Source organism: Dromiciops gliroides, chromosome 4 (assembly GCF_019393635.1).
Source record: "Dromiciops gliroides isolate mDroGli1 chromosome 4, mDroGli1.pri, whole genome shotgun sequence".
In the NCBI taxonomy this organism is placed as follows: Eukaryota; Metazoa; Chordata; class Mammalia; order Microbiotheria; family Microbiotheriidae; genus Dromiciops; species Dromiciops gliroides.
Genome location: NC_057864.1, coordinates 257,150,354 through 257,707,759, shown reverse-complemented (window position 1 = coordinate 257,707,759; position 557,406 = coordinate 257,150,354). Strand labels below are relative to the sequence as shown.

At 39.9% G+C, this 557,406-nt stretch overlaps 10 protein-coding genes, 2 non-coding genes and 2 pseudogenes across 18 annotated transcripts; 6 read left to right on the top strand and 8 right to left on the bottom strand.

The window, feature by feature from the left end:
- Window positions 1–5,252: 5,252 nt before the first annotated feature.
- On the top strand, window positions 5,253–22,837 carry PEX6 (peroxisomal biogenesis factor 6). Its single transcript, XM_044003865.1, has 17 exons — window positions 5,253–6,328; window positions 7,781–7,944; window positions 8,363–8,446; window positions 13,572–13,674; window positions 13,760–13,893; window positions 14,508–14,619; window positions 14,965–15,173; window positions 15,528–15,723; window positions 16,175–16,248; window positions 16,378–16,516; window positions 16,602–16,807; window positions 16,923–16,984; window positions 17,398–17,506; window positions 17,870–17,986; window positions 18,210–18,287; window positions 18,510–18,649; window positions 19,390–22,837. Exons 1-17 carry the CDS (start codon window positions 5,417–5,419, stop codon window positions 19,524–19,526), a joined length of 2,976 nt encoding a protein of 991 aa, XP_043859800.1. The 5' UTR covers window positions 5,253–5,416; the 3' UTR covers window positions 19,527–22,837.
- Window positions 20,581–27,817, bottom strand: GNMT (glycine N-methyltransferase). Of its 2 annotated transcripts, XM_044003867.1 has the most exons (6): window positions 27,530–27,801; window positions 26,546–26,673; window positions 23,431–23,547; window positions 22,975–23,117; window positions 21,155–21,276; window positions 20,581–20,915 (listed from the first exon to the last, which is right to left on the bottom strand). In XM_044003867.1, the coding sequence occupies exons 1-6, from the start codon at window positions 27,733–27,735 to the stop codon at window positions 20,744–20,746; spliced, it is 888 nt and encodes a 295-aa protein (XP_043859802.1). In that variant the 5' UTR covers window positions 27,736–27,801; the 3' UTR covers window positions 20,581–20,743. The 2 variants fall into 2 exon arrangements, with proteins under 2 accessions (XP_043859802.1, XP_043859803.1); XM_044003868.1 differs by lacking the exon at window positions 20,581–20,915 and having other exon boundaries at window positions 21,267–21,551; window positions 27,530–27,817.
- Window positions 27,818–30,439: 2,622 nt separating this feature from the next.
- CNPY3 (canopy FGF signaling regulator 3) lies at window positions 30,440–40,556 on the bottom strand. 2 transcript variants are annotated; one of them, XM_044003869.1, is made up of 6 exons: window positions 40,210–40,556; window positions 34,425–34,548; window positions 33,917–34,013; window positions 33,099–33,221; window positions 32,358–32,475; window positions 30,440–31,183 (listed from the first exon to the last, which is right to left on the bottom strand). In XM_044003869.1, exons 1-6 carry the CDS (start codon window positions 40,364–40,366, stop codon window positions 30,966–30,968), a joined length of 837 nt encoding a protein of 278 aa, XP_043859804.1. In that variant the 5' UTR covers window positions 40,367–40,556; the 3' UTR covers window positions 30,440–30,965. The 2 variants fall into 2 exon arrangements, with proteins under 2 accessions (XP_043859804.1, XP_043859805.1); XM_044003870.1 differs by having other exon boundaries at window positions 40,218–40,346.
- Window positions 40,557–55,369: 14,813 nt separating this feature from the next.
- PTCRA (pre T cell antigen receptor alpha) lies at window positions 55,370–60,076 on the bottom strand. The gene is made up of 4 exons (XM_044003407.1): window positions 60,016–60,076; window positions 58,389–58,709; window positions 57,611–57,652; window positions 55,370–55,524 (listed from the first exon to the last, which is right to left on the bottom strand). The coding sequence occupies exons 1-4, from the start codon at window positions 60,071–60,073 to the stop codon at window positions 55,370–55,372; spliced, it is 576 nt and encodes a 191-aa protein (XP_043859342.1). The 5' UTR covers window positions 60,074–60,076.
- Window positions 60,077–61,047: 971 nt separating this feature from the next.
- On the top strand, window positions 61,048–61,155 carry LOC122726931. Its single transcript, XR_006352922.1, has one exon. It is a non-coding gene; the product is annotated as a U6 spliceosomal RNA (small nuclear RNA).
- A 24,433-nt stretch (window positions 61,156–85,588) lies between these two features.
- Window positions 85,589–85,695, bottom strand: LOC122726909. The gene has a single exon (XR_006352900.1). It is a non-coding gene; the product is annotated as a U6 spliceosomal RNA (small nuclear RNA).
- Window positions 85,696–104,623: 18,928 nt separating this feature from the next.
- On the top strand, window positions 104,624–106,216 carry C4H6orf226 (chromosome 4 C6orf226 homolog). Its single transcript, XM_044002939.1, has one exon. It carries the CDS (start codon window positions 104,965–104,967, stop codon window positions 105,454–105,456), a length of 492 nt encoding a protein of 163 aa, XP_043858874.1. The 5' UTR covers window positions 104,624–104,964; the 3' UTR covers window positions 105,457–106,216.
- Window positions 106,217–106,717: 501 nt separating this feature from the next.
- RPL7L1 (ribosomal protein L7 like 1) lies at window positions 106,718–116,510 on the bottom strand. 2 transcript variants are annotated; one of them, XM_044002937.1, is made up of 7 exons: window positions 116,260–116,510; window positions 114,797–114,905; window positions 113,229–113,392; window positions 110,977–111,114; window positions 109,818–109,927; window positions 109,484–109,698; window positions 106,718–108,705 (listed from the first exon to the last, which is right to left on the bottom strand). In XM_044002937.1, the coding sequence occupies exons 1-6, from the start codon at window positions 116,271–116,273 to the stop codon at window positions 109,490–109,492; spliced, it is 744 nt and encodes a 247-aa protein (XP_043858872.1). In that variant the 5' UTR covers window positions 116,274–116,510; the 3' UTR covers window positions 106,718–108,705; window positions 109,484–109,489. The 2 variants fall into 2 exon arrangements, with proteins under 2 accessions (XP_043858872.1, XP_043858873.1); XM_044002938.1 differs by lacking the exon at window positions 116,260–116,510 and adding an exon at window positions 115,891–115,994.
- A 12,481-nt stretch (window positions 116,511–128,991) lies between these two features.
- Window positions 128,992–241,267, bottom strand: BICRAL (BICRA like chromatin remodeling complex associated protein). Of its 3 annotated transcripts, none has more exons than XM_043962658.1 (12): window positions 241,249–241,267; window positions 165,407–165,452; window positions 164,996–165,044; window positions 164,835–164,903; window positions 160,063–161,745; window positions 149,933–150,038; window positions 149,197–149,297; window positions 147,821–147,882; window positions 145,968–146,113; window positions 143,737–143,831; window positions 142,154–142,256; window positions 128,992–133,016 (listed from the first exon to the last, which is right to left on the bottom strand). In XM_043962658.1, exons 2-12 carry the CDS (start codon window positions 165,445–165,447, stop codon window positions 132,220–132,222), a joined length of 3,252 nt encoding a protein of 1,083 aa, XP_043818593.1. In that variant the 5' UTR covers window positions 165,448–165,452; window positions 241,249–241,267; the 3' UTR covers window positions 128,992–132,219. The 3 variants fall into 3 exon arrangements, with proteins under 3 accessions (XP_043818593.1, XP_043818594.1, XP_043818592.1); XM_043962659.1 differs by lacking the exon at window positions 241,249–241,267 and adding an exon at window positions 223,057–223,111; XM_043962657.1 differs by lacking the exon at window positions 241,249–241,267 and adding an exon at window positions 212,156–212,327.
- On the top strand, window positions 238,907–239,007 carry LOC122726984 (annotated as a pseudogene).
- A 228-nt stretch (window positions 241,268–241,495) lies between the features above and the next one.
- Window positions 241,496–244,449, top strand: TBCC (tubulin folding cofactor C). Its single transcript, XM_043963872.1, has one exon. It carries the CDS (start codon window positions 241,701–241,703, stop codon window positions 242,787–242,789), a length of 1,089 nt encoding a protein of 362 aa, XP_043819807.1. The 5' UTR covers window positions 241,496–241,700; the 3' UTR covers window positions 242,790–244,449.
- An 11,641-nt stretch (window positions 244,450–256,090) lies between these two features.
- On the top strand, window positions 256,091–289,443 carry PRPH2 (peripherin 2). Its single transcript, XM_044005483.1, has 3 exons — window positions 256,091–257,138; window positions 285,299–285,545; window positions 286,993–289,443. Exons 1-3 carry the CDS (start codon window positions 256,558–256,560, stop codon window positions 287,203–287,205), a joined length of 1,041 nt encoding a protein of 346 aa, XP_043861418.1. The 5' UTR covers window positions 256,091–256,557; the 3' UTR covers window positions 287,206–289,443.
- Window positions 289,444–294,250: 4,807 nt separating this feature from the next.
- On the bottom strand, window positions 294,251–448,652 carry UBR2 (ubiquitin protein ligase E3 component n-recognin 2). Of its 2 annotated transcripts, none has more exons than XM_044000706.1 (47): window positions 448,206–448,652; window positions 428,556–428,815; window positions 405,397–405,475; window positions 403,218–403,331; window positions 391,029–391,159; window positions 390,148–390,286; window positions 389,613–389,675; window positions 382,573–382,693; window positions 379,940–380,047; window positions 379,389–379,477; window positions 378,047–378,145; window positions 373,983–374,146; window positions 373,254–373,353; window positions 372,044–372,172; window positions 368,358–368,541; window positions 362,919–362,980; window positions 362,623–362,733; window positions 360,487–360,552; window positions 359,734–359,856; window positions 343,460–343,523; window positions 342,279–342,403; window positions 341,230–341,282; window positions 337,518–337,620; window positions 334,978–335,026; window positions 333,466–333,620; window positions 332,154–332,256; window positions 325,708–325,817; window positions 325,314–325,394; window positions 324,554–324,732; window positions 322,993–323,192; window positions 320,087–320,180; window positions 318,538–318,699; window positions 316,866–316,966; window positions 314,238–314,316; window positions 313,405–313,553; window positions 313,080–313,135; window positions 311,678–311,774; window positions 311,100–311,167; window positions 310,186–310,321; window positions 308,626–308,716; window positions 303,483–303,613; window positions 302,014–302,122; window positions 300,469–300,525; window positions 299,476–299,553; window positions 298,977–299,147; window positions 298,015–298,116; window positions 294,251–294,510 (listed from the first exon to the last, which is right to left on the bottom strand). In XM_044000706.1, exons 1-47 carry the CDS (start codon window positions 448,281–448,283, stop codon window positions 294,369–294,371), a joined length of 5,265 nt encoding a protein of 1,754 aa, XP_043856641.1. In that variant the 5' UTR covers window positions 448,284–448,652; the 3' UTR covers window positions 294,251–294,368. The 2 variants fall into 2 exon arrangements, with proteins under 2 accessions (XP_043856641.1, XP_043856640.1); XM_044000705.1 differs by lacking the exon at window positions 378,047–378,145 and adding an exon at window positions 377,878–377,976.
- On the bottom strand, window positions 448,528–556,589 carry LOC122754993 (annotated as a pseudogene).
- Window positions 556,590–557,406: the final 817 nt, after the last annotated feature.

The window sequence follows — 557,406 nt, the reverse complement described above, 5'->3', positions numbered from 1 at the left end:
ACTTAGACACCTAATAGCCATTCAGGAGCAATTCACTTAACCTTTAACTGTTAACTCAATCCTTAACACTTACCTGTTTGCCTCAGTCTTCTCATCTGTAAAATGAGCTTGTGAAGGAAATGGCAAATCACTCCAGTAACTTTGCCAAGAAAACCCCAAACATGGTCACAAAGAGTGAATAATTGAATAACAACACTACATGTGTGACCTTGGACAAATCACTTAAGCTCTTTAGGCCCTATCTGAAAAATAAGAGGATGGAACTAGATGGCCTTTACATTCCCTAGATCAGTGAGTCTACAATTCTTATTAAAGAAGGAGGAAGGTGGGGCAGCTAGGTGGTACAGTGTGTAGAGCACTGGCCCTGGATTCAGGAGAATCTAAGTTCAAATCCGGCCTCAGACACTTGATACTTACTAGCTGTGTGACCCTGGGCAAGTCACTTAATCCCCATTGCCCTGAAAAAAAAAAGAGGAAAAAAAAAAGAGGGAGGAAGGGAGAGAAACCTCTTGAATTGATCCTCTTAGTTAATTGGCCACTTTCTGAGTGCCCACTCTGCACAAGACCCTTTCTACCCAATATATCCAAGTTGAGTGGAGATGCATTATTAATAACTGGGAGCCGACTGTTCCCTGAGAGTTTCAGTGTTCTGTGGGATTGGGGGTGGAGGCAAGGAAGGAATCTCTCTAGAGGCACAAGTAAGAAACAGGATGACAGCTCAGTGCCTGTACTTGAAGCCTCTGCCCCCTCCTCCTTCATGTTTCTGCCTTCTCTGATGCCCTGAGGGGAATGTGACAGGGAAGAGCTGCTAGTTTAAGGGGTAGAGATTTTGGAGTAGATGGTGGAGGAAGGGAGACGGGCCACTGCACCTCTTAAGTCAGCCTTCTTCCACATTCTTCCACTACCTCTTCCCTACCCCAAAGCATAGGCACAGGGAACCTCGTGGGAGTATATGTATTGGGACTTGGGGGATGGGAATGGGGGTGAGTTGGTTATGTGGGTTTGGTGGAACATATTCAATTGAGAGATAGCATCAAGTGATTGGGGCAACCCTATCTATTTGACTAAGGGTAACCCCACAGAACAGGCACTAATAAAATGCACATGTACTCCTATTATGTTCTAGTGACTCTAATTCCTTCCATCATTTCTTTACCCTCCCATCCCCACATACAGCCTGATGCTATATGCTATCTGACTGCATGGGAACACCATTATCCCAGAAGAATCCGAATTGTAGAAGGCTCAAAGGGTAGTGGAAAGACACATAACAGGTGTGAGTAGCCTTCAGACTGTTGTTTTCAGTCCTGACTCTTTGTGACCCTCTTTGGGGCTTTCTTGGCAAAGATATGGGAGTGGTTTGTCTTTTCCTTCTCCAGTTGATTAAGGCAAACAGAGGTTAAGTGACTTGCCCAAGGTCACATAGCTATTCCATGTCTGAGGCTGAACTTGTCTTTCTGACTTTCTGACTCTAAGCCCAGGGTTCTATCCACTGAGCCACCTAGTTGCCCCCAACGCAGAGGTTAAATGACTTGCCCAGGGTCATGTAGTTAGTAATTATTTGAGGCTGAATTTGAATTTGGGTCTTCCTGATTCCAGGCCCAGAGCTCTATCCAGTAAGCCATTTAGCTGCCTCACTAACAGGCCTAGCCTTCCAGTAATAATTTGCCTTCCAGAAGTGGCACCCAGACATCATCAAGGATCAATATGATCAGAAAAAGAGTTAGGCTGGTCCTGTAGAGGAAAGGAAGGAGGGAAGATGCACACTTTAATTGCTGCACTGGGACCGAAGAAATAGCAAAAGAACCAGAGGATAGCCTCTAGTGCTTTGGGTGGATCTTTGGAAGGTCTACAAGAGGCAATATGGTATAGTGGGGAAAGCCCTGGCAGCCCAGGCAGGAAGACCTGGGTTCATGTTTCCTGGGTTCTAACACCCCAACAGCAGCAGCAGCAATTACATCCCGGAGTTATGAATTATCAAATGAGATATTATTTGTAAAGCATGTAGCACAGTACCTTGGACATGCTAAGTTTTTCTTTTCTTTTCTTTTCTTTTCTTTTCTTTTCTTTTTTTTTAGTGAGGCAATTGAGGTTAAGTGACTTGCCCAGGATCACACAGTTAGTAAATGTTAAGTGTCTGAGGTCGGATTTGAACTCAGGTACTCCTGACTCCAGGGCTGGTGCTCTATCCACTGTGCCACCTAGCTGCCCCCCATGCTAAGTTTTTAATAAGTGCTTGTTCCCTTCTGTCCTCCTTCCCAATACCCCAAGTCAAATTCGGTTCAATTCAATAAACATTTATTAAGTCCCTACTATGTTCCAGGTACTGTGTTAAGCCTGGAGAATACAAAAAGAGGCAAAAGACAATCCCTGCCCTCAAGGAGCAAAATCGAATGGGGAGACAACAGGCAAACAAATATATACAAAGCAAGCTATATAAAGGATAAGCAGGAAATAATTAACAGAGTGAATTGGAATTAAGAGGTGTTAGAGAAGACTTCCTGTAGGAGGTGGGATTTTAGTTGGGACTTAGAGGAAGCCAGGGAGGTCAGTAGTCGGAATGGAGATGAGAGAGTATTCCAGCTATGGAGAATGCCTGGAACTGAGAGATGGAGTGTCTTGTTTATGGAACAGCCAGAAGTCAGTGTCACTAGATGGAAGAGTGTGTATTTTATATTTGTGTCTGTTTACTCAACTGATAAATGGGCATAATAATACTTGTATTCTCTTGCCTCATAGGATGGTTGTGGGGAAAATACTTTATAAACCATAAGGTGCTCTATAAATGTGAGTTATTGTTATTATTATCTACAGAAAAAATGTGGACAATATTTACACAAGATGAGAGTATTTATACAAGTATGAGAGGCTTAGAGGAGTGGTAATCTGTACTCATGAAGGTCTTCTCCTGGATGCATCAAAGTTTAAAAGTATCTCTGGCTGCCCTAACACTAATGTCTACAATGTAGTTCGGCTATGTGGCACTTCTTTAAAAAGTGTCAGTCAGTTAGTCAATGAGCCCTATTTAAGAAGGGCTAAAACCTCGCCCCTTCCTTCAAGGTGTTCATTTTCTAAATGAGAACAGTTATATACATACAAGATATAGACAGTGCAAATGAGAGATCCTTTAATAACCTTAAACTTCCTCCAGAAACAAAGTTCCATCTTGTTAATGCCAATATTCTACTGGTACTTTTGTACAGATGTGAGTCATCCAAAGAATAAAGCATCCAAAGAATTGAAAATGAGTTTCACACAAAAGGGAATGGAGAGGTGCACAGTGGGTGTGAGCTGGGTACAACATTTAACAAAAGGGAACTGGGAAGAAATGGAGTAAAAGATGTTGTCAGGGAAATGTACGAGCAAAGAAGCAAATGGGCCGAGTGCCATGATGAGAATGGGGGATGACAGGTGGACAACCCAGTGGACAGCTCAAATGCACCACTGGCATCCTCTTGACGTCAGGAGAAATCTAAGAAGGCTGGGTGGACTCCCAGGGCAAATTTATGAGAAAACATGGATAGGAATCATACAGAGGATGGATGGGTTGAAATCTGGATTAGTACTCTTTAAGAACAGGCACTATAGTATTTAATTTTTGCCTTTGTATTCTCAGTGCCTAATAGCTAGCACAGTTCTTGGCAGATAATGTATGTTGAATAAATGCTTGATAAATGATTGATTTGACCATTCAGGGACCATAAGTATCATGAAACAAGAAATCCACTTGAGTATTTTGAGTATATGTTTGGGACTGTGTAGGTGCTGGGAGTACAAATACAAGAACAAATGCCCTGACCTCAAGAAACTTATGTTTCCCATCAGTCCCTGAAGGAGATGACTCAGAATGCTGAGCCCAAAAGCCTTGGGAAAAGCAGTGTCCCCCCAAACCCCTGGATTTGCCTCCAGCCTAGTCTCCACAGCCATCACTGAGGGGAGAAATCATTAAGGGAGCAGGTCCACCTTCCTCATCACCACTAGTAAAAACTGCTGACCAACTTCTGCTAACAATCTCACAGGACCTCCCAGACCACTGGTTCTGCTTCCAGCCCAGCCCAAGAAGCCTTCATCTGGGAAAGCAACACTTGTGGGGAAAGGGCCAGCTATCCCCACCAACTGCCACACACAGGGTAGGAAAGCTAGCTTCCCTCAAGCAGCAAGGCACTTTGAGGAAGAGACAGGGGACAGCATGTGCCAGACAAATCAAACCACCACTACCTTGACTACCATCTCCCCAGAGACCCTGATGAAGATGGCCCAAGACCCTGAACCAATATTTCCAGCCCAGTGTCTCTCCTTCCATCATCCTGGGAAACAACCCCTGTGGCGAAGCAGCCTGGCCACTGCTCTTGCAGGCACTGCAGCCACAGCTACTAAAGACCCAGAAAGAAAGTTCTTGTCACCAAAGTCCTTGGTACTGTTAAATGGTTCTACATCAAATGCTGATATAATTTTTTCAGTGGAAAAGACATTAAAGAAGAGGTATTACCAATTGTTTTGCCCCTGCACCTGAAGACCATAGGCTCTTTCCATTTGACTTTTTTTTAATAATAAAAATTTTTATTTATAGTTTTGAGTTTCAAATTTTATCCCTCCTTCCCTACCTCCCCTACTTCCTCCCTGAGGCAGCAATCAGATATGGGTTATACATGTGCAATTATATAAAACATTACCATTTTGTACAAGAAAACTTGAATTAAAGAAAAAAATGAAAGAAAGTGAAAAATAGAATGCTTCAGTCTGTGTTCCATCAATATCAGTTCTTTCTTTGGAGGTGGATAGTATGTTTCATCAATAGTCCTTTGGGATTGTCTTGGATCATTGTATTGATGAGAATAGTTGTCATTCACAGTTCTTCAAACAATATTGCTGTCTCTGTGAACAGTGTTCTCTTGGTTCTGCTCACTTCACTATACAGTTCAGATAAGTCTTTCCAGGCCTCTCTGAAATAAATCTGCTTGTCTTTTTTTTTTTTTTTTTTGCGAGGAAATGAGGGTTAAGTGACTTGCCCAGGGTCACAAAAAAAAAAAAAAAGGAAGCTCTTAAGGAGGAAGGAACCGAATACCGGCCCAACAAGCACCGCAAACAGGTTCTCATAACACCATTTAGAGTGGACCGTTGCTTGCAAAGACCGTAGTCAGGGTTGAACAGGCGCAGACTCAGAAGTACAAGCAGCCCTAGTTACCATGGTTACGGCTGTCAAGCCTAGCCGCTGCGCAGTCGAACGCCTCCGCCTTTTGGAGTCTGCGCAGAAGTTCCCACACCCTTTTTCTCGTTCCTACTCCCCCCTACCTCCACCCCTCCCAACACTTCGGGAGCCGGAGGCGGAGCTCCTGTGGGACGGCTGCGGGTTCCTCTCGCAGGCTCTGGAAGGCGAAGCGACGGTCCCTGCTCCTACGCTTCAGTCGCGGTCCTCATGGCGCTGGCCGTGTTGCGAGCCCTGGAGCCCTTCCCGGCCGAGGCCCCTCCGCTGGCGGTGTTGCTACCTCCAGGGGGGCCGTGGCCGGCGGCGGGGCCTGCTGGCCTGGTGCTGGCTCTGAGGCCGGCGGGGGCGGGGCCGACGGGGCCCGCGCTGCTGGTGGCTGCTCTGGAGGGCCCAGGCGAGGGGCCGGGGCCGGAGCCGGAGCCGGAGCCGGAGCCCGGGCCCCCGGAGCTGCTGGTGAGCCGGACCCTGCTGCGTCTCCTGGCGCTGGGTTCTGGCGCGCGAGTGCGGGCCCGGCCCGTTCGACGGCCCCCGGCGCTGGGCTGGGCCTTGTTGGGCGCCGCGCCGGGCTCTGGCTCCGGGACGGGCCCTCGAGCCGGGCCGGTGCTCGTGCGGCGCGGAGAGGCATTGCCTGCGCTTGGCCCCCGGGTGCTGGAGACGCGGCCGGCGCTGCAAGGGCTGCTGGGCCCCGGCACGCGACTGGCCGTGACCGAGCTCCGGGGAAGGGCCGCTAAAGGGGGCCCCGTGCCCGGGGACAGCCGCCCCCCGTTGCCGGCTCCACCCGTGGTGTCCTCCTTCGCGGCCCCGAGCGTGCCCCGGCGGCTTCGGGGTATCCTGAGCGGGATCGGGGAGGCGCTGGGGGTCAGCAGGAGCTGCCTGCGGGGCCTCGGGCTCTTCCAGGGAGAGTGGGTATGGGTGACCCCGGTCAGGGAAGGGACACCGGCCCCCCGGCCTCACCTAGCCAAGATGCAAGTCCAGGACCCTCGCTGGAATCTCCCCGAGAAGTTGGGAGCCGGGACCCCGGAGCTGGGGGAGCCCCTCGCCGACGGGATGGCCCTGGTGCCTGCCAATCTGGCCTTCAATCTCAACTGTGAACCCTTAGAAATCGGGGAGCTCAGCATTCAGGTAAGGACCAGGAGCCGCCTTTTCCCCTACCTCAGTTTTGACTTTTACTGAGTTAGGAAACGACACCTGAAGCCATCTTCTTCGCTTTGGTTTCCATTTCTATACAGTGAGATTACTATCTTAATAAAGGTTAAGGTGTGAAGAATTTATATATCAATATATAACATACATACAGAACTTGGGAGGTCTTCAGGCGGAAGTTGGAAATTCATGTTAGAATTGTCGTTTATTAATAATATCTATAACCCTCTCTTGTAATGTTCTTAATATTGCCTGAGAAGCTGTGGAAGATTACTGCTTGCGGGGGTCATACAGTTTATTGCATTTATTAAGATAGCTGTCTCAAGATAGATTTATTATGCAAGATGAAATATAATTAAGTATCCCTGTATATGGCACAGAAAATAATTGGTAATTGAGGTCAGAAAGGAGAGATGTCTTGGAGCTTGTGTGTCATGGTGTCTTTGTTGTTGAAATAATGTATTAAAAATTTGAATACCCAGCCAGGCCTTTGTGCCTTTTCTGGATCTAGAACTGAGTTTTCTATTCTTTGAATCCCAGTTTTGCTGCTTAATACTTCCTCTTCTTTGTGCTTCAGTTTCCTTTTTTGTAAAATGAGGGTATTGGACTCTGATCTTTAAGGTCACTTCAACCTTTAAATCTGTGATCCTGTGTCTTGGGAGTTATACAGTCTTTTAAGTGGGTGGAGGAAGAAATTGAAGGGAGAAGAGTACTTGCAGTTCTCATGCTAATCATTCAGCCGAGCCCCAAGAGCTTCACTGAGATCTGATCTTTTTGCCATTATCCTGAATAAACTGAACCTTGAGTTCCTTCTCTAGCCAATCACATGGGCTATATCTATTGTTGTTGAGGTGGAAACTAAATACACCCCAATTATCTATTGAGACCTGATACTTCTACTAGCTCTGAACTACCTGAGGACATGAGAGGGATTTTCAGTCATGGTCATAATTAGGGACATTTAAAAAACTAAGGTGAAGAGTCAAAGTAATGCTGTATTCAAAGAAGAGAGAGACGCTACTTCTGTGGGCACATTTTGGGAAGGATTTCTGTTCCTGGGGGGCAGCAGTCTAAGGATGATGGCCTTGGAGGTGTTTGGTTCTGCTGGCCCAGGTCTCATATCCCACCATCTTCCTTGTGTTAAAATGTGCACTAGTGGACAGAAGGGAGTAACAACACTAAGAAAGAAGTCATCTATCTATAGCACTTTAAGGTATAAAGTGTTTCACATAATTTCACTTGAGCCTCATATGTCTGTGAAATAGGTATTAGGTACTACTTCCATTTTACATGTGAAGAAACTGAGGCTCAGATGTTATTTACCTATAGTCATACAACTAATGCTTAAACACTAACCTGTTCCACAGAGAGTGCCTAGTCTAGTCACTGTGTAAAGGGAAGGCTGTAAAATGTTGCTTGTTTCTCTAATAGAGATACTCAGAAGGATTCAGGAGTCCTGAGGACAGAGGAAGCTGTTCAGTGCTGTCTGGGCCTCCATTTGCCAGAGAGCTGCACATTGAAATTGTGTCCTCCCCCTGCTACAACACCAGTGGCAACTATGACCAGGCTCTTTATCAGCACTTTGAGACCCCCAGGTCAGCTCCTTAGCCTCTTTACCGCTTATAAAAACAGAGCCTGGCATTCTCTATCAGTTTTGTTCCCCTTCTTTGCTGAACCCCAGGTCTAGACATGTCCATCTGATTATTGAAACTGCATTTTAGGAAATACAGGGGTGGAGATACCAGTTGGGATGCTGGGGAGGTGATGAAAGAGAGAGCTCATCTGTTTTGAAAGTGAATGGGCACTAAACAAGAAACCCATTGAATCTCTTAAGTCAGCTCTGGAAAATTTATACTACTTTCTTATTTTCTTCACTTTCCCAGAGTTTTATCTCTTCCACATTGCATTCCTGTACTAGATCGATGTCTGGGTAGGCAATTTGCCCCCAAAAGATAGTTTACCATGTCACCAGCCTGTACCTATGATCTCACTGGGACTGCTTTTGTGTTACAGGGTAGTCCAGGAAGGGGATATTCTGTGCGTGCCAACAGCTGGGCAAGCGGACGTCTTAGAAAGAAGCCCAGATAAACTGTTCAGGTATGCAGCCCTATCATCAACCTCAAGAAGCCCCTCCTAGGTCTATAGTACTTTTGCCCTCAAGTTTGGGTGGTATGGTGTCTCTTGTTGGACTAAGACATTAAGAATTACTTGAGGGAGGGACAGCTAGGTGGCACAGTGGATAGAGCACCGGCCCTGGATTCAGGAGGACCTGAGTTCAAGTCCGGCCTCAGACACTTAACAATTACTAGCTGTGTGACCCTAGGCAAGTTACTTAACCCCAATTGCCTCACCCCCAAAAAAAGAATTACTTGAGGGGCAGCTAGGTGGCTCAGTGGATAAAGCCCTGGTCCTGGATTCAGGAGTACCTGAGTTCAAATCTGGCCTCAGACACTTGACACTAGCTGTGTGACCCTGGGCAAGTCACTTAACCCTCATTGCCATGCCAAAAAAAAAAGAAAGAAAGAATTACTTGAAGCCTAGGCCTTCATGCCTTTTCTGGAGCTGAGACTGAGGTTTCTATTCTCTATCCACTGTTTTCTCATCATTGGCCTAATGTGTCTTCCTGAATTGTGGCCACATACATACACATACATATATGTGTGTGCATATGTACACATGCATACATATATACACAGCAGCACATGTGTAAGTATCCATTCATACATGCATATACACACAGATATATGTATTCATATATATAAATGAATGAATGAATGAAACGAGATAAATCAAAACTTGGAATCTGTTTAGGTGGGAACGAGTACACACGCTATTCCTTGGGTCCATCCTTCAGAAGAAATGACGCTTGCTTCTGAGGGACTGTCTTTTCTCTACTTCTCTACCCTTTACAACAAAAGGTTAAGGGATCAGCATAACTGCATAACTTTCCCCTTTTAACTTTGTATGATTGTGACTGGGTGAATTAGCAATGCCCCCAGGTCTCAGTGTTCCCATGTATAAAATAAGGTAAGAACAATGCCAAATTTGACTGTGATTTGGGTTCCTGGCTAAAAGGGGAATTGGCAGTTCCCCAGTCCCCCCCCCCCCCAGCCAGTGATTCCTCCTCTACCTCAGTTCCATGGCTTTCTTTGTCCATTGTAAAGCACTCAGTAAATATTTATTGAATAGCATGTTTATAACAGAGTTAAAATGCTTTTTAAAAGGCAGAAAGATTTAGAGCTATGTGGCACATAGCTCTTTAGAGGTCTGTGGCTTCAGACCAGCCACATCAAAGATAAAGCTTGCCTCACTCTTCCTAGAGAGTTTATTTGTCCAAGTTCACTCAGTATGTCAGTACTAAGAGTCCAGTGCCTTGACATTCAGGCCATTGTCCTGTTCTAGGGAGATGCTGGCAGTAGTTTCAGCAGACGTATATCTCATCAGTGGTCCTGGGCCCTGGCCTTTGTTCTCTGCTGGGATTGTTTATTAGTGTGTTTACGCTTAGCAGATACTGGAGCAGCTCAGCTGTGTCAGGTGCTCTGACAGTAGCCTTCCACATTGGCCTTGGGGAATGATCCCAGGAAAGAGAACTTAGAGTATTGGGAGGGCCCAGTACAAGGCTGGCTTCTTGGTGGGCCTCGTGTGCACTCTTTTCTCCACTGTAGGCACTTCCTCTCAATGGTTTCTCTAACCATACTGCAGCTGTTGTCATTCATAAGATCAGTCTTGAGTGTGAAAATAAGTCCTTAGCCACTTGTCCAACAAGCATTTGTTTTCCATACACTGTGTGTGAGACACCATACCAGGTGGTAGGCTTCAAAGTGAAAGGTGAAGGTAGACCCTTCCCTCAAGGAGCTTACACTCACCAAATATTCAAGCATTAACTGACTGCTGCGTGCCAGCTGCTGGATCTCCAGAGACAGAAGTGAAGTAAATCTTGCCTCCAAGAAGCTCACACTCTATGGGCTGGAGCAGGGGTGTATGAGATACAGCATGTTTGCATAGAAGTTTTATTTTTAATAAAAATAAAGACAAGGTCATTTCAATGAGGAGGCACTAGCAGCCAGGGCATCAGGAAAAACCTCGTTCATATGAGAGGTGGCTCTTGAGCCGAGTTTTGAGGGAGATCAGGCATTCTAAGAGAGTTGAAGAAGCCTGAGGGATAGACAGTGTGTGCAGAGGCTGGGAGATGGAATGTCATGTGTGAGGCACAGCAGAAAGGCCAGTTTAGTTGAACCATGAAAGTAATGTATGATGAGCCTGAAAAGGTCTGTTGAAGCTGAGGAACTCAAAGGGCTTTAAATGCCAGGACAGAGTATGTTTGTTCTGAGAAGTAACAAGGAGCAGTGCAGTGACTTGGTCAGATCTCTTCTTTTTTTTTTTTTTTTTTTGTGAGGCAATTGAGGTTAAGTGACTTGCCCAGGGTCACACAGCTAGTAAAGTGTTAAGTGTCTGAGGCCGGATTTGAACTCAGGTACTCCTGAATCTAGGGCCAGTGCTCTATCCACTGTGCCACCTGGCTGCCCCAGATCTCTTCTTTAGGAATACCATTTTGGTTTGGAGAGGACGGAGGCTTGATTGAGGCAAGGAAACAGTTGAGGAGGCTGTTAAGAAATGTACCCAGATAAGAGATACAGGATAATTTGAAGGAGAAAGCACTAACAACTACAATAGATCAGGAAAGTTCTTATAGGAGGTGGCAGCTGAGTTAAGCAATTTTTTTTTTTTTTGGCGGGGCTACAGGGGTTAAGTGACTTGCCCAGGGTCACGCAGCTAATAAATGTCAAGTGTCTGAGTCCAGATTTGAACTCAGGTCCTCCTGAATCCAGGACTGGTGTTTTTTCTACTACACCACCTAGCTGTCCCCTGAGTTAAGCATTTTAAAAGGGTGGAGCTGATGGGGTGCATTCAGTCAACACGCATTTATGAGTTGCTTGCAATATGGCAGGCACTGGGCTAGGTCCTGGAGATAGAGAAAAAATGAAGCAGTCAATGCGTTTACACAGCTTATCCACGCTAATCTGGGGAAATAAGGAAAGGCTTCATTCAGATAGAGGGTGGCAGTTGAGCTGAGTCTTGAGGGGGCCAGGAATTCTAAGGGACAGTGATCAGGAGAGAGTTCATTCCAGACATTGGGGTAGTCAATGTAAAGGTGTAGAAATGGGAAGTGGAGTGTTTTGTGTGAGGAACAACAAGAATGCCAGTGTGGCTGGATCCTTGAGTTCAAGAAGGGGAATAGCATACAGTAAGTCAGTCTGGAAAGAGTAGGTTGGGGTCAGGTCATAAAGGACTTTAAACGCCAAGGAGAGCGGGCAGCTAGGTGGCGCAGTAGATAGAGCACCGGCCCTGGAGTCAGGAGTACCTGTGTTCAAATCCGGCCTCAGACACTTAACACTAGCTGTGTGACCTTGGGCAAGTCACTTAACCCCAGTTGCCTCACTTTAAAAAAAAAAAAAAGGGGGAATGGATGCAAGAGATCTTATGGAGGTAACCGATTGGCTATGTAAAGGGAGAGTAAAGAGTCAAGGATGACTCTGAGGTTGGGAACCTGGGTGATGACTGAAAGGTGGTTATAAAATTAAGGAAGTGCAGAAGAGGGATGAGTTTGAGGGAAAGATGAGTTTTCTTTTAGATATGTTTAAAATACATATAGGACTAGAGTTGGAATGCCAAGTTTGGGGAACAGCCAGTAAGCAACATACATCTTAAATTGAACAACTAACCATTAATGGGCTTTCCATACGAATGCTACAGATTCCTAAAGCTTCCTGTGTCAGCTCTGTTTCTGGGCCTCCGCTATTAAATTGCTGTAGAGACCTAACAGTTCATCTCTCATTTTCAAGCTGCTGAGCTCAGTTTGAGAAAGAGAAGTTTATCCTTTCCCCCTTAGGAGACTTTAATGGGGAGGGAGTGAGATGAAGGCCTACTTTACCCTAGTCTAAATAGAGCTGAATGATTTCATATCTTTTCTTTAAGAATAATAGTCTTAGGAAGCTCTTGGGGGCAGCTAGGTAGCGCAGTGGATAAAGCACCGACTCTGGATTCAGGAGGACCCAAGTTCAAATCCAGCCTCAGCCTTAGACACTTGACATTTACTAGCTTTGTGACTCTGGACAAGTCACTTAACCTTCATTTCTGCCGCCCCCCCCAAAAAAAAATAAAGGAAGCTCTGGACCTCCCAGTGTGGAGAGGACTGAGGCTGCCCACAAGCTCTTCTCCCTCTCTCTCTCACTCACTTGCTCTATAACATAACACTTCTATTCCAGCTGTATCCAGCTGTATTCTAGTGGGTTTGCCTTTTCACCTGGTTAGGTCATCAAGGGTATCCTCTAAGTTAGTCTTATGACCCCTGTGATTTCCATTTTTCCCCATTAAATGTCAAGATTCAAGATGTTTTAGAATAGCCATGATCCCAAGTTAAAAATGCTGCATCAGACGGGGCAGCTAGGTGGCACAGTGGATAGAGCACCGGCCCTGGAGTCAGGAGGACCTGAGTTCAAATCCGGCCTCAGACACTTAATACTTACTAGCTGTGTGACCCTGGGCAAGTCACTTAACCCCAATTGCCTCACTTTAAAAAAATAAATAAATAAAATGCCCTGCATCAGGGCAGCTAGGTGGCGCAGTGGATAGAGTACTGGCCCTGAATTCAGGAGGACCTGAGTTCAAATCCAGCCTCAGACACTTGACACTTATCTTGCTGTGTGACCCTGGGCAAGTCACTTAACCCTCATTGCCCTGCCCCCCCCCAAAAAAAAGACAAAGCACAAAAATGCTACATCAGATATTCAACTTAGGAGTAAAAATTATAAAAAGAATATAGAGTTTTTCTTATGTTCTAGTCTTTTACTTTAACATTGTTGAATATAAAGTGTTACAGAAATCACAGAAACCATGACCTCCACTTCACATATAGTGCTAACTTCTCTGCTCCCTTTCCTCATAGTCTTCTGGAACCATTTTTGCCTCCCATTACTAACAGGAATTGGACATCATAACCTAAGAACTATGGGAATATCCCTATGCTGTGTGGTCAGACTCATTTAATCTCTGAATTGAAGGTCAGAAAATCTGGGTTCTTGTCTATTGGATAGTCACAGCTAATCTAGATTTAGTTTGTCCTATCTAAGAAATGGGCTTAGTATCATTCGTTTTTCCCTTTTGAGAATACAGTGATCATGTATAAACATGTATAAGGGTTTGCTTGGCCTTCATTGTGCAGGTGGCCTTTTCTGTTCTTCAAAGTGAAGACAACTGTTGGGGAGGCCCCAGAGGAACCAACCACTGCATATCTGGCTGATACAACCCATACCTCCTTGTACATGGTAAGGCCTTTGGGGAAGAGAGGTAGAGTGGGCAGGCTGAGACAGAGTATGCTATACCTGAGGCCCCTTTCTCATTATCATACAGGTAGGGTCTACTCTGAGTTTTGTTCCATGGCTCCCTTCAGAGGGACAAGGTCTGTGGAGCAGCCTGTCCCCTCCAGGGCTGGAGACTCTAGTGACGCAACTCTGTGACATCCTGAGGCCACGACTCCATCCTGGGTAAGAGAGACTCTGGACCTTAGGTGAAGGATGGCTTTGAGGTAAAGTTGTAGGAGGAGTCAGGGATGTAGAAGGACAGCTAGGTGGCGCTGCAGTGAATAAAATGCTGGGTCCAGAGTCAGGAAGACCTGAGTCCAAATGTACCCTCAGACATTTACTAGATGTGTGACTCTGGGCAAGTCACTTCACCCTGTTTGCCTCAGTTTCCTCATCTGTAAAATGTGCTGGAGAAGGAAATAGCAAAGCACTCTAGTATCTTTTGCCAAGAAAACCCCAAAATGGGGTCATGAAGAGTAGGACATGACTGAAAAACAATTGAACGACAACAAGAAGGATGTGATGTACAATGGCCAGAAAATCTCATGTGACCAGAGTGGGAAGCTGAGGGTTCACCAAACCTACCTGTAGTTGACCCAGCATATACCCAGGAGGACAAGCCCCTTGGCTCTCCTCCTGAGAAGAGGCAAATGAGAAAACTTACTCCGAGGCATATGGACTATTTCTGTTACTCTTTTGAGGGAGACTTTACTTTGTACGTGTTCAAAGAAAAAAGTTTGAGAAGCATAGGACAGACAGGGGTCCAAATTTCCAAATTTAGCTTTTTCTGGTTGCAGGGGCTCTTTGTTGACAGGGACCAGCAGTGTCCTCCTGCGGGGTCCCCCCGGCAGTGGGAAGACCACAGCTGTCACTGCTGCCTGCGGCCGCCTTGGGCTCCACTTATTCAAGGTGAGGGGCATGCCCACAGTCCTTCGGGTAAAGACGGTGCAAAGAGTAGCCTCTCTTGTCTCATTGCTGTGGGGGGATCTTTGCCTCATAGACCAGGCAAATTCCCATAGATTTTGGTCACGGGGTAGACCTTCCAGGTGAAAGTGGGGTTCAAGGACTTGGTGATCAGCCTGTGTAACATCATCAATTTCGTGGAGGGTGGGGGGGGGGCGGAGCATGATGAATACTAGTCCTTTTTTTCTTGCTTGCATTGGAAAAATGCAACAAATGCCTGAAATAGTCCCTAAGGCCGTCCCACTCTTCACTGTGGGAAAATCCCTTGCTAACAGCCCTGTTTTTCTACAGGCAGACTGCTCGAGACTGTGTGCGGACTCCAGTGCAGCGGTGGAGAGCAAGCTTCGGGCCACTTTCTCCCGGGCTCAGCTTTGCCGCCCGTCTGTTCTGCTGTTGAGAAGTGTGGAACTCCTGGGCTGGGAACGAGATGGGCTGGGTGAGGACGCCCATGTGGTAGCCGTGCTTCGACACCTTCTTCTGAATAAGGATCCCCTCATCAGGTATCCCCTCAGACCCACCGTGGGTACCTGGGACTGTGCTCTGGGGACTAAGCTAAGATTCTCACCCTACCCCTTCCCCCGTCTGCTCACTACTGTTTGGCTAAGGTCCTGTTAGTCAACATTATGTGCAATGTGTATAGTCATGTGCTGACTGTTAGGGGGAGATAGTCACCCGTTTGGGGTGAGCGGAACCAGCAGCCTCATAAAATGTTCTCAGCATAGTCCAACCTGGGAGTCTTCACATTCCCTTTCCTGGTTCCTCCCCACTCCTCCTTGATACCAGCCCCAGTGTGTTTGGAGGACTCAGTCCTGTCTTGAGCTCAGACCCTAGCACCTGCTCTTCCCACTCCACAGTTCGCTACCTCTGCTGGTGATAGCTACAACAAGCTGCCCCCAGAACGTGCCCTCTGATGTGCAGATAGCATTTCCTCATGAGCTGGAGGTTCCCATGCTGTCTGAGGAGCATCGGCTCAGCATCCTGCAGGCACTCACCACCCGCCTCCCTTTGGGCCAGGAAGTGAACCTCGCCCAGCTGGCAAGAAGAAGTGCAGTGAGTGCCAGGGAAGGAGGGCTGGAGGTCAAAGGGCACTTGTCCCCATAGCCCCATGTGTGAGGTAGTACTTGCTTCTGAACTGAAGTGGGAAAACTCTCAGGGCATGGATGGACATCAGGGCACAGAGCCTCCGAATTGTAAAGGAGCTCAGAGCTCGGCTAGGTGTGTAATGTCCTCAGTGAGTGATTGTGTAGCCTCTTGATGAGGGGAGCATTCTGGAAAGGTCTATTCCACATTAAAGCAGGTCTTGTTAAGAAGTTTTAGATCTGCTACTCCCCATGACTCCTAGTTCTGAAGACTGGAGCCAAGGAAAATTTACTTATTCTTTTCCTTCACAGAGCATCCAAAAGGGGAAGTGGGGAGTGGGGGGCTGGGGGGTGGGAAGCAAGACATTCCACCTGCCTCTAATGGGATCCAGTGTCCTTGTTCTCACTCATACCTTCCTCAGGGCTTTGTGTTGGGTGACCTCTGTGCCCTGTTGGCCTACAGCAGCCGAGCGGCCTGCGCCAGGATCCAGACAGGGTGAGGAGCAAATGGAATATGGGGAGGGGGAGGAGACAAGAACTAGGAAGGTTAAGGAGACACCGAGGAGAAAGGCCAAAAGCCCTAGTAGTGCAGTCACACTTCTCCCTTCACCATCTCCTTGTTCAGTGCGATGGCTGCCGGCAGCTTGAGTGAGGAAGACGAGGGGGAACTGTGTACTGCTGGCTTTCCCATTCTGGCCGAGGACTTTGGGGTGGCACTAGAACAGCTGCAGATGGCGCACTCTCAGGCCATTGGGGCCCCCAAGGTAGGGGCTCCAGACTTTATTTGAAGAAGAAATTGGGTCTGTCCTTCACATACAATCAGAATGCCTCCTGCCGTCTATCCTCCAGATCCCAGCCGTGTCCTGGCAGGATGTGGGAGGGTTGCAGGATGTGAAGAGGGAGATCTTGGAAACCATTCAGCTCCCTCTGGAGCACCCGGAGCTGCTGGACCTGGGACTGAGGCGCTCCGGCCTTTTGCTGTATGGGCCTCCAGGCACTGGAAAAACTCTTCTGGCAAAGGCTGTGGCTACTGAATGTAGCCTCACCTTCCTCAGGTAGGGACAAGGGTGGGCAGAAAGAGAAGGGGGGACTCAAGGCTGGGGGCACAAATGGACTGGGACCATTCCCCTATTGGGGAAGTCAGCTGCTCATGTTCATCCTTCTTCCCAGTGTGAAAGGTCCTGAGCTCATCAATATGTATGTGGGCCAAAGTGAGGAGAACGTGAGGGAAGGTGAGTGAGACTCAGAACCTCCCACCCTGTCCTGTCCCTCCTCCTGCCAAGGCTGCTCCTTTCTAGTCCCTTTCTTCGAGGATCAGTTAAAGGGCAGTGTGATGAAGCACTGGATGCAAGACCTATCTCTGCCACTGACTTGCTGTGCAACCTTGAACAAGTTATGGCCTCTCTGATCTTCAGGTTGTTAGTCTGTGAAATGAGGGGGTTGAACGAGATCTCTGGAGGGTTCTTGAAAATTAAAAGTCTTTCATTCAGTGGTCCTATCCAGCCAATGAGGTTCTCAGGGGTAGGTGTAGTGAATAGTTAGGCTCCTGGCCCATCCCCACTGAGCTTCCACCCTGCGTCTTAGTTCTCCCAGTTTTCTGACGCGTTGCCTTCCCTCCCTCTCATCCCCATTTCCTTCTCTCTAGTGTTCTCCAGGGCTAGAGCTGCTGCCCCATGCATCATTTTTTTTGATGAGTTGGATTCCTTGGCTCCAAGTCGGGGGCGAAGTGGGGACTCTGGTGGAGTGATGGACAGGTGATGGTCCCTGAACCAGAGAATGTGACTGATTTCTTAGGTGGCATTGAGGATGGGGAAGCAGAATACTTCTCCAACAGCCTCAGAAGGACTAGGGTTATCACATCATCAAGTTCTAGTGGTCAGAGTCTAAGAGCAAAAGTTTTCCCCTGGGTTCTTCTAAAAATTGGACTGCAAGTCCCATGGAAGATCAAGGAAAGGGGCTGGAGATGAGGAGCATGGGATGAGAATAAGAGACTCCTTGGACAAGACCTGAAGTTACGGAAAAGGAATCAAATCTGAAAAGTGGGGAAGGATTCTGGACTGGGTTGCTCTCTGCCCCTGCCTCTTACCCATCTCAGTCTCTGCCTTTAACCCATACAGGGTGGTCTCCCAGCTCCTGGCTGAGCTTGATGGACTTCACAGCAGCCAAGAAGTATTTGTAATTGGGGCTACCAACAGGCCTGATCTCCTAGATGCTGCACTGCTGCGGCCGGGCAGGTCTGTCCCTACCCCTTAACCCTGTCTCTGTGACAATCCTGTTCTACTCTTACTAACCCATTTCCCATCATCATCTTGTTCTGTGCTTCCTCTGAGGGCCAGGCTTACCTAGAATTGGTATCAGCTGCCCAGTGGGCAACCCCTCCAGCCCACTGACATCCCGCCTGTTTGCTTGGGCTGAATACCTTGCTCTCTCTGACCTTGACCATTGCTCTCTCTGAAGGTTTGACAAACTGGTGTTTGTGGGGCCGAGCGAAGATCGGGCTTCCCAGCTTCGGATTCTAAGTGCCATCACACGAAGGTATAACCTAGAGGCTGTGGGCTGGTTAGGGTTGGTGCCTGGGTGAGCCATTGTAGTATTGGGATAATGGAAAGTGCTCCAGGTTTGGATTCCTGCTTTACCACTTAATGCTGGTCACAGAGGTCCCTCAGAGAGACATGGGTTAATTCCAGAAAAAGAATGCTTTCCAACACTGTGACCATCCTCTCACTACCACTCCCATCCCCCACTCCCCCATTCCAGGTTTAAGCTTGAGTCCTCTGTGAACCTGGTGAGCGTCCTAGATCGATGCCCAGCCCAGCTGACCGGTGCCGACTTGTACTCCCTCTGTACCGATGCAATGACTGCAGCACTCAAGCGAAGGGTCCAGGACATTGAAGATGGTGAGGATAGGATCCCCCCTACCCTAGGTTCAGTGGCATTGAGGGAGATGCCCACCAGGCAGGATAAATTAACGCTGCTTAAACTGGGGGTTGTAACCCCATAAGGGGTTGTGTAACTGAATTTGGGGGTTGTGAAAAGTTTGGCAACAGTAAAAGTATACTTATTTTATATACCTGGGGATAAGTAAAAATATCTCAGGCAAAAAGGGGTCATGAGTGGGAAAAGTTTAAGAAGCCCTGGGATATGGGATAAATTACAGTCTCAGAGTCCCCACCCATAAGCCTCAGCAGGCTGAAATGGCATAGTTAGAAAAGAGGAGGGGAGTCACTAGATGTGGACCAAAGGAAAGATCTTGGAATCATCTGCCCTGAGGTTTTTAAAGCGCCAATGTCTGCTGTTCTAGGGCACCCATTGTGCCCAGAGGCTGGAGGATGAGAAGATGACCTTTTGAAGGTCCTGTTTAACTAGGACACAACCCTTCCCCATTCCACACTCCAGACAGAAGACTTTCAGAACCTGCCTTCCCCTGTCTTAGGTCCTGTTGATTAGGCTTTAGGCTGGGAAGCTCTCTCCATGTTTCTCTGGATCTGGAGTTCCTAATGTTGGCCTAGAACTCCAAAGACAAATGAAATTCTAGTCCTTTGGACTTCCCTCCTTAACTTCCCTTCTCTCTCTCTCTCTCTCTCTCTCTCTCTCTCTCTCTCTCTCTCTCTCTCTCTCTCTCTTCTCCCACCCCCAGGACTGGAGCCAGCTAATTCAGCACTGCTTCTTACCATGGAAGATTTGGTCCAGGCTGCTGCCCGGCTACAGCCATCTGTTTCGGAGCAGGAGCTGCTCCGTTACAAGCGCATTCAGTGCAAATTTGCAGCCTGCTAGGATCACTTTGGGCTATACCCCAGCCCTACCCTCTCCAGCAGCCCTGGAACAACATCAGTGATCCAGCTGGAGTGGGCAGCGCCTATCAGTCTAATTCAGGCCACCTCACCTGGAAAGGCTTCCCTGCCCAGTTCTGCCTCCTTGTTGTGGAGGGAGGACACTGTCAGAGGTCAAAACAGGAGTCAGGGCTGTAGGGACCTGGGTAGGTGAAGGGTGGTAGGACCTGGCAGAAAATCCTACTGTCCAAAGTTCATCCTTTACAATGTTAGCCCAGTTTGGGAGTTTCAACAGATCCTGCCCCCATGCATTACTGTTGAGTGACCATCACTTCTGAGGTCTGGGCGAAGCACGCCTTCCCCAGTTCCTGGCCAGAAACTAGGTGTAAGATGAGACTTATCTTTTCACATATGGCCAATGTATTTTGTTGCTATGCAGTTTGTTGGAGAAAAAGTCATTAGGAAGTGATGGTGATTTTTTTTTTCAAATATCAGTAAAACATTTAAAAGAGTTGGGCTTGGCTAAGACCAGGATAGGCAGAGAGAAAGGAAGGTGGAAGGAGTCCTGGGAACTTAACGCTGAGGCTAGAAATGGTATTCACCATCACTATCTGTTCTTTCCTATTCCAGCCCAGAATAAAAGTGTGTGCTGCCCCCTTCTGGTTTTGTAGGGGTGAGACAGGAGCTCGGGGACCCAAGGACCAGGGGAAATTGGGACCAATGGGTGTTATCCAGGCAAGAATCAGAAGTGACAATAGGAGTCATCAAATTACTACCTGCCTGGAAGAGACCTGAGAAATCTTGTCCAGCCTCCTCACTTTACAAATGAGGAGACCAAGTACTCAGAAAGTCAAGCACCTTGTCCAAAGTCCCATGCCAAGATTCAGCCCCCACACTGATTTTTCCAGTCTCTCTTCTCTGTCCAGGGAGCGGCATAGGATGCAGGCTCTGAGGGTCTAGAGCTCACTACATCTGGAGGGGGCTGTTGAGGGGACAGTGGAAGGATGTCTTAGTGGCCTAAGGGGAGGGCAAGTGCTTAGCACACAAACACAGACACAGAAGAGGCACGATTCTGTATTATTTGGCCCCAAACCAAAGGTGAGGTCCAGTGTACAACTTCTCCCAGGATTCCACCAACCTCCCCTTCCAGACTTTCCTCTGTAGGTTAATCCTGTTTGTTAGGATGGCTATGCTGGGTTTGTGAAGTTCTTTGGTGATGCTTCAGCCAGTCTTCTTGAGTACGTGGATAAAGTAGCAGGGTGCAGAGGATTGGCCAGGTTTGTAAGGTTTGAAGTCTCCAAGGACGCTGTGCTGGCACCTCCCTTGAAAGGCTTCCCGGAGAAGCTCTGTGAAGGGCGCCAGGCGATGAGGGTAGTACGAGAGACGGAACTTACTGCAACAGGATCAAAGGTGGAGACAGCCATGAGAAGCTAGAGAGAGAATAGACTGGGGACCACGAGGGAGAAGGACATGGATGGGGATTCCTCAGTAGGCCTTCAGGTTAGGCCTGCTGCAGATGGCCTAGGAACCCTGGGACAAGATAAACCAGAGGAATGTCTCTAGGATTGGGGAGGGGGGCTCGGCAGGCTTCCAACTTCACCCTTCTCCCTCCTCTGAAAGAAGTCTCAGTACCTCAAGCCAAGGCTGCCATCCTTTCCAGCACCAGGTACTTGGACAGTATAATCCAGGGTTACCATGTGAGCCTTGTTGTTCACAGTCAGTACTGATGTAGTGATATCCTTAGTCAGGTCACTCTGTGGATGGTAGAAAAGGAAGCTACCATTGCCTCCCCCAATAGGCCTCCTCCCCTCTGAAAGCTGTAACCTTGGTTATAGGTTCCTTTATAGAAGTTTGTATAAATTACCTCCTTCCTATGTATTTCCTCTCTCCATTTCCTAGGACTATTGCCTCCCTCAAAGGGATCCTCTTTTGCTGAATCTCGATAGATGCCCTTAACACTTGCACCTCTCAGGTGGCCCCCCACACTGTCCAGGATCCTCTTTCTGCTCCATGGTCTTAACTGTTTTCTCTGCAGATAATTCAAATACTGGTTGTGTGCCACAGTTCACTCAGCTGTAAAACGAAGGGGTTGCGTGCGATGGCCTCTCACATCCCTTCTAGCTTGAAATCTGTCACTCTGTGGTCCCCGCATTTGTATATCTGTTTTTAGTTGGCATGTTCTTCAACTATCTTTGGACATCTTGAAACATATGTGCCACAGGCATCTCAGCATGTCTAAAGCGAAACTTGTTCCCTAATCCCCTTTTCTAGACTCCCTTATTAGTCTTTTTTTTTTTTGTCCCTTATCAGTCTTAAGGACACATCCCCCAAGTCCTCCAAGCTCACAGCCTTGACATCATCCTCAGCTCTTTATCTGTCATCATTTCTACCTTCACTGCTTCTCTTGTATACATCCCTTTTTCACAAAGCCCTGACTAGCCCAGGACCACATCACCTGTGACTGGACTATTGCCATATCCTGGTTCATCTCCCTGCCTCATCCCTCCCCACGCTAACCCATCCTCTCCACTTAGCTGCCAAAGTGATTTTTTTAAAAGCATAGTTCTGACTGTGTTACCCCACCCTGCTTTGTGAACACTGGTGGTTCCCTGTTATCTCTAGTATCAAATATGAAGTTCTGCAGCCGCTAGGTGGTGAAGTAGATAGAGCACCAGCCCTGGAGTCAGGAGGATCTGAATTCAAATCCAGCATGACATTTACTAGGTGTGTGACCCTAGGCAAGTCATTTAACCTTGATTGTCTCCCCGTCAAAATCAAATATAAAATTCTCTATTTGGCATACTTATCCCAGCTCCTTCCTAGTTTTCCATCCTTCCTATAACCTTATCCCTCTCAGCAAACTCTACAGCCCAGCCTGTTAACTCAGAGATCCGCAATAAAACACTTATCAACCCTCTCTGTACCTCTACAATGGCTATCTCCCGGGCCCGGAATGCTTTGCCTCCTCACCTCAGCCTCCTAATTTCCCTGGCTTCCTTTAAAACTCAGCTCAACACTTACTAGCTGTGTGACTCTGGGCAAGTCATTTAACCCTCATTGCCCCGAAAAAACAAACCCAGCTCAAATCCCACTTGCCAGAGGCCATTCCCATACCCCCAGGTGCTAGTGCCTTCCTCTCGTATTAGCTTCCATGTCCTCTTTATGTGTCTTGTATGTATGTAATTATTCACAGGTTGTCTCTTCCATTGGAATGTGAGCTCCTTGAGAGCAGGACTGGCTTTTGCTTTCTTTGTATCCTCAGTGCTCAGCCACAATGCCTGGCACACTCAGTAAATGCTTATTAACTGCCACCTCCCCCAGTTGGTCATTTTTATGCTTTTGCTTCTATTTTTATGACTACTGCTGCCTGTTTCCCTTCACAGAATTCAAAGGGTACTAGTGTAAGGCTCCTATCTGGCATCCTTGACATCCCCACAACACCCCATCCACACCTTATAGTAGATGTTCTTGCCAGGTGGGGCACAACCGGTGCTGAGGATGTGGTCATAGTTTCGGTGGTCAATAACCAGTAAGCCTCCAGGCCGTACCATGCCTACAATGTTCTTCAGCGCCAATTTATGCTCACTCTGGTCCCCTGAGCTCAAAACAAGGGGTGAAAGATTCTCAGTGCCATAGCTCCTTCCTCTCTTCCTTGACCCACCCCTACTAGCCCATTGAAAGACAAGGAATAGGAATTATGGCTTGGCAGAAAGAAGTCTGTGCCCTGGGGGGGGGGAATGTGTGCGCGCGTGTGTGTGTGTGTGTGTGTGTGTGTGTGTGTGTGTGTGTGTGTGTGTGAGAGAGAGAGAGAGCTTAGCGGTCAAGGGAACAATCAGTAATTGGGAGGGGGACTAGGGCTCTGTTGAGCAAGTAGCCTTAGGAAGGAAAGCTATAACCCCATTTCTCACCTTTGCAGTCTGGCAAGTGGGCAAAACTGTTACCTAGGCAAATAACAGCATCAAAGCCCCCCTGTGCTGGCAGGGGCACATCCTTGTCCAGGGTCAGCCAGTTGGCCTCCTCTATAACTGAGGGAATAGAGAAAAGGATGGCACCATTTCCACGGGAACCAGAAATGCTCTCTACGTTGGCCAGTAAGCCTGAACACAGGTTTCCCCCTGTAGTCCTGAAGAGAACACCCACAGCCACATGGGCTCCTTTGGGTGGGGGTGAGGGGAAGAGCATACATGGATCCCACCATGGGAATAAGGCAGAGGCGTGCTGTATCTCTCACTGTTCAATTTTCGGTGTGGACACACCTCAAAAATTGGCAAACAACAAATCTGGACTTGGGTTTTCTGTTTTGATGATTGTCTAGACTTACTTAAGAAAGTGATGGAGAAAATGCTAACAATGATGTTTAAACTTTAAAGGGTGCTGCACGTACATCCCCTCCCCCCTCCTCTTCTCTTGAGCTTGATAAACAGTTATGAGCACACCCCTGGCCTAAGGTAAGTGTTTAGGGACACAAAAGTAGGAGGGCCTGGCAGTGAGTATGGGGGGAGGGGAAGGGCAGAGACAGTAGAGAGGAATCCTAGGGACGAAGGTTATGTCTGCTGAGCTCCCTCGATCATCCTGGAGGGGAGGGAGTAGAGTGCAAGGAAAGGATCCAGTAGAACTGGAAGAGCGGTTAGACTATCACCCTTCTGGTTCCCATTCCCAGGCCCTCCTACCTGTTTCCCCCTGCTACTTAAAGCTATTCCTTTGGGGGAAGTCAGAGAGGAAGCTGCTTTGCCATGGAAGGAGGGGAACAGTCGCCATCCCCTTCATTATTTTCTCTTTAGGGGCAGCTAGAAGGCACAGTGGATAGAGCACCGGCCCTGGAGTCAGGAGGACCTGAGTTCAAATCCGGCCTCAGACACTTAACACTTACTAGCTGTGTGACCCTGGGCAAGTCACTTAACCCCTATTGCCTCACTAAAAAAACAAACATCATTTTCTCTTTTTTTTTCTTTGGGTGAGGTAATTGAGGTTAAGTGAATTGCCCAGGGTCACACAGCTAGTAAGTGTCAAGTGTCTGAGGCTGGATTTGAACTCAGGTCCTCCTGACTCCAGGGCCAGCACTCTATTCCACTGCGCCACTTAGCTGCTCCCCCCCCCCATTATTTTTTCTACTCCAGGGTCTAGGTCTCCTTACCCACCTACCACCTACTGGTTCTCATAGGGCTGCCATAGGGGGCAGCTAGGTGGCGCAGTGGATAAAGCACCAACCCTGGAGTCAGGAGTACCTGAGTTCAAATCTGGCCTCAGACACTTAACAGTTACTAGCTGTGTGACCTTGGGCAAGTCACTTAACCCCAATTGCCTCACACACACACACAAAAATCATAGGGCCGCCACACCTGCAGGAAGCAGAGAACTGTGACTGCTCCTGCCTGTACTGCTGGGGTTTAGTCCTTAGATTTGACCGTCCCTGGTCAAACAGGACAAGAATAATACCTTTTTTTTGGGGGGGGGCAGGGCAATGAGGGTTAAGTGACTTGCCCAGGGTCACACAGCTAGTAAGTGTCAAGTGTCTGAGGCCAGATTTGAACTCAGGTCCTCCTGAATCCAGGGCTGGTGTTTTATCCACTGCGCCACCTAGCTGCCCCCAAGAATAATACCTCTTTATGTCTCGATAACACTTTTCTAGTTTGCAAAGCACTCTCCACATCATTGTCACAAAGCACTTCCACATCATTGTTCCTTCATTCAGCCCCTGTTAACAACCTTATGAAACATGCAGGGTAATGATTAGTACTGAAATTTAGCAGATGAGGAAACTGAGGCTCAAGAAGATTAAGAGATTTGTCCCAATGTCAAAGCTAAGTAAATGGTAGATGGAGGATTAAAAGCAAATCATTTTGATGCCCAGTCCCATGCCACCAAAGCAAGGATGAGTTTAGGAATCCATACCTCAAGGAAAAATGAAGGGGGTTGGAGAATTGTGGGCTAAGGGCAAGGGACATCCCCATGGTTGATCTCAAGAAGATTTGGCTTTGAAATCAACTATGGAAAGAGACACTAAACCCTTAGATCTCTCACATTAAGAGAAAAGAGCCAGGGACAGCTAGGTGACTCAATGGATAAAGCACCAGCTTAACCCTCATTGCCATGCCCTCCCCCCCCAAAAAAAAAACACCACAGAGAGAGAGAGCCCCTGAAGAAAAAGCTACAGTGAGGAGAAAAGTAGAAACAAAACCAGAACAAAATTAAGGCATGAATTAGGAGCAGAAGACCTAGAGAATAGGAAGGAACCTAAACATCCTTCCTTGCAGACTCAGAATATCAAGAGCTAGAAGGAAAGGTGGATAGATCACCTGGTTATAGGATCTTAGAGTATGAGCTGGCAGTGACCTTCAGTCCGTCCTTGAGGTCTCACCCTCTCATTTTTATTTTTTTTTTTTGCAGGGCAATGGGCATTAAGTGACTTGCCCAGGGTCACACAGGTAGTAAGTGTCAAGTGTCTGAGGCTGGATTTGAATTCAGGTACTCCTGAATCCAGGGCCGGTGCTTTATCCACTGCGCCACCTAGCCACCCCCTCACCCTCTCATTTTACAGGGGAGGAAAGTGAGGCACAGAAAGGTTAGGTGACATGTGGGGTCACACAGCTAAAAAGAGCCTGAGGCAGGATTCCATTCCCGGTCTTCCTCGCCAAATCCACCACACTTGCCTAGTAGCTCCACAGCATCGTGCCAATTCCCAAACCCTCTTTTTACTTTTTTTGTTGTTGTTGGGTTTTTTTGCTTCTTTTTTTTTTTTTTTTGCGAGGCAATGAGGGTTAAGTTACTTGCCCAGGGTCACACAGCTAGTAAGTGTCAAGTGTCTGAGGCCGGATTTGAACTCATAAACCCTCATTTTACAAAGGAGGAAACCAAGGCCCAGATGGAAGTGGCTTGCTCTAAATCACAGCAAGTCATGGTAGACAGAACCAGAAGTAGAACTCAGGTCCTCTGACACCAAGTTCAGTGTGTTTCAGAGGTTAGTATATGAAGGATGCTGGCCCCTCAGCTCCTGTCCCAAGATCACCACCTGGTCCCACATACCCCACTTGTCAAAGGCTTCCTCGTGACGACGGTTCCATCTTTCTTTCAGGGCATACTTGAGCATCTTGTCACTGGCATCCACGCTGGTCACTCTGAAGCCCTCTTCCACTAGCATGATGGAGTCCACCCTGTGCCAGGTCCAGCAGGTAGTGGTAGGACAGGGAGCCAGGCAGGGCATGGAAAATGGGCCGGAGAAGATGGGGAGAATGAGGACAAGAAGGGTTAAAAGGGGGAAGGTTAGAGGGAGAAGAAAAAGGGTAGAGAGGAGTGGAGACAAACAGGGTTAAGGAAGAGTAGGGATAGAGAGGATGTTTTTGGAATGAGGAACCGGGGACTAGGAAGACCAGAAGGAGGAACCCAGTACTTGTGAACGGGTTACCCCTGATGCTGAAACCCCCCATCACATCATTACTCCCCCTCCACCAATACACACACATACACAACACACTTTGAACTCATTGAATCAAAAAGCCTCAGAATGGGAAGGGAACCCAGAAGTCTTCTAGTTCAACCCATATCCAAAGCATGACTCCCCCTCTATAGCAACTCAGAAAATGATCATCCCCAGACTACATTTCAAGGACTCAAGTGACTTCCTTTCTCACTACCACCAGAGAGAGGCAGCCCATTTTACTTCTGAAACTATCCTTTGACACCTTCCCTGTTTGTTTCCCACCTCACTTCCAGCTCACCCCATTTCACTCTTATGTGCATCCCCACGATTCATGCCCGTCCATGTCCATTTTTGCCGCCACCCCCCCCTCCCCGTTTTCCCTGCTCCCATTCCTAAAGAGATATCTTCCAGTTAAGAGATCTGCCCAATTCCTGGTGCCTCTTTCTGCCTAGGCAGGTACCTGGTTTTTCTAGCTAGCTTCCCTCCGCCTCAGGAACATCCTGGTCTGACCTGTCCTCCCCACCTTTTTGCCTAACAGCCCTGGTGCCCATCCATCCCTACCTCCTGTCCTGTCCTTCCCCCAGCTTTACCCGGTGCCACAAGCCACGTCGAGTACATGTTGGCAGCCGTGTTGTTGCAGCAGCCCCAGGAGCCAGGACTTGTACTCAGCTGTACGACTTCGGGTGTCACCTATGTACAGTTGCCACACCTGTGCTGCCTCCCCATCGGCATATTGGTCCGGGAGCCCTTCAGCTGCCACTCCCAGGGAGCGGGTCCGGTATACACTGTCTACCATCTTCTCCGTTCCACCTGGCACTTCAGCCACCTGCCGAAACACTTATGAGGCTGCCTTGGCTCTTTCTGGCCAGCCTGCCTACCCTGTCCAATGGCAGGTAAGAGCCAGGACACGCCCCTATCTGCTCTTCTCCCACAGCCAGGAACCAGCTGTTCTGACCTCCCAGGCCCCGTGAATGGCCTTCCTTCTACTCCACCTCCCTAACCCCTAGCAAGAGAGGGGCATGTCAAGTGGGAGTTCTCCCCTCCAACCTTATCCCATGTATCCAAAGGAGAAAAATGGCTCACCCTGGGCTTCTGAGAACAATGAGAGCATGAGGAAAGGCAAACAAGTAACTCTTGAAGACCCCAGCTAAGAGGAGAGTGTGTGTGTATCTAACTTTATGCCCTTCCTGTCTAAGGCATCAGGCATGAAGGGACTAGGAGAGGGGGGATGGGTTGATGAACCAGACTTAGGTCACCTCATAATAACCTGTCTCCAATTCATTAGGTCACCTCATAATAACCTATCTCCCCCCGATTCTGTGTCCCTCCCTACTCAGAGGATGCTATTATGAAAAGTAACTAGCCCAATTCCTTATATGTCTAACAGAAAACCGTTCCTAGCGTCTGCCCTCCCCAGAGCACTGGTGAACTAGCCCAGGATGAAACAGCAGGATCGATAGGGGTGAGCTGGGCTTGGGATGAGGGGAGGCGGGGGAAGGAGAGGGGTTGGCACAGAACCAGAATAATATCTTTAGAACATTGGACTTGGAGTGAGAACTGGCTTTGAGTCTTGGCTTCAACATCGCTTTTCTCCCCCATCTAGTGGGAGTGGGATACAGAACCGGCTGGAGTAGGCAGGGGGCATGGAGAGGTGGACTCAAATGCTCAGTAGGCAGCAATTGACACAGAATAACCATTGTGTTACCAGGTCCTCCAAAGATCGCAGGATGGTGAGGGGAGGTAGGACAGGGGTCAGAGAGCACGTTACAAACATGAGAGAGGAGGAAGGGCCCCTGCCTGGGGAAACACCAAAGAACGACAGCGATAGGCTGGCTGTGGAGGGGAGAGGTTCAGGGTCAGACTGGAGCCAGACGCCTTGCTACACAGGATTGGGCAGCCCGGCTGCCACCCCAGAAAGAGGTCCAATCTTTGCCTAAGAAATCAATGAAATAAATTCTGGCTATAGAGGCTCTCTCTCTCTGAAGCTTTTGTGTAGGATGGTCCTGTCTGCTGAAACTTAGAGAGGAAAGGCGTCAGATACTGGCAAGAGAAACAAGTTGAGAGGTATTACATTGTGCCCAACTGCAGTCCCCTCCCTACTCCACCCCCAATCCTGTTCCAAGTATCAGCTCTGGGCAATGAAGTCCAGAAAAGGGAAACTCCACCCCATGGGGAACTTGAGCCAGTTCTGGCCACCTTAGAAAAGGTCTCCTTTGGTTCCCATCTGGCCTAGGGTATAAGGGGAGGGGGAGCAGGGCCCTGGGGACAGAATGGAAGTAATCTCTATGGGCCAGGTTCTGCTCCTCCTGCAGTCTGTGGCAGAAGGGGCGTCAGGGCCAGAGAAGATAAAAGACTTGCATTTCCCAAGGCCAAGGCTGCCCTAACTCCTCCTTAGGGGGAGTGGCTGGATCCTAGGACTTCTGAGGTGATAACCCCACTCCGCCAGAGCCAGAAGCCTCTTAGCAATACCCAATTGTTGGCCAGGGGGGCCTGGACTTATGCTGGGTGGCGGCAGGAGAAAGTGGGGTCACTTTCAGCTTTAAATTTGAGAAGGGAGCAGCTGTAGTGAGGAGCCCTCCAGTATTCCTCATCCTAGAAGCCGGCTGCTTCCTTTTGAAAGGGGAAGTGTGGGAGAAGAAATCAAACCAGTTCCACACCAACTGTACCCTGTACCGTTAGTGCCAGGTGTTGGGGGCCCTGGGCCCAGTTGCTCCTGGTCCTGCCTTCAAGACCAGCAGGGAAGGGATAAAAAGGGCCCCATTCCCCTCCCCAAACTTCAGAGGACATCATGTAAGGAGCAGGTGTTGGCTACGGGGGGGGGGGAGGGGGAGGGGGAGGAGAGGCAGTTCCACATGTTACATTCAAAAGGAACAGAAAAAAATAAGGGGGAACAAAGTTCAATGGTGAGGGGCAGCCCCGATGAGGGGAAGCAGTAAACACATGACACAAAACCTGGAAGGATGAGGGGGGCAGGACAGGAGTGAACAGCCTCCAGTGGAGGTGACCAGGCAGGAGGGAGCAAAGGGAGCCAGGTGCCAGGGAAGAATAGCAAATTCTAGAGCAGAGGAGACAGGACCCCTGGGAAGTGGAGTGGGAACAAAGGCAGCTGTCCTTTTGATTACTCTAGAACGGGGTGTCACTTTTCAAGGCCCAGCTAGATCAGGGTAGGGGCTGACGTGAGGCTGAAGGGGGAGGAAGGTTAATCGCCATCCTATTAGGTTAAAATAGGGCCACCTGAGCCCTCCTCCCTGTACCTACTCCCAGCATTCTGTACCTTCCCCCTCCCTCCCATTCTCCCCAACACTCCTAGGTTTTCCAGGATTCCCTCTTTGCTTTTGCTCTTCCAGATCATCTTGCAAGAACTCCCCAGAGTAAGTGGGAAATCAAGGGCCAAAAGGATTTTTTTGGCACCATCCTTATGCCAAGTCCCATGAATTCTTGGTAGAAGAATGGGAGGAAAGGCAGTCGAGAGGCACAGAAAAGGGGGTTAGGACACCAAGTAAAAAGGCCAATTATTTTTTACTCTGCACACTGTGCAGTAAAATGGGTGGAAGAGGGCTGGACTGGGCGTCACATGGCTGTGGAGGGACTAGGGAAGACAGCCTCAACCAGGACTGGGGGGAGGAAGGCCTTGCTGGTAGCACTGGGGCCGGGAGCAAGGTGTTTCTGATACAGGGGGGGTGGCGTTGCTGAACCACCAACACCGAAAGAAGATATGGGTGCACCCACGGGACAGTGAGGGATGAGTCCTCCCTGAGGGCTTGGCAATGCTCAGACCCATCCCTCGAAGGTTCACGATGCAGTTTTTAGCTCTGGGGCCCCCACGCTGCTCTTCTTCCAAGCCCCAGGGAGAAGCGGCTGCCAGGAAAGGAAAAGGAAGGGCAGGCTCTGTAATCCTCATCGGGACAAGGGCACAGCAGGGGGTGCAGTGAACCCCCAGAGCTGGGGAGTCCGTCCTTGTCTGCCAGAGGCACAAGGGCTTCCCTCGGCACCCCCAGGACGGTAGATGGGGTGCTTGGTTGGAATCTACAGTTCGTCGGTGGGGCTGTGTGTGAGGGGGGTGGCTTTCTGGACACCCTCATCCTCCTCAGGATGAGGGTCCTCATCGAGGTTTCCCGGATCCTTCCTCTGCTTGCTGTTCTTCTTGCTGGATGCCTTGCCCTTGCCCCCCTTTTTCTTGGCTTTCTTCCCTCCCAGGGCTGCAGTGTCCCCTTTCTTGCTGATCCATTGCTCAGTCAGACAACCTGGTGAGAGGAGAGTAGAAGGGACAGAATGCTCAGACAACCGGCAAAAGCAGGGGGGAGTTTATCTGCCAAGTGCCTGACTGGGCATCAACTGCTGGCCTGGGACCTACTGTATTCACATGCACAGGGATACCAGGGATAGCCCTGGTATTCATTCAGAAAGCATGCATCTGCAGTGAGAGAAGTGGGTTTGAACCCCAGCTCCAATGTTCATCAGCTGTGTGACGCTGGGCAATTTCCTTAACCTCTCTAAGCCTCGGCTTTTGTTTGTTTGGTTTTTTTTTGGCTGGGCAACGACGGTTAAGTGACTTGCCCAGGGTCACACAGCTAGTAAGTGTCAAGTGTCTGAGGCCAAATTTGAACTCAGGTCCTCCTGAATCCAGGGCCAGTGCTTTATCCACTGCACCATCTAGCTGCCCCACCTCTGTTTCTTTATATATAAAATAAAGAAAATAATATTTCTGTGCCTTAAAGCGCTCCGGTCATTTCTGAGCATGATTTCAAAGCATGATCCTTATCATGACCTCATGCCTGGCAGGTGATGGACTAATATGCAGAACATGACACATTCTTAGCCACAGCCAATATATCTATGCTTGGACAGATTTTGCTTGACCATGCTTATTTGTTCAAAGGATTTTCTTTTTTTTTTTTCCAGTGGGAGGAGAGGTGAAACAGAGAAAAAAAATGAATTCTTGATAACTGAAAACTCACCAAAATTTAATTAAAAAAATACTTTCACTCTCTACCTTACTAGATAGTGAGAAAGGCATGTTGCAAGAACAAAATATATCATGTAAACCCTTTAAAGGCCATGATTCTTTATTATTTTGCCTTTTAGCCTTAGTACAGTGTCTTACATAAAGGCACGGAATACACACTTGCTGGATGAACAAACAAGTGCTACATGAATGTGAGCTCTGATGATTTCACCTTGGGCCTTTGCCTCTGCCCACAACCCAAGAGCCTAGACACACATGCTCTGCCTAGGCCACATGTTGAACTCATCTGGTATCTACTTTGTGGAGCCATAGCCTCCTCAAATAATCCAGGCTCCCCAAGGACAAGATCTCTATTATCTGAGATGCCTATTCCACCTCCATTTTCCCAGGGTTCACCAAGCAGGGGTAACTGACCCGAACCTCATCCCCAACCCCCACAACCTCAGACTCACTTGTGTCTTTCCCCTTTAGCACATGATTGGCGCAGAGAAAGGAGGTCAGGTCTTCTTCCTGGTGGTTCCGATACCAGTCCTCAATCACTTCCTCAAATTCTTCCACCAGCACATCACACTGCGGCAGAAGGCAACAAAGACACAGATACACAGAATGTAAAATGTCCCAACTGGAAGGGTCCTCAGAAATCAGCTAGTCCAATTTCTTCACTTTATAAAGAAGGAAACCAAGGCCTATCTAAGAGCCCCAGGAAGGGATACTGACATTACAAACCACTACCACTACTGCATCCTCTTGAAATCTCTTTTGGCAGGGCTACATGAAGGTATTTTTTAGGGAGGCTCTTGCTTCCAATCAATACAGAGCCCTGTTCCCAATCTGGAAGAGGGCCTCACTGACAGAGACTAAAATGGCACAGGCGGCACTAAGGGGCCTGAAGACTCAGGAGTTCACAACATTTTTCCCCCAGAATGTAGAGCAAGTTCATCTCCCGGCACTATCTTGCCCTGATGATATCAAATTTAATAATCTGATCCCACACATGCTTATTTGGTTCTATGTCTGGTATACCATGCTAGGTTCTCGAGGAGATACAAAGATTAAAGGGAGTGGCGGAATCGTACGCAAATAAGTAGGTAGTGAAGAGGGCAAAGGAGCAAGCCAAACAAAATCCCCAATGAACATCTGCAAGAGTAGAGAAGGACACTGAGAATAGGCGGGAGAGCTCCCTGGGCACATACCTGCTTCTTGAGGTCAGCTACCTCAGCCGAAGTCTCATTCCAAAGTTCATAGGGAATGTCCATCACTACCTTCACCCCCTTGTGGACTAGGTTGTGGAGTGTTTCAAAAGTCTCAGACATACCCTAAGAAGAAGAAACATAAAGGTATCTGCCCACCTGCCCTTCTCAACCCTTGAAGGTGACAGAAGAGATGGCTACCAGCTCAAGGTAAGACATTTTTATGTCCAACTGGGGGGGGGATCCGAGACCATCTAATCCAGCACACACTCGAACAGATGCCCCTCGGCAACAATGCCGACAGGGCCTTTCCCATTCTGCCTCTGCTTCCTCTCCATCTGGCTGATGTTTCCTCAGTGTCTCCTTTCTCACCTGAAACCTAGCTCTCCAATTTTGAACTGCTCTAAAAGTCTGGAAGTTGGCGTCACCTCTCACCACCAGTGGGAAGTTCTGCACATTTTTGTCACTGGGGCTCAAGGGATCTTGATCAGCACTGACAGGTCTTTGGAAATAGTCCTAATGTCAGTGAGTGAGAAGAACACAAACCTTATCTATGAGTTGAGAGGGTTAAACAGAGAGTACAAACAGAAATCAATAAAGAGAAGGTATAGGCCAGCTTCAGGAAGTAAGACCTTCCCAGGTTCCAAATCACACCCACACAGATCCACACAGGGACACTTGAGTGCACACGTGCACGCACACACACACGCGCTCTCTCTCTCTCTCTCTCTCTCTCTCTCTCTCTCTCTCTCTCTCTCTCTCTCTCCCTCTCCCTCTCCCTCTCTCTCTCAGAGGGAATGCGTGAAGGGCATGATACCAACCTTAGCAAACCGGTTGCTGCCACTCCTTTCCTTATGCAAGCTATAGTCCAGAAGTCTTTTGCAAATGGTCTCAGTTACTTCAATTAACCGAAGATCCCTGAAGAAATGCCAACACAAAGGGTAGTGACCTCCCCACCCACTTCCAGCTGGTCCCTGCTGTCTCCACTAGAGGAATGGGGACAGATTTTTCCTGCCTGGGGGGGAGGATCATAGGATGCCAGAACCAGAAGGAACCTTAGAGAGAATCAAATCCTCTCCTTTTACAGATAAAGAAACTGAGGCCCACAGAAGGGAATGCACTTGTTCAGGGTTAAACAACTGGTTAGTGGCAGAATCAAAACTAAAAGTTGAGTCTCTGCATTTTTAAGTCAGTGTTCTTTCCGTTTCATCTCACTGCCTTGTGTGCCACTGTTCTCTCCTGGGAAATGGGAGGGGGACAGAGAGAAAACACCAAGTCCCTGAGATCAACACAAACAGACTAAGGTTTATGAAGCCACTGTTCACTTACGATTTGGTATATTTGACTCTGGAGGCTTTCTGGTCTAGGATGCCATAGCCGGTGTCGAGCACTTCCTTGGTCTTCCCTGTCTCCTCAAAGGCTGACTTCAGTTCCACAGCGACATACTTACACACTAGGAGAAAGAGGCAAAGCACAAGTGGGTGAATGGATGCCCCTTTGGGGGGTACTCCCCAGCTAAGGTAAACCTGAGACTCTTCCCTCCCCCACACTCCTAGAATCAAGCCGGCTCCTCTTTCCACTCAGAGGGAGCTGGCTCTAGACTCTCAGCTGGATGGAGTACGTTATATCCACATCCTCTGACCCATATTTCAAGTTCCCTTCATGGCCTATGTAGTATTTCCTCTCATTTCCTTGCTCCAGTCAAGCAAATCTGTTGCCTATCTGTTCCAACCTTCTTATTGATGAAAACACCATTCCCCCAGCCTGGAATACCTTTCTTGCAAATGATACCGAATCCACATTCGGTACCTTCTTCAAAATCCCCAGTATGTGGGAATTCCTTGTTTGGATTAACCTACTTGATTCTCATTTTGCCATTATATTAATTAGCAAAGTGATTTTCCTAAAGCACAGATTTGACCAAGTCACTCCCCTTCCCAATCAAATCCTGTGGCTCCCTATTACCTCCAGGCTCAAAGGACTGTGTTTGGCATTTCAAACTCTTTACAATCTACCCTGCTCCTACCTTTCCTGCCTTATTATACATTACTCCCCTCCATGCATTCTATAGTCCAGTCTGTTTCTCAATAGGACACACTATTTCTCATTTCTGTGCCCTGACACATGGTTGTTCTAGGGCCTGGAACGTTCCTGTGTCAGAAGCATTCCCATCCTTGCTCCCTTCTCTTGGGACCCCTGGTTTCTTCCAAAACTCAGTTCTAGTGCCACCTTTGGCAGGAAGCCCTTTCTTGTTTTCCCAGGCGCTGCTGCTTCTTCATTAGATTACCATGTACCTGTTTTACATGTCGATATATGTGAATATGTTGTTTTCCCTATATGAATGGAAGCACTTGGAGGGTGGAGGTTTTGCCTCCCCCACCCCTCTTTCTTTTCTTTTCTTTTTTTTAAGTGAGGCAATTGGGGTTAAGTGACTTGCCCAGGGTCACACAGCTAGAAAGTGTTGAGTGTCTGAGGCCGGATTTGAACTCAGGTCCTCCTGACTCCAGGGCCGGTGCTCTATCCACTGTGCCACCTAGCTGCCCCGTCCCCTCTTTCTTCTGCATGACCAATGCCTAGCATAGTGTCCACCACAGAGTGGGAGTTTAATAAATGCTTAGTGATTTTCTGATGATTATTGAGGGTCCCTTCAACACTTAAGTACTCAATATGACTCTAACTTGAGGGGCAGCTAGGTGGCACAGAGGATAATGCACTGGCCCTGGATTCAGGAGGACATGAGTTCAAATCTGGCCTCTGACACTTGACGCTTACTAGCTGTGTGACCCTGTGCAAGTCACTTAAACCTCATTGCCTGGTCCTCCCCTGACCCCCCCAAAAATCTCACTTGGACTCACTTGTACGCTGCTTTTTAAATATCTTAGGCTATTTTCTCGTGTCTCCTCCTCCCTTCTGGGTATAAGTACCTCAAGATCAAATCCTTTATTTATTTATTTTTTTGGTGAGGCAATTGGAGCTAAGTGACTTGCCCAGGGTCACACAGCTGGTAAGTGTTAAGTGTCTGAGGCCATATTTGAATTCAGGTCCTCCTGACTCCAGGACCTGCGCTCTATATACACTGCGCCACCTAGCTGCCTGATGAAGTCCTTTATTTTCTATTTCTATCTATCGTTTTCACTGTGACCACTATACAATAGGTATTCAATAAGTAATAAACTTGTTGATGGTGGACAAAATGACTTAACATTTGGGCTAAGCAGGTCCTCATGCCCCCTTTAAAATACTGTGAAAAAAAAAAAAAGGAGGGCAGCTAGGTGGCACAGTGGATAAAGCACCGGCCCTAAATTCAGGAGGACCTGAGTTCAAATCCGACCTCAGACACTTAACACTTACTGGCTGTGTGACCTTGGGCAAGTCACTTAACCCCAATCGCCTCAAAAAAAAAAATACTGGTTGCAAAGGTTGGTTGATGGAAAACCAATTTATGAGTGACAAATGGAAAGTCCTATGATGGCATTTTCTATCATGCCTTGAGACTATATCCAGGGACATAAAGAAATGATTCTTGAATAATGTCATTAAATAAGCAAGTCCTCTGAGAGTCTGAATTTAAATTATAGCTCACCTCCCTTGTTCTCCATCCATGCCATCTGCTATCTCCTTTCCTACATTCCTCAACTTGATCCCTTCACTCCAGCATCTTTCACACCTCATCTTTCTGGCTTCTCTGCCCCTTTCTCCCACGCCCTCTGTGTGTATTCTGCAGGGCCTGGGGGTTTGGAATACCCTCCTACTCTACCACCCATCCAACCGTAAGCCATGTCCTGCACTCCTCCAAACTTCACCACCTAAGGAGCCCCTCTGGGGATCCCACCCAGAACCACATGTGGGGAGGCCTGTGGCATAGAACCCAGAAACTCATGGTCATCCACCCACCCATACTCTGCCATGTGCTGAGGCCTGTCTCTCTCAGGCTCCTGGGCCAGAAGCCCAGCTCTGTTGGTCAGGCACAATCAACACTTATACAAGAGTATAAAAGTGTTATTAACGATAGCACAGTAAGGAGAAGCCCAAGGGCTGGAATTTGCCAAGTCAATGTGGAGCTCTAACCATCTTTGTTGAATCATCTATAAAATGGAGAGGGTGGATAATAACAACCAGCGCCATCTACCAAATAAAAGCAAACACGCCCCATTCTGGTATTCCAGGCCCTCCACAATCTGGCTCCAACCTACCTTTCCAATCTTATATACTTCCCCCCTTCCCACTGTGTTGTCTATAGTCCAACCAAACTAGGCTACTCTTCCTCCTCAATTCCCATCATGCCCATTCTCGTCTCCCTGCCTCTGTTAACACCAGTGATGTGAAACTGAAATAGAAATGAAGCCTAGAGGACTTAGAAGACCACAAATGAACATTACCTATGTTTTGCTGTATTCTTATTTTGTAAAACACCTTTCATTTGACACCTCTGGCTTATACCATGCCCCATGCTCAGAACAGACTCTTCCTCTCCCCTATTTCCACATGTTTCAGTCACTTCTTACTTTCAAGGCCCAACTCAGGGATCATCCCTACCCCAACTCTGCTTAAAATGATCTTTCCCTCCTCAAACATCTTTGCCTAGACTCCTCTTTATATTTCCCTCACTTGCTCTGTATCATCCTTATTTGTAAACTTATCAGATTTTAAACTCTTTGAGAAGAGTGTGTGTCACATCTGTCTTTGTACCACCCTTCCACCCCCCCACCCCTGTGCCCATCACAGTGCTTTGCACAGTGGGCACTTAATAATAAACATTAGTTGAACTTGAAATTTACTTTACATTTGTAAAGCAAAAAGTTTACAAAGTACTTTCACATACATTGTCTCATCTGACCCTTACACCAACTCTGTTGGTGGGCAGGATTACTGTCTTAGCTCCATTTTACTAATGAGGAAACTGAGGCACAGAGATAGAAATTGATTTGCTTCTCAGGACATAACCATCACTTAATTCCAGGTCTCCTAACTCCTGATCCAGTATTCTTTCTTATAAAGTTACTTTTAGCTCGAAAATTCTTTGATTCAGGGGCAGTTAGGTGGCACAGTGGATAAAGCATCAGCTCTGGATTCTGGAGGACCTGAGTTCAAATCTGGCCTCAGACACTTGACACTTACTACTAGCTATGTGACCCTGGGCAAGTCACTTAACCCTCATTGCCCTGCCCCACCCCCCAAAAAAAGAAGAAAAAAAATTCTTCGATTCTCCCTGTTAGGAGAAAAGTTTGATCCTGTTCTTAGACCATAAGCTAAAGTGAGAGTGAAGAGGAAAAAGGAAACTGGGCTTGGGGCCCCTGAGTTTCAGGATGAGGCAGAAGAGAGTGGGAAGAGGAAGCAAAACTACAAAGGGCACTGCCTCTGCCAAAGGAGGTAGGACAGATGGAGGGAATCCATGACCCTAGACTGAGAGGCGGGAGGGGAGAGCAAAAACAAGTGAAATAGATATTCTGAGTTGGGATGGAAGAATAGAAGGAAACAACTGAGAACCAACCTGGCTTACAAGATTATAATATCTCTGAGGACAGGGATATTATCTCATTCATTTCTAACTCCCTTGGGATCTAGCATGGTACTCCACATACTTAATAAATGTCTAAGTAATGTGAGTACAATTCTCAATTCAATTCATTAAATTTTCATTAAACAGGGGCAGCTAGGTGGCGCAGTGGATAGAGCACCGGCCCTGGAGTCAGGAGTACCTGAGTTCAAATCTGGCCTCAGACACTTAACACTTACTAGCTGTGTGACCCTGGGCAAGTCACTTAACCCCAATTGCCTCACTAAAAAAAAAAAAAAAATTCATTAAACAGCTACTATCCACCAGGAGCTGTCCTCAGCCCTGGGACACAAAGATGAAAATATATCCTCAAAGTGTTTACAATCTAATATGTACACAAATAGTTGTGTTTGATGGTAGAAAGTGCTATAAAGTAAATCCAACAAATAGAGCTGGAAGGGACAATCCTGACGATCCCTTCATTTTACTGGTGAGGAAAATGAGGCCCAGAGGAGTCAAGTGAACTTCCCAGGGTCACCTGGCCAGTAGTCAGTAGTGTGGTAGCCCTTGTCTGGAGGAATCAGGGAAGACTTCCTGGAAGAAGTGATCGCCAAAGTGATCACAAAGTAGACAGTCAGCTAGCTTTTAGAACTTCAAACTTTCCAACTCTTCTCCTTTCATGATTAACAATAAAATGATAGTCAACACTTAAATAGTGCTACTATGTGCCAGGCTATGTGCTAAGAGCTTTACAATTACTGTCTCATTTGATCCTTACAACAACCCTGAGAGGTGGGTGCTATTATTTCCATTTTATGGATGGGGAAATTGGGGCAGACGGTAGTTAGGTGACTTGACCAGGGTCACACAGCTAGTAAATAGCTAGGGGCACGATTTGAACCTAGGTCTTCTTAACTCCTTTCGCAGAGCTCTACTGCCTCACCACTATCCCCTTTTCTTCCCTACCCTCCTAGGAACATTTTTTTTAATCGCTATAAACTTTTGAATGCTGCTCTTCACTCCTCCTACCCCCTTTCTTTCCCACTCTACTAGCTTTGATTACAGTGCTTTAAGGTTTGCAAAGAGCTGTATAAATTTTATCTCATTTGATTCTCACAACAACCCTGGAAGGTAGGTACTATTATTATCCCCATTTTCCAGAAGAGGAAACTGAGGCAAAGGCTAAATGACTTACCCAGGGTCACACAGCTGAGTGTCAAGACACGATTTGAACTCGGGCCTTCCTGATTCTAGATCCAGGAAACTACCTAGTGCTTCCCCTTTTCTGCCTGAGATCCTTTCCCCTTCCCCATTTATTACCTCCTGGTCATTCAATTCTATTATCACTAATTACATATCCACTACGTGTCAGGCACTGACCTCACCTCTTCCACAGGGGCCCCCTCCTCTATATGTCCCCTTCCTTTGCCTCCCAGCACAGTTCCCTTCCCTAAGTCCATTCCCCGCCCCTCCTCTAAGTCCCTCCCCCCACAACAGGCCCCTCCCCTTCCCTTCAGGCCCCGCCTCCGACTCTACATCAGGCTATGCTTTTTCCTCCTCACACTCCTTTCCCACCCATCCCCACCCCCACCCCCACCCTGACCCCACCCCCCTCACCCTCGCACTTGCTGGGCAGTCGGACCCAATCGGTCTCCTCAGCCGAGGCGCCCAGCTCGGAGGGCGGGAGCAGCAGCAGTAACAGGAGGAGGAGAAGGAGGAGGCGGTGGGGTCGAGACCGGGGCGCGGGCAGCAGCGGCGGCAGCGGCCGCTCCATGGCCGGGCCGGGCCGGCACTTCCTCCCCCCCCACCGTGCGGCCGCTTCCTGGAGCCACTTCCGGGACTGCACACGTGCCTGGGCGTCACCACAGCAACGGCGAGCCCCTCACTCTTCTTCCTTCCCTCCTTCGCCCAGCAGCCCTCACCTCCCGTCTTGTTACCTCCAGCTCGCTCCCGTAACCAATGAGCGCCCGAGTGCGGAACGGCCAATGGGCCTTCGACGGGAGTTCATCGACTAACGAATGGGGAAGGGAGGGCCGGTGCCGGCTCCGACCAATCAGAGAGCGGACGGTGGCTGCTGCGACCAATAGCATCATTGCCATCTGAGGGAGGGGGAGGAGAGGGAGCGGGACCCCAGGGAGGGGGTGAGAAGGTGGGAATAGTAATAAGAACTGACTTTTACGTGGTACTTAAAGGATTGAAAAGCGTTTTGTTTGCATTGTAAATCAACCAACAGGCATTTATTAAGCGCCTCCTTTGTGCCAGGCACTATGCCAGGTTGCTGGGGTTACGAAAACAGAAGTAAATCAATCTCTGCCCTCAAGGCGCTTACACTTCAGGGAACAACACGGTTACATTTGTGTTCACATATACACTCATGCAATGCAATGTACACACGTGTGTATGTGATCAAATGATTGTGTGTGGATGTATTGTTGAATGTGCAGATATTTACATGTGCATGTGCACTCATATACATGAATACATACATATCTGTATATGCCACACATCTGTTTATATATACATACATACATGAGTGTAGATAGAAAATAGATGAAAGGTAATTGTCAGGGAACCTATGTAGGTATATGTATATCCGTGTATATACATATATTATGAAGAAAGAAGGAAAGGAAGAAGGAAGAAAATATGCAAGGTAATTGCATATGTGCATGGATGTGTATATACATTATGTTTACGGACTGATGTTATGGGCCCAGGGCACCCAATTCTCCCCATGAGACTGAGATGGATGGATAGACAGATAAATAGATAATAGACAAGATAGATGATAGGCAGATAAATAGATGGTAGACAGATAGATGACAGACAGACAGATGATAGGTAGATGATAGAGAGAAAACATACAAAGTAACTTCAGGGCTGGAGAGAGAGAGAGAGAGAGAGAGAGAGAGAGAGAGAGAGAGAGAGAGAGAGGATAATCCAGCAAAGGAGCTAGAGATAGGAAGGAACCAAGAGAAAGCAATGACACAAGATCCCAGATAGGAATGTGTGTAGGAAGCAGGGGTGGTCAGTGTCAGATGCTGCAGAGAGGTCAAGAAGGATGAAGATGGAGAAAAGTCCCGTGAATTTGACAATTTATTAATATTGTTACATATGTACTTTATAGCCTGAGTCATTTGGTAGCTTTGGGGAGAGTAGTTTCAGTATAATGATTAGGTGAAAAAGAGGGCAAAGATGAAAAGTAGAGACTAAGTACAGCCAGCTTTTTCTAGGAGTTTGGCTGAGAAAAGGAGGAGAGATATGATATAACACCTAGAAAGGATGTTTGGGTTTAGCAAAGGTTTTTTAAGGATGAGAGAGGATTGAATATATTTGTAAACAGCAGACAAGAAACCAGTAGATAGGGAGAAATTGAAAAATAGGGAGATTATTGTGGGGGCATTCTGATGGAGGGGCAGCTAGGTGGAGCAGTAGATAGAAGCACTAGATCTCTAGTCAGGAAGACTTATCTTTCTGATTTCAAATCTGGCCTCAGACTTACTAGCTGTGTGACCCTGGACAAATCACTTAAGCCTGTTTGCCTCAGTTTCCTCATCTGTAAAATGACCTGGAGAAGGAAATGGCAAACTATTCTGTTGGTACCTTTGCCAAGAAAACCCCAAATGGAATCACAGAGAGTTGGACATGACTGAAAAAAAAGACTGAATTCCGCTGGAGAAGGCAGGGATGGATGAGCTCAGGGGTCCATGCAGAGTAGTTAGCTGTGCCAAAAAGAAGGACCAGCATCTGAGACTTTAAGTAAAGGGGGAGATAATGGGAAATGATGTCACAGGGTTATGATATGCAGAGAAGGGAAGTTGAAGAAACCCACTGTTCACAACAACCTCATTGAGATAGGTACTACAGGTAAATTCCATTTTTCTGAATGATGAAATTAAGTAAGGTTCAGAGAGGTTAAATTACTTGTCCATGGTTGTACTTCCAGTAATGGCCAGATGTGGGTTTCAAACTAAACACCCACCGGATTCAGGTCTAACACTTTCTCCACCCCAAACTGCCTAGAAATGAGGGCATGGAGCCTGTTCTTTTCATTGTTGCTGTTTTGGTTTGGTTTTTTTGGGGGGCAGTGAAGGTTAAATGACTTGTCCAGGGTCACACAGCTAGTAAGTGTCAAGTGTCTAAGGCAGGATTTGAACTCAGGTCCTCCTGAATCCAGGGCCAGTACTTTTATCCACTGTGCCACCTAGCTGCCCCCAAGGAGCCTGTTCTAAAAGAGACATCCAACCCTCTCCAAGGTGGAAAAATCTTCCCTATATGGAAGTTCTTTGGTTTAGTGAAAATAATAATAACAACAACTTCCATATATGTGATACTTTAAAGCTTCTGATTCAAGTATTGTGGGCATTATTGCCCCCATTTTGCAGATGAAAGCGAAACTGGGAAGGTTAAATGACCTACCAAAGGTTTAGTGTCAGAATTGGGCTTCCGACCTAAGTCTCTACTGCCTGCAAGTCCATCTATCTTTTCAATTGCCACTAACTAGCTCCGTGACCTCGGGTGGATTACTTCACCTGTCGGGGCCTCAGATTTCAGACCATTCATTCATCCATCACATTTGTTCTTTGTACTTGTACGAGGTAAATAAGACATACCCTCATTCAAAGGAGATAATCATTCCTGCCACTTACTACTCTCTGTGAGATCATAGACAACCCTATTTATCTTCCTAAGCTTCAATTTCTTCTACTATAAAATGGAGAGGTTATCTTTGAATAGAGTATACTCTCCCAAATAAGACTGAAACACAGGTTAAAAAAAACTATCACATTTTACATCTTTTGATTTGTTTGAAAGATACTAACTATGTGACCCTTTTCATTAGTATGGGTTACTTCACTGATCTCTGACCCTTGATTCCCTCATTTATAAAATTTGTTGTTGGGCAGCTAGGTGGCACAGTGGATAGAGCACCGGCCCTGGAGTCAGGAGGACCTGAGTTCAAATCTGGCCTCAGACACTTAACACTTACTAGCTGTGTGACCCTGGGCAAGTCACTTAACCCCAATTGCCTCACCAAAAAAAAAAATTTGTTGTTGTTCAGTCATGTCCAACTCTCCATGACCCCATTTGGGGTTTTCTTGGCAAAGATCCTGGAGTGGTTTGCCATTTCCTTCTTCAGCTCATTTTAGAGATGAGGAAACTAAGGCAAACAGGGTGAAGTGACTTGCCCAGGGTCACACAGCTAGTCAGTGTCTGAGGCCAATTTTGAACTCAGGAGGATGAGTCTATCCACTGTGCCACCTAGCTGGCTCTATTTATAAAAACAGGATGTTCATATTTATACTTCCTGCTTCACAGGGTTGTTTTGAGGAAAGGGCTTTATAAACCTTAATGCAGGATAGAAATGGGGGCTATTGTTGATACCTTTACTAACTATTACTCTCCTCCAACTTTCATAGGATACTTTGTCCTTTTCAGACTCTACTGTGTATCAGATAGATTTGTATACAAGTTGTATCCACATGTTAAGATGTTAGCTTCTTGTGGCAATAGCCTTATTTGAAGGATCTGTGATTTCTTCAGTATGGGGAATTTATGGTGTGAGAACTCCTTCCACCTTCACAACCCTGTCAATGACTTACTTGGTAGGACCTAAGGTTGCCATTCTCAAAATTTTTGGTTTTAGGACTTCTTTACACTGTTTTTTTGTTTTTTTTGGGGGGGCGGTGGTGAGGCAATTGGGGTTAAATGACTTGCCCAGGGTCACACAGCTAGTAAGTGTTAAGTGTCTGATGCCGGATTTGAACTCAGGTCCTCCTGACTCCAGGGCCGGTGCTCTATCCACTGTGCCACCTAGTTGCCTCTACACTTTTTGATATTTTAGTTTTTCCCCAATTACATGTAAATGTTAACATTCATTTTTTTTTTAATCTTGAGTTCCAAATTCTCTTCCTTTCTCCCCCACCCATGGAGAAGGCAAGCAAATTTTATACAGGTTATACATGTGCAGTCATGCAATACATAGATCCACAGCCCCTTTATAGTCTTAGAAATTGCTGACCCCCCCCCCCCAACTACTGAGGTGGATAGAGTGCCTGGTCTGGAGTTTGGAAAACTCATTTTCTTGAGTTCAAATCCAGCCTCAGACACTAGCTGTGTCTCAGTTTCCTCATCTGTGAAATGAACTGGAGTAGTAAATGGTTTTCACCAAGAAAACCCCAAATGGAGTTGCAGAGGGTCAGACACTACTAAAACGACTGGACAGGGGCAGCTAGATGGCACAGTGGATAGAGCACCAGCCCTGGATTCAGGAGGACCTGAGGTCAAATCCAGCCTCAGACACTTAACACTAGCTGTGTGACCCTGGGCAAGTCACTTAAACCCAATTGCCTCACACACACACACACACACACAAAAACAATAAAATAAAACGACTGGACAACAATAATGAAAAGTTATTGTTTCCATAGCTACTGATACTTACCACATCATTAAAAATTAAAACCTCTTTGTATTATTACAAAAAGGTTTTGACTTCAAGAATCCCTGATAGGGTATTAAGGGCCCCCTGGTGACCTAATTTTGAGGACTTCTGATCTAGAGAATTGCCTGAGGCACATAGGGGTTAAGAAACTTGTCCAGGGTCAAATACCTTGGTAATATCTTGTACATACTGGGTCCTTAATAATATCTGGTGCTGGGGCAGCTAGGTGGCACAGTGGATAAAGCACTGGCCCTGGATTCAGGAGGACCTGAGTTCAAATGTGGCCTCAGACACTTGACATGTACTAGCTGTGTGACCCTGGGCAAGTCACTTAACCCTCATTGCCCCTCAAAAAAAAAATCTGACACCTTAAATTTTGGAGCTAGGTGAGCCCACTGCATCCCTTGAACCTCCATCCATACTAAGAGCAAAGATGTTGTTATGCCTCTCTTTCCTTATTCTGAGGAGTGTGGTGAAGTGGAAAGTGAGCTAATTTGGGGCTCACAGGGCTTGACTTTCAGCCCCAGCGCTGCCACTTACTATCTGTGTGACCTTGGGCAAGCTTCTCTGGATCCCTGTTTCCTCATTTGTAAAATTAAGGGGTTAGATCAGATGACCTAAATCTAAAATCCCTCCATCTCTCTGATGACCCCAGCACCTGGCAGGAAGCCAGGGGGAACAGATGGTTCCTTCCCACCCTTCCCCCTTCCCTTCAGTCCTATAGCATCCTCCCACTGAGCTCCACATTCACCCAGCCACCTCCACCCAGAAGTCAGAAGACACCTTATGTTCAGAACACATGCAAAGTGCAGACTTCCCCATTCTGCCCCCAGCACTTGCCTCTACCTCACTCCACCCCACCCCACTCCCTGCCAGCTTGGGCTGGGATCCAGGTTCCCTGGAAACTGACTATAAACTGCAGACTTTCTTCCATCACCAAAATTAGTTCAAAACTCCCCACCATGCCAGTCCTGGAGCCGAGGGCAGAACTTTCTAAGGGTTTTTAAGGGTTGAGAATGTTAACATTCTTACTTGGGCCTCTCTTCATCCCATTCTTCTTCTTCTTTTTTTTTTTTTTTTGCCAGGCAATGAGGGTTAAGTGACTTGCCTAGGGTCACACAGCTAGTGTCACTTCAAGTGTCTGAAGCCGGATTTGAACTCAGGTACTCCTGAATCCAGGGCCAATGCTTTATCCACTAGGACACCTAGCTGCCCCCCCATCCCATTCTTAAAACAGCCTCTCAATCTGAGTTCCAGAGAAATTAAATCCCAAGATCCCAAGAGCCCTGGGGGTCTTTAAACCTAAGCCCTCTGTCTCCAAATCCCGTGTTCATTTCATTGTACCAAATTGCCTCACAAATCAGGAATCAGGATAAAGCTTTGGTCTAAGGATAGAATGTAAGTCACTCTGTTGGAAGGGAGGGGAGGAGATGAGAGGGAGGGAGAAGAAAGAGGAGAAATAGGATTTGACTTGCAAAAATTCCTTATACCCAATTCCTCCAGAGCTCATCTCCTTCCTGGTGTGAGGTGAGGTAGAAAAAAAACATTGTTTGAGATCTAACCTGATTCTCTGTGGAATGGACTGACCCAGGAGGACTGGATCTTCCTCTTTGATGTTCCAACTTTTCTGCTGGCTTGGGGAGATTAAGTTTCACGGAATGCCATCTTTAATGTTGTGAGTCATCACCCTGGGGTCATCTAAGGGTCAAGTAGAAAGTGGAGTCCTAAGGGGCAGCTAGGAGGTACAGTGGATAGAGAACCGGTCCTGGAGTCAGGAGGACCTGAGTTCAAATCCGGCCTCAGACACTTGACACTTACTAGCTGTGTGACCCTGGGCAAGTCACTTAGCCCCAATTGCCTCACCAAAAAACAAAACAAAACAAACAAACAGAAAGTGGAGTCCTAGCTTCCAGACCAAGTACAGACACTAGGAGGAGGGGAAGTCCCAAGAGTCCCCTTCCTCTTCTAGCTGTTCTCTCCATGCTCAGGAACGCACAATAGGAATAGATAGAATTTGCAAGAAGGTCCCTAACCCCAAAGTATCTGGGCTGAGATTCTGGCAATGGTTGGGAACCTATCTTTCTGTCTCCTTTCACCTGTAGTACCAGAAGACTGGGATGGGGAGTTGGGGTGGTAGGGGAAGGGGAAGATGAGAGGAGGTTGGGTTTTAGGAAACTATTGCTGCAGCTAGAGAGATCTTACAGACATAAGCAGGATCAATGATGCTAAGGGCGAAATTCCAGGTCATAAGCAGGGTTTTTGTTTTTGATTTTTAGTGTTTCTTGCACCCCACCCTATCTTAATTTGATTTTATTATTGTTTCTGATTAATAAGCATTTCTTTTCTCTCCACACTCTTCCCCCCAACTAAAATCTTTTAAAAATCCTTATAACAAACATGGCCAATACAAGAAGCAAATTCCCACATTGGTTATGTCACACACACAAAAAGTCTCATTCTGCACTCTGAATCCATCACCTTTCTGTCCAAAGATGGATAGTATATGTCATTTTCATTTCTCTGGAATTATTGTCATTGTATTAATCAGAGTTCTTAAGTCTTTCAAAATTGTTTTTTTTTGGTTTGTTTTATTTTTGTTTTTGCGGGGCAATGAGGATTAAGTGACTTGCCCAGAGTCATACAGCTAGTAAGTGTCAAGTGTCTGAGGCCGGATTTGAACTCAGGTCCTCCTGAATCCAGGGCCGGTGCTCTATCCACTGTGCCACCTAGCTGCCCCCCCAAATTGTTTTTCTTTATTATGTCATTAGCATTGTATCCATCCTTCTACTTTTTCTCACTTCACTAAATATCAGTTATAGGGATGTTTTGATCTTCTACAAATGTCCATTTCATCACTTCATATGGCACAATAATATTTCATCTCGTTGATACACCATAATTTGTCTAGCCATTCTCCAATAGGGGGCATCCTGTTAGTTTCCAAGTTTTTTTTGTTTGTGTTTGTTTGGGGTTTTTTTACACTTTTTTTTAAAGTGAGGTAATTGGGGTTAAGTGACTTGCCCAGGGTCACACAGCTAGTAAGTGTTAAGTGGCTGAGGTCAGATTTGAACTCAGGTCCTCCTGAATCCAGGGCTGGTGCTCTATCCACTGCGCCACCTAGCTGCCCCGTGTTTATTTTTGCTACCTTGCTCAGGTTTTGTCCAATTCAGATCTGAGAGGGCAAATGGAACTGAAATTTGGACCAATATAGAATCCCTACTCTAAATGTGGTTGTGAGGCTCTAATAAAAATGATAATTTACACAAATGGTGATTTAAGTAGTTTTCTTTTGACAACCCTCTAAAGTGAGTAATACATACTATTATTCCCATTTTTAAAACCTGATCTATGATTTTATTGATAATAGGAGCTTTCAGTGAAGAACTCCTTTTACAAATACAAATTAACCCCTTCCCTGCAACTCAAAGTCTTAGAGAGTTGCCCTAGTGGAGCTGAAGGGTTGTTACTTGCCTAGAGTCATGTAGTAAATGAATCTTTGAGGCAGGGCTTGAAGCTAGGTCTTCCTGTCACATGAGCAATCTCTTTAGCTACTATAGGTCATGATCTCTTGTACCTGTAGTTTACAGATGAGAAAACTGAATTACAGAGAGGGTGAGTGACTTATCTAGGCTTCTGCAGCTAATCATTGTTAGAGGAGAGATTTGAACTCAGGACTTCTGATTTAAAGAGTAGTGCTCTTCTTACTACCCCTTCCCCCCTCCAAAAAAAAATCCCAACAGTACCTTGCCATGTACACATGGCTTGCAAATGGTTGTAACTAGGCTTCTAACCAAGCCTGAGGCTTTTTTACATGTGACTTTGTAGACAGAAGAGACATGTGATTTCTAAATTGGCAAGGAAAATGCTGAGCATGAGGCAACTCTGTGAATTTCATTTGGGAGTTGGTGGCAGAGTTTTTTGGAAGAGAAACATCTGTGTTTCCAGAGTGTCTTTGGCAGAGACACACACATAGAGAGAGAGAAGCTACAGACATGTTGGGGAAGTTGGCCCTTCAACATATCTCTGATTTCAAGTTTCTTCCCTATAAACTGCTAGAATGGACCTTCTTGGGTGAGACGGGGCCCTTTCTTTTGGTTTGAGCTGAGATCTCATCTTGCTCCCAGCTAAAGAGCTCATTCACATATTCTCTGGTATAGGCTGATTTATATAAGTCTCAGATTTCTATTTTCTGTTTGCTTGAACATATGGCTTTATTTGCCATTTCTGATGGTCTTTTATATAATCAGCATTTGGTAGGAAAGAACTAAGCTGGGAAGTATAAGGGCTACCCTCCCCATGTAAGTGAGACCAGAGAAGCAGCTTTTTTTCTCAGCCAGACTCATACCCTAGACTACCAATATTCAAGAGGAAAAATGGATTTAAGTTTAGTCAGATATTTTTCTCTCTTTTTTTTAGGGTATAATCATCCTTTCTTTTCTTTCCCCTATCTTAATAGTATTTTATTTTTCCCCAACTACATGTAAATATCGTTTTTAATATTCATTTTTTGGTTGTCTTTTTTTTTTTGTGTGTGAGGCATTTGGGGTTAAGTGACTTGCCCAGGGTCACACAGCTAGTAAGTGTTAAGTGTTTGAGGGCAGATTTGAACTCAGGTCCTCCTGAATCCAAGGCTGGTGCTTTATCAATACACTGTGCTGCCTAGCTGCCCTTAACATTCATTTTTGTAAGCTTTTGAATTCCAAATTTTTCTCCTTCCCTCTCTTCCCTCCCGCCTCCCTAAAACAGTAAACAATCTGATAGAGGTTATAAAGTACAATCATATCAAACATATTTCTACATTAGTCAGGTGATAGTTTCTTAAAGATAGGTGAGAGATGGAGCAAATGCTCAGTCATAGCTCTTTGCCTGTTTCTCACAAAGCAGACATTGTAGTCTCCCTTTGAGAAGGGTGGACCAGATTCCAAAGATAGTTATCCACACCACCCTTGAGCTGTCTCTGTGTATTTAGACAACCCATATGGACATACATATCTTTTGTGTTCACACATATCTTATACTGTATAACAAATGCTATACAGAGATGAAATCATAGTTTCCCTCCTGACAAAATTCAATTGCTTTTGCCTCATCTAAAGCTCATTTCTTTAGAATACGAACTCATCAAGACAAGGACCCTTCCTTAATATTCTTTGCATCTACCCATAGTTATTACAAATACAAAAGCAAAGATGACCCTTTTCCTCAAGAAGTTTACATTCTAGGAGAAAGACAACACCAACCAGTGTTCAAGGAGGAGCACTTTAAAGTCATAGGTATGGTGAGTTACAGGGATAGAGGGAGCAGGCTGATTTGACAGAATTTTATTCTGTTCATGGTTCCAGAATGGAGGGATTAGGGGGATGGTACTCAGGATGAAGTGGTCAGCAAGGAAGTCGGGGGAGGAAATGACTGAAGAGGAAGAAGGGAAGTGAAACATGTCTGGGACTCTGTTAAAAAGGAGGGGTCTAATTTGTTGAGAGTGAATAGGAGTCATTGGTAAGTGAGAGGAATTCTAAATAAAAGATAATCAGATCAATAGATAAAAAGATCAATGAAACTTTTTAAAAGGAAAAAATTGGTGTTCCATGAGTATTTGTTGAATGGCTGAATGAATGGTCCTAATGAAGCCAAGGGACAGCTATGGTCTGCATCTATCTCTGATGGTTGTCGTGAAGGTAAAGTGAGATTAGGGATGTAACATACTTTGCAAATCACAAAAGCTTTCTATAACTATGAACTGTCATTATCATTATCATCATAAGAATGACCATTCTTCGACCTCCAGAGAAAGAACTGATGGTGTCTGAATGCAGATTGAAGCATACTTCTAAAAACTTTCTTAATTTTTCTTTTTTTTTTGTCTGTGTTTTCTTTTGTAACGTGGCTAATATGAAAATATGTTTTAGATGACTGCACATGTATAATTAGTATCAATTTGTTTGCCTTCTCAACTCAAAATATAAAATTTTAAAACATATTTTATTTTACCCCAATTACACTTAAAAACAATTTAAAATATTTTTTAGGGGTAAGTCTTGAGTTCCAAATTCTATTCCAAATTCCTTCCTTTCCCTCCTTTCTCCATGAGATGATAAGCAATCTGATATAGGTTATACATGTACAATCATGTAAAACATTTCCATATTAGTCATTTTGTGCAAGAAGACTCAACATAAGAAAGAAAGAAAGAAGGAAGGAAGGAAAGAGAGAGAAAGAAAGAAGGAAGAAAGAAAAGAAAGAAAAAGAAAAATGGTATGCTTCAGTCTATATTCAGACAATATCAGTTCTTTCTCTGGACTCATTTTTCATCATGAGTCCTTTGGGATTGTCTTGGATCATTGTATTGCTGAGAATTGCCAAGTCATTCACAGTTGTTCATTGTATACTATTGCTGTTATATAATGCTCTCTTAGTTCCACTCACTTCACTTTGTATCGGTTCATATAAGTCTTTCTAGGTTTTTCTGAAATCATCATGCTTGTTATTTCTTATAGTACAATAATATTTCATTACAATCATATATCACAACTTGTTTAGTCATTCCCCAAATGATGGGCATCCCCATAATTTCCAATTTTTTTTTCTGTCACAAAAAAGAGCTGCTATACATATTTTTGTACAAATAGGTCCCTTTCCTTTTTAAAAAAATCTCTGAGATAGAGAGCTAGCAGTGGTATTGCTAGATCAAAGAGTATACCCAGTTTTATAGTCCTTTGGGCATAAGAACTCAAAATTTTTTTTAAAAAATGAATGTTAAAAATTATTTTTACATGTAATTGATAAAACATTATTTATTTATTTTTATTTTATTATTTTTTTTGCGGGGCAATGGGGGTTAAGTGACTTGCCCAGGGTCACACAGCTAGTAAGTGTCAAGTGTCTGAATCCAGATTTGAGCTCAGGTCCTCCTGACTCCAGGGCCGGTGCTTTATCCACTGCACCACCTAGCTGCCTCCAAGAAAACATAAATTTTTAAAAAAGGAAAAAAAAGAATGACCCTTTTTGTCTTGAAAGGTAGCCTTTAATTCCTTTTATGCCAATGGACCCTTCACAAAGGGTATAAAAACTTCTCCATATCTTGACTATCACTTCTTGTTGTTACTAAGAGAACTCAATGAGTCTCAATCTCTGTGGTTCTTCCTCCTATTCTCTGATTTGGGTATGAACACCCAGATTCCCCAAAAGCACCTCCCTCACAGGGTCTTGGACTATCTGGTCTTCCTGGTAACAACAGGCTTCATCCTTCTCCCTAGGCATGAGGAGAGGAAGCTTGTATCAAATTATACTCTTTGGTAATGTGAATAATCTTCATAAAGTGACTAGTTAACTTAGTTTGGGATTTCAATATCGGGACTTCCTAAAGCAAAGCACAACTATATTTGAGATGATCTTATTCCCCAAATGGCTTTTTTCACAAACTTCCCATCAAGTCTATACAAGGGTTTGGCTCAGGTCCTCCCCAATTACTTTGGGGGGGGGCAATGAGGATTAAGTGACTTGTCCAGGGTCACACAGACAGTGTCAAGTGTCTGAGGCCGGATTTGAACTCAGGTCCTCTTGAATCCAGGGCCGGTGCTCTATCCACTGCACCACCTAGCTGCCCCAAGGGTTTGGCTCAGTACCATGCATATTTGAGATTTCTGCGGGGTGGGGAGAATCCTATTTCCTCTGCTCTGGCATTTCTTCCTGCCATCTTTTCCACTTTACCTGATCAGTGCCAGACCATCTAGTCCAAGATCATTTTACAAAGGAGGAAACTGAATTCTCAAGGATTCCTTACTCAGTAGCCCCTTTCTTTGACCATATCTTCTCCTAAAAGCATTCTTCTAGGCTCTATTCTTCATCTGGAACTTTCCACCTCTGCCTTATATAAGCTAAGCATAGAACATAGAACTTCAGAGCTAGATGGAACCTTAGAGATCCAATCTGCTGGTCAGAGAGACCATCTCTTAAAAATATCTTCTTCATCTCTTCTGACTCTCTCATTTCATATTCCTCCTTTCATTCCAGAAGCTCAGGAAATCTCTCCTTTTCTAAGAAGTCTTCACAGAAAACAGGATGATAAATTTAAAGCTGGAAGGGACCTTGGAGGTCATCTAACCCAATCCTTTTTTTTTTTTTTTTTGGCAGGGCAATGAGGGTTAAGTGATTTGCCCAGGGTCACACAGCTAGTGTCAAGTGTCTGAGGTTGGATTTGAACTCAGGTCCTCCTGAATCCAGGGCTGGTGCTTTATCCACTGCGCCACCCAGTTGCCCCCCAATTCTTTTTTTTTTAATACAGATGAAGGATTCTTTCTTTTTTTCTTTTGTGGGGCAACAAGGGTTAAGTGACTTGTCCAAGGTTACACAGCTAGTAATTGTCAAATGTCTGAGGCTGGATTTGAACTCAGGTCCTCCTGAATCTAGGGCCGCTATTTTATCCACTGCACCACCTAGCTGCCCCTGATGAAGGATTCAAACTTAAGGGACTTAAGACCCACGGTCAGACAGAAAGTAAACAGTAGCATTGGGATTTGAACCAAAGGACCCCAGTTCCAAATTCAATGTTCTTTTCACTACTAAGAAATGAAATTTCCCTCCTTATGTAATTTGGAAAAAAATCTTCTAATATGAACTGATCTAGTCTCTCTTAGTACAGAAGCATAGTATCAATTTTTCTTTTGTTTGTCTATCTAGGATGACAGGGTAGGTGTTTGACTGGTGAGCAGTGCTGGTTATTCCCTTTGGGCTGGCCCCTACCCACCATTATTTGGGTGGTGTCATTCTTTCCCAGGAGCTCTGCTCCTGGGGGAATGGTTTTGTTTCCAAATCTGTACTGGAAGAAAAACAGGAATGAGGTGCCTGAGGTTATAGCCTCCAAAAGGTTACTCCGGCTCAATTATATAACTCCCTTCAACAGGTCTGCTGAATCATATGTATCTAGGTATTGGTCTGGATTCTGTGTTTTGGGGAAACTATAAAAATATAAACCAATAAAATCTCTTTTGTTCACTCCATGTCCCCAATTTTGCCAGGAAATTTCTAGTCATAGTAAGATCTATCTCTTTCCCTGTGTACTTCCATCATCCACTGCCACCCTATGGACTTCATTTACCCCAAGGACACAGACACATAAACCAAGAATTCAGTGAATTCATTATCTCAGAAAAATGAGTTTCTTTTCAAATAAATGGTGAAACAGAAAGCAACAAATCAGGAAATAAGCTAATCTCTCCCTTGAGAAATTGAGAGGCTAGAAAAGGAGAACAGAAATCACCAGTTCTGTCTTAGCAGCACAGTGGGTAGAGTACTCTGTTCTGTCTGGCTTCTGTTTGGCCTCGGTCACATCTCCTTTGTATCAGGGTCATAGCCTCTTCTTCTCCATGCCTGGACCATCACCTCTCTGATGCTGTGTTACTTAAGGGAAACTGTTCTACTTGCCTGCCCCAGCTGTAGCAACGGGTACAGTTCAGTGTGGGGGTGGAGGTTGTAGCTTTGGTGAGATAGTCTGGCAGTCAGAGACTCCCGTTTACTCCTTGCCAGACTCTCACCCTTGCACTTTTCTCACATCTCACTTCTCCAAGGCTTCTGTTCCACTACCTCTTAGGATGGAAGATAGATTAGCTTTTCAGAGTGTCAACCCATTCAATCACTGGGTCAGAACATGGTGGATAGTCTTTGTCCTGACTAGCAAGCATCTATTCAGGTCACACTCCCACACCTTGACAGTTCCCAAGGGGTGCTACATTCCATTATGTATTTAGTTAATCTCCTGGCTCCATCATGTGTGCCCTACATGCATCTATGTTTGTGTATTTATCCCAGGTTGATGATTCCTTAAGAGCTGAAGCTACAAGAGTTCTCCTAGTTTGATCGAAGAGACTCAGATCTTGGCCTCAGAGAGCTTGAAGTCTGATGAGGTATGAAGACTTTTCAAGTGTGAGAAATTCCACAGTTGATTTCCCAGGAGAGGCAGCCAAGGTGAGTACAACAATTACCCAACTGAACATGGAAATAAACATAGGAGCTCATTAGGTGGGGAAACATTTGGTACCTCCTATATTTCACTCAGGTGGGCTTCATGGAGGATATTGATAGCACTTTGAAAGAGAGGAGTGATTAGTCAGGTGGCTGGGAATGGAGATTGTTCCAACCAAAGGGGATAATATCATTAGACCACTTGTATTCTCACAAGCTAAGATGAGGCAGTCATGTGTTTAGAATCCCCATCCTTTAGGCTGGACTCTACTGGACTCAAAGTTCTTTCCTTGTTCAGAAAGATCCAACAACATCTTTATTTGGTGGAAGCAGGAGGGAAGGGATTTTTCTGCATGTTGACCTCAGTCCCAGGAATTAGACTTTTGACCCCTTAGAGTCAATACTGTTTGTGGCTGTGATCCCCAGAGCCCAGAGGTGGCAGCAAGTCATTAGCACATCAAATATAAGCAGCTTGAAGAGGATGAGCCGAACAGCCCCTAGGATCAGTGTCTGGGAGAGGTTGTGTGGGCCTGATGGAAGAAAGAAGAAGGTCAAGAGATGGTATGAGAACAAAGCAGTTTGGAAATATGCCTCCCCAAGTTACTAAATTGTGCACACCTTTTGACCCAGCAATACCAATAATAAGCCTATACACCAAAGAGATCAGAGAAAGAGGAAAAGGACCCAAATGTAAAAAAATATCTATAGCAACTCTTTTTGTGGTGGCAAAAAACAGGGAATAAAGGGAGTACTCATATATTGGGGAATGGTTGAATAATACTATTATGCTGAATTTAATGATGAAAGTGACAGTTTTAGAGAAACCTGTGAAGGCCTATATGAATTGATGCAAATGAAATAAGCAGAACTAGGATAACAATTTATTTAATAACAATATTGTAAAGACAAGCAGCTAGGTGGTGCAGTAGATAGAGTGCTGAGCCTGGAGTCAGAAAGACCTGAGTGCAAATCTGACCTCAGGCACTTACTAGCTGTTTGACCCTGGGCAAGTGACTTAACCTTGGCTGCCTCAGTTCTTTATCTGTAAAATGAGCTAGAGAAGGACACTGCAAACCACTCCACTATCTATCTTTGTCAAGAAAACCTCAAACTGGGTAATGAAGAGTTGAAAACAATTGAAAAATGACTGAACAACAGAGACAAGCAACTTTGAAAGACTTCGGAACTCTGATCAATGCGATGAGAGGGATAGAGAGGTTTCCCTCCCATTTTACATGTAAGGGAGTTGATCTTTGATGCACCCCCTATCCCATAAAGCCCAGAATGTAATAATTAAATCAGCTATAAAGAAATATCTATGTTGTGATCCCTTTCGGATATGGGAATATATTTCTTTGAGAGAACTAAAGGGAACAATCTTATTGAACAGGCAGGATTTTAAATAGCTAAGTAGTAAGAACAAAGCTTCGGTCCCCAGGAAGTCAAGGCTCAGTCATGCTTTGTGAAGAGACTGTTTTGTGGAGTTCTCAGTCTTTTTCCCCGCCCCCCCTCTTGCCCAGAGGGAAATACCTTATCCAGCAGGTCAAGAGTTAGTTTAGGGGTGGCTAGGTAGCACAGTGGATAAAGCACCGCCCCTGGATTCAGGAGTTCCTGAGTTCAAATCCGGCCTCAGACACTTGACACTTACTAGCTGTGTGACCCTGGGCAGTCACTTAACCCCATTGCCCCTTTAAAAAAAAAAAAGAGTTAGTTTAGGGGCAGCTAGGTGGCACAGTGGATAGAGCACTGGCCCTGGAGTCAGGAGTACCTGAGTTCAAATCCAACTTCATACACTTAACGCTTACTAGCTGTGTGTGACCCTGGGCAAGTCACTTAACCCCAATTGTCTCACTTAAAAAAAAAAAAAGAGTTAGTTTGGGAGAACATGAAGCACAATTGAAGGAACAGAGATACACACTCCAGACAGACATGTATACAGAGGGAAGAAGCAGCTTCAAGGAAGGGGCTCTTTGGCAGCAGAGAACAGAGCTAGCTATAGAGAGGGAAGCCAGCCGAGGATTCTATAAATTATAGAGAGAAAGGACTTCCAGGCCCTGCAGTGTCATGAATTTTAAATTGGTTTTGCCTCAAGTATGGCTCCGTACCATTGTACTCTAAGGTTGAGCTCACTTTTCCCAAGGATGATATATGTGGTTGAGGGAGAGTCTGTTCCAGATCTACATGGGGAATGTTGTATAGGTCCTGTTCTTCCATTCAATCTGAATAAAAACCTGTGCCAAGAGCTCATTGTTTCTATTGGCTGCCTATTAATGGGAAGCATTCAGGTTGAGGTTCGTGAACTATATTAATAGAAGGGTGGCCCTAAGGATTACTCCTTTGAACCTAGTAGTCAGCCTCTGGATACCCAACCCTCAAGTCAGGTTAAGATAGTAGTCCAGAGGGGATGCTATGTATAGATGGGCCAACTGAAGCAGCCCGGATGGGGTCAGTGCTTTGCCCCCACATTGCCCAGTGTGTCAGGATAGTCTAAGCCTATCTCTGACAAGGATCTGCAGAAAGTCAAGGCTGATTACCACCACCCAAAAAAACCACTTTGGTTTCAAAAGGATCCAGGCATGTTGCCTCCAAAATTTCACTATCCCTCCTCTCACTCACCAGTGGTTGGTTCCTTCTGGCATTTCTCTCCCACAGGCTCACCTGCCAAAACCAAATAAAAAGGGATGAGTTGGGGGCGGCTAGGTGGCGCAGTGAATAAAGCACCGGCCCTGGATTCAGGAGGACCTGAGTTCAAATATGGCCTCAGACACTTGACACTTACTAGCTGTGTGACCCTGGGCAAGTCACTTAACCCCCATTGCCCCGCAAAAACAAACAAACAAACAAAAAGCAAAAAAAAAAAAATTTTAAAAAAAAAGGGATGAGTCTTTGAGAACCTCATTGCATTCAGTTAGACTGTAAGCTCATTGAGGACAGGGACTACGTCATATTTCTTTGTATCACCAATATGGATTTGGAGTCAGAATACTTGGGTTAGAATTCCTGCTCTTTTATATCTAACCCATGGGATCTCAGATGAATTATTTAACCTTTTTGTGTTCCAACTCCCTCATTTGTAATGTGGGAGAAGGGGGGATGCTAGGCCCTTTCCAGCCTTGAATCCTATAAACTCTGTGAGCCTAGGTAGGTTCTTATGAACAAAGAACTATTATTCCCGTGCCACAGAAAAGGTACCTGAAGCACAATAAACGTTTGTTAAAGGCAAAATTCCTACTATGAGTGAGAATTCACTTGCTCAGTCTTCCTTTCTCTCAAGACTTTTTCTTGGCCTTGAGATAAGGAACCTGAGAATAACTCTAGGCCCCATCAGGACAGGGTACTTGTTTTCACACGGAGTCTAGCCCTGGGGAAGGCTGCTGCTCCCTTAGGCCCATACCAGATAGCCGAAGAGGACGGGTGCTTGGGCCATGATCCTGCCAGCTTGGCCCTGTGTGGCAGACCAGAGGTTCCCAGGAAGCCATCTCCTCAGCAGGGAGGGAAAGCTGGGCCAGGCTGCTCCACGTGCCATCCCCAGCTGGCGAGGGGCCATATGTGAAGGCATCCAAGGCGGTACCATTGCCAGATGAGAACCAGATGGAGCCATCCACAAAGGAAGGAGACACATCAAAGACCACGCAGATCACCAGCGTCTTCTGTTGCCCATCTACCAAAAGGGTGAGTGGGGGAGCCATCGATGGGAAAGGAACAATACACATACCTGGAGGAGGACAAACGTGTGAGGTGGCAGTGACTGGGAAGACCTGAATTCAAATCCTGTTTCAGAGACTTATTTAAATCATTTAACTTCTCTCAGCCTTGGTAAAAAGGGGTTAATAACACAGAGTTCTTGTGAGGATCAAATAAAACGAGTTATATAAAGCACTGTGCAAACCTTAAAACCCAACATAGATGCTAACTATTGTTATTAAATTTAAGAAGTTGGACTCTTTAGTCTGTTTCTAAGGTTCTTTCCAGCCCTGACATTCAATGTCCTGTGTTCTGACATTCTATATTCTTAAGGTCCCTTTCAGCTCTGGCTCAACATTCCATGTTCTAAGGCCCCTTCTAGCCTTAATATTCTGCATTCTGTGCTCTGACATTCCATAGTCTAAGATTCCTTCCAGTTTTGACATTTTCTCTCTATGTAGATCTCGAAAACGCTCTCCTCAGGCTTTCTTTCTTTCTTTTTTTTTGCTGAGGCAATTGGGGTTAAGTGACTTGCCCAGGGTCACAAAGCTAGTCAGAGTCAAATGTCTGAGGTCGGATTTGAACTCAGGTCCTCCTGAATCCAGGGCTGGTGCTCTATCCACTGCACCACCTAGCTGCCCCTCCTCCAGCTTTCTTAAATGTACTTTTGCTTGTTATGTAAAATTTGTAAAACTGAGAAATTTATTCTTCCCAAGGGTAGTCTCCCAGCTTTCTCTGTTCTGTTACCCCACATAAGCCCTATCCCCAGTCTCCATCTTTGGGCATTCCTACCGTCTGCTTTGTGATACTCTGAGGTATAACTCCTCTGCCCTGATTAAAGACATTAATTCTGTTATCGTAATTGTTTCTTAATTTTCACGTTGACAATAGAGATGACAGACGGCCCCAGGCTTGATCTAAAACCTCCCTACTCTCCTGTTTGCCTTTAGCATTCAGGACCAATAGCCTGGGACCCCCCCCCCCCCCCCCCCCCCCCCCGTGGGTCCTCTAGGATTCTTTGTTTGTTTGATTTTTTTTTTTTGGCGGGGCAATGGGGGTTAAGTGACTTGCCCAGGGTCACACAGCTAGTAAGTGTCAAGTGTCTGAGGCCGGATTTGAACTCAGGTACTCCTGACTCCAGGGCCGGTGCTCTATCCACTGCGCCACCTAGTCGCCCCAGTCCTCTAGGATTCTTGAGAGGAACCTCAGAGCAGGACTTCAGTTACCCCATTTTCTACCCCCATCTAACCCACCCATGCTTAAGTGCATCAGGCCAGAGAAGAAGCCAGGAAGATATGGAAGAACAGGGTAGACCAAGCAGGGAGAGAAGGGCTTACCTGTGTGAAGCATGGCAGTGCCCAGGGTCAGGAGAAGCAGCAGCCGGGGCCCTGCCATGGCCCAGCCCAAGAGCTGAAAACCTGCAGCTGTAGCTCCCGTGCCCACAAAACTGCCTTCCACACCACAGACCCAGCTGCAGCTAAGCTGCTCAAAGACACAGATATTTCCCAGGACTTGACTAGCTCCTCCCTCTAATTTCTCTCTACCTTCTCTCTAGTCCTGAGCCTGGGAACCCCAAAGAAATGTCTCCTAAACTGGGTAAGTCCTTCTGGAATGCCTCCCTGACCAACCCACCAATAAGTCTGAGTGGTCATTTTATTCCATGCTGAACCTTCCCTCCTGGAATTATGTGCAGCATCATAATGTCAATAGCATTTAGAGCTGGAAGGGACCTCATCAAATCCAATTCTTTTTTTTTTTTTTTTTTTTTTTTTAGTGAGGCAATTGGGATTAAGTGACTTGCCCAGGGTCACACAGCTAGTAAGTGTTAAGTGTCTGAGGCCGGATTTGAACTCAGGTCCTCCTGACTCCAGGGCCGGTGCTCTATCCACTGCGCCACCTAGCTGCCCCAAATCCCATTCTTTTAATTCTCAATAAGCATTTATTTCTCCTCCTCCTTCCTCAATTTAAAATTAAAAGGAAAAACAAAGTCCTTGTATCAAATATGCAGAGTCAAACAAAACAAATGCCTACATTGTCCATGTGCAAAAATGTATTTCGCACCATCCTGAATCCACTTCTCTGTTAGAAGAAGGATGTCATGTTTGACCATCAGTCCTCTGGAATCAGGGCGGGTCGCGGCATTGATCAGAGGTAAATCATGTTTGTCTTTATAATATTGTTATTTCATAAATTGTTCTCCTGGTACAGCTCACTTTGCTGCATCAGTTCATACAAGTCTTCCTAGGTTTCTCTGAACCCATCCCTCTTGTCGAATTTTACAGCACAATTGTATTCCATTATATTAACTCTGTCATGGGAAATAGGTGGTAGGTATCCTTAGGTATTCCTCTGTAAAGAATTACAACTTTGTGCTCGCTTCGGCAGCACATATACTAAAATTGGAACAATACAGAGAAGATTATGCATGGCCCCTGCTCAAGGATGACACGCAAATTCGTGAAGCGTTCCATATAAAAAAAAAAAAAAGAATTACAACTTTGGGGGGCAGCTAGGTGGCGTAGTGGATAAAGCCTCGGCCCTGGATTCAGGAGGACCTGAGTTCAAATGTGACCTCAGACACTTGACAGTAGCTGTGTGACCCTGGGCAACTCACTTAACTCTCATTGCCCTGGGGAAAAAAAGAATTACAACTTTCTGTACATAGTCTAATTAGAATAAAATGGTCTTTTATTTGAGTGCTAGAGAAAGTGACCAAGAGGGAAATTGAAAACTTCATTTTAAGGGAAGGAAATGGCTTAGAAACATTCTCCTCCTCTTAACAGAAGAAAGGCCTAAGCTTTTAATTTTTTTTAGTGAGGCAGTTGGGGTTAAGTGACTTGCCCAGGGTCACACAGCTAGTAAGTGTTAAGTGTCTGAGGCCGGATTTGAACTCAGGTACTCCTGAATCCAGGGCCGGTGCTCTATCCACTGCGCCACCTAGCTGCCCCAGGCCTAAGCTTTTATAAAGGATAGATGGGGTGACCAATGGGGTGGCAATGGAAAGTTCCTTATTGGGGGTGGCATGGGAGAAGCTTGAATGAGGAGTGGGATGGGAAAGGCTTGAATGAGGGGCAGTGGTCCTGACTTCTTGAGTTATCTCTGTTCCAAGCTTGTCTCCCCTTACTTCTTAGATTGTCCATCCTTTAGTTTAGCTTCTCATGGAGAAAACTTCTGTGTTACTCCAGACCCATATCAAGCTCCTTCATTTTATAGAGCAAAGGTTCCCAACCCTTTTTGGTCTTTGTACCTTTTGGCTCTCAGTAAACCTTCCAATGCTCTCTGTTCAATATGAAACACTCTAGAGTTCACCAGACATATGTACATAAGAAATAAAATAAAGATATCAATGAATGTTTTACAGAGAAACTTTATTTGCTATGTAACAATATTTTTAGGATCATAAAATTGTCAAATGTTTATCAGAACATGGTCAAATTAGTTATTGAGGCCTCTGATTCTGTTTCTTATCAACCAACAGTTTTATTCCTACTATATATCATGCTCAGTCTCCAATTTGCTTTTTGCTTTATATATTTTTTTGCATCTCTTCTTTCCTTTTATTGAAAAAAGTTCATTTAGAAAATGGCAGTTAATAAGGGACACAGAACAGAAATTAAGAAACAGGAGAGTTTGGGGGTAGGGGTGGGGGAAGCCATGGAGTACATAAAGAGAACTAAAAATACCATTGACCAATTTGATTGGTCAAGAGCATAAAACCTGATATTGTGTAATTTAAGATTCTAAATGTGGATTCTAATCTGTTCCCCCAGTTTGGGGGAAACTGACTAAAAATCACTGATAAAACGAGTTTAGGTTTTTAAGGGTTTATTGGAAAATAAAAAGAAAAAGATTGAGAACAGAATTCTAACAGCCTGGCATTCCTATCTTTCCTCAAATTTCCTGTGAAGTCCTCGGCCGCCACCACCATCAAGTCAGGAAGCCAAAAAACCCCGCGCTCTCTGCGCAGGCTCCCTTTCCTCCTTCCTGTCTCCTCCCAGACCATAGGAGGCTCCTCAAGTTGATTGGCTGGTAGCCTTGATAGACAGCACCCATGAGCAAACGTCATTTCCTGACGCCAAGGAAAAGCCACAATGCCTCTGTGGCATTTTCCTCATGGTGGAGCTTTCCCACAGCAAGTCTCTAGTAGGTGGCGTCATTCCAATCATTACAATATCCAGAATTTCTCCTTCCCCTGCTCTGTTTTCCACAAATTAAAGTGATGGGTATTGAGTATTATTACTTTTAAAAATCAGTCACCCCTCCACTTTTAGGTCTTTTGCCCAAAGAAATCATGGAAGGGGGAAAGGGACCCACATGTACAAAAATATTTATAGCTGCTCTTTAAGTGGTAGCAAGGAATTGGAAGTTGAGGGGGTGCCCATCAATTGGGGAATGGCTGGACAAGTTGTGGTATATGAATACAATGGAATACTATTGTGCTGTAAGAAATGATGAGCAGGAAGAGTTCAGAGAAACCTGGAGGGTCTTATGTGAGCTGATGATGAGTGAGATGAGCAGAACCAGAAGAACATTGTACACAGTATCATCAACATTGAGTGTTGACCTACTGTGATGGACTATATTCTTCTCACCAATGCAATGGTACAGAAGAGTTCCAGGGAACTCATGATAGAAGAGGATCTCCAAATCCAAGAAAAAAAAAAAGAAAGAAAGAACTGTGGAGTATAGATGCTGATTGAACAATATTATTTCTTTTGTTTTGGGTGCTGTTGGTTTTTTTTTTCTATTTTGAGGTTTTGCATCACTGCTCTGATTTTTTCTCTTGTAACAGGATTAATGCAGAAATAGGATTAATGTTATTATGTGTATATATATGTGTGTATATATATCTATATCTATATCTATATGTATAGAGATATATAGATATAACCTATATCAGATTACCTGCTGTCTAGGGAAGGGGGGAGGGAGGGGAGGGAGGGAGAAAAATCTGAAACTGTAAAGCTTGTATAAACAAAAGTTGAGAACTATCTTTACATGTAACGGAAAAAATAAAATACCTTATACATTAAAAATAAAAAAAAAAGTTTGATTTAAGAGCCAACAATAATAGCAATGTTTTATGTAGTGCTTACTATTGAGATAAATTATTATACAATTATGTTAATAACTAAAAAAAAAAATTTGTCACCCCTAGGGGCAGCTAGGTGGCACAGTAGATAAAGTACTGGCCCTGGATTCAGGAGTACCTGAGTTCAAGGCCGGCCTCAGACACTTGACACATACTAGCTGTGTGAACCTGGGCAAGTCACTTAACCCTCATTGCCCTGCAAAACCCAACCAAATAAATAAATAAATAAAAATCAGTCACCCCCCCCCAATTAAGTAAAATAAATACAAAACTCAAAAGTGGGTCTGTGATTGGAAGCTGTTGTACCCCAAAAGTTTTGTCCTAAAATCGCTGAAGGAGGCAGGACCTGGGATGAAAAAAATAATAATGGACAGGTACAACAGTCATTTGCTTTAGATTTGAGAATAGTCAGTTAGTCAATAAACATTTATTAAGCACCTATTATGTGCCAGGTACTGGGCTAAATGCTAGGGTTACAAAGAAATGCAAAAGATATTCCCTGTTCTTAAATTAGAGCTCACAGTCTAATCAGAGAAACAAACTGTAAACAATAGACAAACTAAGCAGATAAACAGGCAGACAGACAGACCAATCTTATCTGTCTCTATATAAAAATATATGTGTATGTAAAAACAAAACAAAACAAATGTGTGTGTGTGTGTACAGGATAAATTAGAAATAATCAGCAAACAAGATCTATGTGATAAATTGGAGGCAGTAGAATTAAGGAGGATTCAGAAAGGCTTCTTGTAGAAGGTGGAATTTTAGCTAGGCTTGGAAGGAAGCCTGAGTTAGAGATGAAGAGGGAGAACATTCCAGGTGTGGGGAACATCTGATGACAATGCCCAGTCAGGAGAGAGAATGTTTTGTTTGAGGAACAGCAAAGAGACCAGTGTCACTAGATCAGTCTGTGTGGGATGGAAGGTATAAGAAGACTGGAGAGGTAGTGGGTGGGGTGGGGGAGTAGATCATGAAGAGCTCTGAATGCCAGATAGAGGATTTTATATTTGATCCTGGACATGATGAAGAGCCACTGGAGTTTATTGAGTAGGAGGGTGACATGGTCAGTCCTGCATTTTAGAAAAATCACCTTGGAGAACTGAGGAGAGGTTGGGCAGCAGTGGGCGGGGGGGGGGGGGGGGGGCAGGCAGATCAATCAGCAGTAGGGCCAAGAAACTTGATTCACAGAATAACTTGGGGGTTTGTGTGTGTGTGTGTGTGTGTGTGTGTGTGTGTGTGTGTGTGTGTGTGTGTGTTTTGTGTGGGGCAATGAGGGTTAAGGGTCACATAGCTAGTAAGTTTCAAGTGACTGAGGTTGAATTTGTACTTGGGTCCTCCTGAATCCAGGGCTGGTGCTTTATCCACTGCACCACCTAGCTGCCCCGATAACTTGTTATAAATAAAATTCAAATCCTGTGAGCATATTTAGTAATAATGGAATATGCTTCTTCATGAGAATATTTTTGTATGCTTCATTGTTCATGTTAACTTCATTGTAAATAAATTTAGCTTCTAGTTATTGCCAATTTGTCTTTAAATGACTCATTATTGCTGGGTTTTTTCTAGCTCAATATGGTAAAGGTTTTATATACAAATCTCTTTCATTTGGTTTTGGTCAGTAGAAATCAATCCATCAACTGCTTCTTTCAAATTTTCAGACTCATTGTTACAGTTTTTCTCTTCCTTACCCTTTCCTTACCACCTTAGGCAGGTGGTGGCACAGTGGATATAGCACTGGGCCTGACATCAGAAAGACCCTGAGTTCAAATCAGGCCTTAGTAGACGTGTGTTCTGTGTGTGACCTTGGGCAAGACATTTAATCACTGTTTGCCTCAGTTTCCTCAACTGTAAAATGGGGATAATTACAGCACCTACTTGAAGGGTTGTTGTAAGGATCAAATGAGATAATATTTGCGAAGTGCCTGACACATACTTATAATAACACATAAATACTTATTCCCTTCCCTTCTCCTCAGCTCCTTGTTGGTCTGTCTCCAATTTATAATTTTTTTCACTAACACTTTTGGAATATTCAATAAAATAATGTAGTTATTTACAAGATATTCTCTGTCGGGGTGGGGGTGCTGGGGGGACAACTTTGTAGTGGTCCTTAGGTATTCCTCAATAAAGAATTACACTCTTACATACAATCCAATTAAAATTAAAGTGGTCTTTTATTTGGTCCTAGAGAAAGTGACTTAGTGGGAAGTCAAAGACTTCGCCCCTGAGAAGGAGGGCTTAGAAACATTCTCCTCCTCAAACAGAGGGAAAGCAAAAGTTTTTATAGAGAATAGATGGGGTGTCCAGTTGAAAACTGGAAAGTTCCCTTTTGGGGTGGGGTGGGGAAAGCTGGAAAGCTTGGATACTTCTCATATTCCTGAGAGTCAAGGGGGATTTAAAAAAAATGATGGTCCTGACCTTTGGGGTTGTCTCTGTCTTCTAGCTCCAGTCATAGGTCATAGCCATACCTAACTGACTTTCCTGCTACCCTGCTATAGAATTTTATCTCCCCCTACTTCTTAGGTATGTCTATCCTGATATTTAGTTGGTCAATCTAAACTTTCATAGTCCCTTGATTCCTTAATATGTCTTTCTTGTTATCTGGTCATCTTTGGTTTGGTTTTCACAAGAGAAACTTCTGATTGATCCTAAGCCCGATATCATTCTCTATACCCCCTTGATAAACTTCACATCCCTAGATTATAAATCCCTGCAAGAGAAACAGAAGCCCAGGGAGGGAAAGAAAATTGTCTAAAATTATAAGTGACAGAGGAGGTGGAGCCTAGATGGAAGAGGAAAGGCAGTGACTCACTTGAGCTCTCCCCAAGACCCCTCCAAATACCTTCAAATAATGTCATAAGACAACTCCTGGAGCAGCAGAACCCACAAAAGGATGGTGAAATAATTTTCCAGCCAAAGACGACTTAGAAGCTTGGCAGGAAAAGTCTATTGCACCCGGATGATAGTGGACTGCAGTCTAGTGCAGGTCACACCAGCTTAGACTCAGCCCCCCAAAACCAGAAGCCGGTCTTTGGAGCCACTGAATCAGTAGCAGCAGTGACTGCTTCTGGAACTCGTAGTCCACAGGTGGTAAGGGGGTCAAACAATTGGCCAGAAGAAGATTACAGAGGTCTCTTTGCTAGGACTAAAGCAGGTCTCTGTTGCTTTGCCCATACTTGGATCCAAATCACAGTCCTGGGTGGCCATCCCAGGGCAGGGAGGAGCACTAGCACACCAGAGCTTGTGGCCACAGTGGAGCAGGGACTCTCCTCACAGTTCCAGGGCAGAAAAGCAGGCTTGTAGTCACTCACAGACCAGAGCACAGGCCAGAAGAATAGTAAACACACCTCTCTTTAGATTATACCATGTTGGAAGAACTGAAAACTTACAGGTTCCTAGATATATCTCTGAAAACAGTCGCACAAAATCCCTGAAGCTTGGGACAGTGTTCCCTTCACCCTGGAAGCAGAGTCCTACTTTAACAAAGAGTTAAAAGTGTTATGTCTAAAATTTTAGACATAACAAAAGTCAAGAAATAGACTGGGGAAATGAAAAAACAACAGAAAAAATTCTGACCATATAAAGTTACTATGATGACAAGGAAGATCAAAACACCCTGAGAAGAAGATAACAAAGTCAAACTCCTACATCCAAAGCCTGCAAGAAAAATATGAATGGTCTCAGGCCATGGATGGGCTCAAAAGTCACTTTGAAAATAAATTAAGAGAGGTAGAGGAAAAAATGGGGAGAGAAATGAGAGTGATACAAGAAAATTATGAAAAAATAAGTCAACAACTTGGTAAAGGAGACACACACACACACACACACACACACAAATACTGAAGAAAATAACACCTTAAAAATAGACTGGCCAGCAGCAACTAGGTGGCACAGTGGATAGAGCACCAGCCCTGGAGTCAGGAGGACCTGAGTTCAAATCTGGCACTTGACACTTACTAGCTGTGTGACCCTGCGCAAGTCACTTAACCCCAATTGCCTCACCCCCCAAAAAAATAGACTGGCCAAATAGTAAAAGAGATACAAAAATCCAATGAGGAAAAGAATGCCTTAAAAAGCTGAATTAGCCAAATGGAAAAGGGGATATAAAAGTTCACTGAAGAAGATAATCAGTGACAGAGCTGGGATTTGAATTTATATCTCTTTCTATTACATGTAGCTCCTCTTGGGAGGGGGAAGTTAGGTGGTACATAGGATAGATCATTGGACTTAGAATCAGAAAGACTCATCTTCCTGAGTTCAACTCTGACCTCAGTCACTTACTAGCTGTGTGACCCTAGGCAAGTCACATAACCCTGTTTACCTCAGTTTTCTCATCTGTAAAATGAGATGCAGAAGGAAATGGCAAATCACTCCAGTATCTTTGCCAAGAAAACCCCAAATGGGGCCATGAAGAGTTAGACAGGACTAAAATGACTAAAAAACTACAGCCCCCTTGGGATAGGGGTCATAACAGATGATAAGGAAAATGCCTTGGCCTATGTGAGGTATCCCCTATAGTATTTATTTAATTCCATTCCATTCAAATGAACTCAACTGGATTCAATTAAAATTCTTTTTCGGGGGGTGCAATGAGAGTTAAGTGACTTGCTCAGGGTCACACAGCTAGTAAGTGTCAAGTGTCTGAGGCCAGATTTGAACGCAGGTCCTCCTGAATCCAGGGCTGGTGCTTTATCCACTGCACCACCCAACTGCCCCCTCAACAAAAATCTTACTAAGCACCTACTGTGTGCAAGGAATTGTCAGGTATATTGTCTGAAGAAGAGGCGGACAAGAAGGGGGAGAGATATTTAAGCCAATAGGAAAAGCCATCTGCTTTCAGGTAACTTACATATTTTTGTAACAATTGGAGTGATGCCATCTGCTGGAGAGTTACTGTAGGAAAGCTCTGTCATGAGGAGAAGGCATCTGAGGGCAAGCCATGTGGCTTAGAGGGTCAGTTCCTTGGCGTCAGGAAGTGACATTTGCTCATGGATACTGTCTATCAAAGCTATTACCAATTAGCTTGGAGCTGAGTGTGTGGGGACAGGACGTTTCCAGTTTTCACAGAAGGCTTGTGGGATGAAGAAGGGGTGGTTCTCTCTCTTTCACAAGGACCTCAGGGGGGAGTAGAGCAGGAGACACTGGCTCCCTTTGATAGATAGATGAATCTAGGCCTCTTTCTCTCTTCACCAAATTCTTATTCTCCTTAATAAATGCTTAAAAAGGGGCAGCTAGGTGGCACAGTGGATAGAGCACCGGCCCTGGAGTCAGGAGTACCTGAGTTCAAATCCGGCCTCAGACACTTAACACTTACTAGCTGTGTGACCCTGGGCAAGTCACTTAACCCCAATTGCCTCACTTAAAAAAAAATAAATGCTTAAAAGTCTAAACTCTTGCTAAAGCTTATAATTTATTGGCGACCATTCATTAGATAATTTTAGACAGTATAGCTAGAATTTTAGCAACTTTACATTTTGTATGATGTGATACATATAACTATGATACAAAATATAACATAATAAATGAAGATCACTATTGGCCATGAAATGGAGGAAGCAGGGAAGATTCACAGAAAGTTTTAAGGAGGAGGTAACATTTGATTTAGGTCTTGAAGGAAGGGCTAGAGTTCAACATCCAGAAATTGGAGGACGTTTTGGGCAATGATGTGAGCACAGAGGCTGCTCCAGAGGACAATAAAGTCTAATTTGGCAGAGTGTAGGACACATGGACAGGAGCAGTATGAGTAAAGGTTGGAAAGGAGGCTCCAGATTGGAGAGAAATGAGAATGTCAAGACATAGAGTTTGGCATTGATTTGGTAAGCAGTAGGGTGTTCTCAGAGTGGCTTGAGAAAGGGAGTAGTGTGATCACAACTGTGTATGTGGAAGATAATTGTGCAATGATATGAAGGCTGGATTGGAGGAAGAAGAAACTGAAAGTGAGAAATGTCAGAAGATCATTACAAAATTCCAAGAAAAGAAAAAAAAAGTATCTACTTGAGTGGCAGCAGAAGACGGAGCAACTCATCTATCCCTCTGTTGATACATTCTCTGAGACCTCACTCACAGTGGAATCAATTAATCCCACCTCCAGACTCAATCCTGCTTCAAGGACAAATTCAGCCCCCAAGTAGGGAAATATAAGGATCCCAGGATTTTTAAGTTAGGGACCTCAGCATCAAGTCTGGTTCTTCTCTGACCTGGCTCCAGGTTGTTTTTTGTTTGTTTGTTTGTTTGTTTTTTGTTTTTGGTGAAGCAATTGGGGTTAAGTGACTTGCCCAGGGTCACACAGCTAGTAAGGGTCAAGTGTCTGAGGTCAGATTTGAACTCAGGTCCTCCTGAATCCAGGGCTGGTGCTCTATCCACTGCGCCACCTAGCTGCCCTGCTCCAGTTTTTTTCTTTTTTTTCTTTTTTTCTTTTTTTGCAGGGCAATGAGGGTTAATAGTAAGTGTCAAGTGTCTGAGGCCGGATTTGAACTTAGGTCCTCCTGAATCCAGAGCCAGTGCTTTATCCACTGTGCCACCTAGCTGCCCCACTCCAGTTTTAATAACTGGAGATTTTGTCTTATTTCTCTTGAATGAGCAACTGCCTTGTACTCCAGACCTGGTACCTGGGTCCCTCTTTATCCTTCCATATTCAAGTTCCCTGTCTAGTACTTCCAACAAAGGATTGCCAACTGGCTTTGGTCTTTTCCTTTTCCTTCCAGAGACTGGAGTATTAACTTTGAACCCCAGTCCTAGTGATTGGGCTGCCATTATCCCAAGGCAGACTGTACCATCATTGACTGCCCATGTCAGTTTATTGGAGAGAAAGGTTCTCTGTAGGCCAAGAGAAAAAGGTTCAGATAGCACTTTGGGCTTTCTATGGGAGATTCCCTGAGGACTCTCCAGCCATACCAGGAACAGCTGGATTTCCCTGGAAGGCTGATTTCGCTGGCACTTCCCTCAGGAGCTGCAGCTGAACAGATATTTGCTGGAGCCATTGGTTTTACTAGCTTATACATGGCAGTAAGCAGAACATGTGGTGAGAGTGAGAGGTAGGTAAAGTGTGAGCAAAGAGGCCAGTTGAGGTTGGGAGGAACAGTGCAGCTGCAGGTCCCACAGTGTAGGGGCTCCTGGGTCTTTTCCCACGTATATCTTAATTGTGGTGAATGAAGGTCTCTCACAGGTGTCTTTGCTGGTCTGGCATCTTGACATATTATTTCAGAGCCCAGACAAGTATTTACTGTACTGGGGAGTGAGCAATGATAAAGCTGTGAGCTGCCCTTTTGATTTGTACCAATTGAGCTTATTCTAGATCCCCTAATCCCTAAAGAAGAGATATTTAGCAGTGGACACCAGGACATGACAATCAGTTAGTCAACAAGCATTTATTAAGCACCAATATGTACCAGAGAGGGCAGCTGGGTGGAGCTCCAGGCCTAGAGTCAGAAAGGCCTGAGTTCAAATTTGACCTCAGATACTTACTAGCTATGTGACTCTGGGCAAGTCATTTAATCCCTGTTTGCCTCAGTTTCCTCATCTGTAAAAGGAGCAGGAGAAGGAAACGGCAAACCACTCCAGTATCTTTATCAAGAAAACCCCAAATGGGGCCATGAAAAGTGGGGCACGACTGAAACAACTGATCAACAACAACAACAAATATGCCAGATACTGTGCCAGGTGCTATGGATACAAAGACAAAGTTGAAACAATCCCTGCCTTCCAGGAACTTATATTCTATTGGAGAAAACAACATATACACATTTAAGTAAATACATAAATATGCACATATCATAGATATGTATATTTTCTTTGTGTGTGTGTGTTTTGTAGGGCAATGAGGATTAAGTGACTTGCCCAGGGTCACACAGCTAGTGTTAGGTGTCTGAGGCTGGATTTGAATTCAGGTCCTCCTGAATTCAGGGTCGGTGTTTTATGCTCTGAGCCACCTAGCTGCCTCCTGTATATCTGTATATTTTCTTTTCTTTCTTTCTTTCTTTTTTTTTTTTTTTTGCAGGGCAATTAGGGTTGAGTGACTTGCCCAGGGTCACACAGCTAGTGTCAAGTGTTTGAGGTCTGATTTGAACTCAGGTCCTCCTGAATCCAGGGCCAGTGCTCTATCCACCTCCTGTATATTTTCAATAGGATGCTGAAGATACTGTCCCCTGACCTGAGGAACTCCCCATTATCCTCCTATTTGGTGCCTAGGGAATTTGCCTGAACCAAAGGACTGGCAAAAAAACCTCCTCCTCAAACCTGAAGGAAGTGGGTAGCTGAAGCTGTGCAAGATCTGGGAAGAGTTTAGCAGAATAAGAGCAACACAGAGAGGGGGGAGGGTCCCAAGGGAATTGCCTCAACATGGTGGAACCACCAACTTCCTGCTTACATAAAATAAAAGTGGCTAACCATTGTATTGCTGATCTATGTATTTCATTACTCAATTAGAGAGAGAGAGAGAAGCAGAGTACACTAAAATGTGGAAGTGAAATAAATTGGATAATTGTGGAATATTTTGCCATCAAAATTCTCTTGCTGGGGGCTTGAACTATTAGAAATATATATATATATATATATATATATATATATATATATATATATATATATATATATATATATATATATATATATATATATATATATATATATATATATTATAATTTACTAGAGTAGAGAGGGAAACTTAAACAAGGTTATATCTTGATCAAATGAGTCAGCAACTTTGGCTGGAGGAGACTATGATGTCCTGAGGCAGGTGTAGTAAGTGGGGCTGGGACCATTTCCTCTTCTCATTGCTTTACTGTGGCTGGTTTGAAAGGAAAACCACTCCTCCTGAGGGCAGGAGCTTAGAGACTAGAAAGTCAAACCTGAGGGAGTGATTGGGAAGGAGTAACCGACTCACATAAGGATACAGCAGTAAATGAGAAAGAGTGATCACCATGACAACCCTGCTCATCAACCAGGTATAGTAATATGCACAACCACTAGATATGAAAAGTAAATACAATGTGATTTAGGTGGGTTGGTGGAGAGGCACTAGCATCTAGGGGAAGAGTTAAGGAAAGGCCTTCCTTTAGAAGGGAGATGCATTTTTTTTTATGTGTTCTCCTGGACCAAGCTTGATGTTTATATATACAGAGTGTTAAGTTTCATTTTATTGTTCCTTTTTATATTGTTGTTGTCATTGTATTTACTGGTTTCCTGGTTCTGTTTATTTCATTCTGTATAATTTCTTTTTTTCCCCTTTTTTCTTTTTTTTTTTGTGGGGCAATGAGGGTTAAGTGGCTTGCCCAGAGTCACACAGCTAGTAAGTGACAAGTGTCTGAGGCCAGATTTAAACTCAGGTCCTCCTGAATCCAGGGCTGATGCTTTATCTACTGTGCCACCTAGTTGTCTCCCCCATTCTGTATAATTTCATATAACTCTGCTCATATTTTTTAAATCTTCATATTTTAAATTTCTTACTGTACAATAATATTCCACCACACTCCTATGCCACAAATGGACACTTACATTGTTCCAAGTTCTTTATTACCACAAAAAGTGCAGCTATGAATATTTTGATATATCAGGAACCTTTTGTTTTCTGCCTTTGATATGCTTGTGTTATATTCCTAGCAATGACATCTCTGGGTCAAAAAGCATGGAAATTATATTTAATTATTTTCACTACTCTGGGATTATACAATACTTAGCAGCTACAACTATACAGAAGAGGAAAGCTTGGAATATGATATTCCTAAAGGGAAGAGATAAAAATACAAGTAAGAATAACTTATCAGGAAAAACTAAATATAATCCTATGGGGGTGAGGGAAATAGATATTTAATGGAATAGAGTATTTCTAAGCATTCCTAATGAAAAGACCAAAGCTGAGTAGATGAAAATGAAAATGCCAAGAGAAACACAGAAAGGCACACATTTGTATAATTGAAAAGGAATATGTGGGGATGGATTGTTTACATATTAATAAGAGGTTAAAAATATGTCTTCTCAGAATTGTAATATCTTTAAGGGACATAGAAAAGTTAAAATGACAGAGGGTTTGTGGGTGGTTTTGTTCTATTATAATGGTCTTAGAAGAATACAAAAATAGGAGGGACAGGGAACTATCCTGAGAAGGAAAGGAGGAAGAAGGGGAGGGAAACCACAATTTCATAATAGGGGTAGATAAGATGAAGAACATATAGCCATGGAAGAAAGGCTGGAGATGAGCATCCTTTGAAGCTCACTTTTTTTCTGAATTGAATAAAGAAAGATTGAACACATTTACACACACTCAAACATATACACGCATAGATATCTCACATAGAAATACATTAAACTCAGAACGAAAATAGGAGAGATCAGGGACAAGGCAGAGGTATGGAGGAGGTCTAAGATAGAGAAATGGGTAAAGTAATAGCCATAAGCAAAACAAAAAGGAAAGAAAGAAAGAGTAAAAACCTGGGATCAGAGAAGGAGTAAAGAGAAGAGCTGCAATAGAGAGGGAACTAACTGTTTCACTTATAAGATCACAAGTGTTAGGTACATTTCTTCTTTTCTCTCTGCTTATTTGTGAAGAGGAAGGTGGAAGAAAAGAGGACAGGATGGAAGGAAATATATGAACAATTATATGAAACAATATATAATCAATTATAATTGTAAGTGTGATTGGGATGAACTCATCCATAAAGTGGAAGAGAATAGCCAAATGAAGGCATAATCTAACAATATGCTCTTTACAAGTGTGTAATTTAAGATTCTAAATGTGGATTCTAATCTGTTCCCCCAGTTTTGGGGGAAACTGACTAAAATCACTGATAAAACGAGTTTAGGTTTTTAAGGGTTTATTGAAAAATAGAAAGAAAAAGATTGAGAACAGAATTCCAACAGCCTGGCATTCCTATCTTTCCTCAAATTTCCTGTGAAGTCCTCTGCCACCACCACCACCATCAAGTCAGGAACCCAAAAGCACGAGAGCTCTCCGCGCAGGCTCCCTTTCCTCCTTCCTGTCTCCTTTCACAAAATAGGAGGCTCCTCAAGTTGATTGGCTGGTAGCTTTGATAGACAGCACCCATGAGTAAATGTCATTTCCTGATGCCAAGGAAAAGCCACAACGCCTCTGAGGCATTTTCCTCATGGCAGAGCTTTCCCACAGCAAGTCTCCAGTAGGTGGCATCATTCCAATCATTACACAAGAAAAGCATTTGAAACACAAAGATTCACATAAAGCTAAAATGGCAGGCTGGAACAAAACAAACCAAGCCTCTGCTGAACTCAAAAAACCATGGATAACAATCATGAGATTAGATAATAGTAAAAATGAATAGGAGGGGGCAGCTAGGTGGCACAGTGGATAAGGCACCAGCCCTGGATTCAGGATGACCTGAGTTCAAATCTGGCCTCAGACCCTTGACACTTACTAGCTGTGTGACCCTGGGCAAGTCATTTACCCCCCATTGCCCCCCCCCAAAACAAAACAAAACAAACAAAAATGAATAGGAGTCTTAAAAAGAGATGGTAATATAATAAAAATAAATAAAAGTGTTTAAAAAAAGAGATGAGCAGGAAATTTATATCATGTTTGAAGGCACCATAGATTAGTTATTAGAATCAATACTGTAGAAATTATTAATCACTGTAGATATTAGTAGTATAGATACTAATAACAAAGTATCTAAATACTTGAAGAAAAAGTTAATTGATCTGGAGGGAGAGGTAGATAGTAAAACTATAGTAGTGGAAGATCTTAATGTACCCTTTTCAGACCCACCCAAATCTAAACCAAAAATTAATTGAAATAATTAATAACTTCAGCAAAGTTACAAGATAAAGTCACATAAATCATTAAGATTCCTATATATAATCAACAAATCCTAGCCAGAAAAACTAGAAAGAGAAATTGCATTAAAAATAACTACTATAGGGGCAGCTAGATGGCACAGTGGATAAAGCACCGGCCCTGGATTCTGGAGTACCTAAGTTCAAATCCGGCCTCAGACACTTGACACTTACTAGCTGTGTGACCCTGGGCAAGTCACTTAACCCCAATTGCCTCACCAAAAAACCCCCCAAAAAACAAAACAAAAAAAACTACTATAAATAAAATACTATAAATGAAAGTGTGGTCACCATTATTTACCAAATGAACTCTAACCCTCTTTACAGAAATAAAAATAGATAAATAATTGAAGAAACATTAATGGCTTGTGGGCAGGTTGAGTCAATATATTAAAATTATAAATTATCTACATTAATTTACACATTCAGTGCTGTTCCAAACTCCCAAAATTTTATTTTATAGAACTAGAAAAAAGTCATAACAAAATTCATCTGCCTGAACAAAAGGAAAAGGATCTCAAGGGTAATAATGAAAAAAGAGTGGGAACAAAAGAGTCTATCATTACCAGATCTCAAACTACTACAAAATAGTAATCATTAAAACAGTTTGGTACTGGTTTAAAAAGAAAGAAGTTGATTAGTGGAACAGATTAGGTACACTACATACAAAGGTAAACAAAAACAGTAGCATTGTGTTTGATATACCCAAAGACCCCAGTTACTGGAGGAAGAACTAACTATCTGACAAAAACTGCTGGGAAAACCAGATTCAATAATGGCTAACCAAGTGATAGATGATATCATATAACATAAAGCAATTGATTTCAATTATATAAAATTTAAAAACTTTTGTACAAACAGGTAACTGGGGAAAAGTCTTTGCAACAAAATTTCAGAACAGATCCAAATTTATAAGACTAAAAGCCCTACTAGATAAATGGTCAGAGACTAACAGTCATTTTCTTTTTTTCTTTTTTTTTTTTTTGAGGGGCAATGGGGGTTAAGTGACTTGCCCAGGGTCACACAGCTAGTAAGTGTCAAGTGTCTGAGTGTCTGAGGTCAGATTTGAACTCAGGTACTCCTGAATGCAGGACTGGTGCTTTATCTACTGTGCCACCTAGCTGCCCCAACAGTCATTTTCAATGGAAGAAGTACAAATTACAATCATGTGAAAAAATGTTTAAATAGATAATAATTAGAGAATTGCAGTAAAGCAATTTTGAGGTTCCATGCCATACCTATGAGACTATCAAAACTGACAAATGTCAGAGAGATTGTGGGAAAGCAAATATACTAGAATATTTTTCTAGCCATTCTGGAAAACAATTTAGAACTTGCCCAGAAAGTTACCAAACTGTGCATACCCGTTGACCCAGCTATATTCCTACTAAGCTTACACTCTAAAGAAATCTAAGGGGGAATGGCTAAACAAATTGTGGCATATTAATGTAATGGATTATTATTGTATCATAAGAAATGATTAAGTGGACAATTTCGGAGGAAACTGGGAACTGATACAACTGATGAACTGATGCAAATCAAAATGGGCAGAACACAAACAATTTATACAATGGTAACATTAAGGAAAATCGACTCTTTTTTAGTTAAAATCCTTTTTAAATTTTATTTTTTTTTAATTTTATAAAAGTATTTTATTATTTTACAGTTACGTGTAAGTATAGTTTTCAACATTTGTTTTCATAGGATTTTTAGTTCCAGATTTTTCTCCCACCCTCCCTTCCCTCCCCCTTCCCCTAGATGGAAAGCAATCTGATATAGGTTATGTATTTACAATCACATTAAACATATTTCTGCATTAGTCATATTGTGAAAGAAGAATCAGAGCACAAGGGAAAACCCTCAAAAAAGAAGGGGGGAAAACAGCCCAAAAGTAGAAACAGTATGGTTCAATCTGCATTCAGAATCTATAGTTCTTTTTTCTGGATGTGGAAAACATTTTCTATCATGAGTTCTTTGCAATTATTTTGGATCATTGCATTGCTGAGAAGGGCCAAGTCAATCAGAGCTGATCATCACACAACGTTGCTGATACTATGTACAATGTTCTCCTGATTCTGCTCCTCTCATTCAGAATCAGTTCATGTAAGTCCTTCCAGGGTTCTCTGAAATCCTCCTGCTCCTCGTTTCTTACAGCACAATAATATTCCATTACATTCATATACCACAATTTGTTTAGCCATTCCCCAATTGATAGGCATTCCCTTGATTTTCAATTCTTTGCCACCACAAAGAGAGCTGCTATAAATATTTTTGTACATGCAGTTCCTTTTCCCTCTTCTATGATCTCTTTGGGATACAGACCCAGTAGTGGTATTACTGGGTCAAAGGGTATGAACAGTCCCATAGCCCTTTGGATATAGTCCCAAATTGCTCTCCAAAATGGTTGGATCAGTTCACAGCTCCACCAACAATGCATTAGTGTTCCAATTTTTCCACAGCTTCTCCAAAACTTATTATTTTTCTTTTTTGTCATATTAGCCAATCTGATAGGTGTGAGGTGGTACCTCAGAGTTGTTTTAATTTGCATTTCTCTAATCAATAGTGATTTGGAGCATTTTTTCATATGGCAATAGATAGCTTTGATTTCTTCATCAGAAAACTGCCTGTTCATATCCTTTGACCATTTCTGAATTGGGGAATGACTTGCAGAAAATCAACTCTTAAAAGACTGAACTCTGATCCATGCACTGATGAAACATAAGTCCAAAAGAATGAAGATAAAACATGCCTGATAGAGAAAAATATCTCCTGATAGAGAGGTGATGAACTCAAAATTCAGAAAGTAATGTATATTTTTAGACATGGCTAATATAGGATTTTTTTTCTGGACTATATAGGGAGGTATTAAGGGATTTGTTTTTTGGGTTTGTTTGCTTTTGTAACGATTGGAATGACGCCACCTGCTGGAGACTTACTGTAGAAGAGTTCTGCCCATGAAGCGAAGGTCTTTGAGGGCAAGACCAGGAGTCTTTTCTTGGGTGTCAGGAAGTGACGCGGGCTAGTGGGAGGAGGAAGGAAGAGACTGGCGCTCGGTCTCGGGCTCTTTCCTGAGGACGCTGGCGGAGAAGGGAGCTAGAAATGTGCTCTCCCTTTAATAGATAGGAATCTAGGCCTTTCTCTCTCTTTACCAAATTCTTATTCTCCTTAATAAATGCTTAAAAGTCTAACTCTTGCTAAAGCTTATAATTTATTGGCGACCACTCATTAGATATTTTAGACAGTTTAGCTAGAATTTTAGCCCTTAACAGATGGCTGACCACGAAGAGGAAAGCTGAACCTCACTTCTGATCTTTCGGTTGGGTAAGAAATTTCCCCTATCCTAACCCTTTAAATCCGAAGTACTACTGAATTGCCAGGTGTTTTCCCTTTAAATTTTTTCGAATGGACCTTTTAAACTCCCTAATTACCCTATTTTTGATTTTAGTCTGTTTAACCAGACAAATGGGAGATAAGATCATGTTAATGCTTTGTTTTTCTGGATTTTCTATTTTTCTTTTTATTTTTGTTAAAAGAGCCAGCAACTTACTCACACAAGGAAATATCTCTCCCTCTCCCAACCATGCTTTTTTAGAGAAACCTGAAGAGATTCCTGCAGCTTTTCCCAGTTCCAACACTAATTGTTGCTCTAATTTTGCATGCCTGGAGGCAATGACCCACCCTCTTGAAGCTTTTAATCCCCTAGCACCTGGAGGCAAAGTGGGGGAAGAGGAATCCAGGCCTGAGTTCAAAATCAAGTCTGATTCAAATAGCTCTGGTCCCTCCCCTCCTCTCCAGACCCCACCCTCTACTCCTCCCATGGCCAAACCCATTGCTTCCCCTGCCTGGGAAGTCCAGAGAACTGATGCACATGCTCAACTTTCTCTAACTACATTTGCAGCTTCAGGCTCAGACCTTCCCCAGCCTGGCTGTGCTTCTGAGACAACCTTAGAAAACCCTTTAAATTCCAGATATGCTCGATTTGTTCATAATTTTGCTAACCTGCTTTTGTCTTTAATTAGTAATCTTATAAAGCATTTGTATGGTGAAAAGACTGACAGACAATATAGAGGGGTTAAAGAAGAAAAACTTAAGCTGAATAAGAATGACAATCATCACCATAGTTCAAGACTCTGCTTCTTTTGCCATGGAAGGGTACATATTTTACAGAAATGTAGAAGTAAGCAGCAAGGTATTGATATGAGTATTGGGGATTTTAGATATCGGAATCAAAAGTGTTCTGAATTCACTCAGAGTAATAGTATCAGTTCAGAGGTTACATAGGATTTCTATGCTATTACATATGCATTTTGAAATTAATGGTATGGGTTTATTTTCATAGAGATTTTCATGCTTTTGAGATTGTATTTTATACTTAGTTTTTAAAACAAGGAGAATATTTGTAAAAGCTTTTTATAGTCATGTGATCAAGTTTATATTTTATAATACTCTTATTGATATTAAGTTCATATTCATTTAGATTTCCCTAGTTTGAATTTCATTGTCGATTATTCCACGTGTATTTTCTTCTATTCATTCATCTATCTAATTTTGAAACGTGGTTTTGATTTCATAATACAATGTTAATTCTAGGAGTATTGTGCTCCCATATTGAGTTGTTTGTTTTTGTTATTTTTTCCTCAACTGATTATCTGATCAAACTCTTTGAAGCATTTCCCTGGCAAATTGGTTGCCATGACAAGTGTAAAGAAGTATTATTTTTGATAAGCATATTCCAAAAAAAAAAAAAAAGAGGGGGACATTTGTAAAAGTTTTCTTTTTTCAAAAAAAAAAGTTTTCTTTGAGATTCTGTTGTGCTTTAACTTGTATTTAAATATGTTCTGATTTTTCACAAAAGTAATTGTATACTAAGTAAAAAAAAGGGGGTATTATTTGAAATTGTTGCATAATTATATATTATATTCTGAGTCAAGATGTATTCACATTTTTTGCAATCATTTATTATCCTCAATTTTTAAATCCATATGAGACTTGGATTATGGGAACTTATCATTTAAGATATTAATTGCCTTTATTCTGAGTTATCAGATGCCACTTGGCCAAGATGCCATCCAATCACAAGAGGAATACATGCAAGAGCAGACACTGAACATGAGGGGAGACATGCATGAAGTCAAGGTATGGCCGAGAGAACGGCTTTTGACAAATGTTGAGGTTGGATTCTCTTGGTTTAATATTTTATTTTATTTTTCCCCACAATATTGTACAGATGGCTGGAAGTATTCATCCCACCCATCTCACTTCTACACCTGGCTTCTATGCTCCCTCCTATATGCCTGATGCCATGGACATCTTAATCCCATGGATCTGATTAAGTCTGACTCAGTTTCCTCCAATATGTTCGGTGGCATGGACATATATTCCATCCACCTATTTTAAGCCTGGCATACTGTATGGGCAGTACATATTTCTCAAGTGTGGGAATGCTCATATCCCATCATTTCTCTGTTCTTTTATGGTAACCCCCATAATTATCTCAGGTGTCATGATAAATACAGTGTTGAATTTGGCCTTGACACCTGTTACCAATTATATTAGATTTTCTAATTTCTCATAATGGCATGAGGATAATTAAGCAGATGATGCAAAAAGTGATAAAACAAAGATAAAAATTATTTTTATTAATTAATATTGCAGCAATTGTCTTCTCAATTACCCTCCATAAGGGGGGGACTATAGTAATATTATAATTTTAAAGAATGTTTCAATTTTTGTTTTATTATATGTTTCATGTGTAACAACTAAGATTCTGAATTCCCTTAGACATGTTTTTGAGAACTTTCATTGTTTTATTTGATTATTGACAAAGCTATTTTAAAGTTGTGTTAAGCTCAATTTTGTAGGAAATTTTCCTGGCTGATTACCAGCATCCACACATCAACCCCTGAAAAGACTTCCATTCCACGACTACACCTAGAGGACATCTGAGAAAAGACTTTCAGAGACTTTAAATGAACAGTTTTGATTTGTTGTTTTTGTTGTTGTTGTTTTTTTTCTCTTTCTGTTATAATATACACCATCTGTAACATGTATTCTCTGCAGAGGCCCTCCCTTTGCAAGACTAATGTCAAAGTGTCGGTTCATGAGGACAAAAAAAAAATCGCCCCTCTGGACAAAACTTTCCTCTCTTCCTTTTCTATATTGTTGTTCACATATTATTAGTTAGCAATAGTTATTATATTCTTATTACTGTTCCGTCAAGGAAACATTTTGTTTCTTGAGGAACAACAGGGGGGACTGTAACGATTGGAATGACGCCACCTGCTGGAGACTTACTGTAGAAGAGTTCTGCCCATGAAGTGAAGGTCTTTGAGGGCAAGACCAGGAGTCTTTTCTTGGGTGTCAGGAAGTGACGCGGGCTAGTGGGAGGAGGAAGGAAGAGACTGGCGCTCGGTCTCGGGCTCTTTCCTGAGGACGCTGGCGGAGAAGGGAGCTAGAAATGTGCTCTCCCTTTAATAGATAGGAATCTAGGCCTTTCTCTCTCTTTACCAAATTCTTATTCTCCTTAATAAATGCTTAAAAGTCTAACTCTTGCTAAAGCTTATAATTTATTGGCGACCACTCATTAGATATTTTAGACAGTTTAACTAGAATTTTAGCCCTTAACACTTTTAAAAAATTCTAGTGAAAGGTGGGATAGCGAGAGGGAGAGATACTGAATAAAACAGTTGTTATTTGAAAAATAAAATAATTAATTATTAAAAAGAAATGCCTGTAATGTAAAAACAAAAGGCATTGATAATTTTGTAAAAGACTTTCCCACACACTTATAACTTTAAAAAGATACCTATATTTTATCCTAAATTTTTTATGATATGATCTCTTGCACTGCTAATCCATTTGGGAACTTATTCTGCTGAATTATATAAGGTGTTTGTCAAAACCTGATTTCTGTCATGCCCCCTTCCAGTTTTCCCAGCAATTCCTGGTGAATAGGGAGTCCTTCTTTTTATAGTATTTATTTTGGAATTTATTGAATGCTAAACTGTTGCTTTTATTTGTTTCTAGATCTTGCTTATTTTTTATTTTATTTTATTTACTTTGGTTTTTTTTTTTTTTTGGTGGGGCAATGAGGGTTAAGTGACTTGTTCAGGGTCACACAACTAGTAAGTGTCAAGTTTCTGAGACTGGTCAATCCAGGGTTGGTGCTTTATCCACTGTGCCACCTAGCTGCCCCTTATTTTTTTAAAAAATAAAGATTTTTATTTATAGTTTTGAGTTCCAATTTTTCTTCCTCCTTCCCTTCTTCCCCTCCCCACTACCTGGGGCAGTAAGCAATCAGATATGGGTTATACATGTGCAATTATGTTAAACATTACCATATTAGTCATTTTGTACAAGAAAACTTGAATAAAAGAAAAAAATGAAAGTGAAAAATAGCATGTTTCAGTCTGTGTTCAGTCAATATTCAGGAGGTGTATAGTATGTTTTATCAATAGTCCTTTTGGGATTGTCTTGGATCATTGTATTTTTCGTAATAGTTGTCATTCACAGATCTTCATCACACAGTATTGCTATCTTTGTGTACAATGTTTTCTTGGTGCTGCTCACTTCACTATATATCAGTTCATACAAGTCTTTCCAGGCCTTTCTAAAATCATCCTGCTTATCATTTCTTACAGCACGATATTATTCCATCACCATCATATAGCACAGCCTGTTTAGCCATTCCCCAATTGATGGGCATTCCTTTGCATAGCAGTACTTTTTTTTTCTTTGTGAGGCAACTGGGGTTAAGTGACTTGCCCAGGGTCACACAGCTAGTGAGTGTCAGGTGTCTGGGGCTGGATTTGAACTCAGGTCCTCTTGAATCCAGGGCCAGTGCTCTATCTACTGTGCCACCTAGTTGCCCCCGATGGCCATTCCTTTGATTTCCAATTCTTAGCCACCACAAAAGAGCTGCTATAAATATTTTTGTACAAAAAGGTCTTTTTCTCTTTTTGGGAATGTCTTTGGGATATAAACATAGCAGTGGTGTTGCTGGATCAAAGGATATGCACAGTTCTATAGTCCTTTGGGCATAGTTCCAAATTGCTCTCCAGAATGGTTGGCAAATCTTGCTTATTAAACCTGTTCTGTTTATCTAATTTCCTAGTGTGTTTTTTTTTAAGTCCTCTGTTGGCTTTTTTTTTTTAAACAGGGCAATGAGGGTTAAGTGACTTGCCCAGAGTCACACAACTAGTAAGTGCCAAGTGTCTGAGGTCAGATTTGAATTCAAGTCCTCCTGAATCCAGGGCCCGTGCTTTATCCATTACACTACCTAGTTGCCCCCATGTGTGTGTTTGTTGTTTTTTAACTGATACCAAATAGATTGGTTGATTGCTGCTTTATAATATAACTTGAAATGTTAATGCTAGGGCCCCTTAATTTATGATGTTTTCATTTCTTCTTTTGAAATTCTTGAACCTTTGTTTTTCCAAATGAATTTTGTGATTATTTTGCAAATACTGAACTCATTGTCTTTCCCCCTAAATCCTCCCTTCTTCCAAACTTCTCTATTTCTTCCAAAGGCACCACCATCATTCCAATCTCCCACATTCATTGACTTTGGCATTTTCCTGGATTCCTTTTTCTCTATCAGTTGCCAAATTTTGCTGTTTCTACTTTCACACATCTCTTACCTCCAATCTCTTTGCTCCCTTCACATAGTTACTACTTTAATTCAGGATTCTATCACCTCTCACCTGGATTATTATTATTTTTTTTTTGTGGAGCAATGGGGGTTAAGTGACTTGCCCAGGGTCACACAGCTAGTAAGTGTCAAGTGTCTGAGGCCAGATTTGAACTCAGGTACTCCTGAATCCAGGGCCGGTGTTTTATCTACTGCGTCACCTAGCCGCCCCCTGGATTATTATTTTTTATATTTAGAACTTTATTTTCCCAAATTACATGTAAAATACAAATTTTGACATCAATTTAAAAAAAAAACTTTGTGATCCAAATTCTTTTCCTCTCTCCCTCCCCACACTCCCCAAGAACTCAAACAATTCAATATAAGCTATACATGAGCAGTCATGCAAAACATTTCCACATTAGCCAGGTTGTGAAAGAAAACAGACAAAAACAAAACTTCAGATAAAGGAACTAACAAAAAAAATTATGCTTCAATCTATATTCAGATACCATCAGTTCTCTCTCTGTAGATGAATTTCATTTTTCATAAGACCTTCAGAGTTTTCTTGGATCATTGTATTGCTGAAAATAACCATGTCATTCACAGCAGATCATTTCATAATGTTGCTGTTATTTTGTATACAGTACATTTCACTTTTCATCAGCTTATGCAGGTCTTTCCAGGTCTTTCTGATAGCATCCTGCTCATCATTTTTTAAAATAGTAAACTACATTTGTATAGTACGTTATTTATTTATTGCAACAACAGTAATAGATAACATTTATATTGTACCTTATACCTGACAAAGAATATCTGGATTACTTTTTAAGAATATTTTCTTTTCAGGGGCAGCTAGGTGGCACAGTGGATAAAGCACTGGCCCTGGATTCAGGAGGACCTGAGTTCAAATCCAGGCACAGACATTTGACACTTACTAGCTGTGTGACCCTGGGCAAGTCACTTAACCCTCATTGCCCTGCAAAAAAACAAAACAAAAAAAAAAGAAAGAATATTTTCTTTTCTCTAATTAAGCAGTTTTCCCCATCCTATCCCCTCTTAGAGCATTTTTAAAATGAGAAAATTCTCCAATACATATCTACATAGTCCAGGAAAATAAATTCTCATTTTAGCCATGTCCAAAAATTCTGCATATTAAGTTCAGCACTTCTCTGTCAGAGAAGAGTGTCATGTTTTCTCTTCATTCTGATGGTTAATCATTGTATTGATCAGATATCTTAAGTATTTCAGAGTTCTTTTTCTCTATAATGTTATCATTGTATAAATTTTTCTGTTCATTTCTATTCACCTTGATTTCATCAGTTCATAAAGGTCTTCCCATTTTCCTCTGAAATTGTCCATTTCATAATTTCTTTTCCTTTCTTTCTTTTTGAACATGGAATGCTTCACAAATTTGCATGTCATCCTTGTGTAGGGGCCATGCTAATCTTCTCTGTATCTTTCCAATTTTAGTATACGTGCTGCCAAAGCAAGCACCATTTCATAATTTCTTATGGCACAATAATATTCCATTATCTCCATATATCCCAATTTATTTAGCCATTCTTCAATAGGAATGCCCCCCCCTTAGTTTTCAGTTTGGGGCTGCCATGATTTCTTTGGGGTATAGACCTAGTAGTGGTATAGTTGGATCAAAAGGTATGCACATTTTGGTGACTTTCTGGGCATAGTTCCAAATTTCTTTCCAGAATTATTGGACCAACTTATGGTTCCATCAACAATGTACTATTGTACCTGGATTATTTATTTATTTATTTGGCTGGGCAATGAGGGTTAAGTGACTTGCCCAGGGTCACACAGCTAGTGAGTGTCAGGTGTCTGAGGCCGGATTTGAACTCAGGTCCTCCTGAATCCAGGGCCAGTGCTTTATCCACAGTCCCACCTAGCTGCCCACTATACCTGGATTATTGCAATATTACCCTAATTGATTTTCCTGCCTTGAGTATCTTCTTCCCAGACCATGCTGGTCCATTCCATACATGTCTGCCAAAGTAATTTTCCTTAAATGTAGGCCTGACCATATGAATCCCTAACTCAATCAACTCCAATGCTTCCTTAGGATGAAATAGAAACTCTTCTCTTTAGGTTTAAAAGCCATATTCAGTCTCGCCCCAACCTCTATTTCTAACATCATTAGACATCACTCCTCATCCTGAACTCTGCAATCCAGCCAAACTGACCTTTTTCTCTGTTCCTCACGAATGACACTTCCACATGACATCTCCATGCCTTTGCCCTGGCCATCCTGTGTGCTTGGAATGCACAGTACCCTGAGAGGTTTATGGGCTGTCTCTTTCCTCTGCCATCAGGTTGAGCCCCCACCAGCTGTTTTCCTCATGTGACTAATACTCTAGTTACACTTAATCACTTAAAACCAGGGAACCTTTACAAAGGCATATTCAAAGATCAAGCATTCCCCGCCCCAACTCCTCAGGGGCATAACCTCCCTTCTTCCATCTGTGTCTCTAAGGGAGATTAGGTTCAAAATTTAGCTCAGATCTTATATAGCATTGGTCCTACTACATTCATGTCCAAAGGCAGCATTGTTGCCACATAAGTCCTTCTGATGGGATGGGGTCCCAAAGGTCACCCCCAAAGATTCTTTTTCCTGGGGAAATTGCTGCTGCTCTGGATGCAAAACCTGACCTGAATTCTGAATTCCAGATCTCAGTGGCTTTTTCTCTCGGTCTTTGAAACTTCCAAGGAAAAGAGACTCCACTCCCAGCCCTTAAAACAGAAAAGGAGGAAGGAAAAGACCAAGGAAGTCCCATTTGTCAGGGTCATATGGACTCAGAGGGAAAGAGGTCTCACAGCCCTTCCCCTTATAGCATAGTCTCCCATTAGACACCATGAGTGGTGAAGTCACCTTACTCCAAATGTAAATGCAGCAAAGTTGGACTGGAACTGACTTAGGCCCTTTTGAAGATGTTGGCTATGTATAGCCAATGGAAAAGAGCTCCTCCCATCCATGTGATGGGCCAACTGGAACCTGCTATAGAATGTCCATGCGTGTCTCAGTTTCTCCAAAGCACTTTCCTTACATGTCATCATAATTCTTTAGGAAGCAACAATCTATAGTCCTCCATATGGGGATGCCATTCTTAGAAAGCTGATAGGGTCTGCACGTGTACTAGCCTCTCATTACATTTATTTTTATGCTGTATAGGTTTTCTTTCTTTCTTTCTGGTGAAGCAGTTGGGGTTAAGTGACTTGCCCAGGGTCACACAGCTAGTAAGTGTCAAGTGTCTGAGGCTGGGTTTGAACTCAAGTCCTCCTGACTCCAGGGCCAGTGCTCTATCCACTGCACCATCTAGCTGCCTCTGCTGTGTAGGTTTTTATGTGTATTCCTTGCCCCCTCTTTTAGAATGTGAATTCTTTGTGAGAAGAATTCTTCATTTTTGTCTTTGTATCTCTGGTATATTGCCTAGCACATAGTAGGTGCTTAATAAATACTTGTTGATTAATAGATAATTCCACAAAGCAATTTCTTGATGGTTTGATTAGCATTATACTAAATCTATAGATCAGTTTAAATAGTATGATCAATTTTTTATTATCTGTTTTAGACTGATTGTCATAGCTCCTATTGGGCATACTCTGTGGAGAACTGATTTAAGAGAGGAGAATTGCTTTATTTTGTCAAATACTTTTTCTGCATCTACTGAAATAGTCATTATTAAGAATGTATGGTTGATTATATTAATTAATTGATATTCAACTATCCTTGCTTCCCTTGTATAAGCATGACTTGGTCATAACAAATAATTTTTAGGATATGTAGATGTAGTCTCTTTGTCAAACCTTCATTTAAAATGTTTGCATCGGTATTTATTTATTTATTTAATTTTTTGTGTGTGAGGCAATTGGGGTTAAGTGACTTGCCCAGGGTCACACAGCTAGTAAGTGTCAAGTATCTGAAGCCGGATTTGAACTCAGGTACTCCTGACTCCTGGGCCAGTGCTCTATCCACTGTGCCACCTAGCTGCCCTGCATCAGTATTTATTAATGTTAGTGATCTATAGTTTTCTTTTTCTGTTTTATTCCTCCCTAGTTTGGGTATGAAGACTACACTGGTCTTTGAAAAGGATTTGATAGAATATCTTATTTCTCTATTATTGAGAACAATTTAAATAGTATTGCTATTAGTTATTCTTTAAATATGTTATAAGATTAAATTGCAAATCCATCTAGGTTAGGATGTTATTTCCCTTTTTAGTGGTTCTTTTATGGCTTACTAGATTTTTATTTTAGAGATTGGATTACTTATGATCATGGTTTCTTATTTTCTTAATCTGAGTATCCAATATCTGTGTGCTTAGTTTTCCATTTTTTTAAGGTCTCAGTTTTCCTGGCATATGATTGTGTGTAAAAGTTTCTGATGATTCCCTTTATTTTCTCTCTATTCATTGTGAATTTGTCTTGTTTATTTTTTTTTAATTTTGGCAATTTGAATTTCCTGTTTATTTTTGAATCAAATCAACTGATGGCTAATTGATTTTGTTTCTTTTTAAAAAGCACTTGGTTTTGTTTAATCAGTACTCATTATTTATTTCATAAATTTTTCCTCTGAATATTACATTTTTAAATTTTGTGTTGGTGGGGTATTAATTTATTCACTTGCTTTTTTTAAATTATAGGATCAACTTATTAAAATTCTTTTCCATTTAAAAATATATAATTTCAAAAATATAAATTTTCATCCGAGGACCACTTTTGCTATCATATAAATTTTTGCATGCTGTTTCTTTTTTAAAATCACTTTCTTTAAATGGTTATTTTTTTCCCCCTCTGATTTATTTAACCAATGAGTTGATTCACTTGAACAAAGCTCCTCTGACTGAGTTGCCCACAGAGGTCTGCCGGTTAAGGTAGCTACTAATGACTGTTTTGTAATCAGGTGCTTAGAAAGTGATGTCAGAAGTTTGATCCTTTAACGTCCTTAGACAATTTACTCTTTAGGACAATAAAAGCAGATTCCTTGCATTAGGCAAGAAACACATGAACAAAATAAACTGCACCTCTTCCACCTAGTGGAGAAAAGTATAAACTGAAATAATCCTGCTTATGAAATATACTCCCAAGATACCCAGCATTAAACATTTAGAAAAAATTATGGCGATTGTAGAGACTGTGTGTGTACATGCAACTAGGCTGGAAAATTCTAGGAAGAAGAAGAAGCAGCAACACATGGAGTTTGAATATTGAGCAGGTGTTCCCTGGATATGACCCAGGGAAACAAGAGAGTCCTATAAAATACCCCCTCCCCCACTAGAAAGAACACCACTAGAAGCCCACATCACATATAACCCTTCAGCCTCTAAAGGAATTCACCATGAGTTCTCACCCTGGAACTTTCTTCATGAGATGAAATCTGATTTGGTTCCCCTGAGTCCTGACCTACCAAAAGCAGGGGAAGAGACTGAAAGAGATAAAAATAAGTATAAAATGTTCCATTCCAGTACTTTGAAAATTAAGAACAGTAAACTTAAACATAAATTTAACAAATAATAAATCCATATATTTAAGTTCTATAACAGAGCAGTTCTATATCATATCAAGAACTGGATTTGAATTAAAATAGTGCAAACTATTGTATTATCATGGTTTAGTTAGGTTATCTATTCCTTATTTATGTTTTGGGTTATTTCTGTAGTTATTTATCTATTATTTTTATTTTCTCAGTTTTCTTAGTATATATATTCCCTATGATTTTCCCCTTCTTTTTTATTTTGATAATTTTGTTATATCTCTTATCTTTGTCTAATTTAGTTAATGGTGTATTAATTGTGCCCACCTTTTAAAAAAACACTTTATTTTGTCTTTTAATCCAGCTGTTTGTGGATTGGATTATTTTGATTTTCAATTCTATCAATTTCTTCTTGAATTTCAGTAATTTCTTATTTTATGCTCATTTTGGATATATTCATTTAATGGTTTTTTTTAACTGCACAGTGAGCTTATTAACCACTTTCTTTTTTGTCAATATAAGCATTAATGGAAATAAATTTTTCCCTAATAACTTTAAAAAAATTTTTTTTTTTGTGGGGCAATGGGGGTTAAGTGACTTGCCCAGGGTCACACAACTAGTAAGTGTCAAGTGTCTGAGGCTGGATTTGAACTCAGGAACTCCTGAATCCAGGGCCAGTGCTTTATCCACTGCGCCACCTAGAGGCCCTCCCTAATAACTTTTTAATTGCATTCCATACATTTTGGCTGAGAAGAAGCTACCTTACCCCTAAAGAAGTTTTTGATGGTCTTCTGCTTTCTCTGCCTACTCATCCTGGCTTACTATTTCTTGGCTTTTAACTCCTTCTTAAAGTGTGGTGCTGCTTCCAGAACACACTGTTCAAGCTACAGCATGGCCCAGGGGGTAGTCCATACATTTTGGTACCTTGAAATATTATTGACATTATCTTTAATATAATTAATTGTTGGGGTTTTTTTGTAATTTGTTCTTGACCCAATCATCTTTAAACAAGTAAACTTCTTTTTCTTCTTTTTTTTTTTTTTGGCAGGGCAATGGGGGTTAAATGACTTGCCCAGGGTCACACAGCTAGTAAGTGTCAAGTGTCTGAGGCTAGATTTGAACTCGGGTCCTGCTGAATCCAGGGCCAGTGATTTATCCACTGTGCCACCTAGCTGCCCTATATTCTTTTCAAAAAGATATTCTTTATGAGCTAGGGTATGACAAATTTTTGTTAATGGCCTCTGAAGATATGAATAAGAACTTATTTGTCTAATAAACCCATTCAATTCTTTGCCTAGAGCTATCAAAGTTAATTTTTCCATCATTGTATTCAATTATGTAACTTCTTTCTAATTTATCTTTCTATTTTACTTATATCCTCAAAGTGGGGTATTAAGTTCTCCCATTAATAATGTCGTGGCAACAAAACTTATTAAGCACCTACTCTCTTGTAGACACTAAACTTTGTGCTGGGATTTTATTATTATTATTTTGTTTTTAGTGAGGCAACTGGGGTTAAGTGACTTGCCCAGGGTCACACAGCTAGTAAGTGTGTGTTAAGTGTCTGAGGCCGGATTTGAACTCAGGTACTCCTGACTCCAAGGCCGGTGCTCTATCCACTGCGCCACCTAGCTGCCCCGTGCTGGAATTTTAAAGACATATAGGAACCAAACCCTACTTTCAAGAAGCTTACAATCTAGTGGGGAAAGACCAATTATACAAGTAACAAGGGGGATAAGTGCAATGACAAAATCCAGGCAAAATGGGTTTTTTTGAAAATTTAAGGAAGGACCCGTGACTTTCACTTGCCAATAGGGAGATGGTAGAAAGGGAAATGGGGAAAGCTTAAAGTTCTCATCTGATTTGGGTTTGGAAAAGAGGAACTTCCAAAGATGGAAATGGAAAGGTAGAGTTCATTCAAAGAATGGGGGATAACAAAGGCATAAAAGTGGAGGAAGAATAAGGGATGGAAAACAGATGAGATGAGAATAAGGGATGGACAGTTATCTAGTTTAACAAGAATCTCAAATGTATGAAGGAGAATAGTATGAGATAGCTTGAAAAAGATGACTGAATGTTGAGCTAAAGCATTTGGACTTGGCAATGGTGAGCCAATGAAGATTTTTCAGGAGAAATGTAATATGTTCATAATGATGCTTCAAGAAGATTATATGAGCGGGGAGGAAACATCAAAGAGAGAATAATCTAAAGAAGTGCTTTGTAAACTGTACAACACTATTTGGAAAGCAATACCTAGCAAAGAATTAGGAATAGCTTGTGTATACACTGGCTGCTTCAAGGGGCCCTTGAGGGGGTGGGGTGGTTTTTTTTCTGTTGTTAGCTTGAGCCCCCACTGACTCTGTTTCCCCTATTATTAGGGCCTATGACCAATACCTAACTCCATTTGAACACTTAACTTTGATTAGGAATTTTGACTTCAAAGATATAGCAAAAACAAACATACAAACATTTTCATCAATCCATAATCTTTCCTACATCACCTCCTCCTCAGGGGGAAGTTAAGTTAAAAACTTAGCTCAGTTTCTACACAGAATTGGTTCTACCAAGTCCATATTCATATGTGGGGATGTCTTCATCTTAGCCTTCACTGGTATGAGTACAGTCTATTTTGTTATTGTTTTTGTTGTTTTTTGGTGTGTGTGTGTGTGTGTGTGTGTGTGTGTGTGTGTGTTTGTGGGGCAATGAGTGTTAAGTGACTTGCCCAGGGTCACACAGCTAGTAAGTGTCAAGTGTCTGAGGCCGAATTTGAACTCAGGTCCTCCTGAATCCAGGGCTGGTGCTTTATCCACTATGCAACCTAGCCACCCCCCGGACAGTCTATTTTTGCTCCTAAAGGCATTGATTATGGTTTGGCTGCAAAACCTGGCCCCAAATACTTGAACACTAAGGCATCCTCCAGATCCCATGATACTTCACTCCCTCTACCTAGAACAGAAAAGAGCAAACAGAGGCTAAGTATTGAGCTCCATTCCTTGGGCCAAATGGCCTCAGGGATTACTCTGCATGGTCTCTCACCAGACACCTTGAGCAGTCACCAAGATGCCCTAAGGGTCACTGTAGCAATAGTGGTAGTAGTGGCTGATACTAACAGGTCTTTTTGAATACTCCTGAAACCAATCCAAAAGCCTCCCCTTCTCCACCTGATTAGCCAACTGGAAACAACAATAGAAGTCTACATATACTCCACAGTCGCTCCAAGGTACTTCCCTTATTCCTTGTCTCATTTCTCCTGGAAGCAAGCTCCCTATCTTCTCCATGTGGAGAGATGTTGTACTAGGTACCCTTCACACATATCAATGCCCCGTCCCATCATAGAAACAAAATGAATGCCCATCAACTGGTGAATGGCTGAACAAATTGTAGTATATGAATATAATGTAATATTGTTATGCTGTAAGAAACAAGGAGTATGAAGAATCTAGGGAAATTTGGGAAGTCATATGTGGGAGACAGTAGACTCTTAAGTATGGAATGAAGCATACCTCAATCAACAAGTAGTATTTATTAAGTATCTACTGTATACCAGGTACTATTCTAGGTGCTGAGGGACAAATGTAACCTATGGCTCAAAGCTCATTCATATAATACTATCATTTTTTTTTTTTTTGCGGGGCAATGGGGGTTAAGTGACTTGCCCAGGGTCACACAGCTAGTAAGTGTCAAGTGTCTAAGGCTGGATTTTAACTCAGGTCCCCCTGAATCCAGGGCCAGTGCTTTATCCACTGCACCACCTAGCTGCCCCATATAATACAACCTTCACTGATGAAGATTGATTACTCAATACTCAGATTACAATGCTGTTCTAGGGGTAGAGTTGGCAAGAGCTTGAGAGAGGAGAGATCTTGGTCTTTTGGCTTCTGGCTTTGAGAGAGAAGATATGATTCTAGATTTTCTTTGGGGAGAGGTCCTTGAAATGAGAGAAAGCTTCTGGAAGGAGCTGACTTATGGAGAAGCCAGCATCTTGATCATATCCCTGTTAAGGGCTAAAATTCTAGCTAAACTGTCTAAAATATCTAATGAGTGGTCGCCAATAAATTATAAGCTTTAGCAAGAGTTAGACTTTTAAGCATTTATTAAGGAGAATAAGAATTTGATAAAGAGAGAGAGAAAGGCCTAGATTTCTATCTATTAAAGGGAGAGTGCATTTCTAGCTCCACTCTCCACCAGAGTCTCAGGAAAGAGCCTCAGAGTGAGCGCCAGTCTCTTCCTTCCTCCTCCCACTAGCCCACGTCACTTCCTGACGCCAAAGAAAAGACTCCTGGGTCTTGCCCTCAAAGACCTTCACTTCATGGTAGAACTCTTCTATAGTAAGTCTCCAGCAGGTGGCGTTATTCCAATCGTTACATCCCCATGTATAGCTAGCTTCACTAAAAAATTTGGAAAATTTCTCCTAGGGTAAGATCTGGGGCTCTCTTGCTTTTGATTGAGCTAAGATCTCTCTCAATGGGAGAGCTCAGTTCACTCTGTGTACTGAGGGCAGCTAGGTGGCGCAGTGGGTAGAGCACCGGCCCTGGATTCAGGAGTACCTGAGTTCAAATCCAGCCTCAGACACTTGACACTTACTAGCTGTGTGACCCTGGGCAAGTCACTTAACCCTCATTGCCCAGCCAAAAACAAAAAAACCAAACACTCTGTGTACTGCCTGGCATATTCTCTGATTACATCTCTGCATACCTTTTCTGATTTCTATTTGCTATTGGCTTGGATAAATAGATTTATTTTCTATTCACTATGTGTGGTCTTTGTGGAACTGGCATTTGGTAGAGAGAAAGCCAAGCCTTGGATATATAGCTTGGGGGATAGTGACCAGGAGCTCAGCTTGAAGTTGAAAATTATTTCCCCATGACTAATAAAAAAGGAGGGCAGATAGAGATAATTCTAGGTTAGTTCACCCTCTCTTCTGAGGAGGACAGAGCGGGACATCCTCTGGTTCCAATCTCCTGCTTCCCCTTCTGTCAGGAATCAGTCTTCCTTGTAGAAAGGTGGGTGGAGGAGACTCTAGAGATCTTTATTAATGGTGTCTTTGTTATTGACACCTTGAGACAGACCTATGTGGACACAAATGACTAAAATGAACAATACAAACACCCCTCGTACAGAAAAATTAAATAGTCCTCACTCTCAATGAGCATCTATTGTTAGGGGAGACAACATATGTGCAAGTGTCTATGTACAACTCTATATGAAATGAATACAACATGACTTTAGGGATGTCTGGAGAATGAATGCATTCTTAGACATGTCCAGTGTGTGTATGTTTGTTTTGCTTAGCTGTACTTTGTTGTAAGGAAGAATTCTATTGGGATGGAGTCACTGGTATAATACTCTGTAAGACAACTGGGGTATTGTAGTAGTGGCCAGATTTGGAAATTATCTAGGGGAAGTTATAGTATATGGCTCAAAATAGAAAAAAAACAGGGAATCTCTGGTTCCATGCCCTAACCACCTCACATCTGGCACCTTCACTTTTAGTTCAAACTCCTTCTTTCTTTCTCCCCACTCTCACCCCTTCACGTTCACAGAACACAAAAATCTAACATAATATGGCCATATAATTTACTGAACATCATTAAAATAAAAGGAAAAATTGGACTCATTAATAAAAAAAAATCTAATGAATGAATGAATGAATGATCAACAGCCATTCACTTACATGAGTAGAAAGTCTTATTAACCTCCATAGCTTTCTGCTCCCTGTATCCAGCATGGCAACAGGAAGTCTCTGTCTTAAAGGGAAGGGAAGGAAAAGAGAACTGTATTTTTATGTCCCTGCCAATTTGCTGTTTTTGTCACTTCCCTGTCCTCTTTGTTATGCGGCTCTTTGTCCTTTGAAATGTAGTCCTGTTTCCCAGTCCTTTTTCTGATTTATCACCATCACCCCTCCAACCCTAGCAAGAGTGTGACAATATAGAGGGGAATTTTCTAAACAATCCAATAACACAATCAATAAAGTGAGGGCCATTGTTAGTCCCTGAGCAAATTGCCAAAGTTCTTCAATTAGGCTCCCAGATTATGGGGTGTTGGTTATTAGATAAAGGGAATTAATGGGAATTAGGGACTATCTAGCAAGTGGTTGACTGAAGGATCAGTCATGCCCTTAGTGGCCTTGAAACGTAAGAGACATGTAGGAATGGATACAGAATAAAGTGAGCAGAATCAGGAGGACAATTTATTTCATAACACCAACAATGTAAAGGCCCTCTGAAAGACTAAGAATTCTGATCAGTGTTTAATAGACCTTCTGGAGAGGCTAGGCTGACTGCTTCTAAGGAAGACTAAGTTTCTAAAGACCCTGGGAGTTATGTTTCTTCCAAGTAAGAGAAGAGAGGACTCTGAACCCTGAGATAGGATTGGAGGGTGGAATTTCTGGTATGGAGGGAGTTGGAGAAAGCTCTCTGAAGAGTATCCAGAAAAGAGTTTTGAGAGAGAGAGACAGACAGACAGAGAAAGAGAGAGAAAGAGAGAAACAGAGAGACAGAGAAAGAGAAAAACAGAGACAGAGGGACAGACAGAGACAGAGAGACAGACAGAGAGAGAGAAAGAGAGACAGAGAAAAAGAGACAGAGACAGACAGACAGACACAGAGACAGAGGGAGAAAGATCAAGTATCTCTGGTGGACGTGGCAGCCATAGATGGACAATTCTTCCCAGGAGATAGAGATGTTTCTTAGCAGTTGGAATCTTTTCCATTCCTTGGCTCATAGTTTGGCTTATTAAGAGAACTGGGCAGACAATGACTGAATTCTTGTTTCCTTGAGAAATTGCTGGAACCCAGGCAAATCTATTCCACTCTCCCTCCCTTTTGTTTTCTTGCCTGGAGCTATAGGTGAGAAAACTAATTGCTAAGGGTTGTTTGGATCTTTAAACTTTTTGCCCTGTAAGTTTTTATTTTTTAACCGTAGTTTGATACAGATAATTTGAGTTCCATAATGAGTCTGAGGTTTTGCTATAAAAAGTGTGAAACGAGGTAAAGACAAACTATGGCTATTTGATGGTACTAAATTCAGCTGGCTGGAATAGCATCATCCTGGGTGCTGTCCATCTCCAGAGAAAGAACTGGTGAAACTTGAATGCAGATTGAAGATACTTTTTCTTTACTTTCTTTGGTGTATGTTTTTCACAGCATGACTTACATGGAAATGTGTTTTTCATGACTACCACGTCAAATTGCTTGCCTTCTCAGTGATGGGGGGAGGGAGAGAATTTGGAAATCAAACTTCTAAAAAAAGAATGTTAAAATTGTTTTTACATGTAATTGGGGAAAAATCAAATATTAAATTTTTTTAAAAAATCATCATTCTGACTAGTCGACGAACAGATTGGCTCAAAGGATCTTATGAATTCTATTTACAATTTGTTTTCTAAAGTTTTTGTTTGTTTCTTTTTAGCTTTGAAGAGAAAAGAAGCCATGTGGAATTGTCACCTTTATCCTAGTCTAAAACCTCTAGGAGCCAGTCTCATTATCTCTAAGCAGACTGGTCAATTTGAGCCAAGACATTTTTCTCCTCCCTCCACTCACTGGAGAGATGGAGGTAGGGAAATTGAGACCCCAAGAGGTCATGCCCTGAGGCAACCATAGTGAACTCTGCTGGGCAACAAATGCCATGACCAACTATGATTCCAGAGGACTGATGAACTATGTATCACCTTAACCTCCTGCCAAAGAGGAATTTAAGTTGCAGAATGAGACATACACTTTTGGACCTGGATGATATGGGAATTTGTTTTGTTTGGCTATGCAGATCTGCTACAAAGGTTTTGTTTTTCTTTTCTTTTTAAGTTGGGGGTGGGGTTTGAGGGAGAGCAAATACTTGTTAATTTAAAAATGAAATAATAAAATAAAACATTTAAAAGACAAGTCATCTCTGAGGAAAGAGTTATCTTTCTTTTTTTTTCCTTTTTCCTCTTAGAGAGTGGGATAAGGAGTGAAGGGAATTTCACCCTCTTTTCTTCCCCTCTCATTGGCAATAGTGTCTTTTTGGGGGAGGTGAGGCAATTGGGGTTAAGTGACTTGCCCAGGGTCACACAGCTGGTGTCAAGTGTCTGAGGCTGGATTTGAACTCAGGTCCTCCTGACTTCATGGCTGATGCTCTATTCACTGTGCCACCTAGCTGCCCCTGGCAATAGTGTCTTGCTGCAGAACTTGACATCTTCTGGTAGAGCAGAGAGTTCAGCTGTGGAATCAAGTCAATGAAAGGAGTCAAGAGTTTAGTGGCTGGAATTGTAATACTGCTTAACAGATAACAGGCCCTAGAGCTGAGATTTCTGCTGTCTATGTTGTTGTTCTTTCTGAAAGAGCATAACACTACTCTAGGTCAGGATTTCAACTGAGCCCAAAGCTGGAGACAGTGAACCATAAGAATTAATTTTTTTTTGGTGGGATTGCTAAATTATCATTTCACATTTTGCTGTCCAAACAACTCCCCCCTCAGAACCATGTTTTTTGGCAAGCCACATCACTAAGTGCTCTCATTCCCCTCCAAGAAGGGTCTAGTGGAAGCAGTGGATGTTTATCCAATAACACCCAGGATCTCGAACCTCTTGAACTCACAAGGAGCCTGTAGGATTGGAAGTGTCCATCACAGGATTGCTACTCAATCACCAAAAATCTGGGCTCTGGGATCTACTATCAGGCTCATCCAAGAATGGTTAAGGGGGTTGGGGGTGGGGTGAAGAAGTCTTGCTTGAATAGTCTGGACACAACCTGTAACCAGGTTTTTTTCCATTATGCCCCAAATGCCCACGTCCTTCAGTGCTGATCAGAAGAAGGTAAAGTACCCAATGTGAATGCTCCATGACCCTTGTTATACTTATGTGACTATAGCTCCACCTTCAGGTAGGTGTGGTCCTCTTAAGAATAGCCCTGTCAGGCAGTTTTCTGATGAAGAAATCAAAGCTATCTATTGCCATATGAAAAAATGCTCTAAATAACGATTGATTAAAGAAATGCAATTAAAACAACCCTGAGGTACCACCTCACACCTATCAGATTGGCTAATATGACAAAAAAGGAAAATAATAAATGTTGGAGAAGCTGTGGGAAAATTGGAACACTAATGCATTGTTGGTGGAGCTGTGAACTGATCCAACCATTCTGGAGAGCAATTTGGAACTATGCCCAAAGGGCTATAAAGCTGCGCATACCCTTTCACCCAGAACTACCACTATTAGGTCTTTTCCCTAGAGATCATAAAAAAGGGAAAAGGACCCACATGTACAAAAATATTTATAACTGCTCTTTTTGTGGTGGCAAAGAATCGGAAATCAAGGGACTGTCCATCAGCCGGGGAATGGCCGAACAAGTTGTGGTATATGAATGTAATGGAATACTATTGTGCTGTAAGAAACGATGAGCCAGAGGAGTTCAGCGAAACCTGGAGGGACTTACATGACCTAATGTTGAGTGAGAGGAGCAGAACCAGGAGAACATTGTACACAGTATCAACAACATTGTGTGTTGATCAACTGTGATAGACTTTACTTTTCTCAGTAATACAATGGTCCAAGATAGTTCCAAAGAACTCATGATGGAAACTGCTCTCCAAATTCAGAAAAAAAAGAACTATGGAATGTAGATGCAGATTGAATCATACTATTTCTATTTTTTGCTTGTTTTTCTTTTTTGAGGTTTTTCCTTTTTGCTCTGATTCTTCTTTCATAGCATGACTAATGCAGAAATATGGGGTATTTTTGTGGTGCAATGGGGGTTAAGTGACTTGCCTAGGGTCACACAGCTAGTAAGTGTCAAGTGTCTGAGGCCAGATTTGAACTCAGGTCGTCCTGAATCCAGGACCAGTGTTCTATCCACTGGGCCACCTAGCTGCCCCCCAGAAATATGTTTAATGTGATTGTACATATATAACCTGTATCTGATTGCTTGCTGTCTTGGGGAGGAGGGACGGAGAAAAATTTGAAACTAGAAATCTTTTAAAAACAAATGTTGAGGGGTAGCTAGGTGGCGCAGTGGATAGAGCACCGGCCCTGGAGTCAGGAGTACCTGGGTTCAAATCCGGCCTCAGACACTTAACACTTACTAGCTGTGTGACCCTGGGCAAGTCACTTAACCCCAATTGCCTCACTAAAAAAAACCCAACAACAACAAAAAACAAAAACAAAACAAAAATAAATGTTGAAAACTATCTCTACATGAAAGTGGAAAATAATAAAATACTTTTATGAAAAAAAAAAAGAGTAGCCCTGTCAGAGTAGGGAGCTATGACTCCTAACTGGGGGAAAGAGACAGAGATAGAGAAAGAAAGAGACATAGAAAGAGAAGACAGAAACAGACACAGAAATACAGTGATACAGAGGGAGGGGGGGAGAGAGAGAGAGAGAGAGAGAGAGAGAGAGAGAGACAGCATGAATGGCAAATGGCAGGCCTCCAGAGTCCCACAGGACATGCTGAAGTGCTAGGGAGGAGCCAGCACCCCAATATGTCCCTTGTCTTCCAATGGCTGCACCGCCAGGGGCTACCAAAAGTGGACCTCACTCTATTTTATTTGTTTGGTTTTTTGTTTGTTTTGGTTTTTTGGTGAGGCAATTGGGGTTAAGTGACTTGCCCAGGGTCACACAGCTAGTAAGTGTCAAGCATCTGAAGCCGGATTTGAACTCAGGTACTCCTGACCCCAGGGCCTGTGCTTTATCCATTGTACCACCTAGTTGCCCCTCACTCTATTTTATTGAGCTGAGATTTTGTTCTCAGTCTTAGACTGAACCTCCCCCTATTCTTGAATATTCTTTCCCCTAATCTAATCTCTACAGTTTCCCCAGTTACTATTTTACTCCCTTAGATAAATGTTTCCTTATCTTTTGTGAAAGGAGTGTTTGGTGGGAAGACACTGAAGCTGACTGAGATGAAATTCCTACCCAGTGGGTCTGGCGCAGAACTACTTCCCTCTATCCCAGAATGACAGGGGGAAGTGACTTTTAATTCTGAACCCAATAAGAGTTGTACTCCTAGACTGAAAACATCTGATGTGTAACATAGATATAATACCCAGCACAATATTCCTCTTGAGGTTAGAAGAGTGAGGGAGTGATTGCCCGGCCATGGCTGTCTTCCTACTCTCCACAAATGGGGAGCTCTAGTTTCCCTGAGACTTGGAATGGGATATTCCAGTTGTACTATCTGTAAACCCCAGTCCAATATGTGGGCCTCTTGGTCCTATGTTCCTGGTTACTATTGTCTTTTCCCCAAAAAAATGTAAGCTCTCTGAAAGCAAAGACATTACATTTTTGTCATCATGTCCCTAGAGCCTGGCATTTAATAAATGCTTGCCGATTGATTCCTGCTATGTGCTTTCAATCCTTTGAATACCAGAAAATGTATCTTTTCCCATCACCGAGATCTCCTCCACCAGGAAGCAAGGAGTGAACCAAGAACATGATGTCTCTGAAGCCAAGGGAAGAGAAAGTATACAGCTATGCCCAACAATGTGAAAGGCTTCAGAGAGTTCCAGGCTTACAAAAAAGATCACTGGGTTTGACAGTTAGGAGGTGCTCAGAGACTTTCAAGAGAAGAGCTTCAGTGGAGTAGGGTCAGGAGAAGCCAGATTGTAAAGGAGAGTGAATAGTGAAGGATCATGGGATTTAAAGCTAGCAGGGTCCTCTAGGCTGCAATCCCTCATTTCACAGATGAGGAAACTGAGGCCTGAAGAGGGATCTGACTTTCTTAAGGTCACAAAGATAGAAAGAATCTTCTTGTTCTTCTTCTTGTTCTTCTTGTTCTTCTTCTTCCTGAATCCAGGGCCGGTGCTCTATCCACTGCGCCACTTAGCTGTCCCTGAGCCTCAGTCTTCTGATGTGAAATCTGGTGCTTTCTCACTGTCCAGTATACCTTGCCCCTTCCAGCCACTGAAAGCTTCTTCAGGATGTTTACAGTGAAGGGGAGGACAGTTCTGGACAACCAGGTGAGGGGACAAATAGAGGGGAGCAAAGGGTACCTCAGTGGTGGCAGATATTCTAGCTCCCATGTGGGTTCTGAGATGGGCTGGACTGGGGGGTAAAAAAATATTGCCAACTCGAGTTGTCTAGTGAAGAGACTTTTATTTAGCACTTATTATATGTCAGTCTATGCTAAACCTTGGGGATACAAAGAGACCCTGTCCTAAAGGAGCTCACAATCTAATGGGGTGAGACAACACACAAACAGCTGTGTTTAAACAAGATTTCCATAGGCTAAGTTGAAGAGAATCTCAGGGGAAAGGCACTGACACTAAGGAGGACCAGGAAAGGCTTCTTTTGTAGAAGAAGATGGGACTTTAGTTGAGACCTGAAGGAAGCCAGGGAAACCCCGAGGTACAGATGAAGAGGGAGAGAATTCTAGACAAGGGGGACAGCCAATGAAAATGAATGGATTTGGGAGGCAGTTGTGCAAGGAATAATAATAATTGCTAACATTGACATTAGATGTACACACATATGCATATAATATAATAGCTAGCATGGTGCCTCCTATATTCCATGCACTGTGCTAAGTGCTTTACAATTGCTATCTCATTTGGTCCTCACAACAGCCCTGAGAGGTAGATGTTATTATTATCCCCATTTTACAGATGAGGAAACTGAGGCAGAGGTTAAGTGACTTGCCCAAGGTCACAAAGCTAATACATGACTCAGATCTTCCTGATTCTAGGCCTGGCCCTCTGCCCACCTCGACAGCTAGCTGCCTCGGAAATAGGAGATTTAAATCATGGTTCAGACATTTGGTAGTTGTGTGAACTTGGACAAGGTCTTTTCTGAGCCTCAGTCTTCTTATCTATAAGATGAGGACATCCAACCACCTGTGCTAACCTAACCCGTGGGGTGTTTGGGAATCCCTACACAAATATAAACAACCATCATGACGATATGCAGCCACTGGATTAGGAAGTCTGCAGAGGCAAGAATGGGGACTCAGTCTTGAACCTGTTTCTGGTGATCCTGATATACTACATGAGGTTGGCCAGACCAAAAAAGTAAACAAACAAAACAATCACAAAACAAAAACAATCCCACAGTTATGAAGTTTTTTTTAGCATGTGGTATATTAAAAGGACCCCTAACTAATCCCCCACATCCAGATATGTAAGTAATATATATGAGAACAATGAGAAAATGGAAATCCTTGGGAGGTATCTTGTGAATCAGAGTGGTACATTGGAGGGGATGGACTTGGAGTCAGCTTGGATTTGAATTGCAGTTCTACCTACTATCAGTATGGCCTTCAGTAAAGTAATTGAAGGAACTGAGGATGCTCATGGAGAAATGTAGAGAACTCAGAGGGCCAGAGGCCTTTTCTGAAGTTCCCCTCCCCAGTGTTATGTTATGCCCAAACCTTTAGGCTTGAGGAGGAATGGTTAAAAGTGTTCCAGGCAGGGGCAGCTAGGTGGCGCAGTGGATAAAGCACCGGCCCTGGATTCAGGAGTTCCTGAGTTCAAATCTGACCTTAGACACTTGACACTTGCTGGCTGTGTGACCCTGGGCAAGTCACTTAACTCCCATTGCCCCACCAAAAAAAAAAAAGAGTGTTCCAGGCAATAGTCCAAACTTTTAGGCATGTCAAGAATCTGTTAAAGTGTTGGGAGAATCAAGGACAGGGAGCGAGGAAGACAGAATAACAAAATGCTAGGAGGAAAAGTTCCTGGCTGTAAGATTAAACAAGAAGCCAGGTGGTCTCACTATCTTGTAACCATTCCTGGGAATATGCTGTAATGGTCGATGATAATTTGGTGAATGGTTTTGTTATTCAAAAAATGTTCTCCGGAACTCGTGCTTTGTTTTACTATAAGAGAATTGCTAAACTGGGAAATAAAGCAGTAGTAGTAGAGTAGAGCTTGCGGCATTTTAGAAAGAACTGCCTCCTGTGTTCACATCTCCTTCTGCCGCCTTTTGCGTTCCCCAGATCTGAAGCGCTGGCCGCTTCAGAGAAGGAAGACCCTGTGGTGGTATACAATGGCTATGCTCTAAACTAGGAAGGGTTGTCATGTGGAGGAGGAATCAGGTTGGTTTTATTTGGCCCCAGAGGGTAGAAGAAGGGGCATGGGTGCATGTTCCTAAGAGGCTTGAGGTCAGGAAAAGCTTCCTGACAATTAGAGCTGGCCAAAAGCTGGTAGCAATGGGTTGCTACAAGAGGTGATGGAGTCCCCCTCCTCAGAGATCTTCAAGAGACTGAATGACCACTTGTGAAGTCTGTAAAGGTGGGGATTCCTTTTGTCTACAGGTTGGACTAGGAGGTGGCCAAAGTTCTTGTCATTCTGTAAATTCCCCTTTCTGGGCTGCAGTGTCCTGATCTGCAAAATGAGGGGGTGGGAGTAAATTATTTAAATAGGGGCAGCAGATAGAGTGCTGGGCCTGGAGTCAGGAAGATCTGAGTTCAAGGCTGGCCTCAGCTATGTGACCCTGGGCAAGTCACTTAACCCTGTTTACCTCAGTTCTTCATCTGTAATATGGGGACACACTGGAGAAGGAAATGGCAAACCACTCCAGTATCTTTGCCAAGAAATGGGGTCACAAAGAGTTGGACATGACTGAACAACAAAACTTTTAAAGTGCTGCACAAATATGAAGAGCTATTGTCTTGGTGCAGTGCAAAGAGTACTGTTTTTGGAGTCAGAGGATCTAAAGTTGGATTTCTGACATCTTCTCTGAGTGTGACCTTGGGCAAATGACTTCACTTTCCTCATCTGTAAAATGTGAGGGATTGTGGTGGATGAAAGATGACCCGAGGTTATATAAATCTAAGGTCTTCTAATCATTTCTAGCTCTAGATTCTGTGATGGTGTTTCCCCTCCCTGGGCTGACTTGGTGTGGCGAGTAAACTAAGGTCCTTTGGTTATTTCTGTCTCTGACATTCTGATTCTGATTGTGCTCCCCCTACAGGTTGACTTGGTGTGGTCAGTAAAGCTATCCTAGGATCATTTCTATCTTTGACGGTTCTGTGCTCCCCCCTCCGGGCTGACTTGGTAGGGCCCAGCTCCTCTCTCAAACCCGGTCGCTCGTTCTTTTCCGGCCTCCCATATGGGAAGTGGGACCTCGAACGCGGTCTCCGGCTCTGCTTTGCTTCCTTTGGCTTGTCTTTGTGCCCAGGTCTAGCCGTGCCCTCCTGCAGAGGCCAGTGCCAGGTATCGGCGGCCGGCGTGTACGGGAGGGGGTTGGGCCGTGCCTAGCGAGCCCTGTCTCCTAGTACAACGAGGCCGTGTTCTCCCGAGCCGAGGGCCCCAACTCCGCTCTTGGCAGCAGAGCGGGCCCGGGAGCCGTCCGGCTGCTGCCAGCTGCAAATGCAGGCCGGCCCGACGGGAGGGCAGGACCCGGAGCCTGACCCGATGGGAAGGGAGTACGCGGAGCCCGGCCCTGCGGGAGGAGAGCACCCGGAGCCCGGCCCCGCTGTCGTGGATGCAGTGAGGCCCCGTGTCCCCGGGCCGTCCGCGCGGGAGGAAGAGGAGGAGGGTGGCCCGGGCCCACTCGGAGAAGCACGAGACCCCCGCTGCTCTGGGCCTGAGAAGGCGGGCCCAGTCCGCCCCTGCGCCCCAGGCCCGGCCTCCCCTGCGGGCCCAGCGCTGTCCCGGGAGGAGGGGGAGGCCCCGGAGCCGTCCCGCGCCGTGTCTCTTTCCGAGATTCTGCGGCTGGTGCAGCAAGGCCAGGACATCCCCGGGCTGGAGAAGCTGCACATCACGGCCACCTGCAGGGAGCCCACCGCCTCGCGAATCCCCCGGAGACCCAAGCCTTGGGAAACCAGGCTGCCAGCCGGTCCCGCCGTCCCCTCGCCCTAGACCCCCTGGCTAGACTAGACCCCTTCCCCTCGAACCCCTACTGCCGCTGCCGAGCCGCTTGGCCACCAGACTGGCTGGGTGGGGACATACCTTGTGAATCCAGCCGCCAGCAGTCTGTATTCATTCAGAAAACATTTAAGCCCTTACCCTGTTGCCAGGCGCTCCCTTGGATTGCATAGCTTGGGAGTGAGGGGGTGGTTGGGTACCCTCCCCTCCTGAGCGAAGGAAGAGCATTAATGGAAAGGGCACCAGACTTAGCTGAGACACCACTACATAGCGAGAGCAAATCAGTTCGCTTCTGAGCCAGTTTCCTCCATACAAGTGGGGTGAGCTTGCACTACCTACCTGGAAGGGTTGGGATGTCGAAACTGCTTGGCTGACCTTAAAGCACTGTATTAATATGAACCATGATTATCTGAACCGAAGCTTCGGTTTCTGTTGCATCGAAGACAAGCTAAAACTTTTATTAGCTTGAGGACAGCTATTGAAGGCGATGGATTGAAGTACCTTACCCCCCACCTCCCCCAAAAGATGCTTCCTGAGCTACAGAAACTTGACAACTTTTGAAGCTACATATAGAGGATTTTATAAATTTCTCAGATAATCCACAGTACAAAAGACAAACGTTCTAAAACCAGTGTGGCCAATATGAAAACCCACAATTTGACTTTCAAGAGCTTGATAACCAGCAGTCTTGGTCATTTCCAAATGGAATTTACATTGTGATTATGAAATTACAATAAATGATATACTTAACTTATCCGTTGTTGTTTACTCCTTTGAGTCCAACTTTGTCTGCAGTAGATGCCCCTATCTAGTACTGTTCTTTTTGCATATATCCATTACAAGCTCTTTATTAAGGCAAGAAACTTGTTTTATATAGCTTATTTGCTTAGGATTTTTGGCAAGAATGGAGTCAGAAGAATTGGGTTCAAACCTTTCCTTTGCCACTTAATACCTTTCACTGTGAAGCAGAAATTTCTATGAATCTGGTTTATTTGTAAAATTAAGTCCAGAGGCATATTCTCTAAAGGCCTTCCAATTTCTTGCTCAACTCAGCCAGGAAACTCTTAAGGTGCCCATTTACCTGGGCTTATGACAGCCCTACCGAAAACATTTCTAGGAACAGGAATGACTTGGTCATGAAGACTCAATTTCAAAACCAGCCTCTAACTTTCCTTAGCTATGTTAACCTTGGGCAAATCATAACTCGTGACCCCACTCATCTGTAAAATGTAGCACCCGAATGTAAAAAGTGTAAATAATTCAGAAGAATTTAATTTGCAAATATTTCAGTAACTGGTAGTACAAATGACACCCTTTTACATTTCTAGTTAAACAGCTTTTATATGGTCTTTAAGTTGACATTGGAAAGACAGGAAACCTGAGTATACCAGTAACAGTTCTTAGCAAGTAGTGTAACCTGGGAAAAGGGAGTCCTTGGCTAGTTTCTAAGTTAAACCATGGGTGGCCCTAAAATTAGCACAAACCTATTCAGTTTTCCAGGGGACTTTAAAACAGTCTCCAACATTTCAAGAATGCTGCTTTTTTTTTTCATTGAAAAACTAGGAAAATGTTTCAGAAGGGAATAAAAAAGCAAGTGGTGGTATTCTTTTTTTTCCTTTTCTTTCAGGGCAATGAGGGTTAAGTGACTTGCCCAGGGTCACACAGCTGTTAAGTGTCAAATGTCTGAGTTCGGATTTGAACTCAGGTCCTCCTGAATCCAGGGCCGGTGCTTTATCCACTGTGCCACCTAGCCGCCCCTGTGGTGGTACTCTTATAGAGAAACAACGTGCCACCAAGTGGCAGCCTAGATAAGAATTATGCTGCTTCATCTTTCTCAAGTGCCAAAGACATCTGCTCAGCAAATTAATTAGTGTCAGAAAAAGTGAGATGGATTCAAGGGGTTAAGAGCTGCCTAGGTGGAGCAGTGGATAGAGCACCGGCCCTGGAGTCAGGAGGACCTGAGTTCAAATCCAGCCTCAGACACTTAACACTTACTATCTGTGTGACCCTGGGCAAGTCACTTAACCCCAACTGCCTCACTAAAAAAAAAAAAAAAGCTGCCTAGAGAGAAGGGAAAGTTCCTATTGTGGTTCCCAAGACAAGATCCAATAAGATAACAGTGGTAAAGTGCTCAGCACATAGTAGGCCATTAATAAACACCTGTTTCTTCTTCCCTCCCACATCCATCTAGAGGTAGGAATAGTAACTCAGACCATATGTGAAATCTTGGCTAACACCTCTAGCTCATGTGTGTTGTACAAGATGGTGTGCTGAACTTAAGGTCAGTAAGACCTGGGTTTGAATTCCACCTTAGAAATCTCCTAGCTGTGTGTCCTTGGGTAGGTTAAATTCTCTGAGATATATTTCTTTTTGTATAATATGGACCAAGGAGCATTTACTCCATAGGGCTGTTGTGAGGGTTAAATGACAATATAAGTATAGCATTTTGCAAACTTTAAAGTGCCCCATATGTCAGCTATTATTAATTGCTACCTCTTAGGGATACTTTAACAATGAGTTGCTAATTACTTTAGATTGTGGGGCAAGGGAAGACCACAAAATAAAGGTAATGAAAAGCAGTCAGTATAAATTTGATCCACATCGACACAGAAAGGGCTAAGTTAGTGGCAGACTACAGTCAGTAGCTCTACTTTAATGGCAGGAAGGAATGGGACCTTGGTGTACAGTGGTGGCACCAGAGTGGCGCTAATGCATGGGAAACCACCTAACATAACTGCTAGGAAGGACCTCATGAGTCATAGCAGATCGGGGAAAACAGCAGTTCCAAGGAGATGATGGCCTATTATATTTGAAAGTCAGTTCAAACCCCAGATCAGGTCCCATTGTCTTGTTCCAAGTGGAGAGCAGAGTGACAAAGTATTTCACCAACATTCAACCTTCAGAGAATCATATATGGTATATGGCCAGCAGCTGATTGCTTCCTGGATGGGAGACCACCACAGAAAAACTGGGATGGGTTTAATCTAGCTTCCAATCCTGGAACAGCAGGTATTACTCCTCTTCTTCACTGGTCCTGAGACTTTAATCCAAGGTGAAGCTAGCTGCATAAACCAATATGGTTTCTTCCTTGAGGAAGAGTATAGAAGGTGAAGAAGTTCCTTCTACACAGATAACACTCTTTTCTTCCCATCTGATCAGTTCCTGGAGAAGTTCCAGCAGAAAAGAAATCTTCTTTGAAGATACTGGGTAAAAACTCGGAAGAGAGAGAAATCTTCTGAGATCCTAGTGAAAAAAAGTAATTGAATTAATTGGAGCTTACAGTCACCAGAGTGTACACTCAAACTATCAGGTAGTCCTATAGAACTGAAAAAGGAGACTGCCTCTTCAAAAACCAGTAGTGTACAGGAAAAGGCGTTAGTTTTTGTTGTTGTTGTTTTTGCAGGGCAATGAGGGTTGTGACTTGCCCAGGGTCACACAGCTAGTTAAGTGTCAAGTGTCAGGCTGGATTTGAACTCAGGTCCTCCTGAATCCAAGGCCAGTGTTTTATCCACTGCACCACCTAGCTGCCCCCAAGAGGCGTTAGTTTTGGAGATGGAATCCCTGATTCAAATTCTGACCTGGGAGACACTGTAAAATGAAAGGAGACAGGGTGCAGAGAGAGGGCTGGGGAAGGAATTAAAATTATCTATAGCCCCTTATCCTATTCCTTGGATCTTTATACTCTAAAACCCCTCAAAACCAAACCAAACCCATCTGAGCTTAACCAGTTTCCTCTACACAGACTTACCTTGAATCAGTATTGAAAAATAACAAAACAAAAAGAAAATTCCCATTCTGGTTTTAAAGATTTTGAGAGCAACACACTTCAAATGCAAACAGTCACAGGTCAACTCAGTGTCACTGTACTGGAGTGGAGCTGCCACTTAATCCCACGTATACCAACTACAAAGTTTGAGTTATTTCTTATACAACAGTAACTGAATGTGCAATTATGTTTTCTCTTTTGATGGATGCTATGATAGGGTCCCCAAGCCCTTCCAGAACAGGAATTCATTCTCACCTGGGCCTAGTTCAGCTGCCTAATGAGCTGATTGATGCTTTCACCTCGGTAGCCAGGTTTGCCCATTTCCTTGACAAAACCCACTCTATTCTTGGCAGCATGGCGGGCCACAGATAAGGGGAAAGGACACAAGAACCTCGAGACCTGAGAGAAATGCTCTCCCACTGAGCAGATTTCATGGATGATATCTTCCAGGCAAATGATACCGAACTTCCCTGAAAAACACACCAGCTTCAATTAGCACCAAGCTCCATGGAACCTCTGCTTTGTTAGGCACAACTGCTTTCTCCCCTCCACTATCACAAGAAACAGACACTTAGGATTCCATTCTCACCTAGACACTCCTCAATCAGAGTATTATCTGTTAGGGAGACTTTCTTATTATTTATCCAGGTTTGTCCTCGTTTCAGAATGAGTTCACGGACAGATTTTAGGTTAGGGTACCTGTGAAAAAAGGGAGAAAAGAGCCAGCTCTTAATTATGCGGGCCGATGAGCCAGATATGATAAACACAAGAACATCACCCTGGCAACCCTGGCTCTGTCCCACCCTGGGGAGCTCAGAAGGCACAAAACTGGGAGCAAAACAGAAGAGCAGGGTCTTCTGGAACCTTGTACAGGTCAGGGGAAAATCCCATTACAGAAGTGGTTATAGTTGGCTTTAATTTTAAATTATGAACTTTGTATCAAATCTATTACATTTTTTACACTTGAACATGCTATGATCACCAATGCTGCATAAAGGCACAGAATTTTTATTCTAGGGGAAAATAAAGCAACTTTGGTTACTCATAGTCCAGGCCTCTTAAATACCTCAATCCATGCTGGGGTTTCCTTGCCCATAGAATATCTTTTAGATAAAAAGGATAAGGTTTCTTCCTTCTTGTGCTCAATTTGACCATCACACTTTCATAATGCTAGTGCTGCTTCACAGGATGGATGCTACTGCCTCTATCTGAACTTCTGCTTTTTTGGAGGGAAAATCTTCATTCCCCTTCTACTAGCAAAGTTATCCTTCTGCAAATTCTTTTTCCTAGAACCCCAAAACCGAGGAAACCTCCCTCTAATGCAGTTCTCATAGAGTGTAATTTTGTCATATCTTAATATTGCTGCCTTCCATACTGAACTTTTCAGCATTAACTATCTCCTGAAACACACTGAGTAGGGGATAGGGAATATAAACCAGTCCCCCATTCCCCAAAGTTTAAAACAAAAGCCCCCCACCCCAGTACCTTATTTTTTTCACAGTCACCAGCTAATTTCATGCTCTTCTCCTCTCCCTGAATCATGGGCACACTTAGAAGAGTCAATAACACCCCCTCCTCCAACACAGTAAAATGAGGACTAAAGAACAAGACCACCAGGTTTTTCCTCTCCTACTTTCATCCCACTCAGTTTAAATCCCTTCTCTTTTATACCTAATTTACAATTCTTGTCTACTCCCTCTCCACTACCCCTCCCCCATGCCATGGTTAACCAGGAATTCATCACTTACCCCCAAGCTACATAAGGCTCTATAGTTCGAAGTTTCTTTAACGAAGCTGGAGTCATTTGAACAAATACGCCACTATACATTTTCTTCAGACGAAGCTCCTGTATTGTTTTAGTCACCAGGCTACTCACTCCATTAATCCTGATGAGACAGTATAGAAATTAGTTTCCTGTGTAGAGACAATACTAGGCCTTAGAAAGGCTCTTTGGAAAAATTAGTTTGACCTTCCCCCTGAGCAGTAAGATTTTTTCCCCAGAAGTTGAAAGATCTACTTTTCAAACTGTTCACAGAAACCTAGCAAGGAAGAGTCAACAGAAGAAAACGAGAACAATAGTAAAAGCTAGCTATGTTCTGTTCTGTAGTGAGCTTCAATTTCCTAGATTCTTCTAGTCTCAGTTCAGCTATATTATTAGCTGTGTGACCTTGGATTAAGTCACAACATCTGATCTGACATCAAATTTAGACAATGAACTGTTGATTTCTGTGAACAGTGGCCTTCCTAGAGTTAAAAAGCTCAAAAAAGGTGAAGGTATCCTGATTGCAGATCACATGTGGAATATGGCCTAGAAAAGTAGGTTTTGCCTGATTTGTAGAGAACTATGAATGTCATGCTGGGGAATTTGGAATTTTAATCCTGTAGCCTTTTGAGGTTTTTGAACAGAGGAATGACATGAATCAAATTGATGTTTTAGGAAGTAAAAACTGGAGGCAGGATTAATATTGTTTCTACCTCAAAGGACCTCAGAACTTGTGAATTTTTCTTTCCTTGGTGATTCCTAGAAGCTTCTGAAACCAGTCCTGATGTGGCAAGGGAAAGGAGCAGAGAAAAGTGAGAAACTTTAACCTCCTTCAATTCTAAAAGTGTTTGTTATCACTAGAGCTGATTAAATTTTTCAAGGACTTTTATAGTAATAATGAGTGAATTTCATAGCCCTTATTTAAGAAACACAGGTGACTCCTTGTGGAGTATGTTATATTAAAGCTTACAGATATCGATTGGACTAGATGAAAGGCCCCTTCTAACCCCGTTTTGTGATTCTGTGACCAATAGGGTCTTTGTGGCAAGAAATACAAAAAAAAAGCTTTCATTATCTTTATCAAGTAGTTTTGAGGTCTGGTGTTCCCTCTGTTTGTGCCAATACCCTTTTTTGAATAAGCTGGTTCAAGATGAACAGTATTTTCCAAAAGCATGTTTGGAACCAATAACTTTCTCACACTAAACGCATAATCAGTTGTAATGGGTAAATGATCCCAATCTCTAGTACAGATTTAGTGCCCGAGTCTGCTGGACAGTTCTCCTAGGATGTCCTGATGTCACCTCACACGTAACATGGTTAATGCAGAACTCTTTATCACCCTACTTTCTAAGCCTCAGAATCACAAGATCTAAGAACTGGAAGGGATTCAAAGATGTTATCTACTTCTAGCTAGTAAACAAAGGCTTCCTCGGTTTTCCTGACCATACTTACACACCACTAGTGTTACATCCCACCTGTCCAGAATACCCCACACCTTCTCTAAGTGAAAAGATCTCTGAACCCTCACAGTAATTAATCTCTGTATTTTCTCTCCTATTGCACTCTCAAACTATTACTGAACTATTCTGCCCTGAGACTCACACATTGGGTTCTCAACCAAAATTTGCTGATAAGTCTGCAGCCCAAGTCAGTGCTCATCCACTGTGCTAAAGCAGGAGGTAGTGAAAAGGTCACAGTGGTTAGAAGCCTTGGCCTCTAGTCACAATTCTACCACCTACTAGCTTTGTGACTTCAGGCAAGTGATTTAACTTCTCTAAGCCTATGGTTTCCTCATCTATAACATTAAGGGATGGAACATAAATGACCTTTAAGATTCCGTCTTGTTCTAAGACCACATTTCAAGGAAAATCCCAAATCTCTGGCAATCCCTGAGTCTTTAGAATGTAGTCTCTGCTCCTGGTCCTCCCCTCATAAACCCCATTCTCCACCTATTCAAATCTTTCTATTAACAAGTAGCCATGGTCCATCTCCTTAAAGAATTATCAGTACTCAAGGCTAGTTTGTAGGGGAAGATGAAAAATGACCACAAGGACCAGATAAGCTCAAATGTGAGGCTAGTTTAGAAAAGCTTATTCTACGAGTCTAGTAGGAATCTGGCAAGTCTGCTAGGAACCAAGAACAGCAGAACTCACTAACCTGCCTGATTGGGGGGGGGGAGGGGGCGGGCACTCATCTCAGAACTTTCACTAGGGTAACCCTGCCCCTGTGGAGGCTTACCTTTCCATACGGACCACAAAAGCCAGACGATGTGTGTCCTTTAGCACAAAGCACCCAGGCTTGGAATCCAGGCGCCTGAGGCGAGCTACATCACGGACGATCCGATGGGACTCATGGACAAATGATTCCAGCCGCCTAAATTTGAGTTGACCCCCTTTCTTTTGCTAAGAGTAGACAAAGGAGGAAATCTTTATCAGTCTGTATCTCAATTACCTTTACTTCTGCAAACCTGATTGGGTCATCTGTTGATGATGTTGAGGGAAGAACAAATATATTTATCCTGTTTTACAGGTGAAAAAAGTGAGGTCCCAAGTAACTTGAATAGTCAAGAGACCCAGGACAAAAGTGTGAAAAACAATCACCAAATAAGCACAAAACCTCCTCAGGACCTAGATTTCTAGTATTGAGCTGATATGACAAAAAAAAAAATTAGCATGTGCTCATTTAGGAAAAAACAAAACCAAACAAAAAATATTTTCGAGGAGCCTGGCATCAGTACAGAACATTATTCCTGCCACCAGTGTTTTGCATTTCCAAATATTTGCTGAGCATCGCTGTACTGGGGTTTTGGTCATCCTAGAAGTTTATTACCGAGAAAGACCAGATGAATTAAATAATTGAATAGAAAAATTGCTCAAAATACACAAATTAGCACAAGGATGGAAAAAGGGGCAGTGAGTTATTTTAGCAAGATTCCTAGAGACAATGACTTTTAATAGAAAGCTCTAAGTAAGTATTTTGACCCAGGCCACTTGGTCAGAGGTAGTTTTAGATGCCAATATGAAAAATGGTTATATCTAAAGCTACTTCTGAGTGCTATCATTTTACTCCAACCCTATCTTTAAACACCCTTGTGCCCCACCCCCCCAAAAAAACAAATACCATACTGTCCACCAACAATCTTTACTAAATGCCAGGTCCTGTGCAAAGACAAAACTGAAGAAGCTCTCTCTCCTTCCTCCCTCTCAAGGAACCCTCATTCTTTTAGAGAACTACACTTATTAAAGAATTGTTTTTGTTTGTTTGTTTTTTTCAGTTGGCGTTTGTGTGTGTGGCCTTTAAGATTGCTGAAAGCAGAGATAATGTTTTTCTTTTGTATCTCTTCTAGGGCCTAAATCATCTCCTATAGGGTTTTATAAACAGCAGATGCTTAAAACATCCTTATTAATGGAAAGAAAATATAAGTAAAATATGGACCAATGAACCTGCATATTAAGTAGAATAACCAATAAGGCTTAAAGGATAGTAATAATCTTACTGACACTTATATTGGGTTTTAAAATACGCCAAACCTTTTTTTGTCTCACAGCACTACTTCAAAGCAGGTATTAGACTATTTTACAGATAAGGAAACAGATTTTAAAAGAGTAAGTGATTTGTCCAAAGCCACCCAGCTACTAACTGTCAGGCCTCCTTCATTCCAATGCCAGTGCCTTATTCCATATTTCACCACCCGGCACCCATGAGCGCACTGGGTAAAAACCACGCTCAAGATCCAACATAGAGTACAGAACACTTGACCAAAAAACGGATGCTGATTCTCTCCTCCCTTCCTCTCAAGCCCTTACCTTCCTCTTTTCCAAAAGCGCCTGCTTAGCCTGAGTGGCTTTGAGTGCTTGGTAGGCTTTCCTCTTCTTTAGGAGGTTCTCTGGGACCAAAGGAATCTTTTTTCTGGGCCTAGTTTAGAAAACAGTAAGTATCACAGAGGCTGTTTGTGGTTGAGCAGATTTTTTTCTTAGTTTGTGCTTTTGCTCAGGCAGTTTCTTTCCCTAATAGAATGCCCCCCCAATGCCAATTCTTTGCCATTTATTAATCCTTTAAAGCAAAATTCTAATAACCACCCCCCCCAAAAAACTTTTTCAGATTCTCTCCCTCAAATCTCAAATGTCACTTTGTTTTGAATTTTCCTAACGCACTTATCATGCAACTATATACTTTTTTGTGAGGACCCAGGCCCAACAACAAACAGCAGCAGCTAGCGTTTAAATAAGACTTTAAGGTTTACAAAAGTCTCTTCTAAGAGGAGCCTGGGGCTGCCCTAGCATGCTCTTGGGGGTGGGTGGATGGGATGTTTACATGTAAAATACCCTTTGATTTTTCACAATACACCCAGGAAGAAGTAGGTGCTAAATAAAATTATCCCAGTTTACATATAAAGAAACTGAAGCCAAGTGGGGCCACACTGCAATGAAGCGTCCAATCAGCCACCTACTTAGCACCACGTGTCATACAGTATTAATACAGATACGAAAGGGGCCGATCCTGGCCTCCAGAAGCTAGGGAAATACAACACTTTACAGATAATCATATGAATGACACATACAGCACAAACACACAGTCACGTGTGGAACACAACGACTATGCGGTTCAGGAAAGGCCTCTGGAAGGATGCGGCATTTAACCTAGGCCTTAAAGGGAGCTAAAAGGCCCCAAGGGCAGGAAGTGTTAGAGACCTGAAATGATAGCACTTAGGCCCCCTGTGGGGTTACGTTATAATGAGGCTCGTTATTTAAAACTCCTATCTCCCCACCAGGACACATTTAAAAGCCGCTCGTTGATCCGAACCTTTGCCCTCCCGCTCAGTTCACTTTCCAAAACCGCCCCTTTCCGCAAAAGCCCCCCCCCTCCCCCCGCCACGCGGCTGTGGAGGGATATTTCGAACCGGGGAGCCATCAGAAGATGCCGTAAAAGCCGGCCGCTTGTTCCCCCTCCCCAAACCAGTCAACGCAGCGTTCGGTCTTGCTTCCCGCCGCGCTGACACCCCCCTCTCCCGACCCCGACGCACTTGGGAGCTTGTCCCGACGCTCGGGTTAAGTCGAGGGAGGCGGGGACCTCGCCAGGGCCGAGGCCAGGAGAGTTGAGGCCAAGGGAGGAGCCGGGCCCCGAAAGCAGGTGAAAAGATACCCCAACTTGTCTTAAGGGACCCTCAGCACGAACCCCCAAATTCCCCACCTACTCCAACCTCCCGACAAAACCCCAAACCCACGGATGTCTGCGGATACTCCGCACCCCAAAGTCAGCCAACACTCACTCAGGTTCCGCCATCTTGCCTGCGTCCCTTACTGAGCATGCGCGGTTGCAGGCCCTTCCGTAAAGAGACGCTCAGGCCGATCCTTCTACGTTAATTTGACCATAGAGTTGGCCTACTCTAGCCGCGAGCTGGTGGGATCCTTGCCTCTGGAAAAGTCGACTGATAAAGAGGGCAATGGGCGTTGGCACCCAGATCTCCTGGGGAAGATACTAAATATCCTTTCTCACTGTCGTGCGCCTTCTTTCAAACTGAGCGAGGGGAAGCAAACTACATTTCCCATAAGACAGCAGCTTTGCAGGAGGCGGCCGGAAGACGAGAGTCTGTAAATACTCGGACCCTTTCAGCATTTAACAATCTTCTATTGTAGTAGGGGGAGTTTTCGGAGTTCATAATAAACTACATTTCCCACAATTCCAGTTGGTTGATGGTGACGTCACCATCCGCGCTGTTTTTTTTTTTTCTTCTCTTTTACTGCCCCCCCCACTGGGTCTGTTCTGTTCCGTGTTCCCGTTTGGATGATAAAGACCTCAGAAACCTGTTTAGGAATCCCACTTGTTCTCGAATCTGAACGGCCCGATGATATTAGAAAAGCAGTTTGAGTGTAGTGTAAAGGGGATGCACGTCAGTTGTGTGCTCTTGAACAAGTCGCTGACTTATCTGTGCCTCAGTTTCCCCTCTGTAAATTCAGCATAATACTTTCAGAACCCACTTTTGAAGGTAAAGAATGAAATATGATAATTAAAGTTCGAACTCAGTTTGTAAAAGCTTAAGTGTAGAAGGTGTGCCTTGGAACTAACCTGGGTAAAAGAAGGAGGCCAAGAGAGGCTAGGCCTCCCACAGTAATGCAAGGGTGGGGGGCATACATTTGTCTCAATGAGGTGATTGGGGGCATCTTCCGGGAGGGGCTGGGAGGTACTCAAGTGTGGAGGTGGGATCCTTATTAAGGAAGAATGATTAAATCTCACTGGGATTAGTTGGTAGGTTCCTGCCATTGTGAATGACTGACAACATCTTCCTGGAGGGCAGAGTGCCTTTCAAAGGGCTTCAAGCAGAAAGCAGAACAGTCCAGGCCAAGAACCATAATGGAGCTAAGAGTGGAGCTGGCAGGGAAGTAAGGTCCCAACAAATCCACCAAACAAGCATTTATGAAGCACTTCGTATATACCAGCACTGGGGATACATTTATTTTTTAAAAGCCACAAAATAAACAAAAAAACAGTCTCTGCCATGGGGAGTTTACATTTTAATAGGAAAGCCAACATGTATAAATAGGTGCAAACAAGGTAGACTCCAATAAATGGGAGGCAATGAAGGGGAAGGCTCTGGCCACTAGGGACATTAGGAAGGGCTTCCAACAGAAGGTGGCATTCGAGTCTAAGAGGGGAAGGTGAGGAGGAAGATCATTCTGGGTAAGGAGGGCAGCCTGTGTGCAAAGGCAGGAAAATGGTAGATGGAACCTTTTGTGTGACAAACAGCAAGTTGGCCCATATGGTTGGACCACAAAGGGAAATGAAGCATATGAAGACTGGAAGGGTAGAAATGGGCCAAACTGAAAAGAGAATTGGTCTGAATATACATCTGGGAATTATCAGTGTAAAGAAAATAACTGAACTCATGGGAGATGATGAGATCACAAAGTAAGATAGTGTAGTGAGGGAAAAAGAAAGAGAAAAGGATCTAGGATAGGACCTTGGACACTCACAGTGAGTGGGCATGACATGGATGAAGATCCAGCAAAGGAGACTGAGAAGGTGTGGTCATACAAGTAGAATTAGAACAAGAGATAATAAGTAGTGTCTTAAAAACCCCAAGAGAAGGCTTTTCCCAGGGAGAAGGTGGTCAATAATGTCAAATGCTGCAGAAGGGTCAAGAAAGAAGAGGACTGAGAAAAGACCATTAAATTTTCTTGAGTATTCCTCTTTAGGTAATTTCAACTTTATTTTCAGTTCTGCTTTCTCTTCTTCCCCATCCTTCTCCCATCTGTCGAGAACTCATGAATAATGCAATTATCATCAAACAGTCATTTTTCAGTGGTGTCTGACTCTTCATGAGCCCATTTGGAGTTTTCTTGGCAAAGATACTGGAGTGTTTTTCCATTTTCTTCTCCAGCTCATTTTATAGATGAGGAAACTGAGGCAAATGGGGTGAAGTGACTTGTCGAGGGTCACACAGTTGGTATATGTCTGAGGCCAGATTTGAACTCAGGAACATAAGTCTTCCTGACTCCAGGCCTGCACTAGCTGCCCCTTACTATCCAGTACTGTTATCTGTACTCTGTATACTTCACCCGCCTAGCTGCCCTTAACACACACACAAACATCATGCAAAACAAATTCCTGCCTTATCTACGTCCAAAAAGAAAATGAAAGAAAGAGAAGAAAATATGCTTCGGGGGCAGCTAGGTGGTGCAGTGGATAGAGCACTGGCCCTGGAGTCAGGAGTACCTGAGTTCAAATCCAGCCTCAGACACTTAACACATACTAGCTGTGTGACCCTGGGCAAGTCACTTAACCCCAATTGCCTCACCAAAAAAAAAAAAAAGAAAAAAGAAAATATGCTTCAATTTGCTCTTGAGAGCATGTTTCATCATTAGTCCTTTGGAATTGTGATTAAAGACCATTAGATTTGGCAATTAAGAGATCACTGGGGGCAGCTAGGTAGCACAGTAGATAAAGCACCGGCCCTGGATTCAGGAGTACCTGAGTTCAAATCCAGCCTCAGACACTTGACTAGCTGTGTGACCCTGGGCAAGTCATTTAACCCCTATAGCCCTACAAAAAAAAAAAGAGATCACTGGTAACTTTGGAAAGAGCAGTTTCAACTGAATGGTGAGGTCAGAAGTGAGATTACAGTTTAGAAAAGAGTCAGAGGATAAGAATTTAGGTGAGAAGGGGAGGAGGAATTTAGAATGTTAGCCAGGATGGTAGGATGTAGTGAGGATTTTGTTGTTGTTGCTTGTTTTTTTGTTTTTGTTTTGTTTTGTTTTGTTTTGTTTTTTTGTTTTGTTTTTTGTTTTGTTTTGTTTTTTTGTTTTGTTTTTAGTGAGGCAATTGGGGTTAAGTGACTTGCCCAGGGTCACACAGCTAGTAAGTGTTAAGTGTCTGAGGTCAGATTTGAACTCAGGTACTCCTGACTCCAGGGCCGGCGCCATCTAGCTGCCCTGTTGCTTGTTTTTTAAAGGATGGAGGATAGGAGTGTTTGTAGGCATTGGGGGAGGAACCACCAGTATCTAGGAAGATACTGAAGGTTTGAAAGAGAGGATGTTAAATGGGAGCAATTTGATGAAGAAGATGGGAGGGAATGGGATCAGGATATAACTCAAAGGGTTGGACTTGGAAAAGAGAAAGGTGACCTATTTGAGAATGTAGTAGGAAATTATGTCAGAGGAATGAGACAAGGAGAGAAGACAGAACTCTCAAGAGGATGATCTCAGTTTTTTAAGTGAAACACATGGATTGAGATTTTTAAGTGGGAGGCTGAAAGAGAAAAAAGGAGGCTAATAGCTGCTGCCGTGAGGAGGCTAGAGAATAACTAAATAGAAAGAATGCCTAGATGCACTAAAGGCACAGGTGAGATTAGGTAATGGAAATTTCTAGTGGACCCAGTCAACAAGGTTTCCCAACTTCCTCCAACACCATTCAACCTCAGTCATATGACCCAAGAGATGGTGTCAGACAGACTAATGGAAAGGCAGTAGCAGAGACAAAGTGCCCTTATTAGGGTACTCAGAGTCATCAGTGCTGTCCATACCTTTCATAGGAACATGTAATCAAAATCTCAAAGGACACATGTTTTAACCAGCTATGGCCAGGCTTACTCTTGGTCACACCCTTTATAGAAATATCATCTATTATTTTCATATAAACCATTATTTCTTTCCTGCCAAGCCAGTGTGGAAATGCTGTTTCCTATCAATCTGCTTACCTGTTCCATGACCATCTTCCTTTTTCCCCTTCTAGGCCCCCATCACTTGCCACCACAAATCTCTCGCAACTCCCATAACCCCTTTTGAAAGCCCTGAATCCCTTAGCTAGCCAGAACAAGGTAATCATCATAATATTGTCTGTTAAGAACTTTGTCTCCTGTCCACTGATGGACATCCTAACCTAAGTCCCTGGCTGTCTCCTAGAGGGGTGTCTGAGGCCAGATGAGAGCATGGATGGCTCTCCCCAAACAGTGGTCCAGTTCAGTAAGCATCCTTCAACACCTCCATGCCTGAAATCCTACAGCAATTGCAGTTTATGCCGATGGCAGCTGTAAACCCTGGATTTCCCAGAATGGTCCTGATTTCTAAAAACAAAATGTACTTCTAGCAAGGTTTAGCAAAGTAAGTATCTTCTATCAGATTAAAACTGTTGGATTGGAAGGTATAACCACACCATGTACATGCACCTCAGTTTGGGAACATAGGATCTTCTGTTTCTTTCATTTGTGTATCCTCTCCCAAGTAGACTAAGCCCTATGGGGGCTTTGTTTGTCTCCAAACAAAAGTTTAGCTCAGTGTTGGGCATTCAATGAATATCTGTTGATCAACTGGCTTGACTTGTTTAGTGAATGGGGGGAAGAGGCCTGGAATATCTCTTTGATAATAGAAAGGCTGCATTAGACCAAATTCTCCTTGGAAGCAGGAGTCTTAGCCCTCTTCTCATCTCCATCACCTACCTCCACAGTGCCTTGAGCAAGGCAGTGCTTGACTGAATCAACACCTAAAGGCTAGGGGCTATGTGCTTTGTGAAAGACAAACATATAAACACACACATTAGCATCATCACTGACTGTCAGAGATGAAAAGGACCTTAGAGTATATCTAGGCCAATACTCTCGTTTTATAAATGAGGAAACAGGCACAGAGCCGAAAGTGAGTTGTCCATGGTTACACAGTTAGTGGAAGAGGCAGGACTAGAACCCAGGTCTGGCATAGGCCAATGTTCTTCTTCCCTTGCCATTTGGACTTGCTGATCCTGACTCAGCATCTCTCTGGACTAGGTTCTGGGCAAAGTAATAAAACTGTGGCTCTGGCTGGCTAGTCCTGGCCTTCGTCAGGAAGGCCTGAGTTTAAGCCTTGGCTTTGTCACTTACTGGCTGTATAACTTTGAGGCAGGGCACTTCTTTTCTCTGGGACTCAGTTTCCTCCTCTGTAAAATGAGAAGATTGGTGAGAATGAGTCCTAATGGGGCTTTCCATGTCTGACATTCAATAAGTCCAGACTATGGATGCTTAATGTATTAAATAAACACTAACACTCACCTATCTGACAGTTGCTGGTTCCTTGCTTACCGCTGTCGCCTTTGGCTCTTCTTTGCCAGCAGATGGCGCTATGAGAATACTTTTTTAAATATATAAAGAAAAGGTCATCATGGCTCAGTCTCCAGGGCAAGACCGACCATTTATTAAACCACTCAAACACTCTCGTGCCCAGCACAGTGCTCTTCTCTGAGAGGGCAGTGGGAGGGAAAAGATGACTGAAGAATTAATCAATCAATGAACAATGATTTATTAAGAGCCCACTATGTGCTAGGCATCTAAGAAACGGCACTCTTGGCTTGGAGAAACTTAGACTGAAAAGTCCTATTAGTTTCAGTATGTCCTCAGAAAATGATATTATCCTTAATTAATTAATTAATCTTAAGGTTTGCAAAGCAATTTGCAAATATTCTCTCATTTGATCCTCATAGCAACTTTGGGAGACAGGTGCTATCATTACCTCTGTTTTACAGATGAGGAAACAGTTAAAAAGAGGCGAGTAAAGGTCAAAGGCGAGATTCTAACTCAGGTCCTCCCAGCCCCCAAGTGCAGTGCTCTATCCGTTGAACTTCCCAGCTGTCTCTGTGACTCCATCCCCTAATTCCTCTACTTGTCCTTTGGTTCAGATCCTGCAGTTCTGACCAGACCTGTTTACAGATGGAGAACATTTGTTCTGTTTTCTTTTCTTATTTGTACTAATGAGAGACACGATGTATCTCATTCTTGTGATTTTCCAAATAACAGGGGCTGATAACATGTGGCGGGGTCATCAGTCTCTAATGGCTTCTGGATCATATATCAAAGAAAGCATCCCCTCAAGCCAAATAAGTCATCTATGTTTGTGGGGGAGGGGGAGCCGCCCCTTCTATGGGTGGAGATAACTACAGGTGGATCAGAAGTGATAAATGTCTCCCCTTAGCCAAAATCAAGGAGGGGACATCCTCAGAGTGAGTTCCATGAGACCATGTCTGTATCTGGCCTCTTTCTTCTTCCAACCCCACTGTATTTTTCTGTCACTAACCCCAAACTATCACAATCTCCTATGCACCTCTTCTCAGTGGCCGTCAAAGCATCTTAGGCTCTAGAGTCAGGGTGATGTAGAGAAAAGAACACTAAGCTGGAAATCCAGGGACTTGGGTTCAAATGCTGACTCTGCTATTGACTAGTTTGATGTAATCATTGCTAAATTACTTTACCTCTGAACATCTTTCCTCATCCATAAAACAGACTCAGATTTAGATCTGGGAGAGACCTTAGCCCTCAGGCTAGTCCCCTCATGCTGTGGACAAGGGGACCAAGCCAAGGTCATACCCATGGTAAATAGCAGAGCTGGGTAACCCAAGCCCCTTGACTCCTGATCCATTCACTCTTTCCTTGAGCCGTTCTGCTTCCAGCACAGGGACTGGTGAGGAGTGTGCTTTGTAAATCCTAAAGGCCACAGAAATGCAAGCTGCTATGGTGAACAGGCTACCCTGAGCACATGCTGGGGTGACCATGAGCAGGTACAGTGGGGTGGGAGGAAATCATGGAGGTAAGACGGAATTCAGTGAGGGAGGTCTGGATCTAGTGGTTACAACCGTCCAGGGGAGAGCCGTGTTCAGGGAACACTCCTCATCTTCACAGTCGCTGCCTATCCACATTTGGCTGCTGGTCACCATTGTGCCTATTCCCAGCACCACTCCCAAGAATCAACTGGATTTCCTGTAGGTAAGATGCAGTGCAGTCCGGTACAGAGAGGGTGGAAAGCCAGTCAAGGCTTTCCAAAGACCAGGGCGTTTTCCACCTCTGAAACATATTGACTATGTATGTGATCCTGGGAGAGACACTGAACCTGCTGGTGTTGTAGGTCAGTGGTCTCCAAGTGGGGGACGTGGCATGGCCCAAAGGGGTCATAAACCAGTTCCGCATAGGACTGTGGGATGATGGGATTGCGTCCCACCCTCCCTGTGAGAGCCACCACACCTACTTACCCATGTTTCCTAACACTCCTGGGCTCTGCTGCTTTCCTCTGCTTTAAGAGTTCCCAACTGTGCCCATTCTGAGCTCAGCATTCAATCCTCAAAGCAGGTGTAACATAGCTACAGCAGCTGTTTAGATGCCACTAAGAAAATTCCCCCTTTCCTTGGGGTCTAGGCTTTAGCAGGTGCCTCTTTAAAGGGTGGGCTCTGCAAACAAGACAGGCGCTATGGGGTAAGAGTTCTACCATCCCTGCCCCCACCCCCACTTTTCATTTTGGGTGGGACAAAGGGAGTCACCCAGGATGATAGACATCTGATCTGCAGCGAAGCATTCTCTTTCCTCCAACAAAACTCCCCCATCTTCCAAACTTCCTGGTCACCCAGGTTTGCAGTCTGTGTCGTCTCTGACACCTCATTCTTCTTCATCCCACATTTCCAATCTGTTGCCAATCTTGTTATGTCTTCCTCTAGACCATCTCTTGAATCTGCCCCCTTCTCTCCTACTTACAGAGTTAGCACCTCATCAGGTCCTTGGGCTATTTCTATAGCCTCCTAATTGGTCCCTCTGCCTCTTGACCCTCTTCTCTCCATCTTCTGCACAGTTGTCACAGTGATCTTCCTAAATCGTGGCTGTAAGCATGTCATCTCCCTACTCAGGATACTAAGTGGCTCCTTATTGAGTCTAGGATCTAATATTATTTCATCCTTACCTCGTCCTCTTTCGATTGCTATTTGTGTGCGAATTTTATAATGTACACCATTATTAACACAGTAGTACATGTATATGTCTTTTAAATAAGTAAATACACACATATTTGGAGTGTGTGCTCAAAAACATTTTACTGAGAGGAGTAATCCAAAAAACGTGGAGACCACTGGACCAGGCAACTTGAACTAAGCTGTGGAACACTTCTTTAGCCACATTGAGACAGGGAATTTCCTCACAGGACCATCCCTACACCAATGAAATCAAAAGTCTATACAAAAAAAAAAAAGCCAGGGAAGGGAAGCAACCAGGTTACACAATATGGAAGGAATCAAGACTCTGCCAATCAGTCCAAGACTTTAGAGGTGGAAGTGGCCATAGAGATCACTTTAGTCCAACCCTTTCATTTTACAGATGAAGAAACAAGCCTGCTGAAGGTAAGTAATGTTCCCAAGGTTGTAGCAGGACCAGCATCCAGACCCAGATGCTTTGAAGAGAAATCCAATCACTGTCTGGTATACTGTACCACATTGAGCTTTATTTTGTCCTAATGCATAAATGAAGCCTAAGAAAGCAGGAACAGGAAGGAAAGGAAGAATGGAGGGAGAGGGAGAGAGGAAGAAGAGAGGGAGAAAGGGAGGGAGAGAGAAATAGAAAGGAAGAGGAGGGAGGGAAAGGGAGAGGAAGAGAGGAATAGAAAAGGGAGAGAGGAAGGAAAAGGAAAAGAGGGAGAAGAGAAAAATAGGGAGAGGGAGGGAAAGGGAAAGAGAAATAGAGAAGGTAGGAGGAAGAGAGAGAGGAATAGACAGGGAAAAGAGGGGGGAAAGAGGGGGAAGAGAAGAAGGGAGGAATAGGAGAGGGAAAGGGAGAGAGGAAAAGAGAGAGGGAGGGAGGAATAGAGAAGAAGAAAGGAGGAAAAGGGAGAGCGGAATAGAGAGGGAGTGAGAGAAAGGGAAAGAGGGAGAGAGGGAGAGAAATGGGGAGGAAGAGAAGAAGGGAGAGGGAGAGGAATAAAGAGGGAGAGGAAAAGGAGAAGAGAGAAGGGGAGAAGAACACAGCCAAGGGAGGGAGAAGGAAAGATAGAAAGAGAAACTGATGGCTGATGAGAGGCAGGGTGCTGGGTTTAAATCAGAGCACCTGGGTTTGAATCATGGCTATGCTATGTCCTCCCTGTGTATCTCTTGGCAAGTCACAACTTTCTTGGCCTGGCTGCTCGTTATAAAATGGGGGGATTACTCTGGATGATGCCTGAGGTCCCTGCTGGTTCTAAATTTATGATCCATGTAGACATGGGAAGACTAGGAAGGGAGCTGGAAGTAGGCTTGTTGGGCACAGTACAGTACAGGGAGACCTGAGAAAAAACCAAAGTGCTTGCTCTGCAGAGGTAACATCCTCCTGCACTTTAGACTTGGCACCCCTCTTTCACATCTAGACTCTCACTTGACAGGAATCCTGAGGGGTGGAGGACGTTTGCCCATTTACATTTTCTTTTTCCATTTTACAGGTGGGGAACAGGCTTAGGAGGGCTAAGTGACAGAGCCAAGCAGAGGCAGAAATTACCCTACACCTCAGATCTCCAGAGTCCCAGTCCAGGCCTCTTCTCCCCTGGCCACCATGCTTCCTGCACACCTGGAATCTTGTGGTTAGGGCCCCCTCTCTCTTTTTCAGATTTTGTTGCACCAAAGGTAACTATTAAAAAGGTTAAGGCCTCCTAATGAGAGAAATTTGAGAGCATGTCATTTATATCGCAAGGTATAGGTTGCTTTATGCAATCGATGGGTTCCTGAAATATTTGTGCAAATTGAATTAGATATACCCAGTGACTTACATAATTCCAGAGATTCTTTTTTGGAAATGGTGTCAAGGACCCTGGTGTGGGGACATAGGGGAGCAGCTCACTCCAGGGTGGCTGTCCAGGAAGATTCCGCCATGGTCCATTCTCTTCTCTCCTGTGATCCAGCTCCCCAAGTGCCCTCCATCTGCAAATGAATATCCAAGTGATCCTGTTATCACCAAAGAGATCACATTGCTGGGTTGGAACAAGGCCAGGTTAAAGACACTAAAGTCTGGTAGAGTGAGGAAGTATAGTCCAATACACAGCTTGGCCTGGGTCAATATTCTTTTTTTTTTTTTTTTTAGTGAGGCAATTGGGGTTAAGTGACTTGCCCAGGGTCACACAGTGTGTTAAGTGTCTGAGGTCAGATCTGAACCCAGGCACTCCTGACTCCAGGGCAGGTGCTCCATCCACTGCGCCACTTAAGCTGCCCCCTGGGTCAATATTCTTGACCCAGTCTGAAACCTTTCTGAAGTCATTTTCTCCTCCTCCTCCTCCCCTAGACATTCATAAAATCATAAGCTATAGAGCTCAGATGGATAGTTTCACAGATGAGGAAACTGATCCTAAGGGAAGTTAAACCACACAGGGAAGTAGGAGCTCCAGGATTTGACCATGAGCCTTCTGACTCCAAGTCATCTCTCCCTTTTACTACCCTCCCTACCCTGAGTGACTTCTGACTAGTTCCACATCCCTAGAATTTAGCTTTCTGTCCTCAGGTCCTGGAGCATTTAACAAACAGGGACCGGGGCCGCTAGGTGGCGCAGTAGATAGAGCACCGGCCCTGGATTCAGGACCTGAATTCAAATCCTGCCTCAGACACTTAACACTTACTAGCTGTGTGACCCTGGGCAAGTCACTTAACCCCAATTGCCTCACCAAAAAAAAAAAAAAAAGGGACCAAAAATCTCTATCCAAAAGTTAGAAACATTAAAACCCAAGTCTGGGCCCATTTAGTCTCCTACTTTTCTGAAAACAACACACACACACACACACACACACACACACACACACACACACACACACACACAAGCCTTTAGTGGTGACAAACCTTGGGCAAACATACTTCTAGATAAGGGCTTAGATATCAAGATTTGGCCCTTTTCTGGAGCATATTACTCTTCCCTCAGAGCTCCACAGACAAGGTAACTTCATTCATAGATTCACACACATGATGGCTATCTGCTTCACTGGCTGTGTCCACTATAGAGTCTACTATATTTCAAAAAGGCAGCTGAGTGGCATAGTGGATATAGTGACAGCCTGGAGTCAGTAAGACCTCAATTCAAATCTGACCTCAGACAGTTGCTAGCTGTGTGACCCTAGGCAAGTCACTTCACCCAGTTTGCCTCAGTTTCCTCTGTAAAATGAGCTGGAGAAGAAAATGGCAAACCACTCTAGTATCTTTGCCAAAAAACACCAAATTGGGTCACGAAGGGTTGGGCATCACTGAAAATGACTGAACAAAATATTTCAAATAGTGAGAGGAGAGGCACAGTTACAGATGACTTAGTGAGAATGAATAGACTGTGGTCAGGCCCTTTGGAATAGAGATTAGTAAGGGGCCTCTCTGCTTTTACAATTACATTAGCAGAATCAATATAAAAAAATCATTAAAAATCTATTAAGTGCCGCAGACCCTTGACACTTACTAGCTGTGTGACCCTGGGCAAATCACTTAACCCTCATTGCCCCAGAAAAAAATCTATTAAGAGAAATAATTGCTCTAACAAAAGGTCTGGATAAAATTCCTATCAACTGTATACTGATACTTTTCTGAAAATTTTTTATTTCTAAATGTTTTTTGTGGTTTTTTTTTGGTAAGGCAATTGGGGTTAAGTGACTTGCCCAGGGTCACACAGCTAGTGTCAAGTGTCTGAGGCTGGATTTGAACTCAAGTCCTCCTGAATTCAGGGCCAGTGCTCCATCTACTGCGCCACCTAGCTGCCCCACTAAATGTTATTTTAAGAGTGTGTGTGTGTGTGTGTGTGTGTGTGTGTGTGTGTGTGTGTAGGGGGTGAGTGGGAATAAACTAAATTGGAGAGAATGTTATTTAACTTTTAATTTCTAGACTTCTAGAAAAATTCAGCCAAAGACAGCCATATATTGTCCCCATAAATGTAAGATATGATGGGCATCATAGTTGTTATAAGGCTATCAAGTTGCTTGGGGAATGAGGAGAAGTGTCAATGGTTATACAGAGTGACAGGGGGCTGATTTTACATCAAATGACAAGCATTTCTCAGTACATTTCAACCAAATGTATCCAGAAGGAAATAAAGTGGGCCATCATCTTAATTTTGTCAATTAATGATCCCAAAGGATTGTCCTACCCTCTCTTTTCCTTTACCTTTCTTTTTTGGGGTAACTTGGGGCATAGAGTAGACACATAATAACTGCTGAACTGTTGAACTGAACAAAACCAGTTTAATGATGGGGAAGAGTTTCCTGATGATTCCCATGAACACTGTTCTGTTTCACTATGACAGTTCTCTTTCTTCCCTGGTTATTCCTGCTTCAATTATTTTTCTCCCTGAATGGCATAAAGAACCCTGGACTTTGGCAGTCAGGAGATGACTGGAAGCATTCAACTTTGCTGGGCTTCGATTTCCTTAGTTATCTTTCGAGGAGATTGACCCTTTGCCCTCCTCGCCTTCACAGACTTATTGGGAATACTTTATAAACCATCATATGTCAGTTACACTCAATAATAGTAGTCTGTCTGCTGGGGACAGAGTTGGTGTGGAGATGAGGTTCAGAGATGCTTATAGCTAAGCTTTCTCTCTGAGTAGCCAGGCTTTCTTCCTATTTATTTGGCAAAGTTTACCTATCAAACTTTGTTCTTTCACTTGCCGGTGATGATGATGCAGTAGAACAGAGCTCCCATTCCTGGGGAACACTCGTTTGAGGGAGTGCAAATGGGAGAGAAGCAGGCTGAGGGGAAATGCAGCCGTTGTCATTTATAAAATCAAGACAATCACAGTTGCACATTTTCCCAAATCTTTGGCTGTATTGCAATGGTTGGTTCATTTCTGTAATCTCCAACTAAACATTTCCTAACCATGGATTAACAATATAGTTACTGACTGGTTTCTTTTAACAGTATTTATCCAACATAACAAAATAAACTGCAATTTGTTATACTTTTTTTTTTACAAAACATTTTATAAATATTTTTACAAAATGTATACAAAGCAATTTCAAGTGAGACATACTATACAAATGAAGGTATTTTAAGCAAATAAAGTCCATACCACACTGACAATAAGTGACACATCCTCTTGAAGTCAAGTCAGTCTGTAAGGCCTCCCTAATCTAACAAATTGTACTAAATTCTTCAGTTAAAATATTTTTTTCGTAATTGCCAGTTCAAAATTGTTTTAACTTTAGGCAGTACTTAAGGGACACGGAAAATCAAATGCTTAATAACAAATTCACATTTTCCACAACAACAACAACAAAAAGAAAATGATTTTTGTTACCGAATACAAGTAGTGCTAAAACTTAGATTAATGAACCTGAACAATTCAACTTTAGCCATCCGAGGCTGGTTTCATTTAACCTGTTCCAGAGGGTGTTCAACACATGAGGGCTGACTCTGTGTGTGTGTGTGTGTGTGTGTGTGTGTGTGTGTGTGTATGTGTGTGTGTGAGTATGTGTGCTGTGTATAGTGTGTATGTGTGTCTGTGTGTAACCTAATCCAAGAGTAAAATACACTTCGTAATCTTCATCATTATCAAGAATCCTTTGTCCATAAAAAGTAAACTTACATATAGGACACAAAAATTTACAAGTTTCATTTTGGTAAATTAAGCTCTCCATCTGTTAGACAAATATCTGGGCTCTTAAACCCTATAAAAGATAAACTATGGAGCAGCTGGGGTCAGGGTGGCATGGGTGCTGTGATAGGAAAGAAAGATGGTTCATGGGCATGGAGTCCACTTCTCTCCTAAGAGTGCTACTGATTCACAGGAACTAATGTAACTTTTGGCCAGCCTGCCTACTGGCTTCTACATATGTAGCCCCACAGTAAAGAGTGGAGTCTGGTGCTCCAGCTCATTATTAAAAGTCCTGCTGGAAATTAAGGTAGCCTGATTCCTAAGAGGAGTTGGAGAAGTTGGAAGCTTGGAGGGGGGTGAGGTGAGACAAGGGTCTTAAGATAATGGTGCCCAAACAGAAATTTCAAACTGGCAATATAACAACTCAGTTTTTCTAATATGTTACATTGGTGAGGTCTGGGGAATGTTGAGCTGTGACAATTCACATCCTGGATATTGGCACAAAATAGTAAAAATGGCAATCCCTAAATGGCCTAGATCTTCCCATTTCTAGTTATATAGCCAGGGGTAAAGGTTGGGGGTAGGGTGGGGAATGGCCCATTGTTGAGTCTATGAGGACTACCTCTATCACAGGTTAGTTAAAATAGAGATGGGGAGAAGGGAAGAGAAGAGAAAAGAAGCAGTTACTCCCTTCCCCATTAAGTAGAGGTTGCTGCACTTTTAAAATGGTCACAGGCCTTACTTTCTCTTTCAGGCCATTCTGAATAATAAATACTCAGCATGAGAATAACGGGCTGCCTCTGGCTCAGTAAGAATCAGAAGCAGGTCTGGGATCTTGGCAACAAATGATAAAGTGAAGGCTAGAGGACGCACATGAAAAGAGAGAAAACAAGGGGCAATAAGGAGGAAAGAAAAGAGGAGAGACCAAGATAGAAGAGGGAGAGCGCACTGCTGTCATCATAAAAAGTCTCTGGTTTTGAACAAGCATATATACATATATGCATGTATGTGTGTATGTTATATATATATATATATATATATATATATATATATATATATATATATATGAATATTTTTTCAAATAGCTGTTTCAGCAACAGTTGAAAGACTGATGGATACAACAGCATTAAGGACAAAAGTAACAAGAGGCATGCTCTTGGGAAGGGAAGTGAGAAAAGAATGAGCTGGAAGAAAAAAATAAATAAATAAAGCGATGAGTCTATCATCATCAACATGAACACTGGCCAAGTACAAACCATCAAAGGGCATCCTTTGGCTCTAAACTGGGAACTACCTATTTTTCAGATCTTTCCTTTCAACAGTGGATTGAGCTGGTTCACTTTGGTCTGTATATATTTTGGTAACTGTAATTGCTACTTGGGGCAACTAATATTTCTGACAGCAACAATCATAACAAGGCTAAAGTCCCCTTAAAAGTATAAATTAAAAAATCATAACACTGTTTTCCAATGAAAGTGCATTTTGACACTTGGCTGGGGCTAAGGATGGGGCTGGTTTTAAAAAACAAAAGCAAAGAAACCCAAACAAACCCAAACATACCACATCATAAAGATTTAGGTTGACTAGATCCAATTATAAAATGCAAAACTTGTTTTCTCAATAGTTAACATATATATGCATTTAAATATATACACATATATAATAATCATGACTCTATCATGGCCTCCCTCCCCTGTACACTTTGCCACTTAAGAGACTAACCTCACATCATTAATTCAAGTCATGCTCTTGTGACTGAGGACAGAGCATCACTTAGATGAAATTCACCAGATACAGACATACCATAAAACAGGAAGTTTTGTTCCAGGCGCCCTTAGATAAGCACTCGGATGATGACAGAGGGAGCCCTGCAATGCCCTGCTGCTCCAGCGCAGGCTTCCCAAACCAAAGCTCAGGGATTCTCAGCCAGAGATCTGCTGCTGTTTCAAGAGGGTCTCCAGGAGTGGGGTCATGGGGTTGCTCTTTCCCTCCCGCCAAAAACAAAGCTCTCAAACAGGGATGAGGATGGGACTAAAAACATAAGCAGCTTCTATTGGTCTTGGTGGTTTTTTTTAAATAAAGTATTTTTTCATATGATGTGTGATTGTCAGCATTTTCCTTCGGGCCTAGTGGACTGTGATCTTACCGAGTTACAGTGTTTGTTCTTTTTTTTTTAAACAAAACAAAACAAAACAAAAATGACCATAAGCACTATCCTAACACTTGAGCTGTGTCGGGCCTGTGAGACTGCTTTCTGACAAGGATGAGCTTTCCTAGGTATCTCCCTATAACCACAACGAGTATTGCTCTCAAACACAGAACAGGATTGAGTTGAAAAGGGTGACCTGTGATGAAAGATCAGGCTGGCTGGAGTTCGGGGATGCTTTCCATTCGTTCTTGCTAGAAGAGAATGTTACCTGGCCCAGGGGACTGCTTCTATTAACACTCAAGGATACTATTTACAGCTGCTTCTAAAATGGAGTCAGTTTCTACACCACCTTCATTGGGGTCCGGCATGAACCTTTCCAGGCAGTTTTCTGGTGATGCCATTGGGGAAAAGTTGGGGAAATCTAACTCGATGGAACCACTGCCAGCCATGTCAGCTTGGAGGTGCCTCCCAGTTTTTTTGAGTTCCAAGATGTTTTTGAATGTCGTTTCTAAACTCTTACTGAGTTGGAGATCTGGTTGGGGCTCGCCCGACCCTTTCATGATGTCTGTGTGTAGAACCTCATTCTTTGGAGAATTCCTCAGAGTTTTGTCTTGAAGGGAATTGTTACATGTCCCCTCCAAGTGAGGTTCAACAGGATTACTTGATCGCTGGCAGTCCATACCGTGGTCTAGTCTGGATGAGGTTTTCAGGTGACCCTCAGAGCCTGGAGAGCATTCACTCCCCCTGGCAGAGTCTCTCCTGACCACCTTCTCTTCAGCTGTGCCCCCAAACTGGACTGTACCCGCCTCGTCAAATTGGAGAGCTTTGCCAAGGCATTCTGTTTTTTTTGACATATTTCCTCCTGGGGAGACCGTAATGTGGTTAGGCACTGTATGAGGCTGGTCATGATTTGCTGGTTCTGCCACGCTGAGTTTGGCTCGGTCTCTGCTTTGGACCTTGGTGGCCACTGTCAGGTTCAGAGAGCTCGATGCTTTGCTGCCGTGCTGGTCACTCCTGCCAAACCGTGTCTCTTCTGTGGCTTTATCTAGTTGTTTGGAGGAACAACAGAAATCGGCCTGATAACCATCTGGAAGTAGGAAAAAACATACCTGAGTCTACAGCTTTTGTGTATGAAAGACATTTAGTGAATGGACAAGACAGGAGGAGCCACATGAATAGAAGCTGAGTGGGTTGGATGAAGAAGGTGAACACATATAGACTCTATCAATCATATTACTCCTCATCCATTGGGAGGGTCGTGTTAGCACACTGGTATTATCCAGAAGCTTGATGTCTAAGAAGGCCTCCTATAAAACCAGTCAGAGCAAACCAATCAGCAGGCTTTGGCAGGCACCAGCTTGGAAGCTCGGACCTCTCTTGGAATGTGGTGGCTTGAAAATACATGGGTCAATTAGTTGGGCAAAAGCCCTTCCCAACCCTGGTCTCTCAGCTGTTGTTCCCCCCACCCCTTCTCCTCCCATTTTGGGAAAAAGTTTGAAAACATGTTAGTCAGTAGGCCAGGCCTGGGATAGTTTTCCCTTGCAAGATACAAGCGGTTTGAATAAGGTCATGAAAAATATCCACTTTTTCCAAAAAAAGTGATGGAGCCTCAGGAAATCTGCACACACAGGCAATAGCAAATCTAGGCATGCTTTGTTGAGAATAAAAAAGTAGTCAGCAAGGTCACAAACAACGCTTTCATCTTGGGAAAGGCAGGAGAATAGGAGGGAAGGCATGGAGCAGAGATAGCTGCATTGAGCAAAGCTGAATGGATGGCTGAGCTGAAGTTAAACTGAAAGATCATGAGGTCTGCAGGAGTATTGCCATGAGAAGTTAGGGGGAAAAAAGTTAATTCTTCAGTTAGAAAACAAGAAGGCTGAAAGGACATATGATAAAATCTATTAGAAAAACCAAACCAAACCCCTGAGGGAATGTGCATTGTTTCCATCTGGGCCCATCTGTGGCATCCTAAGGACCACCAAAACTTTCCATCCAACTTGTAGCTGAATCCTCTGATGTGTGGAATAGTCCATTCCCGGAATAGGAGTTATTTAAGGGGGATGATCTTGCTTCATCTATTCCTATGCACAGCACTTGGAGCTGAAGGGGACCTCAGAGGCCGGAGTCCAACCCCCTCATTTTACAAAGGAGGGAACTGAAGTACAGAGGGGTTAAGGGACTTGCCTGGGGTCACACAGCTACTAAGTACTAGAGGTAGTGTGTGAACCCAAGTCTAGTCCTGCTGTACATAGTAGGTGGTTAATAAACATCCATTCATTCATTTGCTAGTATAGGGAACTCCTGGTAAGAAAGTTCCCTCAACTCCATTACAGTCTTAGAAGGTGCTGGAGACCCTGAGAAGTTGAGACTGTCTGGAGTCAAGGGACTCGGATTTGTGAGAGGAGAGACCTGAGCCTAGTCCTCACCTGCCTCCAAGACCACACTAGGTGGCCAACAGGCCACACTGCCTAAATCTTGGGTTGCCAGAACTAGGGGGTTCACCCTTAATAACAACAACTAACGCAGACCTATGGGACAAGTTAATACAAATATTATTATCTCCATCTTACAGATGAGGAAGTTGAGACCCAAAGAGGTTAATGCCTTGGCAGAGATCACACAGTCAGGAGGCAGCAGCCCTGGCCTCAAACCCACTCCTCAGACTCCAAACCCAACATTCTTTTCATGATGTGTTGCAGACCCTGGGGTCCAAAGAGGAAAATGCAATGTATCCTTCTCTAGAAAAAGTAGTAAACATGCAACCGCTTAAACAGAGGGCTAGTATGATAGGATAAAGAGACAAAAAGGCTCAGGCAGACTGAAGCTGGGAAGAAGGGAACATGGCAAAGACACGAAAGGCAAGAAGCCAATGTCTGAGGAACAAAGACAAGCTTGAGAGGAGATCAAAAGGGCAGCAGGAGTTATTCCTACAAATCTGGATTCTTCAGATGGCCTTCTTGCAGGAGGCTGCTTGCCTTCGGGTGTTGGCAAGAATCCGCCGTCTACTGAATGGGCCTAAGTGGGTGACAAAAAGCCTCCTCTAGGAAGAAGGCAAATGAATGTCAGGGTGCCAGCGAGCCGGGTGAGCATCAGGAGCTGTAAGCAACACCACAGAGGACAGACAGTTCTCAGATTCAACAGTAAATAGAGTAGAATTAGACACAAAATTACCAAGCTCTTCATAGCCCCTGATCCAGAGATCCCAAAGACAGAAAGAAAGCTCCCATGTATTATAAGCAGCCCTTGGAACTGGACACAAATGGGAAATAGCTACACAAATTTTGAACACGTGAACATGATAGAATATTATGCCACAAAATATGACAAATATGAGGAATTCAGAAAGACATGGGAGGACATAAAAATTGATGCAGAATGAACTAAAAAGAGACAGGCAAAACAATATCCACAATGACTGCTACAATGTCAATGAACATAAAACAAAGCTCAACAGTATACAATTATGATAAGAATCAATCTGTGCCCTGGAGGAGAGATAAACAAATGCATCTCATTCCTTTTGCTAAAGAGGTTGAGACTATGGATGTGCAATGCCCTATGTGCTGTTGGGGCAAGGTTTTGTTTAATTTGGCTTAACTGCTTTTTTTCCTTTTGTAACAAGAATTGCTTCACAGAAGCTTGGGGGGAGGGTGGGATAAGGAAAGTGGGCAGACCTGGAAATAACTGTGAGGTGAAGACAAAAGGCATCCTTAGTTTTCTTATCTCTGATAACAGCCACCTTGTCCACCTTTGTCCATTGCAAAAATCCAATGGGTTTTAGAGCTGGAAGGGACCTTAGAGATGTTTAGTCTAACCCTCTTCTTGTGCAGGTGAAGTGAGAGTAGTTACCCTTAGGACAGCTGGGACTGGAGCCCAGTCTTCCAATGATACATAGGCTCTTCTACTATGACATGCTCTTTCTGCATGTACTTGCTCAATAATGCTTACAAACACTGCAAAGCTTTATGGTATAAGACAAGTTTAATGTTTTTAGCCACATGATAGGTATTCAAGAAGTATTTGTTGAGTAAAAAAAAAGGCACCAATAATTATTTTTTTTTTAATTAGATGGATAGGGGAATGTTTCTGTGACTGATCAATGGTTAACTGACTTGTCCATGGTCACAGAGCTTAATTAAGCAACTGAGGTGGTATGTGAACTCAAGTCTCTCCTGAATCTAAAATTCATCACTATTTTCTCTTTATCATATGGCTTTTCAGCTGAAAGGAACTGTTTATCTGAACCATGATTTAATAAGAATTATAGGCTATTGGCCAGGGATGAGATAGACAGGCAGAGAGAGGGAAGAGAAAGAGAGAAAACATATATATTTGCTTGGAGTTTTGCATATCTGAAACTGAAAATGGGGAATTAAGAAAACTGACCATAAAGATATGCTAAAATAGACGCTACAAGGTTAACATATAAAGAGAAGTCTAGCTAAGAAAGTTCACAGTAACTCACAGAAGACAATATTCTGAAAGTTTAACAGTCCCATCTCCAATAGGTGCTTCCACTTTCTCTTCTTAACTCCTTGCAATTTGGCTTCCTACCTTGTCATTCTACCAGAAACCATTCTTTCTGAAGTGACCACTGATTTTAGTTGCCAATTCCAATGGCCTTTTCTCAGTCCTTATTCTCCTTGACCTCTCTTTGGCCTCTGACGCTGTTGATCAGTCTCTCCTTCTTGATCCTCTCTTCTCTCTAGGCAGCCAGGACACCACTGTCTCCCCTGGTCCTCCTCTTATCTATCTGACCACTCTGTCTCTGTATCTTTTGCTGGCTCCTCATCCAGTTCATGCCCACAGGGGCTCTGTCCTGGGCCCTTTCCCCCCTCTGAACTACTTCACTTGGTGATCTCACCAGCTCCTATTATGGCCCAGTCTCTCTGTGGACCTCTAGTCTCAAAGTCCCAATGCCCTCTCAGACATCTCAAACTGAATGTCTAGTAGACATTTTAAATTCAATATGGCCCAAAGGGAAGCCATTATCTTTCACTCTAACCTTCCTCACTCCATCTCCCTTCCCTATTACTATAGAGGGCAATACCATCTTCCTAGTCCCTCAGACTGACAGCCTAGAAACCACCCCACATCCAAGTTCTTGTCAAGGCCTGATGGTTTTACCTTTGCAGTATCTTTTGAACACGCCCCCTTCTCTCCTTGGACACTGCCGCTAATGGGGGCAGGCTCTCATCCCTTCACTGTTGGTGGGTTTGCCTGCTTCCAGTCTCCCCCCATTCCAATATATTCTCTATTTAGCCACCAGAGTGATTTCCCTGTAAGTCACATACCAGCTCCTCCTCCCCAGTACACTCCAGTGCCTCCAGGAGCAAATACCAAAGGCTCTGTTTGGCATTCAGAGCCTTTCCTAGCCCAGCCCCCTCCTCTTTTTCCAGTCTTCTTGTACCTTAATCCCCAACACAAATTCTTTTTTTTTTTTAAGTTAGAATAAGGTGATAGTTTATTTAGGAGCAAGGGAAGGGAAGGGTGGGGGGAGGGAAACCATGAAAGAAATCCTTGGACTTTTCATGGGGAGATTTGGCATAAAGCACATGGCTCAGAGGTACCAAATCTCCTCGAACAGGAGAACGGAAGGTACTTTTATAGAGGACTGATGGGGGTGGACCATCTTCTGCCAACACAAATTCTTTGATCCAGTGACACTGGCCTCCTGGCTATTCCATGAACAATACGATCCATCTCTCCACTCAGGGCATTTTCTCTGGCTGTTTTCTATGCCTTTCTATGCCTCCCTCCACTCCAACTACTGACCTCCTTGGCTTCCTTTAAGTCTCAACTAAAATCCTACCTTCTACAGAAAGCCTTCCCTAATTCCTCTTAATTCTAATGCTTTCCCTATGTTAATTATTTCCTATTTATCCTGCATATAGCCTGCTTTGTATATATTTGTTTGTATTTTCTCTCTCCAACTAGACTATAAGTTCCTTGAGGGCAGAGACGGTCTTTTATCTCTTTTTGTATCCCCAGAAATTAGCACAATGCCTGGGACATAATAGGTACTTGATAAATGCAACAAATGATAAGGCTTATATCAATTTAATTTCAAATGTGCAGAGTATGGTTAATAAAATAAGTATTAATATGAGGAGGTAAATACAGCCTCATTGGTATCACTGAGACTTAGTAAATGACTCATGACTAAAATATAGCAATCAAAGTGATAATTTTCATTCAAAAGGAATATAATAAAAGGAATAGTGGAGAATGTACTATAAACCAGGCATATGTATGTGTGTGTGTGTGTGTGTGTGTATGGAAATCTACAAATTTGAGTGGGGAAGCATGGTGTACAGAATTTGAATGAAGGTGGGAGCAACATAAGTGATACTGATAGTGGGGTAGGGATATGCCTCAGCACATCCAGAAAAGAGGAAAAAACAGAAAATCAGTTATGGGATGATGACAAAGACAACACGGAGGGAAGATAAAGTTGTGATGGGGTATTTCACATCTTTCCTGGAGAATGGTTTCCTCTAACTGAAGAGTAGCCGCTAAGTTCTTGCCTTGCTGAAATATTTAATCTGACACAAGTCAGAGGAAGAGACTGGAGATCTATTGTCTGAATTAATAAAGAGGAACTGGTTGGTAAACTAGACATGCTGGAAACCTTGGCAAGAAGTGACCATACACCTCAGAGTTCATGACAGAGAAAGGAGCCTTTCTTCCTTCCAGGCATTCGGATGAATTTGGAAGAGTGGATTCCAAAGTATTTAGAGAAAGAAGAAAGAGGAAGGAGCGTAGGGTCATAGACCCAGTGCTCACAAAGATATGAGGTCATTTAGACGAATGCTGTCATTTAAGAAAAGAGGAAACTGTGGCCCAAGGAATAACTTGCTCAAGGCCATACAGGTAATGAGTGTCAGAGACAGGATGCGAACTCAGGTCTTCTAACTCTTTCCACTGTCCCATGGTCTCCTTATGACACGGGGATGGAAGACCCTCAAGAAGGAGAGTCTAGTGATGCCAGCACAAAGGACTCCAAAGGGGAAAGGAGGGATCTGTCTAGAGGAGATCCATATGGCTACACAAGTAATGAACTGAGTTTTTTTTTGAGCAATGAGGGTTAAGTGACTTGCCCAGGGTCACATAGCTAGTTAGTGTCATGTGTCTGTATTCAGATTTGAACTCAGGTCCTTCTGAATCCAGGGTTGGTGCTTTATCCACTGTGCCACCTAGCTGCCCCCATGAACTGAGATTTTAAAAAGCTATGATGAGGGGCAGCTAGGTGGCACAGTGGATAAAGCACCGGCCTTGGATTCAGGAGGACCTGAGTTCAAATCCAGCCTCAGACACTTGACACTTACTAGCTGTGTAACCCTGGGCAAGTTACTTAACCCTCATTGCCCTGCAAAACAAAACAAAACAAAACAAAACAAAACAAAACAAAAAGCTATGATGAGAGCAAGGAGGCAGGAGCAAATAACTGAGGACAAATCTAAAAGTATCACCATTTTGTAAGACTATCAAGAAGGCTAAAGCCTAGACTGAACCACTGTTTGCAAAGATGCTTTTTAGTTATGTTGGGGACAAGAAGATCCAGGAAGGAATACAACTTACTACACTTTGAGGATAGATGTAGTGATGATATCTGATTACAAGAATATGACTTTGTTTTTATTTTTCCAATCAAGGAAAATGATCTTCAGAATGGGAAGAATTAACAAAAATTGTTAATAGGGAATCAAAACTCAAGATCCATGGGAGATGGTGAAAATACCTACTTGCTCTAAATGAGCTTAAATCATTAAGTTAAGAGGAATTATCTCTACAGGTGCACTGGTAATCATCTTTGAAAATCTATGGAGACAGGGGAAATGCTGTAGGACAATGTTATTCCATTCTACAAAAAGGTAATAAACTATTACATTATAGTTATCTTGACTTCAATTCCTGGCAAAATTCTATAACAAACCATTAAATGGATGATTTGTGAGTACTGTACTTTGAAAGTGTTGATCATTAAGATTTGGCATGAGTTTATAAGAATAAATATTGGGGGCAGCTAGGTGGCACAGTGGATAGAGCACCGGCCCTGGATTCAGGAGGACCTGAGTTCAAATCTGGCCTCAGACACCTAACACTTACTAGCCGTGTGACTCTGGGCAAGTCACTTAACCCTCATTGCCCCGCAAAAAAAAAAAAAAGAAAAAGAAAAAGAAAAAGAAGAATAAATCTTGCCATTCTCACAAATGGAGCTACATAGTTTCATTTCTTACCTTTTTGGGGGTGGGGGACTTGTTACTTAACTGGTAGGCCAGAAGAACTGCATAGATATAGCTAGATTCTGGAAAGGCCCTTTATTTATTTATTTTTGTATTGAGTTAGGTGGTTGTGGAACTGGCTTAACTGATTCCCATAGGCCCAAAGAGTGATGATTAATGCGGTTGATGTCAACCTGAAGATGACAGTATTGCATGACTCCAAATCCCACAACAACACCAGGATGATATTGGTATTATTATTATTATTTTTTTTTTGGTGGGGCAATGAGGGTTAAGTGACTTGCCCAGTGTCACACAGCTAGTAAATGTCAAGTGTCTGAGGCTGGATTTGAACTCAAGTCCTCCTGAATCCAGGACCGGTGCTTTATCCACTGCACCATCTAGCTGCCCCCATTTTAACATTATTAAACTTGAATTTTTTAAATGAGAGAAATGTTAATAGTATTAAAGAAAACAGGCTTTTGTTTCAGGAAGAAGCTTTGGATCCTAAAAAAAACCCACTCTGCAATTTCCTGAAGGCAATCTGACTCTCTCTCCTTCCTATTCAATTCTAGGCCAAATGTACTCATGATCCATTTGCAGTTTCAGTTCTAGTGAATATATAATAATGAACAAAAAATATAGATTGTAGTATCCAGTTGCATATCATAGTCTAGGCAACAGGTATTCTTTCTCCATTTGTTTTTTTCTGAATGGATAGTTAGATCAAAAATTTCAAGTCATGGGGGCATCTAGGTGGCGCAGTGGATAGAGCATCGGCCCTGGATTCAGGAGTACCTGAGTTCAAATCCAGCCTCAGACACTTGACACTTACTTGCTGTGTGGCCCTGGGCAAGTCACTTAACCCCCATTGCCCCGCAAAAAAAAAAAAAAAAAGAAAAAGAAAAAAATTTCAAGTCACCAATGAACTGAATTTATGAAGTGCACATAACTGTAAATCATCCAAAAGGCAAGGAATAAGTACATGGTGGCTGTGAGTAGGATGCAACCCATCACAAATAAGAAATTACAAATGAGAAGAGGAATGAAGGATGCCATCAAAGAAAATGATCTTGACAGTATCTATGCTCTGCTGGCATCCCTGTCATGACAAAAGGAGGTAAGTAACTCACTGGACATACTTTGTGGACCCCCCAGGTGGAACTTCTTGGAGGATACAGACAAGAAGAGTATGGAATGAGACAGTTTGTAGTCTGCACTGTTGGAGGAAATACCCAGATCAAGGAGATCCTTGGTCCACTTGAGCTGGAGTAAACTCTGCAGAAGGGCGCTGGCTCTGGAGGAACGTCACAAGGCTCTATTCAAGGCTGTGTTCTGTTCAACACCTGGTGATGGACTATTGATCTGACCAGGGATCTCTCTAGCTAAATCTGAAGGGGTCCATCACTAGCCTACATACATAAGATGATTTTTTTTGGTCATAGGAGATCTTGACAACTATTTACAAAGTCACAGAGGATGGTTAGAATTTGGTTCAACTTAAGGAAAAACTCCCTAAAAACTTTTAAAAGTAGAATGCCTCAAAGTAGTGAGTGAATAAACAGGGAAAACAACTGAAAGATAGTTCCACTTTTCTTTTTTTCCTTCTCTAAGATAGAAAATTTAACCTCAATTTAAAAGAGCACAAGAGGACAGACTAAAAATTTATGCTAGTGACACTGAAGTGTTAAGGATGAAAAGAAAGTTCTACTTGGCACAGTTCCTTAACTAGTCTTTGAGTTAGTTAGTACTTGAGGGCGGCCAAGAAGTTGGGAATCCTATATATGGAAATAATTTAATCACAAAGGTCAAACATAGAATTTAAAAATTAAATTTAGGTTTTATACAACACAGATAGAGTCTTCAGGGTACCTGACCAGGGTCCTGGGAGGTTTTTTTATACTTTCTTCAACATTATTCATCTTAATACTCAGCTTTCACAACCTAATTCAGATCAAGACTCTTAAAGTTTCCTGACTTGAGTTCTGATATTGCTTACCAGGATCTACAAGGGCCAGGCGTTTATCTCGAGACAGAGAAGCTCTTTCTTCTTGATTAAACATCCTGTCAATCATCACCATCTCAGCAGAAGGATTTATCCGCTGAAAAACAAAGAGCAAAATCATTTTAGACACTTTTAGTCTTCAAATCCAAAAGGGAGGAATCAAAAATGAAGATTTAGTTTCTAGTTTCCTGTTGCTTCTTTTTTACTCCATTTATTTAAGAGATTCCTTGCAGTGAATTTTAATTGGCTTTAGCAAAAGAGAAGTTAGAATCGTGGTCCTTATTTAACAGATAATTTTTTTTTTTGAGATGAACAAATTGTGTTTATTTTTTAATTAAATTTTAATTTCCACATTCTCTTCCTCCCTCATTCTCCTCCCCCACCCATTGAGAAAGCAATAAAAACAAAACCCATTACATATACAGAAATAGTCGAGCAAAACAAATTTCCACATTAACTATATCCAATGTGCTTCAATTTGAACTCTGAGTTCATCACATTAAGTTTCATTATGAGGCCTCTGAACTGTGTGGTTGGCTCCTTTGTGTTGATCAGTCTTTCAAATTTGTCTTTGCAATATTTTTGTTACTGTATAAACTGTTTTCCTTTAGCTGATTAATTCATGACTTGTCTAAACCAAGATCATCTGAGAACAGTTCAACAACACTGATTTACCTTCTTACAATTTTTAAATGCTTCTTCCAACTTGGTCAGTTTAGCCACTAATAGCTATTCAAGTTGAAAATACATTCTCTCATAGCTTTAAACAGCTGAATTAGTGTAGTTGAGAGGTTTCCTAAAGCCATATTATAATCATTGGCTTAAGAACTTCACTGATGAGGGGCGGCTAGGTGGCGCAGTGGATAGAGCACAGGCCCTGGAGTCAGGAGTACCTGAGTTCAAATCTGGTCTCAGACACTTAACACTTACTAGCTGTGTGACCCTGGGCAAGTCACTTAACCCCAATTGCCTCACTAAAAAAAACAAAAACAAAAAACTTCACTGATAATAACATAAAGACAACTGTATTTTTGTAGATATTACATCATCCATGAAATAATTTATAGTTTAAAGAAAGTTCTTGAACTCTCTTTTTGTTCTTTTTTCTAGTTAACTAGTATCTAAGAACTAATTTTGGCATTGGTCATTTCCATGTTTCCTCTGTTCCTTCTTAAAAACTTCTATTCAATACACTATATTCTGTATCTGCAGTCTTTCTCAGACAATCTCTTGTATTTCATCTGTGCAAGGAAAAGGAGGCACAGGTACTATGGGTACAAAATGATGCAAAAGCCATCAGATATAGTTGCTGTGTCAGCTAATTTTAATTAACTGATTTACTGTTACAAGGGAATGTTCAAAAGAAAGGAGGCGACATATCAGGAAATTATAGTGATATAAAAATAGAAGGCATCAATAAAATAAGAAAACACCAAATCTCTGTCATCTCTTAATTTCTGAGTTGAAAAACCATGTTCTGAAAGCACACTGTCTCTGTGAGTTATTCATCTCTAAAGCAACTGCATGACATGCAACGTGTTTCTGACGACCAAGTCTACTCAGCTTGCAGGCCTTACCATGGCATCTTCTATAAGCAGACATCTATATTTGTTAAGCATAGCTTGGGTCCTTTTGAGGAGCTGAGTGGCAACTGATTCAAATTCACTGTCCACTAAAAAGAGAGAGAAGACAGGAAAGATTATCATCACCATCCTAACAGGATAACAGACTTAGAGCTGTAATGGAACTCTATGCCACAGAGGTCATCTACCTCAATCCCTGTATTTTACAGATGCAGATAACTGGCTTGTCCAGGGTCACCCATACAGATCAGTCACAGGACAGCATACTTATATCAGTGATTCTTCAGGCTAGAAAGGACTTCCTGAGGTCATCCCCTTGCTTTAGGAAGGAAAGTGCCCTCCTGAATATCCATTATCAAGGCTTATCTGTGAAAACTTTGTCATCCATCCCAGGCTGGCTTCACTTCTGCCCTGGCTACACTTCTGGGCTGCTTTTCTCTATTGTCAGCTGTTACATCATCTGTTTTTAATATTAGCTTAAGTAGAATCCAATCAAGAAGACATATATATATATATATATTTTAGTGAGGCAATTGGGGTTAAGTGACTTGCCCAGGGTCACACAGCTAGTAAGTGTTAAGTGTCTGAGACCGGATTTGAACTCAGGTCCTCCTGACTCCAGGGCCGGTGCTCTATCCACTGTGCCACCTAGCTGCCCCAAGAGAACCTATGTATTACAAAATGTCAATTCTTTTTCCACAATAAATATTTTTTAAAATCATGCAATTTATTCCAACATCAAATATAAGTGATCTTGGGATGACCTGCTTGTTAGATGATTGATGTTGCCACTCCCTTCAATTACAATGATGCTTTCATGAGGCTGATGGGCCTGGAGTCAGGAAGATCTAAATGCAAATCTAAGTTTAGATACTAAATAGTTGTGTGACCCTGGGCAAGTCACTTAATCTGTTTGCGTCAGGTTCCTCAAATGTAAAGTAGGGATAATAATAGCATCTACCTCCCAGGGTGGTTGTGAGGATAAAATGAGAAAATATGTGTAAGATGCTTACTTAGCACAGTGCTTGGCACACAGTAGGTGCTTAATAAATGCTTGTTTCCTTCCTTCTTTCCTTTCTTCCTTCCATATAGAACCTTACACTAATGAGTCTTATCTTCAGGGTTACTGTTTTATAGTTCTGCCTTTCCTTCTTCACCTGTTTTCCACATTCCCTCTCTTACTTTCCCATGTTTTTTTCTTCCCCTCATTTTCCCTTTCCACTGCCCCACCAGCCTCCCTACTTAGTCCTGGTCCTGACTGTTTCCTAGTTTGCAGGATCATAGAATTACAGATCCAGAATTGTGAGCTCAGAGGCCATCTTGTTCAAACCATTAATTTTACATATGAGGAAACTGAGGCCAGAGAGATTGAATGACTTGCCCAAATTCCCACAAGTAGTAAGATCAGAGTTGGAATTTGAACCCAGGGTCTCTTGCTCCAAAGCTAGTGCTTTTTCCATTTTACCCTGCCCGCCTTAGGCAGAGCAGAGGTCACTGTGACCATTGCCCTGATCCTGTGCAGCAGAGCCGGAAGGGGTAAAGGTCAGGGATAGCTGGCCAGGGAGATAAAGCAGCAGGAATGAAATGGAGTCAGGACTGTGGAGGCACACTCATGATGGGGTGGAAGTGGGTGAGATGTAGCCTAAGCAGCTGATGGATTGTCAGGACTGAACACGGGGCTGGGGAAGCAAGCATGATGGCCAGCCCTGAGAAGCAGGCCTCTAATCTTTGGCTGGTACCACAATGGTCCTGCTGTACTAGAAGGTGCCAGTTCTACTTCTGGCTTGAATATTTGCTTGCCTGGTTTTGTGACCTCAGGTAATTCCCCTGGGGCTTTAAGCATCTGGCCAAGAGCAAGGACCAGGTTAGCTAAGTTGTTTGCACAATGACCAGTCTAGTAAAATCTGCAGGCAGATGCTTAACTCGTGCTAGCTTTACTGCCCAGGAATTTGCCCACAAAAGGGACATTTCTGGTGAGCATACTACCTCTTGGCCTTTGGTGAGAAAAAATGTGATGAGGCACTTCACAAACATCAGAGATTTCTTCCTATGATGGATACTAATAACTCTCCTGCTGCTGCTCACAGGCAGCAAGTTGGCGACAGAGCTGCAGTTTTTCAAAGGAAGGCTCTCTTGTTTGCGTTCTAAAACTCCCCATCATCCTCTTAGAAATTCTGCTGGCCTCAGGCATTGCATGAGCTGGCTCAGGATGAAGGCCTATTTACCTTTCTTCAAATCCTCTTCAGTTGGCAGGGATCCCTGACACACATGATAGGAAAGGAGTCTCTGGACCGCATCATTTAGTGATCTGAACTGGCTTTTATCTGGTGTCACAGCACGGGCTTGATCTTTCTGTAACTGCTGGAGAAGACTTAAGGAGATAAATTTCCAATATTAACACAGAACTATTTTGAGAAACCTAATCACATAGTTACATTTACATAAGCATAAACAGGAAAAACAACATTATATAAATTATATGAGATTTCTGAGTTGTCTTTCTAATAGTAGAGAGAGGTTGTACACATCCATCTGCTAACTTGTATAATCAATCGACCAATAAACAAGCACTTATTAACATTCACTATGTTCCAGGCATTGCACTAGGTGCTGGGGAGACAAAGGGAAAAAATCAAACAATTCCCACTGGGGAAAACAACATGCACCTAAATACGTTTCTGCAGAGTACTTATAAGCTAGATAAAAGATATTGAAGTACCAGGTAGGAAGAGTACTAGCACATCAGGGGATCAGGAAAGCCTTAGTTAGTGTAGCAGTTAGTGCTTAAAGGACAAGAGGGAATGAACGAGGCAGAGGTGAGAAGGGAATGCTTCCTAGGCATGGCAAGAGATGATCCAAAAGCACAGACAAAGGAGATGAGAACTGTGTGGCAAGAACACAGAAGAGGCCAGTTTTGAGTGATCATAGAATGAGAGAAGAGGAGTAATGCAGGATGAGGCTGAAAAGATAGGCTGAGGCCAGGATGGAGAGGGCTTCAAAACTAAAAAGAGGAATTTAATTTTTGTTCTGGAAGAGTCAACAGAGTTTACTGAGTAGCACGTTTCAGTTCAAGTGCTTATAAGGAAAATCACTTTGGCAGCTATTTGGACAATAAATTAGAGTGGAGAGAAGTCTGAGGGAGGGAGATCATTGTAAAAGTCCAGTTGAGAAGGGACGAGGGCCTGAACTAAAGTGGCGGCTGTATGAATGAAGAGATAGGGACAGGTGGAAGAGAAGGGGACAGTGGTGGCAGAAATGAAAGATTTGGTAACTAGTTCAATAAGTGGGATAAGGAAGAATTAAGAGTTAAAGACATTAAAATTACAAATCTGAGAGAAATGAAGAATGGTAAGGTCTTCAAAAACATAAGGAAGCTTGAATGGAGAGGGAGGGGAATTTGAGGAAAAGACAGTGAATTTTATTCTACTGTTAAGTTTGAGATGTCTCTGGGCCATTCAGCTTATAACATTCAACAGACAATTGGTGATGTCTGGTCTCCCTTGTGATCAATACTGTATAAAAGTAATAAAATGGATGGTGTTGGAAGTTTATCCTGTGTCTCTCAAAGCCCATTGGAGAACTGGACAAATGACTTTAGTCTCAAATAAACATGGCACTACAACCCACTCTACCTGCATGGGTTTAGCTACACACATAGCATATACACATAGCTAAATTCATGTCCCACAATGAACAAATCAACAGATATTACCTGAGCTGACATTTCTGCTCTCAACCTTAAAGTCTATTTATCTAATCATGCTCAATAGGAATCCTCAAAATATTACTCTTAGGAACAAAAGAGTAAACACCAAGAGATTAATCACTTTCCAGGATTCAACAAACACCATTTGATTTCCTGACATCCCCTAAGGAAGATGTCATCAGTGAAACCACACATTTTAGAAAAGACTTTCAAATATATACTTTTTTGAAAAGACTAATATAGAATCAGACAACCCCAAAATGTAAACACATGAGATTTTAACTTGACTTCTATAATTTGTATTATGATAGAAATTGGGAAAACTGGGAGAATTATTTGAAATTAAACCCAACTTTTCAGAAGTTAACTTACAAAGCTCCTTTAGTTAGCTGTTTTGCAGCAGGTCTCTTTTGTCCCACTGGATGACTATCCACCTAGAGGAAAATAAATTTTCTAATTATTTCCTTCAGTAGGAAAAAAAAAGGTTACAGAAAACTTTGAATATAAAGTTTTAAAAGTAGAAGTGTTTTCAACTACCTACAAAAGGCATTTTCTGGAGTGACAGTATTATGCCTTATTGAAAAAAATAACCAATAATTGTATAGATTCAGTATTGACAACTTACTACTACATTAAAAACTTGAGATCACAGAATGCAGTCATAACTCCTTAGGAAAGCTGTTAACTTCCAGGGTAACAAAATGTGTAGGGCAACATGTTTGTAGGTAACAACACCACAGATAAGAAATCAACAGATACCACTTAGCTGCATGGCCCAGAAGTGAGCCTGGCACTGTGGGTTAGAAAGCAAATTCAGATTCTGTTGTGCCTGGAAAGAAAGAACCAGAGTCCCTGGTTCTAAGGAGACTTTTAAATTTAAAGGGCTGGGGGGTAGCTAGGTGGTACAGTGTATAAAGCACTGGCCCTGGATTCAGGAGGACCTGAGTTGAAATCCAGCCTCAGACACTTGACACTTACTAGCTGTGTGACCCTGGGCAAGTCACTTAACCCTCATTGCCCTGCCTAAAAAAAAAATAAAATTTAAAGGGATGGAGAAATGTTTAAGGCTGAAAAAAAAAAACAAAACCCCAAACCAACCTGTTTTTTCCTGCTTCCTTTTCTTTTGGACCATTAGTTTTCAAAGTAGTATTCAAACTTTTTCAGTTCCCAGGCCACTTTATTGGAATAATGTCAATCACCTATCCTGCCAAATACTGCTGGCCACTTGGAAAAAAATCCCGAATGGGAAGAAGGGCACTGTTTTTGCTAAGATATTGATGAGAACTATCACGAGAAATAACAGCTGACCTTACAGAGTATTGTATACAGTTTTAAAGTTTTATTCTTTCATGTAATGTTATTTTATTCTCCCAACAACCCTATAAAGGCTGTATTGGAAGAAGAAGCTGAAGCTTAGCGTCTCACTGCTAGTAAACTGAAGAGTTGGCTCTTACACCCTGGCCTTCAACTGCCGAGCCCATGCTGCCTCTTAGGTAAATCGTTCACTTGTGCTGGACCTTATCAATGTTAACACTAAAGCTGAGCAGTTAGCCAACCTCTGAAACCCCTCAAGGGCTACCTGTCTTCAAAGACCTACTGTGCGCATTCCACAGTAAGACCCCTTGTGGAATAAAAGGTGAGCCCTGTCCTGAGTCTCTACCCAAGACCCCAAGTTGCCAAGTAGTACAGTTACACTTTTATTCCTCTGTCTAAATACTAAGAAGAAGCTATATTCAATAGCTGTCTACCTGTACATTTTGCTGTCCTGGTGATGATCCCACTCCTTTTTCCTGTTGTGGTTGTGGCGTTCCTAAGGGTGGTTGTATAACTTTGCTTCCAGAATCCTGTCCTATTAAAACAGTAAACATATAATATTAATCAGAGGCAGCAAAATAGTAAATCATGATTCTTGTATCATATATAATTAATTATTCTAAGATGAGAGGAGAGCAAGGAGGAGAACTGATCTTCCAGACCTGGGGATCAGACAGAGTGACTGTCAGAATCCACTAGGTAAAACAATTTAAACACTGGTGTTTCACCTCCTCTGAGGCAGAAGCAAATGTCTGGAAGACCTGAGTATCCACAAAGCTGAGAGAAGGGGAATAAAAAAAAGGTAGTATTTGAATGGCCATTTTTAGGGCTTTGCCTTCTACATTCCCTAAACATTTACTGAGAATGTCTCTAGAACCCTGTACTAGATACAAGAGAAGCACAAAATAAAGAGGAAACATGGTAACTGCTCTTGAGTTGTCATTCTAAGTACGAGAACCAAATGCACACAAATGAAGAGACCTGGGGACAATTAGCAAAGCAACATATATTAAATAATATGTAGACTAACTATGGAAGTGTTGAGAGTCCCAGAATAGAGGAGTAATCACAACAGGGTAGAGTTAATCTGGAAAGATTAGATATGAGGAACAGGAACTGACTTTGGATGTCAGGAGGCAAGGTAAAAATTAGATAAGAGAGGCTCCTGACCTGGCAATGGGTTACTCAAGAGACCAGTTATTTGCGTTTGTCTCAAGCCATCTGGGGTCTTGGAAGTTGAAACGGGGGAAGTCTGGTTCAAGCTTTTTTTCTGAGCCTGTGAAAAATATTACCAAGATGCAAAAGTCAATTTAAAGATTTTAAAGTCTTAACAGGTTAGTTATAAACAAATGACTCAAGTCCTTTAACAACTTAAAAATTCAACCGAGAAAGTTATCTTCAAGTTACATCAAAGAAACAAAAATGGAAAACAAATTGTATTATTTTCCTTTCATGTGGGACAGGGGTTCTTAGCCTGGAATATGTGAACTTTAAAAATATATACATATATATACATATTTAAATAACTGTATTTTAATATAATTGGTTTCCTTTATAATCATATGCATTTTATTTTATGCATTTAAAAGCATTATTCTGAAATGGGAGTCCACAGGCTTCACCAGACTGCCAAAGGGGGCCCATGATACAACAAAAAAGGTTAAGAACCCCTGATGTAGGAAAAATTTTGTAAATACATTTCCTTCTCCTCAAGATCTCTGGGGTACATTCAGTGATATCTCCTAAGATGCTTCATCCAAGTTGATTAGTTTCATGCCACCACAATAAATTCAAATATCCTTCCCTCCCAGGTTCCTGCTTCACATGGTAACTACATTCTAAGTCATGAAATACAAGAGGAACTCAGTCATTATAACTACATGGTTTTTAACCCTTGTGATTTCACATTCATCCTAAATCCAATTCTTCTTTGAATTAGGATAGAAAACAATGAATTCCTATATATTAAGCATTAAGTGAATTTGACAACCCTAAAACTAGGTCTGTCTGACTCACTGATCAAAAAATTCTATTTTCTTTTTGTGGCTTATCTGCAGTAAATCTATCATCTTGGGGGCAGGTAGGTGGCGAAGTGGATAGAGCACCGGCCCTGGAGTCAGGAGTACCTGAGTTCAAATCTGACCTCAGACACTTAACACTTACTAGCTGTGTGACCATGGGCAAGTCACTTAACCCCAATTGCCTCACTAAAAAAAAAAAATCTATCATCTTGGCTACTCAGCACAGTTATACGCTGACTCATTTCATACTGGGTTAGTATAAGCTCGGGAACACTGGTATAAGAAGCTCTAGGTAAGGAAATTCCCTCTACTAATAGAGATCAGCAACTGCTCTGCAATATATATTCTCAAAGAGTTACCTCGAGCACAGAGTCATCCAGTCATGTGCCCAGAGTCAAAAAAGGCAGTATGTGTCAGAAGCCAGCCTTGAATTTAAGACTTCCTGACTCCCAAGGCCAGCTTTCCATCTTCCACACCACACTGCCTTCTCAACAACTTCAGCAAACATAATTAGGAAGGTAAAACGGATGCCAAAACCTTCTTTCTTATTTGTACAATAAGGAGATGATCTCTGAAAATAAACCATTCTATGACTCTATATGATGCATTCCTAAAGCTGAAATGACTATGATAATGAGATCCCTCCAGTAGTGTAGATCATTAAGGGAGCTAGCTGTGTTTCAGTTACTTTAGTACAGGCATTCCCCTTAAAAATTCTCAAATTCTTTTCCTTTTCCCTTCTTGTACAACAGAAGGTTGAAGGAAGTCACCTTGGGGTTAGCTAGAGTTAGCCTGTGAATCCTCTTGCTGAAAGATAGGGTCATGCCCATGTCATCCCAGACAGATAGGTATGGAAATCTTTTTTAAAAGTAAGACAGGAATCAATTGGAAATAGATGAATAAATTAAAGTATACAGATATGATGGAATACTGTTGTGCTGTAATTTCTGACAAAAGGGATGGTTTCAGAGAATCCTAGGAAAACTTAAATGAACTAAGGCAGTGTGAAGTGAGCAGAACCAGGAGAACAATTTATGGAATAACAACAATATTGAAAAAAATGAAGAACTTTAGAAGAGTTAAGCACTCTGGTCAAAGCAATGACCAACCATGATCCCAGAGGACCAATGGGGAAGCATGTACCTCTTCTCACAGAGGTGATGAAGTCAGCATGCAGAATGAGACATACATTTTTGGACAAAGTAAATGTGGGAATTTTGCTTAACTATACATATTTGTTACAAAGGCTTTGTTATTTCATGAGAGAGAAGTTATCTGTCTGGTCTTATTACTTTATTGTCTTACCTTGTACACCAGTGCCTTAGATTTATTTATTTTTTTTTTTAGTGCCTTAGATTTTAAAAAAACAACAACAACATAGTAACAATTTTTGTGGTGATAAAGAACTAGAAATAATGAGGGTACCCATCAATTAGGAAACACAGTGAACCAACTGTGATATATGAATGTAACAAAATATTATTTAGCCACAAGAAATGATGAATACAAGGAATTCAGAAACACAGGAAGATTTTCATGAACTGATAAATGTGAACCTGTAGAACTGAAGCAGGACCAGAAGAACAATATGGACAATGGTTACAATAGTATAAACTAAAAGATCACTAAAAGAAACCCCAATAATCTCTGACCAAATAAAAAATCAATAATAGTCTTAGAGTATAGATAATAGAACGGGTATGAGTCAGTCTCAGGGGCCACTGAGGTCCCTTTCAACTCTTAAATTCAATGGTTCTGTGGATATAACTCCCTTTCCTCTCAGCAGAGAGGATCGAATGTAGTCTGTACACAGTCTTGTATACATCACTAGACAGGGCAAACCTACTGAGTGTTTTTCTTTGCTACAATGGAGGACAGGAAAGTAATGGGGTTATTTCTAAAAAACAAAACAAAAACAAACAAACCTGTAATATAAAAACAAAAGGCATCAATAAAACTATTTTTAAAAAATAGAGGAGGAATGAGGTACTAGTTCAGAACTTTGTATTATAGGTTCTTTTACCCCCAATTACACATACCCGAGTCATACCCACTATATGTTGATGTTCTTTAGAGAACTGGTCTCAGTCACTCCCATTCTACTTGGGAGGCAACAGCCTTACTCTGACACTCCAGTTCTCTCCTCCTTTATACTCTGAAGAATAGCCAATCTGCTTTTACTCCCAGGAAACTTTTTGGGTCCTTTATATGATATTTATATAGTGTTTCCATTTCTGATAATACAAAGGTTATCATTCTCTGGTTTTTACAGTATCATAGATTTGGAGCTCACTTAGAGGTGAAACTTAAACTTACATGTATTTTCTACCAACTACTAACATATTAAAGTAATTTGCCTTACAAATTTAGCCAATTTCTTCCCACCCTAAGATCTGGCGAAGAGAAATCTACTCCCATTAGGACAAATGACTTTAAGTCTCTGAAGACCTCCTGGAATTCTGTGATACATAAAGAATAAAACCTAATTAAATAGAACCCAACAAACAAAAACAATTAATAACCATATTTCCTCCTATAATATGCTTTGAGAAATTGAAACAATTACAAAAAAATGCCTACAGTGGGTCTAACCTACCTTTCTAGTGCTCAGCAGACACTACTATATCCTGGCTCCCTCTACATACCTGATACTAGTCAAACTTTAATTATTAATTATCCTTTAATTTCATTTCATTATCCTTTGACAACATCCCTTGTTTTACAGCCTTGTGCATTTGTTTTTCTTCTCTTTATTCTAGAAAGATTCTCATCCTCATCCCTGACAGGTGAAATCTTCCCAACTGTTCAAGGCTCAGCTCAGCTCTCATTCCACCTTTTCCACAAAATCTTATCCCTGATCAGAAATGATCTTAAAAGAATCTTGGAACTACTATTAGAAGACACTGCAAAGGTTTTCTAGTTGAAATGTTACTAAAAGTATCATTCTCAGATACAATATAACTTCCCCATCCCCTCAAATGGCCATCTGGCTTCTCTCTATGAACATTAGGGGTGAGCAATTCAGTTTATTCCAAGGAAGACCGGGGCTTGGGAAAGGTCTAAATAATCACAATAGCAATGGCAGTGATAAGAGTCCACATTGACACAGCATTTTACATATGGGATCTCATTTGATCATTTGATCAACGAAATCTGCCAAAATCTGCCAAAATCTGCCTCCTGCTAACTCCCTCCCAACTGCCCCTCATTCCACCCTCTGGGGTCTCAAGCAAAACCATTTTGCTCCTTCTACAAGATGCCATCAATAACATTCTCTTCCCCAGACTAAAAGCGAGACCAAACAGCCTCTCCTTCAAATGCTTCTCACAGAGTGGCATCTGCAACCCTCTACCAACCTAGCTGCCCTCCTTTGACCCATGTCCAGCTCACCAATGTCAGAGTAAAGTACAGAGGGACCTCCTCCTCTCCCCCTGGACACCAGCCTTGCTCAGTATTCTAGTCCTCTGTACCGCTTTTATCAGATCAATAAGCCAGCAGGCACTTGTGGTCTACTATGTACCACACACTGGGGTAAGCAGCCCTGGGGATATGAGAGGCAAAAGACAGCACCTTCCTCAAGGAGCTCACAGTTTAAAGAGAGAGATCACATGAAAGAACTACGTACAAAAATAATATAGACAAGATAAACTGGAGATAATTGCCAAGGTTACTAAGTGATGGTGAGGGAAGGAAAGCTTGGAAGTGTCAATGTGGTACAAAGAATATTCCAGCTTCCCTACTATGACCAGTAAGTGCAAGTATAATCAGTCTTGGAAAGGGTAGTAGCTGGGAAAAGGTAGGCTGTATCCTTTATGAGGGAACTAGGTCTCAGTGAGGGCAAGAAGATGGAAGGAGAAAGGAAAAGGTTTAAAATTTCTAACCTATAGGCAGTCAGGTGGTATAATAGATAAGAGTGCTAGAGTCAGGAAGTCTGAGTTCAAAACTACCATCAGCCACTTAACTGTTATCTCTGGGCAAGTCACTTAACCACTGACTGCCTCAGTTTCCCTATTTATAAAATGGGGATAATAACAGAGTGGTTGTGAGGATAAATGAGATATCTGTAAAGTGTTTTGCAAACCTTAAAGTGTTTGGGGTTTTTTTTGGTGGGGCAATGAGGGTTAAATGACTTGCCCAGAGTCACACAGCTAGTAATTGTCAAGTGTCTGAGGCCAGGTTTGAACTCAGGTCCTCCTGAATCCAGGGCCGGTGCTTTATCCACTGCACCACCTAGCTGCTCCCAAACCTTAAAGTGTTATATAAATGCTAACTATTATTTTATTACCCAGACACCATGCATTTTAGAAGGCATAGTGGAATGGGTGAGTAGTTTTAGAGTGAGAGATGGGGTAGAGGGGAAAGGTTCAGTTGAGAAGGATGAGAATAAGTAAGGAGGATGGGAGTAAGAAATCCCCATCATTGGGACGGGGATGATGTGAAGAGGTAGGAGGATTTTGATCACTGAGGATTGAGTTAAAGTAGGGGTTGTGATGTTTAAAAGCTCTGAGAGACAATTTGGGGGTAATTATTTTATTAATAATGCCAGCATTTTCATAAATGAGGTCAGTGGCATGCTTAAATACCAAAGACAATCATGGTGGTAGGCTCAGGCTTATATACTCTTGGAAAAGTGGGTATTCCAGAGGGTGGTAATCAACTCTGATTGGTTAACAATGAATGAGAGAATGAATATTACAATGAGAAGCAGGCTCACTACTATGGGGCCTGAGAAAATGACATCATGTCACTCTGACAAAAAGATTATCTCTATACCAGGACCACCCCTACCCACTTTGGGCAATCTAATCACAGAATTCATCCCCACCCAAACCTGAGTAGAACACAAGGGACTTTCTCATCTTTGAATAAATTCCTTGTAAGATTAGGTGGGGTGTGACCAAGATTGAGGAGAGTTAATTCAATCTCATTAGTAAGGTACTTCAAGAGACTGAACTTTGAAATGAGGACTACAGAAAAAAGGGTAATGCTGGATCTCCCCAAATCAATGGTTATTAATAATTATTTCTCTCAGGGCTGAGACTAGGGATGGATGTTAGGCAGAGGGTGTATAACTGGAAAGGGGGAGGAAGAGAAGAAAACCAGTAAAACAACCAATGTGGAGTTGTAAGACCCAAGGGGTACAATGCAATGCATTTTGCTTTATAATACTTTATATTCATCTTTTATCTCCCTAGCTAGACTGTAAGCACAATAAAGGCAGGGACTACATTTTCTCTCTCTTTTTTTTTTTTTTTAGTGAGGCAACTGGGGTTAAGTGACTTGCCCAGGGTCACACAGCTAGTAAGTGTTAAGTGTCTGAGGCTGGATTTGAACTCAGGTACTCCTGACTCCAGAGCCGGTGCTTTATCCACTGCGCCACCTAGCTGGCCCAGGGACTACATTTTATTTATTTTTTTTATCTTTCCCATCACCTATGGCAGTACATAATAGGTAGTTAGTAAGAGATGATCTTTGCCCTCCTACACTTTATAGCCAAGCAATTAAAAAAAAAAAGATTGTTAAAGATTACCAGGCTCCAAGCACTATGGTAATCACCAGAGAGTTTTTTAAAAGAGCAAAATCAGTCCCTGCCCTCAAGGAGATCACATTCTAATGAAGGAAGACATAACTGAGGACATACAAGATATATGCAGAGTAGACAGGAGGTAGTTCCACAGGGATATGTACTAGCAGCTTTAGAGATAGGGAAAGGCCTTCTACAAAAGAAATTCTCCTGAGCTGAGACTTGAAGGAAGCTAAGGAAAGTAGGTGGCAGAGATGATGAGGAAGAGCATTCCAGGAATGGGGACCAGACAAGAGTTGTTAAGGGAATTATATCAGAAAAAGCTTAAGTACAGAGAGAATATAGTTTTGGAAGAGACAAAGAGATGATCGCCTTGGCTAATTGTGCTGGTAGAGAACAGCAGACAGGGTTGGATAGGATAGAGCCAGATTTTCTATACAGAGAAGTTTCTTTTCTAATATTTAGGTAAATGGGAAGCCACTGGAAGGTTTTGAACATGCATTAAAGTCATATCTGCTCTTTTTCTTTTCTTTTCTGCAGGGCAATGAGGGCTAAGTGACTTGCCCAGGGTCACACAGCTAGTAAGTATCAAGTGTCTGAGGTCACATTTGAACTCAGGTCCTCCTGAATCCAGGGCTGTGCTTTCTCCACTACACCATCTAGCTGCCCCCATGCATTAAAATCCTATCATTTTTTATTGTTTTAAAAAAAGTACCTGGCTGGGTATATAACCCAAGGAGGTCAGAGATAGAAAGAAAGGTGTGGCAGTTTTTATGCTAGTAAATAACTAGAAACAGAGTAGGTACTCATAGACTGGGGAATGCTAAAGTATGTGTGCGTGTATGTGTGTGTGCGTGCGTGCGTGCGTGTGTGTATGTGTGTTAAAAGTTAGAGATGTTAAGGATGGAGGAAAAACTACTGAATTTGGAGGGGGAAAAAATCACTGGTGATTTTCTAGAGTGCAGATCATTAAAAGGAGAAAATGGCTGGGGAGGATGGAGGCAGCAAGTTTTTATAGAAATCTTCTTTTAAGCTTGATAGTGAAATGGAGGACAGTCGAATCTAAATCTGGCAGTGCAGGTAAAAAGTATTGGCTTTTTGAAGGCAAAAAGGAAGGAGCCTAGGAAAAGGGAGAAATTGATTATGCTGGAAAAGAGAGGGATGAGTCAGAAAATGACCAGATGGAAAGGTTTACTTTAGAAATGAGGGATAAACTTTCCTCAAAAACTAGGTTAAGAAGATGGGTACATAGATATGCTAAGATTTGTTAGGTAAAGTAGTTTCTATCCAATAGTCTTGAACTCAAGAAAATTAAAAAGAAAAATCATTTGCTGAGTGGCTGGGGGCTGGGATTAGGGAATAGAGGAGAAATTTTAAAATAGCTACAGTGGGGGAAGCTAGGTGGCACAGAGGGTAGAGTTCTGGACCTAGAGTCAGGAAGAGAACTGAGTTCAGATGTGACCTCAGATAGATACTTATAAGTTGTGTGACCCTGAGCAAGTTATTTAGCCTCTGCCTCAGTTTCCCCAAATGTAAAAAGGGATAATAATAATAATGATAACAATAACTTACTTGACAAGGTTGTTGTGAGGATCAAATAAGATCTTTTGCTTAGCATAATACTTGGCACACATAGCAAGCATTATATAAATGCTTACCCTGCGGCACCCCCCCCCCCCCCCCCCCCGCCCTGCCACGTTCAGAAGAATGATCATTTCTGCAAGATTCTTAATCATTGAAGGTTCAGTTGTCTTGTGCATACAAACACTGTGGTAAGACAGAAAATTGGACTCGTGTATTTTGGGAAGACTGTTTAAACAGGTTTTTTTTGTTACCCTTTCTTAACTAAAACATTGACTTAAGTATAATACTCCAGTCACTGAGCATTCCAGTTAATGTTACATTTTTACTGTAATATCATTAACTGCATTTTACTATATATATCCAATGAATGAGACAAGTGGACTTAAATTACTGAAGGAAGAACTTTCTGTCATGAGAATTTAATATAGCAACAAGTTCTGAGGTCTCCTCTCTGGAAAGCTTTAAAAGGATCAGTAACCATCTGTGACAGGTGATGTAAGGTATGGAACTTCATGGAGGCAGTATATTAAACCAAAGGCCCTTTTTACCTGTTGAGATCTCGATGCAGCCAGACTCATGCCAAAGTTCACCAGAACACATTTTCATGATCCAATCCAATCACAGAGTTTCTGCATCTTAAATCCCCATCCTCCCGTCCATACCTCTCCTCTTTGCCCACCTGACCTATCGATCACTCCTTGGTCTCCTTTGGTGGCCTGTCGTCCACAACACATACCCTAATATGGGAATTCCCTGAACTTCTATCCTGTGCCCTCTTTATTTCTCTTTGTAGATGCTCTCTCTTGCTGACCTGAGCAGCTCCCATGGGTTTAACTTTCATCTCTGTGCAGATGATTGCCATGGCTATATATCCAGCCCTTTTCTCCATTGCACTTCAGTCCCTGACCACCAGTTAGTTGCGTGTTGGACATTTCAGACTGGAAGCCCCAGAGACAACTTAAATTCAACATGCCTAAAACGAAATTCCTTCTCTTTCAAAGGCACCACTGTCCTTGCAGAATCTCAGGTTTGTGAAGTCAGCTTTAACACATACTACTCTATCTCATTCCACATATACATTTGGTTGCCAAATCTTACTATTTCTATCTCCATTATCATCTCTTGCAGTTGACCCCTTCTCTTCATTTAGAAAGCTACCACCTTAGTTTAGGCCCTCATCACTTCTAGATTGTTTTAGCAGCCTTTTAACTGGGCTGCCTGCCTCAAGTCCCTCTTCACTCCAGACTATCCCATCCCTGCACACTAAGCCAAACTCATTTTCCTTAAATATAGATCTGACCATGTGACTCTCTACTCAACAAACTCAAGTACTTCTTATTGCCTTGAGGATAAAAATCAAACTCCTCTGTTTAGCTTTTATGCCCTATACAACCTGTCTCCAGCCTCTCTTTCCAGCCTCACCGCACATGGTTCCCTATTTGGCACTCGGCAGTCCAGCTAAGCCAGCCTCTTGTTCCTCACACACACTTCATCTGCCACATCTGTGCATTGCTAAGTCTTCCCCAATGCTCGTAATGTACTCTTTTCTCACCTCTCATGGAGCTCCTTCTCTTCCTTTAAGATGCAACTTGGGCACTACCTTCTTCATGAAACCTTCCTCAGCTCCCCCAAACGCTAGTTCCTTCCTTTCCAAATGACTCTGCATTTAACTACTTCGCATACATTTGTATTTACTAACTTTATTCTTATGCTGTATGTATTTTTATATGTACTCATTATTTTTCCATTAGAAAATGTTAAGTTCTCTGTTACTAGGAATTATTTTACTCTCTGCACTTGTATTTTCAGCACCTAAACATAATAGTAACCTAATACTCAACTGCCTAATTCTATCACCAGGCCCCTGACTATCTTTGGGTTCTTGTACCCAATACCTCCCTTGTTTGACTCCTCAGTGGTTAGTCATAAAGACCATCAAAATCCTCTTTTCTGCTTTTCCCATTTCTGCCCTAAAGACCTTAAACCCAAAGCAATTTTAATGAAAAGGAAAACAAACAAAACCCCCACAACTAATGCAAGCCAACAGATATTCTGAAATCCGGGAATCAGTAATTAAAGCCACATTCTCTTCGCTGCACAGAGGGTCGGGAGTCAAGCTGTCACTCACAACTTGGTTACCTTTATCTCTTGCACCAGACAGAGACTCGTACCTGGCAAAAGGAGACCTGCGGTTGAGTCCCTGCTCCTGGGGCGCTACTGAAGGTGCCAGTACATTTGGATGAGGAAACTGGAAGACGATGAGACACACTGGCTGGCCCCGGAGTCCGGTTGGGTTGGGGAAGCTGGTCTCCATTAAAGTTTGTTGCAGATGTTGCAGACTGGACTGAGGGCCCAAGGTTAGGAAGGGCTGTGCTGGAGGAGCTGACGACCGTGAAGCGACCAGGGGCAGAGACGCTTGTGACAGCAGACTGTCCCGGGAAGCCTGACCTTCCTTGAGAGACATTGCTTTGGCCAGGTGATAAATGTAATACAGTTGGCGATGCCTGCTGCAAGGGCATTTGTCCACCAACAATCTGAGAAGGTGTGTGATTGACTATCACTTGGTTACCGGATGCTGTAAAAGTCTGCCCAGACACGAGTTGGACAGCAGTATTCTGGTTGTTTAGCATTTGTCCTGAATATGATGGGTTGGTCCTAAGCATATTAGAGGAACCCCTGTTCAACATGACATGCTCAGAAGCCACTTGCCCAGACACCAGCTGGGAAGGCTGAGTCTGAAGAAGTTGCCCATTGATGGTCTGGACATGGTGTACTGAGTTTGAATTGACAGAGAGGCTTGTGGGAATGAGAAACTGACTTTGGGGTGCATGAGGCTGTGCCATGGGCGAGTGGATGACAATACTACCCCCTGTGCTGTTCACCGCTTGTGAAGCAACTGATTTTCTTGTGTTCTGTTGATTCACAATGTTCACAGACATATGTGGCCCCACTACTGAGCCCTGGGGTGAGCTTGCAGGGGCAAAAGGAATCCCTTGTTGCACATGGTGCTGTTGAATTCCTAAATTGTTCACATTGTATGTGTTTTGCTGACCCATTTGAATAGGCTTTGGTTGGATATTAATTGGGACTTTATTTGAATTTGGTGCAAGGCCCCTCTGTATGATAATGTTATGCACAGGTAAAGATGTCTGAAAATTTGTGCTGTTAAATGGAACAGTTACAGGCTGTGCTACTGGACTTGAACTGGAGTTCCCGAACAATGAGTTGCCATTAGGAGTCTGTCTATGAACCAGGAGTCCACTACTCATATTTGTGGATGCTTGTTGCCCGCTGCCTTTCAATATGATCTGAGATCCATCTAAGTTATTAATGGTCATCATGGAAGGCTGATTGCTAAATGAACCAATGAGCTGTATTTGGCCAGAACTACTAATCTGACTGCTATTAGACAAATGCTGGCTGGGCACGCTGATCCCCACGTGCTGCATGAAGCCATGCTGCACACCCACTGTATTGCTTGCAAACGATGCTCCAACAGGCACATGAGTCACTCCTATAGGCTGCAGCGTCTGACCTGAGTAATTAGAAACATTAGAAGCCTGAGTAAAGGATGCTGATGAAGAAGGATGAATTGGAGCTTGTGCAAACTGTTGGCTAGAACTTATACTGGCGTCCAAATAAGCCTCCTCTGCCAAAGTCTGTTCAGTGATATTGGCCTCCTGCAAGGACTTCTGGAGAATGTCAAAAGGTTGGTCCTCACTGAGGTCAGGAAGAGGAGAAGACTCAAGCTCATCTTCAAGAAACTGAAGGCTACTTGAAAGTGGAAGTCCATCACTAGATCCTTCTCCAAGCTGGCTGCTCACACCTTTGAGGGATGACTTAGAGTCAGCATTCTGAAAGAACATATAGAATGTTACATGCCACCCCTAACTCCTTAACACACTCACATAGAGAAATATTTTACTTACAAATCTCTATAACATGAGAAAACAGCCATATTTTACTACTTTGTCTAAGTATTGGCCATAATAATGTACACTGTATAAGACCTCCTAGACATAATATCCAAACCAAATACTGGGAGTTAAAGAACTATTTATACTGTTGGAACAGCTACACAAAAACATTTCAAAATGCATCTTCCTGTATATGAATGAATGAATACCTATACTATTTCATAAGGTACTTAAAGGCTAAGCTGTTGATTTTTTAAAATTCTGCTGCTTTATTCCTATGGTAATGGTGTCTAAAATGTAGCATTCAAATATTTTTCTGTCTCCTTTCACTGAGTGGTAAAATGTGATGTTTTATATAGTATAAATTAACACAGAGTCACTCTTATCTGCATTTTTTGAGGCAGAGGCACACAGTAGCTAATCGAATTGCTACACATCTAAGGCTGGCTCACTCCCGACCTCTAGATGTGTATGATTGTCCAGGAGTCAGCCAAAAGGCATCCCCAGTCCTAAGGATCATGGAGACCAAGTCAATCCTGGGAGCTCCCAGTAGTCATTCTGCAAGGGATCTAGATCAAAGTAGACCTGCCACAAATAATGACCCAAGGAAACCCCAGAAGGTCTAATCTCCCAGACTTTCTCAGACATAATCTGGTAGCTCCCCAGGGTCACTGGTCATGGATGAGTACACATACACCCCAGCCTACTCCAGATGGGAATCAGCTTCTATCACAGAGTGAGTTAATGGCCATTTGGCTGTTTGAAAATGAGTAGTTTTAGGGGCAGCTAGGTGGTGCAGTGGATAGAGCACCGGCCCTGGAGTCAGGAGGACCTGAGTTCAAATCCGACCTCAGACACTTGACTTACTAGCTGTGTGACCCTGGGCAAGTCACTTAACCCCCATTGCCCAGCAAAAAAAAAAAAAAAAGTAGTTTTTTGTGATTTTCAAAAGCCACCTAAGTATCCAAACTTTAGTATTCAAAAGTCAGAGTTATCATTTACCATATGCCCACTGTGGGACAAAGATACAAGAAACAGGAGACAATCTTATAGGAGACCTCTTAAGGGGTGAAGCTTAATTGGAGACATATACAAAAAAGGGTTTTACAATACTTTGCAATGTTAAATATTATATATATTATTTTGCAGCACAGTATTTGTCAGAACATCCAAGAATTACAAAATTGAGGCAAAGAATGGCAGAAAAAAATGAAGCTATGAAATCAAGTGATATTTAAAAATGTCTTTGGTTTTTTTTTGGGGGGGGGGAGCAGGGCAATGAGGGTTAAGTGACTTGCCCAGGGTCACACAGCTAGTAAGTGCTACGTCTGAGGCCGGCTTTGAACTCAGGTCCTCCTGAATCCAGGGCCAGTGCTTTATCCACTGTGCCACCTAGCTGCCCCTAAGTCTTTATTGTTTAAGACAAATAGTCTATTTAGCAAAGGTTGCGCTCATTTGCAGCCCTAGACCAGAAAGGCTGAGGAAGTAAAACGGTGAATGCTAGATGTCAAGTATCAGGAAGGGGAAGAAAAAAAGAAAGTTGGGACTGGCTGAGTTAAGCTCACAAATGAAGAAAAGAGTTAAAAAAATTTCCAGTCATCATAAAATGGAATTAATGCAGTTAGAGGTTAAGTGCCCATCCGTATTTAGGACTTCATGGAAAAAAACAAGTGAATGAGACATGAGGCCAAGACTGAAGATTTTATTTGAGATCCTCAAAGCTGAAATCTACAGGTTCAACATGGAAGAATTACACAAGTGATTGTACCCAGGGTTGGTCAGTATGTATAAGAGAAGAAATCTAAGCCTATGAGATGAAAACTCAAAACCTTCTTTCATACTAGCATTTCATTTGTCCCTTGCCCAGAAGACATTCAGTAAACATTTCTGAATGAATGAATAAGTGGATGCAGTATCTATGTAAGAGTGGCCCTTTAATGTTGGTCCTGATGGACAGGACCTTATATACTGAATGACTTTGTATCTTTACCATATGAGATGTGACTGTAACATGATGAGACGATTGATCCCGTAGGAAACAGGCAAAATTCAATTTCATTCAAGCTTTTCACTGGGTGGCATGAGCTGACAAACAATATACAATGTACTATATAATCCTAGTATACTACTGTAGTAATAATCTTAGAGATAAAAATGTCTGAGACTCAGAAAGAGTCAAAGGTAGCTGGGAAACAAATAATTTAAGATCTTGGGGGAAATTAACTTGGAAATACTATCAGGATATTTAGATAACAGTAATTGTTTCATCTAAAACTTAAAATTTTGTATTAAATATCTGGTTTAAGATCTATAATAAATTTGAATTAGTACTATAGATAGCATTTTATTAAGTAATAAGGAACTATCATCAGGCATTTATTCAGAAAGGAGAAAGGGGGCTCCAGTAAGCCCTACTCCTTGATACTGACAAAGGTGATGCTGACTTCTGCAAAGCATAGGTTTAGGCAAGGACCTACTAAATGCTTAGAAGGTTTCAAGATATAATTAATAGTCTGTATCCTTCTCCTTTAAGGATAAGCTTAGTAAAATGTGGAGAGGCTCCCCACCAAAAGACTGAGCTACCAGGGGATGAATTTTTTTAGCCATAGCAACTCATGAAGACCATTTATTAAGGTGTCAAGGAGCTATAGCTGTCACTGGTGGGAGGAGCATCTAAACAGGGGCATTACAGGCCCTTAAAGTATGGAAAGAAGACTTTAGAAATATTTCTTCATGATTTGCCACAGTCACAATGTCATCAAATCAACTGGATGAGACAAAATTGAAAGCTTAGAAAACTGACAAAGGAAATCTCATTCTAGACTATCTCGTTTGGTTGTTAAGAGTGGAAAATTTCTACACAGCTCAGTAACTTTTCTCTCCAAGAAATTCACAAGAGAAGGTTTCCGAATCTTATTAAATAAAGGCAGCAAAAGCCTGACACAGTGTTAACAGCAAGACAGAAAACCTTAACTGCCTTTGGCATGCATGGGACATTCAAGAGCTGTTCATTTCTTGATACTTACACTAGAGTTGGCGAAAATTGAATTTGAGTTGGCTGCAGAATACCCTGCATTAGTCAAGTCGTCAGCGCTCTGAAAAGGTACAGATTTGGCAAAATGATGGTTACTTTAAGTGAAACCATTAACAAACTTTATGTGAGTTGATGTTCTAAAATAATACATACAGATTTGCTACTAGGTCCATGTAGAAAATAGTTCAATGCTTGTGGGTCTCTAAAAAAACAAAAAAAAAGATTAAAAAATGAAATAGAACAATGAATCACCTATCTTTCAAGATTAACTTTTACTAAGAAAAAGAAAACTTTATTTTTGGTAACACATTCTTCCCAGTGATGCCTCTTTATATCTTTATGTGTCTTATACTCTGTCTCTTCAATTTCATAGCAGAGAATACACTTTTCTTTTTTTTTTAACCAATACCTGGTCCCTCTTTTAAGGTAGCAAATGAGTGATCATGAATAGTATTTAACATTTTAAAAAATCCAACATGTTGTAACCCAAACACTAGATCTTGTTAATGTAGTTGATCTTACACAGCTAGCTGTGTTTTGCTAATTTCTAAATGCGAAGCTTACCCAATAAGATCAAGGAGACACGAGTCATCATCATCATCCATGACAACTACAACGAAAAGGAAAGGGCTGATGTTTCATCAAAATCAAATTAAAGGCAACAGTATCAATGCAGTTTTAACATGTAAAATAGACTTCCCTAAAACTGTACCACTCATAGGAGATTTTTACCCATCTAATAAGGTAGGAAATAATGTAAATAAGATTTTAATCCACTGATTCTATATTATTGTTATAGAAAATGTTTTATTAAAACCATTCTAATTATTTAAGAATAAATGTTGTTAAATCAATAGAGAATCAAGTCACATAGAGTAATAAAGGGCTTAAGATAAATGAAAGACAGTTAGAGGTGGTCAATGCCCCACTGAAGACAGAGGAGAAAAAGAACAAACTTTAAGCTCAGAGGCTGGTAAATCTAAACTGTAAACTTTCCTCCAATGAGTCCCGACAGAAGACAATCTCTTGACTTTCATTTTAGAAAGAAGTCTTATAGATACATATTGCCATTTCACCTTGGCACGGGGCATTTTTGCTCATGCTGAATAGTGACCCTTTTCCTTACTTTCTTAAGGAAAACAAAGAATAATAGCTCATCCTCACCATATTCTGAGAGATTTCATGAGAAAGGGAGAAAGACCACAGATATCCCCAAACCCGAAGCAGCTACAGGAATCTTGGTCCCACATTGTGATCATCTGTCCCTCACAATAATGTTGCCAAGTCTTCAATTCCATCCAATCCGTGCTCTGGGATCAAAATCCTTATATTGAGTGTGTATGAATGTGTGTGGAAAACAATCTCTGGAAAGATACCACCACCTCCCCTGAATATTTAAAGCATAAGCTAAAAGTCACCTGCTGAGACTAAATGATCAAATTATTGTGCCCAACCCCCGTCTCTAGTCCCAGGTCCTGTAAACTTACACTAACACACGCACACGTGGCAACGGTGCTCTGTACCCATTTCAAGCAGTGCATGGAATAATTTACATCACAGAATACTGGAGGCAGGGGTTCTGTGGCAGTTGGAAAGGGCAGTTGTGAATGGCAGTTAGGCAGGAGTGAAATGCTGACGAGGTGTCCCCAAGCAGAAGGGAGAATTGATTCAGAATGGGCCTTTTTTTCTTAAAAACAAACAAAAATTTCCCACCAGCTAAACCTCCTCCTTAACTCTCCACATCACCTCCTTCCAGTAGAGATGAGGCACAGAAATCACAGTGCATTCCTCCACAAGGACCACAGAGCACCCCCAAGGATAGCCCTGGAAAGGGTGAGTATCTCTCTAGGGGCTCCTTTCTGCCCTTTGGTAGGTAGTTAATTCTGCTACTGAGGGATCCAAGGGCTGGGAATTGAGCTTGGGCTTCTTCTCACCAGGCACACAGCAAGGAGGCTGGAGAGAAGGAGGGGAAATCATGAAAAGGGTACATCTGCTATTAGTAGTGGAGAGCGGGAAGGCTAAGGCAGAGTCTATCTATGGTGTTCAGACATGAAGGTACTCCTCTTTGTGGTGATATATGGGCAGATTCTGAAGGGCAAGGGTGGGAAAAGGAAAAAAAACAAACAAACTCCGTGCCTTCAACTATTAGGCAGAGATATTTTTGAGTCAATTTCCTATTTCTTCAGAGATATTTTTTGAGTGGGGCCTGCCTTAGGATCCTGCTAATCTTATTCCTGGGAATAGGACCCCATTTTCAAAATGGCTGGAGAGTATACAGGTTTGGCTATCCCAATGGATAAGTAATGCCTCCCACCCCATCATAGGTACATACAAGAAGAGAATGCCAATTCTGACATAGCCCTGCTAGCATGATCCTATCTCATAGTGTCCCTCTATCACTTCCAAGAATTTAAATGGCAGGCCAGCATAGTGAGAAAGAGAAATGGATAGTCAGAAGACTTGGTTTCAATTTTCTGGCTCTACTACTTACTATGATTTGATCTTAAATGAAGTCCCTTAACTTTTTTTAAGCCTATAAAACAAAAGGGTTAGTAGACATGATAACTTTTAGGGTCCCATTAACTTCTAAATCCTATGACCCTACAAACTAGATTTCCCTGTATTTAATGTCTAATTTTAAAAAGCACCTGACCAACTAGCAACCTCAGAATGTAAATTTATTGAGAAAAATTACACTATTACAGATCATTCCAGAACAGTTTTGTAAAACCCACTTCTTACCCCTATCTAGTTAAGTCTTACTGAAGATTTTCCACTAAGTGCCTTTTCAAGATGAAAAAGACATCTCAGCTTCTGGGAAAAACCTTATACAAAGAGCTTTTCCCACTTCCTAGACAAAGCAGCCAGCTGGACCTGCTCCCTGGATGGCATGATAAAAGAGCAGACAATTTAATCACATCAGATGGAACTAAAAGCCATGCTCTTCCCTCCCTTTCTGTCACTCCAAATAAACATTGCTGGTCAAAATCTGAATCGAAAGAATATTCCTCCTAAATTTCAAGGAACCCTGGTATCCATTCTCCAAAGGCTTCAGAGACCTACCAGATATATCTGCCTTCTCTTACTCTCAAATGGGTAGAATGCTATTATAGCCTTTAATACTCAACAGCACCCCCAGAATTCCATTTTTAAAGGGCCATACCCTTTCCTGATCTTTAAGGCAGCTCCGAATTAACAACACATTCCTCCCCACTATATATATATATATATTTTTTTTTTGGTGAGGCAATTGGGGTTAAGTGACTTGCCCAGGGTCACACAGCTAGTAAGTGTCAAGTGTCTGAGGCCAGATTTGAACTCAGGTTGCCCTGACTCCAGGGCCGTTGCTCTATCCACTGCACCACCTACCTGACCCCCCCCCCCCCACTACTTTCTTAAAAAGATTCATAAGATACAGTCAACTTTGGAAACTGCATTTTGACTCATGTTTATTTTTTTTTAATTAAGCTTCATTTAAAAAAATCAAGTGTATAAGGAAACATCCTGTTAACTGTTCAAGAACCTATGAATGCCTAATTTATCTTAACATTAAACATGGTAAGGCAGGCTTTTTCCCTGATAGCATGGCTCTTCAAAAGAGACTGTTGTAGACATCCAAGAAAAATCAAATAAAAGAAGCATACATATTGCTCAGATTTCAATGGGAAAAAAATCAATTAAAATCTGTTTCCCCCACAATCATCCTCCCCATGAAAAAAGAAAAACAAAACCCCTATTATAAACATGTATAATTAAACAAAACAAATTCCTGCATTGGCAATGTAAAAAAAAAAAAAAGACGAGTCTAGGAAGTGGGTAGCATGTTTTATCATGAGTTTTCTGTAATAGTTATTAGAGTTCCTAATTCTTTCAAAATTATGTCATTACAATATTGTTATCACTGTATAAACTGTTCTTTATCACTATATATTCACATCCTATAAACTGTTCACTCTGTATCAGTCTGTACAAGTTTTCCTGGTTTTCTCTGGTCCCTTCATCATTTCTTATAGCCCAACACTATTCTATCACATACATATACCATAATTTATTTAGTCATTCCTCAAATGATGGTCCTCCCTAGTTGCTCTAAATGTTTTGTTTTTTTGAGGGGCAGGGCAGGGCAGGGCAGGGCAGGGCAATGAGGGTAAAGTGACTTGCCCAGGGTCACACAGCTAGTGAGTGTCAAGTGTCTGAAGCCAGATTTCAATTCAGGTCTTCCTGAATCCAGGGCCAGTGCTCTATCCACTGCTCTAAATGTTTTTTAATACATAAAAATTGGACCCATGTTTCTGAACCCACATTAAGCACACTGGTCAATGATTCACAGTGAAGAGGAAAACCCAAGACTCTACATGCCAATAAGCAAAAGTAAGAAGTGAGATTCTTTCAAGAGGTGGGAAATAGGGTTCACACTGGCAAGTTACTCCACCTATGTGGCCCCAGTTTCTTCATCCATAAACAATGGGGCTGGACTAGACAGCCTGTGCCAGCTTTGAATCCCATCATTTTATGTCAGCTCTATTTTCCTTAACACTCCATGGAACTGTGAATTCAGGAATGAGAGAGCTTCCTCCGCCTAACTAAATGATCTTAATGCTATGATTGAAAAAAAAATGTCACTGCTTTGTGGTCAACAGAATATAAGGACCAGAGGACAGGGGCTGTGTTGTATTTGACTTTGTATTGCCAAAGAACAGCAGTGCCAGGCACCTGGCAGGCAACTGAATAGATGTTTGCTGAATCTGCTGCTTCAAACTTAGGCTGATCCACAGAGGACAGTCCATCACTAGGTCTGCAATGAAACCTTCTCAGCTTGCAGTACTTCAGGTGTTACTATGCATTTATTATGCATTTATTAAGCATTTGCCATGTGTCTGGCACTGTGCTAAGTGCTGGGGATCAAAGAAAAGCAAAAACAGTCCCAGCTCTCCAGGAGCTCCAAGTCTCTTGGAGGAGATAACGTGCAGACAACTAGGGCCATATAAGATGATATCTACTGTAAAAATGAGAGATCATCTCAGAAAGAAGGCACTAGTGGTTGGGAGATTAAGAAAGGCCTTTTATAGAAACTGGCATTTGAGCCGAGTCCTGCAGGCAGGGAAGCCAGAAGGCAGAAAGGACAACTAATGGAAAGGCAGGGTCCAGAGGTGGAGTGTTGTATGTAATACCCAGGCCAGTGTTGATGGATCATAGAGTACATGGAGGAGAGGAAAGAATGAGAAAAATGGACAAATAGGAAGAAGTAGGAAGGCTTCAAAATCCAATAGAGGTGTTTATATTTGATCCCAGAGGTAACAGGGAACCACTGGAGTTTATTAAGATAGATGAATGACATGGTCAGATGTGTGCTTTAGGAAGATCATTTTGTCAGCTGAGTGGAGAATACATTGGAGGGGAAGAGACCCAAGGCAGGGAGACCAAGTAGTTATTGGAATAGTCCAGGAATGAGATAATGAAGGCCTGTGCCAAGTCAAATCAAGTCAAGGAGCACTTATTAAGTGCCTACTAAGTTGCCAGGCACTGTGCTGCATGCTGGGAATACAAAGAAAGGCAAAAAACAGTCCCATTCTCAAGGAGCAATCTAATGGGAAAACAGAATGTAAACAATTATATGCAAACAATCTATAGCCAGGATAAACTGGAAATCATTTCAGAGGGCAGGCACTTAAGACTAAGGAGGACTGGGAAAGGCTTCTTGCAGAAGGCAAGACTTTAGTTGAGATCTGAAGGAAGCTAAGAGGTGGAGATGAGGAAGGAGATCTTTTTAGCCAATGGGAAAGCCTACAGAAGGAAAAGGGGTTTTGGACAAGGAACAGCAACTGGACCGCAGAGTACAGGAATGGGAGTAAGGTTTAAGAAGACTGGAGAGCTAGGGAGGAGCCAAATTATTAACAGCTTTAAAAATCAAAGAGAGGATTTTATATTTGATTCTGGAGGTAAGAGGGAGCTACTGGAGTTTACTGAATAGAAGGTAACACAGACTTCATTTTGACAGCTGAGTGGAAGATGGACTAGAGTAGGGAGAGATTGGAGGCAAAGAAACCAAATTCCAGGCTATTAGCCGAATCAAAGCAGGAGGTAATAAGTACCCGCACCAGCGTCAGAATAGAGAAGGAGACATATACAAGAGATGGGATGAAAGTAAAACAGGGCTTGACAGCTGATTGTATATGTGGGTGATAGAGTGATGAGTCAAGCATGACATCCTGGTTAGGAGCCTGGTTGATTGAAAGGACAGTGGTACCCTAGACAGTAATAAGGAAATGAGGAGGATTCACAGGTTTGGGTGGGAAATAATGAGTTCATTTTTGGACCCACTTGGTTTAAGATGTTTATGAGGTATCTATTTTGAGATGTCCATTAGGCAGTCGGATATGTGAGATTGGAGGTCTGGAGAGAAGTTAGGGATGGACAAGTAGATCTTAGAGTCATCTGCAGAGACACAATAATTGAAACTATAGGAGCTGAGATCACCAAGTGAATGCAAGCTTCCTGAGAGTACTGTTTAATTTTTGCTTATATACCTTCAGCCCCTAGCAGAGTACTGACACACGGCAGGTGATTAATAAATGCTTGGTGATTGATTGAAGTCTCTGGCCTCCCTGCACAGCATCCTTTTTAATATATCATGCTCCCTTCAAGGATCTTAAAATTTGTTAGAGTTGATAAAGAATGTACAAAGATAAAGCAATACAAATTCCATTAAGTGCATAGGGATACAAAGTACTATGAGAGATTTCCAGTTTCAGGGGAATCACAGAAGGCTTTAGAGTAAGTAGAGTTGGTATTTAAAGAGGATAGTAGACTGTTAATAGTTGTGGAGAGGGTGGACAGGGGAGAAAACTTGATTGAAGGCTTGGAGACTGGAATGCATTGTTTGGGAGACAGTGAGTTGTACTATTTGGCTAAAGTTTAGGATACCCGTGGTGGAATAATGGGGGATTATCAAAACACAAAAGCTACAATGGGAGAATGAAATAAAATTGTGGGGGACCTGGAATTCCTTTTAAAAGTATGGATTTTATTCAGCAGGTGATGGGCATACACACTGAAGCATTATGAGATGTGAGTGATGGACTAAGAGCTCTGCATTAGGAAGCTTAATCTGCCAGTGGTGAGTGTAGTGTAGAAAATAACTAAAAAGTAGCCTGTCATCTTCACTTGTATCTCTGCCTGCAAGAAGACTGAATTCCTCCTTTCAGTAGATTTTATGTCTTTATTTCTTAAAGATATGATTGTCAAAGTAGGTTGTACCTGAGGCTCCAGGGAGCCACTTTAAAAAAACCAAAAACCGAAACAGTGGAGAATGTGGTATATTAACTCAATTTAAAATGACTTGTGTTAGTTGGGTTTCAAATATCTTCCCAGTGTGGTACAATCACATGGAAAATACCAAATAGAGTCATAGGACCTAGGATCAAATCTTGGCTCAGCTACTTAATGCTGTGTATGACCTTGGATTAGTGACAACTTTTCTGAGTCTGTTTCCTCATCTGTAAAATGGATACACACACACACACACACACACACACACACACACCCCTCTTAATACACTAGCTTCCAAAGCATTATTAACTGAGCAGATAAAGAAAATGTCTAGAAAGCATTTTGTAGGTAGAAAGTTCCAGATAAATGCTGCTGCTACTTTTTTTTTTTTAGTGAGGCAATTGGGGTTAAGTGACTTGCCCAAGGTCACAGTTAGTAAGTGTCTGAGGCCAGATTTGAACTCAGGTACTCCTGACTCCAGGGCCGGTGCTCTATCCACTGTGCCACCTAGCTGCCCCCTGCTGCCACTATTATTAAAAAATGTAACTCGAGATTTTAGCATTTGCTTTGTGGTCTTCAGCCTATTTCACTGGCTCAGTGCTGACTGCCTGCAAGTGGGGGTGAGGAGGGTGGAGAGGCGCTACTCCCCCCCTCCCCCAAGCACTTCCATCCCATCTTCTGCCTCTTAGATCCCTTGTCTCCTTCACAGATCAGCCCCCCCCCCCAACCTTGTATGTACACAGGAAGCTCTTCCTGATACCCCACCAACAGCAGTTTGTGTCTCCCCTCTAAAACCACCTATTTATTTTGCACCTATTTTGCACAGATTCAGAGTGTAAATCATTGTTGTTTTTGTATCCCCAGCATAGGGCATTTAGTTGAAGTTTGATAAACGTTTGTTGATTGCCTTAATGGCTATCCTAGGTATGCTTTTCAGGGTGGGGTGGGAGGGAAGCTAGGTGGTGCAGTGGATAAAGTGCTGGCCCTGGATTCAGGAGCACCTGAGTTCAAATCTAACCTCAAACACTTAACACTTACTAGCTGTGTGACCCTGGGCAAGTCACTTAACCCTCATTGCCCAACAACAAAAAACCAAAAACAAAACAAAAACATAAAACAAGACTAAATTGCTCTGCAAAGTTCAAATCACTGAACAGGGTGGGGTGGATTGTGTGTTATACTTTGAGGGAGAAATAATTTAGAATGGCTGACATTCTAAGCACATTTAAGTATATAAAAATAAGTTTTCTAAGGCCTGCTCTGCTTCCCACTGTTTTGACTTTAGGCAAGTCATATCACTTAGCTCAGGCCCTTAGTTATTTCACATTTTAAATAAAGGTAATAGTGCCTGAAGACAACAGGGTAGGGATACCTACCTGTAGGAAGTGACCTACCCTATTCTGGGATTCTCCCTGGGGCAGAATTGCCCAGGTAGTGGGCTACAGTTAATAAAATCTCACCTCAACCTAGGTATAACTAGCCAGCCATCCCACCAGAATGATAGGACACAGTCAAGGCAGAGGTGAATACTCTCTTCTTAGGGCTTTCTAGGCTTTTTCTACCTGACAACTCCTTTCTGTTTCTTTTGTTAAGTCTTCATCCGTGTCCTACTAACTATGGGTATCCCCTAAGGCTCTGGCCTGGACTCTCTTCTTTTCTTTCCATTTTCTCTCACTATATGAGTTCATCAGTTCCCATGGGTTCAATTATCATCTCTATGCAGATGATTCCCAGGCCTTTTTATTCATCCTTAGTTTTTCTCCTGGGCTCCAGTCCCATATCATCAATCACTTGCTGGACAATTCCAACCAAATGTCCCAAAGGCATCTCAGATTCGGCATGTCCAAAACAAAACTCAGTATTTGTTCTGAAAACAAAACTCAATATTTGTTCTGAAGCCTCCTCTCTTTTGAACTTCCTTATTACCACCCTTCTCCTCATAAGTGAGGTTTGTGGCTTCGGAGTCATCACTGACTCCTCTTTTTTGCTCAATCCACATATCCAATCATTTACCAAATTTTGTCATTTCTTTCTCTATAACATCTCATGCACACATCCTCTTAACTCATATGATTACCACAGTATTTCACTTGGACTACTGGAATAACCTAATTGGTCTCCCTGCCACAAGTCTCACCCTACTCTCTATTCATCTATCAAAGTGATTTTCCTAAATCATAGGTATGACCATGTCACCCCTCTGCTAAAATAAATTTCCAGTGTTTCACTATCACTTCTATGATCAAATGTAAAGACCTGTGTTTGGTATTTAAAGCTTTTCACAACTTGGCCATTTTCTACCCTTTTTTTGGGGGGGGGAGGGGGAAGCAATTGGGGTTAAGTGACTTGCCCAGGGTCACACAGCTAGTAAGTGTCAAGAGCCTGAGGCCGAATTTGAACTTAGGTCCTCCTGACTCCAGGGCTGGTACTTTATCCACTGCGCCACCTACCTGCCCCCCTTTTCTACTTTCTTAATCTTCTTAGATGCCACTCTCTTACATGCACTCCATGACGCAGCCATCTTGGCCTAGGTGCTGTTCTTCCCATGCTACTCCCCATCTCCTACTTCATGCCTTTTCACTGGCTGATACCCAGGCCTGGAAGGCTCTTCCTCCCAACCTCTACCTCTTAGAATCCCTGGCTTCTTTTGAGACTCAGTTTTAAGCATTGCTTTTCCTGGTCCCCCCAGTTTCTAGAGCTAATCCCTCCTTTTTTCCCCAATCTGTCTTAATGTTAGCTTCTGATTACTGTTTTTATCTAGTGTTTTCTGATTAACATATGTTGTCTTCTCACTGGAATGTAAGCTCTTATGGGGACAAATACTGCTGTTATCCTTACCATAGTCCTCAGTGTATATTAAGTGCTTAATAAATGCTCATTGATTCAACAAGCCTTTATTAAGCACTGGCTAAGTTCTAGGCACTGTGCTAAGGTCTGGGGATATAAAGAAAGGCAAAAACACTTCCCTGTCACCCTCCAAATAATTGTACCCTCCCTTTACCCTGTTTCCCCTCTTGTTCCGAAAGAACCCTCTCTTTCTATTTTTAAGACTAGACTAAAGGCATAAACCAAACTTTGTATTAGACCTTTTCTTCTCACACTGAACTTGCAGTCACATATAGAAAACACTGCATTCTTGGTCACACCCTCTGGTATTGCATGTATACTTTCTCATATTTCCAGACACTGTGAGGTAGAGGTGGAGGTGGAGTAGTAAATAAGTAGTAAGCATGCTTCATTTAGTGTCTCTTCCTCAGACTCAGATGGCTCAGGAGGAAAGGGTGAAGCTGGCAACTTTGTGCAGCTCTGCCTCATTTAAATCAAATTTATGCAAGTCAAGAATCACCCCCGTGATGTCAAAGGATGAAAACTCCTCCTCCAACCAAACAGATCACCTTACCCAGATCCAGTGAAAGTTGTATCTACTCCCTGGGCATTCTCCCTCTTTTCTCAAGGAGTTCAATACCTGGCTCTACCTTTATGTCCCAAACGCTACCCATATAACTGAGGACTTCAGTGTATATACTGATATTCCCTCAAATACCCTTGCTTCCCAGTTTATCAACCTCCTCAAAGAATGAAGGCATGAAAATTGTTACAACCTGTATCAACACTGTGCTAAGTGCTAGGCAGAGGAATTCAAAAGCACAACAGTCTATGCCCTCAAGGAACTTAGGGGCAAAGAGAAGAGCAATAGGGAAGTTGTAGCCAGGAAAGGTGTTTTGGTCAGAAAAGTGGAGGGAAGGCCTCAGACACTTAACACTTACTAGCTGTGTGACCCTAGGCAAGTCACTTAACCCCAATTGCCTCACCAAAAAAAAAAAAAGAAAAGAAAAGTGGAGGGAGGGTGAGTCCAGAGCAAGCTGTGGAAAGAGGAAGAGGCCCATAGTCTCAAGGTGTAAAGTCCAGTGATTTAGCACTTCCCTCAGTTCCTATGACCTGTACCTTTATTCTACCTCAGCCACACAGGGGTCTGGCCACATCCTTAACCTCAGTTGAACCCACCAGTGTTCTACCGGAACAATCCAAAACTATTAAATTCCTGTATCTGGCCACAATCACCTAAACTTCCATCTCTCCTTGCACTTCTCCTAGAGGACTTACTCTCCTATACTTTGCCCCTCCTATACTTGTCACTCTGCTTCTTCCCAGATTTCCTAGCCTATTACTACCCCTGCTCTGCCTTCACTTTTCTCTGTTCAAAATCTTGACCCTTTAGTTAACCAGTCCTTGATCCTTGATGCCTATTGCCCAATCACTCCTCATTTCTTTCTAGACCCCCAATTCTGCATTATTGCCACTGACTGCTTTCTTCTAGAGTGCTGATGAACATAGCTGTAGGTAGTCACACAACCATGCTGACTGGGATCTCCACACTTAGATTATCTAATCTCAATTAGACCCTAAAGGCTGGATTTCAGTTTGCTCTTCCTTGACCAAATTAACTTCTTGCTATTTTCTGAACTCAGCATTCCATCTCTTACCTTTAGGCCTCTGCACAAGCCCTTTCTCATCTTCACCTCCTGAAACACCTGGTTCCCTTCAAGGATCAACTCAAGAGCCACATCCTTCATGATGCCATTACTATTTCCCCATCTGTTAAAGTGATGCCCTCAATCACTTGGTATTTAATATAATAATAATAGTAGCTAGCATTTATATGGAGCTTTAAGGTTTTCAAAGTGCCTTGCAAATTATCATATTATCTTATTTAATCCTCACAAGGTAAAAGGGAGATAGGTAGTATTAGTTTTCCCATTTTACAGGGGAGGAAACTGAGGCAGACAGAATTTAAGGGGCTTGCCCTGGGTCACAGGGTTCCTAAGTTTCCAAGGCCATATTTGAAAATGGGTTTTTCTCACTGGTGGTTTAGCACTCTTTTCACTGTACCACCTAGTTGCTTCTAATATAATTTGCATATAGCCTAAATTTACTTGTCTGTGAAAACCACTGTACCTCCTAACAGAATATAAGTTCCTGGAGAGCAGGGCTGTCTCCTTTTGTTTTTTCATCCCTCCCACCTAGCATGGTATCTGGCAAGTAGAAGAGACTTAATAAATGTCTGTTCATTGGTTCATGTTCTTTCTAAGGTCTATGGAGGTAATAATACCTCATTTAACTTTGTATGTCCCTCATGACCTAACACAGTACAGTACAATAATAGGTACATGCTTACAAAATGATTAAATGACCATTAGATGAATCTTTAATTACCCACTCTCTCAAGCCAAAAAAACTACAGGAAATATACTGAAACACATTTTTCTCTCCCTCCTCAATACATAAATGTCAAACATCTAGCATAATGAATCAGAATGAGAACTGGAAACATAATTAGAGGCTAGTAACTAGACTGACCTATAGAGAAATAAGAATTTCATCTACACCTTCACCAATGATCATCCAGCCTTCATCTGAAGAGTTCAGGAAATGACAGATTCATAATGAACTAACCATTATTTTCTTAAAATGTTACGTGTTACTGTGCCATGAGGAATATGAAGAATTCAGAGTAGTATGGGAAGACTTGTACGAAGAAATGCAAACTGGGGACAGAAATGACCAAAAAACCCTAATATCTACAATATCTTTTTTTCTCTTCATTGATCATTTTAGCAGGGTTGAGAATCCATAGTGTAGAAACTTCCTTCCTCCATGCAAATATTCTGCAACTTATTATTTTTGCTGAGCTACCTGGAGGCTAAGTAAATTTATTCATGGTCACAAAGCTAGTAGTTTAGTAGCCAGGTCTTGAAGCATTTGGACCTAAGGTGATTCTGACCCCAAGGCCCACAGTCTCTCTACTGCACCACACTGCTTCTCCCACAATGACTACAGCAAAGGAAAGAAAGTCAGAACTTAGGGCAAATACAAAGGTCAATGTTAGTTCCATACCATAAAAATTTAGGGACACAAGCCTTTCTGTCAGCAATTAATAAACTACAAAAGTGCAGAGTGGCCTCTAAGCCCCAATCTCACCTTTAGTTTAGCAAAACAGTTTTGAGCCAATCTATGTACTGGGTGTTCCAAAAATCTTAATCAATTTTAAGCTTTAATATTTTGTAAGGGTGTGGCAGTATTACAATATTTGTTGTCAATGATAGAATGTGAACTCCTTTGGGCCAAGAGGAAGTAATTGTCTTTGTATCCCCAGTGCCTAGCATGGAGTTGTTGAATAGATGCTCGTTGAGATGGCTGATAGAAGGTTATAACATGAGTATCTTCATACTGCTTCTCTTCTTCCCATTCTTTAATCTCTAATGCCAAACTGGCTCAAAACTGAGTGGGGAGATCCAGGTCTAAGAAGAGGAGACTGGCCATGGGGGAGTCTGAGTTTAATACAGATAATAGCTCAGGGATGGCCCCTTTAGTTCCAAACTCAAAATGTCAAAGTCCCAGAGGAGACGACCCATGCTGCTTTAACTTCTTCATGCAATCCCAGCATTCCGGGAGTTAGAAGGGCCTCTGGTGGCCATCAAGCCCAACTCACACCCCAAAGGAATCTCTCCCTGTAACATGTCGGGCCAGTGGCCAGCTTCTGCATCAAGCCTTCCAAAGAAATGGGGCCTACCACCCCTTGAGGCAGCACAATTCACTTGTGGACAGCTCAAATTAATGGGAAGTTTTCCTTAACATCAAGTGTCTTTGAAACTTCCACACTTCCCTGCTTCTGATTCTTCACTTTAGGGCTAAATGGAACAAGTCAAATGTTTCTTCCACAAAACAACCCTTCAGGTATTTTAAAATAGCTATGGTCTCCCTGGTGATGCTTCTTTTCTCTGCACTAACATTTTTAGTTTCTTCACTTGACCTTCCTATAATATGGTCTCGAAGTCCTCCATCACTTTTCTTGTCCTTCTCTGCACAGAACCAAACACAAATCTCCAGACAAGGTCTGACAAGGGCAGGGTACAGAGTCGATCATTTCCTTAATCCTGGAAGCCAAGCCTCTCTCACTGCAGCTCAGATCACATTAGTATTTTCAGCTGCCACAATATTCCACTGATCCATATTGAGCTTGTAATCTACTCACCACCTTAGATGATTTTCAGACAAACTGCCACCTAAGCCTGCCCTCCCCCATTTTATACTTGAAGTTGATTTTCTGAACCCTAGTGTAAGGCTTTACACTCATCCCTGCTGAATTTCATCTTATTAGATTCAGCCCAATGCACCAGCCTGTTGAGATTCTTTTGGCTCCTGATCCTGTCTTCCATCAGGCTAGCTATTATCTCTCCAAGTGTAATGCCACCTGCAGATTAGATGAGTGTGCATTTGGACCTCTACCCAAATCACTGACAAAACTGTTAAATAGCACAGGCCCAAGAACAGATCTCTGGGGGTACTCCACTGAAGACTTCTTGCCATGTTGATATTGAGCCATTGATACTACTCCAAATTGTTTTGAATCCATCTAATTATGTTACCATGTACTTCACATCTATCTTCTTCACAAGAACAGTATGACATACTTTATCAAAAATCTTGCCACAGGGGGCAGCTAGGTGGCACAGTGGATAAAGCACCAGCCTTGGATTCAAAAGGATCTGAGTTCAAATCCAGCCTCAAACACTTGACATTTACTAGCTATGTGACCCTGGGCAAGTCACTTAACCCTTATTGCCCTGCCAAAAAAAAAAAATCTTGCCACAGTCTAGGCGAACTATTCCCCACCTGTAAAATGATATATTGGATGGAGAGCTGGCCTCAGAGTAAGGAAGTCCCAAGTCACTTCTGACACATAATGACCATGGTGACCCTGTTTAAGTCATCTAAGGATGCTCGAAGCAATTCTGTAAGGCTATACATGACATGGCAGGAAGGGACTAGTAGCTCTCAAACCTAGTGAACTAAAAGGGTCTGACTTAAAATATGAATGTTTGTAACTTGTTTTCATTTCCAAGTTGTTAGTCCAGTACAATTATCAATACTTTGAATTTATTTAATGTCACTGTTCCTTAGAATTCAAAGCATTTTACATATATTATATTCTTTTAGCCTAGAGACATCTCTATGAGGTAGAGAAGACTGAGAGTAAATATTATCTGAATTTTTACAGATGAAGTAATTAAGGTACTAGGAAGGTATGATGATTTGCCCAAGCTCACACAATGAATTACTGAAAAATCAAGAAATGGAACACTGGTTTTAAAGAGTGCTTTCCTTAATTTTTTTTTGTATAATTAGATCTTCAAACCAAGAATACATTGTTCTTAAGAGCAAGAGCATACTCTAGATAACCAAAAATAGGAGATAAGAATACAGTAATATAAGCATAGTTTTAATTCTAGCTTTGATGCTACCTTTGTGCCCTCTGTAGTTTGGTTTCTTTACACCTAGTTTCCTTATTTGTGAAACTGGGGAAAAGATTTTTTTTAACTCACAGAGTTGTTTGTGAATAAGTGTTTTGTAAACGTCCAAGACTCTTTACAAGTGCTAGGTCATATTTCCATTATGACCGTGTTACATTCTTGTTCAAGTACTTTTAGAACAATATAGAGCACAAATATGGTATAGCTGGAAGTTCACATTAAAATTGTTAACAGCTACACTGAGTCATAATACAAGAAGGCCAGACTGCAACAAGGGCAGTTTCTAAGAAAAGTAGGGCTAGCTGCCCTTTTAAAAACAGCTGGATAACTAGGTTAAACAGGAGGAAAGCAGCACAGCAGAACTAAAAGGGGAGAGGTGAGTATAAGAAAATGGCTAGTTCTAAGTGGCTCAAGAAGGACCAACTTTGGGGGCAGCTAGGTGGCGCAGTGGATAGAGCACCGGCCCTGGAATCAGGCATACCTGAGTTCAAATCCGGCCTCAGACACTTAACACTTACTGGCTATGTGACCCTGGGCAAGTCACTTAACCCCAATTGCCTCACTAAAAAATAAACAAACAACAATTTGGGGCAGCTGGGTGGTGCAGTGGATAGAGCACCGGCCCTGGAGTAAGGAGGACCTGAGTTCAAACCCGGCCTCAGACACTTGACACTTACTAGCCGTGTGACTTAACCCTCATTGCCTCGACAAAAAACAAACAAATAAACAAAAAACCCCACAGACATTTATTTTGGGGCAGCTAGGTGGTTCAGTGGATAAGGCACCAGCCTTGGATTCAAGAGGACCTGAGTTCAAACCCAGCCTCAGACACTTACTAGCTGTGTGACCCTGGGCAAGTCACTTAACCCCCACTGCCCTGCCAAAAAACAAAAACAAAAAAAAGAAGGACCAACTTTTACAAGTGGTCCCACTGGAGGGTGTGCCACCCTTTCTCATCCTAGTCTTACTGATCTTATTGCTGCTTTCTTTTTAGAAGCTTGCTTTTTGAGCTCTTTTAAAAGAAAATTTCATAGTAATACTTCTTTCCCTGTTAATCCATGAAGTAACATAAACTTTTGAATGGCATTTGATCATTCTAAGCTATGTTTATGAAGTTTTATTTCCCCAACAGCAAATTATTGAAAGATTTATCAGTTGTTATGAAAAGCTCACTACAAAGGAAAAGTAGCATAGTGAACTTCTGCAAGTCTGTATAATTAGTATGAGCAGACAAGGTGGCCCTTACATATAATTCAACTGGCTAGTTAACTATAAGAAAATCTCCACATAAGTGGTCCAATAGTGTTGTAAAATGTAACATGTAAAATGAGGGGGTTGGATAAGATGTCAGACATTCTTTTCTTTGGGGGGGGGGGCGGAGCAGGGCAATGAGGGTTAAGTGACTTGCCCAGGGTCACACAGCTAGAACGTGTCAAGTGTCTGAGGCTGGATTTGAACTCAGGTCCTCCTGAATCCAGGGCTGGTGCTTTATCCACTGTGCCACCTAGCTGCCTCCACATTCTTATAAGACAACTGTAGACACTTGGAGATGGAGGCCTCACCATCTCAGATACTCCTGAGTATGGCCTAAACCAGATTAAAATGTATTTGGGAAATGTTTAACTAAATAAATAAAAATATGATACAATGTAGATAATGTTAATTTGTGGTTTTCTAAGTCAGTATGCAGCTGGCAGGGATCCAGTTCTTTCTCCCTAACTATTCAACAAGTTGTCATTCAGCTTTTGTTTGAATTCTCTTCCCTTGGCATAGTGTGGAGCCCTACAGTAGCCTCAAAGCTATGTTTGACTGTGAGTCACTTAAATCTGGTTAGAAAAGAAGCATGTATAAAATGCTGTTATTAGTGGCCATCAGTATCCTATTCCAAGTCTAATTATAGACAAGTAGTAAGCAAGTATTCCTCACAGACTACTTCAGTGGAGACACACCCAAGTTAGAATTTACAAATTCCTAAACTAATGTACTGCATACCAAAAAGGAAGTTACAGATAGCCTTCATTCCACAGAAGGACTTATATGATGGTCAATTTGTCTTTAAAGGAAAACTCAATAGATAAAACCTCTTCTGAGGATATAAAGCTCTAGAGCCCCCTTCAAGATCCAAAGTTAAAAGCTCCTCCTGCTCTGCTCTACTCACTTCATTTTTACCTCCCTTTCTCACTCATACACTTCCTCTATGCTTTTCTCTTTTAAACTGTATTGCTTATGGGAGCAGCTAGGTGATGAAATAAGAGTTCCTGGAGTCAGGAGGACCTGGGTTCAAATTTAGCCTCAGACACTTACTAGCCTTGTGACCCTTAATCCCAATTGCTTCCCCCAAATAAATAAATGAATGAATGAGTGAATAAATAAATGCTTCTTTTAAAAAATCGAGCTATATTGCTTCCGAGAATAGGCAAGTAACACGCATATCTGGCCTAATATAGAGAAATCCTCATTGTTAGAGTGGGAGCTTGGCCTAACACAACACTAACTCAGCATCAGGAAGTCACCCTGCTTCAGTCTCTCCCCACTCCAAGTCATCCTCCACTCGGTTGCCAAAATGATTTTTCTAAAGCTTGTTTTGACTTATGTCACTCCTTTACTCAATAAGCTCCAATGGTTCCCTATCACCTCTAGGATCAAATATAAAGTCCTATATTTAACATTTGTTTTTTGGTTGTTGTTTATCAATCAGGTCTGACTCTTCATGACCCCATATGGGGCTTTCTTGGCAAAGATACAGGAGTGGTTTGCCATTTCCTTCTCCAGGATATTTGACAGATGAGGAAACGGAGGCAAATAGGATTAAGTAACTTGCTAGTAAGTGTTTGAGGCTAGGTCTTCCTGCCTCCAGGTCCAGTGCCCCATCCACTGCACCACCCAGCTGCCCTAGGTTTGGCATTTAAAGTTGTTCATGCCCTGGCTCCCTCCTACCTTTCCAGTTTTCTTACATTTTACACCTCTTCATGTACTCTACCATCTAGTTACACTGGCAGCTGTGCCTGGCACACAACACTCCCATCCATCTCCTTTCCTATACACTGGCTCTCCCTCACACCTGGAATTCTCTGTTCCCTCACCTCTGACTCTTAGAATCTCTGGACTCCTTCAAGACTCAGCTCAACAGGACCTTCCACAGGAGGCCTTTCCTGTTTTTCCCAGTTAGCAAGCGGATGCCTTCCCTACCCTGAGATCACCTACCATCTGCTTGCTGTATATCTTATGTGAACCTAATTATTTACATGTTTTCTTTCCCGTTAGACCACAAGCTCCAAGAGGGGAGGACTTGTTTTTACTGTTCTTTGTGTCCCCAAGCTTAGCACAGGATGTCACAGTGGTTATTGCTTAATACATAGGCATTGATCAAATGAATACACAATTAGGTTGATAATGACAAAATCAAAGGTTTAAAAAAAAAAGTTTTCCTATGCTAAAAGGGTTACTGCAATTAATTCGTACTTCACACATTCTTATTTCTCCATAAAGGGAGGAAGAAAGGAAGGAAGAAGGGAGGGAGGCAGGGAAGGAAGGAAAGAAGGAAGAAAGGAAATAAGCATTTATTAAGATTCTACTATATACTAAGTGTCCAGTTCAGGTACCACTTTCTACTTAGGAAGCCTTTTCTAATTTCCTGAGTTTTTTATGATTCTGAAATGACTTTGTATTCACTTAGCTGAATAAATACCATAACTTCCCAGCAGAACTTAAATTCCTTAAGTTTTGTTTTTGGGGGGTTTTTTTGTCTTTGTAACACCCAGTGCCAAGTATTATGTCTGATATTTAGCAGGTGTGTAATAAATAGGTGTTGAATCTGAATTCACTGAGAGATGGATTGCTGGTAAAACCCTAAATTCTTAAGGCTACCTTTATGATTTACTCTTCATTGCTTGCATCCTCAAGAAATATTTTTAAATGTCAAATGAATCATCAATGTTATAAACTGAAATCATTTAACAGTCTTTAACCCCAAATCATTTGACATTCCTAGTCACTTTTCTGTACATTTCTAACTCTTTGAGCTTTTTTTATATTTATAAGAAGATAATATCCTTTAATTTACTCTGAACCCAAGAGTTCAATCACATTATTCTGGATTCTGACAAAACACAGTTGTTTTTAGTAATTTTCTTCAACAAAATTTTTGTGACAATTGTAGTTTAGGGTAGTAAATAAATGAGTGCTGTATTTGGAATTTGAAAAATCTAGATTAGAATTTAAGTTTGGTGTTGACTAGCTGCTAGATACAAGTGAAAGAATTTGTGATCTGCTTTGGAGGGAATTCCCCAGGATGAAAATCAATCAATAAGCAATTTATTAAGTACCTACTGTGTTCCTAGAACAGTACTAAACACTGAGAAGAAAACAACAAATGGTGGAGACAACATGCACATATAAGTGTGCATGTGTTTGTATTTGTATGTACACACACAATAAGACACAAAGTGGAAACAATATAACTTTGAAGAATATGTAACTAGCAGCTAGGCTCAGGGAGGAGAGTAGATCAGGAAGATCCTGTGGTTATTCGTGTTAATTAAAATATTCATTATTAAAACAAAAAAGTTCTATTTACCTTGATCCATTTCTGATAAGGTGATTTAAGCTTTTTTTGACATGGCATTGAAAATACAAACATGGAAACCAATAATAGGGGGCAGCTAGATGGCGCAGTGGATAGAGCCCTGGAGTCAGGAGGACCTGAGTTCAAATCCGGCCTCAGACACTTAACACTTACTGGCTCAGTGACCCTGGGCAAGTCACTTACCCCAATTGGCTCACCAAAAAAAAAAAAAGAAACCAATAATAGTATAACAAAAAAGGGCAAGATTATGACCAAATTCTTCTGTAAGTATTAGAAAATGTATCTTTTAAAAAATGAAATCCGTAGTATTTCTATAGCAACAAGCTATGTGATTATGCTATTCAATGGAAGAGGGATATACAAGGAACTGTTACATGGCAAATAATACAAAGAAAATGTCTAAATTATTAATGACCTTTAAAACACCTCAAAAATTAATTTCGGGGGCAGCTAGGTGGCACAGTGGATGAAGCACCGGCCCTGGATTTAGGAATACCTGAGTTCAAATCTGGCCTTAGACACTTGACACTTACTAGCCGTGTGACCCTGGGCAAGTCACTTAACCCCCATAGCCCTGCAAAAAAAATTAATTTCAAGTTGCTTTTCAAGAATTTTGTTGCAAATTCTTCATTATCCACCATTATATAATATTTATGCAAATGCAAGCCATGAGAAATAGTCAATTGTTCAACGATGTTCTCTAGTTACATTAATCATAGCCCAGCACTAATAACTATACAAAACCAAAGTACCATGGAATTATTTTTTCTACAAAAAAGATCTGTTTATTTCTCTTTAGATGATAAAAGTGACTCCTAATAAACAGGTTAACCTGCAGTAAAGATGGCACTGCCAATGTTATAGGTGCTATACCAAAATACTATAATACCATATAATACTAAAGTAAATTAGTATTTTCCTTTAATCAGTAAATTTGCTAATAGAGGGTGGGAAAACCTAAATCATCATACATTTTCTCTGTACTTTAGTATTACATTCATATCACCCCCCAAAAAACAACAGTCTGAATATTGAATAGACAGCATTTCCTGAAATCTAAAATTTTAGGAAAGAAAACCATATCTTCCACAATGAAATGGTCAACCTAACAATTATGCCCTCTATTTCTAATGTATAGATTCCTTTGTATGTACTACATTTCAAGTCAAGTAATAATGATGTTAACAATATGATTAGCTAACACCTTTCACAGAATCCAGTAAAGCACAGTACTTTATAATCAAGCCTTATTAAAAACAATAACAAACATAAATCCCACAAAATCCTCTAGCCTCATCCCTTCCCTTCATCTTCTCAAGTTTCCCAATATATTCCTTGTCCCCTAACAGCATAACATTAGTACATTATTGTACTAATAGGAAAAGGTGTATCATGAAATATTTCATATTGACAAATTATAAACATAATTTTCTCTTTTGTTGTACACTTTCATTGGCAACATTTGATATGGACTACCTTCTCAATTTCTTTGCTTTGAATTTCTATCAATGAAGAATTTGCAAAATGTTCTGGTTTTATGATAAGTTTCTTTAAAATCAGGGACTAAGGGGCAGCTAGGTGGCACAGTGGATAAAGCACCGGCCCTGGATTCAGGAGGACCTGAGTTCAGATCTGGCCTCAGACACTTGACATTTACTAGCTGTGTGACCCTGGGCAAGTCATTTAACCCCCACTGCCCTGAAAAAAAAAATCAGGGACTAATATTAACAACTGAAATTCCATTTGACATAATGCTTTAGAGGTAAGAACTATTTTAAATGTGAATAGGAATAATTTTAGAAGAGGAAAACAATGTTTGCCAAATGGAAAGACTCTAATACTTAATTCTTAAGATTAAAACTAAAGAAAACCATGAAATTCAAAATGAACATAACACTGCCCTTTCAAAAAATCTGAAGTTTTTCCTGGGTTTTGATAACAACTTCAGTTTCTCAAGTAAACAGAACAATTGGAAGATAACATGCAGAAAACACACAAAGGAAAAAAAAATTAAGGACACAAAATGCTGTATTCTAATATACCAAACAAAACTTTAAATCCATTTCTAGGGAACATTTGGGACTGTTCAGTTAGCCATTTCTCCATATAAAGGGCCATAAAACCATGTCTATCCCAAGACTTTTTAAAAAAAATATGAATTATCCAATTAAGTGGTATTCATAACCATGGTTATAAATTATGTCCAACTGCATTAAAAAAGCTAAAAGTTAGGGTTCAGTGCAGTTTAAAAACCTGTAATATGTCTATATTGACATATGTTAGGAGATCTAATTATGCTAAAAAAAGAAACTGAAATACTAGCCTGGAAAGTCATGCAAAAGTGAAGTTCAAAAGTCATCTGTTATTCTGACATACTACCCTGCAGTTAGCTCTGGTGATGACAAGAAGTCAATTTCAGCAATACTGGGAGAACCATACCATATTCACTATAGGCTACGTTGACGAAAGAATTCCCTATGTGAAAAGAAACAAAGAAAATAACTACCCCCAAGTTTCATATACAGCAACACACACACATAAACACACCCTCTCTCTCTCTCTCTCCAACTTGGAAAGCCACAAAGAATGAAATGTCCTACCTACTACCTCTACTACTATTTTCACCAAAGTGGAAAAGTAAAATGGCACAGCCATTTGGATATTTCTCTTTGTTAATGTACAAAAGATTGGATTTAACAAATCTGACTGAAAAGTAAAAGGTACAAATTTCAAATCTCTATAACATCAAACATTTAGGATTTACAATATTTGTATGAATAGTGTAACTATTTAGTGTTCAGCTGGATGTTCAATAAAGTGTAGAAAGAACCTAAATTTAAAAACAAAACAAAAAATCCCAGTACCTCTGTGTTTTTTCAACCCTTTTAAATCAGCTGGATTTTTTTTGTTGTTGTTGGGGCAATGAGGGTTAAGTGACTTGCCCAGGGTCACACAGCTAGTAAGTGTCAAGGGTCTGAGGCTGGATTTGAACTCAGGTCCCCCTGAATCCAGGGCTGGTGTGCTTTATCCACTGCGCTACCTAGCCGCCCCCAACCCTTTCAAATCAATAAAGTTTCTTTAAAATAACCCCAACAGCCTAAATTATAAAGTACTGTGCTAATATTCTACTAACTTTAAATTTTATTTCCTTTTCTTTAAATCAAACTTAGTGTCATTTTCACTGAAAACCACAAATTCTGAGTGATAATCATATGTGCTAAAAGTGAGGGGGACTAAAAAAAAACTTAGAATACAATCCTATACCTTTACTCTGGGAGATGTGTATAAGCTTCTAATTTGGGGAGGGGAATAGGGCACTTTCTACTGTCATCTCCTGCTATTTATAATAAGAGAGGCATCCCGGAACTTTCATTCAATAATAATATTGACATGCAGCCAAGTCCTGACTAGTATAAATCATGAATCTTATGAAGCTATTGCATTATTCAAATTTTCTATTGGGCTGGAACCAATAAACATATTTTACATGTAAATATATTTCAAAGAATGTGAATCCAATAATGTGAATGCTTCTCATTATTCACACTAATCCTCAGACCTAGCAGTGTGTCCTTCCAGATACAAGCTAACCTTTGTACCACATTCTGGCTTTACCATGCCTTATCTGTCTGGAGCATACTACAGTAAAATCTTTGGATGCCAGGATAACCTTGCATTCATCCTCGAACTATAAAAAAGTCTTGCTATCACTTAACATTTTAATAATAGTCCACTAAGAATTTGGTTCATTACTAGAACATAGACAACTTAAAGGCAGGGATCATGTCTAATCTATCTTTGTTAACTCTTATTAAGCAGACAATTCACTTGGACAAAGTAGGTTATTGTTTGTTGAATACATTTCTATTAATATAACACTGACATCTCACTGCTTTGAAAATGTCCATTTAAGATTTTACACTGAAACCATATGGTATAGTACATTTATTATTGTAATTTTGCTCAGATGTAAGGATGTTTCAATCTAAAAGTTCAATACAACATAGTTGCTAAACTGTTCAAGTAATAATAGTATTAGTAGTAATAATAAGTAAGTAATACTAAGTTACACAGTGCTACAAAGTTTACAAAGAGCTTTACCTATATTATCCCCTCTGACCCCTACAATAACCCTGAGAGGTAAGTGTTATTTATCATCATTATCTTTATGTTACAAATGAGGAAACTGAGGTTGAGATATAGGTTAAGTGATTGAACAGGGTTGAACAGCTAGTATTTGAGACAGGACTGGAATATAAGAATTGCTGACTCTTAAATCCAGTACCTTATCCAATAGGCCACTCAGTTGTCAAAATAAGGACCTCTTTTAAATATTACAAATTTCCCACATGACGGTTGTATTTCGATAATAAAAATAGCTGATGTTGTATAGCAATTTATGGCTTGCAAACCATATGTATTATTAATTTATACGCATTATTTCATTTGATCCTCACAACAGCCAGGCACTACAGGAATTATCCTTATTTTACAGATGAAGAAACTGAGGTTCAAGAAGGTTGAGCATCTTGCCTATGGTCACAAAGTTGAAATTGGAACCCAAATCTTTAGGAATTCTGCATTCAAAACCTTTCCCGCTATACCAAGCTATATTCATGAGGGATATTTTGCTGAAGCCTGTCAGGCCAGGAGGAAGAAATGAGGAGAAAGAGCATTCCAGGTATGAGGAACAGCCAGGGAAAATGCCTGGAGCTGAAAGATGGAACATCTCATTCATGGAACAGCCAGGAAGCCAGTGTCACTGGATCAAATAGTACATGTTGGGAAGTAAGAAGACTGGAAAAATAGGAACAGAACATTTTGTATTTGGTCCTGGAGGTGATCAAGGACCATAATAATCCCTATTATATATAAGTAGGCGGTGTCAGGGTTGGATGTGTGCTTTAGGAAAATCACTTTGGTGGCAAAATGGAGGATGGACTAGACTGGGGAGAGATTTGTGGCAGGTAGTCCTTTTAGCTGGCTAATGTAATAGAATAGGCATGAGATGACAAGGGCCTCAGGGTGGTGGAAGTATCATTAGAATTTCAGCTTTCAGTTTTGTTTGATTTGTTTTTGTCCTTTCCATTAACACTGCTGTAGTCATTGTGTACAGTTTTGTTGGCTCTGCTTACTTCACTTTGCATCAGTTCATATAAGTCTTTTCATGCTTCGATGTGTTCTTCATACTCACTGTTTTGTTACAACACAGTGTGATATTGTATTATATTCATGTGCCATAATTTCTTCAGGTATCTCCCAATTGGCAAAGTTGAAGGACATTAACTTTGTTGCAGTTCTTTACTACCATCTATAAATATTTTGGTGGTTATTTATTTTTGTCACCAACATCCTTGGGGGTTATGTATAAGAGTAGGAATCTCTAGGTCAAAGACTATGGATATTTTAGTCACTCGTTTCAAATACTTCCAAATTGCTTTCAAGACTGTCTGGACCTAATTATAGCTCCACCAACATACATGTCTTCAGTGTACTTGCCTTTTTACAAAAGCTCCAACGTTGACTATTCCAATCTTTTGTGACCCTTGCTAATTTTCAGGTGAGACCTCCGGGTTGTGCTGATAAGTGTTTCTCTTATTATTAGTGATTTGGATTATTCTATTCCTATGGTTGCTGTAGTTTGCAATTCTTCTTTCAAGAACTGATCAGAGCCTTTAACCACCTATCTATTAGGGAATAACATATTTCTGTTAATTGGTTATATATCTTGGTTACATGCCTTATCAAGGATATCTGATATGAAGATTTTCCTCAGTTGACCACTTCTTATCTTGATTGCATTAATTTTGTTCATGCAAAAGCTTTTTTGATTTCATGGAACTAAAATTATCCATTTTATATTTTGTAATCCTCTCTATGCCTTATCTGGTTAAAAATTCATCCCTTACTCATTACTCTGGAAGCTCTGCTTCTCTTTTAATTATCTGTGGCCAGATTATATGAATTCTAATTATATGTCCATTTTGAATTTATTGTGACATATATGTAAGGTACTGGCCTAAACAGACTGCCAGACTGTTCTCTTGATTTCCTAGCAAATACTGTCAAATATATAGCTCTTTCCTAAGCAGTTTATATTTTCGGGTTTATAGGAATAGAGAAATTTTCTAACATTATAAAAAGTATCATTCTAAAACCCAAAGCTAGTATTATATCCAAAGGGGACAGCATCTCTAATAAAAATAATAGTAAAGCAAAGATGCACTGTTTCCCTGCTGTTGTTTGACACAGAAATGCTAACACTAGCAATAAGACAAGAGAAAGAAATTTAAAGCCCAAAGATGGGCCAAGACAAAATCATTTCTATGTGCTGATCACATAAGAGGTTACACAGGAAATCCTAAAGAATCAGCAAATAAACTGGGAAAAATAATAATTTCTATAAAGCCATAGGCTTCTTTCCCCCTGCCCTCTGAAAACCCAACACTTCCATATAATAATAACAAAAGTGTTGGGTGACTGTAATAAAAATGGAAGTCCCATCTAAAATAAATACAAAATGCTACAATATCTGGAAGTTAATCTACCAAAGCATATGTAATACCTGTATGGGTACAATTACAAAATATTCCTTAAAGGAATAAAGATCCTAAGTAATGAGAGGACTAGCAAGTGCTGGACTGTGCCACACCAATCACAATATCAATAGGATGCTTTTACAAAACTAGAGAAAATAATTCCCCTGGAGGAACCAAAAGCAGAGAATGTCAAGGAAATAAGGAAAACAGGTCAAAATGAAGAAGGAATACCATGTCTAAATGTCAAACTATATATTATACAACAGTAATCAACCAAATCATTTGTTCCTAGAAAAAAATTTTTTTAAGTAGATCGCCTGGGAAAAAAACTAGGCAAGAAAGAATAAAAAACCATGGATATTTCTATATAGCAACTTCTAAAACTATTTCCTATTAATATATTAAGGAGACAATGAAAAAGTTTTTTTAAACTTTATAATTTTTTTATTTATAGCAGCTCTTTTTGTGGTGGCTAAGAACTGGAAATCAAAGGAATGCCCATTAATTAGGGAATAGCTAAACAAGCTGTGGTATATGATGGTGATGGAATATTATTGTGCTATAAGAAATGACAAGCAGGATGGTTTCAGAAAGGCCTGGAAAGACTTGTATGAACTGATATATAGTGAAGTGAGCAGAACCAAGAGAACACTGTACACAATGACAGCAATATTGTTTGATGAAGAACTGGCAATGACTTTACTATTTACTTTACTATTCTCAACAATACTATGATCCAAGATCATCCACAAAGGACTATTGATGAAACATACTCTCCACCCCCCAAAGAAAAAACTGATACTGATGGAACAGACTGAAGCATGCTATTTTTCACTTTAATTTTTTTCTTTTATTCAAGTTTTCCTATACAAAATGACTAATATGGTAATGTTTTATATAATTGCACATGTAAAAACCATATCTGATTGCCTACTGCATCAGGGAAGGGGAAAGGGGAGAGAGGGAAGGAGGGATTAAATTTGGAACAGAAAACTTTAAATAAAAATGCTTATTAAAAAAAAACTTTATAATTTTTAGAATAGAGTATAATTTCCTATTAAATGATACTTTTATCAGAGAACATAAAGATATATCTTCATAAAGAAGACTGTCCTTAAAAATTAAACTAACATTAAGAAAGTGTTTCTACACAGGGAAAGTAAAATATATTATTTTAAATACCATCTTTCTGACATTCTATACGAAGTCTGCCTCAAATTTTACCTCTCTCAATGAAGCCTTCTCTGACCAGAGCCACCTGTGTCAAGTGAAAAGTGATCTCAGAGATGACAAATTTTGAGCACTTCTTTACCAGGACCTACTCTTGACATTTATTTCATTCTTCTTTATAGCAGTTATTTGTGTACTCCCACAGATTCTAATTTCCTTGAGAATAGGGGCCTCTGGCATATTTTTGCAGTTTCAATCCCTAAGCACATAGTAGGCATGTAATTATATTTTTCCTTGGACTGAATACCAGGAACAGACTTGTAATTTGGGTCCATTTTCTCCTTTAACCAGCATCATCACCAGTTAAGAATGAAAGCTCCTTGGGTGGGACTATTTGATTCTTTGTATCTGCATGCCCAGTGCCAAGAAGCAGCGGGCACATAGTCGGCACTTAGTAAATGCTTGCTGACTGACTGGTTATCAAACTGCGCTCTGCACGATTTAGCTACTACAGTCTGGCATAGTAGCAGTGGAAGCAGTCTATAGACTTGGAAAATGTCACCTTTTTTCCTCCTGTACATTGGCTTATTGGGGTAGCTGGGAGTGTGAAATTACATGGTGATAGCTAGTGCTTGGTCCCTGAGCACCCTGAAGTGCTGATGCCCAGGCCTTCACTCTGGAGAGTTTGTACTTCTCCAAAGCAGTGGTCAACTGGTGCTTCCCAAGCTTTGGCACTTCAATCAAAAAGAGCTCAGGAGGTATCAGCAGGAGTTAACACAAAGGGTTTTTTCCACTGAGTTTTATTTTGAGGGTAGCTTACACTAAATATCATCCCACTTGGACATAGATGACTTAATAAAAAAAAAAAGATTTTATTTGGGGAAAAAAAGGTTTAAGATAATGAAATTAAATGATAATATAATAGCATCTGGCACTTAAGAAGATTTTGGTACTTCCATATTACTTTTTATCCCCTTGATACCCTACTAGGTTGACTTGTTTCAAATATATGTATTTTAGGCACTGAACTGTTATCACCAAAATCTTTAGAGAACAAAGTTAAAAAGGAGTCTCATGGCTTTTGGAGATCAAAGGAATGTTGAAGCAAACTACAATTTTAAAGTCACAAAATGAATTTGAAAAATTTAACCTAATGCACTATTAGGAAACCCTTCAGAATCCCAAAGCAAAACAATTCATTAAAAAAACTAAATTTGAAAAGGAAAAGCAACCTTGTGTTTCCTTTTTGTTGTTGTCAGAAACAGCGATTTCATCATTAGAGTAGGAAATTTCAACTGGTTTTAGAGAATTGCCTGAGGTACTCAGAGATTAAGTGGAGGTGGGGAAGGGAATAAATATATAGAACAGTGTTAAGCACTTTTTACAAAAATTACCTCATTTGATACTCACAATAAGCCTTTGAGATCAGTGCTGTTATTCCCATTTTTACATTTGAGGAAACTGAGGCAAACAGGTTAAATGACTTGCCCAGGATCACACAGCTAATAAGTATCTGAGGCTGAATTTGAACTCAGGTCTTTCTGACTTCAAACCCTGCACTCTGCCCTCTGTGCCACCAGCAGCCTTTAAGTGATTTGGTTTTGGTCACACAGCTAGGTAGTTCCTGTTAGGAGCAGGACTTGAAGGTCTTCCTAACTCAAAGGAGTCTATCCTCTCTGGTATTTATTTGGTTTTTGCTTTTTTTTTTTTTTCTCTTTTGCGGGGCAATGGGGGTTTAGTGACTTACTTGCCCAGGGTCACACAGCTAATTAAGTGTCAAGTGTCTGAGGCCGAATTTGAACTCAAGTACTCCTGAATTCAGGGCTGGTGCTTTATCCACTGGGCCACCTAGCCGCCGTTTATTTGTTTTTAAGTTTATGCTCAGTTTTTTTTTTTTCCCTCTAAGAGTAAAACTGAGCTAATGGGAATTTGAAAGGGTAGTGAAAACTCAGGTTGATAGTCTACAGCCCAATGAATAGTAAAGCCAACAAAATTAACTTTGTTCTCACTAACTGATGTCCATGGAAGTGATTCTGTATCCCAAAACAAAAACCGAGAGCTGACTTCAAAGAGATCATTCTGCAGCTGACACAGAAAGCTTCCTGTCAAAGATCATGTATAGAAAGAACTATCTTGTATTTCTCCTCAAATGGTTGATGGGATCGAAAGGAGTACTAATGTTGGTCAAACCAGAGCACTTTCACACTAACAAACACAATTTTTACAATAATTGCCTAACTAGGTGTTCATTGTCCTTCCCCTTTCAATGCATACTGCACAGTGCTACCTACCATAGTAATCTCCTTAAAACTGTGCTCTGCTTAGAAATGTTCACACAATTTAAAAAGTATGGGAGAGCTCTGGATTTGGAGTTAGGATGATCTATACTCAAATCCACCTTGGACATTTCCCAGCTGTGAGACCCTGGGCAAGTCACTGAACTGCTGCCTGCCTCAGTTTCCTCATCTGTAAAATGAGGATAATAGCCCCTAACTTAGTGGGTTGTTGTGAGGATCAAATGAGATATTTGTAAACTGCTTAGCATAGTGCCTGCCACATAATATCATATAAATGCTAAGTATTACTACATTCCTTGGTCTGTCATTCAAGGTTCCCTAAAACCTGTCCTCAAACTTTATCTTGCCAGCTTATCTCTCACCACTTCCTGGCACAAACTCAATGCTTCCGCCAAAGCGATTTACTCACTAACTCCTAAACATATCCTGCCTTGAATTTCTCTGATTGAGCACTTTGGATCATGGCATTCTTTATTCCTAATCCTCTAGGCCCAAATTCCCATGTTCTGATTATCAGAATCTTTTGTATTCTTCAAGACCATTATCAAATCCTACATTCTCAAAGAAGCTTTCTTGACCAAATGTATTCTCTTCCTCTTGGGATGTCTCATACTACTTATCTGTAGAACTTATTTGGCACTAACTGAACATCTTTTTGCCGCTACTTTTCCCAATTATATTTTCAGTTCTGAAGCCACAATTTAGGAAAGGGGCTGATAAGCCAGAGGACAACCGTGTTATGGTAGCAAAGGGCCTCATAGGATTACTGGTTCCTGGAAAGAACCTTAGAGGCCATCCAGTCCAAACCTCTGCCCAAAAAGTGAAGGAAATGTCAAATTTACCAAGTTAACAGCAGACCTGGGATTTGAACCCCAATTCAGTGCTATTCCCATTATACCACACCTTTCTACCTTATGCCATATGAGGGTTTGTTAAAAGGGAATGACGGGCAGCTAGGTGGCGCAGTGGATAGAGCACTGGTCCTGGATTCAGGAGTACCTGAGTTCAAATCCGGCCTCCGACACTTGACACTTACTAGCTGTGTGACCCTGGGCAAGTCACTTAACATTCATTGCCCTGCCCCCCCCCAAAAAGGAATGAGTGATATTTATCTTGGAAAAGAGAAGGCTTATGGGGAACAAGACATATCTTCAAGAGTCTCAAAGACTGTCAAGTGGATGAAAGATTCAATTTGTTCTCCTAGGCCCCATGGGGGAGTGAATGGTAAGTTACAAAGAAGTGAGTTAGGCTTGATTTGAGTAATAACTTCCTAACACAGAACTATAGCATTGGGTTTCTTCCTCACTGGAGTTCTTCAAGCAAAGTCTGGATGACTACTTTATAGGTCATGATGCAAAGAGGATTCTTGTTCAGGTATGGTTTCCAAAGTTCCCTTTCATTTTGGGGGTGGAGGTGGGGCAATGAGGGTTAAGTGACTTGCTCAAGGTCACACAGCTAGTAAGTGTCAAGTGTCTGAGGCTGGATTTGAATTCAGGTCCTCCTGAATCCAGGGCTGGTGCTTTATACACTGTACCACCTAGCTACCCCACCAAAGTTCACTTTCAATTCTGCTCCTAGAGAGCAGAAACCAATGGTATTTTATATGTACCTCCTGTAATGACCAACAGTGCTCTGTACATACTATATAATAATCATAACAGCAGCAGTAGCTGGCATTTATATAACACATCTGACGGGCACAGTGCTTTTTACAAATGTGGTCTCATTTGATCCTCAGAACAAATGCTATTGTGATCCTGATTTTACAGTTGAGGAAATTGAGGCAAACATTAAAAGACTTGCCCAAGGTCACAAGGCTAGTCTGTGTCTGAGGCTGAATCTGAACTCAGGTCTTTCTGCTCCAGGCCAGGACCTCTAGTAACTAGGAATTCAATAAATATTTTTCTTGATTGTCAGAATGATGATGCTGTGCTGTAAGAACAAGACAGAGACCTTCACTATCACAGTAGAAATCCTAGAACTATTCTACAGCAAAATAATATGTCATTGCTCCTTAAGGCCAACTTGCAATGTTATAAAATGTTCTATTAGACTTGAAATGGGAAAGGGAAGAATTCTGACAGAAATGCAAATTCTAGAGGTAATTCTTGAAATATGGCATACACTTAAGGTAAATCAATCAATCAAAAAACAGAAGACAACCTAAAAAGTGAAAGATCCATGTAGAGCATCAACATTTAATGCAAGTAGATAGAATGTTCAAACTAAAAAATAAACAGCACTCAAATAAATTGTTTTTGTAGTCAGGAAACGTTAAACTCGGAATGTATTTTAGCTCAAATTGTTGAGGTTGGTAGAGGTTTATATGATAGAAAACTGAACCAAAGTTAAAGACTGCCAATAGCTCTTGGAACCTTTAACCTCAGCTTATATTTTTTAATGCATAGGATCCACAGGATCAATGTTAGCTGGAACAGCTCTACTTATGGAAGATTTAATTATAATGGAAAAAGCCTCAAATGCAAAATAATTTTTTAGAAATGCCTACAACTGGGGCAGCTAGGTGGCGCAGTGGATAAAGCACCGGTCCTGGATTCAGGAGGACCTGAGCTCAAATCCGGCCTCAGACACTTGACACTTACTAGCTGTGTGACCCTGGGCAAGTCACTTAACCCCCACTGCCCCGCAAAAAAAAAAAAAAAGCCTGCAACTGTTTGTCCTTTTTGCTCTGATTCTTCTCTCATTACATGACTAATGCAGAAATATGTTTAATGTGATTGTACATACATAACCTATATCAGATTACTTGCTGTCTTGGGGAGGGGGAAGGAGGGGAGGGATGGAGAAAAATTTGAAACTAGAAATCTTATAAAAACAAATGTTGAAAATTTTCTCTAAATGTAACTGAAAAATAATAAAATATTTATATGGGGAAAAAACTAACATAACAAATCTCTATGATCATATACATACTCTAAAATAATCTTGAGCATCCATAAAATCTATTGAAATTTTTAAAAAAAGAAATGCCTACAACTATATATGTGTCCAGGAAAATTAAAATATTGAGTGAAATCTTACAAAATAATTTTAACTGGTTTTATTAATAATTAAGAAATATAAGATTAAGTAGAATATTTTTTATTATTGTACATCTGTAACAATGACAATATAAGAAAGAACTTATATAGAATATTAAACAAATATGTGAAATATTGGACATAAAGGTCATCCCATTTCATCTGTTATTAATTATATCTAGAAATTTTAAGTAGATAATTTTGATGTCTTTTTTTGTGTCAATGAATTACCCAAATGTCATTTGATGTTTTTTCTCTCTTCACTTTGAGACTCTTTTTTAATGCCCCATATATGTAAAATAGAAAATAAATTCTAGTATAGCATATATTTCACATGGTCAGGCAGAGATTTTTATACAACTATAGCACAAAAGGAGCAGCCAACTAAGTGGCACAGTGGATAGAGTGCTGAGCCTGGAATCAGGAAGACCCATCTTCCTGAGTTCAGATCTGGCCTCTGACACTTATTAGCTGTGTGACCCCTGGACAAATCACTTATCCCTGTTTGCCTCAGTTTCTTCTTCTGTAGAAGGAGTTGGAGAAGGAAATGGCAAACCACTCCAATATCTTTAACCCAAATGGGGTCACAAAGAGATAGACATAACTGAAAATAACTGAACAACAATAAAACACAAAAGATTTGGGAAGATGGCAATGAAAAGCTTCTATAAAATATAAACCTACACCTGTATTTGGACAACTGTGGGTCAAGAATTGGGGAAGACATTTCTAAGAAAGAGGACAAACATCTCAATTCTAAATCTGATCATTTAAAGAATAGGCAATACCTATAGACCTCTCCAGTCCTATAAATCTATATAGACTTGGAAAAACAGTATATAAACAGGCATATTCTTAAATCTGAACAGACATCCAGTAGACTATCTCTTTGGGGAAAGCAGTCTTCTAAATATAATAGTATTTATTTTATTTTTAATCTTAAGAGAAATGCTTTCTGATCAAAAACATGCTCACAAAAATAATTTTAGCAGTTGGCAGAACAAAGAAAAACCTAAAGATCTCAAAGTTTCTACTTATTTGACTCACACAATGATAACTTCTTATATATTTTAGACTCCAGAAAAGGGAAAATCTATTACATGGTCTATTTTCTTTCTCCGGGTTACATTTTAAAATATGTATCAATTCTGAAAAGCTTCTTCTGAACTTTATTCCTAATTACAAATTTAACTTAATTACAAAACTACCATAATATTATTCTAGGCATTAAGCTTAGATGAGATACATTTTACATCAAACCTCTCCAAATTGCATTAAAATTTCCCTATTCTACAAACTACAATTACAAGTGATTCCTGAATTCTTACTTTTCTAAATAAAAATCTTTAGTTTTAAAATTATCTCCAATGCTCCTTTAAAAAAAAAAAGTCTTTTAAAAAAAACTACTTCCAAAGCATATCAGGCTAAAATTAACTACATGCATATATTTACACGTGTTTATACACACATACACACACACACAGAGTACTGCATTGCTTCAAACTTAGGTGAAAGGTTGATGGCATTAGAATTGCTGATAGGAAGACAAAGAGAAAATATTTTAAAGTATTGGTCCATCTTAACAACTGTTGAAAGGTAGCATAAAGCTAAATATTATTCCAGAAACTAGGAAATTAGTTAGATTGGTTTAGCTAGTTGCAAAAAGTTAAGAAAACATTTAAAATATAAATTTCAAATTGCTTTTAAGATACTACTGTGCATAAATGTCTCCAAACTCTTTGGTTTCATGAGCAAAACATTTACAAAATACAAATCAAAGCTTTCAAAGTTCTAATCCCCCCAGATAGGCTTACCACTAGTTAAGTATTGAAGTAGTTTTGGAGCACATGAGAGGTTCAGTAGGCAAGAAGGAAAATTGAATGGTTACAATTCCTGCAGCTTTGCATGAAGATTCATGCAGGACTTGAATGCTTCCACAAGCAATATGAAGCTCATGAGTTGTAGGTTATTTATCATAAATAGTTAGAATGTTTTATAATGCATATTATACTTATACATCAGGATTAAGCTTTCCTACAAAAAATCAAAAATGATTCCTTCTGAGAAGCCAAGATTTAGTAAATGTTGTCTGAATCAATCTTTTAACATAGACTCTTTTTAAAAATTCTCCTTTAAAGCAATTCCATTAACAGGTAACATAGTATAACTAGATACTGTGTCAAATTTGTAACACATAAGTGTACAGTAAATTGACAACAATAAAGTATATGAAGAATTTCAAACTGTATTATGTTCAATCCAGGCCAAAAACATTTTCTCAACTAAAATATTTTAAAAAATGAAAACGATGATTCATAACACCCAGCTGCTAGCAAATACAGAGTTAAAACTGTCATTCTCTTTTTGAGTCATATCTTGATCCTGTTAGCTCATCATTATACTATGCAAATAAAACCTGAAATATCTAAAAAAGGCCAGATTAACTACTCTGAACTAAAACTGCTGAGAACCACCATAAAAGACATCATTGTTTCTTTTTAACTAGTTAAAGATAGCAACACAAAGGCCATTTTTATCTTTCCTACACTCTGAAGGGAAAAGAACATCAAATGTCATAGCAAGGACTAGTCAAAATATATAGACATTTGTAAATTAAATGGTTTTCATTTATACTTAGCTTGAAAGTCTATAGCAAACCTCTAATTATTTTTCTTTACCTTGGAAAAAAATGTTCAAGTTTCATACTGACATCAACATTTTTTTTATTTCCTAGAAGTATTATAGAATTTGGTGAAAATAATAGTATGCTTTACTTTAACATTTCCTCAAAATCTCACATTCAAAGTTACTTAAAGTGTTTAACATTTTCAAGGGGGAATCAAAGAAATGACAAACTAAGATAAATAAAATTTCAAAATTTTACTTAAAGTAGTTCTGTCAAACTACATTATTGCCAGACTGGTCAGGACTGAGTTTATCAAAATTGGGCACAGGGACATGTGTACAGTAAGATCACAAGATTCCAATCACTAACCTCCTCCCCCACCTCATTCTCATGAAATGAGTAGGACATCTGGAAGGAACTTGATCACTACTTGTTTTCTGGTCAGTTTTCAAACCATTCAGCCTCTATTCAAGAAATACTCACTCCAAGAATCACTCTCAACATTATCATTTCCATCTCTCCTCCTCCCTCCATCCCAGCCTTGGACTCCTCACTTGGCACTATCCTAAGAAAACCCTGACCTTCTCTTAGCCAGAACCAGGCCTTCACATCACTTCCCAGCCATTTCCAGACCATATTTCGTGTACACCCCATTTCATTCTCCCTTTTATGTGTTGTCTAACTCTACTATAAAGAAGGTTCCTTAAGGGTAGTGATTTTCTTGTTTGCTTATTATCTATATCCCCAGTATTTACTACATTTCTGGGGCAGTCGATAAATGTTCTGTCTATATAGTTATCTAAATAGGAGACAGGCAAAAGAGATTGGGGAGATCTCTCATTTTCTCAAGATACACTGAGATTCTTTGGGAATACACAGTTCCTTTTGTGTAAATGAGCTTGCATCAGATGAATCTGGGTAAACTAGTTACTTGGCAGGACCTATCTTCAGCATTCCAAATGACCAAACGCATTTTTTTTTTTTTACCCTCCAAACTGACCTGCAACTTTGCCATGTTGACGACTCATATTCTAGACTTCACAGTTCCTTGCCCTCTTCAGCCCACCAACTCCTAAAATTCAGGAGTCATTCCCCTCCCTCACACCTAATCTGCTGTCATGTCCTATCCATTTTATCTTCAGAACATTTCTCATAAATGTCCCCTTCTCTCCTCTGACCCTGCCAGCAGTCTGGTGCAGGCCTTCACCTTATGCTTTATCACAATAGCCTGCTGGTTGGTCTGTGTGGAGTTTCTCCCCACTCCAGTCCACTCGGCTGTCAAACTGATCTTCCTAAAACAAAAGTCTCACCATGTCACCCTCCAGTGACTCCCTATTACCTTCAGAATCAAATATAAAATCTTCCATTTGGTTTTTAGAGCTCTTTGTAACTTCTAACCCCTTCCTACCTTTCCAGTCTTCTTACACCTACAGTCTTCTACACACTGTGATCTAGGGACACTGCCCTCCCAGCTGTTCCCTTACAAGAAGCCCTCCCTCTCTTGACTCAGCATTTTCACTGCCTTGTCTCTGATGCTTGGAATAATCTTTCTCCTCACTTCTACCTCCTGGCTTCCTTGGTTTCTTTTAAAGTCCAATAAAATCCCACCTTCTACAAGAAGTCTTTCTGATCCTCCTTAGTGGTAGTGCCTTCCTTCTGTTGATTATTTCCAGTTTATCTTGTCTATATCTTGTTTGTATACAATTGTTTGCACACTGTCTTCCTCACTAGACTTTGAGCTCCTTAAAAGCAGGGACTGTTTTGGCCTTGCTTTGAATTTCCAAGTGCTTAGCATAGAGCCTGGCACTGTTTAATAAAGGCTTTTGACTTTGACTTGTCAACCATCAATGTGACCACAATCGGGACATCCTCACCATATAGTAGAACTCTACCTTCAAAATATCAAATTTGGTGCTTCCCTTCTTTAATGGAAACATCCCAACCTATCAACTCTTGACACTTTGCTATACCAGCTGAAACTTTTCTTCCTGACCTTCCTCAAAATCTAACTGCAATTAACATGTATACCATCAATTTTCTTTGCTATTGTTACAAAACATTACTAGAGAATGGCATAGAACCTTGGAGACCTGGCTCACTACAAGTTTCTGCTATCCCCAAACAATTGGGGCTGGGTTTTCAAAGGCTTTTTCATTGATCTTCATGATTTGCAGTATACTCTGAACAGCAGGTATTCCAAACTTATAGGACACTTTCCACAGCTCCCCAATATAAGCCTCCCGTTCCCTACTCCCATTCTTATGAAATGACCCATCTCTTAGGAGATTTCTCATCTATCCCCATCTTCTCCTCAGACTCAGAGGAAAATATCTCTCTTCAGAGTATCTCTTAAATGCCAAACTCTGGATTAGCTATGAAAAAACTAGGTGATATTTGAACCTGTTAGTATTATTCAAATTTTAGAGGAAAGAAAAAAGCACAGGGCCAAGGACTAAGCCTGGAAATAGTCCACAGGAACAGGAGGTAGGGAAGAATATGGAAGTATCATAGAATACAACCAGAGAGTATTGCAAGAAGAGCAGTATCAAAACAAACACACACACACAAAAAAAGAAGAGAAGTATCACTATATTTTGACAGTGAATAAGGATTAAGGTCTTTGGGTGCCTTGCAAAGTGTAAAGTGGATTTTTTTTTAATTAAAATTTTTTTTGGGGGGGGCAATGGGGGTTAAGTGACTTGCCCAGGGTCACACAGCTAGTAAGTGTCAAGTGTCTGAGGCTGGATTTGAACTCAGGAACTCCTGAATCCAGGGCCGGTGCTTTACCCACTGTGCCACCTAGCTGCCCCGATTTTTTTTTTTTATAAGAGAAAGACAAGAAAAACATTTTCCAAGGTTACCAGTGACCTCTTCTCACTGACCTCCTTATTTTTATTTGTGGTGCTCCTCCAGAGGTCAGGCTAGAAATCCTTGGTGTTACTGTTTATCCTAGTCTTCTGCACTCCCTTAGATTCAATCCTGTGTCAATGTCAAATCCTTCATTTTTTTTTTTCTTTTAAGTTTTATATCAGTCCATCCTTTCAAGAGCTACAACCACAAGTTACTGATATGTAGAGGGCACTTTGGATACCTTCAGTATGGCTAACAAGAATAATTTGTAAAACAAAGCAAAGCAAAACAAAACAGTTGCAAGAACTTTCCTCCAGCTTGTAGCTGTTCCCTAGGTGTGCTTTTACCTGTTTAAAAAAAATTATTTGGCCTGTATGCAAACATTGTAGTTATGGCTCTGCTTTCCTTCTATTCACATTTAGGGCTGCCACTGTTTACAATCTTATGCTTCTGTTGCTTGATACAACAATCTCCAAATTGGTCTTTTTAATTTAGGCCTCCTTTCTCTATAATTCATCCCAGCTAGATTATCTAAGATATAAATATCAATGTTAGTCCTTACCTCAAAAATCAGAACTGAATTTCTTTGGCATTTAAAGCCTTCCATTAATTTGACCTACTCAACCATTCAATTTGATCTCCCAATCCCCAAAACACAACCTCCATTGTAGCCAGGCACCTTACTATTCTGAGAACATCTTGTGGTCATTTCCGATCACTGAGTCTTTGCTCCTTTTCTTCTCAGATAAATGCCCTCCAGCCTTCCATTCCAGGCAGTTAAACTTTATTCATCCTTCAGCTCAGTTATCAATTCCTAAATAAAGCCTTCCCACCATAGAATTCAACAATAACCTTTCCCTTTTCTGTTTCCAGTCAATCCCTAAGTGTACAAAATGGCTTTGCCCTTTATTAAGGGTAAACATGCTACCAGTATTTTTATGTAGGTGAAATTAAGTTAAAATGAACATCAAGGGTGGTTTTGGAAGTACAATATGCAACAAGGTTCTACCTTCCTGATGGTATCAGGTTCATTACTGATTATGTGTATATTCGAGTTCCAAGGCTCTCCATCCTAAACCTCTACCCAGTGCTCAGGGCCAGTAGTAAAGTCAAAATGCCAAAAATTCCTCCTGTCCTAGGGAGGGATCTGGTTCTTACCATCACTCATAGATTCAACAAATACTATAGGCCTAAAAGCTATAGGGCACATGAAGATATATTATTAAAATTAGCTGATTTCAAATTCAAATTCAAAATGCATGCTTTATACTTACAGCCTTGTCTATTTGCAATCTTATCTAAATGTTCCCTAACTTTTACAAGAATTCTTAATCTGATTACATGTTCCCTAAAAGGGGGTGGTGGTGGTGGTGTGTGTGTGTGGGTGGGTGGGTGTGGGTGTGTGTGAGCATTATATAGGGAAATCTCAATAAAACTGCAAAGGGTAGGGGAAGGGTGGAAAGCTAGTGTTAAGATCATATGAAACCCCTAATAAGGCTGTAAACCCTTTGAGGCTTACTGGACTGATAAACCAAAGCTGAGGAAGGGCAGGGGACAGATAATTTAATTTTCAAATGCTAAGATTCCACTAATGTTTCCCAATTGTTGTTGAAATTCTTCTGTGTTAAAATCTCCTTTTTAATAAAGGTTAGAATCGTTAATCCCCAGCCTAAAAGAAAAGGTGATTGTTTTCTTCTCCAGCCCTCCAACTGTTAGATTATTTCTACTGCACCTTTCTTCCAAAGAGAACAAGGTGATGAAAATCACTTTTAAACGTTACCACAAAATGTTGTTTTCCAAATTTATATGTTAAAATGTCAACCATTTCTAAATAACTACTTAATATGCTCAATCATAATGTCTTGTATCTGGCATAGGAGTTTTTCATTTAATAAGCATTTTTAAGGGTCTACTAGGTATCAGGCCTTAATAAATTAAAAGTCAACCTTGAAACCAGGAAGACCTGGGTTCAAATGTGACCTCTGACACAGATTGGCTAGGTGACCCTGGGTCACTTAACCTTTCAGTGTTCTAAGCCCAAAGTTCTCAAACTTTTGGGTCTCAGGACTCCCATTGTTGTTTTTCAGTCATGTCTGACTTTTTGTGACCCCATTTGGGGTTTTCTTGGCAAAGATACTGCCATTTCCTTCTCCAGCTCATTTTACAGATGAGGAAACTGAGGCAAACAGGGTTAAGTGACTTGCCCAGGGTCACACAGCTAGTAAGTGTAAAGTGTCTGAGGTCAAATTTGAACTCAGGTACTCCTGATTCCAGGGCCGGTGCCCTATCCACTGTGACACCTAGCTGCCCTCTCTAAGACTCTTAAATAGCAAAGAAGGGGCTGACTCTTGGGAGGAGGTAGCTCCCTAGAGCATGAAATCACAAACCCAGGCCTATCCCTAAAATTAGTCAAGAATCTCTGTGGGCCACAGAACACAAAGACCCCGCCCCCATTAAAAAAAAAAGGAAACAGTCCTTGATCTCAAGGAGCTTGCATTTTTCTGAAGGTAAGTAACATATATACGGATTTGATACAAAACTATACAATATAAATACAAAGTCATTTGGAAGTGGGAGAACACCAAGGAGGGGTCTCTGGAAAAGTCTCCTGGAAATAGTCCATAGGAAGAGGAAGCAGCAAGGCAGGGAAGGCTAGGGAAGCATCCCAGTATACAACAGGCAGCACTTGAGCTTACTCCTGAATAGCAACAGTAGTAACAATAATGGTGATAATAATAATAGCTTTATATAATGCTTTAAGATTTGCAAAGTGCTTTACAACTATTTGCTTTAATAAGATTTTATCTTCATAATTCTGAGGACAGAATTTAACAGATGAGATAAGCAGACAGAAGGTAAGTGACTTGCACAGGGTCACAGCCAAAAGCAACAAGGCAGCCTGACGGTAAGGAGAGGCAGTATGACTGGACAAGTCAAATCACCACCGCCAACCATTTCCCCTTAGACCCTGGTAGAGGCAACAGCAACACAGGTCTTTGAATTCAAGAGCCTTGGGAATATCAGTACCTTTCCTGTCCTCCAACCACCAGACCCTCCACTGCCATCATTGAGGACAGGGGCCCCATCTTCCATCAACACCACTATCAACAACTGTTGCCTGACTACCCCCACCAACAGATAGGTACAGGAGCTCTGGAAGTGACAGCAGCTCCCAGACCACTGGTCCTACTTCCAGCCTCAGGTCTCACAGTCAATCATCCAGGAAAGCAACTTGTGTGGAAAAGGGATCAGCCATTCCCACCTAACTGCCAGCCAAGTGTCACACACCGGACAGGCAAGATAGCCTAGTTGAAGCAGCAAGGAACCTTGAGAAAGAATCAGGAGGCACCAAGTGCCAGGCAAGTGGGACCATCTCCTTGACCACCAAGTGGAGGTAGTCCAGGACCCTGAACCCAAGAGCCTTGAAAATAGGAAGGCTTCCAGCCCTGCCCCCTCAAGCCATCATCCTGGAAAGGGGCCCCTGTGGAGATGCAACTTGGCAACTGCTCCTGCAGGTGCTGCAGCTACAGCTACCAAGGATTCAGGAAAGAAATTTTTCCCCACTAATGTCCTTGGCATTGTCAAATGGTTCGATATCAGAAAGTGATACTTTATCAGTAGAAAATGTCATCAAAAAAAGGTATTAACATCTGCTTTGCCCCTGCATGCTAGGACCTTTCCACTGACTGGGAGTTGAAACCTCCCATATGGGTCGTCTCCCCCATTTGAATGGGAGCTCCTGGAGAGCAGGGGCTGTCTTACATTTTCATTTACATCCCCAGTGCTTAACACACAGCACTTAATAGATGGTTGTTTGTTTTTTTCATTTTTCATTACAGCTAAGGAGTGTTTGAAATTGAATTTGAACTCGGGTTTTTCTGACTCCAGGCCCATTGTGCTATTCATTGCACTGCCTACCTGCTGAAGGAAGCTATGGCGTTCTGAGAAGTTGCACTCAAAGCAAGGACTTGGTACTTGAGCTGAGTTTTGAAAGGAAGACAGAGAATCTAAGAGGCAGTGGTAAGGAATGAGTACATGCATTCCTGGCAAGGGGAACAGCTTGTGCAAAGATACACTGGTAGGTAACAGAATGTCCTATGCCAGAAAACACAAGTAGACCAGAATAATGTGAAATCAAGCCGGGAAAGAGAGGCTGGAGCCAGACTGTGAAGGGCTTTTAAATGTAAGATAGAATTGGTTGGTTGTATTTTGTCCTAAAGAAAATAAGGAGCCATAACCAAAAAGTGTGAGTAGAGGAGGGACAGTGCCTAACCTGTGCTTTAAGAATGTCAATTTGGTAGCTGGGAAAGAAGAAACTATTGGCAGAACAATTTATTTTAATAACCTAATGTTGACCATGCCTACTATTTTTTTCTCATTCAAAGGTACATTTTAACAGGAGCCAAAATGCCTCTAAAGTACTTAACAATGAAAAATGTCACTTTTGAGGATATCCTGGCACAACATTTTAGATTTTTCCTAAAATGTTTTAATTGGAAATTATGAATAACTAATTTTAATACTACCTTTCAATAAAAAAAATGGAAAAGCCCCTGAAGCCAGGAATTTCATCAACAATATATAAGCACAGGGCAGCTAGGTGGGGCAGTGGATAAAGCACCAGCCTTGGATTCAGGAAGACTTGAGTTCAAATCCCGCCTCAGACACTTGACACTAGCTGTGTGACCTTGGGCAAGTCACTTAACCCTCATTGCCCTACCCCCCTCAAAAATATATAAGCACACTTTCTTTGTGCCTATTATCAGACTCTCCACACAATAGTTATTTACCTCCAGTAAATAAATGCTTCCACTGTGAATGAGAGAGTTAAGTACATACAATTATGGATGTAATTTTGATAACCTGGTCTTTAAGATTTAACAGAATTTTTGATAAACAAGGTCTTAAATGCAAAAAACCCAAACAAACTAATGTTGGCTTCAAAAGACCCCACCCAATAGGAAACATTTATTAACTATGTGTGCCAAACTAACAGGGCAGCTAAGTGGCACAGTGCCAGGCCTAGAATCAGCCAGATTCATCTTCAGTTCAAATCTGGCCTCATACCATTTTTAGTTATGTGACCCTAGGCAAGTCACTTAACTCTGTTTACCAGTGTTTCCCCATCTACAAAATAAACTGGAAAGGGAAATGGAAAACCACTCCAGTATCTTTGCCAAGAAAACCCCAAATGGGGCAACAGAAAGTCAGACACGACTGCAAAACAACTGAACAAAACAGATTGACATACTTAAGTACAAGTCATGGACACTATCCTAAAGAAGTATTTAATGCCACCTTTCTCTCATCTACAAACTTCTCTTCATTCTAGAGTCAGGTAACTTACTAACCTCCTGTGTTTTCTTTTCATTAATCTCTTTACCTTCACCTTCGTTAAACCTGTTGCTTAGCAGTTTATTTACCACAAGACACCCCCATAACAATTTAAAAGTTGAATAAAGACTCTGCCTCTGATAACATGGAAACAGTGTTGGTCACTTTTCTCTTATCCTTATCATGTAGCTGTTTATTTCAGTTTTGAACTGGAGATGTAATTTGCACTGTTTGGGCATTTTTGCTGTTAACTAAATTTAACTAGAAGACTATGGTTTAGAAACCTTTTCTTGGTGTTGAATAGTCTCTGTTGCGTCGGCCTGGCACCTCTTCATAAACTATATTGAAATGGAATTTGGAATTAAAGTTTGATACCTTTAAAAAAGGTTTGATGCCCTCTATGAGATTATCCCAAGAATTCAAGATTTAGGTGTGGAATAACAGAAGAAAATAATAACACTGCTGGGATCCCAAAATTTTAAAAGGGGCATAACTTTCAGTTTTCAACTCAAAATGTCAGTGGTTTATAAAGTATACAAAACCAGGGCCAATCTTAGCACTATTACTTAATGCTAGGTAACTTTTATGTGCATTAAATTAATTACATATTACCATTTCTATAGATTAAGTACTGAACAGAAAAATATCCAAATGAAAGATATTGACTAGTTATAATAAGGGTTTAGTTTTTTTTTAGGTAAAGACAGGAAATGAAGAAAGCAAAACTACACAATTAGAGAACTTAAAGTTTTGAAATTCTTTAACAATACCATAGTACACTTCAAAGGAAATACACAGGTACATCTCCTATTACTAACCTGGGTCAGTACTTTCAACATACCAGGCACAGAGGTATATTCATTTTGCTAACATTGGGGAAAATGAGTAGACATAAAGTGAAATACTTTTAACTTTTTATTAAAGTCAGTCGAATTTACATCGGTGAACCAAGAAACTGTTTAGAGATAATCTGGTGTCAAATGCCCAGACTGCTGAAATAGGTGTGGCCCAAAAGGTCTGTACAGTTTTCCGCTCCCTTTGTTTAAATACAAAATCAGTTCCTCAGAAAACCTGGGACTTCAACCCATCCCTAGGAAACTGCTTAGAATTTACTATCAAGGTGGTAAAGCCAAAAAGGAAGATTCAAAATACTTAATCCATCTATTCAGTAATGGTCTATTAAATTAAAAAATCAAAATAGTACTATGATGATTTAGAAAAAATGCTGTTAGCTTAGAAGATGGGGATAGACAAATATTTCTTCCTCCAGAAACATTCTGCTATAAACGCTGGGGTTTATACATAGGATTTGATGACAAGATGCCATTTAATGAAATTACAGGTAGGCAGACCAACACTGTCAACAATCCATTTATTTTAATGGGCTTGGGGATCACTATTCCAGAGGCCTTTGGGGAGAATGGAGGAAAACACCAATTGTCATTCTACTTTTGGAGAGGGAGGGGAAGAACAAGTCAAATCTCAAGGTTGAAAAATCTTGTCAGTCCTATAGTTTTAGGAGGTAGGTATGGGATGGGGAAGCAACTAAAGAATCCCCTAATTTTTCTCCAGAACAGACCACCACTAATACTTTCCTTTGGGGGCTGGGGAAGTGGTATTTCCGAACCTTTAAAAGCCTCAGCTCCGGCCCCATCCCCCACCCCGATACAAACTTGTTCTACTGGCCCAAGGATGAGTCACCCTCGCCCTCCACCCCAGGCTTCTTTCCCTCCAGCTCCAGGGGGGGAACCCCGTCGCGAGGGCCCCGCCCCGGCAAGGAAAGAAAATGGCGCCCTTGGGCGCGCAGCATTCACGAAGAAACTGCGCAACAAACCCTGGCGGCGAGCCAGGCCGGCGCCATCTTAATGGGCACCCCAAACTGCCTTTCTCTTCACCCCCACTCCCCAAATTTCTCCCCCCACAAATCTCTGCGGCCGGACAAAGCGAGCACGCGGCCCATCTTCTTTAAAAATCATTAAAAATAAAAACTCAGGTCCCGAGCATCCGCCGAGGCCGCGGCAAAGGCGAGGATCGGGCCGGCTCTAGGGTCCCCGTCAGTACACAACGGGGCCCAGCCGAGGGAGGCGAGCCCCTGAGCTCAGGACGCGGCCAGGCTGGGGGCCGGCGGTTCGGCCGCCCCCGACCCCAGGTCTCCGATTTGCATCCCCGAAAGCCGGGAATCCAGCCGAGGAGAGCCCGGCCTGGCCCGAACGAGCCGGCCGCGAGAGTACCGCAGCGCCGGGGAGGGCTGGAGGCCCCAGGCCCAGCGGGCAAGAGCGGCCCGGCGGCTCCGAGCGCGGCGTCCCCCTCCTCGGCTCGGCCTCCAACCCGCCCGCCCTCCCAGAACGTGGGGTCCATTATAGTGAGGAAAAAGAAAATGCGATTCACGCCCAAGAGCTTCTGAGGGAGAAAGAGATGAGGGGGAAGGAACAAGAAAAAAAAGAGGGAGGAGATTGAGAAAGATTATTTTTCTTTCTCCGCCGCCCTCCCCCTCTCCCCTGCCCCCGCCTCTGCCCTTCTCCTCCCTCAGCCTCGCGGCTCCTTCCCCGCTGGAGCAGCCTCGCGCCCTGCCCTCCCCTCCCCTCCTCGGCGCGGCTCGGCTGAGTGGGGGGGGGGGGGAGACGCGAAAAAAAAACACCACCACCGTCCCCCCCCCTGCACACACGCGCGCACACACTCACACACACCACTAATTTTAAACCAGCTCAATCAATGAGTCATTAAAGGCTCCCCCGGCCCCCTCCCCCAGCTCGCCCTCGCCCCGCTCCTGAAATTTGCATCAGCGGAAAAAGAAAGAAATCACCCCCCACCACACCCCCCGCCGAGCTCGCCCCCCCCCCCCCGCCCGCCCCCAGCCCGTGCCCGCCGTGCCCGCCGCCCAGGCTGCCTGCCCGCACCCCTCGGAAGACACTGTGAACTTTGTCTCCGCGGGGCCCCAAGCAGGGACAGCGGGGAAGGAATAAACTGTTTATTCCCCCCTTTCCCGAGTCCATTAAACATCCACCCACCCCCACTCCACCCCCACCCCCCAAAAAAACACAGCCTGAGCCAATAGCTCTCCGGGCTGAAACCTAATAGCCTGGTTTGGGCAACTCGGTGTTTAATTTGCTCCTCTTTCTCTTCTGTCTGTCTGGAGAGGGAGCCCCCCCTTCCCGCCCCCCCTCCCCCAGACCCCCCCCCTCCCTCGCTTTCCCCTCCCCGAAGGAAAGAGGCAGAGGAAGGAGGTTGTGTGTTTTTTTTTCCTTGAAATTTTTATCACAAAATTATAATACACTCAAAGGGAAACTCACCGTCATGAAAAAGCAGTGCCTTGTCAACGGGGTTTCTGCGCCATCACATCAGGGGCTGGCAGGCGGCGGCGGCGGCGGCGGCGGCGGCAGGGGGAGCGGGGGAGCGACGGGAGCAGGAGTTCCCAGCCAGAGGAGCGAGCGAGGAGCGAGCGAGGAGCGAGCCTACCCCCAGCAGCACACACTGCCTGCGCTCACACGCACCAGCCCCAGCCCCGCACCAGCCCCAGCCCCGCACCAGCCCTAGCCCCAGCCCCGCACCAGCCCTGCTCTGCTCGCCCTCTCCCTCTGGCCTTCATGTTAGGCTCTTCTCCCGGGGAAATAGCGGGGCTCCCTCCCTCCCCCCCCCCCCCGCCACCTGAAAACTTCGGGGCCTCACCTAGAAAACGTGTTGACCTGAGAATTTATTTATTTTTGATCTATTTAAGAGAGCAAAAAAAAGATAGGGCTACTCTACTGCTGTTGCACTGTCTCTCTTGCCCTTGTTTTTTTTTAAACTTTAAAAGTTCATTGCTTTACTCGAGAAACATAGTCGTCTCCTGAGAAATAAAGATGCACCAGACTGCTGTTACTCCCCATTTATCACACCACCACCACCACTATCGCCGCCACCCCACCTTGAAGATGGAGCGGGTTGGGAGTTTAGATGGGCAGCCTCATTGCTACCTCTATGCCTTATTATTTTCCCTTCAGAAAAACAATTGTTTTAAACTTAGTTACACAGGAGATAACCGGTTTCTTATAACTTTTTAAGCTGTTAACCAGCTCCTGAGCTATGAACTTGACTTCCCAGTTCTCATTTGAAAACCACTAACGAAAGCCTATTTGTGAAACCTTATTTTATGTCAACATTAAAAAAAACACAACAAACCCGGGGACGACCAGGATGTGGAGTTAGGAATACTTGGTGAAGAGGAAGTTACACATAAAGCTCAAGCCTCACTGCCTTCTAAGTGTGCCTTTTACTCCCGAATCAGTAGAAATTATTACCAAAAAAAAAAAATCCAACATGGCTACAACACCTTAAAAATGCTTGAATCTAGGTACAGTTGGCCACTGCCACTGACTTTTACCTTTTTAAACTTAAAACCAAATGTTTACTTGTCTGCCCAAATGTTCGTTTATATTCACAAATGCATGTATACCTAAAAATGTTCTTTTTTGAGTGAATTTTTAAAGAACAAATGTTATCCCTTCACTGCACCTGACATCTCATGAGAATTTAAATAAACATCCTCCAATTACTTTTCTTTGTAATCTACATTAACTAGGTCCCTTACCACCTGACCCTTGAATGTCCAGGAAAAGAAAGAAATGTTTTCAGAATTTTATATAGATTGGAGGAAAAGAAATTTAGGCCTTATCTTATATGCTTAGTCTTTACTCTTTGATGCATAATTACAGTTGGAACAACCCAAAGGTGAATTTAACAATAATGTAGGACATTTAAGTATGTCACAGGAGGAGAAAAGATTTGTCCTTTTTGTTGCCTGCAATAGAGGGCTCATTGCTTCCAAACTTTTGGTGAATTTTAGGAAGTGTGACTTAGGTTTCAGTCATTTTAATGAAAATACAAATGGACACTTTCGTTTCGAACCCAATTGGAAAAGAAACAAAATATTTTAAAGGATAAGTCTACATAGTATCCTTAAGGAAACTGTCCTTATGATTACATAAATGGGCACAATATGAAGTAGACTTATCTGGAGGGAAGGGCATGTCAAAAAAAATCTTGTCACAACATATTCTTCCAAAATAAATCCTTTTTAAATAATTACAAAATTATCATTCATAATTATTTAAAATATTGATAACATTCACTCGATATCATTTTGACACTTAAATATTTGAGGTATATTTCTTGAGAATCTGTGCTTTATTCAGGCACGGCCTTTTTCAGGATACTAGTCTGTCCACAAATTAACATATTTCTCCATACCTGTCACTTGGTCTAACCAACTTTCTAAATGATTTGGGAAAAATGTAAACTTTTTTCCTAAGTCCTCCATTATTGGTTGGACTCGACATACTAAAGAGTCTAAATAATTACATTACAGAAGAGATTATGGATTATTCACTGAAATTAGGCTATACCAAACAAATTTTATGGCTGTTACTCCGGAATTTAATATTAAATATTGATGTTTCAGAAACACATCCTCCCATAACAACCACCTTCCCCCCACAAAAAGCCAAATCCTAAAATAAGACTCAAAGAGGTGATATAAGAACTCTTAAGTAAGATTGTTTACGACCATTCTCCTAAGAACACTAAGATTTTTAATAAAATAAGTATGAATAACATAGTGGAAAGAGAACTGGACTAAGTCAGAGTGGCTAAATGGTTTTCAATTCAGGGCTGTTGAATGGACCTCCTCTAACAATTTGTCCACTCCATTCTAAATCTCTTAAGGCAAACTTAAAAGCAAGGTTAAAGTTAGATTTGCCTAATTGAATGCCAAAAGTTATAGATCTTCCTAAATTAAATAAGAAGGAGCCCACTCTTGCCTAATTTTTCTCAGGGAAAAATGAGGCTCAGATCCTTTATCAAGAAATCATCTTTATTGTTATTATCATTATTTATAACAATAATCAAGAACACCTGTATTGCACTAATATATAATAACAATTCAAATTCACATGGCATATTTTAATCAAATGAGCTAATATAGGTAAAGCAATCAAAATACCTTTAAAGTGCTATCTATCATCCATCTATCCATCCATCTATGTATCCATCTATCTATGTATGTACGTATGTATCTATCTATCCATCTATATGATATGTGTAGAGCCCATATAAGCTCTGAGGGTCTTTATCCTAACTTCCACTCCCACTGAAGAGTCAGGTCCCTAGAGTTTGGCTACATCTCTGCCTCTGAGTTTTAGAGGTACTCCTGAGGGGTAAAGGGCTGGAAGCCTCTTGGATATGTTTTTTTCTCCTCTCTTCCCCAAATCCAATAGCCCTAAATTGAAAACCATTTAGCAGGGGGGCAAGCTAGGTGGCACAGTGGATAAAGTACCAGCCCTGGATTCAGGAGGACCTGAGTTCAAATGTGATTTCAGACACTTGTCAATTACTAGCTGTGTGACCCTGGCAAGTCACTTGACCATCATTGCCCCACAGGAAAAACAAAACAAAAAAACCCATTTAGCTACTCGATTAAGCACCCAGCTTCTAAAGACACTAACTATAAGAAGGACTCATCTCTCAAAAAGCTTTTTTAGAAAAGAACTTCTTCAGAGAGCTTTTCCTGTTTACAATATTTTTAATCACACAGCCCAGTTTCCCTGAATAAGTCATGCACAGTCCTACCAGTATTTAAGATGAGAGACTCTGGCTCCATCTGATAACAGTTGGTTGGATTCAGAAAATAAGAAGTAATTTAAAATACTCTATTGCTGTATCTTATTTTGTCTATATGTCTCCAAGCAAATGTCAGTCTAAAGTTCACAAAACAATTAAAAGTGAAATTGACTTTACTCTCTTCAAATTTCCCACTTGAATGAGTGATTAGCCAGAGGGGGAAAGAAAGAGATGAAATAATATGAATGAAGCAGTGTTTTCTAATGCCAGGAATTTCAAGACCAGCCAATCAAGATAGCATCTGAATTAATAAAGCATGCATGGAAGTTGCCAAACTCAGAAAGACTCTGCAAATAAAGAAAACAAATGTATCTTAACCTGGGCAGCCAATTTGCTAAGTCAGTGAAAGAACTCTCCTCTGATCTATCAAAATAAGGAACCCAAAATTCCTTTGTCAATTATAAAATGCTGTGTTTGGAGGTGATTATAAATGCCGTTGATAATTTATCCATTTTGTCACAATAAACATTTTCCTAAATATGAACTTGAACACAATAGACATGAACATAAACATTTTCAATTATTACTGAGTAGCTATGACCATTCTAAAGAGAAGCTAGGCCTTCTTTCAAGCTGATGATTCTACTTGATGGATGTTAAAAAACCAATATCAGCAAAACATTAAAAACAGATATGAGCCGCCCAATATGCTAAGTAATTATTAGTTGTTGATAAATGTTGGTGCTATTAAGAAATTATTTATTGCCAGGACAGACAACACTCTCTAGACCTCCTCCTACTCCTCCTATCTGACACATCTGTCCTGTTTTCCCACTGAGTGTATAAGAAGGGAGGACAGCAATTATTTGGGAGGATACCACACAATGTTGGAAGACTCCTCTCCCATGACTGTTTGCCTCCTTGATGTCTGGCTCAGCTGCCCACCTCTATGTCAATTACAAATTCTGAATGACTTTTTACCCCACTTATAACAGAAGGAAAGTCTATTTTACTTTATATAGTGGCCAAGGAGATGAACTGATGTGGTACTAAGGAAACTGAATATACACAGGCCACATCTATCTGACTGAAATAATCAGACTTCAGAACAAACACTTCAGCTGTCTTGATGACCTAATTGGACTGGTACACAGTCAACATGATTGACTAATTATACACTCAATTATTAAGATGGCTCCAAATACCTTTACAACAAAGACCTGACTAATCTATAAAAGACAGACTTTGGGAGAGAACGATAGTATATATTCCTGAACCTATCATTTCTTCTGTATTCTCCCATTGCCTTGGGCAGCCTATAGATCTCAGCCATCCCCTCATACCTCCCTCTTTATTCCACCCCCAGCCTTCCAAGGGAATCAGGTTGTCCTGAATATGACACTTCATACACTCTTTGTACAACCTCTCATCCAGCTTCTCAAAGCCCTTCATGCTCTGACTCTATTCTATCCATTTCACGATTGGTTACAAATCTTATCCTATTTCTCACTCTTCCCCACCATGCCTCTTCTGCTGTAGTCTGGCTGGTTTCCTCGATGTCTCAGAAGCACACACCATTCTTATCATTCCAGTCTCTGGGCTTTTGCTGTTTCCCCTCCTGGAATACCCAACTCCTCTTCTTCAAGTTCTACCAATCCCTCAAGGTCTAGATGCCAGTCTCATTTTCAAGAAAGCTTTTCTAACTCTAATAGTCCTTGACTGATCTCCCTCTTCACTGAACTGCTATCCCACATAGTATATGCTATTTTGTAGTCTCTGCAGCTGGTTCAGAGGTGTTAGGCTCTCCAGCTGGGTCAACCAGTATTTATTAAACACCCCACCCTTGAAAGGTTATTTAAATACTTGTATATGTACATACCTGCATACTTACATGTGTTTATTGTAACAGTGTCTAGTGCTGTGTGACACACACACACAGAGGAGATACTCAACACTTAACTAAGATAGCTTGGTGGTAAAATAGACAGAGTGTCTGATTTGAAGTCAGGTAGACCTGAGTTCAAATCCTACATCACATACAAATAAATAAAACCCTCTAAAAACTGACCCTCTCCCCCCTAAGACAAATTGAGGAATATGACTACTTTCTTCAAATACCTGAAAGGTTACAAAAGACAGATTAGATTTGCTCTATTTGATTCTAGAAGGCAGAACTCTTTTTTTTTCCTTCTTTCTTTTTTTTTTTCACGGCCATGGGGATTAAGTGACTTGACCAAAGTCACACAGCTAGTAAATGTCAAGTGTCTGAGGCCCGATTTGAATTCAAGTCCTCCTGAATCCAGGGCCAATGCTTTATCCACTGCACTACCTAGCTGCCCCCAAAGGCAGAACTCTTAAAGGATGGAAGGTAGAGGGAGACAGATTTCCCCTCACTATAAGGAAGAACTTCTCAATAGTGAGAGCTGCCCATAAATGTAATGAATTAGCAATCAATATAGAAAGTGAGATCACTGTGAAGGGAGGTCTGAAATTAGAAACAGGGAAGCATAATGGAAAGAAAACTGTCTCTAGAGTCAGAGGATTTGGGTTCAAATCCCACCTCTTATGTTTACTACTTGTATGACTTTGGCCAAGTCACATAACCTCTCTGGGCCTCAGTTTCCTTATTTGTAAAGTAAGAGGGTTGGACTAGATGACCTCTGAGGTCCCTTCCCACTCTATGACTCTGTGGTTCAAAGAATGGAAAATACTACCTACGCACTGAATATTCTGTGGCCACATATAAACAAGAACTAGATAATTCTATTAGAACATTTTTTTCAGCCTTTCCCCTCAAAATCCAGGCACATATAGTTACCGAAGGAAACCAAATCAATTTCTGATGGACTGGACTAGACGATCTCAAATCTAATTGTTATATTATGACATATATACATATGTATATATATATATATACACAAATATATACATACAAATATATACATATATATACAAATATATATACAAATATGTATATATATATATACAAATACAGGTATATGTGGTCTCAAACTGCAGGCTATAAGACTTATGGTTGTTTTTGTTACAGGGTTAGGACTATTAAAGTTTAACCTGGCCAGCTGACACCGGTCTTCTCCTTGAGACACACCTTGAAGCAAGAGAGATAAGCCCATTAAGCGTTGCTGCTGCCTGAGTCTCGTGAGAGGGACAGAGTTGGCTTGAGAGACGGGAGCTGCCTCTCACCTAACTTCCCCCAGCCACCACTAGTGGAGGACGGTCCTCCCTCAGGTGATCACCCCATCAGACCACTATTGGTCCTCCATAAAAGGATTGGCCTGTCTCCTGAGATAGGTATCTCAGAGAACCACGCCAAAGGATTGGCCTGTCTCCTGAGATAGGTATCTCAGAGAACCACGCCTCTGTGCCGTGCCTTCTCCCCATGAGAAGTCTGAGGACTTCTCTCTTGGTTTCCTTTCTCTAGCGCCCAAATAAAATATTATTTTACTCTAATTGGATTTGTGTGCAAGAGGGTGTAATTCTTTAAAGAGGAATTCCTAAGAAACCCCAACCCCCCCCAACCCCAACCCCCAATTTCCCCCATAACATTTTCATCATAAAATATTTTAAAAATAATTTAATATTTCTATTACAATGTCAAGAAAACTCATACTCTTTCATCCCTTGAACATTCTTTTGCCCTGTACTCTCACTGAAGCTCTATTTTTTTTTTTGGCAAGGCAATGAGGGTTAAGTGATTTGCCCAGGGTCACACAGCTAATAAGTGTCAAGTGTCTGAGTCACATTTGAACTCAGGTCCTCCTGAATCCAGGGCCAGTGCTTTATCCACTGTACTACCTAGTTGTCCTCCACTCTGCATCTCCACATCCTGTCTTCTACCCCCAATCCCCAACTTTCTACATCATAGATGACAGCTCAGAGAACTATAATCCTTCTGAAAGGGAGTGCCAATTGGCTGCCCTATTGTTCCACTCCACAGCTCCAAGACTTCCTAGAACAAATGTGATATTTGTAAAACAGTGCCTAGTAAGTAGCAGGAGCTTAATAAATGCTTAAAACACTGTTCCCAGGTCACCACTCCCCTCTATGTATTATCTCCCCATACTAGAATATAAGCTCAGAAGGCAGGGACTCTTTCTGCTTTTGCATTTTATTCTCAAAAGTAAATACTGGGGGCAGCTAGATGGTGCAGTGGATAGAGCACCGGCCCTGGATTCAGGAGTACCAGAGTTCAAATCCGACCTCAGACACTTAACACTTACTAGCTGTGTGACCCTGGGCAAGTCACTTAACCCCAATTGCCTCACTAAAAAAAAAAGTAAATACAAGGGGCAGCTAGGTGGCACAGTGGATAGAGCACCAGCCCTGGATTCAAGAGGACCTGAGTTCAAATCTGACCTCAGACACTTGACACTTACTAGCTGTGTGACCCTGGGCAAGTCATTTAACCCTCATTGCCCTGCTCCCCTAAAAAAGAGTAAATACAGTACTTAGGACAGAGTAGGAACTTAACAAATGCTTTTTGATTGATTCAAAAAAAGCATTTATTGGGGCCGCTAGGTGGCGCAGTGGATAAAACACCAGCCCTGGACTCAGGAGGACCAGAGTTCAAATATGACCTCAGACGCTTGACACTTACTAGCTGTGTGACCCTGGGCAAGTCACTTAATCCTCATTGCCCCACCAAAAAAAAAAAAAAAGCATTTATTAAGCCCTGACTTTGTATTGGCATTTGTGGGATAGGAGAGAGATGCAAAGAGAGAGCAAAAACAGTCCTTGCTCTCAAGCAATTTTATATCTTAATGAGGGACATCAAGCAATAAACATTTATTAAGCGCCAACTGTATGCCAGGCACTATGCTAATCCCTGGGGACACAAAAAGAGGCAAAAACATCCCCTGCCATTAAGGAGTTCACAATTTAATGGGGGAGACAACATGCATGTACAAATGAGCTATATACAGGAGAAATAGGAAATAACAGTAGAAAGGCATTAGAATTAAGAGGGGTTAGGGAAGGCTTCCCATAGAAGCTGGAATTCTAAAGGAAGGCTTAAAGGAAGGCAGGGATGTAAGTCAGAATGGAGGAGGGAGAATGTTCCAGGTTGGGGAGACAGCCAAAGAGAATGCCCAGAACAGAGATATGAAGTGTCCAATTTGTGGAATAGCCAGGAGGCTAGTACTGCTGGATCAAAGAGTACATATTGGAGAGTAGGGGATAAGAGATGGGAGGGAGCTTTGAATGCCAAACAGAGCATATTCCTGGAGATAATAGGAAGCCACTGGAATTTATTGAGTTGGAGAGTGACCTGCAGTAATCAAGGTGTGAGCTGATAAGGGCCTGTACCAGAGTGGTAGCAGAATCAGAGGAGAGAAGGAGGTATATTCAAGAGATGTTGCAAAGGTGAAACCAACAGGCCTTGGCAGTAGCTTGGATATGGGGAGAGATAGTGAGGAATCCAGGATGAGCACTAGGCTGTGAGACTGAGGGACTGGGAGGATGGTGTTGTCCTCTATAATAATAGGGAAGATTGGAAGGATAGGGGAGAGTTTAGGGGGAAAGGTAATGAGTTCCCTTTTGGATCTATTAAGTTTAAGATGTCTACTGGACATTGTTTGATCTGAAAGGCAGTTAGAAATCTGAGACTGAAGGTCACTGGAAAGATTGGGGCAATAGAGGTGGATTTGAGAATCATCACCATAGATATGGTCATTAAATCCACTGGAGCTAATGAGATCACCAAATGAAGGAGTATAGATGGAGAAGAAAAGGGGTATGATCAGGAGGAAGATTCTTTGAAGGAAACAGAAGGAACAGTCAAATATGGAGAAGGAAAACCAGGAGAAACCCTAGAGAGGAGAGTGGTGAGGAGAAAGCAATCAACAGTGTCAAAAGCTGAAGAGAAGTCAAGGAGAATGAGGATTAAGAAGAAAACAGTGTATTTAGCAACTAAAAGATCTTTAGCAACTTCTAGAGAAAGCCGTAACATAGCTATAGATACGAGATAAATTCAGACTTTATAGAAGGAAAGCAGTAGAGAATTTTAAGGGGTGGAGGTGAGGAAGGAGAATGTTGTAGGCATAGGAGATATTCAAAGCAAAGGCACAGAGACAAAAGATGGACAGTTTATATGTGAGGAACAGTAACAGGCCAGTATGCCTAGACCACAGAGTATGTGGAAAGATAGGAAGGGTGTGAAGAGTTTTAAAGGCCAAATAGAGGTGTTTATATTTAATCCTGGAGGTAATATGAAACTATTGGACTTTAGGAGAGGCTAATATGGTCAGAACTACACTTTGGGAAAATCAATGTAGCAACCGGGTAGAGGATGGATTGGAATAGGGAGAGAACAGGTAGGGAATCTAATTAGAAAGCTACTGAAATACAGAAAAATGAATCCTTTGGTCACATGAGTTTGAATCTACACTATTCAACATTATAATTATGTAGAATATGGTGATTATTCCTGCCCAATGGAAATATACAGTGCAAATTCCAATAATGGGAACCCTTCAAGGGGAATCTTTATTCACACTAAACAAGACCTAGCCATAGTTCAGGTGAAAGATGATGAGGGCATGAACTAGGGTGCTAGATATATGAGTGAAGAAAAGAGGAGGTAGTCTAGTGATATTACAGAAAAAAATTATGAGATTTGGCAACCGATGGATATATGAGGTAAGCAAGAAAGGGAAGTGAATATGTTACAAAGAAAGGTTAATACCATTGGGTGACTAGAAGGGTGCTAGTGTCCTTTAATAGGAAGATTTGGAAGAGTTTGGGCTAAGGATTAGGAAGATAATGAGTTCTGTTGTATGTATACTTGTATACATGTAAAATGTACAGTAGGAAGTTAGTCACCAGGGTCACACAGCTAGTAAGTGTCTGAGGCTGGATTCGAACTCAGGTCTTCATTACTTCAGGCCTGTGGCTGTATCCACTGTGCCACCTAGCTGGTCGATAGTAATAATAGCTAATATTGATATAGCATCTATTATGTGCTAGGCACCGTGCTAAGCTCTTTACAATTATTATCTCATTTGATCCTCACAACAACACTTCAAGTTAGATGTTACTATTATCATCCCCATTTTACAGATAAGGAAACAGAAACAAACTGGTTAAGTGACTTGCCCATTGTCACACAGCTAGTAAGTGTCTGAAGCCAGATTTGAACTCGAGTCTTCTAGACTCTAGGCCTAATACCACCTAGCTACCAAATGGATTATTTTACTAGCTTGAGAAACATATTGCCTTGATATACTAAAATTGCCTTTAAAAACTCAGGGCAGCTAGGTGGTATAGTGGATAAAGCACTGGCCCTGGATTCAGAAGGACCTGAGTTCAAATCTGGCTTCAGATACTTGACACTTACTAAGTGACCCTGGGCAAGTCACTTAACCCCCATTGCCCTGAAAAAAAAACCCAACAAACAAAAAACTCAAGATTGCCTCCATGCTCCAGCATAGCTTGGTTTCACAACCCCAAGAGCTGTTCTTAATTCCTTATTCTCACTTACATCAGCTGCCAAGTCTTGTCAGCTTTATTTCTTCATCTCCGGCATCCAGCCCCTTCATTCTACTGACACTACAACCACCCTTATCCAGGCCCTCATCACCTCTCGTCTGGATGATTGCAAGCGATTCCTTAGTGGTCTCCTTCCATTCAGCTTCTCCCCTCTTCAAAACTGCCAAAGAGAAGTTGTTAAAACTATGTCACTCCTCTGCTGGAAAAACTTCAGTGGCTCCCTATTGTCTTTAGGATAAAATGCAAGCTCCTCTGGCATTTAAAGCCTTTTACAATCTGACCTTAGTCTATCTCTCAGGGTTGAGTACACATTTCTCTCCCTTGTACCCTCCATCCTCTGAACAAATTGGGATCATTTGCTGTTCTCCATAGTCAAAACCCCTCCATGCCTTGGTAGAAGCTAAGCCCCTTTCCTGGAATCCTCTGTCGCTTTACTTCTGCATTATGAAACTTCTAGCTTCATTCATGGCTCAGTTAAAATGCCATTTTCTACAAGTGTTTCCTGATTCCCCCCATTATTAGTGTTCCCTCCCCCAAGTTAATGCATATTTTCTACATAGCTTATATTTATGTAGTGGTGACATATGGTATGTATTCCCCTAAAAGAATGAAAACATCTTGAGGTGTTGATTGATTTTAGCCAAGGCTAACGTAGATTACAAGTAGCAAATCAGAACAACCAAGCATTATTATAACTGGCAGGTTCACCTGAGAGCAGCAAAGAGTGATAGGTGACAGCAAGGGAAGAGACAGAAAAACTTCAATAAAAAGCAGAACCGTCTAGAGCCATTTTAATGTTGGGGCAAATAGTCATTCGAGAACGAATAAATGAATGAAAAAGCATTTATTAAACCCTTACTATATTCCAGTGCTGCCAAACTCTGTGCCAAGTACTAGGGATATAAATACAAAGGTGAGCCAGTTACTGGCCTCAGGGAGCTTAAATTCTTTTTTTTTTTTTTAAGTGAGGCAATTGGGATTAAGTGACTTGCCTAGGGTCACACAGCTAGTAAGTGTTAAGTGTCTGAGGCCGGATTTGAACTCAGGTACTCCTGACTCCAGGGCCGGTGCTCTATCCACTGCGCCATCTAGCTACCCCTGGGGAGCTTAAATTCTAATAGGAGGTTACACATATAAGAGAATGCTGGCAAGGAAAGGGAGTTTTGATCCTGGAATGGTTGAATTGATTCAGAGGGCAGTTGAATAATATGCCCTTTCCAGAAGCAATGGTAATGTTAAGCTGATTATAGCTCCCAGAAGAAATGGGGAGTGTGCTATGTCTGTGTTGGAAGATGGTTAGAATGAAAAGCATGATTCCAGGGTGGGTTTTATATAAAAGCAGAAGGCAATACAGGGGGCAGCTAGGTGGCCCAGTGGATAAAGCACTGACCCTGGATTCAGGAGGACCTGAGTTTATATCCAACCTCAGACACTTGACACTTACTAGCTGTGTGACCCTGGGCAAGTCACTTAACCCCCATTGCCCCACAAAAAAAACCAAAATATAAAATAAATTAAAAAAAAAAGAAGGCAATACAGAATGTTGTTGACAAAGATGACCCTGAATCATTAAGGAAAAATTCAATTATGTTACCTGTTATTCTATTTGAGTAGGCATGGAAGTAAGAAATGAATCTTAGAAAAATTTCTAAACTTTGGATGTTTGGAAATTTCCCCCAGCTATCTGGAACACGCAGCTACAACGATCAACATTAACATAGTACTTTGCTATCTTAACATAAATGATATCATTTGATGTAGTATGTCATCTAGGCTACCTCCTCAACTTAGCATTCATATGTTTGCAGGTTGGCTCTAAGGGGGGTGGGTGGGTGTTGTCATTACTCTCAATAGCTCAAAGGTTAGTCTGTGGATTTACAATAAAAAACTATAGCTCATAGGCCCCTACCAATGAGCTTGCCTTTAACAGTTATTAGCTCAAAGCAAAGGCACATACTAAGATGGTATAATAAGAAAAGTAGCTACAAAACCTTAACTAATAAACCTGGGGCATACTCTCCAACAAATACAAACCACATTAATGAAAAGAATGAACACAATCTTGGAGTATGCTAGTAGTTACACACACATAGGGAACACGGTAAAGCCAAGGCAACTCATATCTCTAGTATAGAAGAGTTCTGAGGATTTTCCTCTTCCTGTAGAGTCCTCTAAGTCTGCTCCTCTACAAAGTTCAACTCTCAAATGCGAGGGCTAAATATCTTTTGAATCCATAATCAGTTTGCTTCACTTTTCCCCAGAGCACTTGCTTCTTGAAGCTGCTCACTGTTTTGAATGTTTCTCTTCTCCACATTCCTGTTCCCTCCTGCTTGTTTTCCCCAATTAGACTGTAAGCTCCTTGAGGGCCGGTACTATTTTTTCTTTTTGGATTTGTATCTCCAGAGTTTAGCACAGTGCCAGGCACATAATAGGTGCTTAATCAATATTTATTGATTATTGACTATTGGATGCATTCAACTATACTTCAGAATCTCTTGAACTGACTAGCTACTGCCTCCTGCTGGATGCAGTGTCCCCTTCTGGAGGAATAACTCCTGCAAAGTACTGTGACAGACGGGGTGTGGTAGGGGGAGGCAGGAGAAAGGAATTCCCTTTTTGCCCCAGAAGATGAAAAAGATTCCTCTCAGTGATTTAGCTGCTGCTTGAGTTCCTGACTCCCATGTGGACTGACTTCAGAACTAGCAAGCTAGCTGCTGCTTCTTTTTTTTTTTTTTTAAGTGAGGTAATGGGGGTTAAGTGACTTGCCCAGGGTCACACAGCTAGTAAGTGTTAAGTGTCTGAGACTGGATTTGAACTCAGGTACTCCTGACTCCAGGGCCGGTGCTCTATCCACTGCACCACCTAGCAGTCCCATACAAGCTAGCTTCTTAAAAGTTATCAAGAGCACAGTCAATCCTCAACCAGCCAATGACAGTTACACCTTTCAATTCAATCAGAGAACCCTTTCAAACTCCAAAGGGATATAGGGCAAATGCAGAGTCTTCATACTTAGTTTGCCACATTATTAACTTTTGGGGATTACATGCTGGTCTGGGTTAGTTAGAGACCAATTTCTCCATCTCTCTCTCTCTCTCTCTCTCTCTCTCTCTCTCTCTCTGTCTCTCTCTCTCTCTCTCTCTCTCTCTCTCTCTCTCTGTCTCTCTCTCTCTTTCTCTGTCTCTCCTCTCTCCCTCCCCGCCTCTGTCTCTGTCTCTGTTTCTCTCTCTCTCTCTCTCTCTCTCTCTCTCTCTCACACACACACACACACACACACCATGGCTATTTAATTATTTCTAATCCATGTCAATGTAGTCATTGAGTCATTTGATCTCATCCTTACTCACCTCCTAGAATTCTTCCCACTTATTCAATCAAGAAGCATTTATTTAAGCCCTTATTCCGCACCAGGCACTATGCTACAAACAAGGGATGCAAAGACAAAAATGAAACAGTGTCTACCATTAAGAAACTTACATTCTCTCCAGGGAAACAAAATGTACATGTATAAATTTATACAAGATTCCTACAAAATTACTACAAGGTAATTTTTGGGGAACGGAGGAAGCACTAGCAGCTGAGCAAATCAGGCAAGGCCTCCTGTGGAAAGTGGTACTTGAGCTAACATTGGAAAGAAACCAAGAGTTCCAAGAGGCAGAAATGAAGAGGGAGTATACTGCAAGCATGGGTCAAGCACAGAGACAGTATTGTATGGGAGGAACAGTAAAAAGGCTGCTTTGGAGCCTGGAGAACTACTCGGATTCAATACCTAAGCAGATGTAGTTGGGGGAAGAAAAGCCACATCTTTGGGTACAATATAAGTACAAAATCCACATTAAAGATCCCAACCTCCTCCCTGCCTTTCCTCCCACTTCCTTCACAAAATGTTTCCACTCACTGACTTTTTTGACTTTTAACTAGATATCTGACAATTCAACTGTGTAAAAATAAATGTAGCCTTTGCACAGAGACACATATTCCAAATCTTCATGCAATTCTACTTCAGAAAGAAAGCCATCTGTGATGAGGGCAGAGGCTAGCCAGAGAGAGAGAGAGAGAGAGAGAGAGAGAGAGAGAGAGAGAGAGAGAGAGAGAGAGAGAGAGAGAGAGAGAGAGAGAGACAGTGGCTTACTTTATCTCAACTTGAACAGTTTCTCTCTCCCGAGGTTGTCCCTATCAATTGGACCAAATGAGAAAAGAAAAACAAGTCAGCCAGAATTGAAAACCATGGTATGTCATAACTAATCAGGATCGATGATGATAAATGCCTAGTAGAATCAATCACTCTGACCCTGCTCATGCACATGGTTAGAATTTTCCTGACCTCCAGGTTCTCTCTGCTTATTCCTAACATAGAGTACTTAGAAACTCAAGATCAGAGATCCAGTTAGAAGGGGCTTCAGAGGTCAACCAGTCCAATCCCCCACTCTATGTAGGAGGCAACTAAAGCCCAAAGAGTTAAATTAATGACTTGCCCAAGGTCACACAGTTTAGTTAAAGCCAGGCCCTCTGACTCCAAGACAGGTGTTTAACATTGTTATCAATGCCCTGGAAATAAGCATAGACAGAATGCTCAACAAATATGCAGGTGACACTGAGCTGACAGAGACAGCCGACATACTGGATCCAAAAGGATGTTAATAGTCATTAGATTGAAATTAATCAAATTAATTTCAAAAGGGACAAAAAGTCAGGCCTTAAACTTGGGTACAAAAATAAACTTTGAAAGTAAAAAGTACAAGATGGGCAAAGCACCGTTAGAGAGTAATTGGTCTGAAAAAAAGACCTAGGAGTTGTAGTAAATTGTAAGCCTGATGAGTCAGTAGAGTGATGTGGCAGCCAAAAATCCTAATGCAATCTTAGGCTACACTGAGAGGCACTCCTTCCAGGAAGAGGGAGGTGACCTTCCTTGTGCACTCTGTCCTGGTCAGATCTCATCTGAAGGACTGTGTTAAATTCTGTGCACCAAGGATGACACTCATAAACTGGGGAGTGTCCAGAGGAGGCTGACAGCTCTTTCTTCAAGTCACATAAAGATAAACTGAAAGAACTGGGCATTTTTAGTTGGGGGAAGAAAGGCCTTGGGAGAACACAGCCATGTCCTCAAACCTTTCAAGGGCTGTCATGTAAAGGAGGGATTAGACTGAATTCTGTTCTGTTGGCCCCAAAAAGTAGAATCAGGAATAATGGGCAAAATTTGCAAAGAGGAAAATATGGACTTGACGTTAAAGACGACTTCTTAATGGTTAGAGCCTTGAGAGGCAGCAAATTTCTCTTCCTTGGAGGTCTTCAAGCATAGGCTTAATGATCACCTGTTGGGTTTATTGTGGTAGAGGTCTCCATTCTAGTAAAGATTGGATTAGATGAATACTGAATGCCCTTCCAACTTGAAAATTCTTATGATTCTGTGACTCAATGCTCTTTCTGTGCACTGTGATAATCTGGGTGTTTCTTTGTCAACTGGTATTCTTAATATATCAGTATATTCTCTCTCTCACAATTAGATATAAATTCTTGCTTTTGTTTTTGTTTTTTTGGTGGGGCAATGAGGGTTAAGTGACTTGCTCAGGGTTGCACAGCTAGTAAGTGTCAAGCATCTGAAGCCGTATTTGAACTCAGGTCCTCCTGAATCCAGGGATGGTTCTTTATCCACTGCACCACCTAGCTGCCCCCTAGACATAAATTCTTTGAGGATCATGGATAACTTCTATTTCTTGGCTAACTACCTTTAGCCCAGCTTTGGTAAATGACACACATTAAATGTTAAAGACTAGACAGTCTTGCCCATATCAAGGGGATCCCCTCTCCCCATCTTTGGGAATATAGAAGCTGAACAGTGGCTATGAACAACATACCCTAAACAAGGTGGATGCCAGAATAAAAATCTGCAAGTTAAAAAATAAGGGAAAATATGAGGTAAAAAAGAAGCTACATGTTGTGGAAGGGATTAGTTATCTCCAGGAAACAATTTTAGATAAGTGATTTATCAGAGATGAGGGTGGCTTCCTAGCTGTCACTGGGAAGCAGCCAACCCAAAAGGTAATCAAGGAGAAATAAGATATAAACTTGGGAATCAACATGCCATGAAATTAAGCTCTCCTGAAAATCAGGGTGAAATGAAAATGACGAGAGCAACCTGCAAGGCAGTAGTAGTTTTAGAGTGCAGAAGATGGGAGTTAGAGAATAGGAATTTTGACAATTCAATTCAGCAAAAATTAGGGGTCCATGTGCCAGGTTTCGTGATTAAAGATACATAAGAAATGGTCCATGACCTCAAGGAGCTGACAATCTATCAAAAAGAACTCACTGGAAAACATGAAACATCTACTGTGTGTGAGGCATAGGGATAGAGGAAAGGGGGATTCAAACTTTCTCTGTGACAAGGTCTTTGCCCTCATGGAGTTTACAGTCTAGTAAGCTTCCCTCCAGGTGAGAAGGGCTCCGTTTGGATATGACATGCATGTAAGACTGGCTCTATTTTGTCAATAGGAAAGGAAGGGGGCAGCTAGGTGGCGTAATGGATAAAGCACCAGCCCTGGATTCTGGAGGACCTGAGTTCAAATCCAGCCTCAGACACTTGACACTTACTAGCTGTGTGACCCTGGGCAAGTCACTTAACCCTCATTGACCCCCCCCCCCAAAAAAAGGAAAGGAAGATGCTCATCTGGTTACCACAGATTGATCAAAATAGTCAAGGCTTTCCAACTCTATATTCTAATTTTCTATTCATTAAGCATCCTTCTGGTTATTCATTAGGTTTCCCAGGAAAGTCCAGTCAAGTCCTAAGAAAGATCGGGAAAATGTCCATATGTTACTGTAAACCACAGGGAGGGAAACTCCACTACAACACACTCCATTTGATTGGTCACAAAATAAATATTGGTGTGCCATGGAAAGCATACATTTTTGGTATTAAAATATATGCTTTTATAAAAAGCATTAGTAAAAAGTACCCCATACCTATATATGTCTTGTGGGCATCTGCTGAGCTCGCTTATTCATGGTCTCCATTCTGTTTCCCTATATACCTTTTTTTTGGGGGGGGGCAACTAGGGTTAAGTGACTTGCCCAGGGTCACACAGCTAATGTCAAGTGTCTGAGGCCAGATTTGAACTCAGGTACTCCTGAATCCAGGGCCAGTGCTTTATCCACTGCACCACCTAGCTGCCCCTCCCTATATACCTTAATGTCAATAATGTCAGTGCCCTGCTCAATTAACACAAGTATTTGTTCACATGGTTTATGTCCCTTCAAAAATCAATAAATTGGGCTTTTGGTACAAATCATAATCAAAGTTAGGTGTGTCATAGAGAAGTGCGCCTGGTGCCTGATACCCTCTGGATGAGCTAACCACTACAGCTCTTCACTGTCAGAGCTGAGACTAGATATGAGCACCACAGTGAGCTCACCAAGCAGAAAAGCCAGTGAAGGGTAGGCTCAGGAGTTTGCCAGACTCCTGTCACCATGACTTTAGAGTCAGTCTTGCCTCTTCCTTCTAACTGATAGGGTTGGTCCCCTAAGGTCTCTCAAGACATACAGTCTATAAATTTGAGACGGCTTGTGAGCAGTTTCATCAGATCATCAACCCATCAGACAGACCATTTTAAGAACAGAAAAGACATACAGTATGGTGAAACAGATAGGAAGCTGGCCTCCAAGTCAGAAAACCTGGAGTTCAAAATCCATTCTCTGAAACACATCTCAGGCAATTTCCAAAACTGAAAGTTGTGGAACAGATTTTAAATTTCCATCCATTCCATTTCCTATTAGAGGGAGTTTTCCTTATTAGGATGAGTTTCCCACACTGATAAAAGAAATCCCAGGTCTAGACCTTTACCTATCCCACAAAAGATGCCTGATGCTACACAAAGAATAGTCAAAGACTTGTATGCCATTCAAGAAATACTTGTATGACAATAGCTAACATTTATATAGTGCTTAATATGTACCAGAAACTATGCTAATGAGCACTTTACAATGATCATCTCATTTGATCCACACGATAACCACGGGAGATAGAATACTATTACTATCACCATTTTATAGATGAGGAAATGGAGGCAAACAGACACTAAGCAATTTGCTCAGGATCACACAATAAGTATCTGAGGCTAGATTTGAAGTTAGGTCTTCCCAATTCTAGGCCTGGTACTTTATCCACTGTGCCACTTAGTTGCCTCTAGCAAGTAAAATCTTCACCCTGAACTTCAGTTTCTTCGTCTGTAAAAAAATGAGCCCTCTTTAGCACTAATATTCTGTTTCTTCAAAGGATTTGCATATTTCTTTAAGGGCCAAGTTATTTCAAATGACTTTGTAAAATGTCATTACAATGGGAATGGGGTAGTATATGCAAAGAAGCATCTACTTTCTACTCTTTATTATTTTAATAACACACACTAGTTTTTCTCAATTTGCCAAGATACACTTGCTAGGTGTTCTGAGAATTGTATGAAACTTATATTTATGATCCCACCAGCAGCTCTAAGAATCCAAGTTCTTGAAGAAGGCACCCTGTTTCTTCATGGCAAAAAATAATACTGTACCATGAGCAAAAAGTTTGAAAACTACTGACATACACAGAGAATTGAACACAGGAAGTTTCTGTTCCCAAGAGTCATAACTCTATCAATTAGAAATCTGTGAGGTGGCCTTTGGTCCTCAATATAGCACTTTGTCCAAGGATGTCTCTTTGCATTATAGCAATATGTATCATGCCCCCTTACTAGTTTTTATATCACGATGTACTTTTTAATTAATTAATTAATTTTTTGCAGGGCAATGAGGGTTAAGTGACTTGCCAGGGTCACACAGCTAGTAAGTGTCAAGTGTCTGAGGCCAGATTTGAACTCAGGTCCTCCTGAATCCAGGGCCTGTGCTTTATCCATTTCGACACCTAGCTGCCCGCCCCTCCCCCACTAGTTTTTAAACCGGAAGGGGTAGGACAGCTAGGTAGCCCAGTGGATAGAGCACTAGCCTTGAAGTTGGAAGTACTTGAGTTCAAATCTCACCTCAGATACTTACTAGCTGTGTGACCCTGGGCAAGTCAATTAGCCCCAATTACCTCAAACATCTGGGGCCATCTCTGGTTGTCCTGTCCTGATATATATCTTGTCACTGGACCCAGATGGCTCTGGAGCACAGAGTGAGGTTGGTGACCTTGCACAGCCCTCCCTCACTTAAATCCAATTCATTATGTCATGTCATCACCCTGATATGATGGCCTCCTTCAGAACAAAGGACAAACAACAACAAACTAGGAGGAGTGATGGGATAGGTATTGTGTCTTAAACCAAATTTTTGTATCTTACCAAGTAATGTACAAAAGTGCTGTGCTGAGTAACAATTACTTAATTTTGATATTTGTGCTTGAATTATTAGTGACTAAATAGTTATTTTTCTCTAGGTTGAGACAGTCTAACTTGCTTCTAGTTGTATCTACCCCTTAAGCATTTCCTTTAAGACTGCAGTGTTGGGGCAGCTAGGTGGCACAGTGGATAGAGCACCGGCCCTGGAGTCAGGAGTACCTGAGTTCAAATCCGGCCTCAGACACTTAACACTTACTAGCTGTGTGACCCTGGGCAAGTCACTTAACCCCAATTGCCTCGCTAAAAAAAAACCCCAAAACCACTGCAGTATCATTGAATCTCAGAGTCAAAAAGAATCTCAGCAGAGGTGTGCTGCGGCCAACCCTCCAGAGCCTGATTGTGACATTTTCAGCATAAGCAATTATACTCCAGAAATCAACAAATACTACAAAGCAGGGCTTGACTTACTGTTTTGTTGATCATCTAGATTTAATAAAGTGATGGAGAAATGTTAGTAATACGAATTAAACTTAACAGTTTGTCTTGTATATTTTTCCCCCCTTGGAGAACAACACACTCCTGAATCTCATGATCATTATTAATCCAATTCACACCAAAAAGGAATCCCTACTTCAACATATCAATTAAGTGGATATCTTGCCTCTTCTTGAAGACCTTTAAAGAGGGGAAATGATCACTACCAGTGGCTAAAAAGGGGCCTCCAAGAGATCAAAGAGGATCAAAGTGGATCTGTTTGATCCTTGAAAATCCTCAAAGGATTTTCCTAGCTTGATATCTCAGACTTATAAGCAGTTGTGATACTATCATTTATATACAAAGTATACAAAAATGTGAGATAATAATACATTTATCTTTATTTTTAAGAAGAAGCAGGATGGTTTAGTGAATTGGGGAGTCAAAGGTTCTAGATTCAAATTCTGACTCTTCCACTTACTAATTATGTGACCTTTGGCAAGTCACTTAAGCACTCTTCACCTTCAGTTTTCTTATCTGTAAAATGGGGTTTATAGTGGCACCTACCTCATAGGGTTTATTATGAGGATCAAATGAGATAGTAGATGTACAGTGCTTACCAAGGCCTTAAAGAACTCTATCATTGCTAGCTATTATTGTTATTATTACTACTTATAACTTTTTAAAATCCTGGTCTGACTTGAAAGATCAACAGGTTCTGGTCTATTACATCTCTATGTATGTCTACAGAGAGGATGTCCTGGAAACACATGCCACGAAGAAAAAGCTTCAGTCTAACTGGACTTCTCCTTACTCACGTTTCCTAAAATTACAATGTACTTTCTCCCATGCCCATCCCTTTGCACATGTTGTTCCCCACCCGAGACCTCTTCATTAATTGAATTCCTATCCATCCTTTAAAGTCCAACTCACATGCTACTCCCATGAAGCCTTTCTTGATTCCCTATAAGGCTAATAATTTTTTTTTCTTTTAAGGGTAATAACTTTATCTCCCAGATCCCCATGGAGCATTTTGTTTTGAAACTTTTCCATGTATATTGATCATGCAATATTGTGTTATTTTATAGTTACTGGTGTATGGCAGAGAGTGCCATCTATAAACTTTGTATCTCCCCTATCACCTAGCTCAATGCTCTGAGGACAGTAGATACTTTATAAATGTCTACTGAATCAAGCCTAGCCCATTTTCGCCTCTGTGATAAGCATGAGGTAGCAACTGACAAATTAATAATTGTTCAAATAAACGTAAGAGCAAGATTAAGTCCAATTTAAATACATTTAGTCTGCATAAGAGGTAAGAATGACTAGATTAAAGATGCCTCTAGCATTTACATTAGTGGTTCTTAAAGTATGATTCCCAGACCACTGGGAGTCCTTTCAGAGAATCTAAGCGGTTCAAATTATTTTCATAATAATTATTTGCCTATTAAAACACACCTCCCTTTTCCAACTACATATCTGTGTGAGGCTGGATTATCTTCATATACTTCAACCAAAATAACATATCACAATAGAAGGAACATAGAAGTATTTATGAGAATCCAGCTGTCTATTACTAAGCTAGATGTTAGAGTGGCAAAAATGTGTAAATAAAAATATGGCAAGTACTGGCAAAACATATTTTGCCAATCTCTTTAATAATGCCACCCTTTCTACTATTTTTTTTGGAAAATATGATTACTTGTGATAATATGTAATAGATTTCTTATTTTAAAATGAATTGATAAATATTTTAAAATTTTATTGGTTTAAAATTTTAATACAGAAAATATTAATTAATGCACTCCACATAAACAAAGGTTCTTTGGAGCCCTCAATGATTTGGGGGGGGGCAGGGCAATGAGGGTTAAGTGACTTGCCCAAGGTCACACAGCTAGTAAGTGTCAGGTGTCTGAGGCCACATTTGAACTCAGGTCCTCCTGAATCCAGGGCCAGTGCTTTATCCACTGCGCCGCCTAGCTGTCCCCCTCAATGATTTTTAAGTTTAAAGGGATCCTAAGACTAAAATGTTTGAGAACCACTGACTTTGATAGATTGAGGATAAGACTAGGCCTAAGCCAGAGAATAATACACTCTACAAAGACACAATCCCTACCCATGACAAGATCCAGATATCTGGGACCATCTAGATATCTGAGTAAGACCAACACGACCACAATCAGAAACATTTAAGATGATATGGAAAAGAATATCAGGCTGAAAAGCAACATACCAACTAAAAATATCAAAGACAAATAAAGATGTCTAAAAATTCAGCCTGATCTCATTTGAGGACTCCAGTAGCACCAATATATTAAAAAAAAAATTTTTTTTGCAGGGCAGTGAGGGTCAAGTGACTTGCCCAGGATCACACAGCTAGTTAAGTGACAAGTATCTGAGGCTGGATTTGAACTCAGGTTCTCTTGAATACAAGGCTAGTGCTTTATCCACTGTGCCACCTAGCTGCTCCCTGCACCCATATTTTAAAACAAAAGGTGGGGCAGCTAGGTGGCGCAGTGGATAGAGCACCAGCCCTGGAGTCAGGAGGACCTGAGTTCAAATCCAGCCTCAGACACTTAACAAGTACTAGCTGTGTGACCCTGGGCAAGTCACTTAACCCCAATTGCCTCACTTAAAAAAACCAAGGGATTTACTATCCTGAAATGGAATTTTCTGTCTAACATCACCCAGTGAAAAAGGAATAAAGAACTCCATCACATATATTGAAAAATGCTGAGCTGGAGAGACCCACACAGCTTCCACAAGCCTCTAGGACACCAGAATCTGTGTCCATTCTCAATTCCTCTCTCTACCCCTGTTTTTCATTTGGAAAAAGGGAAAATAATAATTGCTTTTTGTAGTGTACTTCTCAAACACAATTTCACAAGAACTTCGACAATAACCTTCTAAGATAGGTACCAGTAGTATTCAAGAAACTGAGACTTAGATTAAACGAGTTGCCCAATCTGACATAGCTGGGACATATGAGGAATGAGATTTGAATTCATGCCTTCTAGTATAACAATTCTATCCACTACTTCTGCATTTTCTAATACCTGTTAAGTACTTCCCTTGGGTTTGTTGGGGTTCAAATGATAGAATGTATGTAACATTTAATGCAATATGTAAATGTTAGTTATTATTTTTAACTATATCAGAGCCTGGATGTCAAGCTAGGGACTTCAAATCCAAATTTAGGCCTCTTCTCACCTACATGAATGCCTGTGTGAGTGGGGTTCTGCATAAGTCTGTGTGTGTCAGACTGAAGAAACATCTTGACAGACTCTTGTTAATAAATCTTTGAAAGCTGGAATGCCCTGTGTGTTGCAGATTTGTCCTAAAATGCTCTCTTCACTCTCACCTCTTTTTTTTTTTAGCAGCTCTGACATTTGGGGAGCTGTTGATCTGATACATCCCCACCTTGTCTCAGTACCAACTTTGATCTCACTTCTTTGCCAGAAGGTATAGGCTCTTCACTGAATGCTAACCCCCTCCAACCATAATGCCTAGATAACCCCACTTATACTCATTAGAGTTTGTATTTGATGATAAGGTGACTATAGGATTTACAGCTGGAAGGGACCTATTTCTGAGCAGTGCACTTAGTCCAAGCTGCCATATTTGGTTTCAACACCTTAAGGGAATTAAGTACGGGCAGTGGGAAGACAATGGAGAAAGGACAAAGGAACTGAGTCTTCCTTCTAGCTAGCTAGCTACTTTGAAACCTTTCTAGGAACAGTACACTCCCTATATCCATGACTGTTCATCATTTTTGTGGCTCAGGAACATTTGCTTATCAAGTAACCCTAAATATAACAGAACCATGTTATCTAATTTTAGAAAACAGTTCCTAGAAGGTAGGGATTTTATCTATTTTATTGTAAATACCTTTCCCCATCTACAAATACCACTGCTTTTCTGTAAATTTAGAATCATGATAACAAGAGCTGAAAGAGATCATCTACTTCACCTCCCTCATTTTACAGATGAGAGAGTCGAGGCACAGAAAGAGGAAAGGATTTGTCCAGTCACAAGTGTAGTAAGCAGTAGAACCAGGGTTTCTAGCCCAGATCTAAAATCCAAAGTCCAATACTCTTACCACTACTCTACACTGTCTTTTTCCTGATAAGAAAACAAAGCTAAAAATACACAAAGGACCAAATTCCTTCATTGTAAAATTTCTGGAAATTGTATTTCATTTATATATAAACTATTTAACCAGCTTTCCACTCACTTCCTATGATAGTATGGCATACAACTGATTCATCATGCAACATGGTGTAGTGGGTAGAGTGGTATACTTGAAAGGAAAACCTGGGTTTCATTCCTGCCTCAGACACTAGCTAGCTATGTGACCCCAGTCAAATCAAACACTTCTGGGCACACAAAAAGCATTTTGACTTGAGACAACTTCTCTTGGCCTCGGTTTCCTCCTCCACAAAATGAGAAGGTTGAGGGGGGCAGGTAGGTGGAGCAGTGGATAAAGCACCAGTCCTGGATTCAGGAGGACCTCAGTTCAAATCCAGCCTCAGACACTTGAAACTTACTAGCTGTGTGACCCTGGGCAAGTCACTTAACCCTCACTGCCCCACAAAAATAAATAAATGAATGAATGAATGAATAAATAAACGAATGAATGAACAAACAAATAAACAAATAAAATGAGAGGGTTAAATATGATGGCCCCTAAGGTCCCTTCCTATAATCTTATAAGTGGCAGCCTGGTGTAATAATTGAACCTGGGTTTAAGTCATGAGATATTAGAGCTGGGAAAAGTACTTTGCCTTTCTAATCCTTAGTTTCCTCATATGCAAAAGGAGGATGATGATGTTTGCCCTACAGACCTCACAAGGTTTTGTAAGGAAATGCTCTGCAAACTTTAAAGTGTAATATAAATTCAAGTTACTATTTTTAGTGGGGTTATCAGTCAATCTATAAACTGTAATCAAAACAGTATACAGAGGGGCAGCTAGGTGGCGCAGCAGATAGAGCAAGGGCTCTGGAGTCAGGAGTACCTGAGTTCAAATCCGACACTTAACACTTAATAGCTGTGTGACCCTGGGCAAGTCACTTAACCCCAATTGCCTCACCAAAAAAAACCCAAAACAGTATACAGGGGCAGCTAGGTGGCGAAATGGATAGAGCACCGACCCTGGAGTCAGGAGGACCTGAGTTCAAATCCGACACTTAACACTTAATAGCTGTGTGACCTTAGGCAAGTCACTTAACCTCAACTGCCTCACTAAAAAACAAAAAACAGTATACAGATAACACATATTGAAATTTTAGCTAAGGAAATGAAGTCGGAAATTTCTAGTCGGAAATTTAACATTAAAAATACACAAGGCCATCTTAAGATTTTTTTTTTAATTCCCCATTCCCCGGTATGAGACAAACTATTGGAGTGTGAAACCTTGTAGTACCTCTTTGGAAGTAGAAATCTGGGCACAAACCTCTGTATAAACTTTGGTATTGTAGTACCATAATTCATTTTACAGTATATTATCCATGCTTCTTCCAAAAAAACACCCCACTGTTTACATCTAGCAAGCTAGAAAATCAGCTTGAATAATGCATGGTGAATACACTACATACCAATGTCAGAATAATGCTGAACTTATATCCTCTTTAGCTTAATGCCCTAATACTAAGGATTGTTATTTCAAAAGTCTAGAAGTCTTCTATTCCAGCATATAAGGAAAAAGCTGTTATTAAACCTAAATGCATGCTGCTGTGAAGACCCCTTCAAAGAACTTGCTTAGAATAGGTCTCTGGGACCTCTCCTAACAGAAGCTCCTAACCTAATAGAAAATTATGCCAATAACCTCAGAGGATCAAAGATTTTTACTTCTGAAAGGGACAGCTAGTCCAACCCCCTCATTTTACAGATAAGGAAGTGAAAGTCCCCAAGCCATTCAATGACTTGCCCAAGGTCACACAGCTAATAAGGGGGAAGCCAGGATTTACAGTCAGGTCTCCTGATTCCAAATCCATTAAACTTTCCATGGTACCATACACTGTCTCTCCTCTGTCTATTCTAACCCAGGATACTCTTAAGATGCTACTTATGGGGATGTGGTAGGTGGACTGTATGATTTCCTTTTTTTCTTCATTTCTTTTCCATTCAAAAGTATGGTGTTGTCATACTAAAAATCACACAAGGGCTTGCTCCAGCAGCACATATACTAAAATTGGAATGATAAAGAGAAGATTAGCATGGCCCCTGTCCAAGGAGAACTCAAATTTGTGAAAAGTTCCCATTTTTTTTTAAGTTAAAAGAAAAAAAAGAAAATTACACAGGTCTACTATCTATTGGTATTCAACTGAAATCTTCCTTTAGATCCTAGCTTCTTTAACTGTGGGTCAAGACCCCACATGGGGTTGAGTAACTGAATGTGGGAGTCTCAAAAATTTGGCAACAGTACCCAGGGCAACATAAACATTTCTTGGTCAGAAAGGGGTCAAGAGTGGAAAAAGTTTAAGTAGCCCTGCTTTGGATAGAATTTAAATTGTTAAAAGAGCTATATTATATTTAACTTCTCATATAGCCTGACAGAACCACTTATAATTGGTTAATACTTAATAGTGACTCAAGATAGATTGTCCACATCACCAACCTGGCTTATATCTCTAGTGACAACCTTTCTTGATTCGAGCTGGACATATTCAGCTACCAATATGGTTATAACCCTATCTACAATTAAAGAAGGGGAAAGTGGCCAGTTGGGAAAAGAACAAGAGGCCTTGGTAAGATTTATTTTTTCCTATCTGGTGATCTCAGAAAATTTCATATATTTTCTCTGGTTTAACTAATGCTCAGTGACACAAAGCAGAGACTTGATTCCTCAGTAGGAGTTTTGAAAACCAGATGACTGCATCTTATTCCCAAGCCACAGCTATTCTGCTTTTTTTTGGGGGGGGGGAAGCCTGCTAATAAAAATCCTCACACATCTTGATCATAAAACAAATATTGAGAAAATGTTGGGTTTTTCTAAAATAGCAGATACAAAAGAAATCAATGCAATAAGCTTATACTACGAAATCAATACCGTATCTCTAGCACTCCATCTCCTCTCTATCACTCTCTCACCCCCTTCTCATCCATCCTCACCAGCCCTCAAAAGATGCATGATTTTGCTATAAGATGCCATTATTGATGAATGATGAATACCAGCCTCTGAATTAGTCTATTCAAGGGAGTTTATTCAAAGAATATGAAAAGCACCGGAGGGAAAAGATAGAGGAAATATAGAAAGGGATATGAGGAGAGCCGTCTTTTCATTTATAGGATTGTCTCTAACTTTATATCTTTCCCTGAATGAGTGATGCAGTAGTAATAACAGGTCTTTGGATGATAAATTTTGATTTTCTTAAAGGTGTGGGGGGGGGCGGGGTAGCAGGCGATGAGGAAAAGAGAGAAGGATGAGGAGCTCGGTTGCTTTGCCACCATCTAAGGCATAGAGATTTGAATCCATTGACCACTGCATCTTCCCTCTGGAGGAAAGAGCTTAGGAGGGCGGAGCATTTCCCTCCCCATCAGGTTCTCAGACTTTTTCCACTACTCCGCTATCTTAAGCTTTATCCACCCCCAGCCTCCTACTGTCCGTATTTTAGGTTGGGCTTCCTAATTCACTTCCGGTGACAAACTCCTCCCCTTGCCTCCAGAAATAATGTACCAATTTCTCCCCAATTTTTTTTTTCCTAAAGGGAGCCGTAGGTTGCAGCCTTCGAGCTGCACTGAGACTAAGGTTCTCTCTCCCCTCACCCACCAACCCAGCCAGCTGTGCACAGCTGGGGCGGGGAAAGGGAGCGTGTAAGGTGAAGGAGGAAGAGGGAAAGGGAAAGGAAGGGGGGGAGGTATTATGATCTCCACCCCACCCCCATCATTCCCACTGCTGCAGATAGAGGGGGGCAAGTATCCAACGACCCCCCCATCCCTCCCCTCCCACTCTCGCAGTGGACAACCCCCAACCCAATTTCCCTCAGTCTAGGATGACTTCGGGGAACCACGTCTCCCCGGTCACCATCCTCTCGCCTAGCTCCCCTCCTCCTACCCGCCCCCCCCCCCCCGGGAAAGGCCTCGTTTGTCTGCAGGGATCCAGCAGCTGCTGCGGAGGCCGCGCTCTGCACAACTGCAGGGGTTTGGGGGGTGGCCAGGGGCAGGGCGGCGGCGACAGCTGTAGCAGCTGTGGCAAGTAGGGGGGCGTGGAGGAGAAAGCGAACGCGGGGCAGACAAGCGGGTCCCCAGCTGTTCCAGCTGCTGCTTCCTCCACCGCTGGCCCGTGCAATATTTTTTCTCCTGCCTCCCTTTTCTTCCCCCCCCCCATCTTTCTCACCGCTACCTGAACCCTCCCTGGGGGCGCGCACACACTCCCTAGCAGCAGGTCTCAGGCCTGTAAGGGGGAGCGGGGAGGAGCTGGGGTGGGGGGGCAGGGGGAGGCCTGCGAGTTTCTAACCTTGTTCTTATAAACAAACCCACATGTGCAGCTGCCGCTGCTGCAACTCACCCCACAATCCCGGATACAAGTCCTGCCCCTTTAAGAGAGAGAGGGAAAAAAAAACAACCTTCTCCAGCCCGCCTCCCACCCCTCCCTTCCCCTCCCTTTGACAGGGACCTTTGTCTCCCTCCCGTCGGCCCCGCCCCTCCTTCTTCTCCACCTCCTCCTCCTCCTTCCTAACCTCCTCCTCCTCCACCTTCCAATTCTCCTCCTTCTCCCTCCCCCCCCCCCGCCTCCTCCCTTCTGTCACACTCCCTCCTACTCTTCCCCTCTGCCGTCTCAGAGAGGCGGGGGGAGGCGGTAGGAGCGGCCCAATAACAAGAGAGAATGAGGCCGGGGCTGCGGCGTCGGCTGCGTGAGCCAATGAGAGGATACCTTAGTGAGGGGCCCCACGGAGCGCGTGTCTAGCGGGAGAGGGGAAAGGACCGAGAAAAACTGAGACTTAACGAGAGGAGGGGGAGATGGAGGCCGCCGATGCTGCGGCTGCAGCCGCGTCCCCCGCCTCAGCCGTTCCCGTGGACATGCCGGCGGCTAACGGGGACATGGGTGGGCCCCGGCATGGTCTGGGCCTAGGCCTGGTGCCCGAGCGGCTCCAGAAACGCGAGCAGGAGCGGCTGCTGGAGGTGGAGCGGCGGAAGCAGGAGCGGCAGAACCAGACGGTGGCGGAGGAGAAGAGCGACTTCTTCGCGGCCGCCTTTGCCCGTGAGCGGGAGGCCGTGGAGCGGCTGCTGGGTTGCGCGGAGCAGGAGGCGCCGGGCCCAGGCACGGACCCCGCCCAGCTGGACGAGGCGGCCTCGCGGCTGCAGGCTCTACAAAAGCTGCTCAACGACGCCGTGCGCTATCTGGCGCCCTACGACGTGCGGCTCGGCCAGGAGACGCTGGCGCGGTTGCAGGGGGCCTTGGCCGAGCGGCGCCAGGAGCTGCAGCCCAAGAAGCGCTTTGCCTTCAAGTCCCGCCGGAAGGACGCCGCCGCCCCGGACCCCCGCCCCGCGGCCGAGGTTCAGCCGCAGCCGCCGCCCGTGGCTCCGCCGCCGGGCGGGCTCCACGTCCCCTCCGGCTCCGGCTTCTCCAACCGGGAGTCGCAGACCCTGCAGATGCAGGCCGAGGAGCTGTACCAGCGCGACATCCTCCTGACCGGGCTGACCGACTGCACCATCCGGCTGTACGGCAACCCCAACACGCTGCGGCTGACCCAGGCCCGCGGCTGCACCGTGCTCTGCGGGCCCGTCTCCACCTCCGTGTTCCTGGACGACTGCGTCGGCTGCGTCCTGGCCGTGGCCTGTCAGCAGCTCCGCACGCACCGCACCCGGGACACCCGCATCTTCCTGCAGGTGACCAGCCGGGCCATCGTGGAGGACTGCAGCGGCGTCCAGTTCGCCCCGTACTCGTGGAGCTACCCGGGCATCGACCGGGACTTCGAGGGCTCCGGGCTGGACCGAAGCAAAAACAACTGGCAGATCGTCGACGACTTCAATTGGTTGGCCCGAGGCGTGGCCTCCCCGAACTGGAGTATTCTTCCTGAAGAGGAGAGGACCCTCCAGGGGGATTGATCGTGGCTCTGACTCCTAGCTTTCCAGCTGATTGACGCCACAAGACGCCTGTTCCTAACACTTGCACTTTACTACCGTTTTCAGTGTCTTAATACCGGTTCTCTCGTGGATTCTCTGCCGGAATTTCCTTTGTAAATAGCTCACGTTTAAACAATGCCGTGTCTCTGGTGTTGGGTAATTTAAGAATTAAGCCACCTTATTTTTTTCTAGCTCTTTATTAATGGCTAAATAATTCGAGTTGGCTGTGTTGGGATGAATAAAAATGATAAAGGTCATGAGTCGTTTTTTTTAGAGTAGTTTGAGTGCTATGTGGAAAACCACCAATTGCAAATTAGCATTAAAAAGCAGCGAAATTACTTCAAGACCCAGCAGGTTGCTCTTGGTTTATTTTGTAGGCCTACTCAGTTTCCTGTACTGTACTACTTAATGGGTACTACATGTACCCCTCTTACGCATTTATATTGCCTTTTGGCTTCAGAATATAGTTGTAGAATATAACCCTGCCCCCGATTTTACTTTTCTCCAGAGTTCTAGCATAGAGCTAGTCTAACACAGAACTTTCCAGTGATTGGTTAAGAATTTGGAAGAATATCCTTTATCAACTAGGGTGCATGCACCAGAAAACAGTTCTTTCGTGACGGTAAATTGCTACACCTTTTTAGGCTCCTGTTAACTCTTAAAAGAAGAAGAGGATTGAGGCAAATACCAGATAAATCTGAAAGTTTTTTCTGGTCTCAGTTTTCCTTTTGTTTTTTTGTTTTTAGAGGATAACTGGCCTCCACAAGTTATTAAATGTACAGACATGCTGTTGTGAAATTTTATAGGAGAAACGTTCAGTCTTAGATTTAAAATAAATTTTCATAAGACCTGTATTTTAGTTATATTTTGTAATTATAGATTTTTAAAAAGTCACTTTAATTATCCTTCAAAATTTGGTTAAGTCGGTTATAATTCTTGCAAGTCATGTTAACCACAATCCTGTCAAGTTTCTGTAGGATCTTAAAAAGTAATGTTAATAGAAAATGAGGGACTTGTTTTTATGAAGTAAATGATCACTATTGAAAATCTCAGCACTGTCACCCATTGAGTGCCCCCTAGGTGTAGACTGCTGTACTAGTATTTGGGGGAATTAAAATGAAATTTTTTAAAAAGTTAACATTTATATACTCTGGGCGTAACACTTCTGTTTGCCTCAGTTTCCTTTTCTGTGAAATGGGGATAATAATAGCACTTACATCCCAGGGCTGTTAAATCATTTTTGTTAAAGTGCTTAGCACAGTGCCTTGCACCCAGTAAATACTATATAAATATTAGCTATTAGTATTATAATTATTACATAAAACTGTAAGATTTACATATATTTAATCCACAATAAACCCTATTGGGTAAGGTTTGTGTCCCTTTTTTACTGAGGAAGAAAAATAGACGAAGGAATGTTTTTTTTCTTTTAAATTTTTAAATTTTTATTGATATTGTTTATTTAAACAAATTCATTTCCAAATGTTTTCCTGTCTTTCCCAAAGAGTCATCTCTTGTAATGAAGCAAAGAAAGGTAGTTCAATAATATTCAGCAATATATCATGGAAGTCTGAGAGAATATTCAATATCTTATGCCCATTCTTCTATCTATGAAAAAAAAGGTGACGTTTGCAATTTCTTTCTGGGAATTGAGCATGATAATAATTACATATTCATTTATATGATCATTATGTATAGTTTTCCTGGTTCTTAGAAAGGTTTCAAAGTGTCATGGGGAAAATGGGGTAGGGGGTTTGGGGAGGGATAGGGGTAGAGGTTTGGGGTCCTTAGGAATTCCTCTTTAAAGAATTACACCCGCTTGCACACAAAAGCAATTAGAATAAGATGGTAGTTTATTTCGGGACTGAAGAAGGGAAAGGGAAGGGAAGGGAAACCATGAAAGAAATCCTTAGACTTTTCATGGGGAGAAGGGCATGGCACAGAAAGAGTACCTCTGATATAACAATGTCCTTGAGCAGGAGACAGGCAGGTACTTTTATAGAGGACTGATGCGGGTGACCATCTGACTGGAAAGTTCCCTTAGTGAGGGAGGACCATCCCCCACTGGTGGTGGCTGGGGGAATTGGGTGAGGGGTGGCTATGGATCTCTCAAGCCATCTCTCCTCTGAACACAAAGGAAGCAGCCACACCCAAATTTATCTCCCCTGGGTTGAGGGAGACTAGTATGAAGGATGGAGGTCCCGAAGCTAGCTCCGTCCTATCTGGTTCCACTTATCTCTTTAGGTGTGTCTGTCCTTTGGTTTAGTTTCTCAAGGAGAAAGTTATTTGATGTGCCCCAGAGAACTTCTGGGGTGCTATGGGGCCATAACAAAAGGATGAAGTTCATTCTTTTCATTTTCCAATGAACCAGTTTTCATTGATTCGGTATACAGTGTTCTTTCTACAATAAGCAAGAGACACTTCCTGTTCAAAAGAAAGAAATTTAAGCCTGCAAAGAACCTTAGTTACCATCTAATCCAACCATCCCCCACCAAGAGAAAAGTGATTCCCAGAAAAGTAAAAAACTTGCCCAACATAAAACAGGGACTAGGAGAAGTGGGATTTGGGAAAAAAAAAATTTTTAATTAAAAAAAAAAGTGGGAGCAGCTAGATGGCGGAGTGGTTAAAGCGCTGGTCCTGGATTCAGGAGTACCTGAATTCAAATCTGGCCTCAGACACTTGACACTTACTAGCTGTGTGACCTTGGGCAAGTCACTTAACCCCCATTGCCCTGCAAAAAAAAAAAAAGTGGGATTTGAATTTGTGTTTTCTAATGTATAATACGGTGTTCTTCCTCTTGTTCTCGGAATCCCCAACTTTATTGGGCAGAAACCATGAAAATAAGAATACATGATAACTTCAGTTAAACAAATGGGGTTCTGAAGACAAGTGTTAATTGAAATACAGTACCTTGTGTATAATATTTGATTCTTGATAATTACAGATAGCCTTATTATACAGGTTTAGAGATTAGATGACAACCCAGTCACAAAATTATCAAGTATTAGCTGGAAAGAGGTAGTGGAACCCGGATCTTCCTCACCACAAAACCACTATGCCACTAACAAAGTCCTTACACTCTAGCTGCTTACATTCTCTTGTTGGATGTAATAAGCAAACATAAGTAGCAAACATCAAACCATAAGTAAACATCATTTGAGGAGACTCTGAGAGCACTAATAAATAGGAATCAGAAAAGGCTTCTAGTAGGAGGGATCACTTAAGATGTCTTGAAGGAAGCTAAGGGTTCTAAAAGGCCCAAAAAGGTAAAGAAGGAAATATGTGCTAGGTATGGGACCAGGGTACAAGGAGACAGATTGAAATGCTGAGTTCAAATGAATAATGTGAGATGATCTGGAAAGACAATCTTGGAGCCAGATGGTGAAGAGCTATCACCCCTGACTTCCATATCCCTCAACTCCCAAATCCAATCAGATGCCAAGTCTTGTCAATTCTAATTCCACAATACCCCTCAACTCTACTTCCCTGTTGCCTCTCCTATAGCCACCACCCGAAGTTAGATCCTCATTAGCATTCTTTTTAATATTGTAAATAGCCTCATTGATCTTCCCAGCTTTCAGTCTATCCCAGTGTAATTCATCTTCCATACAGATAACCAAAGCACTAAGCTTGACCTATAAATTCCATAGATAAGGCATTTAAAGGACTGGGCTTTGCCCAGACTGTCTCCCAACCTTTGAATACATCCCCTCTTCACCTCAGCTTCCTTCAAGGCTCTACTCAGGTGCTACCTCTTACAGGAAACCTATCTTGTCTGTGCTCTCAGATTATCTCGTATTTTTCTATGAATGAATGAAAAAGGATTCATTAAGCATTTACTAGGCGTTAAGAACTGAGGATACGGGGCAGCTAGGTGGCGCAGTGGATAGAGCACCGGCCCTGGAGTCAGGAGTACCTGAGTTCAAATCTGGCCTCAGACACTTAATACTTACTAGCTGTGTGACCCTGGGCAAGTCACTTAACCCCAATTGCCTCACTGAAAAAAAAAGAAAGAAAGAAAAAAAAAAGAACTGAGGATACGAAAGTAATATGGTACCTGCTTTCAAGAGTTTACATTGTAATTGGGAAAGACCACATGTAAAAGAGTTCTGAAGAAAGGCCTATAAGGCCCCTACATGTTAACCAGGCAGATAGTAAAACTCAAGGATCCTAAAGTTGTACTACTACAGTCAGATGATAGTTCATAAAGGCCTGATAGAATTAGGCAGATGGTAAGATTTGTAGGACTATGAGACACAGTGGGAGTGCAGAGTGTAAGGCTTTGTCATCTTCCTTCTTACTCAAGGGATTAGAGTTGATTTCTATAACATTCAAATAGTGTGAGCTGTGGTATCTAAGAGACAATAGGGTGGGGCAGCTAGGTGGTGCAGTGGATAGAGCACTGGCCCTGGATTCAGGAGAACCTGAGTTCAAACCTGGCCTCAGACATTTGAAACTTACTGGCTGTGTGACCCTGGGCAAGTCACTTAACCCTCACTGCCCTGCAAAAAAACCCCAAAAACAAGAGACAATAGGGTGTAATGGATGTGAAGGGCTAGCTTTGGAGTAAGAAAGACTTAGATTTACGTCTCTCCCTTGACACATACTATGAGACTGTGGGCCAAACTCTGAACCTCTCAGTGCCCCCAAGCAATGTTCTAAGACTACAATTTACAAACCAGTTGCTGATAGGGGTTTCCATACCATTCTGGAATGATCCACATCCTACAGCCCCAACTACCAAATGATCTGTCTAACATTCTATCCTTTGGTATAAGTAAATTTCTTGAGGTCAGGGACTTAATTTTTTTTAATTTTAATTAAAAAAATTTTTTAAATTTTAAAAACTCTGTATTCCCAACACTTAGCACATAGCCTTGCACATAGTAGGTACTTAAATTGAGTGAATATCCTTTCTACTTAAGCCAGTATAGCAGCACCACTCAACTGTTCCACCAAGAAAATAATTAGCTCTTAGCTTCCTCTCTCTAAACATGACCTTATTTGTCACCTTTCCCTCATATTGATGCCTCCTCCTCATTTTAACTTCTGGTTCCAAACCATAGGAGCTCTGTAAATTGTCATCCAACGGTACATTGAACTTCATAGTCTGACATTTCAGTGACCTCAGAATTCCATGTCACCTTGAATTTCTTCCATGGCCATTTTTCTAATCCCTAAGGTGGGTCTACTGTATCTACAAATCCTAACCATGAACTCCTACCCTTTCCCACCTCTGTGCCTGGGATCATAACATTTGCAGCTCTACCTATTGAAAATCAATCCATTTTTTGGTTCTTTTATAGAGTAGAAAATCTGTTTCTTTTTTGGGGGGTGGGGCAGTAGGGGTTAAGTGACTTGCCCAGGGTCACACAGCTAGTAAGATCTGTGTTTTTTTTTAATTCTGAACTTAACAAAAATCAAATTAAATTAGCATTTCCATATACATACTAGAACAGAAAAAGGGTATTACGCATGAAACTGGGAATCTATGAAGTACAGCTTCCTTTTATTTTGAAATATATCATATATTCAACATGTAACTTTCAAAACTGTGCAACTTGTCTCTGCTTCTGGCCTTCAATTATCTTCTGTGCATTTTAAATATGTTTCAGTGACTCTCTCTTTTTTTGTTGTTGCACTATCCCTAGCCCCTCTCTTTTGTCCCCATTCCCCATTGCAAAAAAAGAAAAAAAGAAATGAAAGAAAAAAGGAAAACAAAACTAATAACAAATATGCATTTTTCTTGTTATTGTTTAGTCCTTTCTGAATCTTCATGACCCCATTTGGGGTTTTTGTGGCAAAGATGTTGGAGTGGTTTGACATTTCCTTCTCCAGCTCATTTTATACATGGGGAAACTGAAGCAAACAAGGTAAAGTGACTTGCCCAAGGTCACACGTCTAGTTGGAGTCTGAGGCTAGATTTGTACTCAGGTCTTCCTGATTCTAGGCCAAGCACTCTATCCATTGTGCCACCTAGCTGCCCTAATAAATTTGCATAGACGAACCAAACAATTTCTCATACTGGCCATGTCCAAAAATGTATGATTCATGTTGCATCTTGAGAATGTTTCTCAGGAGGTGTATGGCGGGCTTTATCATCAGCCCTCTGGAATTCTGGTTAAACAAACTCTTAAAGGCTCACCTCAGGTACCTCCTCCATGAAGCCTTCATTGATTAGCGCTAACACAGCAAGAAGTATCATTTTTCCTGAATTCTGATAGCACTCTTCTCCTGTGCATTTACTGGGTTCTGATTCACATGATAGTTATTTTTGCACATCTTCTTTGTTAGACTGTACAATCAAAAGTAGGAACTACATCATATTTATCTTTGTTTCTCTCTCAGGTAAAACAATGTCCTTTCTTTAGACAAACTCCTCTATCTGTCCTCATCATCCTGCTACCCTCTTACCTTCAAGAATCATGCTCTGGGGCAGCTAGGTGGCACAGTGGATAGAGCACCGGCCCTGGAATCAGGAGTACCTGAGTTCAAATCCGACCTCAGACACTTAACACTTACTAGCTGTGTGACCCTGGGCAAGTCGCTTAACCCCAATTGCCTCACTAAAAAAAAAAAAAAAGAATTATGCTCTATTTCTTTTGCATCTTCTATTTCTTTCTGCCATTGGCTCTGCCCCATCTGCCTACAAAGGTACTTAGGGCACAGTCTTCTAATAATTGTCTTATTCCCTTTACTGAGAAGGTTTTTTTCTCCCTTCTAATAGGTACAATTTACTTTTTAAAAGTTTGCATTTAATATGGTAGTGCAAATGCTGCCTTGTTTTCTATGTACCATTTTACTTCTATATTTAAATTTTAATTACAATCTTAAATCGTATTTTATTTTTTCAACAAGTAAAAATCTGCCTCTCTCCCCTACTTCTCCAACTAGAAAAGCAAGAAAAACCCATTTTAAATTAAATTTTATTCTATTTTCAGATCTGCATTCTCTCCTCACCTTCCCCTCTCCAATTGAAAAAGCAAGAAAAACCAAAACCCCCATTACAAGTATGTATAGTTAAGCAAAACAAATTCCTGAATTGGCCATGTCCAATATATATATACGTATATATATATATATATATATATATATATATATATATATATATATATATATACACGTATATATATATATATACACGTATATATATACGTATATACACACACATACACATATATATACACAAAACACATATTTATATGTGTATCTATATCTCTTTATCTCTCTCTCTATATATATCACTATCACTCTATGTCTCTCTCTCTCTCTATCTCCATGTACCTCTCTATTAAAAAGTTAGTGTCATGTTTCATCCTGAGAAATCATGGTTGGTCATTGTGTTGATCAGAATTCCTAAGTCTTTAAAATTGTTTGTCTTTACGATATTGTTATTATGGTATAAATTGTTATTCTGGTTCTGTTCACTTTACTCTGTATTAGTTCACACAAATCTTCTCAGTTAAACCATTCCCAGGGGCAGCTAGGTGGCGCAGTGGATAGAGCACTGGCCCTGGATTCAGGAGGACCTGAGTTCAAATCTGGCCTCAGACACTTGACACTTACTAGCTGTGTGACCCTGGGCAAGTCACTTAACCCCAATTGCCTCACTAAAAAAACAAAACAAAAACCCATTCCCTTCATTTTTTTCAACACAATAGTATTCCATCACACACATATACCTTAACTTGTGCAGCTATTCCCCAATTGATGAGCACTCCTTCAATTTCTAACTCTTTGCCAACACAAAAAGAGCTGCTATAAATATTTTTGTATGTATGAGTCCTTTCCCACTTTCTCTAATCTTTTTGAGAGCATAGACTTAGTAGTGGCACAGTTTAATAGCTTCAGGGGCATAGTTCCAAATTGCTTTCCGGAATGGCCAGTCCAGTTCACATCTCTACCAGTATTGCATTAATGTACTTGTTATCCCATAGCCCCTCCAGCATTTGTCAGCACATAAATCAAGCAAAACAAATGTCCAAATAAGCTATGTCCAAAAAATATATATTTTTTTTCAATCTGTATTCTTCACCTCTTTATCAGGAGATGGGTAGTTTGTTTCCTCAAAAGTCCCCTGGAATCATGATAACTCCTTTCATTAGCCAGGGCTCATATGTTTTTCAAAGTTGTTTCAAAGTTGTCATGATATACTTTGTTCTCTTGATTCTGCTTATTTCACTCTCAGTTCACACAAGTCTTCTCAGGTTTCTCTGAAAGCACTCCCTTCAAAATTTTTTTCTTAATAGTATTTTTTCCAGTTACATGTAAAGATAGTTTTCAACATTCTTTTTTTTTTTTTTTTGGTGAGGCAATTGGGGTTAAGTGACTTGCCCAGGGTCACACAACTAGTAAGTATCAAGTGTCTGAGGCCAGACTTGAACTCAGGTCCTCCTGACTCAAGGGCTGGTACTCTATCCATTGCACCACCTAGCTTCCCCATCAACATTCATTTTTATAAGATTTTGAGTTCCAAATTTTTCTTTCTCCCCCCCACCTTCCCTCCCCCTTCCCCAAGACAAAGCAATCTGATTTAGGTTCTATATGTACAATTACATTAAACATATTTCCACATTAGTCATGTTGTAAAAGAAAAATCAGAACAAAAGGTAAAAACCTCAAGAAAGAAAGAAAATTTTAAAAATTGAAAATAGTGTGGTTCAATCTACATTCAGATTCCACAGTTCTTTGGGGGCATGTGGAGAGTATCTTCCATTATGAATCCTTTGGAATTGTTTTGGATCATTGAATTGCTGAGAAGAGCTAAATCTATCACAGCTTATCATCACACAATATTGCTCTTATTGTGTTCTCCTGCTTCTGCTCACTTCACTCAGCATCAATCCATTTAAGTCTTTCCAGGTTTTTCTGAAATCTGCCTGCTCATCATTTCTTATAGCACAATATTCCATTACATTCACAGCACATAGTAGGTGCTTAATCAATGTTTATTGAATTGAATTCTCCAATCTCTCTGCAGCATCTCTACTATGATTTAAAAAAAATTTTTTTTTTTGGAATTTTTTTTTTTTGGTGAGGCAATTGGGGTTAAGTGACTTGCCCAAGGTCACACAGCTAGTGTCAAGTGTCTGAGGCTAGATTTGAACTCAGGTCCTCCTGAATCCAGGGCCAGTGCTCTATCCATTGCACCACCTAGCTGCCCCTCTACTATGATTAACATGAAATCTTCTCTTGCTTTGCCTTCCCTCCCTGACCCTCACCTAGCCCTGTCCTCTGCCTTCCCCTTCATTCCCCCCTTCCCTTTTCCCTTCTTCTTCCCTTTCCCCTTCCTTTTCTCCTTTTCCTTCCCTTCCTTCCCCTTTTCCCTCCTTTCCCCTTCCCTTTCCTTCTTCTTTCCACCTGAGAGATAAGAGGTAGAACTTCAGAATTATTTTAATTTTATTTTCTTTAATTAATAGGGATTTGGAGCACTTTCATACTACTGTTGATTGGATTTCTTCCTTTAAAAATTGTCCTGCGTGACCCTGGGCAAGTCACTTAACCCCAATTGCTTCACCAAAAAAAAAAAATTGTCAAGGGCAGCTAGGTGGTACAGTGGATAAAGCACCTGCCCTGGATTCAGGAGGACCTAAGTTCAAATCCAGCCTCAGATACTTGACACTTACTGGCTGTGTGACCCTGGGCAAGTCACTTAACCCTCATTGCCCCCACCAAAACAAAAAAACCCTGTCTATTCATATTCTTTGACTATTTTTGGGAAGTGGCTATCATTCTTTTTTTTTCTATCATTCTTATATATTTAAATCAGTGCCTCATATATCTTGGAGATCAGACTTTTATCAGAGAAACTTTCTGCAAATGTTTTCCCAATTAAATGTTTCCACTATAATCAGAGCTGCATTGGTTTTATTTGTCTAAAAGCTCTTCAATTTCATGTTATTAGAAACATCCATTTTATTTTTTATCACTCTCTCTAATCCTTGTCTGTCCATAAACTCTTTTTTTATCCATAGTTTCAAAAATCATTTCCTTCTTTGCTCTTCTAATTTATTTATTGTTACAGGGTTAGGACTAATAAAGTTTAACCTGGCCAGCTGACAGGGGTCTTCTCCTTGAGACACATCTTGAAGCAAGAGAGATAAGCACATTAGGTGTTGCTGCTGCCTGAGTCTCCTGAGGGGGACAGAGATGGGAGCTGCCTCTCGACCAACTTTCCCCAGCCACCACCAATGGGGGACGGTCCTCCCTTGGGTGAAAACCTCCAATAAAGGAACTTTCCACAGTCAGATGATCACTGCATAGGACTGCCATCTGTAAAAGTATTTGCCTGTCTCCTGCTCGAGGAGATAGGTATCTCAGAGAACCATGCCTCTGTGCCATGCCTTCTCCTCATGAGAAGTCCAAAGACTTCTCTCTTGGTTTCCTTTCCCTAGCACCTAAATAAAATATTATTTTATTCTAATTGGATTTGTGTGCAAGAGGGCATAATTCTTTAAAGAGAAATTCCTAAGAACCTCTACCCTAACCCCCCCACCAATTTCCCCCATAACATTTATGAAATGACCTTTTATATCTAGGTCATGTATCCATTTGAATCTTATTGTAGTATATGATATGAGATCTTAGTCTAAACCTAATTTCTGCCTGTTTTTCAATTTTCTCAGCAATTTTTGTCAAACACTATGTTCATTTACTTCTATATGTTGTGTACCTAATCCAATCTACTGATAAGTTTTTCTATTTTTTAGCCAGTACCAAATAGTCTTGATGATTACTGCTTTGGGGAACTGGTACTGCTACGCCCTCTTTCCTCCCACTCTTTTTATTATTTCCCTTAAGAATCTTGACGTTTTTTGTTCCTTCAGATCAATCTTGTTATTTTATTTTATTTTTAGCTATTACCTCTTGGATCAAGTATAAGGTGCTCTGTTTTGTATTAAGTCTCTTAATAACATAGACCCTTCCTAACTTTCTAGTCTTACATTTGACTGTCCTCATTCGTTTACTTGCTGGCATATAGCATGTCCATTGCCCATCTGCCTTCATTTGTACTATAGCTATCTCCCATGCCTGAGATTCTCAGTCCCCTCACTTCTGACTCTTAGAATCTCCAGTCTCCTTCAAGACTGAGCTCAAGTGCAGTGGATAAAGTACGGGCTCTGGATCCGACCTCAGACACTTGACACTTACTAGCTGTGTGACCCTGGGCAAGTCACTTAACCCTCATTGACCCACAAAAAAACCAAAAACACAAAAACAAAAGACTGAGCTCAAATACCACCTTCTACAAAGGACCTTTCCCTGCTCTCTGAGATTAACTTTCATTTAATTCGTATATGTCTTAATTATTTACATGTTGTCTCTCCCATTATAATGTAAGCTTCTTGAGGTCTGGGAACGTGTTTTTGCTTTTATTTGTATCCCACTGCTTAGCCTAGTGTCTGGTACATAGTTGGTGCTTGTTGATTAGACATAATAAAAAAAAGACATAATAGATAAAATAATGATATTCATAATGAAAGCAGGAATACAGACCAGATGGATGGGGAAAATGACCCTCCCTCATTTTCTTACTTTTTGCTCTGACTCAAATTCATTTTCATGCCAAGCCAGAGGGAAATCTTGGAATCGTCTAAGCCACAATCAGATAGTTGTTCAGTAAAAGAACTATGATTTTAGCTCCCCACAAAAGTATTAAAAGAAAAGAGATAATCTTAGCCTGGTGGCATTCAGATTTCAATTGGCTGGCAGTGGTGGCCTTTAACTATAACTAAATAGCAGTCCTACCAGGGATAGGCTTCCTAGTCATTATAAGAGTTTAAACTGGAGCTGAGGTTGCTGGCAGGAAGCCCTAACTGGATAAAGCCCGGGAGACAATAGCCAGGAGCAATGTCTAACATCAAGCACGAGAATGTGACACACCCAAGGGAGAGCAGAAAAGCCTCAGAGAATGAGAGAGAAGGCATTAGAGATATGACACCTAGTGGGAAACAGCAGAGGCACAACAGTTCAAGAGAGAGAGCCGTGTAATGAAATCACCAGAAGAATGAACCTACTCCGAGAGGTTAAATAACTTGCCTGGGTTGATATGCAATGCATTGGCTGGCTAGATCTTTGGGAGTTACTCTGACAATGCACATCTGAGACATGTAGCAGTCCTACAAAGCTATCTTTACCTCCTGGGGATAATAAGTGATGGGTTATTGAAAAATATTTTAGGATGTTATTGTGTCCTTATGAGTGTTTTTTAAACTCTTCATTTGTGGTAGAGAAAATAAATAGCTGTCTTATCCAGCATCCATTGTCTAATTGTCTAACGGATACTCCTGAGAAGGTCGGTCTTTCTTTTTTTTTTTTTTTTTTTTTTGCGGGGCAATTGGGGTTAAGTGACTTGCCCAGAGTCACACAGCTAGTAAGTGTTAAGTGTCTGAGGCCGGATTTGAACTCAGGTACTCCTGAATCCAGGGCTGGTGCTCTATCCACTGCGCCATCTAGCTGCCCCGAGAAGGTCTTTCTTAATCCCTTATGGGGAGACCAGAGACTTTATTTTGAATATTTTGCAATGAACCAGAGTGTGACAAAAAAGCTGAATCCCCTTTCTTTGGGGTCAGGCTCCCCCAAAATTGAATCTAATCTATTTCAGCCTAGAGCCAGAGCCCCTTTTCTGGGAATGGAGCCCCTTGGGCTAAGGACAATAATAGGTAAGAATTCAATAGGCAAAAGGGAGAGGAAGGGCATTCCCAATATGGGCAACAGTGTGAGCAGAGACACTGAGTCAGGAAAGTGGTGGCTTTGGAGAGAGCATGTACAGGGGAAGGAACACCACAACCAGAGGACTTAGGTTCAGATCCTATTTCTGTAATTCACTACCTATGTGACCTTGGGAAAATCACTTAACCTCTCTCTGGGCCTTAGTTTCCTCACCTGTAAAATGCAGGATTTGCAGCTAGATGCCTTCTTAGGTCACTTACAACTCTAAATCGATGATCATTGCTCCAAGATGATACTTTCTCGCTTAGGGAGCTTGGGAAGTAATTTTTTACATTATGAAAAATGGATACGCACATGGAGTGTGTATGTGTGCATTTTCTTCTTTCCTTTCTGTTATAAGCTAAAGTAAACTCTAGACTTGGGAAAATAGCCACACTTCTGTTTAAACCATCAGTACTGGCCACTAGAGGGCACCAATAGGATTAGTAGTAGTCCTCTCTGCCCATTCCTTCCTTGTGGTATAGGATACCATCTCTGCCCAGTCTCTCTCCTCAGAAAAGGTCCCCCAGACTGTGCCTGTGACTAATTTGTTGGCTGCATTTGGCTTTTTTTGTTTTGTTACTTCATGAGATTTGATTTTCCATCCTGATGCTCCTACAGCATCCACAATGAGACCCTGATGAGGCTCTAAAGAGGAAGATGAAGGCGCCCATGGCTGCTCCTCATCTGCTGCTGGTAGGGCTTTTTCTAATTGGATCAGTCTGATTAAAGGGATTAGGATGACCTCTCTGGCAGATCCTACTTTAATAATCTGCAACACTGAGAATGTTTCTCCTTTGCTCAAACGGGGAGTTCCAGAGACAGCAGTGGATGCTACTTGCTTTTGATGAACTGTGAATTTCATGCCCCTATTCCTGAGCTCACCGGAGCCCTAGGATAAGGGAGTAGACATGGCCAGACCTGAGAAGGGCTCCCTGCAGACTGGGCCATCCGCCGAGCCCCAAACGCCTTGAATTCTTGTCTCTAAAGCTCACCAAGTTTAAGAGCCCAGAGCCCACTTGGGCTTCAGCCAGTAAAAATGGCACTAATGAAAGTCAAATTCGACCAGAAGAAGAGGGTCAAATTAGCCCAGGGGCTCTGGCTTATGAACTGGCTTTCGGTGCTGACTGGAATCATCCTCTTCAGCCTGGGAATATTTCTCAAGGTTGAGCTCAAGAAGAGAAGTGAGGTAATGAACAATTCAGAGAGCCATTTTGTCCCCAACTCCCTGATCGGAGTAGGAGTGCTAGCTTGCATCTTCAATGCTCTTGGGGGCAAGATCTGTTATGATGCTCTAGACCCCGCAAAATACGCCAAATGGAAGCCATGGTTGAAGCCCTACCTGATTGTCTGTGTTCTGTTCAACGTCCTCCTCTTCTTGGTTTCTCTCTTTTGCTTCCTGATGAGGGGCTCCCTGGAGAGTACCCTGGCCAATGGGCTCAAGAATGGCATGAAGTACTATAGGGACACAGACACCCCAGGTCGGTGCTTCATGAAGAAGACTATTGACATGTTGCAGATTGAGTTCAGGTGCTGTGGAAACAATGGCTTCCGGGACTGGTTTGAGGTCCAGTGGATCAGCAACCGATACCTGGACTTTGCCTCCAAAGAAGTTAAAGAGTGAGTAGTGGCATGGGGTTTCTTGGTGTGTGTGTGTGTGTGTGTGTGTGTGTGTGTGTGTGTGTACATGCATGCCCATGTAGATGAGAAAGGAAAGCAGCCAGGGTGCCCCTATGTATAACTGGGGTGGAAGTCCTTTGGGAGGAAAACCTACTAAGTGTCTGAGTCAGCTTCATCAGATTGGGAGGGAAACTTTCATTTCCAGATCAGATTTCCTGAGAAATTATTTGCCTTCCCAACTCATTCATCCATAGCTATCAGACCAGATGGATTTGCACCTGGATGCTTTATCTAGAAATTCCATCCTGCCAGAACTCTAGTATTTTCTTTTCTATTTTCCTGTCATTCCTTGTTTTCTAAGATTCTGCCACAGAACATCCCATCCCAAGGAAACCCTTTGTTTTTAAATCACAGAAACAAAATAAGACCTTAAGTGTTTCTATGTTGTTTTTGACAAAAAAAGGAAGGAAGGAGGTGAACTTTGCTTTACATATAGGTCTTCCTCACAAGAAAAGTGCTTTCCAACTTTTAAGTGCTATATAAATATAAGTATATGCTTGCACAGTGACCGGCACTTAGTAGGTGCTTAATAATTGTTTATTGACATAAATACAAAATCATGGATTATTAACTTTATGTTTTCTAACTAATGGGTAACAATTATAATAATACTACTTTTTGTTTGGTTTAGCACAATGCCTGGCACCTAGTAGGCACTTAGTAAATGTCGATCTATGATTTCACCAGTGGAACTCCTAGAGAGGAAATTCTTTTCACTAACGCAGGTCATCAACTTGGCAGTAATTTATGATTCTAGAGAGTTGCCTGGTGGCATTCAGAGGTTCATCAACTTGCCCAGAGTCACATCAACAATATGAATTGGAGGCAGGATTTGAGCCTAGGTCTTCCTGACTCTATGACTGGTCCATTTTACCACATTGCTTTTCTGATACAGTAATCATAGTAAACCAAAATGCCCTCTGTCAAGTGTCTTCCTGTCCTTTTTCTGAACAAATGCCCACTGTCTACCCATACCTTCAGTAGCTATGTTCAAATTAATATCAAAAGAAAGCCATTCAAAACCAATCTGGTGAATAGGATGAATGGCACATCCAGGGAAATTCCAGCTTAAGTCTCCACTGATTTTTTTGTATGGCTCATAAGCTAACTGAAGATCATTTCCAAAGAAGAGATTCAGAGGGAAGACCCTGGCTGGAATGGACATGAAAGGAAAAGAGACAAAACTCCCTCTCTTGCACTTATAGTTGACATTATAGGAGCAGACACTGAGCAAATATGTTCTTCAAGTGATAACACCGAGTTACCCACCTGCTGGTCCCTCTTTCATCAAGTGACCAGGTTGGCTTAGGGCTCATGGTGTAGTGGGGCAACCTTACAGACGTTCCAGTGTTATATGAGGAGCTAATAAGTCGTTCGCACTGGAGAGAGTTAGGCAGAGCCACACAGAGGCATTGTCCCATTGGAGATGTCTGGGTCCTAGCAGCAAGACTTGCTCCTGCCCACCGTCACATTTCCATGTTACCCAAAACAATTTCTGAGACCCCGTTACTGTATTTTCACCCTGGGCCCAGATAACTTCTAGCTCAGTAGGATGAAAAGAATCAAATACATTTGGAGTCAGATCCCAGCTCCAGCACTGTGTGAACTTGGGCAGGTCAGTTAACCTCTGTGGGCCTCAGTTTCCTCATCTGTAAAATGAGGGGGTTGGATTACATCAGGGGTCCTTCACTTTTTTTGGGTCATCACTCTTTGGGAGGTCTTGTGAAGCCTAGGGACCTCAGGATAATGGTTTAAAGCACACAAAAAAAAATAAAAAGGATTACAATGGAAACCAATTATATTGAAATAAAAATGTAATTTCTCCCCCCCCCCCCCCCCCCGCAACCAGCCACATTCACAGACCCTCTAAAATTTACCCACATACCCCAGGTTAAGAGTCTCTGAGCTGGATGATCTCCTTCAGCTCTAAATCTATGAACTAGATTAGCTAATAATAGCTAACTTTTTTTGGTGATTGAAGGTCTGTTTCATCTCCTTTATTTCATATTTATTTCATTCCTTTATTTCACAATAAGCCTTTGTTTCATATGTTTCTCACAACAACCCTGTGAAGTAGGTGCTATTATTCTTTTCATTTTACAGATGAGGAAATTGGGGTTTAGAGAGATTGAGTTCCCCACAATCACACGAGTGAGTGTCTGAGGCAGGATTTGAACCTAGGTCTTGCTGATTCCACATCCAGGCATCTGAAATAAAAAGTTTGGCTTAGACATCTCTATGAGCTACCCCAGCTTTAAACAGGTTAGAATTCCTAGTCCCTTTCCTCGGTTTCCCTTTCTGTAAAATAAAAGGTTTGGATTAAGTCATCCCTAAAGTGTCTTTCTTCCTAGTAGACAATGAACCTGAACATCTCCGGAACCCCAGAGGGCTTGCCTACCTGACTACACCTGAAACTGGAAGAAATTGAGGCTGAAGGTCATTGTGGGAGGATTTGGTTTTCTCCTTGCATGGGGATTACAGATGTAAATCCCTATTGGAGGAGGGGACCATAAGCCCTTCTGTCCTTCATACTTAGGGGGCAGTGTGTGTGTGTGTGTGTGTGTGTGTGTGTGTGTATCTATGTGAGTGTATATGTTCTTGTGTACAGTAACAGGTAGCATTATTTAAACTTCTCTCCCATTCTCCTAGCATGGGTGTGAGGCCAGAAACGCTTTAAGTTTTGCAAAGTGTTTTACATCTATTATGTAACTATTACATATGTAGTATATATAATATAGTTTATATTTTCTAATTTGCGATTGAGAATTATAATAATGATTTTTGTTTGGATCTGTGATTTCACCAGTGTAGTGCCCTTCCAGAGAGGAGACCTCCTCCATTGATGCAGATCGGCACCTTAACTGTAATTTAGAATTTTGAAGAATCAACCAGGACCACTGAGACTTAAGCTATTTGCCCAGGGTCATGTAAACAACATGGGTCAGAGGCTAGTCTGAAACCCAGGTCTTCCTGGGCAGGAGAAGCAGCAGATGGCTGCTGGTTTTGTCCTGTGAGAGTCCACATGTCCACAGAAAGCCCAGCACTTGGATTCACCTCCTCTCCAGACAATTCCTAAAGCCCATTTCCAGAGGGAGCAAAGTAGGGCTTTCTCCAAGCCTCAATTTTGCCCTGAGGAACTGGATGCTTCCAGGCAACATTGTGCTATAGGCACCATGTATAGACTGCTTTATTCTATGCTTAGTTACAAGTAGTGTGGTGGAGAGAGAGTCAGCTTTGGGGGTAGAAAGGCCTGGGGAAAAGTCCCACCTCTGATACACACTGATTCTGGACAAGTCTCTCAAAATTCTCAGTGTTTCAGTCAATTCTGTAGTATTTATTCTCTGATGTACAACAGTTGTAGATACACATTAGCGGACGGGGATTTCCTTATCAGGAGGTCCCTATACTGACAAAATCCCAGCTTTGGAACAAAAAAGATTTCTTCATTTCTGTCTCTGTCTCTTTTTCTCTTTCTTTCTCTCTGTCTTTGTCTGTCTCAGTCTCCATCTCTGTTTCTTGCTCTGTCTCTCTGCTTCTTTCTCTTTCTCTCAGTCTCTCTGTCTTTCTCTTTCTGTCTTTGTCGGTCTCTGCTTCTTGCTCTTTCTCTGTCTCTGTCTGTGTCTCTCTGTGTCTGCTTCTTTCTCTTTCTCTCTCTGTCTCTGCCTGTTTCTCTCTGATTCTGTCTCTCAGTCTTTGTCTCTATCTCTGTCTCTGCTTCTTTCTCTTTATCTCTCTGTCTCTGTTTCATGCTCTTTCTCTGTCTCTGTCTTTGTCTTTGTCTTTCTCTCTGTCTTTTGTCTCTCTGTTTCCATTTCTTTCTCTTTCTATCTCAGTCTCTCCTTGTTTCTCTTTCTGTCTCTGTCTCTCTCCTTGACTCTGTCTCTGCTTCTTTCTCTTTCTCTCTGTCTCTGTCTCTTTCTTTTTCATTGTCTGTCTTTGCTTCTTGTTCTTTCTCTGTCTCTTTCTCTCTCTTTCTTGCTTTCTCTTTCTGTCTCTGTCTCTGTCTCTCTCATTTATGCCTGTTAGTACAGGCCTGTTTGAGTTTCTCTGGCATTCTCTGCTTTGTCCTTTCCATAGCCTCTGTGACTGCTCCTTCCACAAGTGCATGTCTATCTTGTGTTTCTTTTTTTTTTTTATGAGATATTTTATTTTTTCCGTTACATGTAAAGATAGTTCTCAACTTTTGTTTATACATGCTTTACAATTTCAGATTTTTCTCCCTCCCTCCCCTCCCTCCCCCCCTCCCCTAGACAGCAGGTAATCTGATATAGGTTATATCTATATATCTCTATACATATACATATAGATATATATATATACACACACATATATATACACATAATAACATTAATCCTATTTCTGCATTAATCCTGTTACAAGAGAAAGAATCAGAGCAGTGATGCAAAACCTCAAAATAGAAAAAACAACAACAGCACCCAAAACAAAAGAAGTAATATGGTTCAATCAGCATCTATACTCCACAGTTCTTTCTTTCTTTTTTTTTCTTGGATTTGGAGATCCTCTTCTATCATGAGTTCCCTGGAACTCTTCTGTACCATTGCATTGGTGAGAAGAATCTAGTCCATCACAGTAGGTCAACACTCAATGTTGATGATACTGTGTACAATGTTCTTCTGGTTCTGCTCATCTCACTCATCATCAGCTCACGTAAGACCCTCCAGGTTTCTCTGAACTCTTCCTGCTCATCATTTCTTACAGCACAATAGTATTCCATTGTATTCATATACCACAACTTGTCCAGCCATTCCCCAATTGATGGGCACCCCCTCAACTTCCAATTCCTTGCCACCACGTAAAGAGCAGCTATAAATATTTTTGTACATGTGGGTCCCCTTCCCCCTTCTATCTTGTGTTTCTAAGTGTTGTAGTATTACCCCACCAAATGTTTTTTTGGTTTGACAGAAACATATGGTCATATGAAACAACCTTAGAGGGGGCAGTGAGTTCTACAAGAACAATGTTATGAACATAGTGTCATAGGATGGGTTCATGACAAAATGGTGGGATTCCATTATAATGCATTAATGATATTTTTGTTAAACAATATCTATCAGGGCAATATTATGCCTGCCCACGGTTGTTTCTGCTCTGTATTCTTTTTTTTTTTTTTTTCTTTTTTTTTTTTAGTGAGGCAATTGGGGTTAAGTGACTTGCCCAGGGTCACACAGCTAGTAAGTGTTAAATGTCTGAGGCTGGATTTGAACTCAGGTCCTCCTGACTCCAGGGCCGGTGCTCTATCCACTGCACCATCTAGCTTCCCCTCTGCTCTGTATTCTTAAAGAGGGTGATGCTTGGCCCCTTAACCCCAAATGGACTTGTGGCAACAAAGAAGCAATCAGGAATTTTAGAACATGGCTTAAATTTAGCTGAAGAGGGCGGAGAAGACTTGGGGAGATCCCTTGGATCCAGGGAGAGAATTGCTCTGATATGGTCATGATGGGGAGATAGATATCCCAAATAAGCCCTCATGGGAATACACCCTAAGGAGACCATATGTGGGAAGACCGAAGGGTGAAGGGAGCATCATGGGATGAGGTCATGGAAAGCACACCTGGAATGTGGGAAGGCATCTGCATCTCACCTTGGGAAGAATGTCCCAACACTGATCTTACCTTGCACTTTTACCATTCGTTTGACCTTGGGCAAATCACTTTCCCAATGCCTCAATTTCTTCATCTGTAAAATGAGGTTTGGATTGGTGGGCCTCTGAGGTACCTTCCAGTTCAAGCGCTATGATCCTTATGATCTTCTATAAAAGGCATGGTGCATGTACTTCAGTCTATAAAGGCTAGCTACAGCAATCCTGAGAAATGGGGTGGCCCAACTACAGGGCCGGCCTGTATACCTATAACATTCTACCAACTCCAATCCTCCAAGAGGTTGTGGGAGGTGGCAGGTGTGTGTGTGGGTCTCTAGTAGGGCAGGTACATAGGAGAGGTACACTAAGATGATAGGACCCTTGAGGAAGCAGCCTGGGGCTAGGCAAGGAAGTGGTTGATGCTTGCACAGGTCAGGGATGGTGGGAAGCTGATCACGAGGCATGAGGTTGGTAGAGTGTAGGAAAGATATGCCCCCTCAGACTGTCAGCACCCTGAAACAAAGCCCAGTTTCCTTGTCCTGGTTCCTGCTCTGCACAAACCTATCAGTGGGTGTTTAGTGGACTTGTTACAATAGTGTCGGATTAAAGGCAAGTAAGGTCAGCTTCATGAAATCTTTGTAGTTTCCATGAAAAAAAATTAAATGCCTACTATGTACAGAACCCTTTCCACACCCCTTAGAATCCTTTTAGGAAATTATGAAGATGAATAAGACTAAGTTCCTGCTCTCATGTAGATTATTGTCTAGCAGGGCACAAGTAATTATAACATACCACTTGACCTTCGGCAAGTCATATAACTTCTTTGGGCCTCAGTTTCCCCATCTGTAAAGTGATGGGCTGGACCAGATGGCCTCTAAGGTCCCTTCCAGCTCTAAATCCATGATTCTTTTGTGTGTTTCACTTGTGTCTTTGTATTCCTGGTTTCTAGCAGTTCCTGGTCCATGGTAGGCACTTAATTAATACGTGTTGATGAATTGATTGATTCATCTTTTAAAATAATTTTTAAAAATCATGGTTTTTGTGTGGATGCCATGGCTTTTGAGGATACCATTTTAAGAGTAATGTTGGGGGCAACTAGGTGGCTCAGTGGATAAAGCACCAGCCCTGGATTCAGGAGGACCTGAGTTCAAATCCAGCCACAGACACTTGACACTTACTAGCTGTGCAACCCTGGGCAAGTCACTTAACCCTCATTGCCCCACCAAAAAAATTAAAAAGAGTAATGTTATTAGAGGGTAATATCAAATGAGATAACATTTGGAAAGTACTTGTTAAACTGAAAGGACTATATAAATGCTGTGAAATTTTACTGTTCTCAGCAGTAGGATGACCTCACTCTTTTGATGCATTTAGAAGCTGCTCTCTGATCACCACCAAGAGGGTTTGTAGGGATAGTGGACAGAGAGCCTGGGGAGGTCTGCCTCTGACCTATATGGGGTGAGCTTTGGAGAGTCCCTTCACCTCTTAGTACTCTAGGCAAGTCCTTAAAGTCAAATTTCAAAGAAGATGCCCATCTGTGATCATAGAGGGAGTGTCCTCCCCTAAAGTTCCTGTTACCAGTGAAATAATAATAGCTAACATTTATAAGATGCTTATTGTACACCAGGCACTGTGCCAAAGAGATTTACTATTATCATCTCATTTGATCCTCACAACACCCCTGGGAGGTAGGTGCTATTACGATCCCCATTTTACAGAAGAGGAAACTGAGGCAGACAGAGGTGAAGTGACTTGCTCAGAGTCACACAGCTAATAAGTGTCTGAGTTTGGATTTGAACTCATGTCTTCCTGACTCTAGGCCCTGCATTCTCTATTTATTGCACCATCAATCTGCTTATGAGTCACAAGTCAGGGCCCTTATTTCTTATTATTTTTGCATAGGTCATCACCCATGATAGAAAGTGAGATACTTGAGGTCAAGGACTATTTACTTTTCATCTTTATGTTTCTGGCTCCTAGCCCAGTGCCCAACACATAGTAGGCACTTAATAACTACCTATTGATTGATTGATTTACATTGGTAGGAGTTTCTCCCCAGGAATTCCCTGCATAGGTTTGGACAAGCACTACCACCACCACCACCACCAAAACAAGCCCATACTTTACTACCAAATTCTTACTGAAACCAGCAGCCTATATTAGGTTGAGGGTTTTCCCCCCACTTCTTGCCACTATCCTTGTTTGGGGGAAAAGCTACCAAGCAGCAATATGGCCTTAAGGCAGCTGGGCCTGAAGAGATCACTGTGAAGAAAGAGTCTCTAAATAATGGAGGACAGGGGCAGCTAGGTGGTGCAGTGGATAGAGAGCTGGCCCTGGAGTCAGGAGGACCTGAGTTCAAATTCAGCCTCAGACACTTAACACTAGCCGTGTGACCCTGGGCAAGTCACTTAACCCCAATTGCCTCACAAAAATAAAAATAAAAATAAATAATGGAGGATAGGCAGTGTCCCCGAGGACAGGAGTGTCAATGATCTATTTAATAGTTTGATAATTTACTATTTAATATTCAGGTATCTGTGATTTCTCCTTTGTGGATATTCCCTCCACTGTCCTGAGGCAGATGGGCAGATTCTAAGCACTCTCTCCACACTTTGGTAGACTGGGATCCCCAAAATGTCATCTCCTGTTGTCATCGGCCTTCTGATGATGAGCCTGTCCATGCTTTATACCCACCAAATGTGATGCCTTGGTGACACAATAACAATGTTAGGGGCAGTGAGTTCCCTGAGAACAATGTTATGAGCTTAGTGTCACAGCGGGGCTTCGGGACATTGTGGGGAGATAGCATTATAATGCATTAATAATATTTAGGTTGGTCTTTAGACTGCAGATGTAGTCCATTCCTAAGCCTTTCCTTCAAGTCTTTCAGGGGCTAGTGGTCACCTGGCACAGACTTTGAGAATATGGGGTCCTGGGATTGTATATTTAGAGCTGGAAGGGACTTTCTAGTACAACCCCTCATTTTACAGATGAGGAAACTGAGACTCAGGGAGGTTAAGTGACTTGTCTAGTGTCACAAGGCCAGTAAGTGTCAGAGGTGGGGTTTGAACCCTGGTCTTCCTGACTCCAAGTCCAGCCCTTGGTCCACTATGCTTACTGCCTCTTTAAGAGGCCTTCAGGGTGATGGTGGGGACTTTAGGGGAGGCCCATGATTTATAGTCATATTTAAATCCCAAATAATCAGGGTTATTTCAGAGTATGCCAATTCTTCTGTCAGAATCAGAGTAGATGAATCAATCAATTAATCAGCACGTATTAATTAAGTGCCTACCATGGACCAGGAACTGCTAGAAACCAGGAATACAAAGACACAAGTGAAACACACAAAAGAATCATGGATTTAGAGGTGGAAGGGACCTTAGAGGCCATCTGGTCCAGCCCATCACTTTACAGATGGGGAAACTGAGGCCCAAAGAGGTTATATGACTTGCCAAAGGTCATAGAGGTTGTAAATAGCAGAGTTGGAATTCGGACCTTGGTCCTCTGGCTTCCAATCTAGATGTCCTTCCACTATTAGGGAGTAAATTCTAAATTCTTACCATCTTATATACCATGGTCCTTGTCCTGCCTCCATTTATTTGCTTTCCTTCCACAAGTAACCAGCATAGCTCAGTAGAGAGGACAACTGGATCCAAGATGGGGAACTTAGGTTTTCTACTGGCTTTGACCTTTTTTTTTTTTGGGCGGGGCAATGAGGGTTAAGTGACTTGCCCAAGGTCACACAACTAGTAAGTGTCGAGTGTCTGAGACCGGATTTGAACTCAGGTCCTCCTGAATTGAGGGCCAGTGCTTTATCCGCTGTGCCACCTAGCTGCTCCCTGACTCTTCTTAACTGTGAGTTTGGGTAAGTTGTTCATGAAGCAGTGAAAATGGAACTGGTTTTGGCATAGTCAAAGAAGACCTGGAATCAAATCTACTACCTGCATAACCTTGGACCGGCCCCTTAAATTCTCTGAGCTTCATTTTCCATATCTGAATAATGAAAGGATTGGACCAGTTGGCCTCTAAGGTCCCTTCCAGCTCTAAATCTGTGTGCCTTCTGCGTGTTCCACTTTTGTTCCCTTCTAGCTCTAGAGCCCATTATTATCATACTATTATCTTCAAAGCCCCTGAACCTTAGTTTTCCTTATCTGTAAAACAGGATTAGTAGGGGGCAGCTAGGTGGCATAGTGGATAAAACACCGGCCCTGGATTCAGGAGGACCTGAGTTCAAATCCGGACTCAGACACTTGACACTTACTAGCTGTGTGACCCTGGGCAAGTCACTTAACACTCATTGCCCCGCAAAAAAAAAAAAATAATAAGTTAAAACAGGATTAGTAACATTTTCATTCCTAGTGAGGCAGCTAGGTGGCACGATGGACAGAGCGCTGGTCATGGAGTCACAAGGACTTAAGTTCAAATCTGGCCTTAGATACTTAGCTGTAAGATCCTAGATAAGTCACTTAACTTGTTAGCTTCAGTTTCCTCATCTGTAAAATGGAGACAATAATAATAGCACCTACCTCCCAGTGTTGTTGTGAGGATCAAATGAGATAATATTTGTAAAGTGCTTTACAAACCTTACTACCCACCTCACTGGGTTATAGTGAGAAGAGTACTTTGCAAAACTTAAAGTTCTATAGAAACATCAGTTATTTTTTTTAAAACAAGAACAAGATCTATTATGTCCACAATGCTGGGCTGGGCATGGAAGATGTTATGAAACAAAAGTAAGTTATGATTTTTTCCCCAGGATTTTATAGTAACAAGGTGGTTATAATCTAGTACAAGCATCAATTCTGAGTCTTTCAGTGAGAAGTGACCTCCTGATTGGGGAGAAAGGGCTGTTTCTGGTGGTTTTTCTTCCCGTTAGTAATGCTATCAAATGGTGGAGGGGGTAGGGACTAAACTCATGACTTGAACCTCTGCAGTACTGTTTTCTAACAAGCTATACTAAATGGCCGTACATACTTGAGAGACCCAGTTGGGATGGTTTTCAACAACCCAGGTAAGAATGTGATGGGGAGAAGGACATAGAGATGGCTGCCAACTTAGAGGTCTTCTAGTGGTTGAGAACCCTCTGTCTAATGATGGAATGTTAGGATTAAAAAAGGAGGATTTCAGAAAAACCTGGGAAGACTCATATGAACAGATACAAAGTGAAGTGAGCAGAACTAGGAGAAAAATTTATACAATAATAGCAATGGTGTAAAGACAAATAACTTTGAAAGACTTAGGAACTCTGAGCAACAAAATTCCAGAAGACTCATGATGAAATGTGCTACCCTCCTCCAGATAGAGAGGTGATGGCCTTAGAGTACAGATTGAAGCATCTTTTCTCATTTTCTTCTTTTCTCTTTCCTTTCCTTTCTTTTCTCTCCACTTATTTTTTACCTAATACAGGAATTTGTTTTTATGACTATACATGTTTGTAATAGGTTTTGTTTTTCTTGCCTTCTCAATTAGTGGGGGAAGGAAAGATGAGAGGGAGAAGATTTTTTTTTTTTTTTTGCGCAGGGCCATGGGGTTAAGTGACTTGCCCGGGGTCACACAGCTAGTAAGTGTAAAGTGTCTGAGGCTGGATTTGAACTCAGGTACTCCTGAATCCAGGGCCGGTGCTTTATCCACTACACCACCTAGCTGCCCCTGAGGGAGAAGATTTTTAACCCACAATAACATAAAATTTCATTTTAAAAAGAATCTTAGAGATATCATTGAGTCCAATTCCTCCATTTTCCAAGTGAAGAAATAGAGAGAATTGAAGTGACTTTCCCAAGTTTATGTAACTCCTTGGTGGAGGAGCCAGCATTAGAACCCACAACTCCTCTCAAGTCAAGGATCTTTCAAATCATTCAGATAATGACCTTAGTCTATTTTGTTTTTTGTGGGTAGTTCTTGGTTAGAGAAAGGATATTTTTTGGGAGTACATTGGTCCAAATGACATTATTTTCATTTCACATGACTATATACTATTCAGAGTTGGCATTACTTAGAAAAACCAAGATCTGGCAAACTGTGATGGCACATATCTCCCCCAGCCTCCAGTAATGTTTGTGAGTGTGCACACTTGTGTGTATACACACACACACACACACACACACACACACACACACACAAGCAAAGCAAAGTGGCTCATGTTTCCTTCAATGCCATCTCTCCTGCCATCCCAAGTACTCATTTTGGAAATCTCATCACCCTATGCCTACTTATCCCTTGAACCCTTGGTTTGTTCTGTGTCAGGCTCCTCCCTACCCTACCCTATACCACTCTCACCTGTAACACTTAACATTTTATGTGTTTGATCCACCTGAGGCCCAACAGATCAACTGGCTAACTTGATGAACAAATTTATGTGAATACACCGATTAGAGAAGCAGTGGGAATTAGTGGAGAAAACACTAGAATGAGACTAGAAAAACATGGGTTCAAGTTCCAGCTCTATCATTGACTGTGTGATTTGGGGCAAGTCAATTAACTTCTCTGATCTTCATTCTTTGCCTTACCCACCCCTTATAGGGTTGCTGTGGGCAGGATCAAATGAGATAATGGGTGTGATAGTGATTTTTAAACTGCAAAATGATCTCTCTATATATGTTATTGACATTGTTCATACTTTGATCAAATGTACAGTGCCCAAGGATGAGCATGATGAAAATAATTTGGAGAATTTAAATACCTGGAACTTTGAGGTTAAAATGAACATAAAATTTAATTTCTTTCTTTTTTTTGTGAGGCAATTGGGGTTAAGTGACTTGCCCAGGGTCACACAGCTAGTAAGTGTCAAGGGTCTGAGCCTGGATTTGAACTCAGGTCCTCCTGAATCCAGGGCTGGTGCTCTATCCATTAACATTTATTTTAAACATTAACACTAATTCTAAAGTCCCTTCTAACTCCAATTCCTCTCCTGCTCATAGAGAAGGCAAACAATAAGATAAATTATACATGTGAAGTTATGTAAAACATTTCTATTTTAGGAATGTTGCAAAAAAAGCAAGCAAAATTCAAAAAGTGAAAAAAATATGCTTTGATCAGCCCTCAGAGTTTATCAGTTCTTTGTTTAGATATTGATAATATTTTTCATCATGAGTCCTTTGGGGTTGGCGTGGATCATCATATTGCTAAGAGTAGCCAAGTCTTTCACAGTTTATCATCATTTCAATACTGTTGTTACTATGTATAATGTTCTCCTGGTTCTGTTCACTTCATTTTGTATCAGTTCATCTAAATCTTCTAAAGTTTTTCTGAAACCATCTTTCTTGTAATTTCTATTGGTGCAATAGTATTCCATCATAATCATATGCCACACCTATTTAGCCATTCCCCAGTGATGGGCATCCCCTCAATTTCCAATTCAAAAACAATACTTTTTGATGTTTGGTTTGGTTTGGTTTTGTATTCGATGATATGCATTTGTAGGTGTTCTTAATATTATGTCTCCTCAGTCAGACTGGATGCTCCCTGAGGACAAAGACTATGCATATAACTCCATCATAGTGGGAGCTCCATGAAGAGGGAGATCATAGTTCTTCCCTCTGCTGTATGCACCTTTGTGATACTCTACATAGGACTTTATATCCAGTAGGTATTCAATAAATAAATACCTATCAACAAACATTTATTCATTCATTCATTCAAGAGGCATTTATCAAGGCTCTACGGTGGGCTAGATGCTGACCTGGGAATGCAAAGACAAAACTAATCCTTGACCTCAAAGAGCTTATATTCTTTTATTGTTTGTTTGTTTGTTTTTTGTGAGGCAATTGGGGTTAAGTGACTTGCCTAGGGTCACACAGCTAGTGTTAAGTGTCTGAGGCCAGATTTGAACTCAGGTCCTCCTGACTCCATGGCCGGTGCTCTATCCACCGTGCCACCTAGCTGCCCCGAGCTTATATTCTTTTAGAGGAGAGGGTCATGTACGCAGATCAGCAAACACAAAATAGATGTCATTTCAACACAAAGTAATTGGGGAGGAGGGTCCTAGCAACTGAGGGTATTAGAATAAGCCTTGTGTGGGAGGTAGAACTTGGGTTGACTCTTGAAGGGATTCTAGAAGGCAGAGGTGAAGAGGAAGTTCCAGGCATGGAGCACAGCCTGTACAAAGGTACAGAGGTAAGAGAGAGAAAATTGTGTACAGGGAAAGTTGTGTACTAAATGGTAGTGATTATTCAGGCAAAATCTGATTCCTGGCATGAAAGGTTGAATGAATCCCCATTAAAGCTTGGTTTTTCTGCCTGATAGAAAGTTGGTTGGACCAAGGAATTCATTCTTATACAGACTCTGCATGCCCTCTCTTACAGGACATAAGTCTCACATGCCTCACAACAGTGAAGTGGACTTTCCCCCTTTTATATTAAAAATTTATTCTTTTCCTCGACACATCCCCTTGATTTCTGAAACTACCTCTCCCCCCCATCTTTTGTAACAAAGAATAAAAAAGGGGGAAAAATGTAGGTCAGCAAAATCAACCAATATACTGATTGTGTCTGAAATATATGCAATATTCCAAGTATTTATTAAGTGCCTACTGCGTACCAGGCATTGTATGAGGCATCCAGGATATAAAATCCCAAATGAAGCTGGCCCATAGCTGAAGTCACCCACAAAAGTGGGATTTGTAAAGGATCTGAGGGGGAAATCACTGGAGCTCAGTAAATACCTTAGGTTATAAATAGCTGCCTCAGTGACCTAGGACTTGACATCTCCTTGGCCTGGCTTTGGATTAAGACCATGAGCTGCCTCTTAATCCAGAATTGGAACAAGGGCAAACCCCCAAGCAAACAAGGTGAGGCTTGGGGATGGGCTGATTCAGGAGAACGGGAGGCCCCAGGAGAGGGGCCCAAGGCTGAAGCTTAGAAAAGCCTGAGTAACCATGAACTTCCCGTCTCTCCAACCTCCTTACACAACCCTGTGCTTGACACTAAGGTGGATGTAGCAAGAGTAACACTGGGCTTTCTGACCTGCCCTTAGGGAACTCTCATTCTAATAAAAGAGAGACAATCCCATAGCATTTACCTGCTCAAAGACTTTCTGTGGTTCTCCATTGCCTCTAGGGCTAGAGACAAACTCTTTGGTCTGGCATTTAAGGTCATTCACTGTTTGGCTCCAGTCTCTCTGTCTAGATTTCTTTCAACCAATCGATCAATAAGCATTTATTAAGTGCTTTCTATGTGTCAGATGCTAAAATGAGCGTCCCTGACCCCAAGCAACTTATATTCTACTATGCCATATTTACAGATAAATACAGGATTTATAACACATATGTGCATATATGTAAAATATGTACATATATACTCACACATATATACTTATATATACATACGTGTATGTGTCTATACACACACAGGGATGAGGGTTAGGGAGGAGGACTGCACTCACAATTGGGCAAATTCAGAAAGGCCTCTTGAAGGGGACAGCACTAAACTAGATCACCTGTTGTCTAGTCCAAGGACCTAGTTGCTTTGTGTATAGTAGGGCTTAATGAACATTTATTGAATGGAATTGAAGTGAATTCCCCGTCTTGTCCTGCCTGCTAGGAGCTCACAATTTAAATAGGGGAGATAACAAGCAAACAAATATGGGTAAACACAGTATATACAGATTCAATAGGAAGTAATTAAAAGAGGGAAAGCACTAGAGTTATAGTATCCTTATTTTTTTGTATCTCTTCTCGTTTCACTGTAAGCTGAGTGGTATAGGGAATTGTGAGCTGTGCCTCGAGTCAGGAAGACCTGAATTCAAATCTACCTTCAGATACTACTCTGTGTCTCTGGGTGAGTCATTTAACCTCTGCCTCAATCTTTCCTCAATTGTAAAATGGGACTTAGATACTACCCGTCCTCCCAGAGTTGTTGTGAGGATCAAGTGAGATAACATTTGCAAAGCCCTCAACACAGTGCCTGGAACATAATAGATTCTTTTTGTTTTGTTTTGTTTTGTGGGGCAATGAGGGTTAAGTGACTTGCCCAGGGTCACACAGCTAGTAAGTGTCAAGTGTCTGAGGCTGGATTTGAACTCAGGTTCTTCTGCGCGACCTAGCTGCCCCAACATAATAGATTCTTTAAAATACTGTTTCCTTCCTCCACGGTCCCTTTTTGTCTTTGTGGACATATAATAACAGACACTTAGCAAATGTTTGTTAAATTAATAGTGAATGAATGGAGATTGTCTACTGCAGGGAGACACAGTCCTTCCCTGCAAGGAGTCCTCAGTCTACTGGGTATCTGAGAATCAGATATAATAATAGTAATAGTAATAATAGTAAGGAGGCATCACAGAATTTTAGAGCTGGAAGGGCCACCCAGTCCTAGCCATACTGGAAAGGAATCCCCACTAAAACATACCCAACAAACTTTCATCCAGCCTCTGCTTGAAAACCTCCAAAGAGGGGAAGCCATCACCTCCCAAGGTGGTCCATACCACTTTTGGAAAGCCTTAATTGTAAGTAAGTTTTTCCTGCCATCAAGCCTAAATTCACCTCTTTGCAATTTCCCCTCTTTGGTACTGGCTCTTGCCTCTGGGACCAAATGGAACAAGTCTGATTTACCTATTCCTGATGGCAGTCCACTGTTCCCATGTCCCTCTTGAATATCTACTGGTCCAATCTAACCCCCCCCCCCCATTTGCTTCAGCCAGTTCTTATATGTCACAAACTCAAAGCTCCCTGGTTGCCCTTTTCTGGACATCTCCTGTTTATCAATTTGATTTTTGAATGGTGGTGCCTAGAACTGAACATGATTCTCCAAATGAGAGATGAGAACACAGGCATGATCACCTCTTTATTTCTGAATGATGCACTTGCTGCTAAGAATTTTACCTTTTTTGGTTACTCTGTCAACTTATATTGAACTTGGGATCAACTAAAATCACCAAAGGACCTTAGTAGCAACATCTACCATTACTATAGCATTTTAAGGTTTTCAAAGTATTTTAATTATGTTATCTCCTTTGATCCTCACAACAATCCACACAGTGGATTGGCACAGTTATTATCCTCATTTTACAGATAAGGAGACTGAGGCCAAGAGAGCTTGCCCAGGGTGATACAACCAGCAAATAAGTGAGGCAGATTTCAAACTCATATCTTTCTGACCTTAACACAAAGTAATTGGGGAGGAGGGTCCTAGCAACTGAGGGTATTAGAATAAGCCTTGTGTGGGAGGTAGAACTTGGGTTGACTCTTGAAGGGATTCTAGAAGGCAGAGGTGAAGAGGAAGTTCCAGGCATGGAGCACAGCCTGTACAAAGGTACAGAGGTAAGAGAGAGAAAATTGTGTACAGGGAAAGTTGTGTACTAAATGGTAGTGATTATTCAGGCAAAATCTGATTCCTGGCATGAAAGGTTGAATGAATCCCCATTAAAGCTTGGTCTAGCACCCTATTCACAATGCCACATAGCTGCTTTAAAAACCAAGTTGTTTGAATTGCCCAAGCTGGGCAGCGATGGATCCACAATTGATTTCAGACCATGATCTCAACGTCAGCTCAGATGTATATACAGTGGGGTGTAGGTCAGGGAAGCCAGACTCCGTGAGTTCAGGTCTATAGGGCAGCCCAGAAGACAAATAGGATTTGGGGGTAGGTTTAGCCACGGATAGCCCTCTAAGAGCTGATGTATCAGTGAATGGTACACAGTGGTGATGAAATAGAGATCAATAGTGGAAGTAAGGGAGGCTAAGGGGCGAAGCTGTCCTGAGGGTACAGTCTGAATGAGGAATTAAGAGGGAAGGTACCAGTAAATATCTATTAGGTGACTACTATATAGCAGTCTAGGCACTGTACTAATTGCTGGAGGTACAAAGGCAAAAATGAAATACTGCTTGCCCTCAAGGAGTTTGCATTCTGCCAGGGGAGATGATATATAAGTATATACAAAATATCTATCTATCTATCTATCTATCTATCTATCTATCTATCTATCTATCTATCTATCTATCTATCTATCTATCTATCTATCTATCATCTCCATTCTCTCTCTCTCTCTCTCTGTATATGTGTGTGTGTGTGTGTGTGTGTGTGTGTGTATAAAATCTCTCTTCCCTCCTTTCTCTTTCCCCCTCTCCTCTCTTCCCTGCCTCTCTTGTCCAATAGGGTCAGAACTAGAACTCAACCACTAATAACTTGCTGTAAGACCTTGAGTATATCAGTGTGTCTGTCTAGACCTCAGTTTCTTTGTCTCTTAAATGATAGGAAGGAGAGATTTAAATGACATAAACTCTAAGATGTCTTCTAGCTTTGTAATTCTAGGATTCTATGTCTCTGTGATTGGAATTGTGTTCTTGTGAGCTCATATTCCTGACTGTATTAGATTAAAAGTAGTCTCTAGCTTATATGTTGGGGTTTTTTGTTTTTTTTTTTTTTTGCTGGGCAATGGGGGTTAAGTGACTTGCCCAGGGACTCACAGCTAGTAAGTGTCGTGTCTGAGGCCAGATTTGAACTCAGGTCCTCCTGAATCCAGGGCCAGTGCTTTATCCACTGTACCATCTACCTGCCCCACTCCAGCTTATATGAAACCAGTTCTTGGTCAATCAACCAAATGATTGGAAGGAAGCTTCAATATATATGAAATCATTTCTGTTTTGCACATTACATTTTTGGTGTTCAAGTAATATTCCTTTGGTATTTTACATCTGATTTCTGTTTTCAGCTGTAAGCTGAGAGACAGTTCAAAGAAAGGTTTCTTTAATATTAAAATAGGTTGTAGAGTGTTCAATAAGGCAAGGAGGTATCACAGCTCCATGTGTGTGTGTGTGTATGTATGTATGTATACTCCCTCTGCCAACACAGAGCAACCTAAGTAACTACGGTTTGAAGAATGCCCCAAGACCTAGAGAGGTTAAAGTAACTTGCCTATGGTCACACAGCTAGTAAGGGTCACACATGTCTTTGATTCCAGGTTCTTCCTTAGCTTTAAATTCATCTTACTCTCTGTTACTCACTCAAAATGCCAGGATAATTTGATAGCTGGTATACATGACACAATCAAACACAAGTATGACTTGGGGGTGGGGTGAGGAGGAAGCTTTTTCTGAAAAAAAACAAACCCAACTATTTCTTTTTATCATTCATTTTCTTTTGTTTGTTTTTTTGTGGTTGAGGCAATTGGAGTTAAGTGACTTGCCCAGGGTCACACAGCTAGTAAGTGTCAAATGTCTGCAGTCCGATTTGAACTCAGGTCCCTCTGAATCCAGGGCCAGTGCTCTATCCACTGCTCCACCTAGCTGCCCCTGTCATTCATTTTATTTTATTTTTAAAAAAATTTTTTTTGGTGGGGCAATTGGGGTTAAGTGACTTGCCCAGGGTCACACAGCTAGTAAGTGTGTAAAGTGTCTGAGGCCAGATTTGAACTCAGGTCCTCCTGAATCCAGGGCTGGTGCTCTATCCACTGCGCCACCATTCTTGAGTATCTTCTTTTCCTTTTCCCTCGTACCAAAAGACAAAAAAAGGAGGAAAAAACCATGTCAGCAAAACCAATTCACTCATTAATTGTGTCTGAAAATATAAGCAATATTCCAATCAATTAATCTTGTTTGAATCTATTGTTTCCTTCATTAGATCATTAGCTCCTTGAGGGCAGGGACTGTCTTTTGCCATTCTTTGGATTCCCAGCACTTAGCACAGTGCTTGAAACAGAGTAGGTGCCTAGTAATGTTTATCGATTGGCTCACAACAAACATTAAATGCCTACTGTGTGCCAGGCACTGGGAAGACAAAGATAAAAATGAAAACAGTCCTTGATTTGTGAAGGAACCTGGTTTGACATAAGGATGAACTTCAGTTAGGAAGTAACTTGTAACGATTGGAATGACGCCACCTGCTGGAGATTTACTGTAGAAGAGCTCTGCCCATGAAGTGAAGGTCATTGAGGGCAAGAACATGCGTCTTTTCTTTGGCGTCAGGAAGTGACGTTGGCTAATGGGAGGAAGAAGGGAGAGACTGGCGCTCTGTCTCGCTCTCTTTCCTTTGGACTCTGGTGGAGAGTGGAGTTAGAAATGCGCTCTCCCTTTAATAGATAGATGAATGTAGGCCTTTCTCTCTCTTTACCAAATTCTTATTCTCCTTAATAAATGCTTAAAAGCCTAACTCTTGCTGAAGCTTATAATTTATTGGCGACTATTCATTAGATATTTTAGACAGACTAGCTAGAATTTTAGCCTTAACAAACTACTTAAATGGGTTTTACTCAGTGGTGGTGCATCCCCTCACTGGAGGATCACTTGTCAGAGACAGTCAGTGTTCCTGTTTCAACCTAGCCTCTGCTAGAGTATAGCTGAGATTCTAGGATTCATTGAGATCATGTCCCCTCTCTTTGCCTCAGTTTCCCCACCTGCATAAAGGATGGGATTGGGTCAGGTGATCTCTAAGAAGCCTTCCAGTTCTGCTATTCTAGGCTCCTTCTAGGCTAAGTGAACCAGAGCACACAGAGAACCAGGGTGTTACCTTGTTAATAGAAGTTTGGAGAGACATACGCCCCAGGTAACATCCCTCAGCATTAGGAGAGGCAGGGAGCTGAGACTCATTCGAGTTCAGCCAGGTCTGTTTCTGGAAGAAGGCAGAAGGTTGTGGGAAAGCAATGTTAGTGCTGCTCTGTGGGACGAAGAACAGTTCTCAGGGCAGCTGCCCAGTTGATTAGGCCCAGGGTATCCTCTCCCCAACTCCCAAACATCCTAGTTTTGTTCCTTTTGTAGGCCACGGGGAAATAGATCATAGGTATTCAAAGCTCGTTGCAGAAGAGACCTTCATGATGGTCCTCCTTCGGCCTACCCCTTTTCCTCTCTTCTTTGAAAATTCAAATCTTCCTCTCCCTTCAAGGTCTAGTTCAAGCCTCACCTCCATGACTACTATAGTTCCCATTGGTGCTTCCCTTATCTCCTATAGCACTGTTCCCTCTTCATTATGTTGTTCTTCAATAATTTCCTGATTGACAAGGTAAGCTTGAGGCTAGAGATTGCTTTTTCTATCACAGAGCCTTAATGTTGCAAGGAACTTCAGAGCCCATTGAGGTCAATATCTAAGTAGGAATCTCCTAATATCCCCAACAAATTGTTGTCAAGGCTCTTCTTTTTTGGGGGGAGGTTTTCAGGTTAAGTGACTTGCCCAGGTTCACACAGTTAGTAAGTGTCAAGTGTCTGAGGCTGGATTTGAACTCGGGTCCTCCTACTTCCAAGCTAGTACTCTAATCCACTGTGCCACCTAGCTGCCTTTCATCCAGGCTCTTCTTGAAGACCTCCAGTCACTGGGAGCTCACTACCACCCAACACAGCCCAATGTACTTTTGGCTAATGGTAATTGTTAGGAGGCATCTCTATATATGGAGCCTCTCTTTCCTCTCGGCAGGTCATAACCTTTGCTCTTTTCACTGACCTCTGGAGTCAAGCCTGCTTCCTCTTTCACACACTGTCCCTGATGCCATTCCCTGCTAATTCTTCTCTTTAGGCTAAATGTTCTCTGTTCTTTCAACCTGTCCTTGTTTGGCATAGTCTTGAGGCCTTTCCTCATCCAGTTCACCCTTCTCTAGGCCTGCCCTGGTTTGTCAATGCCCTTGACACAACATGTTCTCCAGAACTATGCACAGCTATTCAGATATGTTCTACTTGTATCCAGGGGTGTGCTGGTAAATGTTTAACAACTAGTTCTCTAAAAAAAAACCAAACCCAACCCAACCCCCACTATATTTGACATCTTCACTTGAAGTCATGTTCATTCTTCATTCTTGAAGTGAACCAATGGCATCAGGATGGTGATGTCTTGACTTGCAAGTGAATTGGATTTAAGTGAGGCAGGGCTGGGCAAAGTTAGCCCCACCCTCTCCTCCAGAGTCATGAGAGTCCAGCAGCAAGACGTAGGTCCAAATGACTGGAGATGGCCCAAGATGCAATGGGGGACCTTGGCCTTTTAAAACTCTATTTGTCTGAGGCAATACCCATTCAGTGATTAAAGGCTAGGTAAGAATGGAGGCCAAAGGTGGCTTTCACAAAAAAATTAATCTGGGAGGGGAAGACCCTCAGAGCTTCTCACTTGAAGTCCAGACAATCAAAACAATAAACCAAGCCCTGATTTGTAGTGTTTGCCAATTTCAGAGATGTAAATGCTCACACTGAAAATTTAAATATCGGGGGCAGCTAGATGGCAAAGTGGATAAAGCACTGGCCCCAGATTCAGGAGGACCTGAGTTCAAATCAGGCCTGAGACACCTGACATTTACTAGCTGTGTGACCCTGGGCAAGTCACTTAACCCTTATTGCCCTGAAAATAAAATAGTTTTTTTTAAAAAGGAAAATTTAAATATCAGCTCTCCAATGGATTCAAGCTGTATATAGCTTATTCTTGCTTGTCTCTCACATATCTTCAAGCACAGTGCTGAGCTCAGGTGTGTGGGCTTAGTAGTGTACCTATCACCTACAACAGCCATCAAGTCATGACTAGTTTTCTGGGAAGGTGCTCAGGCTACTGCAGTTTTTTTGTGTTTTTGTTTTTGTTTTTTTTTTGCGGGGCAATGGGGGTTAAGTGACTTGCCCAGGGTCACACAGCTAGTAAGTGTCAAGTGTCCGAGGCCAGATTTGAACTCAGGTCCTCCTGAATCCAGGGCTGGTGCTTTATCCACTGCGCCACCTAGCTGCCCCCTACTGCAGCTTTTTAAAAAATCTACTTCCTCTCCTTTCCTCTCTCCCCATTGAAAATAAACAAGTAATAAATAGGCTTAGACAAGCAAAACATATTCCCATGCTGTCCAAAAGGGACATCTTATTTTGCACCCTGAGTCCATCACCTCTTGATCAAGTAGCATGTTTCATCATGGGTTCCCTGGAATTGTGTTTTTTAAGTCTTTCAAAGTTGTTTGTCTTTAAAATGCTGCTATTGTATAAATTCTTTTCTTGGTTCTGCTTGTTTCATTCTGTAGCACTTCAATCTATGTATCTTTTCAGCAAAAGCATCTGGATGGTGCAGTGGATAGAGTGCCAGGCCTGAAGTCAGGAAGATTCATCTTCCTGAGTTCAAATCTGGTTTCAAGTGGCTTACTAGCTGTGTGACCCTGGGCAAATCACTTCACCCTGTTTGCCTCAGTGTCCTCATCTGTAAAATGAGCTAGAGAAGGAAATGGCAAACTGCTTCAGTATCTCTGCCAAGAAAACCCCAAATTGGGGGGGGGGGAGGGAGTGTTAGGAAGGATCAGAAAGACAACAAAATCTTTTCAGCACCAAGGACAGCACAATATAGACTTAGTGTGGGTCATTAAAGACATAGTCACTGGGTCTCTAGCTGGTGGCCAGGTTTCTGTAGAGGATGATCCAGTAACAGGTTATGGTTTCAAGGCGGAGGTGGCTTGGGGGGGGGGGAACGGGAAGAAGAGGGATTAAACTTCTACCCTAGGGAAAAAAGAATGACTTTGGGCTAGGAGGAAGCTTTCCCCATCTCCACCCCCCCAACATTCCTCAGTCCTCCACATCAAGTAAGATTGCGGGGGTTGGGCAGGAGGTAGATGATAGGTCTAGATCTGTCACTGACTTTTTTCTTCATATGAATTAATAGGCCCCTTTGGGACACAGTCTCCTCACCTGTCAATCTACCTTGGAGCCTTTATTTATTTTTTGCTTCATTTTTTCCAGTTTCTTTAATTAAAAAAAAAGTATGATTCAATCTGCACTCAGAATTAATTAATTCTCCCCTTAGAGCTGTTTTAAGGACAATATCAATGTCCGCTCACATTTCTATATCACTTTAAGGTTTGCAAAATGCATCATATACATTATCTTATTTAATTCTCACAACAACCCTGTGAGGTAGGTGCTATTGTTAAGGCACAGAGAGGTTAAGTTAAAAGGCCACCGTCATATAGTTAGCAAGAGTCTGCCAAAGGACTGGAACTTAGGCCTTCCAGATTTCAGGTTTAATGCTGTATTGAGGGGCAGCCAGGTGGCGCAGTAGATAAAGCACTCGCCTTGGATTCAGGAGTACCTGAGTTCAAATCCGGCCTCAGACACTTGACACTTACTAGCTGTGTGACCCTGGGCAAGTCACTTAACCCCCATTGCCCTGCAAAAAAAAAAAAAGCATAATACTGTATTGAATATACTATTCTTCCTCTCATGTAAGGTGGTATCTGAGTAAATGCTTTAGGAAGTATGAAGCGTTATACAAATGTGAAGTGATGCTATCATGTCTGTTTTACAAATGAAGACCCTAAACCCTGAGGAGTGAAGGGACTTGGTCAAGGTCACACAGCTAACTAACAACAGAACCAAGATTTGAACCCATGTCTCCTCTTTCCATTGTATGTGCATCATCAGCATCAATGTCCTTGAATCTGCCACATGGTTTTTTGTTTTTGTTTTTGTATTTTTGGTGGGGCAATGAGCCCAGGGTCACATAGCTAGAAAGTGTCAAGTGTCTGAGGCCGAATTTGAACTCAGGTCCTCCTGAATCCAGGGCTAGTGCTTTATCCATTGCGCCATCTAGCTGCCCCCTAATCTGCCACATGTTGGAAAATGTTTCTCATGTCTCACATCCCTTGCATATACCCATAGTCTAGGTAAAGCCTATGTCCTGGTCACTAGGTCTAAGATTGTATTAAAAAAACAATACACCACAATAAAACCCTTGAATATTTCAGGAGACACTGCCTGTCTGAGCCCTCCAGACACTACTCTAGAAATCCCTCATTTTTACAAAAAACTTTTTTACTCCCAAAGAAAAAAAAAGGCGACTTGTCTAAGGTCAAGTGTTAGAGACAAGATTTGAACCTAGGTCTTCTAACCCCAGCTCAGTGTTCTTCCTTCCCTACTGTTCTACTTCCTGGTTCACTTCTCATTTTGGGGAGACAGTGTTTGGTCAGAGCCCTGGGGGTCATGAGCATACTTCTCATCTCTTCACAGCATGGCATGCCTCTGGGGTAAAGGATAATAGCATGGCTCAGAGGACTTGAAAGAACCCCAGTGTTGTTCTCCAGTAGCTCTTTCACAGAGGCTTCCCTCCCAACCAATTAAACAGCATTTATTAAGCACTTAATGTATGCCTGCCGTTGTGCTAGGCAATAGATATACAAGGACAAAGAATGAAACAACCCCTTCCCCCAATGAGCTTGGGTTCTAATGAGGGATACTTCAAGCATACATAAAATATACACAGCATAAATATAAAGTTTATCTGCATATGCAACATTAGGTGGCTAATAATAATAATAATAGTAGTAGTTAACATGTTATAGCACTTTATAAATATATAATTTTATCTTCACAACAATCTTGAGAAGCAGAAGCTATTATCTCCATTTTATAGATGAGGAAACTGAGGCAGAGAGCAGTGAAGTGGCTTGCCCAGGGTCATGCAGCTAAGTGTCTGAGGCTGGATTTGAACACAGGTCTTCCTTACTCCAGATTCAGCACTCTATCCCCTGTGCCACCTAACTGCCGGGTTAAACAGGAGATAGTTTGGGAAGGAGAGCAATAGAAGTAGGGGGCAGGGGATCAGAAAAGGCTTCATGCAGAAAATGATAGCCCAACACCTGGATCCTCTTCTCTAGGTCCTTTCCCACTTTGTGGGGACCAGTAGAATACTTAGTCTGTCCACTGCTCATCCTTTACTTTCTTTTCTTTCTTTCTTTTTTTTGCGCAGGGCAATGGGGGTTAAGTGACTTGCCCAGGGTCACACAGCTAGTAAGTGTCAATTGTCTGAGGCTGGATTTGAACTCAGGTACTCCTGAATCCAGGGCTCCACTGTCTCACCTAGCTGCCCCCATCCTTTACTTTCACAACACGACTAGGCCATGTCCTTTTCTTTTTGAGATAGGGAGGACTCGCCCAGGTTGGAATATCAGGCCACTCATTGGCCTGATCCCATTGCTGACTGGCGGGAAGCTTTTACCTGCTCTGTTTCTAACATGGGCAGTTTGCCTCTCCTTAGGCAGCCTTGTAGTCTCCACTCCTATGGACTTACCATAGTGGTGAAAGACAGTATAAATACACAGTCAGTGTTATAGCCCTAATCTGGCTCTGAACTCCTGAGCTCAAGTGATCCACAAGCCTCCCTAGCCCCCAGTAGCATGGATTGTAGGCACCACCACTGTGCCCAGCCCATGTCCTTCCCCAATCAGAACTTTCCTTGAAGGTCCCCTTTATACTGAAAAGTGTCTTGGCTTAGTGCAAGGGTTCCTAATTTTTTCTGTGCCATGGACCCCTGTTCACAAAAAAACCCCAATGTTTTTAAATACATAAAATAAAAAGCAACAGATTACAAAAGAAACCAATAATATTAAAATACAGTTATCAAAATATTTTAAAAATCAAGTTTATGGGACCTAGTTGAAGGAGCCCTGATTTAGCCAATAAAGTGATAGCCTCAGGAAGACCTAGTCAAGTCTAGCTTCTGACCCACACTGACTTAGGCAAGTTACCTACCTCTCACCCACAGTAGGTACTAATTAACATGCACTGGTAGAGTTTCCTCCTTTGGAATTCTGCATGTTAATGAAATTTCAAGTTTCAAAAAGTCTTTTATGCAACATCTTTGAGCATTTGTCCTCATTGGATACATGCTATGACCATTATTATTGTTACAGTTATTTATATTTGAATCTTATTCCCCTCCTAGACTGTAATTTCTACAATGTCAGGGAATCTGCCTTGTATAGGATCCTAGCAGAGCACTCTGTATATAGTAAGTGCTTAATATATATTATGAATTAGGGTAGACTTGAGGTCAAGGAAAATTTTTTTTAGGAAATTGGTCTCCCCAAAATGGGAATTTGGTCCTATGACTTTTTACTTTTCTCTGAGGTTCTCTGCCTAGGCTTCAGCTCAGTCCCCACTGATAGCCCTCCCCACTTGAAGCCAAAGGATTGGGGAAATCAGGCCAATATATATTTATTGATCACTTACTGCCTACCCAGTCCTATGAGAGACAAGAAAATTAAAGACCTTACAATTCATTTTGGAAGAGAACTAACTCACATAGATGATATGTTTAGAAGACAAGAAGTGCTAAAAGTCTATGGTCTTGATTATAAGCTCAGTTGAAGTTTATTGTGTTAATTAAAATTTTTTATGAATCAGAAATTGATTTTTTTCTTTTATCCCTCCTCCCACCATTGGGGAGGAACCTCTCCCCGACCATTATGACAAATATACATAAATACAAATTTATATATGTATATGGGGGGCAGATTGAGATCTTTCAGGGGGTGGGTAGCAGCCTTCATTTTTGATCCTCTCAAACCATGGTTGGTCATTACATTCAGTGATCAGAGTTCTTGAGGCTTTCAAAGTTGTTTGTTATATAGTGATGTTGTTATTTTAGAAATTGTTCTGTTTACTTCATTCTGCATAAGTTCAGAGAGGTCTTTACAGGTTTCTCTGAAACTACCCATTTTAGAATTTCATGTGGTACAAAAATATCCCATTATAGTCATATAATTTGATTGACCATTCCCCAATGAATAGGTACTCCTTTAGTTCTCTACCACAAAAACAGCTGTTGTGGGGGGAGGGGTGGAGCCGAGATGACAGAGGAAAGGCAGTGACTTGCCTGAGCTCTCTCCAAGACCCCTCCAAATACCTTCAAAAATAGCTATTGTAAGTATTTTTATGCATGTGGGTCCTTTTCTAAAATTTCTTTGGGGTCAATAGTTTAGAGAAGTGAGGGATTGGGGAGGGAGGCAGCTAGGTGGTGCAGTGGATAAAGCACCAGACTTGTATTCAGGAGGACCTGAGTTCAAATTTGACCTCAGACACTTTACACTTACTAGCTGTGTGACCCTGGACGAGTCACTTAACCCTCATTGCCCCACCAAAAAAAAAAAAGAGAGAGAGAGAGAGAAGTGAGGGATGGGGGCTTCATGGAGGAGGTGACACTTGAAGTGGGCTTTGAATGCTGAGTAGAATTTGAAGAGGAGGAATAACCTGGATCAAGGGAGGAATAACCTGGATCAAGGTGTGACTGGTGTGGTGCTGGGAATGAACAATGAGGTGGGTTTGAATGGCAGCGAGAAGACAGGTCTGACTGGAGCAATGGGAGATCCATGAGAGGTGATGTTGAATAGGGAGGTTGGTGTTACATGGTGGAGGGTCTTGAGAGTCAGGCAGAGGACTCTCTCTCTTCTTCGATCCCTTGACTTAGAAACATTTGTAAAGCCTCTCCAAGGTAGAGGGATGGTAGATATTGACCTCTAGATATAATAATAATTAATACTTAATTGCATTTACATAGCCCTTTAAGGTTTCTAAAGTCCTTTACAATGATCTCATTTGATGCTCCCAACAATGCTGGAAGATAGGTACTATGTTATCCTAATTTACAGATGAGGAAACTAAGGCAGATAGCAATTAAGTGATTTGTCCAAGGTCACACATCTAGTAAGTGTCAAAAATAGCATTAGAACTCAGATCTAAGTCTAGGTCTAGCACTTTATCAACTCCCCCCCATAGCTAAACCTCCATTTGAGTCCCAGGCAACCAGTGATCTCAGGGATCATCTACTCACATACCTCCCTATCTCTGCTTTGTTTGCAGTCGAATCAAGAGCAATGTGGATGGACGGTACTTGGTGGATGGTGTCCCCTTCAGTTGTTGTAACCCAAATTCTCCTCGGCCCTGCATACAGACCCAGCTCACCAACAACTCTGCCCACTACAGCTATGACTACCAGACTGAGGAGCTCAACTTGTGGGTCCGTGGCTGCCGGGAGGCACTACTACATTACTACAGCAGTATAATGAACACCATGGGTGTCATCGTCCTTCTTGTCTTGATCTTTGAGGTATAGATTTGGCCTGTTTGCTTCTAGGGCTATGTGGAAGGTATGGTCAGCAAGGAATTTGTAGTGGAGGGAAGACAGGGAAGGTCCTATCACCCTTTGGGTTTTAAAGGGTTGACTGCTTTACTTGGGGTCTTCCCACAGAGTAGCCCTGGATGGCACCAACCCCATGACAGACTAATAACCAAGATGCTAAATTACATGTGCCCTGCTTTAAGCCAGTCTAACATAAAATAGCTCTGAAAAACCTTACCAATATTATCGCTTTTTTTGTTTTGTTTTTGGTGGGGCAATGAGGGTTAAATGACTTGCCCAGGGTCACACAGCTAGTAAGTGTCAAGTATCTGAGGCTGGATTTGAACTCAGGTCCTCCTGACTCCAGGGCTGGTGCTTTATCCACTGCACCACCTAGCTGCCCCCCAATATTATCTCATTTAATCCTCACAATCCTGAGAAGCAGGCACTTTAATCCCAATTTTTTACAGATGACGAAACTGAGGCAAACAGAAGTTAAGTACTATGCCCAGGCTCACACAGCTGGAAAGTGTATGAATCCGGATTTGAACTCAGGTCTTCCTGAATTCTAAGTCGAGGGCTCCATTGGCCGAACCAAAACTTGAGCTTAAAAACAAACAAACATGACAGAGAATTTGTGTGTATGGGGTAATCATTAGTATTACAAAAGCACTCATGGGATAGGACTCCTCATATTTTTATATTAGGAGCTCCCCAGGTGCATTTCAAATTAATGAGCACATCAGTTGCATGAAATGAGGCATGCCACTTAAAAAAAATCCAGTTTATAAAACTGGAAAAAGGAGGAGAGGAATAGTTGAGTGTTTTGTTTTGTTTTGACTGCCACAGACTTTCAAAAAAAAAAAAGACTATGCCAATTGCATAGAGTAGGGAACATAGCCAGGAACTCACAAACATGAACTATTAATCTGTGAACCAACAGGAGAACAACTAATGAGTGGTGGGCTCAATCAGGGGAGACTTCTTGGATGAGGTGGTTTTAAGTAGGGATGCTTTTAGCCCGTCAGGGAAAGACTTCACCCCGTCATTGAATTTAGCTCCCTGTAACCAACCAGGAAGACACTTCCATCATCTCAGAGCATTTGCCACTCTCCCTGGGGAGAGGCCACAAGCCCCCCCCCCCTTTTTTTTTGGCGGGGCAATGGGGGTTAAGCGACTTGCCCAGGGTCACACAGCTAGTAAGTGTCAAGTGTCTGAGGCCGGATTTGAACTCAGGTACTCCTGAATCCAGGGCCGGCGCTTTATCCACTGCGCCACCTAGCCGCCCCCACAAGCCCTTTTGAAATGCTGATTTCTGATTCAGAAGAGACAATAAACCTAAGAAACCTCTACGTTAGGGAGTTCCATCTTTGGCCTCCCTAAAGTACCACCTGATGTGTTATTTGTTCTTTGTTCTCTTCTCAACTCTCCCCAGGTAATCGCTACAGTTGGACTGCGCTACCTACACACAGCCCTGGAAAGCGTGGCCAATCCTGAGGACCCCGAGTGCGAGAGTGAAGGCTGGCTGTTAGAGAAGAGTGTGTCAGAGACCTGGAAATCCATCATGGAGAGTTTGAAAAAACTTGGCAAGAGCAGCCAGGTGGAAGCGGCGGGTGATGAAGGCGTCCAGGCCCCAGCAGCCAGCTGAGGCGTCTCTGGGAAGCACCCACCAGTCCCGCTAGGGACACCCTCACTGAACAATGACACACGGGAAGTGGTGGGACTCAGAGGGGCAGTGGAAACTGCTCCCCTAATCCGATGTACATTCAAGACCCCCAGTGGAGAATGACCATCTTGAAGCACTAACCCTTTCTCAGTGGGTGGGTGGGTCAGAGAGGAGGGTTTAATGCCGGCTCTATTTGGAAAGGGACCTCCCTCCAGCTCACTCTTCCTAGAGAAACCCTCACCACACCCCGCAAAGGCTTTCCCCCTTTTTTCTGCGGGCCCTAACCCATGAAAGGGTTTCAAAAGGGCAATAGCTACATTCACAATCTTTCTTGCTCCCCTAGTATATAAATGTGATCCCAACGTCTCAGGGATGGCTGCCTGCCTACATACATGCTCTCTTCTCCCCTTTCCTCACCCTATTCAGTGCTTCTCTCTCTTTTTAATCACTTCCCTTGCACCCTCTTTGGACAGGTGTTACCCAAATAATTCAGGAACTAGACACCCTGTCTGGGGCTCTCCTCTGTGTAAGCTGGAGAGGATGCAGAGGGTCCCCTTGCTAACTCCAGGTCTACTTTATTTCCAAGACCATGTGGAATAAAGCATCACTTGATGAGTCTAGATGGGATCACAATAGAGGAGTCTGAAAAAACGTACTGTTCATTTTAAATTGTAGTGCAACCCCTTTGCACTTGATGCTGGGGATGGTGGAAGGTGGAAGTTGGAGGAGGGGAGGGCCAGAAGAGTGACCAAGATTTCTCCTTTCTCAGAGGAGCAGGACCTTCAAGGCCTTGATGGCCCTAAAATAGAGTGTGAGGAAAGAAAAATAGTTTTCAGCCCATTCCGTTTTTAGACATAAGCATGATCTCTGACACAGTCCTAAGTTCCTCAGCGATTCATTGTAGTTATGAGCAGGGAGGGTCAAAGGTAACCACAGCCTGCATGTGGCATCTCAAAACCATAACTTACATTCTATTCTGAGACAGAAACTGCCACGCTGGATTTCTGTCTTTTTAAAAATAGCAGGGGCAGCTAGGTGGCTCAGTGGATAAAGCACTGGCCTTGGATTCAGGAGGACCTGAGTTCAAATCCAGCCTCAGACACTTGACACTAGCTGTGTGACCTTGGGCAAGTCACTTAGCCTTCATTGCCCCACAAAAAAACAAAAAAAGACCCAAACCCAACAGATATTATTTTTGCCCCAGAGGGTAGTAGAGACATCTCCTAAAAGATACAACACTTGCCCTTTGGGGAGTATTGTGTATCTCTCTTGAGGGTAAGGACACAAGGGATAAGTCTGAGTGCCACATAGGACTCCCCAACACCACTCCCAATGTACCCCTGGCCACCCAGGTAAGAGAGAGTGAGGGTCTACCTTCCTGGGATGATTTACCTTGAGAAAGGCCCTTTTGGCTTGTATCCTGAGCCTAGATATGAGAAGAGGAACCTTGGTCAGACACATTACATTCAGATGCAGGGGAAGAATGATCTTGCCTCCAACCCCAAACCTTAGGACAAGGCAGATACTCATCACAGCCCTGATGGGCCAGGTAAGGGGTCTGCTAGCTGGTTGGATCACCATTCAATTAGAGACCCATTCTGCAGCCCCTGAGACCAAAGCTGGGGGAGGGAACGTGCAGCCCTTCCGCTGGCAGGGCTGGAGGGAAGGCAACGGCTTAGAGATGGGTTTTCTGTGACTGCTTCAATCCAATCAAGGCAGTTGTGGTCCCAGTGAAACGCAAGTACCTTTCACAGTCCACGCCTCGCCTTCTCACTTCCCTTCCATGATGATGGGAACTTTATCATCACTGATCTGACTGGATATGACGGCCCTTTGCTCTACCCTTGCAAATAGAGTGAAACAATATGGAACCTGGGATAGAGTGCAGACCCCCAAATTCTAGTCTTTGCTTTGCCATTGGTTTTTACTGTATCTCCAGGCAACCTACACAGGTTTTTCTATCCTGCAGTTGAGGGAAGACTGCAAATTTTTTTTTCTTCAGAATTGGAACATAGGCAGGCCTGTTCTCAAAGTAGATGAAGACATTTAACTACATGCTCAGCAACAGTTCTTTTTGACCCAAAGTCCCTGTATTAACTTAAAAGTTCTTTCACTATAACAGGAGAGCTATGTATTAACTCCCTATACTCGTGCCCCTGTCCAGGGCCAAACGCCACCATGCAAATGCTATTTTAGGCTCACACTTGTACCTATGTTGTTGTCAGCTGTAACATAGACATTAAAAACATTTGAAGAAGAACGCTGGTTAATTGAATGTCACTTAATACAGTATGTAACACTGAAACCCAAACTCTGGCTAATGCTACTGAAAAGAAATTTGAGACATTTCTGCTCCTAAAGACCAGTCAGTCTCTTGGATTGGCCATACCTCCCATTGATGGGTTGAGAAGAGCAACTTTGACTATTATGATTAGCTGATCTCAATTTGAGCCCGAGTTTAGACTTCAGTTATATTTTATTTTTAAATGAAAATTAACCTAAATTATTATTTAAAAAAATTTCCATGCAGAAACCTATTTGTAGGCCCAACTCTGAATTCTTTGGCCATCTGCTTTAGCTGACACACATTCCCACAACTAGGGAAACCTAAGGGAGCTGGAAGAAATATGGGACTGAATAACTTAAGCCACTTTGAACACCTGTGAGCTATCATTATACTGGAGTTAAAGAGCAAAAAAACCACTGTCTATTCTGAGTCCTTGTCAGCTTTCAAATCATTGTACTTTTTGGGAGGGATGTTAATAGTCACCTAATTTAATACCATGAATTTGGTAATCTCACAGATGAAAAATTCTCTGGGAAGATTTTAAGTGGCCTCTGCTCACTTGCACCAATGATGAATAATCTGTTATCATCAGCCACTTCTCACTTTCAAAGGTGAGATAAAGCTAGTCTACCAAATGAGCAGTTTAATTCCATATTTACTGAATATCTGCTATATACGAACACAGTTCCAGACATCCTGGAGGACATAAAGATAAAATAGTTTCTGTCTTCAAAAGGCCTGAAGTCTAGTATATATTGGCTTGACTTACTGTTTCTCTAGGTTCATGTCTGAGAGTCCCCCATGCTAGGGACAAATCATGGACTTTTTTACTTATTTCAGTACTTGAAGAGCCTGTGATTTGGCAGGGGCACCCCCTACATTAATCCTCTTCATCTTAGGAGAGAGACTTCTTGGGCTTTTGTGACTGGAAAAATTCATCACTTGGTGGCCCAACATCTGGTGATGATCCCCTCTTTTAACTGAACCAGGCTGGTCCTGCTGCAACAGAAGCACAACCTGTTGGCAGGTCTCTACTTGAAACCTTTCCAGATTGGTAGGTAGGGCCTTCTGGTTTCCCAGAACTCTGAGTTACCTTTGCACCATGGAAAGGAATAAGAGTAGAATTTTAAGGGAAGTAAGGATTCATTACTTAAAAGTAAAATAAAACCCATCATGAAAAAGAAGCTGTAAGTTTATTTAGAATACCTAAGGATAAGGGATTTGTGCACAGACTAAGAACATGGAACAACTTCTAATATCTTTCAGGTCCTAAATAGATCTAGCTAGTAATTTCAGGGCATATAAACCTTGAGTAACCTTAATATAGTTAAGAAGATTAACTGCTAGCTCTGCATCTTCCCACCCCATCCAGGGCACTCTTAATGCCGGGCACAGCCCAGGCTAGCAGGTTTGCAGCTTAGCCAGGACAGGGTAAGACATCGATTAAGTCCCCTCCTCTTTTTATGGTTAAATAAAACTCAGTCCATGTGACAGTACAAGAAAAGGGTAGGTCTCCAAGGTAGCAGCCATGAAGATTCAAAGGGTTTAGTGGGACACTGATAGAAAGAGCTTGGAATATCTTTGAAAATCATTAAAATCAGAGGTAACAGGGAAGTGGAAGGAGGGAAGGAAGAAGTAGGGATCTTCCTAACTCATATGAAACAAAGCCTGAACAGGGGGAATGCTGGACCACGAGTGAGGGAACACACCATCTTCTCTGTTCTTCTGAAAATGGAGGATGAGTAGAAAAACAGTGTAACCTGGAGACCACATTGACTGATCCAAGTCCTCCCCACCTCCTGCCACTTCCTTTTAGTTTTATTTCATTCTCCAAAGGGAAGGGTTAGGATACAAAGTGCATTTCTCTTATAAAATGTTTCTCATAGCTATTTTCCCGTTACCTAGTTCTGGGAAATTTGTCAGAAGCAGTAAACCTCCTATTACTTTTCTTAGATAGGACCATTATAAGCCTGCAATGTCTGGTATAACAGTAAGAACAAGGACCTGAGAGGAGGAAACTAGAATACGAGAATTCCTAGAAGAGCTGAAACCTAGATAACTCTTAACAAAACCCAAGTCTTTCGGCTGTGAGGAGGCCCCCACCAGCCCTCTTTTCTTCTTGGACTTAGATCCATCATGATCCAAAGCAGAAAGGTCACAAGCTGTCATACCTATTTAATGCGCAACTTAATCAAGCAAAGTGATGACCAAGCGTTCTCCGGGAAGGTGAAGAAAAGGGTTCAGCTAATGGTCATAATTGACACTAATAATATAATCACCTTAATTTTAAGCTTACTACAAATGCCCCACATTGTCAGCAAGGTGACAGGGCAAAAACAGTTCCAAAGCATTTAATATGATAAATTAAAGAAAGGGTAAGTAATAGGCCAGTATGATGTTAACACCAACACCTAAAGCATTTATTTGGATACCTTTTAAACTCTTTACATATGATACATTACAAATTTTACAAGTTGTCCACAGATCTTAAAGTTAGAGCCAATTTATCAACAGGAATGACTTCCTCTGATATTGAAAGCTTGTTTATATCAACATTTCTACAATGAACATAAATACATGCGGAACAATAATAAAACAAAGATAGTTCATTATGGAAAGAAGAGGACTAGGCTTAAGAGCAAACCCGACTCCTCCCCTCTCAAATAAACCCTCGCAAAGTTCAAAACTGTATGTTGCTATTTTATGCAAATTCATAATTCTCTCAAAGACTATAAGCCTCACTATTTTAGATAATGGAACCTGAGAGAATCAATTTTCCTTTGCTAACTCAGGACGTTGTAGGTTTCGGCACAATAGCTGGTGTAATTGTATTAAGGAAGTGCCTACACTGAAACCTTTATAATACTTCTGGGAAAAAATGTCAAACTGGCCTTGCAATTTTGGACAAGTGCTCTGTGAACCTATGGAGAAGAGCCTAAAGGAAGTTGAAGCAGAAACAACTGTTTTTAAAAATGTCTACACCATGCACAACCTAAACTTCAGGATTTAGTTCTACTTGAAGGCAAAGAAAGAAAAGGTGGAGAGTAAGTAACTGGATTTCAGTTGGGACTTTCTGGCGGCTCTTAGCTGGATGTGCCTGTCAGAAGTAGGAAGACGGTTCAGTAGTGCTCTTTGGAAAGGACAGAGTCCTTTGAGACACTGTTTTGAGAGGAAACAGAGCTGATGCTGGCTACTTTACATTGCTTTTGAATTGCTGTTTATTATTACAAAGTCGATTTGCAATCCTACTCATGGATCTCCTCCCAGTACATACCATGAGGTATGCAAAAAGGATTGAAAATACTAACTCTATAAAACCCCTGAAAATGACTTGGAGTCACAATGGACATTCAAAGGATTAACTTCTCAGGAGTTCAAAGAAAAATAGATGAAAGGGTCACTCACATAGTTAAAAACAAGGAAATTAATTGTATTCATTAGTCCTATACTAACATGGTGACTTAGAAAGAAAGGAGGGTCTTGATTTGCACCTTGTACCATCTGGCATGCTGATCTCCAAGCACATAAGGGCAAATCTCAAAGGCTCCTGGTATAGCAGTATACCAAGTCTGAGTATCTGTGCTATTCTAGCATATATTTATAAAATAGACCTGAAGCAGACATCTTTCCAGGAAGCCACGTCCCAGGCAAGGGTGGACGAGGCCCAAGAATGATAATATTAAAGAAGGGCCCACTGTGACATGGGCAGACCGAGAAACATATTGAATGCTACAGGTTAAGAAGAAATGAAATCGGTCCAGAGAAATGCTAAAGAAGAAAGACATCCTTAAAACATTGGTTTTTCATCCTCTATAGGCTTTGATTTCAGGAGCAAACATCTCCAATAATTTATTCCTGGAAATTAAGCCAAACAGCATTTGCATCTGAAAAACTAGAATATTAAAAGATCAAAAAAAAATTAGCGGCATATTCTTTACACAACCCCTCCCTCCCCCCCTTTGCCCCCCAATTATTCAAAAAGCCCTTTAATGTGAGTTCTTTGTGCACAGAATCTCAAAACCACCAAAAAACAAGAGCCTCAAAAATACAATGTCAACCTTTCAAAAATACTGAAAACCAACCAGCATATTCCAGGAAAACTTTCCCCCGAGCTGCCCTCCCCTCCCCCGTGCCATTCACACAATCACTGGGAACAGTGCAATGCAGCAGAGACACGTTAGACTTAACTGTTTTGCTTTTAAAGCTATTGTTCCTTCGGCGGAAGGAAAAATAAAATTGGAAGGCAAACCAAGCTCCAAGTGTACAGAGTTGTCCAGGGAAAGCCTGGAGTCTAAGAGATAAAAAGGTCACCCGGCTGTCTGCCCATAAAAACACACATGCACACATGTACAGACATACAGACATACATACACACGCCTGATGGCGTAATTGCTTCATTTCCTTGCCTGAATGTGATCAGCTTCAGGCCTGAAATGTAGGATAATAAATAATGCAAAATGGCTCAGATCACTGGAGAATGGCCAAAGACAACTAGGGGAAGTATCCATCTTGGCAATCATCTCCTCTCTCCATCTGTGAGTAAACTCACAGTCAGGCTTCCAAAAAGAGTCACACTCTTATAACAGCAAAAGGAAGTGTCTTATTGGGGGCTATGACCCCAAGAAGCTTCATCCAAAGGAAGGGTAGTGCAAACAGTGCTGACAGAAGGGAACCCGCTGAAGGAAGATGCTGTTTACCCAGTCCCTGGCACCAAAAACTTTGAAAATAAAACTGGGGGGAAAAAGCTTAAATAAAGAATTTATTTTCAAACTCAGTAGACCTTATTTTCTACTCCCTCTCGTCTGAAAAGCCGACTGGGTTACAAAAATCAAAGTTCATGTTCTCCGAAGCTAAGTGATTATAAATGTTGCCAATCAATGCCAACAAGCGTCTGGTTTGCTTCCTGGGCGTGCCCAATTTCCTCTGTGATACTGTGCTGCTGCCAGAGTTTCTGAATCTTCTTAAATCGCTCTTTGCACAAGTGTAATGGATTCCCACGCCTGTAAGACAGAAACATCTTACTTAGGTAGGCACAGTCATTCTACTAATTCCCCTCTCTCCCCTCCACCAACAACTGTGAAGAAAGGCAAGTTTGCATTTTTAGTGCCTCTGCAAATCTTCCTCTGGTTTGGCTGCTGTGGTTGTTAGCGACAACTTGGAAGGATTGATAAAAGAAGCTAGAGAGGCAGGCACAGCCTGTGGGCTAAATGGGAAAAATGATTCCATTTCCACTGCTAAGACAGAGAGTACACTACCCATTGGGTTGCAGTTGAAGGGATTGTTTCATTTAATAATCATGGCATCCATTTTGGAGGTAAATTAGCAGACAGAGAGAGAGAGAGAGAAATCATTCCATTAAATATGGGACCAGGACACTGTTCTGAAGGTCATAGGGTCATTTAGAGCCTAAAAGAACCTTAGAGGTCATCAAGTTTAAATGCCTCATTTTGCGGATGAGGACACTGAAGCCTAGAGAGGTCAAGGGACTCATGCTGGGCCGAATGGCTAAATAGCTAAGTTCAAGTGTGACTCTATCAATCTCAGGAGCTGGGGAGGCAAGTCCAGGTTCTAATTTAGTTATAGCCCTATCTATCCTACAGCTCTAATGGGTTACTATATCCAAGGTACCAAGTTCTTTTAACTGTGCATTCCCTATTCCTGCCTCTGGTTTCCTAGTCATTCTCCTCTTTCTCCCTTTAACCAGGGGTATTTCTTCTAGTCCCTGAGTTAGGGGACATGTATAGGAAAGGAGAAAAATGTATTTAGGTTACAAGTACAGAAATGGTCAAGAGACAGGTCTGGCCTGAAGCTGAAGCCTGAGGCAGCAGGAGGAGCAGTGAGGTGTAAAATACTAGCCTTGGAGTTGGCAGACCTTGGGCAAGTCACTGAGTTGCATTCTTCTCCTTTGGAAATGTGATAGTAATATACATAATAACTACTTTACAAACCTGTAATGAAGAAAGTGTTTTGAAAATCTCCTAGTGCCACATAATGGGAGTCATTACCATCATCACCACTCAGCTCAGAGTTTCTTCCTGTGTCTGGCACAGATGCCTGACCTGTCCTTCCCTAGTTACTTTACAGCTTCCACACTCCCTGTCCTCGGGGTATGTGCTCTATGTATGGCAAGGCAGTCATTTACCTTAGCTAAAACTCTCCAGCCTTTTTCGGGGCAATGGCAGGGTCTGTAGTAATGTTCTCTGGCAGCAGCATTAAGTGTTTCTAGGAGCAAAGACACTGGAACTGTCCATTTAAATTGTGCATTTGTTAGTTCTTCAAAGAATTTTTTTACACACTCATGTGTATGTACACATATAGACATATGTGTATGTATATATATACACGAATATGTATACATGTATGTGTGAAATATATATGATATAAAAATAAATATACAAATATATGTGAATAAAATATATGAAAATAAAAAGCCATAGAGCTTCAAAGGAGTGTTACAGCTATATACACTCATTCTCACTCCCTTGATGTTCCTGACTTAGTAAGTAATGTCCTTTATCTCTGTTACTTGCCTAAATTAAATCAGAGTCATTCTTCTACAAGGTTACCAGGAGTGTTAGAAGTCAGCTTGGCTGTAGTCTTAGCCTCCCTATTTAAGACAGTCCTCCCACATGCTGTCACATAGCAGCCTACAACTCAGCCAGTTCTCAGAAGTTAAGGATGAAAAAAACAGGGCACCTCTTTGTCAATATGACTATGCTAATGATTCTCTCCCCACTTCCCCCACAAACCAGACATCCATTCATCACCCTGGCATCAGTGTCCATATGATTTCTTGGGATTGAGTTAACACTATTCCTAACTGCTGCCCAGAGCTCCTCAAACATTGGCAAGAAACAGTCATTTAAGGTCATTCAGAGGATGATGAACTAATCTCCTGGCCTACTAGCCAAAAGAGGCCCTGGAGACCCAGAAATACAGTCAATGATATCATCAGATGTGTAGCATGTTTAACAGTGGAATTATCATTAGATCTTTTACTTACTACCTACATGACATTAATTAAGTCACTTTAATGGGGGTTTCCTCATCTTTAAAATGACAGTGTTGGAAAGGAGAAAGAGAATAGATTAAATGGGGCAGGTGAATAGGATGGAGGAAATATAGTCAGCAATTGTAACTGTGGAAAAAAATTTGAAGCAAGTTTCTGTGATAAAGGCCTCATTTCTCAAACATAGAAAGAACTGAGTTAAATTTATAAAAAATAAGAGACATTCCTGAATTGATAAGTGATCAAAATATATGAACAGTTTTCAGATGAAGTAATCGAAGCTATCTGTGGCCATATGAAAAAAATGCTCTAACTCTATTGATTGGAAAGATGCAAATCAAAATAATTCTGGACTACTGCCTCATACCTATTAGATTAGTTAATAGGACATAAGAGGAAAATGACAAACACTGGAAGGGATATAGGGAAAATGAGACATGAATGCACTGTTGGTGGAGTTGTAAACTGATTCAACTATTCTGTATAGTAATTTGGAACTATGCCCAAAGGTCTATAAAACCATGCATACTCTTTGACCTAGCAATACCACTACTAAATGTGTATCCAAAAAGAGATTAAAAAGACAAAAAAGGGGGCAGCTAGGTGGCGCAGTGGATAGAGCACCGGCCCTGGAGTCAGGAGTACCTGGGTTCAAATCCGGCCTCAGACACTTAACACTTACTAGCTGTGTGACCCTGGGCAAGTCACTTAACCCCAATTGCCTCACTAAAAACAAAACAAAAACAAAACAAAACAAAACAAAAAGGAAAAAGGTCTTATATTTACAAAAATATTTATAGCACCTCTTTCCTGGTGGCAAAGAATTGGAAATTGAGGGGATGTCCATCAACTGGGGAGTGGCTGAACAAATTGTGGTATATGATTATGATGGAATGCTACTGTGCTATAGGAAATGATGAGCAGGATGCTCTCAGAAAAACACAGAAAGACTTACATGGGCTGATACAAAGTGAAATGTACTGTGTACGAAGTAACAGCAATGTTGTAAGATGATCAGTTGTGAATGATTTGGCTAGTCTCAGCAATACAATGATCCAAGACAACTCCGAAGGACTTATGATGAAAAGGTTATCCATCTCCAGAGAAAGAACTGATGGAGTCTGAATATAGATTGAAGCATAACTTTTTTTTTAACTTTCCTTATTTTTCTTGAGGTTCTTTTTTGGTCTATGTTTTCTTTCACAACATGACTAATATGGAAATGTTTTGCATGACTACACATGTATAATCTATATGTAATTGCTTGCTTTCTTATTGGGGGGCGGGAGAGGGAAGAAGGGAGAGAATTTGGAACTCAGAATTTTTTAAAAGATATTGAAAATCATTTTTACATGTAACTGGGGAAAAATAAAACACTAAATAAAGAAAAAAAATAAAATAAGAGTGTTGAATAAGATGGTCTTTAAGGTCCCTGCCACCTTTAATTACCATGTGAAGATTCCACCCATGTCATTGTCTAAGAATGCAGTATTACCTGAGTCCCTGGTCTGTCTCTCCGTAGTCATCAAGGTATGGAGGAGCATAAAAGCAGCCTTTGGTTTTTCCAGCTAAAAACAGCACCTGACATTCTCGTACTCTACAAAGACACATTTTTGTATTAGTAATCAAAGTTTGAGCATAGCTTCAAATGAATGGAAGACTCATAATGCAACCCACTAAAGAGCAGTGTGTACATTAAGTCTGGTGTGGGTCTACTTAGGAAACACCAGTAGGACCTCATTATAACCTGGTCTGCTCCAAAGTGAGGTCTTTCTCCACCACAAAGCCATGTATATATCATATATGCATTACATATCATCAACACTAATATGCCAAAATATAAAAATAGAATTCATTACATGCTATTAATTAGGAGAAGAGGAACAAAGGCAGGGATTGGGGAGTTGTGTTGTTTTTTTTTAAAGAGAGATTCAAAAGAAACAAACTCCAGTCCTTCAATGAATCTGTGACCCTTCCAACAATGCAGACTGCGTTCTTGCCTACCGATGCTCTGTAATTCTTGTCTATCATCTTCCTGTTGGAACAGGGGATCCAATTCAACATTTCTGGGGCATTTCTTGAGTAATCTTGATACAGTGTAGCTAACAATGGAGCACCTGAGTAGTTAGTTCATCAATTAACCCTTGCTCTTATAAAGTGACCGGCTCATTTTTTTCTATCACATTTTTCTTTATGCCATGTTTTCTTTGCAAGATGCTACAGCTTGCTCATTTGAATCTCACCACATTGTGAAATAGGTATGTTATTATCCCCATTTTGCAGATGAAAAAACTGAGGTTAAGAGGTTAAGTGGCTTGCCCAGGGTCACACAACCGAGGTAGGATTCGAATTCAGGTCTTGTGGGCTCCAAGTCATTGGCCACGATGGTTTTAAAAGCTCTCTCTCAGTATGACATCAGCCAGGACTGATTCTGCTAAGAACTACAAAAGTCCTTACCTCAGAAAGATCCCTACTCCAGACCCACAGCTATAGGTGTGTGCAGTGCAGGCTCCAACATCTTCCCCTTCCAGCTCAGTCTGGCAGCAGTAGCTCTGGGAGCACAGCATGGTCCCACACACAAGGCACAGGGTGGGTGCTCGGCTCTTATCCCCTCCAGATTTGGGGCACCTTCAAGAGGTCAAGAGAAACACAAGTCATGTCTTTAGCACACACAAGTGGGGTTAGAGCTTTATGGTACTTCTCAATTTTTAGGTTATATCTTTTTTGGAAAAATTCTAGGTAATGAAATGCTACAAATGTTTTCCTTGCACTTTTTCCCAAAATGTGCTGGGGTGACATTCTTAGAAATTAAGTTGTGACAAGGAAGGATTAATCTTATGCTTCTCAAAAAGGAATTGAAAAAAAAAAAGCAATCCAAACTTTATGTAAAATGGTTGAGTGCTCCCAGTGGCATGAGATTTCATGGCTTAAAATGGTAATAGGGCAAAAAACTTACGAGAAATTAGATGCTTGATTAATGAGGCTGCTGTAATCATCTGGAAGATCTATTAATTTGTTAGACTCTCTTGCATAGCTAAAACAAAACAGAACATGACATCAATGAAGATAATAAGGTTATAGCTGACACAGTCTACACACATCCAAATCCAACAGTGAAGTTTTTCAACTTTGGCAATGTTAAGTTACCACTGTGCCCATAAAAGCACCATACTGGTCCTGTACACATATATTAACAGTGATCAACAATTCTTAGCACAGGATATCTTCTCTAGGGATTAAACCCCGACTCCCTGCCCCCCCCCCCATGGTAGTTAGCATGTAATTCTTTCTAGACTCAAGATGCCTATCTGAAGCCTATCTTGTTTCAAAAGATTTTGGAAGTCTAAGTTTTGTTGAGATTTTGTTTGGGACAATGCATGACCTGCTCTATGGCAGGTTGTTCCAATGGCCTCAGTCATGCCCTGCTCAGTTACCAGTAAGAACATAGCTACAAGTTCCCATGGTGCCCCTATAAGGACTGGTTGTATGGTCAACTGGTAATCCACAGCACTGAGGGGTGGTATAAAGGGAAGGCAAATATATATATGCCTCAAAACTGAGGAAGGAAATAAGCCTAGTAGGAAATATAAGGGAACTGACTTTTCCTAGAGTTTAGAATTTCTTAACTAAGCAATGACTTCATTTTTACTGGATGTTCATGCAAGGTGGCGTTCCTGATGCTAAAGAAATTAGCTTAAGCCAAAGCAAATTCCTACTAAGTGGATGGAAGCAACGACCAAATAAGTGAAAACAAATGCTGACTTTACATACAAAGTGGAACATGCCTATGTATAATTCATTTAATGTTAATCTATCCCTTTAAATTATGACTTACCATTTTTATAGATGGAAACTGTCTATATAAATATATGACCAAGGAAAAACTAAGGGGTGAGGGGAAAGATTATTCTTCCCATTTCTCCCAGATTACTTATAAACGTTCACTTACCTTATGGCTTGTCTTTCACCTTCCAGGTATTTTTTGACTTCGTTGTTATTGCACCAACTTTAATGGGGAAGAAAATAATACATTTTAATTTATAATAAAGCAGAGCTATAATTTCAGAAAAATCTAATCTTAGTTACCATCGACAAAAGAATATTCAAATACATAAGCAAAAAAAAATGATTTGCACGAAACTGCAATTCCATACTTTACATTTTGTTTAAAAGTACTTAATAATTTTTGATAACCTGCCTATTTGATTCTGTGTCCCTTTCTGAGCTGATCTAATTAAACATATCTATTTTTTTTCTCTTGTGATTTTATCTTTTTTGAGGGATAGGATCTTCATTCCTCTTCATGATTCTAATAGCTATTCCATTTTCTAATTTGTTATTTTTTTTTAACATTCAGATCACAGATCCACTCAGAATGTATAGTATATGGTATCAGATGTGTATCTTAATTCAATTTTACTATGCTGCAAAATTAAATTGCTATTACTTTACTGAATTATTCTCTTCAGCAATGTTTTGTGACCTTGGATTTATTAAACACGAATCTATTATTATGTCTTTGGTTCTAATTCTAATGATCTATTCCGTTCCTCTGATCTCATTTTTATCTAGCATGAGGTAATTTCAATACAAATTTATTCTATTAAGCAGTAATTATTAAAATCCAGTATTGAAGAAATCTCTGAGCTTAAGAAATACTGTTGTTAACTTGCAGATTCTCTGAATGCAGCATCACGGGATCATAGTTCTAGAGCTGGAAAGGACTTTCCAGGTCATCAAGCCTTCATTTTACAGAAGACTTACTGAAGGTTACTCAGGTAGGAGGCACCTGGATCTCAGACTCCAAAGCAAACTACCTTTTCCATTTGTACCATAATGGTCTGTATTTGAATTTGCAAACCCAGGAAAGTATCATGAATTCAAATTAACTGAGGCAGAACCACTGTGAAGCAGTGGCTTGGATGAATTATGAGATATTAAAAAAATAAAGTTTTATTACTTTTACACATGTAACTAGAAACAATTACAAAATATTCCCAAGTAAGGATTCTTTGACAAGCTTCATTGTGCTTTCAAATCCTCCACTGTCATGCCATAGAATGCACCTGGTAGAGGTAGAAAGAGCAAATGTTTGCTCATCAGGAGGTCTGGGTTCCAGTCCTGGCTCTATCCCCAACAGACATATGACTTGTCGTAAGTTACATAAAACCCAATTTCTCTGGGCCTCGGTTCCTTTTTATATAGAATTCTCATTCTAAATCAGACTAGATATTTAAGAATTCATCCAATTCTGATTTTACAATCTATTTCCTAAAGTCCTTAAAGTTTGTGCTTTAATAAGGTGAAAACATCCCTCTTTCCATTATTTTTGTTATTAATAGGCTTTGCAAATGCTTCAGTCTTAAGATGGGGAGATGTTCAGGTGGAACCACCATTCCAATTAGTGGGACTCCAATGAAGTTTTGCTGTGCATTTGTATATAAACCTAACAGAACAAGTGATAATTATAACTTAAGGGAAATTATTTTGTTACCTTTCAATTAATGTGTTCATTATCTTGCTGTTTTCTTGAAAAAGGCAAATGAGGTTGTTTGGCAGAGAAAGATAGCTACATAAATGTTCGAACTGATTTGCTCCAATTACTGAAGGGAGATAATAGAGAAAATGTAAAATGTACAAATTTATAGATGGCACAAACATCAAATAAAACTATATTATGATTAGAATGAAAAAAAAATCAACAGTGGAGGGCCCTTTAAAAAAGCTAATAATACAAAGAAAGGAGAAAACATTTCAACTTTTCTAGAAAAATTAAAAATGGTGGAACCATATAGGCTGCTAGTAAGCAACTTACTATTATGAAAAGAATACTGGACTGGGCACTAAGAGATCTGTGCTTTAGACTACAGCCTCAGCCACCAACTTACTGTGTTATCCCTGGGAAATTACTTAGCCTCTTTGGGTGTCAGTTTTGCCTTTTGTAAAATGGATATAATATACCTGGGCTCACAAGGTTTTTAAATGAATCAAGTAAGGTAAAGAATCTGATAGTGTTCTTATATAAATTTGAAATGTTATTGCGAGAGATGGGTGCATCCTTGTTAAAAAGCTAAAGGTTAAAATACACATTCTAATTGTCATGAATTGTAAATGTTTCAGGTGTCTGGACTATTTTTATTTTTAAAATGTTGTAAAATTTATTTTTTTCAATGAACAAAAATCTATTTCAATCTTTCTCACTTCCTCCTTTCCTCCCTGCCCCTTGAAAAAGAAAAACCAAATCAAACCCTTGTAACCAATATGCATAGTTAAGCCAAACAAATGCCCACACTGGCCACTTCCAAAACTCTATATTTTCATCTGCCTTCTGAGTCAATCACCTCTCTGTTGGGAGGTGGCACAGCATGTTTCATCATGAGTATAGACTATTTTTAGATGTCATTTCTCTTTCTTTTTGGCTTGTGTTGTATGGCCACATTCAGATCTGTTGCTTGATAAATGAATTAAATATAAAATATCTAAAAGAATAGGAAAACATGCAATCAAAGCAACACTTAAACTGATCTTATTTGGGAACTACTGGGATGTTAACTTGTAACTTCCATATTCTCATGCATGCACATACATACACATGTATGTATACACACACTATATATGTACACATATACACACAGTATACATGCATATATATGTACACACACACACACACACACACACGGGTGTATATCTATCTGCTTGTTCAAAATGGTCACGGCTCTTGATACTGGTTTAGTTCCCAGCTAGCCAGTGTATTATAGATAACATTAAATAAAATGAAAGATGAGTGCTATTATTATCTCCATTTTATAGATGAGGAAACTGAGGCAGATGGCAGTATAGTGACTTGCCCAGAGTCACACAACTGGTAATTTTGTTTTCATTCTTTTGAATCAATCTTTCCCCAAATATTCACAGTGAAAGGACAGAACAAGTTTTCCAATAGCTCATAACTGAGTAATTTACCTTGGATTTCAGATGGGGCAGGTACTCCATTTAAGTAATGGAAAAACAAGGCAGAGCATCTCAGGAAAGGCATAATTCCAGCTTTGACACTCCTCCACAGATGCCAGCCTGAGGGAATTTCTTTCAAGGCACTTAAGTACAAAATGAATTGTTATTGGGAAGTTGAATGAGAAATGGTCACTTTAGTTAGAACAAAGAATAGAAATAAGGAGGAATAGTTGAGTGCTAGAACTATTTCAGAGGCAGTTTAATAAGCTAATGATGCCACCTGGCACATAGGACGGTAGGTATAAGCCATAATATTCAAGTCTTACCTATGGCTTTAATTACTTTCTTGTTATATATGATGGTCAGGGTCTTCCCTAGCTGGGCCCTGGCAGGTTACAGTGCCCAGAATAAATCAGTTACCCTAGAGCCTATGTCAGTGATACTCCAACATCCGGAACTGAGACATGCTACTATTATTTGATTTTATAACATCTTGCTTTGACCCTTTCATCTTCCTAAAAATGTTACAAGACTCATACAAGTTTTCTCTGGCTTACAGAAAAGATGCTGTAAAATAAAATTTTTGTTAAGTCTGATAGATCTGTGATCTTGATGTGGGTACTGCCTTTAACAGTTCATCTGAAACATTCATCATGTTGCATTTGTGTCCATGTTCATCTATAATTTCCCCCCAGGAGGTCCACTGAACATATGGGGGGGATACTTTCTTTAATATAACTTTTTTTTTTGTTCCTTAACATAACTTAATATGACATATCAATAGGCTGTCCTTTGGTTATTCCTTGCTCTCACTACATGTTAAGTCCACCTCCTTTTCTATTCATAGTTTTCTGATGTCTTTTACACAAATTTTGTAGATTGTATACTGTACAATTTAAATGCTTTAAAAAAAACAGCCAACAAACAATAAATACAGTAGGCTCCTGTATTCTATTTAGATAAATCATCTGCTATGGTTTTTATTAACTGTTTTTTGTTTTTCTTTTTTTTTGTGTGTGGGGCAATGAGGGTTAAGTGACTTGCCCAGGGTCACAAAGCTAGTAAGTGCCAAGTGTCTGAGGCTAGATTTGAACTCAGGTCCTCCTGAATCCAGGGCCGGTGCTTTAGCCACTGCACTACCTAGCTGCCCCTTGTTGTGTTTTTTTTTTAAATTTTAAATTTAAATGAAGATTGCCGTTTCTTTCTCCCATCTTCCTGCCCTGCTCCAAACTGGGAAAGCAAGAAAAACAAAACCTCCTTTTAAAAACATGTAGTCTCAAACAAAACAAATATTTGCGTTGGCCATGTCCAAAATGTCTGAACCTGCACTCGAAGTTCATCACCTCTTTATTAGGAGGTGGGTAGTCCATCCCATTATGAATCTACATGGCTGGTCACTGTGTTGATTACAATTCCTAAAACTTTCAAAGTTAATTTGCAATACTGCTGTTATTGTATAAACTGTTCTCTTGGTTCTGCTAACTTCAATCTGCATCAGTTCATACAAGTCTTTCCAGGTTTTTTTAAAAAACAAAAACAAAAACCATTGCCTTCATCTTTTCCTACAGCAGAATAGTATTCCATCACATTTATATACTATAACTTGCTCAGCCATTCCCCTATTCATAGGCATCCCCCCAGTTTCCAACTCTTTGCCACCAAAAAGAGCTGCTATCTCAAAATGGATCCTTAACCTTTTTCTTTGATGTCTTTTGGGTACAGACCTAGCAGTAATATTGCTTCACATTGTTTCAAAGGGAAAATTCAGTTTAATAGCTTTTTGGACCTAGTTCCAAACGGCTTTCCAGAATGACTGGAATAATTCACAGTTTCATCAGCAGTACACTAATGTACATTTTCCCTTCAGCCCCTCCAGGATTTGTCACATTTCTTTTTTGTCAACTTTGACAATCTGATGGGTATGAGGTGGAACCCCAAAGTTGTTTTAATTTTCATTTTTCTAATCATTAGTGATTTAGAGTCTGTAGTATCAAACTTAAACAGAAACAAGGACCACTAAATTGTACAGAAGGTTCCCTGCAGGCCACATATTGATTTAGTTGTAAAACATAATATTATTTGTTGTATTTCTATTTGTTTTGTTAAGTGTTTCCCAATTATAGTTTAATCTGGTTTGGGCCACACTTGGAAGTGTTGCAGGCTGCACGAGGTCTGCAGGCTATGTATTTGACACTTGATTTAGAACACTTTGTCATATATCTATTGACAGATTGAATTTCTTCCCCCCAAAAATGCTTCTTCACATCCTTGATCATTTATCAATTAGAGAATGGTTGTTATTCTTAGAAATAAGAGCTTTATGAGAGAAACTTGCTGCAAAGACTTTTTCTTACCTGTTTCTCTTTTAATCTGACTTGCCTTGTTTTTGTTTGCGCCAAAGCTTTTTAATTTCATGTAATCAAAACTGTTCATTTCACCTTCTGGAACACTCTATTTCTTGCTTGGTCATGAACTCCTCCCTCATTTATAGATATGGAAGGTAATTTTCTTCCTTGCTCCTCTAACTTATGATGTCATCCTTTATGTGTATGTCACATGGACAAAGACTGATCCATTTGGAATTTCTCTTGGTATATATTGGTGAGATTTTGGTCAATACCTAGTTTCTGCCAGATTGCTTTCTTGTTCTCTCAATAGTTTTTGTCAAATAGTTTAAGTTCTTTTCCCAAAAGCTGGGATCTTTGGGCTTTTTCAAATACTGGGCTACTTGTCCTTTGTTAGGGAAGGCGCACTGGGCTGAGGAATTTGGGAAAGAATAGGTTTGGAAATGACTAATATAAAATGAAAATTCATCAATAAAACTTTGATTTAAAAATCTGTTCCTTTTTCATACTTTGATTAGGAGGCTCTTGATAAATATGCAGATTATTCTCTTTTTTTCTAGAGATTAGAAAATAGACATATGGATTAATGGCTACTGATTTTGTTCTTAATCACTTTTCTTTGATAGTAATTATATCTGTGACTTTCCTAAATAATTTGGTATCCTTTCCCTCTTTCAGATGTCTTAAGGATTGATGCCTCCATGCCCTCAAAATTGTGCCACCTCCAGTATAGACCTCTGGGCATACTTGGTCTAGTCTAGATGAGTTTGAGTTTTATTTATAATTATATTAGATATTATAACCATAATCTTAATAAATATTTTTTTAATATGTTGTTCCAAGTTACCTTCTAAAATGCTATCAAGTTGATTTGGCTAAATTGTTATCCTTCCCCAAGGTTAACTTGTGTTTTCTCCACCATTTCTTGTTATTTTATAAGACAATATGGCTCATAACCTTCCATTACTCTTGCCATAAGATTTTTTTCAAATGAGATTATTATTTTAAATTGGTGTTACCCTGTGCTGCCATATTGGTTTGCATGACAATGAGAATAAGTATTTAAAAACTAAAGCAATTTCTTTTGGCTTCCTTATTGTGGCAATTGATTTACACTGGTTCAACTTCCTTAAAAAATTAAATACATGTCAATTTCCAACATTTTACTTTCAATAGATTGTTTATTTAGAACAGGTTGGAGATGCTTTAATTTTATGGCCTACCTTCTTATCTTTATTCTTTCTTCTACTTTCTAATTCTTCCTCCTAATTGTATCTTAAATCTCATTTTGATAGTTATTTTGAAAAGGCAATGAAAAGTCAAGTTTGACTATACAAAAATAGTTGTTTTGGAAAAGACTCCCATATTGGAAACTGGTTATTTCCTGCCTATTAGAATATAGTACATTGAAATTTTTGTGATGTTCTTTAATGCTCATCACATCCAGTGCCTAATTCTCTTGTTGAAATAAGTATTTCCCATACATAGAGTATAGGTGAGAGGCTCACATGGGTGGCAAGGTTTCCCTGTAATCTACAAACCTTTGGCCTTTTTTGTTTATTAATACTGAGTCACATTTTCCAGTACATTTTTTGGCAACTCCCACTTTGCCCAACTATCAAGTGTGTGTTGATTTAATTTAAACAGATGTTGGTAGGTAAATGGCAAGGTGGTCTGTTTATGAATGCTTAGAATGGGCATTGCCATAAGGTGGCAATGACTTTTCTTGTTGCCTTTGGATGCACAACAAAATAAATTCCATTAACTCTCATTATTTGCCTCTCTAAGAAGTTGTGAGAAGTCCTTGAATTTAATCACAACTTCCCTTTATCTTCTTCCTTCATTTAGAGCAACAATGTAAATACCGGTGTGACTGAGGTCATGTAGTTTAGGGGGTTTGCAACCTTTTTTGTAACATGAACCCCTTAGGCAGTCTGGTAAAGCCTTGTGAGAACCATTCTCACAATAATGTTTTTAAATAGAAAAAAAAATCAACAGGATTACAAGAAACCGATTAGACTGAAATACAGTTATAATATGTTAAAAATAAAACAAAACAAAATCAAGTTCACAGACCCCCAGGTTAAAAACCTTTGATTTAGTTATAGATCCATTCAGTCCCTGGTCAAAGATCTCACATTAGAGTACTAATAGTTATGTACATATTTGTAGATGTCTACAAATTGTGTAATTGTGTACTGTGTAAAGTAAATATTTAAAATGCAACAGGGAAAGTCACTGTTTAAAAAAAAGTCCTAGTAAACCCTTTAATAATGAAAATAAACCCCTCTGATCTTAAGTGTTGGTAAACAAAGTTTTGGGATTGCTGAGCAGTTCTTTAAGTCATAAAAACAATCATCTATAAAAAGTCAAAGTGAATTAAAGATGATTTTGTTTTAGAAATTTCTTGGTACCTCTTTCTATTTTCTATAGCAAGCAGCCTAAGGTACTGCTCAATCAGGGAATCGCTGACATGGGTGGTTAAGAAAGTAACCAGATGATATCTGAGGTAATAAGTAGGAAGTGCTTCTGATTCTGAGTTCTACTCACTTTGCCATTCACTGTTCATGCAACGACAGACAAAAAGGCTTAACTTCACTCCTTGTTCTCATTGAAAATGCAAGGTGGATGGTTCACCTACTTATATAATGGGAAGGGTCAAAAGTGCCACCTAACTGCATCCCAAGGAATTCAAATGTAGAAATAAAAAATGCTACGATACAAGCATTTACTGCGTGTCAACAACCTTTTTTTGCACAGTAAAACTCATGTAGAAGAGCAACATGCTTTCTTTGTAGTACAGATGTTACCTTCCTGCACAGTGACAAAGTGTTTTGTACAAAGCAAGCACTGCTAACTCTTCTTCACCAGTAGGATTTTCTTGGTCCATGCCATTCTCTTCTAAAAAGATAAGGAAATATTAGTATACTATATTTGCCATGAAGGTATATTGAAAATGAAACACCACCAATGAATTTTCAAATAATTATGGACACTTTATACCCTCAAATAAAGCACTTGAGAAGGGACACTTCACTTCCATACTCCCTCATCCCCCTTCTACTCTATTTCCAACAGTGAAAGAATCCTAGTCATTTAGGATGAGCAGAATCAGACAACACAAAAAAAGTCATCCTCAGTTCAATAAGCCAGGTCACCTAGGGATCAAAAAAGTTTCTGCTAGGGCAGAATGATATATTCATAAAGAAACTATTTAACTAAAGAAATGCTGATCATGACTGAACTGTCTCTCTGAGATCAGCTTTGAAAACCTGGATCTATTAGAGAAGAAATGGGTTTTGATGAGATGAGCACAGCTCTTAGGAGATAAGGGTCAAGAAAAAACTCACCTTAAAAACAAACCCTGAATATTTGCCTTGACCCCACTGGAAAACATACTGCAGTTCATTTTTAACTTTCACCTCATCTCTGAACCTGTCCTGCAGTCCTATCTTGTGTCCACTTTCTTCCACTTGAACCTGTTTCCCTCCACTGCCTCTATTTAATTACATGCTCTCTCACAAAGAATTTTGAGTGTAAGGGAGAAAATTGTCTCAAAGAACCATGAATAAATGAACTAAAAAATTACTAGTGGAATGTATTAAAAATAACAATGTATAAGATAAGTGCTAAACAGAGTAGACTAAAATTAACCTTGATAAAAACCCAAAACATTAACATGATTAATGAAGGACCTCTTTGGCTTCTGTCAAATATTTAATCTTCTGTTAAAGATGTTTGGGTGGATCAGGTCTAAATTCTTTATAAGTTCTTTCATTGAGTAAAATTGGTTCAACATATTGTATTTAAATTTGTGGTAAAAAACAGGCCTTATATGAATCATCCGTGTATTAGCAGCATAACCATTGTATTGTAAACTTTTGGGGCTTATATACACTATCCCTTCTGTACTATCGATGAGTATTTAAGATACTGACATAACTAAATGTGCTTTAAGAGACTAGGGGTGTGTGGGGTTTTTTTTGGTTGTTAAATGTTTTATTTAACAACTGAAAACTGAAAATTAATGCAACCAACTAAATTTGCTTAGTAACATTTATATTTATATTAATTTAAATGTATATGGTATCATTACAAATGAGAGTTTCTTTTTAAGGCAACAAATAAGAAAACATTCATATCTCCATAGAATTTTCTTTATATATTGGAAAAATGAATTGTTCCAATTCCAAATCACTTTATTTGCAGTTGTAATGAAAAGAATTATCCAATTATAATTTACATATTATTTACATACATATTACATACATTACATGCATATTTTTTCAGTGGTGTTTCTTAAAATGCTGTGAGATAACACAGTGTTTTCTGAAAGAAATGATCAAAAGAATGTAAGCAGAAGTCATTACCTGTACATGAGGTAAGTAAGATTTGCACAATGTGTGCCATGGTGACAAGATGGAAAATGTGAAGGTCTCCAGAGGTGAGACTAAATCCTGAAAAATCCTGACATTGCAAAGCAGGAAATGAGAGTACCAAGCTCACCTTGGGAAGAGATATAATATATTTAGTATCAAGATGTGTTCACCAAACTTTCTTCCTCTAATTTTTAAAAAAATTATGAGTTTGACAGTCATCAACAGCCATGAACATTTTCATAGATAAAAGGACAGAAAAAAGGATTATCTATGAAATAGGGACTCTACTGTGTACTACTTGTTTTTATTTTAAATTTTCCTTCACTTTCTTTAACCAGAGTATTTTCTAGATTTTTAAATTCTACAATCTAATATTCATCATCTGATCAAATGATCTTTATTGGAGAACACAAATTGGAATTCTCACTTATCACCTAAGAACCAAAAGATTTGAGACAAACATTCTGTCCTAAATCATTGAGTTTGTCCTACAGCTTCCCCAACACAATAAAAACTATACACATTATTTCATTTATTCTCACAACTACGCTGCGAATTAGGTAGAGTGGATGTTAACTTATGTATCAGATAGGTAGCGGAAGCCCAGAAAAGTCAAGTCACCCGCTCAAGTCACAGCGTGTATTTTAGTCCTAGAGGCTGACTCAGAACTAGAACTCAAGTGTCCTGATGTCTACAACTAGAACTCTTTCAACTAGAAAAATTCTCTTTCTCAGTACTTTCTGTTTTGGCATTCCCAAAAGAGACTTCATACACTAAAATAAAATCTAAAATAGTAACAATTACAAGAGATAATCCTTCCCCACCTACCACCATATCTGCTCCTCATCAAACTGATTATATGAGTAACCCAGCTCTATAGAAAGGAATATCATGAACACACTTACCAATAAATGAAACATGTCAATATCTAATATGCATGGAAGATTTCCATATTTCTCATTAGGCACCAGTGCTGAATATTAAAAACAAAAATAAATTAGTAAACATTATATAAATTAATTCATATAGATCATATATAGCAACAACAGGCTGACATTCATTTTAAAATTAAAAAAATTATATAAATCTAGTTTTTTACAAGATACAAATGAATCTGTAATTAAGAACTTATAAAAAGAACTGAGTTCATTTTGAAAGGTATACATGTTCAAATATTGTTTCAGGGCTTGCTCTATTTTTTGAAAAGTGTGCTAACTATGAAAAATTATTTTACTAAGTAAAATGCATATTATATTATTTTTATACTCATTATTTAACAAAAGGACTTCAATATATTAAAACTTACATGCAGGGGCGGCTAGGTGGCGCAGTGGATAAAGCACCGGCCCTGGATTCAGGAGTACCTGAGTTCAAATCCGGCCTCAGACACTTGACACTTACTAGCTGTGTGACCCTGGGCAAGTCACTTAACCCCCATCGCCCCACAAAAAAACAAACAAACAAACAAAACAAAAAAACTTACATGCAAAAAGTCTACAAAAATGTTCCTGCACCACTGAAAATGATGCTGCCGTCCAATGTGCAGCTGCAAATCTTGTTAATGACTTGAGACAGTCGTCCTGAAATGTGAAAACCGAAATAAGAAAAAACTGCTACAGATGAATTATTTCTATTCCTTCAGAGACAACTATTTAAAACGTAGAATGGAGAATTCTATTCTATTTGGGAATCACTAGAGTAAATTCATATTATATTCTAGCCTTTTGATTTGTCCTAAGAAGGTAATATCTCCTATAAAGTTACATTTATGCATTATATTATACATTTATACATTACATCATACAAATGGTTTAGCATAGATAATGTCTTGATTGTGACTTGGATGAACAGAATTGTGTCTCTGACACCCTGAAGGACTTTAGTGTTACACACACACACACACACACACACACACACACACACACACACACACACACACACACACACAAATGGGGGTGTGGGGAGGCCTTCCCCAATGGATAATAGTAAGTTAAGGGGAGGTAAACTTAGCTCAGTCAGAGAAAACACAGACTTCTAAGGGAGTTATAAAAAAGTATTGTTATAGGGCAGCTAATTAGTGCTGGGCTTAAGAGTCAGGAAGACTCAACTATCTATTGAGTTCAAATCTGGTCTCAGATACTTACTAGCTGTGTGACCCTGAATAAGTGACTTAACCTTGTTTGCCTCACTTTCCTCATCTGCAAAATGATCTGGAAAATGAAATGGCAAAACCCTCTAGTATCTTTGCCAAGAAAACCCCAAATGGAGTCATGAAAAGTTGGACATAACTGAAAAAACTGAAAAGTGACAACTGTGGAAAAACAAGAGACTACACTTAGGAAGGCCACTCTGAAGTTTAAAAGATTGAAAGACATCTGCCAAACACTTCACCTAAAGCTGGCTGAATCAACTAGATTTTTTTTTTTTAATCCATCCAATTTATCTCTAATTGCTCATTGTTTCCACTTCTCATTTCCAGAAATAAAACTGCATTGTTCTACTCAAGACAACTCACTCTTAGTTGTAGGAGTTTAAGAGATACAAGAATGTGACAAGATAGGAACAATATCTCTGATGCTATAATTATTTTTTCAAGTCCCCAAAGGTAAGAGTGAGAACAAGGAACATCAGCCAGTTTGGTGTGTTCACAGCAGAAATTCAACATATGCTGACTGATGAAGCCTACTTTAAGTCTTCGTGATAAGTAAATGAAATAATTTTAAGTACCATAAGAGAACAAATTTTAATGTGAAGATGGTGAACTCAGACATAAGTGGTTATTTCATAATTAAAAAAACGAAACAAAGAGCTGAACAAACTAAACAAGAGCTGAAACTTACCCTATGTATAAATTTCATAGAATCAAGGGCAATATGAGATCTTACCTGTCGGCAAGGCAAATGACCAAATAATGGTTTCTCTTCATCATTTAATATTCTTTCTATAGAAAACAACATAATGGTCAAATTTAGGTGCTAGAATTTTTAAGTCAGTTCACTGTAATATATTACTATTGAAGAGCTAAAACTGAAACCATGTTACTTTTCTACCATAATTAGTCACAGGCCCCAAGATGAGATTTTTAAAAATGTTCATTCATAATTTACAATTTGTCAATCTGGATACTACTTCTCAGGTAGTTCTACATCTTTAATTTACATTATTATAAATTCTGACTTACAGTGGGCCTTACAGAGGTCAACTGCTTACCTATGGTTTGAATAGTATATGCACAGCTACCCCAACACATTATGGGGACACGGGGATCCTCTTCATTGGGATGAACCTTTAGTCCCACTTTGTAAGTGGCTGTTCCAAATGTTGTCAGCATTTCTTTAATACTTTCAGAATATGGGTTCCTGAGATGGACAAGTATGGGGTTAGTTCTAAAACACTGTAAACTCACATTAATTTGAAAGCAAGTTGTTTTGGATATTATTCCCTCTGTTTGGTATGTGTTCAATATGTAAGTTTTTAAGTGTTTTAAGATGTTGCTTTTCACAATGGACTTCACATATGTAAATGTAAATCAGCTATTTATATCTTTGTTGTGAGAGGGGAAAAACACATGAACCAGAATCATACTACAATGTTTAACTTTAAAAACACAGGAGTGCATTGAGGAACTTTATGGTTTACCAAGTAAGCCTTACTAAAAGTGGGCAGTACAAAAAGTAGATGTGTATCTACTGCATAAGATCTAAATTAACTATAGTACCCAAAGGGAATATAATATTTTTGTGTAGTAACAAACCACCAATATAAGAATATAGAGAAACATGGAAAGATTCCTATGAAATGACCCAAAATGAAGTAAGCAGTATTTGGAAAACAATATATACAATGAAAACAACATAAATGGAATAAACAAAGAAGCAAGTGAATACTATCTAATAATGATAATAACCGAGATGGACTCTGAAGAAGAGATGAGAAAATACACCTCCTTTCTTTCAATGAAAAGGTGGGAGGCCTCTGGTGTGAAACACAGCCTATACTTTCAGATTCAGCTAATTGTGCTAACTTAAGATAATAGGACTTACTTCGGTCGAAAATCGGGTCGAAATCCTTCAGGGAGTTGTAGTTCAATCATACTTTCTATATTTTCAGAAGATAGAGTTCCTATAAGAAAAGTCACATATTATATATTTATATACACACGCTTCTTGTTGACTAAACTTTGGAGAATAAGTCTTTGTTTTGCACCCTTGCATGAATTGTAAAGTTTATTGAGAAGTGATGTTTTTAGTTTGTTGACATTAGACTGTTTTCTAAGGCTTTCTCACAACAAAAGAGGATTCCCAAACAAGATAGCAAAACATTTTCTTCAAGCTTCTCTGATGGGGCACATTTGCTGCCCAACAATTCAGTTGGTCAAAATTCTTTCTTATCAGTGGAAAGTAGGGACAGGGCATACACTCCAACTTTGTCATCTGTGAACTTATGAAGACCTGCCTGCCTTGCATGGTCAACATCCATTTTGTAATGTATTCCACTAACTTGGAAAGAGCCATTATTCACACCAGAATGGTATGATTTTCCAAAGATAAATAGTAAAAGGATTTATTTCGCCTCATACTTAAAGGGCCTTGCATACAAATTACACATAATGGTGTAATAAAAGAAATGCAGGAACATCTCAGTAGTGAGCTGACCATGAAGATAACTAGAGGTAATTTTCCTATAAAGTATATAATAATTTTTTTAAAAAGTCTGCTTAGGGGCGGCTAGGTGGCGCAGTGGATAAAGCACCGGCCCTGGATTCAGGAGTACCTGAGTTCAAATCCGGACCTCAGACACTTGACACTAGCTGTGTGACCCTGGGCAAGTCACTTAACCCCCATTGCCCCGCCCCCCCCCCAAGTCTGCTTATATCAAAACAAGGCCTCCTATTCACACCCACACAGAGATTACTCAAATCACTAAAAATATTTTTCTGTTTCTTAAAAGCAATGATAGGTCAAAGAAGCTACAGATACAATCCTAGAAATTCTATGTAAATTAATCTCTAATAATTGGGGCATCAAATGCGAAGCTTCCCTTTCTTCTTAAACCCCTCTCTGGAATAAATAAGAAATGCCAGCTAATATAATAACAATTTGCTGAATAATCCTAAAGACTCTTGAAGCTGGGAGGGCTAGACAATATGATATTGGACTGCATAATGGGATCCCAAAAGGATTCAAACAGGTTGAAATAATGGCTTAAATTTAATAAAATGAAGTTTAATTTAAGGGATGGATACATTTAAGGGCTAAATGTAAAATGTTACAAAAAATCAACCATACAAGTACAAGATGGAGAAGATATAGTTAGGTGGTAATTTATATGAAAGATACTTTAGAGGGGTAAAGTTCAGTGAATTAACAATATGATGTGGCAGTTAAACTAGTATATTCATATATTCTTAGGCTGCATTAATATGTGTGTGTATGTGAGTCTGTACACACAGAATATAATGTAACAGACAAGAATTCCATTTTACTGGCCAGACATTTTGAGCACTAAGTCCAGTTCCAATTGTCACTTTTCAGGAAGGACACCGATTAGGTGATACATGTCTACAGGAAAACAATCAGGATGATGATGAGGACCTGAGTTCTTTTCACCCAAGGTCAGGCCAAAGTAACTGGGGCTGCATAACCTGGAGAAGAGAAAAACTGGAAGGGAAAGGCACTGTCTTCAAATACTAGGAGAGCTTCCACATGGAAAGACTGTTTTGAGTCCAGAAGGCAGAACTAGATTCAATGGCTGAAAGGTGCAATGAAAAGAAGGCTACATTTGCAGTCTGAGGATTTCAGTTCGAATCCTAGATATTTTACTTACTACCTTTGAGACCTTGGGAAAATCATTATACCTACTTTCCCAGTTTCCTGAGATGTAAAAGAGGGCACTGGACTAGATAACTTTTTCCAAAGTCTCTTCTAACTCTAATTGATTCTCCGATCCTAAGGTACAAAGAGAGATTTCAGCTGGATATAAAGAAAGCCTATAACAATTATTAAAAAATAGAACATTTGTCTCAGGAGGTGGTTGTTATTGCTGCCATTATCATCATCACAATCATCTTTTTTGTGATCACTTTGACGTTCTGATGCCACATATGGGCAGACCTTAGAAGGCAAGGAGGGAGGGGAAGAGAGGTTGGGCTAAGCTGTTTTGCTTCCTTAAACACGGATACAAATTTGTTCCTATTTCTTGATGATGAAACAGTACCAGTAATAATGTAACCAGCTGATCTGTTAATAACTGACTTTAAACAGCTCTTTAAAAACTCTGCAGAGTGCTTTACAACATTATCTCATTTCAAAACAATCCAGTGAGTAGGTACAATAAGTATCATTTCCATCATACAAATGAGGGTTAAGAGGGACTTTCCATTATCACACACAGATTCCAAGTCCAGTGCTCTCTACACTATTTCATGATGGCATCTCTCTAATTGGTGTTATTGCTAGAACACAAAAAATTAACTTTTCTATCAGTTAGTACTCTGAAAAGGAGAAGCTTATTACCATTTTTGCTGTAAGTGTCACATGTTCATGTGTGTGTTTTGAATTAATAAGGAACTAGATAGCAAAGCTGACAGTACTAAGTGAAATGGTGACATGGAGGATTTTATAATTAAAACAATAACCTAACCCTAGAGGGAAAATGAAATCGGAACTTACTAAAAGCACTTTCTTCTTTCTGAAGGGTCTGCAGTGTTTTTATTTGCTGAGATACCGTTGTAATCCACTGAACAAGATCTGGTTGGTCAGTAAAATCTAGCCTGTCAGAAATGATAAGCAGTATTCAAAAACAAGCAAGAGTAAGTTACAAAATATAATCACATATATATACATTTCAATTCTTTCAACTAATTATAAGGGAAAAATCATATTTGAGTTAGTAAATTAAAAAATCATATACAAATGCTTTCAAAACAAAACTGCTATTTATCAGTCTGTTATTCATAAAAAAAAATAAATCAGCACGTTTGTCTTTGTTTTTTAAAAGAATTTTAAACTTTAAAGCATCAACCACTCCTAACTAAGCTATCTATATAAAAAAGAAAAAAAAACCAAGACCACTATATTTGAATTATGTATAACTCAAAATCATATTTTACAGATAAAGGTAAAATAGATTTACTAGAGAACTATTCATTAACAACAAGGTATAATAAATCAAGTCCTTGTACTATAAGAAACAATTTAGCATTGTTTTCTCACAATAGTTCACTTTTCACCACACAATTGTCAATAATAGACCATACATCATCCCTTTCCTTCAAAATAAAATATGTAATGAGAGAAAAAGAATCCAATATTCAACCACATGAGAATCTAATTTAAATAACATCTCTTCAGTGTTATAGGTTCTACTACACAATAACAAGTTTCCAATGTAGTTCTCTAAAATTTTTCATCTTTGTCTTTGATATCCTTCATCCAAAAACCAGATTCATTTTAACATCATACTACCTTTCAATATTTAAAAACTCAGACCTTGAAATTAAACTTAAGGTTAAAAAACCTCATTCCTTTTCCTTTACTCCTTAATAATCTTGATATTATAGTTACATGAACAGTGGTGTAAAGCCTAAAATTCTGACTGTGATGTCTGAAAATCTAATGTGTGGTCACCATAAATTAGAAGCTTTAGCACCAGTCTTTGGGCATTAAACATTTATTAAAGTATATTAGGGTTTAATAAAGAGAACATGTGGAGAAAGAGGTCCCCAACTCCTGGAGGTACTTAAAAAACCCAATGTTCCACTTGCTAAAATAGACTGCAGTGTGTCCAATTTGAAGCCTCTAAGCTAAATTATAAAGAGTTCAGAGGAAAATAATGAAAAAATTGGACATGTGATATAGGTTCTTTTTTTTTTTTTGGTAAGGCAATTGGGGCTAAGTCACTTGCCCAGGGTCACACAGTTAGTAAGTGTGTAAAGTGTCTGAGGTCAGATTTGAACTCAGGTCCTCCTGAATCCAGGGCCAGTGCTCTATCCACTGTGCCACCTAGCTGTCCCTATGATATAGGTTCTTTAGTGTTTAGAGGACAAGGTTATAAAGGGACTTAATTTTCAAATATAAGGTTTTTAAGAATCTCTGTACAATGTGGAGGCAATTGTGAGCAGTGATTATAATTCTCATCACATTCTTCACGGAAATGGAAAATATACTGTATGGATTTATTCTAAGAAATGACCAATAGAAGTTTGAAGAATTCTTTGAAAACATTAAACAGAGGCACATATTATCTGGCCCTAATTTTTACAAATGTAGATGGATGATTAATCTGCCATTATTTCAAATGCATATTCTCACTTCATTAATGAGGTATTATAAACTAGAGTACCTGTTATTTATGCTTCTTGGAGGCAGAAGAAGAGGAATAACAGTATTGCTTAAACATTCACAAAGTGGACAAAGGAATTCTCCATTTTCTACATCATAGCTTGTGTGCACACGTAATCTCTGTTGTCTTCTTTGTTCCTTTGCTTGTACAGCATCAAAATACCTTTAAAACAGGAGATTTAAGTATTAATGAAACTGTTAGGTCCTTCAACAAAATTCAGACTTTTAACTATTGTTCATACATTTAACTATCATATAAGTCTATAGTTTCCACAAAAGATCCAGCTCTGGTGCCAACTAGCCATGTAACTTTGGGCAAGTGCAACATTTCTAGGCCTAATTCTCATCCGTAAAAAAAAGGTGTTTAGCTAGATAACCTGTAAGGTTGATCCTAGCTTTTCTGTTCTGTGATCCACAAGTAACAATCCAGAACAGAGATGAAACTTTGAGAATCATAGGTTTTACTCCACTGCTCAACAAAGATTTGACAGCAGGAAATTATATTGCATTACTAAAAAACCCCATATTTGCTAGAATCCTGTGAAATATTTAATACAGTTATCAAAGCAAATAAATAATGTATTTTGCAAAGAGGTATAATTATCTTGGTTTCTTATGCAATGCTTTCCCCAAGTTTTATAACCAGCATGCATATATTAGTGTTTAGAGTATGAGAGAATTTTATATATTAGTGGACGTAAACTTTTATTCATCTGAATGAAATTTTCTTCACACCATCCCAAAAGATTTCTATTGACAAACAGTAAGAGATATCTACACTAGATTTAATAACCTCCCCACTTTTGTATAAAAACTGTAATAAAATATTTCTATGTTCACAATGGTCAAATAATCCCATATTATATGAACTTAGAGAAGAGGGTATAAAATAGTGGCATAAGTAGTAAAGATGATCCAGGGCTATGATATTCTTTCCTTATTTCCTGAGAATTTTAGTTGGCTTGAGGAAACTCAATAGAACCCCATGGCTGGCTTAAGCCCTACTCTATACAAACTGGCATGGTCAAAGTAGTGATAACACTAGGGCAGAGCCCAATCGGGAGGTCCTTTTTAATTAGCAGCAGTGAGCCATGATAGCCTTAGGAAATAAGTAGGTAGTACTGCTTCCTTAGGAACCAAGACTATATAAATTGTACCTAAAGACAGAAAAGATACCATTCGCCAAGCATGAGGCCAACTCTCACCCTTCCTGGAGCTGAATTCACTATTAAGATCTTCCTTTCCCAGTTATAGTATTTAATATTTGTCACTATGCAGTATCTTCCTTAGAAGGGAAAAAAGGGTTATATTTACTTGCAATGCCACATTGTTTATATGTATGTATCTACACAGTTTCATGAATATTTGTAAATCATCACTTTTATCATCAATAAATAGGGTACATCAACTTTATAATTTGTCTAATAGTGATAAGGTATTTGTCTTCACAATTATGGAGTTCTTTTTTCTTGTACTGAACTTCCTTTAATTGCTTAAAAGTTCAATTTTGAGAATTGAAATAATGTTAACATTTACTAATTAGCAATTACCTTTGCCAACAATGGGCATGCATTATGTGCCCGCAGCTACCAGTGTGTGTTCCACAGGCCAAGTCAGGATTCATGAATAATGGATCATATTTTTCTATACAAAAAGAAAAAAAATGTTCTCCACATGAAAAATGTGCTCCCAAAAGTTCGATTTCAATTCTCCATCATGGCTTAAAGATGACTCTAGGTTCTCAAAGGCTAAATCAATCAACAAGCATTTATTAAACACCTACTATGTGTCAAGTCCTTTTCTAATGATAGACAAAAAAGTAATAATCTCTGGCTTCAAAGAACTTACATTCTATCAGGGGGGTGGGGGGTAGAAACAACATACAATAAGTAAATACAAAATACATATACTATAATGCAGGATAATTTTGATCAAGAGGCACTGACATCTGGCAGGGGGAGGAGAATCAGGCAAGGCCTCATGCCAGTTACGGCTTTAGGAAAATCATTTTTGCAGGTGTGTGAAGGATGGATAAAAGTAGGGAATCTGATTTGAAGGCCAAAGCAAGAGTCCAGGTGAGAGGTGAGAAGGGGATGAAATACAGTGGTAGTTGTGTGAATGAATAGATATAAGAGATGATACAGGGAAAGAAAGGGCAAAATTTTGCAAATGAATGATTATGTGGGGTGAGTGAGAAGTTGAGGGTGACAATAAGGTTTTGTACCTCAATGACTGGAAGGATGCTGGCCCCCTGAACTGTAAAATGGAAATTCTGAAGCTGGATGGGCATAAAGATGCTGTTTTTTGTTATGCTATTTGAGATATGGGTGAGACATACAGTTCAAAATGGCTAGTAGGCAGTTGGTGATGCCAGACTAAAGTTCAGAAGAAAGACTAAGAATGGGTATATAGGTCTGGGAATCTCATCTGCATAGAGATGATGAGATTATCAAGTGAGAAATATAGAGAGAAATGAAAAGGCCTAGGACAAAGCCTTGGAGAACACTCACAGTAGATGTGTCATACCTTAAGATCTATCAAAAAATAGGAGGAAAACCAAGAAAGCAGGATCGCAAAAACACTAAGAGAGACTATTCAGAAAGAGAATGTGGTTAACGGTTTCAAATACTGCAGAGAGGGTGAAGGATGGGGACTAAGAAAATACCATTAAATTTGTGGGGAGAACAGCTTCAATTCTGTGATGAGGCTGGAAGTCAGATTGTAAGGAGCTGAAAAGTGAAAGCAAGAAGAGTATGTTGCTTTTCCTAGGGCTTTGAGGAGAGATGTGGGGATGACATAGCTTGGGGGATGGTAGAATCAAATGAAGTTTTTTGTAATTTTAAAGATGAAGGAGACTCTACTTGAGCATGCTTGTGGACAATAGGGAATTGGTGAGTAGAAAAGGAGTGCAACTGGTGGCAGAGCTGTGAACTAGTTTAACCATTCTGGAAAGCGATTTGGAACTATGCCCAAAAGACTATTAAACTGTGTATCCCCCATGAGGCAACAGTACTGATGCTAGGGCTATACCCTTATAGAGCTCAAAGAAAGAGAAAAAGGACCTGCATGTACCAAAATATTTATAGCAGGTCTTTTTGTGTTGGCAAAGAATTGGAAATTGAGAAGATGCTCATCGATTGGGGAATGGCCGAACAAGTTGTAGTATATGATTGTGATAACATTATGTTGTAATAAATGATGAACAAGAGAGTTTCAGAAAAACATGGGAAACGTATATGAACCAGTGCAAAGTGAAGTGAGCAGAACCAGGAAAACACTTTACATAGCAGCAGGAATATTGTAAAGATAATCAACTTTGAAAGACTTAGTAACTCTGATCACCACAATGACCCATCACAATTCTATAGGAGTCATGATGAAATGTGCTATCCATCCTCCAGATAGAGAACCAAAGGACTCAGAGTACAGATTGACTGATATTTTTTCTTTCTTTTTTCCCCTCTATTTATTATTCTTTTTCTGAACATGATTAATACAGAAATTTGGTTTTTGTGACAATACATATTTGTAACAAGTTTTGTTTTTCTTGCCTTTTTCTTGGACAGGGGAGAGGAAGGGGAAAGGAGAGAATCTGGAAGTGAAAACAAAAGAATAAAAAATTCTGTGTTCCAAAATAAAAGGAAAAGGAGTGCAAGCTCTGGCAAGCAGGTCCTCTGAAAATGGAAAGAATTACTGTCTGGCCTTAGGGATAGAGTATCACTGAAGATTGGCCTGGCTTAGTTCACAAAGTCAGTCTCATCACCAGAAAGTTGATCACCAGCTGAAGAATTTATTTTGACCATAGTGACTCATGAAACTTTCTATAAGGCTCGGAGGGGATACCTATATCAATGAAATCATATATTTTTGGAATATTAATGAAGTACATAGCTTCAAGCTGTGAAAATGAATAAATACTGGCTTATTAATAAGTATTAGGATAACAATTATTTTTCCAAACTATTTAGAAAGCAGGACTTACAATTTTTTTTACAGCACTATCAAATCAATAGAGTATCCCTGAATTATCAACTAAAATTAGTACTTGGCTTTTAAATAAATTTATCATTTATCATTTGTCAAACTTGTTAGCAAGTTCAGAAGCATGGCATACCAAAAGAAGTGCCTATATCTATGCCCTTCCTCAAGCTCCTTTGTAGAGAGTGGGATACACTTAAATAACATCAGATTCCCCTAACTCATTGGATGATTTTGCTGAATTTTGTTTCTCCTTTTCTTCTTAGGAAAAAACACCAAATATTTGTTGGCTGTCTTGGAGGGGGTAGGAAGAAGGATATTGGAGAAATATAGGCAATGTGAAAACAAAATTTTTAAATAGAAATAGTAGAAAAATTTATATATATATTGTAAAATGAAAAAGGTGAATAAACAACAAGGCAAAACATGCCAAGTACTGAATTGGAATAGGATTCTGGCTATGACACAAGTGACATACCTGGATCCTGAATAAATTTATGTCTGTTTTTTGACAATACAGTTGACCGTTGAACAAATGCTGCCAGTACCATAGCCTTGTTGTCAACTTTGACCTCCTGCTCCTCTTGACACAAAATACAAGTAACAATTTGTCTCTGTTCAGTGACTTGAGTTTGTTCTGGGCCCAAGGCTATAAGGGCGCTATCTGAAATCATAGGACTAAAATAAAGAGAAAGTCATGAATACATGGTTAATTACATTAGAATGAATGACTCTGAGACATTCTGGTAATTACTAGAGTTATGTTACTTGGCATTTAAATAAATATACTTGAACTTGAACCATATCCAAACACCTACCCACAAGCTACTTGCTGACAAATCAAAATTTCAAAGATTTACACTACTCAGCAAGAGGAAAACATTCAAAAACTCTCCTAACAAGGGGAATCAGTGTATTATATAACTTCAGATTCAACGTATGCTTAAATTTTACAAGATTGAAAAATTAAAATGAAACCTGGTTCTTCTTTTTCTTTTTTTTTTTTTTAAGTGAGGCAATTGGGGTTAAGTGACTTGCCCAGGGTCACACAGCTAGTAAGTGTTAAGTGTCTGAGGCCAGATTTGAACTCAGGTACTCCTGAATCCAGGGCCGGTGCTTTATCCACTGTGCCACCTAGCTTCCCCGAAACCTGGTTCTTCTTCATGAGAATTTTATCAACTCTTATTTACCCTAAATAATTGCTTGAATCCATTTCCCTTCTACATCCTGCATATTTCTTTCAGGCCCTTTTGTCCTAGACTGCCAAGTTCCTTCTGTAAGACTCTGCTTCTGGCTGTCAGAAAATTAAAGGCCTATTGTCTTTTTAAACCCTCAAATTTTGTGAATTTCTACCTAAGATAAAAAAATGGGAAAAAGAATATTATTTTAACTACAGGGCACCCTGAACTACTCAGCAATCTATTCCATCTGTTCTTTACATTATAAGTTGGTTTAAGAACATATTTTACTGTCACTATACCATCCCTAGAAGCAAAATTTCATTAAAGTCCTATGGGGCCTTTGGATAAAAGTAGGAATGTTTTTTTTCTGTATCAAAACTGTGGTTAGGGAATGAAATAAAATTCCTTCTAATGAAATTCCTTCTAATATACTATTCTTCTGGCACCTTTACAACAAATTCCTAGATAGGAGTAGGGACAGAGCATTTCATAAAGTTTAAACTAAGGACGATTAGACAGAGATGTCAAATATTTTGGATTGAGAGCAATAGGCAGGAGGAAAGAATTTATACAAAAATCTATTTTTAAAAACTAATCAAATCTAAGTTTTTTAAATGCTCAATTAAAACATGAAATATCTGAATTACCTAAGTCTAGAAATGAAAGGGCATAGCATAGTGGAGAGAGAGAGTCAGATATGAAGACAAGAAGCTCTGGGTTCAGGCCTTGCCTTTGATACTTCCAAGTTCTGTGTGTGTGTGTGTGTGTGTATGACCAAGCAGTTCAACTCTACAATTTATGTTATAGATGAGGTACTCATCAACCCATCCCCATAAAAAGCTAGAAACATTTCTTTACCTGTTATCAAGAACAGTGGATGTAGAAGCATCCAGTTCTAACGTTTGCTGAAAAAGTTCTTTGTTTTCATCTATGAAGTGTCTTTGCATTTCAGACATTTGAGCCATGATCTTTTCTCTCCGAAGCCTGGCTATTTCAGCTTTTCTCTTCCTTTCAGCTTTGTCTTTATCCTTTGAGCTCTGAAATGAAACTCAATTAGGCATTTTGAAAGCTTAATGATTAGACTTAAATTCTATACTACTTATATCTTCCTAGTTTGAGTGAAGGTTAGAGATCTTTCTACCATTAAGCTTAAAATATAAGATAGTATTACTTATCCCTATGTAACGATTGGAATGACGCCACCTGCTGGAGAGCTACTGTAGGAAAGCTCAGTCATGAGGAGAAGGCGTCTGAGGACAAGCCATGTGGTCAGTTCCTTGGTGTCAGGTGAGTACTGTCTATTAAAGCTACCAGCCAATCAACTTGAGGAGCCTCCCATTTCTGGGAGGAGGACATGAAGTAGGAAGTGGACGTTGGTGGAGGGCTTCTTCCTCTTTTGGTTCCTGACCTCACCATGGCGGGTTGGATGATGGGGTCTCTTAGAAATAGTTAGATTTTTACCTTTCTCTCTGATCCTAATGCTCTTTAATAAATACTTAAACACTTAAATACTCTTGTTAAAGTTTGTAATTTACTGGCGACCACTCATTAGATTTTAGATAGTATAGCTAGAATTTTAGCCCCTTATACCTATATACTATCAACAACCATAGTTTACCTCTTCCATTATTGTTCCTTCTGCCTCAGCCACAGGACTGCTGGAAGAACTTTCTCTTATCTTCTTAATGGCATTAAAAGTCTATTTTTTAAAAAAGAAAGAAAATAGAAATGAAATCCTTTCCCAAAGAGACAAAGAATTCCTGCTGGAGCTGGGATTTAAACTTAGGTTTTTTTGCATCCAAGTCCAGCATACTTTCAATATACCACATTTCTCTTCCCTAATTCTTTTGTTTAAATATTTTATATTTGTAACCCCAGTGCTCAGCATAGCGTCTGGAACATAAGAAGTGATTTTTTGTTCATTCATTCGTTCGTTCGTTCATTCATTCATTCATAAGCAGTCAATACATGCTACCCATGAAAAATGCTACCAATAATGTAGGGAGTTTTACCTTCAATATCCATCTAATCATGTCTTTGTGAACTTCCAAGTAGGGGGCATTTTGTAGTGTTTCTAGCATAGCTAGAATGCTAGGTGTATTGATGGGTGTATCACCAGGTTCTAAGAAAAATAAGCAAAAGAGAAGAGGAAAGCTGATAAATGTTGTTTATAACTGTATCCTTTATGCCTGGCATTATTAATGTTGTTAATAGTAATAACAATAATATTACAACAGAGTTGTGACGTCAGTGATATGGGTACTCTCCCACAATAGCAGAAATCACAATTTATCCATACCTTCTCATTTCACACAACTCTTGTGTATGGGTCTTTCTGTAACTCTACCACATTAAGTCTACCCTCTGTACTAGTGTAGGCCTTCCTATACTGCAAGGGTACTGAAGGAGCACATGGGTTATTCCTCTTTATATAAGTAACTGACCTCCTTTTCTGGGCATACATTTCTCTGACAATATCTTTTACACAGATTCTCTTTTGTCATTCTTCATTGGTAATATGCTATCACCTATTACATGAACCATATGTCTTTCCATGGTTTTGTGTGTGACCTGCAACTTTAAATCTTCAGGGAAGACTTTCTATATCTCATAGCCATAAAGGATCAATGGAAAAATACTGGCATTTGTTAAAAAAAGATGGATTCTTTGGAGTCATAAAAAGTACTGTGCATTTCCCAAATGTACACTTTTCTCTTCCTTATCAATTCAGGGACGAGTCCAATGTCCAACTACATTGTTTATCTAAAGAAAATGTACTTAGTCCTATGGGCAGCACATTCAACGGCAAACCATAGTATGGATAATAGGCATTCTCAATCTGTTTGGTTTTTCCTATGTGGAAAATTTAGCTAAAATCTTTGGATTAACTGTGGAATTCATTCAAGAGGCCTTAGTTCTAGTATTTAATCAATCAATCGACCAACAAACATTTAAAGGCTTATTACGCACTATTTACTATATTAAACACCAGGGTAAAAGGGCAAAAATTTCCTCCTCTCAAGGATCTTATATTCTAATGAAAAAGACTGTAGTTTTCTCCATTTGAAGATAGGTACAACAAATACAAATAGAAGAGATGAAAAGTATGTACTGAGAAGTACATACTGCAGAAAACAGTATTTGAGCTGATTCTTAATGTAAGACAGGGATGCTAAGGGAGAAGGTAAGGAAAGAGAGTATTCCAAGCACGAGGAACAGCCAATGAAAAGGCACAAAGATGGAAGGTAGAGTGTCCAGTGTCAGGAATGGCAAGTAGGCCAGTGTGCTTGGACCAGAAAATTCATGAAGGGAACTAATGTGTAAGAAAACTGGAAAGATACTAAGGGGCCAGGTGGTAATGAGTTTTAAATGTTGAAGAGGCTAGACGTATTAGGGAGCCTGAGGACTTTCTTGAGAAAGGGAGTGACATGGCCAGACTTATGCTGTCACCTTGGCAGTTATGCAGAAGATGGACTGGAGTGTGGAAAAACTTGAGAAAGGAATTCCAATTAGAAAGCTATAGATATTAGGGCTTGAAATAAGGTAGTGGGGTTCCATTAGTGGAGAGAAGGGGACAAATGTATGAAATCTTGTAAAGGTAGAAATGATAAAATTTATCAACTGATTGGATATGGGAGTTGAGAGAAGAATCAAAAATGACACTGAAGTTGCAAACCTGGATGCCTGCAAGGACCATGAAGCCTGAGAGAGTAATAGGGAAGTACTGAAGAGTGCATTTGGGAGGAAATATAGTATATTCTGTTTGGGATATACTGACTTTGAGATACCTATAGGACATCCAATTCAAAATGTCCAAGAGGTAGCTGGTGATATGGGGTTGGAATTCAGCAGAGATTAGGGTTGCTAATCTTATCTGCCTTGAGATGATAATTTGAACACATAGGAGCTGATTACCCAAAGTAAGAGTATAATGAGAAATCAGAAGAGGACCCAGAACAAAGCCTTTTGGGACACAGTTGATAATCCATCAAAGTAAAGTGAGGATTGGTCAGACAGATAGAAGAAGAACCAAGAGAGAATAATGTCATGAAAACCCAGTGAAAAGAGAGAAGGTGGTCAACAGTTTCCAATGCTGCAGGAGGGTTAAGAAAGATGGGGACTGAAAAAAAGGCCATTAGATATGGCAATTAAGAGATCATTGGTAATGTCGAAGAGAGTGGTTTCAGTTAAATGATAATATTTCTGGAAACTAAGTAGCAGGGGGTTTAGAGGAGAATGAGAGGGGAGGAAGTACAGGCAACAATTTTTCAAGGAGTTTAGCTAAGAAGAGGAAGAAAGTTATAAGATGATAGCATGTAGGAATGACTGGATCTAGTGAGTTATTCTAAAGGATGGCAGATATTTAGGCATATTTAGGAAAGGAATCAGTGGATAAAGAGAGATTAAAGATGACAGAATGGGGATAATACAAGGGGTAATCTGATGGAAGAGATAAGATCAAAGGTGCAGATAGATGGGAGTGAAGGAAAAGATGGTGGGAGATGATGTCAGAGGGATGTGAGATAAGGAGGTGAGAAGGAACAGTTTGTGGCAAATTGTCTCCATTCTGGGGGTTATGAGGCAGTGTTATAATCTGAAAGGGTATCAGGAGGAGGAAGTACTGTGGGAGGCTTGAGGAGAGAAACTTTGTTAAAGTTGCTATGGGAAATTGAATAGAAAATTGATTAGGAAGGAAGAGAAGAATTATCTTGCTATAGTGAGGGACCAGGTAAGATTAGATAATGTAAATATGTATTGTTTACAGCATGGTTTTATGACTTCTTCCATTTCTGTTCAGGAACATGTGAGTGGGAGAAGACAAGGTGAATGGTAAGAGTAATCCAAGGCTGGGAGTTTGATGAGAATGGCTTTATGAAAAAGGGGCAAGGGATTTTAGAAGTGAGGATAATGCAGAGTTGAACTGGTTTCCCAAGTGGTTGATACTGGAAGGAAGGAAAGTACAGCCAGTGCCGGGGTCATGGGCTCTCAAAGTATTGAAGGATGGTAGAGTGGAAGGTCATGATGGGATGAAGAATATGGTTAAGGATAGAGAAGAATGAAATATTATGATCAAATAAAGGAATTTTAGAATTCATGAAAATATAAATAGGATAATTGTGTGGATGTTGGCTAGATCAAGGATAAGACCATCTCTGTGTGTACCTGAATTAGAAACAGAGGATTCATGGGAGTTGAAGAGACTGAAGAAATGTATTAAGAGTTAAGAGTATTTGAGGGAGGGGGCAGCTAGATGGTACAGAGGATAAAGCACAGGCCCTGGATTCAGGAGGACCTGAGTTCAAATCTGGCCTCAGACACTTAACACTTACTAGCTGTATGACCTTGGGCAAGTCACTTAACCCTCACTGCCCCACCAAACCCCCCCCCCCAAACCCAAACCAAAACCAAACAAAAAAAAAAGAGTATTTGAGGGAATTTCAGCTTGTATCATGAAGTACCCTAGTAGGATTGTGGTAATTTCAATCAATAAAATGTCATCTGCAAATAAGAGGATCTATTTGGACTGTATTGGACATCATGATGGTGACAATTTTGCTTAGCACATGTTTCTACTGTATGCCTCATTTGATATTTGTAATATAAGGGTTAAATTAAGTTGCATCTGTTGATGCATCTGCCTACTACATACTAGGCACTGTGCTAAGCACTAAGGATACAAAAAGAAGAAAAGACAATTTCTGCCCTTAAAGAGTTTATAGCTGAATGGAGGAGACAACATGCAAACAAATATATACAAGCAAACTATATAAAGGAAAAACAGGAAATAATTAAACACAGGGAAGGCACTAGAATTAAGAGGGATTAAGGAAAAGATTCCAGTAAAAGATGGGGTTTTTATTGAGATTTAAAGGAAGCCAAGGAGGTCATTAGGCAGAGTAGGAGAAGAGCATTCCAGGGATGAGGGACCAACAGACTAGTTCAAAGAGTATGTGTTGGGGAGTAAGGTATAAGAAGAATAGAAAGGTAGGAGGGGACTAGATGATGAAGAATTCTGAATGCCAAACAAAGCATTTTGTATTTGATCCTGAAGGCAATAGAGAACCACTGGAATTTATTGAATGCGTGTGGAGGGTTTTGGGGAAGGAGAGGTTTGACATGATTGGACCTGTACTTCAGGAAAATAACTTTAGTGGCTGAATGGAAGACAGACCAAAGTGGGCAGAGATTTGAGGCAGGCAGACCCACTAGCAGGCTATTAATTCTTTCTTTCTTTCTTTCTTTTGTGGGGCAATGAGGGTTAAGTGACTTGCCCAGGGTCACACAGCTAGTAAGTGTCAAGTATCTGAGGCCAGATTTGAACTCAGGTCCTCCTGACTCCAGGGTCAGTGCTTTATCTACTGTGCCCCCTAGCTGCCCCCTAGCAGGCTATTACAATAGTCCAGGCATGAGCATGAGATGATGAGGGCCTGCACTAGATCTGTCTCAGGAGGTTGGTGGTCTTCAAGCAGAGGCAGTATCACTTTTTGGGTATCTTATACTGGGGATTCTTTTTATGTATGGAGTTGAACTACATAGCCACTATGATGCCTTCAAACTCAGATTCTATGCTTCTTTAATCTGTGGTTATGAAAGGGGCACCAACATCTGAAAACTTGTAGGAGCAAATCAATGGAAATGGGCTTGAAGATGAAGCTGTGCCCAACTGATGAGGTAAATCTGATGATTCTTCTAAGTGTCCCTATCCTTGTAATCTGGCTTTCAATCAGATCACAAGAATCATGGTTCTTCCCAAAGTTACTTATAAACTTTTATTTTTTTTTTGCAGGGCAATGAGGGTTAAGTGACTTGCCCAGGATCACACAGCTAGTAAGTCTCAAGTGTCTGAGGCCGGATTTGAACTCAGGTTCTCCCGAATCCAGGACTGGTGCTTTATTCACTGCACCACCTAGCTGCCCCCAATCCATTTTCCAAAAAATATGCAAGAGTGATGTTCCTCAATATCCTCCACAGTTATGACCAGACATATCTATATAGCTCTATCTCTAAATATATATATGTCATTGCCCTGCTGAATTCCAGTGGTGTACTATAAACTTTAAGTTCAAATACCAATTTCTCTATTTTGGCATTTTAAGCCCTTCAGAATCTGTCTTCGACTGCTTTCCAGTCTTATTATATTATATTCCCCTTCACACACTCCAAAGTCCAGTCAAAACAGCTTTCTTGCTATTTCTCCTCCATGAGGTTCCCAGGTCTCTGTTCAGGCTGTCTTCCTCTGCTTACAGTGCATGCTTACTTCACTCTATCCCTGAAATGATTTTCTATTTGTTTTCTACATATTTGGTATATACGCATATGTGTACAGGTTATCTTCTTCAATAGAATATAAGCTTGAAAAAAATAGAATATAAGCTCCTTCAGAGCAAGGACTATTTCATTTTTGTCTTTAATTCTTGGCAACGGGCAGTGCCTAGTACATAGTAGGTACTTAAACAAATTCTTGTTGATTGATCTTGTTTATAGCAACCCAGCTGCTTCCCAATATTATCCCCCAAACCATGTTTTTTTCCCCATGAAAGAAAAATAGTAAAGCAAAACTAACCCCCCCCCCAACTCCATTCATAACGGTTTGTGTTAACATTCCACACCTCAGTCTGTACTCCTCTATGGAGGAGGGAAGTGTGTTTCATCAACTGCTCCCTGGGACCAAAATTGGCATTTTCATCAGAGCTTACAGTGCCTATCTTCCCATTACCACCACTCCATGACAAGTTAAGTCCCTAAAGCTTCATTTTAAAATCATAGATTAGATTTGAAAGATAAACTGATTTTAAAACATATGTCATCCAGTCAATCATCAAGCATTTATCAATTGCCTACTATGTGCCAGGCATTGTGCTAAGCACTGAAAATACAAAGAAAGGAAAAACAAACCAGTCCCTGCTCTTAAAGAGCTAAAAGTCTAACAGACACTCCTGTGTTTATGGATGTACTGAGCAATTTTTATATAAAAGAAATACATCTAGATTTGTAATTGCACATAGCACAATGATGCTTAGTAAGCAAATGAATACTTAGCCTCAATTCGTTTAGTGCCTTTTATGATCGATTACTAGAGATTACATAGTTTATTAAAAAGATATACAGTTTTCCTTTACAGAAATGTAGGCAAAGTAGGTAAGAAACTGACCTTGGAGTCATGAAGAGTTGGCTTCTACTCCAGATCGTGACCCCTCCCTCTCTCTCTCCCTTCCTCCCTCCCTCCCCTCCTCCCCTCCTCCCCCATTGTTTCTTTCTTTCTCTTTCTCTCTATCCTGGCCACGTGGCCCTGGCCAAGTCACAAGTCACTCCCAGGCACTAGCCAATTCTGGAATACTGTTGGTCAAAGAGAAGGTACTAATCTGCATGGGTAAAGGAAGTTCCTCACTGGGAAATCCCCATAGCAATGAAATCACATTGTGGTTAAAAAAAATTAATAAGTAAAGTTGAGACATACTTGATATCTTCTGAGTGAAAGTAAATGTCACTACAGACTCTTCACTGACATTTTCTAAATGCTGTTTTTCCTCTTGTAGTGCCATTCCAATCAAATGTAAGACCTAAAGTAAAATGGAAGTTTTTAAGAAGAAAATATCTGATAATTCAAATGTAAGAAAGACCAAATTGTAAGCTATAAAAAAGCTGAATTTTAAAGACATAGATTGGGTTTCAAATGAAATTTTAAAGTAATTTTTCCAATAAGTAATTCTTAAGAAAAGAAAAACAATTCAACTTCAAAGAAGAAGACAATAGAAAGGTCAATTCTTAGCTAAATTTAGAAATACAAGTCCCTTGATGGCAGGAACTGTTAAGTTTCTGTCTTTGTATTCAGACCCCTAACCTGGTGCTTTGCAAAGAGTAGATGATTAATAACTATTTGTTCAATTGGTTTTGTCACCTAAAATCACTTATGAAATGGCTACTGGTACTACTTCATGAAAAAGTCCAGTACTAAACAGTCAGTACAGATGCTACTTGATAATAATCACTAGAGTCTGGAATCAACTGTCATCTAAGCCCATGGCTACAGAACCCACTCCCACCCTTCTACTGGGTCTAAACCAACATCAGAAAAATTATTAAATATCTTCTTAAGCATTTGTCTGTAATCCAGTCTAAATATTTGAAAGGGTTTAAAATTTTCCCTTAAGTCTTATAAAAGATCCATATGAAATTCTTGAACCAACATAGCTCTTTTAAATTCCATATACATGTTTATTTACAGTTTGCCTTTCTTAGGAATAAAGATGTGATTTCTCTTTCTTTGCAGATTTCCTGCCAAATAGGTTCTAAAAATGGTAGCTACAATCCTAAACCAAAGAAACTTCACTTTTATACAATAGTAGTAAGATATGTATCATGAACACATTTTTCTTGAGACAGACACACAATAATAAATAGCATTTGAAATTCACATTATAAAACACACAACATGAAAACACAACAAACAGAACAGCATTAAAACCTTTATTAAAATGTCTTGATTGGGAGAGGGGAGCTAGTAAATAGGTTTTCAAAACAAACATAACAGGGTCAATGAAATACTTTAAAAACCATACAAAAGAGAAAAGAAGGACAGAAGGAAATATAGACAAGTCGGACAACTTCCATGTTGAACTTATCATATACTAAAAATCTGTTATGTATTAGGTTTCATGTAGAAACCTCTTTTTCTGTTTTACTTTGCATCTGTAAATGCTGATTATATGGTGACTGTTCAGTTAAAAATGAAAAAAATAAATGAAATTTCAAAATCTCTTCAGACCTACCCGTTGTAGCATGGACTCTGACCAAGCATATCCATTATGTTCTACGGCCCACTGCAGTATTGTCCCCATGATACACAACATAACATCGGATTGCAAAATATTAACCAGACTTGCAAATAAGGGACAGAATGGAGGCAAAACAGGAGGTGGAAGTGCTGAAAAACAAATTTATTATTAGTTCCTTCTCCAGACTAATCTTTCTCCATACTATTTCAGAGTCTAATTAATTCTCATCTGGATAATACAATATTTTCTTAGCTGGTCTTCTTGCTACCTAATCATTTAATGCCCTGGCAGCCCGGATTTATTTTGGGAAAACAAAGTTTTTATCACCTGCACATTCCCTCCAACACTTCAGATCAAAAACTTTCAAGGACTAATTATTTATAGAATGTTGTATAAACTTTTTGGCTCAATCCATACTTTGGTTCTAACCTTTTTCCAGACTCATTGCTGACCCCACTGAAGTCCATGTTCAGTCTAAAATTGGGTCACCCCTACCATTTCCCAAATGCTCTCCTCTTCCTTCTTTGAAATTCCCTCTAAGAGGTGATAGACTCGATGCAGAATGAGACATAAATTTTTGGAAATGGACAATATAGGAACTTGTTTTATTCTACTATGCACTTAAAAAAAAAACACCAAGGGTTTTGTTTTTCTTTTATTCCAAGGAGGGGAAAGTGTGAAGGAAAGAAAATGCTTGTTGGTTTGGGGAAAAAAAAAAATTTCCTCTGTCTAAATTATCTTCCCTCACACATCCCCTTTCAATGTTGCTTTTCCTTACTTCCAGAGAAGAAAGATTTTCTCCTTGCTGAGAATTTACATAGTTTAATATTATATCATGGTATGTGATTATATAGTGACTATAATCACTTATGTAAGTCTTATTTATCCTACTAGACCCTAGGCTGTTGGAGGCCAGATCTGTGCCAGATTTGCTTTCATTCTATCTCCTCTACTTCCCACATTGAGAATGTACTCCCCCCTCAGTATTCCTACTTTCCTTTTGGGCTCAACTCAAATGCCACTTCCTATACAGGGACTTTCCTAATTCGGTCAGTTATTAGCCCTCTTATTGACCCATTTCTTTTCTTTTCTTTTTTTTTTTTTTGGTGAGGCAATTGGGATTAAGTGACTTGCTCAGTGTCACACAGCTAGTAAGTGTCAAATGTCTGAGGCCAGAATTGAACTCAGGTCCTCCTGAATCCAGGGCCAGTGTTCTATCCACTGCACCACCTAGCTGCCCCTTACTGATCCATTTCTATGCAAAATTTACTTTGAATTTACTTTTAATCGAAATGTTGTTTTCTATCGATAGAATGCAAGGTCCTTGAGGGCAGGAACTGTTTTTAATCTCCAGCTCACATCATAGCACCTTACACATAGAAAATGCTTGATAAATACTTCTTAAATGGAATCAAATCTCCAACAACTTGCACACAGTACATATCCAATAAATATTACTGAATAAAAAAGAAAAACTAAAGATGCTCTCTTTGAAAGTCCACCTACCTGTATCTTCCCGATTTTGCCTTTTTAATTTCCTTTGAGCTTCTTCAGCCTAAGAAAAATCAAAGATATTTAGATTAAAACTCAATTATATGTTATTATGTGTATATATATATATAAATATAAAAAACCTATATCAGATTACCTGCTGTCTAGGGGAGGGGGAGGGAGGGGAGGAAGGGAGAAAAATCTGAAATTGTAAAGCTTGTATAAACAAAAGTTGAGAACTATCTTTACGTGTAATAGAAAAAAAAATACTTTATTAATTAAAAAAACCTCAATTATAAGGAATACCTGAAAATCCTAAGCTAATGACCAATCAATTGTGCAAATTATCAATCATACAAATTATCAGCAAAAGATTATCATTTAGCTTGAGCAAATTTATAGTCTTCTTACAAAGATTGATTAATGTACTTTTTCCAGTCTTAATAGTATTTTATTTTTTCCAGTTACATATAAAGATAGTTTTCAATGTTCATTTTTTTTTTTTTTTTGCGGGGCAGTGGGAGTTAAGTGACTTGCCCAGGGTCACACAGCTAGTAAGTGTCAAGTGTCTGAGGCCGGATTTGAACTCAGCTATTCCTGAATCCAGGACCGGTGCTTTATCTACTGTGCTACCTAGCTGCCCCCCTCAATGTTCATTTTTATAAGATTTTGAGTTTCACATTTTTCTCTTTCCCTCCCCAAGACAGCAACCAGTCTGCTATAGGTTATATATGTACAATTATGTTAAACTTATTTCCATATTAGTCACATTGTGAAAGAAGAATCAGAACAAAAGGGAAAAACCTCAAGAAAGAAAAAAACAAAAACAACAACAAAAAAGTGAAAATAGTATGCTTTGCTACTCATTCAGATTCCACAGTTCTTTTTCTGCATGCCATCATGAGTCTTCTGGGATTGTTTTGGATCACTGTATTGCTGAGAAGAGCTAAGTCTATCATACTTGATCATCACACAACCTTGTCCTGGTTCTGCTTACTTTACTCAGCATCAGTTCATTTAAGTCTTTTCAGGTTTTTTTGAAATCTGCCTGCTCATAATTTCTTATAGCACAATAGCAACAACTTTATATTATTTAAAAGTTGTGGGAACATTTAAACATATCTATTTTTAATTATTCAAAGTATGTTTATTACCAAAAAAAATGGGGGTATGGAAAAGATATCTAAAACAAACTTGTTTAGATTCAAATAAATTTAGCACCAAAGAAGAAAATAAAAATTCTGAGATGAAAAGTTTAGCTCTACTCACTGAAAACTATTGAATTTATATAGTCCATAGCTAGAAGAAGCAGGAAGAATATTGAATTCATAGTCAGAGGATCCAGGCTAGATCGTGACTGTCACTTAAGGAGAATATGTACAAAAAATATAGCCATCTGGAAGGGAGGGAACTAGCAGTTAGGGGAATTAAGAAGAAGCTTCATGTAGTAGGTAGTTTTTGATATGAGCCATGAAACAAGATATAGATTCTGTCTGGTGGAAGGAATATATTCCAGGCAAGAAAGATGGATAATCCAATGGCACAGAGATGAGAGATGGGAGTGTCACCTGTGAGAATCAAGACCATTTGGCTAAATAGCAGTGTGGGAGGGAAGAGTAATGCACAATGTCATTAAAGAGGATGGAGAAAGGTTATAATGGGATTTAAAAGCTAAAAAGAGGAACTTGTGATCCAAGACAACACCAAAACACTCATGATAGAAAATGCTCTCCACATTCAGAGAAAGAACTATGGAGTCTGAGTGTAGATTGAAGTATACTATTTTCACTTTTGTTGTTTTTGTTCCTTCTTTCTTGTAGTTTTTCCCATTTGTTTTGATTTCTTCTCTCACAAGATGACTAATGTGGAAATACGTTTAACATGACTATCAGATTGCTTTCTGGCTTTGGGAGAGGGGAGGGAAGGGAGAGAGGGAGAAAAATTGGAACTCAAAATCTTACAAAAATGAAAGTAGAAAACTATCTTCACATGTAATTGGAATAAAATACTATTTTTTTTTTTAGTAAGGCAATTGGGGTTAAGTGACTTGCCCAGGGTCACACAGCTAGTAAGTGTTAAGTGTCTGAGGCTGGATTTGAACTCAGGTATTCCTGAATCCAGGGCCAGTGCTCTATCCACTGCGCCATCTAGCTGCCCCAAAATACTATTTTAAAAAAAGAAAAAAAGAAAATTACTTCTGTGAGGAAGATGGACTGGAGTGAGCAGAGACCTGAGGCAGGGAGACCACTGCAACAATAAAGGTGAGAGGTGATGAGGGTCTGAATTAAGATGATAGTTGGGTGAGTAGAGAGAGAATGGGTCAGATGCAAGAGATGATACAGAAATAGAAATGGCAAGATTTAACAACTGATTGGATATATGTAGTGAAGGAGACTGAAGAGAAAGAATAATGTCCAAACCATAAATCTTGAAAATTTTATATACTGATATAAAATATAACAGCTTACAATTTGACTTTAAATAGTTAATAGAAAAAAAAGAATTAAAAAAATAGCTAATAGAAAGCATCTGAGTATATGTTTTTGCCTAATTACCTTGGATTGCTCTGCCCTTGAAAAGTGGTAGAAATATAGATTGAAATCTTTAGTACATTCTGGCTTTAGTTCATATAGACCTCGTCCTGTTAATCCAGGTTTCCTATAAACAAAAAGTAATGATATCAATTGTTACTGCTAAAATTTTGAAATTACATTTATTCTTGTAAGGAACAAAGCCCCTGATCTTAGCTCAAGAATCTAGAAGGATCTAAACCTAATTTCTGACTTTTCCAGTTTTTCCAGGTGTTCTTATCAAACAGGAAGTCCTTTTTATACATAACTTATGCATCATATTTATCAAATACTAAGTTAGGTGTTTTTAAAAAAAATTGCTTCTGGAGGGGCAGCTAGGTGGCACAGTGGATAGAGCACCGGCCCTGGATTCAGGAGGACCTGAGTTCAATTCCAGCCTCATACACTTAACACTTACTAGCTGTGTGACCCTTGGCAAGTCACTTAACCCCAACTGCCTCACCAAAAAAAAAAAAAAATTGCTTCTGGCTCTCTTATCTAGTCTTTCCATTAATTCAATCTTTCACCACTACCAAGTAGTTTTGATGATTATTGCTTTATAATATAGTTTGAGGCCTGATAATACAATTCTCCTTTCATTCCTATCTTTCCTCCCCATTATTTCTATTGAGATAATAGACTTTATTTCTTCAAATGAATTTTGCATTTTTTATATCTAGTTTTAGTAAGTATCCCTCAATAATCTGAAGAGCACAGCACCAAATCTATAAATAAATTTATATATCATCATTTTAATTTTACTGATCTGGTATAACCAAGTATGTTTAATTGCTATTTAAGACTTCTTTTCTGTGGAATGTTTTATATTTATTTATGAATTTTGTGGGGCTTAGTATCTGTGGGACTCCCAGATATTTTATGTATTTTGCAGTTAATTTTGAAAAGAATTTCTCTAATTTTTTCTTCCTACTTTTGTTAGGGTTGGATTATGCTAGTGATTTTGGATCTGCTACTTTATTGAGCCAAGAATTCTTTTTCTTTTTTTTTTTCCCTTTTCGGTAAGGCAATTGGGGTTAAGTGACTTGCCCAGGGTCACACAGCTAGTAAGTGTTAAGTGTCTGAGGCCAGATTTGAACTCAGGTACTCCTGACTCCAGGGCCAGTGCTTTATCCACTGCGCCACCTAGCTGCCCCGCAAGAATTCTTTTGATTAGTTTTTACACTGATTCTGAGGTTTTCGGAATACATCCTGTCTCTGAAAATAAGAATAATTTTGTCTCCATTTGTGCCCATGTTTATACCTTTAATTTTGTTCTTGCCTAATTGTTACAGCTAGCATTTATATAAGTATCAGAGTACACTGGAAAGAATCATGAAGTTAGACAGCTGAACTTGGGAGTAATAAGACTTGAGTTCAAATTCTTTCTTCGCCAATTATACCACCTATACTATCTACAAGCTATTTAACATTGCTGGGACTTTGTTCTTCATTTTTTATATAAGGAGATCAGACTAAATGATTTCTAAGCTCCCTTCCAGTTCTAGATATATGACCTTATGAACTTTGTCAAAAAATAGTACAGAAAGGGGACAGTCATACTTTTAACTACATGTACTGGGAGTCTTTCTAGTGTTTTCCATCATAAATGATGCTCTTGGTTCTAGATATATGTATTTTATATAACATTAAAAAAGGGTCCCTCAATGACTAGGGTTTTTTTTAGGGGGGTCAGGGAAATGAGGGTTAAGTGACTTGCCCAGGGTCACACAGCTAGTAAGTGTCAAGTGTCTGAGGCTGGACTTGAACTCAGGTACTCCTGAATCCAGAACTGGTGCTTTATCCACTGCACCACCTAGCTGCCCCTATCCTCTCTTTTTCAATGACTTTTTTTTTTTTTTGGTGGGGCAATGAGGGTTAAGTGACTTGCCCAGGGTCACACAGTTAGTAAGTGTCAAGTGTCTGAGGCCAGATTTGAACTCAGGTACTCCTGAATCCAGGGCTGGTGCTTTATTCACTGCGCTACCTAGCTGCCCTTTCAATGACTTTTTTTTGTTTGTTTTGTTTTTGCAAGGCAATGAGGGTTAAGTGACTTGCCCAGGGTCACACAGCTAGTAAGTGTCAAGTGTCTGAGGCTGGACTTGAACTCAGGTACTCCTGAATCCAGAACTGGTGCTTTATCCACTGCACCACCTAGCTGCCCCTATCCTCTCTTTTTCAATGACTTTTTTTTTTTTTTGGTGGGGCAATGAGGGTTAAGTGACTTGCCCAGGGTCACACAGTTAGTAAGTGTCAAGTGTCTGAGGCCAGATTTGAACTCAGGTACTCCTGAATCCAGGGCTGGTGCTTTATTCACTGCGCTACCTAGCTGCCCTTTCAATGACTTTTTTTTGTTTGTTTTGTTTTTGCAAGGCAATGAGGGTTAAGTGACTTGCCCAGGGTCACACAGCTAGTAAGTGTCAAGGGTCTGAGGCCGGATTTGAACTCAGGTATTCCTGAATCCAGGGCTGGTGCTTTATCCACTGCGCCACCTAGCTGCCCCTCAATGACTTTTTAAAAGGAATTTTATATGAGTTAATTTTGTCAAAAGCTTTCTCCTTAATTTATGGAAATCACCATGTATTTTATTGTTTGGACAATTATTTATGCTTCTTAAAAATTATTTTGAACTTTTTGTTACAATGGAAAGTTCAATTTTTGTGAGAGAAATTTCCAGAAATCACTGTACAAAAGGCACTAAGAATTTTTTTTGTTTTGTTTTGTTTTTTTTGCGGGGCAATGGGGGTTAAGTGACTTGCCCAGGGTCATACAGCTAGTAAGTGTCAAGTGTCTGAGGCCGGATTTGAAGTCAGGTACTCCTGAATCCAGGGCTGGTGCTTTATCCACTGCACCACCTAGCTGCCCCTAAGAATTTTTTTAAAAGGGAGATACTAATGCCATAGCATTTCCTGGCACTATATTTCTTTGTTTTTGATGAAGATGTAGTATCCCCTTGATTCAGTATCTGACACTTGGAAATGCATAAGAAAAAATGTTTATTGTAATACATTTTGAAGGAAAATTATTAAAGTACAAGATATGTTAATGTTTTTTCATTTGAATGGAATTATATTTACTATAGCTTTGAAAACAAATTACCAACCTTCTACATAAAGGAGGTTTTTTTCCTTCCACTTCATTCAGATCAATGGTTTTTTTTTTAAATAAAAGTATTTTATTATTTTCCATCAATGGTCTTTTTAACATATTGATGGTGATATATTTTGGAGGGTAGATAAAGTACAATTAAGAAACTTTTCTAAACCTCAAAATCTGGTAATTCAAAATTACTGAGGGAAGTTCACACAGTCTAGCCAGAAAAGCTGAATGCCAAAGAGAAGATAGATATTTCAAGAAGTACAAAGCACTCATGTGAAATAGCGCTCAAGTTAACCACTATTTTTTTTAAGGTAATCAATATATAAAAAAGCCACTCATTCTGGGTAATTCAGTGAGCTTCAATGGTGGCAGCCATATTGATTTAAATGAAAATTTCTGTTTCTTATAGCCCCAAATTATTATGGGAAGCTGGCTTAATTTAATTTTGTAAGGTGTGTAATAGAATTTTGGGTCAATCAAGAAGACATCATACAAAAATATGGCCCTGTGAGATTAAACTTCACACTTCACTGCTTACTTTGAAATTAGCTTTCTTCAGAAAATGGAATTTTAAAATATAATATTACTTTAGAAAACTCACTTGAAACAGGCAACTGCTTCAATTACACTCTCCATTCCCGTCTCCTTGTTCTCCTGAATGGCATAATAGGTAAAGAAGTATTTCATATCACTAGTTAATAGGACCAGAGGCTTCATACACAATGTTTAAGATCTTCTTGTATGCTGACATTTACAAAGCTTAATATAATTTCAAAGAACAGCATCAAATGCCACTACCATATGGGATCAAGGCCTGGAAGGGGTTAAATGAAAATGCTAAGCCCATATTAATAATACTGACATTTATATATCTCACATTAAGGTTTACATGCATTGTTTCATACACACATTTACATGTATCACCACAACTTGAAAATGAATTTTTAAAAGAAACATTTTTGGGAGTAATTTATCATTTTTTATCTAAACTGTATTTCAATAAACCAATTACAATATGCAGGGCATCTGGTATGTCTAAATATGGGGTTTGATTTTTAAATATTCCTTATTCAAAGTATTAAGGAAATTTAAAATTCATTTTTCAAACTATCTTGACAGAATCCCATTTGAGTGTCTCATTGGAGGTGACAGTTTCTATCAATGTAAACAGTTTTGAGCATGGGACAATGATGCTTGGTTGTCTAAGGATAAGCCCAGGTTAGACTGAAGAGGCTCATCAATCTAATGCTATGATGATTAATTTTTCATCAACCACAATTCTGTAAAACCATCCACTGAGTCAACAGAGGGATTTTAATCTGCATTTTTGGAAGTGAAATCTTCACACACACCCCTGGCCCCCCAATCCCACTGCTCCTTGAGTTACCAAAGTATATTTACTACCTTCACAGGTTCCTACTTACTATAGGAGAATGAGAATGCAAAAACTTTTTGTTACATTATAAAAGATTTTATTACCCAGTAATTATAAAAAGCAAAAATCTTTAAGGACTTTCTATTTGCTCCCTATAGCACCATTCAAGTGATGTGTTTTATTTTTAGTGTGGGAAAACTTTAAGAAAAAAATAGGAAATTGATACTGATAAAGTTCTATGTCACTCTATGGACTGTGAATTTTTAGATACTTACATCTTCTGGCAAAGCCTTTACCAATTCACTATGAGCCATAGGTCTAATACTGAGCTGATGGATAATCTCACGTTTAATTTCATCTGTAGCATTTACATGTCCAACTCCGGGACTAAATCTTTCTCCTGTTAAATTGGAAAAAAGTATATAATCATATACATTTAATACAGCTACATTGTAACTCAAGCAACTGTTTATATTATATTTCTCTATCCCTGTTTGTCTGCATTTGCAGTGGGAAAGTGAATTGTTTGGCAGTTGTCACCAAAACCAACAGATGTTTAAAGAGTTCTTGGGTTCACAAAGTGGCAGGAAAGAAGCTTGGACTTGGAAAATAGGTGAAAAGACTTAACCAATAGGTGGAAAGATTTAGCCAATAACCTCAACCATATTGAATCACAGTCATGTCAGGTAACTGTAGATTGTTGTCTTGGTTGGACGGGGGAGTCGAGGGTAGAATGCAGCAAAGGGAGTAGAGGTAATGGGCAGATGGTAAAAATAGCAGTTAAAGTGTCTCTCCTCATTTCACCTGCTACTTGGCAAGCACGGGAAAGTCCAACTATGTTGTGGCAAAAAAAACCCCTCAAAACACAAACCAAAACCCACCACCAACAAACCAAACTTTGTTTTTCACCACATTTTCCCCTTTTTCACTCCCTCGACAATAACTACAATTCTTTTTCTGTGGAAGATAAATATGTTATAGGGGACCTAAAGTAGCATAGGATGAGGGGAAAGACAGAAGGAAAGAGAAAGCAGAGGAAAAAAGGAAGGATAGAAAACCTTTGTAACCATAGTTTACTAATTCAAATTATCCTTAACACTGCCAAGAAATTTTTTTTTGCTTCCCAAAGAGATGAAGAGAAACCATTTGGATCACTTCCCAGGAATCTCAGCAACAACCGTAGTGCACTAGTGTTTTGAATCTTCTGTTTTCTAGTGTGCTACCATTTATTCCTTTAATCTTCTCAAACCTTAGAACCCTTTAGGTTGATAGTATTCTAAGGAGCCATCTTTTACAAATCCTCCATCACACCTAACTGAAGGAGAAAAGGATTAAGAGTGTAATATCTTTTCCAAATTGAATTTCAGCAACACACCAGGTGTTATTAAGATTTCTGAGGTATGTGCAACTGTAAAACCCACCCAAATTTATATTTGTGATAGGTTCAAAAACTTACCAACAAGCATTATAATGAGGTACAACATCTCTTCTATTAGAGTATTATTTTGCTGAACGACATCCTATTATAAATAAGGGATAGAGAGACAAAGGGTACAAGTTTGAAAAAGCACACTTTACGGTTTATTGAAAAAAGGAAAATGAAACATTTAGGCTTTCAAATAGTAAACAAATACTAAATTGTACTGATCAATTTTATACATTTTATATATATATATATATATACATGTGTGCATATAGTTTATATATATATATGAGTGTGTGCATCCCTTAAAAATGAATTCAACATCTTGAACTGTTCATAAAATTAAACAATTGCCAATTTTACTTGGCACTGACCATTCTGCATGATTCACACAAATCCCACATAAAGCTCCTATGTCATAGTTACTGCAGTGCTTTGGTAACCTTTTTTAGAAATGTGAATGGAGAGTGACAAGGAATAATTAAATGAAAAATATAATTAGGATCCCTTAGACTTGTATTACTGTGGAAGCATTAGAGAAATGGCATCTGTTTTATTCTGCTATGCTTAATAAACATTGTCTGATATTTCACAGAATCTGACAGTCATAGAGAATATCAAAAGCCATCTAGCCCTACTCATTTCTGATTATTTGCTTTCTTATAACATACAGAAAAATCAACATATTGTACTACTTCAAGCAATTGTTCGAAGGCCTCTATTAAGAAAGAACCCACTATCTTAAGAAGCAATGCAGTTCACTATGGGACATCTCTAATTGTTGGGAATTTTTTCCCTTATATCAGGCTACCCACTGCTTGGAACTGTAAACTAAGAAAAGTAAATCTAATTCCTCTTTCACTTGACGGACTTTCAAATACTTAAAAATAGCTAATCATGTCTTCCTCACATGTATCCTTTAGGTTTAATGTCCTGAGTTCCTTCAAACAATCCTCATATGGCATGATGCTTCAAGATCTGCCCTAGGACAGACTATGCTGCCCTAATCTGGATACTCTCCAATTTATCAATGTCTACCTCTCTATGCAGTGCTCAGAACTGAACCTTATTTTTATTTATTTATTTATTGGGGGGGGGGGCGCTATGGGGGTTAAGTGACTTGCCCAGGGTCACACAGCTAGTATGTGTCAAGTGTCTGAGGCCGGATTTGAACTCAGGTATTCCTGAATCCAAGGCCAGTGCTTTATCCACTACGCCACCTAGCTGCCCCAGAACTGAATCTTGTACTCTGGATATTGTCTAAGGGCAGAGCATATAGGGACTATCATCTCCCTAGTCCCAGATACTAAGTCTTTCTTAACATAGCTGACACCAAGTTAGCTTTTTGGTTGTCACAGTAAACTACTTCATGTTAAGCTTGCAATCCCAGGTTGTTGTTTTGGTTTTTTTTACATTTTTAAAGTTCTGAGATCCAAATTCTCTCCCTTTTTCTTGCCCCCTCCTACACTCATCGAGAAGGTAAACAATATGATACCCATTATACATGAGAAATCATGCAAAACATTTCCATATTAGCTATGTTGCCCAAAAAAGAAAAAGGCAAGAAAAATAAAGTACTCGGAGTTCTCAGTTCTCTTTCTGGAAGTAGATAGTATTTTTAAAAATCATGAATCCCTTTGGAATTATTATGGGTTTTTTTGTTTGTTTTGTTGTTTTTTTGGCAGGGCAATGGGGGTTAAGTGACTTGCCCAGGGTCACACAGCTCGTAAGTGTCAAGTGTCCGAGGCCGGATTTGAACTCAGGTACTCCTGAATCCAGGGCCAGTGCTTTATCCACTGCACCACCTAGCTGCCCCTGGAATTATTATGGATCATTATATTGATCAGATTAGCTAAGTCTTTCACAGTTGGTCATTGTTACAATCCTGCTGGTATGTGCAATGTTCTCTTGTTTCTGCTCACTTTTACTCTGCATCAGTTTGTTTGAATAAGTCTTCCCAGGTTTTCCTGAACCCAGTCCCCTAATTATTTCTTTGTTTTTTGTGTTTGTTTGTTTGTTTGTTTTTTACAAGGCAATTGGGGTTAAGTGACTTGCCAAGGGTCACACAGCTAGTAAGTGTTAAGTGTCTGAGGCTGGATTTGAACTCAGGTCCTTCTGAATCCAGGGCCAGTGCTCTATCCACTGTGCCACCTAACTGCCCCCCCCCATTATTTCTTATAACACAATACTATTCCATCACAATCATATACCACAACTTGTTTAGCCATTCTCCAGCTGATGGGCACCAATTCCAATTCTTTGACACCACAAAAAGATCTGCTATCAATATTTTTGTAGACATAGGTCCTTCCCTCCCTTTCCCCCACTCCCTGCTTTTTTCATCTCTTTGTGACACAGATCTAGTAGTGATATTGCTGGGTCACAGGATATGTACAGTTTTATAGCCCTTTGGGTGCAGTTCCAAATTGTTCTCCAAAATGGTTGGACAATTTACAACTCCATGAACAATGCAAACAATGCATTAGTGTACCTCACCTATTATTCCACATCTTCTCCAACAACTGTAATTTTCCTTTTCTGTCATGTTAGTCAATTTGATAGGTACGAGGTTATACCTCAGAGTTGTTTTAATTTGCATTTTTCTCATTATTCATAACTTTGAACATTTTTTCATATGACTATTGATAGCTATGATTTCTTTTCTGAAAACTGCCTCTTCATATCCTTTGACCACTTATCAATTGGGGAATGGCTCTGTAACGATTGGAATAACGCCACCTGCTGGATACTTACTGTAGAGGAGTTCTGCCCATGAAGGGAAGGTCTTTGAGGGCAAGACCAGGACTCAGGAAGTGACGCGGGCTAGTGGGAGGAGGAAGGAAGAGACTGGCGCTCAGTCTGGCTCTCTCTTTCCTCTGGACGCTGGCAGAGGAGGGAGCTAGAAATGTGCTCTCCTTTTAATAGATAGAAATCTAGGCCTTTCTCTCTCTCTTTACCAAATTCTTATTCTCCTTAATAAATGCTTAAAAGTCTAACTTGCTAAAGCTTATAATTTATTGGCGACCACTCATTAGATATTTTAGACAGACTAGCTAGAATTTTAGCCCTTAACAGATGGCTGACCACGAAGAGGAAAGCTAACCCTCAGTCTTCTTCTGATCTGCTGGTTGGGTAAGAAATTTCCCCTCCCTCTCCCTTTAACTGCTAAGTACTGGTGTACTGGCTGTGTTTTTCCTTTGAATTTTTTCGAATGGACCTTTTAAACTCCCTAATTATCCTATTTTTGATTTTAGTCTGTTTAACCAGACAAATGGGAGATAAGATCATGTTAATGCTTTGTTTTTGTGGATTTTCTATTTTTCTTTTTCTTTTTGTTAAAAGAGCCAGCAACTTACTCACACAAGGAAATATCTCTCCCTCTCCCAACCATGCTTTTTCAGAGAAACCTGAAGAGATTCCTGCAGCTTTTCCCAATTCTAACACTAATTGTTGCTCTAATTTTGCATGCCTGGAGGCAATGACCCACCCTCTAGAAGCTTTTAATTCCCTAGCACCTGGAGGCAAAGTGGGGGAAGAGGAATCCAGGCCTGAGTTCAAAATCAAGTCTGATTCAAATTGTGCTGGTCCCTCCCCTCCTCTCCAGACCCCACCCTCTACTCCTCCTATGGCCAAGCCCATAGCTTCCCCTGCCTGGGAAGTCCAGAGATCTGATGCGCATGCTCAACTTTTTCTACCTGCATTTGCAGCTTCAGGCTCAGCCCTTTCCCAGCCTGGCTGTGCTTCTGAGACAACCTTAGAAAGCCCTTTAAATTCCAGATATGCTTGTTTTGTTCATAATTTTGCTAACCTGCTTTTGTCTTTAATTAGTAATCTTATAAAGCATTTGTATGGTGAAAAGGCTGACAGACAATATAGAGGGGTTAAAGAAGAAAAACTTAAGCCGAATAAGAATGACAATCAACATAGTTCAAGACTCTGCCTCTTTTGCCATGGAAGGGTATATATTTTACAGAAATGTAGAAGTAAGCAGCAAGGTATTGATATGAGTATTGGGGATTTTAGATATCGGAATCAAAGGTGTTCTGAATTCACTCAGAGTATTAATATCAGTTCAGAGGTTACATAGGATTTCTATGCTATCACATATACATTTTGAAATTAATGGTATGGGTTTATTTTCATAGAGATTTTCATGCTTTTGAGATTGTGTTTTATATTTAGTTTTTAAAACAAGGAGAATATTTGTAAAAGCTTTTTATAGTCATGCGATCAAGTTTATATTTTGTAATACTCGTTAATATTAAGTTCATATTCATTTAGATTTCCTTAGTTTGAATTTCACTGTATTTTATTGTTCCATGTGTATTTTCTTCTATTCATTCATCTATCTAATTTTGAAACATGGTTTTGATTTCATAATACAATGTTAATTCTAGGAGTATTGTGCTCCCATATTCTGAGTTGTTTGTTTTTGTTATTTTTTTTTCCTCAACTGATTATTTGATCAAACTCTTTAAAGCATTTCCCTGGCAAATTGGTTGCCATGGCAAGTGTAAATTGATTCTAGAAGTATTATTTTTGATAAGCATATTCCCAAAAAAAAAAAAAAAGAGGGGAACATTTGTAAAAGTTTTCTTTTTTCAAAAAAAAAAAGTTCTTTGAGATTCTGTTGTGCTTTAACTTGTATTTAAGTATGTTCTGATTTTTCACAAAAGTAATTGTATACTAAGTAAAAAAAAAAGGGGTATTATTTGAAATTGTTGCATAATTATATATTGTGTTCTGAGTCAAGATGTATTCACATTTTTTGCAATCATTTATTATCCTCAATTTTTAAATCCATATGAGACTTGGATTATGGGAACTTATCATTTAAGACATTAATTGCCTTTATTCTGAGTTATCAGATGCCAGTTGGCCAAGATGCCATCCAATCACAAGAGGAATACATGCAAGAGCAGACACTGAACTGTCACATGAGGGGAGACATGCATGAAGTCAAGGTATGGCCGAGGGAACGGCTTTTGACAAATGTTGAGGTTGGATTCTCTTGGTTTAATATTTTATTTTATTTTCCCCCACAATATTGTACAGATGGCTGGAAGTATTCATCCCACCCATCTCACTTCTACACCTGGCTTCCATGCTCCCTCCTATATGCCTGATGCCATGGACATCTCAGTCCCATGCATCTGATTAAGTCTGACTCAGTTTCTTCCAATATGTTCGGTGGCATGGACATATATTCCATCCACCTATTTTAAGCCTGGCATACTGTATGGGCAGTACATATTGCTCAAGTGTGGGAATGCTCATATCCCATCATTTCTCTGTTCTTTTATGGTAACCCCCATAATTATCTCAGGTGTCATGATAAATACAGTGTTGAATTTGGCCTTGACACCTGTTACCAATTATATTAGATTTTTTAATTTCTCATAATGGCATGAGGATAATTAGGCAGATGATGCAAAAAGTGATGAAACAAAGATAAAAAAATTATTTTTAAAAATTAATATCGCAGCAATTGTCTTCTCAATTACTCTCCATAAGGGGGGACTATAATAATAATGTAATTTTAAAGAATGGTTCAATTTTTGTTTTATTGTATGTTTCACGTGTTAACAACTAAGATTCTGTATTCCCTTAGACATGTTTTTGAGAACTTTCATTGTTTGATTTGATTATTGACAAAGCTATTTTAAAGTTGTATTAAGCTCAATTTTGTAGGAAATTTCCTGGCTGATTACCAGTATCCACACATCAACCCCTGAAAAGACTTCCATTCCACGACTACACCTAGAGGACATCTGAGAAAAGACTTTCAGAGACTTTAAATGAACAGTTTTGATTTGTTGTTTTTGTTGTTTTTTTTCTCTTTCTGTTATAATATACACCATCTGTAACATGTATTCTCTGCAGAGGCCCTCCCTTTGCAAGACTAATGTCAAAGCGTCGGTTCATGAGGACAAAAAAAACGCCCCTCTGGACAAAACTTTCCTCTCTTCTTTTTCTATATTGTTGTTCACATATTATTAGTTAGCAATAGTTATCATATTGTTTTTACTGTTCCGTCAAGGAAACATTTTGTTTCTTGAGGAACAACAGGGGGGACTGTAACGATTGGAATAACGCCACCTGCTGGATACTTACTGTAGAGGAGTTCTGCCCATGAAGGGAAGGTCTTTGAGGGCAAGACCAGGACTCAGGAAGTGACGCGGGCTAGTGGGAGGAGGAAGGAAGAGACTGGCGCTCAGTCTGGCTCTCTCTTTCCTCTGGACGCTGGCAGAGGAGGGAGCTAGAAATGTGCTCTCCTTTTAATAGATAGAAATCTAGGCCTTTCTCTCTCTCTTTACCAAATTCTTATTCTCCTTAATAAATGCTTAAAAGTCTAACTTGCTAAAGCTTATAATTTATTGGCGACCACTCATTAGATATTTTAGACAGACTAGCTAGAATTTTAGCCCTTAACAGCTCTTTTTATAAATTTGGTTCAGTTCTCAACATATTTGAGAAATGAGGCCTTTATAAGAGAAACTTGTTATAAAGGGTCCCCCTTCCTTCTCAGTTTCCAGCTTTCCTCCTAATTTTGGCTGCATTGGCTTTGTGTGAAAACTTTTTAATTTCATATAATCAAAATTATCCATTTTACTTCCCATGATCTTCTCTAGCTTGTTTGGTCATAAAAGCTCCCCTTATTCATAGATCTAGCAGTTAATTTTTTCCATGCTCCCCTAATCGGCTTTTCCTTTTACTGTTTATATCTAAATCATGTATCCATTTTGACCTTATCTTGGCCCTCAAAAGTCTGCTTCACTTTTTTTTTTTTTTTAGTGAGGCAATTGGGGTTAAGTGACTTGCCCAGGGTCGCACAGCTAGTAAGTGTTAAGTGTCTGAGGCCGTATTTGAACTCAGGTACTCCTGACTCCAGGGTTGGTGCTCTATCCACTGTGCCACCTAGCTGCCCCCTGTCTGCTTCACTTCTGACCAATGCCTGCTTTAATTTGTGCTCCCTCTAATCACTCTCCCCCTGCTCCTTTTCTCTTAGTCTCTTTCCCTCCTACTTCCCTTTTGGGCAAGATGGATTTAGATACCCAACTATGTGTATCCAATTCAGATAAGAGTGAGGTTTGAACACTGCCTCCACCCATTTTCCCCTCCACTGTAAAAACTCTTCCTTGAATCCCTCTTATGTGAGAGAATTTTCCCAATTCTTCCTTTCCTTTCCCCCTTTTGCCAGTGCATCCCTCTCTTTCTCAGCATACATTCTCTTGAGATCCTCCCAACATAACTGACACATCAGAGTCCTTTATCTATACAGACTCCTTCTAACTGTCCTAATAATAATATCATCTTTAGGGGTTACATATATCATCTATCCACATAGGAATGTAAATAGATTAATCTTATTATGTCCCTTGTGATTTCTCTTTCATGTTTACATTTCTATGCTTTCCTTGAATCTGGTGTTTGAATGTCAAATGTCAGGTCTAGTGATAACACTAGAATACTCAACTCACCAGGAATATTCAAGTCCTCTATTTCACTAAATATCCATTTTCCCCTTTGAGGGATTATGATCAGTTTTTCTGGGTAGGTTATTTTTGGTTGTAATCCTAACTTCTTTGCCTCCTGGAATATCATATTCCAAGACCTCTGCTCCTTTATCAAGGTAGCTACTAAATCTTGTGTGATCTTGATTGTCACTGTGGTATTTAGATAGTTTCTTCCTGGTTGCTTGCAGTATTTTCTCCTTGACCTGGGAGCTTTGGAATTTGGCTATAATATTCCTGGGAGTTTTCATTTTGGGATCTCTTTCAAGAGGTGATTGGTGGGTTCTTTCAATTTCTGTTTTGCCATATGGTTCTAAGATACAGGAATAAGTTTTCCTTGATAATTTCTTTTTTGTTTGTTTTTGTTTGTTTTTTTGTGGGGCAATGAGGGTTAAGTGACTTGCCCAGGGTCACACAGCTAGTGTCAAGTGTCTGAGGTTGGATTTGAACTCAGGTCTTCCTGAATCCAGGGCCAGTGCTTTATCCACTGCGCCACCTAGCTGCCCTATAATTTCTTGAAACATGATGTCTAGACTTTTTCTTGATCATGGTTTTGCTTTCAGGTAGTCCAATAATTCTTAGATTATTTCTCCTAAATCTATTTCTAAGTCAGTTGTTTTCCTGATGATATATTTCATATTTTCTTCTATCTTTTTTCATTATTTTTATTTTCTTTATTTTTTCTTGATGACTCACAGAATCATTAGCTTCCACTTGACCAATTCTAATTTTTAAGGAATTATTTTCTTCAATCAGACTTTGTACTTCTTTTACCATTTGATTAATTCTATTAATTCTAATTAATTCATTTTTAAGGTATTGTTTTCTTCACTATTTTTTTGTGTGCCTCTATTACCAGGCTGTCAATTCTCTTTTTATAATTTTCTTGCATTGCTTTCACTTCTCCCGAATTTTTCCTCTATCATTTTAAATTAATTTTTAAAATCAAATTTTATTGCTCTTTTAAAAACATCTCTTTCTGTTGGCTAAGAATTGGAAATCAGGGGCAGCTAGGTGGCACAGTGGATAGAGCACCGGCCCTGGAGTCAGGAGTACCTGAGTTCAAATCCAGCCTCAGACACTTAACACACACTTACTAGCTGTGTGACCCTGGGCAAGTCACTTAACCCCAACTGCCTCACTAAAAAATTAAAAAAAATAAAAAAATAAAAAAGAATTGGAAATCAAAAGGATGCCCATCAATTGGGGAATGGCTAAGCAAGATGTGGTATATGACTGTAATGGGATATTATTGTGCTCTAAGAAATAACATGTAGAATGATTTCAGAACAACCTAGAAAGACTTACATGAACTGATATAGAGTGAAGTGAAGAGAACCAGGAGAATATTGTACATAGTAACAGCAATATTGTTCGATGAAGAACTGTGAATGATTGAGCTATTCTCAGCAATATAATGATCTAAGACAATTTCAAAAGACTAATGATGAAGCATACTATCTGCCTCCACAGAAAACTGATATTGATTAAACACATACTAGAGTATGCTATTTTTCACTTACTTTCATTTTTTTCTTTTAGTCAAATCTTTTTATACAAAATGACAAATATGGAAATGTTTTACATAATTATACATGTATAATCTATATCTGATTGTTTACTACCTCGGAAAGGAGGAAGGAAAAGAATTTGAAACTCAAAAATTTAAATTAAAATGTTAATTAAAAAAAAGAAAGGAAAAAAATCTCTTTAGCTTTTCTCATAAACTCTTCTGGGCTTATGACCAAGCTGCATTTAGTTTGAGGCTTGGTTTGTTGATGTTTTTGCATTATCTTCTGAGTTTGTGTCTTGAGTTTCCCTGTCACCATAGTAGGTTTTTATGGTGAAGTTCTTTTTTTGTTGTTCATCTTTCCATCTTTTAATTTTTTTTTAAACTTTGATCATCAAGTTAAAGTTGGGCCCTGTTCACCTGGAGTGGAGGAGGGTAAACAACACTGTCTCAAGTTTCAGAAATTTTTTGCCCTACTATTTTTACAGCTAGTTTTGGGAGAGTGTGTAAGTTCTCAATGCTTCCAAAGTGGTGTGATCACTGCTCTCCTAGTCTACACTCTGGTCCTTACCCAGATAGGGGCCCTATTCCCTTGAAGCCAGAAGTTCTAGTATGCCTCTCTCTGCCCTGGAACTGCAACCAGGGTCCTTGCTCCCTTGCAATAACAAGTGCTCCTCCTCTTTGCTCTGCACCTGTAACCCCAAATTGGGTAATGGGCAATGGAGTTGCTAAACAGGACCCAGTTTTTTGCCCAGTACTCTTATAGGAGTCCCTTGTAATCTTTTTCTGAGCAGTTATTCAATCCCTTTAGTGTCTCTGGGTGATGATAGCTTCTGAAATTGTTGCTACTACTTCCAAGGTCCACAGCTGATGTTGCCAAGCTGTGCTGCAGGCTAGCTCCTACTCCACTATCACGGACCTTCTCCTGACCATTTAAGTTGTCCCTGACTAGAAAAAAATCTTACTCTGACCTTCTGTTGTTTATGCCATTCCAGGATTTAATTTTATGCATTATCTTAAAGTTGGTTTGAGAGGAATATTAGAAGAGTTCAAACAGAATGTTCTCTCTACTTTGCCACCTTGACTCTGCCTCTAAGCCCAGGTCTTTTTCAGACAAATTGCTGCCTAGTCTTGTCACCTCGTCTGATTTGTAAAATTCTTTTTTTAGAAAATAAATGTGAAAGTTTTTAGCTAATCTTTTAAAATTTCATCTGATTTGATTCAGTCCAATGTTCTAAGTATAGAGATATTTTTAAAGATCCTACCTTTGTCAATCTTATATGACACATCAGTGAATTTGAGAAGTATACTGTTAGTAACAGTGAAAAGTAGTGAAAAGAGTGTTGTTTTTAGAAGGTTTGAGTTAAAATTCTGCTTCTCTCAATATAGTTAACACTAACTAGAATATATGTGACCTGTTTCAGTTTCTTCATTTGTAAAATGGGACTAATTATGTTGGGTTAAGTCCCACCTTAAAGGATTATTATGAGTATCAAATGAGATAATATATGTAAAGTGTTGTGCAAACCTTCCAGCACTATAGAAGTATAACTTACTTATGGAGTTATCCAAACCACCAATAAAAATGTCAAATAGTGCTACACCAAGCACAGATTTCTTAGGGACTCTACAAAAGACTTTTTTTCCAAGCTAATATTGAACCAATAACTACTCTTAAAGTTCTTCCATGCAACAAGGATCAAATCCATTTACAGCTGTTGTCTAACCCAGACCTCTCTACTTTTTCCACAAGAATGGTATGAGAAATTTTGTTAAATTCTTTGGTAAAATCTAAGTAAATTATATCTGACATGTCTCTGGTCTAGTCTTGCAGCCCTGTCAAAAAGTGAAATGAGGTTAGTTTGGCATAACTAGTCTTTAATAAAGCTACCCTAATTCTTTATGATTATCACTTCTTTTCTGGATGTTCACATCCAGCAGGGAGTTGGCAACATAAAATCGGATATCTTTACCACCCGCCTTTTCATCCTACTTCCTGGGTTTCTTCAAGTAAGTATATTGTCTGAATATTTGCTACTATCCCCTTCGCTGACCTATCTATGTATTTCTTTCTTTCTTTTTTTTATGTATTTCTTTAAGGTATACCCTTCCAGAGACATAATTCAAGCATGTGGTCCATACCAACAAATTTCCAGTGGTACCTATATGAGGATGAATTTGCCCCCTTGCATTAGGAGTGCCATCTTGTTATTTATCCCTTATGCATTTGGGTCTAGATTATCTGAAACCACAGCTTTTATTGAGAGAGCCTTTCTTGTATTTTGTCTCCTGTCAATTTCTAGGCTTTTTTCTATGCTATTCTTCCTACATTGTGGTTATTCTCTATAGCATCTAGTTTAGGAGATGCAATTGGCAGTTTTCTCCCTCCCTCATGGATTTTGGTTTAAAGCTTTTTTATTTTTAAAAGCTTTCTAAGACTCCAGGCAAAAACATTTTTACTAGCCCTTTTAGACACATTCCATCTATGGCTAGGAGACTGGCATTCCTATGTTTAACTGTGTTGTAGTTCAGAAATCCAAATTCTATTCTCAGGTACCAACTTCTTAGCAATTTTTAATCTTTCTCTTCTGGAGTCTCTGGATTTGACTGGCAGAAGTGATGAAAATATGACTTGTTATGTAAGTGGTGCAGTGGACAAAGAGCTGCAACTGGAGTCAGGAAGACATGAGCTCAAAATTGGTCTCAGACACTTATTAGCTGTGTGATCTAGGGCAAGTCACTTAGTACCTCTCAATCTCAGTTTTCTCATCTGTAAAATGGGATAATAATAGCACCTATCTCTTAATGTTGTTGTGAGAATAAAATGATATATTTGTTAAGCACTTTGAAAAGTGCCATAAAATGTATCACTTGTGATCATGAAGATAACCAAAAGTGGGTACCATTCATCAAGTTTCACAAATCTTTCAAGGTTCTCACACATAGCCTGGATGCTAGAATTAAACCTTACTTTTCTACTGTTAATATCATGTCAATAAATAGCTGCTTTGGTACTCCTTGGTAAAAGATCCCAACATACCTATTAATATTTTCTCTTCACCCTTACTGGATGGCCAGTCCCTTGATGCTACCTGAGGCTCCCTATCAGCATTCTTTGAAATACTCTGAAAGTGTTTTCTTCTGTAGAGACTCCAGCTTCCACCCCCATGGGAAGAGTCTCAAGTATTCAATTATCCTCTTCCCTCACTCCTTCAACTTTCTGACACAGATAAGGATTCCTCTCTGCCTCTTCAGATTCTTCTTTTTGTTTCTTTGTGGAGTACTCTGTTCTTCCTGATAGCCTAGAGAGTATGGAATTATTCTTCTAATGCTTAGCTTCTTTATAGGAGGGAAACTAGCATGTACTTCAAGCATAGATAACGACTCCTTGATTGCAACAGAAGGAAATATCACACATGCTATTTAGGTCATTACAAAATTCACCCCACTCTCTCTACATTTTGGAAGCAAAAATCTCAGTCCTTTATTGTTCTTGCTAGAAGATCATGTGGCTAGCTTGGCAAATACTTATTGGAGTCCAAGTCAGGAGCTATCAATCTCCTTACTTCATTAGCTCAAAAGATATGCCCAACTTCTTTTGTGTCTTTCCCCCTTCCTTCTGCTCTTCCTCAATTCTCTCTCCTGATTCTGCTCCTTCTCCTTTAGCCTAAGTCATCTCAAACTTCCATTCCCTAAAATTTAGTTCTAGGTCTTTTTCACAATTAAAAACCCCTTCAAATCCAACTTTGCAATTCCTTCTCCACATTCTTCAGTTAATGTCCTCCTTCAACCAACTTCAACCAACCCAGATGTTTCAAGAGTTGCATGATGTAAACAAAGGCAAAGGTACAAAGCAATACATAAGCCTACTCCTAGCCTTAATAAATAAAAAAACCCTTAAGGTCTTCTCGGTTAAATCTACAGAATAACTTTTTTTGTTTGGCAAGTTTTATTGATGCTTTCTGTTTTTAAACCACAGTCAATCCCCACAAACGAAACAAAATAAAACAAAACATTTTTAAGAATGTAGCCTGAGAAACCACCTGGCACCTATCAGATTGGCTAATATGACAAAAAAGGAAAATAATAAATGTTGGAGAAGCTGTGGAAAAATTGGAACATTAATGCATTGTTGGTGGAGCTATGAACTGATCCAACCATTCTGGAGAGCAATTTGGAATTATGCCCAGAGGGCTACAAAGCTGTGCATACCCTTTGACCCAGCAATACCACTTTTGGGTCTTTTTCCCAAAGAGATCATAAAAAAGGGAAAAGGTCCCACATGTACAAAAATATCTATAGCTGCTCTTTTTGTGGTGGCAAGGAATTGGAAATTGAGGGGATGCCCATCAACTGGGGAATGGCTGAACAAGTTGTGGTATAAGAATGTAATGGAATTCTATTGTGCTGTAAGAAATGATGAGCAGAAGGAGTTCAGAGAAACCTGGAAGGACTTGCATAAACTGATGATGAGTGAGATGAGCAGAACCAGAAGAACATTATACGCAGTATCATCAATATTGTGTATTGATCAACTGTGGTAGACTAGATTCTTTTCACCAATCCAATGGTACAAGAGAGTTCCAAAGGACTCATGATGGAAAGGGCTCTCCAAATCCAGGAAAAAAAAAAAAAGGAACTGTGGAATATGGATGCTGATTGGGTCATACTATTTCTTTTTTTTTGGTGCTGTTGTTTTTCTTTTTTGAGGTTTTTCCTTTTTGCTTTGATTCTTCTCTTGTAGCATGACTAACGCAGAAATACGTTTAATGTTATTATATATATATATATATATATATATATAAAACCTATATCAGTTTGCCTGCTGTCTGGGGGAGTGGGGGATGGAGGGAGAAAAGTTTGAAATTGGAAATCTTGTATAAGTAAGTGTTGAAAACTATCTCTACATATAACTGGAAAATAACAAAATAATTTTATTAAAAAAAAAAAGAATGTAGCCTGAAAGAGACTACTTGTTTATGCTTATATTTAGAATGAACAAAAAAGAAAACTTGTAAGAGTTATGCCACAGGAGTCGAGCCCAATCCCACAGTCACCCTGACACAGATCCAGTCCCAGGAAGGCCTCATCAGAGAAGGAGACCCCCAGAGCCTCAGAATCAGCTGAAGCGCCAGTGTCGTCTGGAACTAAGCTCAGAGTCTGGTGAGTGGGCTGAGCCCTGGGCAGGGGGGAGACTACAGGGGTCTATGCTGGTGCTAAGGCAGAACTTGGATTTTACACCCCTGCTGAGAACCAGGTGGGGGAGGGGCATAGGCTCGTCGGAGCTAACAACCACAACACACAAAACTGGTTGATTAGCAAGTTGGTCTGGGGTCATCTAAGGACCAGGGAATAGGCCGGGCAAGTAAGAGTTATGTCTAAAGAAATGACACTTTAATTCAAAATATAGACAGTTCTTGCTTTATGTAAATGGATTATTCTACAGACCTTTACTTTTTAACGTAATATGAATTTGCCCATGGACAAGGGGAAGGTGGGGAGGGAAGGAGGCAGGGAGGGGGCCACACACCTGTGGAGGGAGGGGCACATATGAGCCAGGGACAGAGAAGCGAGAATAGGAAGAAGAACAAATGGACTTGGGACCTGCCATGTTGGGGCCTCGCTGGAACCAAGAGGGAGAACACATGGTGGGGGGGGTGGGGGGGGAGAGAGGTGTACAGACACAGACAAGAGAGGATGGATGACATGTGGGGGCCAGGGACAGGTATACAGTATGTGAGCATGGACAGATAGAAGACATATCCAGGGACCAGACACATAGGTGGGCAGAGCAGGGCAAAGATCTCTCTCAGCATACTGTGGGTCTCAAGCCATGCCCTAATCTGCCAGTGGTAGCAGCAGTGGTGGTGGTCTCTCAGAGAATCAATTCTTCTACTTTCACTTGGAGGGGATTTTGGGGGTTTTTTTTGGTGGGAGTTGTGGGGGTGGGAGGCCATGGAGTGCTGAGCCAATGGGCAGGAGTGGAGAGGGAGAAAGAGAAAGAACACAGTACTGTACAGTAAAGTTAACATACATTTTTTTTGGCATGTGGATTTCTTTCAAAATTTTTTATGTAAAGTCAAATTTGTGAGAACTGTTTGTATATGCAATCATTTCAGATTAGCAGTTTAAGGGCAAGATCCTTTCACAATCCACCAGTCTTTCTTCGCTAGCCAGAAGGTTATGTGTAGAGGAACCACTTAAGGGTCAAGGACCACGGCCCTAATGAATAGGTCGCACTGGTTCAGTAAATAAAAGACAAATTACAAAATATCAACTCAACTTTTCAAAGCAAAATAGGAAAGGCAAACTCTTCAAAAAGAAAGAGTCTAAGTACAAATATACTGAATTAATTTTGCCATGTACAAAAGAGAAGTCATGATAACTGCCTCTACCTAATATAAGTTAGTATTGAGGGAATATAACAAACTTGAAATAAATTTAGCTTTGAGGAAGAAAAGTGCTATAGTATTAATGAAATTAAATTATATATTATATTGCTTTAATATGCTGTAAACTACCTCTGAGATTTGGCAGAATTTCCCTAAAATGTTAGGACTACAGTACTGATTAAAAACTCAATTACAGATTCCTTTAAGAATAAAAACTCTTGGGGGCGGCTAGGTGGCACAGTGGATAAAGCACCGGCCCTGGATTCAGGAGGACCTGAGTTCAAATCTGGCCTGATACTTACTAGCTGTGTGACCCTGGGCAAGTCACTTAACCCCCATTGCCCCGCAAAAAAAAAAAAAAAAGAATAAAAACTCTTTTCCTTCTCATAAATTTCTTGTAATGACTCAAATACTTTGCATAATAAAAAGTTTTCTATAAATACCTGTTAAATATTACAATTTTGCCCAATATAATGTTAGGGTTTTTGGAGGGGAAAGGCAAGAGAATCTGCAATTCAACATATGAATCTGTTCAATAAAATCATTAAAATGTACTATATGATATTTAACCATGTAAAAATCAGATTTCATACTCTGATAACATAGGGCAAGATTATGGGATTTAAAATTCCATTTCCTATCTTTACTGACCTTGCTAAAGGTTGCTAAAGATGTGTTAGTGGGACAGCTAGGTAGTGCAGTAGATAGAGCACCAGCCCTGGATTCAGGAGGACCTGAGTTCAAATTTGGCCTTAGACACTTGACACTTACTAGCTGTGTGACCCTGGGCAAGTCACTTAACCCCAATTGCCTCACCAAAAAAAAAAAAAAAGAAGAAAAGAAAAGATGTGTTAGTGATGTGATAGATATTTGGAAAACTATGCATCTTACCTTATTGGTATTCTCAGAGCTGAATCTTTTTCCGTAATCAGGAGTACTGAAAATTTGATAAAGTTCAAACCGACTGAGCATTATCATAAGGAAATGGTTTGGATCCATCATAGATACACCTGTCTGTTTAAAACAAAGGTTGGAACAAAAGAGAAAAGGTTTAAAATTAATGACAAGTGTTGTTGATTTTCAGAGTCCCTGACTCTTCCAAGTTCCCTGGACATTTTCTGAAAATTGTGTAGTCCTGACCCTTTCTAAGCAATTTCTTACCAGCTGATATTCATAGTGGTAGCTAACAAGTTTGAATACACTTACTTATAAGGACAATTTAAAAATAATTTTTAAAAAAATGCACGGCAATTTCACATCAACAAGCCACTAAAAGCAGCAGCTTCACAAAGGCAGAATACTAAATTAGGAATTTTTCAATTTTTTTCTTATGAGGAATACTTAATAGACATGTAACAACTTTTTGACTATTGCTATTTCCAAGTATCTCTCCAATTTTCTCAATTGCCTCTTTGTAAATTCTGAAACAATCTATATTTCTTATAAAATTATGACCAAATATTTGATTTCTCTTCTAAGTTCTCTTTTTCTGGACATTTTTTCCTTTAATAATGTTATTACTTCTTATTTTCAGGCTACTACCCTTTATTCTCTTAGGATTAAAAAAAAAATTTTCTGAGTGCTACAGTAACACCAATAAAATAAAATCTGTGTTAATTAAGTTGAATATCTTGATCTCATTACCTGAAGCATTACTATATCCTTGTCAAACATCTCACGTCTGCATTTCACATTATGGTAGTAATAAATCTGTAAAAAAAAACAACCCAAAACACACATCAACTTTCCTAAATAATTTGTCTTTTATTTGTATAAAAGCATTCTAGCATACTACAAATGACAGCCTTTTTGATCCACCGATCATGTATGTGTAGCTATAGAGCAATGAGAATAATTCTATGTTCTGTGGATCAAGGTATAGACATATCTAATGTAAAACCTTTTTAGCTTATTCTGGTCTTTCCTGGGTGGAAACTCATATCAAACTTTTTTGAGCTGTTATTGTTCTCTTCTAGAAGATTCTGCTAAGTTCCAGGGTTTGGTGCAACCTACACAATGCCATTCACAACTGAGAACATCTACAGGACCTCCCTAGTCATAAGGAATCATGAAGAAATTTCATTACTAGATGTTGAAAAAGGAGTCACTGGGTGTGAATCCTACTTCAGACATCAATCTGTGGTGTAACCCTGGGCAAGTCACTTCATTTCTCTAGGCCTCAGTTTCTTCACATGTAAAATGGTGACATCAGATCAGTGGCCACTTTCAACTCTAAATCTAAAACCCTTTGAGTGGATTCCTTTTTAAATTGGACTTTGTGTTGGATATTCACTGTGCAAAACTGAAAAAGATCTATTCCAGGGAATGTGTGCTTACTAAAAGAGGTGAGCTGTCATGTGGCAAAAATAAGAGATGATAAATGGACAGCTTGATTCCTGAATTTATCCATGAAGGGTTAAAAGATCTAGAGAAAGGCCGCAAGTGTACTGAGTAGACCTTAAGGGAGGAAGGACATGAACAAGCTTCACACAGGAGGAGGTCATATGACCTGAAGTGTTGGAGGATAAAACAGCCATGTAGTAGTACTAATAGTTCAAAGGACTTTATACGCCATTTAGAAGAAATCCTTTATTTTACAGATAAGGAAACTGAGGCCCAGAAAAGGGAAATGACTCTTTTAAGCTCATACATGTAGGAAATATCAGGGACAACCAATTATTTTGATTCCAAATCCATCACCCTTTCCAATACACCATGATACCTTTAGGCCCAATGTCACTGATGAGGTGATGAAGTTAATTAAGTAGTATTCCTAAGATTACCAGCAGAACAAACCTCCTGGATCTATCCCTGTAATCATAACTCCCCTATTTCCAGCTTGCAATCTAGCGAAAATGAGGCCAATAGGTATGAAAAAAAAAGAAAACAAACTCTAAACTGAATCCAAACTAGGTGGAGTTTGACAGTAATATAATAACAGCTTTTAGCTCAATTTGACAACAACATTTAGATTAGTGCTTTGATTTTCTACTTTTTTTTTTTTTAAGTGAGGCAATTGGGGTTAAGTGACTTGTCCAGGGTCACACAGCTAGTAAGTGTTAAGTGTCCGAGGTCGGATTTGAACTCAGGTACTCCTGACTCCAGGGCCGGTGCTCTATCCACCGCGCCACCCAGCTGCCCCTGCTTTTCTACTTTTGACACTGTGTTTCTTATGTATCTCCCAATGATGGAATATGAGAACTTTGGATTGTATGATTAAATTTCTAATTTTTAAAATCTATTATAGCTTTTAAATCAATGATTCAGTGCAATGAAAACTATAGTAGCTAATAAGAAATTAGCTACTATATCACAAATATTATCTCATTTTATTTTCACAACAATCCCAGGAGGTAAATCCTATAATTATCCCCATTTTACAGATGAGGAAATTGAAGCATAGAGAAGTTAAGTGTCTTTTTTTCTTTTGTTTTGGCGGGGATATGAGGGTTAAGTAACTTGCCCAGGGTCACATAGCTAGTGTCAACTCTGAGGCCAGATTTGACCATAGGTCCTCCTGAAGCCAGGGCCGGTGCTTTATTCACTGTGCCACCTAGTGAAGCTAAGTGTCTTGCCCAGGGCCATACAATTAGTTTCTGAGGTTTGGTTTCAAGTCTTTTTTACTCCAGGTATAGCCCTCTATCCACTATACTCTACCCTCTATCCATTGTGCTCTACCCTCTATCCACTGAACTCTCATTCCAGCCACTGCACTACCTATGCCTTGATTAGAGGCTGGGAAGTGGTGTAAAATCCTCCCCCAAAATTTGAGATACTAACCTGATTAACAAGAGAAAATCCATTTCTTCTCCACATTCCTGCATGCACTTGGGCACATAGCACAAGGCATCGAAGGGGGTGTTCTATCAACATGGGCGGACTGAGCTCACTCTGCAAAAAATAGTCACATAAAATCTTAGCTAGTATATTATATTAACAGGAGCACATGGGCAAGGAGACTTTGGACTAAGTATAATTTTAAAAAATTACTTTTAAAGATAAAGGTAATTGGGACTCAAATATAACATGAATGCTACAGAAATAGGAATTTGCTTTTAAATTTCAGTACCACTTACCAGAGGAAGTAACTCTGGAAATTTATATGCCACTTCGCTTTTGCTTAGCAATACATGCAAACCTGAATGGGAACACAAAACCAAAAAAAAAAGGTTTTTTGAAAGAAATATAAACAACCATTCACTTTATAATTTTTCCATTTAACTTTTTTACTCCTTCAAATCTATAAAGTTACCAATTAAAATTCTAAATGAACTGTACAATGAAACAAGTCTTTTGATGTAAGTGGTTTGACATGACTGCATAGATGCAGTCCGTTTTCATTGTGCTCCACATGGAGTAACAATTCAGGATTCCAGTTCTGGGGAAGCAGAACAGAGGGACTGGGAAGAACGGTGGGTGTGTTGTAAGGGAATATGACTTCAAATCCTGAACTTGGGCAAGCCACTTAACCTATCTGGGCCTTAGTTTCCTCACCTGTAATATAAGGGTATTAGACTCAATTTTAGGTCCCTTAGAGCTAGAGCTCTAAATCTTAAATCCACAATTAGTCAGTCAAAGAACATTTATTAAGTCCTCCACTGTTCCAGAGACTGTGCTGGGAACCAGGGACACAAAGACAAACATTAAGTAGTCAGTCCCTTCTTTTAAGTTTACATTTGATTCAAAGAGATAACTAATTACATCTGAAATTCTACATCAGGCCTTTCTTGGTTGCTTCTATGCTTCCCGTCTCCCTCGCTAGTCCCTTTCCTTTGAGATTATCTTCTATTTACTCTGTATACGTTATCACCCTCATTAGACTGTGCCTTTCTTGGGAGCATAATTTTTATGCTTACCACACAGTGCCTGGCACATAGAAGTTCTTAATAAATATTTGCTGACTAACTAGTGGAAATGTACTAGTAGTGCACTAGGAGGGGAAATATACACTCAGAGCACAGCAAAAGCAAATCAAGCATTTACAATGAACCAAAATGAACATTATGGGTCAAGCCACCTAAACAGATTCGTGGCCTGTTTAAAGTGGGCCATGTAACTGAAACTTAGGATAAAATTCAACAAATTCTTATTAGGCACCACTGCATAATATGTTAAGAGCTAAGAGAGACAGAAAGACAAAGATACAATCTTCTCCCTTCAAAGAATTTATAGTCTAAGTGAGAATACACATGCACAAATAAATAGAATAGAAATTAGAATATTGTATAAGAGTACAAATTGCTATGAGACCAAAAGGGGAGAGTTCACTTCCAGGTGACGAGATGCACTGTCAGTAGATTGCTACAACATCTATCTATCAAAGACTGGTGTTGGACCTGGGGCTTAGGATCCCATTGACACTGACCTCAGAATTAAGTTTCTTAGATTTTATAGTTTAGAATCATAACACCCCCCCCAAAAAAAAGAATCATAACACCCACAACCTCTGACAAAAAGGGGCTTCTTTAGGCATTTTTTACTCTGTATTTCACTTTGATTACTCCATTTATGTTGTTTTTCTCTTCTTATTCAAATCCAAGCCTATCACTTCTTTTAAGGCTGGCCTCAAGGGACATGTCTTCCAGAGCCTTCTCCAATTCCACTGCTTGTAAAGGACTTCCTTACTCTATATCATTCATCTCTTAAATGTGTTTTAAATATACTCAACTACTACATGGTTTCTTTATATTCCGACTTATTTTCTACTTGTTTCATGTCTGTATCCTTAGGAAATGGGCCTGTGATTTCACTGATAGAAGGAATTCCAAAATGAGTAACTCCCTCTAACCTGGCAGGTCGACCAACGCCCTGTTCCAGCTGTCAATTCACTAGGCCATTCTGTCTCACAGATGTGAGGACAATCTGGCTGCAATATCTGTCACCCAACACCTCCAGAGCCTATAACTTTATGTCCTTAATGAGGAATATACATTGAGGCCAGGGAACTGTTTATTCCCCCAGAGTCCACAGCTGCATGTACAATCAACAGGCTTTCAAGAATGCCTTCTAAGTGAATTTGGAGGCAGTGAGGAACTAGCCTTAGAATTAGAAAGGGACAGGATTCCAATACTTCCTTCTTGTGTAAAGAAATCATATTGTATTTTCTAAATCAGCCTTCTATAATTTTCAGGTGTCCTTATAACAGGCACAATCATAGATTTTTAGAATTGAAAAGAGAATTTAGACATCTTCTAGTCTAAAATGTCCAACACTGTCATTTGATAAAGAAACAAATAATTTGTTCAGGTCACAGAATTAATTAATGACAAAGAAGCTTGGTACAAGAGTCTTAGTCCAATGTTCTTTTTTAGTATTCTACTGGTGCCATTGGCTCAGATTCTTGATACTATTGTCAAGAGCTAACATTTATAGTAGTCCTTTAAGATTTGCAATGTGTTTTACATATATTATTTCATTTGATCCTTACAATCCTGCCAGATATGTATTGCTATTATCTTCATGGGGGGGGGCGGGCAATGGGGGTTAAGTGACTTGCCCAAGGTCACACAGCTAGTAAGTGCCAAGTATCTGAGGTCAAACTCAGGTACTCCTGAAATCCAGGGCTGGTGCTCTATCCACTGCACCATCTAGCTGCCCCCTATTATCTTCATTTTACAGATAAGGAAACTAAGGCTGAGAGAGGACAAGTGACTTGCTCAGGATCACACAGCTAGTAAGTGTCTAAAACAGAATCTGAACTCAGTCTTCCTAATGAGGTCTAACACTCTATTCACTGTGCGACCTAATTTTCTCACTGTATAATGGTTCCTAAAAAATTATCATCTGCAAAAATTCTATGATAAAATATCTTTTTATACTTATAGCATATAATGTTTTATATTTTAGTGTTCCAAAAGCCTTAGAATGCAGTTTAAAGCTATAAAAGACCTTTGGAACACGCTTTATATTATTATTATTATTATTAGCAGTAGTCGTAGTAACAATATTTATTGGTAAGTGCTTTACAAATAGTATTTTCTTTTATTCTCATAGCCACCCTGGAAGGCAGGTACCATTATAGATAAGGAAATTGATTTTGAGAGAGATTAACTGACTTGTCCATGAATTCACAGATAGTGTTTGAAACAGAATTTTAACTCAGTTCTCCTGATTCCAAGTCTACCCTTCTATCTATACACTATACCACCTAGCTGCCTATGTGTTCACAAATACACAAATATGTACTGTATATGGTATATATATATATATGAATTCTATACACATATACAAGCCCTCTTGAATACATATATATCCATGGACATGAACACACACAAGATCTCTTGAATTATTTTGGGAAAAATACTTCAGAACCAGAGATGTCCTAACTTCTAGGGACAGAACAGAATGGGTAAAGTTCCCTGGTACGACAAAATGGGTGTAAATCCCCATTGTCTGGCACATAGGCATACTAGCAAGATAATATAATGATACTCAAAATATATATACCCTGCATATGAAAATTTTCTTTATTGGCACACTGTACTGAATGACTTCTTGTTGTTTGTCCTTCATTCTCAAAGAGGACCATGACATTGAAGTGATGTCATGATTTGCACTGAACTGGATTTAAGTAAGAAAGGGCTATGCAAGGTTACCAACCTTATTCTCTCCTTTGGTGCCAGCTGGGTCCAGTGGCAAGATATATATCAGGACGACAGGAGATGGTCCCAGAAGTTTGAGACAATTGGGGTTAAGTGACTTGTCCAGGGTCACACAACTACTAAATGTCTGAGGTGAGATTTGAACGCAGGTCTTCCCAACTTCAGGGCCAGTGTTCTACCTACTGTGCCACCTAGCTGCTCTACTGAATGACATTCACAAACTGTACAGACTAGAGTCATGCTACCACTTTAGTACATTTAGTGGTAGTAAGGGAGGTAGGGGTGTTCAGACCTGGGATTTCATCAATGTTGGGAATTCCTTTCAACAATGAGTATTTGAAACTTATTTGCAATTTATGATCTTAAGACTGCATGGATCACTCAGTTGTTAAGTAACATCTCATTGCCACCCTGCTACAATATATTAGAGGAAGAACTTGAACCTAGATCTTCCAGATTCCAAGGGAAGTCTTTTCATATCATAAAACAATGTAAAAGTGTAAAGAATCCTTATGTAGGTCTGGTACTCGCCTCAGAATTGTATAATCTAGTAAGATTAAAGAGATGGGGACTTTAGAGAACCCTTTCCCTAACATGGCCTAACAGGGTATGTGTCCCAGAGGAGGGCAACATCAGTCCAATAAATACTGTGATAGCTCTGCCAAAATGGCTCCAGGATGGAGGGGAGAGATGCAGGTTATAGATTCCTGACCCTGGCAAGCAGATAGCTTCAATCTATATTCTACTTACTAGGGACCACTACGTTCCCCTTTGGCCCTCATCACCTCCTGCCTAGACTATTGTAATGGCCTTCTTGCAATGAGGTAGGTGTCCTTACCACAATTCTCTCCCCACTCCAATCCATCGTCCAACACAACTGTGAAAGTGATATTCCTTAAGTATAGATCTGGCCCCATGTCATTCCTCTACCCAATAAACTTCAATGGCTCCCTATGGTTTGCTTCTAGGATCCAATCTAAACTTGTGTTTGGTTTTTAAAGCCCCTTTTCACAAGCTAGACCCAACCTATTTCTCCAGCATCATTCAATATTATTCTCTTGCCAGAAGAAGTCCAGGTAAACTGGACTTCTGTTTCTTATATGTGGAATTCTGTTGCTCATGAACCCATTTCTGATCCCCTCTCTTTCCATCTCCTCAATGACTTTGAATTTATTTTCTTTACATTTCTTCTGTAAATACTTATACCTGAACTTACATACATACCTGTTGTCTGCTCTGATAGAATGCTCTTTGAGAGCAGAGATTGCTTAAGGCTTTGTACTTGGGTCTCCAATGCAAAGTCCTTGAAATATTCACAGCAGACACTTATAAATTCTTTTTGATTGATTACTTGGGGCATATAAACTAATCTTTTTAAAATGAAAAAAAGGGGCAGCTAGGTGGCGCAGTGGATAGAGTACCGGCCCTGGAGTCAGGAGTACCTGAGTTCAAATCTGGCCTCAGACACTTAGCTGTGTGACCCTGGGCAAGTCACTTAACCCCAACTGCCTCACTAAAAAAAGAAAAAAAATCTTCCTCTAAATACTCTTGGCAGCAGCAATAACCAGTGACAGGCCTTCCCTAGGCCTAAAATTTAATTAGATATTTATAAAAGCAGCAGGTGTGAAGAACCAAATGTATAGGTCATTTCTATTTATTAGCATCTACTTTATGAAAGTTTCTGTATTAGCTGTTCTCAAATTATAAAGAAAAAGCTATGCAGAGGTGTAGCATAAAAAATATTGTAATATAAACACAAAAGACATCAATAAAACATCTTTAAAAGTCATTAAAAGATCTGAATATACAGATAAATTTAGGCTGCTCTACAGGCTAAGCTGATTTGCACTCCATAAGAGATAGTATTATAAATTAAGACAAAAAGAAAACTGCAAATCTTCTGAGATTATTTACCTGCAAGTAAGCGAGAGACTGGAAGGTGAATGCTAACTTTTTCTTGGGAGACACAATATCTGATGGTATCAACTGCATGTCCGCAGAGGTTTAGTGTGATGGGCTGTTCTCCATCGGTGAAGCCACCATGGCACTGCGTCAACACTGCCAGGCATTTCTTATATGCCTCGATCAGCACCTTTTCCTGGGAGGGAAGATTGGATGTGTGCTAGTCAGTAAAAGCTAGGTGCCGGAAACAACCAACATACATCTCCAAGGCCAAGAATGACAATTGTTTTGTGATCATAAAGTCAAATAGCTCATTTAGACAACATTCTGAAAAGTTAATTGAGTTGGGGGACATGACAGAGGCACCAGGCAATCACAGAGCAGTAGCACAATACTGGTCTGGATTTTTACTGTCTCTTCCATCGCCTCCTGTAAGTTTATTGTAAAATTACCAATAATTGTGGAAAATAGCAAGGTCAGCCCTAGTCAAAAGGGTTGTGATTCTGGGCAGTCAGACAGATTTCCTCCTCCTACTGACCTGCCCCCAAACTTATGGGTCCTTGGGCAAATCACTTAACCTCTCAGTGCACCAGCAAATCTCTAACACAAAGTTCAGAGTAGTTGCCAACCTTTACTGATAGAAGGAATTTCCTCACAGTCGTCCAGTTTTAAAGATAAAACAACTGTTATCTAATTATACATTAAGTTGGAAAACTGATGTCTACTTAAGAGCAGAACAGGATCCTCTGATAAAATAGGGAATAAGACCTGGGGGCAGAGGCAGCATAAAGACTCCCACAAAGTCCAGAGGCATTCTGAGAAGGCAACAAGCCTTGGGCATTACAGCAGGGCCACCTCAGGCAGTGGTTACCAGGGATAGGTGGAATTCATACCAAACAAAACCGCCTATTTCAATTTTATTTTCTGGCCCTGGAGATTCAACAACAAAATCAAATAACAAATACCATCTGAAACCTACCCCATATCTAGTCTTATACTAAGTGCTATGAGAGATATGAGAAGTATCCTTTCATTGAATTTACAGAGTAGTCAGAGAAACAATGTAGGAGCAGAATATAAAGTACAAGTGGTCTGACAAACTATAAATGCTTAAGATTGTTGTATGGAAAGGTTATTCAGAAGAAAGGTATGCCAGAGAAGTCAGGGAAGATTTCATAGATGAAGGAGGAAATGAGCTGAGTCTTGAAAGATGGGGAGGTTATCAAATACAGACAAGAGGAAAAGGTATTCCACGTTAAGGAGTGGCATGGGCAAAGTCATGGGGATAAGAATAAGTAAGGTGTGTACAGAAACATATGAAAGGGCTGAAAGTAATAATGAAAGATAATTCATAATAATGAATGTTGAATAGACAGGATCATAGATTTAGAGCTAGAAGAAACCTAAGGGATTATCTAAGTAAAACACTTCATTTTATAGATAAAGAACCAAGAGGTTAAAGAACCAGCCCAAAGTCACATAAATTGTAAGTGGGAAATCCAAAATGTAAACCTGGGTTTTCTGCCTTAAATCCAAATTAAGTGTTTTGTTTTTTTAAATTATGAACTTGAAACACCAAAAACCCCCAAAACCAATACAGCAGAACACAAAAAGAGGACTGTATTTGCAATTGTGACTGTTCATTTCATACCATTAACTTTTTTAAATGTAAAAAACATAAAATTCCACATTACTTTAATAACTGTTCTGCTTGTCTATGTTTCCTTCTGAAATTCTTTGTGTTCTTTTCTGTACCTTATTAAAAAAATGTTTCAATGGCCCCATTTAAAAAACTTATTTTTGTTTTCAACATTTGTTTAGATAAGATTTCCAATTTCAAATTTTTCTCCCTCCCTCCCCTCCCTCACCCCTCCCCTAGACAGCAGGTAATCTGATATAGGTTTTTTTAATATATATATACATGTATATAAAATAACATTAAACATATTTCTGCATTGGTCAGGTTAGTATGGCCCCATTTTTTAAAAGACATTATAATTACTTAGGCCCAGCAGCCCATCTCTCCTCCCCCAATTAAAACTAGACTTTGTGGGAGATGCAGAGTGGAGCTAGATTATAATAGGCTTTGAACGAATATGGTACTTAATGTGGTAGTCTTGAGCAAGAAAATGACTTGAATACTTTTAGTAAGAATACTCTTAAAAATTCACAGAATTTTCTGTATACACATTGGTTATGGGAGAGAATAAGGGAATATGGAGAAGAGAAGTGAGGCAAGGACAGTAGGTGTTGCAGTTATCAAGGCATAAATTTACAAGAATCTAGATTAAGGTAGTGGCTTTGAGAAAGGAAAAGAAACAGTGACTGAAATTACAAATATAGGATTTGTGCACAGGTGATGGAATAGAACTAAAGGTATGAATATGGAGTCATCTGCCTAGTGCTAGTAATATATTCACCTCAATAAGTATTTGCAAATGAAGACATGGAGCTAGGTGATATCTACAAGGAAATAAGTAAATCAGGAGGACTGATAAACAGAATCAGAAGTCAGATTGATAAATAATAGTTAACTGTCTCTTGATCATTCAGGATAGCTAACTCATGTACATAACTGAAGCCTTCCCCAGTGTTTAGATTGTTCATAATAGAATAGGTTTCATACAAATTTTTTTTATCTCAAGTTTCTTTTTGATTTCTTAACATTAACAAGGACCTTTTTTAATGCTACATTAAATATATGGATGTATGGATGGTCTTTGGTTTGAAAGAACCCAAATGGCTTAAATTGAATTTCAGTTAAAAAAAAACAAACCAAAAAACCCAAACCATAATCTAGAAAGCAAGGACTATGTCATCAATTAGTTTTTTTATATCACAATAGTACCTGCTACAGGGTATACTTACAACAGCATAGTAGTTCAAGCACTATGGGGAAACACCTATGGTCTGTATGCAATTTCAAGTCTAAATTTCATTAAATTGGAGGGTGAGTTCTACAGTAGCCTGCCATTACAAGTATCATATAATTCATGGCACACCTTTGGGGTGCCACTGGCCTACGGTGTAGTATTGTTTTGTTTTGTTTTTTGGGTTTTTTTTGCAGGGCAATGGGGGTTAAGTGACTTGCCCAGGGTCACACAGCTAGTAAGTATCAAGTGTCTGAGGCCGGATTTGAACTCATATCCTCCTGAATCCAGGGCCGGTGCTTTATCCACTGCGCCACCTAGCCGCCTCCTGTAGTATTGTTTTTTAATACATGTATGGGGCCTATCTACTTTTAAAAGCCTGATGTCCAGGAATCATATGCAATGGTGAATTAGTGACCTTCTCAAGTCAGATACCTGATAAGGCAAATTACCCTTCTAAGAATACACTCAAGATACACTTAAAATCATAGTTTCTAAGGCAAAGAGTGTCAATCAAATAGCATAATATAAAGTTAAGTTTTTCTTCACTAGACATAATGTCTTCAACTAACTGTCTTAAAATTGTTCTCAGAAGGTGGAAATGATTATTTAAAGTTTGGAAACTGCTGAGAAGTAAAAATAGTTTTTGGCCTAATCCTTATAACTCATGGATACAAATGTACAAACAATGACAATTTTTTTTTTATGTACTCATGAACTTCTGTTTTAGGATAAAAGGAATCTTCACTGAAAACAAGATCCATTAAAGCTCCTCTTCACCCATCTCTTTGATCTTGTGTGTAAGGTGACACATAAGTATACACTTACATCCAAAGCACACCAGTCCTGCATCATGGAGATGACATGTGTTAATTTCATTTGTAATGTAAAAGCTGCTTCCCATTCTGGTTCCATTTCAATATGCTGTCCTACTTGGCGTGTAATTGGATCCATTCCCTAAGAGAAAACAAATATAAACTGGAAATCAAAATACATTATAAATTTAATATAATAATTATATTGAAATTTAACTGTCCCATATGGGATAGACTACACTTTATTAAAGGGAATCTTTAAAATCCTTTTTTCAGCTCAATGATCTTGTATAAAAAATGTTGCAAGATTTTGAAAAATGAATGAAAAAGTCATAGGCTAAAATTTGTCCAACTATCCCATACTATCTCAGAGTATACTCTTTTTCATAATTATTCTCCCCTTTGAAAGTAAAGCATTTTTCCAGTCTCAGAAAAAAAGACAACAGAAAAACAGAAAAGCTAAATTCTCTACCTCAGTTCATTAAAAAAAAAAATTTAATTTATAGAATTTAGGTCTAATTGCCGTGGAATTAGCAGATTTAATTAAATGGAAAAGCCAAATCCTAAAATATGTGCAGTATATTAAAAATAAAACAAACTTTTTTCCCTTTAAAAAGTAACTGAAAGATCAAATTGGTTCATATGCCTAACTTTATGTATAGCAGTCCACTTGTCTTTTTATAATTAAACTAGTTAAAATTTAACAGCTGCTCCTTGCTGGAAAATTCAGCGTCTCTTTTAGGATCTTTCCAGAAAAGGAATAGAAACAGAGGAAAAATAATTTCACTGTAGTATATGACTATCTATCAAACAAACAATCAGGATGGTGAAAATTTAATATTATGGTTTCCAAATCAAGTAAATTGTATTGTAACAACACAATATGTATGTATGTATTTATAGGTGGACATGTAATAATAAACATAGTTGTACCTCTCAAAAGAAATGAAGGAAACAATTGAAAATATTAACATTACATAAAAAAAACTTCTGTAACATTAGATTAATAAATAGATTCCAGGTAAGATCCTTCCACTTAACATCTTGATAATGCTTTTTCATTAAATGGACCCAAATGGACCCAAACTGTCATACCTTTAATTTCCCAAATGTACATTTAGCCTCAAGTTAAGAAATATTTTAAATGTGATGGGACTTATCTTAGTAATAATCTACAAAAACAAAATCATTCTTGACATTTTTTAATATGCTGGTTCACATACCTGCATGCATTTTAGCAGTTCTAAGAAAGCATCAAATCCCTCTAGGAACTTGTGTCTCAGGTCATCTGACCATTCAGTGGGTTTACTAATCAACACATATCTAAATAGAATGAAAAGAAATTATGAAAAATGTAGGAGTTTTTAACATTTAAAGTCTTTAAAAAAAGTTTAGTTTACTTTTTCCCAACTAACAGGTATTTATTTTCCCCCTTCTCACCTTGTTTTTCCAAAGGGAAAAAGAAAGAAAAAATCCTATAAGAAATATGTGGTCAATATATAATTTATGTTGAATTGTTTGAGTTCATGGGGCGGGGGTGGGAGGGGAGGAAGAGAAGTTGGAACACAAAGTTTAAAAAAACATTGATGTCAAAATTTGCTTTTACATGTAATTTGGTTTTTTTGGTGAGGCAATTGGGGTTAAGTGTCTGAGGCCATATTTGAACTATTTGGAAAATAAAAGTCAAAAAGAAAAGAAAGAAAGGAAGGAAGGAAGGAAGGAAGGAAGGAAGGAAGAAAGAAAGGAAGAAAGAAAGATGCAGTCAAGCAAAATAAATGTCCACATTGGACACTTCAAAAAATGTATGTCTTAGTTTGTATCTTGAGACTATCACCTCTCTCTCAGGAGGTAGGAAGTGCGTTTTATTATGGGTCATCTTGAATTGTAGCTGGGTACACTGATTAGATAATAATTTAAGTCTTAATTGGTTTAATAATAAAGCAACTGCTTACTTGAGATCTAAAATAAGGCTCTGAACCCTCCTGAACTTGAAGGCTTGCAAGGCTGTGTATCGTTCAAATTGAAACCTGCCCTGGATATCTCGATGTTTTAAATGATCCATAAAAGTCTTGATGATGGTGGTCATAAGGTTTTCTTCTGTGATTAGCATTCGAGCCTAAACAAAAGTATATTAGAATATTTTGTAATAAAATACCTAGTCACTGAGTAGATAAAGCAAGAATCACAGGATTTCATAAACTATACATATTTTTAGTTAGGGCCTATTTCTCCCCCCAGGCATGATAATAATAGATATTTGCTAATATTTCTTAATTACTGTTAATTGTTGTTTTCCCACTGAGGATACAAACTATTCAGGAAGGTCAAAGAATTACAGAGGTCCTTGTTTTTCAAGAAAGGTATAATGGTCTGTTCAATGGCAGAACTAAGCTACATATTTATTTGAATTAATGTGTATATATAGATAAGAAATATAAGCTATATAATAAGAAATCTATGCCAGAGGAGCTCTATAAGTGTCAGACCTTATTTCATGCACTCTCCTTAGTCAAGACTTCCCAACTATAATGACAGAATGTAACCTTTTGATATTCCCAATGACCCCATTTTGCTTTCCTGTTCCAATAGATTGTTCCTTAAGTCTTGTCCTTCTAACCCCACTGAGTATACCTGATATTACCCAGTATTTGGACCAGTGTACTGGAAGGGACTAAGTGACTACCCAGATTAGATTGTGCATATGTTATTTATAAAACAAAGAAGAAGTAACAAGCCATGTCAGGTTGACCACACTCTCATGACGATTATAAACTCAGAAATTTGCACGGAAAGGGTAAGAGAAAAATGTTCCAAAGAGGAAGATGAAAGAGTTTTCATTACTTCACTCCCAAGTGAGACTAGACACAATATAGCCCAAGGTACTGAGAAAAAAAGATGAAAAGAAGTCTCAAGGTTAAAGGAAACCTCAAAGCTGTTAATAAATTTCAATGGCACAAAATGTGGTATTTATACTTGTCTTATTTCAGAAAATATGACCACAGATTTTTTGAGGGCCAGTAATTTGTTCAGATTCTGGTACTAACAGTTGCTTAGAGGCACTGTGGCACAGTAGAAAGCATGCTAAATCTGGAACACTGAACTTGGAATCAAGGGACCTGAGTTCACATCCCAAGTTCTGCCACTTACTTGCTGTGTAAGTTTGGGCAAGTCACTTAACTTCTAGGACTCTCAGTTTCCTTATCCATAAAATGAGAGGGTTGGTCTAGATGACCTCGGAAGTTCCTTCCATCTCTATATCTATAATTCTATAACCACTAAACTTATTGCTCAGGGTTCTGATTCTTTTGACTGGATGCCAAATCCAGTAATTAACAGAGTGGGTCATTTTTACTATTCTACTTAACACAAGAAGAGTTATCTACTAGTTTGGTCCAGGGAATCTTAAAGCCCAAATCTGACTTAACATATTATAGTTCTGCTGGCAAAGGAAAGATCAAAAGGGGCTTGCTATTGTCTCTAATAACTGCTTATTATAAGTCTGGTACCTTGTAACTTTTTTTTTTTTTGGGGTGAGGCATTTGGGGTTAAGTGACTTGCCCAGGGTCACACAGCTAGTAAGTGTCAAGTGTCTGAGGCCGGATTTGAACTCAGGTCCTCCTGAATCCAGGGCCGGTGCTCTATGCACTGCGCCACCTAGCTGCCCCTACCTTGTAACTTTCTAATCTCTAAATTGCTAATAGTTTCTCAAGGTGCCATTCTACACGAATGAAATAGATATTTAGAGTTAATTATAGAGCTCCAATTCACCATGATAACACTTATCTTTGGGACTCTACTGTGTGTGTGTGTGTGTATATATGTCTTTTCTTCACTTTATTTCAGAATATCAATCTGTTACTTACCTTAACATTCTCACTCTATGTAATTCTCAGCCTCATTTAGAGATGCCAGTCTCCCACCACACACCTAACTTAGTATGTTCAAAATAACAAGGCAAATCCTCTAACACTCTGGAAAAATTCATAGGATAAGAATAAGTCTCAGTGCTCACCAACTCCTCTTGAGTTGTACTGTATGTGGTGTAGACAGCACACACATTTGGTCAAATAAATTGGAATACATACTAATCATAAAATGTAATTAAATTATTTAAAAACATAATCTCTCTGGACTATCCTATTATTAACTGAGAATGAAACTAGCTCTTACCCAAGTCTCAAGAATTGCTACCTATTATTTCATGGATGTCAACAAACAGAGTTTCTTTTTCAAGGATGGGATATGGATTCGGTCATATTCAATACCTTTGTCGATATCCAGAAGGAGAGATTATGTCATGGATATGACTAAGTTGGACAAGAGTGGGAAAAAGACTTTAGCACTTTGTAAGGTAGGGACAGAAATTACATGAGCATCATAAATTAGAGAAGTGACCAGGAATAACCAGGAATATACATGGAGAGAGAAAAAAATAAAGCAAGCAGAGTATTTGGGAGTCGGAGATGTTATCACAATTAAGTTGAGGAAGAAATCAGCCAGAACTAGTGCTGAAAGGCAAGTCTGGCACCCTGATAAATAAACAAGCACTCAAGATGCTGATTTTTATGGAATATCCTGCCATAATAAGACTAGGGACATGAAAAATCAGTGATACTTTGGGGGTAAATTTAAATGATTTTTAAAAGGTTGGAAAATAGGACCTTGAAGAAACAGGGTTTTGTTTTAATCAGGAAAAGAAAAAGTTAAAGGATAACCTCAAGTGCAATCATTCTTATTTTAAAAAAGATGATACTATTGCCAGAAGAACATGCTATCTCAGCAGTTTACCAGTCATGGGGATATATTCTGAATTATCCAAACTCTCTTAGGGACACCACATACAGGGCTGTTCAGGCTTTGGCACAACGTGACCATAGAATAATTTTTACACTGGCTCCTAAGGGGATCTGGCCTGTGTATTTAGTCTAATTAGTTTGAAACAGATAAATTAATCAGTCTTGACAACATTTTCATCCTCATCCCCACCATTCCTCAGCGATGTAAATAATTTTATTTAATTCTGCACTTTTCTCTGTCACGCTTAGAACTTGAATAAAGTAAAAGTAGTCTTATCAATCAATCAACAAGCATTCCTACAATGCCCATTATGTGCTAGGCAATGAAATACAAATACAAAAAGTGATACAATCTCTTCTCTCAAGGAGCTTGCACTACAAAATAAGGCTACAGTAATGCCTCACTTATCCAGTATCATCAGATAAATTTCACTAAATATCTGACTGTGCTAGTATAGAGCCTTTGACAGAGGTATAAAATATTTTTTATATTTCTTCTAGATAACTGAAGATTTACTACTTCACCTTTGATGAAAATATTTCAAATATGTATTACATCATTCTATGTCTTATTAAACATGTCACTGGACATAATTTAATCTTATCTTGGTGAGTAGGAGTCATTTTAATGAGTTACTGGATTGGGAAGTAATACACCTGCTAGGGCTGATAATTTTGTTGCCTCCTCCCTCTCTCACATGTCTCAGCATATCAATTTCTAGCAGCTCCCCTATCTTTGGCTATCTGGCTACAAGAAATACAAGAACCAAGGTTTAATTATACATGCAACTCTAAGTGGTTGTAGTCTTAAGAGTAACTCCCCTGACAAATAAAATTCACATGTTTTGTGACAGCTATTTTCACAGCTACAAAGCTTTTTCTCATGGTGCTGTGTTCCAAACAATTGAGGTTGTCCTAAGTCAGGCAGGCTTTCAAAATAAGTGGAGCATTACTGTATTTGGGTATATGTAAATCTTAGCAGTTTAAAATTTAAGGCTTTAGTGTCACTAACAGAAAAGAGGAAAATTCTTCTTAGTCTTTCAGTACTTACAAGTGAAGGAACCGTGAATATCTGGACTGAGAGGTCTGCGATTGAAAACTCTCTGTCGTGGTCATCTGTCACATAATCACTCTGCAAACGCTCATAGTTCTATTAAGAAGGCAAAAAAAGGCAAGGAGTGCCAACTATCAGTTAAGAAGAAAAGGCGAGCACTACTCACCAGAGTAGGTGCAGTGAAGAACTGGACAGATAGAGCAGTCACCGACACTGCTCGCTCGTGATCATCCTCCATAAAATCTCTCTGCAACTGCTGGTAATTCTAAACAACAAGGGGGAAATTCACCTCTAATCCACACGGATAAAATTTTTAATAGTTATAATGAATAGTCTGTACTGAGGAAATTCAAAGAGATAATACTGGTACAAAAAGGAGTTTTCCTTCCCATGAAAATCATTCAAATAATCTCTTAGAACTAACTAGTTTTATGATGGCTACTGTACTTCTGGGAGGCACACAGTAGCAGCTTAGTACTGACAGTAAGATAGAACATGTTCTCAAAATATTATCATATGATAGAGGGAATAAATATCAGCCATGTTACAGTTCCTGAAGATATTATTCCTTGGTCTTACTTCATTGTAGCTAATACCTACAGAGTAGATAATTTAATTTTGGACTGCCAGAAGGAGGAGTGAGAATCCAAATGTACATCACCAAAAATTCATGACTTTTAAACCAGATACATATTAAACTAAGGCTATACTCTATCTAAAAGTCTACAGAAGGAGCAGCACCTTAATTTCATAGTGATAATAGCTTTAAATTCTCCATCTTCAGTCTGCTGTTTCAAGTCCCATTCAGAGCTAACTATAGGGAGATGTACAGTATATTGGTATAAACACCAAACCAAAGATTATTGACCTGAGGTTAGTCCATGAGCTTATTTTAAAAATGGTCTGATAACTACATTTCAATAAAATTTATCTCTGTTCTAATCTTATGTAATTTATAGCATTTAAAAACATTATTCTGGGAAGGAGCCCATAGACTTCATCAGACTGACAAAGGAGTCCATGACAAAAAAAGTTTACAAAATGGGATTCCTTTCCTGCAGCTCTATTAATTTTTCAGTTAACAAAAGATAAGAAACAGCTACCTCTTTATTAAAATTTTTTTTTGGATCCCAATCCATTCAACAAATTCAATTAAATACAGACTAGGTAGATTTAAATGTTTGGTCTGAAAGAACTAGGAAACATGAAGAAAATTTAGACTTGATTGTAAGGAAAAACTTTCCAACTAGTAATGACATCCAAAATGTGGAACAGGCTGCATCAGGAGGTGGGAGTGGAGATCTTCAAGAAACAGCTGAATGACCACTTGTTAAGTAGGTTGTAGTGAGTGTGACTCGATGGCTGTTGAGTAAGGTCCTTTCCAGTTCTGAAAGTTCCCGATTCTGTTATCAGCTGTTAAATTGCCAGCTCTATGTATTATTGGCCAGACCCAGTCCATTATTTATGCTGCTTATTTTAGAGGTTTTCAAAGTTGGAAAACTACTTACTTTGGCAAAGTGGATGGCAAATAGTTTCTTATATTTCAAATCCATAAGTAAACTGCTCATGAACAACTGATGATAGACACTTCTAGCTCCTATTAAGGAAAAGATCAGGGCATATGAGGAAAGCAAGAAAGTTATTTCCAAGGAATTTTAAAGATGTATTGTAAACCTCAGTGCTTTCATCTTTAGTTCTCCTTCAGGGACAGCACATTTGTGCTTCACTAGCAGATACTGAAATTCATATTTACTTTTAGGGATATATAAAAGACAAAGAACCTCATTGATATCTAATTTTCTGACACAACTTCAACAAAAGTGAAAATATCTTTGAATTTGTACTCTAATTTTTTGTCTAAAAATGAGAATGAATTTCTTGACTAAAATAATTTCTATTTGTAAAAGGATATACAATAAAGTACTAAGATCTATCTAATAGTTACTCAAAACATAAAACCATTAAACACACCTGCTAACACAAACTTTTCAAAAAAGAATCTTCTACTATTTTGAATATATTTCCTTTACAACTTAAAAAAAGAGAGTTAGAGATTCACCTTTCCATAATTTTGAATCACATAGCATCAATTTATCCACAAGAGAGGAGTTTTCACCATCTGGTCCTTGTTGTAAACCAACTTGACATAATATTCGACGAAGTCCATCTTAAAAAGATATGAAGCAACTACTTCAGACAGGAAAATATTTTAAATGGAGATTTTAACACAAATATCAAGTTAAATCTAGCTTTTCTATATATGTTCTTAAAACTCAAAACATATCTAAAAAATGAAAAGGATCAGCCATTTTTAAATATCTTCACAAAATGGCAAACTCAGAGTGATTTATAACTCTACATTAAAATTTATACCTTTAAAAGAGAATATGAAAATGGAAGTAATGACTTCTCATGCTTTAAAAAATTTCATTTAAAAAAAAAATGAGTTCCCAATCACCAAAGGAAGCTGTGGAATAGGAGAAAGAGAACAAGCTATAGAATAAAAAATTCTGGGGATTCTAATCCCAGCTTTGAGATTTACTACTCTCACAATCCAGAACAAGGCATTTAAACTTCTCTACTCTTGAGGCTCTCTGTAAGGAAAATGCTTTATAAAGTACTCAACAGTGTGCATGTATAAAATGTATGTGTGTACATATATAATATGTATAAATAAGTAAATGCTATTATTATTATAATTTTTCTTTGAGCAAATTTTATACTATAACTATATAGTAGTTACTGCTCCCAATATTTATAAATAAAACCTGGAATAATCTAAATCAGGATTAAAAATTCAGTAAATAGCTAAGTAATAGATTGGAAATAAAAGGACCTGGGTTCAAAACCTGACTACCACTTACTACCTGTGTGACCTTGGGCAAGTACTACACCTCCCTGGGCCTCTGTTTCTATAAAATAGGTGGTGGTAGATTCAATGACCTCTAAAGACCTTTCCACCTCTAAATCTATAATCCTATTTTATAGTTAGTACTTATTTAGAAATGATATTTATATTTCCATATTACTTTATAATCAATCTTAGTTAGCAAAACAATACAAAGGAAGCCCATAAGTGCAATAGGTAACAAAGCATTTTGCTAGTCTATGAACACAAACTTTTAAAATGTAATTCATAATATAACAAATGTTAAGAAGTTTCTAATCTGTGACAAAATTACTAAAATGTACATTCTATTTCAAGGGGAATATAAAATAATTACTAAGACAAAAATTAACAAAGAAAGCCAAGAGCTACCAAATTATGCTTACTCAAAGTAGTTTTCAAATAAAGTGGCTACCCCCCATAATCAATATAATAGACAATCGATAATCATAGCTGTATGTCACCTTCCAATATTAAGATTGTTAGGGAAATGAGGGTGTTGATTTTTTCTTTTAATAAAAATCCTCAAGCTACTGTGGTGGTATAACACCTGTAATCCATTACAGGGGAGGCTGAGGCTGGTGGATTGCTTGAGCTCAGGAGCTATGAACTGTAGTGTGCTAAGCTGATGAGGTATTTACATTAAGTCCAGAACCAGAACCAGAAACCTGAAGTGAGTGGCCATTAGGCTACCTATGAAGGGGCAAACCAGCCAAATTTGGAAATGGAGAATGTAAAAATTCCTGTGCCAATCAACACTGGTATTAAGGGCATGAATGGTCAGTACGCTTTCAACCTGGGAAAGACAGGGAGATCTATGCTCTTAAAAATGGATAAAAATTTCCCCAAATTTTAAATAATAATCAAATTAATATATTATGAAGTTCTGTCACAAAGTACTGTCAAGAATCCTCATGAGATATTTTTTTTTCAGGGAACATGGAATGAACAGAAATGAAAATATCAATATCCTTATTTCTTGGTGTCAAAGAAAAAAATTTAAGTAGTGTGAAAATCTACTGAAAACTCAACAGCAAAAACATCCCAGGTATTTAACAAAAATACGTGGAAGTTCTCAAAGGTACTCCTTTTGGGGGCAGCTAGGTGGCACAGTGGATAAAGCACCGGCCCTGGATTCAGGAGGACCCGAGTTCAAATCTGGCCTCAGACACTTGACACTTGCTAGCTGTGTGACCCTGGGAAAGTCACTTAACCCTTATTGCCCCACTCCTCCCCCCTCCCCCCCAAAAAGCAACTCCTTTGTTTCAGCACTTCTTTTGAATAAAGCATGTCAGGTACCTCAGTCACACCCCTGCTTTCCCCTTCTCTGACAAGAATAATGTTTGCTTTTGGGGCTTTGGAAGCCACACAAGAAACAGAGAACTATAAAAGTTCTTAATGTTCTAATGACTATACAAAATGTCCTTTAGGCAAATTCTCAAACTATATGGAGGAAAGCAAACCAAGATATATCCTTTTTTAACTATATCACTCAAATACAAATCAGTCAGAATTTTGATGACAAAAATATAAAGGAAAACATTCTGGTAGTTAAAAAAACCAAAAAACTCCAAGTCTAAACATGACTAACACCAATAATGAGTCAAACTATGAACTAAAATTATCTTGAGTATATCTACACATGCAAATCAATGGGATGAGGGCAATAGGAGTTGTCAAGGAAATCAAATTCAATTTTTTAAAAAAAAACTCTTCCTTTGCTGTTTTTAAAAAATGGTTTAGATATGATGCTACAACATTTCTTAATAATAATTCGCCCATTATTAAAAGAGTGGATAACATACCTGAGTATCCAATAACACTGCCAAGCCAAGTCAAGAGCTTCAAACCAAAACTCTGATGTGCAACAATAGATGAATGCATGACTTGCACTTTCAGTGGTTTAGTCTGTCGACTGGTATTTCTCTTAAAAAGAAAAAGCAGAATGAATAACAGAACTTAAAGACAGATTTGGGTAATTGTTTTATTTAACATAGCAATGATCCATAACTGCTCATGTCTGCAAAAGCTGACTGTTCTTAAAGGTCAATATTATTTCAGTAAAGTTACTTAGATGAAAAACCTCAGGAAAATTAAAATCACAAATAACCCCAAAGGTTCTTAATTCTGAATGCTATAGCATTATATCTGAACCATTTGAAAAAACAGTAAGTAAAGGTCTTTTGGACTGAATTTGATGCCCAAAAGGCAAAGGAAAAAAAAAGATATGTGCATAAGCAAGGTTCCAGCACATTATCAAGGATGATTTAAATGTAAGAACTGGTAAAAAAAAGACTTAATTGGGGCTATTTGTGAAAGGAAAAAAGAATCCATGTATACATATTACATGTAATAAGAATAAAAGATACCAGAGAGACAGCTTAATTGGTGCATTATTAACACTGATAGAACAATATTAACACTGAAAGAGGAAGAGGAAGGTCTCTCCTGTGTTAGATAGGTCTGCGGAGGATTTATGGGAAAAGGAAAAGAAATATAGATGGGAAAGTATGAAGGCCTTAGGATCTTCATTAACAGAAAAAGTTATCACATTAATGAAATCATAGATTCAAAGTTTCAAAGTGCAAAATTGCATGTGGGCACAAGATTACACTTGGCTTGTCTGAAATATTTTAGAATATTTGCCACTAAGGACAAATACCTGTTCAACTGAAACATGGTGATTTATTTCATACAAATTATGTGAGAAAAAATTGTTGAGCCATACTTCATATGAAACAAAAACATCTAGCATTTATCCCAAGAAATTTTACCACAGAAAGTTGGTCCAAAACCTAAACAATTTTTAAAAAATCTTTTAATATTTCTACTTCTTATATCCTGACCAATCTGCCTTTTAAAATTTCTTTACTGGGGCAGCTAGGTGGCACAGTGGATAGAGCACCGGCCCTGGAGTCAGGAGTACCTGAGTTCAAATCTGGACCTCAGACACTTAATACTTACTAGCTGTGTGACCCTCGGCAAGTCACTTAACCCCAATTGCCTCACTAAAAAAAAAAAAAATTCTTTACCAATTACCTAAATGTTTATGCAGCCAATGTTAATATATGGTTAAAAGGTGTTATTCTCATGGAAAAGTTTAATGGTGACCAAACTAAAATAGGTTAAAGTTTCAAATGGTCATCTAAACAATTCACATAAATCTATGATAGTGTCAACTTTTCTATTTACATTCTAGACAAGATACTCATTTGAGTCTGTTTTTTATTAAACAGTTGACAAAAAAAATTACACCCCCCACTTCTTTTAAGTATTCTACTGCCTGATTTTTCCTTAAACTTTATTAAAAGAAAACTACAATTAAACTACAAGCTCAAAAATATGTGATCTACTCAATGCATTTTGAAGCCTATTTTTTTAGCACCTAAGCATCTATTCATCTTATTTTCTGATCACCATCAAAGCTGATTTTTGTTCAGTTAGGTAAATACATTTAGTTTGTTTTAAAATTATTTTATGTCTTAACATATTATTTTTTTCAAATACATATAATGAAAATTTTTACAATTGTTTTCTGAAATTTTGAGTTCCAAATTATCTCTCTCTTCCCCCTCTCCTCTCCCCTCATTGATAAGGTAAGCAATTTTATATAGTTATACATGTGCAATCATGCAAAACATTTCCATATCAGTCATGCTATAAAAAAGAACACAAGCCCTCTCCCCTGCATACTTTTTTTTTTTTTAAGTGAGGCAATTGGGGTTAAGTGACTTGCCCAGGGTCACACAACTAGTAAGTGTTAAGTGTCTGAGGCCGGATTTGAACTCAGGTACTCCTGACTCCAGGGCCAGTACTCTATCCACTGCGCCACCTAGCTGCCCCACTCCCCTTCATACTTTTTTAAAAGTATGTATGCTTTGATCAGTATTCAGACTCCATCGGTTCTCTAGAGTAGATGCCATTTTTCATTATAAGTACTTCAAAATTATCTTAGATTATTGTATTGCTGAGAATAGCTGTCATTCACAGTTGATGATCATACAATATTTCTGTTACTGTTGTAAAATGTTCTGATTCTGCTCACTTCACTTTACATCAGTTCATGTAAGTCTTTCTAGGCTTTTCTGAAAGCATCCTGCTTATCATTTCTTATAATCGTATTCCACCACAATCATAAACTACAACTTGGTCAACCATTAATTGATGGCCATCTCTTCAATTTTCAATTCTTTGCCATTACGAAAAGGGCTGCTATAAATTTTTGTACATATAGATCCTTTTCCTTTTTAATTCCTTTGGGATATAGACCTAATTGTGCTATTGCTGGGTCAAAGGGTATCCCCTTTTGGCGTAGTGACAAACTGCTCCCATAATAGTTGGATCAGTCTACAACTCCACCAACAGTACATTAGTGCCACAATTTTACCATATTTCCCCCAACATTTGTCATTTTCCATTTCTATCATATTAACCAATCTGATAGGTGTGAGATGATACCTCAGAGTTCTTTTAATTCACATTTCTCTATAGTTATTTAGAACATTTTTTTTCATATGACTAGAGATAACTGATTTCTTCTTCTGAAAACCGGCTGTTCATATCTTTTTACAATTTATCAATGGGGGAATGATTTGTATTCTTATAAATCTGACTCAGTTCTCTATATATTTGAGACAAGGCATTTATCTGAGAAACTGTCTCTAAAAATACCCCTCCACCCCTGCCCTGCCAATTTTCTGCTTTCCTTCTAATTTTGGCTGTATTGGTTTTATTTTTCAAAAACTTTTAAATTTAATATAATCCTCAGCTGGGTATAGAAATCTAGGTTACCATGCAGGAAACTAGGAGGGGAAGGGAATAAGAGAAAGGGGGTTTGGTGAAAGAAGGGAGGACAGACTGGGAAAAGGAAAAGTTAGAAGCAAAACACTTTTGAGAATGGACAAGGTGAAAGGAAAGAAAAAGTAGAACAAATGGAGAAATTAGGATGGAGGGAAAATACATAGTAATCATTATTGTGAAAAAAATTTACAGCATGTTTTTCTGATAAAGACTTCATTTCTCAAATATATAGAAAATTTATAGAAATAAGAGCCATTGATAAATTGATAAATGGTCAAGGGATATGAACAGGTACTTTTCAGAAGTAGTAGTCAAAAGCTATCTAGTTATATGAAAAAGTACTGTACATCATTAATGATTAGAGAAATACAACTTAAAACAATTCCACACTTATTAGATTGACTAATATGACAGAAAAGGAAAATGACCAATGCTGGAGGGAATGTAGGAAAATTAAGACGCTAATGTACTGTTAGTGAAGTTGTATACTGACTCAACCATTCTGGAGTGCAATTTGGCACTACAGGCTATTAAAAAAGGCTATAAAACCATGCTTACCCTTTGACCAAGCAATATGACTACTAGGTCTATATCCCAAAGAGATTAAAAAACAAAAAGGAAAAGGATCTATGTGTACAAAAATATTTATAACAGATCTTTTAGTGGTGGAAAGAATTGAAAATTCTGCTAGGTGGTGCAGTAGATAAAGCACTGGCCCTGGATTCAGGAGTACCTGAGTTCAAATCCAGCCTCAGACACTTGACACTTAGTAGTTGTGTGACCCTGAGCAAGTCACTTAATGCTCATTGCCCCGCCAAAAAAATTTAAAAATTAAAAATAATAAAAAAAAGAAAATCGAGGGGTTGTCTATCAATTGGGGAATGGCTGAACAAGTTGTATTATATGATTGTGATAGAATACTATTGTGCTATGAGAAATGATGAGCAGGATGTTCTCAGAAAAACCTATATGAACTGATGCAAAATGAAATGAGCAGAACCAGGGGAACATTGTATACAATAATAGCAATACTGTATGAAGATCAACTGTGAATACCTTAGGCATTTCCAGCAATACAATGATCTAAGACAATTCTGAAGAACATATGAAAGGTGCTGTCCATCTCCAGAGAAAGAACTGGTAGAGTCTAAATGTATACCGAAGCATAGTTTTTCTTTATTTTTTTTTGTCTCTGTTTTCTTTCATACCATGACATATAGAAATATGTTTTGCATGACTATACATGTATAATTTGCTTGCCTTCTCAATGAGGGGAAGGGGAGTGGAAAGAATTTGGAACTCAAAATTTGAAAAAAAAGGTTAAAATTGTTTTTACATGTAATTGGGGAAAAGTAAAAATATTAAGTTATTAATTTAATGCAATCAAAATCATCTATTTTATATTCCACAATGCCCTCTATCTCTTGTTTATTCATAAATTCTTCTCCTACTCATAAATCTGATATATATTACCAATATTTATATCATCTCCCTTATGTATGGCTCATGTATCTATTTCGACCTTAACTTGGTAAATGGTTTAAGATATTGGTCTATACCTAGTTTCTGTCAGACTGCTTTTTAGTTTTCCCAAATTTTTTTTTGGGGGGTGAGGCAATTGGGGTTAAGTGACTTGCCCAGGGTCACACAGCTAGTAAGTGTTAAATGTCTGGGGCTGGATTTGAACTCAGGTCCTCCTGACTCCAGGACTGGTGCTCTCTCCACTGTGCCACCTAGCTGCCCCCCCCCAATTTATTTTTAACCAAATAGTGAGTTCTTATCCCAAAAGCTTAAATCTTCAGAACTGTCAAAGGGTAAGATCTGTCAAAGACAAGGTTACTATAATCATTTACTACTATGTATATATACTCTGTTTCACTGATCCACCATTCTATTTCTTAGCTAGTACCAGGTAGTCTTGATAATTCCCTTATAATACAGATTAAGATCTGGTACTGTTATACCTCCTTCCTTTACATTTCCCCTCCCCCCATTAATTACTTTGATATTCTTGACCTTTTGTTCTTCCAAATGAATTTTGTTATTCTTTTTTCTATCTCAATAAAAGAAATTTTTGCTAGTTTAATTGGGATGCCACTGAATAAGTAGATTAGTTTAGGTAGAATTGTCATTTTTATTATATTGGCTCGGTCCACCAATGAAGAAATATTATTTCTCCAATTATTTAAATCTGACTTTATTCATATAAAAAAGTGTTTTATAATTATGTTCGTGTAGTTCCTGGGTTTGTCTTGGCAAGTATATTCCTAAATACCTTATATTGTTAATCTTTTTTTCCAATTTTTATTTTACTCTCTAATTCTAAATCTTCAGGGCAATTTTCCTTAATGATTTATTGATAGTGTCTGGATTCTTTTTTTAAAAAAATCACAACTTTCAGGTACTCCAATAATTTTTATATTATTTCTCCACAACCTGTTTTCCAGGTTGGTATTTTTTTTAATGAGATGTTTCATTCTTTTCCATTTTTTCATTCTTTTGATTTTGTTTTTATTATTTCTCGATATCTTATGAAGTCATTAGCTTCTCCTTGCCCAATTATAATTTTTAAGGAGTTCTTTTCTTTTGCAGGGCAATGAGGGTTAAGTGACTAGCCCAGGGTCACACAACTAGTAAGTGCCAAATGTCTGAGGCCAAATTTGAACTCAGGTCCTCCTGAATCCAGGGTCAATGCTTTATCCACTGCGCTACCTAGTTGCCCTTTTACATAACATTTTACACAAAAGTATACATAATAACAGCAACATTGTACAATGATCAACTGTGTTGGACTTATCTCTTTTCAGCAATGCAATGATCCAAGAGAATTCCAAAAGACTCATTTTAGAAATTTTTTTCAACATCCAGGAAAAGAATTATTGAGTCAGAATGCAGATTGAAGCATACTATTTTAACTTTTTTTTTAGTTTTTTCTTTCTTGTGGTTGTTCCCTTTTGTTCTGATTCTTCTTTCACAACATGACTAATGTGGAAATATGTTTATCATTATTGTACTATATATCCTATATCAGATTGCTTGTCTTAGGGAAGGGGTAGGAAAAGGAAAAAATCTGGAACTCAAAATCTTACAAAAATGAATGTTGAAAACTATCTTTACATGTAATTGGAAAAAATATAAAATGCTATTAAAATATTTTTATTTATTTATTTTTTTGCAGGGCAATGGGGGTTAAGTGACTTGCCCGGGGTCACACAGCTAGTAAGTATCAAGTTTCTGAGGCCGGATTTGAACTCAGGTACTCCTGACTCCAGGGCCGGTGCTTTATCCACTATGCCACCTAGCTGCCCCCTATTAAAATATTTTTTAAAAATTTTACAATGAGTAAACAGTCACTAATTATAAGGAATATTTTTTCTATTTGAATAACAATGTGGTTATTCTAATATCAGGTATGCTGTTAAGAACAAACATCAAAAGTCCTTGCCCGGGGCAGCTAGATGGTGCAGTGGATAGAGCACCGGGCCTGGATTCAGGAGTACCTGAGTTCAAATCTGGCCTCAGACACTTAACACTAACTAGCTGTGTGACCCTGGGCAAATCACTTAACCCCAACTGCCCCGCCAAAAAAAAAAAAAAAAAAGTCCTTGCCCTCTACAGAAGATCTCAGAAGCAAGAAATGCAAAGTTTCCTTGAATTGAAAAGTCTGGCTGCTAATATATCAATTCCATTCCAATGGAATTGCCTGAAGTCCCTACCCATGGATACTCTAGAAACTTTTCTAGAGGAACAGTGGACATTCTGATAGAAAACCACTATTCTGAGAGTATCAGAGAAGAGAAAGTAGAAGAAAAATAAATTTGTACAGTCTCTAAATTTCAGTTATAACTGTTAAATAATTAGGGCATGGGGAAGAGGGAGGAGAGATATCTATAACAGGCACATGCAATAATTAGAAATACTTAAAATTTTTTGTTGCGGTAAACCTTAAAATGAGAAAAGGAATTAAGTCCATAAAGAACCCCAATAAACTCTGGAACTGCTATCTGTTATTAACATAGAATAGAATGGCTCTAATATTACTTACCACAATCACTGATTTTGCTTGTTCACAGTACTGGAAGTCTCCATATCGAACTGACCTACGTCCCTTATGATAAAAAAAATTTTTTCAATTACACTTAGCATAAATAAGTTCACACAAGAAAAAAATGTTGAACACTTTCTTTTGATAATTATACTATGTCATATAAGTAATGGCTCTGTCCCTATTATTGGAAAGAAAATAAATTCAAAGATGTGCATGTCAAACTTTAAAAATTTTTTTGAGTCATCATTCAATAAACTACATCTTAAATTATAGTAAGGATTAATTCTTTCTGATTCAACAATTGAGCACTTTTACTCCCTAGTGGGATAATAGCAATCTGATATCTTCTAAAAATTTTATTATGAGGGAGTATTTTGAAATTACTTTATAATGTGCATAGAATTACATTTAGAAAAAAGAAAAATAGCTCAGATGCACTATTGCTCTCTGAGAAAAGTTATTATAGAAAATTAATTGAATTATCTTTAGAAAATCTTCTCTTTTACATCATTAATAAAATGAAATTACTTACATCTCGATCTACTGTGGTTGCAAAGCCAATGGCTTCTTTCTGAGTGCAATTAACAGCTTTCTGAAGAGTATAAATTACTTGTTCATATGTATGAACCTCATCATTAAACAGCATGCAATAGTAAGTGTCACTCTTCCCTCTGTGGGATTAAGAAATCATGTAGTTACTAGTCTCTCAAATCTAAAAAGCACTTAAGTGGAATCATTAAGTCTAGGTTTTCATAGTGGCAAAAAAGAGTCACGGTTAAGTAAGCTACCTGATAGTTTAGTTTTTCTAGCTAGTCATTCATAATAAAAACGGAGTAAGCTCAAAATTTACTGTTTATATTGCTCATTGCAAAATCCCTTCTAGTTGTCTACATTTTATCCTTTTCCAGATGCTGAGGAAGCTAAGGCTGAAGCCAGTATTTCCTCTCTCTCATGTGAGTACATGATTCTTTCTTTGGGATGTAAGTTCATGGTTTAGATTCAATCGCTAACAATGCAAATAGTTCAGATCTTCTAAAACTTCACCTCAAGCCCTATAAAAATAAAAACTAATGTTTTATCCAGCTGACACCAAACGCTGTATTTCACAAAACAAAGACTAAAAGTTACAAGGGTACGACTACAACTCAAAATGAGTTTTCATCATTTCTAGTTTCCTTTAAAATACAAACCTGAAAATCTAACTTTATGAGCTAATTTAACTCAATATAATTTGATTCAACAATAGACTCTGGTGGTTAGCCTCTATTTTATTTTCACTACCTCCTGGGCAGAGGAGGGGCGTCTATGACAAGTTCACAGGTATTCAAAGCCCACTAATGATCTCTATAGACATGATGCATTAAGGCCCCAACAGAGACTGAAACACAAAGGATAAACAAGTTATATACTTACACCATCTCTAAATCTTGTGGTAGTTCATTTTCTTTCTCCCATGTTAATATATCTACTGCATAGCGAAACATGATTGCAAAAATGTTGTAGGTTCTTGCGATCATATCTTCTGTTAAATGTACAAGAGGATCCTGAAAGGGATGTCACAGTAGATTTAAACTATATATCCCTTTCTTTATATTCTCACAATTACCAACTTATTCAGGCTCTTATCTTCTCATATGACTACTATAATAGCATAACTGGTCACTTTGCCACCAGTTTTACCACACACACACACACACACACACTCACATGCAGATATACACATGTATACATATACACACATGCATGATATATTCAAACATATGTGTGTATATACATATACAATGCATACATATGAGTTTATGTATGTATATAGATATATAACCAATATTTCCAGTTAATCATCCTAAAACATTACTTTATGACAATATTACGAAGATAGTAATTATCAAAAACTGCCTGATAACAGTTAAAATATGGAAAAGTAGAATCGTGAGTGAGATTAGATAAGCAAGAAACAGGAGCAGTTGGGAGAGACTGAGAGCAGGTACCTACCACAGGAAAGGATAAAAGGACAATTCTTCACCAAACAAAGAATAGAAGAACTTATAAAAGAACATAAATACAATTTTTGAAAAGTATAGATCAATTAAGGCAAGGGCCAAAGAATGAAGAATAATACAGATAGAAAAACAAATTACAGAAGGTATTATTAACCCCTGAGACATCTTCAAGTGGATAAATGAAACATTTAAAGAATTTAAGAAAAAATAAGCACTGGAAAACACAATTAGGATAGGCAATAAAAGAAATTAATGTAGTTGAAAAGAATCACAGAATGAGCTTGAGGTGAATGATACCAAAAAACATGTAAGAAAATGGTAAAAATATGACCAATATGAATAATAGAAAATCTAAACCTATCAAAATAATGAATCAAGAGCAGAATCATCTTTATGGTTAATGATAAAACCATAGACAACAAAATGGAAGTAGAAAGGCATGCTCATAAAATAGCTGCAATGAAAAGATATTCTGATTACAAAACTACAAGTGAAGTATCTGGAGGTAGATCAAAACACAACTTCCAGACTACTCATCTTCCTGAGTTCAAATCTGGTCTCAGACACTTACTAACTATGTGACCTTGGGTAAGTCCATTAACTTAACTCTGTTTGCCTCAGTTCCTCATCTGTAAACTGAGCTGGAGACGGAAATGGCAAACCACTCTGATATCTCTGGCAAGAAAACCCCAAATGGGGCCACAAAGAGTTAGATGACTAAAAAATGATTAAACAACATGAAAACTTCATACAGATATTTTTTGCCTTTTGTTGTTGTTGTTGTTGTTATTGTTGTTTGTGGGACAATGGGGGTTAAGTGACTTGCCCAGGGTCACAAAACTAGTAAGTGTCAAGTGTCTAAGGCTGAATTTGAACTCAGGTCCTCCTGAATCCAGGGCCGTGTTTTATCCACTGTGCCACCTAGCCGTCCCCATACAGATATTTTAAAAACAAAAACTTAATATTTTAAAATTTACCAAGTCCATAGAACCCTGTTAAGATATTGATGATTTAACTCTCACAGATATGCTATGTTATTATATAATTTTGAAATTATAAGGAAAAAAATCCTTGAAGCTTCCAGAAGAAAGCAAGCCATAGGGGCCAGCTGGGTGACGCAGTCGATAGAGCACCGGCCCTGGAGTCAGGAGTACCTGAGTTCAAATCCGGCCTCAGACACTTAACACTTACTAGCTGTGTGACCCTGGGCAAGTCACTTAACCCCGATTGCCTCAATTTAAAAAAAGAGAGAGAGAGAGAGAGAGAGAGAGAAAGAAAGCCATACAAAAAGAACATTAATCAAGAAAATAACAGATCTTTTTCTAGGTAGGTCAGGAACAACAACAACAAAAACTGGTATATGACATATATAAAATTAAAAAATACATATCCATTGACTGAAGAAGGGCTAAACAAATTGTGGTACAGGAAAGTAATGGAAAATTACTATGCTATAAGAAATAAAAGAAAGAATTAAAAGCACAGGAAAACTTACATGAACTGAGGCAGAGTAAAGCCTGTAGAAACAGGAAAACAGCAAATACAATGACAACAATAATGGAAAGAACAAAAAAAAGACTGAATATTATATAATTATAATGAATTACTACTTCGTCCTTAAAGAAAAGATATTGTCATTAGAGAGATTGGGGACTATAATGTGGAACACTGCTTCTATTGTCAGACTCGGTTGATATGTTGGTTAGTTTTGCTGAAGTACTTTCTTTTTTTCTTATTTTTTGATACAAGAAATGGATCTCAATATGTAAGCAATTAGGGAAGGGATGTATTCAGAAATTAAGATGCTATAGAAACAAACAATATGAAATATTTTTTAACATAAAAACAAAAGTCACTCTTCTAGTACAGGGCTTCTTAAACTTTTTCCACTCACAACTTTTCCCCCAAGAAATTTTTATACAATTCCAGGTATTTAGGTATATAAAATGGGTATATATTACCTTTTACTGTTGCCAAATTTTTTTGCGAACCTCACATTCGGTTACATGACCCAATATGGGGTCACAACCCACAGTTTAAGAAGCTATGTTCTAATGAAACTAAATTATACCAGTTGAAGGCTTGTTGCTGAGATACTAGTATTGAATTTAGAGTTAAAGGACCTGGATTCAAAATCCTAACTCTTGTTAGGATTTTGTAGACCCTGAATAAGTCACTTAGGCCCTAGAGAGTTCATTTTCCTCATCTGTAAAATATAAGGGTTGGATTTAGATGACCTCAAATATCCCTTCCAACCCTAGCTCTAGCTCCAAATCCACAATGTTAAAGGGAGAGATGTATTTTAAAACCCAAAATGATTAAAGAAATTTAAAGAAAAAAACAACACCACATACTTCACAGAGGTCTCTGATATCTACAACATGTAGAGAATTAACACAAATAGAAAATGCCAAGAACCATTGCCAGAAGACAAGTAATAAAAGGTAACGAACAAACAGTACTAAAAAGAAGTGTAAACTAATAATAATCATATGAATTATTGTGCCAAATTCCCTCATAATAAGAGAAATATACATCAAAACAACTCTGAGGTTTCATCTTAAATCCAGTAAATTAGCAAAAACCACAAAAGGTAGAAATAGTCAATACCAGAAATGGTATGGGAAGTCAGTTACAATAATATATTGTTTCAATAGCTATAAATTATAATAATCATTCTGGGAAGCAATATGTAATTATGCTAAACAAATGATTCAAATGTCTACTCTTTGACCCAGAGATCACATTGCTAGGTATATTATTCAACGAGATCAAAGATGGAGAGAAAGGTCACATAGGTTAGGCACACAAAACACAGTAAATGAATATATATTGGGTATATATATTCTTTTTGATAAACCCAAAGACTCTAGCCTTCAGGGTAAGAACTCACTATTTGACCAAAACTGCTGGGAAAAATGGAAAATAGGATGGCAAAAACTAGGCATAGGCCAACATCTTACACCATACACCAAAGTAAAGTCAAAATAGGTACATGATATACACATAAAGGGTGATACCATAGGCAAATTAGAAAAGGAAGGAATAGTTTACTTGTCAGATCTATGGAGAGGGGGAGATCCCAAAGATGGGATAGAAAATATTATGAAATGCAAAATGGATAATTTTGATTACATTGAAATGTTTTTGCACAAACAAAACCAACACAACCAAGATTGGAAGGAAAGTAGAAAGCTGAGAAACAATTTTTACTGCCAGTGTTTCTGATAAAGGCCTCATTTCTCAAATCTATAGAGAACTGAATCAAATATATAAGAATATAAGTCATTCCCCAATTGAGAAATGGTCAAAGGATATGAACAGGCCGTTTTCAGATGAAGAAATGAAATCTATCTATAGATATATGAAAAAATGTTCTGAATCATTACTAATTAGAGAAATGCAAATTAAAACAACTCTGAGGTACCGCCTATTAGATTGGCTATTATGGCAAAAAAGGAAAATGATAAATGTTGGAGATGTGGGAAAAATTGGAACACTAATGTACTGTTGGTGGAGTTGTGAGCTGATCCAATCATTCTGGAGAGCAATTTGGAACCATGCCCGAAAGGCTATAATACTGTACATACCCTTTGATCCAGAAATACCACTAGTAGGCCTATATCCCAAAGAGATCATAAAAAAGGGAAAAGGACCCACCTGTACAAAAATATTTATAGCTGCTCTTTTTGTGGTGGCAAAGAATTGATAATTGAGGGGCAGCTAGGTGGTGCAGTGGATAGAGCACCAGCCCTGGATTCAGGAGGACCTGAGTTCAAATCCAGCTTCAGACACTTAACAATTACTAGCTGTGTGACCCTGGGCAAGTCAACCCCAATGGCCTCACAAAAAAAAAAAAAAAAAGAATTGATAATTGAGAGGATGTCAATCAATTGGGGAATGGCTAAACAAGTTGTGGTATCTGAATGTAATACAATACTACTGTGCTATAAGAAATGATGAGCAGGCAGATTTCAGAAAAACCAGGAAAGACTTACATGAATTGATGCTGAGAAAAATAAGCAGAACTAAGAGAATGTTGTACACAATAACAACATCGTGCAATGTTCAAGTGTGATAGATTTAGCTTTTCTCAGCAATACAATGATCCAAGACAATACCAAAAGACTCATGATGGAAAATGCTCTCCACATCCAGAAAAAGAACTAGAGGGGTCTAAATGCAAATTGAATCGTATCACTTTCACTTTTGTTGTTATTTTGTTGTTGTTTCTTCCTTCTTGTGTTTTTTTCCTTTTGTTCTGATTCTTCTCTCACAACATGACTAATGTGGAAATATGTTTAACATGATAGTAATATATAACCTATAGCTATCTTGGGGAGTGGGGAAGGAAGGGAGAAAAATTTGGAACTCAAAATTTTACAAAAATGAATGTTGAAAACTATCTTTACATGAAATTAGAAATAAAATAGAATACTATTAAAGAAGGGGAAGAAAAGAAAGGTCACCAAATATTCTGAAATGCTTCATAGTAGCCCTTTTTGAGTAGTAAAAATAAAATGTAAACAAAGTTGAAGCCATTGACTGGGAGTGGCTAAACAAAAGTAAATGTAATATTACTATTTCACTCTAAGAGAGAACTTAATTCAGAAACACATGGGAAGATTAATATGAACAGATACAGGGTCTAATAATCAGAACCAAAAAAACCCAATACATATGGTTATGACAAAATAAATAAAAAGAACAATAAAATAAAACTGAACACTACATAATTAAAATGACCAAGGTTGGCACTGAAGCAGAGTTTAAAAATTGCCTCCCTTCACAGAAGATGTGGTAAACTATGGGTGTCAATCCCTTAACATATTGTCAGACCTGGTTAAAGTATTGGTTGGTTTTACTGAACTTCTCCCCACCCACCCCTCACCCTTAAAAAAAAATTCCTCATTACAAGGAAAGGCTCACTGGGTAGGGGAAGAATGGAGAAGATACACTGATATATTTGGAATAAATGATTTAAAAGCAAAAAGGAATAAATTTAAACAAAGGTAAAAGAAAATTTAGGTACACAGACAGATTTGGCAAGAAATAAGAGAATAAACATTTAAGCTATTATTACTTGGTTAAATTTTATTGTACTACTTTTTTCTCTAGAGAAAATGCAAATAATCTGGATTTTAAGTTTTTAATTGGAAATTTACTCCATACAGCATGTCTCAAAAGAATTAATGCAGTTTGAGGTTTTAATAGCTGTTTAATTTATTAAAGCTTAAATCTGTATTAAGACTTTGGGGACATGCTGTATTATTTGTAACTAAATTCACAATTAAAAAAATAACATACATTAGGCATTACATGGTGCCATTTAAGATGGCAAAATGTTTTAAATAGTCTAATCTTAAAACATCAGAAAAATAAAGCAAAGACTAAAAGTAATAATGCATTCATTTTACAAATGAGAAAAATCAAGATGCCTTCCTCTTCCAGGACAGAAACTAAAAGGCTCTTACATAAGTGTGCTAAGGACACAAAAAGGTATCCATGTTTTTTAGACCCTATGGGGGAACTATTCTGCATGGGATACACTAATGTCCAGCATGGCAGAGTGTCTCATGGGTGTGATGAGGACACAGAGGCAGAACTCAGAATTATTTTACTTGGGATATATCTTGTTACTGTTTTTAGGAAGCTGGAAGTAGAAACAGTGACAAATTACAGTCTAACTGAGGTACATTTGCAGAGAGAAGAGGCATGTTACTCACAGAAGTCTTGCCTTTGCCTCACTGAGATTAGAATGGAAGGAAGGTAAGTCTTAAAGGTTCCTGGGGTGCCAGCCCAAGGGACATAGAAGCGGAGAGAGATGGCAGTCTCTAGACTATTTCCCCTACCCATGCAGAAGGAAAGTACCCTTCCCCAATCCCAGGATATTAACATCCTGGGTGAAAGCCCTGTATCCAGCCCTATTTTTAGCTCTATCAGAGACCTAAAACTAGGAGAAAAGTAATGTCTTCAAAAGGCCAAACTTTTCTCATTCTTTGCAATGCAATTTTTACCCAGTATCTCTCCTATTCCTTTCAGAGCCATATACCATATAGGTTTCTTCTGAAGAAGCAAAAGGCTGTTTATAGTTCAGCTTAACAACTGTTATATACCAAAAGGCAGGCAGATGTGGCATCTCATGAGCATGCAAGAAAGAAATAGCTCCAACACAGATAAGGAACTTGATTGTGGGGCACTTATTAAGCCACAGGAAGAAATATAACATTAGAACATTAGCCTTCTTTATGCTACTTCCTAACCACTATTTCTTGTGGTTACTTTCTGTAGCATAACTGATTCAGAGGTCGAAGAATTATAATGAAGTGTAATCTTTTGGTTTTTTGCTATATATTTTATAAACCCAAACCAAGTCTTAATTATCTGTGCTTTAAAAAAAGTGATGGTAACAGCAAAGATATATGAAATTTTTGGCTAACCCCAAATTTTAATTCAATTGATATCACTTAAGTGAAGTTAAGTAAATAAGCATTTATTAAATCCCTATTATGGAACTGTGTAAAGTGCTGGAAAAATCAAGAAAGGAGGGGGATATTGGGGGAGATAACATACAAACCAGGAAAGCCAGGAAATGGGGATGAAAAAAGAGTTACAAGAGAGTTGCCAGTGATAATGCCCAGACTATCACTGGATTGCTGTGTGTGTGTGTGTGTGTGTGCCCCTTCCTACAGGTAGGAAGGGACCACGTTATAGGGGCAGCTTCAAAAGCCAAATACAGAACTGATCCAACCATTCTGGAGAGCAATTTGGAACTATTCCCAAAGGACTATGAAACTGTGCATACCCTTTGATACAGCAATAGCACTACTAGGTCTGTATCCCAGATTTTTTTTTCTTGCGGGGCAATAGAGGTTAAGTGACTTGTTCAGGGTCACACAGCTAGTAAGTGTCAAGTGTCTGAGGCTGGATTTGAACTCAGGTCCTCCTGAATCCAGGGCCGGTGCTTTATCCACTGCACCACCTAGGACCCCCACCCATAAGATTAAAAAAAAAAAAAATGAAAAGGACCTATCTGTACAAAAATATTTATAACAACTCTTTTTTGTGGTGGCAAAGAACTGGAAATTGAGGGTATGTCTATCCATCAATAGGAGGATGGCTGTGATATATGACTGTAACGGAATATTATTGTGCTGTGAGAAATAATAAGCAAGACGATTTCAGAAAAACCTGGAAAGACATGAACTGATGCAAAGTGTAGTCAGTAGAACCAGGAGAACATTGTACATAGTAACAGCAATATTATATGATGATCAGCTGTGAATGAGGACTCATGATGAAAAATTATATCTACATCCAGAGAAAGATCTGATGGAGTGTGAATATAGACTGAAGCATACTATTTTTTACCTTTTTTTTCTTATCGTTTTTATTTTTTTTTTCTGGTTTGTGTCTCGTTTCCCACATGACGAATACGGAAATATGTTTTGCATGATTGCACATATATAACCTATGTTAAATTGCTTACCGTCTCAAGAAAGAGGGAGGCAGAAGAAAAGAAGAAGAGCATTTGGAACCCAAAAATGTTTTAAATGAATGTTAAAAATCGTTTTTACATGTAATTGGGGAAAAATAGAATATTAAAGTTTTTTAAAAGGCCAAATACAGGATTTTATATTTGATTCTAGAAACAAGAGGGAAACCACTGAAGCAAATTCAATGGGGGTGGGAGGGGAGGGAATAAAGTCAGATTTGTATTATATGAAGGCCAATTTGACAGGGGAGTGGAGGATATAGTGGATTGCTGAAACAGGAATTGCTTCCATAGTGCCTTAGCAGTAGGAATTAATTTCCATTTTTCTCTCTCAAACTTCGTATCAGAAAAATGGGGGAAAAAACACAGTTAAAGTGTCAAAAATTCAAGAAAAAATGCATACCCCCTTTCCTAATCTCCCTTCTAATTCATGCTTTGTTAACATTAAAGAGTATAAAATGGGGGGGCGGCTAGGTGGTGCAGTGGATTCAGGAGTACCTGAGTTCAAATCCGGCTTCAGACACTTGACACTTACTAGCTGTGTAACCCTGGGCAAGTCACTTAACCCCCATTGCCTCACCAAAAGACAAAAAAACAAACAAAAAAAGAGTATAAAATGGCAGGCAACAAAGGTGATCATTCAAGACACTGACACAATAGACATCTGAATAACAGAGTTGACAGCAGGAAAAAGAAATGTTTAATCTGGAGCAAAAATAATGTACTCTTTATATAAAATGCTAGTGACCCATTGTTGACAAGGAAGGTACTTTGAATGTTTTTCCAGTAGCAACAGTGGTTTGTATTAAGTCTTTGTGACCAAAGGCATATATTTGCCAGACAGCAACTAAAGTCAATAGATATACATTGAAAAAATAAAATGAACTCCTCAACATCTTTAGCATCATCCTAGAATGATCAGAGCTACCAGAACTAGTAGGGAAAATATAAACTCTCAAGAACCAATCAGAACTCTCCAAAAATCATAAACACCAAAGACTACACAAAAGCAAAAAGCAATGAAGTATAGTGAATTATAGTAAATACTGATTAGAGGACGCAGGGATGATGCCCAGAGCTAATCAGACACAGCTCTGGGCCCAGGCCAGAAGCATAGGTACACCTGGAGCTGATCACAGACTTAGCAGTAGCATGGGATCTCTCAGTTGAACCAAGAGTGCAAATTCAATGTGGGGAGATCAGCGGTAGGCCAGAAGCACAAAGATGCCCAGAGCTAATCTTGGACTCAGCCCTAGACACAAGGTAGCAATATGGAACCAGAAAAGGTAAGAGAGTGTCCAAATCCCCCAACTAAGTTGGTACTGGTCATCCAGAAAAGAACATTAACTCAGACCCCTGCATAGGATAGCAATTAAAGGGGGGAGGGGAAGAAAAGATAGCCCAGAAGGGTCAGGATTACAGACTCAGACCCTAGATTTTCCAGCTAAACCACCAATAGCTGCCCAAAGCAGATCAAGAGAAGACTAGGGAAACAAAAAAGCTAAAGAGCTATTTTGATGCCAGAAATGCTGTAGACATAAACCCAGAAGAAAAGACTAACTCCACACATGGACATGCACATACGCACATGCACACACACAAATGCACACACACCCAAAGTCTCTAAGAGAAAGAAAGAAAGAAAGAAAGAAAGAAAGAAAGAAAGAAAGAAAGAAAGAAAGAAAGAAAGAAAGAAAGAAAGAAAGAAAGAAAGAAAGAAAGAAAGAAAGAAAGAAAAAGAAGCATCAGACAACCTCTTAAAAGCCATGATCAAACAAACAAACAAACAAAAACATCCCCAAACCTTGGATATCATATTTCAAGAAATCATGAAAGAAAACTATGCAGGTCACTTAGAATCAGAGGGAAAAGTAAAAATATAAAGAATACATCAGTCATCTCTTTTATGAAACTCTAAAATGAAAACTTCCAGAAACTTTATATTAAAAAATCCATAGCTTTCATGTCAAAGGAAAAATACTGCAATTAGTCAAAAAGAGTTTAAGTATTGAAATAATATAGTTAAGATCACACAAGATTTTGTACCCACAACCATAAAGAAGAGAGCATGGACAACAAACTTACATAGCATAAGCGAATATAAAGCTACAAGAGCAAAATAAGCATTTATTAAAATAGATGACTTTCAAGCATTACTTATGAAAAGAGCTGAGTCAAAACTTTAAAATACAAACACAGAAACAAAAAAGAAACATAAAAAGGTAATACAATTGAGAAATTTGTGAAACTTTATAATAAAGTTAGACGTTAAGGATGAAGCATTTACATTCTAATGGGAAAAGAGGGAGTGTGATGATACAAACATCCCCTAAGAACCATAAATCATTTGGGTCATAGAAGGAATCAAATAAGATAGAGGGCCTGGGAGTGATTTTTGTTATGTTTTATTGACTTTAGTTATAAGCAAAACAAATTTTAAATTCAGAGGGGAGATACTAAAGACAAGTTTAAAGAGAAAGAAGGAAAGGATAAGAACTTTTGACTAGGGTCTGGACGAGGGGAAAAGAAGACAGGTAGAGGAGTACAAGCTGTTTGCATCAAGCATAAAGCACTGATGCCGACCACACTCTTGTTCCACTCCTATCTTCTATGTAAAGAGGGGGCAGGAAGCAAAGAGAAGGAAAAGTAGAAGAGAACAGAGGGAAATAATAAGAAAATACAGGGAAATAATACAACTAAAAAGTTTTGCACAAACAAATCCAATGCAGCTAATATTTAGAAGGGAAACAATTAGGAAAAAAATCTTGGGAGCAGGTTTCTCATATAGAGATGTTATTCCAATATATACAAGGAATTGCTTCAAGTTTATAAGAATAAACTTTCCTCAAGTGAAAACAGAGGATATGAACAGGTTGTTTTCCAGGAAGAAATCCAAGCTATCTGTAGCTATGTGAAAAAAAAATCTCCAAATCACTAATGATTAGAAAAATGCAAATTAAAACATCTCTGAGGTTTCACTTCACACCAACTGGCAAAGTTGACAAAAACTGGAAAATAATGACTATTGAAGAGGCTGTAAAAAAAACCAGGTATACACTGGTGCAATGTTAATAGGACTGTGAATTGGTCCAAGCATTTTATTTAAAAAGCAATTTGGAATTATGCCTTAAAGTTACTAAAGTGTTCATATCTTTGATCCAACAATACTTCAACTGGTGCTATGCTCCCAAAAGATAAAAAGAAAGTGGAAAAGGTTTTATGTGTGCAAAAATATTTATAGTAGCTCTTTTTTTGTGGTGAAAAAGAACTAGAAATTGCAGGTGGTCTACTGATTAGAGAATAATCAAATAAATTATGGTATATGAATGTAATGGAATACTATTGTGTTGTAAAAAATAAAAAGACTGTTTCAGAGATGCAGTGAAATAAGCTGAACCAGGAAAAAAATTTATACTATAACATCAATATTGTAAAAACAATTTTGAAAGACTTCAAAAATCTGATCAATCATGATTCCAGAGGATCAATGATGAAAAATGATGCCTACTTCCTGACACAGAAGTGTTGAGACTAATTTGGAGAATAAGACATATGTTTCTGGACATGACCAGTATGGACGTTTGTGCTGCTCAATCATGCTTATTTGTTACAGGGTTTTTTGTTTTGTTTTGTTTTCTGGGGGAAGGTAGGAGTGAGAAAAATTATATAGCTGATAATTGCAAAGAGTTAGGGATAAGGTATCATACTGTATTCCAAATGTTGTGTTGACTACACTAGACATGGTACAGGTAAAGTAAACATAAATAGTTATGAATAAGGAAAAAAACTTTTGTATGCTAAGACTTTTCCAAATGAATAAAAATTTAAAAATCTTAGATAGAAAAATTCACAAATACCCAACTTTTTGCACGACAGAAGAACTGATGTGTTAAAATGACATTTGTAACCTATAAGTACTGTCTTCTAATAAGGTTTATTGAAATTTCAGTCTTTTTCTTGGTCAGTGAAGTAACATGTCTTTTTGTATAATGAATGTCACCTCTAATCCTATCTACTAATTAATGTACTTTTACCCAAGTCCTAAACAAAGCATAAGCTTATTCAAGTTACAATTCCTAAGAGTAATATTGTGGGAGGAAAAATTACCTCCTCTTCATCAGTTTCAGATATGTTAAGTTCATGTTTTGTACAATAAGGACCCTCTTTCCAAGCTTCAGTATCACCACAGTCACAGAAGCCTCCACCTCCAGATGTTGTCATCTAAAAAAAAATGGTAAGAAAATACATGGTCAACAACACACATTTATTTAAGACCTAAAGGGTACACAATTGCACTAAGGAATTAAAACTATTTTAGTGTACCTTAATTCCCCCCTCTATAATAGAAAATATCTTTGGAGTTATTTTCAAGCACCTCCATTGAACAGCATGTAATATCTATTGATGTCCTTCTCAATGATGTAGCTTCCAAGTTATCCATGCTTTCTTGATGTTTTAATTAAAAGAATATAATTATAGATTAATCTAAGTTATTTTAGTATATAAGCTACTTTATAGTGCCTAACATTTTATGGACATTTTTAAAGGGTTTAGTGCCAATCTTGCCCAACACAAAGCATTTTCATTTGACACTGCATTCTAGTTATAATAGGAAAAACTCCATTTACATTTTAAAATCTCTGGATAACATTTTTGTGTATGACCCGGATATTGTATTATGTCTATCATGTTCAGAAACATCAAGCAAACCTAACAGAAATTCAGAGATTGTCCTCTGACACCACTATTTACTTAAGTTCCTCTGATTTAAAAAAATCATAAGGATGTTGGTAACTCAGCTGTAATGGAAAAGCCATCTGAATAATGACATCTCTGTTGTCAGATAGTTTTAGGGCAGCTAAGTGGCTCAGTGTATAGACACTGGCCCTGAAGTTGGGAGGACTTGAGTTCAAATCTCACCTCAGACATATACTAGCTGTCTGACCCTGGGCAATTCACTTAATCCCAACTGCCTGAAATATCTGGGGCCATCTCCAGTTGTCTTGATAATATATCTTTCCACTGGACCCAGATGACTCCAGAGGAGAAAATGAAGCTGGTGACTTTGCATAGCCCTTCCTCACTTAAGTCCAATTCATTGCGTCATAACATCTGTCACGGTCCTCTTCCAGAAAAAAAAAGACCAACAACATCAGATAGTTTTACAAAGTGTTTATTGCTCTCCCCTTTAAAGAAAAACTCTTAAACTGTGCTGCACCTTGAATCAAATAAAATGGCCAGCTGCAGAAATCTCTTTTAACAATTTTACTTTTCCCATCCCCTAAATGGTTTATTTTGTACCAAAAATACTAGAAAAGGCAATCAGATGATACAAAGTTGAATGACAAGCACAAGCTCAACAAAAACCTATAGGATTTAGAACTACTCTTTTTGTAAAAAAATATCTTTATTGCTAAGACTATAGTCTAGTTTCAGATTAGTGCAGAAGAAAAAAAAAAGGAGGAATAGTAAAAAGGGCCTTAGAATTTGGCATCAAAGGACTTAAGTTTTAATGCTGGGTGTGTTACTTTCTGTCTATAGAACTAGTCATTTTTAACTACAAAAAAATACAGTATTCTCCACTGTTCAATATTGGGGAAAACAGAAATTCCATTTTTTATTTTTATTTTTTGGTGGGGCAATTAGGGTTAAGTTAAGCCCAAGGTCACACAGCTAGTAAGTGTCAAGTGTCTGAGGCCAGATTTGAACTCAGGTACTCCTGAATCCAGGGCTGGTACTTTATCCACTGTGCCACCTAGTTGCCCCCATTGATAGGATTCTTAACATTAAAATACCACTATTTTATAGAGAGAGAATCATAGTGAAAGTAGAGAGATGAAGCCCTTATGTCATAGGTAGCAAAAGGCATCTTTTTTACTTTAATGGTAATCCTTGTTACTTACGGTTTTTTCTTTCCTTCTCTCCTTTTCTTTACCTCACACTCCCAACCACTATATTCTTTCCTCTAATTTACTAATAATCCATCCAATGAAGTTATAGCAATGATTAAAAATAATGCACATAAAACAAACAAAAAAATAGCAAAACAGACACATTTTTAAAGGGGGTTAATTATCCTTTTTAATACCTGTCTTTTGATTAGGCTTTAATTTGGGGGCCATCTCTTCTTAAACATCTAGAGTCTCTTTTCCCCCCATTAAACTCGCTTCTCTCTAGTAGTGCCATGTCTTGCTGTTAACTTAAGTTTTATTTTAAATCTTTTAATCTTGCCATAGGAAAAAAATACAGTAGAATATCAACATACTCTATTATAGACATTACTAACCCTATATCGATGCTCTCTGTGAATACTTCCCAAAAAGCACTCCATGCATAAAACACAAGTTGGATCAACAGCACAGTCTCTGTAAAATTAAAAAAGAGAAAATCAGGAAAATTTACAAAATGAAGCATTTCATAATGTAATATTTTTAAACTAGAACATACCCTATAACAGCCAGGATACCAAGAGGTTTCTAAACCCCTAAGTCAATTTCAAATTATGTGAAAAGCTTACTCATTTATCCTTTGTCAGCACAATTGTCAGGGCTTTCCTTTGAAGTTGAAACCATATTTATTTTGATTCAGTGACTATTTTTTCAGCATAGATTTTAGGTTGCATAACTTCCCTAAAGAAATATTCCCCCATAATGAAAATTCAGGGAGCAACACCTGTTCATTGGTTGGCGTCAGTAAAACAATGACAATGGCAAAGAATTTTCCTAAAGACGTGGCTAACTTGCGTCTATGACAAAGTTTAACCATCTTCTTATTTGTACATTCAGTAGACCCAACATCCAGGAGTATTTAGAGAAAAGGACTACGAAAGCAACTTATTTGAGATGAGGTTAAACAACCACCACATCACACCATCTTCAGTAGAAATGCAATTTTCAAAGTCTTGGGATTTCTCCATTACAGTACTAGGCCATTTGTACTCTTCAAGACTATGTAGTGCAATGTTGGTTTTTTTTGCAGCGCAGTAAGAATTAAGTGACTTGCCCAGGGTCACACAGCTAGTAACTGTCAAGTGTCTGAGGCCGGATTTGAACTCAGGTACTCCTGAATCCAAGGCCAGTGCTTTATCCACTGCGCCACCTAGCTGCCCCCTATGTATATTTTTACAAATTTAAAAATATTTTGAGGAGTCCATAGGCTTCACCAGACTAGTCATCATACTAAAAAAGTTTAAAACCCCTTCTTTATGGTTTGAATTTTTCCTTCCATCTAGAAATGGGCAATTACTTGCTAAAATTGCATCTAATATCCAATATCACTAATGATGGTGATCTAACCTGATCCAATAAGAAAATGCATCTACAGCATTACAAAACTTTAAAAAAAAAAAAAAAAAGACTTGTTTGAAGCTTTAAACAACATGGAGAAGTTGGGTCACTTCCCCCTGACTATTCTGCCAATTTTGGTGCAGTATACATTAGAGATGGAGCAAATTTAAGAATATTTAAAGACTATGATAGTCTTATATTCAGATTTTACAATGGCATGCTAGTACTTAGGGTAGAGTGCCACAGAAGTGGGATAGACCTAAAAGAAAATCTTCTGCAAAGAATGATATAAGCAGCTGAAAATTAAAGCAATTGAAAATTTCATAAGAGCAAGAAATAGAAAGCAACAATTCTGTACCACTCAGTCTTTGTTTGTTTTGTTTTGGGTGGGGCAATGATGGTGTAAGTGACTTGCTCAGGGTCACACAGCTAGTAAGTGTCAAGTGTCTGAGGCCAGATTTGAACTCAGGTCCTCCTGAATCCAGGGCAAGTGCTTTATCCACTTTGCTACTTAGCTCCCCCAACTATTCAGTCTTAAAAGGAAAAAAGTAACTCCTCCAAATAGGTGTTTTAAGTTACTAAGCAAAAAACTTAAAAAACAAACAAAAAACTCCACCTTTCTCCTTGCTTGTAGGGATGAGCTACTGGAACTGAGGAAAATTAAAAATTTCCAAAACAAAACCTGTAGCAAAATTTTCCACTATAAAGAGTATTTCATGGGGGTAGCTAGGTGGCACAGTGGATAGAGCACTGGCCTTGAATTCAGGACCTCAGTTCAAATCCAGCCTCAGACACTTGACACTTACTAGCTGTGTGACCCTGGGAAAGTCACTTAACCCTCATTGCCCCGCAAAAAAAAAAAAAAAAAAAAAGGTACTTCATGTATTGCTAATATTGCCTAGTAATAAATATGCTTGGAGAATAAGGTTATCAATTTAACCATACAAAGAAAACCTTGAGTTTCATCTCTCCTTTCCTACCAACCCATTCAACTTAATTATTGCCGTATCAGATTATAGCTCTAAATCACACATCAACTGTGAAAACTAAATAGCACTTCTGTCTTCCTGTTCTACTGTGACTACTATTCTTACTTCAAAAATATATCCAAGGACTAATTAAATCAATATTATGCTTAAAATATCGTTTTTAGAGTCAAAACATAATTTTTTTCATTAGTAATAATGAAATAAAATCTAATTAATCCAGCAAATACAAGTGTTTTGGTTGTTACCTCTTCCCCTTATAAAAATTATTATCAAAATACACAGCAACATACAAACCAAAGACTGATATCATAGGTTTCAACCGAAACAATCAGACTCCAATTCACAATCTCACATTGTAACCCAAGAGGCCAAAGGACTCCCATTCCATCAATGATAATATATAATATGTGTATGTAAGCCCTTCTTTGAGCAGTCCACTTCAGCAATCCTAAAAATCACACTGACAATCTAGAAAGAGGAGTAACAATGTAAAATGTAATGTAAAATCTGTGTAATGTAAAATCAGAATGGTAGGTTCTAGATGAATGTGAAAGGCTTTAAATGCTAGACAGAGAAGTTTGTACCTTATCTTAAAGACATTAGGAAAGAAGCCACTGAAGCTTCTTAAGTAGAGGAGTGATATGGTTAGAACTGGGTTTTAGGAAAAAGGGAGCTGTATTTAGGTTGGCTAGAAGAAGGGAGAGGCTGGATGTAGAGAGATCAATTAAGAAAGTATTGCACCGGGGCAGCTAGGTGGTGCAGTGGGTAAAGCACTGGCCCTGGATTCAGGAGTACCTGAGTTCAAATCCGGCCTCGGATACTTGACACTTACTAGCTGTGTGACCCTGGGCAAATCACTTAATTCTTACTGCGCTGCAAAAAAAACCAACATTGCACTACATAGTCTTGAAGAGTAATGAAGGGGATCTAATTTAAAGTGGCTGTGGTGTGAGAGAAGTTGACCCCACATGGTAAGTGATAGTGATAATTTGAATAAGGTAGGCGATAGTGATAAGTTGAATAATCCTCCCACGCTGAAAAACAGAGTGACTGTGTGACAACTGGAGTGACGCCACCTGCTGGAGAGTTACCGTAGGAAAGCTCCGCCATGAGGAGAAGGCGTCTGAGGGCAAGCCATGTGGCTTGGAAGGTCAGTTCCTTGGCATCAGGAAGTGACGTTTGCTCCTGGGTACTGTCGATCAAAGCTACCAGCCAATTAGCTTGGAGCTGTGTGTGAACATGTGGATGGGACGTTTCCGGTTTTCACAGGAGGCTTCTGTGAGGAAGAAGGGGCGAGGCTTGCTCTTTCTCTCTTTCGCCAGGACCTTGTGGGGAGTGGAGCAAAAATTCTGACTCCCTGAGATAGTTAGATAGGCCTCTTTCTCTCTTCTCACCAAATTCTCATGTTCCCTAATAAATGCTTAAAAGTCTAAACTCTTGCTAAAGCTTCTAATTTATTGGTGACCACTCATTAGATTTTTAGACAGACTAGCTAGAATTTTAGACACTTCATAGACAGCAACCATTCAGATGGTGTCCACGAACTATTCAACTGGAAGAATGAAGAAACTTTTTAACAGATATAAAAAGACTTCTAAGAAAAAAAGGGGTGAGTTTAGGAAGAAAGATAATGAATTCTGTTTCAGACATACTGAATTTGAGATGCTTATGAGTTGTTGAAGTGAAGATGTCCAGTAAGCAACTGGTAGATCTAGAGCTTAAGAGAAATAAAACCTGGATATGTGGATATACAAATCATCCATACAGAGATGACAGTTGAATTAAAAAGTGTGGATGAGATTACCAAGGGGGAGTTTAGAGAGAGGAAAAAAAGGCCAGGACAGAGACCTGGGGAATGCTCACACACAGAATAGGTCAATAAATGATGATTTTGCAAAGAAGACTGAGAAGGATCAGTCAGGTAGGCAAACTAAAATGTGGAAAGAGAAACAAGAAATTAGTGATAAAAATGCATGGCCAGAAGGAGAAAATGTTTGATAAGTTTATGGCATAGACCAAAAAGCTGGCAGTCAGGATATAGTAATGATGGGGAACTTCAACTACTTCAACGTCTATCTGCTTAAAGGAGAGGAACTGAGAAATTCTTGACACACCTTGCTACCAATTTCACCATTCAGAAGGCAGAAGACTATTTTGGATGTGACTCAAACCAAAGAGAAGGGAATGTTAGCCTTATCATAAATGAATGGAGCCTTAGAAAGAAGTGACTCAAGGACCTTAGACTGTTAGGAAAAAAACCAAAAAAACCAGCCAAGACGGTTACCTAAATGCAAAACTGATGGTACAGTTTCCATATACCTACTCCAGCAAAACCCTAATGTTTACACAATAACATATAATGATGAAGAAATCCAATGAGAAACCACAATGACTTCTTCCATCCCAGGCTTGTACAAGAGGTCAAGCCAGAATCCCAAGGAGAATAGGAAAGGAGGTCCATCAGAGCAAGAGGTCTCACAGAAGGGTATCCCAAGCCCAGGGGCTATGAGGTCCCTATGCTGTATCCTGAGATGCCAGAGAAAGGCCCTGAAGATCATGTGGTCTAAACCTCAAAGATCCAGGTGGGGCCAACCTTAGACAGTGAAAGTAAATACAGGAAACCCATGCAGGACAAGACCACCACACCCAAAACCAAATTGGGGGCAGAGCCTGGCCCTAGCACAAGACTCCAATTTAGGAACCAAAGCTGAACAAATGAGTAAATCAAAGAAAACAATAAATAGTATCAAAAATTGTTACAAATCTAAAGATCTTACAAAGTAGAAGGGAGTAAATAATAGCTGCAGAGACATAAAGAAAAAAACCTGACTTTCCAAAAGGACTATATGAATAACTAGAAGAAATTAAACAACGGCTAACAAATGAAAAGAAGGTACTTGAGAAAGAATTGGAAGGACAAGAAATAGCTTTAAAAACTTTAAGTAGTAAACTTTACCCAAGAAATGATGTCTCTGAAAACTAAAATGGACCAAACAAATCAATGATTCCATGAGAAGAAATATTAGAATAAAATCAAAACACTGAAAAACATTGAAGAAAATGTATGATATCTAATATCGAAAACAACTAGCCTAGAAAATGGGTCAAAGAGAGATAATTTTAGAATCACAGGGCTCCCTGAAAACTCTGATGGAGGGGGGAAAGGCCTGGAAACTGTATTTCAAGAAATCATAAATAAAAATTGCCTAGATCTGTTAGAACCAAAAGATAAAGACAAAAAGAATCCATTGACTACCTCCTGAAAGAAACTCTAAGTCATAGACAAAATCCAGAGCTCGTACATCAAAGAAAAATATACTGCAAGCAGTGAAAAAGAAGTAGTTTAAGTGGCAAGGAACCACATTCAAGATCACAGAAAACATAGCAACTTTTCTACACAAGAGAAAGTCTTAGAATATAATATTCCAAAAGGCAAAATATTCAAGTTTATATAACCAAAGCCAAGTATAATCCTTAAGGAAGACAGGGGAGATAGGGATGGAGGGGAGGTGAGGGGCAGATAGACCTTCAATGTCATAGAGGACTTTCAAACACTTCTGACGGAAAGACTAGAGTTGAGCAGGAACTTTGAATTGCAGACACAAGAATCCAGAGAAACATAGACAAATTTATATGAACTGGAAAAAAGCAGCATGCTCATGTAGTGCTAACATTCTAATGGGTAACAAGAAATAAGAATCCTTCAGAACCTTAATGTCTTCAAAGGGTATTGATAGTTAATAAAGAAAAATGGAAGTTATGAGGAAGAAGAATCAGTACTATTCTGAAGCTCTGAAGAAGGCCAAAAGAAGAGAGAGGAAAAAGAGTATGACTATACTAGTAGTGTAGAAATGAGGAAGAAGGGAGTGGAATTTACTCTTTATCATAGTGTATGTAAGGTTATACAAACATGGAGGAAAAAATGTGGGGAGTGTAACCTCAATCTTACCTGAAATGAATAGGAGCTAGACATACGGATGAAGAACTTAGTGTAGAAATAAATCAAATTCAACAAGAAATAGGAATATGGAGTAGGAAGGAGTTATTAAAAAGAAGAAAGAACACAAAGGAGGGAATAGTTACAAGGAAAACAAATTTCTTGATTCTGAAGAGTCAATGGGAAAAAAAATGAAATACCTAGAATTTAATAGGGTGACTTGGATTACCTCTCAGACAATTAAGGAATGAGCGAACAAACTGTGATATGAATGCAATGCTTATTTATTACAATGCTTTCTTTCTCTCTTTTAATTGGGAGAGGGACCTGGGAGGGTGTCAAGAGGGTTAGTAATAATGATGCCCCCCCAAAAGCATCAATGAAACTTTTTTTTTTTAATGCACAGAAAGTTCAGAAAGAAGCAAAAACAAGTGGAATAGTTTTTTGAAAACAGGAAAAAAAGTAAGCAGAATGGAGATTCACAGTTTTGTAGAGAATACTCTTTTTATGTTCTGCTGTGTATGGAAATGCTCTTTTTTATTAAGTTAAAAACGTTTGAAGTAAAAAACAAATTTTTTAAAGGTTGAAACAACAACAACAAAAAGCAAACAACAGGTTTGATACTTACCATGTACTTTGGAAAGGGAGATAACAAACAGTGTAGGAAATGGACAGGTAACATATACTATGGGCCCTGGAGGAAAACAAATCATGAAGTATAGGAGGCCCTCAAAAATTATATTTTAATATCACAAACATAGATAATTCTGATGAGAGAGTAAAGGGGAAGCTAACTAAAGAGAAAGTATATGTTGAGTTCATCAATTAACTAAAATTTTTAAAACACAAGGAAACAAAGACAAGTAACTGAGCATGAATACAAAAATGCAATATGGCTGAGTAAGAATAAAGTCAGTAAGAATAAAAGTCAGACTGATCAAATTTGTGATAAATGCTAAATTTGACCAAAAAATTTAAGTTATGTTGGGGGCAAGAGAAAGATCAAGGAAAGGTAAGAAACGAATGATAATAAACCATGGAGAGAAGGCAGAAATGATTATCTCTTATTTTTCCTTTTGTTTTCTCTATCAAATGAAAACACTTTAGATTTTAAAAATAAAATAGTTCAGAAACCCAAGATCAGTGAAAAGAGAATAATTTAATTACATTCCAGTCAGTAAGTCTTTGTTAGGTTCCACCAAATGCATAATGAAGGAAAGGAACACTCATATAGGTTACAACTTTTTCCTAAAGTTTAATTGCCGTGATAAAGCTACCAAAAGGACTTAGAAATACTTCAGCCAGAAAACATCTGATCTTCTTGCCAAGCTGAAAGGTATGTCGATCAACTACAACAGAAGTTTAAAATATAAATTCATTTTAGACATTTTACAGAGGATAGGGGAAGATGATGATTTATTACCTCATAAAACAATAAGAAGCAATGGAGAAGAAAATAAGTTTAAATAAAGCTTGGTGAGAGATCCATAACTCATCTTGAAGGCATTTCATTTAAGAATAAAACTAGGAGGACAACAGACAAAAAAAGAGAAAGATCTATAAAAATTTTTATAAAAAATTCTTCTCATCAAGGACATTGGAGCTACCATATTTGGACTCAAAGTCCGAGATGAGTCAAGTGAAAGTAGAAAGTAAACAAAAAGGAAAAAGAAATTGGGTCAGACCAAGCATGTACAGAAGAGATTTATACTGTCAAGAGACAATTTTGAGGGTGCTGAAGGATTTATTCATAAGATGAATGAAAAAAGGGAGGATACTGATAGTGTACAACAAATCTCAGATCTTATTAACCCATACAAAAAAATGAAGAAAAAAATCAGTATCAACGAAACCATCTGCCCACTTTCATAGTTCTATGAAATGTTTATGAGAATAACATATTCATAAACACGCACAGAGAACATCCTTGATGGAGGTATAAAAAAGGAACAGAAAGGCTTTTGTAAATGATATTCTACCAAAGACCACACCTTTATAGTTATATAACTGACAGTGGTGTAGAGAAAGCAAATGTTCCTTTGTGCTTATTGACCACAAAAACCATTTATTTTAGTAGAGCAAAAAGCTGCTCTAAAGTTAGTCTCTCCTTCAACAAAGTGTCTCTCATGCCTATAATAAAATCATACAAGATTGCATGAAAGATATGCAACAGAGATAACTTACTTTGATGACCCTCTGATTATTAATTAAGGCATAAAACAGGGAGATATTCTCCCTAAAGGTGTTTGCCACATTGTCATTGAGGATGTTCACTTCAGAGTCCAAATGGAAAAGGAATTCCTTATATAGAAAGGTCCTCCAGATAACCTGTTTGTAGATGACAGTGTGCTGATTACATAAAGTTCTAGGGCATTGTCACAGAGTTATTGACACAAGTTACAAAGCTTGGAAATTTCAAGGCATGTTCAGGAAACAGAGTAGTCCACATTGTCTGAAACATAAAATACATGGTAGTGAACTATAAGAGATAAGACTCAAAAAATTGGGCATAACCAAAAAGTGGGGCATTCAGTGCCGGGTAAGACATTTGAACTTTACCTGGCAGATAACAAGGAGTCACTGGATGTTTCTGAGCAAAAAATCAGAGTAAAAGATCTTTCTGAATAAAAGATCCATGAATAAAGAAAATTAGCCTGGCAGCAGTATGGAGAACTGATTGGAAGACCTATTATGAAGGTATTGCAAGAATCCAGATGAGTAGTAATAGGGCATCTGACAAATGTGATAGCTATATACACAGAGATGAAGTACCGGATGTGAGACATATTGAAATGATCAAATCTGTAGGACTTTTTTAAAAAGTAAGTAGTTAAGAAAGGGAAGGAAGGGAAAAGAGTCAAAGGTAAAACCAAGGTTTGAAATATGAAATACCAGGTGAATGATGGTGCCAGAAAAAGTAAAGATTTAGGGAGAAAGTTTGGGGCAGTTTTAGTTTTAGGAGACAGTAGTATGTTTAGGTAGACCCATATATGGTTAGAAATATGAAAAACTAAAAAGAGAGCTCAGAGATAGAGATATGGATTTGGGAATAATTTATATAGAGGTGATAAAGTTATGAGGGCAAATGAGATTGCTTCAAGAAAGAATATGAGAGAAAAGAGGGTTAAGGGTATAACACTGGAGATTACCTTACCTACTTCAAAGGATTTAAAAGAAGAGCTAGCAAAGGATACAGAAAAAGAAGACTTTGAGAGGGTGAAAAAAAAAGGAAGTGCAGTACCTCTGAAGCCAAAGGAAGAATGGTGAGAATGTAATGGGTGATCCACAGCATCAAAGGCTGCAGAGAGGTCATGGAGAATGAGAACAGAAAATCAGCCTAGTGATTAGGCTATTACAGGTGACTTCTGAAAGAACAGTTTCAATACAGTAGAGGGGAACAGCACTTGGACTGGTTAGGGGTGAGGAGAGAGAGTAAGTACACAAGTATAGACACTGAGTATTGACTCCTTTTTCAAGGATTCTGGCAATAAAAGGAAGGAGAAAGACAATAGCTGAATGAAATGACAGAATTCAAAAAAGGATTTTTTTAATTATTGGGAAGACCTGAGCACATTCAGAAGAAGATAGGAAGAAGTCAGTAGAAAGGGAGAAATGGAAGATGCATGAGAGGGAGGGGGGATATTTGCTAAGGCAAAGTCACAGAGGAGGAATGAAGGGATGGATGGCATTTAGCAAGGAGTAAGTATATTGCTTACTTCTTGTGATCCAAGGGAAGAATAGTTGATCATTAGTTGTGAGAACTGAAGTTTGTGAAAATAAATAAGAGAATTAAGGGAATTCCACAAGTAAAGTGAAAAAAAATTTATTAAGTGCCTATGATATGCCAGGCACTATGCTAAGCATTGGGGATAAAGAAAAAGGAAAAAAAAATTATCCAATCACTCAAGGAGCTCACAATCTACTGTTTAAGTTATCTGTGGAGAATAGGGATACAGCTAGAGGATAGAAGATAATTTTAGAAAGGTTTTTGGAGAATAGAATAGGAAGTTGATAAGAAGAGTAGAAGCACTAAATAGCAAGCAACTTGTATGTTCAACAAGAACTTTACTCAGTTTTGGGTGCTATGTTTTAGAAGGACCTTAACAAATTGGAGTAGATCCAGAACAGAGTGACAAGCTCAGTGAGGAATTTCAAAGTTATTCAATATAACAACTGATTAAAGGTATTAGGGATGTCTAACATGGAAAGGTGAAGCCTAAGGAGCAGATGACAGCTACTTTAAAAAATGAGAAGGTCTCTTAGGTAGAAGAGGGATAATCCTTGTTCTGCTTGACCCCAAACTCAGAACCAGGGCCACCATATGAAAAAGTATGTTGGATTTAGAGACAGAACACCTAGGTTAAAAATCCTAGTTCTACTATTATTACTTATATGACTAAACCAGTCCCTTAACCTTTGTGGGCTTTTAGTTTCTTCATCTATAAAATAAGGGGTTTGAAGCTACATGGGCTCTAAGGTCCCTTCCAGCTCTAAAGCTATGATCATAAAGTTAGAATGGACTGCTCGACAAGATGAGTTCCCACTTACTGGAGGTCTTCATATAGAAGCTGAATGACAACTAGTCAAATGTAGAAGGCATTGCTGATGAAACATTGATTGTACTAGATAACCTCCTTGGTCCTTTACAACTCATTTCCCCACCTCTACCAAAGTCCACTATTGCCTTTCCCCAGAACACAGGATCTCTTCAGAACACCTACCTCCACAAGAATAGCCCTGCTGCCCTAAATTCTCAAACTAGAATCTACCTCATGCCCAGGCTACGTGATCCACTGGTTCATGGCCATTTAAAACTATGGGAAATCATACTTGAAAAAGCAAACAAACCTGGTGTCAATGCATCTGAGAAATATTACCAGATTATGCCTTAATTTATACAAGTACCAAAATATAAATGTTCGGAGAGACCAGTCCAAGACAGAAGAGAAGCTTTTACACACATAAACTGGTAACATGACAGTAGAGACAGTAATGGACCTGGTGTCAAGCAACCTGGGTTCAAATCCCACCTTAGGTATTTATTGGCTCATGGGAAAGTGACCCAAACTCCAAGAACCTCTGGTTTTTGGTTTTTTTTTTCCTTTAGAACCTCTGTTTCTTTTCTTCTTCTTTTTTTTTTTTAGAACTTGTTTCTTTTTTTAAATTTTTCTTTTTTTTTTTTTGAATCTGTTTCTTAATCTATAAAAAGAGGAAAATATCTGTACTACCTACCTTGCAAAATTGTTGGACAAAATGATTCTGAAAACCTTAAAATAATATGTAAATGAGTTGTTTTAACATTCAACACCTTTAAGACCCTGTTGCAGGTAAATTACTTACAATATGGAGGATTATAGACTAGACAATAGTGTAGCAGTTAGATGGATTAAGAACTAGCTGAATGGCTAGCCTCAAAGAATAGTTATTACTAGTTTAATATCAACTAGGAAGGAGGTTTCCAGTGGAATGCCCCAGGGATCTGTGCTTGGCCTTATACTATCTAACATTTTGATCAATGACTTAGATCAAAGATGTCAAACATGCATCCCATAGGCCTGTTAGACTCCCACAAAATAAACAAAAATGCAATAAAGCAAAGACAGCATTACAGTTTAAAACTAAGTCAATATGTGGCCTGCAGAGATCTTTACCTATGTATTAGTTGTCCCTATTTCTATTTCAGCTTTGATACCACTGGCTTAGATAAAGGTATACTGAAATCTGTAGATGACACAAAGTCAGAAGAGATTAAAAATGTATTGGATGAAGAATCCATAAGTACTTCTAGAGGCTAAAATGTCAAACCAAATCTTATAAGATTAAATTTAATGAATATAAATGTAGTCTCAGAGAAGTTCAAGATTCACCTCACAAGTTCACAATCAGAAAAATGTGGCATGACAGCGATACTGTTCAATGAAGAACTGTGAATGACCTAACTATTCCCAGCAATACAATAATCTAAGACAATCCCAAAGGACTAATGACGAAGCATGCTATACTATCCACCTCCAGAGAAAGGACTGATATTGATTGGACACAGACTGAAGCAGGCTATTTTTCACTTCTTTTCATTTTCTTTTATTCAAGTTTGTTATACAAAATGACTAATGGTAACATTTTATATAATTGCACATGTATAACCTATGTCTGATTGCTTACCACCTTAGGGAGGGGGGATGGGAAGAAGGGATAAAATTTGAAATTCAAAACTTTAAAAAAAAACGTTTATTTTTTTTTAAAGTGTGGCCACGTATGGTAGTTCATATAAATTACCTGGGGTTTTATTGGACCATAAATTCAGTAAGTCAAATGTGTTATGGCAACCAAAAAAGTTCCTGGAATCTCAGGTTACATTAGGAAAGGCAGAGCATCCAGGAATAGGCAGGCTAAAGTCCTGCTGTACTCTGCCCTAGTCAGAGCATATTTGGAGTGCCGTGTTTAGTTTTGAGAGCCACATTTTAAGGACACTGACAAGCTGGAAATCTTCCAGAGGTGGGTGACTAGGATGGTAAAGGGCCTCAAGGTTATGGCATATGAGAATCTACCAAATAAAATGTGGATATTTAGCCTGGAAAAGAGAAGATTTGGGGAAAGGAGAGATATGACAGCTGTGTTCAAGTTTCTGAATGATTGTCAAGTGTGACTCCCGCCTTGATTTACAGAAAAACTTCCTAATAATTGGAGCTATCCAAAAGTAGAACAAGCTATCTTGGGTGGAAAATGAGCTCCTCCTCACCAGAGATGTTTAAGCAAAGGCTGGATGACTGTCTGTCGAGTAGGTGACTCTCTTTCAGGGACAAGGTAGATTATATTAGTGCCTCTGAAGTTCCTTCCACCTCTGAGATTCTGCATTCCAATTCCCTCTGGCTCCCACTTAAGTATACACTATTATGCATGCTGAACACATCATGTAACAGAAAGAGCACTGACTAGTAGTCAGGAAAAATGGGTTCTGATTCTGACTCTGCTACTAATTGTATAACCAGGGATAATTCATCTCTCTGGGCCTGTTCCCTCAACTATAAAAGAAGCTCGGACTAAATAATCTCTAAGGTCCTCTCTGACTCTAATATTCTATGATCCACCAGCTTCCTCTTATTTCTTATTCTTATAAACACATATGCCCCTGTTTTCCTCAAGCTCTTTCACTTTCATATGCATAATATTCAATGGCAAGAAGGTACGAGAGGCTCTCCCCTATCGGCTAGCTCCAGGAACAGCAAAATCTCTACATATTCTGCAGATGTTGTGGTTTAATAGACAAAGTTCAAGATCTAATTTAAATCTCAGTTCTGCTATTTCTTCCTATGGCATCTTATAATGTCACTTAATCTTTTGGACCTGGGTTTTCTCATCTATAAAATGAAGGGTTTAGACTGGAAGGCCTCAAAAGTATCTTCCAGTTTTAAATATGAGTCTATACTGTACTTGCAGAAGTCTTCAGAAAAGTTCTCAATAAAGATCCAAACTGCTTTGTGTTAACAATAGATCGGCCAGGCTAACTGAAAAATTAAGCTAAAATAGATTTTAAAATAAAATGGATCAGTAAGCTAATACATATGCACAGCCCTCTGACTGAGAGAACAATTAAGGTTAATTTCTTCAATAAATAGATGTACCTCATGGGCAGAGCAATATTTGAAATTGTGGAATGGGGAACCTATGCAGTTTTCTGCACAGAACCACCAGCAGCAACATCTTAGAATATAGTCTATCTACTGCCACTTCAATAAAAGTCCACTGGGCTGAATGTCTGTGAAAGAAGAGACAACAGCAACTTTAAGGAAGATGAATGAGTGCGAGATTTCCCAGGAACCTGGTTCCTCATGATCTCCCTAAAAAATAGCAGAAATGTTGAAAAAAGTTGCTAAACACAAAAAATAAGCCCACAAAAACCACAATGACAGAGAACTGAGAAAAAATAAAAAGTCATTATGGAATAAAATGACCATCAGGAAAAGAACCAGAAAGAACTATACTAAAATAAAATCAGGTGTAGCATCAAGAGTGAAGAAAGCAGAACCAAAAAAGAAACACACTTTGATTACCACCATGTAATAAAAGACTACAATAACAGCAACAAATTATTGCTATATATAGAGTAAAGGTCAAAAAGGATCTGGAAAGTAACAACAAAATGGATACTACTATATTAAAGTCAATATATACACCTTTTAGAGATGAAGTTAATAATTAACAAGTAATGGAGGTTATAGATATATATATATATATAATCATTCACATTTTTGTCTGTTTCAGTTCTCATGCTCCTTTTCCTGTTTTCTTTTGTTAAACCCTTACTCACAATTTAATACCTTTATGTGTCAATGGAAGTAAAAAGTTAAAATTTTAATATTAAAAGAATAGCAGCATTAGAAATAATGCAAGAAATCCTGAAGTATAAAATTAAGCAGATAAAAGACACATTCAAAGAAGGATTGAAATCAGCAAAAAAATTCATGATGAGAAATAAAATAATTGATGTTGCTAAAAGATCTGAGTTAAGTAGTGATGATACAACTCAGTACAAGGGAGAATAATACGGAGAATTTGACAACTATCAATGAAGGCAAACAAAAGGAGAAGTAATATAGTAGAAGATAGAATGGCGTAAAATGCTGCTGAAACAGAAAAATAAGCCCCCGAAATAATTTAACTAAGAAAGATGAGGAAGGTCTAATGCAAGTGAAGATCTTAAAGAACAGAATTTAAAAAGGAAGCCTCAGAATTATTGGGGGTCACATAAAATAACAAAAGAAAAAATCTGATCATTATTTCAAGAGATACCAAAAAATTTCCCAGAACTATTTAAACAAGTGACATTCTGAAAATAGAAAGAATTCATAGAACCCAAGGAGAAACTCAAAATTCAACTCACCCAGGCACATCACCGTCAAACTTCAAAACTACAATGACAAAGAAAAAAATCTTTCAAGCTGTCAGAAGGAAGAAAGAGATTACTTATCATAAAAAGATCTCACATGATTTTTCTATAAAAAGCAAGAATAAAGTAAGAGGAACATGCCATAAATAAAAATGTTAAAACATGGCCCTCGAAGAATCAGATTTCCAGCAAATCTTGTGTTTTTTTAAAAATAAAGACAAACATTTAAAAAATCAATATGACTTTAAAGAACTCATGGAGAAGAAAACCAAATTTCAAAAAAATCTTTCATGGTGGTAGGGTGGGTGCAGAGATAGTTTCAAGGTTAAGCTCCTAGAGAAAGGGACAACTGGAACATGGTACAGTAAAAAGAGCACTTGATTTGGAAAATACCTGGGGGTTAGAATCCCAGCTCTGCTACTTACCACTGCTTTGACTTTAGGCAAGTCATTTCATCTCTTTGGGACTCCTGGTACTTCTTTTACAGATGAGTTTAATCATCTGCAAAAGGAAAGGATTCGACTAGATGACCCCTAAGGTATCATCCATCTCTAAGGTCTATTAACAAGATATTTACAGAGTTAATAATTGTGTTTAACACTCTTTTGTTAAGTTTAACTTCTTTTTTTGATCTGGACCCATGACTTAATCAGTATGGAGGGCCCCTGGTGAAGAAACTCCCTGGGCCAACAAGCCGTCTGCAACTTGTGGTCTTGAAATGTGGGTGGGGCAATGAAAAATTAAGGCACTTGCCCAAGGTCACATAACTAGTATGTATCAGAAATTTGATTCAGATTTGATTAATCAGATTTGATTCAGGTCTTTCTGACTCCAAGTCAGTTCTTTATCCACTATATACCTTACTAACTCTTAATTTTGATTTAGAAACAGCAAAGTAAAATAAGAAAGTTGCTATTTCCTTCTGATAAAATGAGTAGCAAGAAAATTTACCAGCTGAATATAAATAGATATAAATTCCTCAATAAAAGAACTATGGGATTGATTTTAAAATAGAATTCAATAATACATTTCCACAGAAAGCATTCATTTTCCAAAAAGAGACAATTTCCTAAACTATAAGATAGAGGTTGACTTGATCATTTCAAAAACTTATTCTATCTCTAAATCTTATTAACTAACTCCTATGAAGATTTCAAATTCAAAGTGCCACAAAAAAATGCATTATGCTAGGTCTAGGTAAAAAAAAAAATCTAGAGTTGCACTGATGGTAGCTGATGATGTAGAATTCAAAACAGAAAGTGCTGAGAGATAAGTAAGAAAAGCATATCATGCTTAAAGGCACCACAGAAAATGAGCATAAAATTGGCAAAAATGATAAAAGATGGAAATAGTCAATATTGGAGATCTATGGGAAGACATGCACACTGTTGCTAGAGCTCTGAATTGGTTCAACCATTCTGGAAAGTAATTTGGAATTATGGTTCATTTTTTTCTAACCAACTGAATGAAATGCTCATTATACTCATTAACTCAGGAATCCCACTGCTAGGAGAGGTCAAAGAAAGAAAAGTCCCAAATATATAAAAACATATAAAAGCAGCACTTGGGGTGGGGGGGAGGTTAGTAAAGAAGTGGAAACAAAGTAGGTCCCCACTGATTGAGGAATGGACAAACAAATGATCATACATGAATAAAATGGAATATTACCATACCTTAAGGAATGAATGTGAAGAATTCAGAAAAAGATGGGAAGACTTATATGAACTGATATAGAATAAAGGAGAACCAGGAAAACAATATGCACAATAACAACACCAAAAAAGAAACTGAGTATTTTAAAATTATAATGACCAAGCCTGGCACTAGCTAAGAGTTGAGAAAATAAGTCTCCCTCCTTTCACTATAGAGGTGGAAGACAATGAGTGTGGAATACTGCATATACTGTCATATTTGTCTGATGTGTTGCCTAGTTTTGATGAACTGCTTTATTTTCTTTTTCTTTTTTAATCTTTGTTACAATGGATAGTCTCATAGGGAGCAGGAGAAGGGATATAGTTAGGAATTAATGTGATAAAATGAAATTTCAAAAAGAAAATGTCTTATTTTGAATATATATATACAAAATAATATAGCAGTTACATTTATAAAGAAGTCCAAATTTTTGCGAGAAATAAATTACAAATTATTGTAGCAGATTCTACCACCCTTCTATCAGAACATGTTTTAAAAATTATGTTTAAGGTTATAGATTTGAACAAATCATTGAATAAACTGAAGTTAAAGTAAAAACCATACATTTTGGGGTTACGCATGGAACATTCACAAAAACTGATTTTGTTCTTAGGTACAGAAAAGTCCTAAGCAATTTAAAAGGGCAGACATTTTAAGTACTACATTTATGGACCACAATTCAATAAGCATACAATTAAACAAAAGTTATATACAAATACACAAGGACATTTAAAAGTAATTTATTAGACTATGCCTGTACTAAAGAAACTAATTATAAAAATGTCAAAAGGGTACTTCCATCAAAACAACAACAAATATTACATATCAAAGGCATGGAGGAGAACACTAAATGTGCTACAAGAAAAGAAGAAAGTTCAGTTTGGCTATATTTGAGAGTGCATATGAGAAAAGCCTGGAAATATACAGTGCACCAAAGAAATATTCGAACCCTCCAATTATGAATTCTTTCAGGACAGGGACTGCCATTTTTCATCTTTTTATCTCCCCAATACTAAGCATAGTAAATTCAAAGAACTGACTGAGAAAGAGAACACAAATGGAAGTTGAATCTACATTTAAGAAATTAGAACATGAAAAAAAAAAGAAATTAGAATATGAACAAAGTAATAACCCCAAAGAAAAGAAGGGAGATTATAAACATCAAAATAAAAATTAATAAAATGGCAAACAAATTGTTAAAACAAAAAGCTGGCTTATTTTTAAAGGCTCAATGAAATTGATGTATAGTTAAGACATTCTATTTTATAAAAGAATTACAAAAAGCTCAAAATTAGAAACAAGAGTGAAAGAAATCACACCACTTATCAGAAATTTATTATATCTAATTGCTTACTGTCTCAGGAAATGGGGAGAGTAGGGTAGGGAGGAGGGATAAAATTTGGAACTCAAAACTATAAATAAATATGTTTATTATTTTTTAAAAAGAAAGAAATTTATGTTAATAAAAATGTTAACTTAAAAGTAGTTTATCTTAAAAAAAATATAAAATGCCACTTTGAAAAAATAGTAAATAGACAGCCCAGGGGCAGCTAGGTGGCGCAGTGGATAGAGTACCGGCCCTGGAGTCAGGAGTACCTGAGTTCAAATCCGGCCTCAGACACTTAACACTTACTAGCTGTGTGACCCTGGGCAAGTCACTTAACCCCAGTTGCCTCACTAAAAAACAAAACAAAACAAAATAGACAACCTAAAGAAAATAGTTTCAGAAGAAATCAGACCTTTAAAGAACTCGCCTGAAAAAAAAATATCAGGACCAAGACAATTTAATTTCTCTAAACCTTTAAAGAACAAATAATTTCTATATGACATAGACTATTTCTAAACATAACGACCACAGGTTTCTGTCTGTAATGCTAATTATACCAAGAATATTATAGACCAGTATCATTAATGAATAAAAGTACAAAAATATTTAACTAAATGTTAGCAAGAAGAATCCAGTAATATATTAAAAAGAATTTAGTACAACCAAGATAATATATACCAGAAATGTAAGAATGGTTCATTATGAGAAAAATAATAAGATAAAAGTTCTAATTATATGATTGCAGTGATATATGTAACAGAAAAGAACCTGGACAAAATATGTTTTTTTAAAAACCCAAAATATAGAAAAAGACTATTTTTTCTTAATTAGATTAAAAATATATACTATTGAAACCAAGAGCCAGCATTACATAGAATGACTGGTTTCATACTGCTACTCTTTAAGAACTTTAAGCTCTAGCCAAACTATCTCAGTAGTCATACTGATAATTCAATGCTCCTTTAACAAATTACTATTTGTTAACTTATTTATATAACTAAGACTGAACTCTCTCCTCTTTTCCATCTTATGGAAACTTTATCTTCTATCTTCAAATCAGAAGCTTCCTCTTATGAAGCCTTCCCAGATACTCCCCAATTGTTAAGACCTCTTATTCATCAACTTTCCCTGTACTATTGTTATTTATGTTCATGCTTCATTGTCTTTAGACAAAGGGTTAAGCTCCTTAAGGATGGGGACTATTTAATTTTTGCCCTTGAAATTAGATGACTAAAAAAATTTGTTGAATTTTAATTGAAAGGTGAAATATTAGAGACATTCACACTAACAAGAGGTGATAAGCAAGGTTGTCCAGTTTAACACATCTATTTAACAATTTTAGAAATGTTAGCTCTAGCAAAAAAGTTATGAAAAAGAAATTAAGTGATTTTGGCAATGAAAAGTTTAAAATATCCATATTTCCAGATTACATGGGCTTTCTGACTAAATAAGAAGCTAAACAAATTAACTGATAATGAATAATGTTATCAAATTAACGAAGTCTGAGATAAATCTACAAAAATTATCTGGTTTTACACATCACTAACAAAAATCAGAAAAAGATGATACAAAGAGAAATAACCAAATTACTGAATATTTGGTCACTGACTTAACAAGACATGAGACCTAAATAAAGTCAAATTGTAAATGAACTTGATAAGAAATAAAGTAAGAAATTAATAATGGAGGGATTTTAGGGCAGCTAGGTGATGCACTGGATAAAGCACCAGCCCTGAATTCAGGAGGACCTGAGTTAAAATCTAGTCTCTGACATTTGACACTTACTAGCTGTGTGACTCTGAGCAAGCCACTTAATCCCCACTGTCCCACAAAAAATTAAATTAAATTAAATTAAATTAAAATAACGGAGGGATATCCTCCTGTCCATGGCTAAATTGAGCCAATATGCTCAAACATTAATATTTCCCAAACTAACTTACTGATTCAATGCAATATCAATCAAGATGCCAATCAGCAGCTTTCTAGAATCAGAAAAGATATTAACAAAATGTATATGAAAAAACAATCAGGGGGCAGCTAGGTGGCACAGTGGATAAAGCACCAGCCCTGGATTCAGGAGTACCTGAGTTCAAATCCGACCTCAGCCACTTGACACTTTACTAGCTGTGTGACCCTGGGCACATCATTTAACCCTCATTGCCCAGCAAAAAAAAAAAAAGAAAGAAAAGAAAAGAAAAAAAAAGAAAAAGAAAAAACAATCAGGCAAGAAGATCAAGGGGAAAAAAAAATATTAAGAGCAATCTCCCCTGCCATTAGAGCTATGTTTTATCATTCTGAAAACAATTCAGAATTATGCAAGAAAACTCACTAAACTGTTCACTCTCTTCTGATCTAGCAATCCCACTACTGGCTTGCTACATATACAGACACATATACATACACAAACATGTACACACATATTATATATTATATATAACCTGAAAAACAGAAAGCTCTCCAGATACACCAGCAGCAATTTTTATAGCAGTAATTTTTATCAGAGGAAAAAAAAAATTATGTCTATCAGTTGGGGACAGCTGAACAAATGGTGGTATATTAAAATTAATGAAAATGATTATGCTATAAAAATAACAAATGAGAAATTTAAAAAACATAGGAAAACTTTATGAACCAATACAGAAACAGGAGAACAACATACTAGAGGAACTGTGGTTCAGTGGAAATATATGGAGACAGAGGACCTAGCTCTGCTACTTACTATATTTGTGACCTTGGGAGAAGTCAGTTGACTTCTCTGGATTCAATCACTGCAATCTATAAAATGAGGGAGTTGAACTCGATGACCTCCAAAGTACCTTTCAGATCTAAATTTATGATCCTATGATAATTATAATGTAAACAAACCGAAGGCTAAAAACAAACCAAACTCTGAATAACTGGAATGACTAACCTTATCTCAGTGAACAGATAATAATACCTTAACCTCTAAGGAGAGAAGTACAAGATATTACATATACTATCAGATATGGACACTGTGTCAGTTTTAATTAACTGTTTTTCTTTGTTACAAAGATGGTTGAAGGTGAGGGAGAAGGTACACTGAAAAACAGACTGTGGTGTAAAAACAAAAGATATCAATAAAACTTAATTTATAGAAGAAAAGCAGACCAGAATATCAAAAGGAATTCTGGAGGAAAACATTTATATAGGATGATTTACCCTGCTATTATTTCAAAATACATTATAAAAATACAGTAATGGTCAAAATTACAAAATCATAGGTAAATAATAGGAAAATATATCAATAGGACATAATAAAGAACACAAAGGAACCAAATGTATCTAGAAGTCAGTTTTTGATAAACATAAGATTACAAAACATTGGGGAAAAGAATCATTGAATAAAGATTCAATAAAATTGCTGAGAAAATTGCGTAGCTATTTAGCAAAAACAACTTTAGATTCATATTTCAGAACACATACAGCAATAAATTCCAATGGAATCAATATCAAGATATAAAAAGCCAAATCATAAAGATTAAATTTTTCAGTTTTAGAAGAACAGTATTTTTAACAAATAGAAAAAATTACTAGAGACAAAGAGACGGCTTTGATAAACTAAGAGTAGTGCTTTAAGCATGACAAAATCCTCATATTCAAAATAAAAAGAATAGACTGAAGGAAAAAAACTCTGCATAAAATATATCTAATACAAATTCACAACAGTAAAACCAATTCCCCAATGTATAAATGGTTAAAGTGTTCACAGTAGTAAACACAAGCTATTAAAAACACTTGAAAGATTGTTCAAACTTTCTATCGCAAAGTGAGATGTGAAGCAAAAAAACCCAAAAATCTAAGTACTGTGTTACATCCATTAAAATAATTTAAGATGATAAATTCAATGCTGGCAGGGTTATGGAGAAACAATTATACTATTATTCAACTGGTCAGCTATATAAGTTGGTGCAGTCTTTCTGGAGAAAAATCTAGCAACATAAAGTGAGAGTCACAAAATAATTTCCAATGCTCCTACCTTTTGGGACGTCCTAAGAATGCATACAAAAATATTTAGAGCTGTCTAAAGAGAAAAAAAATCAAATTCCAAATGGCTCACTGGTTGGGAAATACCCAAGTAAACTGCTATACATGAATGTTATGTGATATTATTGTACAATAAAAATGACAAATACAAAAAACACACAGAAATGTTATGATACATGAAATAATGCAAAGCAAAAAAAAGTAGAAAGTAACAAACACAATGAAAACTACACAAATTTAACAGCAACAAAAATTTTAAGAACACAGATGGAAAAGAGATAAAACAGGAATATATTAAGTTGTTACTGTTAGCATTTTGTTAAAGTTTATATTTTTATCAAAATGTAAATAGTTTGGAGCTCAAGATTTTGGTCTAGATTTTATTTCATTTATTCATAGTTATTAAGATTGTTAGTAAGTTTATAATGAAAAATTATTTCTAAAAAGATAGTGGGCAATAGTAAAAAACTTGAACAGCTACTATGCACAAAGTTGAATCCGATAAAGCAAAAGAAATGCTTTAATACTTTACTTCTATACTCTATGCAGTGAGCATGGATTCCCTGAGAAACAGTAATAAATAGGCCAGCAGGCCAGGGAACAAAACAGAAACAGTAACCCATTTTAAACAAAGCTTTCAGGACTTTTCTAACAGGTAGCAGTATCAAACACCCAAAGAAACAACTATTATTACAATGTACATCTCATTACTTCGAATGTGAACATTTTATATTTGTTGAAGACACTATTTTTTTTTATAGTAGGCAAAAATTGTTTCTTGGCATTTTAATGCTTTATATATGGATTCCAGACTACTGTTCCAGGCTGATATTACAAGACTCTCCTTCATGCACTCTACATTATAACCAAACTGACAGACTTGCTGTCCTCCAAACAAGACACTGCATCTCCCACCTCCATGCCTTTTCACAAGCTGGCCTCCAGAACTGGAATGCACTTCCTCTTAACCATTTCCTCTTTGAATCCTGAGTTTACCTGTTAGCTCAGCTCAGGTGCTACCACCTCCTCCCTGAAGCCTTTCCTGTTGCCTCCAGTTACTACTGCTCGTTCCCTCCTCAAATTTTTTTGTACTTGATTATCTCTGTAAATGTTGTATCCCCCAAAAGAATGTATGTTTTATGAAGGCAGAGAATTTGTTCTTTTGTTTCTATTTCCAGCATGGTTATAATAGGCACATAATAAGTGCTTGGTATAGGAATGTTCTAATTATTTTCTTAAAATAAGATATGGGAAAATAGAAATAAACATATTAAAGTTTTCAAGTAAAAATATGTTAATATTTTAGGAGGAAGATGTGTTACCTGCAAGAATACGTAGGCTCTCCTACTTTAAAAACACGACCACAAAGATGGGAAGGTTTGTTCGCTTGTTCAAGTTTTGGAAATCCAAATGCAGGATCTTCACCACAAAGATACCATTCCATGGGTCCCAACAAAACATGTTGTGCCAGCATATCTTCTCTCTGTGGAGCAGGGTTGGGACCCCTACAGTATATTTTGGGTACATAGTGGGCTAGATGCTGGTATACTTCTTTAGTCAGGTCAGTTGCTTGTAGCCATTTCTTTAAAAAAAAAAAAAAGTCAAGTCAGAATACCTTACTAGTTAAAAAAAAAAGAATCAATTATTTTTCATATAAATTAAGTGCTGATTGGCCCTTTTAAAGATACATTTCAAATTTTCACTTCAAATTCTATTTTGCTTTGATGGATCCATGATTTTATGATCAGTATGGACATTTCCTCACTGATACAGATTAAAATCCCATTTATTCTGGGTAATTCCAGTCTGTCTTCCTCATAAATCCTCCTTGGTGACACTGTTAAATGCTAACTCTGCTGTAGAACAGCTTTATTTTTAATGAAGTGAAAATAAATTTACCAACATTGCAAAGGAAAGTCAGTTCTTAAAGTTACTATTTCCTCCTTTTACTTTTTCATGTACTTCTATTTACTGGTAAAGTGACACTGGACAAGGAATGAGAGGGCTCAGCTTGTCATTCTAGCCCAGCCTCTCCACTGCTCTCAGCATGAGTTTCCTCATTTGTATGATGAGAATAATAATACCTGAACTACCTAACCCTCAACAGCTGTTTTGAGGAAAACACACTTTAAAATTTGTAACAAATTACTCTAAAAGGTAATTTCTTCTATTACTTTCCCTTAATTCCATTTTGGATGCTCCATCTTTCTTTCCAATTCTATGATTCATCCTCAACATTCCCAAGGAACTTGACTTTCTCCCACCTCCATGTTGTATCTTGGATGGAAACCAAATCAATTTTGGCATTTCAGACATGAAAAAGGCAAAGTTGCTCTCTTGGTTCTAAAACGGAGTTAACATAACTAACAACTCATAACTGGATAGTATTTATACATAGTAAACAATTTTGAAATATTTCAGAGTGAGTTAGTTTGCTATCAAAACTGTCCACTAGTTACATGACACCACAGTAATGTTTACCAGGCACGAACATAGCAATATTTACTTCTGAGACCATCTCTAAATGTATGAAGAGTAGAATATCTAGTTTTAAAAATTAAACTGCAATAGTTTGATATCACTCCTACTTGCCACCCCCTATATCCTGTTATGATACTATTAACAACCTCTGTCCAAAGTCAATGCTACATATAGACTATAGAGCTACATTCCATTTTCCACTTCTCCAGAAATTTATACAACTGAGTATAAAAGCATATTCTATATAACATTCTACTACCTGTAAACACTGAAGATTTCTCACTGAAATAGGTTAAAATTAGTAAATAGTTGCTAATTTTGAGCTATGTAATAAATCAAAATCAAACAAGAAATTGTTGGCACTAGGAATACCTAAGTGAAAGTTCTCAGTTCCAAAGATCTATATATTTTTTTCTTCCTAGTCAATTTTATATTTTAAGTGAAACTCAAGAACTCTTTAAAGAATTTAAGGATTCTTAAGAAGTGTGGATTTTTTTTCTGATGGATCAGGACCTATAGCACCAGGGTAAAAATTCCCTATGAGGAAATAACTTTTCTATAACTTATATTCCTAGAAAGTTGTTTGGTTTTATTACAAATGAAATGGCTAATCACGACCCTGAAGACCAAGGAAGTACGCTTACACACCTTTTGAAAATGAGGTGATAGATTCAAGAGGCAGTATGAAACATACATTTTTGGGCATGACTAACGTGAAAATTTGTTTTGCTCATCTATGCATAAGTTATTAGAGTTTGGGATTTTTGTTGTTTCTGGGTTTTTTGTGTTGTGTGTTTTGTTGTTGTTCTTGTAAAGGCAGAAGGGACAAAAAATAATGCTTCTTCATTAAAAAAAAATCAACAATGTTCTTTTAATTATAAAGTTGCTGGGACATTAAAAGGTCAACTAACTTGAGGATTACACAGCCAGTAGAACTTAAATCCAGGTTGATGCTGACCCTTCTACCATAACAGGTTGCCTATCTTGTTAACACATCATAAAAATGGAATGCAAGTTGACTCAGGGGACTTCATCATGAAGACAGGTTAAGTTGATTCTTTTATCTCCTAAATGAAAATCTATCTTTCCCAAACACTACTAATTTTGTTGTGTTTGTTTTGTAAAAGAGATACCCTTTCAAAGTAGAGTGTTTCTATAGAGACTACAAGGATCCATTCTCTCCTTTGGGATAATTGGGTCTAAGTAAAATACATACACACATACATACACGTGTATATATACATATGTGTATATATATATATATGTTTGTGTGTCTCTCTACATATATGTATATGTATATAGACACACACATACATATATACATACACCTTAAGTTCAGAGATGAAAATAGGAACAAATAGAGAAGCCAACAATGTCAGGTCATGTGAACAGTCACCAAACAATAAACAAAATATGTACTTTATTAGGTAATTTTTTTTTACTAAAACTAGTAAACTAGAAGTTGTTTAGGAACAAACCCCAGGTTTCATAGCAAATAAAAGTATAGCAAAAACTTTTCCAAAAAAGGAGACAATCAAATGTTTTCAATACACCGTTGGCAAAGGATAACATGCATAGAAACGAATAAGTATCATCAAGGATTAAGATTGAAAAAAAAATCATTTCTATACAATCCTAAAAAGGTATCAAATTTCCTCAATTTTTTCTTTGAAGCAACACACTTACATGATCTGTATGAAAAACAGAAACGAATGACTTCTTGTTTTTCCTTCATTTTATGGTCTCAATATTGTAAAAAGAAGTCCTTTTTCCAGTTATTTTAATTACAGGGAGATAAGTGATGCAATTATCTAAAAGCACTCATGTAGCTTAATGGTGCTATCAACCAGGAAGGTCAAAATTATTCTTGGATCATTGAAACAAACTCAAAACCAAATAAAAGTTCGGGTTAAGTAAATGTTTCAGTTGATGAAATACCAATTATATAATACAAATCAAGGTTACAAACTTATATAGCATAAACCATTCTCAATATCCAATTTTAATTATGTAACATTTCACTATAATACTAAGATTTTTTAGAGTGGCTGAACTAAGACAAACTTGTTTAAAATATATAATCCCATTTTTTTAAGTTTAATTTTTTTGGTTATAGTTCAAATTCTGAACTGCCTGCCTCCCTTCCTCTCTAACATGCACTAAAGAGGGCCACCATTTAACAAAGATGTATAAATATATGTAAAACCATACTATGTATACTTCTTTTTATCAGTTCTTTCTCTGGAGGTGGATAACATCTTCCTTCATGCGTTCTTTATACCTGATCTGAATATTTATAGTATTCAGAAAAACTTGGTTGTTCACAATTATTCTTTGAACAAGAAATATTGTTGTTACTATATATAACATTCTCTTCTGCTCATTTCACTTTTCATTATTTCATGCAAGTCTTTCCATATTTTCTAAAATCAATCAGCTCACCATTTCTCGTAGCACAGCAGTATTCCATCACAATCATATACCACAACTTGTTTAGTCATTCCCCAATGGATGGGCATCCCCATAATTTCCAGTTCTTTGCTACCACAAAGAGAGCTGCTATAAATATTTTTGAACATATAGCTTCTTTTTCCTTTTTCCTGTTCACCTTGGGAAACAGACCTAATAGTGGTATTGATAGGTCAAAGGATATACACTATTTTATAACTCTTTGAGTATAAAATTGCTCTCCAAAATGTTGGATCAGTTCACAGTTCCACCAATAGGGGATTAATGTCCCACTTTTCCCACATCCTCTCCAACATTTGTCATTTTCCCCTTCTATAATTTTAGCCAATCAGATAGCTGTGAGATGGTTCCTCAAAAAAGTTGTTTTAATTTACATCTCTCTAATCAATAATGATTTAGAACATTTTTATATGACTATATATAGTTTTAATTTCTTCATTAAGAAACTGCCAGTTCAGGGGCAGCTAGGTGGCACAGTAGATAGAGCACCGGCCCTGGATTCAGGAGGACCTGAGTTCAAATCCGGCCTCAGACACTTGACACTTACTAGCTGTGATCCTGGGCAAGTCACTTAACCCTCATTGCCCTGCCAAAAAAACCCAAAAAACAAAAAAAAAGAAAAAGAAACAAACAAAAAAAGAAACTGCCAGTTCAGGGGCAGCTAGGTGGCGCAATGGATAAAGCACTGGCTTTGGATTCAGGAGGACCTGAGTTCAAATCCAACCTCAGACACTTGACACTTACTAGTTGTGTGGCCCTGGGCAAATCACTTAACCCTCATTCCAACCCCCCCCCCAAAAAAAAAGAAAAAGAAAGAAACTGCCAGTTCATATTTTTTTGACCATTCCTCAACTGGGAAATTCTTACAAATTTGACAGAGTTCTCTATATTTTTGAGATATGAGGCCCTTATCTGAGAAACTATTTATAAAATCCTCCCTCTCCCAATTTTCTGCTTTCTTTCTAATCTTGGGTCATTGGCTTTATTTGTACAAAAACTTCTTAATTTCATGTAATAAAAATTACACATTTCACATCTCACAATGCTCTCCATTTTGTTTATTCATAAATTCTCCTCTCCATAAGTCTAATAGGTAATGTGTTCACTGTTCTTCTAGGATTTTTTTCTGCTATCTCCCTTTATATTTAGGTCATGTATCCATTTTGACCTTATCGTGGTAAATTGTGTAGAATATTGATCTATACCTAATTTCTGTCAGACTGTTTTCCAGTTTTCCCAACAATTTTTTTTTACCAATGTATTATTATCCCAAAAGCTTAAATCTTTGCATGTGTCAAACACAAGGCTACTATAATCATTGACTTCTATGTATTATATGTCTACACAGAAGGCAGTACCAGATAGTTTTTTTTTTTGTTTTGGTTTGGGTTTTTTTTTTTTTTTTTTTTGGCAGGGCAATGGGGGTTAAGTGACTTGCCCAGGGTCATGCAGCTATTAAGTGTCTGAGGCTGGATTTGAACTCAGGTACTCCTGAATCCAGGGCCAGTGCTTTATCCACAGTGCCACCTAGCTGCCCTCAGTACCAGATAGTTTTAATAATTACTGCCTTGGGGCAGCTGGGTGGGGCAGTGGATAGAGCCTGAGTTCAAATCCAGTCTCAGACACTTAACACTAGCTGCATGACCCTGGGCAAGTCACTTAACCCCAACTGCCTCACTAAAAAAACAAACAAAACAAAACCCCAAACCAAAAAACCAAAAAAAAAATAATTACTGCCTTATAATATAGTTTAAGATATGGTACTGCTAAACCACTTTCCTTCAAATTTTTTTCCATTAATTCCTTTGACATTCTTAACCTTTTGCTATTCCAAAATAATTTTATTATTATTTTTTTGAGTTCAAGAAAATAATTTTTTGGTAATTCAATTGGGATGGCATTGAAGAAGTAGATTAGTTTCGGTAAAATTTACATTTTTATTATATTGGCTCTGCCCACACATGAACAATGAATATTTCTCCAGTTATTAAAATCTGACTTTATTTGTATAAAAGTGTTTTATAATTATGTTCATGTAGCTCTTGAATTTGTCTTGGCAGGTATACTCACAGTACATTCCCATTTTTAAGAAATAAATGTACCAAAAAAAAATTTATAATGTATGAAAATCTGAAATCCTAAAACAAAGAAACTAGGTATAGCTATTTACATCATGAAAGGAATCACCACTGGAAACCCCAACTCTCCTACTACAAATAACTTGTCAAAAATGTATGTGTATTATGTAAAGCAATGCATATTTGTGTATGGATTCTGTCCTTTATATAAGTTACCAGAAATGACAGTGGAGAAATAGAGTGAGAAAAAAAGGTAGAAAAAGTTCCCTTAGAGAATAAAGGACCATGAATCTCTCACTAGTTGCCACAATCACTGTTTCCCTCAACTTACTTTAACACTTAAGGATCTCTGATTTCATCAATGTGAGTACACCTTCAACTGAAAGACTCCTAGTGGGCAGTCCTTAGTTGCTGTAGCCAAAAAAAAAAAATATATATATATATATATATATATATATATATATATATATATATCATCTAGTAGCCAAGCTTCAGGCTGTACCTAAATCTCTTTGAAGTGAGCTAGGTTTGTCCTCCACCTCTCAGAGGCCTATTCCTGAATCTTTTCCAACTTGGTAGGACTTGCCAGAACTTGTGTTCACTTTCAAGAACTGAGTCACTTACCTACCAAGATGAAATACCACATAGCAGGGCTCAATTGGAGGACTCCTCTTAACATGTGTTAAAAAATTTAAAAATTGGGACCATGAATTAGTTTCATGTTTATATTGGAAGTGAGTGATGAGAAAAGTAAATCTAAACAAAAATAATTCTTACTACTGCAGTTACCATCACATCATACTTATAGACCTGGATTTCTTTTTTTTTTTTTTTTCCGATAGGCAATTGGGATTAAGTGACTTGCCCAGGGTCACACAGCTAATAAGTGTTAAGTGTCTGAGGCTGGATTTGAACTCAGGTCCTCCTGACTCCAGGGCCAGTACTCTATCCACTGCGCCACCTAGCTGCCCCTTGGATTTCTTTTTCTAATGGTATGGTCCTTTTGCATACCTGGGATAGAAAGTAGTATAGCAAGACCCTTAAAAATCCTTCCTCTTGTCTCATCAGACTACCAGGATAGACAGACTCTATCCCCAACACAAAGCACTAGGACCATGCAAGTATTCACCACTATGAGAGAGTTGAAAATTGTACCTTCTTTGTATTACTATTTCCTGCAAGATTTGGGCCTTTAATGAAATACAAGAAACTTGATACATTACAAAATTATTCCACAGAAAAACGTAGCATTATAGAAAAGTATTTTTAACCACCACTAAAATTTTACTCTGATGCTTCCTCACTGTGTGGAAATGATGACCCTGGTTTTGTAGGTATCTACATGAGCTGAGTGCAAGCTCTGGCAGGCCCTATTTAACTGGGAAGGCTTTAGGTATGGGCCTGATATATCTGTCTTCCAAGGACTAAGCAAGCTAAGTTCAGAAATGCTCATGACTAACTTACAGCAAAGTGATCAATTCTGGGCACAGAAACTGTCAAAGATGATCTGCTGAGTTATAAAGGGGTCTGGTGCTGCATCACTAGATGGAACACCCATGTCAACAAAAGGACTATCCTTATATATTAAAGATAGTCTCTAAGATTCCTTCTAGCTCTAAATTCTATGCTGCTATGATCCCAGTGACCCAGGAAGCAATAAGTCCTACCTAGAGCAGGGCTTCTTAAACTTTTCCCACTTGTGACCCCTTTTGCCTGAGAAATTTTTACTCAACCCTCAGTAGGTAGGTATATAAAATAGTTATACAAAACCTTTTACTGTTGCCAAACTTTTCACAACCCCCACATTCAGTTACTCGACCCCACAGTTTAAGAAGCTTTGCTTTAAAGTAACGAAACAAGTAAATTTTTTGTAGATGTTCCCTGATGTATCCCTCCCCTTAATGTTCAAGACAGCTGTCTACCTTGCCTACCTGTAAATCTCCACTTTGTCCCAATATAACAAATAAAGGAAAAAGATATTGTTATGCATTTATCCTAGTGATAATCCGTTGCTCTCACACACTCTTTTGTCCTGTTTAGAAATAATAAAAACTGCGTGCAAGCAATTCTTTTTTTTTTTTTTTTTTTTTTTTTTTTTTTTTTTTTTTGTGAGGCAATTGGGGTTAAGCGACTTGCCCAGGGTCACATAGCTAGTAAGTGTTAAGTGTCTGAGGCAAGATTTGAACTCAGGAACTCCTGACTCCAGGGCCAGTGCTCTATCCACTGCGCCACCTAGCTACCCCTTGCGAGCAATTCTTTTTTTTTTTTTTTTACATATAAGGTATTTTATTTTTTCCGTTACATATAAAGATAGTTCTCAACTTTTGTTTATACAAGCTTTACAATTTCAGATTTTTCTCCCTCTCTCCCCTCCCTCCCCCCTCCCCCAGACAGCAGGTAATCTGATATAGGTTATATCTATATATCTATATACATATACATATAGATATATATATCTATACACATACATATATATACACATAATAACATTAATCCTATTTCTGCATTTATCCTGTTATAAGAGAAAAAATCAGAGCAGTAATGCAAAACCTCAAAATAGAAAAAAAACCCAACAGCACCCAAAACAAAAGAAATAGTATGGTTCAATCAGCATCTATACTCCACAGTTCTTTTTTTTTTTTTTCTTGGATTTGGAGATCCTCTTCTATCACGAGTTCCCTGGAACTCTTCTGTGCCATTGCATTGGTGAGAAGAATATAGTCCATCACAGTAGATCAACACTCAATGTTGATGATACTGTGTACAATGTTCTTCTGGTTCTGTTCATCTCACTCATCATCAGCTCACGCAAGACCCTCCAGGTTTCTCTGAACTCCTCCTGCTCATCATTTCTTACAGCACAATAGTATTCCATTGTATTCATATACCACAACTTGTCCAGCCATTCCCCAATTGATGGGCACTCCCTCAACTTCCAATTCCTTGCTACCAAGTAAAGAGCAGCTATAAATATTTTTGTACATGTGGGTCCCTTTCCCCTTTCCATGATTTCTTTGGGAAAAAGACCTAAAAGTGGAATTGCTGGGTCAAAGGGTATGCACAGCTTTATCGCCCTTTGGGCATGATTCCAAATTGCTCTCCAGAATGGTTGGATCAGCTTGCAGCTCTACCAACAATGCATTAGTGTTCCAATTTTCCCACAGCTTCTCCAACATTTATTATCTTCCTTTTTTGTCATTTTAGCCAATCTGATAGGTGTCAGGTGGTACCTCAGAGTTGTTTTAATTTGCATCTCTCTAATCATTAGAGATTTAGAGCATTTTTTCATATGGGAATAGATAGCTTTGGTTTCTTCATCAGAAAACTGCCTGTTCATATCCTTTGACCATTTCTCAATTGGGGAATGACTTGGATTCTTATAATTTGATTTAGTTCCCTATATATTTTAGAGATGAGGCCTTTATCAGAAATACTGCCCTCAAAAATTGTTTCCCAGCTTTCTGCCTCCCTTCTAATTTTGGATGCAAGCAATTCTTAAAACAATAATCATCTGCATTTGTTTAGTGAAGTTTTTGTGAGAAAACAGCTCAATATAAATTTCTATTAAGAAGTATGCACTCATCATATGATATGAAAGATTACAAATGAAAACATCATTGTTTACAAATGCTAGAAGAAACTGTCTTCTCCTTTTGCATCCCTCTTATCATATGAGCAAACATTTTCATTTGTACAGTACTTTTAGTTTTAGAAACAGCTTCCAAGGGGTCACAGATTTGTAGCTAGAAGGGACCTTAGTGGCCATCTAGTCTAATCCCTTCATTTGGCAGGTGAGAAGACCAAGGCCCACAGAGGATAAATGACTTGCTCAAAGTCTAAGAGCCAGGATCTAAATCACAGTGTGCTCAGATTCCAAATCTGGCCTTCTCTCCACTGTATCCTACTGCTTTCTTGATAATAGCCCTGTAAGGTGGGTGGTCCATTAGCTCCTTCCACAGATCTAGAGGTTACAATTAACAAGTGTCAGAGAAAGGACTTGAAAACAAGTTGCTGATTCCAAAAGCAGAGCTGCTTCTGCTATAGGAAAGCACATCAATGTTCCTATGTATGAACTATAAGATTACATGTAAAATTTCAAGGGAATTCTAAAAATTAATTCCAAATATGGAAGTTTACTTTTCACTAAGGCAGATCCTTAATAATTAAAAGCAAAAACTGGAAACTGGAAACAATTAATCCTGGCACTATACTCAAACTTGCTAGTGCAAGAAATGTGAACATACAGAATAGGTCTGAGACAACCCTACCTGCTGTAAAAACAATTCTGCCATTATCCAAAGTAACAGTGGATAATATAAAATACTTGGGAGTCTACTTGCCAAGACAAACCCAGGAACTCTATGAACACAACTACCAAACACTCTTCACACAAATCAAATCAGATCTAAATAATTGGAAAGATATCAATTACTCATGGATAGGCAGAGCTAATGTAGTAAAAATGACAATACTGCCTAAATTAATTTACTTATTCAGTGCCATACCAATCAGACTACCTAAAAATTATTTTATAGAGCTAGAAAGAATAATAACAAAATTCATCTGGAAAAACAAAAAATCAAGACTATCCAGGGAAATAATGAAAAAAAATTCACAGGAAGGTGGATTAGCAGTACCAAACATGGAGCTCTACTATAAAGCGGCAGTCATCAAAACTATCTGGTACTGGCTAAAAAATAGAGTGGTAGATCAATGGAATAGGCTAGGTTCAGGAAATGCAGTAGTAAATGACACTAGTAATGTAGTGTTTGATAAACCCAAAGACTCCAGCTTCTGGGATAGGAACTCAGTATTTGACAAAAACTGCTGGGAAAACTGGAAGATAGTATGGCAGAAATTAGGCATAGACCAACATCTTACACCTTATACTAAAATAAGGTCAAAATGGATACACGATTTAGACATAAGAGGTGATACCATAGGTAAATTAGGAGAGAAAGGAATAGTCTACCTATCAGATCTTTGGAAAGGAAAACAGTTTTTGACCAAACAAGAGACAGAGTATATTATAAAATGCAAAGTGGATGATTTTGATTACATTAAATTAAAAATTTTTTGTACAAACAGAAGCAATGCATCCAAAATTAGAAGGGAGGCAGACAGCTGGGAAACAATTTTTGAGGCCAGTACTTCTGATAAAGGCCTCATCTCTAAAATATATAGGGATGGGCGGCTAGGTGGCGCAGTGGATAAAGCACCGGCCCTGGATTCAGAAGTACCTGAGTTCAAATCCGGCCTCAGACACTTACTAGCTGTGTGACCCTGGGCAAGTCACTTAACCCCCATTGCCCCGTCCAAAAAAAAAAAAAAAGGCAAAAAAAAAAATAAAATATATAGGGAACTAAATCAAATTTATAAGAACCCAAGTCATTCCCCAATTGAGAAATGGTCAAAGGATATGAACAGGCAGTTTTCTGATGAAGAAACCAAAGCTATCTATTCCCATATGAAAAAATGCTCTAAATCTCTAATGATTAGAGAGATGCAAATTAAAACAACTCTGAGGTACCACCTGACACCTATCAGATTGGCTAAAATGACAAAAAAGGAAGATAATAAATGTTGGAGAAGCTGTGGGAAAATTGGAACACTAATGCATTGTTGGTAGAGCTGCGAGCTGATCCAACCATTCTGGAGAGCAATTTGGAATCATGCCCAAAGGGCGATAAAGCTGTGCATACCCTTTGACCCAGCAATACCACTTTTGGGTCTTTTTCCCAAAGAAATCATGGAAGGGGGAAAGGGACCCACATGTACAAAAATATTTATAGCTGCTCTTTATGTGGTGGCAAAGAATTGGAAGTTGAGGGGATGCCCATCAACTGGGGAATGGCTGGACAAGTTGTGGTATATGAATACAATGGAATACTATTGTGCTATAAGAAACGATGAGCAAGAGGAGTTCAGAGAAACCTGGAGGGTCTTGCATGGGCTGATGACGAGTGAGATGAGCAGAACTAGAAGAACATTGTACACAGTAACATCAACATTGAGTGTTGATCTACTGTGATGGACTATATTCTTCTCACCAATGCAATGGCACAGAAGAGTTCCAGGGAACTCGTGATGGAAGAGGATCTCCAAATCCAGGGGAAAAAAAAAAAGAACTGCGGAGTATAGATGCTAAATGAACCATACTATTTCTTTTGTTTTTGATGCTGTTGTTTTTTTTCTATTTTGAGGTTTTCCATCATTGCTCTGATTTTTTTTCTCTTATAACATGACTAATGCAGAAATAGGATTAATGTTATTATGTGTGTATATATATATATATATATATATATATATATAACCTATATCATATTACCTGCTGTCTAGGGGAGGGGGGAGGGAGGGGAGGGAGGGAGAAAAATCTGAAATTGTAAAGCTTGTATAAACAAAGGTTGAGAACTATCTTTACAATGTAACGGAAAAAAAATACTTTATTAATTAAAAAAAAAACAATTCAGCCAAGGGGGGAAAAAATGGGAAATTGGAAATAGAAGAGTGGGAGGAAAAGGTAAAGTACAACATAATAAAGAATAATCTTAGAAATCAAAATTTAGAAGTTATACTAATCAACAGAAAGCAGTGTCAAGTAAGATCATTTTAAACATTTTAAGTGCTTACTAATGTGCCAGGAGCTATGTTAAATACTGAGAATACAAATACAAGCAGAAATAAAGACAGCCCCAGCCTTCAGGAGCTTACATTGTAATTGGTGAAAGACAGACGACAGATAAATGGAAGCTGAAAAGTAAGGGGGGGATGGGAAAGATCCTGGAGACATCAAGGTAGCTAGTAGTCAGAAGGGGGTCTGCAGAAGAATGAAATCATTTCGAGGCAGCTAGGTAGAGCGGTATACAATATAAAGTGCAGGACTTGGAGCCAGGAAGACCTGAATTTGAATCTCACCTTACACACAACTAATTGTATGAACCTGAGCAAGTTGATTAACCTCTAGGGACCTCAGTTTCCTCATCTGTAAAACGTGACTAACAGCACCAACCTTAAAGGGTTCGCTGTGGGGATCAAATGAGTGAACATATTTAAAGAGCTCTGCAAACTTTAAAACACTATACAAAAGCTAGCTATCATTACTGTTGTTATTACATGGCAGGCCTGGACTCATTCCTTAAAGTGAATTTTCTGGGAGGAAATAGCTAACTGGAGAAAGACCACAGAGGCAGAGTGTTTTTTGAGTATGAGAAGTCCAGGGGTCTTGGGGAAGAGGGAGGGAAGGGAGAAAAAAATTTTTTTGGAATTACAAATCCAGTGAAAACAAATGTTGAAAAATCCTTATATGTAATATATAACTAGAAAATAATAAAATTAAATTAAAAAAAAAAGAAGTCCAGGGGTGTAGTGAACTTCCTGCATGAGGAGCCTTCTGTAGCAAGGTAGGGAAAACCCAGAGTCAGGAATAGAGCCAAGTTCCAAGTTCAAAGCCCTTTGGGCTTGTGTCCCAGGACAATGGCTTCTCTGGGTTTCCCTACAGGACTGGTTGCAACATCCAGCCTATAATCCTGAGCTCCAAGTGACGGATGGGATATCTGATAGGCAGAAGATCATCCCTAGTCACATACTGTTAAGTACACCTTAGGAAAAGCAGTATGTTTCCAGTCATTTGATATAGTTACAGACTAAGGAGAAGGAATGAGAAGATGAGACAAGTTTTTTTAGCTACCATTTCCAATGATAATGTGATTCCCACCAGTCACCAGTTAAAACAAGATGCTAAAGGATACTCCTTTTATAACTTTTACTTGCTTGCCTTTTTCAAATTTAACTATTTAATTGAAATTTAATTTCAAGCCCTATTTAGCCTTATAATAGTACCAACATGAAAGCTATTTTTAGTAAAATATCATTAATTCATTCTAATTTGAAAATCAGTATGACTTTACCTCTTTTTTTTTTTTAGTAAGGCAATTGGGGTTAAGTGACTTGTCCAAGGTCACACAGCTAGTAAGTGTCAAGTGTCTGAGGCCAGATTTGAACTCAGGTCCTCCTGAATCCAGGGCCGGTGCTCTATCCACTGCACCACCTAGCTGCCCCGAAAATCAGTATGACTTTAAAGTTAGGCTTGGAGAATACTGTGAAAAGAATGCCACTTCATTACTATCCCACATATTCAGTGAACCATAGGTCAATGAAGGGTAATCCCTGACATGTTCCCATATAATTCAATATAACAAACGTCTATTAAATGCCCACCCAGAGCCTGGGGATGTGCGGGCACTGCTGATATAGACAAAAATGAAACAATCCCTGCACTCAAGGAACTAATATTCTAATGGAATGATAACAAAATATATACAGGTAGGTTTATATAAGAGACAAAGCAGGGAATGAAGGTAGCAAAAAAGAAATTTAAGTGTTCCAGAAAAATGTAATGAGTTAAAAAAACCCAAACAAACCACCTGGGAGGCTTAGGTAAGGCTTCACAGAGGAGGCAGCACCTGAGCTAAGCCTTGGGGGGGGGGGGGGGTGGATTCCAAGAGAAACAGATGAAAAGGGCAAACATCCTGGAGGGGGGGAGGGGGAAGAAGGGAGTCTGTATGAATGCATGGAGTCAGCAAATGCCATGAAAAGAGTGATTAGTCCAATTCAGTTGCAACATAGAATCAAGGAAGGAGAACAATGTGAAAATAAGGCTCAAAAGGTAGGTTGGTACTAGAATATCGATGGTCTTCAATGCCAGATTATTTTGTATTTTGAGTTTATCTGAATCTTTTTTATCCTAGAAACAATAGGGAACCACTAAGGGTTTTTGAGCAGGTAAGTACTATGGCCATCCACATGCTTTAGGAAGATAGTACTGGCAATAATGTGAAAAATAGATTGGGGATTCAGGAGACAGAACAGAGGAATCTGTAAGATGGCTACTACATTAGTTTAAGTGAAAGGTTAATGAAGGCCTGAAATTAGAGTTGTGGCCACAAGATCATAAGATCTTTGATTGAGAACTGGGAGGGACCTTAGAGTTTATCTATTCCAGCCCTACTGTGAGTGGATTAAAAAAAGAAAGACAGATGCAGGAGAGATGATGTGGAAGGAAGCAAAACTGACTGTATTTGGAACCTCAACAAATGATTCCAAGGTTATTAATCTGAGTGACTAGGACAACGATTGTAACCTCCTGCAGCTTGATAACCGATTTGGAGGCAAAGGGGCTAGACTCCAGCTCTGACTTCCCCTCGCCACCTGTGCAACTTTGGATAAATAACTTAACCTCTCCAGGTCTCTGTTTCCAAGTAGATAACTTCTAGGATCCTTTCAACTCTAAATCTATAATCTAATGATGGTGTTCCCATAAATGGTATCTATGGCTTTAAAGTTTGAAAAGTGCTTTAATTTGATCTCTAACACACCATATAGGAATTATTATCCCTGCTTTACAGATGAGAAAAGGATCAGAAAAGTCAAGTAATTTATAAGCTAGTAAAATTAGGGCTTGAACCTAGGTCTCTCTTGATGCCAGTTCAGCACTCTTTCTACTATACCAATACAGAAGTTAATAGGAAAAACTTTATGTATAGACTTGGAGACAATAAATGATCTGTTATTCCAAGAGCAACCTAATTCAGAATCTTATCATCAGGCTAGCCACCAGGCAATCATTTTTCCCCCCAATCACAATTCACAAAGACAAGGTTTAGAAGAGTTAGGATTTAGATTGGTGAAGACACAATCACAGTCCCTTTAAATATCTAAGAAATAGATAATTGTGGTGGAAAAGGCAGCAAGACATATTGGAGTCAGCCTTCAAGTGAAGATCTGGGTTCAACTTCATACCCTAACACAAACTTTGTAACCCTTAGCAAGTCACTTAACTATTTAATATCACCCTAAGAGGCAGAACAGTAGCTGCATCACAGGATGGGCCCCAAAATAAATAAATAATGCTCAGATGGTAAAGGGGGAGGGGGTAGGGAAGAGATGGACTGTACATTATATTACTCAAAAAATTTGATATTTCAAAAGTTATCACAGTCATTGTTGAATCAGTGTACATGATGCCCCATGCAGAGCCAGCTGCATTGTTAACCTTCAACTCTCAGATCAAATATTTCTTTCTTCTTTCCAATATTAACTTGTTTAGCAATGGCTCACTTTAACCCATGTAAAAAGTAAAATCACAAAAGTAAAATGTAACTTGCAAAGTTAGAACTACCCCCCAAAAAATCCCCCCCCAGGGCAATGAGGGTTAAGTGACTTGCCCAGGGTCACACAGCTAGTTAAGTGTCAAGTGTCTGAGGCTGGATTTGAACTCCGGTCCTCCTGAATCCAAGGCCAGTGCTTCATCCACTGCGCCACCTAGCTGCCCCTCAAAATTTTAATTAAGTGAAATCCAAGCTAATGACTTTCAGCTGCAGCCCCTCTGATCTCTCAATTGGTGTACTGCTAGTCTACTGCACCATGTATTGTTTAGGGGCCCGGCATTCTAATACAGGTTTCTTACTAGTTTTCTACTACAATCTCACCACTCCACTCAATTCAATAAATATTGGCCGAATGCCTATTCTGTGCAGAGCACTTCTGGTAGATAGTAGGGAAAGATAAAAGGTTTTATAAATCAGGATCCCTCTCCTCCTGAAACTTATGATCTAACAGGCTGATACAACCCAGACATAAACAATGCAAAATAACATGCAAGTACATTAGACAGGTATGTGAGATCTAAGGAAAACAATATTACTGACTGGAGAAGGAAGAGGGAAATCAGGGAAGGCTTCATGGAGGTGATATTTCAATTTGGTTTTAAGGTAATAGGGAGTCAATTGAAATTTTTGAAAAGAGGAGTGACATAACCAGATATATGCATTAGGATTATTTTTGTGACAATATTAAAGATGATGAATTGGAGGGGGACAAGATAATACCTTTAGAAAGGCAATGTTAGTGTAACTCAAAAAGAGATATGAGAGGATACTCCCAACTCGCTCGCTCCTTTGGAAGTGGATGGTCTACAGGTGTTGCACATATTTTCAGAATTTTCAATGTAGTGATCACGTGTCCTAATGTTTCCCTCTTCTTTTTCTTTCTTTTGTCTTTAAAAAATACTATTTGTTATATTTGATGGCTCTCTAGGGGTAGGGGAGGATTAAGATGATGTTAGGCAGAAGACAGCAATAAAAACACTTTTCAAATAAAGAAGTGGTAATAAAAGCCTGAAGTCAGGCAGTAACACTAAGAGGAGAAATTGGAGAGATGTTAGGGAAGCAGAATCATAGATCTAGAGCTGGAAGAACCCTTAGTTGTCTACTCATTCAATCCAACTGCTTCATTTTACAGATAAGAAAATTGAGGTATAAAGGAATGGCTTGTCCAAAGTCACACAGGCATTAGGTGGCAGGAAAACCAAGTATCTAAAGTATGAATCAAATATGGATAGAATACCTTATCAATATAGATTAGCCGCCATTATTTACTTAGTGAAGATTATTCCCATTTATGTTTCCATGAGTCACACAGAATACCTGCATAGTCTAGCCAAAGGTTTTCTAATCTTTAGATGTAGGGTGGATAAAGTTACAACCCAGTATAAAGTGGATAGAAGTAAAGCCTAACCAAACACTCCTATACTATGGCTAAAAAGACTAAAGACTAAACATTCTTGACTCTTTGAGGAAAGTTCCTTCATAGATTCAACATATCAGTAAACTAAGTTCCTTCTGGCATCTCCTAATCCCTTCCTTCATCTCTTTCCTTTATCCAGTCAAATTCACTTCAGTACACTCTCATTCAGAGAGAAGCATTCATTTAACACAGTAACATCCTTTCTCCCTTTCAAACATAGCCATCCATAAGTTCATAGGTCATTCAAGGCAAATAGAGGCTTAAAAAAAAAGATCTGGCACCTTGGAAATGTTACTTATGCCAAGGGAATCACTGAGAAACTAAAGTTATTTTCAGTTTTATTTACAGGCAATCTAGATGATGTGCTTGCTCTTATCTTAGTACTTCTGCTTGTCCTTTCAGAAAAGATTTCACTTCAGAAGAGATGTCATATATTCTATAAGGGTCATTTTGAAATTCTAGTTTTTACTGTCATTTAAAAAAAAAACCACAAGATACAGTTCTATGGCTTCATCTGGCACAGTTTTATTTAAAAACAATCAAAAGAATGGTCTAGTACAGAGATATCAAACTCCTAGCCCTAAGGTCAGCAAAACTCCCTGGATTAAAATGTATTTGGGAGATGCAAATATAATGCAAAATAGAGAATGTTAATTTGTAGTCTTTCTAAGTCAATATTCACTTCTATTTGAGTTTAACATTACTGCTCATAACTTTTCCTAATATCAATACAAGCCTAAGTAAAGGTAAGTCAGCTAGGTGGCCCAGTGAATAGAAAGAACTCCAGGGCTTGAGTCAGGAAGACTCATCTTCCTGAGTTAAAATCTGGTCACAGACACTTACTAGCTGTGTAACCTTGGGAAGTCATTTGACCTTTGTTTGCCTCAATTCCCTCATCTGGAAAATGAACTGAGAGAGAAAATGGCAAACCACTCCAATATCTTTGCCAAGAAAACTCCAAATGGGGTCACAAAGAGTTGGGCACCACTGAACAACAACAAAGGTAGTGGGTGTCCTATCGTACTTGTAGATCTGCTACTCTGTAAAAGTGACTTTCGGAAAAAAGGAGGGAGAGAAGGGAAGGAGGAATCAATAATTGTAGAGGAGAATAAGGAGTAGAGAGAAAGAGAGAGAAAAGAGAAGAGGACAGAGAGAAGGGAGAGACAGGAAGCAGGGGAGGAGAGAGTGACAGAAAGGAGATAGAGAAGAAAGAGAAGGAGAGGAAAGAGAAGAGAAATCGAGAGAGAAAGGGAGAGAAGAGAAATTGAAAATAGGGGAAAGATCGGAGAAGAGCGATGGAAGAGGAGGGGGGAAAGAAGGGGAGAAGGGGAAGAGAGAAGAAGGGAGAGAAGAGAGAAAAAGGAGAAGAGGAAGAGAGGAAGAAGGGGGAACGGGGAGAGGGGAAGAAGGGGGAGGGGGAAGAGGGGAAGAAGGGGGAGGGGGAAGAGGAGAAAGGGAGAAGAAGGGGAAGCGAAGAAAAAGGGAGGAGGGGGGATAAGTGAGAGAAGGAAAGAGAGGAGAGGGAGAGAGAAGATAGGGGGGAGAAAGAAGATAGAAGGGGGAGAGAAGACATAAGACGAGACACAGAGAGGAGAAACAAAGCCAGACAGGTAACGGGGGGGGGGGGGGGGGCGCAGAAAGGGGAAAGGAGAGAAGCACAGTGGAGAGAAACGAGAAGGGAAGAGAGAGGGAGATAAAAGAGAAGGGAAATAAGAAAGGAGAAAGGGAGAACAAGAGGAGAGAGAAGACAGAAAAGCTGATGAGATAGGAGAGAGGTGAGAGGAGAAGAAAGAAAGGAGAGAGAGCTTGTTCTTTTGTCCCCACTCCGTCCCCAAGGAGAGTAGATTTCTGGACACGTCCAATGAATGGTAAATGACAGGTGGGGGGGGGGGGTGTCGTCGGATGCTCCAATTGTTTACATGCTCCTCCCGGAGACAGGAGGCGAGGGACAGCGAGCAACCTCTAGATGACACCCTACAACCTGGAGAGGGTGATCTTTCCAAAGTTGCAAAGAGGAAGACTCTGTGGGAAGGAGCGGCCAGGGCTGCTGGCCCCGAAGGGGACCTTTTACAGTTTGGGGGGAGGAAGAGTACCAGCCCCGGCGGGTTGGCTCGGCCCCGGGCCTGCGGAGGGGAGGGGAAGAAAAGAGAGCGGGACGGCCGGGTCCGGGCGCCGCTACTGGGACAGGAAGGGACGGGTCACGACGGGACGGCGGGAGGGGGGAGCAGCTCTCCGGGGCCGTTACTCCGGACAGCGGAGTGACCGGACTCGGGCAGGACTGGCCTAGAGGGTCCGGTCGCTACCCTTCCCAGACACCCCAGCCACCCCACCACAGACCGTCCTGCGGACCCCGGAGCTCACCCCCGCGGTCTCCTCAGCGGAACATTCCAGCAAACTCCGGTCGATGGCCTGCACCTCCGGCTCCAGCTCCGACGCCATCTTCTCTCCTCCGGCCTCCTCCGCCGCCGCCCGCCTCCCTCAGTCCCCCGGGCCGCGGCCGCCGCCCCCGCCTCAGGCAGCTCCACTCCCCGGAACCCACCGGGAGGAGGGGATAGGGCCGAGAAGAAGGGTAGAGTGGAGGAGGGAAGGGAGGGAAACAGGCAGGGGACAGGGGACGGGGACCAGGATGGGGAACGGGGGTAGGGGATGCCCCTGGTTCTCCCTCTAGGAGCTCAGCGGCACGTCACCGCTTCCCGGTACCGGGGAAAGGACACGGAGGGCCCAGGGGCCTAGCGTAGGAGATCTCCTCTATCGCGTCCCAAACCGGGGAAGGGGCAACAACACCATGGAGAGCGAGCAGGGCATTGTGGGAACTGTAGTCTTCTCCCCGGGGCTGCTGGGAGGGAGGTGGTGCTGGCAGGAGAAACACAAGGGCATTGTGGGAGTTGTAGTCCGACTTCCGAACTCCAGGGTGGGGGAGGGGTAGCGTAAGGAGGGAATTGAAGAAAACCTGAGCGACTTTGCTACGAAAACGCCTTGGTGAGGGTTATAATCCTTTTCCTTCCTTCAAATCTCAGCTCAAGAGCCACCCTCTTACATAAAGTGTTTCCTAATTTTCCCAGCTGCCCATGCCCCTCGAAATTGTTTGCAATGTCTATAGTCTGACTTTATATGTGCACGAGTGAAATGTAAGTTAATGAGTTTATGAAACTTTCTTGTTTTGTCTTTGTATCTTCTTCATCTAGAACAGTGCCTGAAAATGAGTGGGCATTTAATGAATACTTGTTGATTGATTACTCTCCCCCCAAACAAACGAACAAACAAAACCACTCCCCTTCCGAATTTCCCTATTTCTTTCAAGGATGCCTCACCTAGGTTAGCATCCTCAGCATTATCCTTGAATTCTCTCTCTCTCCCTCCCCCCTCCCCCTCCATATCCAACGGTTGTCAAATCTTGTCATTTCTGTTTTCACAATAGCTCTCATATTGGTCTCCTTCCCATCACTCACCCATTCACTCAATCAATTTTGATTACTACTATGCACTGACTGGGCCACCATCATAGTTCATATCCTTATCACCCTTCTCCTGGACTATTGCAGTATTCTAACGAGTCCTTCTGCCTCAAGTCTCTCTCTTTTGCAATATATATCCCCTACGTCATACCAGGAATGCACTATATATCATTCACCTCATCCCTGCCCCCTTAGAACACCCTGTTTCTTTCAAAACTCAGCCTGAGACATTTCCTCAAAACCTTCTCTGATCCACACCTTTTCCCCAAGTGCTAGTTTCCCCCCCAAAATAATTTAAAATTAATTTTGTATGTAAGATATATGTTTTGTGTTATCTAAATATAAAGACACAGCTCGTGGGTGTCATGGATGTATCAGAGATCTGGTCCATTTTTGCTTATGGTTGGAGCACTGTCAATGTGCTATCTGCTAGAATTATATCCACCTGTCACCCTTCCAATATCTCTAGTGTAAGGATACTCCAACCTTTGGAAAGAGTGCTGAATTTAGAGTCAGGAAGATCCTAGTCTGAATCCTACCTGAGGACGTTTTTCCAGCTGTGCGACACTGGGCAAATCACTTAACCTTTTTGTGCCTCAGTTTCCTCACTTCTAAAATGGAGATAATAATAGCACTTACCTTACCAGTTGGTAGTGAGAATCAGACAAGTTAAGATATGTAAAGCACTTTGCAAACCTTAAAGCTATACATGCAAGCTATCATTATCAGTCAGAAGAGAAGTAGCCCTTTGCTTACAATCACTCAGTCATTTTCCAACACGGTTCCACAAAAGACCATTATGAATGGTGAGTAAACCTCTTTGCCAAAGAAAGCAAACAGAAATAAAAGTTATAGATATTAAAATATACCAAAGACCAACGCAGGATGTGTGTGTGGAGAGAGAGAGATGGAGAGAGAGAAAACTCAGCTAGTGATTGAGATAAGATCTCAGCTAAAACCAGGAGAAAAGAAATAATTTTAAGGTAGGGATGATACTCTCAGCAGATAGATAGTGGAAGTCAAAGGACATGATGGGGGCCAGCTCCCGTACATATCTAACCTCTGGTGCTCTAATTTACCATTCAGAGTCCAGGCCTCATCTCTGTCTCACTCTGTCTCTGTCTCTCTCTGTGTCTGTGTCTCTCTTGTCTGTCTCTGTCTCTCCCTACTCTTTCTCAACTCATGTATTTCAAGGGCCTCTCTCAAAGTTTATTTCCTACAAATTGAAGTAACTCCCATCTCCACTCACCAGTTCAGTATTTTCTCATACAATCAGCAATCCTATCTTGTTACAAATATTCCCTGTAGGGGCAGCTAGGTGGCACAGTGGATAAAGCACCAGCCCTGGATTCAGGAGGACCTGAGTTCAAATCTGACCTCAGACACTTGACACTTACTAACTGTATGACCCTGGACAAGTCACTTAACCCTCATTGCCCTGCAAAAACAACAACAATAACAAAAACAACAAAAACCCAAATATTCCCTGTAGGTCAGAGGGCTGCCCCTCAGGGAGAACACCTCAGGCTTGGTTGGAAGCAGAGTTACAAGTATCTCTTTTGTATATACTTATTTTATTTATATGCTCTCTCTTCTGATAGAATATAAACTTCTTGGGGACAAAGACTTTCATTTTTGTCTGTATCCCTAGTGCCTAGCAGAGTGCTTGGCATTAGGAGGTAATTAATAGAGATTTATTGATGGGTTGATTTCTGGGAAGAGAAAACAGAACAGGATATTATGAGAATTGAAGTTGCACTTACCATCTCCTTCCCATGCCTCACCACCATCCTCCCCAAAGTTTTCACCTAGTCATTCTTTGTGGCTTCCCATCAACTCACCAACATCAGCAGTTCATCATTGCCTCAAAAAAAAGGGGGGGCAGCTAGGTGGCGCAGTGGATAGAGCACCAGCCCTGGATTCAGGAGGACCTGAGTTCAAATCCAGCCTCAGACACTTGACACTTACTAGCTGTGTGACCCTGGGCAAGTCACTTAACCCCAATTGCCTCAAAAAAATTAAAAAAAAAACACCCAGGGTCACAAAGCCAGTATCAAGTGTCTACGGGCAGATTTGAACTCAGGTCCTCCTGAGTCCAGGGCCAGTGCTTTATCCACTGTGCCACCTAGCTGCCCCCTTGATACATAATTATCAATTATTATTACAGAGGTAACTAGGTGACTCAATGTATAGAATGTTGGTTTTAGGGTCAGGAAGATGTGAGTTCAAATTTGATCTCAAATATTGACTGTGTGACCCTGGGCAAGTTACTTAACCTCTGTCTGCCTCCATTTCCTCAATTGTAAAAAAGAGAATAATAATAGCACCTCCCAGGGCTGTTATGAGGATCAAATTTGTTTTTAAAAGGGATGGAGGGGGGGCTTTGCATAGTACTTGGCACATCACAGGTGCTTACTAAATGCTTGTTCCCTCCCCTTAATTTCATTGGTATATATATCAACAGCCCTGTAACTAATTCGCTCTACTCTTCTCTAGGATGGGTTTTCCACTTAAATCGAGGGAAGGGAAGTACAGGGAAAGGGAGTGAAAATAGCGTAGGTCTCTCGACCCTACTAGTTTCACCCTAGCTAGCAAAATCCTGCTCCCAGACAATTTCTATCTGACTCCCTAAAAAGAAAGCTTGGTATAAATGCATCCTCTTGCCTTGGGAAATTGTAAAATATTAAGTAATACTTCTCTTTTTTTTTCCAGCTCCAATCCCCAAGCCAGAGAAGTGTTCTAACGAAATAACACCGTCATAAATCTACCTTCTTCTTTTCCAGGCACTTCCAGCACATGGTGTTTCATTTGAGCAAGGACATAATATATTAGCAATGAAATGTTTAACCATATTTATCATAATAGTTTGCTTAAAAAAAACCCAAAGTAAACAGGAAGAAAAGAAATAAGCATTTATTAAGCACCTATTATGTAGAAGGTATTGGACTAAATATTTTACAAGTATCATCTCTTTTGATCAACTACTCTAGGACATAGGTACTGCTGTTCCCCTTTAAAGATGAGGAAACTGAGATAGAGGTTAAGTGACTTGCCCAGGATCACACAGCTAGTGAATATAAGAGGTTGAATTTGAACTCATGTCTTCCTGATTCAAGGACCAGTGCTCCATATTTACTGCACACCTAGACGCCTTAAGCAGAAAAGTAAGCAAACTTTTGTGAAACAGAAATAAACCTGGGGAATGAGGCTATAATCCTTGGTTCAAAGGACCAATCTCACTCCTCATTGTTGGATTACTGAATGCCCTGGCATGCCTGAGGGTCAGGTAGAATTGGCAAAAGCTAGAGAAAGGAGAGCTGAGCTCTTTGATTTCCAGGATAGAAAGAGAAGGTGGGTCATTCTGACCTCTCTTCAACCCCACTGAAGGGAGAAAGAGACTGGGAAGAAGATACATACAACTTCTATCAGAAGAGAATTCATGAAATTTTCCCCTTTGGGTAAGATGTGTGATTCTCTTATGATTCAGATGTTATCTCAACCCCAATAGGAGACCTCCTACAATTTGTATTCTCTAATATATATTTTCCTTATGTGTACTCTTTGATTTCCGTTTTGCTATCAACTTGGATAATGGGTTTCTTTGCTATTTGCTATATGTGTTCATTGTGCCTTAGATATAAAGCTTGAGACTCTCCTTCCCTATTAAAGAAATAGCGATCTAAAGCTTGGTTTGAACCTAAAAATTAAATCCTGTAAACTAATAATAGTTAAGGGAGCAGATATATAATCCCAACCCAGTATCCCCTCTCTTTGAGGAGAATAGAATTGTAAAATATTAAGTAATAATTCTCTTTTTTTTTCCAGCTCCAATCCCCAACACCCCCCCCCCCCACACACACACACACCCTCATGCTTCCTTTACTGGCAGGAATCAAAATATCTTGGAGAAGGGAGGGAGACTCTAGAGACTTCTGTTTTTCCATCCCTGTGAACCACATCTAGACAGACCCATGTAGGCACATATAACCTCTAGGGACAAAAACAAACAGTACTCACATATTAATTACCACCTCCCCACACACATGTACACTGTGCTAAGCACCACAGATACAAATAGTAAAATAAGGAAGCAAAATACATCAAAGCAATATGGTACAATAGGAAGGCTGTTGAATTTAGAATCAGAGGGTGTGTTCTTGAGTCTGATCCCCTAGGACAAGTCATTTTACCTTTCTGGGGTTCAATTTCCTCCTTTGTAAAATGAGGTTAGACTCAATAACCTTTAAGGTCCCTTCCAATTCTGAATCTCTGATTCTACAAAATTACAGATCTTTGAAAATGAAATGCTTGATCCAGTAACAGAAGGACCATAATGAGATCAGGGTAGCTTTAAGGTTAGGGTAGCTAGTTGGTGCAGTGCTGTAACTGGAAGACTCATCTTCTCAAGTTCAAATCTGGCCTCGGAAACTGGCTGTGTGACCCTGGGCAAATTACTTCACCCTGTTTGTCTCAGTTTCCTCATCCATAAAATGAACTGGAGCAAGAAATGGCAAACCACTCCAGTATCGTTGCCAAGAAAACCTCAGTTGGGGCAGCTAGGTGACTCAAGTGGATAAAGCACCGGCCCTGGATTCAGGAGAATCTGAGTTCAAATTTGGATTCAGACACTTGACACTAGCTGTGTGACCCTGGGCAAGTCACTCAACCCTCATTGCCCCGCAAAAACAAAACAAAACAAAAAAACAACCTCAGGTGGGGGTCACAAAAGGTTGAATACAACTGAAATAACTTAACAACAAAGCTTTTAAATTTGTAGTCTACAAATCATTCAGATTCCTGGAGTTTCTCTTTCATTTGTTGTTGTTGGTGTTGTAGAAAGAGTAGTCACACTGATGAAAAAACAAGTTCTTGGGGCAGCTAGATGGCGCAGTGGATAGAGCACCAGCCCTGGAGTCAGGAGTACCTGAGTTCAAATCCGGCCTCAGACACTTAACACTTACTAGCTGTGTGACCTTGGGCAAGTCACTTAACCCCAATTGCCTCACTAAAAAAAAAAAAACAAGTTCTTGTAGTATTGAACTAAAGTGTCATGAAATTAATTTTATCCTATCATAGCCACTGATTACATTCTTAAAGCAGGCCATGAGGACTGTGCTGTAAGTACTACTATTGGCCACTAGAGGGACGGAATGAGTAAGAGTGTGGATAGTAATAGTGCCTATAAAATGCAGACTTACTGGAGATATTGCAGGTTCCGGCTTTGGATGACTGCAATAAAGTGAATATTGCAATCAAGCGAGTCACATGACTTTTTTGGTTTCCTACTGCATGTAAAAGTTGTGTTTACACTATATTATAGTCTATTAAGTATGCATAGTATTACTTCTTAATTATATATGTATAAAAATTTAAAAATATTTTATTGCTAAAAAAAATGCTAGCCATCATCTGAACCTTCAATGAGTTGTGATTTTTTTGCTGGTGGAGGGTCTTGCCTGAATCTTGATGGCTGCTAACTCATCAGGGTGGGGGTTGCTGAAGGCTGGGGTAGTGGCTATGGCAATTTCTTAAAATAAGACAATGTAATTTCCCTCATTAATTGACTCTTTCTTTCATATTTGATAGCATTTTACCAAAAGCAGAACTTCTTTCAAAATTGGAGTTAATCCTCTCAAACCCTGGCACTGCTTTATCAACCAAGTTTTTGTAACATTCTTCAATATTGTTGGGTCTCAGGGAATAGGGAGGCTGGAGGAGAGGGATAGAGATGGGAAACAACCAGTTGGTTGTTTATGGATTAAGTCTTATATGGGTGAAGTTCATGATGCTCCAAAACAATTACAACAGTAGCATCAAAGATCACTGATCACAGATTGCCACAATAGATATAATAATAATTTAAAAGTTTGAAATGCAAGAATTACCAAAATGTGACACAGAGATATGATGGAAGTACATGATGTTGCAAAAATGTTGCTGATATACTTACTACAAACAAGGCTGCTACAAATCTTTGATTTGTGGGGTTTTTTTGTTTGTTTTTTTTTGCAGGGCAATGAGGGTTAAGTGACTTGCTCAGGGGTCACACAGCTAGTAAGTGTCAAGTGTCTGAGGCCAGATTTGAACTCAGGTACTCCTGAATCCAGGGCCTGTGCTTTATCCACTGTGCCACCTAGCTGCCCCCTTTGATTTGTTAAAAAAAAAAAGTCAGTGTCTACTTAGTAAAGTGCAATAAAACCAAGCACAATAAAACAAGATATGCCTGTAATCCTTAAGCCTGGCTTGGGGAAGAGGGGAGTGACAGAAGAGGAGGTGCATGGTTCCCCTTGAACAGGTCAGTACAGTCATGGTTCAGTACAAATTAAATTAAATTTTTAGTAATGTTTTTATTTAAAGTTTTGAGTTCCAAATTCTATCCCTCCCTCTCCTTCTTCTTTCCTCCTCCCTCCTTGAGGCAGTAAGCAACCAGATATAGGTTATACATGTACAATTATATAAAACATTACCATATTAGTCATTTTGTATAAGAAAACTTGAATAAAAGAAAAAATGAAAGAAAATGAAAAATAGCATGCTTCAGTCTGTGTCCAATCAATATCCGTTCTTTCTTTGGAGGCGAATAGTATGTTTTATCAATAGTCCTTTGGGATTGTCTTAGATCATTATATTGCTGAGAATAGTTAAGTCATTCACAGTTCCTTATCAAACAATATTGCTGTCTCTGTGCACAATGTTCTCTTGATTCTGCTCACTTCACTATACATCAGTTAATACAAGTCTTTCCAGGCCTTTCTGAAATCATCCTGCTTGTCATTTGGGGATGGGGCTTTGTGACCCTGGGGTTTTTTTAAAATTTTTTTGAGGCAATTGGGGTTAAGTGACTTGCCCAGGGTCACACAGCTAGTAAGTGTCAAGTGTCTGGGGTCAGAATTGAACTCAGGCACTCCTGAATCCAGGGCCAGTGCTTTATCCACTGTGCCACCTTGCTGCCCCCCCCCCCTTGACATTTCTTATAGCACAATAATATTCCATCACCATCATATACCACATCTTGTTTAGCCATTCACCAACTGATGGGCATTCCTTTGATTTCCAATTCTTAGCCACTGCAAAAAGATCTGCTATAAATATTTTTGCACAAATAGGTCTTTTTCTCTTTTTGGAAATGTCTTTTGGATATAAACCTAGCAGTGGTAATGCTGGATCAAAGGGTACCTTTCAGAACCAAGAGAACATTGTGCACAGAAACAGCAATATTGTTTGATGAAGAACTGTGAATGACTTAACTATTCTAAACAATACAATGATCCTTCAATATGATAGATGTCTGGGGAAAATTGAATGGGGATAGAAAGGAATATACCTTTTTCTCAGCAGTACATGGCACATATACAAAAATTGACCATGTACTAGGGCACAAAAACCTCATAGTCAAATGTAGAAAGGCAGAAATAGTAAATGCATCTTTCTCAGATCATGATGCAATAAAAATTACATGTAATAAAGAGCCATGGAAAGGTAAACTGAAAATTAATTGAAAACTAAATAATCTCATCCTAAAGAATGAGTGGGGGGCAGCTAGGTGGCACAGTAGATAGAGCACCGGCCCTGGATTCAGGAGGACCTGAGTTCCAATCCAGCCTCAGACACTTAATACTTACTAGCTGTGTGACCCTGGGCAAGTCACTTAACCTCAATTACCTCAGCAAAAAAAAAAAAAAGAATGAGTGGGTCAAACAACAAATCATAGAAACAATAACTTCATTCAAGAGAATGACAATAGTGAGACAACATACCAAAGCCTATGGGATGCAGCCAAAGCAGTACTTAGGGGAAATTTTGTATCTCTAAATGCTTATATGAATAAAAAATGGAAAGAGGAAATCAATGAATTGGGCATGTAACTAGAAAAAGAACAAATTAAAAATCCCCAATTAAATACTAAATTAGAAATCCTGAAAATCAAAGGAGAAATTAATAAAATTGAAAGCAAGAAAACTATTGAATTAATCAATAAAACTAAGAGCTGGTTTTATGAAAAAAAAAACCCAATACAATAGATAAACCTTTGGTTAATTTGATTAAAAAGAAAGAAAGAAGAGAGCAGATAGGTGGTGCAGTGGATAAAGCACTGACCCTGGATTCAGGAGGACCTGAGTTCAAATTTGGCTTCAGACACTTGATACTTACTAGCTGTGTGACCCAGGGCAAGTCACTTAACCCTCATTGCCCTGAAAAAAAAATAAAAAGAAAGAAGAAAACCAAATTACCAGTATCAAAAATGAAAGGGGTAATTTCACCACCAATGAAGTAGAAATTAAAGCAATAATTAGGAACTATTTTGCCCAACTGTATGCCAATAAATTTGACAATCTAAATGAAATGGATAAATAAAAATTGCCCAAGTTAACTGAAGAGGAAATAAAATACTTAAATAAGCCCATATTAGAAAAAGAAATTGAACAAGCCATTAATGAACTCCCTAAGAAAAAATCTCCAGGGCCAAATGGGTTTACAAGTTAATTTTACCAAACATTTAAGGAACAATTAATTCCAATATTTTACAAATTATTTGGAAAAATAGGTGAAAGAGTTTAACCAAATTCGTTTTATGACACAAATATGGTGTTGATACCAAAACCAGGCAGAGCCAAAACAGAGAAAGAAAATGATAGAATAATTTCCCTAATGAATATTTTTTTAAGTGAGGCAATTGGGGTTAAGTGACTTGCCCAGGGTCACACAGCTAGTTAAGTATTAAGTGTCCTAGGCTGGATTTGAACTCAGGTACTCCTGACTCTATCCACTGTGACACCTAGCTGCCCTCTAATGAATATTGATGCAAAAATCTTAAATAAGATGTTAGCAAAGAGATTACAGCAAGTGATCACCAGGATAATACACTATGACCAGGTGGGATTTATATCAGGAATGCAGAGCTGGTTCAACATTAGGAAAACTACCAACATAATCAACCACATCAATAAGAAAACTAAACAAAATCATGATTATCTCAATAGATGCAGAGAAAACTTTTGACAAAATATAGCACTCATTCCTAATAAAAACACTAGAGAGCATAGGAATAGGTGGAGCTTTCCTTAAAATAACAAGCTGTATCTACTTAAAACCATCAGCAAACATTTTATGTAATGGGGATAAGTTAGAGGCATTCCCAATAAGATCAGGGGTGAAACAGGGATGTCCATCATCACCTCTATTATTTAATATTGTACTAGAAATGTTAACTTTAGCAATAAGAGAAGAAAAAAGGAATTAAAGGAATTAGAGTAGGCAAGGAGGAAAGAAAACTATCGCGCTTTGCAGATGATATGATGGTATACTTAGAGAATCCTAGAGAATCAACAAAAAAACTACTTGAAATAATAACTATAATTATTATTAACACTATTCAATATTAATTTAATATCAGTATTTAATATTTAAATATTAAAAATATTTCATATTTAAGAGGGGGCCCCACTGTTCTCTATCTGCCACCACACTCATTCCCCCTCACCAAAAAGAGGGTTCTTCTATGGGTGAGCATCCACTTCCTAGTTCCTCTCTCCCTCCCCCAAAGGGGAGGTCCTTCAAGCTCTTTGGTTGAAAGTGGTCTCTTGCTGATGTCAGCAGTACACCAACATTTCACTCAGGGCAGGCCAGGTGTAGCCTCTATCCAATAATCCTTAAGTAGGTACTTAGTTTCTCATTCTCACCCAATTCAAACAATACTAAATCAATCAGGTGGGCCCCTGCCAAATTCCATTATTTTATCACAACTAATATCTGATTGCTTACTGCCTCAGGGAGGGGAAGGGGAGGGAGGGAAGGAAGGAGGGATAAAAAAATGGAACCCAAAACTATAAATAAAAATGTTTATTACTTTTTTTTTTTAAAACACAGAGAATGGATAACCAGTTGTCAGGTGTGTTATAGTGAGGATTCTTTTTCAAGTATGTGTTGGACTACATGACTGCTGAGATCTCTTAGAATTCTAAATTTCTGTGATTCTGTGAGCTTATGTTAAGAAAGCCCAACAGCACCTAGTAGAGGTATTGATTGGCAGTCTGATTCCATCCTCTTTGCAGGATATGAGAATTTCTCTGTGTCTGTAACTGCATGGAATGTGATAGAGAAGTAACTGAGGGTGGCAGTGGGAGCCCCTCAGTTTAAGGAAATTCAGGAGAAGCTAAAGAAATAAAACCTCACATGTACAAATGCAGCAAAAAACAAACAAACAAACAAAAACCTCTTTCTTTAACTCTTAGGAAATTTTGTTGGGCTTATGTCCAATTTTCATTTTTCTTCAAGGCTTTTCTTTTTTCTTTTTCTTTTTTCTTTCTTTCTTTTTTTTTTTTTAGTGAGGCAATTGGGATTAAGTGACTTGCCCAGGGTCACACAGCTAATAAGTGTTAAGTGTCTGAGGCTGGATTTGAACTCAGGTCCGTCTGAATCCAGGGCAGATGCCTTATCCACTGTGCCACCTAGCTGCCTTATAGATGTTTTCAAGTCATTGTCTTTTTCTGTGTTTTTATCTTGAGCATCCTTATCACCATAGTAGCTCTTTATGGTTGGGTACTTTTTTGGTTTATTCATTCTTCCAGCTTACTTCTTGACTTTGGACTTTATGTTAATGCTGTGCTCATTTCTAAGAATGATTTTATCCTGAGCTCCTGCTGCTTTCATAGCTCAGTCTGGGGCTAGAAGCTATTACTGCATCCAAAGTAATGTGATCTAGGGAGAGGTCTGTTCATAGTCCTCCTGGTATGAGCTCTGTGAGTTCTTGACCCAGATTTTTGTCTACTGGTTCCTGTGTGGTTGAGTTTTGGTAGACTTGCTGCATTTAGTCACTATTAGCCTACTGAGGTCTTCTATTGGTTTGGAGTAACATCTGCTGGCTCCCCTTTGGTTTTCTCTCCCTCCCTGCTTTTTCCATTGTAGACATCTATGCTGGGCTAATTGTTAGAGTTGAGTTATTGCTCTACTACTGAGTTGAGAGCCACACAGCTAAGTTTCTAAAAAAAAATGTGCTTATTATTCAGTAAGAGCTCCAAGCTTTGTCTTAGCTGCCCTTTTCCATCCTGGGTCTTTGACCCAGAACTAGGTAATGGGTGACAGAGTAACCAGATGTCACCTGTTTCTGCTCCCAGCATTAGTTCAAGGGTCCCCAGGGATCTTTCTGCCCCAGTACATCCTGTTTTGATACTCTATCTCAGTTCTTTTTCTGTCCCTGGGCACTGGAATGCTCTTGGTCAGTCCCTACTCCAGTATTCACAGACCTCTCTTTCTGTCTTCCTAATCTGCCCTGGGGTTGGAAAAATGATTTGCTGTGCTTTTTTCTTGACTTTCCTTATCAGAATTTGATGTAGCACATAGGGTTGTTATGGAGGAGATGTGTTGGGAGGGCTAAACCAAAATGTTTCCTCTCACTCTAACATCTTGACTCTGGCCCACCTCTTCAATTAAAAAAAAATGTTTCATTAACATTCTTTACCTTATTTTCTCCTTTGGGGGAAGCATTATCACTAATTTCCACATCTCTGGCCATCCCTTCCTCCCTCAGGAAAAAAAAAAATCCTCCCTTAAATATAATCCAACAAAACAAATCCACAAATTGTCCATGATTGTCCATTGTAGAAAGGAGCTTCCAAAATAAAAGTACATCTCATTCTGCACCTCTAGTCCATCCCTTCTCTGACAAGACATAAGAAGCATTCTTCATCATTGGTCTTATAAAGTTATTGTTGATTATCAAAATGAATCTCTTTCTACTCTCTAGCCATCTCTTTATTTTCCTGTAGAACCCAAAGAAGTTTGTAGGACAGCTCATTTAGCATTTCATATTTCACCTTTTTAGTTGCTAGAGTGTTCAAGGGTATCATGGTGCCTAGGTGGTGCCCCTCCCCCCATCCCTCACAGAAAGCCCAAGGAGGGAGAGCTACTTGTCACACATTCCAGAGAAGGTTGTAAACCAGAAGCCATCTCTTCTTTTAAACTGAAATAACATCCCATTCCCCTGCTACGGTTGGGAGGGAGGTGGGTCAAGGGACCACCCAGGGTTTGCTCTATCCTGAATAGGGTGCCTGCAGGAGGCAACAGAGATTTGCTCCTCCACATCAGTTTTCTCTTCTGTCTTATCCTTCTCTCTGTTCAGCATTACTTATTTCCTGAAGCTCTCAGCAGGTGGCATGAGCCACCACTCCCTGCCCTTGTTCCTCATTTCCATCCTCCACAACTCTCTGAATCTCTTCTCAGCCTGTTGTGTTTGCTCTTTTGCCAGCCTCATTCTCTATCTTCTACACCTCTGTCATTTTCTTTTTGTTAAATTTTCTTTTTTATTTTGACTTAGCAATAATTAACAATTACAAAAACATTTCAATATACAAAGAAAAAACAAAAGGAGACTTAGAAATGAAACTTGCTTTTGGAAAAATCTATATCAAATTTATAATAGTGGTAACAATTCCCTATTTGTTTTTATCCCCTTTCAAACTTTTTTCTTCCATTTTAAATGTTTTATTGTTATGGGGAAAATAGGGTGGGGGGTTGGGGTCCTTAGGAATTCCTCTTTAAAGAATTACACCCTCTTGCACACAAATCCAATAAAATAAGATAATAGTTTATTTAGGGGCTGGGGAAGAGAAACGAAAAGAGAAATCCTTGGACTTCTCATGGGGAGAAGGCATGTCACAGAGCATGGCTCTGGGATACCAATCTCCTCAAGCAGGAAACAGGCAGGTACTTTTATAGAGGACTGATGGGGGTGATCATCTGACTGTGGAAAGTTCCTTTATTGAGGGAGGACCATCCCCCACTGGTGGTGGCTGAGGGTCTCTCAAGCCATCTCTCTCCTCCTCCCACCACAAAGGCAGCAGCCACACCTAATCTTATTTTCCCAGGGGTGGGGGAGACTGGAATGAAGGGTGGTGGTCCTGGAGCTAGCTCAGTCCCAATCTGGTGCCACTTATCTCTTTAGGTGTGTCTGTCCTTTGGTTTAGTTTCTCAAGGTTCTTTGATGTACCCCAGAAAACTTCTGGGGTGCTAGGCCCATAACATTTTGAAAGTTCTTTTTAGTCTTTTAAAAAAAAATCTCTGTCACAGAGTAGTAATTCACTCTCTCCCCATTAAATTGTGAGCTCCTTGATAGCAGGAGGCCATCTTTTCCCTCTTTTTGTACTCTCAGTGCCTAGCACGTAAAAGATGCTTAACAAACACTTTTTGCCTTGCTGAATGACAGATACCCTTCCTTGTAATAAACAAATATAGTCAAGGAAAGCAAAACAACTAAAAAGTGAATGTCTCATTCTCCAACTTTTAGTCCATCATCTCTCTGTCGAGAGGCGCAGGCATGCTTCATTATCAATCTTTTGGAGTCAGTACTGGTTAATGTGTTGATCAAAATTTTAAAGTCTTCCAAGGTTATTTCCTTCTACATTATTGTATTAATTGCGTAAATTGTTCTCCTGGATTCTATTCATTTCACTCTACATCAGTTCATATAAGTCTTCACAAATTTATCTGATTTCTTCATATTTGTCACTTCCTATAACACTATTGTAATAATTTTCTTACTTTTATCCACCACATCAGTTTAACCATTCCCCAATTGATGGACAGCCACTTTACAATTCTTTACAACAGAAAGTGCTGCTATAGATATTTTTATATATGTAGACCCTTTCCTTTAGTTTCTTTGGTATAGATGCTTTGTAGTGCTAATCCTGGACCACGGTTTACTTACTTCTTGGGTAGAGTTACAAAATTGTTTTCCATTCTGGAAAACCAGTTCTACCATTCTCCTCAACTTCCAGCAGATGGTGCTTGTTGCCTTCCCAGGGGACCAGTTCCCAACAACTGACTTGTATCGAAAGACTCTCCCTGGGTATTCATAGTTCAAAACCACAGTTCTGTTCATCCTAAAACTTCCTTAGCACATGGTCCTCACAGTTTCAGGTCTCAGTATGCAAAATTTCTCTAGAACTAGGAAATTATCTCTCTTTGTATTTTCTGAGCAAGTCCTTGTTTTCAGCACAATGTAAGTTTGCGGTGACACTTGTTTGCTCTTTTCCCTATTGTCCTGCTCACATCAGCATTTCTATATAGGTCTAAGAGTTCCAGGAGAGCTCCCTACTCATCTCCCTAATTGTCCCTTTGTCCCCAGCATTCCCTTGGGACATCTGGGCCAAATTATTCAAATTATTTTTCTCCAAATATCTAGTAAAGAAAAAAAATATGAACCAGCTGCTTCACCAAAGGAAAGAAGAGATTTGTAATCCTTGCTATATAAAATTAGTTCAGAGTAAAGTTGACAGCAAATTAAAGTTAACTCATTTGACTATAGCCAACATCACTGGTTTGAGGCCGGTTAGCTTGACTTTGTTTGGGAGCATAACTAGAGAAGAGCTAACTCTGGGCAAAATTGCAAAACGTGTTAAATTTGTCTTTAGTTCTGATTCTATTGCTTTTGGGAATTCTTGCACCAAATGCCTCTAGTCTTCTCACAGTCCTCTGGCTACCCAAGACCCATGGTTATAGAAGCTCAGTATGGGTTACCTAGTGGCTAAGACTCCAGATTTCTGCTTTTCTCCCCATGTTTCCCTCTTCATTCTTCTCCCACTATCCCCAACACAACTGGAGAAATAGCTTAAAGCCTGTTTATCTGGTTGACAAAGTCAGTGGCATCCATTTCTTATATGTGCTTTGAATTTAGTGGAGGCTGCACTGATGAATATCATAAGAATGCCTTCAGGGCTTCTCATTCTGTCTGTTACAAATAGAAGTTGTAATAAATCTTGGTGGACTGAACAATTTGTCTTTGTATTTAGTCTTTTGATCAGGGTTTGTGTGTTTCCCCAACCTCTCTAATGTTTCTGCTCTCATGTCTGTTTCTTTTGGATCAGCAGGTAAGCAAAGGTGATTCATTGTTTGGCAGCATCTTCCTCTCTGCACTAATCCCTAAATGTAAAGGAGGATTAGGTAAGAGGATACAAAGAGATTAAATAAGATCCATTATTAAATTATTAAAAATAAGGCTGAGTCACTTTAGCCCTAGGAAAGATGTAAAACAAAACAAGTAATGCTATAATTCATTGTCAAAACAGCTTTTGCTTGCTTCCCCCCCCTTTAATATTAATGGAAAATAATAACTGCACAGACTCTAAATTCTTTGGATTCATAAATACTTTGTCAGTGGATCACAAGCTCTGGCAGGCCCTACCAATTTGGAAAGCTTTGAGTATGGTCCTAATGACAGACATTCTACGTTATATGTAGACATGTTATCTCATTAATAGAATGTATGTTCCTTAAAGACAGAGTGTTTGATTTTTGTCTTTGCCTCTATCCTCATTGCCTAGCATATAGTAGGAGTTTAATAAATGTCTATTGACCACCTGACTGACTATACTGATCGATTGAAACAAATTTGGCAGCATTAAAATTTTTTATATTTGTCTTTACATCACCTTCGTTTCCAAATTTCCAAATATATCCCCCTCCCTTCTCCTACCCAGAAAAATCATCTCTTATTACAAAGAATACAAAAAAAGGGAGAGGGGAGTTAAATGTGATCAATCAACACATCAGCTGAGTGTGACAGCGTATGCAATATCCCATAGCTATAGTATACCATCTCCATAAATAAGGGAGGAAGAAGCATTTTCTCAAATTTTTTGCAAGGCTAAGCTTCATGAACATTATATTATACAACATTTAGTTAGTTGTTCGTTCTTTACATTATATTGCACAGCATTTAGTTACAATTTTTTGTTCTTTACATTCATATTGTTGAAGTCCTGTATATTTTTCATGTTCTGCTCACTTCACTTCATCAATTCATATCAATCTTGCCAACAGTTTCTGTATTCTCTGCATTCATTGTCTCTTATGGTACAATAATATTCTATGACTCTTACATAACAGTTTGTTTAGCCATTCTCCAACCAATGGGCATCTACTTTATTTTCATTTCTTTGCCACTACAAAAAAAAAATGTTCTAATGAATATTTTGATGTATGTGGGTTCTTTTTACCTTTGACCTCTTTGAGATATGTGCCTAACAGTGTGATCACTGGATCAAAGGGTATAGATATTTGAATCACTCTTTTTAAAAATAAGAATAATTTATTAATAACCACTTTCCAGAATGGTAAGACTAATTCACAACTCCATTAAGAGTGCATGTGTGGGGGGCAGCTAGATGGCACAGTGGATAAAGCACCGGCCCTGGATTCAGGAGGACCTGAGTTCAAATCCAGCCTCGGACCCTTGACACTTTCTAGCTGTGTGACCCTGGGCAAGTCACTTAATCCTCATTGCCCCCACCAAAAAAAAAAAAAAAAAAAAAGAGTGCATGTGTGCCCATTTTCTCACAAACCCTCCAACTGAGTACTCCCATCATTTGATATCTTTGCTCATATGCTAAAATCTCAGAATTGTTTCAATCTGCATTTTTCATGTTATTAGTGAATTGTAACAAATTTTCATTTGGTTGCTAATAGTTTGGTTGCCAATAGTTGGTTGGTTTGCAGTTATTCTTTTGGGAACTATTTGTTCATATCCTTTGATCACATCTTTTGGGGAATCTGCCAGCATTTCTGTTGTCATATATTCATGGCATCAATGATTGTGAAACTATTATTTTGGGACTCAGCATCTAAGTGGCAAATGTACTATATGAGGAAGAAGAACCCAGGAACAAGAAGTTAGGAGTAGCAAGGGCTCCACATTAAATTCATACAGATGAAAACCATGCTGGAAATGAAACAACTTTTAAAGTATTTAAGAACTGATTTCTAGGAGGGGAAGATGCTACTTATAAAAATCACAAACAATATTGTTACCAAGAATAAGGGAATTGAGAGATCATTGGTAACTATTGACCCACATATTTCCTTCATATCATTATAAAATTTTTATTAACATATCCTCCACATATATCAAGGATATTATTGATGAAAAATATGAAAAGAGAATAGGCAGGCTTTTGCAAACAATTTTGTATAGTAGTATATATCTTCACACTCATTAAAGGGTTCAGAGCACATGCTATGTTTATTTTTTGTTGATTATAAAAATAATTTGACTAGTAAAACAAAATAGCCTTAAAGGTTTTCTCCCAATGAGGTGTCTTCTATTTTATTTAGCTATATTTTATATTAAATATATAGTATATAAATTAGATATATAGAATATTTAGATAATACAAGATTTCTTGGGCAAAAATTAAACAATTTTCTGATTATTTGTATCAAGTATAGCATAAAACAGATACATATATTCACCTAAAGTATTTGCCACAGTTTTGGAAGATGTCCTTGGCAGAGTCCAAATGGAAGAAAGATTCCCCATAGATTCTGAAAATCTCTGGATGCTCCTATTCAAAGTTAAGATTGCACTCATTGCATCAAGACCCAAAAAAACTACATAACCTCCTTAATGAGAGCCATAAACACTCAAAAGAGATCAGATTAACAATCCACAGACGGAAAGTCAAATGGCTGGATGAAGAAGACCTATTAGGAAAATTAGCACATCCTTTGGAAAATTTGACAGGAAACAATTTTTCATCTTCTCTCAAACTCTTATTAAAATTCTTTTTATAAACTCTTCTCTATAGGATTTCCTTATAACACTTAAGAAAGTTCTCACAAGAAAGATGGTAGTCTTCACTTTCTTTCTTACTGACCTCTCCACAGACTCTTCATATCCTCCAGGATTCCAGATAAAAGTCTCTCTGACTCCATAGAGAAGCTGTTTTCTCAACTAATTCTATAGTAAGACATTTCTTAGCTGACTTTCTAAAGTGCCAGCACAGAACTGCTTTTCTCCTGAAACTGAAAGCTCTTACAGCTATAGTAGCTATATTTAAAGTCTCTTTGAGATAGATATTCAAAATAAGGGTTACATAGTTAATGCATGTAAGGTGCTTTGCAAATTGTAAAGTGCTATAAAATGTCAGTTATTATCAAGGCGGCCTCTACCAAAGTAGACATTATGATTTAATGGGTCAAGGAAAGACCTAGTAATATCACAAAGCATCTCACAAAGCTAGGTGGCATAGGGGATAGAATGCTAGGACTGGAGTCAGAAAGACCCGAGTTCAAATCCAGCCTCAGAAACTTAGTAACTGTGTGGCCCTGGGCAAGTCACTATCTGTTTCAGTTTCCCAAACTGCAACTACTTCCCAAGGTTATTGTGAGGATTAAATGAGATAATATTTGTAAAGCACTTAGTACAGTGTCTGGCACATAGTAGGTTCTTAATAAATAAATCCCCTCTCTCCTTCCATCCCCTCCCACACTTACCCACTAGAGGGTGTCTGAAATTCTACCAAAGGGCTTACTCCACTTGTTCAAGACCTTAATTTCTGAAAAATTCAAATTCTCCTAGGTGTCTTGAAGGAAGTAAGGAAACTTAGGAGGCAGAAGTCAGGAAGGAGAACATTCTAATCACTGATAATAGCCAGTGAAAAGGCATAGAAATGGATAATGGAGTATCTGGTATCAGAATCAAGAAGGCTGTTATTGATGGATTGTAGAGTATGTGGAAGGAAATAAATTGTAAGAAGACTAGAAAGGTTAAGAAGAAGCCAGGTTATGAAAACCTGAAAGTAAGAGAAAGTCACCAGGGTTTATTGAATAGGGTGGTGATATGGTCAAATCTGGACTTTTGAAAGATCACTTTTGTGGCTGAGTGGAGAATAGAATGGATTGTAGAGAGACTTGAGGCAAGGAGACCAACAGGAACATATCATAGTTTGTTCAATCATTCTCTAGTTCAGGGGCACCCCCTTAATACCTAGTTCTTTGCTCTGTCAAAAAATGCTGCTATATTATTTTTTTAATCCTTTCTTTTAATTTTTTTCAATCATGTAAAACATATCCATATTAATAATTTCATACAAGAAGACTCGAATCAAAGAAAAAGGCTGAAAGAAAGTGAAAAATATGATTCAGTCTGTATCCAAACAATATCAGTTCTTTCTCTGGATGTGGATGAACCTTCCTGACTTCAGGGCCAGCACCCTAGCCACTGTTACCTAGCTGCCAGCCTGGCATATAGTCGGTGCTTAAAAAAGGTTTCCTTTCTTCCATCTTTCCTCCTAGATTGACATATCTGCAAGGAACCTTATATATCATCTAGTTCAACCATTCATTTTATAGAGGAGAAAACAGTCCATGAAATGGGTAATGGCTTACCCAAAATTACATGGCTTATTAGTAGCTAAGCTGGTACTAGAACTCTGGGTTTCTGACTTCAACTCAAGCTATCTTTCTACTACTCCACACTGCTTCTTCACTTCAATAAATGTATTTAAGACACTACTATAATTGCCTGTCGAGAGGACTATGACTTTCATCTGCAGGGAAATTAACCAGGAACGCTATCTTTATTAGAAATAATTTCTAATGAAATTTCAGATGAGAAAATGTACCTCCCTCCATTCTTTGCAAAGGTGGTAGACTTTGGTTATTAGATATTCTCTATACAATTAGACTTTGTTGATATATTTCATTAGTTTTGCTAAACTATTTCTTTCTCCCCTACACTCCCTCACCTATTATTGTTTTATTTTTTTTATAGTCAGTTACCAAGGATGGCTTTTTAGGGGGGAAGAGATGAATATATTTGGAAATGAAAGTTATATAAAAACAAAAGAAATCAATAAAAGCTTTTAAAAAGAAATGTCTTCTTCTTCGACCCCCAATCACCTTATTGATCAGACAATATTCTGTTTTTTAGGGTTCATGAGCTTCTTTGGGGAATAAGACTAAATGAGGTTATGATTTTGCCCTGGATAACATGTTATATGTTGGTTATCCTTAGGCATGTTGTCTAGGCAGTTTCACAAAAAAAATACTCCTTTAGAGGAAGGAATCTTAGCAGGAAGCAAAATAATATCTTGTTAGAGCAGCAGAAAATGGAAGATTCAGAGGCAGAGGAATAGCAACTAAGGAGGCAGAATGTAACAGTCACTTACTTGGAGATGGAGCTATAAGAAATGGTTCAGCTGGGATGCAATACCAGGAATGTGAACTGTTCAAGAAATGTTTCCTCTCAGGAGTGGAGCCAAGATAGCAGAGAAGAGTGACTTGCCTGAGCTTTCCCCAAGACCTCTCCAAATACCTTAAAATAATGCCATAAGATAATTCCTGGAGTAGCAGAACCCACAAAAGGACAGGGTGAAATACTTTTCCAGACAAAGACAACTTAGAACATTGACAGTGTGTAATTTAAAATTCTAAATGTGGGTTCTAATCTGTCCCCCCAGTTTTTTGGGGAAACTGACTAAAATCACTAATAAACCATTTTTAAGGGTTTATTGAAAGATAGTAAAAGAAAGAGAAAGATTGAGAACAGATCTCCTATAACCTGGCAATTCTAATCTTCCCAAGCTCCTACTTCTGAAGTCCTCTGCCACCAAGTCAATCTCTCACAGCCAAAAAAAAAAAGCAGGAACCAGTCCCCAGCATCCGCTTCCTGCTTCATCTTCCCCTCCGAGAAATGGGAGCTTCTTCAAGCTGATTGGCTAGTGTCATTCAAATTCATTAAGTACTCTTAAGTACCAGCCAGATGTGCTTAACTAGAAGTCAGCCAGTAATCCATTCAGCAGTCAGTTGCCTTATCCAATTCAGTTTAAATTAATCTCCAGGTGGGCTCCTGAGTATCTGCTAAATCTTATCTATCACATTCCATTATCTTGACACAGCAGGAAAGTTCTGTTGAACTGGGGTGAGAGTGAAGGGCAGTCCAGCACAGACTATACCAGGGCAAACCCAGCCCCAGCAAACCAGGAGCAGTTGAATTGGCCAAATGGAAAAGAAGGTACAAAAGCTCTCTGAAGAAAAAAAAAACTCCTTAAAAATTAGGATTGAGTAAATGGAAGCTAATGACTTTATGAGAAATCAAGAAACAATAAAGCAAAACCAAAAGAATGAAAAATTAGAAGGCAATGTTAAATATGTCATTGGGAAAACAACTGACCCAGAAAATAGATCCAGGAAAGATAGTTTCAAAATTATTGGACTACTTGAGAATAAAGAGTAAACTGAACAGCAAAAAAAAAAAAAAAATTATTGGACTACTTGAAAGCCACAATCAAAACAAGAACCTAGACATCATCTTCCAATAAATTGTCAGGGAAAATTGCACTGATATATTAGAACCAGAAGGTAAAATAGAAATTGAAAGAATCCACCACCAATCACCTCCTGATCCTAAAATGAAAACTCCCAGGAATATTATAGCCAAATTCCAGAGCTCCCAGGTCAAGAAGAAAATACTACAAGCAGCCAGAAAGAAACAATTAAATTAATAGCAATATTGTAAGATGATCAGCTGCGAATGACTTAGCTATTCTCAGAAATACAGTGATCTAAGACAACTCTGAAAGGCTTATGAAAAATGTGATCCACCTCCAGAGAAAGAACTGATGGTGTCTGAATACAGATAGAAACATATTTGTTTTTCATTTCTTTTTCATTAAGTTCTTTTTTGTCTGTTTTCTTTCACAACCTGACTAATATGGAAATTCAGAATTGAGGAGAGGAATGGCTGAACAAATTGTGGGATGAGATTATGATGGAACACTATTGTGCTATAAGAAATGATGAGCAGGATGCTCTCAGAAAAACTTGGAAAGACTTACATGAGCTGATGCAAAGTGAAATGTTCTGTATACAAAATAACAATAATATTGTAAGATGAACAGCTGTGAATGATTTTGATATTCTCAGCAATACAATGATCCAAGACAACTCTGAAGGATTTATGATGAAAAATGTGATCCATCTCCAGAGAAAGAGCTGATGGTGTTTGAATAGAGATTGAAGCATAATTTTTTTAGTTTATTTTTCTTGCAGGTTTTTTTGGTCTGTTTTCTTTCACAACCTGACTAATATAGAAATGTTTTGCATGACTACATATGTATAACTTATATTAAATAGCTTGCCTTTTGGGGGGAGAAGGAAGGAAGGAAGATAATTTGGAGCAAAAAAATTTTTAAATGGATATTAAAATTGCTTTTACATGTAATTGGGGGAAAATAAAATTCTAAATAAATTAATTTAACAAGAAACGTTCCCTCTCTCAACAGGTGGTATAAGAATCAGTTGAAAATCATACCTATATGTGTATAAGGGGATTTTCCTGTTTTGCTTTTCTGCCCTAATTAAGAGCCTTGCTTTTTGATTTTGTGTTCCAGGTCTGTTGATAGAGAAGGTACTAGATTCCTATGGTTCTGCTCATCACTTCTGTAAATTTCCAAATCAAATATGCCTTCCTAGCTACCATTCTCATGTATGTGTCATCTCCTGTTAGAATGTAAACTTAAGGGGGTAGCTAGATGGCACAGTGGATAAAGCACCAGTCCTGGATTCAGGAGGACCTGAGTTCAAATCCGGCCTCAGACACTCGACACTTACTAGCTGTGTGACTCTGGGCAAGTCACTTAACCCTCATTGCCCCACAAAACAAAACACAACCCCCCCCCCAACCAAAACAAACAACAACAAACAAACAACCAAAAAAAGGACAGGTGGTGAGAATGTAAACTTAAAGTTACTAACAACTGGAGAAATGCAAATTAAAGCAACTCTGAGTTTCTACCTCACACCCATCAGATTGAAAAAGATAACAAAAAAAGGAAAATGTCATTTGTTAGAAGGGGCTCAAGAAAACATATACTGGGGCAGCTAGGTGGCGCAGTGGATAGAGCACTGGCCTGGAGTCAGGAGGACCTGAGTTCAAATCTGGCCTCAGACACTTACCACTTAGTAGCTGTGTGACCCTGAGCAAGTCACTTAACCCCAATTGCCTCACCAAAAAAAAAAAAAGAAAACATATACTAATGAACTGTTGGTGGATCTATGAACTGATAGAACCTTTGTGAAAAACAATTTGAAATCATAATCACTAAACTATACATGCCCTTTGGTGCATTACTAGGCATATACTCTAAAGAGATCAGAGACAAAGGAAAAGGGCCCATCTGTTCAAAAACATTCATAGCAGCTATTTTTATAGTGGCAAAGAACTGGAAATTAAAGGAGTGTCCATCTTAGGGATTGGCTGAATAAATTATGGTATATGATTGTAATGGAAGGAGGTATTTTTCGGCAGCTAGGTGGTACAGTGGGTAGAGCACGGGGTTTGGAACAAGGAAGATTCATCTTCCCTAGTTCAAATCTGGCCTCAGATACTTACTAATTGTGTGACCCTGGGCAAGTCTCTTAACCCTGTTTGTCTCAGTTCCTCTTGTGTGAATGAGCTGGAGAAGGAAATGGCAAGCCACTCCAGTATGTTTGTCAAGAAAACCCCAAATAGGGTTATGGAGAGTCAAGAATAACTATATTATTTTGCTCTAAAAGTGATGAGAGAGATTTTCAGAGAAAACTGAACTTCCTGACTCCAGATCCAGCTCTCTACTGTGTCACTAGCTGCCTCTATGAATGGACTGTCTTTGATTTCGTATTCATTAGGTTGGTTGTAAGCATTTAATGAATTATTTTTCTTTCTTTCCTTCCCTCCTTCAGTCATTCATTCATTCAGTCATTCATTTACTCATCCATCCATCCATCCATCAATTCATAGCCAAACCCAAAAAATCTTCCTTTTTTCAGTGCTTCCACTTCCTCACACTCTTTTTTTTTTTTTAAGGTGAGGCAATTGGGGTTAAGTGACTTGCCCAGGGTCACACAGCTAGTAAGTGTTAAGTGTCTGAGGCTGGATTTAAACTCAGGTACTCCTGACTCCAGGGCCGGTGCTCTATCCACTGTGCCACCTAGCTGCCCCACTTCCTCACACTCTTGCTTCCAATCCCATCACTCAGCTGAATCTGCTAGATAATCTCCTAACTGCTAAATCCTTTTCTCAGCCCTAACCTTGTCATCTCAGTGACTTTTAATACTGTTGGCCATTCTTTCCTCCTAGAAACACTCTCGGTTTTCATGACGTTGGACTTTCCTGGTTCTCATTCTTTCTTTCCAACCACTCTTACAGTTTCTTTTGCTGGATCATAAGCCCATCCCCTGCCCTGCTTTGCTTGGGCGTATATGCTGGGTCCTTTTCTCCTTTCTCATCTCTGTACACACAGCTCCCCAATATCGCACTCTCATGTCTCCCTTGAGCTCTGGTTTCATATCAGCAACATCGGACCTAGATGACCTATTGGCATCTCAAACTCAAGATGTTCAAAAAAGAATTCATTACCTTCCCCACAAAACCTACCCCTTTCCCTAACTAATCTTACTAATTGCAACACTCTCCTTCCAATCATTCATGTTAGAAACCTTGGAGTCATTCTCTTCATTCTGCCTCATTCCTATTCCCACCCCCCATATATAAACATTTCCTAAGTCCTCCAAATTAAAACTGCACAATATCTCTGTATCTGTTCTCTTGTATCTACTGACACAGATGCCACCTTGATTCAGACACATATCCTCTCACCTGGACAATTGCACGAAATGCCTCCCTCACTATTCCTGCCTCCAGTCTCTTCCTTGTCCAAACTCTCTTCTAAACAATGGCAAACAATGAAGCACAAACTGGGTCACCTCACTCTTCCACTAATGACTCTCTATCACTTCTAATATAAAATACAAACTTTTCTGTTTGACATTTAAAACTCTTCCCAATATGGCAGGACTACCAGTCTATCTTTCCGGGTCTATTGTATACCACCCTCCTACACTAACTCAGTGTTTCAGTTAAACTGATCTAGTTCTTTTCATACAACAGTCCATCTCTCATTCCTTTGTCATTGTACATACCTTGAATTTTCTCCTTCATCTTCACCTTGTAAAAGCCCTAGCTTCCTTCAGAGTCTAGCCCAAGGGTCTTCTCCAGGAGGAGGACTTTCCTGATTCCCAGTTGTTAGAAATCGTCTCATCTCCCTAAATAATTTTGCATTTTTTAAAAAATAGGTTTTTGGATTTACTTATGAAGAATATAGGTAGTTGGGTCCTGCAGTACAAATATGACTGTCTTCTGTGATCTGGGGGCAGCTAGTTGGCTCAGTGGATAGAGCAGTGGGCTTGGAATCACAAAGACTCATCTTCCTGATTTCTTTTTTTTTGTTTTGTTTTGGTTTTTTTGCGGGGCAATGGGGGTTAAGTGACTTGCCCAGGGTCACACAGCTAGTAAGTGTCTGAGGCCAGATTTGAACTCAGGTACTCCTGAATCCAGGGCCAGTGCTTTATCCACTGTGCCACCTAGCTGCCCCCTATCTTCCTGATTTCTAAATCTGTCCTCAGACACTTACTAGCTGTGTGACCCTGGATAAGTCACTTAACCCTGTTTGCCACAGTTTCCTCATCTGTAAAATGATCTGGAGAAAGAAATGGCAAATCATTCCAGTATCTCTGCCAAGAAAACCCCAAAATGGTGTCATATAGAGTTGAACATGATTGAAAAATAACTGAACAATAAAATCTGATCTGAGTTTGGGCCTACACCATCTCTATGAAAGACTATGATTTCTGCCTTTCTAGAGAATAGGAAGAAGGTGTGCCCAAACAGCCTAGGGAAAGTGGCTAGGCCATCTCTCCTTACTTTCCAGTCTCCAAGATGGGTATCAGACTACAATGATATCTATCCACCATACTTCAAGGACAGGTATGTGACACAGTAGAGTTCCAGGCCTGGAGTCAGGAAGACTCTTCTTTGTGAGTTCAATTCTGACCTCCAATACATACTAGCTATGTGACCCTGAGCAAATTACTTAACTTGGTTTGCCTCAGTTTCCTCATCCATAAAATGAGCTGGAGAAGGAAATGGCAAATCACTCCAATATCATTTTTGTCAAGAAAATACCAAATGGGGTCACAAAGTGTTAGATACAATTGAAATGACTGAATAAAAACAACAAAAACTATACTTCAGATATCAAGAAGTATAATAAGGGATTCAGAATAAAAGCCATTCCCTGATGTTTTTTTAACCCTTTAAAGACAGGGCTCACACTAGAAGGAGAAATGAAAGGGTGATTTTAAAAAAATTCTCACAGAGGAAAAGTATGTTTGTGATGAGTGACAGAAACTGTACCATGGGTTGTGTCAATGGTGAGGGAAGAAATGGGAAGAATAAGAGACTTCCTTCTCTGAACAAATTTTACACTACCTCTGTTCTCTGGAGAAAATCAAAAGGTAGAATGATATGGGAGGACATAGAACCTCTTCCCTACTCCCTCTTTCCCTCTTCCTTCTCCTTCCTCACTTCCTGCTAACCAGTTTAATTAATCCTCAGAAAACTATAGAAGACCTTTAATGGAACCTGGATTATTATTAATTCCTCTATAGTTCAGCTGGGAAAAGCTAATTTTTACCAATGAAATTCACTTTTTTTCTTATGGTCCTATACCAAATTGTTGTCAAAAGAAGTCTGGGTGAACCAGTAATATCTGGGGTTCTTTACTAGGTTGTAAAACACTCAGCCAAAAGTGACATTTTGGGAATTTCTTTTACTTCCAGGGATCCTGAAAGTCTTGTCTTCATTGAGAGAATGATGAACTCTGATAAATATGATATATTTAGAAACAAGATTGTTTCAGAATTACAGAACTTCCCAAATAGATATGAACTATCTTTACATTACCTTACGCCATGCTACACATCATGAAATGTTAGGAAATTTATCCAAGAGATGGTGATAAACAAGCTTCATGGGCCTTGGAACTCAGTTGATTTAAACACCATTGAAAACTTATAGATAGGGCAGCTAGGTGGTACAGTGGATAAAGCACTGTCCCTGGATTCAGGAGGACCTGAGTTCAAATCTGACCTCAGACACTTACTAACTGTGTGACCCTGGGCAAGTCATTTAACCCTCATTGCCCTGTCAAAGAAAGAAAGAAAGGAAGGAAGGAAGGAAGGAAGGAAGAAAGAAAGAAAATTTATATATTATGATCAAGGCTAGAGAGAGTAAAATGAACTGTTTGTTAAAAACAGGCTTAATATCTAATGTGATAAAAGTATGGTTTCATGATGAAAAATTAAAGAATGTATAAAAATCTTCACAACTCCATGCCAAATATAAAATATATGATTGCAGCAAAAGGGAGACAAATTGCATATTAAATATGCCTTAAAGGAATAAAAAGATGTAAGATTTATTGTAGAAGTCAATGAATGTAATTTCTTTTTTTTTTGTCCTAGTTAATTTGCATAATACTGAATTCCTGACCTGACCTGTCTCAATACTAGGGTCAATTGCCTTCCTTAAGGAGATGTTCAGCTCCTTTCATTTTTAACTAACCTATCAGTATAAATTAAATATCATCCAAAGCTTTCATTAACTGAATCATTTTAAAGCACTAGAACCAGTTGTTAGGGAAAAAAGTCTTCCCAAGGGTTCAAAACAGATCGATTCTCTTCTTTATGTAACGATTGGAATGACGCCACCTGCTGGAGACTTACTGTAGAAAAGCTCCACCATGAGGTTAAGGTCTCTGAGGGCAAGACCATGTGTCTTTTCTTTGGCATCAGGAAGTGACGTTTGCTTGTGGGAGGAAGAAGGGGGAGCCTGGCGCTCTGACTCACTCTCTTTTCTGTGGACTCTGGCAGAGAGCGGAGCTAGGAATGCTCTCTCCCTTTAATAGATAGATGAATACAGGCCTTTCTCTCTCTCTTTACCAAATACTTATTCTCCTTAATAAATGCTTAAAAGCCTAACTCTTCCCTTTGGCTGCAAGACATCGGCATGGTGGCAGGGAACTTCAGAAGTGGGAGATTAGGAAGGCTAGGATTGCCAGGTTATAAGAAATCTCTTCTCAATCTTTCTCTTTCTTTTACTACCTTTCAATAAACACTTAAAAAAATTCTAAAAAAAAAAAAGCCTAACTCTTGCTAAAGCTTATAATTTATTGGTGACCACTCATTAGATATTTTAGACAAACTAGCTAGAATTTTTCTGCTATTAGGGATTAGTCCTAACAAATAAACCCTAAATAAGGATATACACTTTCATAGTTCTTTTTTCAGTGGGAAAATATTGAAAACTAAGGAGGTGTCCATCAACTGGAAATGGCTGAACAAGTTACAATATATAAATGTAATAGAAGACTATTGTGCTGTAAGAAATGATGAAAGGAATGATTTCAGAGAAACCTGGGAAGACTTGTATGAACTGATGCAAAACGAAGAGAGCAGAACCAGGAGAACAATTTATGCACTGACAACAATATTATAAAGATAAATGGCTTTGAAAGAAACTCTTATCTGCATAATAACTAACCACAGTTCCAGAGGACTAATGGTGATGAGGATATGATAAAGAGGAAAAAGATTTAGAATGCAAAATGAGGCTCCCATGGCCAGTGCAGAACTGTGTTTTGATTAACTATACATGTTTGTGACAGGAGTTTTATTTTTCTTTCTTTTCCAATTAGGGGGTAGGGGTAGGAAGAAGGGAAGGCAGATTTTTATTGATTGACAAGCATAACATTTAATTTTAAAAAGTAATTACCTGTCTCATCCTTGCTATATTGTTTTTTTTTTTTAAGTGAGGCAATTGGGGTTAAGTGACTTGCCCAGGGTCACACAGCTAGTAAGTGTTAAGTGTCTGAGGCCGGATTTGAACTCAGGTACTCCTGACTCCAGGGCCGCTGCTCTATCCACTGCGCCACCTAGCTGCCCCATCCTTGCTATATTGGGTGCCTTTATTTTTACTCCCCTCTTTTTTTGGGGAGGCCCTAGATGTGAGCCAATGAGTAAAATTATAATTGGGGCACTGGGGTTTAGGATTTAACAAGTATAAGATCAAAGAGATCTCTTATTCAAGGTTCCCTCAGGACTGAACCTGATCCTTATTGAATGCTTGTGTACACAACAGGGAGTGGCCATAGTAGCCCCAGCTCCTCTGGAGACCTAGCATTCAAGGTTAGAAAGGTATTCTCCATGGCTCTGTCCTTAGTCCTCTTCTCCTCCTACACCTTTCTTCATTGGTGATCTTATACATTCTTACAACTCCAACTATGACCTAAGTGTTGATGACTCCTAAATGTTTGCCTGATTCCTCTATTGAAGTCTAGACTTGCATTTCCAGTTATTGGCTAAATGAATCACTTGGATATTGGGTTGGTCCCTCAATCTCAACACATTTAAAACTAAACTCATAATCTCATCATGTGACAGTAGAAAGAGAATTGGATTTATTTAAAGGATTTGGATTTTAACTTTAGCTCTTCTACTCACTTTATTTTGGAGGTCTGGCAAGTTCTATAATCTCCCTGAGCTTCAATTTTTTTCACCTTTAAAATAAGGGGGCTGGATAAGAGGACCTCTGAGATTCCCTTCCAGCTCCAAATACATGATTCTTTTGTAATGAGGATCTGAGACATGCAAAGACCCCATCAGTTTACTTGTTTGATGCAGCTTCTTTAAATAGAGGTTGCTAGGGAACTTGCTTTCCAGAAAATTAGGATGATGTGTAAGGGAAGCACCTTAAAACTCTATTTCCAGGAAAGTGCTCAAGCTAACCATATTTACTCCTTCATTACTGGCTTCTGCTTCTGACATCTCTTTTTACCATACCAGATAAGGATACTTCACCTCTTCCCTGTCTTTCTTTTAACTTGTATTTGTGGGGAAGTTTGGTGGTGCAGTGGATAAAGCACTGTCCCTGGATTCAGAAGGACCTGAGTTCAAATCCAGCTTCAGACGCCTGACACTTACTAGCTGTGTGACCCTGGGCAAGTCACTTAACCTTCATTGCCCCACCAAAAAACAAAACAAACAAAACAACAACAACCAAAAAATCCCAAGCTTATATTTGTGGGTTTTTAAAAATCTTAAATTGTTTGTTTTCTGTTCCAAATGTTGTCCCTCCCTCTACCCCTCCCCACCCATTGAGAACACAAGAAATGCAATACCCATTATACATATGAAGTCAGGCAAAACATATTTTTATTTTAGTCATGTTCTTTTCTACTCTATGTGAAGGGAGTGGAGCTGAAATGACCTTAAGAATTTCGAAAACATCTGGAAGGTGCCCTACAATCACAAAGTTCTGGAGTTTGAAGGGCCCTTTGATGTTCCAACATTCCAGGATTGGTTTTGCAGCCAGCCTAACATCAATGCCTGAAAGACCTCCTGGATCCAGGTAAATGGAAGCTGAGATGAGGATTCACCTGGCAGTCAGACCACATCTGGACGTGAACTTGGTGGAACCAATGCTCTATAGGAACAGCTAAGTTGATCCTTCACCTCCCCTATACCTACCCAGAGATTGAGGTAGTATAGGGGAGACTATTCCCTAGAAGGTATTGGGTAAATATTTGTACCCATTTATTCTTTCACATCTTTGAAGTAAATATTCCTTGGTAGTAGCAATTTGATGTTGCGGTTAAATGGAGCTAGGTGCTAGTTACAGGCTCCTAACAGTGGGGAAACACAGCCAGTGGGGGCTCAAGCTCAGGGCAGTAGAGAAAAAAGATTACTCAACCCCTAAGGGTTACTACCAGAACCTTAAGGGGGAAGTGTAGCTATCCTGGCTCTTTTTACCCCATCTCCCTCAATCCCTCCATGCTCCCTGAATTATCAAACCCTTCAATTAAATCTCTGAATTGTCTCTTGCATTTGTCCCCTTGCTTATCATTTATTCCAACTGTCACCTCCTTAACTCAGACATTCAATGGAACATTTAAAATTTTTTATTAATGTTTCTGTTTTTATATCACATCTATTCCTGGATATTTCACTATGACCATGAAGCCCCCTAAAGAAACCCTCCACTATAACAAAGAAAAAGAGTGGGGGCAGCTAGGTGGCACAGTGGATAAAGCACCAGCCCTGGATTCAGGAGGACCTGAGTTCAAATCCAGCCTCAGACACTTGACACTTACTAGCTGTGTGACCCTGGGCAAATCGCTTAACCCCCATTGCCCCACAAAAAAACCAAAACAAACAAACAAACAAAAACATTTTCTACTTGTTTTTCTACATTCTCACAGTCTCCTCATTACTTTATGCTTGAATTATCCTAAGAGCTTCCTAGCCAGTCTACTTACCTCTAGCTCCTCAAACCTCAAACATCCCACATACCACTATCAAATTAATCTAACACAAGAGATTGCCCATATCACTCTATTGCTCAAAACAAAACAAAACAAACAAAAACACCAGTCATTTCCCACAAGCTAAAAAATACACACCAGGGTCCTTAGCCCAGCATATAGAGCCCTCCACAATCTGGTTCCATACCACTTTTCCAACCTTCTCTCAAAAACTCTCCTTCTATGCAGGGAGAGGATGTTGACAGAGCAGACAGAGTACTGCATCCAGACTCAGCATAAACCTAAATTCTAATCCATCCTCAGATATTTACTAGCTATATGACCCTGAGCAAGTGGCTTAACTGCTTTCTGCCTCAGTTCCCTCAATCCTTAAAGTGGAGATAGTAATTGGATCTATTTCCCAGGGTTATTTCAAGATCAAATGAGATAATATTTGTAAAGTGTTAATAATAGTACCTATTGGGGCAGCTAGGTGGCGCAATGGATAGAGCACCGGCCCTGGACTCAGGAGTACCTGAGTTCAAATCCGGCCCCAGACACTTAACACTTACTAGCTGTGTGACTCTGGGCAAGTCACAACCCCAATTGCCTCACTAAAAAAAAATATATATATATAATAGTACCTATTTCCAGGGTTATTGTCAAGATCAAATGAGATAATATTTGCACAGTGCCTGGTGTATAATAGGCACTTAATAAATTCTTACTTCCCTTTCTTCCCCTCTATGCTTCAGCAATACTAGATGGCTTGATATCGAATACTCTGTACCTTTGATCGTGTCCTTTCCTATACCCAACCCTCATCCCAGTGATGTTCTCCTATTGAGATCTTTCCTATTCTTCAAGACTGAACCAGAATGTTATTCATGAAAGACCCTAAGGGTACAGGAATGGTACAGATGGAAAAGGCCAGAGGATACATAGGTTACAACTCTACCATGAAGCCTTATCCCCTTATCAAGAAATGATCTCCTTTATGAATCTCTTCAGTTAATTTGTGTGTGTGTGTGTGTGTGTGTGTGTGTGTGTGTGTGAGGTAATTGGAATTAAGTGACTTGCCCAGGGTCACACAGCTAGTAAGTGTCAAGTGTCTGAGGTCAAATTTGAACTCAGGTCCTCCTGACTCTAGGGTTGGTGTTCTATCCACTGTGACACCTAGCTGCCCCCTTGTTGATAATTATAAAGTTTTTTTTTTTAATTAACTGAGAGGCTGCTAGGTGTCACAGTGGATAGAACACCAACCCTGGAGTCAGGAGGACCTGAGTTCAAATTTGACCTCAGACACTTGACACTTACTAGCTGTGTGACCCTGGGCAAGTCACTTAATTCCAATTACCTCACACATACACAAAAAATTACACACATAATTATCAACAAGATTGTATGTTTTCATTTCTTTGGGAGGATCCAGAATTGTAATACTATGGGAATTCCCAGGGAGGTAATTTCTTCCACCAATGCAGATCTGCAAATGTTCTATAACTAATGGTCCTAAAGAATTTTGGGGGATTACTAAGAAGTTAAGTGACTTACTCAGGGTCAAAGCAAAAGATTGGAAATTGGAAAGGAATACAGAAATAAATAAGATGTTACTGTGATTATTTCATAAAAAGTTTATTTGTTCCATTGAATAAATAGCAAATGGTTTAGAATTTATAATTTTACATATGATTTTATTTTTATGAATAAAAATAATGTATCTGAAATAAAAAGAAATGGTTTATAATATCTTTGCAATAAATGTGTCTGATATAAATCTGGTACAGGAAACTATTTGTCTTTCTTCCTTTGAGAACTATATGTTCATATCCTTTGTGAAATGTGCAAAACACTTGTAAATGTGTTGGTTCCTTATAGGATATGGCTTTCAGATTTTGATTCTTTGAAAAAAAGTATCTGATTAATTTTCTGTAAATTTTTAAAAATCTATTTATTTTAGATACTTTGTTTTTGATGCACAAATCCATATATTTTATATGACCAAACCCACCTACATAACCTTTAATAATTCCTACCATTTAGCATATAGAAAATAATTTCTCATCTTCATAATAAGATAAATATATCATTCTGTTTTACTTCCAATTTTTATGGTATTTTAAAAATATTTAGCTCATTGTGCTAATTGAAAGTTATTGTCATATGTGGTGTGAAGTATGGATTTTATCTCATTTTTTTGCCATGCTTGTATTCAATTTCTCTAATTATTTTTAGCTAAATAGTGGTTCCTAAGGCTTCTTGTTGTTTTTTTTTTTTAAGGCTTGTTAAGACGGTGATATGCAAGTTATATCTCTCATATGTACTTCAGTAAAAGTCTAAAATGATCCAGAAATCCAAAAAGCATTAAAAAGCTCCATCATCCATCCTAGAACTTCACAAAAAGATAATTGGAATCCCATGAGACCGTCTTTAAGGAAAGCCAGAGTAGGAGAACATGGGAGAATAATCCGGAAGTCTTCCAGCTAGTTCTATGACCAGAAATGTTCCAAAGGGCATCTGAAACCTATAATATTCTGTTCTCAGGGGGAAAGAAATCCAGATTGTGCTGACTGGGCAAGTCAGAAACCCTCAGCCCTCTGATCACTCTGATACTGGACTCAGGGCTGGGCATGAGAACATTCTGACCATAATGCCCCAGGGAATCTGGAAATCAGTAGCACTCTGACCAGAGATGTACTAAGGGCTCCTGAAAAATGCAGTATTCTATTCTCAGTATATAGAAATTCAGAGTATTAGACAGGGAGTTCATTATCTGACTGTTCTTCCTAGATGAGGGCTAGCTGTCTAAAATACCTTACATAGAAAGCCCCAGAGAGCTAGAGATCCCCAGTGATATGACCTGAGATGCTCCAGAAGGCCCTGTAGCCTGTTACACTCTGAACCTAGAAGATCCCAGAGGGCTTGAAGCTTTCTAGCACTTCGAGTGCAGCTACAGCAAGGGACATAGAAATCACTCTCAGAAGTCCAGGAAATCAAGGTCAGGATCAGAGACCCTGACCATCTAATCCAAGAGAACAAGAAAGAGTAGAACTTATACCTGGCACAAAGTCTCAAATCAGGAACTGAAGCTATAGATATGAGTAAGCAGAAGCAGACACTAAATACTATGAAGTGATATTATGAGTCAAGAAAAGAGAGTAACTCCATAGCAATGACAAGCAGATCTTCAAAGCAAGAAAAGTCTTGACCATAAAGACTACAAGAGTCGCTAGAAGAAATGAAATAAGAAAAAAAAATGGATGGGATGATGATGATAGAGAATAGAATAAAGGAAGAGTGGTTTTAAAAAAGGAAATTAAATAAGAAATGAAAAATGAAGTCATATGAGAGCTCTGGAGAAAAGAATTGAGAGGTGAATAAATAGTTTAGAATAGAAGGTAGAAAATGTCATGCAAGTAATGGACTCCCTGAAAATTATGATGGAGTAAACAAAATCCAATGAATCCATGAAATAACAAGAAATATAATAACAATATCAAAAGATGGAAAAATAGAAGTAAATATAAGGTATCTACTATTAAAAAAAACCCCAACTGATCTGGGAAAAAAAAGTCAAGAGAGAAATTAAGAATTATCAGACTTCCTGAAAACCAAACAAAAAACCTAGATATAATATTTCAAGAAATCAAAATGATCCAAAAAAACCCACACACAACAAAACAAAACAAAAAATCAAAATGAAAAATGCCTAGATATTTAGAACCAAAGGGCAATACAAAGTTAAAACAGAAAGTATTCACCAGTCACCTCCTGGAAGGAACTCCACAATAAAAATTCCAAGGAATGTCATAGCCAAAATTCAGAGCTCCCAGGTCAGAGAAAAAAAACAGAAAGAAAGAGTTAAAGAACTAAGGTACCACATTCAGGATCACACAGGGCTTGGAAGATACTACTATAAAGAGAAAATATAGAAATATATTATCCCCCACAAAAAATAAAGACTTACAACCAAGAATAACTTAGCTGGTAAAACTGAATATACCAACCAAAATCATATGATTATCTCAATAGATGCAGAGAAAGCTTTTGACAAAGTACAGCACCCATTCCTAATAAAAACACTAGAGAGTTTAGGAATAGGGGGAGCTTTCCTTAGAATAATAAACAGTATCTACCTAAAGCCATCAGCAAGTATTATATGCAATGGAGATAAATTAGAGGCCTTCCCAATAAGATCAGGGGTGAAACAGGGATGTCCATTATCACCCCTATTATTTAATATTGTCCTAGAAATGTTAGCTTTAGCAATCAGAGAAGAGAAAGGAATTAAAGGAATTAGAATAGGCAAGGAGGAAACAAAACTATCACTCTTTGCAGATGATATGATGGTATACTTAAGGAATCCTCGAGAATCAAGTCAAAAATTACTTGAAACAATTAACAACTTTAGCAAAGTAGCAGGATATAAAATAAATCCACATAAATCATCAGCATTTCTATACATGACCAACAAAGTCCAGCAGCAAGAGATAGAAAGAGAAATTCCATTTAAAGTAACGGTAGGTAATATAAAATACTTGGGAGTCTACTTGCCAAGACAAACCCAGGAACTCTATGAACACAACTACCAAACACTCTTCACACAAATCAAATCAGATCTAAATAATTGGAAAGATATCAATTGCTCATGGATAGGCAGAGCTAATATAGTAAAAATGACAATACTGCCTAAATTAATTTACTTATTCAGTGCCATACCAATCAGGCTACCTAAAAATTATTTTATACAGCTAGAAAAAATAATAACAAAATTCATCTGGAAAAACAAAAAATCAAGAATATCCAGGGAAATAATGAAAAAAAATTCACAGGAAGGTGGGTTAGCGGTACCAAACCTGGAGCTTTACTATAAAGCGGCAGTCATCAAAACTATCTGGTACTGGCTAAAAAATAGAGTGGTAGATCAATGGAATAGGCTAGGCTCAGGAAATGCAGTAGTAAATGACACTAGTAATGTAGTGTTTGATAAACCCAAAGACTCCAGCTTCTGGGATAGGAACTCAGTATTTGACAAAAACTGCTGGGAAAACTGGAAGATAGTATGGCAGAAATTAGGCTTAGACCAACATCTTACACCTTATACTAAAATAAGGTCAAAATGGATACATGATTTAGACATAAGAGGTGATACCATAGGTAAATTAGGAGAGAAAGGAATAGTGTACCTATCAGATCTTTGGAAAGGAGAACAGTTTTTGACCAAACATGAGATAGAGTATATTATAAAATGCAAAGTGGATGATTTTGATTATATTAAATTAAAAAATTTTTGTACAAACAGAAGCAATGCATCCAAAATTAGAAGGGAGGCAGAAAGCTGGGAAACAATTTTTGAGGCCAGTGCTTCTGATAAAGGCCTCATCTCTAAAATATATAGGGAATGAAATCAAATTTATAAGAATCCAAGTCATTCCCCAATTGAGAAATGGTCAAAGGATATGAACAGGCAGTTTTCTGATGAAGAAACCAAAGCTATCTATTCCCATATGAAAAAATGCTCTAAATCTCTAATGATTAGAGAGATGCAAATTAAAACAACTCTGAGGTACCACCTGACACCTATCAGATTGGCTAAAATGACAAAAAAGGAAGATAATAAATGTTGGAGAGGCTGTGGGAAAATTGGAACACTAATGCATTGTTGGTGGAGCTGTGAGCTGATCCAACCATTCTGGAGAGCAATTTGGAATTATGCCCAAAGGGCGATAAAGCTGTGCATACCCTTTGACCCAGCAATCCCACTTTTAGGTCTTTTGCCCAAAGAAATCATGGAAGGGGGAAAGGGACCCACATGTACAAAAATATTTATAGCTGCTCTTTACGTGGTAGCAAGGAATTGGAAGTTGAGGGGGTGCCCATCAATTGGGGAATGGCTGGACAAGTTGTGGTATATGAATACAATGGAATACTATTGTGCTGTAAGAAATGATGAGCAGGAAGAGTTCAGAGAAACCTGGAGGGTCTTGCGTGAGCTGATGATGAGTGAGATGAGCAGAACCAGAAGAACATTGTACACAGTATCATCAACATTGAGTGTTGACCTACTGTGATGGACTATATTCTTCTCACCAATGCAATGGTACAGAAGAGTTCCAGGGAACTCATGATAGAAGAGGATCTCCAAATCCAAGAAAAAAAAGAAAGAAAGAACTGTGGAGTATAGATGCTGATTGAACCATATTATTTCTTTTGTTTTGGGTGCTGTTGTTTTTTTTTTTCTATTTTGAGGTTTTGCATCACTGCTCTGATTCTTTCTCTTGTAACAGGATTAATGCAGAAATAGGATTAATGTTATTATGTGTATATATATGTGTGTGTATATATATATCTATATGTATAGATATATATAGATATAACCTATATCAGATTACCTGCTGTCTAGGGGAGGGGGGAGGGAGGGGAGGGAGGGAGAAAAATCTGAAATTGTAAAGCATGTATAAACAAAAGTTGAGAACTATCTTTACATGTAACGGAAAAAATAAACTATCTCATAATGTAAAAAAAAAAAAAAAAAAAAAAAAAAAAAAAACCTGAATATAAGCCTATAATAGAAAAAGGATTTGAATGTAATAGAATATTATTGAATCATAAGAAATGATGAATGGGATGAATTCAGAGAAACCTGGAAAGACTTATATGAGCTGATGCAAAGTGAAATGAACAGAACCAAAAGAACAATTTACATGATGACTACAACATTTGAAAGAAAACAACCTTGAAAGACTTAAGGACTTTGATCAATGTTATGACCAAGAAAGATTCCAGAGGACCAATGATGTGCTACCCACCTTCTTCTAGAGAGATGATGAACCAGAGGTACTGAATGAAACATGCCTTTTGGGACATGGCCAATGCATGGATTTGTTTTGCTTGATTATACTTATTTGTTACAAGGGAAGGTTAAAAAAATTGGAGGGATGGGGAGCTGGTAATAGCAATGCCAAAAAAATGAGAGAAAAGGATGTCATTAAAATATTTTTTAAATGCACAGAAGAGAACAGAAGGAAGTTCAGTGGGAGACCCACACAAACAGTTCAGCTTTGAAATTAACATGTTAAATTTGTTATATAATTTTTTAAAAAAATAAGCTGTACCACATAGAAATTTGTCATTTCATATATACATTTTAAAAAATTCTTTGTATATGGAAGTGCTCAATCTGTTGGTGTTTGTCTAGTTCAGAATAGTACTCCTGACTCCAGGGCCGGTGCTCTATCCACTGCGCCACCTAGCTGCCCCTCCCTTAATATTTTATGACCTTAGGTTTCTCAAACTAATCTATTGTATCATAAGCATTATAATACAAGATGTAGTGCAAGATTCTGTGAAATATATGAAGCAATAAACTTGTTTGATGTTCCTCTAATTACTGATATCAAGGCATAGAATAGGTATACTTTCTTAGAAAAGCATTTGCTATTGTCACAGAGGAGACAGAAAGCCCTAGTATTACCTTGGTTGCATCCAAAAGATGTCATTTTGTTGTCATTTTGAAAAAGTTTAGGGGCCCAATTGAAGTAGCAGAGAATCACACTCCAGACAGACACAAAAGAGTTAATGTCTGTAAAATTTTTTGGAATCCTTAAAGTACAGTACAAATATCAACTGTTATCATTCCATAGATTTGGATATGTTATGTTTATGTATTTGTTCTTTAACTCAGGCATTATTCTGTAACCCCTCTTCTGGGTTACTTCTCCTACTTGTATTCAGGTTGGGTTCCCTGCAGCAATCTTGGATTTGGGGTACTCTGTGGCTGACTACTTCCAAAACCAATGTGCTTCCCATTAACAATCGGGAGGCCATGGGGCAGCTAGGTGGCGCAGTGGATAGAGCACCTGCCCTGGAGTCAGGAGTACCTGAGTTCAAATCTGGCCCCAGACACTTGACACTTACTAGCTGTGTGACCCTGGGCAAGTCACTTAACCCCAACTGCCTCACTAAAAAAACAAACAAACAAACAAACAAACAAAAAAACCAAAAACACAATCGGGAGGCCAGCACAATTTGCTCTTAATACAAGCATTTATTAAGATGGCTTGGTAAGAACTGTTGTTGCTGTTGTTCAGTTGTTTTTAGTTATGTCTGACTCTCCTTGACCCCTTTTGGGCCTTTCCTGACAAAGACACTGGAGTAATTTTTGCCATTTCCTTCTCATTTTACAGATGAGGAAACTGAAGCAAACAAGGTGAAGTGACTTGCCCAGGGTCACACAGTTAGTAAGTGTCTGAGACTATATTTGAACTCAGGAAGATGAGTCTTCCTGACTCCAGGCCCAGAGCTCTATCCGCTGCAGCACCACCTAGCGGCCCTTTTGTAAGGATAGGAGCTACAAAAAATTCCCCCCTATAAATCTGGGGCTTACCCTCCCATAAATATACACAGTATCCAAGGAGGAGTGGGTTCCCATGTTAGTGAGATATATGTGTAAGGACAGTATAATATACATGTGTCAGTGGCAATACACAGTTCCTGGTGCTGTAGGGCCTGGAAGTCTATTCTCTTGCCAAAGATTCCTCAAGAAGGTTCCCCTTGGGTGAAACATCTCTGCTGGGTGGGTTGCTCATCTGGGCTCCCAGCCCAGATCTACTCTCCTCCATGGCTCTGCTTTTGTCAGGGATGACTCTCCTTTGAGCCCATAAGCAGCTCTCTTCTCTGCTAGCAGGGCCTTCCTTCCTCCAGGCTATTTCCTCTCTTCCATGACTGCCTTGTATCTGTGTGTCTTTCTGGACTGTGATTCTCTGCTACTTCACCTTTTTCAAAACGACAAACTCTTAAACTACTGAATGAGGTGCCACCCTCTGTGCATATGCTGCTAGATGGGAGCCTGGTGGAGGGAGAGCACAAGAGAGAAAAATCTACTCCTGCCCCCACCACAAAGTCCTCCTGAGTTTGTATAACCTCCCACTCACCAGGGCTTAGCTATTTAAAGCCCATAGGAGTTTTCTAATTTGTCTGCCCAACTATCAATTGCATTATTTCCTTCTTATTTAATCATTAAGGCTTTTACATTTAAAAAAAATGTATTGCCATGCCATCCTCTTTGTCAATAAACTCCATTGTTGGCCTATCATCTCCACTATCAAATATACAGTCTTGCGTTTGGCATTCAAAGCCCTTTGAAGCTTGCTCCCGCCCCCATCAATGGATAGGGCACTTGACCTGTAGTCAAGAAGACCTGGGTTCAAATTCAGCCCCCAAAACCTACTATGTACATTATCTTGGGCAGGTCACTTAACCTGCTTGCCTCAGTTTCCTCAACTGTAAAAATGGGGTTAATAATAGCACTTACCTTGCTAGGTTGTTGTGAGGATCTAATGAGATAATATTTGCAAAGCACTTAACACAGCGTGTGGCACAAAGTAGGTGCTATATAAGTGTGCAGTGGGTAGGGCTATGGGAAATCAGGAAGACCAGAGTTCAAATCTAGCCTTAGACACTAGCTGTGTGACTCTGTCCAAATCACTTAACCCTGTTTGCCTCAGTTTCCTCATCTGTGAATTGAACTAGAAAAGGAAATGGCAAACCACTCCAGTATTTTTGCCACTTAGTTAACATTTAATAAATATTTATTGACTGCATGTAGGTTACCTTCCTAGACTTATTCTACCTTATTCCTTTCACATACTCTATATTCCAGCCTAATTAGTCCAACCTTAATATTTCCTCTCCCATCTCTTTGTGTCTAAAATCACATCCTCCTCATTTCTTTTTTAAATAAACATTTTTATTTAAAGTTTTGAGTTCCAAATTCTATCCCTCCCTCTCCTCCCTCTTCCCTCCTCCCTCCTTGAGGCAGTAAGCAACCAGATATAGGTTATACATGTACAATTATATAAAACATTACCATATTAGTCATTTTGTATAAGAAAACTTGAATAAAAGAAAAAAATGAAAGAAAGTGAAAAATAACATGCTTCAGTCTGTGTTCCATCAATATCAGTTCTTTATTTGAAGGTAGATAGTATATTTCATCAATAGTCCTTTGGGACTGTCTTGGATCATTGTATTGTTGGGAATAGTTGTCTTTCACAATTCTTCATCAAACAATATTGCTGTCATTGTGCACAACATTCTCCTGGTTATTCTCACTTCACTAGACATCAATTCATATAAATCTTTCCAGGCCTTTCTGAAATCATCCTGCTTGTCATTTCTTATAGCACAATAATACTCCATCACCATCATATACCACAGTTTGTTTAGTAATTCCCTAACTGATGGGCATTCCTTTGCTTTCCAATTCTTTTGGGGGGGGTGTCTTTCTTTTTTATTTAACTTTTATTTGTTTATTTGTTTATTTATGTATTTGTTTGTTTGCTTATTTATTTTTTAGATAACAAACATTTTTTATTTATAGTTTGAAGTTCCAATTTTTATCCCTCCTTCCCTCCCTCCCCTTCTCTTTCCCTCAAGAAGTAAGCAATCAGATATGGCTTATACATGTATGATTATGTAAAACAATACCATATTAGTCATTTTGTACAAGAAAACTTAAATAAAAGAAAAAAATGAAAGAAAGTGAAAAAATAGCATGCTTCAGTCTGTTCCATCAATATTAGTTCATTCTTTGGAGGTGGATAGTATGTTCCATCAATAGTCCTTTGGGATTGTCTTGGATCATTGTATTGGTGAGAATAGTCAAGTCACTCACAGTTCTTCATCAAACAATATTGCTATCTCTGTGCACAACATTCTTTTGGTTCTGTTCACTTCACTATACATCAGTTTATACATATCTTTCCAGGCCTTTCTGAAATCATCCTGCTTGTCATTTCTTATTGCATAATAATATTCCATCACCATCATATACCACAGCTTGTTTAGTCATTCCCCAATTAATGGGCATTCCTTTGATTTCCAGTTCTTAGCCACCACAAAAAGAGCTGCTATAAATATTTTTGTACAAATAGGTCTTTTTCTCTTTTTAGGGATGTCTTTGGGATATAAATCTAGCAGTGGTATTGCCGGATCAAAGGCTATGCACAGTTCTATAGCCCTTTGGGCTTAGTTCTAAATCCTTAGCTTCTTTCTAAGCTCAGCTAGCTGCCATCACTTTCTTATGGGAGGAAGGGGCAATGAGGATTAAGTGACTTGTTCAGGGTCACACAGCTAGTAAGTGTCAAGTGTCAGAAGGACTCAGGTCCTTCTGAATCCAGGGCCATTGATTTATCCATTGTGCCACCTAGCTGCCCTATGCCATCACTTTCATAGAGCCTTTCCTGATTTCTCTAATCATTAATGCTCTTGTCCTCCTCAAATTATCTTGCATTTACTTATTCCTGAACATACTCAACTACCCAGTAGAATGTAAGCTCCTTGAGGGCAGGCACTACTTTTCATCTTTTTCTTGTACCTGTAAGAATATTTTTGATGACTAGGGCTAATTTGGGGGGTTAATCTGACTGGAGGACTAATCTGGGGACTTTAGACTAACTGGCTATCTGACAGTTATTAACTTAGCATGGGCCGTTTATAAAGGTCCACCACACTGCTCTACTCCCAAATTGATAAGCAAAATATTAAGAAGCCTCTTAACCAAATAATCAAAGCAGAGTTTATTTATGAGATACTATTGAAAATTAAGAATACAGGGAAATAAAATGTACAATCTGACTGCATTGCGGTGTGTCTCTTCCCACCTGCTGCACTTTGAACTTTTTTAATACAATAAGGGCCTGAACCTTCTCTTGCCTCAGGGCACTCACTTGCTCAGCTACTTTCACTAACACACCTATACCCTTTCACTTTGTAAATCCCCCTGCTTCTAACTTTCCTCTCCTTACTACTACCACTGAACCCATGTTCCTCTCTCACTGACCTTCTGTCTGTCTGCTCCATCAGTCTGCCCTCTGCTGCCTTTGCCGCCCCTTCTCTAGTCAGAAACCCCCTCGTCTCCTTGTCTGAACCTCTTCTCAGCCTCTCTCGTCCGTCCTTGTCTGCCCTCGTCTGTCTGAACCTTTCTAATCTCGTCAGCCCCCCCTCCTGAGTCTAACTCCCAGGTCTATGTATACCTTTTCTTCTCTCCACTCAAATCTCGGGGCTTCCTGTGCCCCCACAGACCAAGCTAATCTGCTAGCCAGGGCTGTGGCTGGTGGGGGTGGGGGGTGCTCAGGCAGCTCGTGTCTCAGCACAGGCTATCCGGGATCTCTCAGATAGCTCCGTTCAGGTCGGAGGGAGCTGGGGGCTTTTTCCCCCCCAGCTGTCTGACCTGGCGTCTTGTACAGCCCACGGGGCTTTTTGACTCAGCTGAAGCTGAGGAGGAGGGGCACCAGCACCTCCCACACAGAAGAGACCCTGAGGGCCTAAGGCTTTCTAATCTCAGCCTAAAGGTAGGGTCCCCAAATCAAAATAAATTTCCACATACCCTAGTACCTAGGAAGCAAGATGGCACAGTGGAGAGAGTTTTATGCCTGGGGTCAGGAATTCCTCAGTTCAAACCTTGCCTTAAACATTTACTAGCTGTGTGACCTTGGGCAAGTCACTTGGTCTCTATTTGCCTCTGTTTCCTCATATGTAAAATGAGGATAATAATAATACCCCCCTCTAAGGGTTGTTGGGAGGATCAGATGAGATATTTGTTTGTTTGTTTTTGTTTTTGCTGGGCAATGAGGGTTAAGTGACTTGCCCAGAGTCACACAACTAGTAAGTGTCAAGTGTCTGTGTCTGGATTTGAACTCGGGTCCTCCTGAATCCAGGGCCAGTGCTTTATCTACTACATCACCTAGCTGCCCCCTAGATGACATATTTGTAAAGCTCTTAGCACAGTGCTTGGTGAATAGTAGGTACTGTATAAATTCTAATTATTATTACTATCCCAGGCCTAGTAGAGTATCATATATATATATATAAGATGCCAAATAAATTCTTCTTGAATTAAACTGAATTTCATATAGACAGTATTCTGAAAAGATTCCTAGTCAATTTCATTTTGAAGGACATTGGTCAGTGCTCACTTCTGACTCACTGAATAAAGTATTTGTGATTTGCAGATATGTGTTGTGTATGTCCATGATATATTGTGTATATTTATGATATATTTATATGTATTATGTATATAGAGCAGCCAGTTGGTGCCATGGATAGTGTGCCAAGCCTGAAAACAGGAGTCAGAAAGACTCATTAACTGGGCTCAGACACTAGCTGTGTGATCCTGGGCAAGTCACTTAGCCCTCTTTGCCTTAGTTTCCTCATCTGTAAAATGAGCTGGAGAAGGAAATGGCAAATGTCTCCAGTATCTTTGCCAAGAAAACCCCAAATGGGGTCATGAAGAGTCAGACGTGACTGAAACTAGTGAACAATAACAACATTGTGATATATATGATGTATGTGTGTATATCATATATATATCATGTATATAGTTCACACAAGCCTTTGGCCTTTAACTTCTTAGCCCTGAAACATATTATACAGTCATCCTCACCCACGTCCAGTTTGACATTGAAATTGCATAGTAGTAGTAAGATACAGTGTATATCGATTTAGTTTAGAGGATTTTTTCAAGTACTCTGCATTGACTTCACATATATCACGGATCTCATGTTGCTTGTCTTGTCAATGGATGTCGAGAGGTGGAAGTGAAGAGAATATAGAACTCAAAATTTTTTAAAAATGAATATTTTAAAAATTTACATGTAATTGGGAAATATTTAACCAAGTAAATGAAAATATTTTTTTCAAAATCAAGTATTCTGCAGAATTGCTGTTTCATCCTCTGAAACAAATGATTGTGCAGAACTTGCAACTACCTTCATGGTGATCTCTTTGTCATTGTTCAACATGAATACTGCAGAGTAAGAAGAACAAATAATCCATGAAGAGATGCTTATTTATATGATACTTTTTGGGGGGAGCAGGGCAATTGGGGTTAAGTGACTTGCTCAGGGTCACACAGCTAGAAAGTGTTAAATGTCTGAGGCCGGATTTGAACTCAGGTCCTCCTGAATATAGGGCTGGTGCTTTATCTACTGGGCCACCTAGCTGCCCCACTTTTAATTATTTTTGTCATTGTTTCCTTTCCCTTGTAGGAAGGTATTGATCAGTGATTACCTATTATCATACTGCTGTTATTTTTATTTTCCTGTGGTTACCATATTGAGATAAGAACTGCTTCATACTAGTTATAAGAGATCTGCTGTCTAAAATTCTAAGGTCTTAAATTTTCAGAGTATTTCTCCAGGTCTACTCAAAATGATCAACAATTTGTTCCTTTTTAAAATGTCTTTTTTGATATTTTATTTTTTTCTTCTCTTTTTGCCTCTGTTTCCTCATATGTAAAATGAGGATAATAATCTGTAAAAAATATATAGCACTTCCACCACAGGGTTACTTTGAAAATCCAATGAATTAACATAAATAAGGTATTTTGCAAACTATATATATTTTTTAGAGATGAGAAAACTGAGGCAAACAGAAGTTAAATGACTTGCCCATGATCACATAGCTGTAGACTATCCACTGAGCCACTTAGCTCCCTCCTTTTCACAGATCCTCTAATTTATTCCTCCTATTTCTTTAAACCCTAACATGTTCTGAAGCTCAACAAATTTTTCAAGCATTGTCAAAGTCCCTTGATTTTCAAATGATCATCTTTTCCTTTAAAAAAAAAGATTGTTTTGCTTTTCTTAGAAACTGACTCTGGGATAGAAGCCCATGTTTTAACATTTTTATGTAAGTTCTGTCATTTCTCATTCTTGCAGAAAAATCTTGTGAGAATCAAGCTGATGCTTTTGATAAGTAATACTTTTCCTCCTGTTAGGTAATAAGTGCATTAAGTGGTGGAAACTTATTTTAAATAAATGTAGTGACTTATTTGTTTGTTTGTTTATTTATTTATTTTTGTGGGGCAATGAGGGTTAAGTGACTTGCCCAGGGTCACACAGCTAATAAATGTCAAGTGTCTAAGGTTGGATTTGAACTCAGGTCCTTCTGAATCCACAGCTGGTGCTTTATCCACTGCACCACCTAGCTGCCCCCTTTTCCTCCTGTTAGAAGGATTTAAAAAAAATATATTTTGAAGCTCAGTTATGATGCACTTGAGTGAGTTGAATTTTCAATTTTTTCTTATTGGTACTCTATGAATTCTCTCAACTTACAGGCTGTCACTTGTTTTCTATACCTCTGAGAAGGGGATGTTAGCCCCAATGCAGTTCAACTCCTAAATTGAAGTCATCCATCAATCTAGCCTCAGGGTAGCAGAGATTATAAGCATGTGCCACCACTCTATACCCCACTGTTATTTTGTTGTTTTTTTGTGGGGCAATGAGGGTTAAGTGACTTGCCTAGGGTCACACAGCTTGTAAGTGTCAAGTGTCTGAGGCTGGATTTGAACTTTATCCACTGCACCACCTAGCTGCCCCTCCCCCCACAATGTTTTTTTAAAAACATATTTTTAAAAACCTGGGGGAAAAACTGGAAAGATTTACACAAACTGATGCAAAGTGAAGTCAGAAGAACTAGCAGAACTAGGAGAACACTGAACATAGTAACAGCATTATGTGATGATCAACTGTGAATGACTTAGCTATTCTCAGCAATACAATGATCCAAGATAATTCCAAAGGACACATGATGAAAACTGCTATCCACATCCAAAGAAAGAATGGATGGAGCCTGAATGCAGATCAAAACATACTATTTTTACTTTATTGTTTTTCATGGTTGTTGCTTTTGGTTTGTTTCTTCTTTCATAACATGACTAATATGGAAATATGTTTTACATGATCGCACATTTATAACTTATAAACAAGTTGCTTACTGTTGGGGGGTGAAGGAGAGAGGAAGGTAGATAATTTGGAACTCATATTTCTTAAAAATGAATGTTAAGGGGCGGCTAGGTGGCGCAGTGGATAAAGCACCGGCCCTGGATTCAGGAGGACCTGAGTTCAAATCTGGCCTCAGACACTTGGCACTTACTAGCTGTGTGACCCTGGGCAAGTCACTTAACCCCCATTTCCCCACAAAAAAAAAAATGAATGTTAAAATTTGTCTTTACATGTGATTGGAAAAAATAAAATATGATTAAAATATTTTCAAAATAATTTAAAAACTATTGAGTTTCATCTCCATCTTACCTAGAGATTTTTTGGTTTCACCCAGTTCCTACTGTTGTGGGGTTTTAGGATTTTTTTTGTTTGTTTCATTTTTTTTTTTTTTTGCTTATTTCACATGTTCCTTTATTGAGCCATTTGTTAAGTTATATTATCTCATCTTAAAGAATGTCCTGGGTTGTTTCCGATCCAATTGTAGATGCTATTTCAATATTTCCCTTCCCCCTTCCCTGAGGATATGCCTATGTTTCTTTTATTCCATAATCATTTTCATCCAATGAGAGCTATTTGATTCTATGGTCTTTGGAACTATGGCTCAGTTATCTTTGCATTTCCTAGAGTCCTGCCTATACCTTGTACATAGCAGGTATTTAATATATATTTGTTGTGCAAATTAATGAATGAACGAATGTTTTTAGGTAAATGATTTTAGACTTTGGTAGAAATGAAAGGCTTGTGACTATCGTTGCCCACCTCCTATTTTTGCCCATCTCCTGCTTTTTACTTAGCTTCAATCAATATAAATACTGTCTGAGTGGAAACCATTGCCTTAACTTTGTCTCACTTTTTCCATATTTTTCCAGAACCAAGGTAATACTTGTAAGGGGAAAGATTTTTTTTCTTTTTTCTTTTTGTGAGGCAATTGGGGTTAAGTGACTTGCCTAGGGTTATACAGCTAGTAAGTGTCAAGTGTCTGAGGCCATATTTGAACTCAGGACCTCCTGAATCCAGGGCCGGTGCTCTATCCACTGCACCATTTAGCTGCCCCCATAAGGGGAAAGATTTTAAAGAAAACTGTCCAAAAAGCAGAATTGGAACTATGATCACTAATGCTGAGGGAAGCTATGGATGTTCTATACTTGTAGAATTTCAAGAAACTGATTGACAATCACCTGAAGTGTGTAGTTTAGGCACTCACTACCTAACTTGAGGCAGCTGGAGATGCCATGGGCAGAGTGCTGGGCTTAGAGTCAAGAAGATTTCAGTTCAAACGGAGCCTCAGACACTTTCTAACTGTGTGATCTTAGGCAAATCACTTAACCCTTGCCTGTCTCAGTTTCCTCAATGGTAAAATGGAGATAATAATGACACCCATCTCACAGCATTGTTTTGAGGATTAAATGAGGTAATATTTGTGAGGTACTTAGCACAGTGCTTGACACATAGTAGAAGCTTAATAAATGCTTATTCCCTTAACTATCTCGAGAGTTGAGTTCTCTTAGCTTTAGGATTCTGTGTATGGTTTAGCCACGTGGATACAAGGATCATAGTTATACAGAGAGATAGAGTTGTTTTTCCTTCATTCTCAAAGAGCACCAGGACATTGGGTTGATGTCATGACTTGCAGTGAATTGGATTTAAATGAGGGAGGGCTGTGCAAGGTCACCAACCTCACTCTCTTCTCCAGAGCCATCTGGGTCCAGTGACAAGATAAACATAGACATAGACATAGACATAGATGATAGAGATAGATAATAGATAGAGATGATATAGATACAGATATATAGACACAGATATGGATATAGATATAGATGGTGATGATATGGTTATAGATATAGATATGGATATCAGGATGACTGGAGATGGCCCCATATGTTTAAGGTAATTGGGGTTAAGTTACTTGGCCAGGGTCAGTGTCTGAGGTGAGATTTGAATTCAGATCCTCCCAACTTTAGGGCCAGTGCTCTATCCACTGTGTTCCAATTGTCTTATTTAATAGATAAAGAAACTGAAGCTCAAAGAGACTGTGAATTCCCTAAGTTTGCAAAGATAATAAGTTCCATAGTTGAGTTTTGAACCCATGACCTCTGGCTCTGGAGCTGCTGTTCTTTCCACTACACCTGAATGGCCTAGCCCAGGATAATAATGTAGCAATAATATCTAACATTTATATGGCACTGTAAGGTTTACAGGGTGCTTTAAAGATACTATCTCACCTTATTTTTCACAATAATCCTGGGAAGCAGGTTCTATCATTATCCCCATTTTACAGATAAGGAAACTGAAAATGAGAAAGGTTACATGACTTATCCAAGGTCACATGGCTAATGAGTGTCTGAAGCAGGATTGGAACTCAGGTCTTGCTGACTCTAAGTTCAGCCCTCTATCACTGTTCCACTGAGATTTACAGTTTTCTACTTCCTTTTGTACCCTGTGTGACTTTAGGCAAGTCTTTTCACTTCTCTGCTGCCTCAGTTACCTCATTTGTCCAGAGAAGGGGGAGGACTAGCTGGCCTCTGAGGTCTCTTCTAGCTCAAAGATCTATAATCCTGTGGTCAGAAGTTTGGTGGAGAAGAAGAGGGTGAAGGAGGGAGGATGGAGGGCTGTGGATTAAAAAAGAAAGTAAACTTTGGAGTCTTAAGTTGTAAAACAAAATTTATCTTTAAAATGACAAGCACTGTCACTAAATCAGCTATGATTTACAACTTGATCTATCAGTCTTTGAAGCCAAGTCCTTCCCCTAATTATTCCTATAGAATCATTACTTCTTTAGTCAGTAGAGAGTAACACAGAGAGATGTTCCTTTTTTTTTTATAACAAGGTTTTATTCAAGGTTGGAAGCAGGCCATCAAATGGCGCTGAGTGGGGAGCATGAGGCTTTAATAATAGAGTAATAATCGTTCCCCATGCCTATAGAGTGCTTTTCAGCCAAATGACCTTGAAGAACTTTAGATATATAGACTTCATTAATCCTGGCAACATTCATGTGAAAGAGGTGACACAGATGTGACAGTTTTATAGACAGCTCCAGAAGGATGCCAAAGACCAACTTCTAAATACATGGGGGAATAAGGAGGGCTTGCTAAGGCTGGGGACGGGGGAGGTTGGAGAGGAGAGGGAGCTTGTTAATTTATTTTAAACAGGACAAAATCCTTGCATCTGTATGTGAACCCTCCTGCACATTGATTTAAAAACACACACATTTTAATAAGAAGAAATCCACAAAGCTCTGACTGATTACTTTTTAAGTCAGATGGAACAGGGTGACCTAAGAAGGCTGGCGAAGCAAATGAAGTTTGTCTTCAGTAGTGTGTTTTCTCCCACCCAGGTAGATCCAGTTAGAAAGGGTGTCAGATTTGGAGTTATAGGATATGGGTTAAAATCCTAGCTCTGCAACTATTACCTATCTGAAACTGGACAAATCATTTCATCTCCCTAAGCCTCGTTTTTCTCATCTGTTAAATAATGGGATTGGACTCCATGATTTTATTTTATTTTTTGCAGGGCAATGAGGGTTAAGTGACTTGCCTAGGGTAACACAGCTAGTAAGTGTCAAGTGTCTGAAGCCAGATTTAAACTCAGGTCCTCCTGAATCCAGGGCAGGTGCTTTACCCAATGGGCCACCTAGATGCCCTCTGGACTCCATGATTTCCAAGGAACCTTCTAGGTCTAAATCAAAGCTTCTTAAACTATGGGTATGGGGTGGTATAACCGAATGAAGGGCCACAAAAAATTTGGAAGTAAATGTTGCATACCTATTTATATACTTATATACTGTAAAGAATTAATTGTTATTTGAGGTTTTTATGCCTCGGCACACACTGATCTGGGGCTCCACATACCGCACGGTGCTCCACCCACTGGTTGTAGCCGTTGCCATGGTTCTGGCACCTCATGTCATCAGCACTTGCCGATGCCTACATGGACCTGGCAAAATTATAATGATTGGAAGCCTAGTGAGGGCAGTCATGTGACTGTTAGAGTGGCTATCCAATTGGATGGGGGCTGTGCAGAGTGTGCAGGGAGGAAGGAAGTTTTTTTTTCTTTCTGGCATCCTGGTTGGCTTGCCAAAAACTGTGGGGACCAATATTTAATTGGGGAGTGTTAGCTAAGTGGCTCGCCACAATATTGGAGCAAGGAATGAGACCGGCAGCCTCCCTCAAAACAGAGCAGGATTTATTTTAACAAGAACGAACTTAAAAAAAAAAAACAAACACAAACAGGATCAGTAGGATCAAGGGAAAGGAAATAAAATGGGGAAAGGGAAATTATACAACCTGAAAAATACCACTGCCAAGGAATCAGCTGAGAATACACAGCAGAGCTCCTGTCACCTTCCAGCTTCCAGCCAGAATGCCAGAAAGAAAAAAAACTTCCTTCTTCCACATACACTCCACATAGCCCCCAGCCAATTGGATGGCCACTCTGACAGTCACATGACTGCCCTCACTAGGCTTCCAATCATTATAATTTTGCCAGGCCCATGTAGGCATCTGCAAGTGGTGATGACGTGAGGTGTCAGCACCATGGCAATGGCTACAACCAGTGGGTGGAGCACCGTACAGTTTGCAGAGCCCCAGGCCAGTGTGCGCTGAAGCATAAAAACTTCAAATAACAATTAATTCTTTACAATACCCAAGGTTGCATGAAAATTTCTTGGGCAAAAAGGGATCGTGAGTGGAAAAAGTTAAAAGAGTCCAGCTCTAAATTTATGACCTTTCCCAGGTCCCCTTCATTTCCTCTGGGTTTCTAAGTCCCCCGCTTAATCCCCTCATGCAGTCTCCCTGGTTGCCCACGGCCTACCTACCCATGTCAGTCCTGTCTCCTCCCCTCAAGGTTGCTTTAGGTCTGCCTATCCAAATCTGTTCTTCTTACTCTCATGTTCCCAGTTGCCAATTGATTCGAAATGATCCAAAAAATAAATTCACACTGAAATAAATGAATAATGCATGATAGCTTAATATGCCATTGAATATCGGTGTCACCAGACCAAGTTTTTTTGAAAGCACTTGGTGAATAATACCTATGACATCCTGGCCTTCTCATCATCCTGCATCTAATTTTCATGGCAATTTTGGCCAAGTACCTAGGAACATGGATTCTTATAAACAGGCAACCAATACAGATTCCTTTGGCAGAAGAATGGGGCTCAGATCACAAGAGAATCAGGGAATGCTATCCAGGTGAGGTGGATATCAATCATAACGAAAAGTAAATTAAAGAAGGTGAGACTACAGAAAATAGGAATGGGAGTTTAGATAGATAAATGAACTCCCTGAATAAAAACCAGAGTGGAAAAAGTAGAGGGAGGGAGGGAGGAAGGGGGGGGGGGGAGAGAGAGAGAGAGAGAGAGAGAGAGAAATGAACCTCAACCTGCCTTTGTTTTTCTCCTTTTGGGTTCTTGCTTTGATTGACTATGAAAAATTTCCCATTTCATTGGGTCTTCTAATGTTGAGATTTGAAAGCAAAAGAGGAGGTGCTGGGTGGCGCAGTGGAGAGAGCACCAGTTCTGGAGTCAGGAGGACCTGAGTTCAAATCCGACCTCAGACACTTAACACTTACTAGCTGTGTGACCCTAGGCAAGTCACTTAACCCCAATTGCCTCACCAAAAAAAAAAAAAAAAAAAAAAAAAGCAAAAGACCTAGATTTGTATTTAGACTTTATTATTTAATACCTATGTGACCTGTGGTAGAAACCCTAAGGGTCTTCCCCTCCTGAATTTACTTATTTATCCATTCATTCATTTAGCTATTTATTTTCAACCAGGTGAAACCTCATTTCTTATCTTCCTTTTTAACTTCCCTTAATCACGGAATGGTCAGTTGCCTCTGACAAACTGAGATCCAGGAAACACCTTAGCTTAAAAAGTCCAAGGTAGGGGGCAGCTAGGTGGTGCAGTGGATAAAGCACTGGCCCTGGATTCAGGAGTTCCTGAGTTCAAATCTGGCCTCAGACACTTGACACTTACTAGCTGTGTGACCCTGGGCAAGTCACTTAACCCCCACTGCCCCGCAAAAAAAAAGTCCAAGGTATCCCACTGCATCAGGGCCATCTCCAGTCATCCTGATCTATAATCTTGCCACTGGGCCCAGATGGCTCTGGAGGAAAGAGTGAGGTTGGTGACCTTGCACAGCCCTTCCTCACTTCAATCCAATTCACTGCAAGTCATGACAACACCTCCCTGATGTCATGGCCCTCTTAGAGAATAAAGAGCAAACAAAGAGCAAGCCATGCTCTGTGCTAAGCACTGAGAGGCAAAAGATATTCCCTGCCCTCAAGGAACTTATGATCCAGTGGAGGAGACAACATGCAGACAAATATGTACAACTAAGCTGTACACAGGAAAAATAGGAAGCAATTAATGGAGGGGAGGCATTGGAATTAAAAGGGTTGGGGAAAGCTTCTTGTCAGAGGTGGGATTTTAGTTGGGATGTAGAGGTAGTCAGGGAGGTCAGTAAAGAGAGAGGAGGGAGAGTTTTCTAGGAGTGAGGGACAGGCAGAGAGTATGCCAGTAGCGGAGAGATGGAGCAGTATTTTTTTTTTAAGGGCAGGGCAATGAGGGTTAAGTGACTTGCCCAAGGTCACACAGCTGGTAAGTGTCAAGTGTCTGAGGCCAGATTTGAACTCAGGTCCTCCTGAATCCAGGGCTGCTTTATCCACTGCACCACCTAGCTGCCCCTGCAGTATCTTTTATGTAGAACAGCCAGGAGGCCAGTGTCACTGGATTGAAGAGTACGTGTTGAGAAGTAAGGTGTAAGAAGACTAGAAAGAAAGGAAAGGGTTAGGTTAGGAAAAGTGTCCTGAAAACCTAGGGAGAATAAAGTATCAAGGAAAAGAAGGTGATCAGCAGTGTCAGAGGCTGCAGAGAGGTCAAGAAAGATGGAGATTGTGAAAGGACCATTGGATTTGGCAGTTGGGAGATCATTAGTAACAATGGAGAGAGCAGTTTCCATGAAATAATATCAGAAACCAGATTGCAAAGGGTTAAGAAGAGAGTGGAAACTTTTTTTGTTTTCTGTTTCTTCTTTCTTGTGTTTTTTTCCCTTTTGTTCTGATTCTTCTTTCACAACATGACTAATGTGGAAATATATTTAATATGATTGCACATATATAATCTATATAAGATTGTTTGCTGGCTTGGGGGAAGGGGAGGGATAGGAGGAAGGGAGAAAAATTTGGAACTCAAAATCTTACAGAAATGAATGTTGGGGCAGCTAGGTGGTGCAGTGGAGAGAGCACTGGTCCTGGAGTCAGGAGTACCTGAGTTCAAATCCGGCCTCAGACACTTAACACTTACTAGCTGTGTGACCCTGGTCAAGTCACTTAACCCCAATTGCCTCACTTAAAAAAAATGAATGTTGAAAACTATATATGTAATTAGAAAAAATAAAATACTATTTAAAAAAAGAAAACCACAAATTAACATTTAAAAAAGGAAGAGAATGAAAAAAACCCAAAGTAGAGATGGATTTTTGGGTAGGGGGTTGATGGCCTTTTTAAGGAGTTTAGCCACAAAGGGCTAAAGAGACATGGAGGATATTTAGAGGGGGTGAAAGGATCAAGTGAGGGTTTTTTGAGAATGGAAGAGACATAGTTATGGCAGTAGACAACAAGAAAGGAGTCAGTAGACAGGGAGATATTGAAGATAAGTGAAAGAATGGAGATGATGGAGGGGGAGCAATCTCTTAGAGGAGATGGGATGAAATAAGATCATTTGTTCAGATGGAGGGGTTTGCCTTGGTAAGGAGTGGGGTCACCCCTTCTTGTGAGATAGGAATGAAGGATATAGTAAGGCATCTGAGTGATATGAGGCAAAGGGGAGAAGAGAGAGTTCACAGAAAATGGCTTCAATTTTTGTTGTCAATTAAAAGGCAAGTTTATTAGCTTTAGGGGGAGCTATGGGAGGTTTGAGAAGGGATGGAAAGTTTTGGAAGAGTCACTGTGGAGAGTGGGATAGTGAGTTGACAAGAGAGGTGTAGAAAGACTGCCTAGCAGCTGTGAGGACCCAGTTCAGGTTGTGTGACATAAATTTGTAGTGGACCCAGTCAGAACAGTTGTGTAATTTTTGCACCTTTGCTCAAGAGTATGTGTGTAGGAGTAAAGGGGACTGAGACTTAGCAGGGTACAATCAGCAATATGATGAGGGCCAGGGACTCAATGAAAAAAAAAAAAGAGTATAAAGTTGAACCACCATGGGATCCAATGGGAAAAAGAGGAGGGAGTGGCTAGTGCATTTGATGCTTGGAGAGAATTGAAAGGTAAAAGGATCAGAAGTCAAGGTATGACAAAGATAGGGTTTGGTCAAGGAAAGGCAGTGGAAAAGGTGAAAACCAATAGAATATGGTCAGATAAGGGGACTTCAGAACTCTTGAACACAGAGGTGGCACATTTGTGGGTGATGGCGAGATCAAGGGTATGATTATCTTTGCATGTGGCTGAGGTGGGATGGAGGAGCAGGTCTGGGAAGTGAAGAGAGAAACTGAGTGGCTAGGGTACTTGAATGAGAGTCAGTGTGTATGTTGAAGACCCTTAGTATGGAGGCAAGAGTTAGAGAAGAGAGGAAAATTGTGAGTCATGTACTGAACTCATTGAGGAAGGAAGAAGAGACTGGGGGGGGGAGGGTAGGGGTCATCAACAACAGCTACCATGATTTTGATTGGGTAGAAGATGGATTGTATGGCCCTCAAAGGAGGAGAGGTTAACGAGTGCTGGCGATGGAAGAGAACCTGAAAGTAGCAAGAGAGAGCAAGGAATATTTAGACTTTCCTGCCTGGACCAATGAACTGAGGGGGAATGAGTAAAGGTGCAGCCAGGGAGGTTGTGTATCAGGGGGTGGTAGGTAGGTCTTTATGATTGCTAGAAGATGAAAAAAATAGGAAAGGGAAAGATTTAAGACAAAGGCAAGTTTGTTGCCTATGGGACAAGTTTTCCAGAGGGCACAGTGGAAGGATTGGGTGGTGCTTGCTAGAACTTTGGAGTGGGAGGGTTTAGGGGGATGGGAATAAGGAATTGGGTAGCAGGGGATGGGGAATGGCATTTGCATGATGGCCTACAGGGCTTCTGAATCACTGGGATGTGTAGGGTGTTGTTGGTGTTTGTCCTTCATTTTTGTAGAGGACCATGACATCAGGGTGATGTCATAACTTGCAGTGAATTGGATTTAAGTGAGGCAGGGCTGTGCAGAGTCATCACCCTCACTGCCCTAGAGCCATCTGGAGATGGCCCTCAATGCTTAAGGCAATTAGGGTTAAATAACTTGCCCAGAGTCACACAGCTAGTAAGTATCTGAGGTGGGATTTGAACTCAGGTCCTCCCAACTTCAGGGCCAGTGCTCTATCCACTGCACCACCTAGCTGTCCCCAGGAGTGAGAAGGTTAAGTAGAAGGCAGTCACTGTACTTCCCAGGGGAAGGTGGAGATTTGCACAGCAGGAGATGGAAGAAGTGAGGTCCCATGAGTGGGGAGAATAGGTGGGCCTCAGCATGAGGCAGAAGTCTCCCTGGGCGGGGGCAGCTAGGTGATACAGTGGATAGAGCACTGGCCCTGGAGTCAGGAAGACCTGAGTTCAAATCCGGCCTCAGACACTTGGCACTTACTAGCTGTGTGACCCTGGGCAAGTCACTTAACCCCAATTGCCTCACGAAGAAGAAGAAGAAGAAGAAGAAGAAGAAGAAGAAGAAGAAGAAGAAGAAGAAGAAGAAGAAGAAGAAGAAGAAGTCTCCCTTGGCAGGGGGAGATGAAAGCCTGGTATACTACTTCGGGCTACTTGCCTTCCCTCAGGAGACATGTCCTCTTGTGCCTCCATTTCCTAAATGATCTTGTAATTATTTGATGTATATTGTGTAGTTATTTAGATGTTTCCACCTTGACTTCCAAAATAATAATGTAAACTACACTATACAGTAGCAGTTCTCCAAATAAGAGTCATAGGATCTCTTTGATCCCTCAAGTTTCTAGTTATGCAAAGAAGTCATTACTCTATTGGCATTAGAATTCATTCATTCAACAAATTTTTTAAGGCTTGAATGCAAGACACTATAATGGAATTCTTACTCACATGGACTGACATGGTTCCTGTATTTAATTCAATATTCAATTCAACTAGCACTAAGAACCTACCATGCTCCCTTAGAATGCCCTAAGGGCAGCTAGATGACTCAGTATATAGAATACTGGGTGTGGAGTCAGCAAGACCCGAGTTCAAATCCACATCAGACCTTTACTAGCTGTGTGATGCTGGGCAAATCACTTAACCTTTGTTTGCCTAGGAGGCAACTAGGAGGCTGGGTTTGGAGTCAGGAAGACCTGAGTTCAAATCTAGCCTTAAATACTTACTAGCTGTGTGACCCTGGGCAAACCACTTAACCTCCATTTGCCTTAATCCACTGGAGAAGGAAATGGCAAACCACTCTAGTATATTTGCCAAGAGAACCTCACAGACAGCATGGTTCACAGGATCACAAAGAGTCAGATACTACGAAACAACAACAATGCTTAGTACCTGGCACATAGTAGGTGCTTAATAAAATGCTAGTTGTTGTGCAAAGTACACACCCAATGATCCTCTCCTTCATCACTAACCCTATACGCACTTTTGGACTAGCTGTCCAGTGCCCACTACCTTAACTTTAGATTGGCCAAAATGGTACCAAGAAGCATGCAGTGGATGAGGTACAAAAGTGACCACAGGACCAGTGGAAGAGTCAAGCGCAAGGAAATGTAATTTTTCATTGTATGGAAAACAAGGCCTGCAAAATGAGGGCCCAGGGACTCTTTTCCAAACATTAGCTTGTTTATTCCAAGATTCTTCTTAGCTCTAAATAGACATTAAGTCTCCCTTCCCTAATAAGCTCCAATAAAGGATTGTAAACCATGGAGCACTTTGGTTTAAACAAAGTAATCAAAAAGTAAGCAATCTCCCTTCTCTATCTTTTGGCTCAGAACTAGTTTCATCTGTTAAAGACCTTTCTTTTCTTTGGAGTCTCAAGGTCAAATAGAGGTCAACCCCAAGCTTGTTGAGGGATGGCTGCTCTTGGGTTATTTGTTCATTTTTATTGCCGAGAATAACCAGCCATCTCCACACTTAGCCAAGGCCTAGCCCAACACAAAGGGCTCTGGAGATAGGGCCAGGAGGGGGTTAATCCTATTTAAGTCAAAGCCCACAGGTTCAAATCCCATTAACTGTCTGACAGACTCACCCAGAATAGAAATATTTCCCAGTTACAAGATGAAGACAGCTATGTGACATCAAAGTATTCTAGTCATTTGAGGAATAAATTGTCCCAACATACTAAAGCTGTCAACCGATTGGAAAGAAGAATTAAAACCCATTAATAATGCAAAAGCAATGCTTATAGTTCCATGCTGGGAAAATTCCATTATAACCAACAGGGTCTCCAAATTGTATTTTCTGTACAGAGTGAAATTTTGTTATAAAGAACATATCACTGGAAATTGTATTACCAATTTGTGGATGAAACTGAGCTGATTCTCTCTATAAAATACGAACTTCACAGTTTAGCATTTAGAAACTTTCACAATCTGGCTCCCATCTATTTTTCCAGACTTGAAATAAGTGAAATAATGTGAAATACATTATTCTCCTTTTTCTCATTTTGTGTTCTAGCCAGATGGGATGACTTTCTGTTCCCAGAATTAATCATTCCATTTCCCAACTCCATTGCTTTATACAAGCTGTCCCCCAAACCTGAAATGCCCTCCCCCCCTCACCTTTGGCACTTAGAATGCTTAGCTTCCTGCAAGACTCCACTCAGTCACCTCCTACATTTCCTGTTGTTGTTGTTGTTGTTGTTCAGTCCTTTCAGTCGTGTCCAACTCTTCATGACCCCATTTGAGGTTTTCTTGGCAGAGATTCTGGAGTCATTTGCCATTTCCTTCTCCAGCAGATTTTACATATGAGGAAACTGAGCCAAACAGGGTTAAGTGACTTGCCCAGAGTCATGCAGCTAGTAAGCATCTCAGGCCTCATTTGAACTCAGGTCTTCCTGACTCTAGGCCTGACACTCTATCTACCTCACTGCCCCGATCCTTCCTCAAATTATCATGTATTTATGTACTTTATCTGTTATATGCCTCTTTACCCCCATTTAAATGAAAGTTCTTTAAGGGAAGGGCCACTTTTTTTTCTTTGTCTTTGCATTGTGCCTGGCATATAGTAGGCTCTTAATAAATTCATTTTAGATTGGATTGGATAGTAAATGAGCAAGTCAAAAAGTTATAAAACTTTTAAAAGAAAGAGGTATACTGTCATGTGAATAAGAACAACTCACATTTATACAGCTTGCTTTCTTTAACATGTATAATAAAGGCTTTCCACATGGCAGCCCTGGGAAGCAGGTAGTATATGTATAATTATCCTCATTTTACATGTGGGGAAGGGGCAGCTAGGTGACACAGTGGATAGAGCATGGGCCCTGGATTCAGGAGGACCTGAGTTCAAATGCGACCTCAGACACTTGACACTTACTAGCTGTGTGACCCTGGGCAAGTCACTTAACCCTCATTGCCCCACAAAAAAACAAACCAAAACAAAACAAAAAGCATGTGGGGAAACGGGGACTCAATGGGAAAGAACAATCCACAAAAATAGGAAATTAGGACTCAGTCATTATCTGCAATGTCACTTAGCTAGATATCTTCAACTCAACATGTCCAAAACTTGAACTCATTTTATCTTCTCCTCCCCCTAAATTTCCTATTACTATTGAGAGTACAATCATTCTCTGGGGGCAACTAGGTGACACAGTGGATAAAGCATCAGCCCTGGATTGAGGAGGACCTGATTTCAAATTTGGCCTCAGACACTTGCTACTTACTAGCTGTGTGACCCCGGTCAAGTTACTTAACCCTCATTGTCCCACCCACAAAAAAAAAAAAAAAAGAGAGAGAGAGGGAGAGAGAGAGAGAGAAAGAGTACTAGCATTCTCCCAGTTACCCAGACTTATTACCTAGGTGTCATCCTCAACTCCTCACTCTCTCCTTCCTCAATCCAATTTGTTGCCAAGTCTAAGTATTTCGCCCTTCATCGCATCTCTCATATATTTCTCCTCCTCTCTGAGTCTTGACCACTATAGCACAGGTCCTCATTACCTCACTTTGGACTATTGCAATAGCCTTCTGGTTCATCTCCCTGCCCAAAGTCTTTCCACACTCCAGTCCATCCTCCACCCAGCTATGAAAGTGATCTTCCCGAAGCCCAGCTCTGACCATATGAATCCCTCCCCCATTCAGTAAATTCTAGTCTCCCTCTAATCTCCAAGGTCCGCTGTTTGACTTTTTAACGCCTTTCTTAACCTGGCCCCTTCCTACCTTTCTAGTCTTTTTTACACCCTACTCCCTTCCTAGAACGCCAAGATCCAATGACATTGGTCTCCTTGCTTCATCTCCTGACAATGGGCATTTTCTTTTTTTTTTTTAATATCAAGACGTATTTATTCATATGCCTTTTTTTACAGAATTTTTATGAGAATAAAACCCTAAATACATTGTCTCCTATAGAATATCATTTGTAAGAGAGACAATGTATTTTTTATTGTTTTTTATTAATAAAGTATTTTATTTTTTTCCCGTTACATGTAAAGATAGTTCTCAACTTTTGTTTATACAAGCTTTCCAATTTCAGATTTTTCTCCCTCCCTCCCCTCCCTCCCCCCTCCCCTAGACAGCAGGTAATCTGATATAGGTTATATATATATGTATGTATATATAAAATACATAATAACATTAAACATATTTCTGCATTAGTCATGTTATAAGAGAAAAATCAGAGCAATGACAAAAAAACCTCAAAATAGAAAAACATCAGCACCAAAAACAAAAGAAATCGGGGCAGCTAGGTGGCACAGTGGATAGAGCACCGGCCCTGGAGTCAGGAGTACCTGAGTTCAAATCCGACCTCAGACACTTAACACTAGCTGTGTGACCCTGGGCAAGTCATATATAACCTATTAACCCCAATTGCCTCACTAAAAAAAAAAAGGTTTAAAAAACAAAACAAAAGAAATAGTATGGTTCATTCAGCATCTATACTCTGCAGTTCTTTTTTTTTTTTCCCTGGATTTGGAGACCCTCTTCTATCATGAGTTCCCTGGAACTGACTATGGGCATTTTCATTGGCTGTCTCCCATACCTGGAACTCTCTCCCTCCTTATCTCCATCTCCTTTCCCTGACTTCCTTCAGCTCCCCAATAAAATCTCATCTTCTATAAGAAACTTTTCTTGATTCCCCCTTAATGCTAGAACCATCCCTCTTAAGATTATCTCCAATTTATCTGTATTTATCTGTTTGTATAAGTATTTGCATGGTGTCTCCTCCATTGGAATGAAAGCTTCATTAGATTAGACTGTTGTCTTTTTCCTTTCTCAGTGTCTCCAGCTTTTAGCATAGTGCTTGGTACATAATATGTGCTTAATAAATGCTTGTGACTTGACTTGACATTTACAATGTGTGCTAATCTCTACTTCATCCACCTCCTTATGTATTACTTTTCTACAATTCAAGCAAACTGGTCTTTTGGCTATTAATCACATTCATACAAAGACAATCAAAAATCCAAACATCAGTTAGAAATCAATAATAATAATGAACATTTTAATAATACTTTTAGGTTTATAAAGTGCCTTGTGTATTTATTCTCACAACAACTTTGGGAAATCAATGCTCTTAAGTGCTCTTATCATCATCATTTTACAGATAAGGCAACTGAGAAAGACAGAGGTAGAGTTATTTGCCGAGTGTCACACAGCTAGTAAGAATCTGATGTAGATTTCAATTTGGATTTTTCAGAATCCATGTCCATGTCCTCCTTTACCCAGCCATCCCTACCATCCACTAAGCACAACCATATTAAAAAAGAAGATTCATACTGAAAACTTTCTGTTGAGTCAAAATCAGAGAAAATTAATTATTGCTTATTGTTTTTGCATTGAATATGGTAAGTGAAATTGGGGAACCAAACATCAGGGACAGAACATCCCAGACGTGGAGGCAAGCCAGTGTGAAGACATCAAGGGAGACGGAGCATTCACTTCCATGAATGCTGGCTAGTAAGACTGTGTAGCTAGATTGTGGTATTCGTGGAGGGGGGTAAAGTATAAGAAGGCTGGGAAGGTAGGAAGAAGACAGGTTATGAAGAGTTTTAAGTGTCAAAAAGAGGACTTCATAAGATCCTGGATGGGGATAGGGAGTCTCTGGAGCTCACTGAACATAACAGTACCATCCATGGTCAGACCAACATTTTAGAAAAATACATTTTGGCAGCTGAGTGAAAGATGAATTGAACGGTGGTTGGAAGGCTATTACAGTAGTCCAGGCTAAAAGTGATGAGAGTCTTAGAGAGGTTAAACGATGCTCCAGTGATTACAAAGCATGGATTTGAACCCAAATCCCTTGACTCCAGATCCAATGTTTGTGCCACTACAACTCTGATCACATTATTCCAGTGGCTAAAAATCTTCCATGGCTCCCTACTAGTAAAATTCCTTCGCTCAGCATCCAAGACCCTCCATAATCTACTTTCCTTCTATCTTTTCAGCTTTATCTCATATTGGTTTCTTTTTTTCAGTTGTGTATGACCCCATTTTGGGGTTCTCTTGGAAAAGATACTGGAATGATTTGTCATTTCCTTCTCCGGCTCATTTTACAGATGAGGAAATTGAGGCAAACAGGGTGAAGTGACTTGCCCAGGGTCACACAGCTAGAAGGTTTCTGAGACTGGATTTGAACTCAGGAAGATGAGTCTTCCTGATTCCAAGCCCAGTGTTCTATCTATTATGCCACCTAGCTGCCCTTATCTCATATTACCTCCTGCTACTCTACATTTCTGTCTAATTAAACTATTATCTGTCCCTCAAACATGACCTAATTTTGCCACTTTCTGTGCCTTCACTCATTTTGTTCCCTATGTCTAGAATATCCTCCTCCCACTTCATCTTTAAATTTCAACTCAAATACCATTGGCAAGAATCCTTCCCTGATGATCCTCTACTTAGTAATGACCTTGTACCTCATCTGGTCTGCAGGTGTTGAATGTGCTTGTATTGTGGTTGAACCAAAAGCATCTATTATCAAGTATCTGCTATTTGTCAGGCAACATGGCACTCAGAAATGAGGGAAAGTGTCCCTTCCCTCAAGGAGTTCACGTTCTAATGGGGGCTATAACACAAAAAGCAAACCCCTATTTTCCTTTTTTCTTTTTCTTTCTTTCTTTCTTTCTTTTTTTTTTTGAGGCAATTGGGGTTAAGTGAATTGCCTAGGGTCACACAGCTAGTTAATGTAAAGTGTCTGAGGTCAGATTTGAACTCAGGTCCTCCTGAATCCAGGGCCAATGCTCTGTCTACTGTGCCACCTAGCTGCCTCTGCAAACCACTCTTTTCAAACATGATAAATAGAGGGTAATTGGAGATAAATCTCAGAGGGAAGTCACTAGTATTAAGAGGAACTGGGAAAAGCTTCTTGCAGAAAGTGAGACTTTAGCTGAGACTTGAAGGAAGTCGGGAGACAGAGATGAACAGAAAGTGTTCTAGGCTTGGAGGGACAGCTAGTGAAAATGCATGTAATCAATGGCAAGGAGGCCATTGTCAACTGGATTGTAGAATATCTAGAAGTGTAAGAATTGAAGTAGAAAGGAGCCAGGTTATGATGGGCTTTAAAAACCAAGTAGATAATTTAACATTTGATCCTGGAAGTTGTAGAAAGCTATTGGAGTTTATTGAGTAGTGGAAAAATATGGTCAACCCTACACCTTACGAAGATCACGTTAGTAACTGAGTGAAGGATGGACTAGGCTGGGGAGAAACCTGAAGCAGGGAGACCAACCAGCAGCCTGTCACAATAGTGCAGGCTTGAGGGGTTCAGGGCCAGCACTAAGGTGGTAGCAGTGTCAGAGGAGAGACAGGGAATATACCAGAGATGCTGGAAAGGTAGAATGGACAGGACTTGACAAGGGGATTGGGTGTGGGAAGTAAAAGGGAGGGAAGATTAAAAACATAACATCTAGATTGAGAATCCAAGTGACTGGGGAGGCGATGGTATCTTTGATTGAAATAGAGAAGTCAGGAAAAAGGAAGAGAGTCTTTGGGGAAAATTAATGAGTTCAGTTTTGGATATTCTGAGTTTAAGATGTCTGCACAGGGGCAGCAAAGTGGCGCAGTGGATAGAGCACCAGCCCTGGATTTGGGAAGACCTGAGTTCCAATCTGGCCTCAGACACTTGACACTTACTAGCTGTGTGACCCTGGGCAAGTCACTTAACCCTCATTGCCCCATTAAAAAACACACACAAAAAACAAACAAACAAAAAAGATATCTGCAGAACATACAGTTTGAGATATCCCATAAGCAGTTGGAGATCAGAGATTTGAGGTTAATAGAGAAGTTTTGGGCTAGATAAATAGATTTGAAAATTATCTGTTGTTTAGTCATTTTTTTTTCAGTTGTGTACAACTCTTTGTGACCTCATTTGGGGTTTTCTTGGGAAAGATATCGGGGTGATTTGTCATTTCCTTCTCATATTACAGATGAGGAAACTGAGGTAAATAGAGTTAAATGACTTGCCTGGGGTCACACAGCTAGTAAGTGTCTGAGGCCAGATTTAAACTCAGGTCTTCCTGACTCCAGGTCCAGAGCTCTTTCCACTGTGCCACCTTGCGGCCCCAGTGCCAAAATCAACTACTTAGAGATAGTAACTGAATTCATAAGAGCTGATTGAGATTACACAGCAAAATATGCCCGACTGTACGTGCCAAACAAGAGATTTTGTATTTGATCCTTGAGGCCACAGAGAACCACGGGGGTTTGTTGAGTAAGGTCAAACATGGTCAAACGCCATTAGGAAACTCAGTTTGGCAACTGAAAGGAAGAAGGATTGAAGAGGGAAAAGACTTGGGGCAGGGAGAACAATTAGGAGGCTATTTCTTTTTTTCTTTCTTTTTTTTTTTTTTAAGTGAGGCAATTGGGGTTAAGTGACTTGCCCAGGGTCACACAGCTGGTAAGTGTTAAGTGTCTGAGGTCGGATTTGGACTCAGGTCCTCCTGACTCCAGGGTCAGTGCTCTATCCACTCCATCATCTAGCTGCCCCTAGGAGGTTATTTCAACAGGTGAGGCCAGAGGTGATAAAGGCTTGAATCAGGGTGGTAGGCTTGCAAGTAAAGAGATGTGAATGAATGTGACAAATGTTTTGGAGATAGAAACAAGATATGCATATCCAATGGTTCAGATACGTGCGGTCAGGGAGGATGAGAAATAGTGTCACACCTTGGTGTTGGCTGATTCTTGATGCAAATAGGGAAACTTGGAAGAGGTGGATTGGGTGGGTGGGTGGGTTTGAGGAGATAACTGCCAAGAGATCTTGAATTCAGATAGCATCCAATCTCTGCCTGCTCATCCTGGACTCACTGGCTCTGTCAAGCCTTGAATTAAAAGGGTTGGGGCAGAACTCTCACTCACCAGTTATTGCCCCTGGAGCCAGAGGGACAGATATTTCCAATGGTACCTGCATATGAGCTGTTGCTATGAGTTCCCTGGTCTTGCTTAGGCTATAAATATTCTGAGGGGCTGAATGCCTGAAAGGGCAGAGAGGAATGAGTTCTGTCTTCTCACTCCCTCTTATTGTTTGATCATATACCCTTTGGGATTGTGTAATGCACCATCACTCTACCCAACCTACCTAACTCACTTTGGATACTTGTCCTAGAGGGGTCTAAAGCAGTGGTGTCAAATTCAAACAGAAAGGGTGGGGGTGGGAATGCAGTACTAATTGGTCTATAAGGATCCCTCCTGGCTGCATATTGATTTAGTTTTAAATTGTAATGTTATCTAGGTTTTATCATATTTCTATTTATTTTCTTAAATATTTCCCTATTATGGTTTTGTTGTTGTTGTTGTTGTTGTTTTTTGGTAAGGCAGTTGGGGTTAAGTGACTTGTCCAGGGTCACACAGCTAGTAGGTGTCAAGTATCTGAGGCTGGATTTGAACTCAGGTCCTCCTGAATCCAGGGCCAGTGCTTTATCCACTGCGCCACCTAGCTGCCCCATCCCCAATTATATTTTAATCTGGTTCAGGTCCTGCTCATGTGTGTTGTTGGCTACATGTTGGACACCTCTGGTCTGGTTAAATAACTTGTTATAGTCCTCACAGTGTTAAGGCAGAGGGTTGCCTGGAACACTGAAGTGTTTAATGACAAGCTCATGTTTCCATAGTATACAGTAGGTCAGAAGTAGGACCTAAACATAGGTCTTCTTGACCCCAAAGCCAGCCCTCTATCCACAGAGCCAAGCTACCTCTCTAAAGCACTGTATAAATGGGAATTTTTATTATCTGTAAGCAAGATTAATCTGGCAGTGATATAAAAAAGTCTAGGAGAGAAAGCCACACATTACCTTTGACTCTTCCTTCTCCCTCACTTCCCACATTCTCCGTTGCCATGTCCTGTCAATTCTAGCTTCGCAATATCTTACTTCCATTTTCTCCTGTCTATTCCCACTAGCAACTAACCTATAGGTCATCGTAGACTACTGCATTAGCCTCCTAATGGGTTTCCCTGACCAAGTCTCTTCTTCCTCCAATCGATCCTCCAATCAGCAGACAAAATGATATCACCAATAGCATTCAAAAAACACTAAATAAATTTTAAAATGTTAAAAACAAAACCAAAATTATACTTCTTAAGCATAAGTCTTACCTTGGCATGTCCCATAAACTCCAGTGATTCCTTATTACCTATAAGATCAAATAGGGGCAGCTAGGTGGTGCAGTGGATAGAGCACCAGCCCTGGATTCAGGAGGACCTGAGTTCAAATCTGACCTCAGACACTTAACACTTACTAGCTGTGTGACCCTAGGCAAGTCACTTAACCCCAATTGCCTCACCAAAAAAAAAAAAAAAAAAAGATCAAATACCAGCTACTCTGGCTTTTAAAGCCCTTCACAATATGGCTCCAACCTTCCTTTCCAGTCATTGTATTCTCCTTTACCCACTTGAGATTTGGGCCAAACTGTCCTTCTTGCTGTTCCTCACACCTGACATGCCATTTCCCCTCTCCATGCCTTTGCAGAAACTGTTTCTCCCATCTCTGGGATGCACTCCCTCCTCACCTCTGCCTCTAAAAATGCCTAATTTCCTTTAAAGTTCTTATCAAATATCACCTTTTACCAGCGATCTTTCCTGATCTGTGAAACTACTAATCACAATGGCCTCTTTACTTTCATTTATTTTGCATCTTCATGTTGTTTCCTACTATAGAGTAAAAACATTTTGAGGATTGTTTCACTTATGTATTTGTATCTACAGTACTCAGCTCAATAACGTGTGTAGCAGGCACTTAGTAAGTGTGCTGATTAATTGATATTAATATTGATATTAAATGATGCTGTTATTCTATCATGCTATTTTTTTTCCTTTTCTTTTTTTCTTTCTTTTTTTTTTTGGTGAGGCAATTGGGGTTAAGTGACTTGCCCAGGGTCATCTATCATGCTATTTCAATTAATCAATAAGCATTTATTAAGCTCCTTTGATGTGCTAAATGCTGGGAATAAAAAAAAATGAGGCAAAAGACAGTGCCTACCCTCTAGGAGCTTACAATCTAATCAGAAAGACAACATACAAATATATACAAATCAAGGAGGCAGCTAGGTGGTGCAGTGGATAAAGCACTGGCCCTGGATTCAGGAGGACCTGAGTTCAAATCTGGCCTCAGACACTTGACACTAGCTGTGTGACTCTGGGCAAGTCACTTAACCCTCATTGCCTCACCAAAAAACCAAACAAACAAAAGAGACAAATATATACAAATCAAACTACATACAGAATAAACAGGAATCATTTACAGAGGGAAGACACTAGAATTAAAAGAGGAGGTAAAGAAGGCTTCCAGTAAAAGATAAGATTTTAGTTGGGAATTAAAGAAAGCCAGGGAGGTCAGTAGTTGGAGTGGAGGAAGGAGAACATTCCAGGAGGGACAGACAGAAAGAATGCCCGGAGCTAAGAAATGGAGTGTCTTGTTCACCTAACAGCCAGGAGGCTAGTGTCACTGGATGGAAGAGTATGTGTTGGGGAGTAAGGTGTAAAAAGAAAGGCTAGAAAAGTCTACTTACTCTCTCCCCTCTCCAACCTGACTTCACAAGTTGTCTGATTAATCTCCCTTCAGACATGGATCTAGTTGTGTTGCTCATCTATTCAAAACCCCTCAATTTACTGAATAAAATTCAAACTACTTAGCATGACATTGAAGACCCTCCAACCTGGAATGACCTTACTTTCCCAGCCCTTTTGCCAACTCCTCCAGTCCCTGAATTCTGTACCTTGGTCAAACTGTATTACTCGATCTCCCCCTGTCCCAAGCTTTCCCTTCACAAGGTCTGTTCATGGTCCTCTTTTGTACCTCTCCCTCTCTACTGATATTATACTAATTCTTTTTTTTTCCTGCTGTTTGCTTTAAAATAAATATTTATTGATGTCTTTTGGGGTTTGTTTTTTACAACATCAAAATCCTCCTATATATCTCCCCTTTCCTCCTATGTAACAAATAATATTTTAAAGGAAAAGAGTAGACCTTCCCCCAAACACACCCAGGAAAACCAATACATTGCAAAAGTCTGAAAAATATGTGCAAAGTACTATGCGCAGACCTCCCACCTCTGGAAAGGGATGGGATGGTAGTATCTATTTATATCTCTTCTTTGGAGCCATTACCATTCTTAGCAATTTTGTCACACTTTTGATTTTTTTGTGTGTGGTTGTTTTTCCTGTTTATGTTGTTGTAGTCAATGTACATATTGTTTTCTTGTTTCTGCTTATTTTACTCTGTATCAGTTCAAGTAGTTCTTTCCATGTCAAGTGTCTGAGGCCCAATTTGAACTCAGGTACTCCTGAATCCAGGGCCGGTGCTTTAACCACTGCACCATCTAGCTGCCCTTATTTCTTATTTCTTACAGCACAGTCATATTCCATTATGTGAATGTAATACAATTTGTTTGGCCATTCCCCAGTGGATGGGCATCTTTGTTTCTAATTCTTGACTATGAAAAAAGTGCTAATATAAATATTTGGGAGTTCATGGGGACATTCTTTTTATCAGTGGTTTCCTTGGGATATAAGCCCAGTAATGAAACCTATGTGTCAAAGAATGTGAACATTTTAGTCACTTGATGTGCATAATTCCAAATTGTTTTCCAAAATGGTTATACTGATTCATATCCACCAACAATGCACCAGTGTGTCTATCTTCCCATAATTCTTCCACCTTTGACTATTTCCATCTTTTGTCATCTTTGCCAATTTGCAGGGTATCATCAGTATTATTTTGATTTGCATTTTTCTTATTATTAGTGATTTGAAGCATTCTTCTATATGGTGCTTTTTAGTTGCAATCCTTCTTTTGAAAACTATTTGTTCATATCCTTTTCCCACCTATCTATTGGGGAACGGCTTTCTACCTGTTCTTTAAAGTCCAACTCAAATTTTGCTTCCTCCATGAAGCCTTCCTTGATCTATACTATTGATAATGATTTCTCCTCTTCTATCTTCCTTTAGTATTTTGGACCTCTCTTAGGCTCTGTGTATGTATCATATATTATAGTTTTCCTCATGTGTCATATCCTTCTCACTGTAAACTCGGTGAGGGCAGGAGCTGTGTCTTATCTAAATTTTGTATCTCCAGGATCTAGCACAAAGCTCTTCATGTAGTTCTGTTCTTAGTTAATGCTAGCTGAATGAATAAATAAAAAGTGTTGTTTAATCATCTAGAATTTATCCAAATACCCTGAAATTTTACCTGCTCTCCCAAACTCTTCTGCTTAAATGTCTTCCCTTAAGGAACTAACTGGAAGGGTCTTCGGTAATTACTGATGCTTCCTGATTCCCTAAGAAGTGTAGTTTGGGCATGTTCAGATTGGGAGGGTGGGTGTATCCTTTTATAGGTACCTTTCACCCTATACCCTACTCCTGTGTTCCATCCCCCTCTCCAAGGTCTGCCACCTAAGAACGTTGTCTGGCTCTGACAAATCCTCTTCTGCTCCACCCCAAGGATACCCCTGTCTCTGAGTACTTGGAATACTAGTCTGGTTAATTATATATATATTTTTATGCATTTGCTGTTTCTGTTTATAGACTTTTAAAATTTGCTTATGGTAGCATGTTAGCTCCCCTAGAGTATGGACCTCTCTTTCCTTTGATTCAACAAATAAAGGAAATCAGTGTAATGGAGAGATCACTGGACTTCAAGCCGGAAGATTGGGGTTCGAATCTTGGATCTGCTGCTTACACTTGTGTGAACTTGGGCAAAGCAATTTTAGGTCTTGGTGCCTTAGTTTCCTCTTGAGCACTGGATTTAGAGTCAGGGTATCTGGCTTAGAAGCCCAGCTCTGTTACTCCTGTAGTATTAGGATAGTCACAACTTTTCAGAGCTTTGGTTCCCTCATCTAACCAATAAGAGGCAGCTCATTGTGCAGTGGACAGAGCCCTGGACCTGGAGTCAGGAAGACTTGAGTTCAAATCCTACATTATACATTTACCAACTATGTGACCCTGAGCAAGTCACTTAGCCTCCATTTGCTTCAGTCTCCTCATTTGTAAAATAGGGATAATAATAGCATCTACCCCCAGGGTTGTTGTGAGGATCAAATGAGATAATGATTTATTATAATATATTTACCACAGGGGGCAGCTAGGTGGCATAATGGATAAGGCACCGGCCCTGGATTCAGGAGGACCTGAGTTCAAATTCTGACTCAGACACTTGACGCTTACTAGCTGTGTGACCCTGGGCAAGTCACTTAACCCTCATTGCCCCACAATAAATAAATAAACAGACAAATAAATAAATAAATTTACCATAAAAAATTTATTATAACAATAACAGCATTTACTTTGTAGGGTTGTTTTGAGGATCAAATGAGAAATATTTGTAAAAGCCTAAGCATATAGTAGGTAGCTAGGTGACTCAGTGGATAGATTGCTGGACCTGGAGTCAGAACTCTTCCTGAGTTCAAGTGTGACCTCAGACACTTTCTAGCTGTGTGACCCTGGGCAAGTCACTTAACCTTGTTTGTCTCAGTTTCCTCATCTGTAGAATGGGCTGGAGAAGGATATGGCAAAACCATCTCAAATGCCAAGAAAACCCTAAATGGGGTCATGAAGAGTCAGTCACCACTGAAACAAATGAATAACAACAAAGCATATAGTAAGAGCTATATAAATGCTTATCCCTTTCCCTTCTCCCAATGAGTCAACATGCTTTCTAAGGTTGATTCCCTGTCTAAATAATTTTCCACTCTAAAGTCTATGATCAGTGAATAAACTAAAGTGAAGAGTTGGCTATTATCTGTTTCAAACAATAACTCTCTACTTTTAAAAAATTTATTCCATTTTTTTTCAGTTCTACATTCTCTTCCTCCTTTCTCCCTTCCCCCGCCCATTGAGAAGGCAAGAAATACAATATTCATTATACAAATGAAGTCATGCAAAACAGCTATCTACTTTTTTACACAAGGGATTCTGGGATTGACTCACATCCTCCCAGATCAGTAAATGACACATAAATAGAAGCAAAAATTAATTTTACTATGATCAAATGTCAGGCTGAAGATATAAGAGACTCTGAATCATTTCCTTTTTTAAAATAAAATCTTTATTGCCAATTCTATTTTTTTATGAATAAGAAGTTTGCAAAGAAAAACTCAAATGGATTGAAGCTTTTCTTGAATTCTTGTGCCTTGCCTTTGTTCATTGTTTTCAATCTATCCTCTCTGTAGCCTGATTTGCACATCGTTGTTTGCATGCTGTCTCCCCCATTAGACGGTGAGCCCATGGAGAGAAGAGACTGTCTTTTGCCTTTCTTCCTATCCCCAGCATTTAGCACAGTGACTGGCAAACAGTAGGCATTTAATAAATGTTTATTGACTAACTAAATATCCTTTTAGGGAAACACTCTCTCTGTGCTTCCCCTTCAAACATTTTATATTCCTGCCAAATTGGGTGACAAATTATTCCCTGGTTTCATCTTGTCCTACTCCTGTTTCTCCCCTGCCTGGGAGACACATTGACTCCAAATTTCTTCTTACTGAAATCCTTTTCTTTCAAGAGTCAGTTTGGGGGGCAGCTAGATGGCGCAGTGGATAGAGCACCGGCCCTGGAGTCAGGAGTACCTGAGTTCAAATCCGGCCTCAGACACTTAACACTTACTAGCTGTGTGACCCTGGGCAAGTCACTTAACCCCAATTGCCTCACTGAAAAAAAAAAAAAAGAGTCAGTTTGGATCTTCTATGACACTTCCCTTGATCCCATCAGCTCAAAGTGATCTTTGCCTGGTGTGATAATTCAAATAACTTGGAGGTCAAATCACAAGATAAGAGATCTCAAAAGAAAGGATTTAGACTACTCCTTCATTTTTACAGATGAGGAAACTGAGACTGCTGGCATAGTATACATAGGGTTATAGGAAGACCTAGGTTCAAATCCTGCCTGACACTAGCTGTGTCACCTAAACTTTCTCAGCCTCAGTGTCCTCATCTGTAAAAACAAAAAAGAGGGAATTAGACTTGATGGCCTCTGAGGTTCCTTCCAATTCTAAATCCATGATTCCATGTGCTCCAAGGAGGTTACCATAATCTGTTTTCAGGCCTCTATGAGATCCATGGGGCAGCTAGTGCATAGAACTCTGGACCTAGAGTCAAGAAGACTCATCTTCCTGAATTCAAATCTAGCCTAAGATACTTATTAGCTGTATGACCCTGGGCAAGTCCCTTAATTCTGTTTACCTTGGTTTCCTCATCTGTAAAATGAGCTGGAGAGGAAATGGCAAATGGCCCCAGTATCTTTGTCAAGAAAACCCCAAATGGAATCAGGAAGAGTGGGAAATAATTTTTAAAACCAACTCAACAGCAACAACAACAAGATCCATAAGGCTACCCGAGGAAAGTTACTTTTGCCTAAAATATGTCCCCTCCTTTTGCCCTTTTCTGGAAGCTTCCGTGCCTTATGTTGGAAACTTCCATACCCCATGCCTCTGTAACCGGGGCCTCATCAGCCAATCCCTCGCATCTCCTCGCCTGTGACATCAGAGATGGGAAGCCAATCAGACACATCTGAGTGGGAGGCCACCTATAAAACCAATGGCTCTGCAGGGGCCGTGACCTTCCTTACATCTCCTGGGAAGGGAGACTTGAGAACTGCTGAGGTTGGATGCAGAGTTGCACCCCCCCCACACACACACCCCTCTGCTCCCCCTGCCAGGGCAGCCTCTCTGCACTACCTTCACTGGCTCCCATCTTCTTCCTGCCAGGACCTGAAGACCATCCAATGGAGCAGGTATGTCGAGCCTCCCAACTTGTAGTTTTACCTAATCCTTGTACCCCTGTGTCCCCCAGTGCTACCGTGTTAGTTCTCATTGGGAGCCTTAAGCCTCTTGTTTGAAGTATTTCTGGGATGTCTGACTTTAGTCCAAACCTCTACATTCCAAATCAGGGATCGATTCAGTTTTTCATAGTTTTTGTCTGGACCTCTCGGGTGGTCTTCATCACAGTTGATCATCTATGTCCATTTAGGGAGCAACTGGCAGCTCTTCCAGTGGGGATGGGCACTTTCTCTACACTTTTTTTTTTAACAGTCTTACAGACTTGCCTGGGGTCACTGAGAGTTTAAGTGACTTACCCAGGGTCACATCTGCCAGTATGGGGCAGAGGAGGGATTTTAACTCAAGTCCTCCTGCCCCCCTAAATCAGGCGCTCTATTCCTACTGCATGGTGCTGCATCAGTCCTTTTTAAAAAATGTTTATTGAGTTGTTGGATTGAATTTAAAGTGAGGTTAGAATGATAGCTCTTGCTGTCCAGTTATCCACTCATCTGGCTCCCTCTGGGATCCCCCTCTTCTCAGATTTGCTGTTCAAATCAGTCTCAGTGTGAGTTGAAACTTTGTGAGGATTAATGAATTAAATTTAATAAGGATTCATTTATACTCAATTCACAGAATTGGGAACACTTTGTTCGCAGCTAAAATAGTTTGGGGGTACTATAAAAATAGCATGCTGGATTTGACAGAATCATTTCCTCCTATTTTAGGTATTTGCCTGGGGTGTGTGTGTGACAGGGAGATATTGAGGACAAATTGTTCCCACCACTCCTACATGATGGTGTGGTTCGGTGGTTCTAAAATTCTGTGGTCCCTGTGGGTTCCTTTTACAAACTTAAAAATTATTAAGAACTTTTATTTATTTGCTATAAATTTATTTATGGTTATATCAATCAACATTTACCACATTAGAAATATAAATGTCTTAGCATGAGTTTTGGCCCCTTAAAGGGTCTCAGGGCCTCCTAAGGGTCCCTGGAACACACCTTTGAGAATCAATGGGAAGAACTCTGGATTTGGAGTCAAAGAAACCAGGTTCCAATCTTGACTCTCCTCATTACATGTGTTCCCTTGGTTTCTTCATTTATAAAACTGGGGTAGGGGTGGGGTTTGATTATAGATGGTGTCTAAAGGTCCTTCAAACTCTAAATTCTATGCTGCTATGATCCCAGTGACCTAGGGAACAGTAGCTACTGCCTAGAGAACGTGATCTTCTCCCCGGTATACCATCTGAAAGCTTGCTAAAAGCAAGTGTGATAAAAAAAAAATATATATATATATATATATGATTATTGCTTAAACCCAAAGTAAAATTTTTACTTTCAAGCAGACAGGGCTGTTCACCTGTCTTCAACTGCTCAGTTTGCATGGGGGAGATGAGTTTTGGAACATCTGAAGGCAGGAAGTCTTCCAAAGAATACAATGTAATCCTTTTCTGCTCACTCATGAACCTTTGACTTTTACCTCTTTGACCCCAATCCAGAGTGTGGGCTTTTATTTTCTTTTATAACAGCGCCTCCTAAATTCACTAGGATGTTCTGGGTTTTTCTTGAGTTTAGCTGCTTGAATCTGTGATTTAAATAAAACAAAGGATCTTATGAGTTAAGATTTTCTCCAGAGGCTGTTTGTGATCCCTAGCTGGTATTGCACCAGGACCCAAGTTCTATTGGATAAAACTCAGAAAGGGCATATCAGAACTATAGGAGGTTGCCACAAATGGCCAAAGAGATGAGATAATTTTTCCTTTGTTGTTTAGTTGTATTTGGATCTTTGTGACCCCATTTGGGATTTTCCTGGCAGAGATAAAGATACTGGAGTGCTTTGCCTTTTCCTTCTCCAGCTCATTTTACAGATGAGAAAACTGAGGCAAACAGGGTGAAGGGACTTGCCCAGGGTCATACAGCTAGTAAGTGTCTGAGGCCAGATTTGAATTTCGGAAGATGTCTTCCTGACTCCAGGCCCTGCACTCTACCTACCCTTCCACCTGCTGCCCTAATTTTTCCTTGATCTTGTTCATATTGTTCTGAATGTGCTCCTACCTAGACCAAGGAAAGACCTCAGAACTAATTATTTGATCCAACTCCCTCATTTTATAAATGAGAAAAAGAAGCTTTAGACCAAGTGACCTGCCTATTAGGTCCACATACAATGGTGTGATAGTAAATATTTAACAACCAGTTGCCTCTAGTGAGGAGAGGGGAGAGGTGCACAGGGTGAAGTGAAAAAGATATATTCCTGACACAGTTTTATGCTTGATCTGCATTATTTACACTTTCTCCATCACTGTTTTAAGTCAAGCCAATCAACAAAATAATAAATCGAGTCCTAATTTGTAGTTTGCTGACTTCTGAGATATAAATGCTCACACTGAAAATTTAACTATTGGCTCCCTTGAGACAAAACTTCTTATACCATGGGTCATGACCCCATATGAGGTCAGGTAACTGAATATTAGAGTTCAGATAAATTTGGCAACAGTAAAAGTTTATGTATACCTATTTTATGTACATATGTGCCTGGGGTCATGCAAAAATTCCTTGGGTTAAAAGGGGTGACAAGTGGAAAAAATTTAAGAAGTCCTGCTCTAGCATACCCCTGGCATAGGATACCTCAAGAAGTGAGATTTTTATGGACTCAGGAGGACCTGAGTTCAAATGCAGCCTCAGACACTTGACACTTACTAGCTGTGTAAGTCACTTAACCCTCAATTGTCCCACAAAAAAAAAGAAGTGAGATTTTGACCAAGGTCCTCTAATGCAGACCTAGTGGACTTTCCACTGTACACTTTATATACTCTATATATCTAAATCTTGGTCATCCATCCTTCAGGGGTCCAGTTCTGTCTCTCTCTCTTCTGTGATAACTTCCCAGACCAGTCATTCCAGCTTCTAATGAATTCTTCCTCTTCCTCTGAATTCAGAGTATTCATTACTTATACCACTCACTTGACAATATGGTCTTGTAGAAGTTATTTTATCAATTCATCTCATAAAAAATATTTGTTAAAGGGCAGCTAGGCGGCACAATGAATAAAGCACCAGCCCTGGATTCAGGAGGATCTGAGTTCAAATCCTGGTGCAGACATTTGACACTTACTAGCTGTGTGACCCTGGGCAAGTCACTTAACCTCCATTGCCCTGAAAATTTTTTTTAATGTTTATTAAACACCTACTATGTGCTAGGCACTGTGCTAAGTGCTGGTGATACAAAAAGAGGCAAAAGATCCTTCCCTAGAGGAGCTTATAGTCTTAATGGGGAAGACAATATGCAAACAAATATGTACAAACAAGCTACATCCAGGATAAATAGGAAATAATTAACAGAATTAAGAAGGGGTAGGGGAGGCTTCCTATAGAAGGTGATAGTTTAGTTGAGACTTAAAGGGAACTAGGGAGGTCAGTAGACAGATAGAGGAGGAAGATCATTCCAGGCATGGGGGATGTGGAAATATTTTGATTTACTGGGGCTAATTTGGGGGCTAAAGCTGACTGGAGGACTAATCTGGAGACTTTTGACTATTTGGCTATCTGACTGCATTTAATTTAATATGGGCCGTTTAAAAAGTTCCACCACACTGCTCCACTCCCAAAATTGATAAACTAAAGATTAAGAAGCCTCTTAACTAAATAATCAAAGCAGAGTTTATTTATGAAATACTATTTAAAATTAAGAATACAGGGAAATAAAATGTACAACCTGACTGCATTGCGGGTGCTTCTCTTTTCACTGCGTCTCTTTCCCACCTGCTGTGCCTCGAACTTTTTTAATACAATAAGGGCCTGAAACTTCTCTTGCCTCAGGGCACTCACTTGCTCAGCTACTTTCACTAACTCCCCTGTACCCTTTCACTTTGTAAATCCCCCTGCTTCTAACTTTCCTCTCCTTACTGCCACCGCTGAACCCCTGTGTTTCTCTCTCACCGACCTTTTGTCTGTCTGCTCCGTCAGTCCGTCCTTCGGCCTCTCTTTTCTCTGTTCCTAGTCCTTCACATCTTCTCCTGCGTTCTTGGAGCCCCTTGTCTGTCTTCTCCAACCTTTGCCGTCTCCTCAGCTGCCTCTAGTTCTCTACTTATCTGTTCGAACCTCTTCTCAGCCTCTCTCATCCTTCCCCCCACCCCCACCCCTTGCTGTCTAACTCACAGGTCTATATATACCTTTTTCTTCTCTCCACTCAAATCTCGGGGCTTCCTGCACCCCCACAGACCAAGCTAATCCGCTAGCCAGGGCTGCGGCTGGTGGGGGGGATGCTCCCGCATCATGTGCCTCACCACAGGGTATCCGGGATCTTTCGGATAGCTCCGCTCAGGTCGGAGGGAGCTGGGGGCTTTTTTTTCCCCAGCTGTCTGATCTGGCGTCTTGTACAGCCCACAGGGCTTTTGGGCTCAGCTGAAGCTGAGGAGGAGGGGCACCAGCCCCTCCCACACAGAAGAGACCCTGAGGGCCTAAGGCTTTCCAATCTCAGCCCAAAGGTAGGGTCCCCAAATCAAAATAAATTTCCACAGGGACAACCAGAGAGAATGCCCAGAGATAGAGTGTCTTGAGTTCATGGAACAGCCAGGAGACCAGTGTCACTGGATCAAAGAGTACCTGTTGGTGGGGAGTAAGATATAAGAAAACTGGAAAGGTAGGAGGAGGCTAGGCTATGAAGGGTTTTGAATGCCAGAGATTTTTTTGGATTTGATCCTAGAGACAATAGGGAGCCACTGGAGTTCATTGAGTAGAGGGGTTATGTGGTTCAACCTATGTTTTAGGAAAAACATTTTAGTGACTGAACGGAGGATAGATTAGAGTAGGGAGAGACTTGAGGCAGGCCAACCCACCAGCAGGCTATTGTAATAGTCCAGGGGTGAGTTAATCAGGGCCTATACTTGAATGGTGGCAGTGTCAGGGGAGAAAAGGGGGCATATTTGAGAGATGCTGCAAAGGTGAAATCAACAGGCCTTGGCAACACCCTAGATATGGAGGGTGAGAGATAGTGAGGAATCCAGGATGACTCCAAGGTTGTGAGCATGAGGGACTGGGAAGATGGTGCTGCCCTTTCCAGTAATGAGCAAACTAATAATTCCTTTTTAGTTATAATGAATTTAAGATGTCTAATAGACATTCAGTTCAAAGTAGCTGGAAGGCAGCTGTAGATGTGAGATTGGAGGTCAGCAGAGAGGTTGTAAATCTGAGAATCATGAGCTTAGAGATGGTAATTAAATCCATGGAAGCTAATGAGATCACCTAGTGAAATGGTATGGACAGAGAAGAAAAGAGGGGCCAGGACAGGACCTTGTTGGATGTTAGAGGGCATGATCAGCAAAAGGAGACAGAGCAGGGCAGCTAGGTGGTACAGTAAATAAAGCACCGGCCCTGGATTCAGGAGGACCTGAGTTCAAATGTGGTCTCAGACACTTGACACTTACTAACTGTGTGACCTTGGGCAAGTCACTTAATCCTCATTGCCCCCACAAAAAAAAAGGGGAGACAGAGACAGAGACAGATAATGAACAGTCAGATATGTAGTAGGAGAACCAAGAGAGAGCAGTGTCCTGAAATCCTAGAGAGAAGAGAGTATCAAGGAGGAGAGAGTGGTCAGTAGTGTCAAAGGTGGAAGAGAGGTGAAGAAGAATGAAGAATGAGAAAAGGTAATTGGATTTGGCAACTAAAAAGATCATTAGGGCAGCTAGGTGGTGCAGTGGATAAAGAACCGGTCCTAGATTCAGGAGGACCTGAGTTCAAATCCAGCCTCAGACACTTGACACTTACTAGCTGTGTGACCCTGGGCAAGTCACTTAACTCTCATTGCCCCACAAGAAAAAAAAACCAAAAAACCCCAACAACAACAAACAAACATAAAAGATCATTAGTAGCTTTAGAGAGAGCAATTTTAGTGGAATGATAAGGTCAGAAGCCAGACTTATAAGTAAGGGGTTAAGAAGAGAGTGAGAGGAGAGAAAGTGGAGGCACCTATTGTAAACAGGATTGGAGGAGATTAGCTACAAAGGGCAGAAGAGATATAGGAAGATACTTATTGAGGATAGAAAGATTAAATGAGGGTTTTTTTTTTCAAGATGGGGAAGACATGATCATGTTTGTAGGCAGTAGGAAATGAGACATGAGGGAGAGATTGAAAATAAGTGAAAGAATGGGGATGATAGAGGTGGCAATCTGTTGGAGGAGATGGGATTGAATGGGATCACTTGAACAAGTAGAGGGGTCAGTCCTGGTAAGGAGTAAGGCCACTTCATCATGTGAGACAGGAGTGAAGGAGGAGATAGTGGAAGAAGGCATCTGAGTGATGGGAGATGAGAAAGAGGGGAGATGAGGGAGCTCATGGCAAATGACTTCAATTCTTTTCTGTAAAATATCATTCAGGGCGGGGCAACTAGGTGGTGTAGTGCATAGAGCATCAGCCCTGGATTCAGGAGAACCTGAGTTCAAATCTGGATTCAGACACTTGACACTAGTTGTGTGACCTTGGGCAAGTCACTTAACCCCAATTGCCTCACCAAAACAAAACAAAAAATATCATTCAGGGTTCTCTCCTGAGACGGTGTGGGAGGGAGAACCATGGGAGGTTTGAAGAGGAAGGGGAAGGTTTGGAAGAGTCACTGTGGAGAGAGGGATAATGAGTTGATAAGGGATGTATAGTAGGGTTGCCTAACAGCAGTTGAAGGCCCAGTTGAAGTTAACCTAAATTTGAAGTGGACTCAGTCACAATAATTGTGTGGTTTTCTCCACCTTCATTCAGCAGGAGTGAATGAAATCAAATGGTGGGAGTGGTCCAAGACTGAGCCTTGGCTGGACATAATCATCTATATAATAAAGGAGTATGGATTGTAGAGAGCAGGTCATTTGAATTGCTTCACCAAAGGATCCATGGGGAAAAGGAGACAATGGCTAGTGTAGTGGCCTAGGAGAGTGTTGAGGAGATCAAGCAATTAGAGGTCATGATGTGGACAGAGTAGGGCTTGATAAGGGAAGACAGAGGGAGGGATGAAAAGCCAATAGATTATGGTCAGATAAGGATATTTCAGAATTTTTGAACATAGAGGTGAGTGGTACATTTATGAGTGATGGCAAGATCAAGATTATGCCCATCTTTGTGAGTGGCTGAAGTAGGATGGAGGAGTATAAGTCATGGGTAGTGAGTAGGTAAATGGTTAGGATATTTGAGGTATGCTTGAATCCCTTAGTTTGAGAGTAGGAGTTGGGGAGAAGAGAAAAATTGTGAACCAGGTATTGAACTCATTGAGAAGGAAAGGGAGTGGGGCAGCTAGGTGGTGCAGTGGATAAAGCACCAGCCCTAGATTCAGGAGGACCTGAGTTCAAATTCAGCCTCAGACACTTGACACTTACTAGCTGTGTGACCCTGGGCAAGTCACTTAACCCTCATTGCCCTGCAAAAAAACCCAAAAAACAAAACCAAAAAAGAAGTGAAATAGGAGAAGGAAAGGGAGTAACTTGGAGGTCCGTAGACAACAGCTACCAGTATTTTTATTGTGTGGTAGATATGAAGAGCTTGAACCTCAAAGGAAGATAGGTGACTGAGTGATAGAGGAAGGGGAAGAAGATGGAAGTGACAATGGGCAGTGAGGAATATTCTGACACCCCCACCTTGACCAGTGAGCTAAGGAGAATGAGTGAAGATGCAGGCAGTATTGGAAAGGGTGGCCAGGGAGGATGGGGTAGGGATGGGGTGTGCCTACATAGACCCCCCTGAGACCCATAAAGCTCACTTGTGGAAGACAGCCTCCTCTGTGATCACCAGTAGAATGTAAGTTGCCTGAGGACAAGAACTGTTTTTATTTTGTTTTTATACTCCCAGGACCTCACATATAGTAGGCACTTAATATACTTCTTGAATTTGTTTAGACAGTGGACATGTCCCAGTCTTCTGGTCTACCCTCCCATTTTCTTGAAATTTCCCTACGCCATTCTTGTATATCCTCTTTATACATATTATAATCACACATATATTATTAATAATAATAACAATAATAAACAACCATTTATTTATTTATTTATTTATTTATTTATTTATTTATTTAAGGCAGAGTGCCTTACACATTTTTTTTTTTTTAGTGAGGCAATTGGGGTTAAGTGACTTGGCCAGGGTCACACAACTAAGTAAGTGTTAACTGTCTGCTCTATCCACTGCGCCACCTAGCTGCCCCATGCCTTACACATATTAATTCAATTGTTCCTTACAGCAGCCCTGTGAGGCATAGGTGCTATTATTACTCCATTTTACAGATGAAAAAGCTAAGGCTGAGAGATTAAGTGACTTGCCCTGGGTCACCCAGCTCCCAAGTGTCTTAGGTCTTCCTCACTCCAAATCCAGCCTTCTACCTCAGAGACCATCTTATCCACACCCCTTATTTTACAAATGAGGAAACTAAAAGCTTGATAAAGCTGGGAATAAAGTCTGAGTCAGGGGCCTTCTTTGAAGGATCAAAGCTGAGACCCTTTTCCTTTTCCTTTTGTGGACCTATGGTCATAGCTCTAGTGGATGATCCCTCCCACAACTGAGACCCAGTTGATAATATCACCTATGCCCTAATCTTTTCATCCCCCTTATTCCTCCTCCCCCTTCTCCTGCCCCCAGTTATTTTGTTTTATAGCCCGCAAGCCTCCTTTTATTTGAGTTTAAAATACTTTATGAATTGGCTGACATATCTGTCAGATTCTTATGTGAAATCCCCTCTAAGTCCCCTTTAAGGGCTGGGAAGGATTGGGATGGGTTTGTTTTGACATTGCCTAAATTTCCCTTAGTCCCTCTCAGTGAGCTATCTAACCCCTTATGGAATGAGGGGAGTGGCCAATAAGCTCAGTCCTTATGAACCTGTTCAAAATGCATCAAGCATGATCAGCTGATGCAATTCCCCACATGGAAGAGGCTGGGGAACCTGTTTCTGGGAGAGTTGCTGTGATGTGTAATAAAGATGCCTTGGCAAGATTCTGGAGAATGTGTATGATATTTTATAACTAGGTTCAGGTCTGCCTACCCCATGGTGGAGAGACAGCAGGACAGCAGCCTCTTTTAAGTGGGGTTTTGAGTTTCTAAGCATGCTTCATAGGCTTATATGGACTGGGCTTATTAGCTAGTCTCTCATTGAACTTAAAGCAAAGACATTTTGTTTTTTAAATAAAAAGATGGAAAAAACTGACAAAACTCATAAATACCTAGAAAAAAATCTAATAATACATATTTTTTAAAATTTTAAACAAGCATTTTTTAATTTAGAATTTTATTTTTCCCAAATTACATGCAAAAACAATTTTAACATTGATTTTTAAAACTTTATGTTCCAAGTTTTCTTCCCCCTTCCTTCCCCACCCCCACCCCCAAGAACACAAACAATTCAATATGCTATACACGTGTAGTCATGCAAAACATTTCCACATTAGTCAGGTTAATACATATTTTTTTTAAATTAAAGGATAGAGAAAGATAGAAAAACCCATAAATACCAAAAAAAATTCTAATAATATATACAATATTCCACATTTATTGGACCTCAACTCCCTGTAAATAAGTAGTATCTTCTCATATCTCTTCTTTGGGGCTAAGTTTATGTTTTGTAATTTTGCACCATTCATTTTCAGTTGTTTTGGGATGATTGTTCTTAAATAAAAATAAATCAATAAGTATTTGTTTCTTTTCTTTTCTTTTCTTGTGGGGCAATGAGGGTTAAGTGACTTGCTCAGGGTCACACAGATAGTGTCAAGTGTCTGAGGCTGGATCTGGACTCAGGTCCTCCTGAATCCAGGGCCCATGCTTTATCCACTGCACCACCTAGATGCTCCATCAATAAGTATTTGTTAAGGGCCTACTTGTTCTAGGCACTGTATTAGCCCTGGGGATATGAAGAAATGTAAAGATAGTTCCTGTCCTCAAGGAACTCACAATCTAATGGGAAAAGGATAATCAGGGACAGAGGACAACATTTAAACAACCAATAAATGCATCAATAAGCTATAAACAGGATAATTGGAGATAATCTTGGAGGGAAGGTACTAGCATTAAGGAGGATCAAGAAGGGCTTCTCATAGGTGGGATTTTAGCTGAAACTTGAAGGAAGTCAGGGAAGTCAGAAGAGAGGGACATTCCAGGCATGGGGAATAGACAGTGAAAATGCCTGAAGTTGGGAGATGAAGGGTGTTGTTCAAGGAACATGAAGGAGAATACCAGAGGGGCAGCTGGGTGGCACAGTGGATAGAACTCTGGCTCTGGAGTCAGGAAGACCTGGGTTCAAATCCATCTTGAGACACATATTAGCCTGTGTGACCCTGGGCAAGTCACTTAACTCCAATTGCCTCAAAAAAAATTACTAGTCAAGTGGATCATAGAATACTTGGAGAAGGAAGGTGTAAGAAGACTAAAAAGGTAGGAGGGCTCTCTTTCTATTTTGTGTATATTGTTTTCTTAGTTCTGCTTATTTCGCTCGACATTACTTGTCTTTCCATGTTTCCTTTTATTTATTAACCAACTTCTTCTTCTTCTTCTTTTTTTTTTTTTTTGGCAGGGCAATGGGGGTTAAATGACTTGCCCAGGGTCACACAGCTAGTAAGTGTCAAGTGTCTGAGGCTGGATTTGAACTCAGGTACTCCTGACTCCAGGGCAGGTGCTCTATCCACTGCGCCACCTAGCTGCCCCCTCCTTTCATTTATCATATTTGTAATTTCTTACAGTGCAATCATAATCCATTTACTTTTATTCTTCACAATTTGTCCAGCCGTTCCCAAATTGATGAGCATCTACTATGTTTCCAATAGTTCTATAAATAAATTTGTACTTATGAATACACTTTTATTAATGATCTCCTTGGAGTATACGCCTAACAATGTAATTTCTGGGTCAAAGGATATAAACATTTTAGCCAGTTTATTTGCATAGTTTCACATTTCTTTCCAGAATGGTTGCACTGATTCATAGCTCCATCAACAATGTATTAGTGTGCCCATATTTCTACAACCATCGTAATGTAATATTGATTCTTCCCATCTATTATCATCTTTGCAAATTTTCCAGGGATGTGATAAAACTCCAGTGTTGTTTTAATTTGTCTTTTTATTAGTGGTTTAGAGCATCCTTTCATGTGGTTGCTAATAGTTTGCATTAGAATGCAAGAATTATATACAATTATTCTTTTGAGAAGTGTTTGTCCATATCTTTTAACTACTTATGTCTAGAATTCTAGAAAGCTGGGGCACCTATTTGTTGCAAATGGAAAGAGTTAGTTTTAGAGCAAGTAAAATGCAAAGAAATCAATTTATGGTCATCATTATTCTAAAATGGTGCTCAGGTTGATTTTTTAAGTTTAAGAAGCACTTATAATAAATTTACTAATAATTTAAAAAATAATTTAGTTTTATATATATATTCTGTTAGTTGTCTCTATCTTGGATACAAACTATTATTAGGGAAAATTGATACAAAACTTTTTGTTTTCTCTCAACTGGACTGCTTAACCTTTAATCCTAGATGCATTAGCTGTGTGTAAAATTATCATGATAAATTAATTAACCTCACGGCAAAGTGCTCCTTCTTGAGTTTGGATGCCTAGGCACTCATGCATGTAAGTCTGAATCACACTTCACCAACATGATATTGTTGACTTGGTGATGTTTAGGGGGGTGGGGAGAGACCTAATCAATAGGAATAGTAATCATGTTGTCCCCACACACTTTCCCTGGCATAAACATAAATAGGACAGAGCAACTGGTGCTTTAGAGCAGTGTCAAACACAAACTACCAGCATAAACCACTGAGTGCCACTGGACAAAGAAATTAAAATATAACCAAGAAATTTTTTTAATAAATAAATAAATAATACAACATAGATTTAATCTGTGATTTTCTGTGGTAAAAATATGTGGCCTGCAGGGATACATTTCTATTTGAGTTTAAAACTGCTGGTCTAGAGGGTACAAAAATACCACTAATATATTCCTTACCATATGTGTGTATGTATGTATGTGTGTGTATATATATGTGTGTCTGTATATACATTTATAGATCTATGGATCTATTTGTCCATATGTATAGTTAAATTGACATATAAAGATAGCTAGGTGTTGTAGTGATCAGAAGGCTAGGCCTGAAGTCAAGAAGACGAGCTCAAATCTGACTTCAGACACTTACTAGCTGTGTGACCCTGGACGAGTCATTTCACCCTGTTTGTTTCAGTTTCCTCATCTATAAAATGAGCTGGAGAAGGCAATGGCAAATCATTCTAGCACCTTTGCCAAGAAAACCCAAAATGGGGTCATAAAGAGTCAGATACAACTGAAATAACAAAACAACAAATATACATATATGTGGATATGTCTACATATGTGTATTATATATATATATGTAGGTATGTTTATATACTTTGTATATCTATACACATATTTCTCTATCCTGATATACCTATATCAATACATATATACACATATCTCTATATACATATACATCTCTCTCTATATATACACATGTATAGTTATCTATTGATATAGATCTATCTACATCAACTTATCTATATCAATAGATATAGATATATCTATATCAATAGATATAAGGCTAAAATTTTAGCTATAATGTCTAAAATATCTAATGAGTGGTCGCCAATAAATTATAAACTTTAGCAAGAGTTAGACTGTTAAGCATTTATTAAGGAGAATAAGAATTTGGTAAAGAGAGAAGGAAAGGCCCTACATTCATCTATCTATTAAAGGGAGAGAGCATTTCTAGCTCCCTTCTCCACCAGAGTCCTCAGGAAAGAGCCAAAGTCAGAGAGCCAGGCTCCCCCTTCTTCCTCCCACAAGCAAATGTCACTTCCTGATGCCAAAGAAAAGACTCATGGTCTTGCCCTCAGAGACCTTCACCTCATGGCGGAGCTTTTCTACAATAAGTCTCCAGCAGGTGGCGTCATTTAATCGTTACAACACAAATATATTTAGACATAAATATCTATAGATATTTATATGACATAAATATAGATACATATACATATAGATATTTAGACCTATAAATAAATGTAGATATTTATGATATAAATATCATAGATACATATACATATAGATATATTTAGACAAATATCTCTCTATAGATAGATATTGATGTATCTAGATATATGTATGCTCTATACTTATAGCTCTCTTTCCCTTTCCATATATATATTCATATATGTACTTATACACATACGTAAGGGGCAGGTAGGTGGCACAGTGGATATTGTGCTGGCCCCAGAGTCAAGAGGACCTGAGTTCAAATCTCATCTCAGACACTTACTAGCTGTGTAACCCTGGGAAAGTCACTTAACCCCAATTGCCTCAAACATCCAGGGCCATCTCCAGTTGTCCTGATGTATATCTTGCCACTGAACTCATATGGCTCTGGAGGAGAGAGTGAGGCTGGTGATCTTGCACAGACCTCCCTCACTTAAATCCAATTCAGTCAAGTCATGACATCACCCTGATGTCATGGTCCTCTTTGAGAAGGAAGGACAAACAACAACAACACACACATGTGTGTGTGTGTGTGTGTGTATATATATATATATATATATGTTTCTGTTCTCCTTTAGAAGGCATAAGCATACATAGATCATACTTGTGGGAACATCTGTGATGGAAAGTCAGAATAGTAAATTAGATAACCATAGGATCCAATATTTAGGGCTTGAAAGAGCCCTAAGAGGTCATTGAGTCTAGCCTCTTCATTTTATAGATAAGAAAATTGAGAGGCTGTATGTATATACACTGCAAATAGCAGTGGCTTTGGACATAGAGACCTAGGGTTCAAATGTCACCTCTGAAAATGATCTGCGTCATCTTGGACAAATCAGTTAACTTCTCTGTGCTTTAATTGTCTTCATGTGTAAAATAAGGGTATTGGATGAGATAGCCTTTTAGGTCCTTTTTAGCGGTAAATCTATAAGCCTAAGCTTGCCCAGAGAGGTTAACTGATGACTTGCCAGGGGTCACACAGCTAGTGAGTACCTGAACACAGGTTCTCCTGACTCATAAATCTAATGCACATTGCCTAATCATTCTTACTGAGATCACCTGAATTTGTATTAATTAGTATTTCTATTGTTTTCAGCTCATGAATTACAAAATTAATAGGCAGGACTGTTTTCCTGCAAATTTTTGGTACCTGCTATAACCAGCAAAATTGTGGGTCATAACTCTGCTTTAAGACTAGAATAATGAACAGAATAGATTATTAGCTATATTTATTCTGATATGCTTCATTCTCTAAGTTTTCCAAATAAGGTGAGGGTCATGGACCATCTAAACTTGGTTTGGTAAATGATCAACTGCTGTCAACCCTTTTCCCCTCACCCTTAACCCTTTCCCTCCCTTCCTTACCATCTCTGTAGAAAACAAAGGGTTTTTGTGCCTTTGAAAATGGTGATCTACCAATGCCATGGGTATACAGAAGCCTGGCTTTATATAGTTTTATTAGATTTGATGGATACCCTCATAGAGTGATTCCAGGGGTGCAAAAATGTTCCCAGTTGAAAAACAGACCTCTCTTACTTGCCTAATGCTTGATATTCCACAGTAGAGACTTATTCTTTGTCTTTGGGCAAGTACCACAAACACAAGTACCAGAGTGGGATCATGCTGGAAACAATTAGTAGTCATTTACATCTTAGTCTGAATAAGCTTATCATTGATCAGATCCTTTCCCCAGAACTGATTTGGAGGTGAGTAGGGAAGATTCAGGTAATTTTGAGTACCTTAGGGGGCTTAAAGCAATGAAAAGGAAAGAAGAAGAAAAGGGAAGACTTGGGACCATCCCTCAAACTTTGCCAGAGAAGAGTTCTAGGTGAATTGTTTCTTAGTAGGAAACTGATTAAGAGACAGATAAATGCCAAAGATCTTGGACTTTGTTATTAGGTTCTCTGCTCAGCTCCCCTACTTACCAACCATGTCAACAAGAAATCCCTTAACGTAAGTAACAGTTTTCTTCTCTGTAGAATTACTATAATAGTTTCTGTTCTTAACTGGCTGATAGGCTTGTGAAAATCAACGAACTCATGAGTAGAAGTGTTTTGAAAACTGTAAAAGTGGTATCACATTAAAAAAAAAATAAAAGGCCAGAATTTTTTAAACTGTCAAGATCTATGCAAACATAAGGTTTTTGGGGTTTTTTTTTTTTTGGTGAGGCAATTGGGGTTAAGTGACTTGCCCAGGGTCACACAGCTAGTAAGTGTTAAGTGTCTGAGGCCGGATTTGAACTCAGGTACTCCTGACTCCAGGGCCGGTGCTCTATCCACTGAGACACCTAGCTGCCCCCAAACATAAGGTATTGTCATGTTTATCTGTAGTCTGAATTCCAGTTCTTGTTTCTGCCTATTTCCTAAAAGTGAGAGAGAAGAATCATAATATTGGATTATAGGGGTTCATTGCTGAGCTGTGAGTTTCAGCCTGATCCTTAAGTATCTAAATGCACACGTGTATTACATTGAGTAACCCTAAGTCTAACTATTCATTGGCCAAGCTTTTCTAAGCTTCCATTAATTTGTTTTGCTACTACAAAGTTTAGTCAAAACCGGTGGAACCTGCTACAAAGGATTGGATTTTGGGAAGGGTTTTTTTTTTTCTTAAATACTAATTTTGGGGAATCATAACCAATTCGTTATTTTAAAAAAAATCTTTATTTTTATTTTTTATTTTCAATTCCAAATTATCTCCCTTCTTCCCCACCAATTGAGAAGGCAAACAATATTCATTAAATACAATATACATACACACCTGTTATACATTTGAAGTCACAGAAAACATTTCTATATTAGCCATGGGGGGGGTGGGGCAGGGAGAAAAATAAAGAGGGAAAAAACATGCTTGGATCTGCACTCAGAGTTTATCAGTACTCTTTCTGGAGATGGATGGATAGCATTTTTTCATCATGAATATTATGGAATTGGCTTGTATCATTGTTGCTTATCATTACAATATTGCTGTTACTGTGTACAATATTCTGGTTCTGCTCCCTTCACTTTGCATCAATTCATGTAAATCTCAGGTTTTTCTGAAATGATCGATCCTCTTTGTCATTTCTTATACCACAATAGCATTCCATCAAAAATTATGTACAGCAACTTGTTCAGCCATTCCTTAATGGGGCATCACCTCAGTTTCCGATTCTTTGCCATCACAAAGGAACTGCTATAAGTATTTTTGTACATGTGAGTCCATTTCCTTTTTCTTTGATCTCTTTGGGATACAAACCTAGTATTGCTAGGTCAAAGGGTATGTACATGGCTTTATAGCCCTTTGGACATAACATAGTTCCAAATTGTTCTCCAGATGGGTTGGACCAGTTCATGACTCCACCAGCAGTGCATTAGTGATGATAACAAATTCATTCTTCAGACCACAAACCTGAAACCCAAATGCCCACATCAAGTCAATCACCATGTTGTCTCTATTCCTCAGCAGTGTCTTTGGGATTTGACACTTCCTCTTTATCTCCCACAGACACCACCCTCCACCAGCTGATATGTATATGCTCTTGCTTAGATTATTACCACAACATCATGGTCAAGAGCCCTGTCTATAATACAAACCTACAGTCTCCCCACTACCCTCCCCTCCAAGGTAATTTCCTGCTGAAGAGTCGAGGATGGCTTTCTATTGCCTGTCCCATCTAATCCCAGCTCCTCAGTTTGTCATTCCCTATATTCCATCAATGGAACTCCCTTCCTCCACCCATTCAGCTGTTTCTCCCACTATTCTCCAACATACACCTTCTAGCTCCTACCAGAAAGTTCTCCTCATACCTTGTGTGTCTTTCTCATTCCTATCCCTTTGCCTTTACTCATGTTATTCCCCCTAAGCTGTTCTCCCTAACAATGGATAGAGCACTGGGCCAGTAGTCAGGAAAACCTGAGCTCAAATCCAGCATCAGATACTTATTAGCTATGGGATTCTGGGCAAGTCATCTAACCTCTATTTACTTCAGTTGCCTCATCTGTAAAATGGGGGTAATAATAATAATAATAATAATACTGTTTTTCTGGGATTATTGTGAGGATCAAATGAGATAATAATTGTAAAGTACTTAACATAGTGCTGGGCACACAACAAGGGCTTGATGCTCATTACTTCCTTAACTTTTCTATGACTCCTTCCTTAATTAATTCCACACCATGGAGATCCTTCCAAAAATCTGGATGCCCAGGCACTCATGCATAAAAGTTTGAATCATCCTTTATCACACTAATAGGATCATGGATTTAATGCTAAAAGGGACCTTAAGAAATTATCTGTTCCAACTCCCTCATTTTACAGATGAGGAAACTGAGAGAATAATTTGCTAATGTCATATAGGTAGTAAGGAGAAAGAACCAGGATATGAACCTTCTTCTAACTCCAAGTCCCATACTCTTTCCACTGTACCACACTGTCTCATAGAACCACTGGGTATCAGAGCTAACATGCATCTTAGAGATCATCTGATCCAACCTCATTTTTTTTCCCCAAAATTCAATTTTATTTTATTTTTAGTTCCAAATTCTCTCCTTCCCTCATTTCTCTCCCATTGTTGCTGTTGTTTAGTTAGTTATTTCAGTTGTGTCTGACACTTTGTGACCGCATTTGGGATTTTCTTGGCAAAGATACTGTAGCGATTTACCATTTCCTTCAGCTCACTTTACAGATGAGGAAACTGAGGCAATTTGGGTTAAGTGACTTGCCCAGGGTTACACATCTACTAAGTGTCTGTAGCCAGGTTTGAACTCAGGTCTTCCTGACTTCTGGCCTGTTGCTCTATCCACTGCACCACCTAGCTACCCTAGGGTGATTTCAGGAGGGCTAAAAATGTTTCCATTTGAAAAATAGACCTCTCTTGCTTGCCTAGTGCCTGATATTCCACAAGTAGTGTCTGGTCCATCATCTTGGGGCATTTTCCCCTGTTAAAATACAAGCAACCCTAGGTGGGATAATATTAGAAATGATTATTAGTCATTTACATCTCAGAATGAATAAGTTTCTCTGATCATTGAGCAGATCTTTTCCTCAGAACTGATTTTGAGGTGAGTTGGTAAGATTCAGATATCTTTAAATATGTGTGGGGGCTTGAAGTCAGCATAGCACCCTCTCTGACCTTCCCCCCACCTCTCATCCTGGTGTCTCTTTTTGGCCCTGAGAATTAAAGGAAAATATGGGGTTTGGAGGCATTTTTTATTTCACACCCTCACCCCCCATGCTTGGGGCCAGGGAGCCAAAGTGCTCATTCCTTGAAAATGATGCCCAGGGGCTTATGAATGAGGGATCTGTCCTGTTTGTACATTTCCTGGAGTGGCTCAGGGGTGCCTGATGGTTGGGGAAAAATACCCCACCTTCTGTGGGGGTGAAATCAAGTTGATATTCTATATCTCCATTTGCTAAAAAGCCCCTGTTAGGCGAATTTCAGAGAACCCTGGAAGGACTTGCATGAACTGATGATGAGTGAGATGAGCAGAACCAGGAGAACATTATGTGTTGATTTTCTCAGCAATACAACAGTACAAGATAGTTCCAAAGGGCTCATGATGGAAAAGGCTCTCCAAATCCAGAAAAAAAAAAAAAAAGAGAGAGAACTGTGGAATATGGATGCAGATTGAACCATGCTATTTCTTTAGTTTTTGGTGCTGTTGTTTTTCTTTTTTGAGGTTTTTTTTTTCCTTTTTGCTCTGATTCTTCTCTTATAACATGGCTAATGCAGAAGTATGTTTAATGTTATTGTACATATAAAACCTATATCAGATTACTTGCTGTCTTGGGGGGGAGGGAGGAGAGGGAGGGAAAAAATTTGAAACTAAAAATCTTATAAAAACAAATGTTGAAAGCTATCTCTACATGTAACTGGAAAATAATAAAATACTTTCATAATTAAATAAAAATAAAAAGCCCCTGTCAAAAAAAATGAGAAATGTTCACGGTGTCGCTGATGCATCTTCCTTGCAACACTATCTGGGCTTCCACCTTGGATCGTACAGAGCAGACCTTGGGTAAAAATACCGGCATTTTTAGAGTAGGGGGAGAGGGAGGGGAGGGAGAAAAAATTTATGAAGCTCCTACTACGTGCCAAGCACCGTGCAAAGCACTTTACAAATATTATCTTATTTGATCCTCACAAAAACCTGTGATATAGATAACTATTATCCCAATTTTACAGCTGAGGAAACTGAGAAGGTTAAGTGATTTGCCTGAGGCTAGATTTGAATTTAGTTATTCCTGACTACGGGTCCAGCACTCTGTCCGCTGCGCCACCTAGTGGCCTAGGAGAAGAAAACAAGCATAATTTTTAAACCAGCTCCATTATTTGTCATCTGAAAACAACAACGTCAAAATCAAGTTCTTAGGGGCAGCTAGGTGGCAAAGTGGATAAAGCACTGGCCCTGGATTCAGGAGGACCTGAGTTCAAATCCAGCCTCAGACATTTGACACTTACTAGCTGGGTGACCCTGGGCAAGTCACTTAACTTTCATTGCCCCACCAAAAAAAATTGTTAAAAAATCAAGTTATTAGTTAAATATGATCCTAAATACTGTATTACTTAAGAACACCATGCCAGCAGGCTTCATGGGAGGTAGGCAATAAGCAATCATGTTGTGCTCTGTGATTAATTAAACTTCGGCATTTATGTATCTTTAGTGGGTCCCTGACTCTGTGTGTGTGTGTGTGTGTGTGTGTGTGTGTGTGTATGTGTTTAGTTTCAGGGTAGGAACTCTAGGATGCTTAAAACAACTATATAATTGGATGGAAAAACAAATCAGTACAACTGTGTTGTTTGGCCTTGCAAAGGGAAAATGATCAGTTGCTAACTGGACTTTCTCTTTTACCCTATTTCCTGTAAGGTTCTACTAGTGTTGCCTAGCACTGTGCCTGGAGCAGGACAAAAGAGGCTTTACTCCAGGGCATGAAAATTTAAAGGGCTCTGATGCCACTAGAGTACTAGTGAATTTAGCACCTCATTAGCAAGAATAATTACTAAAAATAGAAAGCTGCCAAATGATTCATTTGTTCCCTGCCCCAACCAGTTGACATGTCCTGTCCCCCCCCCACCATGTGTCCCTCCCCCTGCCCCCCACTCTACCTTCATGCCCCAGCAACAATCTCCTCGGTGTTCCGGGGTATCCAACTTCCCACGACAGAGCTCTGTTCCGGGGTCTCTCTCTCTTTTCTTCCCAACCAACTGAATTTGTTCTTAAAAGTTAATTTGGGGAAGCTAATTGTTCTGTTTACCCAGAGTAAGTTTTATGAAGTGTAGGCAACCCAGATGGCTAGTTTCAGTCTTGCTGAAAGCACAGGGTCTTTCATTTTAAATTGAATTATAGCAAAAAATGGTTGAAGATCTCGGGCCTGCACCTCTCCATGCCACCTGTCCCCCCCATGAGGTATATATAGGAAGAAAGGGAGCTAAAGTGTCCCATCTTCAGCCATACCACCAGTCTATAAGTCATGGTGAAACTCTTTCAGGCGAGCTAAGGGTTAGCTCTATTAGAATTACAGATTAACAAAGAAATTAAGCCTCATTACAGTTGAGTAAACATCTCTTTTTGAAATAATTTCCACCCCATAAAACTCATCACATAAAACCCTAACCCTTTTGGGGAACCTGCTTTAATGAGTAGACAAGAGTGATTTGTAATGACTCCATCATGTCTTTTGGGCATAACGGAATGCTTCTGAATTGCTTGAAAAAAGTCTGTTTTCTTAAGTAGGTTAAACATCCCCTGTTGCAGAAAATTAACTTAGAATCAGGAAGGCTTGAATTTGAAGCCTAGCCCTGATACTCATCGGTTGTATGTCCACAAGCAAGTCATAGGATTATTGATCTAGAGCTGAAAGGGACCTTAGTGGCTGGATAGTTTAATCCCCTTGTTTTACACCTGAGGAAACTGAGGCCCAAGAAAGGTAATTAACTTGCCCAAGGTCACACAGGCAGTAAGTATCAGAATCAGGTTCTGAAAACCTTGATAGCCATCATAGCAAACTGCCACTTAATCTCTCTAGGCCTCAGTTTCCTCAACTGTGAAATAGGGATAGTAATATTTATAGAGCTTAACTCATATAGTTGTTGTGGGGACCCAATGAAATAATGTACACATACATTATTTAATGTAATAAAGTATTTCACAAACCTTAAAGCAGTACAGAAATATCACAGAATCACAGCATTTGAGAATCAGAAGAAACCTCAGTGACTATCCAGCCCAGCCCATACACCAAGACATCCCCAACCTGATAAGTAGTTGTCTAGCCTCTGCTTGAAGACCTCTGGGGATGAGGTACAGAAAGCACGCTCCACTTTTTTTTTTTCTGTCATTTTCAGCTGTGTCTGATTTTTATGACCCCATTTGGGGTTTTCTTGGCAGAGATACTGGAGTGGTTTGCCATTTCCTTCTCCAACTCATTTGACAGACAAGGAAATTGAGACAAATGAGGGTGAAATGACTTGCCCAGGGTCACACAGCTTGTAAGTGTTTGAGGCTGATTTGAACTCAGGTCTTCCTGACACCAGGCCCAGCACTCCATCCACTGCCCCACCAAATGCAGGCCCCACTTAGCTGGCTTTATTTCACTTTTAGTCAGCTCTAGCTGTTAGAAAATTTTTCTTGACATTGTCTTCTTCATTTTCCCCCTTTGCAAATTTCTGATTGCACCTGGTTGTGCCCTTTAGGACCAAAAAGAAGTCTAATCCTTCTTCCACATAATGTAAAGACAGCTATCACCTCCCTGCCCAGTCTTCTTTTCTCCAGGATAAACATGCCTGTTTCCTTCAACCTGATCTTCAGTTGGTCAGTTAATAAACATTTGTTAATTGCCTCACCAAAAAAAAAAAGAGAGAGAGAGAGAAAAGAAAAGGTAAGCATATCACCCATGCTTTTATTTTTTTTTTATTTAATTTTTTTAAAGTGAGGCAATTGGGGTTAAGTGACTTGCCCAGGGTCATACAGCTAGTAAGTGTCAAGTGTCTGAGGCTGGATTTGAACTCAGGTCCTCCTGAATCCGGGGCCAGTGCTTTATCCGCTGTGCCACCTAACTGCCCCCACCCATGCTTTTATTATCTAAGTCACTGATATAAATGTTTGTTGGCCAAGATACAAATCCCTAGGCTACTAAACTGCAAACACCTTGCCCCGGGGGCAGCTGTGTGGCACAGTGGATAAAGCACTGGCCCCGGATTCAGGAGGACCTGAGTTCAAATCCAGCCTCAGACACTTCCCAGCTGTGTGACCCTGGGCAAGTTACTTAGCTCTTGATTGCCTGATAAAATGGATCTACTCTATCCAGTGGAGAAGGAACTAGCAAACCCCTTCATTATCTTTGCCTTCCCAAATGGGGTCACAAAGAGTCAGATACAACTAAAATGACTGAACAAAAACCATTTCTAAGTTTTTTGCTGACTACCTCCTTAATGATCCTATCTTTTTTCCTCCTGAAAATGCTATGTTTTATCCACACTTCCCATGGCAAGTAATAATCTTAATATGATAACTAAGTTTCTTTGTAGATCATTATGCCACATTCGAATTCAAAAAATCCCCCAAACAAGCAGGCAATTATGAGTATTAGATGTGGTCTTACTGGAAACTCTTAACCATACACTAGACTCTTCTCAAACCAAATTTCGAAATGTATTGTCTTCTAGTTAGCACAAGTCACTGAATTTCTTTTCTTTTTTCTTCTCTTTTCTCTTCTTTTTGCAGGGCAATGAGAGTTAAGTGGCTTGCCCAGGATCATACAGCTAGTGTCAAGTGTCTGAGGCCAGATTTGAACTCAGGTCCTCCTGAATTCAGGGCTGGTGCTTTATCCACTGTGTCACCTAGCCGCCCCCATGCATTTCTATAAAAAAGTAAGGGAGGCACAGCTAGCAGGAACGAACTTAGACCCATTCAACAACTGGGTTGAAAAAATGCTTTGGTTCTTCGGAAGCATTTTTTTTTCTAAACAAATATTGGTATCAGTGAACAGTTCTGATCATTTTCACAGCTGCAGGCTAATAGCTGCATGACAAAAGATCTCACAAGAAGCAAACCATGTAGCAATGAACATGCTTAGAGAATTTTATTGCATTCTACATATCTGGCAGAAAATTATACCATTAAAATGCTAGGAAGAAAGAACCTATATTTTGAACTACTTCTTACATGTTCATTTTTTTCTTTTTTCTTTCTTTTTCACAAAAATTATATAATTGGTTCTCCTAAGAAAATACAAAAATATAAAACTCTAAGTAACTAATAGTTTTGTTCAGGGCATTAACACGAAAATAAGACTTCATAGCTGATTTGCTGGGTTCTGATCTTTCTTCTGGGCCATGTTCTATATATTTTTCCTCATCAGATTCTTCTTCCCCTTCATAGTCATCAGCCTCTTCACCTCCTTTATCAACATTATCATCATTATCTTCATATATCATCATCTATAGCTTCTCCTGTGAAGTATAACATTGATCTTTTAAAAATATTTTATTTTTTCTAATTATATGTGATAACAATTTTTAATATTTGTTTAAAATTTTTTTTTTTTTTAGTTCTGAGAGCAGCTAGGTGGTGCAGTGGATAAAGTGCTGGCCCTGGATTCAGGAGGACCTGAGTTCAAATGTGACCTCAGACACTTGACACTTACTAGCTATGTGACCCTGGGCAAGTCACTTAACCCTCATTGCCTCCCCCCCAATTTTTAGTTCCAAATTTTCTCTCCTTTTCTCTTCCCCTCCCTCCTCATTGAGAAGACAATTTTATATAGGTTATACATGCACAGTCATTCAAAACACATTTCCCTATATAATATTTTTTTTTTTTTGCGGGGCAATGAGGGTTAAGTGACTTGCCCAGGGTCACACAGCTAGTAAGTGTCAAGTGTCTGAGGCCGGATTTGAACTCAGGTACTCCTGAATCCAGGGCCGGCGCTTTATCCACTGCGCCATCTAGCTGCCCCTCCCTATATAATATTGATCTTGACTATGTGCTCGATTAAAAAGCACTAAGTGTTGAAGTCCGAAGCAAAGAAAGCTACATCATCATCATCCAGGTCTCCACTTTCAGTAACTTTGGGAGGAGAAAAGAAATTGAAAGAATTATTGGAAACAGTTTTCATCTCAGTTCAAACCATGGCCCCTGTGTTTCAGTTTCTTCTTCATGTTTTTCAAAGCGACTTTCCCTTTTTTTCCAGTTGACCTGACACCCTTCACAACTCATAAATTCTGGTCCTTCGAAGGAGGAAGGATCTGAATCATCTGGCTTTTCACTGCATACAATGTAGGTCTTCACCTCATTTGTTAAGCTATGTGTTGTGTTCAAAGTAAAATTCTCATGTAAAACCCACTGTTTGGCCAGTATCTAAAGATTTCACTTTAATATCTTTCAGAATAGGTTCATCATGTTCTTGAACCATATCACTGAGCAAATCAAATTTCTAAGAACATTCAGCAAAATTCAACAATTCCTTTAGGATCTTCTTTTCCTTCATCTTCCTCCCCCTCCCCCCATCCCTCCGTTCCACTTTGAGCTTAGCCTTCTCTTTCATTTCCCCTGACAGTTCTTCATCATCATCTGGTTTCCATTCACATCCTTCTTTTGTATGTTCAAAAATGGCATTGGTGATTTCACTTCTCTTATCAAAAAGTGGCCCGTGAAGAACGGTATATTTTCTTTCAAGGGCATGAACTTCCTCATAGAACTCGGTTTCCATCTGTGCACATTTAGCTTGGAGGTTTTGTAGGCATTCACACATCGCTTAACTACTTTTGGCCAATTGGTATCCAGCCAATATTCCCACCAAACTATTCAATCTTTCTTGAAGGGCTTAGAGAATTTGAAGGTTCTGCATCATCTGGACAGTCAGCTGATGAGCCTTTGAGTTTGCATCTTCACTCGTTTCTTCTTCTACATCCTCCATATCTTATTTGTAGGGCAGCAAATAAGCATTTATATAGAGAGCACCTGCTACGTGTCAGGCACTGTGCTAAGTGCTTTACAAATATTAAATCATTTGATCCTCACAACAACTCTGGGATGTTATTCAGTCATGTCCTACTCTTTGTGATCCCATTTGGGGTTTTCTTGGCAGAGATCCTGGAGTGGTTTGCCATTTCCTTCTCTGCCTCATTTCATAGATGAGGAAACTGAGGCAGACAGAGTGAAGTGACTTGCCCAGGATCACACAATTAGTAAGTGTCTGAGTCTGGAATTGAACTCAGGTTTTCCTAGTGCCAGGCCTGGTGTTCTATCTACTGCTATATCACCTACCTGTCTGTCTCTGAGGTACCACTTCACACCCATCCAATTGGCTAATATGGGGGGGGGGAGGAAAAGGATTAATGTTGGAGAAGCTGTGGAAAAATTGGAACACTAATGCATTGTTGGTGGAGTTGTGAACTGATCCAACCATTCTGGAGAGCAATTTGGAACTATGCCCAAAGAGCTAGAAAACTGCATAACCTTCGATCCAGCAATACCACTACTAGTTCTATATCCCAAAGAGATCATAAAAAAGGGAAAAGGACCCACATGTACAAAAATATTTATAGCTGCTCTTTTTGTGGTGACAAAGAATTGGAAATTGAGGGGATGCTTATCAATTGGAGAAAGGCTGAACAAGTTGTAATGAATGTAATGGAATACTACTGTGCTGTAAGAAATGATGACCAGGCAGATTTCAGAAAAATCTAGAAAGACATGAACAGATGCTGAGTGAAGTAAGTAGAACCAGGAGAACATTATACGCAGTAACAGCAACATTGTGTGATGATTAACTGTGATAGCCTTAGCTCTTCTCAACACTTCGATGATCCAAGACAATTCCAAAAGACTCATGATGGAAAATACAGAAAAAAGAACTATGGAATCTGAATGCAGACCAGAGCACACTATTTACACTTTTGTTGTTGGTGGTTGTTGTTTTTTTCTTCTTTCTTGTGGTTTTTTCCCTTTTGTTCTAATTTTTCTTTTACAACATGACTGATAAGGAAATATGTTTAACATGATTGTAATGTATGACATATCAGATTGCTTGCTGGCTTCAGGAGGGTGGAGGAAAGGAGAAAAATTTGGAACTCTAAATCTTGCAAAAATGAATATTGAAAACTATCTTCATGTGTAATTGGAAAAAAATACTATCAAAAAAATTTTTTAAATCTAGCCTCAGATATTATGTGACCTTGGGCTAGTCACTTAACCTCAGTTTCCTCAAGTATAAAATGGGGATCATACTAGCACCCTACTTCCCAGAGTTGTGAGGACCAAATGAAATAGTTGTAAAATGCTCAGCACGATGCCTGACATATAGTAAGTACTATATTCAGGCTATCTGTTATGCTATATAATTGTTTATTATTATTATTATTATTAACCAGTGCTTCAAGGTGCTAGCTTTGTATTAGTTATTAGCGTCTTGGAGATTCAGACCACCTTAACTGAGTGCAGGGTGTAGTAGCTGCTGTCAGTAGTTTTAAGGATGGCAGACTCTCTACCACATGGATGTGGCCTCTTGGTAGCATATAAAGTGAAAAAGAGTCTAGGCCTCTGGGCTAGTGTTTGTCAGATTGCCCCTATGGCAGTAAAGCTGATTGTGTTGGATCAAGAGAATTAGGGAAATAGCCGCCTCATTGTGGTGAATCGGTGTAGCCCTGGGGAAGTCTGGTTACCCCTTAGCCTTGAGCCTGGGTTTGTGTTCCCCTCAGTTGTGCCATAAGGTTCCTGAGATCCCAGGTAGAAAATACACCAAAGGCCTAGGCAGTGATGATTCTCCCTCACCCCATCAACAAGAAGGCTGCTTGGTGCCCTGGAAAGAGAAGGATTTATTGGATTCTAATCAGAGCTCTGCCACTTATTATCTGCATGATGAGGTCAGTCATTTAGCATCCTTGGGCCTGAGGAGCCTTTCCTCTAAGGTAAAGGGGTTGTATGGAAGTTCTCTGAGGTTCCTTCCCTCTCTAGAATCTATGACTAAATATGGTCCTGTATTGATCTGTACCTTTGGCACCATCTCCTCTTCTCTCTTCTTTTAGGGGACAGAGGACACAGAGCCTTAGCAATCAGTGGTTTGGGACCCTGGATCTGTATCTCTTGCAAGAGGTTTTGATTTTGGTTTTTTGTGGGTGTGAAGTCTAGATCTGTGTGATATCACCAGTGCTGGGAACTCCCAGAATTTAAAATCCTCCTACTCAAAGGATACTTTAAAAAATTGTTTTTATTATTAAATACTAAACAGAATAGGCATTTGCATTTATATAACTGAACAGAAAAAGAGGATTGTACATGACGTTTCAGGTGTCTATTATGTATAGCTTGGTAGTGTTTTTAAGTATAGAAGCTTTCAAAGTATCCTGTTTGTCCGGACTTCTTTCTGACCTTTCTTCTGTTCTTTTCTCTACAAAAGGGTGACTCAATGGCTTTCCTTCCTTCCTCTCTTTATCCCTATTTTTCTTTCTTCCTGTTTTTCTCACTTCCCTCCTCTCCCCTTTCCTTTCCTTTCTTCCTTTCTCCTTCTTCCTTCCTTCTCTACCTCTTTCTTTTGTCCTTTCTCCCTTCCTTCATCCTTCTTTCCCTCTATCCCTCTTCCCTTTTTCCATTCTTTCTTTATTCCTTCCTCCCTTCCCCCCTCCCTCCCTTCCTTTTTGCCTGCCCACCCACCTGCCTTCCTGTTTTCCTTCCTTTCTCTCTCTCTCTTTCTCTATTTCTTCCTTTCTTTCCTCCCTTCCTTTCTTTCTTCATCTTCCTTTATCTTTATATCCTTAACACAATGGAAAAAAGGGAAAAAACCTTTAGTAACAAGCATACATACCCAAGTAAAACAAATTCTCACATTGACTATATCTGAAAATATATGTCTCAGGGGCAGTTAGGTGGCACAGTGGATAAAGCAGTTGCCCTAGACTCAGGAGGACCTGAGTTCAAATCCAGCCTCAGACACTTGACTCTTACTAGATGTATAACCCTGGGCAAGTCACTTAACCCTCATTGCCCCACCCCCCAAAAATACGTCTCATTCTGCGTTTTGAGCCTATAGCTTCTCTGTCACAAGATGGGTAGTAGTGTACTCAATGGCACCTTGAAAATTAACTAAGCCAATCAGAATGCATTCTACTTAGCCCAGGTATAGCTACTGCCTAGTCCTTAGCACCTCATGAAAGGAGGAATGTTACCAAGCTCTTTGACATGGCATTTAAGGTGATAGTAAGCTGGATCTCTGAAATCTTTGACTTTATAAAATCCTTTTTGAAGCCTCCCAAAAGACCTTTTTGGTCTTGTGACCAATTTCTCTTCCCCTTTAAGGCTTCACATGTAGGGATGTTGACATTGTTGTTCTCCTCTGAGTTTATGTTTTGATTTTTTCTGTCGCCATGGTAATTTTCTATGGTAAGGGCTCTTTTCTGTATCTTATTCATATTTTTTTATTTTTTAGTGAGGCAATTGGGGTTAAGTGACTTGCTCAGGTTCACACAGCTAGTAAGTGTGTAAAGTGCCTGAGGCTGGATTTGAACTCAGGTCCTCCTGAATCCAGGGCTGGTGCTCTATCCACTGCACCACCTAGCTGCCCCATCTTATTCATATTTTAGCCTCTTTTGTGTCTTTTAAAGTTGAGTTGTGCTCTTGGGGTACAACATGCACTGTCCCAAGCTTCTTTTGCTGGGCACCAGGAGCTCAGTCATTGGCTTCTGCTCTGAGGCCTCAGATGCTTGCAGCTTGCTCACTGCACTGGAATGGCCCAGCCTATTTGGGCCCATTGGGTAGCAGATACTCCAACTGGCAGATTACTTTCTGTGCTGGGGTTGGGAGCCTCACAACTGGCCTACTGTGCCACTAGCCTGCTGAGCCGAGACCAAGGGTCCTCAGCTGCTGATCTGTACTGTGGCTAAGAGCCCTTTGCTGGCTTGCCCAGACAGCCTCTGCACTGAGCTGTGCTCCCCTTTTACCCAGATAAAATAGACCTTTCCTGAAGACCTTCTAGGTTATCTTAAGACAGAAGATTGTTTCACTCCTTCTTTTTAAGGTTTTGCAGCTCCAGAATCCATTAAGAGCCTTAATTTAATGTTGTTTCTGAGAGAAATTTGGGAGAGCTCAGGCAGCTTCCTGGTTTCACTCCACCATCTTAACTCCACCTCCAGAATGCCCAATCAACTACTTTAGAGATTAGAATGTGAATTCACATTACTGTTTCACATACTGTCCTTCCTATTCAGAAAAACCCACTGCCTGTTGTATTAGGCTCAGGCTAACAATAGCCTGACATGTAAGGCCTTTCACAGTCTAGCTTCATTCTACTTATCCAACCTTATCTTCCACTACTGCTTAATACATATCCTTTATTTAATCTGGTTTATCTACTCACTACTCAAATAGCCTATGGTCATGCTCATTCCTACCTTCTGAGCACTACCTTGTAAGGGCACACACACACACACACACACACACACACACACACACACACACACACACATATTTAGAGCCCAAAGGGACCTTAGAGATGGTATCATCTAACATGTGCATTTTATAGATGAGGAAATGGAAACTCAGAGTGGTTAAATGACTTGCCCATACAGGGCCTGAAGTCAGGAAGACTTATCTTCCTGAGTTAAAATCTGGCCTCAGACACTTACTAGCTGTGTGATCCTGGGCAGGTCACTTCACCCTGTTTGCCTTGGTTTCTTCATCTGTAAAATGAGCTGGAGAAGGAAATGGTAAACCCCTGTAGTGTCTTTGCCAAGAAACCCCAAATGGGGTCATGAAGAGTCAGACATTATTGAAAACAACTAAATTACAAATGGTTACATAGGTACTAAGTGGCAAAAGTAGGATTTGAATACAGATCCTCTAACTTGTAATCTGCACAAATTTCACTGAACCATTCTGCCTCATACTGTTTTTTTGTGGTGAAAATATGTGAAAGTACTTGTAGTATTTGGCATTTATAACCATTTTTCAGGGCTTGCATCAAGTTCCATCTTCTATTGAGCTGGTAAATATTTAACAACCAGATCTCTGCATACAGACATGTTTTAAAGTTTAATCTGCATCATCAACATTTTCTCCATGACTTTCTCAAATCTAGACAATGTACAAGACAATAAATCAAGCCCTGATTTGTAGATTTTTCAATTTCCAGGGGGTAAATTCCAGGCGTTAAAATGATTATGCTGAAAACTTAACAGTCAGCTCAAGAGCTGCTTCAAGCTAACTTCAGTTTACCTCATATCTTTCCCATGAAGTCTAGACCAATCTCAGCTACCTCTTATATATCTTTATTGTACTATGTATGTCACTTAATCATATATGTTTTTAAGTTGTGTCTGACTTTTCACGACCCCATTTAAGGTTTTCTTGGCAAAGATACTGAAGCAGTTTGCCATTTCTTTTTCCAGCTCATTTTACAGATGAGGAAACTGAGGGAAACAGGGTGAAGTGAACTTTCCCAGAATCACATAGCTAGTAAGTATCTGAGGTCAGATTTGAACACAGGTCTTCCTGACTCAGGTCTTACGCCTTAGTTTTGTGAAAAGGATGAAGACCTCAGCTGGAAGCTTTAGACACACAGTTCATAGCTGATTCTGAGGATACTTGTCAATGTCAGTTCCCATATAAATCACTGGGCAGCTAAGGAATACAGTGGATAGAGCACTGGGCCTAGAATTGGGGAGATCTGAGTTCAGATCTGGCCTCTCAGACATTTATTAGCTGTGTGACCCTTGGCAAGTCACTTAATCCCTATTTACCTGAGTTCTTCATCTTAAAATGGGGACCCACAGGAGAAGGAAATGGCAAATCACTGCAGTATCTTTGCCAAGAAAACCCCATGGACTTGTCACAAAGAGTTGGAAAGATATGAATTCAAATATGGCCTCAGACACTTACTAGCTATGTGACCCTAGGCAAGTCACTTAACCCCATTTGCCTCAGTTCCTCATGTGTAAAATGGGGACATGCTGGAGACAGAAATAACAATCAATGCATGCCAGTATCTGAGCCAGAAAAACCCCATGGACAAGTCTATGGGGTCACAAGGAGCTGGACACGACTGAATGACTGAACAACAAATATAGGTCACAACTCTTCCTTGGTCCTCATGCTGCTTGCTTTTACAGGCTCAGAGAGATCAGATGAATGCTACCCTGACCACTTCCCCTACACAACACAAAGCCTGCTAAATACCCCCAGGTTAAATGCCTTGGTGAGCCAGGGGGACCTCACACAGAAAGGAGGAAAACCCAAAATGTTTCCAGACTGTTCTGATCACATTGCCTTGCTATAGCTGAAATCCCTTCCAATAACTTCTTGCACTGGACCCTCTGAAGATGAAGTTACCTTTTTAAAAAAAAAATGTCCCGTGGGTAAATACTATACCCCCATTGTAGCTGGTTTGATTCATAGGTGTCATTTCCTGAAGTCAGTGGAGATGAGCAACAGCTGTATTCTGTACTGCCCTTTTCTTCTCCTGTAATGAGCAAAGGTCTGATTGACTCACATCCCTTTCTGCTGCTGACAACTTGTTGGACTAAATTCTTAGGTTTTACATGTCACCAATAATAACTGTTTTCACATTTATTTTTTTTTTAAAGTGAGGCAATTGGGGTTAAGTGACTTGACCAGGGTCACACAGCTAGTAAGTGTTAAGTGTCTGAGGCCGGATTTGAACTCAGATACTCCAGACTCCAGGGTCGGTGTTCTATCCACTGCGCCACCTAGCTGCCCCAATAATAACTGTTTTAAAACCCTAAACATTCAGTCCAGGCTGTTTGTATAGTGTTGAGAAAGATTTGAGACTTTTAGAACCTGAACCTTATCGATACAGGGAAACACTCAGGCCAATCTGGTGATATTTAATTAAATTTCTAACACGTGCAAGGTGTTGTGCTAAATGCTGAGGATAACCGAGACATGGTACCATGCTTCAATCATAGATAAGAGACTGAAAGTTGGAAGTGACCTTAGAGATCATCTAGCCCAACCCTCTCTTGTTATAGATGGGCAGCTGGCAAGTGGTGGAGCTGAATTTTGAATGTAGTTCCTTGAACTCCAAATCTGGTACTTTTTCATGTAGGTGGCTCAGGAGGTAGCAGGCCAGATCTGGAGTGAAGGAGATACGACTTCAAATCTGATTTCAGAACTAAGTAACCCCTGTCTACCTCAGTTTCCTCATCTCTGAAATGGAAATAATAATAGTACCTACCTCCCAGGTTTGTTGTGAAGATCAAATGAGATAGAGGCAGCTGGGTGGCACAGTGGATAGAGCACCGGCCCTGGAGTCAGGAGTACCTGAGTTCAAATCCGGCCTCAGACACTTAACACTTACTAGGTGTGTGACCCTGGGCAAGTCACTTAACCCCAATTGCCTCACTAAAAAAATAAAATTAAATTAAAAAAAATAATCATGGCCAACATTTATATAGTAGTTTAAGGTTTGCTAAATCTATATTAACTCCTCTGATCCTCACAACAGTCTTGTGAGGTAGGTGCTATCAGTATTATTATGCCCATTTTACAAATGAAGAAGCTAACAGAGCCTCAGAGAATTGAAAGGACTTGCCCAGGTCACATAGCCAGTCGGAAACAGGATTCAAAAACACTTTCTCATTAATCAGGGTATTAACGGCCCCATGCTTCTGTCCATTCTTTTTATTTCTCATTTGAAGAATTAGGATTGGTATTTGGTAGAAATCAGCCATCCTTCTACCGATGATGAAAAATTTCTTACCGAGGTCACTGGATCTTAGGGTTCAATATGTGTCTTAGGCATTGGTAAGTACCCATGCTTTTGATGAGGAGGTCCTACTTTGGGTAGAGGGAGATTGATTATGTGTTGTTTTGTTTTGTTTTTTAGTGAGGCAATTGGGGTTAAGTGACTTGCCCAGGGTCACACAGCTAGTAAGTGTTTAAGTGTCTGAGGCCGGATTTGAACTCAGGTCCTCCTGACTCCAGAGCCGGTGCTCTATCCACTGTGCCATCTAGCTGCCCCCGATTATGTGTTGATAGTACAGTCCACGAATGGTCATCAGGAGTTTCAGCGGGCCTCTTAGAGAGATCAATTAGTGAAACTTATTGTTGATCATAGTGGGTTATAATGGAAAGAGCACTGAATTTGGAGTTAGAGGATTGGGGTTCCAATCCTGTGTCTGCTACTGACTACAGGTGTGATGCTGGATGAGTCATTTAATCCCTCTGGGCCTCCACTCTATCAGTAAAATGGTGTTATAGATGATTTCGGAGGTCCCTTCTAAATTCTAAATTTATGATACCATGACTGTAAATTTCAAGACTCATGGTCCTCTTTGTCAGGCACTGACCTGATCCAGCTGCTTCCCTTTCAAGAGATAGCCAAGGTGAGCAGGAACTATCCATAACTGTAGCTTATGCAGAATTTGAGAGTTGGGAGGAAATGAGTCAACCACTGAGTCCAACTCATGTAGGAAATGGGAATCGCTAGTCTAACATGTCTGACGAGCAATCATCCTTCAGCCACTGTTTGAAGACCACTAAGGAGGCAGAACCCATCACCTCCTCTGATTGGGCAGCTTTAATTGTTGGGAAGCCTAAATTTGCCTCTTGGCATCCTCCTCCCATTTCTCACTTCTGGGGTCAAATAGAACAAATCCAATCCCCTTCTCAAATGCTTGAAGACAGCTCTCATCTTTCTTCTCTTCTCTCAGATGAATGACAGCCCATTCTCTAAATGATGACTAATGCTGACTCAAAGCCCCTCACCATTCTGTTTGCTCTTCTTGGGACACCCGCCAGCCTATCGATGTCCTTTTTACACTGTAGAGTTCAGAACTGAACCTTGTACTCCAGGTGTGAAAATAGATTTCAGAGAGGCTATAAATGTCAAAGAGAGATGTTGGTTTGTATTTTATTGTAGAGGCAATAGAGAGCCACAGAACCTTCATGAGCAGAGCAGGAACTGTTAGACTTGTACTTTAGGGATATCATTTTGGCAGCTGGCCAGCCCCCCCCCCCCGCCCCCAACCCTTACTTACTCCTTAAAGATCTGCAGGGAAGCTCACTGAACATGAAAAATTATGAGAAACTCTTTGCTCTTAGGCTCAGACTTTCCCTTTTTCTGTTTGGTATCAGGCAATTTTGTTGGCCCTCATTTGACCTGGTACTGTTGTTTCTACCTGCTCCCTGAGATCTCATTTAACTTGCTGTTGGCTGTGTTCTCCTGCTTTATGAACACACCTGTTGCCTCTGGCCCTTTTCCCAGATCATGTATTAGACAATCTGATAACTGATCTTTTCCTACTCATATGACCCATTCTCACTTCTGGTCCTTATGGACTTGGAGAGAGACTGTAACACTGTAGGTTATCCTGTCCTACTCTACTTGGTTATAGCACATTGCTTTTACCAGACCTTACCTGGTACTATAGAGGATTTTTAGTTCAATCAGGTTTGGGAGTCCTGCCTGGGGGTATGCTGGTAAATGTTTAACAGCTGACTCTCTGGGAAGAAGATGTATGTACAACATACTTTTTTGTTTTTGTTTTTGTTTTATTTTTTATTAGTGAGGCAATTGGGGTTAAGTGACTTGCCCAGGGTCACACAGCTAATAAGTGTTAAGTGTCTGAACTCAGGTACTCCTGACTCCAGGGACGGTGCTCTATCCACTGCGCCACCTAGCTGCCCCTGTACAACACACTTTTAAGTTTAATTAGTATTACTAACATTTCCCCTGTCCCTTTCTTAAGTCTAGGTGATCAACAAAGCTCTAAATCAAGCCCTGATTTGCTGCTTTCTGAGGTGTAAATGCTCATGTAGGAAATTTAATAACCAGCTTTCTGGTTCTAGCACACCCCTGGTCCTGCTCCTTATCCCAGTCCAAGCTGTTCCAGTATAGGACAGAAGTTAGGGATGGAGGTAGAAGAGAATGAAGTTGGAGTCCATATAGTACAAGAGAGATTGTACCCACTAGAGGTTCCCACTAGGCCATGGCTACAGACAGCTGTTACTGGATGGCTGGCTGACCACATGGGCACTTCCACTGGAGGCTGCTATCAACACTACTATACCAAAGAGACTGAGCTCC

Excerpts from the sequence above, each read along its gene's own strand:
- PEX6 (XM_044003865.1), top strand. The coding sequence starts at position 5,417 with ATGGCGCTGGCCGTGTTGCGAGCCCTGGAGCCCTTCCCGGCCGAGGCC. Across the intron at positions 13,894-14,507 it reads AGGCCACGACTCCATCCTGG|GGGCTCTTTGTTGACAGGGA; the intron begins GTAAGAGAGACT and ends TTCTGGTTGCAG. Across the intron at positions 18,288-18,509 it reads CTAAGTGCCATCACACGAAG|GTTTAAGCTTGAGTCCTCTG; the intron begins GTATAACCTAGA and ends CCCCCATTCCAG.
- GNMT (XM_044003867.1), bottom strand. The coding sequence starts at position 27,735 with ATGGTAGACAGTGTATACCGGACCCGCTCCCTGGGAGTGGCAGCTGAA. Across the intron at positions 23,548-26,545 it reads GGAAGCCTTTGACAAGTGGG|TTATAGAGGAGGCCAACTGG; the intron begins GTATGTGGGACC and ends CTATTCCCTCAG. Across the intron at positions 21,277-22,974 it reads GCAAGAACATCTACTATAAG|AGTGACCTGACTAAGGATAT; the intron begins GTGTGGATGGGG and ends TACCATCCACAG.
- CNPY3 (XM_044003869.1), bottom strand. The coding sequence starts at position 40,366 with ATGGAGCGGCCGCTGCCGCCGCTGCTGCCCGCGCCCCGGTCTCGACCC. Across the intron at positions 34,549-40,209 it reads ACTGCCCAGCAAGTGCGAGG|TGTGTAAGTATGTCGCTGTG; the intron begins GTGAGGGGGGTG and ends TCTTTCTCCTAG. Across the intron at positions 31,184-32,357 it reads GCTAAAGGGGAAAGACACAA|GTTGTCTGACTGAGCAATGG; the intron begins GTGAGTCTGAGG and ends TCCTCTCACCAG.
- PTCRA (XM_044003407.1), bottom strand. The coding sequence starts at position 60,073 with ATGGCAGGGCCCCGGCTGCTGCTTCTCCTGACCCTGGGCACTGCCATG. Across the intron at positions 58,710-60,015 it reads CACTGCCATGCTTCACACAG|GTATGTGTATTGTTCCTTTC; the intron begins GTAAGCCCTTCT and ends GTCCTCCTCCAG. Across the intron at positions 55,525-57,610 it reads CCAGAAGGAACCAACCACTG|GCCCACACAACCTCTCCCAG; the intron begins GTGAGTGAGAGG and ends TTCTTCCATCAG.
- C4H6orf226 (XM_044002939.1), top strand. The coding sequence starts at position 104,965 with ATGCAGGCCGGCCCGACGGGAGGGCAGGACCCGGAGCCTGACCCGATG.
- RPL7L1 (XM_044002937.1), bottom strand. Across the intron at positions 109,928-110,976 it reads GAGCCTTATGTAGCTTGGGG|GTACCCTAACCTAAAATCTG; the intron begins GTAAGTGATGAA and ends CTTTTTTCACAG. Across the intron at positions 109,699-109,817 it reads TCTGATTGAGGAGTGTCTAG|GGAAGTTCGGTATCATTTGC; the intron begins GTGAGAATGGAA and ends TGTGTTTTTCAG.
- BICRAL (XM_043962658.1), bottom strand. The coding sequence starts at position 165,447 with ATGGATGATGATGATGACTCGTGTCTCCTTGATCTTATTGG. Across the intron at positions 146,114-147,820 it reads CAGCTAACTAAAGGAGCTTT|TCTTCTCCAGCAGTTACAGA; the intron begins GTAAGTTAACTT and ends TATCTCCTTAAG. Across the intron at positions 133,017-142,153 it reads CCTGGCCCTTGTAGATCCTG|ATGGTTATCAGGCCGATTTC; the intron begins GTAAGCAATATC and ends TCCTACTTCCAG.
- TBCC (XM_043963872.1), top strand. The coding sequence starts at position 241,701 with ATGGAGGCCGCCGATGCTGCGGCTGCAGCCGCGTCCCCCGCCTCAGCC.
- PRPH2 (XM_044005483.1), top strand. The coding sequence starts at position 256,558 with ATGGCACTAATGAAAGTCAAATTCGACCAGAAGAAGAGGGTCAAATTA. Across the intron at positions 257,139-285,298 it reads GCCTCCAAAGAAGTTAAAGA|TCGAATCAAGAGCAATGTGG; the intron begins GTGAGTAGTGGC and ends CTTTGTTTGCAG. Across the intron at positions 285,546-286,992 it reads TTCTTGTCTTGATCTTTGAG|GTAATCGCTACAGTTGGACT; the intron begins GTATAGATTTGG and ends AACTCTCCCCAG.
- UBR2 (XM_044000706.1), bottom strand. The coding sequence starts at position 448,283 with ATGGCGTCGGAGCTGGAGCCGGAGGTGCAGGCCATCGACCGGAGTTTG. Across the intron at positions 320,181-322,992 it reads TAAATTTATTCAGGATCCAG|AAAAATATGATCCATTATTC; the intron begins GTATGTCACTTG and ends CTTTTTGTATAG. Across the intron at positions 303,614-308,625 it reads CTTTGTCACTGTGCAGGAAG|TGCCTTGAAAGAAATTCCCT; the intron begins GTAACATCTGTA and ends TTTGTACTTAAG.